This window comes from Cataglyphis hispanica, chromosome 7 (assembly GCF_021464435.1).
Source record: "Cataglyphis hispanica isolate Lineage 1 chromosome 7, ULB_Chis1_1.0, whole genome shotgun sequence".
NCBI classification, from domain to species: domain Eukaryota; kingdom Metazoa; phylum Arthropoda; class Insecta; order Hymenoptera; family Formicidae; genus Cataglyphis; species Cataglyphis hispanica.
This window is the reverse complement of record NC_065960.1, coordinates 1,475,353-1,904,140: the sequence shown is the minus strand read 5'-3', so window position 1 is coordinate 1,904,140 and position 428,788 is coordinate 1,475,353. Positions and strand designations below refer to the sequence as shown.

General features: G+C 38.1%; 21 protein-coding genes across 38 annotated transcripts; 9 read left to right on the top strand and 12 right to left on the bottom strand.

The window, feature by feature from the left end:
- Nucleotides 1–1,118: 1,118 nt before the first annotated feature.
- Nucleotides 1,119–34,010, bottom strand: LOC126850911 (CREB-regulated transcription coactivator 1). Of its 4 annotated transcripts, none has more exons than XM_050594378.1 (13): nt 33,605–34,010; nt 31,398–31,646; nt 17,554–17,809; nt 15,830–15,941; nt 15,489–15,639; nt 12,323–12,370; nt 11,283–11,435; nt 10,808–10,924; nt 10,429–10,590; nt 8,264–8,326; nt 6,662–6,736; nt 6,365–6,521; nt 1,119–6,051 (listed from the first exon to the last, which is right to left on the bottom strand). In XM_050594378.1, exons 1-13 carry the CDS (start codon nt 33,716–33,718, stop codon nt 5,834–5,836), a joined length of 1,875 nt encoding a protein of 624 aa, XP_050450335.1. In that variant the 5' UTR covers nt 33,719–34,010; the 3' UTR covers nt 1,119–5,833. The 4 variants fall into 4 exon arrangements, with proteins under 4 accessions (XP_050450335.1, XP_050450336.1, XP_050450337.1 ...); XM_050594379.1 differs by having other exon boundaries at nt 11,283–11,432; XM_050594380.1 differs by lacking the exon at nt 8,264–8,326.
- Nucleotides 27,443–29,277, top strand: LOC126850940 (pheromone-binding protein-related protein 6-like). The gene is made up of 6 exons (XM_050594430.1): nt 27,443–27,603; nt 27,817–27,901; nt 28,319–28,407; nt 28,483–28,585; nt 28,681–28,745; nt 28,898–29,277. Exons 1-6 carry the CDS (start codon nt 27,544–27,546, stop codon nt 28,913–28,915), a joined length of 420 nt encoding a protein of 139 aa, XP_050450387.1. The 5' UTR covers nt 27,443–27,543; the 3' UTR covers nt 28,916–29,277.
- Nucleotides 34,011–34,408: 398 nt separating the features above from the next.
- On the top strand, nt 34,409–37,579 carry LOC126850910 (mucosa-associated lymphoid tissue lymphoma translocation protein 1-like). Its single transcript, XM_050594376.1, has 11 exons — nt 34,409–34,914; nt 34,991–35,154; nt 35,237–35,423; nt 35,485–35,752; nt 35,814–35,906; nt 36,002–36,227; nt 36,294–36,477; nt 36,616–36,830; nt 36,904–37,002; nt 37,098–37,369; nt 37,442–37,579. The coding sequence occupies exons 1-11, from the start codon at nt 34,778–34,780 to the stop codon at nt 37,544–37,546; spliced, it is 1,950 nt and encodes a 649-aa protein (XP_050450333.1). The 5' UTR covers nt 34,409–34,777; the 3' UTR covers nt 37,547–37,579.
- Nucleotides 37,580–37,798: 219 nt separating this feature from the next.
- On the bottom strand, nt 37,799–39,467 carry LOC126850931 (uncharacterized). The gene is made up of 3 exons (XM_050594420.1): nt 38,411–39,467; nt 38,129–38,318; nt 37,799–38,047 (listed from the first exon to the last, which is right to left on the bottom strand). Exons 1-3 carry the CDS (start codon nt 38,747–38,749, stop codon nt 37,845–37,847), a joined length of 732 nt encoding a protein of 243 aa, XP_050450377.1. The 5' UTR covers nt 38,750–39,467; the 3' UTR covers nt 37,799–37,844.
- On the top strand, nt 38,652–40,788 carry LOC126850930 (probable 39S ribosomal protein L24, mitochondrial). The gene is made up of 6 exons (XM_050594419.1): nt 38,652–38,668; nt 39,437–39,571; nt 39,705–39,890; nt 40,002–40,204; nt 40,295–40,481; nt 40,621–40,788. The coding sequence occupies exons 2-6, from the start codon at nt 39,476–39,478 to the stop codon at nt 40,705–40,707; spliced, it is 759 nt and encodes a 252-aa protein (XP_050450376.1). The 5' UTR covers nt 38,652–38,668; nt 39,437–39,475; the 3' UTR covers nt 40,708–40,788.
- A 1,327-nt stretch (nt 40,789–42,115) lies between these two features.
- Nucleotides 42,116–78,745, bottom strand: LOC126850890 (uncharacterized). Its single transcript, XM_050594332.1, has 11 exons — nt 78,393–78,745; nt 74,313–74,739; nt 73,009–73,428; nt 71,184–72,877; nt 69,971–70,059; nt 55,418–55,492; nt 48,515–49,159; nt 47,323–48,272; nt 44,578–47,098; nt 44,350–44,505; nt 42,116–44,209 (listed from the first exon to the last, which is right to left on the bottom strand). Exons 2-11 carry the CDS (start codon nt 74,664–74,666, stop codon nt 44,040–44,042), a joined length of 7,074 nt encoding a protein of 2,357 aa, XP_050450289.1. The 5' UTR covers nt 74,667–74,739; nt 78,393–78,745; the 3' UTR covers nt 42,116–44,039.
- Nucleotides 78,746–86,298: 7,553 nt separating this feature from the next.
- Nucleotides 86,299–106,986, bottom strand: LOC126850957 (titin homolog; the record flags this gene model as incomplete). Its single annotated transcript, XM_050594447.1, is given in 7 exon segments — nt 86,299–88,234; nt 88,236–94,204; nt 94,332–94,534; nt 94,729–95,078; nt 97,741–98,001; nt 98,219–98,502; nt 102,961–106,986. Coding segments are annotated over 7 exon segments (13,014 nt in total), but the record flags the coding sequence as incomplete, so codon positions are not given.
- An 8,872-nt stretch (nt 106,987–115,858) lies between these two features.
- LOC126850938 (microsomal glutathione S-transferase 1) lies at nt 115,859–118,159 on the bottom strand. 2 transcript variants are annotated; one of them, XM_050594428.1, is made up of 4 exons: nt 118,073–118,159; nt 117,266–117,336; nt 116,955–117,170; nt 115,859–116,511 (listed from the first exon to the last, which is right to left on the bottom strand). In XM_050594428.1, exons 3-4 carry the CDS (start codon nt 117,066–117,068, stop codon nt 116,188–116,190), a joined length of 438 nt encoding a protein of 145 aa, XP_050450385.1. In that variant the 5' UTR covers nt 117,069–117,170; nt 117,266–117,336; nt 118,073–118,159; the 3' UTR covers nt 115,859–116,187. The 2 variants fall into 2 exon arrangements, with proteins under 2 accessions (XP_050450385.1, XP_050450384.1); XM_050594427.1 differs by lacking the exons at nt 117,266–117,336; nt 118,073–118,159 and having other exon boundaries at nt 116,955–117,249.
- Nucleotides 118,160–118,594: 435 nt separating this feature from the next.
- LOC126850934 (ubiquitin-conjugating enzyme E2 R2) lies at nt 118,595–131,858 on the top strand. Its single transcript, XM_050594423.1, has 5 exons — nt 118,595–119,658; nt 125,148–125,234; nt 128,632–128,729; nt 128,806–128,940; nt 129,757–131,858. The coding sequence occupies exons 1-5, from the start codon at nt 119,485–119,487 to the stop codon at nt 129,977–129,979; spliced, it is 717 nt and encodes a 238-aa protein (XP_050450380.1). The 5' UTR covers nt 118,595–119,484; the 3' UTR covers nt 129,980–131,858.
- Nucleotides 131,859–132,337: 479 nt separating this feature from the next.
- LOC126850914 (OTU domain-containing protein 7B-like) lies at nt 132,338–136,394 on the bottom strand. Of its 3 annotated transcripts, none has more exons than XM_050594385.1 (9): nt 136,126–136,394; nt 134,914–135,158; nt 134,571–134,829; nt 134,350–134,500; nt 133,901–134,272; nt 133,492–133,808; nt 133,263–133,421; nt 133,106–133,181; nt 132,338–133,041 (listed from the first exon to the last, which is right to left on the bottom strand). In XM_050594385.1, the coding sequence occupies exons 2-9, from the start codon at nt 135,134–135,136 to the stop codon at nt 132,946–132,948; spliced, it is 1,653 nt and encodes a 550-aa protein (XP_050450342.1). In that variant the 5' UTR covers nt 135,137–135,158; nt 136,126–136,394; the 3' UTR covers nt 132,338–132,945. The 3 variants fall into 3 exon arrangements, with proteins under 3 accessions (XP_050450342.1, XP_050450345.1, XP_050450343.1); XM_050594388.1 differs by lacking the exon at nt 136,126–136,394 and adding an exon at nt 135,891–136,008; XM_050594386.1 differs by lacking the exon at nt 136,126–136,394 and adding an exon at nt 135,638–135,774.
- Nucleotides 136,395–141,224: 4,830 nt separating this feature from the next.
- LOC126850893 (SH3 and multiple ankyrin repeat domains protein 2) lies at nt 141,225–254,450 on the top strand. Of its 6 annotated transcripts, XM_050594336.1 has the most exons (18): nt 141,225–141,566; nt 184,424–184,485; nt 217,418–217,759; nt 220,859–220,876; nt 236,182–236,307; nt 239,750–239,930; nt 240,229–240,548; nt 240,946–241,210; nt 244,144–244,867; nt 245,153–245,385; nt 246,157–246,333; nt 246,587–246,797; nt 246,871–247,072; nt 247,178–247,487; nt 247,578–247,771; nt 247,943–248,110; nt 249,198–249,501; nt 249,591–254,450. In XM_050594336.1, exons 3-18 carry the CDS (start codon nt 217,466–217,468, stop codon nt 250,832–250,834), a joined length of 4,971 nt encoding a protein of 1,656 aa, XP_050450293.1. In that variant the 5' UTR covers nt 141,225–141,566; nt 184,424–184,485; nt 217,418–217,465; the 3' UTR covers nt 250,835–254,450. The 6 variants fall into 6 exon arrangements, with proteins under 6 accessions (XP_050450293.1, XP_050450294.1, XP_050450296.1 ...); XM_050594337.1 differs by lacking the exon at nt 220,859–220,876; XM_050594339.1 differs by lacking the exon at nt 246,157–246,333.
- Nucleotides 254,451–255,128: 678 nt separating this feature from the next.
- On the bottom strand, nt 255,129–341,542 carry LOC126850901 (uncharacterized). 2 transcript variants are annotated; one of them, XM_050594364.1, is made up of 9 exons: nt 340,213–341,542; nt 266,487–266,892; nt 264,643–264,962; nt 263,709–264,189; nt 263,376–263,555; nt 263,151–263,292; nt 262,819–262,949; nt 262,669–262,736; nt 255,129–262,570 (listed from the first exon to the last, which is right to left on the bottom strand). In XM_050594364.1, the coding sequence occupies exons 1-9, from the start codon at nt 341,322–341,324 to the stop codon at nt 262,393–262,395; spliced, it is 3,018 nt and encodes a 1,005-aa protein (XP_050450321.1). In that variant the 5' UTR covers nt 341,325–341,542; the 3' UTR covers nt 255,129–262,392. The 2 variants fall into 2 exon arrangements, with proteins under 2 accessions (XP_050450321.1, XP_050450322.1); XM_050594365.1 differs by having other exon boundaries at nt 263,709–264,186.
- A 769-nt stretch (nt 341,543–342,311) lies between these two features.
- LOC126850905 (bestrophin-4) lies at nt 342,312–350,451 on the bottom strand. The gene is made up of 10 exons (XM_050594371.1): nt 350,119–350,451; nt 348,076–348,608; nt 347,399–347,959; nt 346,238–346,558; nt 345,594–345,927; nt 345,203–345,424; nt 344,754–345,049; nt 344,212–344,432; nt 343,856–344,126; nt 342,312–343,598 (listed from the first exon to the last, which is right to left on the bottom strand). The coding sequence occupies exons 3-10, from the start codon at nt 347,467–347,469 to the stop codon at nt 343,289–343,291; spliced, it is 2,046 nt and encodes a 681-aa protein (XP_050450328.1). The 5' UTR covers nt 347,470–347,959; nt 348,076–348,608; nt 350,119–350,451; the 3' UTR covers nt 342,312–343,288.
- Nucleotides 350,452–350,671: 220 nt separating this feature from the next.
- On the bottom strand, nt 350,672–372,361 carry LOC126850894 (phospholipid-transporting ATPase VD). 2 transcript variants are annotated; one of them, XM_050594342.1, is made up of 18 exons: nt 371,808–372,361; nt 365,561–366,205; nt 364,776–364,955; nt 364,392–364,652; nt 358,373–358,648; nt 357,954–358,122; nt 356,995–357,348; nt 356,371–356,666; nt 356,044–356,202; nt 355,697–355,970; nt 355,178–355,610; nt 354,450–354,850; nt 354,026–354,313; nt 353,615–353,866; nt 353,431–353,535; nt 353,180–353,367; nt 352,755–352,934; nt 350,672–352,672 (listed from the first exon to the last, which is right to left on the bottom strand). In XM_050594342.1, the coding sequence occupies exons 2-18, from the start codon at nt 366,193–366,195 to the stop codon at nt 352,621–352,623; spliced, it is 4,503 nt and encodes a 1,500-aa protein (XP_050450299.1). In that variant the 5' UTR covers nt 366,196–366,205; nt 371,808–372,361; the 3' UTR covers nt 350,672–352,620. The 2 variants fall into 2 exon arrangements, with proteins under 2 accessions (XP_050450299.1, XP_050450300.1); XM_050594343.1 differs by having other exon boundaries at nt 352,761–352,934; nt 371,808–372,322.
- Nucleotides 372,362–373,321: 960 nt separating this feature from the next.
- Nucleotides 373,322–380,657, top strand: LOC126850920 (rab GDP dissociation inhibitor beta). The gene is made up of 5 exons (XM_050594397.1): nt 373,322–373,874; nt 377,279–377,692; nt 377,882–378,095; nt 378,170–378,352; nt 378,597–380,657. Exons 1-5 carry the CDS (start codon nt 373,714–373,716, stop codon nt 378,951–378,953), a joined length of 1,329 nt encoding a protein of 442 aa, XP_050450354.1. The 5' UTR covers nt 373,322–373,713; the 3' UTR covers nt 378,954–380,657.
- Nucleotides 380,658–380,764: 107 nt separating this feature from the next.
- Nucleotides 380,765–385,047, bottom strand: LOC126850900 (beta-alanine-activating enzyme). Of its 2 annotated transcripts, XM_050594363.1 has the most exons (11): nt 384,685–385,047; nt 384,313–384,571; nt 383,723–384,178; nt 383,416–383,633; nt 383,260–383,343; nt 383,046–383,134; nt 382,049–382,938; nt 381,820–381,968; nt 381,588–381,751; nt 381,233–381,496; nt 380,765–381,168 (listed from the first exon to the last, which is right to left on the bottom strand). In XM_050594363.1, exons 1-11 carry the CDS (start codon nt 384,713–384,715, stop codon nt 380,773–380,775), a joined length of 3,000 nt encoding a protein of 999 aa, XP_050450320.1. In that variant the 5' UTR covers nt 384,716–385,047; the 3' UTR covers nt 380,765–380,772. The 2 variants fall into 2 exon arrangements, with proteins under 2 accessions (XP_050450320.1, XP_050450319.1); XM_050594362.1 differs by having other exon boundaries at nt 383,260–383,633.
- Nucleotides 385,048–385,151: 104 nt separating this feature from the next.
- Nucleotides 385,152–387,431, bottom strand: LOC126850937 (S-phase kinase-associated protein 1). Its single transcript, XM_050594426.1, has 3 exons — nt 387,208–387,431; nt 385,983–386,261; nt 385,152–385,840 (listed from the first exon to the last, which is right to left on the bottom strand). The coding sequence occupies exons 2-3, from the start codon at nt 386,259–386,261 to the stop codon at nt 385,631–385,633; spliced, it is 489 nt and encodes a 162-aa protein (XP_050450383.1). The 5' UTR covers nt 387,208–387,431; the 3' UTR covers nt 385,152–385,630.
- An 18-nt stretch (nt 387,432–387,449) lies between these two features.
- On the top strand, nt 387,450–410,416 carry LOC126850943 (uncharacterized). 2 transcript variants are annotated; one of them, XM_050594434.1, is made up of 5 exons: nt 387,450–387,555; nt 398,459–398,928; nt 408,845–408,924; nt 409,007–409,151; nt 409,461–410,416. In XM_050594434.1, the coding sequence occupies exons 2-5, from the start codon at nt 398,920–398,922 to the stop codon at nt 409,554–409,556; spliced, it is 330 nt and encodes a 109-aa protein (XP_050450391.1). In that variant the 5' UTR covers nt 387,450–387,555; nt 398,459–398,919; the 3' UTR covers nt 409,557–410,416. The 2 variants fall into 2 exon arrangements, with proteins under 2 accessions (XP_050450391.1, XP_050450392.1); XM_050594435.1 differs by lacking the exon at nt 387,450–387,555 and adding an exon at nt 396,646–396,660.
- Nucleotides 410,417–411,092: 676 nt separating this feature from the next.
- LOC126850904 (uncharacterized) lies at nt 411,093–414,175 on the top strand. The gene is made up of 7 exons (XM_050594370.1): nt 411,093–412,381; nt 412,448–412,609; nt 412,686–412,844; nt 412,989–413,217; nt 413,311–413,397; nt 413,469–413,765; nt 414,009–414,175. The coding sequence occupies exons 1-7, from the start codon at nt 411,342–411,344 to the stop codon at nt 414,111–414,113; spliced, it is 2,079 nt and encodes a 692-aa protein (XP_050450327.1). The 5' UTR covers nt 411,093–411,341; the 3' UTR covers nt 414,114–414,175.
- A 199-nt stretch (nt 414,176–414,374) lies between these two features.
- On the bottom strand, nt 414,375–419,738 carry LOC126850929 (mitochondrial ornithine transporter 1). Of its 2 annotated transcripts, none has more exons than XM_050594416.1 (6): nt 419,604–419,738; nt 417,858–418,217; nt 415,626–415,862; nt 415,299–415,462; nt 414,939–415,214; nt 414,375–414,846 (listed from the first exon to the last, which is right to left on the bottom strand). In XM_050594416.1, exons 2-6 carry the CDS (start codon nt 417,973–417,975, stop codon nt 414,673–414,675), a joined length of 969 nt encoding a protein of 322 aa, XP_050450373.1. In that variant the 5' UTR covers nt 417,976–418,217; nt 419,604–419,738; the 3' UTR covers nt 414,375–414,672. The 2 variants fall into 2 exon arrangements, with proteins under 2 accessions (XP_050450373.1, XP_050450375.1); XM_050594418.1 differs by having other exon boundaries at nt 417,858–417,981; nt 419,604–419,671.
- LOC126850897 (histone-lysine N-methyltransferase KMT5B) lies at nt 418,968–425,678 on the top strand. Of its 2 annotated transcripts, none has more exons than XM_050594356.1 (9): nt 418,968–419,458; nt 420,644–420,877; nt 420,980–421,145; nt 421,261–421,431; nt 421,554–421,682; nt 421,771–421,960; nt 422,037–422,445; nt 422,529–424,319; nt 424,466–425,678. In XM_050594356.1, the coding sequence occupies exons 2-9, from the start codon at nt 420,663–420,665 to the stop codon at nt 424,872–424,874; spliced, it is 3,480 nt and encodes a 1,159-aa protein (XP_050450313.1). In that variant the 5' UTR covers nt 418,968–419,458; nt 420,644–420,662; the 3' UTR covers nt 424,875–425,678. The 2 variants fall into 2 exon arrangements, with proteins under 2 accessions (XP_050450313.1, XP_050450312.1); XM_050594355.1 differs by lacking the exon at nt 418,968–419,458 and adding an exon at nt 419,982–420,125.
- The last annotated feature ends 3,110 nt before the right edge of the window (nt 425,679–428,788 follow it).

The following is a 428,788-nucleotide window of genomic DNA, read 5'->3' as shown; positions in this document are numbered from 1 at the left end:
AGTCGATTGACCAAATAAATATAATAAAAGTTGCGTCAACAAAAAGAAGATATTAATATTTCAGTGTTGTTATAATCGAAAGATTTATTTTGCATGTGACTTTGGAATAGAAAGTTGTCATAAACGTTCGACACACTCTATGAATATTTGTCTCTCTCTTCGCTTTCAAGTCGTATAATAAATTATCATCGATTGTCATAATTCTAAGATGTTAATGCATAACATAATGCAAAGAACGGAGCGATAATATCCATCTTTTTATTTTATAAGAAAAAGTGCGCACATGTAAGCGAATAATCGTCGCGTTCTCCGGGTTCTTTCTTATTGTTAGCGCCAATCGAGATAAAGAGAGAGAGAGAGAGAGGTACCTAGGCAAAAGACACAGACGCTTCGTAGACGTTCAAGATTTAATTAATAAACGTTATTACGATTAAACACGAAGAAGACACATAAATCGTTAATCGTCTTTGTTTTTTTTTTTTCTTGTGCGCTTACATATTATGGACGCCGGAAACAGGGATGTGATGTACGCCAAGTGATGCCCGCACGCCCGTAATATCCCCGAATCATACGCAATCCACCTCTCTTCCGTTCCGTATAATCGTTCTACTTTACAACAATATAAAACAGTTATTTACATCGACGGTTAGGAGGATTCGAAAACGATGAGAATGTCGAGAGAAAACTTAGACGTCTAAAGATTTTGCTCGCCTCAATGAGTGTGCGTGTGGCATGTAAGTGTGAGAATGAGCGTGTACGTCTTTTTCGAGTGGTCTTTTCGCGAGGCATCGTTGCGAACTGAAAGGGAAGAGATGTCCAGGTGACGTGGAAATCGAAACGAGATGGTCCTCGCGAGAGTAAAGTCTACATTTTTCGAACAATCAATGTGTCATCGAATGTATATCGAATGTTATTTGATCACACTTGATTAATTAATCGACTTATATTTAATATCGTGACGTTACTTTATAGAGACGATATTTTTTTTCGAGAGCGCGAATTAACTTTCGTGACGCGCTAAAGGGCATCATGTTTGATTGACCGTTAATTAGATCGGCGTGAGTATCGGTTTTACGACAAAAGGCTCGGGTCGGTGAAACGCTCAGGCACCGATCGACTTTGAGAAAATCTCTTTTTTTTTTACTTGTCAAACTTGTCCGTTGTTATCGAACATTGAAACTTAATTGAGAAATGACGACCGAGATCGAATATATCCACGGAACAAAATCAACGCGCATGAACTTTGATATTTGCAAAAATTTGCTACATCATATGCGCCGAATCAATGTGTATGAAGCGGAAAAATTCCGAGAGATATATTTTTATTGGCGCACATGAACATCGAGATCGCGTAAATACTCTTACGAATGAGACGCGATTGTGAGGTGCAACGTAGATGTTACGCATAACCGACGAGCTACGACAAATAACGTGACGGATTGGCTTGGTATTTAGTGTGTGTCGAAAGAGCTCTTTTCTTTTTTATTTTAAAAAATCGATGTCTGAGAAATGGTGTTCACAATAATATAGTACAACAACGTAACGGTATTACATATAGGTAATATATATATATAATATTTTTATATATTTTATATTTATATAATAATAGGTAAAATTCTTCTTTACCACAATATAACATGGCTATATACAAATATTACAAATTTTTTTCATTTAAAAGCCCTCACGGATCGACGCCGCAGAATCGATCTAGCGCGAGACTTAGGCAGCGATGCTTTTCCAAATTCGCTGCTTACTTTATTTTTTTTAATTGCACGATACAACAGGCTTGTGATTTTGTTAATCTTAAGTCAGTTTCTCCTCCCCTCAATGCGATTAAACAAAGAGAGAAATGAGGAGAGAGAGAGAGAGAGAGAGAGAGAGAGAGAGAGAGAGAGAGAACGTGAGAGAGGGAGAGAAAAAAGTTTTTGTCTTTAGGGTATGTAAAAAAAGAGAATGGATGATATAAGAGAAAAAGGAAGAAGAAACAAAGAAAATTATTGAAAAATTTTAAAAATAAAATTTTAAAGGATGCAGGAAGGGAAACAGAAAGGAGAGACATTATTCCTATTTCACCTTCTAATACGAAATAAGAAATCTATATGAGTATAAATTTACACGTTCATGCAATTGAAGTGCTAGAGGATACTTTGGTCATGCTACATTCTATTATAGTTTTTCATCGATCTTTTTGATTAGATTAAAAAATGCGACTCAATAGATCTCTTCTCATTTTCTATTCTTGAAAAGAAATTCGTCTTTGAAAGATTAATTTGTCAACAAACATAATACAGTCCAAATTGTAAAATATGATAAACACATAAAATATAAAGTCAAATGCGGGATTCGCGTTCCGCCTTCGAATTTCAATTCATCGAAAGATAACTTATATCGATCCGTATTATGCAGATATTAGTTATTTTAATTGCATTTTCTCTCCGACATTCAATATCAAATGTTTGCTGAGAAAACAAAATCAGAATTTATCAGAGGATCTATAAGCGAGAGAAGATGCCTTTCTGAGGGCACTGTGTGCGCGCAGCAATAAGAGAAAGAGAGAGAGAGAGAGAGAGATCATAATGTAAAAATATGTATAGCTCCCTACAATCTCTGAAAGGCCGATAACTCCATATAACTATTACAATTACATTCTCACTCATTAAGATTAATGCGAGCTAAAATGAATGCTGTCGGATCGTATTTGAAAATAATAACTTATCTCATTTCACAATCTCTGATGAAATAATCTGATGAAATACGCAAGTTTAACGCATATAATATGTTTGCGTGATTAGAAAAGCAGCTGTTTTGCCTATCTTTCATTTCGATAAAAAAAATAGTACTTATTTAAATAAACGGGTCACTTAAACTAACTGCGAAATCACATGCAAATGTTGGAAAACCATTTATCTTCATGTTCCTTTTTCTTAATATTGGATTAACACTTCCGAATAATTTTCGTTTGCTTTTTTTCTCACACATTTGATTACATTTTTCACTGAATAAACTCTTCTGAATTTTAATTATGATTTGAATAAAGTCAACTGTAATCGTTCATAACATTTCCTAAAAGTTACAATATCCTTAAACCGAAGAATCAAGTCATAATTAATTTATTTCTAAGCAAATTAAAAAAATAACAATTGTACTAATCGTTTCTACGAAAAAGATATATAAAAGCTGTTAAAAAAAAAATAACTTTTTAAATTCATACAAAAGAAATTTAATATAACAAAACGTGTGCAGAGAAAATTATTTAAAAAATGAAAGAAAAAGATTTTGATATATTTTAATTATTTTCAAATGCACTCGTCGCCTTAATCAAAAATTTTGCAAATCGCGTGATACTAAATTTGCTTAACTGATAGTGCAGCGATTTATCTCATGTGATTCTTTTTCCGTTATGTTTATCGTTGCATACTTTATCCTTTGCTTCTTGAAAGCTTCGAATATCGAAATGCAGTAATGTTTCGCGCGAGATACATATTAAATGTAAGATAATAATAAACCTGTCTTCTCCTTTTCCAGTGATGTCACAAATTAGGATTCTGCGCTTCTCTTTTTTTCTCTGTCGTTTTGATACGATGATAATGACAAATTGACATGAACGATCTTGATTAATATTTAACTTGGTTTAAACCTTACGTTAAACGACCGATAATCATATACATACGTTTATATTGCACGATTATGAGTCAATAGAGCACGATCTTAAAATCTACGACGAATATCTACACGTTTTTGGCACCTCTTGCGTTTGTTTATACGCGGACGAAACTTTGCGAGTAAGAGAGAGAGAGAGAGAGAGAGAGAGAGAGAATTTCAACTACTACGATAAAATTTTTGGATATATCAATGATTTAAAAACTCTCTGGTGGTCACATTAATCACATTTTAAATACGTAAAGATTATCATTAAGTTTCTTTTCCGTCAAGAGAGGTAACACGCTCTTCCCGAACTTTTCCGTTTTGCATAAAAAAGCTCTCGCAGCCACGAAGTGTGCGCTGATAGCGGGAATGTGAGAAAAGAGGGATTCTCTCTCCGTTACACTTCGCTACTTACCAGAACTTTTTTAGCCTCGAAAGAAAATTCCGGACACATTTATCACTCATTGTAGACGGAAGATGATCTATATTTATAAGATATGAATATGTGTGTATACGTGTGTTATTTAGCGATAGCAAATTTACCTATTTCTCATTTTACGTTCGTTCAAATTTCAATCTATTTTTAATGTAAGATGAAATAGATGTGTATATAGAAGTATGCACTCGATTGGCCACCACAGGCTACGCTACTTCTGCATATTCTTGCAGCCAAATCCCGCAATGCTAATTGCCTACATTGTGTCTTTATCTAGAACAAAGAACTTTAAATGTTATCGAGAAAGGTATGATACGCTAATCACATGTACAGACGTAAGAATCGTCTTCTTGATTTCATCGTCGATTATCTTAATCTCGCGTTCGACTAATTATCAAACACACGCGTATAAAGTATAGTATATTACTTTCAAAAAACAATTGACAAAATCGCCGAGGGTACACGCATTATGATATTTCTCTTCCTACTCGTTATATTATCACCGTATTTATTCGCAGCAAATATATTAATAATAGAAATGATAGTTATAAGCGATCTTCAGAAAATGACAAATACAGAAATGATTATCAGTAACAGGATTGTACATCAAGAGAAACATATGGGATAAACCTGTTTCTGAAACTCTTACGCAATCTCCTCGTTGCCTTTGAATTTCTTCGACTTATTGTTAGTCAACTTCAATATCACAGATTCGATATTTATAATTTTCAATGGAAAAAAATGAAGTCTAAAAATCTAAATTAATTCAGTATTGTATCGCGGACACGATATTAAGGGAGAAAGAGGAAAAGTAAAAGGGAAAGAGTTCCCTATAGATAGACTATGTATTGTTAACGTGAATGACGTTTATGATTATAAGCTGTTACTTGTAAAGATGTAATGAGGAAAAGGAAAGAAAAATTTAGATTACTGCTGGCGTATACCGCCAATAGGCATCTCCCTCCTCTCTCACTTCTATGTCTTTATGCATTTTTTTACTTTTTAATACGTTCCTTCGTCGAGGAACATAATTGATCGTAATATTCTCTAAACTTTAAATTGGCCTAAACGGTAGATTACTTCACTATATAATTGCATTATGATAAAAGCATGTATAAATCAGTAAACATTTTCTTTTGTGCTTCTTAGAGACCATACATGATACAATATACAAAGTAGTGTAAAATAAAAAAAGGGTTAATAAAGATTTTTTTTTTTATATTACTTAATCGTCAAGTAACGGTTTATCACGAGTGGGAGACAACTTTTATTGAACACTGACCTGTTTCCAGAAAACATCTCAGATTTTTTTCGTATTGAAATATACTCAAATATATCCATAAAAAAAACAATGCAGATCTTCAAATCTTTATCATGCATAGATCGCGCGATTAAAAAAATGCATGCCATTAAACGAGAAAAAATATTCGTATAAAATCTACATATATATAAATTTATATGGCGTATAAATAAAATTTACTAAAAAATTTATTATTTATACACATATCTTGATACGCTATTGATTCCCTGCAAATTTGTCAGTGCCCAAAAAGTATCCCAATATATGTCAAAGTGTCTTAAGAATTAATCGCGACACCAAGACAGAATTTATTTTATCCTACACAATAGTCGATACGGGAGTATGTATGTATGTATGTGTGTGTGTGTGTGTGTGTGTGTGTGTGTGTGTGTGTGTGTGTGTGTGTGTGTGTGTGTGTGTGTGTGTGTGGTAAATGAGTAAAATCTCTTCCTTTAAAGTCGGTCTAACCTAAAGTGGGCTTCGGCGCTGGAATCCGATATGACCATCGTAGGGTCGGCGAGCATTTGTAGACCGTCCACGTCGATTGGATCGAGGCCCTGCCTGAGGGCGTCGTCCGACGGAAACATTTCCGGGTCAAAATCGCCCATCATCGCCGTACCTAGATCCTTTACGAATTCCGGATTTGTGAGATCGTCTGCACCGGAAAAGTCTGTAACACGGCAGTTATCGAGATGCCACCATCATTTTATCATCGAATTACACACACATTTGAAATTTTTTACGGAATTGACATAAATCGTTATCCTTTCATTTTTTTTTTCGATGAAAGTATAAGCTGCGTTATGTATAAATGTATTAAATATTCTTTACGGATAAAAATCGGCTTTAAAATATTATTGTAAAAAAAAAAAACGCGACGACTTATTCCGAGAATAATGGATAAAAGGAGCAAGATATTTTATGTCTTGTTACGCGGCCGCGTAATTAAAAAACTCATCGCACGTCCACCGCGGGGAATATACCTGTGAGAATGATCGTAGGTGTGTTTGGAGTTTGCGGTGTGAGCTGCTGAGTAGCGGTGGTCGTCGTCGTTACAGGTTGATACGCCATTTGCGGACTCGTGCTGAAGTATCCCGCGTCCCCGCTGCCTAATTCGCCACCGACATTAATCATGTCGTTCTGAAAAGCAAACAACGTGAGAAATTTAATAAATAAATAAAACATGTACGAGCGAAAAAAGAATGCTTTACGGTCTTTTTTTTTCCGAGAGGACATTATAACAGCGATTTTAAGAGACATACCTTGATAGTTTTTCTCACCTGTGCATAATTCGTAGTATGATTTGGTGATCCGATATACGACCCGATCGTGTTCGTCTGCACCGGCGTGTCCATCTGAAGTAGAGAAGAAAAAAGAAAGAAGATTCGTAGATGAGTCTCGTATAATTAAAAAGGTGGAAATTATAGCTGTTACAATCCTAATCTGATTCGTTATTTAACTTTAACGCATTGATTCATCTCGCGTGTACCGTGACGTCCCTTATAAGTGCTTTTTATAGAACGATATCGCGCACGCGGGAGGGAAAATAACGGAAGAGGAATATAAAGGGAGAAATGCAAGTACGATCGAAGCCGGTACGCGCGTTCGCTCCAAGTCTCCGGAAGATCACCGTTATCTTCTTCTCGACTTTGGAATCCATTACGGCATTAGTTACGGATTTCCGGATACTTCGTTTCCGCTTAATAGCCTTTGTCAAATGAAATCCCTTTTTGCTTAGGCGATATCTGGTAAAGAGCTTATTGCTTCGTCCTACATGTATATCCATTACTTCACATTTTCATATGATCGAATTTATTCATATAATATTTATCCCGAGATTTCCGATTCTTCCTTCGAAGAGAGGAAAATGATTTATAAAATTCCGCTGTGATTATACGAAACGATATTATAGATTATAGATAACAATTTCAAACAATCAATAGTTTGTGCGGATAAGGCTGTTTGGCTTCGAACTGATGGTTTTTTTTATGTCTATCGTAAAATATCGGTGTGCTTTTCCTCTATTAAGCCGACGCTATTCGCGTTAATATCAAACGCCACGGTAACGGCCACTTGTGCGTGTAACTGCGTGAGGGAGCGGAAAGAGGGTATCGCGTTAAGGCCCCGCGTCCGTGAAACTGGTCCTTTTAAAGCGCAACACGCACGCGACATATACGCATATTTCGCTATATGTTTATACGTAAGAACGCGTTTCCGGGTCGGTGGGATATCGCGATTATTATTATTATTATTATTAGCCTACAATCTTCTAATGAATATTTTATCAGGAGTCCACGCGATTATAACGCATTTTTCCCGTCCGCGTTACGAACGGCTCATTTAAAATATTCTCTCGACGCGATGTAATGTTTTAAACATCAGAGTATATAATATATGTACATACACGCACGCACATTGAGTATGATATCTCATTGTGATAGTAATATTTTCGCTTAATCCGCGAATATATATTTCATCCTACATCTGATATCTCTCCCTCGTGCAGTGCGACTTTCACGCACGAGAATACATTTGACGCGTGCATATTCAACATCGCTGTATGAAGGCACCGTGAAAGGAACATAGTATTTAAGAATTCGCAATTTTTTTTTATATCGATTAATTAGCGTGTATAAAACAATTAATCATACATTTCTCTTTTTCTCTCTTTTAAGATTTAATAAATAAATTTTAAATGTTAAAAGAGACGATGATTCTCTATGCTCGACCTTTTACATAATTACATGATTACTAATTTTATGACTCGGAGAAGCTTGCTTTTTGCGAGAGCCTTATATAAAAAAAGTATGCAATAATGCCGTGAGTTATTTAGTACTGAACTTGAATAAATAAAAATGTTTCAACTAATGGCGATATTTCACCTCTATCTGCGTGGTCCAGGTGCAACCGAGTTCCATCAGCTGTTGCGCAAATTTCGGCCACTCCTGAATTATGAATGCAGGCAACAGATAAACAGCAAGACTTAAGACATAAGTCTAGAGTCTAGTCTTAATACATAATCAAACATAATTAGCCGTCTTCCTTTTTTCATAATAAAGCTAGTTTCGAGATAAACCTATTCTTAGATACGATACTTTCGGCCGCGATCCTAACTAATTATGATTTATAATTAATGTCATATTATAGATATGTCTCTCTCTCTCTCTCTTTCTCTCCAGTTAATTAAAAAAAAAAAAAAAATGAATCGTAATTTGATGCTTTAAAGAATGGAAGGTTTGGACGGTGTAACTGAGTAGAATATCAAGTGACTCCGAGTAGGAATAATTCATACGAATCTTTCGCTTGGAATAATTCATTGCTTAGCATTAATTATAGCTTTGAAGGTCAAATCGTGGCTGAAGAGGAATAATGTTGGAATTCATGAAACCGATTAGCTTGTAAACGGTGACTCGAAAAACCATAAATTCCGTGAAAAATATTTATTACATTACTGATAAATACATCAGTATTAACTGAAATATGTAAATAAAACATTTATAGTCTTAAATTTAAGATTGTAAAGCCAATGGAACATAATTTTGTAATACCATCTCAAAATTTCAATATTATCAAAATTTATATTTGAATTCGTTTTTTTTTTTCATCCTTGCTATTACGTTAAATAAGTACAAACACCTTAGCGTCAGATACTTACCAGTCCCTTCGACATGCATAAAAAAAGATTGAGCGCCAATTAAGATCGGGTATCCTTTAATTAATCATAATTGATAGATTGTAGTTTTTATAATCATAGTAGTTTTTTATGTAATCAAGATTGCCGCGATAGAATTACAGAGGGGGAATCAGAGAGAATTATATTTTTCAACGTGCTCGTATCTCGTTGCGCGAGCAATCGGAGTGAAAAAAAAAATTCATTACGACAGTCTCCCGATTTGAAAATATCGATTGCCTTTATCAGCAATATGGACACGAAATATGAGTTTTTTTAACGTTACGCTCGTGCGCTCGCGTGTACTTATTACAAGCGTTTATAGCATGCAGAATGCTCTCTCTCCCTCTCTTTGCGGAAGCTTGAATGCAATTATGCGCGCCGCAGCACCGTGTAAAACGTGCAGCACGTGCGTCTTGCATTCCTACCGCGAATATAAGATAGGCGGACAAAGTCTGTAGCTAGTTCTCGTAGACTACACGCGTCGAAAATCTCGGAACGATCGTTTATGAAGACAAGCTGTCTCAGAGAAGACGGGAATTATACGAGTCGGGAAATATAGTACGACCGAAAAAGGGATGATTTTTTTTTTTTTTTCAAAAATAGATCGAAAATATAGACTAAAATTTTATCATACAATGCTTCGTTGTCAAGAAAACTGAAAATTGAAAAATTAAGGGCACACATGTACGCTTTTTTATTTTTGAACGATTTTGTATTATCAAATTTATCTCGAGAGTAGTTATAAAAATATGTAATAAAAAAATAAAATATTCTTTCTATTGAAAAAGTAAAATTTATTTCGTTTATTTTATAGGTATAACTTTTGCAATAACTTGAATTATTTTAAATCATTTTATTAAATGAAAAAATGTATTTTTACATGTATATTTATAATCGAACAATAGGATGTAAAATTTTTAGATATCACATTCAAGCTTAAAAAACGTATTATTAATTTTCCAAATTAATTTTTTCATACAAAAAAATTTTATTCTACATTTTCGATTTATTTTGGTACTTTTCGGTTGTATTACTTGTCCCGATTCATCGAACCTTCCTTATCTATGACAAAGCTTCGATAATAAAGATAATAATGTCGTATGTACAACTGGACCACTGACTGACTATGAATGTCGAATATTCACGATAGTTTAAAAAAGGAAGAAATTCTTCTTTCCTGAATAAGACTGTCAAGCGAGTCAATTTAGATTTTATGAAGCTTAAAAGAGCGCAACTGTCAAATATATACGCTCTATATAAAAATTGAAAAGTTTTCGCGCGGAGATGTTCGTTCACGTGACATCTTTCGCGAACTCAAAGTAGATAAGTCAGTCCCTCTTTAGTCATGCTTAAATAAATAAATCGCTCACATACCATTGTGAATTGTTCGAAATCCTGTTGAAGGGCCGCCGCTTGCGCTTGATTGATGAAATAAGTATTCTGATCGATAGCGTCGGACGTCAAGCTGGGCGGACCCGGATGTCCTGTAGGACTAGGCGGCGCCGATGGATTATTGCTGTAACTTAAAGGACTCCCCTGAAAGGAAATTCACATTGCTCTTAGACTTGTCTCAAAGAACGATACACATTACAACAAGGCTTATCTCGTGAGATTAATGAAATTAAATCATACAGTCTCTTTCATTTATTATTTTTAGAGATTGATGCAATTTATCAATGACTATACTCGAAACTGTTGTTGCAACATGTAATAATCTATCAATAGAGTTTATATGTACGAGATGATCTCTCACTTGAACTGTTAGACTAGGTGACGATTGCGGCGAGGGCCTATTCACCGGCTGCGTAGATCTGTACGATCCCAATGAATTGAGCTGTTGTTGTGATTGTTGCTGCGCCTGTGATGTTTTCTGAATGTCGGGCATTAACAGGAAATGATAAATGATTATTAGCAACAATTACTTCTCAATTTTATTATACGATAATATCAAAAGTAATACGTTATATAACATTTTTCTATACATCTTGAATCGATAATTTTTTTCAAAAAATTAAATAAATAAAAAAATGGAAATAAAAAAACTCAAACTTTTTGACTAACATATAATTACCAGAAAATGTCAAGTATCTAAATATATAAAAAAAAAAACCGTGTATGGAAGATGCGACATATGTATAGATACTGTGTTTAAATACTTTGTAATACAATGCCAAGTATTATTTGCGGATACAAGGAAGGTGGAAATTTTCGAAACGATCGATACTAACTGGACTTTGCGGCGGCACAGGACTGTGCGATTGTTGATAAATGTAGTGGCCGGCAGTCGGGCTGTGAGACGTCGCCGTCGGCGCCGGTTGCTGTGGATAGTTCTGAAGATCCTGTTGCGAAGTACTTGTGCTGTTTTCCAGTGCCACACCCTGCTTCATACCCATCGCTATTAACGATCGATCGTCGCTCTGTCGCCTCTTTCATTTTGCTCTCTCATTCTCTCTCTCTCTCTCTCTCTCTTTCTCTTTTTTTTTCTCGCGCTTTCGCATAACTAGACTCAACTCGGTAGGATGCTACATAGTCGCAGCAGGCTCGCGATAATCGATCTCTACGTCGTTGATTACAGCATCGAACTTGCGGAAGCGGTTCGCCGCGACAAACCGAGTTGTTCTATTAAATTGGTAGCAAACGATTTGGGCACACAATAGTGAATTTCGAAAGGAAGCATTAGATATTCACGAACTCTAGTCGCTTCTGGCGATCCAGGAATGATAACGTTCCGAGCACATACGAGCTGTTTCGAATAACAGAAACTCTAAATGGGGAAAAAGACACGTTCCAAAAAAATATTCTCCGAAAAAGGAATTCGAAAGTCCTCTTTGAGGGAGTTGTTTTCTTAAAGTCTCTATTCTCTCTCGTTCGTCAAAACGTGGCAATATACAGAGCCAATTATGTCGTTATGTTACGACGCAAAAATAAATCATTTACGTAAATGCTACAATGATCTTAGAATTATCTGTGCGCAATGTCTATCTCTTCCTTCTATCAAATTGCAATTATCGCGATACATTATTTTCTGTTTCGCGTTTATTTTAAAACCCGTTGCGTTGGCGAACCGATTATATACGCGTCAGCATACACATGTTTTGATTGTATTTCGATTGTTTATCTGCAAGCTCGGTGCTATAACAAGCAAAAAACAGTAAAAAAACGTCGACAGCTTTTTGAGGGCCGTCGCGCGACTAAGAGGCAGCAACACAAGCGTAATACCATTATATTACATACGTGAGAGCTGGTAAAAACTGGTGTGACTACTAACCTTACACGTGTGAAGAAACCTAGAGTTAACAGGCACTGATAAATGGTTCTGCAAAATAACAAACACAAACAACCACTACAACAAAGGCAAAATAAAAAATAAATAGAAAATTAAGAGAGACGCGCTGATAAAAAAAAAAAAAATTCCACGTGTAAAATTTCGTTCGATTTTCCGATTCTGTCACCGAAATTGTCACGTCCTGATATTAGCGAACGAGAAACGAGCGACAAAATAAAATTCCGTTAAAATTGTCCGATATATTTTGTTTCTCCTCTTTTTCCATTAAAAATCTGTCGCATCTGTAGCGACGTAGTTTCCTCGCGAATTTACTCTGCGATTTACATAATTTCCCGCGTTCGCAGGACGATCGAAATTATCGAGCGGACTCGATAAATGTTGTTAAATTCCGTATTAATAATGTCAGGACGTATTTAGGTCACAAGTGCTTTCCAACAGCGTGCTGTACAAGTTTCATTTCAAACTTAACGCTGCATAACCGCGCGCAACATTATATTCTTGTCATGTTACACGTTAACCATGAGATAATCACATTGAAAAAAAAAAAATCGATACTTAACTACGATAAAATTTGTGTATTCGAACATTGAAAAGGGGCATGCCGCGGATTGCTTTTTCGCGAAAGACACTTGAATCTTTTTGTGCTTAAAAAGCAATGGCAACCTCGAAATAGCGATACTGAAAATAGCATGAAAGCAATCCAATTACATGCGAAAATTATTACTAAAGGAAATTGTTTGTGTTTATGTAATACGCGTGGTTCGCTAAATGTGATGCTCCTCAGGATAGGTAGTTCTTTTAAAATTTTCTCTTTCACTGTACACACGCGCAATCTGTACCATTAATTTCTTGTTAGATACACTTATGTATCTATTTTTTTATTTTTTTATTTTTTTTTTTTTTGAAAGCAGTTGCAACACCTTAAGAGATTCTGTCACTACTCTAATCGAATCATCTAACATTTAAGAAAGCACAGAAAAGCATAAAGAGTGTTCTCATGCAACCATTGCATCTCTCCTAAATCACATTCTCAAATAAACAATATATGTAATTACATGGAATCGAGGTAGTATTCTCTTACTGTGATTATTTCTTTAAGAACTGTATACGTTTCTCAAAAATCTTTATCCGCGTGACTTTGTTCATTTATTTGGAGAGTACACGTTATATGTATATAATTGCAAAAAAGTATATTGTAGCTTTAGATATATTTAGAGCTGCGGAAAAATGCATTCTCCTCGATTCCGTAATCTGTCATTAAATAAATACGAAATATCCGAACAATCGATCATCATTACACAAATTTAATTAAGTCTGATAAGCAACGTATCTTTAAAAAGTTTTTCGAAAGAGATACTAATAATTTTCAGGAAAGCTATAACTATTGAGGATTTCGAAGTAACATGACTTTTCGACTGATGAATTCCGTCGCGTATCCGAGTCAATCCCATTTTGGTTATTAACGAATCTTATTTCGTTCGGAATTGAGTCTCCATTCGATCGCGAGATGCCGGAAACATTCCAATCGTTTCAGATATTAATCGTATTTATAATAAGTTAAGTGACGAAAAAGATCGGATCGGAAACAATTGCCAATAAATAAATAATAGCTCCCCAGATTCGAGTTATTTCGGATATCTCGCATAAGGTACAACATACTATAGCAGCGGTTCTTAATCGAGGTCTACGAGTCCATTCATACGCGAGATGGATATTTAAAAAAAATGATGTGCAAACTTTGGATTCTTTAGAAGAACTAAGTGAATTCTAAAAAAAAAAAGAACCCTCAAATTCGCGTCGCTCGTAATTAAGAAACCACTGCGCTATAACAATATAGGCACAATCTACAGTAATAAGGGGCCGCGAGGATATTTACTTGGACGCTTGACGGATCCTGTGAAAAGGACAGCCTACCAGCTTGTGCCAAGCTGGTCGGCGACAGGTTTGTAGGACTGCTCGTTTGAGGACTCTGGAATATACCAGCGGTTCGACCATTTCAAAAAAAGATTCCCGCATTTTCAAGTTTGATAAATCCTACTTGTCTGTGAGCCTGTTTGTACGAGATTACTTCGCTTCGTATATGCGCGAGAGAATGGAAAAAAAAAGTATATATATATGCATATATGAGACGAACGCGAACGCAAAAAAAAGAGAGAATCGCGGGAAAAAAAGTGATGCGAATGAACAATTACGATATCGACATTTGTCTTTTAAATTTTCTCTAATTGGATATCCTTTCGGCAGTATCAATTGTAGTTTAAGTTAGTTAAACGATCTCGCTCCGTTCAATATAAAAGCAAATTACTTAACATCGATGATATCGCCGTTCTTTCTAAAAATAAAGTTTTTCCGGAAATAAATATATGCTATCAGTTTTAGAGAAAAACTTATCAGATTTCCTACAATCACAGATACAAATAATATCATTATATAATGTATGAAACATATATATATATATATATGTATATTAAAAAAATATGTCTTAGCCTTCAATTTTTGCTGAAACAGAATCTTAATTTATCCAAAAATTCGTGAACCCTGCATAAATCTGAGAAATTCTATACACAAATGTCAAGTTTTTATTCATTAAAATATTATAAATCAAAAGAGATTAAAATCTCAAATTCTGATCTGCATATCTAAAGTTTAACTGATCAAATATCGAGATATTGTATAAAGACTAAATGGATTAAATTATCTGTTAAATACCAACGAGTAACAATGTTTATTTCTAGAATCTATTTGGCGATTGTATATTCACGAGCAATAATCAAAATATTTTCGTGTTTCTTATTTGACACGTGCAAAATCTCTTGGAGGAATATATATATCCATGTGCACGCGCGAGCCGATAATAGATGCGTATTAATAGTATTATTAACACTCGCTCGAACTATCCTATATTATATACGATGTACGCTATCGTTTCAGATGTCGTTTGACAGATACTTTCTCCGAGAGAGTCAAAGATGAATGAAAAAAATAAAAAAAAAAAAAAGAAGAAGAAGAAACGTCGTTGTAAAAGCGATGAAGACTCGTTCAGAAACGTGCAGCCTCGCGTAAAGTACGTATAAGATCGAGCGGAAAGGAAAAGAGAAAATTTTATTATATAGTCGATAGTATGCGATAATCGATGAGATGAACTTACGTTGCTGAACGGCGTACTACTCGAATGATCCTCCTGATCCAGAGGAGTATGAAGAGGTGATGGAAAGTGTACGTTGCTCAAGTCGGGCAACGACCCCGTGTTATTGCCTATCGGTATTTGTTGTCCCGGTGGTTGCGAGCTTGGGTATATACTAAAACGGAAAATTTCACAAAGATCGTTACATTAACGTGAAATAAAAACGAACGCAAGTTTCATCGAATTTAATATCGCGATATCGATGCAAAAATGTAAACATGATTGTGTATTCAATCGAAACACTTTCGCAAAATCTTTGCCGTTCGATAAAAAATAATTTCTTAAATATTTTCAAGGATACGTACTTAATCCCAGGCACTCTAGGTATTTCGCACGAGGATCTTGGTCGTGGGACTTCGATGAAACCGTGATGAGGATCTCTGTTGTCGTTTCCGCTCCCGGTCATAACGTGCTGATCTGTTAATTGCAGAACGCGATTTATAAAGCTTCGTAATCTCGTGATGGGGTATCATTAAAAGCTGCGATATTAATGCGTCACAGAAATCTAGTGCATTTTTCATTCGTGCGTGTTTTCTTCATTTATATATACTCGGATACTATATATTACTACGATATCGAATACAAAACGGTCATTTTGGTACAGCATCTTCCGTTACAGGTGTGCAGTATGCATATGTTTTTCAAACTAGCTATCCAATTTCTACGGAACGTAATACTCCTTTCTAACGTTACTATCGTATAATATTTCACATGCCTCGTCTAGCGTAAAATCATTCTGTTGACTTTCATGATTTGTGTCGAGGTAATTTTGATAGTTTACTAAAAAATGTAATATATTATCACTGCTCTAAAAAATTTGACGTGTCATTGGTAGCAAAAAAAGAACAGAATTTTATCTATAAATAATTTAAATGATATACAAATAATATATTATATACTATAAGTATATCATATTATTATAATTATATCATATTATATATAAATTAATTCTTGTCGACGTGAAGATTAATATTTAAGAGTTAATTCGAAATAATAATTCAATTTTACGAACTTCACATTTGTTCGGCTAACTAGAGGCGCCTGTAATTAGCTTCGCGAATACAGGATGTAAATTAAACCGCAAGAATTTCGGATTTATAGTTTGAAGTTGCAAAAGCGGATTACGCTGTGTGTGCACTTCAAAGGCAAGCTCGCAAGAGGTCTGACAGGTCTTTGCAAAATTCCGTAGGTAGCCGCTTAAGAGAATAGAACAGTGTCACGATATATAACGAGGCAATATGGTAATGGCGGAATTTCCGAGCCGAGCCATTTGCGCATCAAAAAAGAAGCTTCGCGAAGACGATGGTATTTTACATAGATAAGTAACTAAATGGCGCTAAAAAACTATATTATTCTCCTTATACGCAAATATTCGATCATGCTCAAATCCTTAAACGAGAAAATAAATAATTAATTTTTTCTACGCGCCAAATAAATTATACAAACATATATTATATACGACGTATCATTTTACCGGGGTCTTGTACAAAGCTGTATAAATTATAAGCGGTATAAACAACATTTGCGCGACGAGTTTCATGCATTACTTTGATTAATCGCCCTTCTTTTTACAGATAGACTACGAGCGACTGTAAGGAAAATTATGTTCAAAGAAATGTGATATTTTGACAGAATTTAGATAAGGCACATCGGATGTTTCTCCAGCGCGATATATCGGATTGTATGGATCGCGAGACGAAAGGGGAGTGTAAAGAGTTGCGTACGTTTTGATTTACTCGAAGAAAATAGATGTTACAGTCCCGAGACATCAATTTCAAAGATAAGAAAGAATGCTTCGACAAAATAAATATTACGTAAGATCCCGCCATCTCGGCAGATACGCAATCGACGTAAACATATAACAACGCCCGATGGGATTTTCCATAACTTTTCACGCAGCATTCGTGAAAGGAGAGAGGAAGCGCCTGCCTGTCTCTCTCTCTCTCTCTCTCTCTCTCTCTTTCTCTCTCTCGTTTTATATTAAAACAAGTTTTATGCTTTGCAAATAAATGCCAACATGCGTCGCTACCTCGTCGATGAGGTATGGCGGAGGTCGATTGGCAAGCCTCGTTGGCGCTCTGATGTAGAGCCGAGTCAGAGTTTGTTCTACGCCAGGTATCCGGGGGAGGTGGTGACAGGTAAGGCACGCCGCTATATGGCGACGTGTCGTGTCTCTTCTCCATGGGTCGGGATCGCATCGGTCCCACTCCCATGCTTCGGCTTCTGTTGTCGCTACGATACACCATAGAATTGTGCTGCATCTCCTCCAGATTGCTGAGCGCCGTCTGCAAAGATGCACGCAGAATCTTGAGAATTTCGATCGACATCACGGCGGCGCGAGGACGTGCAAAAAAAGTTGCAACACGCACACATATACACGCGTGTATGTGTATAATAGCGACAATGTAAAAACATTTATAATTCGTATAGCAGACAGGTATGTATAATGCATGCGCGTCGTGCATTTTTATTTTATTGCATTTTTATGCAATTGATCTGCATAAATTACTATTATCATATGATACACACGTGTTTCTCACGAAAGATTTCACTGCGTCAAAATAATTTCGCAAATAAATGTTTTATTGTTCGGGAAAGGAGACGATCGCGATTCGATTCGTGAGCTAAATAAAAATGAAGAAAGAAGAATAATTGACTTTATATGATATTACCAGAAGGCAGATTTAATCTCTCCACTCCTCTCGTTATGAATTTCTTAATTTTAGTGTCAAAGCATATGATCGGTGCTCTAATATTAAAATTGAGAAGTTTATAAAAAGTGGCATCGATCAATTTGATCTCCCAGAGGGCTCATAAATATATATATCAAGGCTATAAAAATTAAGATTATTAACAATAATTAATTTAAGCTTGTTAAAGACTATTTCAGCAAGTATAATTTATAAAATCAACTGCCAACGAATTTTCGCCGGATTCACGAAACAGATTCGCGCGCCTTTATACACGCGAGGGGGAGGAAAGGAGTCGAAGGGAAATAATTCACTTCTATCTTCGTGCAAAACCCATTTTCCGAACCCACTCCGGCGCCGTTCGACCGACGGGCGAGGAATTTTCTCGTTTCGCGAATCCCGTCTCATAAAGCATCTCTCATCTGTCTGCTTTACGATCCCGTCGTCTCGCGCGTTGCCGTTTACGGGTGGCGATTAAAACGACGTAAAGAAATTGAATGCAGTCATTTCATGCCGTAGATTCCCATAGAAATCCCACTAAGTATCGGGTATCTCACACCTGAGAAAAATCATTACGCGATGGAGAAGAAATTCGCGTGAGCGAATAAGCTTTATCACTTTATTTCGCCTTTTCCACTGTATGTGGCGAAATTATATATCTCTCCGGAATAATCTATGGAATATATCGCCGTCTCACGCTTTCCGTCACGGCTATTTTGGCCACGCATTTGATTATCAAGTTATACGCAAACATAGTTGAGACCAGTCTCCCTTTACGCCGCTTGCAACGATATATCCGATAAGGGATACTTTTGAGACGTTGTCTCGCGCTGCTTTGTATGCCGAAGAAAGAAGGTAATCTGCAAATTAGACGTCGCTAACTTGAATGATATACCCGCGTATCTTCTCCAAAAAAATCCAGGTAAAAATTATCCGCGCCATATATATCATCCTTTCAAAAACTCAAATTGCTCATCAATATTCTAAGCTTATCTTTGCGTTCTCTCATCTGGCTTTATAAAATTTATACGTAATGCAAGAATAAGTAAAATTAATTGATATAATTTATATAACACAACAGCATTCGAATTAATTTAAATTTCGCGAGATTTGCTCGAAAGGGGAAGAATATTACTAAAAAAGTGACTTTTAAAGCCCGCTATAAAAGAACATAAGCGCCGGATTTTGACGGAGATAAAACGATTTCTTTCTCTTTCTCTTTCTCGTGGGATTTTGAACTTCCTGTCTGCGGCAGGACCGCGAATTTAATAAAGAAATCTCTAGCTGTTCCCCTGTTGGCCGCCATGTGTTGGCCGAACGTGGGTCGCACAGCTATTACTTAATATCAGTTGAATTATGCGATAAACACGAAACGTCTCTCTCATACGATTATGGGCGTTCATGAACGACGTTGGATAAACGCGCATGTCGTCCGCTCATTAATCACACTATCAGTTTCGAAAGGCGTTTCGACTATCACGCCGGAAATAAACGCGCGAGTAAGATGTTAACAAGCTTTTTTACAAAATTTATTAAATCACGCACATGCAATCTTGTTATTATGTAAAAAATTAAATCTTTTTTATTGTGTGTATGGGGGTGTGTGTGTGTGCGTGCGTGCGTGCGTGCGTGTGTGATCTTTTTTTCCATATTCGATCTATATAATCTTTCTTTCGTTTTGTGATTATATCTCCTTTATCAGAAAAAAAATTTTTTTAATCCTCGCTCATCGAAGAGCAATGTTTATATTGCGACGTAACAATCTCCGCGTACTTGGAATCGTGTGGGTGACGTAACAGATCAACTACACGCGATAGATAACTCTCGCGATGTATTTCATCGAAGCGTATTTTGCGAGGAAGCCTAAAAGCGCGACGATGCAAGTCTTAACAAGCGGATACCCCTACTATGTTAGGACACTACATTTGCATAATGTGCAGAATATCATCGTCTGGCATAGTGGCGACGCAAGAATAGTCCCATCGCGACTTTTTTACGTCGCGCACACGAATACACACACACACACACACATAACGCGCGCCGTCTCATCCTGTACAATGGTAAAGTAGCTGTTAACATATTCCGTCGCGTATCGTAGTATACATTTGCGCTTTCCCGGCTTTATATAAAGCCGTTGTTGGGATAAAACGCGTCCAGAAATATAAATAACGATGTTATAAGCAGCCACAAAATACTATTAACTCGGATGATTTATGACGACGATCGCGACGAATAAGTTTCGATAGAGGAAAAGAATTTGAAACGCGTATCGCTATTTTAACGAGACCGAAATGAAGATTCTGTTTTCGTAGAAATCGCGATTTTTCTTCTTTTCTCATCTAGTCTAACAAATTGAAATTATCACTAATTTTCCTACATACATAAAGCGAGAATGCGAGAATGACAGTTTTTCGTAATTATGATCGCGAGATCTGTTTTTTTCTTTAAGCGGATGAACCAGAGGTAATCGAGAGGAGAAACTTTCCGGAAAAGAAGACGAAACTTTACTAATTACATCGGAAATCTGAAAACGTAGTAGTGACTCCGCACACGAGGGTCGACGTCTCCCCCATTCACAACTTTCGCAATGTCAGGGCCGCGGGCGTCGCACGAGACGGCGCGACGCGGCGCATCGACCAAGCCGTGCGGCTCTCGTTGAAGAAACGTATTTTCAATTAACGTCAACCCTAACACAAAAGGCACGTCCGCGTGTCCCCATCGCAAATTCTCCGCATCTATCCGAGAGATCACCTTCGTGCGCGACAGATCGGTTCTGCGTACGTTAATTCGAAAGACAAAGAGAAGAGATACAAAAACAGTCCTATTGTTAGATGCTTTGAACATCGTATATTTTCCTAAAAATCAGTTGTCATCGAAAACGAATGATCCATTTGTGAAGACAATATGACGCAATCAAGGCCGCGTCTATCGTTTAGAATGAGAGCTGACGGTGTTTCAGATATATCTCTTTCGCATATGTTTCTCTCTTAATAAGTTTCAACGGATTAAAGAGATGTGTTACCGTTGGCAGCCCCATCACGTGCCGGCAATCGGGATGGACGCACGCGACAGCGATTCTCTCTCTCTCTCTCTCTTTTTCTCTCTTCTTGAGAGTTTTCCTTCTCATTTGCGTCTCGAGGCGAGACTCATTGTCAGTGTTAGTCTCGCGAGGGTAATCCTGTGACGGACACGCGAGACGTGTCGGAGGAGGACAAAGCCACGATTGATATTACATTACATCGCATCGTCCCCTCCTTCCCCCTCCTCCTTCTGATCTTCCGCGTCTCGCCACGCGAAATTCCTCGCAATTTTCCATTAATCATTTACATTTTTTATATTTTTTTTTAATCGTAGCGAGACTTTCTATTAGCTTCTTTCACAGCTGTACGGAATATATTATCATTCATCAGCTGTCTTGCCTTCCGAATAATATTATGCGACTATAAGAAGAAATATATTTGAAAATGTGTTGTCAATTTTTTAATCCTACTTATTAAATTTTTATACAGAAGTGATTACAAAAATTACTGTTACTCTATGATATACATATGAATATTTTATATTTTAAATAATTGATGAGATAGAGAGTTCATAATTAATTCTTTATATTTTAGCTTCGCTAAAAACATGTGACATGTCTTTAATCAGGAAATTATATATCTGAAAATTATATTCTTTTTTCAGACGATAATCTCTCTTTTAGTTTTCTTTAAAATTACGGTTAAAAAACTATTTTCGAAGGTCGCGCACGCATCAATACGCAGAGTTCACGCCTGAATGATGAAAAAAAAAACACAATGCGAGGTGAAAACTTCTTGGTTCACGTGGCATAATTATTGTCACGGATAAAAGATTAATATTTTATTATGAAATATTACTTTGACGCACCGATATAACTTGAATATCCGCATATATGTATAATTATAAAGCGGCAATATCTATACTTGGCTAAGAAATTGTGCAATGACGTTCAGAAGACGCGGTAGCGTCTTGCTAAGTATATATATATATATATCTATCGTCTTTCTTTTTTTTTTATAACTTATCTGTCTCCTCGTGGCTTGAATGAACTTTAATTTAGTTTTAAGGTCGCGTGATATCGTTATTAAATATTCATCCGGCTTATGTCCTTCGGCTCTCACAGATGATATTCAAGGACACCGCGGCCGATCGAACGCCGATGACACTTTCCAGGTTGTAATTATATCTTCGTTTGACCTCTTATGCAAGTCGACCGTCCGATGTCGGATCGCTAACGGTGCAGTGGAATGAGAAATTATGGGAGGCAGAATCCCTCGCGCGAACCGCGCCGTGTAAGGATTTTCTCAACGAGAAAATTAAAGACCTTCGGCATTATCGGTTAATATTATGTAACACGGGAGATTTTTGTCGGAATTGCGTTGAGAAAATTCCCGCATCAAAATTCTTCTCTTTTAAAAAAGTTACACAAAGCTATTCTTTTAAATCTCCAAGAGAGAAAATTGTTTACTCCCTATACTTGAGGTGTAAAAAATAAATAATTTTTATATAAATAAAACACATTCATCCTTTAGAATCTATAAACGATGAGAAAATTGCAAAATAATTGCAAAATTTTGACTGGGATTGGGATTAATTTTGAAAAATACTTTCTCGCTGAAAATATAGAGAATCGCGAGAATTCCAAAACAAGAAAAGAATAACGCATAATCAAACTTTTACAATTTAACTATCTTAACGGCGACTAGATTTTAATTCCGGACGGCTCCAAATATTTTTGTACAGCCTTATAGAATAAGAATGTGCGGGACACGTAGTGTATGAATGAGGCAAGGAACATTGTTGAAGCACCGATCGTCATCGCTTATTCCTTTCCGCGATCTCGTGCTCACTCGCACAGTTCCCTGCTCCAGCAACCTAGGTCCCCTACCCTTTGCCTCTCGATGACACAACTTTGCTCCACCCCCACGTACATACATGCACACGTCATTGTCGCGACGGCCCGCCGCCGTCTGCCGTCTCCCAACGGCGATGACCTACTTTGGCGAGGATACCCATCCGCCATTCAAGGCTGTTAGCCAGATAAGAAAGAAACAGGAAACCCGTTGCATCTTCAATCGAATCCATTCGTGCAATCTATACGCAAACGTACGATACGCATAGATAACCCGGTCGCTTCCTCTCTCTCCTCGCGACCTTTCGCGATTCATAAATCATCACGAGGGTAAAGCGGCAGTAATAAATCTTATAGAGCGGGGTCTTAAACGGATTGTTTCGTTGGTATATATTGCCGCAGGCGAAATTCCCGGGAATATCGAGTGTGCGAAACAAGCGTTATCTTGGAAAATCGATCAGGGCTGCGATGTCAGGGATGAGAGCGGATCAAGGAACGAAAATCCTGTGTGCTTTCCAAAACAAACGCTCTCGCCGCGGAGAGACGATATATCGATGCTCCTGCAAATTTTCGCGATATATAAAGCGGGTTCTCTCTCGATTTTACAATGACGAACTCAGCAGCGTCAATAATCGAAACTGCAGCGGTGGTTGCGGTCGTCGACAATCGACACGCTGGGAACAAATGAAACTGGTGAACTGCGAGTTACCTGTACGAGCGATCAATATTCCGTATGCGAGTATACACACATACATACTCGTCGCGAAGCACGTGCACGCGGCAGTGTTTGTTTTCTACTATATCGCCGGAGCTTGCACGGTTGCTCGCATCATTGGAGGGATGCTACCCTTTCATGCGAATTTTCCTCTAGACATTCTAAAGGGTGCAGAAACATCCTGTCGGAGAAGGTCTCTTTTTGCGCTTCTTCTCTCGTTTGAAAAGATATTAAGTCTTTAGGTATATTAATAATTCATGAAATTTAAACTTTTTATTATAAAATAATAATTTAAAGATATCTTTTTTCATTCTTTATGTATTAAGTACGTTCAAATAAAACGTAGACTTTTATGAAACAATCTCAGTCCACGTTTCAGTGAAACGTACTTTATATTTCCAGCTAGCTGTAATTTAAATATTCGCGGTCTCAGAAAATTGCGACAATTTTACTGTAGATAGGTACTCGAACGCAAATATTAGACGTAGCTGGAAAAAATGAAAAAAGAGCAAAATGATATCGTTGTATCATTCATCATATCATTTGAGACTGCTATCTATATTTATCTCGAGAATGAAGGCTCGTACGCGCATCGTCTACGGAGTTGCCATTCAATTAGATCGCGCCGAGGCCAGGTCGAGCTCTCGCACGAGGCGTCCGTCGCCGCCGTTGTCGGTATGAACGGCGGGTACCTAGATGCGCCGCGACACGTGCGCAGGAGCAGAAATCCGCCGGAAATTCGATCGATTCGGCGTGAGAGCGCGAGAAAGTTGGACGACAGCGGGAAGACACACCGCGGATGCAATCACGAGCGACGACGAGAGTCGCATCGTCGAATGATCGAACGACGACGAGGGCGAAGAGACAGAGAAAGGGAGAGAGAAAAAGAGACAAGTCTTTTGACCCCCGTTTATATCCGCGGGGGAGTAGGCCCGGATATGAAACGAAACATGTCTCTTTGCGCGATCGAAACTTGGCCTTGGCTGCCTTTGGTAGCAATGCACCCGCGCCCACTAATCGCGAGTGATTCTTTTAGACTAGTATAGTACATATGTACTCGGATTTTCGAGATACGTAGCTAATTCTGTTCAGGATCGACACGAGCGAGCGCGAGACCATTTTGACAGATTAGAGATAGTCACGAGACGAAATTTCGCTTCTATTTTAATCGCAATCATTTTCTCACATTCATGCACTCTAGAGAATTTCGAGACAGGTTTAATTTATATAGGAATTGAGAGAGAACTACTTTGTATCTTAAATGGGCAATAAAACTATAAGTTAACTAAAAAAGAAAATATCTAAATAGAGAGAGAGAGAGAGAGAGAGAGAGATGTGAGATTAAAAGCTGAGATCAAAAGTAGAATAAAAATTTCGAGTCGGATAATCAGATATCAGAAGCACACGTTGGGGAGCAATTTATCGCTTCAATTGGCAATGGAAATTCAACGCAACACGCGGGGGTAAAAAGCGATATATGTATAGGAGACTCGCGCTACCCTCGAACTGCGCGCTTTATCAAGGTCAGAGTGTATTAATAAGCACAACAGAGCTCTCTTCGTGGCATTGCGATGCCAGGAGACTAAACAATGATTTCTTATTGTGCTTTATGATCGATCAGCTTCACGCGAAGCTATAAGACAGCTTAGAAAGTGGTATCACTTATTCAGGAAACACACACAAGGTCTGCCGGGAATGTGACTTTACATTATTCCAAATTATATATGTACAATTTTGTCTAAGGTGAAACGCTAAGAAAGATCGACCGGACAGAATTCGAAGCACGCTTATAAATTTCACGTTATATTTTATTTCATTCCTGAAGAAAAAAAAAAAAAAAAACTTGATAAAATAACTTGATGCTAATACGTTAATATATTGTTTTAAATCGTAATTTTCGCAATTGAAATCGTATTTTTTAATTAATAACAACACGTTATAATCCTTAAACGTGTTTATTTGATTCTATCACGAAATGCGCGACGCAGCAAATCGTGATTAATAAGATTTACGAGTACAACCTAATCCGATTGAATGGTATATATCGAAACGCATCGACATTATCGATCAAATTATTGTTGCACTGCGTAATCTAATTAATTTTCAATTGCAATGGTGGACAGAGAATAGCGTGAAAATACGAACAGTCAATCAGACGAGTTCATCCATTCAGTTTAATTCACGCTTGAACAGCAAACGCTGTTTTTTGTCCTCGCCTCGCAAGAATTTATGTGCAAATGTCAATAATAATAATAATGATAATGATGTTAATGATGGTGCTAATGATCTCGATATTACGTTTCGTTATAGAGTATAATTGGTTCATTATGAATTACGAAGCTCTGTGTTACAAATAAATCGAATACATGACTTCGCTCATTGTTAATTACCTTTGATGGCAGTTACATACTTATACATATATCATAATTTCCGTAAGTAAACAATTATATCTATATTGGCAAATTACACGAATCGTATAATGCGAGGCCTAGCCTATAATTCCAAATCATTAGAGTGATAATAAGATCGGAAGTATATCGAATTAACGTATCACAAACACAAGCATGAAATTCTACAAGATTCATCCTCGTTTTCCTCTTTTTTATCCTCGAATTTAAAACGACAAGTTAGTCAATTTTCAGTTATTACCATACCTGATAATTTCCTCGATAATACATACCGCGATATTGTCGATGATTTTTACAATTTACCCGTAATTTGATAATCATGCGTTATATGTTTACTAGTTACGACATTGTCCTCCGCGAATATCTTCCGCATTATCAGCGGATGTACGTTATTTAGTAAATTATCTTTTATATATTCCATATTATTGAATGTAATATATACTAAAATATAATTTGTACATTTTTTATTCGAATATTATAATTTTATTCGGTGAAAAAAACGAGCATGTACAGTTGAATAAATAATGAAACGCGCTTAAAACTGAGAATATGTAAAAGTATTTATGACAATATAAATATATCGAAATTGAAAACACCATAGGGTCGTGCGTTGAATCAAATAAGCGCCTGTTTCCGGTCTAAAGTCTCAATGTAGTGCCGTTAATTACGTGCATTAAAAACTTCCCGTTATTTAGCAGAAAATAAACATCGCGTAATTTTATAATTCGCGTATAAAAGTTAAATAGAATTTGAAAAAAAAAAAAAAAAAAAACATTTCTGTCAAGATGGAAATAATTTTGGTTTCAGTTACAATTTTTTCTAAAAAGAAAACTACAAAATATCATATTGCTTAAATCATTCAATAAGTTTTTATACATTAAAAGTAAAAGAAAAATATTTTATTAAAATAATCGCGTTGAACGCTATCGTCGCGCGAAAAAACGGGAAAAAGAAAGGAAAATTGTCTCGCTATAATCTTCTTTTTCGATTTAAGTTTAATACGTGGATAATAAAAAAGAAAAAATTCCAAGCCGAGTATGTCTATATCGAGTACATACATTATCGATACGCAGGATATGTCGAAGGTCGTAAACACACGTAATCCCGCACTGCGCGCTTCCGTCAAGAGTCGGAAAATTAGCCGGGGTTTAGACCGGCGACTTTGAACGGCGGAGAGCCTCAATTAGTAAACGAAGGATATAGCATTAACCCTCTGTTAAGCACGCCCACATCCCGTTGTCGCGGCGTTATAAAAACCGCGTGTAACCGACGCGGATAGTACATTCTGTCGTGGAAAAGTGACATATCTCGAGGCGAGCAAACGCGCAAAACGATGCACGTGTCGGTGATTCTTGGCGTGGTGTTGCTACAGGCAATTTACGTGTTCGCCGCGGTAAGCAGCTTACTTTCTGGCTTACTTTCCATTTTCGATATACCGCGGAATAAAGCCCCTCTGTCGTCCCCGATAGGGCTAACGCGATGATAGTGATCATAGCACATAGTGATCCGCTATATCGCGGGCGTTATTTATCGAATGGTGCTAAAGGTTCGAGAACGCGAGAATAAATCTGCGATGCACTTGTAATAAATTCTGTTTTCTGCCTAGCCACCTGACTGGATCCCCCCGGAAATGTTGGAGATGGTTCAAAGCGACAAGGAACGGTGCATGGCCGAGCACGGAACGTCTCAAGGTGAGTCTCGCGACTAAATAGCGTAATCATCACATTCGGCCGATAATCCCGTGCTACAGACGCGCTGGCACTTTGCAAGTTCGTTTTTCGAAGCTCTAAATAACACATTATGTGAAGAAAGATTATTTCTAAAATTACCTTGGCAGATAAAGAAAATTTTACAGTACAAGTTACAATGGAAAAAATACATTAATTCTTACAATATTTATTGTAAAATTGGAATATAATGACATTAGAGTATTTGTTACTATAAAAATTACTATAATAAATTTTTAACACGAGTATACATTCGTTTATGCATCAACATATTTTATTGTAAATTCCACGATTGCAAAACTTATATTATATTTATATTTCTTACTATATTTTCTCGGTATAACGCGGGTTTATAATGGACATTTCAATTTCACGAGGCAGCGCTTATCGACGAGGTTAACGATGGAAAACTTACGGACGATCGGAGTATAACGTGCTATATGCATTGCCTCCTCGACGCATTCAGTTTGGTAATTTCTTTAAGCATTACTTCGTTTATTATCATATATACGTTGAAGCAAACACTTATCGAAATTTCGACGCAGGTCGATGAAGAGGGTGACTTGGAAGTCGATATGCTGCTGAGCGTCATCCCTGAGAACTTTCAAGAAGTAGGTACCCAGATTTTGAACAAATGCGCCAAGCAAGGTGAGTCGAAACGTCTTTAATCGATTATAATTATTACTTTATTGTTGTTTCGCGAATCAATCTCCTCCCGTTCTAACTTTTAATCGATATTTTAGACGGCGCGGATCCATGCGAAAAGATATTCAATGTAGCTAAATGTGTTCAAGCAACAGTACCAGAGGTAAATATGCATGCGTGTGTATATTAAATGATGTTTTTAGTGAAAATTAATTTCGCTCTCTAATCATGTTGCGCGGTTAAATCAATATCGTGGAATATTACCCTATATTTTTCTTTTTAATTAATACGTCTAATCTAAATGTATCATTGCAGCTGTGGTTTATGGTTTAATTCGACGCAAAGGAGGAATTTTGCTTCACAATGTGTGAATCACGCATACGATGTTATAATAGAAACAACTCGCTCGCGGAGGAGAACGAGGAACAAAGAAGTAGCATAGGAATTTGAATTATGTAAATTTAAAAAAAAAAAAATAGTAATTTGTATAATAATAATAAGTAAGTAACGACAAACACATACGGCCTAACATAAATAAAACTGAGATGGAAAATATTGTAAATAATTGGATAAATTATAAATATGAAACAGATCCGAGCACAATTGAACGAATTGAAGGGAGGATCGTGAGATATCGATGCATAATAACGAGATATTTATGAGCCCATGTTTAATTAAATAATTTTTTATGATTTCATACGCCTTTGATTCCAGTACCATTTAACTTTCTCACAATTTGCTCACAGAACTGTATTATTTCATAGAGGGTGAGATGGGGTATATGCAATTAATTAAACAAGATTCGCGTTGTAAAGAACGAATAATAGCTGCAGGAGAAGAAATTTATTAAGAGAAAACTGAAATAATGTGAGAAATGCCGGATAAGATTTATTAAAATTAATTGGCAAGACCTCGACTAAAAATTTGAAAGATTCAGTATGTGTATGTATGTGTGTGTAAGAAAAAGAAAGGAGTAAGAGATAAATTTATAGTTTGTACGAGTCCGTTTAGAAACGATAGAAACGACTTTGTACTTAAAGTTGGCGAATTAAAAGTTTACTTTAGACTTAGCATTGAACCCGTCAATTACGCGCGAGATAAGAATGCCCCAGTTTACCCGATAGTACCGTGATTTCGGCAATCTTATATATATATTGTTATATACATAACAACCTACGCGGTTGTAAAATAATTACTTGTTTACGCGCGCAGCAGTATTTATAATTACAGTTCTTGATCGACAAATCGCAGGTACTTTCTTATACACTCTATGATTTCATGGCATTAGAATCAGTACAATATGCGGGAAAAATATTGCGTAATATTTGGCTCTCTCTATTTAAGATGACATTGCATAATTTTCTCAGTCCATCCGGACACGAGACTTTATTCGGAAAATTTAATTATTACTCCGGACGATGCATAAAGTTATACATTTTATTACTTTAAAATAATATCAGATTCAAATAAAATAATTTAAATTTCCTCACACACACATAACACGCGCAATTTTTATAAAACAAAGAGTAATTTTTTTTATATTATAAATTTTTAATTAGTTTGCTAATAAATCCATTATAAATTATCGGGGATTGTTTGAAACTTGACCGTTAATTTGCATTCGTTAAAACTCTTGGAAACTCCAGGATCGTCGCGATTTCGTGACTTTATCTACGTCACTAAATCCCTCGGGAAGACATATTCGAATTATAATCATTAATAATAAGGATTGATCATCCTTTCATAAAGATATTTTCTACATTCAAGATGTTCTGCACCATCATCTTAAGAAAAAATAACTTCTTACAAAGTTCGATAAATATATACGTGTGATCTCAATCTTTATTAATTCTTTTTAGCATAACACGGAAATAGTGTTTACATTGAGAATATATGCATCGTTCATATCACTTAATCAACTTTTAATATTTTACCCACTATTTTGGCTATTAATGCGCATCTTACTTTAATTATCGCTTAGAATAATCGACTATAGCACTATATGATATCTAGTGTAATCGGAAATCTTTAATTCGTGCTATTACGTACGTGCCATGCAATTGCATTATTGTGCAAAGACATTGCCAAAAAAAGAAAAGGAAAAATAAGAAGATTGCTACAAAAAGAAAATTGTCACGACCGGCACAAGTCTCGATCCAGAGTTCCTACTCGTAAAATACAAAGTACATTTCGTAATCGTACTGGAACCTGGCACGAGACAAAGCGAGTAAAATGTCTGCGATACGGGAAGATCCTTAAAAGCACGGAGAAAAGTCTTTTCGCATATCTCGTACCATCGCAAAAGAAGCTTTCGCTTCGGAAAAGCTTCAAAATGATGCAGCAGAAAATTGTTTCATCGCGAAACACAAAGTTATTACTTTGAGAAATGATATATACTACCGGCGAATTTTCGCAGAGTAACGGAGATCAACTTTATTATTCGAAAGAAAATTTTTCTACAGCTAATAAAAAAACATTGTGTTTGCGACTGAAATAAGTCGGAATGAATTGAGATTGAACATTTTTGTTGCGCTTCTATACATAGCAATTTAAAACTTTCGCAATTTGACTTGACATTTATGTCACTCCAAGAATCATAAAACTTCGGCGGAAAATTAGTAGGAAAAAAAAATTTTGCACGTCTTCAATTATCTTAACTGAAGAGTGGATTGACGAGAAAGCGATTCGGAAGAATTTTTCTCCGTGAAAACGAGAAGGTGGGGTAACAAAATTAAACGTTCGGGAGATAATAAGCCTAACAACAACAAGAACAACACAAGGGTAGCTTCGTTCGAGAGGATCAAGCGGTACAGACCTTAAGGTCGATCGAATGGATCGCGCCGGTGTGCGGCGAGGAGTGCTCTTTCGCGTCGTTGCCGCAATTGACATTGTTGTTAACGTTCGGCAGCGAGCCGCCCGCCCTGAATTGATTTCCCAGGTTAATGTGCAGATGCTTGCCGCTCGACTGCGGTGGACTGGCGCCGGCACTCTTGACGGACAGCGGGGTTTCCGGTACGCCGGATCCCGTGGGACTAGCACCCACCGAGCTGCTCGCCGAGGCCACCTGTACAGGTCCGTCATTGACAACCATTGACAAGCGCGATAATCTCGTAAGCGAGATATTTACGAATTTTCCTTCGCAACGAGTCAATCGGTTCCTCTCTTTCTAATGAATGTAATCTCGGGGAATCCGGTGGGCCAGAAAGGTCAAGGATCTTTCGCGTGACGTATCGCGATTAATTTTCGGAAAAGTAATCTTGTCGTGAAAATTTCGCAAGATACGGCGAAAATTTCGTCATTGATAGATGATATTTACGTCGCGATTTAAACTTGGTGCGTTCAAACTACGATTCACAGTTTTGCTGAGGTTTTCCTGATCAAGTTTTCGCGGCGTAGTGTCGGCCTTTCTATGGACCACGCTCCGATAAACAGGTTCTTATCTACGTAATGAATTCCATTCTCCGATTGCCGATTCGAACGGTACTCTGATCGACGAGTAAATAAATTCGGACGAGAAGCGCATAAAAAACTTTGCCGTGAAACAGAAACTGTGAAATCTGCGACGGAATTCTTTTTATCGGACATTCCGTACGCGATAAATTGATAGACGAGATATTACGAGAGATGCTAATTTAAATGACATTTAAAAAAATGTAACAAATAAAAATTCTAAAAGTTCAATCTACACGTTTTCGTTCTAAATTCTAATTGAATTTGAACATCCACATGTATATGTATGTATACAGCGTATCCAAATATTGGAAAATTTTTACATGTAAAAGACGGAAATCCAATTTCGTTTCATTCAAGCAGATTTTTGCTCAAGAACACTCAGAGATCTCATATCAAATAATCCCACGCGACGTTTTTATCGCTTTTTCGCGCGATTGAAGAACGTTCCCCGGTGCCCCATTTTAACCGCGCGCTCGGAGGTGCACTCGAGGACGCTAAATGCATCGACCCAACCTCGCCGACGCTCCCATTGAAAATACTTCGAGGGCCGCCGGCGCTAGCGAGAGAGAGAGAGAGAGAGAGAGAGAGAGAAAGAAAGCGGAATGTTTACATGCGCATCGAAACGTATCGAACGCACTTTAATCGAACGTCATATTGTTTTAAAAATGTTTTGTTTTTATTGTCTTTTTTCTTCATCGAGTCCAGGAGAAATATCCTCAGCTATCGAGTTTCAGTATAAGAAAAAGAGAAGAAGAAAAAAAAACGCAAAATTATCGAAATATGACAAGGAGAAAAATAAATTCGGACAGAGTTCTCTCTCTATCTCTCTCGCGTTAGCCGAGTAGAATGTAGCACGAACGATCGATTGTTCGCGCATGTTAAAACGTATGAATTTCAAGTGGCACATTGATTAGCGCGCGGGATATCAGGCGAGATTGATTCATCGCGTTTAATCGCGCAGCGCGATAGCTCGCGGGCACTCCGCAACCTACCCGTCGTGGAATGCACCGCAGGTAGGTGCGCGGGGTCGGATCGTCGCGTGCGTCTCGCTCGCGAGAAGCGCGTCGAAAGTTTACGCGATCTACATATATACGTATATATATCGGAGCGCATATATATGCATCGCGGATGATGCACACGCATGCCAATACGCGGCCGCGCGCGATGCACTTGCAGCAGGAGCAGCAGCAGCAGCAGCAGCCGTATATACATAGTTACACACATATATGTACGCATACATAGCAGAGACACGCGCACGGCTCCCTCGCTTAACCCGGTTCACGAATACGCACACGCTCAGATAATATATACACGCAGAAAGAGAAACGACACGCGCGGTAAATGAGAAAAGAGATAGAACGGATTAGAGAGAGAACGAACGGATACGCGGCGTACGGCGTAGAGATAGGGGAGAAGGGGGGCGCCGCGGGAGGCAAGGGGGGAGCGACACACTCGTTGTTTACGTTCTAACATCTGAGCCGAGGGAGAGGTGCACGGACGGGTCACGGTGCCGCGACACGGCATCGACCCTTTCGGCGCGCGCCAAAAGACCTACTGGTATTTCCTTACTCTGCTCGTGACGTCCGAAACCTCCTTCATGATCGCCTCGAACGCCGCCGAGTCCTGCGCCTCCTTCTGGTTCAGCAGCGCGATCTTTTCACTGAATTTCCGTGGGTTCGCCATGATGGCTCGCGGCACTAGTTTTTCGCGGACACTCGCGGAACCCGGAGCACCCACCACCACCGCCACCGCCGCCAACCACCACCACCACCACCGCACACAACCACCACTACGTTACCCGCTAAGCAACACCGACCACCACTCGCGTCGGAGCGCTCCGTTCCTCCTTGTAATTACTCCTATTTTTTTTTTTTTCCACTCGTCGTATCCCGATGCGCACCACCGTTCGCGGAATCTCGCCCGGACGATAATCGCGCTTCGTAACACACGTAAACCGTTACGTGCGCCTTCTCGATGGCACTGGCGAACACTGATACGCAAGATCATGCGGCGCAGCGCGCCACGCGCATCGCGCAGGCGCGAGCGATTTCGCGGGCCGATTGGTCGCGATCGTAATCGCGACCGTGCGACCGCGTCCGCAACGGAGAGTCCTTGTAAATTTTCGCGGCATTAAATTTCCTAGTCGCCGATCTCTTGCATCGCAATTGCGGGTTTAGGGAGAATTAGTAATCTTTTAAAATTGACCAATCGAATAATTGATATATAAAGAATGCCGTACTTGTGCGATATTAGATGCATGATTGGTTGATTCTTCCTGCGCATATGCGTTTACGCAAGTTCGAGATCCTTGTCATCTCATTTATTTATCAATGCACGTGACTTCGTGCATAATATGCCATGCGATGGTCTTCCTTTTATTTTTTACATATCACACACATTCACGTATCTTAAAATAACATATATACATATGCATACATAAAAGATGAAATATATATCTCCAAATATGTGTATCGTATTTTGTAAACTTTGACGAAATATTTTTATATTTTTATATTTTGTCGAAATTCTGTGTGTAAAAAAAAGAGATTAAAATAAATACAATCCAAAATATATAATATGCATATTTTAGTTTTCCTCCTATTATCAAGAACAATGTGTATTGTGCAACAAGTCATACTCTCTCATTTGACAGCTCCAGGAAAATCGCAACGTCAATAAGATTATAATTCAATTCTTTTATTTGTGCAAAAAGAAGAAACAAACCATATCATAACTTAAAGAATGGCGAAAATCGACGAAGATATGTGTTTGGAACATATTCCACTAGCAATATATAACAAATTAGTCAATGAATTAAATAAAAATTCAAATTGGCAAGTGCTGGCAGTTTATGTAGCCGAACAACTCGGATGTCAATGGTAAAGAGAAAACATTTGGATAACGATTTTAAATTGAATATTTATTCTTCATATTCTTTTATATATTTGTATGCAGGAATTCATGGCTGCAATCGTTAGAACAGAATATCAATATGACAAAAACACCAGCAGACAATCTATTGTTTGAACTAAATATAAAAATGTGTACAGTTGGTGTATTGTGTACATTACTTAGAGATTGTGAACTTGGTAATGTTTTGTCAGTTTTACATGATCCAGGTACTTGTAATATATATTTTCCCCAATCATTTCAAAATTCATAATTTTTTTATTTGTAATATAATTTTTAATATATTATTAGAGCCATTAATAATTACCAAACATCCATCTGATGGTATGGAATGCGATTCCTTAGACATATCCTTTGGTCAACATCTTTGTCTTTCTTGCAAAGCTACTGGTATACCACCTCCAAGTTATCAGTGGTGTCATAATAATATGGAGTTGCAGGAACAGCAGAGTCATGAACTTGATATCATTATAAATAGGTAAAAAATATTGCACAAACAAAAGTGTGTAATAATAAATTAATTGATTATTTATTTACAGCTGTGATCAAACTGGAGAATATAACTGTAAAATCTCACAAGTAACTGAAGATGGAAAGACAATAAATTCTGTATTTCTAACAAAATCAGTCTTTGTAAATATATCTCGTATGCCTGTAGTAATACAGCAGCAACCACCCACTTTCTTAGAGATTAAAGAAGGTGAAGATTTTACAATTAAATGTATAGCACATGGTCATCCAAAACCATGTTATCAATGGTTCAGAGATAATACAAAGCTAGAAGGAGAAACATCAAATGTATTATATGTAAGTATATAATATTAATGTTAGAAAGTTGTATCTTTCATAACAAAGAATACTATTCCAGATAAAACAATTTAATTCCAAGTATGAAGGAAAGTATTACTGTTACATAAGTAATGGTGTGAATGAAGTGATTACCCAAAGAAGTCATGTAATGGTAAAAATTATAATTATTCATTATTCTATATTGTAAAAATCCTGTATAAATATTGAATTATATAATATTTTAAAATTGTTAATATATATTCATAGATGGATCTTCCTCGTGAAAAAGCGGTTGCAAAGATAGCTTTAATCATTGCAAATGATGATTATGAAAATCACAAATGTTTAGAGACACCTAAAAATGATGCTGCAAAAATTGGTAATCTATTGAAAGAGATAGGTTTTAAAGTAATCTGCCTTGTAAATTTATCACTTGAACAAATGAGGAATGCTATGAAAGTATTTAATCAGGTTTTGACAGAAGGAGTCTATGGTAAGTTGTTGCAAATATGTTGTGTTACAATGTATATAATATACTTATTAAAATTTGATACCACAGGATTGTTTTACTATGCTGGGCATGGCTTTAAAATGCAGGAAAATTACATGCTTGCTGTTGATGCGCCAGCATCTTACTTAAGAAAAGATGCAATTTGTGAGAGTGAATTGTTAGCTATATTATTGCAAAATGATCCTGCTCTTTTAGTAGTGATACTGGACATGTGTCAAACTGTCCCACCAAAGTAAGAATTTCTGGTTATAGCATCTACATATATATATCTGTGTGTGCGTATGTTAAAAATTTAATGATAAGGCAAATTAATAATTAAGTATAATTGGATATTTAAAAATGCATTACAAAAAAAATTATTGTTTTTTAGAGAATGTAATCCTGATATTCATAATGAAATACCAAAGGTTGAAGAATACAAGAGTAGGAAAAATCTTCGAAATTTAATCCAAGCATACTCCACGTCTAGTCATCGTCCTAGTTATGAAAGAACGAATAGCAAATATGGATTATATGCAATGCATTTAGGCAAATATATCAGTAAAAATATTCCAATCACAAAAGTATTTGAAGAAGTAGGAAAATGTAAGACATAAACAATTTGTATGTATAGTCTTTATATCTCCTAATAATAATTTTCCTTAATTTGTATTTGCAGCAATAGATAAACAGTTAAAGGGAACAGAGCGTAATCAAATTCCAATGTTTGCATTAACTATTACTAAACCCTTCCGTCTTACTGACGCAATATACAAAAGTAATTATACATATAATATTCTATGCATTCTCAAAAAACTTAATATGAATATTTTTAATTTATTGTACATTATATGATGTGATATTTTATTGCAGGAGATCCAACACCTATGCTGAATAATTTCAATAACTTAATAGCCTTTTCAAATAAATCTTTTGAAATAAGCTTTAAGCGAACTGGTATTGTTGCTAAGGGTACAATCTCATTATTTATGGAACCTTATTTGAATGTAATCAAGATTTCAATATGTAACTTGGAAGATCTAGAAGTAAATTTTTTTAACTTTGTACCTATAAAGCGGAATAACTTGTTTCAAGCTACAGGTTTCAAACAAGAATGTTGGATACATAATCCACAAATATGTCAGGTACAGTGTACATATTTATGAGACAGATATGTTAGCATTCTTATTGTAAAATGTTTTTTTAATTCTTTATAGGGGCCTTTGGTTGTATCTATATCAAAAAATAAAACTCCTATTGATGCAACATTGTTGCACATTGAAAATCATATTCCACTGATATTGAAAATCATCAATAACTAATATTTATATAATTATTGCAAGTTATGTGTACATACACAGTGCAAGTTTAAATATTAAAATTTAATTGAATGTATAAAATGATTTATATAAATTTTTTATCTATGTATATGAAAAGATGATATAGTATAAATAAGTATATGTAAGTATAGTCTTACATGTTATCTCGAGTTTTTATTAAAAAAATATATAAATTATTATAAAGAGATGATTAGTACTTATAATTTTCCAATACCAACAATAATTAGCTAAATAGATTAGCACAAATTTTTATTTTAAACTATATATTTTGCAAATCTCTCTATGGCATAGAATAATGATTTACAAAAGTTGCAATCCATGGACCTCCGATATTATTTACATACTTACGGGTGAATGTATAATTACATATTAAATGTTTCGCTATAGTAAAATCTATCATTCCAGTCATCATTTTATTTTTTTTCTCAGCAAGACCTTGGATGTAATGACAAATTACTGTAATTTTAATGGAATGCTCCTCACCTATGAGAAAAAATATATATTTCACTCTCTCTAAATATAATATAATCTAAGAGAATTTAGTTAATACTAAATAGTTCCTACCTACTGTAGCAGCAATGTCAGATAACACATAAAATAACATATCATCTTCATCTACTGCAATTAATTGTCTTTGATGAGGACTAAGGGTCTCAATCTTTGCTTTTAAAATCTCTATCAAATCTTCTGTTACAAGCTCTTGTAAAGATTCATAATCTTTATTTGTTAAAGCTTTAGATATTACTACTGTTGCCTAAAAATGCACAATAATAATATATTTATCAAATATATAAATAATACTTTTCGTATATTTTTGTATATATTTGATTAAGTTATAAATCATACATGTTTGGCTCCTTTAAGAAACTCATCAACATTAAATTCTTGATCTATGTATGGAGTAATTCTAAAAATTGATAAATAAAGAAGCTTTAATGGAGTTAAAAGAGACGGTATGTGTACAGGAGCCCCTTCCACTAGCATAGGCAAGGAAACCTCCGATTCGGTGCTGTAAATTCTACAAGAAGCAAAATTCGGAAGCGATGTAGACAGTAGATTTGATTCATTGCAATATCGTGGGATCTTTGTTCTCGTTTTGTTTCTGTAAGTAACACATGCAGCAATTCGTCGTAGATTGCACGGTACACTTTTTCTAATTGTCCAGATTAACATTGTAACTTGCATCAAAGCGTGCAAAAGACCTCAAAATCGGAGCGCGAGATATTTTCCTAACCTATTTTCTATATAGCATTAATCACTCTTACTCATAATAACGTTTGTACATTGATTCACATAAAATTCTTTATAATGCATCATTTTATTAATGATATTAAACAATATTGATGTATGTGTACAATTTGCACAGTATTTTTCACAAAACTTATTTTATTGTTTAACAATTGTTCTTAGAGATTTTTATAGTTAGCGCCAATTGAAGGCAAGCGAAAAAAAAAAGTTATCACAAGTTCAGCGACTTGTAACATTTGATATAAGTTTTAGATTAAATTTTATATTATATATTACAGAAAGTTTGTCGAAAATTCTGGTTAATTATTGTAGAGAAAATTTTTAAAATTTTTATAAACAATAATCGATATATTTAATTAAACTCTTGTGTATGAATATATGTGTGTATGCGCGCGCACATATATATAAATCTCCCTAAAATTACAACTATTTCTCGAAATACTTATTATTGCGTGAATCGCGTCTCTTAATTATATTTATTCTATGACAAGTACGTTGACATAACCGAGAACCGAGCGAGTACTATAGTGCTAGTACCGAGTACGGGAACATTACCGTACATTGTGCGTGCACTTACAAAAATAATTCGCAAAAATATTACATAATATATACGTATTCTTTTAGTTAAATTATTTGAAGGGAAAATTTAAAAAAGGAACAGTTATGAGATTAACGTCTACCTTATTAAAACGCATAGGAGAATGGTCAAAAAAATATGCAAATTTACCAGATAGTTATATAGAACGGGCTATGGCACAGGTATGCACAATCTAATTATTTAGAAAAATGCAGCATGTATTGTGCTTGTAATATATAACGATATTATTTATTGTTTTTTATACCTCATTTTATTTTTTATCAATTTTTCAAAATATTAATAAATTATAATTAGGTTTATTGGAGAACACCTCGTGGTAAGCCAAATTATTTGCCACGTTCGATTGAAAGGAAAGATTTTCGTTTCTCAATACATCGTCCATGGACTAATCAATTCCATCGTGATAATAGACCTGGTCAGAGACATAAATTCATTCACGTTGAGCCTATTAAGGATTGGAGTTTCTTTAGGGGTGATAGGGTGCGTAAATTTACTCTTGGAAAAATTTAATACCTAAAGTAAATGATTAATAATTTCAATACGGCTTATGGCATTATATATACAAAGATTCATATTTTTCTAATTGTATAGGTAGAAGTTTTAGTAGGGAATGATAAAGGAAAGCAAGGGATTGTAAAAGAAATCTATCAAGAAAGAAATTGGGTAATTGTTGAAGGACTTAATACAAAACTAAAATGCATTATGAAGGATAAACAGTTTCCTGGTTTATATATGAAGGAGGAACAGCCATTATTAGTAATCACACAAATACAGTTGGTTGATCCTTCAGACATGTAAGTTTAATTTATTCAAAAAGTTTGTTTTATTAAAATGGGCAAAATATTTTATAACAATATTCTATAATATGAATTGAATCATTATAGGCGAGGAACTGCAATAGAATGGCGATACACAGAAGATGGCCAAAAAGTTCGCATATCCTTGAGAACTGGTAGAGTAATTCCTATTCCTGTTTCGAATGAAGAAACAATAGATTATAAATCTCCTAAGTTTTATCATGAACAAGCAAAAGATACAAGTAAAGCCGAAACAGAAAAAATAACTTTTATGGTATGTAACATACACTTAAAAAATGCTACAGTAATTTAAAATGTTAACTTGATTTTTACATGTGAATTATATGCAAATATATACTATAATATATAATATAATTATTAAATAAATACATTTTTTTTATATTTGTGTATAGCCATCATTGAAGACTTTTGAGATGGATATCATGGATGAAATGGGTATTAAAGACGATCGTATTCAGAAGAGCTATTATTGGTATTAATTATTGTTATATACAATTTCTTGTATTAAAGTTTCTCTACAATTACAATTTAATAAATATTTAATTAAATGAATGAAAGAATTGGAACATAGTCATTCTTTTACCATTACTAAAACATAAGAAAATTCTCTTACAATCTTTTTGAATAAAAAAATTGCTTTCGTGGAATATTTTTTTAACATACATATTCAACTACTATAGAATAATAATAGAAAATAAAATTTTTATATAAATAATCGATAATTTCAACATATTTCACACACATAATAGCAAGAAATTATTTATCTTTGCGAAAATTATTTTATAGTGTTTGCAATTTCTTATACAAGAAATATTATATGCAATAAGGAGAAAAAAAAATATTCATAACATTTAACAATAAAAAGCGAACAATTCAATATTTTATATTACGAATTTACATTGGATTAAAATATGTAATATTGATTAATGTTTCGATCAATAATCGTTTGACGCTAAATCATGTTACTCACACATATCACAGCACAAATTTTAATAAATGCAATTCCGGAAACACTCTATTCTCCCTCATATTACGTTTAAATATTCCAATACAATTTATATTAATGATATCTGTTATATATGACACTCTTTTCCTTCTTAACTTTGCGCATATAACTCCGATTGAAATTAAATTAATTATGATTGAAATCTAATTAATCAAAATTTCAATATTGTTAGATTATAGCCATAGACGCGCGCGTAAAAATGTAAAAGGACAGAGTATTATTTCAGAGTTCAATTCTATTCCTGAAAGAGATGATAGAATTTGATCGAATGTTCACAAAATTATGTTTTAATATTTAAATTACAATTTTAAATTCGCCGCTGCAGGTATTCCGCTCTATTAATTCACAGTTCATGATTGCGGCTAAATTCAGTTTGAAAATGTGACGTAGTTAAACGCGCTTTTAGGCGGAGTGTCGTGGAGTTCTTTTCGAATTCTCAGACTTCAAATTTCTCATCGAAATCGTACGTTGTACACATTTTGTCTTCCTATATTCTTAAGAAAAATATAACAGGACGAAGAATCAAGTTAGGGAAAGATAAAGCGCGGCGAGACGAGTGTCGGATCATCACGACGGATCGTTTCTCAATACAATCGTCCATTCTTTTTTCCCTCTGCTTCATGTCGAATCTCTCAAAGCCCTCGTCCAAAGTAAGTACTTTATATTTCGTCCTATTATATTTTTATTATGCATGCGATTAACCGCTAGCATCTCATTCGTTGGAGCTAATTTCGTTGATATATTGCGAGCAAAGCATTATTCGCCGATACAAGGATTCCACTCTATTAGTTCGCAGTTCATGACTGCGTCATTGCAATCGCTACGGCGGCTAATATCAGTTTGAATTAGTTTGAAAGAGCAACGGTTACAGTTAAACGCGCTTTTACGCGGAGTGTCGTGGAGTTTTTTTTTTTTTTTCAAATTCTCAGACTTTGAATTTCTCATCAAAATCGATGCGTTGTATACATTTTGTCCTTCTATATTCTTTAGAAAAATACAACAAGACGGAGAATCAAGTTTGAGAAAGATAAGACGCGAGACGAGTATCGGATCATCACGACGGATCGTTTCTCAATACAACCGTCCATACCCCCCTGCTTCGTCTCGGATCTCACAGTCCTCGTCCAAAGTAAGTACTTTATATTCCGTTCTGTTATATTTTTATTATATCTACGATTAATCGCGCGCATCTCATTCGTTAGAGCTAATTTCGTTGATCGATCTACTTGTTGCAAAAAAAAAAAAGCGTTATTTTATAGACAATATATACGGCGAAATATTCGATAATATTCCCGCGTACTCGCATCGCTATCAGTACATAATTTAATTAGACATACGATTTTTCTCACATAGTTTTTCGGAAATTACACTGAAGAATTACGAGAAATTAAACGATATATAAATTCCAACAGCGATTAGCTATTTCTTTATGATGCATTTAAAATTGATTAATTGTATTACCGATAGCTGCGAGAAAGGGCTATTAAAAATAGTTAAAATGCTTTTGTAACACAAATACCTATTCGTATTATATATGTGATCTTATTGAATTAATGATAAGAGTTAGAAAACACTGAAACAAACATATATCTCTTGTATTATTACTCGATGCTTATTAAATGACGCATCAACATTGATCACCATTTTATACGATATATTCTACCGTTTCGTATTCTAAAGTAAATAAACAGGAACCACTATAGTAAGGCGTCGGGAAATAGGCGATCTACAATCAGGCTCATATTTTAATTACTTACTCGGTTATTATTTGCTTGTCGCAAACTCTTAATTCGAACTATTACTGCACGGCCGGCACTATGAAATTAATATCGTACAAATCGTACGTATCGACATTAAACGTTATCGACATTAAGTGATTAATTGACAACGCGCGTATCTATCTACTTCATTCCATAAATAGTACGACCTATTTTGCATATGGCATGTATCATGTAGAAATTCTTATATGCTTTGTTGTCAAAGTATACTATATTAATAATATGCTCTCTCTCTCTCTCTCTCTCTCTCTCTCTCTCTATATATATATATATATATATATATATATATATATATATATCGTTGTTTAACGAAATTTCCAACGCAGCTACATGACAAATATAATAAATTCAACAAATTATATTCAATGTCTAATCAATGCGATTATTGTAAATGCAATTTAATTTTGTATTGTCAATCGAAATTGGAAATTTGCATGCATTAGGCCTTTTCTTCCACAAGAAATTTCATTTTTATGAAAATATAGTATTATATGTCTCGCAACTATATCGCAAATTGACATTTAATATTTAGAAAATATATCCTATTTTACTGCTATTTACATACGAAATTGTATCTGCTAAAAGTGTAATATCTACGAGGCATTCGAAAATAAATTAGCAAATTCTGATCGATTTTCTTTTCGAAATTCTATATACTGTGAGCCACTTGCTTTTATTTTTTTGTTAAGTAATATAACTCGTCTATAATAAATTTATGATATATAATTATACATATATATTAGAGCAGCGAATATATGAGAGATATTCAATAGTTTAAATACCTCAGAAATATCATGAATAATTTTTCTTTAGAAATCAGCGATAATAATCTCTTATTTTATTTAAAAAGCAATATTATTCAAATTTCCAAGCTCGATAAAATAACTTCTTACGTAATATTAATGCAGTTGTGTGTGTATCTATATATATAAGCATGTTATACCCCATTTAACAAATATCGATCGAAAATTTATCCAGTCGCTTGGCACATTTCTGTACTCCCGTTTACATCGGGATTCCTTACTTTTCACGAGGATTTGGTGGCAGGATGCCTGACTAGGAGATTTACTTCACCATCGTGTAGCTTCTTCATCAAAGACCACGCTTCTATCCTCGACATTCGCGTTACATCGTTACCGTTTACTTCGAGCAATTGATCCCCAGCTTTTAACGCACCTGTCTTCTCGGCAGCACCTCCTACGATAAAAAGAATGAAGCTAAGATTTGATATACAATGCTTATTATTGTATCTTTATTACCTCGTTACAATAATCAGTTGTGTCTTATTACAGTTATCATAATTACAAATGAATAAAAAATATCTGCATAAAATTTACCGGTGAATATCTTCTTGATAATCAGAGGTCTGTCCCCGAGGGGACTATCTCTGCCGCCTTCTAAACTAAATCCTAAACCAGCTCCATCTTTGTAGACTGCCACAGTCGACGGTGGTCCCCACGCTGTGTCCTCCACACTTCCATTCATCTCTAACCCTGGGAAAATTCTTTTATTTATATCGGTTCTATTATTGTTAAAACGGTTCACAAGGCAGGATTGCTCCCTACCTTCAACGATGGTTTCGACACTCGCGGTCCGCGATCTCAGTTTGCAGCCCTCCTCCAATCTAGACCTCGACACGACCAACACGACCTCCGATCTCGGTTGCTTCAGCACTGCCATGCTCTCCCTATGGGTGAGACCTCGTGTGCTCCTGCCATTTATACTGAGGATCCTGTCGCCCCTTTGCACCCGGCCGTCTTTGTCCGCGATGGAGTGCGTCAGTACTCGGTGAACCGTGATCTCCTTCACCTCACAATCCGCGCCACCGGCTAAAGTGATGCCGACGCTGCCAGTCGGATTTTCCTTATGGAGCAGAACAACTATCACATCATGCGCGCCGCGTGCTTCCTCTAAACTCGCCTCTTCCACGAGCTGCGCCAATTCCTGTTGCGAGATCAAGCTGGTACTGCTCGCCAGCGAGCTGATACTGCCAAATTGTTCGCCATAGCATCTGTCAACATCCGTTTCCGTTCCGATATTCTCATCCACGCTGCTATCTAGACTTGGGAATCGATTATGAGTGCCGCCGGCGCACTGTTGTGATTGGCTGTGCACGGGACTCGCATCCAGGGCTCTCTTCATATCTGTAACGCTGGCGCTGCGTCGATTTAAACCGCGGGACATCGGAATTTTCGACGCTGTTACAGTTTTTATTTTCTCAACACTTTGCGACATTTCATCACCGTTATCGATATTCCTAGCTTTTCCTAAAGTGGGTATTTTCGAGACAAAAGATTTGTCTTCCGACCAAGACTCGTTCGACGTTGTAGAGCCTCTTCTACAGTATCGACCTTCCTTCGAATCCCAAGTAGATTTAATCGATGGGCTCGTTGTTGTTGCGCCGTTCTTCTCGATTCTCGGCTCCATACTTTGCGCGCGAAGTAACTTTGAATCTGCTTTAACGGCTAATATATCCTCTAGACTCATTTGGCTCTTTGACCTGCCGAAAGTTCCTTCGTCGACATGTATAGCCGATCTAGAACGGCTCTTTGTCGTTAAAATCGTTAGGAGATCGTTTTGATCTTCCGTGTTTCTTCTAGGACTTATACTCGCTCTACTTTGTGATTTTGATATTTCCGTCGTAGCGACTTTTGCTTCGCTTATTGTGATTCTGCTCTTTGGAGGCAAACCGCCATTTAATGTTGAATCAACAGGTTCGTCAAACATGGAACCGTGATTCTTTCTTGTCGTTTGAATTACAGGTGATGTTTCCAAAGTTTGAGCAGCGACGGGAGGATTTTTGTCATATTTGTTATTCGATTTTTCTTCCATAGCTCGCACGAGAGTCTTTGCCTCTGCTCGAACCCACATTTTAAGATCGTTTGATGGCTCTAATATTTCGGGTTTCGGCGGTCTAATAGCCGGCGGTGGAAGCATGCTTCTTTTAGGTGGCAGTTTCAGTTCTTCTTCCTTCTTCTGAAAGAATTCCTCATCCTTCGCGAAAGGATCTGTGATTTCTATATAAGCTATCTTGATTTCTTGTTTACTCGCAGAATCATTCTCCGAGTCATTGACTGTCTGACGAACAGCACTGCCGTTTTCGGTAGCGATGTCCTCATCATCCGAAAATTTTCGTTGGATTAACGGTGATCCGTTCAGATCTCTTCCGCTTCGGCATCTAGCACTTGCCAGAATATTTTTTCGATTTATGGCTTCCACGCTTTGCGGCTTCAATACTCTTCGGGATAGAGACTCGGCGCTGGCCTGAGACCCGGACGTCAACGTTGAGGACGTGCTACAATTTGTATCGGTGCTGTTCGATCGTCGCAGCTGTCGCTGCGGGATCTGCGAGTTTCTCGAAAAGAACTCGTTTGGTTGTGGCGATCGCGGATTCGAACCACCGCTACTGCTAGATGACGATCTCTCAGTCAGACACGTTCGTTCACCGAGAAGACCTATTCTGGAGCCGAATTGATCTTTATCTTCACCAACTGAATCTCTAACATCTCGTGACACCGAAGTTCTGTTCAAACTATCCGCGATCAAAGGTCGACGTTGGTAATTCATTTCTGTGGAGATGTAAGATCTCTCCGAAGAGATGGTAGATCTTTCCGATGGTGCCGGAGACATCGGCGGACTGAAGCCGCGAGATATACTACTCTGAGAACTGCTCACGGCTGAATCGTTATCGGAATCGTCATAATCCAAGCGAGCCTTCCTCTGTATCATCCTTGGTCTGTTACGCGAACCATCCGGCGAACTAGTTGTCGAGGCAAATTCGAAGCTATAATCACTTCTCGTCGGGCTGCAGATACTCTCCAGGCTTTTCGGTGGCTCCGAAAACGCGGTTGTGCTTGATGAGGAGCTTTTGATCGGACTATTGCCATTTATCGAAGAAGAGTTCGTCACAGAAGTACCATATACCGTGAGAGATTTTCTCTTGAAAGCCGGAGAATACTTGGAGTGTATCTGTGGCGCCGGCATTTTGAAGGATGTTGTCGCTTTCAAGGGTTGGCTTGCCGTGCTGGCATTGCTAACCAAGGAACTTTGAGACCCCCACTTGTCCTGAATGTTTGCCTTTGGTATCTGAAAAAAATACGATATTAATATTTTGAATATTTTTGCGCAAAAAAAATAATATTCTAATATAATTTGTAAAAATGGATTTTTTAAAATAGAAGATAATTAATTTCGCAATTATTACCATGTCGCAAAAAGCAAGAATGAATTTTGTAAAAAAAATAATGCATATAAAAAATATATATTCCATATATTGAGAAATATATTGTATCGACAATTTTAAATCTTACCTGATGTAGTAATATCGAATCACGTGATTTAATTTCCGGTAAATCGACGATGGGTTGATCTATTGACACAGTATCTTTCTCCGGTATAACCAATCCACGTAATTTCGATATCGATTTCCGCCTCTGCTCGATCAGCTGATTCAAGCTACTTCTTCTCGCGTCATCGCCGGGCCGTTTAAACGTAGATACCAGAGAATTTGTTCTCGAGATTTGTGAATAACCGGTTGAATCGGCTGTCATGGAATTTCGATCCTGCACGAAGGGCATCGAGCCTGAAAAACTGGTAGCTCGCGTCAAAGGCGTGCTCGTCGTTTTTACCGAATTGTTAATATTATTATAAGAACCGACGGTTTTATTCGGATACGCGGTGTTCGACAAGTTGCTACTTTCGGTACAATAGTTCTTCATCGTTGTATTTGAAAAAATCTGCTTTTCGTACGAAGGTGATAACGGACTCGACAATGATGTAGCTTTCGGCGGAACAATTGGCAGCGTCTTTGGAACGCGCGTAGTTTGTGTAATAGAGCTTGATAAAGCAGGCTGAGTAGGCAAACTAGGAGTTCTCTGACTATATTTCTTCGCGGAATCATGCCCTGTCAATGTCCTGGCCGAATCGGTGAGATCAAAAGAGCTTTGCGTCCTATCGACGAGGAAGGCCGAACGATCCTTCTGTCCGTTGCTCTTATCGTCGCAGAAAACGTCTTCGGAGGATTTATACTTGGAAAGACGTTTGCCGTTGTTCGTGACTACCGCAGTTGTCATGACATTGGGGAACAAAGGCACGTCAAGGTTGCTCTGCGATGAAAACATGGCGATTTTGTCTCGGACGGATCGCTCAGACTTATCATCCTGCCTCCAGAGATCACCGTTCAGAGAAAATTTTCTCTGCGGCGACTCTATCGTAGAAATGTTTTTCGCGTGCAGAGTCATTTGCTCCAATTTAGGCGGGCCTACGTAATAAAAAATATTTTTATAAAATGTATAAAAATATTTAAAAAATAAGAGTGATATAAAAATCTGCCATACTCTAGATAATTTCGAAAGTAAAATCAATTTTGTAGATATATATCTAATTGTATGACCTCGAATTTAATAATTTGATTATATAATTGTGATATGCTGGTACTGCTTGTTGAAGAAAAAATAAACGGGGACAGAGAGAGAAAGGTTTAATTCAAAATTAAATGAGTACCTGTCAATGGTAGAGGCGGCGGGGTATCGACGGGCGTGTCCTTTTCCACGTGGCTTGGCACCTCGATCGCGTCCTTGTGATAATATCCGGCGATTTCCATCTTCTTCTCGCTTATCGTTGAATTGCCGTTGGTTGTCTGACAAGAATAAAGGGGACTTCCCGCGACGGTAGGAGCGTTTTTCTTCGCGATATCTTCCGAAGTGTGATAGGACGATTTTCTCTCTTCGTTAGAAAGTTCGGAGGACTTATCCTGACATACGTTATCCGCAGTGGTCGAAGTAGCTTTAGTTCCTATCTCCGGCCGGACGTTCTCCATATTCGTCGAAGCGACTTTGTTTATATCCTGCCTCACGTTTTCAGAGCTCGTCAACGTCATCTTACTATCGGACAGAATAATGCTCCTCGAACCGACAACATTGCTGTCGTTCGCGAGCATCTTAAATGTCTCGCTGGTACGGAATGTCTCGTTCTCGTTGCACAATCCGCCATTCGTGGCTATTGTCGCCGTTGTCCTTGTCGCGGCGATATATCTGTTATACGGTAGCTGGCTGTTACTAAATTCTTGGTACGCTGCTGGAAATTCGTCCCCGTCCGGGGGCAGGCGTTGGCCGCCTCCGCAGTTCTCCATCTTACCATTTACCGTGTCTGCAACATTATTTTCAAATACGTTCGGAATAAAAGTTTGTGCATTTAGAGACTTCAGTAATAACTAAAATATTTTTATATCTATCAATCGTAAATTTAAATAATAAAAAAAATGTTTTAAGCAAATAACAAATGTAAAACAAATGATTCCTACGTATTTTCTTTCTAAAGATAACGAATGAAAGATAATGAATTTTATGATTGCTGTTATATATTTGACAAGCTATCGTTTGTATAGAGTGTCTGTTTCGGTCTCTGATAAGGTAATGGATTCAAGGTGAAACAGATGGATTTGAATAACACTATCCTCGTTGCTCAGTCAAATAGATTATGTGAACTCTCGCGAAAAAAAAGTAGTTGGTTCGAGACATCATAGTATCATAGTATGCTTATAATTAAAAAATATCAATTCATTAGGCGCTTGAATTATCCAGACACTTCCTCTAGATATTATTATTTTTTTTTTATTTTAATATGTACAGTTATGTCATATCTTAAGAATTTTCTCAGGAAGGAAGTGCATCGATGAAAATATTTACACCATTAAATAGCGAACGTGCAAACTGCTTGAGTGATTCATCGCGCGCATATCGACACATTACACATCGCGATGAGTGTATTGTGGTTCAAAAAAAAATGACATCATCTCTTCGATTTTTCATGCGCCTATAGTCTGACGAAATGCGTTCGCAAAATTTCGCGATTTTTCACGTTCAACGAAAATTCGACGAATATCTCAAGAAGAACTCGAAAGACCTTATGAAATCTCCTTTGAAACTTTATATTATGTATTATTATTCGCAAAATACGATTTTGAAAAAAATTATTAAGATTTATTCCGCATTATACATTCACATTGTTCTACTATTGTATTTATAGACGTTCGAACGATTCCAAGGATTTCTGTATATTTTAACGAGCCTTTACTGATAAAATACTTGTGTATACTTTATCTATTCTAAATAGAAATATTTAAAATCGAGCGAAGAACGCGATGTTTTTAACGGCATGAATATTGAAGTCGCGAAAAGGTTTGAATTTTTAAAGAATTTTGAGATTCTTCTGTGCAATTTTTTTCTTTGCAAATCTCGCGAATCATTGACGTATTGCTATGTCTCACCGTTCGCATGGATGCCGTCGTATACCGCGAAATCTCTAACTTTAATTCACAGTTAATAAAGCGCGCGGCGCGCGCGAGCGCTAACTCCTGCTGATTAACATTCCTGGCATAGCGCGGCGCAACGTAACTAATCACCGATACATGCAACAGATGCAACTTTTGCGCTGCACGTTTCCGATGCACATATGTATGTACGCGTGTCCAGACGATCGCACCATATTTGTACCGGTAACAGGGACAACCGCGCGTCAATGTGTGCGTGAATGCGTGAATTTTGCACGCACACATGTATTATAGGTATTTTGTCACGGATGTGCAATCCATCCGATGCGTATAATTAGAAATTTGCATTCTTAATTGGAAACGCTAGTTACGGCTATCCGCACACAATATTCAATTATACAAGTATTCGGTAAATAGCGTAGATTTGACAATAAAAATAATTTTTTTGATTGAAATGAGATTAAATTGTTTCTTACGCTGTCTCGATATGATAAAGTATAGAAAACGATCGCAAGTGTCATGTGAATATCGTTCATTTCCATCTGTGTTTGACAAATATTTGACTACGAACATGTGATCAAGTCATAATTATATCATCATAATCAATCGATAAACGATATATAAATTGAATTCGCTCACGATTTTTTTTTTTTTTCTTAATATTTTAATTTTTATAAATGATTAATTATTTGAAAAAATTACGGGATAAATTAAAAAATAAATACATAAAGGATCGAGATACTGGACAACGCATTTTCTACTCGCTGATGCATCAAGTTAAGTGTTGAAAAACAGACCTCTTACAAGATATAATATACCCGATTATATACGACGCGCGTATACAACGTCCACGGAATTCATCGGGGGAGAGGTTGTCCCGTCGTACAACCACTTTGCGCGATTAATTTTAATCATCAAAAGGTACATAACTCAGCTCGTAGTTACGGCAAACTTTCGCGCGCGTTTTGACCGGTTCTCGGAAGAACGTTGATGTATCGCCGAGGATGAGAGTGGAAACAACGGGGCGCAAGTCCGTACCGGCAAGAAGGCTGTCGTAAGACTGGGGCGACATTGCTCGGCGTCGAGGCCAGCTTCCGCGAGCCGTTAGCGCTTTCGCGACACGAGAATGAGAGAGAAGGGATAGAGACACGCATTATTCGCCATCGTGGCCTGCGCTTTTAGCTCTTTGAGAATTATAGCTCTTTTGCGAATGTACCGTGTATTATACCGTGCACGAAAAATCAGTATGCATCCGCGCGCGTCGCTTCCTTTTTCATCCTCGATCCACGCGTTTCCGTCTCTTAATCTCTTTCTTAGCGCGTCATTAAAATCTCCAGCATGATGATACTTATTTCTAATCGATCGCGAGACAGCTGTAAAAGCGCTACGCGACATGAATTAGCGATTACACGATTTCTCCGGAACGCGTATAATGTCCAGGCCAAGGCTGCGCGAGTCCATTAATTTTGCGGAATGTGTCAACGAAATCGTTTGCTCTCTCATCGGGAAGAAGCCGTAGGACCGGAAGATCTATGCCGACTGGACGTACCGCTACGCGATGTAATCGGCTTTAGAGATGAACCCACGGTTTTGTCATGCCGCTGAGTTACGACGTCGCCTCGTAATTCCGTGGGCGATGATATATGTGATTCATCGATTTATCGGGAAAAATCTACATCGAGTCATACATTGAAATCAGATTAACTGAAATAGGAAATTTTTATCAATTATGGATGATGAGGAAAATGATTATTGAGACAACGAATAAAGTACTGTTCATTTTTCTTTTACAGGAATATAAATTGCAAATGTAGGAAAAACTTTACAATATTTACCATCGACTTTGAAATTTTTGAATACTCCTTTCTTTAATATTCTATAAATTACAAAATATTAAACGATAAGATTAAAAGATAACTGCAAAGATATTTGAAAAACAGCATGAATCACTAAACGATATTCGATGTAGGCGCGTTATTTTATATCATAATTAAAATTAAAATTCTCATTATGCATGCTTATCTCGGTGCGCTATACACCTGTATAATGATAATAGTGATCACTCTATACAATTTGCAGCCGTAAATTACGTCATTCTGCATGTGATTTTCGAATGCGAGATAGCGTCTGTCGCAATGGACGCGACAGGGACGACTTCCTTTGTTCGAATACTGTATTGGGAAAGAAAGGAGACAAAATCAATGCCGTCACGAAAAAGTCACGGTTTTGTCCTTGGAGATCCGAATCTGCGCGCGTATACTCAATGTATATGTCGGAGATGAAGAGAGCCTCGTAAAGAAACACGATTTATTAATTATTATTTTTATCCTCCCTAATATAGCGATCTCGCTCTTTTCGCCTCATCATCATCCCACACCATCGTGAGACATTCGGCATCATTAAGTGTCCGGGAAACGAAGTAACGCGTTTTAGCAATAAGTCCGCGCGTTACAGCGTGCATGATCGATTTTCAGGCACTGAATGAAGCGCGAAGCGTCCTTCATATCCGCGATTCTCCGGAGGAACATGTGTTAGAAACGCGTGAATATTTTACGGGGACTGCGAAAGAGACGCTCATAATATTATATACGAAACGCATTTCGCTCATGATTTCGCGCCACTTGTCGCTCTTATTTCCGAAAAATAAAATCTCCCTTTTCGTAGCTCGAGTTTAATAAATAGCAATTTAATATCGAACCTCGCTCTACAGGATCAAAGGAACGAGACACACCTTTAGCTTCTACTTAGATTCACGTAACTTGTCACAGATCATTATTTCGATAGCGAAAAGCTATTCTTATTAAGAGCAATTTTACGACTATACTTACTTTGTGCCTAGTGAAGTTCCCGTTTTCGCGATTTTCCGCATATGCACGGTCTTCCTCGACGTTCAACGACCGCCAAGTTATCCGAGAAATTCGGAGAAATAGCGGTTTCGATGTAATAACGACCGTGCAAATATTAGATAATCCGTGCCGAAAGACCGTGTCGCCAAACTCGCGATAAAGGGACGGCCGAGATTCTCTCGCGGCGATTGCGAAATTCAATGTTCGATTCGGTAATATCACATGTCTGCTCGTTACATCATCTCTTTCTATCGTTTTTTCACCGATACATCGTGTATGTGGTAGTGGTGGTCGCGGACTGTTAAAAGATCCTAAAATGACGACGCGGCTCGCGTTACATCGAGTCGACGCACACGGACATAACGTCCATTTATCACTTTGAGCTTCTGACACTCTCGCGCGGAAGAGAAGTCGTATCACACGAAAGGTTCATTTAACGTCTCGAATGGATTAATTCCCACATTTCGTGAGAAGTGAGTGTACCGAAATTTCCTCGCTTGAACGCGCGCTTTATGCCTTTTATCAAATGCACGAGAAATCGCTTGGAATTTCGAGAATGTCATCTTTCTGTTTTAACCCCGTCCGTTAATCGCAATATTCAATATGTATGTACATGTTATAACTGATGTATAATATTAAAAGATTGATGGATGAACATATGAAGACAGATTAAAATAAAAATTGTATAAAAATAAAAATTATTTAAAATACTGGCACTTCAGTTTTTTTTTTATTCACCTTAATACTTTGGATAAAAAAGATTGATAGAGGATTCTAAATATAAATTACCAGGGATACATGATCTAGGAGAACAATGCCACTCATTTTTTTTTCATTGTTGAAAGAAAAAAAATTTGTTTCGCGGACAGGAATAAAATCTTAGATCGCGGAAATAAAATCTGCATCGCACAATCGCTATTAAAATCCACTCGCGACGGAATCGGCTCTCGCGATTCTCCTCGCGAACGAGTCTCGGATTAGCTAGTCTACTTGCAGAATCGAGTCGCGGACCGTAAAATGCCGGCACGGCCGGGCAGTTTCGCGAGATCATCTGACACTCACGGCGCAAGCACTTGGCAGCACATTTTTGCCACACACCGGCTAGACAGCGCGAATATTTTCCCGTTCAGAAATAAGATTCCAGAATGCGGAAACATCGGCATTAAACGCAGCGGTTCGATGCGTACGTGCTTCGAGAGGCCGATGACGCTTACCTTCCATTCCTCGCCATGCCTTCGTGGGAGCTGTAAAACGAGCAGCGAATCGCGCGAGAATCTTATATCCAATTAAGCTTTTTTATAGAGGAAAAACGGAAAAGGACCGGTAGCAAACGCGTTCTTTACATCGGTGATTCGCGGAATTATTTCGCGTCGAAAGATAAACGTGTTGAGGATGCGCGTGCGGAAACGATGAAGAAGAAGAGACATTATTTATTATCTTCATGAATCTGTCATATGTGCTAATAAACGTCCTTAAATTCATGTCGGAATAATTCAGATAATTAAGATTCCTGCCTCAATTTCCTGTGGCGTCTCGATCCTTTCACCCTCACCACGCATCGTCACGTCCCATTCCTATTAATCAATCGGTATTTTAACGACGTCGTCGATTATTTGACTCGGTTGTATATCATAAATTTTAAACGTTTCCTTTTCCGTCTCAATTAAAAATCCGAAGGACGACAGATGGGCGCAATACCTCGCGTTGCCTCGTAAAACGGCAACGCGAGGTACTCGTTACGAGTGTCTCGAGCGAGTTCGTGACACGTCACGGACGATCTCAATGTGAAGTTCGAGCGAGGGCGAATTCCTGCGGACTTTCACCGTACACCGAAGGACGGTGGCGATCGGTGTAAACCGCGAAAGGTTTTCGACGCGCTGTTTAAACGCTATTGTTCGCGAGATCGGCGTCCGATCTGACCACGCTACGTCGCGCTGACATTTTCGATTCACTTCGCGAACAAGGACCTTTAACACGCGACCCCGCAATTATCGTTTATTCCACAATGAACACCGTCTACGGTCCACCGCGCATAAACGCAAATACTATTGTCGAAATTGTCGAGTCATATCTTAATATCTCCGCGCGAGATAAGATCGTTTGGGAAAGCAATATTATGCCGATCTTAGACGAGTTTTTTATCGATCCCGTTTTATTGTTCGCCGATCGCACGGAAAAATCGGATTCTTGCGATATCTCTAATGTCTGCTGCTTGCGAAATGTGCGTTTCTCTACGGTTATTTATAGATATTTTATATTAATCTCTTTAATAACATCTCTTTCTCTTACTTTTGCTCGATTTCTTGCTGCCTTCCTCCGTGTACTCTGCAATCTCGCTCACGCGGTCCGCTTCGTCATCTCGCGCTGTAACAAATGCATGTGCTTTTATTTATTATTATGGACGGTGTCTACTGTATCAATCTTTAAGCATATGATTGTACGCGAAAGAAAATACATATACATGCAATTGTGTGCAACTCTTTTTATTCTGACCAAGTTTATGATTATGGGAGAAATCACCGTCACTAAAATGATGACGATACTTATCAGAATCTGCGCGTTACATAAGTAGAAAAAAGAGGTAAAAATGAAAAAAAAAGTACAATAATTCGTACATATTTTGTGTCAGGCGTGATTACATTCATTTAGATAGACGATTGCACGCTTATAAACGTATTTTTGCGATTATATAGTCGACAGGAAACTATATGGGTGATATTTCAATTGAGAAAAGTTAACGGCAGGCGACGTGAGGGGGAGGGGGAGGAGTCCCACGAAACAAGAGACATGCACAAAGAGGCCACTGATAATGAATCGAGGTAATAGTTCGCCGTTGGTCTACACAGCTGCACCGTTGACTCCAGTTGACCCACGCTTATTAAACGTTAGATACACCATCGAGCAGCGCGCGCAAAGTCACTACAAAATATGATATGCGCTCGCAAAATTAGAGACTTTTCCGAGATTTCCAAGTTTTTCATTCCCCGAAAACGCGGTATTTTTTCAATTTCGCAGATAGTACATTATAATTGTTAACTTTGTCGTACAATCATCCGAGATATTAAATTCGCGTGCGCACTTTACGCATCCGAATGATCGCAGTCGCGAAAAACAATTTTTATCGAAGAGAAATAAAGGAAAAAATAATTTTTTTTAACAAATTCAGAACTAAACAGAAAAGGAGAAAAGAAAAAAATAGAGAGAAAAAGAGCGGAAGAGAGAGAACTGTGCAAGGTTCAGCGAGCCTAAGAAAGGCAGATGCACGGAAACTGACTGAGAGGAAAGGAGAGAAACAGAAGGAAGAAGGAGCGAGAGAACTCTAGAGCTGCAACAAGGAGTCGAAAGAGAGAAAAGGGAGCAACGAAAAATAAGAAGAGTAGTTCTCCTCTTCGGTCCGAGAGGTTGGGAGCGGGTGGCCTTGAGCAGGTCATCACCTCCGGCTGCGGTGGTGATGCTGCTTGCGCTGGACCGTCTTAACTTCTTCTTCTTCTTCCTCTTCTTCTTCTTCTTATTCCTTGAACCGTCCTCCTCTCCTCTACGCCATCTCCCATCTCCGTCTCTTCTGTTCGCTAACCGCTTCCTCCTCCCCGCGCTCATCTCTCGCTCCATCCTCGCTCTTTCTCTCGCATCCCGTTCAGCTCGATGGAGTTACTTTGTCACGCCCTCTCTCTCTTTCTTGCTCGTTCTCTCTCTCTCTCTCTTTCCCGCTTTAGACGCTCTTTACACTTTCCTAAAGGCCTTCGCTCTCTCGGCCGCAGAAACAATCTGTTCGTGCTAACTCCGACTTCGACCGAGCGGACTCTCGACACCGGAGGACGCGCCAACATCGCGGTAGTCGGGGGAGCCTGTCGTATGGAGAAAAAATCTTTACCTTTTTCTGACTTCGAGAGATGCACGAGACTATGTACAATGGATGAAACCTCCTTCGGAGAAGGTATAATTGAGAAATGTCATTAAACGAGAGATTAGATCTTTTCTCTTGGAGCGCTATTTCCAAGTATACGCTAAGTATATCGTTCGCGATCCTGTTTAAATCTATACCTATATAATATTAGAGAAGATAATCAGTATTATGATATCGTCGCTTTCATTATCGCGGCTGCAGAAAAACCGATAAATGCTCGATTCCATGTTTCCGCGTCGGGAAAGAAGCATCACGCAAATTGCGTTTGACAAACTGGATCGGTCGGGATAGTTACCGCCTTCTCTCGAGCGTAATGATCGGCGCGTGGCTACGCGACGCACGTAAGGACGTTACACGTGTGTCGTTCTGTCAAACGATCACGCACACTGAGAAAAGATACTTTTCAGATTCCAGATCTCGTGAATAAAGTTGTAACGTCCTGAGATGGACTTTACGAAAACGTACGTTAACGTACGTGCTTCCCGTCTAGCTCGGTGATCGAGAAGCGCGCTCTTTTTCTCTTTCTCTCTCTATGAGAGTCGTGTGTTATTTTCTTCGTAGGTGCAACATTCCGACACTCGCTTCTCACGCTCGTCGAAAGTGCAGTCGGCACGCCGAGCCGCGCGCCGCAAATTGCCGGGCGTGACGAGGATTTCGTGTCGTTTCCGAGGGAAAGGATCACGCAAATTGGATTTGACATAGCGATTGATCGGTGGTAGACCCACCCTTTTCAGGATGTAATGATTGGCGCGTGGCCATGCGGCCACGCACATAACGTGAACGCGAATATATCGGACTTAGCACGTACGCGAACGTTTCGCTCGTACAAATTCCATTTTCAATCTCTCTGTCGCTCATTATTATAGGGAAAATCGTCTCAATCATCGATTTGTCGCGTGTATAGCATTTCTTAAATTGATTTAATAAAATGCGGACGAATATATCTTTCTTACTTTATATTTTAGCTATCTAAGATATAAAGCTTGTTCTGATAAGATGATAAACGATAAATTTCCCACGATAATAGTTATGGTCAGCGGGCCAGGAATTTCGTTTCTATCAAACAAACGGAAAAAATAATCGATGTCTATGTCGTAAATCATATACGAGAGAAGAGTCCCTGATAATATTAGCCTTTCGGTGCTGCCGCACGAAACAATGAACGCGGAGGACCCGGATGGGTGCGCGGGCTTAAGTGAATGAGGAAGATAAACATAATAATTACGGCAAATTGAGGCCTGCCACTGAAAACGGCATTGTGGCGAACGGAGAGAGGAGAGGCGAGAGAAAGAAACGGGCCGGCCGCGACGATATCGGTGAAATAAAGTATCGCGTTTAACGTACTTGGCGTGCCGACGATAACGTGGGTGAGATTATCGGGAAACGCGGTTTGCGAACCTGTAACCAGCCGTCGTGGTACGGCCTGCGAGATCCGCGAAGAAACGTTGTAAATTTAACGAACATTATCCGGATGACATATTCCATTATCGAGGAGAATTATCCCTTTCAGGGATTCAATTTTTTTTTTTTTTTTCAAGAAAATTCTCTTCGTTAAATTATCGATCCCAGCGAGTTGTGTCTTTCAGCTCTCTTGCACAACGCGCTTCTCTCGGCGCGGTTTTAGCTCACGATACGGAATCGCAATAAGAGCAACCAGACGAAATCGCTTTAACATATGCTCGGCCGGAAGTACGGTACTACTCGCTGCGTGGGTCGGTATTCTCAGACGATACTATAAATTGCTCTAATCTCGCGAGCGGTAATAGGCGTATCCACTCTCGCGTCCGCGAGATGTGTTGGTGAGGTGAGAGAAGACGCCTTGTACATATGGCAAAAGGACGTGTGCTTTGCCAACGCTTATCAACGCTTTTTAAATAACCGATGAGACTACGTCAAGCCTTATATCATGATTTTTCACAGGCCTAAGCAATCCGCATAGAAGAGATTTCCTTTAACCCTTTGACTGATTAATTTTTAGAAAAAACTTGCTTTTTACCAAGGCAAATGGAAAAAAAGAATTAATATAATAAGAAAATTTTTCATCCCTAATATTTTAAAAAAGTACATTTTCTTTTATTGCAACTACTTTTTCAAGAGAGCATTATAAATTTGCAAACATTCACCAAGTATTTCCATATTACATGAACTTATTTGGGGGAAGATACCTTAGAGCGATATTCTATTTCTGGCCTCTCACTTCGTCTTAGAGGCGCTATAATAGATATACGATCGAAGGGATGCATCGATTTCGATTAAGTAACGACCTCGACCTAGTGAATTACGCGTTTGCACGCATTTGGGAATTTAGCCCCGCGGCTGCGCGATCCAATCTCTCACGCTTGTGCATCGAGCAATGGAATTCGCTCTTGGCCGATCGTTCTCGCATCGAGGGCCGGTTTTCGCGGCCGCGATGCCGCAGGCTACCCGCCCTTTTTAGACCCGAAAAAAAAAATGATCTCGAGTAAAAATAACCGGCGAAACTTATAGAGATAAAAAAAGATTGCGAGATATGCATCTTACCTGTGATATAGCAGCTTTCGGAAAGAGACAAAGTTACAATACAAAGCGTATTATTTAAATTATACATTTTCTTCTCGTTCTAGCGTATATTTATCCTTTTTTTACCCAAGTACAGAAACCGTAAATGATGTATCCTCTACGAGAAGAACCGACGTGCGCGCAGGACCTCTCTTGTGCACAATGATCTTCCGCCATCGCGAATACCTCTACATGTGTATCTCGATACACGCGACGTACAAGGCACGCTGTTAGTGTAATAATAAACTCTCTTGAACGCCGCGCGGCATGGTATGTCTAACAGAATGTATCTTGCGAGTCACAGTGACTGACTACTTGGCGCCTGCACCGATAAACCAACCCCGGCTCTTCTCGTATGCATGATTGTCGGCCGTGCGCACGTTTAATAACGTACACGTTCGTATACGCTGACACTAGAGAGACGGGGACGATGAATGAGCTAATTGTGCTTTCTGCGATGAGCCGGGTCTCCTTTATCTCTTTTCCGCCACGAATGACACGTATGTATGCGCGCACTTGCCGCTCGAGAACGCGATATCGAACAAAAAGACGTTTGCTTTAAGTAATCGATATAATCGATGTTCCCGAGAAATATTGAGAGTTAGCCAAAATTAGAATTCTGTAAATGTCAATAGACGTATTATTTTCATTCTAGAAAATGTAAATATTATGGAATTTCTTCTATCAATTTTTTTCGCACAATATGCAGATTTCCTGAAGAATTCGAGATGGAAATCGTTCCATTTTTAGAGTAATTTTATAGCCTAGACACGTTTCGCGGATTTATTTGAGAACGACTGTATCTAAACGTGATCTCCGAAAAAAAAAAAAAAAAACGAACGAATGGCATCGACAAATACTTTCAGGCAGGTGTAGTCCATCCGCGATGCCAACAGCTGCCTCTCACGGGGCCCTTACAGCGCACTTTACCCTTGAGGTTCAGAAAATATCACGGCGTATGCATAACAGCTGTTGCATTTTTCTGTGGGTGGTAACGAGCGAAAGTGAGTCGGGAGACCCGCGACGCCGGATATAAACTTCGTTCTATTTTATTTCCAATTAGATACAGCTGCGTACAAATATTCCAAGATGAAGTTACAAAATAAAAACTAGCATTTGTGCAACAATATTCGAAGCAATTATCGAGACAATTATATTAAGGAAAAGCAGTTTACGTAGTTTTTTTTTTTTAATTCTATGAATCATGAAACGTATTATCCAGGAGAGGATTTTTTTTCTACAAAAATTGTAAATTAACGTTCTGCATTAAATAGCATTTTTTAAACTTGTTACGATGATCGGCATTCATCACTATCAAAGTTAATCTATACATACATTTACATCACATTATGAAAGATAAAGTTTTACAAAACTTTACATAATTGAATCTTGGAAAGATGTTTCACAATTTGAATATGTGTGTTTATTTTGTACGTGTTTGATTAATGTGCATTGTTCTGTCAGAGATCATAACAAATTCAGTACAATAACAGTTTTTGTTTTCTTCCAATGGCGGTCATGTTATTATACGCGATTAATCCGAAATCCGAAGAAGCGATTGCGTTTTAATCACGAAATCAACCGCCATTTGATTGCATTAAACCGCGATTTAAAATTCGGTTTTGAAATCAGCATGAAAACGACATATTTAGCCCATTTAGGAGAGTCTAATTTACCACTGAGATCAATCGCAATCGTGCTTCGTTGAATTTTTTCAGCAAAAACCAATTGTTATCTCACTGTACTAACAAGTATGGATGTTTAGAGACGAGGTTGTTCGCGAATCGACTCGGTTCGATTAGCGCCGTAAAATTGACCTTCCTTCGATATTAGAGCGATTCTCTTGTGTACACCACGACTGGAGATACGCTTATTGTTAGCGAAACTTTTTCGCGTCGTTTATATTTCACGTAGTCAACTAAATTGTTTGTAGAATAGAACTGCATTGCAGGGCAGTTTAGTAAATTTGCGATAATATTTTCGCATACGCCCCAAGCTCAACTTTCCATTTGACCATTTGACATTTTCACTATTAAAAATATATTATAAAATATTTTCTAAAATTATGTCTCTCTCGATGCCTAACTATAATGCAGGTAAATATAATGCGTGATGTATAACAATCTGTTTCTTAAATATTTTTTTTCTCAAGTTTCATGAATCAAGATTGTTTTATTCATTGGCTCATTAGTCAAATAAGCAGTCGCAATTACGATTGTGGTATTATATAATCAGATAATTGTATAATAATATTTGTTCATTGCATGTAAAATATATAGAAAATATAACAATACACATAAAGAAAATAAAAAAAACCATACAAAATGAATACGTATTTCTATAGAATAATTATCATGATTTTATCACAAACTCTTTTCATTTTATGGAAATTATATTACAGTTTTGCATGTTCTTTTTCTATATTTAATTTTTATTTTGTTCCATAAAACATTAAAAAAATTACATTTTGATATTAATAATTTTTGCATTCTTATAAATATTATAAAGTACACTAACAGTTTTGCTGATTCATACACACAAGTAAAACTTAGCCTCGGTAAAACATGGAACGCATAAATGTAAAGTCGTTAAAATTCGATCCGGCACAAAACGTGTTAGCGGCAATTTATAAATCGTAAATATCTTACCGTTCCGAGATACAAATAAATTTCCTCTCGCGATAATCGAGCCAAGTGTCTATGAGACTTGCGTTATAATTCTTGAGCCTCGTGGGGACGGTTTATCCCCAGTTTCGCGATTCCCACACTCTTAATAATCTTCGTAACGGGAGCACGTGTTCGCGCTTAAAAACGATGCACTCGTAAACGGGTTACTTTTAGGCGAAGCATGAAAAGAATCTGGATCTACACCGAGCACGAAGAGTATACTTTCGATTCGTGAAAATAGGAAATTTTCGTTATACACTTCTCACAACGCTTCAAACAATCCAATGTGATATGTATTTTGGTACCACAACGCCGGTCGACAATATATTTACCCTTTTTGTATCGCTATGGGAAATCGCGAAGGAAAGGATGCATGAATCGAGGTGGAAATACGTTTAGACGATTACGAGATTTGCGAAGGGCACTCGATTCGAGCGTAGACGAACCGTATCTGTGCACGGAGAAGCGCATGCGAAGAGTCGACGGAACGCCTTGACTTGAGAGTCGACGAGAGACTGGCGAACGCCTTCTTCTGCCTCTGCCCGAGACGTCGCGCCGTGCCGGGCATCCCTTTCCACCGAGCGAGACGACGCTTCCTTACCGGTCTCTCTCGAGGGGAGACCGGTGCCTTTACTCCCGATAGGTTACCTTCGAGATAACTCGCGATAGCATCGTAAAATGCGCGCACACGTGTGTGTAAATTGATCCGATAAATTCGCCAAGAATTACGAAAACATTACTCGACATTTGAAAGCCGCTAATTGATACAGCAGCTGGAATATCGGTCCGCTATACTGGTTCGCATGCGCTATCATCTTTTCTTCGAAATTTCATCTTACGGGCGACGCTTTCATACTAAAGTCCGTTAAAGCATATGATTCGTTATTCGTAACGATTCATTGAAAATATCTCGTGCTTCTTGGATTTTTATATCGTTAATGATTATTTATTAATAATTTTATATTTACCTATATATAACTTAATAATAAAACAACATTGCTATAAAATTTATTATTGTATTTATAAATATCAATTTAATTTTGTAATATAATTTAATAATAATGAAAACATTTTTTATTCTATAATTTTGAAACGAGAAATTACCTCCTTTTCGATCCCACTATGTTTCTCGAGATCTACCCTATATTACGTAACAATGTAGCGATTAGCGACAATCTGTCTATTGGATTTCTAACATGGATCAGAGCCACATCGAATCGATTTAAGATACACGCTTGCCGCATATGATTTCCGCCGAACAAAAGAACGATTTTTCATTGTTGCGCGATACATTTCGAAACCGAAAAGATCGAATTTGATAAATCGTTTCGCGATCCACAGGGAGTCGCGCAATACGTACACACAATACGAGCCAAATTGTTGAAAGATAGATTTCGATATTATGTCTCTATACCGAGATTCCTGCATTCAACTAGCCGAGTGTATATATGTGTGTGTGCCTCTTTCGCGTTGATTGCCTTTCCAGCTTAGTAAAGGTCACTTTACCTTGTCATGTCTTTCATAAATTTGCATTTTAAAAGCCTTACAAAATGCCGAGTGATGAAGAAGAAAAAGCTAAAAATAATTTTTCTTATGAAATTATTAACGCGCGTAAGTAATTTAACATATATATGTGTATGTATGTATCGATCTTGTTCTATAAAGTATAATTTTCTATTTTACAATATATAATAATATAATGATATAACAGCACCTTTTCTCTCTTCATACGAATTGTTAAATTATCAAAGGCCTATTTAAACTTTAAAAGAGTAAATATGTAATTAATTTTTCAAATTTTAAATTCATTTTCCTCAAAAAAAAAAACATGAAATAATTTTATTTTGCAGTTTCGACCTATTTTTGCGCGAGAAATTATTTTCTTTCGGTACAAACTATATTTCTTGATCTATCTTGTATTGCATAACATAATATATATATATATATGTGTGTGTGTATGTGTGTGTGTGTGTGTGGTGTGTATGTATATATATATATATATATATATATATATATATATAATAAAAGATCTTTGGGCATCACTGTCCATGCCATAAGTCACGGAACTCGGGTGGCCGCTAAAAAGAAGTTAGCTGGCCTTTGAAGGCTCAAATTTCCTCGAGTCGAAGAGCGTGTGTGTTTCGGTGTGTCGTAAAGCGGAGCCGGTTGAAGTGCACTTTATGAAAGCTCGCCGCCATACGCTCGGCTATTTCTTATTCACCGTACGAGCGTAATTCACCGTACGAAGTGCATTCCAAGTCACGGAAGTGTGGCTTGCGTTATCAGATTCGATTTATCGAATGAAATTTGATAGACCGCGATTGCGTGACATATTTTAACGAAAATAAATAGGACGTGCGCTTTCAAATGCGTCCATATCTCCGATAGTGTCATCGTATTACGTAACGATATTGAATTATATATTATGACACATGTTGAATGTGACGCAACGCGATATAACGTAATTATATGTTGTTTTCATTAAGCGTTCCGCGAAGCGAAAAGCGGAAATCCCACTCTCTTTTGCCGAGAGATTTCTATAAAACGAGTCTCGTAGATAATGTCGAAAGGATTTTCAATTTACTCTGCAGGCACTCAACACTCGCGTTTTTTCATTATTTGTAAACACATGACATGTAAGGCATTACCGCTATCTGAGGAACATTTGCATGCGTGCCGTGCGTGGTGGACCGATATCCCGAACGTGACGATAATATTGGATTTACGCACGTCAAGGCCTATTCATTGTCGTACGAGACTAGTGATTTAAAGTTGTTCACCGATACGTTGGACAGGTCAATAAAGAAAAATATTCTTTTTTTTTTTTCATCAATATAACGCTTAATATGGAGATTGTCAAACCTTCAAAATGGCAGAAAACTATTTTTAACCGTTTTTAAAGGCAGATTACATCCTAATGGATTTTCGCACGTAAGCGATTGCATCGCCCATTAAAAAATTATTTATTTTAAATTTATTTCCATATCTCAATGTGCGAGAAATGGTTTCGCGATAACCCCGATTCGAATCATAAAAATATAGAAATATATAAATACTTTTATAAAAAATGTGTAAACCGTGGATGTTACACAAAACGGTCGCGAGATGATGCGCCGCAGAAAGAAGATGTAACCGCGCGTTTATTTATACATTATCTCCGATCGAACGATTAGTGTTTTTTTCGACGTGTAAGTAATCCTGTCAGCTTTGCGAATCGACCTCTACGCATCTTAAGTATGAGGCATATCGTAACTAATTACATCGACGTCGCTGCACGCGGAGCGCTTCCGGGTTGCCGACAACGGAATGTCGTCTCTCGGATCTTGTATTCGATATGCCTGTGTAGGCGCATATAGTAGATCCTTTCAAACCGCAGCTGACCTGCCTCGACGAACTGAAACGTCTATCCTTTTCTCTCTCCCTCTCTCTCTCTTTGATACGCTCTCTAAACGAATAACAATAACTATAATTCTTTTCATTATCGATTTTCTCAAGCGCGATTCGCGCGACCTGATATCTATCTAGGATGCAATGCCCATCTGTTCTAATAAACGCATAAAGCGACATAATTTACGATTGATTTCTATTTCTCGCGCCGATCGTAAAATTCAACGAGAAGTACTCCGTCGAATTCGTTGATATTCGATCTTGAATCTTGGGGCGAGTTATCTTTAGGCGGGTTCATACAGCGTGCACCGTTCGAGCTGGCGCGATGGAATGCAGCTCCTTCGATCGGACGCATTAAGTGTACTTTGCGAGTCAGATCGAATGCGGAATTCTTTCGGCACGAACGTGGCAAAACGTGATTCACGATTTTCTCGCGCGAGTCGCGTTCACGAAATCGGATTGAAATCACATGTGTCTGACAATTGTCGCGTTCTCGTTTCTCGATCTTTGAAAATGTAAATTTTTAAAAATATAAAAGACAGTATTCTTTCCCAGCGAAAATTTATATGAATTTTACACTCTTACTTCGTATTTTTAAATTTGACGAATATCTTATTCCCATCCATTATTCTCCGTGAATAATCTCTGATCGTGGGTTTTGTATATACACAGCACGCATATCCGCGAATGTTCCGTTGAATTCTGAATGGCGCATCATTTTCTATGTAATCCGAGATTGCGATCCGCTACGATCGTAGATTAAAATTGACGTCAAATAATCTTGAGGCTGTTTTATCGCGATGGTAGATGTAAAATGGTGGCTGTCTGGCAAATTTATGCACATCAACGATTTAACAGAAAGCACTTCGTAAGTATCAATGTCCACTAATTACTTCGAGATCGAAAGCTTCCCTCGGGAGGTCAAGACTAATCATCGCCCTTTGCGATCGAAAATTGAAACGGGCGTCAGATTGCCTGGGAAAGGTCGATCCTCTTAAGAGCTTAGGTCGTTAATGCACGGTTCGGCTGAAATTACGGAATGTACTTTCCGTTTGTATATTTTTAAGCCGCATAATTGCGTAATGTAGACAAGCGAATCGTCCGACGAACCTGCTGCGATAAAAATCTAAAACGAGCGATCGTACAGTGGCATGTTACATTAACGATCCCCGAATTTTTCATTCTTCGTTGCTCGAGGCGACGTAAAATCGACCTATCTTAAACAATCGTGTCATTGTATCTTTCTTCGAGTCATCGATTTACTAATGATTCGGATAATTATTTAAATTCAAATAAATAAATATTTTTCTCTCCTCCTCTTCAAAGATCGTTCACAAGGGATACTGACGTAAAATAACAACGTGTATATCGATCAAGCGAAACTTCGGCTTTGAAAAAATTCGAAAAGGCTATCTCCTCTCGGTGAGAACAATCGATGTGCCGATGTGGCAGTTAGATTTGTACGAGTTTCGACGACATGTTTGTTATCTTAAGATCGGTATACTAGGGGCACGTACAAAGGGCCCGATGGTTGGACCGCGTTGTGGAATGCCGTCTTCTGCGATCGCGCGTACAGACATACGTCAGTACGCAAGTATGTGCGTCAGAGATTGCCGTCTCTTCGATTGGAAGTGAACCAAGTGAAAGATCGAGAAAAGGAAGGCGATTAAGGGGGAATGGGACCTTGAGCGCGGTCAGCCACTGGAAGAGCTTCGACGACTCGGTGGCTGCGGCTTGGGACTTGGGACCGCTGGGCAACCGCCATATTGTTGTGACTGGTAAGCTTTGCCGGACCCATGAGATCAGCCGTGTCCATCTCTTATAACGGGTGTGTGCCACGCTCGCGCGCGATACCCGATCGATCGTTACGAAATGTCACGGAATAATGCTGCATATATTTTCACGATAATTGACTTAGGCGAGCTTAGGAATTGTCAACGTTCTCATTTATTTATTTAATATCAAAGATACGATGACACATTGCGTGCAACGCTACGATTTAAATAAAATATCACTACTAAAATATTTTTATTGTCGTCGGTATATTTTTATGATAATTCAAATATAATAATAACCTAAATACAACCGAGAAATTCGAGTTTAAAATCTGCGCGTTAATTTCTTAAAAATTTCGTAACAGCTGATATTGCTCGAAACTGCTTTAACAGCTGATTATAATTGAGATAAAAGAAATTCGAATCAATGTGTCTTCGCGTATTTAGATTCGAGCGGATTATAATGAATGCTCTATGAGAATTTTTACGATTTCGTATTTAATGGAGTTGAAAAACGATGGTGTTTGTTGGACAAGATGATGGGCCGCGGCAGGCACTTGATCGTAAATTTTCGCGTTTAATACGAACCTCGCGCGCGAGAATACATACATCGCAACTTCATCGATGATACAAGAGCTCGCTTTGCTTGCTAGGCGATTCTCGAATTATTCTCTTAACGGTTTTGTTCTCACACCCACCTGACGGCCGGGAATCCATCCCGTTCGAGCGAAGGAGCGTCGGTCGTGGAATTTTCTTATTTTCCGCTTAACGCAAAGCGTCCGGCTACGGTAAAGTCTCGTCCGTTGGAGATCCACTCTTTATCATATGCGTTTCGCTTCATGAATCGCGCTATTCGCGTTGTAAGAAAAAACAGAAAAAGAGAAGGGAGTGAGAGATCCCGCATAAAGACGATGTCGACATCGCGCGGCAAGCAAAAGCTCGTTGTTAGAAAATTATACCGAGTCGCTTTTCATGTTGCAAAACATGCGATACGTCTGTAAAAAAAGTACCGGACAAATTAATCATTGTACGAACGTTTTTATTAATCCATTCTCGCATAATTTCCTTCATTATAGTAAACTTCTTTGTTTCTCTTCGGGTTTTCCTCTAGTATCTACTATCTTGAAAAAGGACGCGTGGGGGAGGGAGGCTGTATATATTTATTGCGACTGATGTGTATGTGCCTTATCATTGTTTTGATAATATACTTCACCGTGTGCGCAGTGCGAATTATTACTATCGCCGCACGATTTCCGATACTTCTATACTACAGGATTACCGTTTTCGATCGATCGATTCGATCTACATTGACAAAATGAATACTTATTTTTCCCTTATAGAGTTTGTGGTGAGACGAGATGGTAGCACGAGATAAACAACGTATCTCTCTAAATGGTTCTCGCAAAGAGCAGATATTACGCAAATATTTCATTGAAGATAAGCACTTCTATGTCCACGGAAAATCGCGGAGAGAAAGATTTCTCCAAGTGGTATATGTAGAAATAAATTATAAGGAACATGAGGGGAGACTTCGATAACTTTGGCGACACGATGTGACAATATTTTCTGGAGATATTTTAAACGCTGAGATTGATGATAAAAATATGTACAGCTATTTTTTTCTGAACTATTAATAAAAATAAGACAAAATAGTAAAAAAAAAATAAAGCCAAAATTAATTTAATTTAATTTAACTTTTTTTTAATTTTTTATCTATATTATATATATATAATTAGATAATAGAATTATTTAAAATAAAAATTATTGTATTAAATTAATTTCCATTTTTTTTAGTTTCGCTGCAAAAAAATAGTTCAAATATTTATCAAATAGTGTCGTCAAAATCATCAGAATATCCGTGACGGATAACGAAGTCTCTCCAGAATAAAACGTTCGAAAGGCATCTCGAGTAGAAGACACCGTGCGTTTTGTATATCGCGGAGAAGAAATCGCGCGTCTAGTCATCCGCGTGAAAAAAATACTGGAATGCATACTGGTGAATAAGAATCTCTCCCGGCGAGAGGAAGGCGCGCCTTTGCCTCGATTCGCGGCCTGCCTCCGTTTTCAATGCATTCGCGCCCGCGCGAAACCGGAGAACCGTATACCGGCGCGTAACGCAAGGTGATTAATGCGTAACCTTTATAAAGCTCGACGGCGGCGTGCTACGGTAGCGTGGGCGCGTATACCGGGTGTCCTCGCGACTGCGGTGTCTTGCACCCGACCGTCTTTCAGGATTTCCTGCTCTCGCGTTCTCATTAATGATGGTGACACTTCCAGTCGAAGGACGTTTCGATAAGAGATCGACGATGATGCTATCGAAAGCGAGATCGATTAATTAATCGGCTCAAGGTCGCCTTGATTGGCGACAGCGCTAATTTTTTTTACGCAATCAGCCTCAATGGACACAAATGTCTGATCTGTTGCCTTTGCTATTAGAACGAGTGGATCGCTAATCGTTCCGCGCTGGCCTCGCATTCTTCCGTTTAATTGGATAAATTGCGTTTTATTGACTCAAATCGTATTTTGAGGGTTAATTAAAAGCTTAATTAGTATATTAGAAGAACAGACTTACCGTTTTTAACGAACGCATCTTTCTTGATTGTGGGAGACGATTCTTCCGACTCTGTCGTCAGCTTGCTGGAATCGTTTGCGTCTGCGTTGCTGCAACAGACCAGAGAAAATATTTCTTTTAGGCTGCTCGGAAATGGCTCTTTGTATTTAATTTCTTATTACGATTTGCGCGTAACCGTGATATAAAAATATAAAAAATTCTAAACGCTGTAACAAATAATTAATGATATAACCCGTTACGTTTTAACGTTGGAGGGACCTATTGAGAGCTTTAATAAGCGGCAATCGCCATTCAGATAAGTTTAAAAGAGGCGATTGCAACGTCATGCAAAGAAGGAGAGATTGCTGTTCGAAGCAATGAGCAAATGTCGAGCATTTGCATGGAGGCGTTCACCTCCGTGGGACGGCCGAGTCAAACGACTCGGTTCGATTCCCAGTAATCGACAGCCCTCTTTCCTATTCTTAGAACGGTCACAATTAACCTTTTCACCACATGCCGCGCGCGGCAGGTAAATCCGGGTAATCCATGGGAGGAAAGTGAATTAATTTCTTTTTAAGATTTATTCGCGCGCGGCGCTGCATCACAACGGGCTCTCCAATCATATATGTCTCGACACAATTCCCAGCGATTCATCTCGCATACTTTGCTCAAGCAAATAAGCGCAATTATCCTGATTAGCTCTGTGCGCAACTGTAATTGCTACTCGTATTGCATATTGATATCAAGAGAAGCTTCCGATGCAATGTGCGGTGAAAGTGGAGACGTAAATCCCGAATTTCGTACTATTATATTACGATTCTCTTTCATTCATATATAGTTTAACAAAATTGATAAATTTTTAAAATCATTATTTAAATTATTTTTTAAATTATGTCTAATTTGCAATTTTCTCACAATAGATTATCATTTAATTAAGAATATCTTATTAATTATAATTAAATTCCTTTTGCGAGTTAAAAGTATTTTAATAATATACTTAATTACATTTGCGATCGCAACAAAATTTCTCCAATATATCGTGTACGATAATTATAATATAATAAAATAACTCTTTTTAAAATTTCAACTGCAAACCTCTGAAAATTGCGATGAAAAATTTTACAGAGAATAATTGTCTTTTTTTTTTGTGTTAAAAAAAAACTTATTTTTTGTTAAACTGTGTAATCTATCGAATAATAATCTTTACAAGATTGAAATATAATTCTAAACTTACGCGTTTATATATTCCAAGGAAGTCTCCTCCTCTTCGCCGATAGTGGCGAGATTGCTCTGCCAGTAATAATCGCCGTCGTCGCTTTCATCAGTTGTGTCTCCTTCTTCCTCTAGCATGCGATTCACATCCGGATTTTTCATATCGTCGTTTATCTCGTCTAATGATCGATACGTTTCGTCATCCTCGCTTTCTCGCAGCATAGAATTATCGACTGATAAAGTATCTTCTGCGTGTAACGGAAATGCTTCCTTGAAAGTATTTCCCCCGTCATTCGACTGAGTTTCTTCTCGGTAAATGCCTTCCAAGTCAAGATGCTTTTTCTCTTCGTTATTTGATTCATCGACGCGTACATCGGTCGGTTCTAAACTCGAATTTTGTTCCGTCGAAATTCCATTCGAATTATTAATAGATTGCGATTGATCGTGTTTCTTTCTATCTGTTATTTTATCCTTAATTCCATTCTGTTCGCAATTCGTCGTTTCCGATACGCTCTTTGGCTCATTCCTTGCGACTTCCTCCTTCTGATTGAGCTGCAAACTTTTGGTCACTCTGATTTCGATAATTTCAAGAACTTTATTTGTTTGTGTGTCTTCCATCGAACCTGCAGCTTTTTCTTTCTCATCATCGAGGCAAACATTTTTCGAGTTAGATTCTTTGTCGCTGTTTCCATCTGAATTTTCAAATTCTTCAATTGAAAATTCGTGGAGAACATTGCTTCTATTTAACGACGAGTCGCATGATCTTGGTTGAACACATTTTGCGCTTTCTTGCAAAATATCTTCCTTCTCCAGCAGATGATTCGATTCGATTGATGATGAAGATTTAATTTCTCTTCGTGGCGCTATAATCGGTGGTGGAGGCGGCGGCGGAGGTGGTCTTTTTCGTCTGGCTTTAATATCTTTCCTCGGCAGCGGCTTCGGCGGTAACAGAGGAGCTTCCGAAGGTTCTCTCTCGGGCGAGGCGGGTACCGTTCCTGAGATTCGCGCATCGTTTTCAGATTCGCTCGTTTGATTCACGCAGATCCTATTAACGTGATTTCTAGCCGGCAACGGCGGCGGCGACGACCTAAGGCCGTTGCTTCTTTCCGTACCGGAAATGCGCACCTCCTCGTGAACGCTGCCGTTGACGCGTTCCACGAGTTCCACGTCATCCTTAATTGGCCTGAAATGCGTCGTCGAGTCAGCGGCCAAGTCGGCTGTGTAGAAGAGATCCGGTCTTGCCTCGTGTCCGTAACTTAACGGGGCGTCCTGGAAACTGAGCGGCGGCTGAAGGGTGATAGTTTCCTCGATCAGCACCGTGTTCGGCGCGACTACTGCCGTGATACGCTCGACTTCGCCTCGCGATTCCACGTGCGTCACCGCCTCGGAACTGGCGAGACGACGTAGCAGATAATCGGGTGGATTCGAGAAGTCTCTCTCGAGCATCTCGAGCGGACAGATCGCTCGCGACAACAGCATGTCCCGATCGGACGAGGATCGCTCGAGGTCTCGATCGACACCCACTAATTCGCTCGGCTGTTCGGAACCGGTGGTCGACGCCGTGGACGCCGTGGAGATGGTCGACACGCGATCGGATATGGTCGAGAATCTGTCCATGACGGTGGACATGGAGCTGCCGGTGTCGTCGGACGTGCTGCCGTGCGTGGAGCCGCATTGCGATCGCGCGTCCAGATAAACCATCGCTTCCGGCGGTTCCTAGAAACATAGAAATTTTTGTTCAGCTAGAGGAAGAAAGAATCTCCTTACATCTTTTATTTTATTATTTTATTCAAAATGCAATTTTTTTTCTTAATTTTTCAAATTATTTTTTTATTCGTGATTATAACCTGCTTCGATTTTGTAAACTCCGGCGAGCGGTTCTTCGGTGATTCCTTCGTGCTCTCTGGATGCGATGAACCGTTGACGCTTTTCGGCGAGGATTCGCAACTCTCGTAAGAGCTTACGTTCGTCTGCGACGCCGGCGATTTTGGACTGTCCCACAATTTCTTGACAGGACTAGGGTTTGCTTCGCCGTCTGCGGGTCCTCGTGGCTGCCTCAATTTTCGCGGCGGTACCGGCGGGGGAGCCGCGGGTAATTCCGGCGGCACTTTGTTCTTTTCGATTTTTCTCTCGGCGCTCACTACTTCGGGTCTGAGAGCACCGCGGCATCTCACCATCAGCCTGATGACTAATTGCGATTCCTTCAATCTCCTCACGCAATCCAATCGGGTCATATGTGTCACCGGTATACTGTCAATCGAAAGTACCTGCGAGAGAAATATAATATATAACGTGATTGTCGAATCTATACGAAGTAGACGAGCCTTATTATTACCCGTAAATAATTTCTAATGTAAACAAGCAAGGGAGGCGAGAGGAAAGCAATCTTGAGAGTTATTATATAGGAAGTAGGTCTTGAAAATCATATAGATGACGGAGTGTACCGTGAGAGCCGGAGAAAGAGTGCATTTACGTCTTGTTTCAGCGGCTGTTCCACAAAATACAAATATACACGCTTGACACATAATAAATATTATTCCCACAATTCACGACCTTAATTTTAAACACGATGGACCGCGTGTATGATGCGGTTAAAGTCAATCTTTTTCTTAGCGAAAAATATGTTGAGGCACGTACGTAAATTCGAATACGCGAGAAAGACTTTTCTCTCCTTTCCTCATCCATTCAAGCTGACATTACGCCATAAGTGCAGGCGCGTCGCGGCCCGATGCGTGCGAATAATAATTACACGTCAGTCATTACACCGATTCATTGAAATACCAGTAGGAATCTAGCGACTAGTCATTGTGATCCTTATCCATTGCAGAGGGAACTTGTCGGTTCCGTAATTGAAAGCGACACGTAATGACGCGATAGATTTCACGTACCGTTAAGATTGAATAGAATCATACATGTTCATGAATGCTACTTTCTTGAATTCGTTATATACGCGTGTTACGGCACGAAATATAATTTCAGCGAAAGCGACCGATGTTATTAGCCTCTCGTTAATGCGAGAAAAATAAGATTAAGAAAACAAAGCTTTGCTCGCGCGTATCCAACATTCTTTTCTCGGCAGAATAAATGTAGAAAGATCGAAAGTAAAAAAAAAAAAATATCTAATATTTTTCTCAAAGTATACGATCATTACCTCGTCTCCCTCGCCTAGAGTACCCCACGAACACTTCGCTCTGCTGGCCGGACTTTGTTCCGCGCAGCTTTGCACGAACAGCCTCCTCACTCTCTCAGACGTTTTATTTCCTCCCTCGAATTTGAGTCCAAAACCGAGCCGTTCTCCGGGCAATCTGAAAACCTCGACCTCCTCCTCGAGATGTCCGTCCATCCCGTTCGTCGCTCCATTTTTACTCGACACCGACGAATCTCCGGCATCGCTCTTTTTCCCGTTGCCGATCGACAGAACAGTCACGAAATTCTCCGGCGCCGGCTGACTACCGACGCTGACCACCGTCACAAAGTCCTCTGTTGTGCCCTTGGCGACGTCCATTTTCCGAATCGAGATCTTAATTCATGGCGCAAGCTCGCTGATCTTTACGCTTCGCTAGAATGCCGGCCACTCCCTGAAAACAGGTAGAAATCATGGTAGACAATTCTATGGCGTAATCGGGAGACAAGTTTCTTTTATACGGTGTTTACAGGTGCGAAACCTGTTTAAGCTTATACATCTTGTGAGGAGTTACTTTTAGTTCATATATGCATAGAAAACTAATAGAATGTCCGATATAGTCGTCTGTCGTCGCGACGAGGGTAAAAACGCTTCGCTATCACAAGATTTCCAACGTTTTTCTAATTATATCCATTTACTCTCGAGATACGCGAGATCGTTTATCAGCGGACATTAGGCAGCCGACAAATCGTGTCACATAGCATCGAGGATCGCGGACGATCGTTAAGCGATCTTGACTGCATACCGGCGTTGGTCGCGTGACCAACTTAATACGGAACTTTCGTGTTTCTTGTCGTACCTGCCCGTTTTACTAATCGCGCCATTACGCATAGATAGTAGCGGAGCGAATTATAAACAAGCAGGACACGTGTTGCTATAAATTATACTTCACGCAAGCGAAGTATTTTGTATATTCAGCAAGATGCGCCAACTGTAAGTTGTATTCTGTTATACTTGACATTTTGTTTCGCCGCGGCTGACCTTCACTCGTGCCATCATTCTGCGCCAGATATGTCGAAGATTATAAATACATCAGTGTTGGTCGTGTTCTCTCTTCCTCTTTTTTTTTTTTTTTCTTGTAAATAATTTAATCGCTATTAAAGTTGTAAATTATCGAATATTAAAAAAAATTTTAAAGACTTTTTAATCAAATATGCTTTTATCGCTTGCTTTTATCTCGCATGTCAGACCGGTCGCAAACCGGTAAATTAGAAAGATAATTTCTCACTCGTCGCCAACGTTTTTTCTCGATGCGATTCTCCGCGCTTATCATAAACATTCTTCCGAGGAGACTCTCCGAACAAATCCTGGCTAATAAATCTCTTTCCTTATTTTTCTCCGGCAAGTGAACAACGCGCGCCGCCTCCATCCGTTTTCACTCATCAGCATCCCGATAATTTAACGATATGTATACCATCCGTCGTCGTGAAAGTATGTCCGCTTCCACTCGAAGGAACATCGTGCACAGCCTCTCGTCGTCTGTATCACCTCTGATCTCGGCAGAATGTGAGAAGTAGAAAGTAGATTGACCCTCGGGGTCACTGTCGAGCAATCAGCTGATCGTGAAGATTCCTCCGACAATTGTCAAAGGTAAGTGTTTCACATTCGAATATGTCTCTCATTTCTTTTGTACGAGAAAAGAGAAAAATTAACATTAATACTAAAATTTTAATAACTATACTGAAGAAATTATCCACGAAATGTACTACTGTACATGCTGAGATAACAGTACAAGTTTCATTAAAGCCGATGACGTTCGTTAAATGAATATATCTAAAGAAAGTTCCACGCGACCGCTCGAAATTAATCGAGCGCATCGGCGACAATTTCCTACGTTACATTGCAGCTATAAAATTGGTTTACTTGTCGGAAGCATGAGTTGGTTTATTTTTATGAATTATAAACCTGCGCATTGATCTCGCAATCGTCGACGATATTTTACGCTTTGCGTCACGTGTCATGCGATGACCTAATATTATACATCTTTCTCTTTACGTTGCATCAAGTAAGACGCGTATTTCATCTTAATTTTGCTTCGCGCGTCGATAAAGATTTGACGATGAATTTAAATCAGCGTGAAAAAATCACGGAGGCAGATGGAGTATAAAAATTTCATCGTGGGTAGAGTGTAGGGAGATCCACGGAGCCGTACAAGTGCGTGTAACGGAATTCGTAGCCGCAGGCCGATCGCCACATTCTCGATATGCTGTTGCCGCGTTGGTTCTCGAACGAGCGTGGGCAAACCTCGAAATCTCGTAAAAATATCGCAAAAGCTGAACCGCGATTCCCAAACACATGCAATCAGGCTTTGCGGTTGATCAATTTAATCCTTGATTCTATATGCGTGACAATATATTCCGTAAAGATATAACAAGTTTTTGCGACACACCACGAGGAAGAATTGAAAAGAAAAAAATGACGAGAGCCGAATAAGTGATGCTTTCCTCTCCTAATTAATCCATTCGATTCGCTCGCGCGTGGGAAAGGATTTACATGCAGCTATAATTATTATGACCACCTGGTAAGCCTTCGATATAGTGGATCGGATGCACGTGAAGCTCGTAGTGATAAACGTGGTTAAATATTGTAGAAGCTTGAATGCAACGTCGTTCCGCAATATACCGATGTTGAACGCTAATTGAAATAATCAAACGCGAGGGAAGAAGCGCGAATGTCTTAATGGGGATGCAAATTGCAGGAATCTAAGGAATCACGCGCGAACGCATTATTCCGCGCGATAATGTTCGCGCTCTAAATGGAATTGTATACGCGCCTTCGGAATTTCGCATTTTCCCAGCCATATAAACGCAATGCGCCGCGTTATGCAACAACTGGTTGGCGCTCGCCAACCGACACGCTCCGTGAATTTTGACAACGTGTTCCATTCATTACTTAAATCCCTCTCGTCCCGCTGGGATACCACCAGCTGGTTCCTGAAACGACAGTCAATTTCGATGCGTCGCTGCGCGTATCCGAAGAGGGAGATACAATAACGCGTGATTTATGTGTCGTTACTATAGATTACGCATGCGTGCGAAGACGCGTGTTTACTCGAAGCGGACGATTTAATCGCGGGAAAGATGCGCGAAAAAAGATCATTTTTTTTCCGTAAAGAGATCGTTTCGTCTCGAGATCCTCGATTATATCTCTCTGTTGTGAATAGTCTGACGATGTGCATTGCGATGAGGTGCGCTATCTCGTGAAAATATCTTTGAAGTAATATTATTTTTTAATATTTTTTTTTTCATGCTCGCGTATTATCCGAGAAATGCTCGCCTCGGTGTTGAAACGATCGTTTCTCCCTTTATACTTCGATCGACGGATAATCACGTTCAGCGCGTGCATAATAATTCCTTTTGCAACGCACGCTTCCTACCCGAAGCAATATGCACGCGGCTGGAACTTTCACGAAATTGGGAATAATTATTTATGCACAGAGGAATGTACCGTGCAAGCAAAAAATCATGAAGAACACCGCTATAAACCTACATTTTGAAACTGGTTTCGCGAGAGATCTTTTTAATTACGGTAAATTTGGAGTATATCGATCTTTTATTTCTTATTGTTAGTTTGACAGAAAGATCGTTTTAAAACTGTCATTATTTTTTTTTCCCCTATAGTTTAATATTTTTGACGATAATTTTATTATACACTTAAAGCTAAAGTTATTAAAAATGTCCCACACAGTTTGATATTTTTATAACGATATACTCCGAAGCCATATAATATACGCATATAGAGTATCACTAAATGGATTAAACGAACATTCTTTTGATACCGAGTCACATGTATATCGCATATATTATGCCTCGTGAAATACTGAAGGCTAATATAATTTTTTAGTATATATATATCTCTCTAGATTCTTTTTACAGTTATCGTTTCGTATTTCGCTTACATGTATTTTCGCAATGCTTTGCACTTTCTTCAAAGCTTCGTTCACTACCGGCAAAAATCGGGCAAGGAAAAAGATTTAATATTCTTAATGTGACGACGATTTCTTTTATTACCTCGCAATTTTCTAAATATTTATCATCCGGTACGTACCATTCATCTGTCACTGAGCATTGCATAAATTTCTCGTTGTCACTCGTCGTTCGTAATACTTTATCAAATCAATCTGGGATTTTTCTAATCCTTTTGCACACTTTTTTTAATAATCTATATCCATGCGTTGTGCGGTAAAATTTTCTCGATGAATCGCTCTATCTCGCCGACTCGCATCGACTGTCGATCTACCGCGTCCAAGTATTTCGGAGTCGGCAGGTGAGATACCACACCAGTGAACGAACGCGTTCGCGTGACTTGCGTGGCGATGGTTGGCGCGGAATCACGTGGCACCTTGGCAACGACACGCAGCGGAAAATCGACGTGCATTCGGGGCACCGCACCGTGCCGGACTGATGAGCCGCTCGGTGAGGCTGACTTTCTTCCGCGCCGCGGGTTGCCCCTTTGATTACGAACACCGTCCCTCGAATACAGTCCGCCTTTTCTCTCGCTCGCACCGTGCACCTCGGGCACTCTGACGTCTCCTCTTCTCTCTTACTCTTACCCACCATCTATCCCGCTCGCGCGCATTCCCTTCTCTCCCGCTCTTTCTCCCCGTCAGGTCGCCAATCTCCTTTACCTAGCGACCGTTCCTCCATCCTCTCGCTTTGGGTGTACCACTCCTTTCCTCAGTAATAATGTCGTTGATGTGCCGAACTGATCTTACGAGATTCTACCTGCGTCCCATATTATCTGCCGGACTTTCAATAAGACGGTCAAACTTGAATCGAGAGAAAATCGCTCGAAGGAATTTTTTACGAATCCGACGACATATTTGGAGAGCGTTCCGTGGATATAAACCGGCCAATCTCCGTCATAGAGTTTCGTGAGAGAACATCCCCCGATTTAACATTCTCGGGCGCGTCTTTATATCACGCGACAATCTCGATGACATTTTGCGGGTACGTATTTTTATCTTCAGTTGATGAACCGTCCCTCGTGTTCCAGCTCTCTGTATGTAATTTGCCTCGCATCAGCAACGACGAAGCTTCGATTCTACGCGAGATTCCGCACGATGCGCAACGTCCCATATTATCCATCGGACTTTCCATAACGATTAGCCAGGAGAAAAGTGCCGGCGGCGGCGAGCTCTCGTATACGCCTTCTCTCCGTGTGTATTATACTTTCCTACTTCGCGTCACGAAACGATCTTTCTCAACCTGCACGTTACCTCGATGCCATTAATAAATCTTGAACTCCCGCACGCATTTCGGCCACATGTATGCAAATTTGCGCTTCGTTACATCAATAGACTCTTATCGCCGTAAGATTCTTATTCGTGGCCCGCCAAAAGTTTATACGAAATGATAAGAATTATCAATTTCTTTCAGAAAACTGATTTATGATGTTAGATCATAATTAGAGAATATTTTTACGTGTTTCAAGTTTCTACGCTTTTTATAACGTTATTTATAGTGACAAAGTTGAATTAAATATACCATACAATTTACAATTTATATTCTTTGACTTATATTACATACTTTAAAACAATCGACTATAAGGGATAGGGATGCAGTTGTTTCCGTAACCGTTGGAGATCACGAGGAGAGAGCTGATAGGAAAGGAAAGAAGGCTACTCCAGTTACGTCAATAATGTATTTGAACGCGATATATGGTGTGAGCGGTAATCGCGCCGTAAACGCCTCCGACATATCGCCATCGCTCCGTGGAAAATGATAACGACCGACTTTGACTCAAGTTTTTATCGTGGATTTAGATTTGGACTCGGTACAGGAAATATTACTTGGCGGAAATATATTTCAGATATATTCGTAAATATCCGCTAAAGGAATTCTGATATCTCATCACGTCTCACGTGACGTGACGCGGCGCAGAATCACGTGCAATGGGAAAATTAACGCTGGGAAAAAGGAGGCTTACTCTAGTTACGTCGATCCGCTTCTCTCGCCCGATGTACCTCGCGGCCGTAATCACGTCAGACGTGTCGGACATGCGGTAATGTCTCGCTTTGCGAAACTCGAGTAACAGAGGAGGCAAGTGTGAATCTGTCCGCGGGAATCATATTGAATGCCATCCTCTTTCCCACCGACGGCGATAATTTACCGCGATGTAAGAGCACTTTCGCTCAACCGAATCGTGCGAGCGGCGTAAGTATGCGGGCGCGAATGCCGGAAATTCACTAATATAGCACGATGCGTATGTAGGTGGAATCAGATGTAAGAGGAAAGAAGAGAGAAAATCGCTGATTATATCAACCTAAAACGCGCGCTTTCGCGATATTTTCTTTCCATTTCAAGATGTATAAAATTGTGAGATGTATAAAATTTTCAAAATAATTCTATTAACGTGACATCATTTTAAATCGTATTTTCGTGACGACACGCGCTTATAACATTTTTGGATTTGCCAGAAATTGCAAAGACGTATCGCGCGATAAGTTTATCTTTATATCTGTAACAAATTTGAGTATCCTTTCTCGCGGAATCGTATAGCGAAACGAGCTACGGCTGGACCGATCATGCGAATCAGAGAAAGAGAGAGAGAGAGAGAGGAACAGAGGAGATTCCTGCCAGTCAACGTTTCATCGAACGAGGAGTAACGGCTGCAAGCCTGTTGTGGCGCGTTTTAACGGTATATTTCTATCGTGCCGGAGATCTGGGTTGCTGGAACGCCGCTGCAAACGCATACGCGTTTTGGTTTCTCGCGCCGACAATAAAATTACAGTCCAAGACGCCGCTGCTTTTCCTAGTTTCTATGCATCGAGCGTGAACAGTTTATCGCCCTGCGGTTGGAAAATCTTTCATGCAACTTTCCGTTTATACGAACGATAAGAGGAATAATTAATATTTCACACATAAGATATATTATGATTAATCCGGGAAAGTTGTTTTTACGTTTTACATTCATTTATCAGTTTCTCATCTTGAGAAAAGAAAAAAAAAACGAAATGAAATATGAGCACGATTCTCAATTGAAACTGATTTAAAATCTTGTTACACTGTAATACCAAATGTGAAACTCTCGTGATGCAAGAAAAAAGAAAAAAAAAAAAAGGAATGCTATCTACTTTACAAATAAGGGACACACTAACGAACGGTCGGTCTCGTGACCGTAAAATCGCGGCGACACGCGTTCACGCACGAGCGCGTGAAATCGCGCGTACATGATAGAAAATTGGCTACTTTGATCGGGCGGTGGTCGCGAGCGTAACGAATTTAGTTTAACGGCACGGTGATCGCGATTCTCGCGAGGAGCCATCTGATAGAACTGGTGAATCGCGACGTGGCTGTCGTAACGAGAAGCCGCGTAGAGAGAACGGTGCAACGGGGCCAAGAATTTCGTCCGATAACTCGTCGGCGGAGATACTTAAGAAGGGGCGCATTATCGACGTGCCGCGAAAAGAATTACAAGCGTCACTAGCGGGTCTAGACCGGTCCGTCTACTTTTTTTCCGATCAGCGGCAGCTGACAATACTTAGGAGACGCGCCGTGGAATATTTACAGAAAAAAAAAAAACAAAAAACATATGTGTCAAAAATTTCACACGATCGTATCTGTATCCTGACGGAAAGCTCCCGAGATTTTTTGCGCGCGCGTATCGGACTTTCTCGTTTTTGCGACTGTGTAAGTTTCTTCGCGAGAGCTGGCAAAAGTCAATGGATTTCACCTAAGATCCCTTGCGCGCTGCACATCCTCTCCGACGTCGCGTCTCGTACATAAGAGCGACGCTATGCAACGTGAAAACGGAGGAGAGGCCTACGAGACATGGACTTTCGTGAAAGCGAATGTTTTTTTCGCGGTGATGACGCGGAGGGAAAGAGAGGTAGCGAGAAAGGTGAACGAGCGACGATCGCCTGCGGCCTCCAAGACAGGCGAGGCAGACAGGTATGCGGCAGGTGACTTTACGACCGCCTGCAGGTAGGTGGACACCCCCTTTGCGAAAGAGGACAACGCTCTTGGCACGCCATTCCAAATCGTACCACTTCGCTGTTTAGACGACATCGACCGATTGCCGGTTAATAGGCCGCTGTTTTGTACTTCTCTTCATCTCGCGCGTTTTATTTGTTCGTTACATATTCGAGAAAATCGCTCGATATATTCGTTTCGATTTTTTAAATGTTTAATATGCACGCGCTGCGATAAATGCATCCTCGATAACTGTAACTGCGAGCGTTAAGATTATTCTTTCGATTTTACGGATTTTTTTTCTCTTTAATTTATTCTTTTTTTTTCTCAAGATATATAAAATTGCGAGGTGTCGAAAGACCAGGAAAAGAGGGCAACGAATCGCTTCCGTAGAATCGTGCCGCGTAATTACGATCGACGTCGATTAGCGGTTAATAGGCCGGCATCTTAATCGTCCGACTCGCGTATAACTAGTGGTCTCTTTGCTTAATTATTTATGTAATAGTAATGAAATATATATCGGGAAAACGAAGCTCTCCATAACGGTTCGGCACTACTTTAATTGGACATAGGATATATGATTAGCGATAACGCAAAGTGGAAACGTTATTATTCAACAAGTTACGAAGAAAACAAGACCGTTGCAACTTAAAATTGGAACTTGTATTAAAAAAAAAATTACAGATTACAGATGTCTACGTAATATTAAAATAAAAATATAGATTACCGATCGATATCGCGCTGCGCTCGATTCTTTATAAAAAAAGAACGTAAAAAAAGAGCGTAAAATTTTCTATTTGTCCAAATGTTTGCTCGAAATATCCATCATGATTCACTTACGCGCATCCGATGCATCGTCGACGATGAGTAGAAAGTTTTCAACAACGTCGGTCGTATAACAAAACGTTCCTCCTGATCGGTCATATTGAAAGTTTGGCAAAGAAATTCGAGCGATCGAATAATTAGAGAGGCAGAGAGCCTATAATTTCCGCGAGACAGAGACATGAAAGTGGTCCGCCAAGTGAAACTTTCATTACGGCGCGAAATTTTCGGCAACCTCATTGCGAGGGTTAACAACCCTAGGATTTTACGCATGGCATGAAAATATGTGCGGGGAGAAAAGAAGGGAGAAGCGAAGGGGAAAAGCGTGATGCGGGCAGTCGCCAATAGGCGATGGACCACGCTTGTTTCTTTTTCTCTTTTTCTCTCCTCTCAAGTTTCTCGTTTCGAGAGTGTGATGACGAAGGCAAAAGAAGAACGGAAAAAACTGAAGGAGATGGAGCTTTGAGGAACAGGTAATAACGGTACCGCATCTTTAAATCGTTTTTACATATGTAAATGTATGTGTCGTTAGAATTATTAATATTTTGATTCGCATCGTGTTATGAAAATATTCGCTACGGTGCAACTACTTCGCCGCATAATTGTATTTATCTTAATGGAATATAAATGTTAGCTTTATGTGTATATGTGTGTGTGTATGTGAGGTCACATTTCTTCGATTGCACGTGTGCACATGTTAATTGTTAATGCATCTGTTACAAATGCCACGCGAACTTTCTTGTGCACTTTTGAGTTTTCCCGAAGTCCGTCAAGTGGCAAAGTGAGAGATTCTCACTTTATTAGTCGAATTATCTTCTCTGTCCGTTTTCACCGTGACCTAAGAAGGCCACTGTGTCAATAGCTTATTAATAAAATCGCAACTCAAAAGATGGGATAATTATATACTCTTTTTTATATGCTTGTTTTTTTTTATTTAAGCTCGCTTTAACTGCTCGGCTAATGATAACAGCGAAAAAAACGAATTTATTTTCATTATTTTATTTCAATAAAAATTTATTAGAACATGATTGTGCAAAATTTTCTTCCGTGTAAGAAAAAAAATTCAAAAAATATAATGCATTATTTTTTAAAATACATTATATTTTTATTGTGTTTTATTTAAATGTATACAGCTATACAATATATACACATATCTTTTTATATTATGTTTTTTTTTATTTATCTATCTATAATAATAACAATTAAGATGATGTGAAAAATCAATATTGTTAAATTATAGTAACTTTATGTGCTATTAAATGACTTAATAATTTATTTAAAAGTATTTTAGACGCAGTTATTAGAGATACTCTTATCTATGCCAAGACTTAGTAAAATATAGTAAAAAAATATTATTTTTTTCAATATCTCTTTTGCATATTAATTTTTTTATCTCTACGGGACGTAAAATCTAGTGTACGCACCAGAGTCATTATTGTCTATAGTCTAGTTTCAAAAAAAAAAAAAAAAAATTAGGAATATAATTGAGAGATTTTTTGTGTCAGCCATGACCTATAAAGGTCTCCATCCATTCGCATTATTTGCGAATAGCCTAAGGTCATGCCAACGGTATTGATATGAAAACGATCCGATTGTCATTATACACACACATATATACTGTATATATACACACTCCTCTCTCTTCTATTATATTATTTTGTAATGACAGATCTTTTGGCTCTCAATTAATTTAATACTGACATCTAAACTGCTTTGATGAATGAGAATGTGAATACGTACAATATTATCTTTCTTAATAGTTTTTAAACTAGAAAACAATTTTCATTAATATAATCTTCTTATGAATTAATTAATTAATCTCTGTGACAATTATACATTCATGTACATACATATATATGAGCGTTGTATTATACAGACAATAAATTAATATTGATAATTATTTTCCTATCATGTTCAATTGTGCAGGGGCTTAATAAAATAAATGTGAAGGTTACAAAATTCATGCAACAAATAATTACCAACCAATTTTATTCAAAAATTAAAATAAATGTTTGATATAATGTAAATAAACCATCATCCAGTAGTTGAATTATCCGCTTACAATGGGCATTAAATCAACTAAAAAAAAAAAAGGGAAGAAAAGAATAAAATATATAATTTCTATCTATAACATATTGAAAGTATATTCTTAAACTTCAACGTTATATGTGCGACAATATAAAATAAGCTGAAAATTAAATAAAACATAAGCGAGAGAACTCATTGCCGATATAAAAACTTATACTATTATAGAGTTAGCAAAATAGAGAATAACGTAATGCGCGCACTATCCTAATTATCGGACGAAACTAACGTTCCATCAGACCCGATCATATCACGGATTTAAGCTCTAGTTATTGCTTTGTATACACGTGTTTTAAGAAGAAAGAAATTCGTAATGGGCATCCATCTACCTGTGGACAGACAAAAGTTAGCGATAATTGATATTTTATATATATTGATAATATAATTATTTTCACTTGCAACTGCGTCCTAAAAAAAAGGATAGCGTACATTAATGTATAACATCATAATGCCAATATAATAACATACATAATTGTATATATATACGTATTTCAACAGTTTATATTTTTAATATTGCTATACAAGAGACACTTATCACGATAGATTAAATCTCGTTCGTTGATATCGCGTAATTTAGAAATAACTATAACTACCCGCGACTGTTTTCGTTTAGAATAATTTTTCAACAAATATAATATAAATTAATTTTTCTCCAGCGCGAGTTTATCACAGCCCGCATTATCAAAATAATCCTTTTCAGATTATCAGTCATGAAAAAATTCTAGCACCGTTAAAAGTAAGATTTACGTATAAGACACGTATTAATTTTATATATATTATTATAATTATTGTAGTTATTAATATAAAATTAATAATAAATTAATAATTATAATAATTAATTATCATTTTAATTATATCAATTATAAATATAATTACTAATTAATATTATAATTATTAAGTATTATATATATATATATATATATATATATATATATATATATATATATATAATCTTTATATATCCAATATAGTCAATATAACAAAAAAGAGCTTCCAGAAAACTATATGTATATGCTATATAATGGATATTTATATATTATATATAAATATAATCATTTTTGCAAAAAAAGCTTTGATATCAGAATGCATTAATATAAGCATAATATTTCTGGAAAATTGAATAAAACGTTAAATTTCAATACGCCAATTTAATTAGATACAACGGGCATGTAAAACTTGTGTTTCCGCGTGTCTCTGGTATGCTTGAAAGGCGCCTGCTTTGCTTCTAAAAGAGCGGCCGGACACGGTCCCCTATGCCTAGGAACGTATTCTCTCTTGTACATGCTAGAATTGATGGTACTGCCGTCGCCTAAATTAATATGAGATGCATTCGTTTGCCTCTGTACTCGTTCGACTTTCTGAGAACTCTGCGAAAAGTTACCATAACTCTTCGCTTCGCTCTGCGAATAAAACTTTCCGCCAACAGTCAGGTTGTCATGTCGCACGATTTTCTGCGGGCGTTCGTAGCTAGAGGAGGCCCAAGGATTCACCTCCTTAGAATTACGATGTAGCGAGGTCAAGCTACGTCTGTCATTGCTATGGCTCGAATTGCTGATGTATTGTCCGCTCTCGGCCAAGTTCGAAATACTTTTTCGTTGATCAGCTGCGGTTGACGAGATTGTGTGAAGCGCTTCGGTGGACGTAGTGACGCCACCATTACGATAAAGCACTGAATTGTTGACATCGGCCGACGAGGAGGATATTACGTTCTTGCGATGATGACCGATCTTCTTGGTCAAATCGATGTGCGATTGTTCCACGATCGTTTGCCCATTGATTGTTCGCCGAAATTCCGGACTGCTCGAATTGTATTGTGCTTGACTGGAGATGATGTGCTGCTCGTGTTGCTGTCTCGTCGCAGATTTCTGTCGATTTTCCATGTGTTGCATGTTTACGTAATCGCGCTTACTTACTTCCTGATGGTGACGCTCGATCTGTTGATGTTGCTGTCTGTGATGTTCGCCGTGCGCGGCGTCGATCGCGTAACGAGTTGTATCTTCTCGTGCGATCTGTCCTCGATGATTCTGTCCTTCAGTGATCGATCTGTCCTCGACCGTGCGTCGAGTCTGCGATCGCAAATGTTGCTCGTTTAAATGTTGCATTTTTTGATGCTGTTCGTGATGTTGACTGGATATAGTTTTTCGCGAATCAACAGGCTGCGGTCCAGATCCCTCAATCGGTTGAGTGGTACGATGATCGGTAACGCGTTGTTGTTGATGAGTGATAGTTTGAGCATTGGCGACTCTTTGACTCTCGGACTGAGCGGAAGTTGTGGTACGTTTTATGGTCGCAATAACCGTTCCGTCTGTCAGAGTTTGCGATTCCACAGTTTTTTTCGTATCAGACTCCATCTGACTCATCTTAGCAGCGATATCTTTTCCTGTACGCTTCGTATAGGTGTTGTAATTACGTCGATTCGTTGTAGTCATCACAGTAGTGTCATCACCAAGCAAAATAGATGATTCCATATGTTTTCGACGATTAACTATTTTATCAGCGGGAGAAAGTTCCTGTTTAGAGGGTGTGTAAGTATCTCGGTTAGTCGTTTTCGTTTCCATAGTGCCGGTGCTGATCTTCAAGTTATCCTCGTGCGACTTGATGTCCGCGCGTTCGCCACGCACAATCGTATAGGTTGATTTATGAGAGGTTGTGTCTTCAAAATCGCCCATCATCTTTAAATTATCTTCTCTCCTCACAACTTCGGTCCTTCCCGTTCTTTTAGGCGTAAAATCGTCGCGTGGGCGTCCGATAAAATCACCTTCAGGCTTCAAATTATCAGCGTGACGAATTGGCGTCCGTCGTTCACCGGGACCAACTTTATCCGGGGTTCTACGTTCAAAATCACCCTCCGGCTTGAGATTATCTGGATGTTTGATCGGTGATCTTCTTTCTCCGCGGCCGACAATGGTTTTTTCGTATCTGTCAAAATCTCCTTCTGGATGGAGGTTATCTGAATGCTTCTTAATTGGCACGCGTTCACCAATCACGTGTACGTAATCATCTTTGCGACGCACATCGATAAACTCGCCCTCCATTTTGAGATTATCTTCGTGCCTCTTAATATCTACTCTCCACTTTTGTAATTTTTTTATAATCATCTCTCGATCGATGAATATCCATCTGTCCCTCCATACGTAAATTATCTTCGCGTCGACGCACTTCCACGCGTTCTCCATTTACGTGCTTGTAATCATCCTTTGGAGAAACTTCCATTTCACCTTCGGGACGAAGATTATCCTGAGGTTTCTTAACCGGCGAGCGATCTCCTCTCTTCGGAATAAAATCGTCCTTAGGCACGATGTAGAAGTCTCCTTCGGGATGTAGATTGTCTTCGTGTTTGATGGGTGTTCTTCGCTCGGCCGGTTCCACCTTCTTCGGGATACGTTTTGCGAATTCTCCTTTAAGATGAAGATTATCTTTCGGTTTTTTCACATCCGCTCGATCACCCTTTATTGGCGTATCTTTCTTCGGTCGACCGACAAATTCTCCTTCCGGATGAAGATTATCGGGATGCTTGATGGGCGATCGTCGTTCAGCAGGACCAATGGGCGATTTTGTTGGTCTGTCAAATTCACCCTCAGACTTCAAATTATCCTTGGGCTTCCTGACGATTGCTCGGTCTCCTCTAGTAGGTGCGTGTTCCTTTGGCCGCTGCACAAAATCACCTTCCGGTTTCAAGTTGTCAGGATGTTTGATGGGAGATCTTCTCTCGGCCGGACCTATTGGTGCCTTTTCCGGACGTTCACACACAAAATCACCCTCGGGGCGAAGATTATCTTCGTGTCTGATAATTTCGCTACGTTCGCCACGTGTGACTCGATAATCATCTCGCCGATGAATATCAATAAATTCACCTTCGATTTTTAGATTATCCTCGTGTTGAACAATGTCCACGCGCTCGCGTTTAGATGTTATCATGTAATCGTCTCGTGATCGGTAAACGTCTATGTTGCCTTCCATCTTCAAGTTATCTCGATGCATCACAATTTCGGTTCTCTCTCCTTTAACCGGCTTATAATCGTCTTTCGGTTTACCTACGAATTCTCCTTCAGGCTTCAAGTTATCCTTGGGCTTCTTCTGAATCGGTCGATCAGTTCGTTTGGGAGTAAAGTCATCCTTTGGTCGTCCAACGAATTCACCTTCCGGATGCAGATTGTCGGCGTGTCGAATCGGCATCCGCCGTTCTGCTGGCCCGATTGGCGATTTCTGAGGCCTCTCAAATTCACCCTCCGATCGCAAATTATCCTTCGGTCTAGTAACATCTGCTCTTTCGCCTTTGAGGGGTATTTTTTCCTTTGGATATTTTTCAAATTCACCTTCAGGTCGCAAATTATCAGGATGCTTGATAGGCGTTCGTCGCTCGGCCGGTCCGATTGGAACTTTCTCGGGTCTCTCAAAATCTCCTTCAAACTTAAGATTATCTTCAGGTCTCTTAACATCCATTCTATCTCCTTTTTTCGGAGCTTCTTCCTTAGGCTTGCCTACAAACTTTCCTTCTGGCCTCAAGTTATCCGGGTGCTTGATCGGAGTTCTCCTTTCCGCTGGACCAATCGATTTTTTCTCCGGTCTTTCAAAATCACCTTCCGGACGCAAATTGTCGGCTGTTTTCTTTACTTGAGGTCTTTCTGCTGGATGATATTCTTCGTATTTTGGCCGTTCAAATTCTCCTACCGGTTTCAAGTTATCCGGATGTTTAATCGGAGAACGTCTCTCAGCGGGACCAACCGGTTTCTTTTCCGGCCTTTCAAAATTACCTTCGGGTATAAGATTATCCTTCGGTTTCTTGATATCAGCTCTGTCACCTTTCTTTGGTGCTTCTTCTTTCGGTCTAGAAACAAATTCGCCTTCCGGTTTCAAGTTATCGTGCGGTTTCTTTATAACTGGTTTTTCCGCAGGTTTAAATTCTTCAGGTTTAGGTCTCTTTTCGAATTCGCCTTCTGGTTTCAAATTATCAGCATGTTTAATCGGAGAACGCCTCTCTGCTGGACCGATCGGAGTTTTCTCGGGTCTTTCAAAGTCTCCTTCCGGCCGTAAACTATCTTTCGGTTTTTTGATGTCAGCTCTCTCGCCTTTTTTTGGAGCTTCTTCCTTGGGTCGACGTACAAAATCGCCTTCTGGTTTTAAATTATCTTTTGGTTTTTTAATTTCAGGCCTTTCTGCTTTCTTCGGCGAGAAATCATCCTTCGGGCGGCCTTCGAATGGACCTTCTGGTTTTAAATTATCACGATGCTTAACAATATCTACACGTTCGCCTTTAACAACTTTGAAATCGTCTCGCGTTCTTGTATCGATAAATTCACCCTCCATACGTAAATTATCTTGATATTTAGTAATTTCGCTTTTTTCGCGTATCAAGAAATCAATGTACTCATCCCTCGATCTATATGTTTCTATGTCTCCTTCCATACGCAAATTATCCGTACGCTTAACAATATCCATGCGTTCTCCTCGTACCGGTCGGTAATCATCCTTTGGCCGACCCTCAAATGGACCTTCCGGTTTCAAATTATCTGTCGGTCTTTTAACATCCGCGCGCTCACCTCTCGTAGGTGTAAAATCTTCTTTCGGCTTACCAATAAATTCGCCTTCGGGCTTGAGATTATCTGAATGTTTAATCGGGCTACGTCTTTCTGCTGGACCAATAGGTATCTTTTCTGGTCGTTCGAAGTCGCCTTCAGGACGAAGATTGTCTTCCGGTCGTTTCACTTCGGGACGTTCGGCACGTTTAGGCGAGTAATCGTCTTTTGGACGACCTTCGAATGGCCCTTCAGGTCGTAAGTTGTCTTCTGGACGCCTAACATCCGCACGCTCTCCTTTAGTCGGCTTATAATCATCTTTCGGTCGTCCTTCGAAAGGTCCTTCTGGTTTTAAATTATCTTGTGGTTTTTTTACTTCTGGACGCTCGGCTCTCTTAGGGCTATAATCGTCCTTGGGTCGACCTTCGAATGGTCCTTCTGGTTTCAGATTGTCTTCCGGTCTTTTGACATCGATACGTTCTCCTCTGGTTGGTTTATAATCATCCTTAGGCCTTACTGTGAAATCACCTTCTGGACGAAGATTATCGCTATATTTAAAAGGGCTTCTACGTTCAGCCGGTTTAAAAGGTTCGATTTTTCTGTCTGGAAATTCTCCTATTGGAAATAGATTATCAGGATGTCGTACAATAGATGCTCTGTCACCGGGACCATAAGGTATCAGCTCAGGTCTTTCAAAATCGCCTTCAGGATACAAATTATCTGGATGCTTAATTGGCGTACGTCTCTCTCCAGGCATATATTGATCTTTAGGTCGATCTACAAAATCACCTTCAGGTCGTAAATTGTCTTTCGGTCGCTTTACGTCAGGACGTTCCGCTGTTTTCGGAGTGAAATCATCCTTAGGACGTCCTTCAAATGGACCCTCTGGCTTTAAATTATCTTGAGGACGTTTAACATCAGCTCGTTCGCCTTTAGTTGGTTGGTAATCATCCTTAGGTCGGCCTTCAAAAGGTCCTTCGGGATGTAAATTATCTTCTGGCCGTTTTATCGCAAAGCGTTCGCCGCGTTTAGGTGAATAATCATCTTTAGGACGTCCTTCGAATGGTCCCTCTGGTCTTAAATTATCTTCCGGGCGTTTCACATCCGCGCGTTCTCCTCTGGTTGGTGTATAATCATCTTTAGGTCGGCCTTCGAACGGACCTTCTGGCTTTAAATTATCTTGAGGACGTTTAACGTCAGCTCGTTCGCCTTTAGTTGGTCGATAATCATCCTTAGGTCGGCCTTCAAAAGGTCCTTCGGGACGTAAGTTATCTTCTGGCCGTTTTACTACAGGGCGTTCGCTGCGTTTAGGTGAATAATCATCTTTAGGGCGTCCTTCGAATGGCCCCTCTGGTTTTAAATTATCTTCCGGGCGTTTCACATCCGCGCGTTCTCCTCTGGTTGGTGCATAATCATCTTTGGGGCGTCCTTCGAACGGTCCCTCTGGCTTTAAATTATCTTGAGGACGTTTAACGTCAGCTCGTTCGCCTTTAGTTGGTCGATAATCATCCTTAGGTCGGCCTTCAAAAAGTCCTTCAGGACGTAAATTATCTTCTGGTCGCTTTACTGTAGGGCGTTCACTGCGTTTAGGTGAATAATCATCTTTAGGACGGCCTTCGAATGATCCCTCTGGTCTTAAGTTATCTTCAGGTCGTTTAACATCAGCGCGTTCCCCTCTAGTAGGTTTGTAATCATCTTTAGGTCGGCCTTCGAAAGGACCTTCTGGTCGTAAATTATCTTCCGGGCGTTTCACATCCGCGCGTTCTCCTCTGGTTGGTGTATAATCATCTTTGGGGCGTCCTTCGAATGGTCCCTCTGGTTTTAAATTATCTTGAGGACGTTTAACGTCAGCTCGTTCGCCTTTAGTTGGTCGATAATCATCCTTAGGTCGGCCTTCAAAAGGTCCTTCGGGACGTAAGTTATCTTCTGGCCGTTTTACTTCAGGACGTTCGCCGCGTTTAGGTAAATAATCATCTTTAGGACGTCCTTCGAATGGTCCCTCTGGTCTTAAGTTATCTTCAGGTCGTTTAACATCAGCGCGTTCCCCTCTGGTAGGTTTGTAATCATCTTTAGGACGTCCCTCGAAAGGACCTTCTGGTCGTAAATTATCTTTCGGGCGTTTCACATCCGCGCGTTCTCCTCTGGTTGGTGTATAATCATCTTTGGGGCGTCCTTCGAATGGTCCCTCTGGTTTTAAATTATCTTGAGGACGTTTAACATCAGCTCGTTCGCCTTTAGTTGGTCGATAATCATCCTTAGGTCGGCCTTCAAAAGGTCCTTCGGGACGTAAGTTATCTTCTGGCCGTTTTACTTCAGGACGTTCGCCGCGTTTAGGTAAATAATCATCTTTAGGACGTCCTTCGAATGGTCCCTCTGGTCTTAAGTTATCTTCAGGTCGTTTAACATCAGCGCGTTCCCCTCTGGTAGGTTTGTAATCATCTTTAGGACGTCCCTCGAAAGGACCTTCTGGTCGTAAATTATCTTCCGGGCGTTTCACATCCGCGCGTTCTCCTCTGGTTGGTGTATAATCATCTTTGGGGCGTCCTTCGAATGGTCCCTCTGGTTTTAAATTATCTTGAGGACGTTTAACATCAGCTCGTTCGCCTTTAGTTGGTCGATAATCATCCTTAGGTCGGCCTTCAAAAGGTCCTTCGGGACGTAAGTTATCTTCTGGCCGTTTTACTTCAGGACGTTCGCCGCGTTTAGGTAAATAATCATCTTTAGGACGTCCTTCGAATGGTCCCTCTGGTCTTAAGTTATCTTCAGGTCGTTTAACATCAGCGCGTTCCCCTCTGGTAGGTTTGTAATCATCTTTAGGACGTCCCTCGAAAGGACCTTCTGGTCGTAAATTATCTTCCGGGCGTTTCACATCCGCGCGTTCTCCTCTGGTTGGTGTATAATCATCTTTGGGGCGTCCTTCGAATGGTCCCTCTGGTTTTAAATTATCTTGAGGACGTTTAACATCAGCTCGTTCGCCTTTAGTTGGTCGATAATCATCCTTAGGTCGGCCTTCAAAAGGTCCTTCGGTTCGTAAGTTATCTTCTGGTCGTTTTACTTCAGGACGTTCGAAGCGTTTAGGTAAATAATCATCTTTAGGACGTCCTTCGAAAGGACCTTCTGGCCGTAAATTATCTTCTGGGCGTTTAACATCCGCGCGTTCTCCTCTGATTGGTGTATAATCATCTTTAGGGCGTCCTTCGAACGGTCCCTCTGGCTTTAAATTATCTTTAGGTTTCTGTATTTCCGGCCTGCGTGGCAATATCGGTGTAATATAATCATCTTTCGTGTGAGGTAATGCTTCGAATGGTCCTTCAAGTTTCAAATTGTCGGCTCTTCTAACAACAATAGTGCTTTTGTAATCCGTCTGATCGAAAGTTTGATATTGCTCTTGAGTAGTTGTAGTGCTGTCCGTGATATCAGTTTTGCTATAAAACCGATCGATATCTTCAGGGTATTTCGGTCGCAATTTAGATTCACGCTCGATAACATGAGTTTGGAAATCCTCCTTTATATGAGAGGTACCCTGCAATATAATTTTTTTTGAATAATAAAAGTATAAAAAAAAATAGAAAGAAATACGATAATATTATAAACATTCTAATCGTTATAAACATTCTAATAACAAAATTTGATAAATTCAAAGTACTAACAGTGAATTCACCCTCTCCCACGATGAGGTTATCTGTTCGTTTGATGATCTCAGCGCGTTGAATATTGCGATGATCAATATATTGGGACCGTGTCGTTGTTTCATCAACGAAATCACCTTCGATCTTTGTGTAAGTGTTGCGACGTATTGGAGTCGGTCGTTCGCCAGGAGTGCCGGTGAAGACTAACTCTGTTGTTGTTGTAGCTGAAAAAATAATTTTTTTTTAATCTGCATTGATTTGCGGACGATTTTACAAACAAATATTTAATTTGCTACATTTAAAAATCGCTGGATTATGTGTGTGTGTGTGTGTGTGTGTGTGTATGTGTGTGCATGGATGAAACTTATAATACAAAAATGACAATTCAATAAAAAATAGAGCAAGTGTAAAAACTTACTATCAAAATCTCCTTCAAGCTTCAAGCTAGCCTGCGGCTTTTTTACAGGTGCCCTCTCACCCTTCGTAGGCGCTTCCTCTTTTGGTCTTTTGACAAATTCACCCTCAGGTTTCAGATGATCTTGTGGTTTTTTAACCGGTACTCTTTCGCCCTTAGTAGCCACATAATCGGTTCGTCTCTGTCCGATAAACTCGCCCTCTGTATGCAGATGATCCTCATGATAATATTTCGTTTGCTTCTCCACGCGTTTTTCATCGTAATCTTGGCGATAAGATGTCACCGTATGCACTGGCTCCTCGTAAGGAAACTCGAATTGTTCTTGGGGTAAGTTGTGCGGACAACGATGACGTCTAAAATATTATCATTTGTTAGAATGAGAATATAAATAGATTTAGCATCTACAACATCGCTCTCAGCTCATGTGAGAAATGAGTATGCTTTGAAAAAAACATTTTTATAATTATATATAAAAAAAAAACAATGACAACAAAAAAGAGTGCTTTTAAAGAGCTGCACATAAAAATATTCATATTTTATTAAACAAAATTCCACTTATATTCTTATGTCTATTACAGTATGACAGTATACATATTATATATCTGTTTAATATTAATAAAGAGAAAAAAGAGCGTTTTCTCTTCGCAGAAAATTCTTGTTATCCGCTTTTGTATTCGTCCGAACGAAGCTGGCGCATGACAATGGCTTGGCGCATACAGAGATTTAAATACGGCGCAAAAGGGCATCAATCCTTTTATAATGAGTATAAAGGTCTCTGCGCGCGCTTGTGTCGTGATTTTAAATGTCTCGTTACTCTCGAAGTTAGTATTTGCAGCCATTACCGCGCGCGAGATGGATATAGAAACGGAATCATGATCTCATTGCAATCTGTAGCAAAAACTATATCCCGGATTCATGTAATTGTGGATCTATAGGCAGTTAGTGTCACGCAACCACTTGTGCATACGCCACTCTTTTTTAACGAGGCTCATTAAATTTTCAGATTACGACGATTAGCTCATTCAATACACGACATTTTAATTATGTCATTTTAAGATATCATATTAATATTATATCTTTTAATATTATATATTACATATTATTAAAACTAAAAGTAAGCATTTTTAAATAATGCGAGAATTATGATAAGCTGGATAAATCATTTTATTCAATAGGATTCTATTTATTATAATGCAGGCTTGATTAAAAAAGCATACAATGTGTGTGATTGCATTAAAAATGATATTTTTGTCTATAAAATTTTTTTCAACATTGATCGTAAATAATTAATGAAAATCTGTTTCTTTTTTGAATGACTCGCATCACGTATCCCGATGGGAATACTTTACATTTCAAAGGCAATCGAGCGATTGAGTTTACCCGTAGATGGCAAGAGAAAAGAAACGAGTATCCTTGCCAATATTTTATTCAGAGCAATTCAACTTATTTGGAGAGCATGATTTCGCGTGTATGGGATACCCTACATTTGTATAAGTATATTGAGTAGTAGTATTGACACATTTCCAGTTATTGTCATTCTTTCTTACTTACTCTTCTTTTTATTGTCGGAATGCAATTCCGTAAATGTCAGACCTGGTCTCAGAGAGCCGAGTGTATATTCTCATGTATTTTTTATTGGATAAAACTTTGCGCTACATGTGACGCGTTCTGAACGTTCCTTTAAAGCAGTAATAAACCAGACGAGAGAAATTATATCAGATCTCTCAAAGTTAAGCAGACTTACGTAGAAATTTCCGACGACTAATCGCTAGCAAGCAGACGAACCGCAATTACTTCTTGAGACGGTCACGACACGACTAATTTTCTCCGAGCTTACGCCTTTCGTTTGCAAATCTGTCTGCGCTGTCGAGCCTTCATCTAGGTCAAGATTTTCAATCTGACAAGATATTCACACGTGTACATAAATCATATCACGTAATTTCTGTCGTTATTCAAAAAGTTATATACTAAAGCAAAGTTAAAATAGAAAAAAATGTTTGCTAACACGTCGAGGTTTAACTTTTTTTCGCCCCTTCATATTTTCGTATATGAAAAACTTGAGGGAACTAAAAATATTGCAATTTTAATCTTGTTTTACATAATGAACCGCTCTCCTTGCAAGAGGCGATAAATATTCTTCAAAAATGATAGTGTGTCTAACGCAATTACCAAAGTTGTATCGTAAATTTCTACGATACGTCATTGTCGTATAAAGCTACGTAGGTTGGAAAAAGTTCGAATAAGGGCAGGAATCCTGTGCGATGACTTGCCATCGCCCAGAAACAACTTGCCGTAAAAGGATCTGTCTCGTGTCCTACTTTTATACATTATGCATATGTATGTAAAGTTTTAAAAAAAGATGCGAATAAAATATTCCTGCCTTTTTTTTAATTTATTATCGAGATTTTTATAGCAAAAATTGAATCGTATTAAACAACAATACTCGATTAAAACTAATTTAATGGAAAGAATGAAAACTCTCTTAATAAGAAACTTATAATCATATATAGGAAGCAGTAAGAATAATACATCTTGTATTACGACATTAAAGAACAACACGATAGATACACGTGTATTTGTATACAACAAATGTACGTCCAGCTTTGAATAGATCATTTCAATAAATTTAATAGGGTAGGAAAGATGGCTTTGAAGACAATCTCTTGTGCTTCTCTCGTAAATTTGCATCTCGACTCCGATAAGTTTTGTATTCTGATCTTGTTAAGAGTGTTTCAAAGTAGGTCAATCATGTTCATATCCGCAACGTGCAGATAAGTTAAATTAAATCATATTCGCACTAGCTATAGTTGTTAATTATATTACTTGTGATATATGTATTAGAATGTTGATGTAGGAATAATCAGAAAATTAGAGAAATCTCAGAGAAAAAAAGAGAAGAATTTTTTGGCTTAATAAGCAATATGTAATTTAAATTGAATTAAATTATATCGATTTCTCTTTTTTTCCATACATATTCATGTAAAAAGAATATTTGATTATATAAGGAAATCTTACCCGCAAGTACAAAGCTCGCAAATGCATTGTTCCTTCAAGGGGATTTTCGATAGTATATCCGGTATCGGGCCGTCGGCGTCCTCGTCGAGAGAATCTGGAATTTGATCTCCTCGTTTCGGTTTATCATCTTGTTCCGGTCTTGTCGGCTTTCCGGGCTTCTCCGCGGGCCGACTCGGCTTGCCAGCCGCTGGTTGTGATTTTCTAGTCGGCGATGTATAATCACGAAGTTTCTCAGGCGACTTTGAACGGACTTTGGTAGGTCTTTGCAACAAAATTAGATGTAACAAATTATAAATAATTAGTATAATTTTTGCCCCTTTCCTCTTTCTTTTTTTTTTATTCTTTCTTATTTTTAAATATGTACACATCTTGAGGGAAAACAAGTAAATATAAAATTAAAGAATATGATATACATTATAATATAATAATATATAATTAAATATAAGAAAAATTGAAAAAAAATATTCTTGATATTCACCTGTCATCTTCTGTCGGTCGCTGAGGACTTTTCTCGCGCTGCGGAGGTCGACTGGGCTTTCCAGCGGCGGGAATTGGTTTCGATCGATCGTCCTCCCTAAGTCCAGGTATTCCGCGAAGATAACCGGGCCGCTCCGGCGACGGTTTCTTCGTGGAACTCGTTGGAGATTGGGGTACCGGGCCCGTGACGGCATCGAATCGGGTGTCATCGACGACATCCCGCGCTACCATGCTAGTCACCTGCTCTTTGTCAATAAATTCCTTCGTTGACTCGGTGACATCTCTCTGAAAAAGCACGACAAAAACAAATTATCTACGATCCGATTGATTACAAGTATCTAGAGATATTGGAGTGGGGTGGATATCTCGTTTTAATACGGTCAATAGTCGCCATAATTATCATTCTATCAATAATTACTGATAACGGGTAGCGCAAGTTACGATTTAACTTAATTATTACGTAGACGATAATGTCAAACATTATCACTTCTGTAAACTAATATCTCTGATATCTAGAATTATACTATACATTCTGAGTACATATACTTTGCTTTTATTGTTATGACCAAGTACTCGCATTGATGTAGCATAAAAATTGTTGGGAAGTATCAGGAAACGGAGGTGATCAGTTGTGCATTCGCTAGCTATGTCACTTACGAACTTGGCGCTACTTTGTTCGTAATGGCTTTACAGCAGCGTTATGCACATTTCCCTAAAGTCATTGCCAATGTCATAACAATTATTAAAAAAAAAAAAACATAGATTTACGATCGGTATGCAAATTCTACGCGATAAACGTCTTGACAGCACGTTAACGCAGACTGGAAGGCGTAATAAGGACATAAATGTGGCTTCGTTTTTCCGTAAACGTTCATTATGAGCTTTAAACGTTGATGCATAATGAGCGCTACGGACATGAGCGAGATTAATACAACGCCGGCGGTGCTTATGTTGGTTCGACGGAATGCAAGTAACGCGAGATCGGTGCACATGTGGCTTTTATGCTTACAACATATCATGTAACGTCGCCGCTTGCCGAATCGTCGAACCGTACTTTTGCGATTCAGTTTCGTCGTTAACGTAATTCGTCGCTCGTATACGACTTGCAAAAGTAGGCGAGAAATAGATAATATTGTGTAGCGACGCAAAACGATAATTTATTATATAAAGAAATTTATTTTGACATGTCTTTTGAAATCTCGAAATTTTTCGTCGGGGAATTTTTATTTTTTACGCACGTGTAGAAAATTTCCAAGTATCTTTTGCTCGTAACTTTCAATTCTTCCTTGACAATTTTAAGATTTTAAAATGTGAATTAAAATTTTACATTATCGCGCTACATTATGCATTCGCTTAAAAATTTCGCGCATCTATTTTCGGTCCGTTGGAGCTGCTCATTATACTCACGAGCACGCTCGTTCTTCAACTTGACGTAGTAACTCTATAACGAAGCAAATAACGTTTGCTGATACTGTTAGCCAAATCCTTCACTCTCCGTTTTTAACACTGAAGCGTAATTCGTATAAAGCACATCAAATGAAGTTTTGGCATTTAATTAGCGGTTTAAGCAGCTTGAGTCTTTAAGCTGATTGCCCGTCCTCAACGATATCAACGAGCGAGTCGCTCATAATGAAGCTCGTTTACATAATTTCGGCTCCACGAGTTTTCGCGCGACGAACATAATTTTCTCTTTTTAAAAAATTTGTTAAACAAAAAAGCAAAGACGGACATTTTTCCGCGCCGTTAGTTTTTCATAGAGTAATTAAAAATTTAACGGGGAGGATTCTCGTCTGAAAGAACTACGAACGCAAACACGAGCTGTGAATATAAAATATCACGTATTTATCGATGCCGTAATACAGGCATTGCTATCTCATAAAATAGTAATACCGATTCGCCGGGAAAACGCGATCACGCGTGCTCGCAGATATCACGTCATTCACATCATCGCATCTCGTTGCAAGTAGGGCACGCTCTCTATAGCTGTTTGCATGTTGAACAATCAAAAACAGTCCGTGTAAACCGTGTATGATATCGAGACGGATCGTTCCGATTAATGACGTTGTCACATGGAGATGGTAATCACAATTGACGCAAGTGTATTCCGCGGAGTATCTTCGTTTAGAAATCGAAAAGATTCGTGAAGAAATCTTTTGGAAAACTCAATGATCTTTTTGCGGAAGATATCTATTCAATATACAGACAAATGTACACACACATACATATTCATTCGAAGATAGATGAAGCGATACTCACGGGAAATATGTGTGTGAGCGCTAAAGCATTTTATCGATCATCTCGAGACCTCGGAATAAAGTCACGGCTGTGAGAATTGGAACGAACTAATCTAAGGAAACGAATTATCCGTGTAATATCTATGTGTTACTAATATCTATTTTTAATTCGTTCGTGCAAACGCATTGCAAATTATCGGCGATAAGCCGTCGTTGTATTAACTAGATATTCTTGAGCGAAGCATTCGAGCATTCTAACAATGACGTTGCATGAACTCCGGAGCGTCGATCCCGATATTCCCGCGAAACGCTATGCGAGCGTGGGATGAAGTTTCAGATTGTTCCGCGCATCTCCGGTTAAGGAAGTTCATCACTATCGTTAACGGCGAGAAGTATCCGGCGCTGAGAGTCTTTAATAAGCAACGTGCACGTTAATCATAAAATTTTACGCGAGATGAGATTTTACAGGAACCTAACTGCGAGAGAATGGAGCGCGGTAGAAAAAAATCGCATAGTTCGCTTTCATTAAAAAAAGAAAAAAGAAAAAAAGGCAAGTTGAGAAAAAAAATTGAAAAAGAATAGAAAATCTGATTGAAAATTAGTTTCCATTTAAAATCCCAAATAGTGTATTGTAGGAATATTAATGTTCCAACAGTAAAGTCCAAAGTGTCATTCGTGTCGTTTATCTTTACGTTCGATATCGACCCGCATTTCTATGAAAACTTTCAGCCGAAGCGACACGGTCACTCTGTAAAACTCGTTGATGCCGTGATTGTCTATCTTTCGATACGGAATATCAATATTAAATTATATAGCGTATCAGTACGCGACGCGGATGGAATGAATTATCGGCAAAAAGCATGCGATTCTTAAATCGTCCTATCACCGTAAATTATTTTTACCGTTATATGTCGCTACTATCAATGCTGTAACCGGCATGATAAGTGACATTAACGTGTCTCTTTCTTTTTCAGCGTGGTGTCTCTTAACTAAGAATTCTATGGCACTTAAACGACCGCGCGACCGCGCGATAAGCGAGGCGGAACATGCGTGAAATTCAATTGGTCGTGCATTAAGCGGACTACATTGGACGGTGACATCACTGCCAAATTTGCTGATATCGGATGCAATTATTGTCACTTTGCACGCTCTCGATTGAACTTGATTGCAGGTGATTATACTTGTGCGCCCGTGGCACATGCCAGAGGTCTCCCGAGGACTCTTATCAGCGGTATGAACAATCGTAATCATTTTTTTCTCCTTATGCATTCTCTTTAATGAATATAATAATATAACGATCGAGATAGTCGGTTGAAAATATCTCCACGCCAATAACATCTGACATAATTTATTCAAAGCGTAACTTTACTGAGATAATATCATATAATGTCATATCATATAATATTATTTTTAATTGATATGACTTTTAAAATAATCATATTAAAATATATAAACAGTTTTCTTAAAGATGAGGGGAGAGAAAGGAGAACACATTTCAATCACATACAAATATCAAAGTCTACTTTATCTTTAATAAAAAGTAAAGGTTATCGCTTTGATCTCTCGCGTTGGTAATGATAATATGAAATGGAGCGCGTAAGATAATGGAAAACGATTATAATAATATGTATAACGATTGAGGCACGATAGGTTTCGTGCTTTCATATATGAAATATCGATTTTCGTTCAAAGCTTTGTATTAATCCGATGAATCAGGATTCGGCCGTGCAGAAATACGGATCAAGAACGCAACGCTGTCCATCTCAAGCGGTTAAACGAAACGAATTCCCTTCCTTCTCCTACCACATTTGACCCTTCTTTGTCCTGCTGCGAATCACTGTATTACGTCAGATTTATTTTCGACGGCGCCACACACGTGAACATGCTAGCCTTCGCCCGAATGAGAAGTGAAAGTATCGTTCGAACAAGGACTATGTATGTCTCTCGATAAGATTTTTATTATTCTGCTCGACATCTGGCCATCGTCAATTATCGAGATGTTAGCTACAGCAGCATTCATATATCATCATTTATATATGTTTATATACAGGGTGGGGCTAAACCGTTCCGATCAGACTTTGACATTTTATAGGAAATTTAATTTATTTCTAAGTAAAAAGTTTCGGATAAACATGAGTCGAAAAATGCTTCCTTCAAAATTTAGCGCTCAAAAGCTTCTAAAATCACGATTATTTTATATTTTATTTATATTTTTAAACATTTTATACATTTTTATAAATATCGAGGAAAAAATTTTTAACAAAAAGTATCGAAACAAAAGTATAAATATATATAATTATTTGACTTATTGTTTGTATATTTTTAGAAATAGATATAAAAAGGGCGAGAATTAATATAAATCTGTTTCTTATCTGTTTTTTTTTTTTTAATATTATTCCGAAATATTTTTTAAAAATATTATTCCCAATTATGTAAGTCGCATTTTTAAATAACAATTTCCAAGTGACACGTAATAAAGAAGACATTTTAATGTCTCACAGTTACTCACCACATCCTTGCGGGTGTCGGTAGTAAATTCAGTGATGACACGCTCGTCTTGCACGGAAGCAAAACTTGAAGATTGATCGATTATGTAAGAGGATCGCTGCACCTCTTCGGACGTGCGCGTGACATCCTCGCGCGTGATATCAGTGATGTCTTCGATATATCGGCTCTTGGTGACATCTCGCCACGGTATCTTCTCATCCGGCTCTTTTCGAGATATCGGAATCGACTGCGGTTTCTCATCTGGCGATTTTCTCGGCTTCTCGCTCACTTCTTCGTTTTCTGTTGGTTTCTTTCGCGAGTCTTGCGGTTTTTCGTACACGAAAGATCCATCCCATGTCGAAGCGCCTGGCTTCGACGGTCGATACGTTCTATCCACAGGACTCTTTCGCGATTCTTCATCTCTAGGCTTCTTAACATCCTCCGGACGCTGTCGCGGCGACGGTGAAGGTTTCTCGCCGATAGGCTGCTTCGGTCTCTCGTGATCGATCGCATGCACTTTATCCTCCGTGCTCTCTTCGATCAAAGTTTTCGATATGTCATATGTCTTTGAATCGGTAAGAAAAGTTTGTTCGATGGCGGTAGAGCTCGTATAATAATCGGTAACGTTTGTTACGTCCCTCGAAGTATCGAGCATCGTGACAGACGTTCCATGATCAGTGACGTCGCTCGGTTTTTCTTTAATTGGACTCATTAGCTTATCCATAGTTTGGAGAGTCTCTTTTGCTACCTTCCTATCTCCCGGTTTCTCTTTCGGTTTCTCGTATACGAAAGATCCATCCCAAGTGGAGGCGCCTGGCTTGGACGGTCGATACGTTCTATCCATCGGACTCTTCCGCGGTTCTTCATCTCCAGGCTTCTTGGCATCCTCCGGACGCTGTCGCGGCGATGGTTTAGGTTTCTCATCGACAGGCTGTCTTGATCTTTCGGTCACGTGCGCTTTATCTTCCTCGATGAAAGTTTTCGAAATGTCATATGTCTTTGATTCGGTCTTCGAATCAGAAACGAAGGTTTGTTCGACGGTAGTAGAGCTCGTAGAATAATCGGCAACGCTCGTTGTATCCTTCGATGTATCCAATATTGTAACTGTTTTATGATCAGTAATGTCGACTGGTTTTTCTTTAATCGGACTACGTTTATCAATTCCAATATGCGTATCTTTCGATATCTTTTTCTTCTCCTCTGATTTTTCATACACGAACGATCCATCCCATGTCGATGCGCCTGGTTTCGTAGGCCGATAATTTCTGTCGTCCGTACGAGGCTCTTTCTTCTTCTCGGGTCTTTTAACAGTACTCTCCTTAACGATTACGTCATCAGCAGACGGTCTCTTCGGTCCTTCTTGAATGGTGGTCACCGTTTTTTGCGTCGTTACTGGTTGATTATCGCGAATGATGACAGTTTCGACGGAAGTCGTCGAGAAATCGAGATTCGACGAATCCGTGTAACTCTCGTGCGTTTCCGATTGCTCCACAATGACGGATTCCACGATCTCTGACGTGCTAGATATGTCCTGTGTGACGTTTCGTAGATCGACGTTGGACTCGCTGACATGTTTCTTCGATGTTGCCACGGATGTCTCTTTACTGTCAACTGGATAAAATTTTTCCGATGGTCTGCCGTCAGTGGATTCTCCGCTAGGCGGTCGTTTCTTCTCTTGCGGCTTCTCCAGCACAAAGGTTCCGTCCCACGTGGACGATCCGGGCTTGGTACTTCGTAGATCTCTCTCCTTGGGCGTCTTCTCAGGACTCGTAAGACGTGGAGAAGGACTAGGCTGATGCTCCTTGACGTTTGAAACTTGGCTTCGAGGCGTATCTTTGTCGAATCGGATCGTCATTTCAACAGGACGTCCCTCGTAAACGACTGTCTCGTAAATCGTGGACGTGAGACTGGCATCCTTGACGTCCGAGAAACTCTGCTGACTCGCTGAATGTTCGACAATGTAAGAGGTACTCGTGACATCGGCCTCGTTGATTGAGTTATCTTCCGTAACATCTCGAATATCGATAGTCTTCACTGTACGCTTGTCTTCCGGCTTTCGGCGACTATCAGGCGTTTTCGGTCGTTCGTAGACAAAGGTACCGTCCCAGGTGGACTGGCCAGGTTTATAGCAGCGCGAGCTGGCATCTCGTTTCGATTGTCTCTCGGAGCTTTCTGGACCACGCGTTCTTCTATCCTCAGTGACATCTTCCTCCAGAATCACCTCGGACACCGATGTAACCTTCTCGATATTTTTTTTGTCGTTGGAGATCGCGTATTCGACGATGTAGGAAGACGAAACTGACTCGGATACATTCTGTTCTTCGGTGACATCTTGAACATCCACGGAATCGTGATATTTCTCCGTTCGTCGAACGACAGTGACGTCCGCGGAAGAACGCTTTTTCGCATCGTCTTGTCCTGATTTTTCGTAAACAAATTCACCGTTCCACGCGAGGTCATCGGGTCTGGTGATCCTTCGACGAGACGGACTGGATACGCGAGCAGGATATTCTTCCCTGCTCGCACCGTCGACACGAGACGAACATTCTCTACTTACGTCATGTCGCTCTTCGGAAATAAATCTGGTGCTATCCGTGGCACCTTTTACGACGTTCTCGGACGATTCCTTCTCGTACGTACCGTCCGCGCTCTTTTCGCGAAAATCTTTTCTCTCGATCGTTTCTGCGACGTTGTCGCCGTGGAATGTTACGGTGTCGGATTCGTTACGTCGTCTTGGCTGCGTCGTAGTTTTCTCCACGACGAAACTGCCGTTCCACGCGGAATCGCCGAGTTTCGAGTAACGAACCGGTCCTTTCGAGTGTTTCTCTTTTCCGGCGAAATCCGTTGTGTCCGCGGCGACTTTCTCCGATGATACGGTATCGCGAAGACGAGTCGTCGCGGACAGTTGACCTTCGTCGATAATCGTTTTCGAATCTCGTATCACGGTCGTGCTCGAGGATGATACCTGATCGATAACCTCCTCCTCGGTGGTGGAGGTGTCTTGAGTGACTTTAACGCTCGTTTTGCTGTCCTGCGCGTCACCGTGAACTTTCGAACTCATGGATACCGTTTTGTCGACGATATTCTTACCTCTAGGAGTGGCGGGCTTCTCGTAGACGAACGTGCCGTCCCAGGCGGATTGACCGGGCTTGTAACAGCGAGTCGATATATCGATGTTCGACTTCGCCGATTTCGAATCGACGCCGCGCACGTTCTTATCAACGGTATCATCGATACTTTTAATGACTGTCACGTTGGAAGGTGCGATCGTACGCTCGCTGTCAACCTCTCGGCTCGACGTGGACACCTCCCTACCGTTGTCGTCGATTCTCTCCCCCGTCTCGCGAATTCTCGTTTTATTCGATACTGTCTGGCCATCTTTCGTTACCGTCTCGCACGTTTCGCTATTCGCGCGAGTATTTTCGATCGTTCGTGATGTTTGAATTACAGGAGCGTGGTCCCCGTTTCTGATGTCGACAACGGTGGCTCGACGATGCCCACTGTGATCCTCGCTCGTCGATAAATTCTCGGTTAAGGTACTCGAGGAGATGGATTGTTGAACCGTCGAACGAGATTCGCTTTGAGTTTGCATCTGTACGGATTGGTTGATTCGTTCAGATGATTCTCCTCGAACGATTCGACTTTCCGAGAGAGATTTCGCATCCTCGCGTGGGATCTCGCGCGTCGTTTTCGCTTGCTTAATCGATTGCGTCTGTTCTCCGGCAATAAAGTCCTGGGAACTCTTCCCGCTCTTATAACTGGACTTGCTCTGCTGAACCGTCTGCGGAGATGTTTCGATAACTTTGATTACGTTACCTTTAGAATCCATGACGATCTCGCGACTGGAACTCGTGACCTCCGTCGTGCTACTTCTGGCTTCGCTCTCCGTTACTTGTCTCGACTCCTCGAGCACGCTGGTCGAGGATACAACCTCGACCGTCTCCGTTGTCGTTACGACGTCCGAGGATGCAGTTGCCACTTCATTCTTCGCAGTCCCCTTATTCTTCGTCTTTGATACGGCGCTTTTCTTAGTCATCGCGACACTCTTGCGCGACCGGGCTCACGATCCGATTACTTTACAGGAATTGTCACAAGTGCGAAAGATTCGTGATCGTCGTAAATGTAATGAAAAATGTTTACAAAACACACACACACACACACACCCGCGATTGTTTAATCACCGTAAATTTACCGCTCGCGTGTATCGCTCATCGAGAACTGAAGCTCCGCTGTGACCGGCCTCGTTTACAAACTCGTATCTTCTCAGAACTTTCAAACGACGAGCTCCTTGCTTGCGCGCTTCTCGCTCTCGCTCGAACTCCCTCTCCTTCCTTCTCTTTCTCCCTCTATCTTTTCTTTCAGTCAAAAGTACGATCAAGACGACATCCAAATCCGCGATCGACGATGTTTTCAATTCGATATCGCGAGTCGATGTGGCATCGGCAGTGACTCGCCGTCGCTGATCTAGGTAACCACACGGTTCTCCGTCCGTCGTTCCACACACTCTCTCTCTCTCTCTCTTTCTCACTGACACTGACATACACGAACCATGGACCTTTTATGCCTGGAGAACACCGGCATCCCTACTTTTCGCACCGCGGCGGAACCTCTGCACACTCATACCTCTGTACTCTCATATGTGATCCGTTGGTTCGGCGTGGGACGTTACCACCCATCCTCGTATGTCCCACACACGACGTATGGCACGTATTCGTTATGTATGACCGATAACGTGTTGGAACGCACGACGCTGTTGAAGTACACACCGTTACTACCGACCAGGTGTATGTATATCGCTTAACACGTTATGTTACGATGCACGACAGATTACGGTCTGTCCTTCTTCGTCTCCGTCGCGACTTACGTTTTTTCATCACGCGCGTATTTGTAACGCGATAACGTCGCAAATATGTCAATGTCAAATTCCAATAATGCGAGCAAATTCCAGCGCTTATACGACAAATCGAGAAAAGCGACAAAAAAATATTCAATTGTTGCCTTGTAACTCTTGTATACAAAATAGGGAAATAACAACAAAAATACATTCAGCAATATGTTCGATTGTGACGTCATGCGACCATATTTTATATGCGTCATCATTATTTTTTATTACAACTTTGTATGTAGGGCAAAAATAAAAGTTGCTCAGTGATATTTAACGTTACGCCAACTTGTGGACACAGACGCGCTTCGTGCGCACGTGCGCGCATTGGTCTACGCGCTTACGTAACACATACGTAAACGCAGGATGTAGTCTTTTTATCTTTCCATCAGTGTGTACGCGTACACCTGTTGATTTCTCTCATGTACGCTATACGTGGATAAAATTCCGAACTAAACTCCATACGCAGATTAACCCGTACGAAACGGATTGCGCTTATTTAAAAATAAAAAAAACTTTTATAATTAAATTCCGATGCAATAAGCTTTTGTCGCTTTAATCATATGATGATTTTCTCTTTTATGTAAAAGTCGATATTTTCTATTAAAGAAGAGAAAACCCATCGGAAAAATTATTACAATCTAATCGTAAGTAACATGATAAGTATAAATTACGTTGTTAAACGACAAAATGTAAAATAAAAATAATGGAAAAGAGAGAGGATAAAAGAGGAAGTCCCATGGGCGTAAAGGTGTGGTAGTCTACGCGCGACTCGAGAGAAGAGAGTACGTTTGATACTTATTTCTATATAAGCGACGCGCAATGATTCATACGCGCGCGCAAATATTCTTTTTCTTTGAATATTTAGCGACGAGAAAAATTGCGGACGACAAGCGACGGAGAAATCGCACGGTGGGAGCACCTTCGCAGAACCGGTCCATCGTGATGCCACGATGTAAACCGAGCGATGACGTAGCCTACAAACGACGAAGCTCGTAACTGCTGTGTCCCTCGTAACCGGACGAACGACGGACAAGTGTCGCCAATGTCCATTATTTAGAGACGATTGGAGACAGTTGCGGCTAAGATGAGGCTAACGAGCCGCGATTTTAAAAGAAGCAATTGTCTCGCTTGATTGCTACAAACGAACTCTTATTAATAGGAAATAGATGTATGGACTATTTATCTTTCTATTATACACATGACATATCTTGTAAAACGCATTATACGAGACATAAATTATTTAGTTACTGACTGCGAAAATTATATATAACATGAATATTTCATATTGTTGTTATTGTTTGCTCTTTACTCTCTTAATATGAATTAATGAAAATGATTAAAGCCATTGAGTAAAGCAGTGATTAAAGCAGATTTCACGAAGATCAATAAGTATTTTAGTGAAAACACTCGCCCTCTGTCTTATGTTTTATTTATTATAGCAGTAAGATTTCCCTGATAAATCAGCCGTTGTCATTAACTGATTTTTGCCAGTGAGATTGCATTGTTTGCAAGGCTTATAACTGAAATCACTGCTCATCTCGGTAGTAATACATTGATTCCATTTAAGAGAGTAATGTATTATTGTGCATCGAATTATGAAATGCAACCGATAGAAATTTTTAATATACTTTCGAGAGAGTCTTGTGACTATTTTTTTTTTAATTGTCGTCTAAATAAATAGATAAAAATTCACGATCACCGATCTGATCGGCGATAAAGCCTTAGATAAAGTCTCCGATCATAAAAGACGCTAAATGTCTTTTTGTTGATATATTTCGCCAATATTGACTCATCGGCATAAAAGTGCGATAGCGAAGTATCGCTCAAATCATAAGACATTGTGTTAATTGTACGGTTACTTGAATCGAAAGAAATGCTTATAAAAAGTAATAAGCCACGAGATACCGCCTGCATACAAACAAAAACGTTTAAATCATTCATGTTTGTGTTTAAGTCATTCATATTTATGTTTCTTCTGCTGTATATGTCTCTCAAAATAAATCGAGCGAGCAATTTCCTCACTTAATCAAAATATTAACACACTCACATCGAGTAAATGTAAACTCGACTCATGTCAGACATCAACTATGTACGAGGTGTGTCTGGCTCGTTAAAAAAAAATGCTCACGTACACTTAAACGTACACTTAGACATTTATTAACTTTAATGAACGCTTGTTTCTTACGATGATTTTCGTATACATAATGAAATGTGTCATTACGCGAACAAAGCTGCAATGGTCGGAGACATTACGAGTCGAGATGACATCATATGACAAATAATAATGTCCGAAAATTTATTATACGTTATAAAGAAATAAAAATGATTAGTGAAAATATGCAATAAAAGAAGTAAATAATATATGGAGACAGAAGAAAATAAAAGACAGAGATTAAAAAAATTTAATATTACTATGAAATCTAATTTATATCTAATTTATGCGCGCGATGTGTAAAATTATTTAATATTTATAAAAGAATTATCAAACATGAGTTTGCATCATCACTGACGCTATTCATCAGTCATTTTGCGTTGATATTTATAAAATTATAAAATTTTTGTTTTATTAAAAAAATTATTATATACATACTTTATACTTCCAGGTATGAAACGCGATCCAGTTATCACGATCGCTCTAGAAAAAGTTTCCAAATACGTTGCGCGCTGCGCATCCATGGACCATTTCACTTAAGGAGCGAAAGTACGACGCCCGTCCGTTCGTGTTTCCCATAAAAAACGACGACGGGTCATGGCGTGGGCGAGAAACTGGACGTATGCGACTTCTCGAGTTCGACTTCGACTTCGATGCGCCGTATTTGGCGAATGCGTCGAAATCTGTGGGCGAACCGGTAACCGTTCGAGCGCGTCATTCGCGAACATAAACGTGAACGTTTCGGTACATGTTCTTTGAGTCCGCTATGTATATCATCTTCCTCGTGTTTACGAGATATATTGTACTTAATGTTGATTAAATCTTCGTCGATCTTAGCACGCTCGTGCGTCGTGAATGCGGCATGATTCTTAGATGCGTAAAAGTAGCATGTTGCGTAGGTATTATTCTAATTTTTAACGCAATCAGTAATAACGAGATTAAAAATCATATCGCATCTTATTATATCATAAATAAAATATCGCAATACGAGTTTAAAGCCATTTCCTTTGCAAATTATTCTTTAATTATCCTTTTCAGGATCATACAAAGTTTGATGCAACGCGCATGATTATTCATCCTTTGTCGCCTAAAACAAACACACATCGATCAACTTACATTTTTTTTTTTATTGAGAAGGACACGATCGAATTCCAGAAAACGGCTCGCGGCAAGATACCTTAACCAGCGATCGATTTCGAGAAATATCGGCTTCTTGCGTGATCCGCGTACAAAAATCGCGCATTCGCAGATCGAGACGTATCGGCGAAATGGCGGCGGATCTTTATGGTTAACGGGGTTAACTTTATGCAAGAGGAGGAGAATAAAAAAAGTCAATCGCTCTTCGTAAATCAGTTTGGCACGATCTTTCTCCCGAGGGAGAATTGAAAGCATGCCCAACTTGGAGAGAAGAGGCCGCCTCCTCGTAATGGATAGCGCCATAATGAAGTACGGTACGGCGGACTCTCTCATTAATTAACGTTAAAAGGGAAACTTTTGTAATTGTGCTCCTAAGACGAAGCGATGCAGCCTGACCTTCTCGCTGACGCGTCGTTACGTCGACGTCAAAGAGAACGAGAACCGGCGCATCTTTTGGAAAACGACGCCCTTTTAATGATTAAGAAAGAGAGAGAGAGAGAGAGAGTACTTCAAATTTATTATATTACAGTCCCTAAATCTCCTTCGCAAAAACTATAAGTATTACAAGTACATTATTCGCCGTGATTCCGATAACTTCGGCGACACTAATAATTTAACAAGTATTTTTAGCTATTTTTTTTCCAGAAAACACAATTTCTAGAGTGCTTTTTATTTTCAAGTTGTGGGCATTATTATTTTTATAAAAAATATGAAATTATGTTATTTAAGTAAGATTGTAGAATCGGAAATGTGATGCGTGATTAATAGTGCTTTATTAAAAACTTTAATTCTCTTTAAATGCCGCAAACATTATTCCAATAAAGTGTACCCACAATATTAATAATAATATCTAAAAGAATATCGTTAAAAACGCGAGTTATATCGGAACCATGAAGTCACCGGATGTAAAACCATATACGTGGTTATTCACGCGAGCGTTATAACCGCCTCGCGCACCCATAGTCACAATGAATACGTTGTTACGGTGGCGTTACGTGGCGATTACGCGAAATCCTTCAGAGGTTGCCGCTTTTTTTCCGTTGCTGATTTACTTTATAATGCGATTCGGCCTTTCTTTCAAGGGCGCGCAAGCGTGCGATCCGAATTTAACGGTGGCTTTTTATTTATACCAATCCCTGCGCGCTCGCATTTAATCATCGAGCCTTCAAGGATCGTATCAGGGTTTTCAAGTACGATATTTTCTCCCGCGACCCGATTCGCGTATGCCATAAACGGACAAACGAATATCATCGCGTCGGGGTCGTCTGGTTGGGCAGGGATAAGTCGCGAGTGTGTTCGCATTTGCAGCCTATGATGTCACGAACTGTTTCGTTCCTCTATCGAAAGGCGTGTTAAGAGTCTCTCCTCAGGGAATACTTAATACAGCGATAAATATCTGAGAATAACTCCGAGCCAAATGCGCGATATCTCGCGGGCACTTGTATGTACGACAAAAGCGTGTATTTGCCGTCATATATACATACATATCCACGAGACCATGACATTAAAACGCAGACATCAACAGTGATGCTCGATTTATGTTTTTGTATCATTAACTCGATTTAATACTCATTTTTCTAAAAAAATTTTAACTTCGCTCGATGTAAAACAGAACGTCATAGAGACTTCCATTATTACGCATTGAAAAATATTTTAATTTTTATGTCAATTACTATTTCGACAACCAGCCTTTAGTTTATGAAAAAAAAGTAAATGTAGAATACTCCCGCTTTGTTTAAGCGACAAGCGAATTTGTTTGGCGCATCTGTCTGTCCAACATACGTGCGGAGAGCAGGGTGAAAACCGCGTCCGCCTCACAAACGTGATTAGAATCTTGCTACTAATCCCGACGCAAATTGAATCGCAGCCACCGGCGCGGCATCGTTCACCGTGACAGCCGATACAGAGAAATGCAATTTCGGATGGCACGCACGTGTAAGGCGTGACCACGCGACACGGAAAATTGACACGATTATCGATAACCGCGCGCATACACAGCACGATGCACCGCGTGCATCCTTCCCGTGCGCCGCAGGCATGTACCGGGTGAACGCTTATGGTCCTTTGCGTTTAAACTGCCTTTAGGGACTGGCACTGGTGGTCGATATACCGCTTTGTAATCACGTGCATGCCGTCAGTACAGGCTCACGTCACCAATTAATTAATATTTGCGATATTCAATAAAGTATCCGTACGGCCTTTATACAAACACACAATAGAATGAGCAATTACAGTTTATATATATCGTGGATTGTAAATCCTTTTTATGAAAGGTTGATTTTTTTTTTATAAAAAATTCATTGAGATATCACAAAGTTAACAAAAAATTCAAAAAATTTTTTTGTAATATACATTTTATAAAAACGTCACACGCGTTTTCATATAATTGAGTTGAATTTATATTCTGCGATACGTACACCATTTTGCGCATAAATGAAAATAAAAATTGCCTAAACATTAATAATAAATTATCTTTCAACTATCTTGTATTATTAATATTAATTAAAACTTTATGAAAAACACAAGTTTCATGGTCTAATAAACTGATTGCGCGCATGTGGAACATCTTCCTTAGAAAGATGTTCATTTCTGGAATAACGCAGATACTATTGACGTTCGCATGCTTGCATTTAATGTGCAATCTATACATATATCCTAGATGTGGTTACCACGGATAATATCGATGAAACAACGAGGAAATTTGTCTATTTCAAACGAATAGATTGCGATGTGTTTTACAATATCATAAACGTATATATACCGCATGATATGTACAAGATTTTGTGTGATAAACTTTTAAAAAACGAAACAATAAATATTCATATATCCATAGGAATGTTAATTACGCAATCGATATTTACGTAAAATATGAGCACTATTAATTAGACTAAAAAAACCCCTAAGATATTTTTCTACATATATTCAAAGGCGTATCGGGTTCGTGAGAAAATTTCATTAAAGGTCTAAAGCCCCGGAAAGTAGACAAACATTGATACACCGTTGACGAACACGTTATGATATCACTGACGCCGGAAAATGTTTCAGCTCCTTGGTATATCGAAAACTTCTTGTTAGTTTAAGGAATTAATTTAATGTAAAAAATAATATACGAAAAGCAAATAAAATATATTATAATGTAAAAAATAAAATATGTAAAAATAAATATATATAAGATATGTATAAATATACAAAATGTGTGTGTGTGTGTGTGTGTATATATATATATATATATATGTGTGTAAAATAATATAGTTTAAAATTGTATATATATATATATATATATATATATATATATATATATAATATATAAATATATAAATATTTAAATTTTAGAATATTTAAATATATAATTTATAAACACATGTTTGAAATTTCCTTGAAATAAAAATGTTTTCTTTTTGGAGAAATTTTAACTTATTAAAATAAGATTAATTATATAACATTAAATTAAATCGATTAATTAATGATATACAGATGACTGATTAAGAAAATACATTAGATCGCGAATCTTTCAAGAAATTATCGGCATAAAGAAGCTGAAAAACTTATTCCAATCTTCGATAAGACATGCTTCTACCTTACTATGCAAACCGTTGCACGTGAGAAAGAATCGTTCAGCTGGCTTTTCTATTCAGACTAAAAGAAAAAGGCTTGATCCTCACAGAAATTGAGGTGCAGGTGTAGGGAATGACCTGTCCGCACTTGATTCTATTCGCGTGTATCTGGAATATCTGTGTTTGTCATCGGAACAAAGGAGAAAATTGCATGGATATAAGATAAGAAATTTTTCCAACGTTATTCAACCGCCTGTACTATGCTTATTTTAAATACAATGCGCTTCTATGCATGTACAACAATGTATACAATAAAATAAAAAATAAAAAATAAAATAAATGATATATGAAATAATAGAAAATATAAAGCATTTTATTATGTATATACGGGGGTATATGTATATATATACATATATATATATATATGTATATATATATGTATATATATATCTAATTTAAAAAAATGTAATACGTAGTATGTAACGTATAGTTGTGCTCATTGAATTGTAAACAAAGCAATGTTGTCTTATGTTTAGTGTTTTCACACTTTTTTATATTTTACTACTCGATAAGAATATCATGCTTACCTATGATCTTATCTCTTGATCGCTTCGCGGTTCAAATATCGATCTCCGCTCGAGAAGCCCGAATTCTAGCGCGATTCTTGATTTTCGCAAATATATGTAATTCCGCATTTGCTGTATCAACAGATCACGTCAGCAAGAATCCCGCGATTTAACGCGGCAAAAGTATGGATCAAAGCATATTCGATCGTTGAAGGACGCCACGGCACCGACGACAACGACGACTAGCACGTCACAGACGCGTCGCGACGTCTGACATTCCCGCGTTTGTCGGCGTCGCGGTGCCGCCGTCATGACGACCGCGTATGATGAAGTTCGCGTATGCGCCTTCAAGATATGTTAAGACGCGTGCGCGAATAACTATATGCTTATGCGAACATTATGCAGCTACATAAGTTTTCAAATATATATATATATATATATATATATATATATATATACATATATATATAAAGAAATCGTTTCGTAAAATCTAGAAAGGAATAATGGAATTAACAGGCAAAATTATGTATGCAAGCGTTATGCAAATATTTTAGATTTTTCTAGATATCTAAAATCATTTCATATGTAAAATATAAACAGGAGAGCGACAAAATTAAGAGACGTAGTTATATGCGATGACGTGTTTTTGTGTAAACGAGCTGGAAGAGTTTTTTCATTTCACATTGCATAAAAGAATGGTATATACAATCAACTTGACTGTGTATATATATATATATATAAATTTTAGGAATGTAAAACATATATTTTTTAAAAACATGACAACAATAATTATTTTATCATCAAATGCTAAAATAATCTTACTCCTAAACATTTTTGTTATAAATGCTCTTATTAGTATCCATGCCCATATATTAATATATATTATACTATATTTATAGATTAATATTCATCTATAAATATAGAACTTTATCAAAAGTTATCTCTTTGTACGAAATTAGGAATAATGTAACAATGTGGATAATGCTTGATAAAATGTAATTGCAAATCCCACAAAGAAAACTATCGCTCTTGTAGGTTGTTGCTTCATTATAACATATGAAATGGTATGAAATATTCGGGCAAGTACAAACGTTCGTATCAACATTTTAGCTAACCATGATGAAGGTCCAGTACCTAACCACAGGTATGTGATTGCGAACCATGGCAGAATATTTTCCAGATCATTCAAATGAGCTCTTCGTACACGCTCCACATCTGGATCATTGTATGTCACTTTGCTTCCGTCTGTTAATGCGGCATCTTCTTCATTCATAAATACCTATAACAAATTAATTTTATTATATGTGATAGAGCTTAACATTTAAAAAATTCTAAAACAGAATATAAAAATATTTTTTTTGTAACTAAATTAAAGAATAAACTAAAAAATAGTATATACTATTTTTTGAATATTATATAATTTTAATTTTTTTAAATATATATATATATATATATATGTATGTATAGTATTTAATAATTTATAACTTTATTGAATTTTCATTAATAGAAAAAGAGAAAGAGAGAGAATATAATATATTTTTATATAAATTGTGCTATTTTGTTTAGAATATAGTTATACAATTTATTGCAATCTATTAAAAATTTTGTTTATTAAATAAATATATAATAAAATATATAAAATATATAAGAAAATAAATAATATCAAAAACAATTTGGAGAAAAGAGAGATTCCGGAGATTTTATATATATTTAATTGATTACCTTCTTTCTAAATCGTTGTCGTACAGTCAACGGCAGCATGGCCAGCATTTTTAGGACCAATATGCTGCCCCAAAAGCCAAATATCTGAAGTAATTCTGAACTTATTTCAGCCATTTCTTTTTTTCGTTTAGATACGTTTTAAAAAGTATTGCTCTCTGAATATAAACGATCCTAGACCTCCTGGATCTGGGATTCTGGATCACGTTTCGTTCTAACCTAGTAAAAGGTAGACTTAGAATGACGTTGCATTCGCAACTCGCAACCAATACTACGCAACCAATACTACGCACAACAAATAAATTAATACGTACTTCTTATCGTCCTATCTCCCACCTCTCGCTTCCGTTATATATACTTGGATAACCTTTATAGCCTGGCCTGACTGTGTATAAAAGATAAAAAAAAATGATAGAAGATGCGTGCAACTATATAATTAAAAAAAATAATTACGAGTATTTGCGTGATAGAACTCTGGAACAATTTTATAGATGGACAATGACTTGTTAAAAATCAAGACAGATGGAATGGAAATAATTTTTTTTTCTTTCGCTCATGTTTTATTTATTAGCAGAATTATATCGAAATTATTTCTTTATACTATATGATCATATGTTTCTATAAATTATATAATTCTATATGTATAGATGTAATATTCTAAATGCTTATGAAATTGCTGTCGTCATGCTTTGACAATATTACAATTGTTCATCATTGATCATTGATCACTGATCACATTTAATCCACATGACAGTAATATGTAATTAATCAATGTTTATTTGTGATATATAAAAATCTGTATAGAATTAAGTATGTGACGACAAGTTTTATTTTTATTTAGATAAGCGAGACATATCGAATAATTTTTCTGATAGCATAGAAACGCACTATATCTCAGAATTGAAATATTAATCTATATTTTCAATGATTAAATTATTGCTTTTTCATTTAAATATATTAATACAGCATTTTAAACGTATTTCATCTAATGAATTATTTATAATGTTTTCGATACAAAATCTGTCATTGATGAAGATTTGCGCAATAAAGTTCTTACATGTGATTTTCAATATATTATATTTAAGCTAAATATACATATTCTTAAGCTAATATATACATACTCGAAATGAAATAAATTTAAGTTTTTATATTCCTTCTCGAATAACACATTAATCTTTCGTAAATATTGATTGGAAGTTAGAATGCGTCACGTATTTTTTTAAATCTTTAATCTATTAACCTAATGGAAAATTTGCACTATCTCGAATATTCAATTCTGACGTTCAACAGAAAGTATGAGTTTTAACTAGCGACATTTTCGTCCCTAGAAGACAAACTCTCCTATTGGTTATCACACGTCGTACATTGGATACAGTTTGATTCCTCCATAATTTTAATTCTAGGACATTTTCTAGTAAGAAAATACTGGTGGACACAATCACGCAGTTGGCTATCAAATAGAGAATTTTTGAAGTTTCGAAAAATTTCTATGGCTCAATCAGTGTTGTCCGAAAGTAGCCACGGGTCGCGTGCATGTCGCATAATCTACCGCGTGAGTGGCTGGATTTATTGATAATTCCAACTAATCATTACTTCGAACACTTTACATCCGTTGGAAACGCTCCATTCGTTTTTCGCGAGGTGAACGTTCTGATATTATTGAAGAAGATTCTCGAAGCGACCACGTGCAAGGTAATGAAAATGCTTCGGCTAGTAGAGTCATTCGAATCAATTTTCTCAAGCCGCCATTTTAAGTTAGAATTGTTTAAATAATGTTCTGCAAAAAATTTATAATGTCGATATTTATATATTTCATATCTTATTCGAACATTTTCATCTTTGTCTAAAAATTGCATCAAGTGTTCTTCTTTTCCTACTTTCATTCGACTTTTTTCTTTACGTTCACTGTATATAATATAAACGATACGCGGGTCGAATACGCACTTGCTAGAAAGATATTAGTGTCGCGCGGTTGTCAAAGTTGCCGTTTAAATCGAGCGACTCTAACCGAAGCTGATCCGAAGTGCGCGTGCGCGTCGGGCGTAGGATCGCTGACGCAGGGAGTACGTCAGCTGTTTTGTTAGGCTCTCGCTGAGGAGACGTGCGTGTGCGTCCGTCAGCGTTAGAGGAATGGTGTTGTATTGTTGACTTGGTGGGGCATTCTTCTCTCGCGCAACTTGCGTCGTTGCACAGTAACGGACGCGCTCCTTTGTTCGTCGTGTAACGCGCGCCCGTGAAAAAGACTACGCGAACGATTCTGTCTGCGACGAGGGAATCGCGAGACGCGCGCGCGTGTGATCGCGCGTGTACCCATATTGTGTGCGTTGTATATGTGCGCGCGTGTGTGTTCGGGGGCTCGTGCTCGCCTCCGTTACTACGGAGTCACGCTTATACAGGAGAGATCCACGATATCCCGCGGGTGATCAGCAGGTGCTCGTTCCACGACCCCGTTCGACGCGACAGTAATCGGGACGTTCTCGCCCGCTCGGCGGGATACTAAGACCGCGCATTGCGTGATAGTTCGACTCGAGACATGGCACAGCCGACGAGTAGCGCGCTACGGGCGCTCGCCCTGGAATACAAGAGCCTGCAGGAGGAGCCCGTCGAGGGCTTCCGCGTCAAGCTGGTTAACGAGGACAACATGTTCGAGTGGGAAGTCGCGATCTTCGGTCCGCCCGACACTCTTTACCAGGGAGGATACTTCAAGGTATGTGTATTGCCGTGTCGTGCTGTTTACGCGATCTCCGTATTCATACCTTTGCGCGTGTGCGTATGTATTTATACGATCGTAGGTGATCAACGGTGTATAGGTATATATGCGCAACGTTCTTTTTGGTTATGTCGACCACCATCCGTCGCGATCTGTTCCCCTTTTTTTTCCTTCCTAACGGAATATATATATATACGTATATAAAAAGAGCTCGTCGATTTCAACGGCGCATCGGGAATTATATCGGTCGGTATATTTACTTTTCAAGGGAGAAAGAGAGAGAGAGAGAAAATGTCACTCTCTTTCTCTCTCTATCACAGAAAGTACGTAAACAAAGGAGCAAGAGCTGGTGACTTTTAAAAATGCTGCCGACGACGACTTTGTATACATTCCAGTTTTTATAAAACACATGTATAACAAAGGAATGTTCTTTAACCTCGCGCGTAATGTAGCTTGATGATTATTGAGCATAGTTTTAGTTTGTCAAAAAATTCATATGTACAAGTTGAATTAATGACGCTATCCCTGATAATACAATGTACGATTCTTATCGCCATATGATGTATCGCGAACTGAAAATACGTATTCAAAGTCGAAAAAGATATAGCAGAGCGGAGAAAGTTCACAGTTTAATTTGATACAGTTTACAATTATATTTAATCAATGAGTTTGAGTCATCCTATGTAAATCAATAAAATAAATTGGATTGATAAATTGCTTTGTAATAATCTTTAATTAAATAATCTTATCGAAAATCAGGTGTCTAAATTTATACTTCTAAAGAAAGCCATTTAATTATCTATTTATAGAGGAGTTTGAAATCTTTTTAAATATAGACTGCTACGTAATGTAATATTATAATTTAGAAAACACAAATTTTCCTGTAATATATACATAATTATACATTGAGTTTGTGATGGTTTATCGTCAATATCTGCGCCTAATGTCTCGATAACGAATACGAGTCTCTTATCGCCAAATATTTACACGCGTGACATTGCGGAATTTCGTGTTTGCCGCATATGGTAGAGCGTCTTCGTTGCCATCCTTGAGCTTTAATGTTTATCACGGAAGCTTTGCATTTCTCTGCCAAGAGAATCGTGACAATCGCAGACGCGCGAGTCGTATTGAAACTACCTTGACCGGCAAAGTGACAATTGTTGGCAATAGACGTTTTTCCCGTTTCTCTCGCTCTTGTCGAGAATTTTACCCGACCCTACATTAATCTCTGACGCAATTGGAGATCTCAAATAATGAGGCAATAATCAGATAAATTAAGATTCTCTAGATTCGTAATATCGGAAATTTGGTCTTAAAGCCGTGTTGGAGGATTACATATCGCGGATGGTCATCGCAGGTGAAAAAAAAAATTTTAAACGTGAGAATAAATTTGACGTAATTTTTCGCCTCTGACGTCACATGCCAATGGAGTTGCAGCAAGGAGAAGCGAGAGAGGCTTAAATGCCCGGCTTAACGCCAGACAGTAGAATGATTTTGCTGCCATTGCCGTCGCGGCTGTAAAGTTGTTTTTGCATGTCCCGTCGTCGTGTCCGCTTTCTAAACCACTCTCTGGCTCGTCGTGAACGCGAGTGAACGCCTATTCACGTAACGCAATGTATCTTCCCACAACGTAACCACTGGTAACGAGCGTCGCGCGTGTTTCTTGTAAAACCGCGTGTACACCGTATATACATGTAAAATTGCCTCTCTGCATGGTTATATTTCGAAAGACTGCGTCCACCGTGGATTAATATGTTATATCCACACTTTATACCGTAATCGCTTTATCCCTTAACCGGTGAATGCTCGCTATGTGCTCATGTAAACAATCGCTTTCATCTTACGCCACGTTTAAAGTATCTTCGTGAATGAATAACTTTACGTACTTGCGTATCATTGTCCAGAGAGTACGAAGGATCTCGCTCCCTCTCTCTTTCTCTCTTACCACTTTACCTTTTATTTATAGCTTCTCCCGTAAATTTGAGATGAATTTTTTCATTCTGAAAATATTTTCTCTTCAAATATATAGTCTTTCTTTTTTGTTGGATAAGCCTTGTGGATGAATTATACTTGATAAAGATATGATAATGCTACATAACTAGGAACGTAATTGTGACGCAAACGAGGCTTATCAAAATCGGAGGAGAGCGTTGTATCGCGATGCGTGACGATAATACAAATGCAACGCTAAATGAATTGTGCATGCTCGCAATTTGATCGGATTACATCGCCTTCATCCATTTTTAACGATCATTGCCTGTTAAAGTGAAACGGAGAATTTCGAACGCGAGAACCGTTTTCGAATCTCTTATGACCCTGTGTGTGTTCGAGTTGTATACCTCGCGATACCACTTAAATATTAACACCTCATTCATAACATCGCATTTTAATAGCACTGTACGATATTGGCTCTTATATTCGTTCGATCGTAATCATAATCGCAATATGTTTTTACAAAGAGATCACGTTCTATTTATCAGAAAGCCCCTTGACCAGAATTTATGCACGACTCGCGATAAAAGGCGAAGAGCGCAACGCGCGGCTTGCCAAGTTACATAAAATGCCATCGAGCGTTGTCTCGATTCTATTCCTGGGTGCAAGCAGGCTCTACCGATCGGCACGGCCAACCGACTTTCACCTAATCTCATTCCGACGAATATACGCTGATCCGTCTCGTCATTGCACGAAATGTCGATTTGGAAATCATTGGACGCGGAGATTTCATCGTGTCATTTTTCACGAAGATCTCTCTCTCCATCGGACTTTATCCTTTCACTTCGCGAAGACATGGCGGGCGTCCCGCGAGTATCAGCAATTTTCCCGACGTACAATTGCTGAATCGATACAGAAATTATGCGAAAAAGCGTGATCTCCAATTTATTCGGTCCTGTAATTTTGATAGAAAACATTTACTCATCGAATAAACTATGATTTAATAAATCGAAAATATTTAAAACAATATAAAATTTGTGAGAAAATTGATTTTGAAAATTGAAAGATTAATATTTTTTTTTTTTTTTAATTGAATGATCTCTCTAACGATCTTGTATTACTTGTTATCAAATTTAATTCCATAACGGTTATTAAAATGTTTGTGAAAAAATTTTTACTTTTAAAAAAATAATTTATCTTGAATTTTTTATATATACAACTTTTAATAATATTTTGATCTCTTAAATTGTTTTACTAAAATGTTGAACTTTTATATTTATGTATTAATGATTATTGTTGAGACTAACCTGATAATATAATAATATGGTGATTAAAAGCTATTCAAATTTAAAGAATGTAAATACGTTATTAATTTTCCAAGTTTTTTAAAGTTTGATTTTAAATTTAAAAATGAAGCTTTGTATAAAAGAAATTTTATTTTATATTTTCAATCTGTTTTGCACGAGATGTTTTTTGGATTTTTTAAATTTTCTAACTTATGTGTATCTTACATACATATTTCAGTTGCTAAAAAAAAAATTATTTTTGTTTTTTTTTATTTTCATAAATTGTGTGAGATAAAGTTACAGAAAAAAATCCTTGCAAATTAATACAGATTATACAGATATGTATACTTAAACTTATTCCATATGTAATATTATAAATACAGATATGTAAAATATAATATATAATTCTATCCGATAAAATTGAAATGAATAGAACGAAAAATATTTAAATTTTCATAATTATATTGACGCATAAAAATATATAGACTTGATGGATAAATGAAACTGAATCGCTGATTTATTTTCATACTTTTCGATGCGCTTCATAAACTTTTCCTATCGTCAGGAATCAATTATATTATATATTTTTTATTGCCTCTTTCGATGTTATTTCTAAATTGAATCTCGTAAAATCGAATCTCGTAACTTTCGAGCGATTGGCAGCCTCGTTTGTAAAAACATTCGATCAAATCGATCAGGCGTGACTTGATTCGATAGTTTCAAAAGTCACCATCTACCTCGTTACACAACGTCGTGTTACGATGACCAGCGATGCTTATTGTCGAAGTAGGTCGCGAAAATTTGTAGGTCACACGGTGGAGTTGCGACGAAAGACGACGAAGTGATAGTTCCGGAGCAATCTGTAAAAATCCTTAAAAATCGCGATATCTCGCGCAAAAAAAAAAAAACGACTTTAACATATGTAAAACATACATTTGAAACATCAACATATGAAATCTCTATGCTGTAAAAATAGAAAGCCCGCATTATGAACAATTCTCGGAATATTTCTCCTGACAATGTCATGCACAAGATCGCACGCTGATAATCGTGATCGATATTGCGGTATCGCATCGGAAAACTCGGCGCTTTTGCATTACTTTACACTTTGTACAAGACAACTCAAATATCGATAGATAAAAATTATGAAAGGAATAATTCAACTTTTCAAAAAAATTGTAACAAAAGTTATGTCAAATATTATTTATCGCATATTACGAAAGCTGAACAAAAAATAATCTTTTCAATAAACCGCCAGTTTCGCTTTATTTGGAAAATGAAAAAAATCGAAAAGGATCGCCTGTTTGTAACAGAAATTTCAAAGCGACGACGTATCAGCTTGCAAATATACGTGGAGCAAGCTCGAACCGTTCCGAGTAGAATTTTCGTGACACCGTGAGTTTGTAGTCACAGTAGAAAGTAGGTTAATTCTAGAACGCGTTATCCCGGAGGACGAGGTGGATATTTGGGCCATGACCAGGTCGCGATCAATATAGCGTCCCGACGAAGCGAAGCCTGCATTGAACCCAACCAGACGCCCCTTTCGCGCTCCGGAATGGAAATCGATATCGTCACGACTGCCTCGGTGATTCTGAATTCGATCGAAATGCCGAATCTCATTGACGTCGCGCTCGCAACCCAATCTCTTTAACATCTCTCGCCTTATTATATCGGCTACGCGCTAGACAGCCATGTTGCTCCACTTTCGCAGCATCGGAGAGAAGAGAGTCCCGTGTCTTTATTCGTGAATATTATACGGAGCGCTTCGCTTCTATCGCATTGATTTGATCGACTTATTTATATATATATATATATATATTAATGTAAACATCTCTCGCTGGCGAGATGTGAGGAAAAGGGAAACATAGTTCGTCGGAATTTTTTTTTTCATCTTTGCATTTTATCTACGACTAAGAGTTTATTTGAAATTATTTTTTCGATGAAAAGAAACTAGTTTCTTAAAGACTCGTATAGACAGGTATTAAAATCGGTGTAATTTCAGCGGGTTCGAAACAGAGATTTCGAGACAGAAATCGTTTCCCACGTTGATTCGTGACAATAGCTGAACGTACAAGGGACGTACATTCTTTTCTTTTTCGCATGTGTGTCGCGGATATTGAACTCGGTACGAAATTATAACGGTCCCAGTCCTCGGGATAAAGACTATGCGTAGACTATGCGTGGGTGTCCCGACACCGGAGTCGGGAGCGAGCGTTATATCTCGAGTCAATGTATGATTGACCGCGTTCGATGTTCTTTATGTTTCAGGCACACATGAAGTTCCCGCCGGATTATCCGTACAGTCCACCGAGCATTCGTTTCATGACAAAAGTTTGGCACCCGAATGTATATGAGGTGAGTGAATATATACGGGAATTATCGATCCCCCGCATCCCTTCCCCCTTTCGACCCTTTCCTCGCCCCGTGCTGTATACGTGCGTGTCTTTCCCGTCTCTCCCTTGCGTCCCTTTTCCGTTCATCCCGTTTCTCACCCCGCCTCTCGTCCCATCGTATAACGACCGTCCCGCTCTGTGACTGTGTCCGCCTCTCTTTATCTTCCACCCTCCGTCGCCATAGCTTTTACAACCATCAGCTTTTACATCGTCACTTTCAGCGCTTGTGAAACCATCCAGGTCGTCCGAACCCTCCCCCGCCCCGCCATCCTGCTTTCCCAGCCGGTCGTCTCTCATCGAAACGCAAACGGCGAACGGGAGGAAGGGAGGGCTGGAGCGTAAAAAAAAAAAGAAAGTAAAAACAGTCGACTCGAAAAATTGCGCATTGCGTAGTAGTTTCTCGTTCGAGGTTGCATTTATATTGACGTATCACCGTGTTCGCGGAACATCCGGTCGCCATACTATATTTATTCGCGTACTCGCATCGTCACGCGCGTCACAATATTCAATGTTCGTAAAATCCCTCCCTCTGCCCTCGCTCGCTCGCGATTCCCGTTATTTCGCCACATCCGGCGAATCCCGGTGTGAATTTCGCGCGACGATTAGCGAGGAACGAGTCCGAAGCGCGACCACTGATAATTCGCGACAACTTCTTTCACGAGGAAGTGGTCGTTCGTGTTGTTGGCCACTTTGAAGGCACAACGATGGCTTGCTGCACGCACAAGTATACTACATCGCGATCTTTAAATCTCGTCATTATTCCTTCTCCTATCAGCTTATTATTATATACAGCAAAATGAAATATTAATTAGTTTCATATTTATGAGAAGTTTTTATCGAATCCGGAACCGTTGCTTTTGTTCCACGATTTTAAGTATTAAAATTAAAATAATGAAGAAAAGGAGAATTTCTCCTTTGAGAGATCGAGATAATCGTCGAAGGAGAATGTGCATTTCTTTGCCGCATTCTTCTCTTACGTATTAATGATGATACCATTTGTCTTTGCACAAAAGTATGGCATTCCTATATGTTTATCGACCTCGCTCGCTTTCGTGTTTGTCGCATCTCCTGCTCACCGTTCGCCGTGTATGACCCTTCGGAGGCTAGCGAAGCGAAGTCAATGACCGTCGAAAGCCCGTGTGTGGACATCCGTGTCCACTCGCCCATGATAAGGATGGCGACAACGAGAGAACGTGTTATAAGTAACGAGGCAAACGCGATCACCTTTTTTTTATTTTATTTTTTATTTCTTTTTTAAGTCTGCGCTATCGAAGAGAAAATATTAGAGTTTACAGATAAGTTACTCTCTAAGCACCTCTCTAGTTATACATGAAATGAAATAGATGACGTGTGGAAGAAACGCAAACACGAATGCGAAATAAAATGTTTGTAGATACGTTATCGGAAAAGAATATTTTAATTAAATTGCAGAAAAGAAATTTTCTTGCTCTATTCTTATATTGCTCGAGTGTATTTTACATGCGCTTCGTGTGTGTTACATTGAGTATCAATTTCCTTCTATCTCGGCTCGAAAGCCCAAAACAGTTGACCTGTTTGCTAATCGATTGATAAGCCAAACAGCTTCTTCTTGCACAACTGTAATTATTATGCATTGCAAGTATCAACGTTACGGTCTTATTTCCATTGTAATATTCAAGACGCTAAGAGCATCTGTATGTTTAATATTTGTATTTCAATATACATCTAGATTCAAGATACCTAATGAAATTTGGTATATCTCTATTTCGTTCTTTGTACATTAAACGTGATCATAACGAAGCCGCATCAACTGCGGAGTATGAATACAGAGAGCCAATGGGACAGACTATAAAGGAGTAACTCTCTCTCAATTATACAAAGGAAATTAATTACGCGTCTCATATCCGCTTTTTCTTCGCCGCGTGAAATTTTATTTCGATGGTAATCTATTATACACATTGCGCAAATACTTCTCGAGGAAGCAGTATCTGCTCCATAATATATAGAAATGTTTCGCAATCGAAGCAGATCGTTGTAGAAAGGTTACCCGGTATATACGATACGTACGGCGCTTTAACACGTGTACGATTCGCTCTTCTCGCAGGCTAACTTTCCCCGTTGTGAAATTCATATTATTTATACGTATGTACGTGAGTACTGCCACATTACGCGAATCTTCCTCGGTCTGCGTCTATGCGTAAACAATCGTCGACAATGTACAGTATAGATAGAACTATTGCGTGCAGACAAAGAATAAAAGACACAAAGCCATGTCTAATTTAGCTTGGTATATGCAAAGTGATTTTGACATCAAACCATTATATATATAAACAGCGATTTAAAATTATAATTATAAATATAAATAAAGAAAATAGAAAATTATAAATATAAATAAAATATAGAAAATATAGATAAAGTAAATTTTATCTTTACTTAAACTTTCATATCTTTTTATACGAAAGAAGATAAGATCGAGATAAAAATTCGGAAATAGTACTTTCTGTCTCTCTCTAGATGCATCCGAAGCCTTACCGATTGTAATAAACGCGATCTTATGTACGTTAGCCGCTCTTACATACAAATGCATGCGAGAACACAGCGATGCCTATCTCGCTGTCGGTCGTGTCAAGTGCCGGGCATTTACTCGAGGAGCTCGCCTTCGCCTTCGCGGTTTATTACGAAGTGTTCGGAGCTCCGAGCCACGGTGAAACCACGACGCACCTTGTCCTACTTGCCGAGCGTCTTCGTGCAGGAGAGATAGAGGCGATCTTATGAGGAACGTGCGCGACAAAAGACCTCGCAATTTTTTCCATGTAAGATGTCGCGCGTTAACATACGTAATTTCAGCTTCAAAGATCGAAAGTTTCTCGTCTCAAATATGGCATAAAACGTGAATCGCAATATCCTCGGTAATTTTTCTGTAAGCACGACTGAAAAGGTATCATATCCTTCGAATAACGATGTCTTCTCAGATGCAACGAATGCGGAACTAAATCTACCGAGGTCACCGTGCTTTGCATAGAACGTGCTAGGGCACCCTTTACTTTTTCTCTATCTTTTAAAAAGAATCATAATATTTAATATATTTAAATAGAAAGTAGAATTGTAAATATCTTTTCAAGATGATGCGCGCGAGGCTCCTTTTGTATTCTTAGATTTTAAAGTTGTTCAGTATATGTATATAAATCCGGCAAGAGCGAGAGTAAACAACCGAACGTGCGATGAGCAAAACTTCTGAAAATAACATGCGTGAATTTCGATTCATCGCGTAACAAGACAAAATGTCTAATACAATATTAGTCGCAAAAATGAAGAAAGGTGGGCAGTAAAAATATTAAGAAAATCGATACAGGTCTGAGAGTTTTTTTTTCTCTGTGCAGAACGGTGATTTGTGCATATCAATCTTGCATCCACCCGTAGATGATCCACAAAGCGGCGAGCTGCCTTGCGAGAGGTGGAATCCGACGCAAAATGTCAGGTAAAACAAAAATAAAAATTGTCTAGGAGCTATAGTCTTCGAGACTCTTAGGATAATTAAATGATTTTTCTATCAGAACTATCCTGCTCTCGGTGATCTCGTTGTTGAACGAACCCAACACATATAGTCCTGCCAATGTGGACGCATCCGTCATGTATAGACGCTGGCGTGATTCCAAAGGGAGAGACAAAGAATATGAAAATATCATAAGGTAAGATAATCGTCAATAATGCTGTCGCGTGGCGTCACGCGGTCGTATAGAGAGCTTTGTGCGCGTTTTCGTTGGAATTATACCGCCAAATTGGATCCGTAATAGCGTGCTAAAAGTTATATTATATGTGATAGATAGCTACAAAAACGGGCGCGAGATTATCAGCAACATAATGTACACATAATGTACATACTGGAATAGTCACATAAATTTATGTAGGAAAATTATTATCATATAAACCTATAATAACTATAATCAAGATAAGATTGTTTGAAAAACAATATGATTTTAATGTAATTTGCATTGTAAACGATACGCATTGAGTCTTACGCTTTTTCCTATCATAAATTATACGTAAATTATGCATTCAATTATTCATAAATATATATAATTGAAGTTATATCATTAAAAAAATATATATGTGTACACTCAGTCTTATAAAATATAAGAATCAGCGGCAGCGCGCTCGATAAAGCAATATCTGGGAAAATCTTAAACCTGAATATTGATCATGTAACTTTTGAAAATTAATGGCAAAATTTTTTACTTTTTACGTTTCCGCTCTAGAGAAAAAGTTACATGATCACTGCTTTGGGGTAACTTAAAAAACGTGAAATCTTGCTTTTAATTATATATTATAATAATTGAAATTTGAGAACTTTTTTCCAATTTAAAGAAGTATACTGGATAAGTTAATTCTATATCTTCTATAATTTTTTTTCGCTTGTTAAGAAAATGTGTTGCGAGCATTGGCCACAGCGGGCCAGGTAGGTATTTTGTCAATATATATTTCGTGCATGTTTTCTATTTATATAGAAAACAAGCCCAAGCTGCCAAAATGGAAGCCGAAAAGGAAGGTATCGTCGTGCCCGTAACTCTGGAAGATTACTGCATAAAGACTCGAGCGAGGCCAGCCGAACAACAGCTAGATATGACAGATTTCTATGATGATGAATATGAGCTAGATGATGACGAGGACGAGCAGCTAAGCGCGACCGATTACGAAGACGGCGACGATAGTGGCAACGGAGAATCGTGATCCATTTCTTAAATAATATTAATACAACAAAAAAACCGAACCGCTAATTATTATATATATATATATATCAGTTCTGTATAGATTAATAAATTAACGAGCTTCTAAACCGGATGATCTCTCGCTCTATTTCTCTTTTTTCAGGGCGCGCTACAAAAATTCAAGTAAGCATTTTCTTAGCATAAGAGAATCAAACTCTCCAAGAATGATTTAAGAATTATATATGTCTCTCTTTAACCATCGTCAATTATTATATATTTCTTTGAAACAAATTGATTTCATTACACTTTATCATAATCATAAATTTTTGTTTGTGCACAAAAAAAAAACAAAAGAAAAATGAGATAGTCACATGAGTTTATGTACTATATGCTTTTTAAGTTTTATTATACGGAGTAATATGGGTAGTCTCTTTCGCGATGGTTTGAAAGACAATATTTCTTAATCCTCGCATTGTCACATATTTATCAGATTTACGACATATTCGATTACTTATATAATAAGCTTTTATTTATGTTTTTATTATGGCATGTTCAAAAAAATTCAAACTGCATTGTATGTATGTCTATAATTAGGCATACAATGTACGTATCATACTTTATAAATATATCATAAATGACCCTCTTCTCGCCTTGAAAAATAAAAAAACGTAAAAATGCATAAAGTAATCATAACTAAAAAATGATCTAATTTTTACTGAGCGAGGGTTAAGAAAAAAATTAGAGTGTTACTAATCATTGTATGAAATTAGAGAATCCCGTGTTTACAAGCTCTTTAACTTAAGCAATATGTGCTACAGTATGGATATAAGTACTATGAATATACATATAGGAGCACTTTGCTTGTTGTGTTGTGGCTAGCACTTGAATCTTTCAAATAGAAAATGGACCAATTGATTTACCTTGCAATGAAAAACATTCGATAATAAAAATGATTATATATAAGTACTACAAGTACTCATTCGACTTTATATTGGGAATCTAATTTCACATCATGTTCAAAGTTGTAAATGGTACATCAATTGATCCTAATTGTAATACTTGTATCTAAAATTTGCGTTTTTTTTTTTTTTTTAATAATTATTTATGTTATAACATAAACAATGTCGAGGGTGAATTGGATATAGGAATAAGAAAAAAAAAAAAAAATAAGCTGCCGAAGAAGAGACCTGTTAAACGTTATTAATAATAAATTTCGTCCCTCTCACACATTTTCTAGGGGATCTACATTATAAATATTATTGATATTATTATAATTATTTGTATATGATCGTACATACATATATCAAGCGGCGATATAATCGATTCGATATTTTTGCCTAGATTTGGTTGCAATTATAAAGCGAAATTAACAACAATTATATTAATTATCTCTTCGTAAATTGTTGAACGACAAATCTAACTGCAACGTTAAGAATGGATAATTTTTTGTTTAAAAAAAAAAAAAAAAAACATTAATTTTAATTATGAACAACATTTTAAATGTCTTGAGAAATATAACTTCTAATAGAATTTATACGTGCATAATGTTACAGCCACAAAGTTATTTTAGCTTATGATTTTTTTTATAGGTTTTCTTGTTACTAAATATGATTTTTTTCATGAAAAAATAAAGCTTTGCAAATGAGATGGATTAAACATAAGCTTATCACTTAAGTAAAAAGGATATATCGGATACAGCTAATCGACTCTGTGGTAGTGTATCTGTGCTCGTATGACTGATATTGTAAATATATGAAACTCAATTTTAAAGACATAAAATATATAAGTGGTACTCTTTTACTTATTTCTTTATTAGTGATTTATTTCATTGAAAGACCAAGAGGTGAGATGTTGAAAGTGTTTAAACAATAAAATAAAGATAAAAGGATATTTAAATTTCACTATAGCATCTAAAACATATACTCTGCACTTGTAGTAATATTGTAGCTAATATATAAATATTTCCCCTAGTTCCTTCAATATATATTGTAATATCTTTTCTCATTTTGTTTTTTCTAACTATTTAATAATTAGGAATATGTTAAAATTTTGAATATAGACATAATTTTATATATTAGGCAGCACTTTTTCTTCCTTTTATTTTGTACATAGATCAACAGAAAGATTTCTTCACACATTTATAAATAAAATTTACTTTTGCACACGCTTTGGCAATATATGTAAGTAGGTAGGTAGGTAGGTAATGTGTCAAGTAATATTAATCGTTTACAATTAATTATGACCTTTTTCACATGATGATAGGTTAATGCGAGGAAATATATGTAAATACATTTTATTATGGCAAAATACTGGGTTTGTGTATCTTCTTAACTGATATACATATATTCTTTTCTATATGAAGGTAAATGATGACTTGATGTATATAAAAATATGGTTTATTTTTCACACAGCTTACATACACAGCAATTGCACAGGACAATGAGATTATAAATATAATATTTCCACATCAACCTTTGGAATCCACAAATAATTATGAAGCACTAATAATTATATATATCGACCATATTCTATATAATTGAATACTGGAGGTAGTTGTGGATAGAAAGGTTTTTAAAACTAATATAAAGGAGCTTTTCCATCTTTCGTTCCGCGCATACACGACAGAAGGCACAATATCGAAATTGTTAAAGAAAAAAAGAAAAGAAAACTAACTTTTGTTCTCTGATTGTTAAGTTTGTAAATTTTTCATCACTTTAAAATGCGATGAAATATGTACTATAAACACATCGTCATTTATTTGAACCCTGTGCATCTGATATGCCGTTTTCGAATGGGAAATGTTAATAAATAAACAAGAAAACATGAAAAAAGAAACAAAATTAAAAACAAATAGTGTAATGTTATGTCAACAATAGGTTGGTGGGATATTTTTCATAAGTTTTATATCTCTAGCATTATATTATTTAATAACTTACTTCGAGCGATATTAAATCGAGATTATTGTCATGTATTATTAAGGACGGTTGCTTAACCTCGATTAGCCCAGCATTTCGAGCAATAGTATTCGTTTTCCGGCGATCCAAAGAATTGGCAGTGTTCGCTGCGGCACTCCTTTACAGTGCCCTATATATAAATAATACAATCTTATTCAAGAAATTTTATTCCTCTTAAGAATTGTTTCACATACCTTTAAATTGTCATTACTGTTCCAAATCTCTGGCCCCATATTATTTGATGGAGTTTGGTCGTTATAAAATGTGGATCTATGGAAAAAATATTGATTTTTGAAATCAGAATCTCTTGATGAACAGTTAAATGATTTACCCATGATTTCGCCATCTTACCTCGAAAGATAAAGCGTATGATCCTTATTTGTGTTAGTAGGTAACAATTTGCTAACGCTCGCATGACTACCACGATCACTGGCAGCGTAAAATTTAGATTTGCCAGCACCATAATTCAATTCGCTACCTGTATCGTCCACCTGATGATCCTGCAAATATCTATACACAACATAAAGCAAATCTATGTAACTTCTCCAATATAACAAAGTCACATAACTCATCGCAATACCTTGCATGGGCACATTGTAGATAATTCTGAAGCATTTGATCCACAAACTGATGACGTCTACTTTTTATCCTCACACACAACAAGCCTTCTGTGGAAATACTGCCGCTCGAGGAAGGTGGGCTTTTTGGCCTCTTATTAGTCATAGACCATATTTTTTTACTGACAGATTTACCAATGGAACTGACATGTTTCGCGACCTCTAACAGTTGCTTTGTTGTCTTTGACAAAGAACCATCTGTATCAGAAAGCCTATCAATATCTTCGGATGTAAAACTTTGATATTCGCAGTCCAAATACTGTCGCAACAAAATCTCCATCTGTGTGGAATAATTTATAAAAAAGATTCATTTACTAGAATAAAAATTCTTTTGCCAACAATATACTGATAAAAATACAATGATTAACATACAGTATCCTGTGTACAAGTTAACAACTCTCGTGAACCATCTACCCAATCCCAGTCAGGACCAGGATCTACGGCGAATAAGACCGGCAATAATTTTCCTGTATCTGGATCCACTAATGGTATACTGACACCTTCGCCGCATGCGCTGCCGTAATCATTGCATCCATCTACAGTCACTAGTGGGGAAAAATGAGCAGAATGATATGCCAGGAATAAAGGAGTTCTATGACAATCCAAAGGTGACACTTCCAAGGGCAAATACACTCCACCAAACGGAATTGGCGCTAAGGCTACTCCATCAGCATCCTTTAGCATAGTTTCCGCAATAACTATTATAGGCCTTCTTAAAGCATGGGCCAAGGTTAAAACGTGTATCTAAAACGAAAGTAGATTAAAATTTCCAAAATAAAATTAAATCTCTATTGGACGAAGATTGGAGGATGTTGTAGTACCTCTTCGAGACTTTGATAAGAGGCAGCGGTTTGGTTTCTGATTGTAGGAGAAGCCATATCCACTATATTTTGCCATTCTGATAGCCATTCCGCTTCCGTATACGATAATCCAGCAGCTGCATTTAGGCCTGTTTGCCACCATGTCCATCGCCTAAAGAATATGTATATATATTCATATATTATTTCAATTATCTTTAAGATTAACATCTTTCATTTTATACCTAAAAAGAGCATGTCTATATTCCCCTTTGGTCAAAGTATTATGCAATGCTTCTCTTAAGGTAAGTAATCTATCATGAAAACCCCACATCCCCAACGAAGCAGCGTGAAGTAGACAGTTGCCATCTCCTGATGTTGCCAATGGCCAAAGAATTCTGGTGCTTCCACTTTTGTACCACCAATTTAAACGACCTGCAGCTTCCAAGGAACTCAAACATCCATTCTCTAAAAGATCCTTCTCCAAAAATTTGCGAAATGAATCTAAATATGAAATGTCAATTGCATGTTAATCAGGAAACTTAATATTTGCATAGCATTAACACAAAAAAAAGCATAGAAAAATACCTGGATATACAGATAAGTCTGGTAATGAAAATGTATATTCTGGTGTATCAAGAGCCCCTAAGGCTGCCAATTGCGAGCGAGCATAAGACACAATTGCGGCATTTTCAGTTGCACGGGAGATACCCCTAGCCAGTTTCTTTGAAGTACTCCCGGTGTTATCAAGGCCATTATCAAGAGCATTCTCGCTCTCCAAACCATCATACATGGATAAACCAACACTCATAACACAGATGTGTTAACAGATTCTGTCAACGAATGATAAAAATATTCTGTATTGTGAAAGATGAGTCATCAGTTAGCATTGGAAAGATATCAAAAGTTTAATTTATCTTTTGCACAGATAGATGATTAATTCAAAATTAATTCAATTAATATTACTGCAAATTATTAATACAAAATTAATTTTATAAGTCAATAAATTGATTAAAATTAATTAGATAATTAGATAATCTGTATTAAATAATTTCTTAATTTTTTAAATTATTCTGAACATTTTATTGAAATATATATTTAATAAATTATGAATGTATATTTTTGGATAACGCACTGAATTTCCATCAATTTTTTCTTTTTTAAGAACAGAAGAAATTAAAGCGTATTCGGATTAGTCTATTAAATTTTGACATTTCGTTATCCATATAACACCCGATTAAACGTTTATTCAGATAAAAATCATATTTCTTTGCAGCATCTACTCTTAAGATCGTTAATGAAGCGACATTACTTTCTATATAGCTATGTATTTGAAGTATATAAACAAACGATGCAGCCACGAGACGGTGCGACAACGAAACGCACATTCAACAAGGTCACAAGAGAGATTCGTAACCGGCCACGATTACGCGCGAATGTCACACAACCAAGTAATCGCGCGCCACTATACCATATATATTTTACATATATATATAATATATATATATATATATATATATATATATGTGTGTGTGTGTGTACGCATATATACACGTGCAACTTACAGAAATAGGACAAGGTTTCGCAGCGATACCACTTTTGACGAAAAAGCGTCACGCATGAAATCGATCGCGACGCAAACCAGGAGTATATCTCCTTCAGAGGCGAAAAAAATTCTCTTTTTTTGATCATCAACGCCTACGTGGGTATATCTGCATTGTTCAGATACCAGAGGGACGAGATGAAAAAGAGAAAGAGAGACAAAGATAGAAAAAAAGAATGAATACGAGTGATGCGAACCTTAGGCCGTTATTTAATTAGCTCGCGTACAGACGCAATAGTTCGGCTGTGGATTTTTCGGCCGATGTCCCAGTCGATGTCACGATGTGTATCCTTCTCATATTTCGCTCAGGCGATCCGCCTGAAGTCCGCAGATGACGGATCGTGCGCGCGAGGGGAGACGAGCGCGGATCAACTTGATCGAGACGATTATAAACACGGCGACATAACCTAAAGCTCGCCGCGGTCTTGGAATAATGATAACAGAGAGAAGCAATGAAGTGACAGGAGCCCGTTTTTCGTACGATGCTTTTTCCAGCTACAGTAGCGCCAACTGGTGATCCATTTTGACGTAAAATGGATTCAGTTGGATGCTACTGTACCAGCTCAAAAGAGGATCGTATGAAATCGGCGAGGAGAATGGTTTGCGCTCTCATTAGATGACGCCACATAAATGATTCGTACTTCTTTATCGTTAATATGTGGAATTTTCGCGAAATAAAAAAGAATTCAAAAATAGAAAGGAATAATTTAATCTCTCGGTATTATATGCATATTCATAATTTTATCATTATATATAATTACTGTATATTTCATTAGATGAGAAGTGTGTGCTTAATAATTTTTAATGCATTTGTATATTTTTTGTCAGACACATATAATTATTAAAACTTAAAATTTTACAATTTACTTTTCAATTATAATTTGTGGGTTAGGTAAGATTAATTTATAATCTATCGCGTGATACTTATTTACGAAAAGATCGTAAAGATAATATAAAATTAAGATAAAATACTGTTTTTGTAAAAAAGTTTTGAGACAAATATGTTAAATAAGATGAACATTTCGTGCTATTATATATTTAATGTCATTCTTTTCGTTAATTCCCATGTTCGGTTGGTACTCGTGTGTTATGATTACTCCGACAAAATGCGCCAATTTGAAATTTGAATATACGCAGGTAATGCATCTTTTCCAAGTTTCTTACGCGTATATTTTCATGCATCTCTTTAAATCTTTGTAAAAAATATGAAAAATGAAACGCCGTCAATCATAGCAACTGACTAGCAGGCGCGTTTATATCTCGTCGCGATTTTTCAATCGTTTGTTAAAGTTTCTTTTCACAAAATTTTCAATGCTGCGCGCGTCCACTCGGTCGCCATGACAGTTTCGGTATCGTAGCGGCTCGTGCACGGAGCTCGATCGCTCCGCGAACAATCGCGAATTTTATCTGTTAAAAGCGCATAACGAGCGCGAGTTTGTGCCGGGAGTGCCTATTAAAGTAACGGGCGATTGCCAGAACGTATCAAGTGTTGCGGGTCTTTGCCGGCGTTTCCTCGATCGCGATCCGTGGTGGGCACCGTGATTTGAAACCGGCACTGTTTCAAATGTACAGTGAGTACAGATTTCGATGTCGTAGACACGCGAAAATGATCTCTATATTCGTTCGTGAGATTCGATAATGCGAACGAGTGCGTTTATAAAGAGTTTCATTAACGTGCTGTAAATTGAAATCGTCGAAAGTAATACATATTACGTGACGATCCTCATGTGACCGTCAAACATCATTCGTTGTCATTCATGTCGCTCTCTTAGCATGCACGTACAATATCGAATAGTTTATCGAATATATAAAACTGTAAAGTGATAATATTCGGATATTTATTATGTGCGTGCGAAGAGTATCTTATCCCGCGTTTTCATCTCGCGATGAATTCGCAATGTAAATCCGCGTTTTTTCGAAAACGAAGTACGCGAATCAAGTTTCAGAGCTCGTCCGATAAAGTGCGCATTTCCGATCTTCGTCGCTGATAAGAGGCAGTCTACGGCGGATTTACAACAGGTACGGTAAATTGAAATATTCTAGTTGATTAGCAAATAATTTATTCATTATTTCAATGTTTATTTGATATCATGATATAGCACACATATAGAGAGAATTGCAATTAAGATATTTACATATATTTTGTACATAAAATAAAATATATAAATAAAAATATATAAAAATATGAAAAATATATAAAAATGAAAATACATAAATAAAATATATTTAATAAATTAAACACATATATTTAATGATTTCTATAAATAGTAAAATATTTATTAAATATTTATTAAAATAATTATTAAGTATGATGGTCCATGAGTCGTTTTGATGGAGCCTTAAATATTTTTCTTTGCTATCGGTTTATGACTTATAATAATTATTTACATTATTTATTACATAATAATGTGTGCTTTTATTTAAAACGGGAAATAATTAAATAATAATAAAAACACCGCGTATACATAATACTCGATAAATCAAAATTATTAAAATATATAATAATTTTTTTTTTTTCAGATATCTGCGGGCGTATTTAATTAGGCTACACATCTGGTAAGAATTAAGTTATCATTTTTGCATCTTATACAATACTGATATCAATACTGCTCTTATTTTATTTACCAAATAAATTTGATAATAAATGCTATAATAATAATTGAAGACTTTGACAATTATACTTTTGTTTGTGATTTACATTTTTGCGAATAAAATAAAAATTATCCTTTTTTTTTCTATATTTCATTAATAATGAAAAATTTAAAGGTTTGCATTAACAAGTTTAATGACTTAAACCAGCGATTGTCAAAAAACGGTTTCGCAATTACAAAGTTGATGCGACGAAAAAGCCGTGATACATTTGCTTATACAGCAAGTGTATTATCGACTCGCTTTTATGGTATGCATTTCACCAAACGATTCTCATCTTTTGCCAGGTATCATAAAATTCGAAGATCTTTTAAACATAACGTGCTTTGCGAAAAAATCTTTTCTGTAAAAAATAACGGAAGGTTACAGCTATTTTCACTGTATTTTTTATTGTTACATAGTTTTTATAATTTTATAATTTTGTTACCCATATACCTCATAATTTTTTTTATTACAAATTTAAAATTAAAATAATGAACAAAATTTGTATTTCTTGTTTCACATTATCGCCTGCATAGGAGTTAAACATGAAATAATTTTAACTTTGCTAATCTTTTTGCCATGATTAATTAAAAATTATTTATATATATATTTCTTTAAAAACCATTTCAAACAATTATAAGAAAAGATATTATTAATTTAAATGATTTCTATATTTATATATTTCTATATTTCTATATTTCTTTTATATCAATTATCAACGTTTTCTTATATCCTTTTATATTATTCAATATTTATGTTAGAAAATAATGTTGTGGAATTACCTTATGATTTAAAATTGGCCTAAAACGAAAAAAAAGATAAACAGCAGAGATAGGAAAAAAGCATCTGATTATCCGGAGACGATCGATTGTTGATTTATTTAATCGACTTAAAAATACGGTTTATCAGCTGCCGTGGACAGAAAGATGGGCAAAAATGACGGTGGGTGAAATGGAATGGAAGGGGGAGGGAAGAACAGCCATATCTTGGAATGGTAATGGTAATGGTCCCGTGCAGCACGACGGAAATTATACGAGTGTTCGTTTCTTGCCCGATACTTTCTTCAACGTCGTCTTCGCCGAGTTTTTTTTCTGTCCGTTTACAGTTAATACGATACGACACGACGTCGGGATGAAATTAAGCGCCGGGCTTTTGTCTCTTATGGTCGTTGACATTTAATATCCGAAATTGGCAACCTGCCGGCACTCTCATTAGCCGATGCTCGATTTTATAGTCGATTGTCATAACTCGATCGATCAGCCATGATATCAGTATTTTTCCATTGTTTACAATACATATTTATGTATGGGGTCAATTACACATCGTGCGCTTAACTACTTTCAGCATATATTGTATATATAAATTTGTTAAAATAAGAAATGATTATTGTGTTTGAGAATTAAACTATTTAACTTGAATATTAATTTTTAACTATTAATTTTAAATATTAAAAGAGAATTTTAGAACGTACAAAAATATTTTTTAAATAGTTTTTGTAATCTTATTTTATTTTTAAAATTTGTTTTTTAATGATATTTAAATCAAAATATATACATTTTTTTACGCGTATTTATTTATTTTATTAAAATCACGCACTTCCCTGTAGAGATAAATGTTATTTTTCTGTAAAAAATTAATAAATGTATAATTTTATTAAAAAATATATACGCACTCCATTTAATAACAAGTTTTTTGATATGCTAGAATTATATATATATATATATATATATATATATATATATATATATATATCTTTCTTTTAATCATGTGTAGAATATATTACTTTATATTGGATAAAACATAGATATATTTAAAATTTTGTTACAATTCCGGACATTCCCATGTGTATATGAAACAATGCTTAAATTTTTTTTTGTATTTTTTAAAGCATTATCTTCGAAAAAATATATATTTACTCTCTATATATTAATGTATATATGATCAATAAACAAAAATCATCAAAAGTATTAGAGCGTGAAGTCCAATACGTTTCCCCCTACATATATTTTTTTGGACAAGTTGGATGTTTATTGTACATTATTTGTATATTATTTGTCATTTTAATGAAATTTCCTCGTACTGTCATTTATGATGATTTTTGTCATTTTAACATTTCTCATTTTCGAAGAAGTTTACCTTCATCCCATGACATGCTCGCAACACGCGTGCACACACCACCGCTCTCTGCAATTCTCAGAAAGTATCAAATCTCAAAGCTCGTAGGCGCGCGGCAAACAGCTATATTACGGTATTTTTCAACGGCCCTTCTCGCGTGCATGTCGGAAAATGGTACTACGAGGAATTCTCATTGAGATAACGACGGATCGTCGTAAAAGAGGGTTGTACGCGCGTATATCGCGAGAGAGAAAGAGAGATAGAAGGGGAAGAGAGAGAGAGAGAGAGAGAGAGAGTCGTTTATGAGCTGGATAGAGATGCGAGATAGAAAAGTTCTGCGCGTGATTTCGCTGTGGTTTTTCATTTTTTCATCTTTTTTTCAGGAGACGCTCGCACACACAGTTGTATTACACCGCATTCAGTCGCGCGTAGCAAGCACGCGCCGATCGAAATTTGACGTTTGTAGTGGCGCGCGAGCTTCGGTCGGCTCCCGCGGACGGCGCCGCCGTCGACATCTCCCGACTCGCGTGTGCGGGCGAACAGTCAGTCGGGAGCGCGAGTTCAGTCTGGTAGGACGTGTCCGTTCATCGTTCGTTCGCCGGTTCGCACGTCATTCCGGCGTCTCACGTTTTTCATTTCGCTTCGGTAACGTCAAATACGCGCGGTTTGTCGCAGATCGAGGTGTCATCCGTGATAAAGTGCCCGCGGATCTGTGTATTATGTTCACTCATCACTTGAGATAAAAGTGTCATTGGACTTAACGGAGCCTAATCTCTTCTCACGCGAGGGAGGAATCGAACACCGGAGTCACATCGCGCTGAGGAGAGGCGCTCCCCACCACGTCAACCCTTCCAAACTTCTTTGAGACACGGTCGATTTTCTACTGCTTCTGGTAAGTGTCTAGCAAATGTTACTGTTGTTTCCTTGCGATCTCGCCGTGAACGGACAGGAGCGAGTCTCTCTCTCTCTCTCTCGCAGCTGTCACGCACTCCGCGAGAGCGACTGTCGGCCTGTGGCTCTTATCGAGCCGACGTCCGTGCACGACGGCGCGACGAAATTGATTTTGAGCGCGCGCACTGCGGGCGATCCTTGATGTACTCTTTCAAGTACACGGCCATAATGTAAGAATTGTATTCGAGAAAATGTTCGTTTGATACAAGTTCACGACGCGATCGAACCGTTGATTAATCTTTATTTCATAGTTTTATCGTAAATAAATCAAAGATTACTTGTAGTATTTTTTTTTTTTTCGCTCGAGTCGCTTTTAATGTTTACATATACATTCTTACATATACGCATACATGTATCTATTTTTGTATTCGTGATAATATTTATCACATATCTATTTTTCTCTCGAACAATATGATTACGAAAATACATATATGTATTGAGTTCAAAAGTTCAAAGAAAAAAAATTTTCAATACAATAATATATAACAGAATAATCATAAGGTTTCTGTGAAGGCATAACATTCTAACGAGATAAGACTAGCGTAAATCTCTGTAAGCCTTGTATACTTTAAATCTAAGACATTCCCTTTATCATGTCATTTATCCGAGTCTTAATACCGTAATTCAGATCGAGGATTAAACTCGGAATGTTGTTAGGATTAGAGTCTCTCCTAACCTGCTATTTATTTCGGAGAAATCGAGATTTATCACCGCAAGATTATGTGCGATACAACCCGCTCGTTCCACGGGATAATTCTTCGCTGTCGCGCTTACATTGTAAAACGCGAATTTCTTGCGCTTATGCATTGGCCGCGTTTTCTAGAAAGGCAACACACACACGTGCGATGTTTTCCCTGGACGCGCGTTCGACAACAGGTTTTCGCGCACGTAAGCGTCGCATCTCGCTTACGTAACGCGCGTCGAAGGTTGCTCGATCGCGCGAAATGATTCTCGGGGGAGTATATCGTTCTAACCCCTGCCGAGAGTATCCTGCCGATCCGAAATTCTTTGTGTATCTGGTGAATATTTAAAGATCGTTTTTTAAAAGACGTCTAGTCCTTTCCACTTTACAATGGCATTGTGCTATCTTTTACGGCCTTCCATAGATCGGTTCAGATGAAAAATGAGCTTTTGTAAAATTTCAATTGAATCAAAGAACAGAAAGCAGGCCTTTTGATCTTTTTTTTAATCTTAATTTTTTCTGTAATGTGTAGCGTTATTTTATTAAAAAATTTGTGTAGCAATTATAATTTAAACATTCAAATTTTATATCACCGTTATTGATTTAAGATATATAGTATGAGATATATAACAAATTTCACGAGTTCCATTACAAATTAATATTTTTCGGGAGTGATTTTTTAAATGTTGATTAATAATAATTTCAATTGAATGCATTAGTGCATGTTAAAAATAATTGTAAAAATATAATTTCCAGGTTTAATTATTCTGAAATACCTACGAATTATTCAGGTTAGGTAAATTACTTCGCGATGTAGATATTACAAAGTTTTTTCTACTTAATCTTTTTTAAAAATACACTTGAGACTTTCCGTGATAATAAAGATGGAATAGTGTTCGATACTATATTCAGGATTTTAAAAGACATAAGGACACATCTATAATATATTGATTACGGTCTTGCGACACGCATAATTATAATATAGTCGTCTTTGGCGGCATAGGTGTTAACAAACGTAATTTGCCGCGTTTGCAGAAACGACACGAGCATCGACGCAAATAATCAATAATGACTCTTGCCTCAAACAAACACGTGCTGCGATGCTGCCTCTTGATGTCGCCGCGTTAAATATTCCGCGCGAGCGTGATTTCGTCGGCGTTTTCTGTGTTTTATTTCTGTGACGGTTATTCTACAACACACGCTGCTAATTGGCAGCGTAGAGAAAATACGATTCACGCCATTCAGTGCTTCCACGCGAAACGGATATAACGTAATCGTATACCGCAGGATTCTATTATCTCGCGTCCAAGGACGCGAATTCCTCCATTGTTTCGTGTGGCCGATGTAAAAAGGATCGAAAAACCTAAATATGTTTCATCGTTGTCATCATCTTTATTCTGCATAGCGTACTTTTGACGCATAGTAAATGTCCATCTAATATCTCACAAAAATCTTTATTATATCGAGAAAGATTAACGCTAATTTGGATGCAAGCCATTGTATGTTATGAGAAAAAGATAATGGAAAGAATCCGGGTCATTAGGGAAGAACAAAAGTAGACTCGCACTTCTGAGCTGCTGCTATCTCTAATTTGAATGTTTCCTCTATTTAATATGAATTAACACTGTTATTTTCTATGCACGTTTTCGTGTTTATATCAAAGTTTAAATACATAATTCTGATAGCCAAGAAATAATATATAGCATATATTAATTGGTTTTTAATTGCCTTTGTAGAAATTTCTACGCATGTTAAGGGAAGGAGAGTGCTATTGTGAAATCATATTGTAAAATGTATTTGTATATTTGTGTAAACGTTGGATTAACATATTCAAATAATTTTTTCTTTTTTTTTCATATATTTAGCTACATTTTGATTTCATTTGAAGTTGTTTCAAAATTTTTATTTTTATTTGAATAAATTCAAATTTTTCGGAGATTTTAATCGTTTGTAACTTTTGTTAAAATTGCAATTTCTTTAAATTTCTTTATATTGATCAAATCGCTTACTCATTTTTGAATAAAAAATGATAACAAGCATATATCCACTTGTAGACTAGTAGTTTTCGCCAAAAAAAAAACAAAGATAAAAAAATTATGATTTTATAGAAAAGCACGTATTAAAAATTTAAACGCTATTCTTATATATACGATGTATTTTTTTGATAATTGGAGATATTTAAAAATTATTTTCTGTAACTCAAAATATTCAGGGAATTGTTTACTGTTTTACTTTTCTTTAAAGGAAAATAAATTTGATATTTTAATTATTTTGAAGAGAGATTGTGTTGTCTCTCCTTTAATCTTTCACTTCTCGAATATTCTGACTTAGTCTCTATAAAGTTGTACGTAGAAGTTTGTTGGTATTTACGCAAGTACGTATGTATATCGCGCACATATATGACAAGTGGATATATGCTATTTGAATACATCGTGACATAAGATCGTTGATAATGTACTTGCACATGCGACCACATTCTTGTCGTATTATATTAGAGCGACATTGTGCAAATATCTAGTGAATCATGTTGTTTCCGTTAAATTATATCTTATGATAACGCATTAAAGACTAATTTCTCTTTCGTCATATCCGACTTTTTTATCATTTTATTATTTGATGGCTTGACATTTCTACACATCTCATAAAATGATAAAAATCCTTTTTTACGTTTTTTTACGCGATATTTTACTGCCAGTTTATTGATTTTATATAAACGCATTTATGTCGCTTTATGCATAATAAGAACTTTGTCATATAGACTGTTGACCATTATTATGCGGCGAGCTTAATTTAGTTATTCATGTTTGCGCACATTTACTATCCTTTTTCCGCGAAATAATATTTTTCGCAGCACAGTTCGAAAAAAATTACGCCGTGTAGTGCAAAGGGTAAATAACGCAGTAACACGAATGTTTGCTTAGTAAAGAACCTTGTTATTCGCAATGCGTGACTAGAAATGAAATCATCTAATAATACCTCATTCATAATCGACGAATTTATTGCGATAATACGAAGAGATATAAAATATATCTCGTGCGCGTGTGTCAGATCGCGAACTTACAATATTCACAACATCATGTTACCTCGACTCATGATTGCACTTAAACGCGATTCGTTAACCGAGATAAGCAAAAACAAATGCATGTATTTCCTCCTCGTTTGAATTATTGAGTACGCATAAAGCTCCGGTGAGCTTTTATTCTTTATATATCACAAAACTTCTCTCATCAGAACAGAATAAATCTACAGACGTTCAATAAAAGCGAGATTTCTCTTTATTGCCATCGACTGCATAACGAGTACTTCATTACCTTTTTCTCCTCTTTATAGTATTTCTCATAGAAACACTTTTTTTTCCTTTCCGATAATCATACAGCTTCGTGTTGCGCTCCCGCAAGCAAATATTACGTACGACTAATTTCCTGAGTGGCGCGCGCCGAGTTAATGGAGTTTCGCTTTTTTTTGCTTTTTTTTAAATCCGCATACGTTGAGTTCTTTAATTACGTTAAACCGGATCTTGTAATATGTTAGGAAATGCTTATTTTGTTTAGAGATCTCAAGTGTGTCGCTCGTATAAAGTCAGAATTAGGTAATAAACTTTATGATAGACGTAAATTTAAAATATGCGTACATATACATGTATTAATTATATGATATATTTTTATATTATATATAAAGGTTTCAAGAAATTATATATTTATATATTATTATTATTTATACAGACGTAAAGAGAAGTAAAAAGAGTTTATCGATTAAAAAAGGAAAGAGAACTGTAAACAGAATATTCATCAATCTTTTCGCGTAGATAAATTGACGATTCTAGTTGTCATATTTCCGAAAACAATTCAATTTTATTAATTTTATAAACGTAAACGCGTAATTCTCTCGATGTTCAAGTCACAGTTTCATAAATATGCAAGTAAATGGATTTTGATAGCGCGATAGGATTTAGATTGGCTTCTTGGCGATTGATGTGTCATAGTAATGCATGCCTAACATCACCGCGGGATTTAAATCTTTAATCGTGCATGGTTAACGCTCGACAGCGGCTGCCGCACACGCCGCAAGTTATTAAATCCGCATTCTGATGACGTCGCATCGCATCCGTGAAACGCATTATTCTCATAATATCACGCGCTTTCTACACTACATATTCGGTTATCCTTGCCGGTATTCTAGCAGAGAATCGTTCATTGCTCCCCTCTTGCTGGTTTCCACCGCCCCCATACGCTTTCCTCGGTCCCAAAATCAATATAGGCGTCGCCGCCGCCGCCGTCGACGACGACGCGATCGACGCCGTACTGGTCAGGACTCTCCATCCTTCCCGCCGCATCTCCCTTGACGAGGGACCAGAACTTGCGCTCTACGTCTCTAACGAACTACGAGAATCGTGTTGTCGATTTCTCGAAAGTTACTGACGTTAATGAACCGCTGCGGTATCTTTAAAGTTCCACGATTTAATTCTATATCTTAACTAGAAATCAAAAAATCAAATTTGTGCTTATATTTCAATGGTATAGAAAAACAAATTGTCTCTATACATTTGTTTAATTACATTTTTTATTAAATTAAATAATATGTTTTCTCCCGTGTCTTTCTATTTCTCTATCTCTCTTTATACACACATACACGTATACACAATTAAATTCAAGTTTTGACAGGAATATAGTTGAGTTGTTGCGAATATTAAAACGTCAGTCTCTTATCGTAAGAGAGATTCGCAGAGATAAACCGTAGAACAATCTCATATTAATAGTCGCGTGCCCATCGATCCGCCTTTGTTATCCTTCGAGGGTTGAATCGCGGGTCTCTGAAGCCCTGTGCGTATTCGAAAGATGTGAAAGTCGATAGTTGCCGACCCTGGGGAAGCCTATTGCATTCAATGCCCTATTCCTCTTCGCGCTCGTAGATTCTATCTGATATTGGCGATATGCTCGCGCAGGCCAAGCAAGCTTGTCGCGTACATCCCACTCGATTCACGATCGTCGCGCTTCCACTGTACTCCGTTAAAATTAATTGACCGAGTAACGGTCGAGTAACGCAAATTTATCAGTCAGAATGTGAAAAATTTCTGTATTCCCACGTTGTTATTCCATCTTTATCGCGATTATTGAACGTTATTATCGTTATTAATCGAGTCACCATCTCCTCTCGAGATTTATCGCGCCGCTATCAATATCTCGTGGGCGTGCTTAACGATCGATATAAATATCGGATGACAACTTCATTCGTTGCCTCTCCAGTCTTAACACTATCGCACTTCATTGATTTACATCAAAAGCTTTATCGGTATCAAAAATCTAGTCGCCGCGCGACTTCACACGACGACTCGTATATTTCGGCCGCCGTTTCGCGCCGACTACTTATATCAATGTAATTTACACTCACTTTTATCTTTTGAACGCGAATAATAAAGTGAATTATTTAAAATGGAAGATTTTTTCACTCCGCAAATATCTCTCTATTCGACAGATTGAAAAATTTGATTTCGCCCGATTAGTAATAAGACAATCGTGAATTATATCCGTTGATTTTGCATTGATGAAAATTAAAATTTAGTTCATCCTGTTTGGAGAGATCAATTATCGATTATCATTTAAAAATAATACAGATTACAGTTATACAAAGTCAAAGTATTTGTACATAATTATGTGATATGTACAAGTAATGGCTGTAATATTGCAAATATACTTTGCGGATATGTAATTAACGATATTGAATTAGGTACGCAAAAACATGACAGTCTGTCTCGCATGGCATGTCATATAGATCGAGTGCAGTAATGGGCTAATAACGATGCTGCGTTGATCGGTAATAATAATAATTGAGAAGAGAATGGCGTTGAGAGGCGTTCCTATATGTCCGAAGTACTAAAACAAGTATCTCGATTGAAATGCTCGATTGTCTCGTTGAATGACTGCTTATAATTAAAGCACTTATTTTTAGTTTAAAAAAATCACGCAAATATATTTCGAACTATTTATAAACTTTGTGGTCACACATTTTCTTTTGGTTATCTACATCAGTAATGATAATATCGCTACAGTAAAATTAAACATAATTGATTATGAAAATTAATATTTATCAACTTATCGCCAATGGTATATCAATAACAGTCCTTTGTTAATAAGATGCACACTTGGGACAATAAGAGAGTTGCGTTCAAAACACAAATATATCAATGTGTTTAAAGTGTCACTTAAAATACAGAGGATGCCAAAATGAACTTGAATTCCAGCAAAAATTTTTACGTATACAACTTTTTTGAAGATGTCTATTTTTTTTTTTGTTTCGAATCGAGATTTCGATAATGAATAAAAAATTTTCGTAGCGGAAATTGATCGCCGATCGACAACATAAATTTTTAGATTTCTTAACTTGACAATCTTATGTGGCATGTTAAATGGCAAGCATTAATGTTCAGGACGCTATAATCGCTTGGCCTAATCGTTGCTTAAGTTAATTAACGGAGATGAGATCATCAAGGTCTCGATAGACTGCAGCCACCGTTGTTCCAGAATTCTTGATCAACAATATCAGCACTATTCTTTCTAAACGAGGCTTTATTCAATATGCAATAAAATGAATGTTTCTGTCAGTTTTTTTTTTTTTAAATGAAATTTTATATCGAAATATATCAATTATATAAACTTACAATTTTTTTATTTAAAATATTTTTTCTGAAGTAAAATAATAAATATTGCTGGTTAAATGCTTGATATAAATATATAAAATTTTACAAGGAAAATTTCTTAATTATCAACAAAAATATTAAATTTTTTAGTTTTATAAATTTTGTACATTGATCTCGTTTTGATATCGATGTATAGCTACAATAATTACTCTTCTTTTTGTCATTTTATGAATACAAGACTACATATCGATGCCAATGTTTCCCGGCGTAAAAACCAAAATGATCGAGTTGCATTATCGTCATTTCATTGGCATTTCTTGCGAGCGTCGTTTCGTACAAGCCGTATACCGGTATTAACGGTTCACTCGGAATTCCGTCACACCCGGTATGTGCCGGGTTCACGTTAGAAAAAGGTGCACAGGAGAGCTGGTCGTGGAGAGTAATGTCGTATACGCGCGGAGTGGTCCAAGTACGTTCTTGCTGTTTCGGATGCGTCGTCGGATCGCGTCGAGCTCGCATCCGTTGCGCCGCTGCACCGCTGCAGTTCCCGGGACAAAAACCCCGTGCAGGACAATAACCCTGAATAAATCACTGCACCCGATAGCCATTCGGCGCGGGGTCCTCTCTGCTGGTTGTTTATATCGGCGCTCCTGTCTAAACAAGATCAAAACGACCGCCGCCACCGTCCGGCCGTCAGGAATTCATCGCCCGAGGCGACGCCCTTCCCGATTATTGAAAATTTCAAAGGCGATCCAATTGTCTCGATCGGTTAAATAACACGTTTTCGCTGCTACTAACAATGAAAGCCGACACCTAATAGCATTTGTCGGAAAGGGAATTATACTGAGAGGGAATCATTTTTTTTACTATGTATAATGTTGTATTATGCATTTTACATAATGTTTTCTGTTCTACATGAAAATTAAAAATTATCAGAAATACATTATCGTGTATAATGTTTTGCAATAATATTTATATTATATATTAAAATTTATATTTTTGAAAAGATATACAGGGAGAGACCAAATATTCCGGCCAGACTTTGAAATTTTATAGAAAACTTTTTGCTCGGAATTAAATTTTCTATAAAATCTCGAAGTTTGGCCGGAATGTTTGGGTCCACTCTGTATATACAAGAGTGTTCTCTAAAAGTAAGTTAGCGTGAGAAATTATATATTTCTTGCGATATAAAATTTTTGCACTGATTAATGTACACATAAAAGGCATCGTTTATCTTTTCCAAAGCATGAGATCGTAATAATTAATAAACGTTCTGGTATTCGGTTGAAACCAACTACTGATTTATCGTCGTTGAACCCGATGGGCAATTTTCTCACCGTGCCAAAGATTTAGATGTAAATCTTTGCTAATCTCTACGCACTTAGCGTAACACAGCACAGAGACTCGCTACTGATGAAACTCGAGTTTTATAGCTAATTTTGCGAGACGTGCAACTACTATAAACTGCATTTTAAACTTTAAGCCACGGTTATGTCTCAACTTTCGAATCTGTAGAAAATTAAGTTTTGCAATCTATTCACTTAAGTGGAATCAGTGTATCACCGGAAAGCAATTAATAGCTACCGATGGTTTCAATTATAAATACAGCAATAAAATCTCAAAAAAAAAAAAAAAAGATTGGTTATAATCTCTCTTATCATTACTGTATAATTTCATGATAATTTTTTAAATACAACACAATACATATTTTATAAAAACGCGATATAATATTTTGTACAAAGAAAAGATAAATGAAAAAAAGTATAGCAATGTTTCAAAGCAGCGCTACTAATCAATTTTGCGTACCGATTTTCGTCCGAAACATTCGGAGCTAATCTGCAATCAGTCGAGAAAAAAAGCATTTGCGCAAAAATGAACTTTCTTGCACTCATAGTGAACAGCTCGCCATGAACACGTTAAGCTTGTAATATTGTCTGCGTATCTGTAATTGGAATATATTAATTTTTGTCGGTCATTTAGACCACGCCATGCATTTACACGCACACTGTTGAAATCTCTCATGTGGGTGGGACCGGTTTTAAGGCATGTTCACACGTATATGGGTAAACAGCTATCGCATATGAGATCGGAACTATAGTCCGTTTCAGCCGATCTAGATGAAGTGCGTTAATGCGTAAAATCGTTTCTATTTCTAGCCAAGATAAAGGAAGTGTCTGCACGATTTTTGCAAAATTCGCACAACTGATAAAGCTTCCGAAATTAAATTTGGATATTTTTAAAAGGATATAATTTTTTTTGTATTTTGATTGTCGTATCATTCTATCGTTTTATTTATTATTTTCAATATTCAGGTTTTTTTTTTTTAATTTTAGTTTGTTATTCAACATAGAAAATAAAAAACTTTGAGATAATCCTAGTGAAATATATTTTCTCTGAAAATTTTTAGTTTTGTAAGCGTTTAGTTTTGCAAAAAGATCCTCAATTTTTCTTTATTATATGTCGCAAAAACTTAAATTTAATTGTTCTTTGTTGCTATCTTGATCTCGCATTAATAGCGCCGTTATTTCTCGATTATTTTCTTTCATCCTTTATCTTATTTCCTTATTACACCTCTCTTTTTCTTCTTTTCTGAAGATAATAGCAAAAGTTTAATGGAGATTTTAATTTATATGATGGTTATCTCCATTATAATTGATTTCTTAGATGTCAGACAGTAGCTTATAAATATCTTGTATGAAAAATGACAGTTTGGGTGTAAAAGTTATATCCACAGTTAAAATTTTAATTTTATGTTTATGTATTCTATATATATATACATAAAAAATAATGCCTTTAATAGCAAAAAACATATATTTAATTTTAAACAGATTATATTTTGTTGTGATTGTTAACGACATGATATTTTTGTTTATTTCATTGCTCGAATCGATATAATGGAAAAGATTATTTTGTATCGTGTGTGTATCGTGCATGCATACAAAAGGGGAATCGAAGTTACAATAATTTTCAGCGTAATCGAACAGAGAGTATTTTCTTTCCGATTTCCATTGTCTTCCAAGGGTGGTGGCGGGATTGGGGATGGGCGGGGAAGAAAGGTGAGTTGCACAAGGCGATTCTTTGGCAAGTGATCCGCGGATCCGATCATTCTCCTGGTTTCCATTCTGCTGTCAACCAGCGGCATTCTTGTTCGTTCGCTAACCTTCGAAAACGAAGCCCTTCCATGAATGGGCGCCGGTGCCAACCGCAGCTTCTCCCGGGGCTCTCTTCAACGCGTTTTTATTTTTTTTCCACATTGCGTATTCACTTTCATTTCGTCGACTCTCGACTTTACGCCGCATCGCGCATAATATGTCGAGAATATAAAGCTAATTGGCAGATAAATATGCACGTACGCGCGTATCATACATAGTGAGACATGCATCAGCAATAAAATCAACAGGAAATTCACACGACATTTCGGGAATAAAAAGAAATCACTTGTCGGCATTAGTTAAAGCGGAGTGGACGTCGAGAGGGTTTCTTATCTTTTCGGAAAAATACACCGCGACAATAATAAAGTAACGGAGCGTGTCGAGAATGCGGATGTGTATTCGGGATGCGCTCGACTCGCTTGATTTATCGATCAGAGGACATTGCCAAAAATTGGCAACGCTCGATCCTACGGCTCGTTAAGCGATCGATCGACCATCGAAGAATCCTGGCGGTCAGGATTTTTGACAATTCGCAAAATTGTTTGAAATTTGGCAGACGTGTAACAATGTTTCGTTTTTTACCATAAAATACGTAATACATTTTTTGAAAGAAAATATATGTCATATATTTTATATCAAATGATAGAAATAATGAAAAAATTAGTAACAAATTGGAAAAAAAAATTGTTTTTTTTAATCGAAACTTGATATAATATTTTTTACACAAACAGATATGTTAGATATTTTTAGATTCTACGCTAAAATATATCGCGGACAATGTTGAGTATTGTTATCGTTATGTATTGTATTTATCTCCTTGATAAATGCACATACTATAGCGTGGTGACGTAATGGGGACGAGTTACAGCTTCCGCGGCAATGCTCCCTATAGATCCGTTTAACTTCACACCGGAAGTTGTAATAATTCTGATGGCGCGTTCCCTCTCTCAGATGGCTGAGCGAGCAATTGCAAGATTTAAACGAGATCGTTAAAACGGATATCGACGACATACGCGCACAAAAAAATAGACTTTATGTAATATCTTAATAAGCTATTAATTTCTGATTTCCGCGAGTATAAGAGAAAACTTTCGGTCGATAGAACGTTAGAAAAAATTGACTCGTTATCCGATTCATCACCCTAGTTTTTGCTTGTCGGCGACGCCTTGGTAAGAAGATTTTTCAACGTGATTTAAAGGCTCTCTTTTATCTCGAGTGGTCACATACGAGGTGCGAGCGAGGTGTTGAGCGAGAATCACGTACTTCGATAAGTGGCGGATGTTAGATATAGCCAGAGTCTCTATCATGATCAATGATTTTATATATGTCGGTCCGTATTCTCACCGCACTTGAGAGTTAAATGTGCCATTTGTGACACCGATCCGTAATAAATCGCATACATCCGACGTGCATTTAAATAATACAGAGTTGTTCATCGATGTCTGTGTCAATACGATTGTTGGCTTTATATTAGATATCGAAATTAACGGGGCAAAAAACAAATTAAAACAATGTTATCAGTGCTTTATTTTCTTTGTAAAGCAGAGAGAAAGGGAAAAGTTTTTCTATAAATTCTATAAAATACGTTTTCTTTATTGATTTGAACTTGCAAATCTTCGTGAATGTCTTTACTTGTGTGCGGAGAGATAAAATTTTCCGAATCGTGATGAGGAAGCTGTGAAAGCTTCCTCATCACATCTATCTTGAACTTTGTTAGATATTGATTGGTCGGGAGGCAGAGCTTCGAATCAGCGGGCACAAGCTGTAAAACGTGCTGTGACGAGAGCACTTAAGGAACTGAGGGAAGAATGGAACGAAGCACTGTGTTTGGACAAGTACTACGAACGTTGATAAAAACGCAACGCTCCATTAGAAGCGCTTACTTTTGACGTTGAGTAGAAACTTGTGTAATAAATGTAATATAGGTCGTGTTATCGATTATCCGTCCGCCATCTATTAATAGACACCTTGCAGAATAGGGTGCGATAGCTATCGATCGCAGCGCATGATAAAAGTTTGTCCCATTTCTTAATCACGTATATTTTTCCTATATGTGACACTTGGCTTTGAAATTAATTTAATTAAATTAATTTTTTGATACGTAACTTTTCTATTTATAGCTAATTTTCTCGTTTTTAATTTTCTAATTTTAATTTTCTTGTTCCCAATCCATTATACTTCCCAATCTTTTGAGATTTCAAATTGAAATTATATAAAACGTCATTAATTCTTTCTATAGATTTAACTTGATTCTCTCGTCGAGTTTAAAAAATTTTTTCTACCTTTGATGTTTGAAAATCGATCGTTTTTCTTTAGGCGATATCTATCCGTGTGTATGCTTTATCGCGTTTATGCAAGGGCTAGTGATATTCGCCGTAAGTTCTCGTGTGATGCTACGCGCAAACGGGTTGCATCGCTCATCGTCCACTTTGCCGGAGCGAAATGCACCGGGGCAGATGCGTCAAACGCGTGTATGCATCCGCCCGTCCGTTCCGTCATTATACTATCAGACGATGCAATTGCCAATTGGTAGTGCCGGGAGCGAATTTTCTCGTCGCGCGTCCCTTCAGCGCACGCTCCGCTCTAGCGTCAGTTTTTTTTTTTTTTTTTTTTTTAACGTCGATCTGGTCTGACGCCTTTCGGAGAATGACAAGGAGAGGAACTCGTTCCGTGAATATGATAAAAGAGGTGGATGACCGTTTTTTTTTTTTTTTTCTTATAGTTGTAACCGTACAAGGCGAGTGACTTATCATGCATCGCTCTCTGTATTTTATGCGCGAGGGTGGAATTAATGCTAATGTTTCGTGTTAACATATTCCCATGTGAAAGCATACCATTTACGCGCATCAGTTTTATTATTTCCGGTTATAATGACTTTTTCTATGTGTCGAAAGATCTGTATTTTCTAAATAAAAAGAATTGAATAAAATTTGTACATTGTACAGAATACGTACATATCGTACATATCAAAATTCTTAAAGTAATAAAAATTTAATTTGGGAAAAAATATAAAGTTCAAAAAAACTTGAAACGCATGAAATATATTTTTAATATTCACGTCACTTGTATCGCATGCCGAATCGTTTCAATTACGACATAGACGTCTGACGCATGTCATTCTTTGTCATCGCAGACGTTCGCGGATAAATTACGTAACGCCGTCGCGTCTGTTTGTTGTTTGATCTTCAGCACCGATGCCAACTCGTCGGGTCGTTGCTATCGACAATCGTCTTTACTCGAGCTTCGTTTCGCTGATATGGATGCGCTGTTGAACGGGGCAATGCACGCATGCATGCGATGTTTACGCTCGTGGATACTGGCAAGTCCACGTGCGCGCCGATGTGTGCACATGTATAGTGTTAGGAATCGAGACCTCCTTCCCGAAGACGCACGGGAATGCGAGCGAGGGAATAGAAGCTGGGGTGCGAGCACTAGGGGGTGAGCTTTGAGTCGCGTTAAACATGTCGAGGGGAACGGCAACATCGATCCGAACGTGACAGCGAATTAAGGGCGCGTGTGCATGCACTGGCGGCGAAGGAAAAATACGGGGTTCGCGTTCTTGATCATTTCTGTCTCGGAACAATCTAAAATTGTACGCTACTACTTCAGTAATTACGTATTTTCATTAAATAAATTTCAAATATTGATCATATTGATATTAAGCGAAGTAATTTAAAAAAAGCTAACATTTAAATAAAATTCACAAAGAAACTCGACACGAGATTCAACAAATTATCGATTACTTTTGATTTGCAATACATTTCGTAGAGATTTTTAAGTTTTAAATTTTTATTTGAATAATTCGAGAAATAAACTTTGCTGAAAGATATATTCCAACGCGGCCAGAGAAAATTCCGCAGACACGAGTTCTGTGTCTACATGACTAGCGAAATTATGATGACCGCCTTTGCGGAAAGGATGCGATCAAATCGTTTGCCTCTCTCGCGGTACAGGAAATTGGATCTGACAGTTCCTGAAAGCTCGTTTGGTCTTTCAGCGGGTTTGTTTCAATGGTAACGGCGAAACAAATTACATTTGAATCGCGCGTTCGTCTTTTCCACATCGTGCTGTTATACTTGCGCGTAATCCCCGTTTGATCCCTTCCTCCGGATCGAAACGCGCCGTCTCTGCGGTTACCATCGAAAAGTAATTCGACCTATTACTTGGAGCCGGTAATGCACGGCATCCGTGTAACAGCGTGAATCTGCTATTCAGAGCGTGGCCGATGCGAGAGGAGGATTAAAGCCTCCGCGGCAAGAAGGCAAGAATGCGTCGCGTCATAATTATTGTCTCACGCACTATACGTGTGTGCGAAATTACAGCTGCACGAATCCTTCCGGCGAGTTCCCAGATCGCGTGATCCTCGATGACGTGTTCATTTGCATTTGCAGTTCATTTGCGATCGCGTTTTTCTCTTCCTCCCCTCCTCCTCCCTAATTAAGGCAGAAGAAAAGCTTCTCGCGAGTCGCGGCAAGAAAAATGTTGGAATGCGCGCGAGAAACACGGTCAGCGAGATATGCATACATACATTACACGTACTATCGTTATTACGTAGTATATCTGAGGATGTTACGTGCGAGGCGAAAGAGTGAACGCGTGCTTTATCACGATGCCGCTTTGCAAGATACACTTGGCGCGGCCGTAACTGCGAATTAATACCGTTCGCGCTACGATCTTGGAGCGATTGCGCGCGCTGAGTTGCGCGCTAATTACGCGAAGCCGTGCAAGTTCACGGTAACGTAACGCGAGAAGGTTACTGTTACTTTTCCTGGTCTCTTCTACGTGCCAGTCTCTTCCTCTCCCTCTCCATCTCGTGTCTTTGTTCCCCTTCTCCTTTTCTCGATGAGACATACGGCACGAAGATAGAGGAGAAGAGAAAAAGGAGCAGAGAGGAAAACGGCTGAAGAGAAAAGAGTTGGCCCTCGGACTGACTCCGGATCGTTTCTCGCGATACTCTGGTACACATAACAGCAGTTCTCTTTCCATCCTTTTTTCTCTCTCTCTCTTCCCTCTCCTCATCATCTCCTCGACTTCTCCGCTAAAACAGAGAAGAACAGCAGCAACGACGGCAGTAGAAACATCGACTCTTCTGGGTTGCAGCAGTTGCGGTACTGGTCTAAGGGAATTACCGTTAGAAGAGCTGCACTCGCCTCGCGTACTTCCTAGACTTCATGGTACACACATATATATATATATATATATATATATATACATCTGCCTCTCTATGCCCCTTCTACACGGCCGGGATCACTGTGTGTACGTGTGCGTGTGTGTGTATCGACACACGCATACCTTGACGCAGGAACGTATTTACAGGTGTGCGATTACGCGCGCCCGCGCGCATAATGTCGTGTACAGTGTGTGCGCCGATATATACGTAGTGCTTGCCGGCTGGGACGATCGCTCTCCTCCTCCTCCTCTATTTGTTCGCTTTTACCGGTGAAACTGGTAGCCGCTACCAATGGAAACCGCCGCGCGGTCAGTCAATCGATTCGGACACTCGATCTTACATTCATCGTATAATCCCAAGAGCGTCGTGGGGCTAAAACGTTTCTGTGTCAAATCCGCGGGCTGAGACTCCGCAGGACGGGGTTCAGCGAACTGCATCGCGCGCGATATTGTTGAGAGATGCATATTTCGCTGTGTTCGCGGCAGCGAACAGGAGAGAATACAGCCAGTAGTCGTAATATACGACGCGTACAGGATTGCGAATAATAATTATAGATACATAATGATCCGGAGATACACACACGAAGAGGCGAATGTAAAAAGGAAACGATGATGTAGCATTATTGCACCGTTGCAACTGACACAGGTCTTGTTAGTCTGTTTTTTTATCATTAGATTGCAATTGCGATGTCGTTTGTAAACTTATGAGTCACAGGACTTGGATTATCTATCTCTGATAAACTTACTTTCGTAATTCTCAGTGTTATCGCGAATCTTAAACGGATATGCGCGGGCCATCCGTTCATTCAGCCATTGTTAAATGAAATGGCGATGCGGAAAGGAGATAAAAAAAAGACGTCGGAAGAAAGGTGTCCGAAATATGGAGCAAACGGTCGCTCGTTCGCGGGAAATGCGAGAGGCATTAATCGCGCGGGCACGCGAGAACAAAGGTAAGATAAAAAAAATTATTGCGGTGTGTTCGCCACTTTGGTGCCACGTTCCGCCGCACATTGTGTCCGTCTGTCTGGAGAGTCTGTTTCTACTTCTTCTTCTTCGTCTTCCCTCTCTCCTCGCGTTCTTGAACCTCACACTTGGCCACTCGGTCATTGTTCGGCTCACAATGAACCGTTTCGATATATACTGTACACGTGCGCTTAAGTGCCCACATGTATATGGCCGGTGCACTTTCCTTATGGATGTGTGTGTGCAAGCGCGCGCGCGCGACTGCCATCGAGACAGAAACAGACTTGTCTGTGCGCGACTCTATACATTACCTTTTGTTGGTCGGCGCTTTAATTAGTACCACATGCCTCTACGACTAGTCGAAATTGACGTAGCTTGCCGCGAGACACGCTACGACATTGTTGTAGAGAAGGAATACTGAAGATTGAAAAAAATCATGATACAGTCAGGGCAGAAATCAGGCAGATAGAAGAAGAGGACTGAGAAACGATTCCGCCGTTATCTGTCGCGCGTTATCCGCTTGAATCAGCTGTACCGCGGTCTCGTTAATTCGGTTCGACTACGGAACTAATAGCTTTCTGCCAATGGAATTATAGTATCGTGAATCTACAATGGTCGAGATCGTTGTTGCGTTTTAATTATCTCAAGTAGCTTAAAATACTTTGCTTATATTTTGATGTAATTGTGAAAGGAATTCTCGATAATTTGCACGAATAACATTAAAAATTATGCATGCTGCATAAAATGTGAATTACTTAAAAAAAAAAAAAAATTGCTGATTTTATTCTTAATTTAAATATTATTTGTCGAAAAGAGAGAGACAAGCAATTATTTTTATATTATGTAATTATTCCCATTATTCTCGAGTTATTGCTTTTGTGTGAATAATGAACGTAAAATTTATTCGTTCCGATTTATTCAGCCATTTGTGCAGGATGTCGAACTGTGAATACTCACGCTCGATATAGTTGTCAATTGTTCTTAATTAGGACTTAAAATGCGGACTAAAAATCTTGACCTCTTTAATAAGGAGTTGATTGAATCGATAGGTTGAAGCAAGCAATAGCTATATATAATTCCTTTCACGAGAGCGGCAATAATACTACAATTTACAGTACATATCTCTTCAAACATTTTGATATTTACGCTATTTTTTATTAAAATTTGATTCGAAATTTGAATTTACTTAAAATTTGGAACAAATGCTTTAAAAATATATATAAGTTTTAAAAATATATCTAACATTAACGGACATTGTTCTTCTCAAATAATTTATTTTGTTCGAGAAAATTAAATTTGAGATTTTTATTATTTTTTTATTTATTCTTTATTAAAGAAGAAACGACAAAGAAACTCATCAATTATCATACTCAATTACTATATTTAATATTTAGATAGAAGAAGATTTAAAAATAATTGATTAAAAATTTGAGATTAGAATTATAACTTTTCAAGGCATAACTGGATTTAAAACACTTGTCAGAAATTGAGGAGACTCGATTACAGTTAAGAAAGCAAAGCCGTACAGATTATTGAGGTTATCAAATATTCTGTAAATTTATATCCATCTTCGCTATTTTCATTCGTCTCAAACCAACCGTGAACAGCACATTAAATTAGCGTACTATCGCGCACGACCGTTACGTTAACGTAACGAATCGCGAGCGTATTCAGGGAAATACCTTCGTCGAGCCTGACATAACGGAAGACACACATCAAGGGGTATCCCCTTAGCCATCAAGAGCACGTAGCATTTTGTTCATCCACATTAAGCACGAAAAGACACTCGTAGATGAAATGCATATAGGGAGATGGCGCAACGCGAGATTAACGATAGAACGTACGCGAGCATGAATTATTCGCGTATCGATTTTGCAATATTTGATATGATGAATTAACAACGGGCGTTAAGCAAATCGATTTCGAGCCGTTCTCTCCTATCGTTGCACGCGAGCCGGAATCCTGCTTTTCACGAACGTTAACTGCGGTTGCTTTGCTTGATTAGCGAAATCGTTATTACACCTACACATATTGGACCATAAAGCGCATGGACGCGAATCGGATTAATTAATTAGCGTACGACGCTAATCATCGCCGTCACGGTACGTTCAACAGCCGTGAAAGTGTCTGGACGACCGGATTTCTTTACGCGCTGAAAAAGAGCGTCGCGTGCGTCTCCGCGATCGCGATTAAATCGTGAAGAGAATGTGAAATGACGGTTACTCGGTCTCTTAATTATCGTAATCTTCATCTGTAATCAAGATCGAAAAATTGCCGTTCCGAAAGATATCTCCATCCCGTGCGCATCTAAAATTGTAATTAAACTGTACTGTTTAAAAGATTGCGATTCTAGTCGTAAATTATAAGCATTTACATAAAAGAAAAACTGCTATTTCGAAAGGTATGTATCTTTCATCGAGTGAAAGATGTGAAATTGTAATTAAAATATAATTAGACGCAATTGCCTTTTGCGATAAATTTGAAGAATAATTATCGTTCGGTAGATGTTTCTTTTTCTACTATGCGCTTTTTTTTACATTTGCCCTTTTAGGGATCAGATGTTCAAATGTCAAACGCTCGCTGAATTCCTATGATATGAAACGGGACTCGTAATGATCACATAGCGCCGCGAAACTTTGCACGGCCACGTGCTCGTTAGGGGCTTACATCCCGTGTATCTTACGTGCGCGTGTTACACGCGCGAACATCGCATCCTTATTACACGAGCATCATAACTGGAAATGGATATACGCTTATTCGTCTAACACGTATACACGCCGGCATCAGTGAACGCTTGTAAGTCAGTGGTGGCTGACCACGAGGGCATACCACTCGTTTGTAATTACGTGTACATTCTATAATTCACGCGCGGTACGAGAGAACGTTCGTTGCCACACGACTCCTTAACTCTCTTTCAAAGACAGACGAGACATCTTAGTTTGGGTGTTATTTAATTGCCGGTAATTTTCTCTCTTAATTACGTGGCTGCACTTGCAACGTTCGCAACATAAGAATAATCTGATTAGTTTTAGTCATTTTAATCAATATATTTCTATAAATCAACTAGTATATTTTTATATAAAATAAAATTATTATACATGTTACTTTAATTATATTATTTATTTTATAGTTATTAAACATATATAAAATTTTATACAGATTACAGAGAATTAAATAAAATTAAATATAATTTTTTGGATTGAAAAGATGATTTAAATAATCTACAGTGATTCTTTAGAACTTTATTACTAAATTATAGTTTTATTTCTGTATTTTGAAGTATTCCAATTTTAAATAATCAGATCGATTACAATTGCATCGATTGCCATTCTCGTCTATTCTGACATACTTTAACGTAGTCTAATTTATCTCGTCTATAATTCTGTAATTCAAATTCCTGTAGCATATATTCGCGGTACGGAACTATGAGATCGCGCGAGCACGTAACGAAATCTCGTGCGAACCGCGCGTGAATTTATGCACATTCGGAGAGAGGAGCGGGCAGAGGAGCGAAGCGAAAACACGGCGGTTGTGTATATAAATTTGCACATGACGCGCGCGCTCGTGTGTATTGCATCTCATGCGTGCATTACGCGTACATGCAGCGCTCGGTGGATGCCACGCCCCTGGTTACAGGACCCTCGTAACCTACCCGGGGTTGCGACGGTCTCGTACGGTTATCATCGCGTAACGCGTATATACATACACACATATACTTGTAATAAAGCCTCGTAACACATGGCTGCGATCCACCGCGGAACGACGAAGATCGAGCCGCGTATATCGTTTGTAATTAGCGTCCAGAACACATCGGAGCGAATGCGACGTTGTGTGCGTGTGCATTAAACGCGCATGCAGTATAATACGGTAATATCTGTGCCCTTCGGCGCAATTAGGCGATCGTTCCATTCTCACGGCTGCCTTCCCTCTCTCGCGCGATGTTCGATCGCGAGGAGCGATTCGTCGTACTGAAATGTCGAGTGAAATGATTCTCGAAATCGTTCTTTTAACTCCTGGCCGAGTGTCGATTATTACTGGAAAAGGCACCTTCGGCTGAGGAATTTGCGGGTGGTCGTGAGAGAGCATGATATACGACGCGATAACTCTCTCCCCCTCTTCCGAAAAGACTTTTAGTACTTTTGACGTTTCTATCCTCAAGATTTATCGGCATGTAATTTTTACTCTTTTGGTTCTTGTCATTAGCGAGCATAATGACAACGCGTGTTTTTTGTTTTGCTCGCGCATATATTTCGAAAGAAAATTGATAAAATTGATAATGATAAATTCTCGAGTGACAAAGGATTCGAGGAATCTCTCACGATTATCTCTTATAGATTTTCTGGGAATATAGTATCGTAAAACATATTTCTCTCGAGCCTTCTCATATGAATTATATTTACGAATAATTTTATTGTATCTAAACGTTGGCCACGCTATACTAAGTATTTGAAACGCAAACATTTTCTCCCGCCTTCGTTTCCTCTTTCTTCTTCTTCTCTTTCCCTCTGTTAATCTAAACGTGCTTACGCTTGCTGCTACGAAGACGAATATCACGTTGCCAGTTTTTGCTCTCGCTTCCTCTTGTTCATTCTATCGCTGCTTATACCCTCTTTATTTTCATAGTAAGACCACGTAAAGACCAATTTATATGATTTTTTTACAACACTATTCTATTGCATCAATACTTTAAACAAATATTATCGACTTTCGAAGATCGATATTTTTCGAACATAAATTAATATACAATTCTTATCGTAAAATTCTAATTTGCTATTATAAAATTTATATAGTGATTTTAAATTTATAGAAAAGTAAAATATCATATATATATATCTATATGATTAAGATAAGAAATTATTTCCTTCACAAATCGCGTATAAACTATACACGCTGATTTGAATGTCGTTCTAAACGGACCTTAAGAAAGGCACGTTGTCGCATTACTCTTATCGGATTGCTGACGACGCTCGACTGCAACAAAGTTGACCGTTGCGACTTGAAACCAAAGACAATCTCGAAACGCAATTCAACGCGAACGAAACCTGCATAAGTCTCGCTGCCTCTCAGTTTGTCTTCTCGTTTCGAATGAAGTGGTTCTTTTCTTCGTATAACTCTCGCATTTTTGTAATTGCGATTGGTATATCCTTTATTCTTGTGAATTAATGCGTGATACAGTAGTATTTGTCATCAAAGAATCTATTTCAGGTATCCGTTTTCTTTTATTCAGAAATAATTTTATTGTTGAATCTATCGAGATCGTAAAATTACTGATTGGATTTTTCTTTTTTTTTTTAATTAATTGTCAACAGGCTTCGTTCCTAACCAGTGTGACAATGAAAGTGTCGATTTCATAGTTTCTACATCCGCACAGGTGTCGTGTCTTCTTCCGCCGTCGCTCGTGCGATCAATCTAGCTTAAAGCAAAAGGAAACCATTCGTCACGATGACTGGAGCGTGGTATATTTGCGCCATTCTTCGAAAATATCGTGGAGCCTTCATTAAGAAATATTCTATTTCGGTAAAATTTTACAAGAAATCACATAATTAAGATTTTTTTCACGAATTAATTAATTGAAGTAAAAAAAAAAAAATAAATTAAAATAATATATACTTATTTTTATATCTAGAATTAATAATTAATATATTTTTATTTCTCTCTCTCTGTGCGTTTTTAATAACTATTTATTATATCATTTCTTTTTTTGCTTATTTAATCTTTCTCATCTAATTACTTGCGGAATGTTAATCACTCATATCATCTTTACAAATCTTTAACAATCTTTCCTATCAATACTTTCGATATCCTTACTCTATTTCACCTCGTCATGCTATTATTGGAAAAATTAGCTCTGATCTTGGGATCTTGCATGACTTGAAATTAACAAAGCATCCTAAGATAATTAGTTGTCGGAATTCATCAGCTAGAACGGTTTATCTCGAGTCGCGAGTGACAATAACGCGTTCATAAATAATCGTATTTTTATTTATACGTTATTATGGTATATAATAAAATTCTCATGTATATAGTTACGTGATAAAAACATAGCCGGTTTACCGTTTTACTGAAAGTGACTTCTATGCAATTCTTTTCGCGTGATTTAAGAATACAAAGTATGTATGATGTATCGATATTACTATACGAAGAAGCGACAGGGGGTGACCTCGAAGCGAATTGTCTATGCACGTTATATGTAAAAGTTGGTAATACGCGCGCTCAGCCATATTTAATAGCGATAACGGCTCCGCTAACTACCGATCCGGTGATTCTACTTCCTTCGGGCAAACACAGTGAAATAATCTATAGATCGAATCGCAATATCGGCAGCCTCCACTTCCACGTTCTAAGGTCTTAAGAGAAATTAATGTTTATAAAACTCTTATATTCCGAAACTTTATGTTTCTCAAATTCGAATTCAAAAATAATATTTCCTTGCCTGCGTATAGTTTTTTTAATATTTACCAATCACAAGAATATAGATATTAAATTTTTTTATCGGCAGATTATATTCAAGTAATATTTTAAAAGTATCATTTTTAATTACATATAATTATTAATAAAAATTACAGAATTTATTGCAAGCATCTTACATGTTTTATGTATGTTAAATATTTTACATAAATGTACGAGTAACGCGAATCGTGCGTCAACATTCTCATTCTCTTTTCTCTCTCTTTTTGTCTCGCGTATTGTCGCAAGGTGAACGAACGAGAGATAGCTTCTAAGAAGTTGGATCGGACTTGTTCGTGATTGAATGTCGGATTGTAAGAAACGATCGTATTGTGAGCTGCGCGGCGCGATGGTACTGAACAAAAATATCGGGACGAAAAGTCGAGAAGCGGAACAATGTCATTTATAAATCATTCGATAGCACGGCCCTTTTCGCCGAGATTGTTTCGCGTCTCTCGGGGATTTTACCCAACTTCCGTAGATTTTACTCTCTGCCTTGTAACTCGCCAAGTATCTTTTTTTTTTTTATTACACTTTGATCTTGTTTTTAGTTTGTTACCATCGCTTTTAACACGCAAACAACATAAATTACCGTGAATACGTTCAAAGGTCACTCATATTTATATGACAAAGTCAGGTATACAGAATGTTCTATAAAAATAGAATACAGATCGGTTTTTCTTGTAAGGAGTATCTCTTTTCTGATAGAATTTTCAGAAATGCATTATTACTTCAGTCTGTCAATACAATGCATTTGCCGTTTCTTTATTTTTTGCATAAAATTGTCCTTTGTGTAAAAATTGTGATAATTATGTTAGAAATAAATGTAATTTTATATTTTTATAATAAAACACTTGAAGAAATTTTATTTGAGTCGTGATAAAAGAAATTCTCTAATGAAAAGATGCTGCACTCAATGTTTATTTTTTGACAAGAAATACGGTAGTACTGATCCATATTTTATTTATATGAAACTGTATAGTTCTTCTCTCGTATATACACGCGAGCGTATACGAGCGATATTTTTATGACGGTTGTGTCGTCGGTGTGTTCCGTGCTCGATAGGAGATGGCCTTATCTCCGCGTGTATGCGATTCGTTGTGTTAGGAAGGAAATTGCATCACACACGTGTGCACCCGCGGTACGAGAGACGCGACAAATTTCAAAGGCCGTCGTTGCTGTGAAAGATAGCATCGTAAAAAAAAACGAACAACCTTCGCGTACGTTGCGCAAGTTCTCTCGAACAATAATAATAAAAACGCCCTCGATCTCGCGGTACGAAAAATTATGATTGACACTTGTCGCGTTGATTTTCCGGAGGGAAAAAACTCTTCTCGCGCTGTGGCTTTTCCGTCGATGTTTAAAAAACTTCCACTCTTTTCTAATTTACGATCGCTAAGTGGCCGCATTACTTTTAACGAGAGCGAAGCCGCTGGTCGCTTTTAGAATCTCTGATACTCGAGCGATTCTTTTATGGTCGCTTACGAATTCCCCCGCGTCTACGAAATGCATCTTTGAATCGCGCGATTTTCACCGAAAAGAAAGTGATTCCTTCATGGAAGCGCGAATTCCGTAATGACGTAACGGTCCTTTCTCCTAGCCGGGAAAGGAAAAAAGGAAAGGTCGATTACTATTTTATGAAAATTCACTGTCGCATCGCTTCTGCCTGTCGGATAATCATTGCAATGATCGTGGGTAGGAATTGTACGGCTTTACAAGTTTTTATGATGTGTGGTGAAAGAAATTCCTCGAGGCTTCCCTCCTCCTTTTTCAGTTTTTCATCGACGCGACATACGAAATTCTTTTAACCGCATACAAATGACTTCGTCCCTATGCATATTCATGCTTGCCGTGGAGGCGCGGAGCTACTGATGCTGCGAAATAATTACTTTGTCTACAGCGCGTTGGGCTTTTATCTGTCGACGTGATCGCAATACAAGTTCCCTTGACGCGAATTCTTAACGCACGTTCATCTTTGTATGTCCGAGGACTGTAAAATATATTGGAATGGCTAGTCGTAGGAAGCGAGAGTCACGTAATGTTCTCACGAAAGCCGAGTTAGATCTCATAGATATATTATTTTCCATTCTATTGCATGCGTTATTCAGTGCCGATATACGGGTATTTCATGTAGATAGAATATTATCGTATTCATTGTTAAAATATAAGCATCCTTTTCCTTTGACAAAAATTCCGGAAATGCATCATTTCCGAGATTATTTTTTAATATGATAATACATATTATACATTTGCTGTTTCTCAACTGTTTATGTAAATGATTGTTCTGTAAAAAAATTTTGTAATTTTCTTCTAAATTGTCTATATATTATAAATGGATATTAAAGCGCGACATCCATTAAATTTCAAAGCGGATTATCTTATGCCATAAATACGATAAATATTTCTCTTGCACCTGAATATTCTTCCACTGTCGCGATAGATGACGATTTCGCGCATCGATGCGAGTTCGCGTGCACGCGTGTTTGCATACCAGGCCAGGCCAGGCGCAAGCAACGGCGCATGCACTTATTATCGGAGATTGCACACGTTACTTCTCGTTACATCTTATATGGTAGTGCATGCAACGACGCGCGCATACACACGGAATTATCTAAGGGCACCGCGATACACCGACTGCGCGCGAATCTAATTAGTTGCACTTTCGAATTCCGTCGATTATGCATTTTCTCGTAGCCCAGCTCAAATCGCACGCTCGTGTTGCGTAGCCTTGTAACGTTTTTTTGCATGCGTTTTGTTCCGGTCGACGGTAAATGGCGGGTGACGAGCGGAGATTGATCGACATCGTATAAAAATCGAAGGCGAAGTTCAACCGCTCACATTCGATTACAAGTTGGAATTTTATTCGCGTGTCAGCGGATTACATAAGGCGGTAAAAAGTACGCGTATCGAGTTTCCACATCACGTAGAATGTCTGATAAATAAATCGGAGCGTAGGTGTCTACACAGCGCTGCTCGTCCGTTTGAATTTATCTCAAAGTTTCGAGGATGTCATTTCGCGCGCGCGCGCCACATTTTTTTATTTTTCTTTTCTCATTCTCATGCCGTTCGAAAGTTTCTTGCATTAAACAAATCTTGTTTCATCCTTTTTTCTCTCCTCCGTATCGCAATTAAGTCTTGCTCTGCTTGTGTCACAGAACGTGTATCACTTGATTCTATTTTGCTTTCTCCCTTTTTGTATTCTGATTTCATCCCGTGCGGACGTTGCGACTCTTTTATCAGCACCAGCTCACCTTATCACTAACAACTTCTCGTTGCGCTAACAATTCTTTGCGATTCTAAACACGTTTAAACACGTTTCTTTGCTTTTAGCATCCGTTATCTTCATTTCTTTCTTATTAAATCTCTCCGGATAACATTTACGCAAAACTTCCGCTTTCTACTCTTTCTCTTTCTACATATTTCCTGTTTTTTTTTTTCGCTCTCGATATTTTCCTCTCGATACAAATTGGCTAAAACGAGTTCACCTGTACTTTCGTGGAAATTTAAAAGAGAAAGGCGTTTTTATAAATGGCTTTCAATTCATACTTTGTTTTTCTTTTCATTCTCTCGGACGAGGGACGTCTTCGGAGCTGCGGGAGGGTGCGTTCCAGATGTGCGTCCCCGACGTTTTCTTGCTGCGAAATATTTTTTTTTCGATGTAGGAATCACCGCGACGGCGCATGTCACCCGTTTTATCGCGATCTAGAAACGTGCGGAGGTTTCCTCTCCCTCGAAGAGAATCCTCCGTTTTTTTCGACGTTTCTGGCCTGGTGTGATGTGCCGTAGTGGTTTTTCCTGCATCGTCTATCCGTCATTCGTCGTGATACGAGAGAAGAAATTTCCCGCGTCGAGAGAAGATTGCCATATCGTAAAGATGTTAGTGACGGCAATGCATCGCTTCAAGATAGCCATTAAGAAATATTGAAAGGCGTCTTTAGAGCGTTAGTTAATAATCCATTCTACATTCGAGGAATAAAGCTGAGCGTTGTAAGCGAGATGAAGCGATAAGTTACATCAGATTTTCTATTCGTGTCAATATTGTTATATACTCGTATAAATAGCACGTATTCATTGTATTAATTCTCTAATTTTCTCCAGCTCTTAATGTAATTCTACTTCTACTTAATTTTTAATAAACAGAATTGTAATTTGATTAATATGACTTAGACTTGGGACAATTATTTATGCTATTTAATAGGATTTTTTCATTTTTTAAAAAATAATTTAACCGATATAATGATTCTGTTGACAATATTAGTCAGAGAGAGTATTATATGCGGCTTATAATGTTTATCTTTTTTGCGGGAATAAAAAAATATAAAATCCGACAGTGTACACGTGTATGAGTGATTGTAATAATCTTATCGACCATGACCGACTTATATACGAGGAGATTTTGATTAAATCGCTCGGGTCCTTAGCAGACTTAAATAAACTTGTTCCGAGCGTGGAATCCACTTATGTCTTATTTCGTGTCTCCGCGTTTATTTCTCGGAGATACCATTACGCGTGCGACGGGGTTCGCGTGACTTCCGGCGCGTGTACCCGATCGTGTAATCCGTGAAAGATAATTAACACGCGCGTTACGCCTCCTCCCTTTCTTTCTCTCTTCCCTTCCAATTCGCGCCGTTAAAGAAGCGGCGGCGTGTGTACGTTCGGTCCGTTTGCTGCGTAATAAATGATCATGTGGAACAACACCATGAGGCGTGCTTTTCCTGATGTAGTAGCCCTTCGCCGACGCAAGCGTGCCTTAATAACGCAATATCGTTCCTTGGAATTTTTCGATTATCATCACGAGGTGGGACGAGTTTATTAATGGCACGGTTGTGCGAAACGAAATTTCTTTTTTTTTTTTTCTTTTATTACCGTTGATTGATGACGAGAATCAGAACAAAAAAATACATGTATGTGTCATGCTTTATTTATCGATGTATTGCGTGTCTCTTAAAAAAAATATATGATGTGTTGAAAAAAAAAAAAGAGACGAAACGAATAAGAGCGAAATTTTATTTCGCCTTTCCACATCTTCTACGAGATTGAAACATTTTTTCAGATAGTGCAAATTGTTAATATATTTTTTTAGGATAAATTACGATCGTTTATTATAACATATATTATAAGAGAGTATAACCCAATAAATCATATTTGACAAAAATCGTGATCAAGGCCGATCATCTCGAATCGGAGAAAATCGACATTCTGCATTAAAATCGAATTAATTCAAAGAACGGATATGTCAGATATTTGTTCTCGAAGATTGAAACGTCTAATTACTTTCACGCACTCGTGAAAACGGTCCATATCTCCGACCGTCACGGAAACACATAGTTTATCGACGAAAGTCGATTATTACGACTTTGCATTTGTTAATGTAAAGCAGATCGGCCGACATTAGATACGCTTCGAAGATTATAATTATTAATACGTTGATGGATAAGTGAACTATATCATTTAATAACGTATATGATTTAATTGCGTCGTTTATCTTTTATTGCGGAAAATTTGTTGGACGATAGGTGCTTGCCGCCAGACTTTCTTTTGAAAAGTCCATCGTAGCATTTTTAATTAAAAAATGATAATAAATACATTTATATATAAATAAGAAATACACAAAATATATAATTTAAATCTGTTTAATTATTGTAATATTATAAAATTATCATAAACATTTTATTAATAATATTATTTATTAATAATATTAATTATTAATATTAATAACAATATTCTTATTAAAGATAATAATATTAATTTTATTATAGTTTGTGCTACTTTTCATTATAAATGTGTTATGTATCCGAGATTGAAATTATCTTTAAACTAAAATATATATATATATATCTTTACGTAAGATAATGAAAACACATTTCCGGCCACATTTACTAGTCTTTCTTCTTTTTTGTTTCGCGAGTAACATATTATACATGCGGAGGAAGGAAAAAAAGGGTGATTCCGGCGAGTCTACTTGTGCAGGAATATATACACAGGGTGACTCGGTGATTTACGATCGGTGATTTCTCATGCTCGGCCTCCTCTCTCGCGTCCTGTCGATCCGTCCGATAGATTCGAGTCCGGAACAAGGGAGGGTATTCGATAGATGGAGGCGCGATTAACGCGACGGCAAAGTCAATTTCGATGCGCGAGAGAGTATCCGGACTGATTGGAAAAATCTTTATTGCGCGCGCGCGCGTACGGTTGTATTTGCCGTGTACATGTAATGCCGGAGTATTATCTTATTTCATTAAACATCACGTCCGGTATCGAATTATCTCTCGAACAATCGCGCATATATCATGTGGCCGAATGTTGTCGAATAATATGCAATAATCGCATCGAAGATTACCCAACGGTTTTTCTCCATGTTGAAATAAAAATTCCTACTTCATGCGGCTGTCTTCTCATTACATGTACAATTTCGAGTTTTATACATCTAGTGAAGATTACGTTTAACGTGAGATGTCTGTGCGCGTGCGTAAAGATCAGAGATTATTATCCATATTTGGCGTTAGACGCGTAATAAGAATATAGATCGATGAATTTGTTAGTAAAATGTATGTAAATATCGGCGGTGTGTCTACGTACACTGGCGTGTAAGCGTAAGCGAAAGTGGAGAATGAGATTTTACGATGATACGGATTTGCAGCGTGTCGCGTGTTAACAAACGATGAGTTTCGTTTTACGGATAAACATACGTACGTTGCGATCGCGTCGAACATCACCGGAGGGAAACCGGAGGGGGATCGTCGTACACGCGTCAAAAGTCGTATTTCAATCGGTTGTGTTACAAGAGAAGGATTTTCACTCGCGTGCGTGTACCAGAACACGACGTGAAAATTGGCACGATCGCCGTAAAACTTTAATCGCCTCCTCACTCGTCGAAATGTATTTCATTTGATGAAAGTCAAACACTTTTATTATTTATTGGTCAATTCGCTGGTTTTTACGCCCATCCGAGGAAGATGCAAACCTCGTGACCTCGTTAGAGAGCGAATTTCTCTCCGCGTTTCAAGCTTTTTTGTTATCGAAAGATAACATCAGCAAGTTTCGTTTTTCTTACTGTTACTATTATTATTATTATTATTGAAGATTGGCAATCACGTTCCGGCGTCGATCGACCATGGACGAAACCGTTTCACAACGATACCGTAAAAACGACAACGTACGAGTGGCTTCCTTTTATTTCACTTCTCCGAGATGAGACTTTCTTCCTGCTCTGCAACTCATTACGTGAAATTGGCTTGTTTGTAAGCGATCGTGTAGTGGACCGTGTGGAGGCGTACGATAGGTCGACATGTTCGACAGAAAAAACGTAGCGAGTTGCGAATTATGCCAATTAGCAGTGTCTGGTGCGGGCAAAAAGTTTCTCAGCACATCCGTATTTTGCCGAGCTATTATTTCCTAATTTATGTCAACCATGAGTGTCAACGGAATACGTGCGTCTTTTATTATTTCCATTCAATATTACAGACAAACGATAATTATTCCCTCTTAAAAATTGCATCTCTCTCTCTCTAATGTAATTATTGTAAAGGCGAAAAAAATTCTTGCATTGCGAGATCGTAGTATTAAAAAATGTAGGTTGTATTGTATTTCGAAAGAGACAAAACGCGATACCTCTATTATCGTACGTCTCGTTATCTTCGAGTGTAGTCTCTTAACGATAAGTTGTACTGCGCGCGGACGAAGATAAGAGCTGGCTCTTTTTGCCTGTCTTTCTGGGTTACCGGTTGTTTGTTATTGCAGTCCGCGCGATAGTTGTTGCGAGTGCCGAGAGCGATTTACTAAGCTACTTGGCACACACGCGACTAGAAAGTTGCTCGCCTAACATATAAATCGAGCATTGTTCGTATAACTGCCTGTCCGCCCGCCCGCCGCGCTGTTTTTTTTTTTTTCCCCCCTCTAATTGTATTCGAATTCCACATTCGAAGGAGAGAAAGAGAACACTTAGATGCGATACATTTAGCGTGATAGATCGCACGAGCGTGCGGAATACGTTATATATATATATACGCGAACGTGAACTTGTAACGTTACAAATTGTTCGCGTGCGTTATTCTATTCGCGATTTAGCGTGCGATCGGTGCTGCATTATATGCATTATTACGGACAAGTCGCACTTTCGACAAATAATGCAAATTCACTGGCACGATAGATTTTTGAATTGCATCTGCGCTGCATAAATTGAGAGAGAGAGAGAGAGAGAGAGAGAAAATGAAATATTTGTTATTTATTTCCCACCGGGAGATAAAAGCGTGAGATAAAAACGGCGGGACTATACTTGCGCTCGGTATCGTGCATATCAGAATGCAATTTAAACTTTTAATCGTATTATATGGTAACTTTAAAACAATCGTATGTATATGCACATTAATATTCGAGAGTCAACGAATTCTTGTGGAAATTTATTAAATGAAAATAAAAAATAATCATTTTTAATAATCGATCTGTACTTTCGCTTTTATCCAAGTGGAAAGTGAAAATGAGCGACACGAGAAAGAAAGGAATTACTTTCAATCTTTTCGAGCACCGAGTAACGCTGAGAGTTAATAGGCTTGTCACGATAAGATTTTAGGAGCGATGTTCCCAAGAAAAAAGGAGAAAAAAAAAATTATAACCATTTGCGAGAGTCGTCTCTTCCGTATCGATTTGTATTGCTAAATCGCGGGACGAATGCATGCGGATCGATAATAATGGTCCACGTCGGCAGAATGAATACAGAGAAGGAAGAGATCTGATTTCTTCCTCTTCGATCTCCAAGAGAGAGGAAGAGGCTGAGAGGCGAGAAGGAGAAGACGTAAGAGAAGACGGGAGATATGTAGAAGATGGAACGGGCACGTAAAGACTTTTGCCCTGCCTAAGGGGCTGGGTTGTAAAAGACAGAGTCATATTAGAGACTGATGGACGGACGGTGGAGTTATTAATTCTGCCTTTAATGAATTCCCGTGCCATTTCACGCATTTAGCCCCTGGTCTTAAATGGCGTCAGGTCCTTTAAATGCTAATCCGACTGGATTCAATACCGATTAATTGCCCTTGATCACCGATCTGCGCGATTTTTTCGGCCCGCGATCCGCCAGCCTCTCGATTTTATATTTCCTCGATTTAATTGTTGCTCTCGCTTCACCGTAATTGAATCTCTCCCAATCATGTTTATTTCGGGAGTCTCTTCGCAGAGCGAATTATACGCTTATCGATTTCGCTTCGATGTTCGCATTAATTATTACACACACACATCTACGATCTCGCGATTATCGTTTTTAAATAGCTCGCGATTTAAATAAGATCGATGAATGGGAGATTGTGATCGATTACGTTATTTTTTACGTTTATTTTTACGATATTACGCAGAAATTCGTTTTTGTCGTGCCGATAAATGGCATTACGCAGAAATGGTATATATAATCGCGGAATGCATTTGTGGCACGCTGCTGTATGCTTCGTAAGTGCGATTAATCGCCACAGAAACGCACGCGCGCCGACCATCATTACGAGCATTTAATTATTAATCGATCGTGCGCAAAGCTGCCGGCATGACTCGCGCTTATTCCGCACTTATTGTAGCCGATACATTTGTCGGTTAATAATATTATACGTAGAATATCTCGAGAATAATCTGTCTTGCGAGAAATATCAATTCAATTTATTCAAACGATGAAATGCAATCGTAATATATTAGTATAATTCGCTATAAAAGTATAAAAATTTTCCAATATCAATATTCAACGTGTAAGATCGTAAAACAATATAGATTCGAGTTTGTAAACAGAACAAAAATATAATCTAAATATACCTAACGGTTTTAAATATCTCGGGAAACCTCTATCTACGTCACGGGAGTAAATAATTTCAAAATATCGGAGAGCTTTGCGAACACACGGTGACACTCGATCACACCGCGTGACAGACGGAGACGCAAGAAAAACAAATACGCGCGTCCGGTAGACGCAATGAAACGCGCATCATTATCTCGATAACCGACAACTGGGATTTTCCAGTGCGGTTAATCGCCCGTGCTTACATCTTCGTTAGGTCCGCTTTATCATCCGCTTGATTAAGATTCTTTATCAAGCAACGTCATTACTCCGTTTACTAGACTCGGTGGTCGAAGAAAACGGCCTCGCGCGGTGTGTATTTAACGCGGAATATAAATTACCTTATCGGCGTCGCTCTCCCCTCCCCCCCCCTTTAGCTTTGAATAAACAGGCGCGTATGTACGAGAGCGGATTCAGCGATACGCGAGCAACTTGTTATCTCTCGCGAAACACGCGTATAGGATGAGCGCGGGCTCGGGATCCATGATCGTGATCCCGTGGCGATTATCCATAAGATCCACCATGGATATCTCGCAAGATGGAGAGAACGAGAGGAAAGAGGAGAAAACATCGATCGTAGATCACCGGATCACCTGCGTTCGCGGTCATTAGGCTAATGCAAGGTTATATGGGCTCCTCGGTGCTTATTTCCGCCTAATCAATCGTCACCGCTGACGTCATCTGCGCCGATGCAGCAGCAGCAGCAGCAGCAGCAGCAGCAGCACTTTGCTTCTTCTTGCTGCCGCATCACATACGAACGCGATGAATCGATTTATTTCTGCACACCGACGATTTGTCATGCGAGGCTCGCTAAATATCAGCACGCCTCACGGCGTTATATACTTGTGTGCTCAAAGAGTGATTATTTTTAAACCCGCAATTAAATACAATGTCCGATGTATTATAATTTATACAACTTGCGCGTCTATATTTAGAAAGTATTATATATTTTGACACAAATTCGACGAATAGTTTTTTAAAATTGTTTACAACAATTATTTATCTTTCTTTCTTTTAACATTGTTAATTATCAAGTACAGAAAAATCAGCTGATATGCTTGCAAAATGACAGCTTGAGCTATTACGTTGTTATTCGTAGCTAATCGGCGGAAGCACAATGCAGGACGAAATAGGAAGGTCTTCTTGGTCGTTAAGGCCGCACGAGGAAGAGAGATTCTGCCATTATCCGTCCGTTCCATCCTCGAATGTGTGTATAGCTAGAAAGAATGTCAATGCACCCCCTAATGAATGTCGATTCGCTACAAAGATATTAAAGACATGCGCGCGGCCCTCTCGATATAGCTGTCCTCGCGATAAGTCAATAGCGTAAGTAAAAGTTAACTAATCTAGAATTTTTAAGTTATCGCAAACAACTGCGATAAAAATTATTGATACCGAGAATAGAAATGGATCGCACAGTCCAGTTAAAAATAATTTTTTTTTCTTGTTTTTTTTTTTTTGTTGAATTTATTTTTTATTAAATTATAAATATAAAAATATACAATACTTGACTCACAAAGGTACTGTGTTATGCGTCATTTTAAACTTATAATGCGTGAACTCCGAGATCTCAGATTAGCTTAATTATAGATGACGCATATTCAATCAATAGATTCTTATCTTCCTTTTTATCAGCTGACGCGAAGATCGATATATCTTAATTTATACCGAAGCCAGCCATTATTCGGGGTAGAAGCTTCTTCCCTCCGTCTCTACTACCATTGACCCTGAAAGAGCCGCGCGCGTGTCAAAGGAAGCTTCTGTGTGTAAAGTGGAACACGCAGGGTGCGCCAAACGGTACCGCAGGAATTCGCGGAATTGCAAGGTTCTTGCGCAGACCGCGATGCCGCGACGGCGGTATCGATCGATCGATAAATCGATCGCACGAACCAACGAGTCTCTCTCAGAAATTCCCCAATTACGCGGCAACATGGAAACGCCGCTCGCGGTCGGGGAGAAAAGTGACTGTGTGCTTTTCCAATTCGGAAATGCATGGCATACGCGTCAGCGTTGAGATTTATGCGCTCCCTCGCATCTCTGACTGATTCGTTCGTTGCGCCCAAGTTTTTAACGCGCTTTTTATACTCCGACGAGATTTTGCATCTCTATTTATACTCTTTTGAAAAAGCATTTTATCGCTAAATATTTTTTAATTAATTTATATTTTCTATTTTTCTAAAAAGGAATTTTTTAGCTTTTGATCGATTGCATATTTTGCCTGAAACATTTGCGTTGAAATAAATCTATTAATAAATTGAAAGTTAAAATCCCTTTTGGCGACACGCTTTATTCACTCTGTATAAATATTTTGATCAAACTTGCTTTGAGGACAGAATTCATTCATTTCACTAATGTGCCATTTTCAACTGTCTTTATTATTTTGTTACTGTAGCAAACCTAAAATTAAGGGAGGATGAAAGCGGTACGCCTTCTGGCGAAGTTTCACTTTGCGTAATTAACATATGGGCGGTTCGTATGCATATTCGCAATTCGCATCGACTCTAGCACCTAACAAACGAATTGTACGCATATTCGATGAGGCATTACATTATCATTGCATACGTAATAACAAAGTCTTTATTTATGCGATATCGATATCTGCCATCTTGAATACGATCGTTCTGTGGGACAAAAGAAATTTATGAGCACGAGTAGTCAAATTTCGTGGTGGGAAGAAACGAGGAGGAATAGAGATCAATTATTTCAAATCACACGCAGTGCGCGCAGGATCCTGTTTGGATGGCGTTCGCCCACCGAGCATCGCCGCCTTTTCGAAGGCTAAACTCGCTCCTTGAGGCTGAGCTTGTATTACGTAAAAATGCGAGCGGCATCATGCGAGATCTCGTCGGCATAAAGTAGCGCGCATACTCGACTTATAATGCTGATCTCTCCGAGTGCGTCGATCCCCCTTCTTTCCCCTATCGGTATTCTCACTTTCTTTCTCCGCACCGGCCCTGCCTCTCCTTGGGTCTCGATGAACATAGTATGCGATATAACCCACTCAAACTTATGTGCCGCGCATAAAGTGTGGGCAGTGTGATCCGATAGCCCACACGTTCTATCAACGATTGATACGCGAGATCGGAAATCGATTGGAAATCGAACCAATTTAAATCCCTTAGCCGTGTCTTATTAAGCAATACGGGCGTAATACGGGCTCCTCGGTGTAGGCATTATTACTTTATTATGTAATAATGACATTTACAGTTACCGCGAGTTCCGTGAAAGATACTTATTAATGTATATAATAATTTTTAAATCTAATTTTTTAATAATTTTCTAATTTTCTAAATTATATTTTTGACAAGAAAAAAAAAATTTAATAGGACGAGCTTCCACAGAAATGTTTCATCGATTTTTCTAACAAGATTCCAGGACTTAATTTTTGGAAATTCCAATTTTCGAAAACTTTGATAAAAAGATATCTGTTTATCAATGTTGTTGAATATATTGAATCAGGATGGAAAGATTAACGATAAGAATATTTTTGATCACGGTATAATTGATTATTATCGGTATTAGAGCGCGGCGTCGACTAGATTCGAAGTACTACGATCGAATAAATCGAGATCGATAGTTCCTCTTACGTTAAAGTATAGCTGAAGTATAGCTGCGGCTTTCAAAGATAACGACGATAGAGTAGTACGCTTCGGGTGATAGTTTCTCGTTATAATCTCATCGATCAGCGTGAAACTGAGGAAATCCGCAATATTTTACGGAGAGAATCTGCAAAACCGACGGGATCCGTCGAGAGAAATTAGGAGATTGCGTGCAAAACGCGCGCGTAAGCGCGTGGGATTCTCGTAAAATAGACCGTAAGAGAAGAAGAAAGGTTTCTTTCCTCTCTCCCCCCCCCTCTCTCTCTCTCTCTCATCTTCCTCTCGGAAATGGCGTGTTCCGTGACTTTTTCTCTCTTTCTCCGCTCTATTGTCTCTCGCGCGCGAGAGAATCCGTGATTTAGCGTTCCCATAAGAAACGCACTCTAATCAACGCGTTTTTTGTTGCTTTTTTTCGTGACGCCCGTTAACATTTCGAGAACCTGCTTGCAAAAAAACCTCGCCGGCGGCCCACTACGCGGGGGAATCCATCAAAGACTATATTACGTCTCCCATTTATCAATCAGTTGTGCGTTTGCATCTTGCGCATTACACAACCGTGCCTGTCAAAAGAGTACAATTATTTTACGCACTACTTCATTATCCACGATATCTCCGTGAAAGTGATAAATTTTCACCCGCTTCTTTTACATACTTTTTATTTTACGATTACAAATCTCTCTCTCTCTCTCTCTCTTCGACACACTAGGACAACGAACTTAACGCGGCAACATAATTCTGCTGACGTCGGATGAAGGAAAAATATCTATAACTAATAATACGCGCGATCGTGTTGGTGCAATCGCGATGAAATATCGGAAGACGTTACGAAAGACCGCGGCAGCTTGTTTACTCGAGGTATACGCGAGATGAATCTTCGCGGAAGAAGCTCGCGTGCAAGCATTATTCGCGCCTTTCCTGCCGCGATCGCGGCAAGGAATTTCTGTCTTCCTCTGCCTTGTACGCGACGCGGATTAATTAAAATTACGAGAAGCAATTAGCGGCCGTTACGTGTCGACGTATTATTCGGTGAAAGTGTTGAGAACCTCGATCTATCGCGCGAACGGTCGGTCGGCTCTATTAATCTCGCGCGCACGAGCTATTTTCTTTTTCTCCGTCCATCGGCTTATCTCGCGCGGATCTACCTTCCGATACGCGCACGCGTAATAATGCGGATGCGAACTGTGAAACTATCGACAGATATCGTAAACGCCTCTCTCGTGCGCTTCTCCTCCTCCCTCTCCCCCCCTCCCCCCCCATCCACCGTGCCACGGGGGTACGCTGTTGAAACGCCGTGTATAAATTATTAATAGATGAAAATATCGCGCTCGAGTCAAAGTCAAAGGTGATCGATGGGATAATGAGTTGCCCGTTTGCGATTAACATAGAGAACGTCATAAGTGTAAAGGTAATAATATGTAATTAATTACTTTGCTCCGCGTAACTGTTCATCCGCGTAATCGTTCTTCGTAAGCTTCTTAAACAAAGAATTTTATATATTGAAATCTCAAAGCGTAATAATAACATCGTACATTATTTATTTTTTATAAACTTGAGAAAATTGAACCTGGATTATTTACATAAATCTTGAAAAAAAAAAAAAAAAAAATGCGACTGGAGTTGTACTAAAATATTAAAAATTTTTATTATTTCCGAGAAATTTCTATACTTTAACGATTTTGTTTATGCAGAATTATTAGTCTCGAAGCGTCGCGTACCTCTTAATTTACGATGCCAACCAGACGACCTTCTTTGTTCAAGCTCGTTGCGGATTGACGGCAAACTGCATCATCGTTAACTTGGAAATCGTATATTATACTTAATATCGCATTACGATATCACCGTCGTATTATTACCATTCGCGATTTAAGAAGCGGCCTTTCTGCGCGCCTTTCAACACGGCTATCGGCGAAATAATGTGACCGCGGACCCCTTTCACAATTTTTCAACTCGAAATTGGCAAATCCTACAAGACAAATGTCGCGAACTGATTATCGTGCATTTCGTTTGCGAAAATGACGTGATGAGCAAAGAGATGAATTTTCTGCTGCGGTTCGGAATAAAAATTTTAATATGCGCCAATATCTGCGACTTGAAAGGTTAATTTCGCGATTTTGCATACCTAGTATATATATGCGGAAATCCGGTGAATTTTTACAAAAGTATTGAGATGTTTACTCGCGATTTAATTTTATAATAAGTTAGCGATCTTCTGGAAGAAGTGGACGTTTCGGTGTTGAAACGACGCACGTATACGCGTCTCGCGATAATTAGGATATTCGTAAGAAGCTCTTCATTAAAAGCGCATTAAAAGACGCGCGAAAGGACGCGCCTTAGGAAACGCGTTATAGCACCGGAACCGGTCCCCGAAGCCATCGCGAAGATATCGCGCAATTTCTCCGGATTAAGAGGAAATAGCGCGCTTGTACTCCTATTTATAGCCAGTTTCCGAGCCGCAGCGACGCGCGCGCAACCCCGTGTTTTTCCTCCGTGGCCTTCCCATGCACGTGTGAAGGCGCCTTTAAAAGGACACGAGAGAGACACAGTGGCGTAGAAAGAACTCGATAGGAAAGTGAAACGACGGAATGCGTAAAATCCGTTGTAAAACTTTGCTCTTGGTATCTCGTCTCTCGTTTTCAGATCGACATTTATATATCTGTGTCATTTTGCTGTTATACTTCGAGGCCTCGTTTCTCCGAGATTTTAAGGCGATTTCGAAAAGTATACGCATAAATCGGAGAGAAACGGGGCTATAATTATCAGCAGATCTCATTAACTGCGAAACGCGCGATCGGAGATATCGTGTGACGTAGAGTGACGACGGTGAGAGGTGCTACGTATAAACAATTTTCCCATGCGAATTACGGGCAACACCGGCTCTCTCATTTCGCGCGCTTCGTCTTTCGATCTGTATAATCTCGAGACTCGGTTCTCAGAGAGAGGGGGTTGAGGGGAAGAGGACGTTAGGAACTCTCGCGTTTGTCGATCGAGGGACGACCTCTGCATAGCGATGCAACGGACAGAGAGGGGTGGTCATTACGCGCGTGTACACGATAACTAGATGATTAATTTATTATCACTTTGCTACTGGGTTCACCCAGTTACCCGATGCGCCCGATAGGTCAGTGCGAGGGCCCGGCGCTTGGGCTGGGGAAAGTATCGATTTTGCATCGCACGAGCAACGCGGTTGCACGCTCCAACGTCTCTATTCGCTCGCTCTTGTAAGCAACGCGCGCGCGCGCGCGCTTGCGGACATTATTGTTACGTCGCGTATATAATAGCCGATCAGATTAAATCTCTCTCCCCGCGCGCGCGCGCGGATAAGCATGCCCGCGTTTTACACGCTACCGTTGTGTCGTATGTAGCTGTCGTCGTCGTCGTCGTCGTCGTCGTTTATCGACAAAGAAGCGCGATGTACCGTGATCGCAGCGGAGTTTTGCAAGTCTATACCGTTTAGTTATTACTCTGCTTATTATAGCTATTACGATGCGTATTAAAATATTTAGAAAAATATTAATTATATATTATATGAATAGCATATTTATATATATGTGTTATATTTATATTATACTATATACATATATATATATATATATAATAAAAATATATATAACGAAAAGTACATATCGCCTGAAAAAGACCAGCGTACAATCAATATTGAATATATTATAATCTAGGTCAATCCACGTTTGCAATAACGATGTTTAATGCCACGGTGCCAATTATTGCCTCGCATCATTAATTTATTAATTATTAAAACACTTGTGAGAGATTATTGACTGACTATTACTTGCTTGGTATAACTACAACAGAAAATTTCAAACGCTCATTATTCATGCGTGGCGAAATTATTTCGACAAAGTTTTAATAAAGATGTCATGTCGACCGACACGTTACCGTAAACTTTGTAAGCAGATTGATGCGCCCACCGGTTGTGCGTGTATGCTAATTTAAAATTGAAGTTATTATACGAGAGAGAGAGAGAAATCATCGCCTTATATGTACGTACGAAAGAGAGACTATTGTTATGCGGCACACTCGTATCTGGCACCGCAATAATAACAACGGCGATAATAAGGATTTGCATGCAGGTCGAGAATAACGGGTACTTTGCGGGCCCACATTGCACAGAGGACCAAATGCATCTGCGAGAAAAAGGGCCAACCCCTCACCTTGTGCGTCCCCGCAGTTTGACGGTAAAGGCTTCGCCAGGAATATATGTCAGATCTTATCCTTCTTTAAAATTCGAGAGATAATTGTCTGTCATTTCTCAAAACAGTGTTTTCTTTCTTTCTTTTATGCGATCTTAATTTCTCAATTTTTTCGTATAATTCTCGTGAATTTTTTACAGCATTTTTATTCTATATTTTTATTTTATTTTATCGTCATCTCGTCTTTATAAAGTTTTTTTTTTGTACCTTGTTGAATTTTTGCGACACAGCAGAATAGTCGATTTTTTTATCGTCACGATGGAGTTTCTTTTATTAGACACGTGAAAGATGATTCGTAAAGATTTCACAAGGCATTTTGCCAAGTATGTTCCGGCATTGTTCTCCGTTGCATTTAATTCTATCGCGTAGAAAGCGAGTCCGCAGATTCCCATAAGTATCGTTAGTAGTAATCCAAGACTATTCACAGCAAAAAGATATGTGATATGAAAAACTTGACACTCGGTATGCGCGCCTCTAAGGCGCTCTTATCTCCTTATCACCCGACACTATTATACACGTCGCCCATCTCGCACTCCCGCGGCTCTTTATCCTCCTTTGATTTTATAACGTTGCGTCTCGCGCGAGCTTAGTTTATTGCTCTTAAAAGTCCGCCACGATAATGATCGTATCGTGTAACGCGCGCGTATTCACGCAAACTAAAACGTAATTTTCTCGAGAATGTCTCTCTCTTTGTCATCCACCTCCAGGTAGATGATAATTTTTTACGCTTGCTCTTGTTCAACTGCGTTAATTTTCAAGTGAGACGATAAAAAGATCTTGAGACGAAATGCTTCAAGAGGCTGATTCCTTGATGATCGGGCGCGAATGGAAATCTAAATTAGTAGCGCCAAAAAAGGCAATGATGCGGAATTGAAAAGTACACCAAGGAGGATATCGAGCGTTCACACCGCTTCTTATCCATTGTGTGTTTTAGAGAAGAGATGTTTAATTATATATAAATATACATTTATCTTCTTGTCAAACGATAAGAAGATAAAGTTATGCCGCAGTCAAATTATAGCGAGCTAATTGGCTGTGAAGGCCCGCGATATGCAAGCCTGTGAACTTGAGATTTTCGAGACTAGAAATAGAAATAAATAGCGGTAATGGCGGCCGCTTGCGGGTTGCTCGGGATGTTGGATTCTTCCCTACGAGAGAAACTACGATTTCCTGCACGATTCCGGAACACGATTCCCGGAAAAAAGTCGGCTAGAGATCTCGTTCGGCACGCACTGCGCGCCCTATAAGGAAAGACGAGAGCTTCTGAAACGCGCAAGGGCAATAACGTTCTCTCTTTCAAACGTGATCGTTCTACGTAATAACTATGTAACATTATTCAAATAGATAATTTATTAATATCAGAGTCTCTTCTGACAAATGTGGAGACATCGTTGTTAATTAAAGTCAATCTCTCTCTTATTCACAAATATATCGGAATTATATCATTTTAAGATTAATATTATAAAAATTAGTTTCCTTTTACTTTACCTTTGTAAGATGAGGAAAATTTTCTGGTATGTGTTTCTCATATTATCTTGAAAAAACGTTGAATCCGGATTCCTGAATCCTATTCGATACTCTTTATGGTTTTTCCTTCCATCGCCTTCCCCCCTTTCTCCGCTCTCATCCACGAATCTTTTGCCTTCGCCTTCTGACGAACGTAGTGCGCGCTCGTTTCTTGAATTGCGCTTTATTTATGCGATTGTCAATGACCTCGAGGTTGAGATGATGCTCGCGGGAAGGCATGCTGCGAGATCATTTCCCGGCGAGAACATCCTCACAATTCTCGGACGGGAAGGGGGAGGTAGTGTAGAATCTCGAAACCGCGGGGCATCGTCGTCTCTTCGCGTCGCGCAGAGGTCAGCGTCGTCCTTTCTGCGATTTTATTGACGCTAGACGAGGCGCCGCGGAGTACACGTGTTTCTCCCTCGTACAAAGGATTCCAGTTTTCACGTTCTCACCGTCGAAAATTTATATATATTTATGATGCTTCTCTTCTTTTTTTTTTTTCCTTTATTTTTTTTTTTCGTCTTTACTCGCGACAATCGCACCGGTGCCTTATGCCGGAAGTGCATCGCGCCGATAGATGTAACGGTGAATTAGCACGGCTGTGATTTTTCTTTCTTCTCGTTGCAGATGCTGCGGTCGGCGGATCACCTTCTTCTGCATCCGAGCGGCGAGATCGCGCTCCGATTATGGTGAGTAAATCCCCCTGCTGCCTCTTTAACGCTGATCGCGAGATAAATTATTTATAACGCGCATTGCGCGTCGTCGATGGTAGAGCATTCACTCGATTTGTGATCGTGAGAATCGGTAGGATCGATCGTTTTTCGTCTTTGGATCGACGAAAACGTAACGGTGGTTCGCACATTCGTGTTTTCTTCGGCTGCACGCGTCACATCGATTTTGCTCCTGCAACGAAAATTTATTATCCTTCGAATATATAATCGTACATTTAAATTTGACTCTTAAATTATACTATAGTGTGTTGTATTGAAAGAATGTACACAAAGTCGAATTTAGTCGAAAATGAAAAATAATAATATTCAATCTTACACGAAAAATATATATAAACGCGTATCTTGAATAAAAGAATAAGCGCCTGTCTCTCACATTTTTTCCCAGACTATTTTTCTTCTACTTCTTCGACTTTTTTTTTTTTTTTCTTTTTACGAGAGATACAACGAAGCGCATGAAAATTGCACGAGACGCTCATTGACGACGGTTAATGTGATGAAAATCGCGTTCCATATATTACGGAGTATCGCCACCCACCTAAAACCGGTCCGACACGCGTTATACGTGCCCCAGTGTCCCTTTGTAACAGATGGGGTAACGCAACTGTTTCTCTCTTTCGCGCTAGAAACTAGGACAGCCCACGGTTATGTTATATCATTGCCTCGGATTACGCGATTGCTTGTTAACGTGAGTTCGCATTATGCGAACACACCTTCACCCACACGAGAAACTGTTAAATATTAATTATGGCCCGCGCGCGCGTGAGTGTGTGTGTGTGTGTGTGTGCGCGCGCGCGCGCGCGCGCATGTAATCGCGCGTAATTTTGCGCCCAATATGCGAATAGGACGATATGCGGGCAACTATACTTCCACTCCATTAGCCAACTTGTGTAAATTAGAACCGTCCACCGGATTGCGAATTACAATCGGAGAAATTTTGTCGTATCTGTGCGAAATGGCAATTTATCGCGCGGTTGAGGGTAACCACCGCCGCTAAATGTAAATGCCGACGAAGAGATACCCGCAAACAGCTCGTTCTACTCGCTTGGAGGTTGACTGATCTCGATTTTACCGTTACTACTTGGTAAAAGAGAGAGAGAGAGAGGGGCAGAATTACTCGCGGCCGCGTCGCTCTAATCTTCCGGTACGCTAATTAGTCCTCTGGCCGCGAAGGGCGTGGGTAATTCCTTTATAGAGAATAACGACGTAAATGACTAGTCGCTTTTCATAATTCTCTCTTTTCCCGCCGCGTCTCTTTTTCTTTATTTTTTTATTTTTTTATTTTTTTATTTTTTTATTTTTCTTTTTTTAGATAATGTTACGTAAATACGAATTAGTTTCGTACAGTATAAATTAAATTTATGAGAGTTTTACATGCCAATGATGTATGTATATGTTGACGCACTGAGCAAAAAAAGTTGTTGATTTGGCTAAATGTGTTCAACTGATTATTATTTTTTTAATTGAAATATTTAAGTATTTAAGTTAAATACGTCATGTTAAATTTAATATTTAATTTAAATACTTATTTCAATTAAGGAAATAATAATCAGTTGAACACATTTAGTGAAATGAACAACTTTTTTTTCTCAGCGCGTACATTTTAATTTTTACACGAGTTAACTCGATATTTTGCGTAACGTTGCTCGTTTAAACCGTCATGCGAATATATGTCGTGCGACGTTTCGGAGCATATATAGGAACATAACCGCTGCTTTATCATGCGATTATCCTCCCCGCTGACACGAGAAACGTTTTAATGGGGAGTAAATGTTTCGACGCGGATGGGACATAAGCGTGTTATTTTCTAACTTTTTCGCGGTATACATTACTAGCCTCTTAAACACGAGAGAGACGACCGCTCGATCGCGTATATAGCTGATCGGAACTCGTTTGTACATTGTATGTGCCTAGTGCCTACACGCAAGTAAGTGGATACTCTGCGTACATAAAAAAGAATTATGTATGTAAATGGAATGTGTTTATGGAAAGGTACACAAGTAGCGATTCTTCGAAGAGCATTACACACATACACTTCCGCGTTTAATATGTATCGATTATCCTTCCGGCTATCCATTCAGCTTTTATCGAGAAATTAAGATTAAGCCTCTGATTACTCTATATCATCCACATATATTTTTTTCCTATGAAAAATGCTCTGCTTCATGCGAAAGATATGATATGCCCACGAGAGTATGGTCGACGAGCGTGTAATCGTGAAAAGCGGGGCCGCGTTCCACAGTGAAATATTAAGCATTATGCGGCACTCACGTGAGTGGAAAGCACGCGAACGTAACTCGTACAACACGGTCTGCCTCGTACCGAGGAACAGTACCACGATGACGGTATAAGGGTACGTTCACCTCCTTCCGCTCTCGCGTTCCAGGCACGTGTTTAAGATCACGCGCCGGATTCTATTAAGCTGGTCGATCATTACCGCTTGTTGATTGCAATGATTGCTTTTCGGTCGAGAGGCCCTCTTCCGCCGCACAGCGTTACGAAAATTATAGTTTATACCGCGGCGTTTATTAATTACAAGGATTAAAGATTTAACCCTCTTAGCCCCCGCCAAACATCCTTCAAATCTAATCTGTAATTTACGAGCCGTTTAATTATGCAATATAATTCCATGTTTATTCTTCTAAATTGCAAATAGCAAGATTATTTTGACATTGTATAGTTAAAAGAATAGAGGAAATATGTACTGTATTAATATTTTAATTTTAATATTTTACTAATATTTTTATATTGTTTAAAATAAATAAGCTGGAATTTTTTATGATTTATTGTGTTTACAATATATGAAGGAATTAAAACATTTGTATTATTTATTTTAATTGTTTGCTATCACGAAAATTGAAAATTGTAAGCTAAAAACTGTGTCTAATAATTTTTGTATGTTTATGGGTTAAAATTGATTTTTTGCATTCGAGAGTTCATTAGCGCGATTCTTACGCCGATAACGACCAACACGGGATACTCATCATGATGCGTAGAATAAGAGATTGCGGATGATAAACGCACGCGTGTTTACGCGCATAATAACGATACGCGCGCGTCGTGCATTCTCTCGCGGGTTGAGTCAGACAAATGGAATTTCGTGACACGCGATATCGAACCGCGGCTGTTTATTAACACACCCAGGGGACCCAGGTAAGGTCTCCTTGTAACGCACGCCGCCGCCGAGAGGTCGCTCTCCGGCGTTTCGAATGCACGCATCCATGCGTGGAAAGGTGCACGCCAGAGCTCGGAGCGACAAGGAACGACGGAGAGACGATTCATTTTCCGCGATGCCCCGACGGTTCAGCAGCTGCGTGTACGCTCTTTATGAATATCGGAGCGGAAAGAAATCCGAGTATACGCAGGCACGTGGAATATGAACTCGTATTCGCGTACAGATTTGATAAATTCACTGACAAGCCAGTAGCTCGTGCCGCAAAAGAGATAATCCTGGAATAATCGTGATACATTTTTGGCAATAAAAGTAATGATAAATATAATCTTTTTTTCCTATATATCTCTTATGAAAAATGAGATGACGATTCATTCATCGAATTATTTAAAAGCATTGATTGCACGAATTCAAAACGCAATCTCAGTTACGACAGGCTGTTCGCAAAGTAAGAACATCATGGAAAAGAAGCAGTTTTGATAATTTCGAGTAATCACTTTTATATTTTTATATTTTTTTAAAAAGTGTATTTCAATTTATATCTCTTTATACGTTAAATTTTTTTTCGATTGTTATCAGTTTCTCATTACACTTAATATATTTCTAAGTATTTAACTATTTTATATTTAACATTTAAAGGCTATGCTGCTATTATAAATGTGACTAAACATTAAAAATCTACCATACATTTATGTAAACAATCGAAGTAAATATTGAAATATTTTGTAAACAAAGTATAATATAGTCGTATCCAACAATAGCGCTCGGAGGAATTCGAAATATAAAAAAGTGCGATACTATAGAGAGGATTCTTACTAGTGGCCGTGACAGGGACGTGCTTCGAGCACGACTTCAATCTGCTGCCGTTGGGCTGCCAGGAACATTCTGTCGTGACCTGTCAGGTTTGCATGCCGATGTTCTCGCTTCTGGCAAGAGCCGTAACGTTGTATAACATCGTATACCGGGTGCACACCGGCATCTCCTGCGCGTCAATTTAAATGTCATTATTATTGAAGGAAAACTGCACGTCAAATCTTTTATAATATTTAACATCAACTGTAATAATTACAATTTTGTAAAGAGAGAGAAAGAAATTGATATGATGAGTTAATTATATTTAACTCTATGAAAAAATATTAATATATGTTTTTACGAGTGTCAATAATTTAAATTATCAATCTTTGTATATTATTGCAAATTTTTTGCAAAAAACGTTTGCAATGGCAGAATTAAGTTTTTACTTTTAATTTTCAACTTTTATGTAAACATATTTTTCCAGAAATGGGCAAAATGTTTGAAAAATTGCAAATTGTATCGTTCACCAGTGATGAGATGAGAGAGAAGAAGAATACGAGCGGATAGAGAGAGAAATAAGAGATAAAATAAGAGACACAAGCGATGAGGAGGAGGAGGAGAGAAAAAACGGAAGGACGATGCGGGGGGCATGTCCGCCGCCGGCGTCGTGGCGTGTATCGCATTTAATTAGCCACCATATGCGGCAATTAATTAAGAATTTCTCGCGTTATTGATGGTTTCACCTGGGGTGTCCATTAGTCGCTCCAACGACGCGCCGCGTCGTTTTCGAACCGAGAGCTATATAGGTATTCGTCCGTTCGCACAGCCACGCGCATCCTGCACGCGCGCTTTTCCACTAATCTATCCCCAGGATGATATACGAGCCCGGCCGTAACGCCGGCAATTAACGTTTTCGCCCTTCGTTCGCTTTTGTTCTCCCCGATAACGATTTTTTTCGCACCAAGATTTTTTTATTAATTCACGAGAGAGCCAAAGGATGTAACAAATTCACACCTATAGCTTGGAATTACATTCATTATTACGTCCTTTATTACGCTAATTATTGCGCCTAATTGTTACATATCACACGTAGAAATCTTCCTTCACTTTCACCGACGTAGAAATCGATGGGAAAGAAATGCGTCGACTTTTGCTAGAAAGCTTATCGAAATTCGATTTCTTTTAACGAAATAAAATGCGCGAATATATCATATGATAATAGTACGTGATGTAATTTGATAAAATTATAGGAGAAAGTTAGGCGTAAAAGAATCTTTTGTAAGTTTTAATTATCTACCGAAGAATGCCGAAATCATTCGGCTCGTCGGTTCTCGCGCTTCCTCAAAACATGTCGAGAGTGACGTGCTTACAACAATAACTTCCCACAACATTGCGAAAACCTGAATAAATATATGTGATGCAACGCGTAAAAAAACATAAACTTTTTCAACGATATATCTGCCCGTGTAGAATACTATCTCATTTTCGAAGCCAAGTCATTATTAACTTATTCCATTTTGTAATAATTACGTCGAGGATATTCTAGCGACTACGGCGAATAATTTATTGTCGTTTCTTAGTATATTTAATAAGGAGGCGAAAGAGATATATTAAAGAGCGAAATGTATAATCTAAATATATTATAATAAAAAGTGAGACACGCACACATTGTATTGTATGCATGCCGAGCGATCTCTCACGTTAGGCAGGTTTCCGTTCTCTCGATACGGAAGACTTTCCATCCGTTGTTTCGCCGGCGCGCGATTCTTCAACAAGTGTTTATTTCATAATCACGGATAATCTATTATCGTCGAGAAAGTGTGATGCGCTGTAAGCGCGTTATAATTTCGATACCGGTGTCCGCTCGGATTTCCGTCGCGCCGACTTCCTCCTTCTCACGTTTAAATGCCGGTACTCTTTGGACGTTTCTGGGGCTGGAAGCGCCGGCGCGGAAACGTTGCGTTTCTCGTGGCCTGAAAACCAGGAGCGGCGCTTTTGTTTGTATGCATTCCTCGCGTTGCAATACGTGACATAATCGGCACGACACCGCGTATGTATATACAACGGGTGCCCATTATTCGCCTACAATGGGACGGGAGGGATGCTGGCGACTGGAAAATCGCGTGTCTACCGGTCAGACGTGATCCTGATATTTGACAGTTCATTAAATTCCGTAAATAGATTCGAGAGCAACCTGCCATCGTGATATCTTCGAATCCTTCATGGCGGCTAATAATGGATAATAATGAATTTTTGGCAAAAATTTATGACAAATGTATCTCTTCCATTGCATTTTATTTAACCTGAGGCAGTTTTTGAAATTCAATGTCGATTTTTGTAGAAATTATAATTTTGCTAATAATATTATATATAAATATGTCAAAAATCTCGAGGATTATATTTAAATATGCATTTAGATTATTAATTACCTTACTGAAAAAATTCAGATACAACGAAATTCAAATAACGATATTAGCAAATAATATGTTTACTCGTGTGTAAATGGAAAACGTTATAGAAAACTGTAGTCGAATGTTTTTCTTCCGTTTTTTTATCGAGATGATTCCACTGACCTAGATACCAGTAAAAGCTCCTTTGCCTAAGCTTTGCTTAAGCTCGAGAGTAAATCTATATACGAAAGATTTTCCAGCAAACGATTTGGCGCAATTCCGTGCTCCTTGCGAGATATCGATCCATCTTTTGAAACGCGAAAAGTGGGCCAGGTATTGGAGGTTCGTTTGCCGATGCAATATGAGCCCGCGTGTTATAAATCGACCGCTTTACTTTCGCTAAACGTCCACGAGGTAAATAGTTGTATACAGAGGAGGAAAAGAGAGCGGTCCTTACACCTCCTTCGTGAACCGATCCCCTTGATTGCACCGATCGGCTTCTCTCGTGCGTCGCTGTCGGATCAACCTGAGGCGACCGACGAGCATAGTCGTTTGAAATAGATGACTGCGCTCTCGAGCAAGAGGACAAGAGGGAGGAGAGGTAAGAGAGGAGAGAGGAAAAGGAGAGGACCAACCTGAAGCGGTGAAGCGATCGTTCCTAGGGCCGAGGCAGATGATAGAGCGAGCAAGAGAGAGAGAGAGAGAGAGATACGCGAGGCTGTGGCGTGACACGTCGTGATCGGTAGAAAGAATCTCGTCCTGCAACCCGGAAACGCCGTGACTAACAACTCGGTATCACGAAGGTGGAAGGAAAAGTCTTGGAGACCCGTTCGTTCGCGGGGTAGTCACGATGATGGTGGTGGTGCGTATCTTTCCTCTCGTGGGGTCCAGGGGGGTCATCAACCATCGGCCGTCATGGCGGGCCGGGGGATCGCGCATTATTATGACCACATCTAATTGAAACTCTACGGCTCTCGGTTTGAACTTGCTATACGACTCGCTCGGCAACGCTCCGGCGCGTATTAAGACGGGAAGAATAAACTCGTTAATAAATCTCGCGCCATCGAGGTGTTCTTAATGAGAATAGAGTTTGGATCGGTCGAAAGACTTTACGGACGGACCAGAGGTGTCTCGATTTCATCTCTTTTCCTATCGAATGATCCTTGACGTCCGATGCGTGACATAATCTCAATTAAGTCGAAACATTATAAACGTAAGAATGAGATATCGCCGCATTATTAAAATGTTTTTATTAAGAAGAATATTAGAGCGAAAAACCTATGCAAACTCGCGTTGCAATTTAATGTTTTTCCAAATTTCAATCATGACGTTATTACGATCTCCATTTGCGAATATAATTGAAAAATTAAGATTAAAATATATTATAAAATCAAATAATCAAGATTTTATAAGATCTCGATTTATTTTCTCGCGCGTCATAAATATTACATCTTTCGATAACGTCAGTCGCCGAATAATTATGATGGATTTTATTTCTTCTTCTGAGAAATCTAGCGAAGTTAATCGCGACGACGTTTCACGTGAGCAGAAAATTAAGTCTATCGATCACGTATAGCGAGGCCGTGCACTAAGAGATCCGACACGACATAAGCAGTGTGTCTCCCTCCGTCCTAAGTCAGGATCTATCCTTTACGCCGCGTTGAGCACAAAGATACACGCTATCCGACGAAAAAGGTTTGCCGCTCCTTAATTTTTTGCTCTTGCCAATCCCATACATACTTAATCTTCTTTTTTTTTATACATCCGATATTTCTTCGTTACATCTCTGTCAAACAGATATATACGCCGATATTAATAATAATTGATTATGATTGCTGATAACGCTCACAATGACGACATTGTAAGAAGTTTAACGCCCAAGCGCGTAAAAAAAAAGACAAACTTTTTTCGAATCGTTGCGTAATCGAATACGATACGACCTGTCTCGCGACAACAGGATTAGCTCTTTCGTCAACGCTCAGGATTTACGAATCTCTCGTGTCCTCCAGCATCCAAAACCCATCACAGCCACTCGACGAAAAGCCGTTTTGCTATTCGCGCACTCGTGGGGGAGAAGCTCGTCCTGAGCGTAAATGGAATGCCTCGAAATTTATATGACGGAGACGAGTTCACGACGGGTTAATAATAATATGGCTTGGCACCCCTTACGTCTGTCTGCCTCTTTCTCCGTATTTTCTCACTCCGTGTCGTCTCCCTCATCCTAGGTAGGATCAATAATCTGGTCCGTCCGAGCAGGGCCGTCCGTAAAGAGCGCGTTTGTCGGGCGACGAGAACACAGTTTCCAATCTTCATGTGTCCACTCTATCTCTCGTGTCTCTTTCTGACATCTTAACGCTTTGAAATAAGAACGATCGATGTTCCCTTCTGTATCTTGGAAGGAGAAGTCGAGAAGAGGATTGCCGAGAGAATTCTCTGCGATTTAACCTACTTTTTCAAGAACTTGAGGAAATTAATCTAGATTTAATTTTCTTGACTTTAAAACTAATTTGCGAGTTGGGGCATTTTGTAATTAATTCTTTGAATTTTTCATATTTTCCATGTAACATTTTCCTAATTTCGCATACAAGTATGAATATTTATTACAATACTTGTTTAGAATTCAGAATCGAGTATATAAATTCGCTTTTTAAATGAAATTTTTAATTTCAATAATTTAATTGAACGTGATATTGTTCCTTGTTATACCCGATATCGAAAACTGTGCTCAATAATTTGAAACTCTAACAATCAGAGAAGCAGGTGACTTGTGCGCAGCCATCGGAGCGCCACAATATACATATTACATATCGTACAGAACAATCCAAAGGTGAACGGCTGAGATTGAACCCGGGTCGCTGAGCCGGTGCTCACTCTCTTACCGCATCACGCGAGCTCGCTATGCATTAATCCATTTTATGCTAATTCATTACGTTCTTATGTAATTTGCAATATTTTCACATCGCCGTCCGTCTTATTAGGAGGAAAGCTCATTTCGTATCAGCTCGATCGTCGCGCCTATCTGCACGCCGCGATGACCGTTAATTAGTAACGCGGAAACGAGCTACTGAGTTTAATGTAATTGCATCAAGCGCTTCATGCGTGGAGATATAATATCCGTACTAATATTTCACGCGCGTATTTTTATACCAACGTACACATATATGTAAGAGCGAACACTTGGCTAACAGCTTATTTGTTCCCTAAATTAAGGAAATTCGGTATACAATATCGAGGAGCATATATGGTATCAAGTAGTGGTGTGAAAATTAATCGTACGTACGTATGGATGTCTTCCTTGATCGAATAATAGTGAAAAATTTTCTCGGTTATTAAAGAAAGTTGTACGTTTTTGTTGTAATTATTAATTAAGAGAGCTGCTAAAAAATTTTATTAATAATCTTTAAATTAAAAATGTGAAATTAATATATATGTGAAAAAATAATAATAAACATAATTAATACAAATATAATATTTAGATTTCGTAGAGTAATTATATCGTTGCTTTCACCCTTGCGTTTATTTTATACCCTTTCCATTTGTAAAACATTTAAATAAATTCTTTTATAAATATATGAGACTGGAAAAACTGAGTATTCTGTAACGGATATACGAGTCAGTTTTTTGTTGTCTTTCGTTCTGCGGAATTCGTTACTGGGCGTTCTTTCAGTCATGACTGTACAGTTTTGCCACATCCGTCGTAATATTACCACCGAGATGCGACTGCAGAAATAGGATCGGGTTCAGCCCCCAAACTTCCGTCGCGCCGACACACTTCCGGCTTCTCTGTCGCAGTAACTCTAGCGGCTGGTGGGAAGGGCGCGGTCCGATTCGCTCATATACATACAAGGTGTCGTCTGAAAGATAAATGGTAGAGCAATATTTTTTCGTAGAAACTCTTGAGCAAACACAACTAATAAGAATGAATTATTTACGTATGTCTGTCTTGGTTAATGATATTTACATATCGAAAAAACGTATCGCAGAAAATATTAAGAAAAAAAAAAATGCCTCCCGAGATTGCTCGAGAGAGCTTCACGAGCGATTTACTTTCTTCTTTCTCAAGTCGAAGATATCGGCAAAAAAAGAAGCCCTTCCTCCGTCAAAAATCGTCCATTCTGCATCGATTCCGTGATCGTTACGCCACTTACCGCCCTTCTCGATCACCTTGCGATCCGTCGACGGTCTTTCTTTTTTCCTACTTTGGGCCGAACGTTGGAGGAAACTCGATACTACGAAAGCCCAGCGCGCGCGTCTCGGCGACTCGGCGAGTGCAATGATACGGAAGATCGACCGATGAGACGATCTCTTTCTATCGGCGGTGGTCTCTTGCTGGGCATGTGACACATTATTGGAGTGTATGTACTATATCGGCCACGTCGCTCCTTTTCTCTTTTTTTTTTTTTTTAATTTCTTCGTGGGGTTATAATTGTTTTCTAAAGTTTAACGAGCTGTGTAACGAGTGTAGGGTTGCCAAATGGAGCGTGTAGACCATTTGCGAGATTGTTGTTAACATTGTGTGAATTTTCAAGAGAATAATTTATGCAAAAGAAGATCTTTCTGCACGTAGTAAAGTTCACATTTGAGAAAAATTTATTGGTTCGGAAGTTTTTCCGAAAAAAATTAATCTGCTTTAATTCTAATGATTATTTCATTGGACTGTAACGCAATTCTATTTACTCTTTATAGTATCGAGCGAGTGATTAAATAATTATAATTTTTCCGTTATATTTTATTATATCTTATCGCTCTTAAAAATTATCATTTCAATTTTATTATTTATTATAATTATTATTTATTATCGAGAATGTGCATTATTAAAGAAAAGCACTGTATGCATTTTGAATAATTTTGAAGTGTACGATAAAATAGCAAAGTGCAGAAATCTCACGGGAAAAGCGTTCTGACGAAGAGCGACATGATGCGCGGATGAAAGAGATGAGGGATCAAAGTGAGGTCGGTCGAAAACCGCGAAATAAAACCATCACGATCAAACGAGATTCGTCGAAGAGGCCGAAAAAGGGGGAGAGTGAACTAGTGAAAAAGGCTTGTGAAAGCGCGCTTACACACACATGTACGAAGAGAACTGACAGGATAAGGTGGCGAAGAAGGATGGGATTCTGGATTGGCGGTCCAGCAGGATAGAGGAAGGACTGCTGCTCGTTCCTATATAAGTGAATCTATACGTCGGGCGCGACGCAAAAAGCGGTCTAGCTGATACTTTTTTTTTTCTTTTATCCCCGTCACGACACAAATACGAAATTAAAATCTTAGCGAGGCGATGAAGATCAATTTATCACGAGGATCGCAGCACATCCTTCGCGAGGCTCGCGCGTTCACATTTTTTGCATGTTCACATTGTGCGTGCTGCGCTCTTTCATCGCTATGATGGATCGACTGGGCGACGAGGCGACGACACTTAAAATTTCTGGCCAAACCACTCTCCCCTTCTCGCATGCCTGGCTCCTCTGAATCTCAAGGTCGATTCAACGAGATTCTGCGGTCTCGCGCCTATCAATGGAATCGATAGCCGTTGCTTGTTTTAGATAGGGCTTACACTGTCATGATGCACAAGTCTTGTGCTGTGCAAGACATGATTGACAAACGTCTTAATAATGAATAAAAGTCAGTACGCATTTATTTATTCCAATTTTTTTATCTTAAAATTTGAACAATTCCATGAATTTCGTTAAAGAAATTTTTCATCAGCAGACCCGAATGTATTTCAGTATTTGAACGAAAAATTTCACAATATGTATTTTTTTATTTTAACATTTTATTTACGAATTATTTTAATCGCCTTATTATCGATGCATAATAATGGAAAATCGATTTACTTTTTTTTTCTAACGAGATTATCTCAGGATGCGAATACATGTCGATGTCTTCCCTTCTAATTTAAACTTTTTTCGCCATAATGTGTGTATGGGCAAGGTAGTTAGGATAACTTCAGTAACGAGATGGTGTTATCCCTGAGATTCGGCCGGCTAGGTCAGACGGGGTCGCAGCTCCATTGTATCGGCAAACGCTTCTAACTCGGTGCAGTGAACTCAGGGCCGTATCGATACTCGGTACACGATGTCGAGGATTCTATTGCCTGATCGATATACCTATGTAGACAATTAATTGTTTTCTCTATTGCAAATGCTCCGGTATATTTTATCGGATAGTAATCCTTGACATTTGATAATTTTATTTCATCCTGCGTAGAATAGAATTGACGATACGCTGAAGGATCTTGCTCGATTAATCATAAAAGAGGATGATTCGATCGGAGCAATAAGCAATTAATCGCAAAAAAGCGACATCCTCCTTGTCTAACGTAAATTTTCCTTCACTCGGCCAGTGATTCGGCTTATTTCGCGCAATTTTTCTTTTCACCTAGTGCTATCTTTTCCGATCTATAGAGCGGAACGTAATAAGGTGTGTACGGCGGCAGCCCCGGTAACGGTCGATACATACCTGATTCGAAGCGAAGGAACGGGATGCAACGACGATGGGGCGACGGTGCAACGGCAGCATCGGCGACCGCAACCAGCGTTTCTTTCGCTACTCTCTCTCTCTCTCTTTCTCTCCTATCTCTTTATCTTTTTCTCGGCCTCTCCTCAGCGTCTCCCTGCGATGCGCGCAGCATCGAGAGTGGCTGTATCGGGCACCCCGCTGCCACACTGACTCTGATATACTCGCGAGATATCCGGGCAAGATTTAGTGCATCCTTTTGCTAGCTGCCCCGCAGAAAATCTTCGCCGGGAATCTCCCTTACAACCGATCGAAATGTTTCTCCTGTCCTTGAAATGAATACCACGGGTGGGAAAACAAGGTGAGCACACCGAGCAAACGATAGAGGCAAACCTCCCCCACCCCGCCTTTCGTAACATTGCCTCGTTGCTGTGCTCCTCTTTCATTTCGCCTTGTTTTCCTCTCTTGATCGTCGTCGCGGCCGCGCAGCCACTCCGAGGACGCGCCAGGACATTGTTCCTCTTATCGGCTCGTACAGCATCCCTCCATCCAATCTTGCTTCATCCTTTAAACGTGTCACGCGAACCTTACTAGAAAGTGGTGAGCGAGATTCGATTAAAAATGCAAAACGCGATTATTATATTTTGGCGATGTAATCGTGCATACAAGTAGACTTTTGTAAGGATACAATTCTTTTATTTGGATTATAAATAATACATGAAAATTCATGTATTATGAGAACATGCGAGTTTAAAAGTTTTCCAAACATTTTTTTCAATCTTGTATCCAAAGCTAGACATAAATTTAGTCGAGAGGAGCTGAGAAATCAAATGTGCTCGTGCCGCGCATTTATATGATATATATGATATTAATCGTATTTAACAAGATGCCTCGCTTGTTCCTCCAGTTTCTTGCGATCCATTCGAATCACGAAAAACAGAGAGAGAGGGAGAGGCAAGTAAAGCAGGGAAGGAGCATTGAGAGAAGATGAGGGTTAGAGAGAAATTTCAGTTTTTCATCGCGAGTAGAACCACCTGCCAGTACGAATCTCCGCATAAATTCTCGGTTCTCCGGCCAATAAATCGCGCGCGGGTCCTTCTTCTTGGTTGTAAGATGTCGCGATGCCGAGCCAGCAACTCCGGTGTTATATCCCAGCTCCTCGCCGGAACTTGTGTTTTCTCTCTTTCGTCGTCCCTCTCTCTTTTTCTCTTCGTTCTTTATCCGTCCTCCTCTGCCAGACGTCGGTCCTATCCCTGCGTTTTGTTTTTCATGAAAGTACGTGGTCGCCTTTTCCTGTCACGTTCTCGCCTCCCCTCATTCCCCTCAGCCTTCTTTTTCTTACCCTTCCACGCACGCGCGCTCCATCCTTTCTATCTCCTAAAATAATCAACTGAGCTGGTGAATCCCGGAAATGAAATTGCGTCGGAGTCCCGGAGCACGTGGGTTCTTCCGTTCGAGAAGACATCGAGAAATTTATTTCGTATTATAAGAAAATATACGAAATGCACTTGCACCGTGATGTATTCGTCGATTCTTAGAGATTCGGTCATATGAAATTGTAATAAAATACACTCGAAAGATTTTTCATAACGTTATTAATTCTCTTTTTCAAGAACCTAATAACACAATCTTAAATACAGGAAAATGAAGTTTGAATTAATTTTTAAATTTAGATCCAAATAAAAAAAAAATTAAAAACAAAAATTTTTGAGAAATTACTCGTGAAAAATTATAATTATAATAATTAAAACATTTATAATTTTAATAATTATGAAATTATAATTAGCAATAATTGCATCACTAAAAGTTATGAATTTCTTTTGTATATTGAATTTTTTTTCGCATCCTGTTTATTGTTTATTAAAAGCAAGCGAAGAGTAAAACAATTTTGCAAATGTTATGAAATTCATTTTAATGATACAAATCGGAAATTATTTCGCTTGCGTACAGTGCTCGAGTCTCCTTATTGGAATTATATTGTGTGCGAGTTTAAAGCCCCGAAGACAGCCCGCTTGTTTCTTTATGCCGTCGCGTCGGTGCATCGACAGCATGGAGAGGGGGACTACATTCGGTTTTCTCTTTTTCTCACGTCTCCCCGCCAAATCGCGCGATTCTTTTTAGTCTGGCGCGTCTGCGCTCGTCAAGCCGCGCGAGCAGCCACCTTTTTCATTTTGGCACCCGCTAGCTATGGTTTAAAATGCAAATTTCGAGTCTGCCGGACGGCGAGCGTTGACCATCCGAGGATTTTGCTCGACTCGGATTTGCGTAAGAATAGCTCAGACGGATCGAATGATTTGCATGGACTCGCTCTTGTAAATGAATCCCGGTTGCAATTACGAGATACGTACTCGAGAGGCACGTAATGACGATCGCACTTAACAATGAGCATTCGCATCTCTACCAGCGTTACGATATGATTCCCTCAATTATTTTTACGCGTCTCTCTCTCTCTCTCTCTCTCTCTCTTTTGGTTACGGATTATTTGAATGCATTAAAATACGTGATATTTCATATGTACAAGGTCGAGTGTTTCAATCTCAATTAAAGTACAAGGTTAACGTAATTCTGTTGCATTCACGAAAGCAAATTAAATTTCTTTTATTGGAAAAAATTATTAATTAATCAAGTCGTGTATAGATATACATATATATATATATATTTTTTTTTTCGATTAATAATGAGTTTTTAAATAATATTTAAATACGTTCAGGTAAATCTGGTCATCGAGCGACGCGTGCGCGCTATCGTCTCGCCTTCATACAATATATCACGTTCGGGAAGAGGGTGTCCCGGTGAGCCATCACAACACCCGTTACAAGTATTATAAAGAATCACGGCGAACCGACATCACGGGGTGGTCCCGATACGCGGCTGTTTGTGTCCGGGCTCGAAAAGGGCCGCACCATTATAATGATGTAGAGAAAAAAAAAACAGTAGGTGGACTGGTGAGTATTAAAAAAAAGAGCAAGACACTCTTCGGAGAAAGAGATGGAGGAGAGAAGAGGAGGTGCGCACGAGAGCGAGAGTGAGCATGGTGTTTGTGCGTGTGTCGTGTAAAATAGAAGGCTGGGAGTTCGGCAAAAGACCAGGAAAAAGCAAAGGAAAGAGAGAGAGAGAGAGAGGGGGGGTGGGGGGAAGGAGGGAGGGAGGGATAGAAAGAGGCAGAGCGAGAGGAACCGGAGAGGAGCGCGGAGATAAAAGGAGGACGAAGACCGGACTGAAAGCGAGCCGCTGACACCGCGAAATGATGAATGCATTTGGGAAAGGAGCCGCATAAATCCCCGAGGATAATGCCGCGGCCCGGACTAGCGCGTTTCGGTCGGACTTAGCCTTGAATTTACGCGGACCTTGATAAGAAGATTGCTCGCAGATCCGAAAGATAATCGGTTCTCTTTTAAAGGCACATTATCTGTGAATTATTAATCTACCAGCGTAACAGTATTCAGAGCAATCTCGAGAAGTTTATTTGTTTTCAATTTAAAATTTAAATTATTACACATTTTTTAAATGCACTGCTAACTCCTTCTGAGATTTTGTATATGTAGACATATATAGAAGTTTTTATCAGAGCAAACGAATTCTTAAGAATTATTATTATTTTTTTTTTTTACTAAAAGATTTTTGGTAAAAAAACAAATTTTTTAACTTAAATATATTTGACGCAATGCGCAAGAAATGCAGCGATCTTGAGGACGGAGATAGAGCCGTTCGAGAACCCAGCTGATCGATCTGCCTAAATAAGCGAGAGAGAGAGAGAGAGCGAATGTACGTTCTCTCGGTTGGATGTATTTCGTTCGCCGGTGGTCAAACGCGGGCGCGGGCGAGACACGCTCGTCGAGAGGCGTGGGAAGCTATGGCGAAAGGTTATGGCTATCGCGGAAATATTTCACCGTCTTAGGAGAGCCGGTCTCTGCCGCCGCTCGATCTCTCGTCGAATCGCGCGCGTCGGGTATTTATCGTAATAGGTAGCCGCTCTCGCTCGTCGCGTTATGTAGCCGGAACGACGGGATAATAAAGTAGCGAAAATGATGGTGAACGGGAAAGAGAGAGAGGGAGAAGTATTTTCGAGGGCTACTCTCCAAAAGCGCACTCTCGGATGCATCTATCGAGTGAAAATGATATCACGATTGACTCGAGAGAATTTAACGTAACACACAGTCGTCTATAAATTTAGGGAATATAAATATATATCTAGTATATTTTAGAACATATTTGTCGAAAAGAAAAATTATATAGTAATTAATATAATTTTTTAAAACTTGGCATTCATAAAAGTCTCCGCGGTCTGTTAAATGATGTTCGAATAATTTCAAAGAAACATTAATAATAATCGTTTCAAGAATGGTTTCATAGAGAATTGCACTCGTAGAACGAAGGCGATCGTCTTTGCAAGCCAAGACGGCAGAGAACGGATGCCCGATATTTAAGATGATCCTTATTCCTTAGTTAAGGATAGTCGGGGACTTTGGGCGGCTGCCAAGTACGTGACAGGAATAAGGTCGAAGCTCTCTCGATTTTCATGCTTGCGCTTGCTCACCGTTGCCAAAAACTCGCTAGGGATTGAAGCATTTCGGAAAGCTCTGTTAATTTCGCGACATAATCGATTTCGAAGAAAGGCTTATAAATTAAACATAAGAATCTCGCTCGTCGCGATATAAATTGCACGGATTTCTTTGCGACAGAGTTGGTGCTTTACAGCGCAGAGATAGATAGGATTTCTAGTTATGTCTGTGCGAATGCTTAAACAATTTCTACGTTCATTGCGTTTAATGATGCGGATTTGTGGCACGAATGACGCAACGCGTGCAGTCTCGACACGTGGGCGCGTGACTTAATAGAACTGTCTCATAGTCTCGTCGAGGAAATCGCTCTCGAAGTTACCAAGTTGCGACTGCTCGCGCGAAATAGCGAGGTCTTTTATTATTTAAAATTTTGCATGTTCAACGTTAAATGTAAATCGAGAGATACCAAATCAATAACAACAAATAGAGAAAAAAATATATGATCTTTTCATATATATTTCTAAGATATCTTGATATGATGTATAAATGAGTTTATCTTAAATTTTTTATCAACATATAAATAATAGAATGATTTATACAATACTAAAATATATATGAAATTTCCGAGGATCTCTTACGAGAAGAAGGATTTGATTTCTTCGAGGAAAGGAAAAGGGTTGTGTGCGTTTCTGTGGAGTTTTGCCGCAATGAATCCCGCGCGCGTTTTGCGCGAGACTCGGAAAAGAGACGCACAGAAAACAAATGGAATTGCATACATGGCGCGAGCGAAGGCTTATTGCGTAAAATGAATCACAAGTGGTCAGGCAAGCTCGCGCGAACGTGCAACCGGTCAAAGGAACCCCCCGATTCTATTGCGAGTCCCCGACCGGTTGACGATGGAATTTCTGTACGGTCGTTGCGTTCTGCCTTTTTGTTCGTACCGCGCCTTGTCGCTTTTGCCGATTGTTTCTAATTTTTTACTTTTCACGCGATTTTCTCTCGTGGACGTTCCATAATTTAGCTAAAAACTCAGATTAACGTCGAAATTATTATCGAAGTTTTTGAAGAAACCCAAGAATTAGACGAAAAATATTCATAGATATTGATCGATACCAAATTTTTTTCTCAGTTATAATATTTTGACAAATATCTGATTAATTTTTTTTTAGCGAAATTATGATAACAATGCCGATATATGATTGAAATTTTGCTATTTTGCTTATTTGTAATGTTTAAAAATCACGGATTGAACATCACATGCCATAGAAAATATTGGTGATGACATAACTTCCTATCTTACTCTCGCAAACTGAAATATCTTATATATCAGACTTACTCTATAGGCGGACTGCGAATATATTTTCTATTTTGGTGAAATTGAATTTTAAGCGAGGCGAGGTAACTTTGCCAGACGTCGGGACAGCTAGGACGAGAAGCGAAATATGAGGGCATTCGTGGGGGGGTATTTCCTCGAGATTCCACGTTGCGCTCTGGAACTCTGGTGAGAGAAAGTGCCGCGCCCCCTCCGGGAACGTCGGTCCGAGTTCCTCAGATCGGGCCTCGAAGCCGATTCTCGGCCGATGTGTGACGCAACCTCTTACATTGTCCGTGTCGCAAGAGAGCGCACTTTTGGCCCGTAAGAGTCGTAAATCTCGATTTGCACGCCCATCTCGCAGGGGATTCGTCTTAACGACAAATAGCAAAGAGGCTTTTCGATCGCGATTTAACGATCACTCAACCAAAGATTCATTGCATATCCGTAATTGGCGATTGCAGATACTGATCTCTAAAAGATTGGAATATTACTCTGGTTTTTTTTTACAAGCGTGATTTATTTTATTTATTTAAATCTTATAATAATTTTTCTCATAGATTTTTGCATAGATTTTGATATATCTATAATTATCCATTTATTAAAATTATGATATTAGAGAGAGAGAGCTACTCTCTTAAATCAAGTCTAACGATTCTTTATATTTATTTAATTTTAGCTACTTAAACCTGGCAATATATAAGTTCCCTGATTTATATTTTGTCAGCTTCCAAAAAAATTCTATATCGACATTATAAATTCTTCTGATTTTATTTTCTATAGCGTTATTATTGATAGTTGACCGGAAGACAGCTACCTAAATCGGGTCTCGGCTCTCTCTCTCTCTCTCTCTCTCTCTCTCTCGCCGCGGTGAAAGCACGGACGCTGCATCTGGCTGATTTAAAGCGATCATAATTTATCAATTTAGTAAGGCATTTTTCACCCGACGTTCCATCTGTCCAGTCTTCATACGTACCACCATGATAGGACGAGTGGCACGCATAAGGCGATATACCATATATACCGGACGTGCCTCCCCGTTGCGCGCGAGGTAGGCAGCGTAGAGCGAGATATTTACAGTCCCCGCTTATACCCACATCCATACAACGCGGTTTTACTTCTTTATTCTCCCCTTTCCCTGCCTCCCTTCCTTTCCGCTTTAAACACCCACGCACGAATATACGGCGAGGAGATACAGGGACGGGTGTAAACGTTACCACATCGAGCTGCTGCTGCTGCTGCTGCAGCTGCTCCACCTTTCTTAACTTAGAGAGAGAGAGAGAGAGCACCCGGAGGATTTCGTGATTCAGATTTTCCTCCGGGACACGATAGATAGACGGCGAGCAGCGGCAGATAGTCGAGAACGTATATGCGCGCGGAAAGTGCAAACGTTTGCATCATCGTCTCGAGTAGACAACGGATATTGGAATAACTGGCGGAGATATATATTAACTCTGAAAGGGCCGGCACACAAATCGTATATACATATATATCGCAAATCAGTCTTCTTAAGGCTTGTCTACATAAGTCGCGAAACACAGTTGACAGACACAGAATGACATGTCATCAGCGACAAGCTAAATTAACTTCCACTAACTATTTGCGTCTGCGGTAATAATGTTGATCAATCACACTGCAATGATTTTGAACTGTCAATGATCGCTAGGTAATCTGTCAGATTATTTCTTCTCGAAATAAGAGAAATTTAACAAAATTTTTTTGACGTAAATATATATTTGCGACTCATAATTTTTCATCGACAAAGCTTTGAGTAATAAATATAATGACAAAAACAAATAAGGTGGCTGATTTTTTTACACATCTTTCTTATCTTTGCGAGCAAAAAAAAAATATATTTATATATATATAATAAAGAAAGCGCGGAATTAATTTGACCGTAAATTGAATGATGCATCGACCTTTCCCGCATGCCAATTCGCGGGATAATATCGTGATCCAAGTTTCCAGGATTATCATTGAAAGGGTCCCACCGGGGCACGTACACCGGACACCACCTCCGCATACGGAGGTCGTTAACGACTCCTCGCGGCAGATAAAGGGGCGGAGTTGTAGGTGGAAAAGTGTAGGTAGGTAGGTAGATAGGTAGCCGCGCGGTAGGTGACTAAACACACTCTCTAAACTTAGATGGTACGACCTTCCTGTCTCACGGTTGATTTCCTGGCTCTTTCTTTCCCGCGAGGTAAACGTAGACCTCGGGCCGAGACGACGAATAATATCGTCGCGGTACCGTGAGATTTTTTATTCGTTTAAAGAGATGCAAATGACTGAGATGAAAAGTCTCATGTAACGGTAGAGCGCAATCGTCGATACTTACAAATAATGGACGATTATATCGAAGTACGCCGTTGTTATTAAATAACAGGCATTACATTAGTGTATTACTCTTACACGATATGAGTATTATTTTTTCTTACATATTGAAATTATTAAAATACATATTGATATTATTAAGATGTAAGTTATCATGTTTTTATTATGCGATATAATTGATGATTTTATAATTTCGTTTTTATTCGTCGCATTAATATATTTTTTTTTTTTTTGACACATGATGGGAAGAGATCGAGGAAGTTAACGATACAGTCAAGAGGTTTCTATATTCGCTGACAAGCGGAGATGTTGAGAGCGTGTAGAAGGTTGCGATAGAAACATTGCGATCAATCGATCAAACGTCAAATATATGTCAGGAACCTGTCTTTCATCTATACCTAAACCCCAAGTCTACAAAGTTTCGTCCCACCTATCTACCTACCCTTTTAAATTAATAGATCGATGCTCGGAAAGCGGAAATAGGTCAATTTTGGATGACCTTTCGAACTTTCTCCTTATATTAATTTCTAAGCGTTACAAAGAGTTGAGTATGTGTGCGCGCGCATATTTGCTCTCTCCCAATATTATATCTTTCTCTCTCTTGCAATAGTGTAAAAAATATTTCCGGTAGTCGAAAAGAATATAATCTCTTAAACAAATTGTACTAAATTATACTAAATTATACTAAATTATTTTATCGTATTTTTTAAAATTATAACATATTTTAGAACTGTTTGACATTTATTATTTTCATGACATTGAATATCTTATACAATTTCTGAGGATTGTGAAATCGGAATTCGAGTGCAACTGATAGATTGTAAAAGGAAAATGCTTTTAGAACTTTCTATCCCATGTCGAGTTACGATTAAATCTATAATGTGAAGTGTCAATAGGGGGGGAAGGGATGGCCGTCCTCGATATTAAATTGTTCCGGTTTAACGTCGAGAGGGACGACCGATAGAATTCACGAAAGGGGAGCGTCACATCCTCCGCAAATTAAAAGCCAGATAGAAGAGAGAGAAAGATTGAGAGAGCGGCCTCACTGTCGATTTGGAATGGAGGTCAAACGACGAGCAAACTAAATTGATCTAATCTGAGTGAACCTTGTGCTTGTTAGTTTTTTCACTCCCTTCCTTCGCGACAAAAAATATCGTCGATCGCGAGAGCCTGCATCTGCGCGACAATGTGCGAAAAATGACATCACGTGAAATCTCCGTGAAAGTTTTTTCCGTGGAAGATCCAGTTCGCCCTCTTGAAGCGTTAGCCATCAGTTTAATGGCCACTTAACGCGTGTTATTGCTAGATTATTGTACAAACTGAGTGAAAATTGCATTGATTAATTTACGCTTATTATATCTCAAATGCTCTCCTCTGGAAAATTGATATAAATTAAGCAGTTACATAATGTTTATATATATATATATATATATATATATTTATTATAAATTATATTGTTTAGAATATTTATTATAAATTCGTACTTTATTTAATACGATTGCAATTGCGTAGTAGTCGTGATAATTGAAAATTGCAACTCGCTTTTTCCTTGATAATATCTCATAAATAAGATGATAGCACATTTCATCGTACACAAACGCGATTATCAGATAACAATTATCGCGCGATAATGAACAGTCGTGAATCATATCCTCGCGGCAGCCGCAATCGCGAGGAAAACGATAGTTGCTCTTCCCCTTCTTGTCCTTATCGGACAAGGCGTTATCGCGGCGCTTTGACGGCGCGATTGAGTCGCGATAAATCACTGGACGACGATCGACGATGATTCTTCTCCCCTTCTTTCCTTTTTTCCTCTTTTTTTTTTTACGTCCGCAAACGATTCATTACTCTCGATGCTTCCATAGGGATGTTGCGAGGACTTTTAAGGCGGCGGTGATCCGTCTTGCAATCGTCTCTCGGAAAATGGCATCGCGGCCAGAAAAGGCCGCTATTACCGTTCCTAATGAGAATCGTTACGTTGTAAAACGTCCCCGCGTTGAAAGTTTTCATTTAGCTGCAACTCCGAAGCACAGCGCCATGATTCTCGTTCGCAACGCGATCGTTTATTTATACGCAACAATGTGGGTGTGCACCGATATGGCGATGAAAGTATCGATCGTGTTGTTGTCTTAAAACAACAATGTGAAATACCCACGCCATTTTCGGTATGTTTGCTAGCGAGAACGGACGGTCGACTATCTTCTCCCGTCACCCTCCGTCACATTTCACGAGATCATCGATACTGAAGGTATCGATACTGAAGATATATGTCACTCTTCTGCATTTATATTGTATTTTTATATCATTATATTATCAGAAATAAAATATAAAAAGACAGGAAGTAGATTTACTGTTTTATATCGTGAACAGTTTATAGTAATTTCAATCGAGTAATTAATCGTTCAGCACAAAATAAATAATTAAAATGAATAAACAACAAGTATTTCACATAATATAATTTAATTTACCGTTACACATTTTGTAATCATATGTCTCGATCATGTTTAATATAAGAGATGTAATTTATATGCACCCTTTTTCCTTTCATCTCTATCTTTTATCGGTATTGATATTCGATGTCCCGGTTTCGTTATTTCTGACTTTAAGGGCCCAACCCTCGCGACCGAGAATGTATTTATACATCACCGGCATGTCCTTCAAGGCGTTTGCGTCCTCCTCTTGACCTTCCACCCTCGATATCCCACTCCCGATCGCGACTAATCGTTCCCACTCGCGACTCCTGATGTGTATTCTCGTTCGCACACTCTCGCAGACAGCGCCAGCACCGTCACTACCACCAGCACGAGCGGCGGAAACAACAAGCGAGCGAGGGTGGTGTCCGACCCTCTCGGTGGGTCCGCCAAGGCGGGGAAGTAACGAGAGGAAGGAGGGGGCAGAGAGAGCACTCGGTCGATCTCTCGTCGTTGCCAAGCGACCAACATCCACCACCAGGCTCTCTCTCCCTTTCTCTTTCTCCCTCGCGACTAACCCTGGAGCATAACTCCTGAAAACCGACGCCGTGGCGCCATCTACGCCACCCTCTCGAGGGGGAGAGGGGGGACTTTACCCTTCTTGGGGGAGGGGTGCCCCCCCCCCCCTCCATCGCAGTCGCGCAATGCACCCCGCGACGCTCGGTCCCGCACTCGGAGGCGCCGCCGGTCGTCATCGTACATTTCGCTTTCGTCGAGCGTTGTCCTATCGCGATGGTGCGTTCGGTGGTTGGCGGAGGGTGGCGGTGAGTCCCGGCGGCGAGAAGCACCCTCCCTGCCGTGGATCTCGTCCCGGCGACGACGCTCGCGAGACGGCACCCCCGGACGGTAGTACGCGGCGAGCAATATCGGGGGTCGAGTCGGCGTCGCCATATTGTTGCTAAGACACGACTCCCCCGTAGCGCGTTTACACAACGCGTTGACGATACGACGATGCGCGTTGGGTGATATGGTGGTGGATGCTTCGCACGTCTCGGCCTTATTTTTTCGACAATGGCCGCCGGTGGCGAGATCGCGCGATAACTCCGGCGCCGCGAAGGATCGCCGCTCTCTCTCGCTCACTCGCTCGCCCGTCGTGCTCGTGGCTGCGAGGGTCGTTGAACCAGGGGTAAGTCGCCAAACGTATCGGTATTGACACGTGCTTTCGCAAAAGCACTCCAGTAGCCTCCAATTGTTGTCAGAGTCGTAATTTTCATCCAATTTTTATCTACATTAGATGCTCGATCAAGTGTTATATTCATGGATCTATCTCTCTAATATTTGGAATGTTGAAAAGAGATAGATAAAGATTTCTCTCTTTCTACCATTTAGGATGTGTATGCTGCGTGTACGTGCATTAATAATTTATTAAATGTTTTGTTTATACAGGACTTTTTGGGATAAGCTTAAATGTTTGCAAAGTGATTTTGCTGAAAAATACTTGCACTGTAAATAATTAATTCCGAAAACTTGGTGGATGTTTTATTTAATTTTTCAGTAATGTATGCAGCAATGAAAAGAATGGACTTATTCTTTTAAATGATTGTCATTCTTAAATAATTTTGTCATGATTGTTTCACGATGATAAAAGCCAGAAAGGAAATAATGATTGCTCTTATCTTGATGAATCACACTTAATTCGCGATAATAATATACTTTTGCGATATAAATCAATACTCGACATTATCGGGAAATTATTCGGAACGCTTTGTGATAAAAAGCCGAATGAAATAACAGTAAGGTGTGTGGGACGAACTTATACGTGTGACAACAACATGTGCGATCTCTCTGTTAACGGTTAATAATAAAAGAATTGAAAGCTCTCATAATATTGGTGTCTCTCACTTCGATGTCATATTTTTAACATTAATTTATGCAACGACATTTTAAGCTCGACATTGCCATTCTCTTAACCTTTCGACCGCTCAATAAATAATGAAATTATTTCCCGCTATTTTCGTCTTTATCAACCTACACTATCATGCATCGTCATCTTTCAGTCGCTGATAACAAGCAATGGCCTTCGACATTTTTAGCAATTAGTCAACTTTGCAGGAAAATGTCTAATAATATCTTAAAGATAAAATAAGGGCGTGTGTTTATACTTTAGATAATCTCCGAAACGCGATCAATTAATCAATTAATAAAGACATGTTTTAGAAATAATATATCTATATTTCTTAATTAATTTTTAATTATTTTTACTTTTTTTACACACTCTCAATATTTTTACCTATATTTTTATAAATGATTAAGGATTACTCTTTAAATTTTTACTTTTGACATAAAGAATTTGTACAATACTGACGATTTTTATATGCAAGATTTAACATAGGTCTATTTTATAACAAAGTATATTAAAATTTAAAATGCTCAAAATCTTCTAGTCAACGAAAACACGTATATATAAATCGAAGATGAAACAATTACTCATGTAATCTTCGTTGTGTGAAATTTCCACAATTTTTTGACGTGAATACGTGAATAAATTGTGGCGACGAAACTTCCCGTCTGGGCATACGGGACGGGAAAGGCTATTTGTACCGACGAATTCCCGCGAGGGCGGGGGCGTTTTTCAGCCGAGGGAGCAAAGGAGAGAAGAAAGAGAGAGAGAGAGAGAGAGAGAGAGACCCGTCTTTCTCTCAGTTTCGCGATGAGAGGAAGAGGAGGGCGCAGCCCGAGTCTTTTTACGCGCTATATTCTTCTCTCTTCCGCGATTCTATTACTCGCGAACGCGATGCGATTCGTTATGCGCCCACGGGCCGATCGTGTCCGACAAACTTCTCTTCGATATCATTGCATTATTTTATTGCCGCCTCCGCGGCCCTCGCGAAGATATTATCCTTATGCTCGATTATTGAAAATTCTTCGTGAACATCATATGAGCTATATTAGACGAAATCTCATTGAGAAAACTTTTCCAATCTTAAACTTTTATGCATGGATTTCCGCTTATTACAAAATGATGTTTTTATTGGCAGCGAGATTCAACTTTATATTTATTTTCGATTAGAGTGCATTTTTTACGATAAATTTATTAAAATTAAATTTTGAAACTAATTTTTATAAAAAAGTCACTTCTAATTGCGTAGAGATTTCCAATTTCTATCTGTTATATTTTTATTTTTTCGATAGAATTAATTTATCCGCAAATATTGAAATTCTCACTGAGCTCGGACCTATATAATAAAAATGAATATTTTATTCCGCGGAATATTATTTATTTATGTTTTTCGGGTATACGATCTTATATAAATTTCTTCGGGCCGATAACGAGGGAATCGTCGAGCAAGTGGTGGGTGTCGCGAAACAGCCCATACGCGCGAATTACTGTCCGCAGGAAATATCCTTTATTGCGGCAGCAAGGGAGAGAGGATCAGGAAGTTTCACGCGAAGAGACAATATCTTCGATATTGGAAATAGGGGACATGTGTAGATATCATATAGACTTAATGTACCTATCAATCCCCGATATCATGATTGCTCATGGAATGCCAAAAATATATCTTTTATAAATATGTATAAAAAAAAAAATCTTTAGATTAAAAAGACGAGAAGCATTGCGTAAATCAATAACGTCTAGGTCAAAATGTCTCTTTCTCTCTTTCTCATATAGCGCCCGTGAGATATAATATTTTTTATCTCATCTTAAAATGCGACCTTCGCATATATCAGATTCAGCATTAGGTGGCCACGTGTCATTAAATCCGAGCATGTGCCTGATCTGTTTTCAATGATTTGTGAGATAATGTTATCCAAATCGAGCGACGTTGGTGGTGTCATAAACGGGCGAAACATGTCGAAAAAAAATATGTCGAACTTTATTCATGGAATAAAATTTGGATACCACGGCAAACGATTTTCACGGAGATTATTAATTCCGCGTAATAAACACGTAATGGGACACGGGCCCACGAGTTGCAAGAAACAAAGATATAACGAGATATTGTATGCTAGACGAGAACGATTAGCGAGTAACGAGACAACCCGTGCATGTGGTTAAACGAGTGCTTGTAATAATGTGTTACGCGTGAGAAGATAACCGGAACTATAACTGTGCAGTCATCATGTGCGCGACATGCGAGCGGATGATCCTGACATAGGAGTCTCTCGTTTATTATTAAAGATTGCAATTCATTAGAGAAATTAAGTAGTAATTATTAAATAAATTTATACGGAAACTTTTTTTTACATGTAGTTATAAATATATGCATTTATTTTAAAATCTGCAATAAAACTATGCAAGTTTAATACATTTTTGTTATAAATAATTGACGTAAATCAATTATGATAATATCAAGTGTCTTATTTGCATATACGTTAGAAACACACAGACATGTTGTGATTATTTCGATGTTATAGACACCAATATCTCGATTTTCATTTGTTTGACATTGTTCTTTTGCAATATATTGTGTATTTCAAGTTTAATCTCATCTCCTCCGAGGTACGATAACATTACGGGAATCGCGGCCGCGTCAGTCACTATTTCGCATGCTGGATCGGGGGGGACGAGATATTAATTTCGTCGGCATATTTCACGTGTCCGCGCGCGGCGCGGCTCGACGATTCGCCACCGCGAGGCAAGATTAAAATTGGGATTAATCAAGCGAGATTACCGGCGGCGGCCGCCGCCGGCCTGCCCGTGCTTTTCCCGCGGAGTCGCGCGCGATAAGGGGATAAGAGCTGTAAAGGGAAGCGCGCGATAGTCGAGTTATACTATTTGGCGCGATTCACTTTCCGCGGCATCGTAGCGCGTCTATGTTGTTGAAAAATAACCCTCATCGTCGTGCACCACCTCTCTCTCTCTCTCTCTCTCTCTCTCTTTCCGTTTCAAGGTCTTCGCCGTTCCCTTTATGCGAGCGCAAGCGCGCATAATGTGGTCGAGCTCCGCGAGCGGGGCAACGCGGAGAGAGGGGGAGGAAGATGCTCTCGAAAAAGTGCAGCAACAAAGTTGCGCAGTGCGCACACCCACGTCCGCGAGATCCAGAATGTCAGGGTCGTACCTTAACCCCGCGCTGTCCTTCGCTGTGCCTTCGGTGTGTACCGTGCTCTTTTCTTCTCCTTTTTTGTCGCAGAGTTATATTTCCATCGCGGTGCAGTTCCCGGATTTTTTAAAATTCTTAATTCTCCCTCTCTCTGTCTCTCTCTCTCTCTCTCTTCTCGTTCTTCCCCTCCACTCGCCTCCTCCCTCCTCGCGGGATCACCGTTAAGCACGACACACTGTTAACCGTCTGCGAATTAAGGTACGGTCACTTGAAAGCAAACCCGTAAATCGACGCCCACGCAGCTGGTACCTGTTATATACGCACTTATACGTGCGTTCCCAGGGATGGAGATAAGTATGAATCGAAGTTTTAACATTTTACGTACGTGTGAATTTTGCCGAAATCATTTCGAAACGTTATCTAATGTATAAGGAAGACTTGCGGGTGTGTCATCTCGAAAAATTCCCGATATCCCCTAAATTTTAAGATGAACGAAGAATTTAATTCTGTGAACCATTTAAATCATTCATTTACGCTTTCATGATTGCTTATTCATGTCGCGTATTAGGAAAACAAGAAATAGAAAATTACATTGCAATTAAGTTAAATATCGTCGTTGATTTTACACGTGCGAAAAGTACATGACCATTGTTGACATGTAACGTCATTTTCGAAAAACGTCAAGAGCACTATACGATATTATTTCGGTGGCAATAAATTAAGATAATTAGGATAAGATCCATTTATCCTTATAAAAGATCATTTTATGAAAAGCGTAAACTCTCTCACGATCGATGGTAATCGATACGGCCCTGGATATGCAAGTACAGGGTGGCCAGACAGAAAAATCTGAAAGGCTCTCTTCCACCGATGAGTGCCACGAATAAGGGCCACATAAAGACGGGTCATAAAACTATGATTTACGTCTTGTCATTGATGCGTTTGCTGTCCGTCCGTCGGTCAATCCACCCATGGATCCATCCACTACGCGTTCATCTATACGCATCCATGAGCCCACTACCCTCCCTCCCCCTCCTCCTCCTCCTCCCCTTCGGTTCATCATCGTCCCTCTTCGCGTTCCCTCTTATTATCTTTCTTATAGTCTCCCTTCTTGTTCTTCTTCTACTTCTTCCTCTGTATCGTCCTCCTCTTCTCTACCGGTTTCGCCGGATAGCCCCATCGGGCCGGCGATGATCGATTCGTCACTTGGAAAAAGTAGCAGATGTGTATGTGTGTGTGTGCGTCGTTATCATCGCAACTATTATAATCTGTGAAATATCGCGTGCGAAAGCTGCGAAAACTGCATCGCGTGCTGCATCCCTTTTCTTCGCGCATTGACTGCATAATTAAATATAATTTATTATTGAAATTTGTTGGCGCAATTTCACGTAGAGAAAAAAAAAAGATATAGTTACAATTTTCTCAAATTTTCATATTACATCAAGGAAAAAGAATGCTTTTGATATAAGAGTAATAGGTACACAAAAAAATTTGTATTTTGCGATATTTGTAGATTTTCAGGAATTTTTTCGACAATTGAGAAAGAATGCAAAAATTTCGAAACGTGTACACAAATTTATGACTTAACAGTTAAAATCTCGCGTTGACTAGTCGCGGCGGATGCGACCTTCGCGCAGTTCTTCGGATTTCTTTCAAGCGCATTGTCCTCGAAACATAAGTTATATACACACGTGTACAATGTGGTCAGTGGGTTATTTAAAGTTTTAACACAGTCCACGGACTCCCCCGACAAGACGGTTACATTTAATGGCGTCTGCGGTTTCCCATCAAATTTCTCCTCACATAGCACCTAACGTCTCGCACTTGTACCCTCCATCCAGAAATCCATCTTTTCTCATTCGTTTCCATGGAATCCTTTTAGTCTAATTTTCTTCCTCGCTTATGCATAAAGGAACGCTCGTATAAGAAAATCATGTTTTGAAGAATCTGTAAAATCATTTTCTCGCGTCGAAATGTACACACTTCAGAAATTGATTCTTTATAAATCAAATATATCCAAGATATAAAGAGAGCGAAAAAAAAAACAATAAAATTCTATTTTTAATTTTAACTAAATTTTTCATTATAATCTCTCAACTTTATTTTTAATATTGAACAAATGGTGGGCGATTAAATTTTTTTTAAGAGAAAATTTTACATTTGCCAAGAAAAAATGAAGAAATGGAGCAATTTCGCGGACACCCTGTATACATCGGCGCATCTTAAAATTCCCATGTCACTCCATTACCGAAGATGACGCAAGTACCGCGCCTTAATCGCGGGATTACACACGGTTTGCGGTGCAAAATCGCCGCGTGTAGGACAACGCGAGTTGCGAAATAAAAGTTGACGACGGCGACTTTCGTCGCGTTGTGAAGACTTTCGAGTGAAAGCGATCACGCGCGCGGCGCTTGTTAAGACGTCAGGTTATCGTCGGTGATTAATCCGACAGGTTGGAGGCGGAATTATAAAAGGCGTTATCGCGCGGCGAAAGCGGCGGTGGCGCGAATGCGAGATAAAGACGAATACGCGCTTAGCTTGCTACGCGACGATACGCATATCATGCTAGGCCACGGTACATCACCGACGATGAGAAAGGACAGAAATCCATTTATCAGAGGCTCGTTCATGGAAATCTTTCCGAATGATGATGATTCAGAAGGATATTTCGAGATTATCATTTCATCTTATCTTTTCGAGAATTCATGAATCATGGATTCTTCAAATTTTGGAGGCTCTCGTTCCCTTTAAGAATGTCGAGTGTAACGCACGATAGATGCATAGGAGTTAATTAATTAATCTAAGCTTGTCATTATGGTAGACGCGGCTTGAAAATACGTAGCGGGAATCACGAGATGCTTGGAAGATGGAAAAAATTGTTCTCTCTCTTTACCGTAATGTTGCTTCATAACTATATATTTATATCCAGAATGGAAATAAAGTACTGTTGAAAATATTGTCGGGAAACAGGTTTTTTTTAGAAGAAGAACAGAGTTTTATCGCTTACGTTTTACTACTTATTAATACATATATTATTAATACATATATTATTCAGCGCATAAATTATTTCTTATATAAATTGTTTCTATAATAAATTTCTACATTTATTTCCTTATTTAAATATCGGAATATAAATTGATACGCACATAGATTAACTTTACGCAGGTAAAGGCGAGATTAATTCTCTCAGTATATATTTTTCTCATTCTCAGCGTTATAGGGACACGGGGTGGCGGGGAGTGTGGCGTCCTGTACGGAGGGCCCGGCCCTGTGCGCACGTACATCGAGTCGCGACGCGAAGGTGAGCGCGCGGTTAATTTGCATAATCAATTCAAAACGATGAGTCTCGCGCCTCGAACGGATCGGTCATTCTTTTCCCCACGGCCCCCGGTATGGAAGAAAAGCCATTCCTGGCGTTATATAAATTACGGTCGTCTCTCTACCCGAGCGAGATGCGCTCTCGTACGATTGTCGGCACGGCTTGTTGCGGTAGCGACCAGGACTCTTAAAACTTCGCTTCGATTCGGACCTTTGATTACGCATCGCGAAACAAAAAACATGAAGAAATAAATAAAAATGCGAACAAAAAAAACAGAAAGAGCGATAGGGAGGAAGGGACCGCAGCGCAGCGCGAAGCATATAAAATGCCTTTTATGAGCGTTAAAAATTGCGTGGCACGGCGTCTCGGCGCCGTTTCTTTATTTTCATTGCAGTAATCCCCCGTCCTTTACCGTTATTTCTCGGCCTGATCGTAAACGGCGAATCCTTTTAATTTCCTTTCTTTGCATCTTTTTCACAATCGAAACGCATCCTCTTTTCTCGCGCGATCGTCGTCTCTCGCGTACATTTACGGTACTTATACGCTCATTAACAAATCCACTTTTTACCGAAAGGCATTCCCGGAAAGATAAGTATTTATTATATTTACCTCTTTCCGTCGACACGATCAGAAAAAAAAGGAAAAACTTTTGTATATTTTTTTTTGCAAGTCGCTTGAAAGAATTCAAAGATTCAAGGATTGCGGGAATTAATGAGAAGAAAAAATGATTGACGATTCAATCATTTCGACCGCTTGGAGGTCTCTTGGAGAAGCAAAAAGTTGAACGGCGAGAAAAAATTCGGCGACCCTCGATTATATTAAGAAATGGGAATAGCGTCATCAGATTTTTCTATCAACTTCCACGAACTGGTTGCATAACTTTTTAACACTTTGTCGACTTTGAAAAGGTTTTAACGCGATAATAGATGTGTAAAAGAACATGTAAATTTCTAGGAATTGATTACGTAATCTTTTAGCATCTCGGTGATATGTGGGAGTAAGTTTGAAAAAGAAATATGTTCTCTTCAGTTGTTAACATATTATCAAAATTTCTTATTGTTATTAAATTATTAAAATGCTATATATTTTATTTTTCTTTTTTTTCTATTGAAAATACAATTAATTAAACACATATCAATGATTGTGCAACGTGATTTCAGATGTGAGCTATTGAAGGTGGAATCCTCAGGAACCGTGAGGTCCTCGCAATGGAGGCGGGACCAAAGCAGCCGCCGCAGCAGCAGCAGCAGCCCCAACAGCAGTCGCCTCAGCAGCAACAGCAGCACAACTCACCTGGCAACGGGACTCAGGGTGGTTCGACGCCTCAGGCTCAGCAAAATGCGGAGGACGCGCTCGCGGCGGCGGAGAACACCCCCGTCAACGAGGGTATGCTTCTCGCTCGGATCCACGTGCCCGAGCTCTACGTTAGCAAGTGTCTGCAATTCCCGAAGGATCAGCTGGTCTGGGACGTGAAGCAGCAGTGTCTGGCGTCCTTGCCCAAGGTATGAGCGATGACGGTTCCTCGTATAGGTAACGGAGGAGCTCTTCTCGTCGATATACTTTGAATATATCCCGAGGAAAATAGCCTTGAAAATAGCCTGTTGAGCCTTGGAGGGGAGAGTTTAACATCGACGTGTTCTTAACGACGATCGAACGATTCACTCGCGGACTAAAATTTCTCTCTCCCGGCTGCGCTCGATAAGCGCGTAAGACAGACAGACGGACGGACAGACAGGTTGCTACGCGTACATTGGAAGATGAGGGGGAGAAATTGAAAACGGAACGCATTATTCTCTTTCGCGGCAATAAATCCCGCGCGCAAAACCTTCTCCCGCGTGTTATTTCTGGCCGGACGATCCTTACGTCGGAAATTTATGAAGCCCGTGGCGGATTCTCGTTTTGCCGTCTCCATCGTGGATGTGCGCTCGGGCCGGAGTCCTTCGCACGATAATTACACGTATTTCGTTGAGAAATTCTCCCGCGATCGAAAGTACGCCGGTAAATGTAATTCGTAACCCCGATTTAGCGCGAGTTGTGTGGCGCGTGTGAGAGAGAGAGAGAGTAAGATCCCGCGGAGCGGAGTCGGTCTCTCGTATATACTCTCGCGCGTTCCCTCGAGCCGGCCGTGTTTCGTTGAGAAATTCGCCCGCGATCTCTCGGAGGAGAGCGAGCCGTAGTATAATGTAATTCGTACCTGCGCCACCCGGGGCGATTTGTTCCCGCTGGAAATTGCGGTCGCGTGTATATTTCACCGAGGATCGCCGAGTATCGATTAATCGCCGATTACGGTCGAACCCCATCGGATCTGTCATTTATCACCGTGCATCCGCTTCTCGCGCACGCGCACCGACCACGTCCCATCCCAAGGACTCTATCAGGCTTTTTTCGAAGGACGCTCTCTCCGCCCGTTCTCTCTCTCTCTCTCTCTCCCTTTTCCCTTTTCTCTTTCTCTATCTCTATCTCTCTCTATCTCTGACTCTCCGTTCCTCTGCTCTCCTCCCGCCCGTCCGTTCTCTTCGTCGTCGCGAAACCGCTCATAGTTCCTCGGGCGGCAAAAAGTATAACGCACAATGTTGGACACTGAGAGCGCAGGTAGCAGCGCGCTTTACATGCCGATTTCGCGAGATTGCAGACAGCGCGAAATTAAGAGCCGCCAGAGCGAATAATGACGAATTCTCGAGGCGAGGAGAGAGCGAGATTCCAGTCTCTCTTCTGTTGCTTTCTGCTGGCGAATCGTCCCACGGGACCGCCGACAGTCACAAGTATACGCGGGATTCAAAAACGATAATCGGACCGAGTTTTTTTTCTTTTTATTTCAGAATATCTTTTTCTTTGAAGAGAAAATGCTATTCAGTCATTGATCCACATTGCTGCAATCAAGCGCATATGTATATTTTATATATATATATATATATGAAGAATTTGCACAAAATTGTTATACATTTTCAGTTATACAAGATAATCAATTTTAAAATTGAGCAATTTATATTTAGATTGCTTTTCGAGTTAAAAAGAAAAAAAAAAAGCAGGTTACACTCACTACTATTGTGCAGTAAATTCTTCAACTGTAATTCTATTTTTTCGTTGATTGCTGAATTTTCTTTCATCCGACTTCAAAGAAATCTCGTTCGGTTCGGTCCACAATGCTGCACGATCCGATAGCCATCGCCTTTGAATCCCACCGAGCATACTCGCTTTCGTCGTGCTCTCGTTCGACTCTCGAGAACTTTAACGATCGCACAAGAGCACGTGTTAGACGCACTTTGTTGCCGAGGCGTGTCGAGAATGGACACGCACACAGTGTTCCTGTTATAGAGCAAAATAGAGACTAGAATATCGATAATATATGTGTGGCTTTTCGCTTTCTGTGAAGCCGTCACGCTCTGTCTTCCGTCCTTTTTCTCTCCCTCTCTATCTCACTCTCTCTCTCTCTCTCTCTCTCTCTCTCTCTCTCTTCTGCTGTCTGTCACGCAAGAATTTTCACGCGTGTCGTCTTTCTGCCCCACATGCTTGCCTTCCGGGACACAGGAGGTACAGCACAGAAACCCCGATATATGTCCCTGTTTAAATCCTCTTTCGCCTAAAATGAATCAGCTACGATTCGATATTTTCTTTTTTCCCACTACACTCTATTTTAGTTTCTCCCGTAGAGTCGAATTGCCGTCTCTGCGAATTATCTCTTTTATTTCTCTCATGTTCCGCTAAATTGATTTATAGATTTCTTTATAATAGCAGAAGTATGTGTATATCGTCCACGATTTTGGTATCAGATACGTGTAAAGGAAATTTAAAGTGATTTAAAACCGCGGTACTAGAGTAAGTGTACGGTCCATTGATTGGATTATACACGAGGATTATGTTTTTTTTATTGGCATGAAAATATAAAGATAAAACGTGTACACTGATACCATCGATCTTGTTTCATTCTTTTTTAAAATTTAATTTCTATTCTTTTTTTTTTTTTACATACTTTTAGTTATATTTATTCATTGAAATTTTTGCCCTGCACTCAGGATGAATTCAGTGATCATTTTTAAACATTTATGTAAATATTTAAATACTGGCGCGATATATTATACGATACATTACGACAGTTATAAATCGTTGTAAAAAAAACTAATATGTCAAACGATCGCTCCAATTCATCCTGAGACGACGTTTCATCACGATATGTATCTGCACTTGTATTATTCATACGTTTATTATACATGTGTATAGAGATTTATATATATATATATACATATATTTTTGTCGCGCGTAATCGCCGATAACCGTGTATCTTCTGACCTGTGGTGTTGTTGTTGTTGTTGTTTTTGCTTTTGCCTCACCCTGCACGGGGGCGAAATACACTCCACACCCGCCACCAACCACCACCAACCGCCACACCTGTGCCGCTACTACCGTCTCGTGTGTTGTGTGGGGCCCTATCTACGAACGCGCGCACACCTCCCCTTCGTACGAATACCGCAAATACCGCGCGTAAAAAAAAAAAACGCGCCTCTCGGGCCCTCCACCACCACCACCACCACCACCCTCCACATCTCCGGTTCGTGTTACGGATAAATCACACCGCTTCTCCACCCCTTCCGAGCGCCTCGCAGGTGGCCACTTGGTACAGGGTACGTCTTCACTATTACTAATAGCATGCGACCACGCCTTTCGTTCCTCGTCGATCGGTCGTTCTCCCTCTCCCCCTTTTGTATGTGTCGTTTTGCGTTTATTTGCATAGCGACGAGAGAGACGATCCGACGACGACTTTAAAAGGAATGACGACCAGTGTTTTTTTTTTTTTATGATACATTTGTCACTGTTCATATACAATGTATTTTCCAGCTTTAATAGAGTCACATGTTTTCGATGTAGAGCGGATTTAATTAATAATAGTGTTTAATTTCTATATTTAAATTATCGATTTTTCTTAGAGACACGTTAGTATTGTTTTACAAATCGAGTTTTATTTTTTCATACACATGTGTGACGTCGCTTTATTAACTTTTAATTCAGTGACTTTGCAGAGAAAGTTGCTATCACGTTGCGCATTTGTTATACAATCCGGTTATGGTAGTAGAGTTATGTAAAGTGATTATTTTTATGCATTTTGCTAACAAATCGTGGTTAGATAGCGATGGTTAATTTTTCTCTGTCCTTTTTTTTGTTTGTTTGACAATCCCTTGAATATTTATGAACTAATAATAATAATAATAATAATAAAAAAAAACAAGCATGCGGTCCATTTCAAGTTAAAGGATTGTTGGGGAAATGGAAATGTATATTGAATTTTACAGTCTCTTATGTCATTCCTCATAACCGTGCTTGGATCTCTCTCGTAGCGAATATATTACGATTTATGTGTAATACAGAATGGGGAGACTGGCGGCGCATAGTTTTAGATTTTCCTCGTACGCGATGTCTCGGCGAAATATCGACTAGCGTGCACGTACATAGTTCGTCGAGGCACATTAGCAACGTGATTGTCCTTAAATATTGGTTTCCGCAATTATAATAGTTGGTAGTTCTGCACGATATATATATTAGCACGATTGTATTGCTTTCATGATATATAGAACGTTGAATTTAAATGTTAGATATATCAAGAGGACACGCGACAAGACTTTGGATTAGCAATAGAAATTGAGATCACTAGATTTATAAGAAAATTGATGGCATATACATGTGTATTCTATAAAATTTCTGCGATTCTCATCGCGTCCCTTTTTTCTTCATTCGAATGCACGATATCGAGATTTGTTTCTGAAAACGTCGATCAAGAAGCAATCGTGACGGACGAACGCATGCTCGATCTGTGACTTAAACTCGTGTTAAGTGTAAGGCTTGCCATTTCTAATATTTTTTATAACTCGGATTCGCTAAACTCATTGGTTTAGATGAAATCGGAGATTGCAGATTAGATTACCTGCGACATTTATAGTCGCTTGATTCGTAAACCACGTTTATAACTATGATTCACTCAAGTGTGACATGTCAGCAAAATCGCGCCAAGCTACGTCTAATTATGCTAATAAAGCACAGGAAGGAGAGTAATTTTTGCGCGTCGTGATTTGAGTCGAGAAATTCTCTCACTTTTGATTTCAATTTTCAATCCAACATTTACTTTAAACAGTAATATTACATATTTCCTAAAATTATTTAATCTAATTTAATTTTATCAGATATTTTTATTTTTTAATTTCTAAAAAGTGAAAAATTGTTCGTTTACTTTTTATTTGAGATATCAAGTAGGAGCTTGATTTCTATTATAAATTAAACTTGTCGAATTGTTAAGGAAATCCTCTAGAATCCATAAAGGTGAAAAAATTGAGATTGAAAATAGGGGAGGAAAGTTTCGATTCGGACCAACACGTGGTCCAAAAAAAAAAACACGCTTTTTGGCAGACGCGGCGTTACGTCACGCATTTTGCATCATAATGCGCGACTGATGTAACGCGAAAGCTCGAAAGGACATCCGTGGTTCTCTCACCGGGCGAGTGTCCTCGATCGAGGTCGCCCGCCACACTGTCGACCTCCTCCGGCGAGAGACCATCTCGAGCATCGCCGCTCGCTAATGTTGCCGCTGTGTCTCTCGGACGTTGCTGCACATGGTGGTGACTTTCGTTTTCGCCGGGAGGTTAACGAAACCGTTGAACCCACATCGATTGCCGTGTTGCATTTCGCGGACGAGAGCGCCTTTTAACTCGGAGAAAATGTATTTGTGTACTCAAATTTATTCATATTTTTTTCTTTTTTTTTTCGAAGTCTTTTTTTTTTAAGTTTTTTTTTTTAAACGAGAAATATTTCAGTACAAGATTTTAAATTTTCTTTGAAGAGTTTATATTTCTTATCAAAATGCTTAGATAGTGTATATATTATAAAATTATATAAGATATAATTTAATAAATTATATTATATATAATATAAAATTTTATTTCACTTCGTGAAGTGAAAGAAAAATGCATAGGATCTTCTTTGTTCCTCTCATGATTTTGTAAAAGCGATATCCCCGAGACGCCTTGTACTCGCGAGTTATATAAGAATCTATTTCTCGAAATTATCTCCAATGAAAGTGTCGATGTGTCGAGACGATGCGTGCATTTTAAATCTCGAAGCGAGAGAGCTGGCCAGGGAATTCGTTATCCTTTTTATTGTTATCGTCAGACGCTCTAAATACACCGTGTACCGCTAACGATCCCGGCTCGTTACTCCTTTCGTGTATATCGCTTTCAATCGCCTTGGCCTAAGGAGCCAATTCTCGCGTTAAAATTGTTCCACCTTCACCTTCTTCTCCTTTCCTTTGGTTCATCTCGTAAGTATCGTCTCGCCTTCGCCGATCAAGAATAGGATACGGAAAGCCTTAACATGGCAAGTTTAAAACGAACAGTTGTCTATAAATGGACAGGACAAACATGATTTATATTCGGTGTGCGATAAATTGTTAATAATTTAATAAGAAATATTTTTATATATTCATTAAAGCCTGCGTCACTAACATAACTCTAAAATTCTACATGATTGATGTCATCCTTTTCCCACGTTTAATGATTTCTGAAATTTAAATAATTTCTCTTATAACTCTACTAACTCTACTAACGCATAAATATTTACGACGATAGTTTAATATTTCAATGTAATGTAATCTCACGTTCTAAGCTATCAATGTACCTCGCGATAAAATCTTATTATTAAGCGACGATAGTTAGCTCCTGGAAGCAATTGCCTGGAGATCGCGATCGGCCGATTTGCTTATCGCCGCAAATGTGCACGATCCGCCGCGATATCACTGTACCGGAACTAGACCGAATATTATACCGGCGCGTCGATGGTATATCGTTGCGCATATCCGGCAGGAGGATCTCGGCGCGGATAAATTCAGTCCGGCCAGCGGCCAGAGAGGATCCGTGGCAGGAGATCGAGAAGGCAGGACTTCGTAGGCGTAGACGCGATCACCGTGATCCACGATTGTGTGAACCAGGATCATCCTTTACTTCCGATAGGATCGCGTCCTTCCTCCCCTCTCGCCTACCTCCCTCCTCTCTTCTTTCTTTATCTACCCCGCGGCGGCTTCGGGCTATCTGCGCGTCGTCACTTTGTAACGCATATTTTTCTCGCGCCTGTACCGTGTAATAATGTTCCCTTTACGTTTATCGGAAGATAATTTATGCTGGGAAGCGTTGCTAAATTGTAATACGCGCGGAATAAAAATTTCTCGGAATAAAAAAATTAGGAGGGGAATTTTTTTTATGATGCTTGAATAAATCTTTTGGGATGTCAAAGTTTAATTTTGGTACTAATCGTCAGATTACTTGACTGTTAGAACAACAAGATTTAGTTTGAAAATTGCATAAAATTAGCATAAGTACTCTTTTTGTTTAGATTTTAATTTCAAGCCAATTTTTTATTAGCAAAAAAAAATGTGACTGATATTGTATCAGGTTTCTTAAAACATTGCGAAATGTTGATGGTGAAGCTTTTTTTATACACACGTTTTTCACGATAAACGGAGGCATAGATATGCTCGAAATGGCAATAGCATCATTAGATCGATTTGTTTAATGACGGGTATAGATGTCCTCGCACTTGGATTCTCGAACGTGTTTTCACACATGTTTAATTCGCAGCGCGTGGGCGCGTACGCTCGCATACCTATCGCGAATAAAATGACACGACTGGCGGAAACGAATGGTCTCCCGTTCAAAAGATACCGATGTGCGTACAATATATGCCTGACACGCGGGAGAGAGCGTAGGATCCTACTGTCAAGATCGACAAATCTCGCACGCCGACACGGGACGAACACTCGCGCGAGTCGTTGAACGAGTACGTACACACTACGTCGATCTATTTATATATCGATCGTATACCGTGAACTGGTACGAGAATAGATCGAATGGAGATCGATGGCCAGGTTTCCGCAGCACGTAGCGGCATCGACAAGCGGCAACCTCGTCGCGATGAACGCGGAGAGCGGTGTGTGCTTTTTTTTTTTTTCTTTGCGCGAATGACCGAATGGAGATCGATGATCGTGTTTTTGCATAATGCATATATTCGTGAAAATTACTAAATGGAGATCAATTTTCGCGAGGCAACTTGAAATTCGCTGAAATCGTGTGCGATGCGAAAATTTACGGTGATATTTTTACGAAGAATGAATGTGCGTCTTTTCGAAAACGGTTTTAAAATTTATTGGACAAGTGTTATATTTTTTTGGTCATTGTATTAGTAATTAGAGTAAAGAGGAAACATCTTTTCTCAGATTCTTTTTGTAAAACAGGTTTTAGATGAATTACATGAGCAAAAGAATATTATCATGAAAATATAAAAATAATATAATTATAAAATTTTTTTAATTAATTAAATAATTAAAATAAATATGTGAAATGTCGAAATATATATATATATATATGAAAGAGAGAAAATGCAACCGGATATAAAGAAGTATATAAAAAATACAAAATCACCAAAGAATCAGCGAAGTAAATAAGAGATCGGAGAAAGAAAGAAAATTAAGAGAGAGATATATTTTGCTCCAGCAGCGAGTCGGGAAAGAAGTGTGATTTTCGGATAAACGGTGAAACAAACCGGAGCCAATTATTGACTGAAGATCGAACGATCGAGTCCCCTTCGGGTTGAGAAATGCGCGGATACATAAAGGGAGGGAGGAAGGACAGGAACAGGGACACGCGAGCTTGCTCGAAAATTGCTGGTCGCGTTTCTGCCCTTCGGCCAGGCTGTCGCCGGGATAGACTGGTAGAATCCGAAATCGTTGCCGCTCATTTCGCGAAATCACTAGCTCGTTCCTGGCGGGCAAACTCTCTTCTCGAAGATACGATGCGATTCGCGCACATCGGATCATCGGACGCGAGGCTCGATCGCGCCAGCGGCGCAGATCGTCCTCATCCCTGATGAAACATTTTTGCCGCTCATTCAATTTAGCGACGAGTATTTACCACTCCCGCTGGAAAAGCGCCGATAGCGACTTGCTTAAAGAGGAAAGAAACGGCGCGTACTTATATATTAAATGTTTATTAAATATACATTTCGCGCGCGCGTTAACAACCTTGCTGGCGAATTATCTTAGAGAATTTTCATTTTAATTAACATGCGTATAAATATTTCACACATTATTGAAAAGGACTTTTTTTTAATAAAAAAAGAGTTTTATTTTCTTCTATACATTCTTATTAAAATATATTTAATAAAAGAGATAGATTTTAAAAGAGATAGATTAGCAGACATTTTAAATACATTTTAAACATTATTAAATATTTTGAAATAAAACGAGCAGACATCTATCAAATTTTTCTCCATCGTCACTTGAAAATTTCAATCTCTTGTTATGTCAAAAATTTCTTCGTCGGAACGAACGATTAGCGTTTGTGTTAAAAAATACGCACAGCTTTTCTCGTTATTTTTCTCTCGCAATCGCAAGCAGCAGGTACATCAAAAGTCGCGTTCTTTTGAGAGGGGAGAGAAAAAAAATGGACGCGAAAGAGTGAAAAAGTTTCGCGTCCGTCGTATCGTTCTGTAATATAAGGTCGCTTCTTTCAGTCTCGACGGAATCTAACCGTGCGGCTGTAGTTGGTAACTGCAGCAGCCTTTTACCCGGGGCTCCTCGAGTGCAATCTCGTATTCATGAATTCCTTGTACGTACGCCTCCCCTACGTTTCTCCTTCTCTACCTACGTCTCTACCTCCTCCTCCTCCGTCCTCTCATTCCCCCGTCCCGCCACGTTGCCCGGTTTCCCATCCCCTCTGTATGAATGTGCACGGAGTGTGCACGGAGAATATATCTCGCATCGAGCACGCGGAGAGCGGTTGGCAAAGAAATCGCGCGACGTCAATCGACGGGATACGCGATCGTCGAAAATGTAGTGTATAGGGGCTTTTATGCCGTCTCGCTCCCTCTTGGCGCCATCGTTATTCGTATTGCTTGTAGACGCAACAATCAACAAAACCGAACTTGTGTATATCGTCCTTCTGACTAGAATAACTCTTATTATTCCTGGCGCCCGTTTTTTCGCAATACACACTCACTTTGTTTATCAACAATATAATACGTGCAAATATTTTTCTGATACAAAATAACAAATAGTTTAAAAGTGAAATTTGAAAAGGAAGTTTTAGAAAGTAAAAAAGAGATATTTGCTTCTGGAGATAAAATAAAGTTTATTTTTATATAGAGATTATTAAGATTTTTTATTCAGCTGAGAATACCGCAAAGTTAATTTATCTTATTGTTTGTATAAGCTCGATGTATCGCATTTTAATTAAACAAAGATTTCCACGTTAAACAATCCATCTAGAATTTATCTTCTTAATCATTTGTTTGGCAAAGGATTAGCGTAACCTACATAAGTTTTGGACGATGATTAATTAGCAATGAAGATTTTGTTTTAATTAAATTTTTAACACCGAGCTAATCGTTATAAATAGTGTCCCTTTTACAATTATATAATTTTATAAATTATTATATTATTTTTTCGTTGCACTGATTACGTCAATTAACTTATGACATTAATGACAGCCAGTTATATTTTTATCCTAATTTTGTCATTATTTTATTTGCTACTTTTCCTTTATACTGACGACGCATCACGCAACATATTCCTGCGAGGTGAAATATCGATTTTAGTCTATTTTTATATTGTGTGAGATTAAATTGACTGCAAACGCGTGCAGAGCAACAAGCATCATTTGCGAGAGCATAATTATCGTGTGAAACTGAGAAGAAATCCTTTAGCTTTTCAAATTCGATACAACAATGTTATTTTCCTCTGTAAATATTGATTTCTATATCTGTAAACTAGATTAATGATTGCACTCGAGACAATTTAAAAAACTTACATTTATATATTTTTTAATATTTCCTTTATTATAACAATAAAAGAAAATTAAATTAAATAACATATCTCTAATAATAATATCTCTGTTTATCTGCAACGAGGTTTAAAATCAATAATTTTTATATAACTTTTATGCGACGTCACAGTCAGTTTCAGATCACGATGACATATCTCCGAAATTACTTCGATTACTTCGAAATCGAATCGTACATAAATATGTTATGCGATCGAAGCCTCCGTCGCAAGATTGATCCGTTGCGTCGTGCCAGACTTCTATCGAGACAAATACTCCGTCGCTATAAATAGTCGATACAAATGCGATTCTCCGGATGCCGCAGCGACATGGAGTTGTACCACAGAAATAAATCTTCCCGCGTCAGACCTCGTTGCGCGCTTTCCCCTCGTCCTTCTTCTCTCTCCGATTTAAGACACGGAAAGAGAGTTGTTACTCGTCATAAACTTGCCAACAATTAATTATACCAAACGGCGATCCATACGTTAACGCTCGTGTGTTTTCCGTTATCTCGTATCGTTCCCGTTGGAAAAAGAAATAATCAGAGGTATTTCAAGGCGGATGACTTCGCAAACAAATTGTCTCTTTGATAAGACCGTATAAGGCCGCTACGCAGTTTTTATTGTTTAAAGATGATATGAGACGGTGCATTATATGCGAGAAAGAAAAATGTTAGATTTTTTTCTCTTTATACTACTTTATTGTATTACTCTTTCTCTAATTGTACCGAAAATTTTATTTCTCATCGATAAAGAATTCTTTTAGTCGTTTATGTAATGTATTTTTGCAAATATCAGGTTTGGAATCTACTTATATCACTCTACATGCAATACGTAACTTCATTTGCATTTTCACTATCCGAGAGGCTGTGTGAAATAAATTCGCGATACGATTGTCGCGGAGCAACGAATAGATGAACCTGTGTCGCACATCGACACATTCCACCAAGGGTAATGAACTTTCCGCCGTTAATTGGCAAAAATTCTCTGCCAAACGACCGACTGCCAATATCCGCCAATTTGCGAGTCGCCCAGGCTCTGACTTTCCGTATTCAGGAGGAGGCCAGGAGGAGCGTGAAGAGTGCGACTCTCGCGCGCAGTTTGTCGCTGTAATTTCCAGTTCGATTAGCCGACACCTCCTCGCGCGCACCGTGTAAAACGCGCGCGCGTTTCCAAGTTGTAGGAATTGCCGCTAACGACGTAGTTAACGCTTGATTAAAATCGGGAACCATCCATTTCCGCGGCAGAATTTCGGTCCCTTTACCGGTCGCGGGAGCACGGAAACGCACCCGCGCCACGAAACGAGTCCGATAATCGCTCTATAATTCAATCGGAATCGCGTCGAAACGAGTAGCTACACGGCTGGCACAAAAAGCTTGTCGTACGTGACAATTTGTCGCGATCTTTATTTCCTACCCGTTACTATCTACAAAAGGGCTAATTAAGATTAAGGAACAGGAATTTCTTTTTTCTTTTTCGTTCGCGCGACCCCGCCTGAAATTTCACTCCCAAGTATATCTAATTTATGAAGCAGTAATTGCGTTTTTTTGTGCTCTCTTAAAATGAATCAGCAAAGATGTCACTGATTAGAGCAGTTGATAAGATTTTACAGAAAATTAGTGAGTATTTTAGAAAACGTTCACACTTTGCTTCTCTGATTCTTATGTTCCACTAATTATAGCAGTAAAGATTTCATTGAAAAATTAGTAATAATTGTATATACTTGAAAGATGTAATAGCTTTTAGAAGTTTTTCTATTTGTTTTAGATTGTTATTTTTTGAGAGAAGTCTCCACACATACACATATTTGGAATGAAATGCGTATAAATAGTATTCAGAATTATTATATTTTTTAATATTCTTAAGATATGATTACAGCTTAGAAAAAAAAAAAAAAATGAATAAGACTCGGTCAAATTCAAATATTTTTTTTAATAAAATATATTGCTATATAAATTTTGTATATAAAATACATATTTTCATTTTAATATCACTGATTGAAACAGCCAGAGTATCACAGACAGATATTTCTTCATTCTTTCAATGAGATTTCAATGATAATATACTGATTCTATCCAAGACAGTGTCTTCGTCATTTTACTTTTTGCAGAGAAGGACGTTTAAATTTGATAAAGGAGAACGAGAACTTCTGCATATTTTATTCATGCACCGCTTGAATAATCATCTCGCGATTAATCATGTCGCGCTGTTACACAACACAATAACATTATGACTTGCTGAAAGTGTAATTTGCTTAATAAAACATCATAGTCAGTGCTAGTGATCGAAATATCGTCGCCGCCCGTCCCGGAATTGATTGCCAATTACCGGTGGAAACGCTCACTCGATTCTGCGATCTAGAAAATTGAGTTACTTGACGAAATTCGATTCGACGGCGAATATGGCGGCGGTCTCGAGACGAAAATACGATGTCGCGCTAATCAAGCTGGATAGATATATTTTTCCCCTTTTCCTCTCCACGCTGTGTTACACGAGCAAGAAAATCGAACGCGTTATTCTTAAAGGGATCATAGAATTATTCTCGGGACGACGCCCACTCGAAATTGCCGACGTAACTCGAAACTAACGAGTACTGATTATCGAGCGTTTGATGCGAATTAATGAATACGATATCCATAAAAGTATACCGTGCGGTAAGGATTCTTTCTAGAATCTTTATTCGAGTCAGTGAAAGTGTGCGACTGGCAGCGTTGACAGCGCTCTCAAATCGTCGATTTATGTACCTTCGTTAATGATGCATACACATCATATTATACTAATTTATATGCAATAAATGCCAATATTATTATTACTATCATTAATTGTGATAATTAAATAATGACTGATTTATTTATCTCTTGAAACTCTCAAATTGTATGATTGACGATAACAATTATATTTATTGACTTGAAATGTTTATTAACTGATAAACATTAGAAAGAATTTTTTTTAGATTTATTATAAATTAAAAAGAAACTAAAAAGAAATTTAAATTCCTAATTGCAAAAAACGTATTAATATAAAACGCGTATCGTTACAAAAGTCATAGCCGATTATTTTATGAAAAATTTTATTAGGGATTTCAGCGTAGGCATTTTAATTTAATTTTCTTTCGAATAATAAAACAATGGTTTTTACGTGGTTAAGAAATTAAAGTGCTTTTTTTTTGCATCGCGATTCAAGAAAAGAACGGGGATAATCCCCGTTAAGCGCCAATAATAGCGGTCGATGACGAAACCGGAACCAGTTTTAATAACCAGTTTGATGTGAAAGAAAAAGCAGCGAACTTAAGAATCAATAAAGGACCTAAAGGACCCTTCTTGTCAGCACTCCCGGTCTTCCCGGAAGACTAGATCTTCCCTTTCCGCCTCTTTCGCTCGTTCGCGCAGTCGAGCGGGTCGCTCGCCTCTTCGTTTTCTTGCTTCATTTTCCGGTAATAAATTGAATGTATCGAAAGCTCTTTGTACATCATTCGCAAAGTTCTTACTGGTTACTCTCAAGTACAGTGAAATATTTCGTATTTATCCGACTTTTCCAAGTCAAAGTTCCGAGCTATTAAATATATATTTTGAAAATCGAAACGAACTTTTTTTTGCAATTTTATTATAATATTTTTTAACATTACTTTAAAACTTCTCGTTGCTCATATTACAAGGATTAAAAGAATTAAAAGTTACAGGATAATTTATTTATAAATTGCAGTACGCAAAGTTACCCGCGCGCACACTATTTAATTTTCGGTTAGGAACTTAACGAACACTTTATAAATGCCTTTATAAAATGGATCATAAAAGTGTGTACGTTAATGCGTTTTCGAGGTAGAAACGATCGACCAAGATATTCAATTAAGAGCCCGTTAGCGTTAACGTCGCTAATCGTTAAGAAGTCGCTCGTTATATTTTTTTTCCGAGGGGAGAAGGGAAGAGGGATGGGGCTGTAAATGGTTTATCTTATCGAGATTAGTCATTAACCTTTCTTCAATTATCAAGTCCACTTATGCGTTCGGTATCGCGGAATTTCGATGCGGAATTTCTACGATAATAGCGTGAGTCAATCTTGATGGATGAAGAAGAAAAAACGCTTGAATAAACTTCTAGACAAATATTTGCGCTACGCAAAAAGTTCTCACATTCTTGTATCGTAATGTCGTTTTACGTTAAGGCGAGACCTTATCGCGCGTTGTCAATTCCATCAATCGTTATATAAATTTTTGCCTCTACGGATCCGAGATCGCGCATGATAATTGTATTAATCAATATCACTATAATATTATCAGATAATTTATATCAATATAAATATAATATTATCAACACTATGGCGTTTTAAGGTAAGCCGATAAACTTCAACGCTATTTACGATTGATAAGATTATCGTTAGTTTATAGGAATATCTGATCGATCTTACGTCGATCTTCACAATCAGAATGTGATAGCCCAGAGTTTTTCGCATTCGAACGTTTCCTCGAAACGCTTTTGTGACGCGTACAGACGACATAAGCCAACGTGGACGCGAGTCCAAAGAATCGCCGTTAAACTCTCGATGACTGCTTTTTTCGATGCGTCCCGACAATTTGATTTCGTATTCCGCTACGGCGGCCCCGCCCTTCTCTCTTTTCTCTTTCTCTCTCCGTAGATCGAAATTTTATGGGTCGTATCTCCTCTTTAACGCCGACGACGGCTGATTCCACCTCGCCTTTGTGCCGCTCATCCACCCCCTCCTGTTTACTGTCTCTCTGTGTCTACCTTCGCCTCCTACCGCTTTCACTGTCTACCGTTTTTTTTTTTGCGTCATATGGGTCCTACGCGATCGTAAGTCGTCTTGTTATCGTCGCATCGCACGAATCAGAAATTAGTGAAAAGTATGGTAAAGTTCAGTAGATGAATCAATTTACGAGACATTTTTACTGCCGAATAAATCATGAGAATTTTGCGAGAAAATAAGGGCGAAGAAAGAAAGAGAAATTGGATAACTAAATTTTAGATGAAATGCCTTAAATTAATTTCTTCTTCACAATGCATTAAGATACTTTTCAAACAGATTGAAACTGAAACTGAGACGGATGTCTCGAACTCGATCATCCGGTTCTATCTTACTTTCCCGCAACTTTCGTTATTAGAACTTCCGCAAACTCGTTTGATTTCAAATGCGAGAGATTAAGAATACCGCGGGGGTGAAAAATTCGCGAGGGATCGATGCAACGACGAGACAATGACGATCGGCTGCACGATCGGATGCTGCGCGGCGGTGAGCGAAGACGAAAACTCGTTTCGTGCTTCGTTGCGAAGGTTAAAACCGTAACGCTCCTATCCGCCTCGCTCGTATGCGAGCGCGGGCGCTGGCCAGGCCGAGCTTAAACATCGGCGTGGCCAGCGTCCCCCCTCGCCAGACCGCAATTACATCCCATAAAGCACGATTGAGACACGGTTCGGCCATTATTCTCCCATATACAGGGCCGTACAAAAGGTTCCCGCCGTTTAACGCGACTCTCTCCTCGCGTCGATCGCGGGAAATGCGGAAAAATGCGCCCATACTTTTGTCGAATGCATTTTCGAGGACACTCGATAAGATTTCTATAAGGATTTGTAAGAGCTGTCTTAAAGATCTACGCGAAACAGTTTATGATAAAAAAAAAAATCTCGGGGAAATCTCTTTATGGAAGAAACGTAGGAGAGATTGCAGGAGAATTTATTCGAGGGAACGAGAATCTCGAGTCCTCAAGACTCACGCCCTTCGAAGGAATCGATTCTTTATGACTCGCGAGTATGACGAAAAAGGTTACGAGCGAGGCAAGATGATAATGGTAATCAATTCTACTCGATTCTACTTTAATCGTCGATCATTGATTTTTTCCATTCTTTCTCGGTTCCTATACGACCTTGCCTCTCACCCGTTCCCCTGGTAATCGAAGAAACTCGAAGCACGTTTCGCTATGGTGCGATTATGCCGCCTCTTGGGACTTTATGAAGCAATTACCGCGGCACTAATTAGAGTAGGAGCGCCGGTTTGGCAGGACTGCTTCATTTTTGTCCGGGATGACGTGAGTGACGGGGACGAGCGAGATCAGAGAATGAACATCTTTCAGTAAATTCTCTTTCGATTTTACCCCGCCAAATTATGGTTTCATCTTACTCAATTTATGTCGATTAGAGAAGTTATGGTTAAAGCGGATTATACTCGTGATCTCGATAAATCAAAGGAAGGCGTGATCCTCGGTTTCTACAAAAATCAAGTGTTTCTCTTGATTTAATTTATTTGCTCCCGCGCTATTTTCATATGTGAACGTCGTGTTTTATAATCGTTCTAAGAAAACAGAATTTTTTTTTCGAAAAAAAAAAAAATATTTTATTTCAACATATGAAAATAGAAGAAACTAGTTTATCCTATAAAAGCGAGTAGATGGACGTTCGTTAAAGTGGATGAATTTCACTGACGCAAGGCCGCCTCTTCATTTCCATCTCTTCATTCATATGCGTTACAAATCTCAATTTTAACGACATGCTAGCATTGGCTAAGCTTTGCATAACGAAGGAAACCACCGACGAGCGTGTCATGGACGTGTCATTGAATCGGCTTAGCGAACGAAGAGCGAAATGAGGACGTTATATCACTCGTAAATACGAGCCTTGAGAAAAAGCGCACCGAATGCGGTCAAACGAAACCTTTAAAAGCGACGGAAGTACAGCCGCGCTTCTATAATCTGTCCTAGAACCCATTGCGCTTATCCTAGACAAACATGATCCATTTAAAATCTCCAACAAGTGTGTGTGTGTGTGTGTGTGCGCGCGTGCGTATTTACGAGCGTATAAATCATAGGTTAAATTTTCAGATACATCTTTCGATAATAATTTTTTCCTCGTGAAACCATTTATCGAATGCACTTTTAGATCTATGTTTTTTTATGACGTAAGAAAAAAACGTTGGGGCACATCTGCCGCTAAACGTCTACGTCCGTTTTCGACGACGATGTCAGCTGTTTTTTTGCGGCTTTCCCATGGTCGACCGCATCTTTCCGCCCATCGATATGAGGCGAGGTACGGAGACCCGTAGTTTTTTTCTTTTTTTTTTTTTCCCGTGCGAAGCCTTTAATTTGGCACGTGTTGCACTCTTGGCTATTGTTGCCACGATTGTCGGGTTGGCGCGGCTGTCTTCTTTCGCATCGTCGCCGATCTTTCGCATGGCATAAGCAGAGTATATGGTGATAATACGCGGTTCTCGGGTGTACCTGGCACGCGTGTTGCTCCTCGCTCTTTTCGCCTATCTCGAGTCGTTACCCGCTAAATATTATAATATCGCGAAAAAGAGAGTGCTCTCCCCGCCAGTGCCGTCGATCGTCGCGAATATTGTTAACGCAATCGGCAATTGATTTTCATCATTCGCCTTCGTTTGATATTCATAGACAAAGTGTAGTTCGCTTTATTATTCGTATTGCTTATGAATACCAAAGACATTGATTTAACGACAAAAATGTGTAGAAAAGATCCTAAACGATTCAGAATCCCCAGACTCCAAAAAAATCTCAATCACAAAGATATCTTTTTAGAAATAGATATATAAAAATAATAGAAATTTATGTGTGTGTGTGTAAAATATTTTATGAGTATTTAAAAAAATTAATTGTATATATTATTTATATAAATATTTTATATAATTAAAAAATAAAAAATTATACGCACTGCAGGATTAAAGGGAATGGTAAGTTTAACATTATTAATTCTGGCAAAATCCAAAATAACTTTAAGGTCATTGATAATATCTTTACGTTCATGAAGTAAATATTACATTACTTATATTGACGTTTTGCGACATGTACACACTACGAGTGCGCCACATATATAAGTATGCAATTGCATCGAGTTCCTTCAATAATCGAACAGGCATGACAATAATTGGAAAAAGAATGGCTTTTTCTTGCGAATCGATTTAGAAATCCTATGCTTGACGCTTACTCCGGAATGATATACCCGATGTTCGTTATTGTTGCATGTGTCGTACGGAAAAGTGGGGGTGGCGGGTCGCTTTGATCCTTTTCCGCGCCGATTCATCTTTGCTTTAATATTAAAATTTCATGCCTTGCAGGAACTGAAGGAGAGCTTCAATTACGGTCTCTTCTGTCCGCCGGTGAATGGAAAAGCCGGGAAATTCCTGGACGAGGAACGCCGCCTCGGCGATTATCCATTCAATGGACCTGTCGGGTACTTGGAGGTAAGTAAAAGACGCTCTCTTTTCTTTTTTTTTTTTTCTGTTAAGTCTTCTCGCGACCGGATTGTCTGCTAATCCTGTTTGTTATTATAAGGGAAGAACAATACACACAGGGACGTTTATTCTTCTCGCACGGTTATAGTTTTAACGCACGACGAAGGCTTCCCGTTTTAGTAGCGGAACGGTTAAGTAGCTTCCTCGCGTGTACATTAAAGCTGTCAGCAGATCCACTTCACGCCTGATAGGATCTAGTTACGTCATACCTTTTCGAGTTGTTCAATTACATTTCTCTGTTGAATAGAAGAAAAGATGTTACATTGTACAGAAGATATTATATATATTGTGGTATAGAATCAATTGGAAATTGTATATCTAAAAAAAGATTAATTATTGATTATCAAAAACAAAAAATATTGGGATATATAGAATTTTATAAATAATGCAATAATTTGGAAAAAATACCTCTTACGATACTTCTTTCTTATGACGAAAACATTTTCATAAATGATACTCTCTCTTGTAGTCTTGTACGAAAATATATTATTGGCTTTGACAGAACTTTATTCAACAAAACGGTATTTTCAAGATGTATGCGACAGCTCTCTTTTTTACGTTATCCTCAATTTCAAGTCGAACGTAACGTAACGAGAAAGGAGGGAGGTCGCGGAAGTACGTATTACGTAATTAATCATCGCGATGATCCTCGCTATCCTTACTGCACATAAATCACTCGGTGGTATAACGAATCGCGCAACTCGGTCCGTGCGATGACTGTTAAAACGGGGATTCGCGAAAAACAAATAATTCGGTGCCGGGTTAACGAGATCTGGATCCTGTCCCGCGGTTTTCTTGCGTAACCGGTGATAGTTCTCATCGCCCATCCACCTCGTCGCCTCGTTCCCTCGTCTCCTTCTTCTTCTTCTGCTTCTTCTTCTTCCTCCTCGACCGGTCTGCCGATCGGTTGGTTCCATCCTGCCAGCTGCATGTCTCCGTTTCGTCGCGGGAGATTCACTTTCAGGGACGGCTGACTCATACACAGCTTCTTTGAAACCGTCTTTAGGCCGCATTCACCTCGCACGAGTTACAAATTACATGAGGCCTGTCGACGAAAAACTTGCGTTTAACACAAACGCCTGTCAGCGGGATCCCTCATCGGACAATGGGGCCCCGTGGTTTTGAAAACTCTGCGGAGAGATGTGTCGCAAAAGCCTGAGCACACATAATATCCTCCTTACAACGAGACTTTTATTCTCTTTGTAAACATAGAGACGGTTTTTACGGAGTATCACGTTTCGCAAAGATTTGCTCGTTATTAATATTAATATCGGCATTTCCGAAACGATATTTTGACAAGATATGGCATAATTTAACGAAATAATCAATGTAACAAACTTCTCGTGATGTGCAATATTTTATAGCGCGATGTTTTTAATATTAAGCGACAACCTGATTAAATTAAGTAAATCGTTTAAAGCTGAAAATTAAATATAAGTACGAAATATAGTAGAAGAACAGGTTCTAAAGATGTAAGATGAATGAAAATTGAGATTATATTTTATTTTAGTTTTCTTTATTTAATACGCGATGGGAATAAAATTATTCAGAGAAGATTTTCTTTACCGAGTAAACGAGAACGATAACCAATAAGGGTTACTCATACATTAAGACGCGCCGGGACATTATTATCGAGGATGAATACGAAATGAACGTTGCGTCTAAATCGCCGGTATTTCGCCGGTAATATCAGCCTTCTGCCAACAAAGCTTTCTTATTACAATAATCGAATCCTCCTTTTGCCCTCCCTGTCAATTTCAGACCCGCTTTCGTCACGAAAGCGCTGTGGTCGGACGAGGTAGGTTTCAGGGTCGCTTCGATTCAGTTTCTTTGATCACTTGACGAACCATTTATTTTGCACGAGTTATGTATCATCGGACAATCCGGGATAGGACGTGGGCGAGACGAACCACTTTGGCGAATACGAGAATACGTGAATGAAAAGTGAAAATTGACAGCCGACAGCCGTCGCCGGCTGTCAGTCGCGAGAGCTGGAGAATAATTAATTGTCAAACAAGCTCGTCGCATTCGCGCGATCCATTCAAGATCATCGTTACGCGTAATTCCTTGTTTTCATCCAGTGGAGAGATAGAATTTGCTCTCGATACAAAAGAAACAAAAAAAAAAAAAAAAACTTACGTTGGAACTGTTGAACCTTGTAGTTATTTTTTTATCCGCTCGATATACATATATTGACATTCTGTCGTTCCTCTCTAAAGGATAAACGAACCTTTGTGATAAAATTAAATTTTATAGCGGCAAGAGGGATCTTGCGTTTCTCAATTTCCATTTTTCATTCGCAAAATTTGCTCGATATTTCTCCCTATCGTGAGATAAGCAACACCGTTAGCTCGAGCCATTGAGTTTGCGTTCGCGATAAAACCTAATCCGATACACGATGATGATGGCAGCGCGATGCACTTGCGTATCCGGCGCATTACGGTGAACTTTATTTATCGCGCTATTATTGTAATGCGGCCACGCGGTCATCTCGAAAAGAAATCGCGCCATGTAATTCTTTACGCGATATCTTTTTTACAGCGCAATTCTAGCGAAAGCGTTCGCGCGGTTAATAAAAGATGAAAATGAGGTTTTCAGTGTAAATTGCATATAAATTAAATTAAATGTTACATATAAATTTACATGGATATATTTCACCGATGAGAGAGAACCTCGAGGAAATTAAGCGCCAGAAACGCGAATAAAACGAGAGAACCGTGCTTCATTATTAGTTTCCGGATATAGCTTTTGTCTAATAAAAATTTTATTACAATCTAGAGAAGATGTATAATGCAAGAAAGATGAGGGAAGATGAGACGGCTTCAGATTGAATTTTCGATAGGAGAAAAAGAGGAGGATAGTCGGGTTCAATTTCCTGAAGGCGGAGCCTCTTTCAGTGCTTTACGCATCTTATGTCACGTCCGGTTTATTGCGTATTCATCGATAACGGAGAAATGCGCGTGACGAACGTATTCGTGTGCAGTAGATTATAAGAAATGGCAATTATATGGTCGCCCAGGTGAGACGATCCCCGTCGATGAGATATATTTAACGATAACGATAGCCACGCTCGGCGTTCTCTCTCTTGAGATATATTTGCATAAGTACTGTACGGAGCTACTGCAAATCTATACCGCGACAAATCGCACGCGACGATCAGAGTCAGAGTTAAATATCTCTGGATATATCTTACTTTGCAACGTAATTTATGATTTTATATATTTAAGCTGCTATATCACCGTGTAATATGGAAATAATTAGCTCGCCGAGGGATAAATTTTACCTTTTCATATGATGGAAAGCGAAGCGTCATTAAAATAGCCGTTCCGTAATAATAGATTCTGAAACGGCGCTTCTCAACAGTATAAATGTCATTATTCTTAAATTCCAGCTCAAATATAAGAGGCGGGTGTACAAGATGCTGCATTTGGATGAGAAACAGCTCAAGGCTATGCATACCAGGACGAATTTGCGAAGGTTATTGGATTATGTGCAGAGCAGTCAGGTTGAGAAAATCGCGAAGATGTGCAGCAAAGGGCTGGATCCTAATTTCCACTGTCAGGAAACAGGAGGTAATTCGCATGCACAATTGCTAAAACAATTCGTATAGTTGTACAGCGTGATTTTCATCAACTACCAACATATTCTAAAATATTTAAAAGTCATCATAAAATTAATTTACGTAATCATCCTGTCACATGGGCATTAATTACATTTTACGATTGCATATTTTCAATTATACAAAAATAATCTAAAATTACAAAAGAGAAATATTTTTTGCTTCTTGACACTTTGGAGAAAATATTGCGAGTCTATTTTTGCGATTGCCGAAGATGAAAGTAATTTTTTTTTTTTAATTCTTAATTTCAGAGACGCCATTGACATTGGCAACCACTTTGAAAAAGCCGTCGAAAGTTATAATTGCGTTAGTCAATGGTGGCGCTCTACTGGACTATCGAACGAAAGAGGGTCTAACGGCGATGCATCGTGCCGTTGAACGAAACAGTCTAGAGGCGGTGAAAACGCTATTAGAGCTGGGCGCCAGCCCGAACTACAAAGATACGAAGGGTCTGACGCCGCTCTATTATAGCGTCATTCACAAAACCGATCCGATGCTCTGCGAGACGTTGCTTCACGACCACGCGACAATAGGAGCGCAGGATCTCCAGGGCTGGCAGGAAGTTCATCAGGTACTTGTTTATTTTTTTTTTTGTTTTTTTTCTATAGTTTCTGCGTATGTTGTAGAGATAATAAAAGATTAGTGGAAGAATATAAAAAAATTCATTTCTTGCGAATATTCTTATGAATCATGAGGTTTGATGAAAAAAAATTTGGTTCTTATTTCCTTATTATCTCTGAATAAAAGTTAAAAACAACTAGTATATTTTTTAAATTTTATTAGTCAGAATTCCTATATTTTCTCTTTGAAACTCATTACTTCCTTGTAAAGCAAAATTTTGTTCACGATTTCTCGCGTAGAAAAATATTCGAATCATTACTTGACTTAATTGAGAAGAATGCAATTTGAATGATTCGTCGAATGATTCCCGCAGCTAATACCCACCTACTCGTGTCGTATGTTCGCAGGCTTGTCGCAACAATCTCGTACAGCATCTGGACCACCTGCTTTTCTACGGCGCTGACATGAATGCGCGCAACGCGTCCGGTAATACGCCGTTGCACGTGTGCGCGGTGAATAACACGGACGCCTCGTGCATACGTCAGCTACTCTTCAGGGGCGCGCAGAAGGACGCACTCAACTATGCGAACCAAACGCCATACCAAGTCGCCGTGATCGCCGGCAACATGGAGCTCGCCGAAGTCATCAAGAACTATCAGCCGGAAGAAGTCGGTGAGTTATGAACGTCGCACGAACTGTCAAAAATCGTAAAGCTTGGCGGACTCTCGCGATGAAGAAGGGAGGAAGGGGGGGAGGAGAAAAAGCGAGAAACGCGGGGGCGCGAGGATCCGGGCGCAGGAAACTCGCTTGAAGAGGTCGAGGCATGATGCTGCAAGAATAAACGACAGACGTTGACGATCTTCTTCCTCTCGTTCTCCTCCCCCTTGCGTCCTTCTTTCTGCGTTCTCGCTTCTCTCTCCGGACATTGTTCCGTCGCTCTCGGCGACCCTTGCTCGCGGAACGATGATAACGCGGCGGATCGGTCCTTCCGGGATCACGAATGGGACGAACGGGCTCGGAAGATGGATAACCGTAATCTCATTACTCTCGTCGAGGTTTCTCTATATTCATTTGCCACACCCGCGCGACGGCTGATCAACATGACTGTCCGATTCTAATCCCCTTTACGAACGTATCTGCTATATACTATATATATTTATTAAATAAATTAAAAATTGTTAATCAGATGGAAAGACATCGAGATTCAACGACAAAAAACTTTGCGATCTTTCTTATACAATTTCTGATATAAAAATCGAGAAATAACTCATCGGAAACTTCTAGTAGTCGCCGCTTATCGGGCTATCGGTGATATCGTCCCATATTCCTTTAATATCTACGATATCTCACTCGATATTGTTTGCTAAAATAAAAAAGTCGCACATGGCCGCGATGGTGTGTGACGTAACAAAGTTAACAATGCTTATCTCTGATAACGAACGTGATCGTGGCTTAGAAACTACGATGTAGTATTTTATATTGCATGATTGTAGAGCTGAGCATGGCATGAGCATGTTGCACGCTATTCTTCTCGTATCTAATATAGAAGTAGACGTTGGATAGGTAGCTCTTCTCTGGTACGTAATTACTTATATAGAGGGTGCCTCTCTGGAATTGTGTATATATAACACGAGACGCGTTGTGAGTGTGACGTACGTATGTCAATGTACTTATCCTATTTACCTGTGTCTGTGCTGTGTGACGAGTAACGTAAAAATTTTTACAATCATGTCATGGGAATATTTTTGGTGGTGATGGTCGTGTATATGACGTCGAGTACATTTGTGATACCGAGGAGAAGTAACGACACTACCTCTTGATAGATTGTGCTTTCCAGTAACTAATGGTACTGTATCTTTGATTCACTGTCGAATGGATCAATGCTGCCGGGATTCGCGTCACAAAATGCATCGATCAGTATCGATTCTCGAATAAACTCCAAACTTAAAAATTTCAATATAAAATTAATAAATAAAATTCTACTTTTAAAATATTCAAATTATGTATTGTCTTATTGATTTTTGTATTTTCTTTTTATTTATAACTGCGTGTTAAAAATAAATTGACTTTTGCTAGAAGAGTTTTTATTGTATCATTAATAAATTAAAAATATATTCTTACGCGATATTCATATTTATTGTCTGGCAGCATTGAATTTGTGCAAGAATGTCTTGACTAGTAAAATGTTTGGTAGTTCGAGATACGTTGTGAATCCACGTGGCCGGACGGATCGTCGGAGTCTGTGGAGCCTGAGAGGGAATTTAAAGAAACGCATCCCGACAATCTGGTGACGGCGACGTCGATCGTTTGTGCACATGACGTATTCCGACGAGATTTATCCGTATAATCTCGAGCACATTGTATCGCACATAACGGATACAACGGAACGAGGATGAAGTCGTTATCCTTGCGTGTGTGTGGCTTTCTACCGCTTTCCCGTCTGTACAGAATTGTCCCGGAATTGTCAAAATTGCACACATAACGCGTTGTTTCCGGTGAAAAATTTGAATCTATTTTTCCTCAGCAAACTTTCAAATTTCGAATATGCATTTGACATTTTTGACGATTTAGTTACGAAATTAAAATTCTTTTTGGATAAAGTTTTCATCTCGAGTTAAACCTTTAATTAAACAATTAAATAACGATGAGGAGATTTTCATTTTCATTTTCAACTTCAATGGATAACGTCATACGTCTGCCTTCCGTCGATTCTGAGACGACCTGTACAAGTCGGCACGATAAAACGACGAGAGCAATACCTGGTTGTTCGGGGTTATCCGGGGAGAGAGCCAATAATCATCATCGTGAAGTAACATTGTGCGTTGCTGCGTGCGTGCGTACGAGCTTGTGTGTGCAACACAGCGACCGCTTGTAAATCCGCTTTGCAAAAATCCCGCACGACGATCTTTCGTGACACCGGAAGATCGATCGTGTAGAAGAACGGAGCTCCGAGAGATAGCCATAAAACTCTTCGCTTCAGCAAACATAATGTACGCGATGTGTAACCACGCGACTAACACACCCGCGCGTTCGATAGAACGCGGATAATGACGATCGTATAAAACGGTCGTCGCGATACTTAACACGCTCAACGCCGATTAAGTGATTTGTTCGGTATCTGTTTCGGTCACGAAAGCATTGTCCCCGTGTTGTACTACGCGGCACTTACATGTGTAATCATTTTTAACCCTAGACAGTACGAGCGGTATTGGATGTAATTTTTTTTGCAGGATTATTATTAAATTTTTAAACGAGAATTTAATAAATTATATTAAAAATTTTTTTTTTTCTCAAATGAAAAAATTTGATTAAATTATTACGTTAAATTATTTTGTATAATATATCTTTAAAATGACACTGTTTAGGGTTCAGCATAATTTGCGATCACACACTATTGCATTTCATTCAATTTTAATGAGCCATCTGACACAATTTTACGTTTCGCCCTTGAAGAACCGCGTCGACGCTCGTCGGAGAAGACGACGAATACTCTCTTTCTCTCTCTCTCTCTATTTCTCTCTCTTTACCTCTCTCTTTCTCTTTCTCTCTTGTAAGGCTAAGTAATCCTTTCTTTACTTAACCTTGCAACCCTTGCGATTTTCCAGTACCCTTTAAAGGGCCGCCACGTTACAACCCGAAGCGGCGCTCGGTGGCCTTCGGTGGCACTTCCACGATGATGACGACGAGCTGCTCAGCGAGTAATCTGGGCACCCTCACCAGGATACCGTCCACCGAACAACACGCGGCGGCGGCGTCTAGCGCCGGTGGTGGTACCTCTAGTGGTACACTCACCAGAACCATCTCTGTGGAACAATACTCGAGTATCACGCGAGTACCCTCCGCTGAGCAGTACGCTACCGCCGCGAGCCTGAATCGAGTACCGTCCACGGAGCAACCGTACTCTCCGCCTCCACCATTGTCCGGCACACTCGTCCGAGTCGCGTCCGAAGAGAAATACGCGCCGCCGTCCGGCATCGTCTTGAGCAGAGCCTCGTCCTGCGAACGATACGACGCCACTCTGATCAGAGTACCGTCCTCCGAGCAGTATCCGACCGTTAGTACGCTGACCAGAGTACCGTCCACGGAACAGTATCCGACCGTCGCGGCGGGCATGAGCAGAGTACCGTCCACGGAACAGTATCCCTCCACTGGTGGAATCGCGATCGTCGGTCAGTCAACCGAGTCGGTCCACCACGGAAGCCTCGGCAGAGTACCGTCCGTAGAGTCGAGCAGAAACGATTTACCGAGCCGAATACCGTCCGAACAGAACGGCCACCGACTAACGTCGGAGTACCAGAGTCCAAATTCTTTGAGAGATCCTAACGCGAGGTAAGCATTAGATGAAGAGTCGCGCATACGCCGCCGATCACTGGATAAACGTGACAAAATTAAAAAAATGAAACGACGCTTCGAGTTATATGTCATTACAATGATGGCAGTTCGTGCGATACGTTCGCGGTCGCCGATGCTTCACCCTGATCAAAACCTGGCCATCACATGTGCTGGCTAACTAAAGAAAGATACACGTGCCACACACGTGTCTTGGTTAGCGTCTTGATCAGCGCGAAGCACCGATCGCCGATGTATCCTAAGAGTTGTACGCACCGTTTCAAGATTGCCGAGCGCCGCGGAGAATTATACAAACTTGAGAATGGAGGGTCTAACGAGGCTGCAAGAGCACCGGCTCGAGCTACAACATCGCCTCGATATGCACAGAACGCAGATGGAGATGCCGCCGTCGCCGTCGCCTAGCAGCAGGAGCTTAGCACCTTTTAGCTCGGCCAGTTCGAGCTTATCTGAAGGCAGCAATCAACCGTCCGGCGAGGATTCGGCCAGCATCGTCACAGGTATACTAATTCTTTTCTCTTTCTATCCCCTTCGATTCCTTCCACTATTCCATGATGAGGAAAATTTGCTCCTCGATGATTCACAAGCTGCGGAAATCAACACAAATACGCGTAGATACTCTGGACACTCTCCAAGAGGGAATCAACTGTCCCCGAAGGTACGAGGAAGCGGACAAGTCTATTGCGCGAAGTCGTTTGTCGCGCGTAAAGCAATTAAACAATTATTAAATGCAACATCATCATGTTTATATGTAGTACCATCACCACCAAAAACCGGCGGTGCGCAAAGATGGTCGAACGACACGATGAGAGTTAGTCGGACGTTGGCTTTGATGGTTCGTGCATGCTATCGTTTTGATGTCCCCGAGGATATTAGAGATTCTGAGTTTAGTGATTCCTCCTCGTGAACGAGCTGGACGAGGTTATCTCGCTTGAGAAGAAAGACACGCTGCGCTTAACATTCATTAGAGGCCGCCTCTTAAGATGCAATGCGGCTGGTAATGTTTAGAGCTCTTATTGCCGTCTTAGAGCACATTTTAGGCGAATCAACGAATTAATTTATATTTTTTCTTTTTTTTTTTCTTTGAGGCCAAGTGCGTTAAAAATTTGATTTAGCGTTAAAGTTAGCTATTCTTCCTCTCTCTCTCTCTTTCTTTCTCTGTCTTTCTTAAGAGATTTCGATCTCTTGCATGGCGTTTACCGCTCGATAAGGCGATATGAATCAAACATGAGATATCACGCTGAGTATATCCGACTGTTGTCGATTTCTAGACAAGAGCCTCGGCGACACGGCGTCCGACGTGATCAGTGACAGTTCCGGGGTAGGAACCTCGCAGTCCGACACGACCAATTCATTATCCATTCCCGGTACGACGGTTGTCTGCGTGGAGAGCTACAACAGCGGGATTACTGGCCATCTCACTATCAATCAAGGAGACATCCTTGAAGGTACACCTATCGGGAAATCCAACAAACGTACTCTTCTCTCTCTCTTTCTTTCTCATCTAGCTTCGTTGACTTTGATTTGACAGCGACGAGTGATGTTTCGTGATATTCCATGTGTTTTCCGTAATTATTCTCGTGTTTCGTGATATGGGGTGACGACTGTCTCACTTTGTCTTTCTCGATTTCTGTTTTGTAGGTAACGTCCAGAAATATTACTCTCATAGCAAGCGTGTTTTTGTTTCTTTATTTTTAACAGTCACCGGTGCTACCGATTGCGGCCTCTTGGAAGGGGTCCTACGTGGACAAGGTACCGGTTTGTTCCCCGCGCATTGCGTTCAGGAAGTCAGGCTGCGTCACACGAACATACCTCTAGGTCCGCAGCCTGCCAGGGACGGACGAAATCGAGTTCTAGGTCGCAGGGAGTCGCAGCATAAATACTTTGCTACCGCGCCTAGATTAAAGAAGCCGTAAGTTCAACGTTCGATAACGTTCTTATCCTACGTTTAATGCGAAATCCAACAGCGTTCTTTGTATTCTCAGCGTCACATCGGAACCCCGCACTGTTGTTCTTCACCGTTCGAGGAAAGGCTTCGGTTTCGTATTGCGCGGCGCCAAGGCCACCTCGCCGCTAATGGAGTTAACACCGTCTGCCAGGTATCCGGCGCTACAGTATCTGGACGACGTCGATCAAGGAGGTGTGGCTGATTTAGCGGGTCTCCGAAAAGGAGATTTTCTTATTCAAGTAAGATTATCCGCGGATATTGATGTAGTCTAATAATTTTATATGTAATAGCATTTTATATTGTAAGGTAAATCGCAAAATCATTTTTTTCAATGAATGTTTCAGATTAATGGCGAGGACGTGACGACGGCCTCCCATGAACACGTAGTCGACCTGATTAGGAAATCGGGAGAATTGGTGCGAATGACAGTGGTTTCGCCAGTAATTAGTCTTCCGAATTCTCAATCTGCGGCCGCGTTGCCAACTAGTCAACCTATCCAGAGACAGTATGCGACTTTACCGCGCAAGGGTAACAACAATGTAGTAATCGGTGGTACGCTTGGCAGATCTCCAGCTCCTGTACCACCACGGAGAGACCCGAAGACAACACTAAGCGTGGGTCGGGCGAGGGCACGATCGATGGTCGCGGGATTAGGTAATAAATTAGAATCCGTTTTTGCGAGATTACGTACATGAGAACAAACATCCTACATGATGCTACACATTAGTCGTGTTTCTCTTGCAGAAGGAGGCGGCGAAAGAGATGATCGCGATGAAATCACATCGACAGGTGGAAAATCGAGCAGCGCAGAATCGATTCACATGCCGCAGCAGCCCTCGACTGGATCGAACACCGGTCAGAATACTCCGGTGCAACCGAGAACAGCCAGCATCCGATCGCGTCCGACATCCAGCAGGATTACCGCTGCAGAACTCGAAGTAATTATCTCTCGTCCCAATTTGCGGGCCGTATGCGCATTGCAACGTGCTCCCTCTCTCTTGCTCGATCACACTGAAACTATCCGTGCGCTCGTTGTCTCCGAATTGAATGGCATTTTGTGCACGAAATGAAACCGAGGCTTCAGCTTCGTCCTTTAATTTCTCTTCCAGGAACTATTTCAGCGGCAGCAGGGTAGCGCCGGTGGTCAGTACAGCTCGTCCATGATGAGCTCGTCTCACTTTCAGACTACTGGTCAGTCAACCAAGTCGCATCCGTCGTCGCCTGCCAAGACCGGCAGGGTGTACGCGAGCGTAGCAGAGATGAAGCGCAAGGGCAAAGTAAGGATGACTCGCCACACTCTCAAAGTTACAAAGAGCGCTCGCGTTTCTCTTTTTAACATTTTTCTCTATATAAGTTGAAAATAAATCCCCTTGATGAAAGCTGCCCTAAAAAATGGACGTTAATATATTTGTTCATCTCATCCAGTAGCTTGATCGAACTTTCCGATGTCCCTTTAGATAGTTATTTTTAATCATTCCCTAATCTCTAAATAGATTTCTCTTTTCTCTGCTTGTTTTTCTCGTATGGTATCCACATTGAATAATAATTTATTAATATCTGGCGGTTAAGGACACATCCCTTTAAAAAATGTCTACCAGCGTTCGAAAGAGTCGTCCAACGTTCGGTGAATCCTCCTCTCTTCTCTCTGGGCAATGGTAATGGTGGTTCTTTTTTTTGCATGTATGTTATAGTTTGCGCGCAAGCCGGTGCGAGCGCACAGCAAGGGACGGTCTTGGTGCGGACGAGACGACGAGGACCACTACTTATATTACTGATCCAAAATACTTTGTTTCTAGCTCGTCCGTGGCTTGCATGATTTCAGGTGACTAAGCCATTTGCTAAATGAAACAGAAATCTGACGTCCGCGAGGGCGTTAGGTGCCACCTACGTGCTTCGTGTTCACGCCTCAAGTATGATTAACCAGTTGCGCATTTGCATTTTAACCAAGTTTTTGCAATTTCCTTCAGTTCCTTAAGTCGCTCTTCGGGATTCTGTAAGCATGGAAAACTGACGATATGTCATTATCTTATTACGTGTACATTCTTCGCAGCATACGACAGCATTAACACTTAGATAATCTTTGGCAAGCAAGCAATGGTAATGGTAGTAATGGGTTAGCGGTAGTTACGGTAGTTTGGAGTTCACGCTTAGCAGGAGTATGCTTCGTATCACATTTCTCCAATATTCCTTTCTCTGCCTTTCTGTGTTTTACTTTATCCTTTGTCCTTTTATCGATCCAATTGTAAATTGCAATTCCTTAAATGAAAAGTTAAAAAATTTACGAATTTTGCGAATTATCAAGGCGACGACACCAAGCGTTCGCGAGGTGCAGCTTGTACGAATCACTTGTCCTTACATTTACAGTCGCAATCAAAAGTGCGCTTCTTCGGCGGCTTGGGCGGAGGTTCTGATCTTCACAGAGACTTCCACAGTACGCCGGATCTCAACGTGCAAGTGCAGTCCTCGTCCCTTTTGGCGCCCAAGTGCCATAGAAGCCAAGAAGATGTAAATGCCTTGAACGGTAGAAATGGTCTTCCACCGCCGAATCATCCGCCGCCACCTCCGCCGGTTGGGCAAGTCATCAAAGTGAATGTCGGCGCCAACGTGCCGGACGTTGTCACTCCAGCTTCGGTTTACGATAACATGGCGCACATCCAGCAAGTGAAAGGTAATAAACGAGGTTCTTCGCCATTTCACTTATAGCTTTGTTTTTCTACATCAAAGTGATTGAATTGTAATCCTCGTTTGTTTTCGTAGAACTCGCGGCGGCCACGATCGAAGGCGGTTATGGAGTGATGTCGAGTTTTCGACCGTCTAACAGTGCGAAGCTATATGCCTCGCCGGAGGACATGAAGACCGTCGGTTACCGTTCACGCAGTCTACCAGCTAACCGCCCGCATCTCAGGAAATCTCATAGTCTGCGCAATCCGCCAAACAACACAATGTTCAAGCCAACCGGCAGCCAGCAGGCGCTGAATAACAATGTCGGCAATATAAACAGCAACGGGAACGGTAACAATCAGTACGCGCAACCGCTGAAGACTACTAGAAGTAACAGCACGGCCGGTATCCGCGAGCGGAAAAAGAAGACTGTCGTCTTGAACGCCAGTTCATCCGTCACGAATCTTTCGTCGATCGCGTCCGGCGCAAACGGAACGACCGTGCCGCCTAATTCGGCACCGCCAATTCCCGAGCCAGATTACAGCCTGTCAGAATCGGAGAATGACGACGAAGGCGAGGACGACGAGACGGACGAGGATGGTGAATCGGAGATTGCGAAGGAGCTCGAGAAAGCGGCGGCGCGGGAAAAACTGGAGGCAACGCGAGAAACATCCGGCAATTCCAACACATCCGGCTCGAGTTCGTCGGGAAGCGGCTCGCTGCCGCACTCGTTCAGCGTCGAGGAGATCCAAAAAGTGCGCACGCAACTCAAATCGTCCAAAAGCCATCCAAACGACTTTCTGCTACAGACGCAGCAGTCGCTCGTCGAGGACGGCGACAACAGCTCGAGTGGCGTTAGCTCGGATCAGGATGTGCCGGTGGGCCCGCCGATGGGTTTTGATGACACTGCTGTGCGGAACCTGGCCAATCAGGAGAGCAATCAACATTCGGGAGGTACGACTCTGCTAACCGGTGTCAACCCGATCGACAAGGAGAGCAGTCAAACCAAACGACCAGGCTACGGGGGTAGCGGTTTGCTGACTAGGCACGCGGTTAGTCTGGCGCAGCTGCCGCCGCCGATCGAGGCGGATGCCGAGGAACAGAACAATGATCTGTTTGTGCCGCCGCCGCCGGAATTCAACGCAGGCCCATCCGCCGGCGGCCATGATCAAGAAGTAGTGGTATTTGCACCACCGCCGCAATTCTGCGATAACAAGCAACATCAACAGCAGCAGCAGCAGCAGCAGACCACTTCACAGAATCGGGTTAAGATAATAGGCGCGATTCCCAAGGTTGCCGGAAACCAGGTGAAGGCGTCAGGCGGAAGAGCATTGCCGTAAAAGAAAAATCCACCGTAAATTATAGCACGAATGTTTTGTTCACGTATGTCTTTGCTGCGCGAACAGAGAAGTTTGCAACACGTAATTGGTAGATCGCGATTTCAAAGTCAATATATTTAGAGGTTTTTCTGCCTTTTCGGTAGTGTAATCGCCGCGCGACGAGCATATTAAATTTGAACGGTATCGCTGAAAAGCGATTGACAGTCCGCGCAGGTGTGCTGTCGTATATAAAGCGTGGTCGGCTTGGACGACTTTTTGCCAATAGTAAATTCGTATTCTAATCGAGCGTCTAGGAGTCGTAGGATATAATGTGAGGAGATAATTGCGAGCGCATTTTTACCAAGTAAATTTACGAGTGTGAGCGTACGTTCGATTGCACTATAATGGAGAATTGATTTGCAACACGAACGATCATAATCGTTTAATAATATCCTGTCTATGAGCGAGGATCCGACAAATCCGGAAACCGATTTACTATACCATAGAAAGAGAAAGAAAGAGAAAGAGAGACCTAAAAGATAGGAAAAAGCGAAAATCCGCACATTGAAGAAGAAAAGAAAAGAAAAAAATAACCAAATCAGAAAAAGAAAGAAGAAGAGAGATTCGTGTACGCGTGCAAAGAATCGTGACGCGTGAATGTGCAATGCATATCGATTTGTTTTTCATGTTTCTATCGAACGACGAGGTTTTAATACTTTTACACACGATACATTTTGTCTCTCCGAATGCGGATAATAAGATAGGTCGAGCCAAGTTTTTTGCGAATCGCTCTTGAACCAATTTTAAGCAAAAGTATATCGCGATAATCTCGCTCATTCTTGATCCACCGGCGAAGAATGAAATGGGCCATGATGGATCGATGACGTAATGCATAAATCATATAATTGATTACTTGTTAATATCGAACACACGCAGTTTTTTTTAGTTTCAACTAGCATTTTCTTTTATGTCTAAGACACTGCTCAAATGCCTAATCACAAAGCTCTACTCGCGAAGTCATTAGAGATTCTTACTAGTTTGTAATTGTAAATGTTATTATTATTAATATTAGAGCATTATTATTATATTATTAATATTATTATATATTAGCATCGTTATATTGTAATCATACGGCGACTATGGCGTTCCATTAACGATCTGTCAATAAAACGTAGTCGCGTCACGCGCAGAAATGCGCAGCACTATATTCGTTATACTATCGCACCATCACTACTCCAGCCTGTGTAAAGTAAAACCCCATACTCCTTCCATTCGTGTCAGAAGCTTCCCTTGAGCCAGGAGACGTGTTTTTGTTTTTGTTTTTTTCTTTGTTTTTTAATTATGCGTTCTTGTCGACTGAGTTCAAAGATTGACATTGTGAGTGGATAACTAGCAGAATTCCACAATTTTACTCGACGGCTCGAATCGAACTCACATGCAAGTTCGTGAATCGAAATTCTCCGCTTGTGAGTTAATCGACCTTCTGATGTACATACGTGTTACGTCGACTCGCAACACTATTCGCAGATGCAACCGTGATTCATCGCGAGTTAGTAAGATCTCGCGGCTCTCGGGGTGACAGTGCATATTGTATATATATATTATATATTGAGTAACGTGCGTTGTATATCCTCGAGTATCTATAATTACAAGCGATCATCACATTTATTTTCATCGCATTTTCATCATGTTAGGTCTATAAGCGATCGAACATCTTTTTCTTCCTTCCCACCCTTTTCCCCCTGGATGGTCATCTCTATATGCGCTTTCGCGAACTCTGAGAAAAAGAAAGATAAGGAAACTCGCATTTCGTGCGAGTATGCGTGAGTCGCCGCGTGGATTTTTGAAAAAATTGAGTTCAATCATATTTTCAGTTCAATCATATTTTCAAGTATTCCTCAGATAATATTTGATTTCGACGTCTTTTAGTATAAGTGCAAGTACACGGCATAGTATAAGTATGGAGTATATTTTTTTGGATATTTTTTGAATATTTTGCGATTTGAATATTTGAATATTTTTATTAATATCGCAACATTATGCATGAAGATATGTTTTGTATGAAAATTATAAACGATTTATATAAAAAAAAAGTGCAAGAGAAAGATATCGGAACAGAATTAAAAAAATAGAAAAATTATATAAATCTATTTGGCAGTTCGTGCATCGTTTATCTCATATACTTATTTTTCAAACTCTTGTTTAGATAAATGATAGATCCGTGTCTACATTTTATACGATTTATTGAAAAATTGTTTTTTAATAAATCACTAAAAAATATTTATTTAAACCAATAACTTCTATAAATTGTTTGTCCAGGAATATATAATAGTAATAAAATCCGATATAAAAAAAAAAAATCGTAAAATATTTGACAAACATCCAACGACATTCATTGGATATATACTGTCACGAGATTATAAACTGTTGTAGATCGCGGTAAAAAAAAAATGATACACATGTGTGTATCACGATTCAATCAGAGCACGACATAGTGAAAATCAACAGAGAAGATCGGTCGAGAAGCGAGGCTTTATTTTTCTTTGCCGTGAGCCGGATGCACGGGTTACGACTGAGATGTTATTATATAATTACGACATTCCTGCCAAAAGTAATATATATAGAGAGTAGTCTTATATATTATATATATAAATATATAATATATCAAAATTTATATATATATATATATATATATATATATACGAAGAAAAAAGAAAAGAGAGTTAACATTGCGTACGTCTCTTGCGTGAGAGGAATTTGTAATCTATAGTTGCTCCTTCCAATTTTCCATTCCCTCTGCTTCCCTTCTTTCTCTGTCGTACCCCCTTGTTCTTTCTCCGTATCGATCAGCGAGTTCGGGATCGCGACCTTGCAATGTAAGGACGCGATATCGTCCTAATGAGGAGTCCCGAGATTGTCGCACGATATATTTAATTCTTGTTAAAATTTGTCAGTAAAGTATTTATATATGTATAATATATGTATATATACAGGCTCTGTTTTCGGCGTAAACGATAATTAATCGGCCGCACTCTTCGCGGAGAGCGTAGCACGTATACAGAGTGTACCGAAAAAGACGTATGTTTCTTCTCCCTCCACTCCCTCAGATAGTTTCAGTAAATTTTTTGATCGTGATTTTTCCTCGGAAAATAATTTTATTAATTATCCGTCTGTTGTAAATTTTCCGCTTGGCTCGATGATTAAAACTCCCCCATGAAATCGATTTTCGATTAGGAAGAATTTTGCGCCAATTTTGCGAGGAGAAATAAAGGATTGTTATACGACACGTATATTCGTCCCTCGAGACACCCTGTACACTGCGCTTCGACGAGGGTGCTAAGGAGAGCCATCGAGAACCATGACTCGATGATTGTACACCAATTGACTGAACTTTTGGGAACCACTCTTCGTTATTTTCAACCACTTTCCTATACGTTTAATTCTCGATCCTTTGCCTATTCATCTTCCTTCTGTCATCTCACCTTTTGCCATTCTTCATAATTTAGTTATCATTATCTCATTAATATTATTATGAGGCAATTACTATTAGTATTTTGTATTATAGGTATTGTATTGTAAATTGCAAAAGTACGTGCAATGTTTCGACGATGAATAATAATCGATCATGTTCAACTAATGCGCCTGAAATTTAATCTCTCTCTTTACCTTTACTCCTGTACATTAAAATATATATATGTAACTTTATACATATATACATACATACATATATATATATATATATATATATATATATATATTTCTCTTCATTTTTTTACAGCAATGTTTAATATTTATAATATAATAACATTACAAATGAGATCTAATCCATTTTTCTATCTCTCATATTTAAATAAAAAATCTTACATGATGTCAACGCGCAAATAAGTTATCTTACAACTTATAATTAAATCACGTAAATAAGTTTTATGGATCCGAAGATAATAGCAACTGAATATTACCTGATTTATCCAGATATCTGGCACTCTTTCTTCAAAATATCTAGAGATTAGAAGGTATTATAAAAAGTGAAAGGACAACGAGAGTACGATATCGTAACCGTGAAATTATTATTATTCTCTTACAATATCTATCTCTTTAATGTTCTGTTCTTGAGCTATAAACCATCATTCGTGTTTGTGTACATGAAAGTATCCAAAAAGACAAAGCATTGTTTGACGCTCGGATTCCTCTCTCTCTCTCTCTCTCTCTCTCTCTCTCTCTCGTTTATTCACCTCTCATTTTCACTCGGGCTTAGGAAAAAAAACTTCCGCCCTCACGCTCTTTCATCTCTTATTGTTAGCTCTTATTACTCGGCTTTATCTTTTTTTTTTTTTTTCCTCGTAGAACCACTATGTGGATTATAATGAACACCGGCGGTGCTTTCAACGATCGGTCGATCCACACAATGAACGCTTATGGTTGTCTTTTTTTATTATTATTTGGCAGTGCGAAACAACCGTGCTAATTATCACGTCTTCCGTTTTCTCCTCGCTACGCGATATCGTATCTTGTCACGATATGAGAAAAGCGTATCAAGCCTACGTATCGATCTCGACGAAGCGGTGAGAGAAATCGCTTGAGATTGGGACAGATATCGAGCTGAGAATATACTTCACGCGATCATTCGCGGTCGATTCTCGCCGCTTCGTCCACGTAGCGAGAGAAAAAAATCATTTCCTTCTTCCATTTCAAGAATCTATAGGACCCATGAGATAATTGGAAATTAGATCGACAAGAATCGACTTACCAGCTTTTCATCATCCCGCGCGTACTCGTCGAGTTTCTCTCTGTTTCTCTCTCTCTCTCTCTCTCACTCTCTCTCTACACGCTATAAATCATATTAGTTTAAACTATGCAATATATTTTTCTACTTTTATACATGTACAAGCACTTTTCTAACCGAAGCGATCTCGCGGGGCCATAATGAATAAATTATCAGAGAGTTCGGTACATCGTAACATAAACATGATGAAGATATGATTATCTCTATAAATTTTTATAACGGTCTTATCTCTAGTATTTTTTTCATCATATGCTATTAAAAAAAAATAAAAACAAAATTATTAATAATTAAAAACTTAATTAAATAAAATTGACGCGTTTTTTGATAACTGATGATTGAAATATGCGGAAATTTATAGAAAGTTTTGGGGAGTAACTAATGAACAGAAAGACTTGTAATACTGATAATATAAACAAAACCATCACAATGTTTTACTAAGAGAATTTTATAAGCGGCCCTCGTCGCGATCACTCGACTCCCTCTCTTTCTCGCGTCACGCTTTTACATAGAATTTATAATAAATGCAAACACTATATCTGTAATAAGCTATATTTATGCACATATCTCGGGGAAGTCTTTGTGTATATCGCGTTACATTCAATTATTTACAAGTCCAAGTCGAAGACTTGGGTGGAGAGAAACCCGTCGAAAATTATATTACCGTCGCGTTTGCTCAAAATAATATCCGACGCGATCATTTCGATCAGTTTAGCTGTTTTTTTTTTTTTGTTTATTATACACAAGCATTGTAACTTCAATCAATATACTGCATTTTCGCACATCGACGATCGGGATTGACTTGAAACTGGCAAGTCGTACCGATACTAAGCCCTCGTACGTTTGTAACGTAAATCTTACTCGTTCTTTCGTTTTTGTCAACATTTTGTGAGATCCTCAAATTTGCATGCGTGTTCAAAGAAATATCCGCTCTCTTTCTCTCGATCTTTCCAAGATTTTCGAAATTCCACGTAAAAATTGCAGAATTTTTTCCCGCTCTTATGCGAGTCTTGATTAATTACGCATTATATTTACAAATATTTTTGCGTGATCAGTGTGTATTTTGTATTCTTTGTTTGTTTTTATAGCAAGAATGTATTTATAAAATTGTATAATAAAGTTTGAATTTATTGTACTATACGATATCATCAATCTCATGAAAATGTTTCCTCGATTTTAATTTTTGCTGATTTTGGCGAGCTACTTATACGATTATATTATAAATCTTCGCGTGAATTTATCGGAGAAAGAGATAAGACACTTGTTCTTTGAGGAAAAACTTGTACTCTCTGTACATGACGCTAATACGATTATATTGGTGAAATGTAGGATAAAATTGCGATCAAATTGATTAAGAAAGAGAATCTCACAGATGAAATTTCTTTCATTTTTCTCTTCTCTCTGCACGTTTTTCTCTAATTTTTGCAAAAATACGTTGCCCGTGTCTCTCCCTGTATCTCTCGCATTCTTACACATATATTCACATCACTCTTTCTTTTTCTCTTCCTCTTCCTCTCTCGCGTTCACCACTTTGTTAATTATGGCTAGTGATTTTCTTTTCTCTCTCACGTTCTCGCATGCACCGTCAAAAAGGAGAAGTAAGTCTGTCGGCGTACATTTATTTAGCGTGTGCATGTGTATATGTATGTGTGTTCAGCAAAGTTCTTTCCAAAATCGCGATAAGAAAAAAAAAAAGGAATGGGTGTCCACGTATTTCGCTTCATTATATTTTCTTTCGCTTTTCATCTATATGTATATAATGCTAATACAAACTTAATTATATCTTACCGAACACGTTAATAGCGTCTCCCTTAAATGTACGTCCATATTATTTAGTGCATTGCGCACCGCATCGCGTGGATTAAGGTTTAATTCTACGAAAAACGCACGGACATGTATAAAAAAAAAAAAAAAAGAACACCAGAAATCATAGAAACGGGACGATTTCCGTTTCGAGTCAGACTTTGTGCACTAGAAAAATGTATACAAATCGTTATGTCGTTTATGTTGCTTTTACACACGTCTCCCTCTTTTATTTCTTTTTCAGCCTTCCGTCTCTTTTTCGCGTTATTATTATTATTCTTATTATTTAGAGAGATTTTTTTATCGATAATTTAGAATTATCAACAGGCCGATACGAAAAATGATGATAAATACACGAAACGTTACAGTTACGCGAGTGTGAGCAATACACACATCACATATATTTTCTTTTAATATCTTTCACATGTTTACATAAAAAGAGATTTGTTCGCTGCAGACTTTCAAGCATGCCAAAATCGCGACGAACGAGACCGCCATGTGCCAAAGAATAAAAAGAAATCTTTCATCTAAGTGCAGTCGATTCGTTTTTCTTGGCAATGAACCAACGCATATAAACCTTAAATACGATTAATTACAAACGAAAAATACAATAACGTACAAGAGAATACTTAATGTCGGAATTAGACTCGCCAATCGTATAATTATACAATACAAGCGACCTATATAAACGCAACCTATATATTCGCAACTCTCGAATAAACTTATCATACAAAATCACTAAGGGCTATCATACCGAAGCTCGTCGAAAAATTAATCCCGCAAAACTTAATTCCGTTTTTTTGTACCTTTCCGTGACTTTTGTATTGCCGATTAGTTCAAAATTATACTTTTACACATTACGAAAAATAATTAATTATAATTGGAAGGACCTTTAAAGTGACTCTCTCTCTTTTTCTCTTTACGATTTGTTGCGATTCTTCCATTTCGTGAGATCAAGCGCGATCAAAGTAGCCGAAAGCTTCTTCTTATCATCTCACCTTATAAAAAAACAAATATTACCAAGAAATAAAAAGAAAATGCAACTTGCTCAACAACTAGTGGAACCTCTCTGCTCAGTTCTTTTTCTCTCTAATAAATTATACCTAAAGACTCGCACGTAGATTAAAGAAAATAATTTCAAAACACGATTAAACTCGATCTAACATAACTCGATCTAATATAATTAATTGTATTTTTCAATCAAAATTAAACATGCCTTTACAAAAGAAAAAAATATTTCAATATTTTTATCTCAATGTAGAAAATAATGCGTCTAGAAATGGCGGGCAAGTTTTTACTTGTAAAAAATTGGTCCCTTACTCGATCGATATTAATTTCGACTAATAGCGACAATTAATTTACACGAGCAGAGAAAACTTATGACAGAAAATTGGCAAGGTGAAAAGACAGAAGTAACAATCGGAACAACAATCGCGCCACGAAAGAATAAAAATAAGCGATGAATATGATTGAATGAGATGCGAGAAAATATAAGACAAAGATATAAAAAGCAAGATGTAAATATAAAAATGCATAATTAATTCTCAAGTAACGCATAAATGTTAAATGTTTAAAGTACGTCGTAAAGAGATACAAGGCATTGTCTAAGTGCTTTCAAACATTTTTCGGACGTTTAAGAGATTTCTTTGGATTGTTTGATTCTGTCATTTACATCGTATCTCATTGTATTTTAAGATGTATCAATACTATTATATCTAATCCTTCGCTTCTCAAATCTTGCTTTTATATCTCATCGTGTCTTAACTCGAAAATGTTGGTCACAAAAAATATACGATGGTTTCTCACGAGACCTCGTATGGCACTGTCTCGGTGAAAATCAGATAGGTTTAAAAATGCAGTGAATAGGACCCATTGTATATTTGACTCTTTTCACTTATCCTGTTCCATATGTCCCGCTGGCAGTGCTCGTAAATTTATAGGCTTGACGAAGTTTGGCAGTTCGCGACGTGAGCACTCAAGGAATATCGCCGGTCTTAAAGATAAAACAAATTTTTCAAAATTATAAAAATAAATTATCGAGTTAGAACTAAGTGCGAGAATGTGAATTATTAATCTTTCTAAATCTATGTGAATTATAACAATATAAAAGCAAAAAATTAATTGTAACTTGTTAGATTTTCCAAAATAAATTTACCTGCTAAATTACATATATATATATATATATATATATATATATATATATATATATATATATATATATATTACATCGGTTTTTCTTTAAAAACGGCGATATATATACATGCCCGAAGGATATAACCGGAAAATGAACGATGGTTTGCGGTTAGGCCGTGGATGTGTAAGTATGTATAAAGAGAAAAGGGGCGCGACGAACGAGTTTGTTAGAAGCTCGACACAAACGAACGTGCGACAGAGAGAGATTCTACGTTAGTAGAGGCACGTCATTAAAAACAACGGAGCTGGCAGTGCGTGAATTTTGGCAGTGACGCGTTTTCTCTTTTGCATCTTCTGGTGTCGATCTTTCGATTCTCTCAAAAAGAAAGGAGTAATCTTCGATATCGTCCTCAGCGGATACAGAGAGATTATACCGTTTTTTAAATAGCTGTATTCGCAAAGTAACTTGTATCAGCGACGACGTTGCTTGCGAGTATAGAATTCGCGTAGTGTAATATGCCGTTTCGTTACGATAATTTCAACTAAGTATTTACATTTACAACACGCGCGTTCACGACGTAGTTCGGAAAAATTAATCGTAAATCCATTAAAACACGTGCCTCGCGGAGTGAACGCATCGATGGCGCTGTTCTCGGAACAGCCGCTTTTTACGATGCATTTTTCACCCACGCGCGTCAACTAGAGATCTATTCGGTTATACACTTATACATTCGTACCTTTTTTAATAATAGTAAGAATAATTATAATCGATTAATTACCGTAGAGCTCTTAATTACAATTGTATTGGCAGTGTTTCTTAGCTGGTGTGTATGTAATGACGTATCGTCTGTCTGTGTGTGCTTCATGCGATCTCCATTTCTCACAATTGCTCGATCATTCTCATTCACATCTCATTTCTTTCATTCCATCCATGTTTCTGAAGCAATCTCTCGATCGTTCAATACACACACACGACACGACACATATCCGTCTCCTTAATTTAACGAGCCTTAATTTACATCAATCTTTATTCACTATACATGCGCGCGCGGACGTTGCATTGCTCCACGATACTGCGAGGAAGTGATCGTGATCGCAAGAAGAATTGCTTTTTTCGCGATGGCTAGCCACGCGGATCGCGGGCACGGCGCATGTCGCATTCTTTGTTTACTTTTCACATTCTTTCCTTAACAATTCCATGGGAAATGTAACACAGCCTTCGTAATTTACCCCTTTTGAGGATAACAGCTCATAGGTTGCGGTCGCGCTACATGTTTAGTTACTATCGTCTCTCTCCATTAAATTGGAATTTAATCGATAAAAATCTCTCGCGAGTAAATTTTTGAATCACGATGAACGATTATGTATGCCAACATGCCGCGCGAGACTCAGCAGAAAGATAAAAATAACGCGACGATGAAGTACATGAGAAATCGAACACGTCTCGGGCACAAAAAACGAGGCAAGTTCGATATCCTTTTGCAAGAACTCGCTTGCCTCAAACCCTGAGAAATCACTATCTCTTTTCCTAAATTTTTCATTTTTGTACATAACGTTCTCTCTATACGTTTCATTTCTAGGAAGAAGAGTAATTCTCGAAAGAAATCTCGGTGGCGTACGTGTCGTCCGATTATTCTGCAATCTTTCAACTTCATGCCGAGCTCTCAAGCTTGGAGACTGTCAACCCCATTCAGGGAAAAAACGGCGGGTTCGAAGCAATATCATTCAGTCTCCCTCTCTCTCATTCTCTCATTCTTTTTCATTCATACTTTTGCATTCTCATTTAATAGCCTAAGCCTCTCCTCCGCGATTTTTTCTCGTTCTCGATACAATTTTCTGTATCTGCTTCACGCTGTCCACGCTGATCCTCATTTTCGTGTCTTCCTTTTATGTGTTCCTCTTCATGTCATCGTACGACAACAATCGACGCGAGTTTCAACCGAATTGTAAATCGAAGACGCATCTTCTTTCCTTTTTTTTTTTTTCTTGAGGCATCGTCGGAAATCGTAAGATACCATCAGTTCTCGGAAATGCCAAGGGACCAATGTTAGATATTAATTGAATCCTAAGGCCACCAGAGTGATTATCTTCTTATAAATTGTAACTACCGCTTAAACATTTGGTCTGTGCACTCCCTCTGTGGTTTCCTTTGGCAAAACCAAATTACACAAGAGTTCCCTTTTACTGCTTTCTTCTTTTTTCGTTTTTTTGTCTTTGAATATCGATGCTACCGTTTCCACCGCGCATCTATCCCTGGAATCTTAATCGGCGGTAGAATACGGTACAAAACGTATCCACGGTGAGGCACTTTCGAGGTCCAGACTTGGCGCTTCCGAGGCCGACGAACTTCGAAATATGCGAGGTACTCGTGGCAGGGATCAGCATAGAATTTATCGCATTGGATGTATCCTTTAATGAACGATAACGAAGAGTATGTTCCTTATAACAACCAGTAACGCTCTCGTTCGACTCAAACAAGAGATGGATACCCCTCGTTTGTCCTTTCTCCAGTTGTTTATCCTCTTTTTTATGTATCGCTAGACTATACTTCGATTCATTCTGAATTTATTATCTTTCACGTGATTTTCTCTCTGTTGCTGCGATTCTTATCTTCTAATCGATGGATTCGCAAAAGGATTGGTCGTTTTCCTAGATTAGATAAGGTATCTTCTAAACGTGCACTCCGTCTCTCGATACGTTCGGGTATTTTCAGGTCGCATTGTCGGCGGCCTTTGTCTTCACCGACCAGGAAGAGTGTAGACCGTGTTCTGCTCGTCAATCGGCAGCACTTTATTCTTCTCTGGTTCAAGTGTAAGTGCTCAGGTTAGGTCAGTTCTGGTATCCGGTCGATCGGCCGACATTATCACGAATTCTTTACTGGTTTCCGACGTTGCTTCACTCTCGTCGTCGGCGGCGCGCGATTGCTTATCGCTGGATAGAGAGCCAAACTCACCTCTTCCGCATTATTGGCGGCCATCTTGCGAATATGTACGTGTTTCCTACTTTGTACTTCGGATTCTAGTACCCATTCGTCCGGTTCTCTACAGAAGAAACACACGAAAATGAAAAAATTGATGAGTCACGCGGCGTTGTCGAGATTAAAATATTTAATTATTATTAGATTGTGGAAAAAACTTACATATCCTGAGGATACCATCGCAACAGTACTTTCGTCTTTCCGTCCGACTCAACTCTTCTTGCTAAAACCTAAAAAAACAATTTTTCTTAAAACAAATCTTAATCGACAAGTTTCACAATACATTATGGTAGTTTTACATTCGCAACTTACTTGACTAGTTAGTGCCATCGAGTTTCCTGGCGTCTCAGCTAGTCGCCCTTGTGTTCTCGATGTCGCTAGTTCCTGTAGCCTATGCTGAAGACCTTCCATCACTCCCGAATCAAAATAATCAAAAAGTCTCGCTGTAAAAACATTACGATATTTAACAATGTGCATCAAACCGTTTCTCACACAATCAATTTGTAATAAAATATATATTGTATTAAGAAATGCGCAAGAAAAACTCGCAAGAATAACGCGCGCTGATCTTAATATTACAAATTTGAAAAATTATAATAAAACAGTATACGTCCATTGAAGAGATGTTATAAAGTAACACTCACCAGACCAAGGTTGTCGCCTATATCTAAGCTTCTTGCCGTTTCTCCTAACGAGTTTGCCACCATTCTCGCAACTACGTCTTCCGTTATTGCTACTTGTTTCCGATTGATTAAAATGACCGTTTACGTGCCTTTCGAGTGCGGTCTGCAAATAAATGCATATTTTATAATCTCCAAAAATCTATCCGGACAAAAATCAATATCGCGCGGAGAAACTGCATATTTTACCTGAGAGCTAAATCTGCAACCGCAACCATCGACGATGCATCGGAAGGGTTTATTGCCACCGTGAGACAAAACATGTCTCTCCAACCATCGACGGGAACATGAGGTTCTCCCCTGTACTTTACAACCTTGCCAGTGACAAACGAAGTTATCACCACCTGTTTGCGTATTGATGTGTGCAGCCTGTAAAAGATAATAAATACAGAAATAAGCATAAGCTATAGATTTTATATTGTATCGTGTGCGACGTTAATAAATTTTCAAGAAGATAATATGAAAGCTGATTGATGCGAAAAATCTTATGTGGAAAGATTAAAGTATTCTCCGTTTCTATACCTGTAAATGCTCCAAAAGACCGCTAACAGAATCAAAGCTGGCTTCGCATTTATCCCAACGGCAGATCCCGCTATCGGTAGCCTGCGGTCTATCCTTTTCGGGCGCTCGCGCCGGAAATCGGATAGTAGTCGGTGCCGAGAGAATGGGCGACAATGACGGTTTCGATTCACTGCTTCGGGAATCTTCCTCATCCACATCATCCTCGTCGATCGGCGTTGGTTGCGTGTCCTTGTCCTTGCTGTCTTCCTTTGATGGCGAGGATAGCCTCGAAATCGGTGAGTCGCGACCGCCCTGTGACCTCAACGCGCCCAAGATACCGCCGCAGCTGTTCGTCAAATTGTTATTCTCGTTCACGTGCGATTTCGACAAGATGCAACCCTTGAAGTCCAGTGGCATGGGCTCGCCTAGTAACGACGAGGCATCGGTAGCAGGCGGAGAGCTGCATTTGGCCGTATTGATATTCACATCCGAAGTTAATCTGCTAAAAAAAAAAAAAAAAATAGTCATTAATTGAAGAAAACAAATTTACTTACCATGTTTCATTCCCATCTAAAAATGTTTCCTGAAAAGATGAAAAATCTCACTCTTGCAGTGAATTAATATTAGTCTTGTATAAGTCCCAGCTGTACACACATCCAATAAAAGGCCTGGAGAATAATACCTTTGGGATGTGTAAGATTGAACACACACCTAATTCTTCATAAAATCTTGAGCTATTATGTTCAAAAAAAGATCAATACTAATACCAGAAAAATGAAGTCTCAGAAACAAGATGTATGCGACATACTTTCTTCTACAGAGATATAAGATAAGCAAATCCAATTAAGATAAAGTAATCCAAACTTTCCAATCAATGTGTGCCTAATAGCAAACGAGATAGTAAAATCAGCATTTTTGCGAAAGACGTGCGAATTCGAAATCGGAATGTCTATACCTAAGGGATGAGATCTTTGACAGATTCTTCAGTACATCGTTTGAGATTGGCAAACTTGGCAGCGGCTTCGGCAGTTTCTTGTCTATTTTGCTATTGGCCCTCGGCACGACGACCAGCGGCGGCTTCTTCGCGATCGCCGATGGTGACGTTAGCGTTCTTACTTCCCAATCGTTAGTTGAAGTACCGCGGCTCGGGTTAGAAGACATTGTGTTGCCCAGGTATTTAGCGAGTCCACCCTTGTTCCTCTGCACCGTAGGTGGCCTCCGAAACTCCGACGAACTCTTTGCTACTAGCACTGACATCTCGCTTGCTTTTTTAACCTGTCAACAAAAATGTGTGACTGTGTAACGATGGAGTTGTGTTTTTATTTATTTTTACCACCTAGAATATTCTCTTAAAGTTAAATAAAGAAATGATTAATTTCCAATGAAAAAAAGCAACCAAAGTAATAATGTTAATAACTGTCCATACTAAAAAAAAAAAAAAAATAAAAGAAATAATCAATCATTATAATGAATTTATATTACATAAAAATAACGAGCAATATTCATCAAGCAAATATTATTCTATATTCTCTGGTAAATCTTTCGGTAACATTGAAAATACCCTTGTTATTGCTAAAGCAAACTCAGTACTGTTTGGATCGCAGCATTGAAATAATTTATCAGAAAAAAAATTCAACTGTTCGAATAAGTAGATTATAAAAATTTAAAAGATTATCTAGATGTTTTTTTATTTGCCCCTCTACTTGTTTTTCATAATTGTAGTATAATTAATAATCTTATCTTTTTTGCCTCGTCTGTTTTTAACTTTATCTTCGTATTATAAATAAGAGGGACACATATTTATAACATTTAAACGTACGTCCGTGTCAATTATTGAGTATGTGTCATATTAAATTATCGATCGATAGGACGAGAGCAGGTTTCCGTGAATTAATATCGAGCGATAGGAAAAGACCACTTCTGCACAGGTGAATTGAAAAAAAAAAAAAAGCTAATTCAATATCCGATAAATGTGCGATAAGGCACATCTATATCTGAAGTATTCGCGTGAAGTAAAGAGTGATATCTTCAAAACTTCCGTCGCGTTCGTTTTATCAAGAGGAAACACTTTCCATTACTTGCAAATTTTCTTTTGCTTTAATATATAACTGTGTGACTTTTATAAATTAAATTACAAATTAAATGTCGCCAAGCACGATTGATATTACGTGATTTTATAATATTCAATTTTAAACATTTACAACTTGTAGATTAAAATTAAATGACATGATTAAAAGACATGATCCTCTTTAAATTAAACGAAGACAATTTTCTTTGTAACTGTACACTCTTTCGAAGATTCTCCTGAAAAATTCTAGAGTTTCACACAACTCAAAGCTCAAGATTTGTTGGTGCCATTACGTTCGAATGTGCGGTCGACTATTATAGGTACCCAACTCACAAATCGTTCAAAGCCGTCCTTCCAAAACTCATATATATTTTTTTTCGGAACAAAAGGAAATAGTGAGTCGGGCACCTGTAGCGCTTTCAGCAATTCATTTTTTACAAAAAAAAAGGAAAAATGTCTTGAAACTACGGGACCGAGAAGTTTATCCGTGACATCCTTATTATTCATTCTAATATCTAATACTTCTATTACTTATTAACATATTTGTTTCTTGACATATGCACATAAGCCTCTCTCAGAACCAATTTCACTTTTTACAAATTTCTGTATTTTTTAAGCAGAGTATTTGTGTGATTAGTAAAAGAATATATTAAATTTACAAAAAAAAAAAAAAAAAAAAAATAATTAAACTTTTAAAAAGCTCACATCTTGGAATGAAAATGTATACCAACCTTCGGCTGCTGTGGCTTGATCTGCGTCTTAAAGTACTCCGTGATCTTGCCCTGGGACTCGTGGTGATGCTGGCCGGTCTTTCCGTTCGCCTTGACGGCACCCCTGGAGGTGGGATCGGCGGCGCCGGAGCGCGGGAGGGTGCCGGCCTCGGGCTCGCCCCTCAGCCTCTTGTACGCGGTGGTGGAACAGGCGGTCGCCGCCAACGGCGGGGTCCAGGGCCACTGGGGCCTGGTGCCGATCTGCGAGGACGGCGCCAGCTTGGGCTGGGACGGCAGCAGCGGACTTGCGGACGTGCCGCGTAACGCTGCTACCCCCTCGTCGCTGCTGGTGCTGCACGGCGAGCCCGGTTCCGTGATATCGCTGGTGCCGCTGCTGCTGCATTCCCCGCAAGAAACTGCGACTCCACTGCGCAACACGCAAAGATGCATCGAATCAGTTTAATTTTAAGTAAAAAGAAAAAGAGAGTAAATTTTTCGATTCGCAAATTTCGTGGAAATGTTTGCGCTTCTCTCTCCATTTTTATCTTATTATCTTTATTATCTTATATCTTATTATATTACTACAAGAGATGTGTCTCACTTCTGTCACATTATACTTTTAATAAGGAATTTTTCCTTAATTAATTTGTGCGCTAGTTGAATTAAGAAAATGAGATATTTTTTAACCGAGTCAAAATTATTGATTGAAATCAAATTATCGGTAGTCTCTGCAGTAGGATTATATGTTACACGAGCAATTGCATATAAAATATGACAAAACTTTCTTTAACACGATATCATATCTACCGCGTATGAAGCCGAACAATAAGAAGATATCGTTGCAGATCGTTACGTCGGCAAAAATTACAAAACAGCGGATACAATTTATCCGAATAAGAATACGGCTGGTCGTCCCTTGCCACGTTCCCATCGCACCTTTTTTCTCTCCAGGTACAAGCGAAGCGAGTCCGGTCGACGGCGGCTTCTTGGCAACCGCGAACCGTCACGAAGGAAACCGGTTGGTAGACGACGAGCAGCGACGACGGTGGCGGCGGCCACGAGGAAATTGCAAGCTTACCGAGTAATGACGTTACCACCAACGCAAACCTAATTACAGGCCCAGACATTGCCAATTGGCCTGGCCCCGTCGTCGTTTCGGGTTCCATGGCTTCCAGTATCGCGGTACGACGAGCCGTTTCGGTAATTTCCAGGCAAATCGTAGGCGCGCGGAAATATATAGACGTTGAAAAACATGTAGACGCGCGTTCCGGGCTTATTATCGAATTTGTTAATAGCAATCTAATTTCGAGGTATTTGCACAGAAGGTGCCGTTTCTCTGCTTGAACATATAAAATTATTACTAAAGATAGTTTTATATTATACGGTTATAAGAGTCTAAATCAAGATAGGATATTCTTTAATATCGTCTAAAAATTTTATTTGAACAAATAAAAAATAAAGGTTTTTTTTGTTGAAAAAAAAAAAATATATATATATATATATTTTAATAATAAAATCAAGATAAATATTTTTTAATAAAAAAAAAGTATTTATTTAAATAAAAATTTTAACAGATAATGAAGTGTTTTATTTTTTTGATTCACTAGATTTTTATAATCTCTAAAATAACGACTTTTATTATTTTATTATAAAAAATGTGTGATTAATATTAGATATAAAAATATATCTCTTTATCACTAGAATAAAGAGACGAATTTTTAGTTTTTCAATAAAGACCGACTCTTTCATATCCAATTCTTCATTTTACCAATAGATTTGCTTTTACTGCGCTAAGCCCATTCAATGTAAATACGAGAACAAGAATCATCACGAGACGGTCACGTTTACCGCTAAATGTGAATGAAAAACACAGCGGATCGATAACAACATGACAAGCCGGTTACGAGGCCCGCAATCTTCCGCATTATTGTCGGTTTCTCGAAAAAGCGTGCCAAAAAAATCTCGCGGACGCACACATTTTCATATCCATTCCTCTTTCGTGAACGCGAACGAAACGAGTTTTATCCCACGTAAAAAAAAAAAAAGCCCGCCGTTTCGCGACCGTTTCGTCGCGTATATCAGCGGCCGTAAATTATCCGGTCGGCTGTAAAATGTGACCGCGAAAAAAAAACGGCGAAAAAAAAACATCAACATGAACCCCCCCTCCCCGCCTTCGCCGCGCGCGCGTCCGGATAAGGCCGGCGCAATCTTCCTCTCCCGTTCGCGGATATTTCGGGACGTCCGTCCGTTGCGTGGTGTGCGCGCGAACCACGACGACGTCATACCCGAGAGAAAGAGAGACACTGACCTTTCCATCCACGTTACGATAGCGCGCGCGCGACGACGACGTTTACGCAACGCGTAACCGTAGTTAGTTAGTCAGTCAGCCTCGGCGGCAAGTGGCAGAAAGACGCGCGTGCCGCGCCGTTTTATTGGCTCATCTTCATTCCTCGTCCATCGGATCATCCTTTCTAATTTCGAATTCACTCACAGTGAATTCGATCAGCTGCTCTTTCCTTTTTTTCGCGCGATTGAAAATTCTTCGTTCGTAAATTATCGCAGAAACTGATGCTTATTATGAAAGACGCTTGATGTATGCTCTCAAAAATAAAAATATCGCGTACTTTTTTTTTTTTTTGATCTCGGAACACTCTTAGACATTATCTTAGTATTATCGATGGAATCGTAATCGCCCCAAATATGGTTCTAAATACAGTACTGATGAAATAACAACTTAAAAAGAATTTCCATTGTTCTCACAATAATGTTTTCTCCTACCTCTCGTCCAGCTGATTCTATTTTAATTTACATGCACGCGATATAAATATTAAGATAATCGATCTTTGCACGAAATACCTACGTCAAAACAATTATGCGATTAGATCAGTTGATAGAGATATAAAAAGACGCCGGGTATAACGACGCGATTTTTCCTTCGGGAGAGAACGAAAATGGGGTTTCCGGACGATGACGGTCACAGTTGCATAACTGACCTATGCTCACGACAAGCACGCGTGTAGAGCAGTCTGCAGATGCTGTCCCTTTCGCCCGAAAGTTGCGAAAGTACGGAAGAGCTGGTTATTATTACGGCAGAGCGCCAACTCGTCCACCCACTTCGGGGACTCGAAGTTTGCGAGAGTCGAACAAAGCGGAGGTAAAGTATAGCGCGATTTCCAGAGAGCGACACGAATTTATGTTCGCAAACTGCCAACGGACGTCTTTCCGAATTTTTTTTCGCGCAAACTTTTGCTCGTATAATAGCGCAAAACGAGTTCCGAAAAATAATTTCATTCTAAAAAAGAAAAATTGAATCGCCTTGTTAATGAATGTTTGTTATGAGATAATACACCGCGCTTTTTATCGCCTTTTATAAATTTGATAATGTACCAAGAGACAAGAAAAATAATTGTGTGTATAAAACGTGTGTATATTTCTTAAATATATTTCGTCTTTTCTTATTTCAAACATAGTGTCGCGACAAAGATGATAGAAGTTAAATTAAGAAATAATGTTTCGTCAACAAAGCCTCGACAAGTATAAAAATTTCCTCGCGTATTCAACATTAATATTAATAAAACATTCTTTAAAAAATGTAATAATATTTAATATAATAGACATTTAATATATACTAGATATAATATTATACATGTAACGGGGTATAATTATAACGATTAAACTGATAAATTTTTGCAAAAATATGCTTCTCTCGTCTGGACGACGTTATTTGCAAAAAGATTTAATGATGCGCACTTCTCGAAGCAAGTTACAGGAGTTACAATAAAAAAGCATTAATTTAATTTATCGTTGCAGCGAGCAAGATATATCTGCGAGCACGCGAATATATGCGAAATCGCAGCAGCAGCAGCAGCAGCAGCAGCGAGTGGGCCTCCGGATTTCCGACGACCGTGTGCGAAAATCCGAGAAGGGCCCACGGCGGCGTTAAATGCACACGCTCATGCATTATACATTCGCATGTTAATTGCGTAACGCATGGCCTAATGACTGAAATAAATGATATTTACGGCGCGCGATAAAATCGCGCGCGGCTTTTGTGTAACTGACCTATGTCCATTTCGCCGATCCTTGGCCACGGTCATGCGAATAAATGTGCGAATGTGCGTGCGCAAGCGCGCGCGATGGCAGGCACGCGGAATTCCGCCCTTTCCGCTAGAAATTCGCTGGAAAGGGACGATGATAACGGGTGGGAGAAGCGAAACGGCATGTCGACCTGCCCATCGTCGTTTGCTGCACAACGAACTTGTCTTGCTATTTGGGGTCCAGTATAGGTCGCGGGAAATTGACTGGACGGATCATTCGAAGGTACTTCAAGGACCACGAAGGACCATCGGGAAGTTTAAGCCTCGATAAATTTTAGTGAAGCTATATAATTGAATGACAGATAGCTCTAAAGAGGTTCGAAAGCAATAGTATTTAAAAGTTCTTTAATTAATCAATAATATATTAATTATAAACTACTGTAATGTTATATTTTAAATTTGATGAATTTTCTTATAGCGTGAGAAGTTAAAAGAAAAGAAAATTTACGATATTTAGTTTTAGAATTGGAGATAATAAGAATAGAAAAATAGAGAATTGGAGAAAAAAAAGTAATAAATAATATTAAATATTTCATATTTATAAAGCTTGCTTAATCAAATCACTTTTAGATCGATCGATTTAATTTAATCGATTTCCACTGCTGTTAAAAATTTGCTGAATTTTTAATAGCTACTTATTTATGTCAAGTACCAAAAAAGTGGTTTCTCGGGGCAGAGGAAGTATGAACCGCGCCGCGGCACTTGAGGTACAACGATCGACGAAGAGGTTTTTTGTCGTGCCATACATAATTAGACTTCAACCGGTAATCGTCGAGAGTTTACATAATGTATTAGCGCCGGCTCGACGATGCGGCGTGCGAGTTGGCGAATTAACATGACTCAAGCTGTATAACGCTCGAAAAAGCAGTGAACGAAAAAATAGTCACACGTGCAATCGTTTAGGCACGTGTGTGTGTGGGTTTATGTGAAAGCTGCTGGAATCCGTGGAGTCACGGACGCCTCGGGATGAATGAAATGCAATTTACCGCAAATGCAGACACATCAGCGGGCGGTGACATACTTTGTACGTACGACATTGTGTAACGCATTAATTAGAAATATTATTTCAATATTATTACACTTCCTTAAATGGAATCAGTGTATTATCATTCATGAATAACGGTTTCGGTTGCGAACAGTCAAATCTCAATGGAAAAAACCAGTTAGTGGTAATTCATTTAAATAGTGATATTTTAAAACATGTCTTATAATATATGAGAGATAAATATATTATATATTATATGAGATAATTTCATAGAGCAATATATTTTGTTAAAAAAATATCTAAATTTGCTATTAAGGAAGAATTTAAAATAAATTTTATTGTTTATTTTTATTATTTCATAATATTCTATGCTTTTTGTTATTTTATTTATTATAGCCAAGACCTTATACAGAATGTCTCTACTCAAATCTTGAAAAATAATGTCTTGAAAATTCCCTGATCTTGGCCAGGGATCATTTTTGTTCAAAAGATAAAGAATATAAACAAAGTCTTTTCATTGTATACGTTTTATAATGTTTTTCACTCATGTAGAGGAAAAACACAAAACTATTGAAGTTTCGAGTGATAGATTTGCAAATGTATTAAAAAGACTGAATAGCTTTCGTAAGATAGACATTTTTCATAACATTTTCATTTTTTATCTCATTGATGGATTGTTTACAAGATAAAATTATCAAAGAGAGAATTTTTGGAAAAATTCGTCCAAATAAAATTCCACGAGAATTTGCTAATTTTTCCAGGTAAAAGAAAATAAAGGAAACTCCTCAAAATTCCTGATTCTTTTTTTCAGATACCCTATTGTAGTTTTTTTTTCAACATTGCAGTTTGTCTTTCAGCGAGAATTGACATGTCTTCGAGCTGGAAGGTAAATCTTTCCCTCGTTTTTATCCCTCCAAAAAGAAATCCATACGGAGGACGTTCGAAATTCGAGCCTCATTCCGGGGCTTGAATCTCTTTCTCGGTTGCTTTCTTTTCCTCCTTTCCCGACGACAATAGATCACGTAGAACTCAGTCCAATATATATATCGCTGACCCTTGACACCCTCCCCCTGTCTGTATGACGGCGAACAAAAATCACCCTCGGTCGGAAGATGACTGATTGGCAGTCCCTCCGGATCGAATGCGACTTTTACTATCCCGCTTCTCCTCGGGAAGCTGGATAGCCTTTCATCTCGCGGCCCTTCGCTTTTCTCCGCGTGCGTTTAATACGCGAGCGTAGGGGAGAGCAAACGCGCGCAACGTTTTCATCTGAAAAAAGATCGCCCGATATAGCGCGACAATAAAATCTTGCGGTAAAATCTCTCAACCTTTGTACCTTGAATACCCTAATGTCAGCAGCACTTAATTTAATGACAGCTTCTTATGGTGATAGTGGTTAACTTTCTTTTTTTCCATTTTTCGATGCAAGCTGTTTCGTTTTCTTCGCAATTTTTGATCGTTTAGGATTTCTTCACAATACGGAGACAGAACGCCCCTTTTTTCCGCCCCAATATTTAAAAAAACGCGAAAGTATGGCTCGAAATAAAAATAGAGAACGCGACATAAAAGGGCCGCGGTAAATATTAAAAAATAAATTAGGAAAAGAAGTGAAAACTTGGAAGAGACAATGTTGTAAATACTTATTTGTGTAAAAAATACTCAGAAGAAATGGAAATATCTAATGTTCTCTTCAATAAGAATATAATCAAGATATTTCTTTTAATTATTAACGAAAAAAAAATAATGTCGAAATAATGGTATTTGTGACACTTTTTATGTGACACTTCCCTCTTAGTTTCTCGAGACACCATTTCTAAACAAACCACGAAGAGGAGAACCGGTGCGTATAAAGTCAAATTTCACGCGAGACACGGTCGAGGAGGATCGTGCGGAGACGGCGGCGAAAGAGACAGTAACTCAGAAGACACAGGAGACTCACTTTCGGCGAATAACCGTTACGTCGATCGCACATAACATATCACACATACATATACACCCACGCATACGCGTGTACGTCGACGAAGAGCCGGTGGGCGTATACGCAGGGTGTCCTAGAAGTCGCGCGATTTTCTCTGTTATTTCTAAAGAAATACTAGTCAAGCATCGATAATTTTAATAAAATAATCGTAATCGAAAAAAGGTAAATTATTCTTAATTAAGTACATATAAAAATAATAATTTATTAATAAATTATTATTTTGGATAACATTCATCGTAACAAGGTCTTAATTTTTATCTCCTTAAAATTGCTTATCATCGTGTAGTGTTTAAATTACACATAAATTATACATTGCAGAATGCAAATGTAAGAACGCTACTAACGTGTGAAGCGAGTTTACTCGTGGATCACCGCGTATATCCGAGGTCGCTGTGCATCACGAGAGACACATGGACTCTGAGAGTACGCGGACTGTAACCTGTTATAACGGATGGAGACACGTTTCTTAGAAGATGTCTACGTGCCCACGCGATTTCGCATCTTCTCTAGAAAGCGATATACGATGCAGAAGGTGCCGCGTATTTAATTTTACGAGCCTTCATAAAATATATTGCAGTTTAATTCTAATTTAAAAAAAAAATCAATCAAAATAATTTGTAATTGTTCAATTTTATTTATCTCACAATTTTGCGTACCTTGAATTGTGTGTTTTTACCTTGAATTAAATCTAAATTATTTATTCGCAACTCGCAGAAAGTTTTATTCTAGGACCTCACACACACGTCAGAGAAAGAGCGACAGAGTATAAAGTTACAAACGCTCTCGGGAAGCTGCAAATGTATCGTTGCACTTCTGGGACTTCCTGTCCTCCTGTGGTCCCTACATCCATCGCCGTTTTCAATTTCCATCGCTTCCCGATTTGGCGATCGCGAACTGTTTCACCGGAGTCTCGTGTCGGAATTCGCGAGTGGGTGGAGTTTCCGTAGTTTCGCGAGTGAGTATCGCGTGTTCCGACATCGTTAAGATCCCATTTGAATATCCTTGGAAAAGGATGAAGGGAATGGGAGGGGGAGGGAGGTGTCGAAACGGCCTCGAGAAGCTTCTTCGTTTAAGCGTTCAATCGCCGTTTCTTCTATATCGATACTTCTCTCTTCTTCCTCTCTACAGTCGCTTTTTTTTCCTTTCCTTTTTCCTATCTTCTCTCGTTTTGGGAGGTATTTATATTTATTTCTCCATCATTCTTTTTCCCTGCAGAAATTAAATGGGCGAATAAGTTGCCCGCGCGAATAAATTTCCCAGCCATTTGTCGAATCGATTACTTCAATTGGATGCGAGACGATTATTAATCGATCTTACGGATTTTAGTTCGCAAAGAGTCGAACGGCAAGTTGCAGTCATCGTGTACAAGATGTTTTACACGTGCATTATGCGATGGAGCTGGATATATTGCGTAAGATTATTTGTAAAGGAATTCTCGTAATAATCTCCGCGAGCGTGTGTTGAAAATATCTATAATTACGCAACATTATTTATATAGTTACTAGGCGCGCGGCGCGAAATAACCGAGAGGAATCGAGACTCTATATATTCCATTTTCTCGTCAACGTAAAAATGCGGATTGCCGTATTCATCGAAGCATTGCACAGCCACATGCTCGTCGCTTGGCGATCATATTTACACGAGGCAAGCGTAACGAATCTTCATAGCAAATGTTATGGTTGCAGCCGTCGTGCCGTTGGCGTGATAAAGTGAAGTTTCGCAAAGACTATAATCGCGCCACGCAATTTAAGAGGAGAGAGAGAGGTCCCGCGACACTCTCGCAAATTATCGCGCCAACAGTTATCACTTCATAAAACGCGATCTCGATACTTTGAAACGTGAGCCATAAATATTTTAAAAAACGGGAGCGTAACCGATCGAAGGGAAAAAAGAAAGATCGTTCACGTATCAACGTACGCGCGAGACAAGGTAAGGTAATGCATAATGAAAGTCCAAGAAAGTTGTACGACGTGCGAAAATGTGTGCGAGAAACTTTGCGACGGAGGAAAGAATCGATAAATGAAAGAGATGTACTTGCAGAAAAAAAGGGGGGGAGAAAAAAAACTGCAAGAGGAAAGGAAATTTTCTGAAAGGGTTTGTCGCGTCGTTATCTTGAAAAATATTCACATCTCCTCGATTTTTTTGTCAAGTCATACCCTAATTACTTCGCTGCAACATTGATTGTCTATGATTATCGCGATTATAAAAGAGAGTCTACATGTGTTTTACATAACAAATGCTGATTAGATGTTTGTCGGATATTGATTAATGGCGCGATTAAGCGAAATTAAACGTGCAGCACGATAATCGAGTATAAATATTTATATCGAACAAATTACACAACGCGTCAGAATTTTTTCTATATATTTTAAATGTAGACGTCATATGCAAGTTACGAGGGATCGCTTTTTTTGCGAAAAAGAAAAAAAAAGGATATTTTAAAAACGATTAAATATTCATCGCGTTAATTATGCTTCGGCCTATTATACATCTATGTTACTTGCAAATCACTTCAATTTTTATGAAGAGTGCATAACATAGTAAAATAAAACTCAGTGAGTGAGTGAATGAGAAAGAGAGGGGTAGGGGGAGAAGGGGGGGGGAGAGAGAGAGAGAAAGGGTGAAGGGGAAGCACGCAGGTGCGCGAGTTCAAGGGAAAGCGAAGGAAACCAACCCCTTTCGAGATTGAAGCAGGAATTATCCTCGCTCCCTTCCCTGGCCGAGGAAAAAGAAGAACGTTCGCTTAAAAATTGACCTCGCTGTCGAGGTCGAGGTTTCCCCCGAGTCTTTACGAAGCATACCGTCCATAATTAATGCCACGCGAATGCGTTATATAGTGGTACGTTTACCAAAGTTATCCCCGTCGTGCGCGTATGCATTATAAGAATATGCGGTTGAGAAATAAATCACTTAATATCGATCAAAATGTTATAATCTCTTGCTCTTTGCATTATTCACGCGTAAATAAAACGTGTCGACCGAATATAAGGTCGATCAACACAGATTGTGTTCTCTATCTTTCAAAGAATCGTTCTCTCTAAATATTTCTCTATACAATTCTCAAATAAATTTTAGAAATAAAAACTATTCGTCCTTTTTTGTTTACGTTTTAAAAATATTTATTGAGAATAATTAAGTGGATATTTGTGGTGGTGAAGTAACGTCGTGTATCACCCTGATTAGACAGACAACTATCGAGTTTTGGAAGCATTCCCAGCGTTGAAACTCCAGTGTTCATCGGTGAAAAATCGAACTAGTAGAACCAATTTCGAGCACCACCCCTACTTTCGTGACGCGCTTGTCACTTTGTGCTCCTGGCTCGTTTATTCTCGTCCCGTTTCGGGTTTTATCTCTTTCCTTCCGTTATCCCTGGTGGCCTGCCAAACCCTGCGGTGCGTTTCGGTACGACACACTAACCTTGTCTCGAATTCGACGCACTCTGAAGCGAAGGGAAGAAAAACGAAAAGAGGGATAAATGAAGAACGGAGCGCGGGAGAACAGACTCTGCTCCCTCTCCCTCTTTCTCTCTTTTTTTTTCTTCTCATCGGTGTCATTACTCCGAGGTCGGACTTCCCTTCGGGCCTCCCGTCCTCGTCGCTCCGAAACTTTCGTGCAAGTTCATTATCGAGACAAGGAGGAACCTTGCCCGCGGCTCGCACGCGTCCACTTGGCCACTTCGAGCCGATCAGGTGAGAAAGAAAGGTAAAAAGTTTATCGATACGCGGAATATCGAAAAATGATTTGCAGGCCTTTAGGGAGAGACTCAATCTAATTTATTTATTAATACAACGCTTTAAATGTAAAATAGCGTTTAAAGTGTATTAAGTCGCGCAAATTACGAAAGCTATTCCATGTTGCACGAATCGTATAAACTTAAATCATACGAGAATAAAATTATAAACGGTACAAAAAAATAATTAAGTGAGATATTTAATGATTCAAATCATTTGCAATAACCTTATTCACTGTATCGAGATGAGATTTTCGCCAAGAAATTATTTCGAAATTTGTTAAAAATTTATTTAAAAAATGCGATATATCGTAGGCTATTTTCATATGTACGTACTTGTATAAATATTTAGAAGTATAGTAATCAATTTTATTTTCCTTTACTATCTACATGCATATCATATACGCTTTGCGTACATAATCTTTAATTTATGCGATAGTTGCAATGCGATATATAATTATATCTCTCTGTGTATATTGTAATAAACGAATAATCGACGGAAGAATAATTAGTATCTCTATATAAGAAGGGTAATAGCGTAGAGCTAAGAATAATTAATCCACAGGATACGGGCAATAATTATGATATCGGTATCTTTATATATCGCTGGGACTCATTCTTTTTTTTTTATTTCGAATTATGCATGCAGCTGTTCAGAAATATTTCCTATAGGATTCAAAAAAGGATTCCAACTGGATTACACGAGATAACATTTGACGTGTAATTTCGTTAACAATTTCTACGAAAGATAAAGCGCGACTGTCGTAATACGTCGCCGTTCTGTGTACGTGGCTCGAATTTGAAATTACACAAAGGTTGAGGGATCCAGAAGAAGATCGTAGAGAGATATTTTAGTCCCCGAAAGATCCCCGAAAGAGCCTAAACGCTATTCTGCCGCACGATACCTCATGTTGCTCTCGAAAGTAGAACTCGAAAACCGAGTACGCGTCACCACACGAAACGGTATTACTTTTCATAAAATGCGAAAAAGCAAAGAGAAAAAAGAAACGAAAGAAAGAGAAAACCAAATGACGTGGCGCATGTTTGCGATAATCGTACAACAAAAGTCAAATTACGAGAATGCAAATATGTTGCGCGCCGTTAGGTCTTAAACTTAAGGGAAAGGCGATAATCTTGCCGATAAAATCATGATAAAATCTCCGTGCCGAGTAATTTTTATGATCTTTGACCTGCGTGTTCGGATATATTCTCGCGCAGCAAGCTGCATTTACGCAGCGATTATAGGAAATAGCCTATTATAACTTTAGCTACTTCTCTAATAAATAAATATATATATTTAGAGAAAATTATACTATTTATATTATATATCCCGTTCTTTAATCGATTTTAATTATGAAATTTCAATTTAATTACCGAGATATTTAATGTCGAAGATTAAATAATGTCTTTTAATTTTATCGCAGAGAATGCATATTCTATAATCTATTAAACTGATAATTAACCATTTCATAGATTCACTGCTTGACTTGAGCGCAAATTTTGCGGAAAATTTGAGTTTCATGCGGTTAAACACGAACATTCGCCGATTTTCCTATGAAACATACTCTGAAAGTGTCGAAGTTGCTAGGAAAAAAGTCCCAGAAGCTAATACTAGTGGAAATAGAAAAAGATCGGGCCAGGCAGGAACAGCTGCACTCTCTTAAGACGAACGAACGAAGGGCAGGCAGAGCACAGTCGAAAGAGGGGGTGGCTTTATTGGTTTAGGGTAGCTGGAAAAGCCGGGGCATGGCAGCATTTCGATTCCTCACCGGCAACGTGGTTCTTCTAAATTGTAAACCGGTAGGTAGGAAGGTAGAGGTAGGTAGACAATGATGGCTCTCGTCGACCATTATGATCGATACGCGGTAGCGAATGCGTGTTGCGCTGCGACAGACGGCGACATAATCTCTCGTCAACCTTCTATTGTCGAATACCGCGGCTCGACTTGGTCCGAATTTTAATTGCCATCTTTCTTGTTTCTTCGTCCATTTTTATGCATTATTTTATAATTATTATTACTTTTAAGAAAATATGTATATTTCTTTTTTTTTTCGGACAGAGATTCTTAAATTTTGAATTTTCACTTAAAACATCTTCCTATATAAAATTAATTTTAGAGAAATTAGTCCATTCTATGTTAACATAATAGTTAATTGTCAAAGATATCGGTGAAATGATGTATATTTCAATGACACAAAATGCCGATCATAGGTGCGCATATATATTTGTATTTCGTGTAAAATAAAATGTGAAAACGCTTACTTTTGCACCATGCCACGTACGGTTCGGAGATGAGTTTTCGGGCTTTGTACACCCTTTATGGCGTGCAATCGATCGATGAAATAGCTTGCGACGACCTTTCGAAACGGCTCACCCTCCTCGGAAACAGCTGGCTCCCCCGTCATCCATCAACGCAGGGCGAAAAACTCATGGAAAAGCACATGGAAAAGCGATTTCGAAGGACCTAGGAATTTCACTTCCCTTCTTCGTGAACGTACTGAAACTCTGCTCGAGGCGGCAAATTCCTGCCTCAATATCGTATCACCTATTCCTCGAAACTTTTAATATCGCAATCGTGCTAGACCTTTCACCAATGATTTCGATTATCAACAACAATCACGAACGCACCATCGTTATTCAGGCGTCACGGACACGACTTAATCACACGTGCCATCGGCACAATCGCACCAATCACAGGCAAGTAATCACGTCGAAATTAATTTCCAACGTGGAGACAACTACTCGCTCGTAGCTTTCTCCGCATTAAGAGCTTTGAAGATTCATTCGCGCACTATAGAATAACTTTCCAGGAGGAAACCTTGCACGTACAGAATGCGTTTAGCGTAAAGCGCAGTAACGCGCGTCCCGCTACGATCGAAGCCACTTCGAACGCTATAAGGGAGCCGTAGTGAAAGAGAGAAGAGGAAGAGGGATCCCCGCGTAGACTCGTGCGTGCTGTGCTATATCTATCCCGTGGCCCGGCACGGAGAAGACTGGAATGGAAACCGAATTGTGTAGGGGTCTCTACATGGTGCATACGTGACGGGGTGAGAGAGAAGGATAGAGAAACAGAGAGAGAAGGCGAAGAGTTTAGACACAAGAAGGGACGGGGAGAAGGGAAAGTTATTCGACAGGGATGGCGATGACCGGGAGGGTCGGTTTATCCTGGGCCGGAGATCCTATAGGATGGGATAGCTCCCTTCCCCTTTCCCCTGCCGACGCGTCGCGTCACATCGCCCGACCGATGCACGATCCGGTTCGCGTTGAGTCACCGTGTATGCACGCGCGCACAGTTCAGTTCAGGTAGAAAAGTACGCGCGAACGAACTCGTCTCCCAACCTCGGCCCTCGGCCTCATTATATAGATGTGCGTTTGGGTGCAAGAATGCCGCGCCGCTGCACGTGGGCTGTTCATTTATGAGAGAGAATGTCTCGCGCTAATTTATATATGTTGACATAATTCGATGGAATTGTAATTTCTCGCTCTTTGCATGTGTTTTTTTTTTTAGTTTTTTTTATATTTTATAGAAAGTGAAAAATGAAACATTTGTAACATGACTTACTCACGTTAATTATTTATATATTTTATTATAAAAAAAAATTGATAACAATTTTACATAATGTATGAAAGAATGAAATAAAAAATATTAAAATCACAAGTCTGATTTTTTTATCTTGATGTTTATTTATAATAACTATAGCAGTTTCGAATAAGCCATAAATTAATTAAGGAATAAAGGATCTTATTATTGCTTGACTTTTTAATTTATATTTGTAAAGCTTTTGATTTGACTTACTATTATTTTAGAACACCCAGTGCATGGTATGGTTATACGGAAGCATGGAATAGGCATTGTGATCCTATATATAAGCGTCAGAGACGAGCGTATTTCGAGCATTCTAGCAATTGGACAGAAGGAAAAGGACAGTTTAAGGGAAGAAACGATAAGGGAGAAGAGAAAAAATGCGAGTTTGTAATGCGCGGAAAAAGACGAACAGATGAAAAAAAGCAAGCGGACAAAGAAACTAAAATACAAAACAAAGAGGTGGAAAAAGAAGAGAAGAGAATACAAACGAAGAAACAAAATAAAAAAAAACAATTTTATTTAAATTTCCATGGAAAAATAATTAAATAACTGTTGCAATTAAATGACAGTTGTGTGAACGTGTAAATATGTGGATAAATGCGTTGTAAGATAGGATGAACGTGCTCGCATCCAATTTGATGCGAGTGCGGTGTAACACGCTTTGCGGAAGTACGACTCGAAGTAAGACTCAAAGACGAAGTACACAAGCGGTATCTCGTAGTATGTACACGACTTGTAACAAGTGACGTATTGCCACGCACACCACAGACCCCGTTCAATGCGAACCGACGCCCGCTCGTTTCGCTGCTCGTGACGTAACGCAAGGGCGTTTCCGTCCTGTTATGGCCACTTCCGCCCAGAGAGACGGCCGCTCGCCCTTTTTCCTCACCTCTCTTTTTTATTTTCCCTTCTATAATTATCGCCCTCGCGCGCGTCCTTCGGAAATTGTGATGCCAAGGTACGGGTCGATTAATGACGGGAAAGGGGGATGGGATAAAAGGTAGCTCGAGCACGTGAAGGTAAAGGCCGGATAAGATTTATATGTCAATGTGTAATTATTTTTTCTGATAAAACGATGATGTAAATATTTATATCATACAAAAATCTTTAATTCTAATACAAGTATTTTTATTGAATATTTATCTAGTATTTTACTTAAATTATTAGAAATGAAACTTTTTAGTGCGTGTGTTTCATGTCGATACGTTTTCATTTTCAAGTTACAAAGAACATTTTCTTCATACAGTGTGTAACGATGATATGAATAAGATAAGAAAGGCGTTGAGAAGCGACACGCGTAAAGGCGGCGCGAGAAAGGAACGAAGAGAACGCCTTCCGGGAACGACGACAACAGAGGAGAATCGCACGACGAACGGACGTAACGAGACAGGAAATCACACCGATGTAACGGGAGATGCCGCGAAAGCGACATAAAGTGACACACGAGACACGCGAAGTATCGCGAAGTGGCACAGCATTGATACTAAACAATGCGTGACGTGATGCGCGACGTAGAAACAACACGTGGAGCGAGGCGAGGATAGCAAAACGACACAAAATATATCGCGCGCAGCAAAGCATGAGTGACACGAGAATGACGCGAGGTGATATAAGGGTGATATAAAACGTGGCTTATTTTACACATACGCCATATATGCATGATATGTTAGTATAACAATGGTAAAGAAGCAATATTTTGTCGCTTCCGCGTGCGTAATTATATGTTACTCCTTTATTACATTAAATCAGCGGAAATATATCATTGATTAAAGCAGTGACAAGATTTCCACCGATTATTTTATTAATAATGCATATTGCTATTAATTTATTTCATATAAAAAAATATCAAAAATGTATATTAAAAGATCACTACTACTAACTGAGTCTTTTAACGAAATTTCATTTAAAAGACTAAGATCTCAGAATAATAACTCAATCCTAAATTAACCTGATTAGAAATATTTAATTATAATTAAATTAAACTCTCTCAGGAAGATAGTTTCTCCAAAGAAACAAATACAGCGAGTAATATAATATTTTCCTAATCACCTGTTCTTATCTCTGATAATATATTTTCGCAACAATAAGGATCGATATTCGCGATTGACAATCGATGACATTTGTCGAGCAGTTGCGAAAGCGAGAATGAAATGAACGATGGATTCGAGGAGGACACGGGTGACTGCGAGCACGCATTAAGTCCACAGTGACGATTTGCATACGGTGTGTTATTTGCATAAGCCGCTCGCGAAACACAACACACAAGCAAATCGAACAATCGCGCCGCCACTCTTGCATAATATTTGCATAGACGATCGCCGTCGCCCGGATCGACAGCAGAATTCGTCCTGTTTCTGAAACGGTGCACGCTTATCGGAAAGTGCGTGGCTTCATAATAAAGGGGGAAGAAGATCGACGTACTAATTCGCGTACATGACGTACGATTATATCTTTTTCTCGCAGGAAGTTTGCAGGAATGAGAGTTTTAACTCTCTGTATATAGTAGCGAGTTCAGGAAACGTTGCGTGTACGTAGTACATCCACAGATCGTTAGATTCATAGATCCGTAAGTTTTGATACGCGTACGGGAATTCCTTAGATTGCGCTTAGATTCATGAGTACCTTATATTTTGCTACTTGGATTAACTGAGAAAGAGACTCGTATTTTTAAAAATTATTTTCTCTACCTCTCACGTTTGAAATTACATATTATTAAGATAATATAGTTAATTAATATTAAATTTCGATATTCACAATTTCTTTCTATCTTCTAGTGTCATAATGTGATTATTTTCCAGAAATTATCCTCCCCAGGCATTTAGCAATTTAGCGTTAGCGATCGCGTGCATCTAATATTCATCGACACTCAAATTAGCCAGAAGCTCGCTTTTGCAGCACACGAATCCGTATCCGATCGATGAAGCAAGCGCATTGCGATTACGGGAGATCGTTAACGACGCCTTTGTGTCGCGTAACGATGAGATATTTTGTCAGGTTCAATTTCAATTTTCCGCGGTCCGAGCGTTTGATTTACAAATCAAACGATAATTTGCTCGTACTCCTGAGTTTGTCTCGTCAGAAGAGGAACACAAAAGGGAGCTAAAAGCCCGGGGGGAGGGTGCCACCCCCGTATACCGCAACTCACCCGTCGGTAAATCCCCTTTGTATTCTCACGTCGGGCTCGCCGGAAAGCGAGATCGACGGACCGTTTTAAGCACGCAGAATCCTTATTCTCTTTCTCTCTCTATCTTTCTCTCTCTTGATGTGTACAAAACAAATCGAGCGCTAATCGTGGAAATTCGACGATATTGTAGACGACAATATCGATATTTCTTCTGTTTATAATCATGTTAACTTTTTAATTATTTTCAATGTTCTCGATTTGCTTTTCATAGTCGGTGAGAAAATAAATATCGATTGCAAATTTGAATTAATAAATTTGTCCTAATAGGAAAAAGAACTGTCGGGGGAAAAAAATAAAAGATACGCGTCTATATATAATCTGTCCTCTCTGTGTTGAATAATTAATTATCAATCACGCAAATTATCCGTGACACCAAAAACTTCAGCGAATCGATGAAAGAGGCGTGAAGAATTACGATGCGACGATTATTTATGGCGCATTGACGATCGATAATTACGACGGAATAAATATTTTCACAACAGGATTAATAATTGCCAGCGTGCATACGATCGATCGATCAAGCGATTCGTCTATAGCAAGGCTATATAGCGTCACTTCGCGCGTCCGATTTCCCCGGTATTATAAAACTCTCCAACCCGATTCAACCCGAGCGTATCGCTCGAGTCGAAGAGGAAGTCACTCACCGTAGCGTGCAAACAGTTACATCCGGCCTGCGCGCGTTTCGTCTGAAAAAAAAAAAGTGCGTAACGCACGCGAATGCCGGCTCGCCCGCGCCGGCTCCCTTCGCTGCGGAGAGAATCATCCCCTTAATTAATCCCTATTTAGGCAATCGGTTTGTTTAAGGACGGTCTCGCGAGGGACTGGCATGGAAATTATTCCAGTCACGAAAGTGACTATGTCGTGTATGTTGATCGCGGTCGGGAATTCACCGCATGCAGGGAGGAAATCATTTCGCTCGACAAACGAACGAGAAAGATAGATAGATAGAAAGAGAGGGAGGAGAGAGGCAGAGAGAGAGAGAGAGAGAGAGAGAGAGAGATTGCAGAAAAGTGAGGAACAGAATGTAGATGAAGATGAAAATGGAATAAATAGAAAGTCTCGTCGTCTTTAGTTATGTCACACATCTTGCTACCGCATCTTTACGTTTATGAAAAATAAATTAATCTCTCAATAAGAAAGTTATTTAAATTGATTTAACTTTGTTTGAAGAGAAATTTAGTGCGATCTATAATTTTCAAGCATTCCCATTTCCAAGCTATTTCATACATACAACGTTTCTCGATATTTCTAGTTCTGTAAAAAATTAGTTTTTAAAAATTACTCTTTGTCGAGTTATAATAAATATGTTTTTTTCTCTCTTCTTATAATCTTGAATTTAATCACGACCCCCTATTGCATCGGTAATACATCGGCAATTTTTAAGCGCAATAACGTAGGCTTAGGGAGATTCCCCTCTCGGCTTTATCGTCTCTATCAACCCTTTTATCGTCCTTCTTATCGTCTCCTCGTGGCCTTTATCTGGACCCTATAGTACACGACGAATCGCGGAGAGGAAGAAGGCCGCTAGTGATGCTGATTAAAATTTCAGAAGATAGAGCCGGTCGGAGGGCTAAGCTTCGAGGAAGAAAGACCAAAAGGGTCAGAAAGGAGAGAACGGTGCGCGAACTAAGTAATTAGAGCCTCGATCTTCTCTGTTGCAGTTTTCAAGTTTTCGTAGAAGGGTGACGGCATGCTCTTGAACAATTCCGTTTGTCTCAGAGGAAAAAAAGTTGGAAAAGCGAATTTCCTGCCTCCGACACAGTTTGTCCTTTATTTAGAATTATTGAGCTGTTTTTGCAGGAGTCACTTTTGTTGTTCCGCGTGTTTAGAATCAGCGGGGGCCTGAAGAGGATCGACGCAAAGGTCGTCCAGCTGAATGTAAACAACGCTACGGGATAGTAAAAAAACGAGACACGTACAACCGTAACGAATCTAATAATACTAAACATTGTTACCCACGCTGTCTATATCTGTTTGCCAACAGTACGGCCAACAAAACTTGAGCCAAAGCACAAAGACCGTTTGTCGATTCTCGGGATGTTTAAGTCCGTTCGCGTAAGCGGATACGAGACGAGATGAGTTTTCAAGCGTAACTGGCTTAGAAGACGTGACACGATAAATGAGATATCTCGCGTCGAAGATGAGCTTTCGATTCGATTAACGAGGATTCACTTCGAATTATTATATCGTTCATTAGCGAAAATCGTCCGCAGGTAAAGACTCGTTTACTCGAAATTGAAATGTCACTCGGTCGATGATGGACGACGGGGCATTTATACGCCGGATAACGATGCAAAATAGAAACACGAATAAAATGTCGAAGGAGGATTAAAGAGGAGTGTCGATAAGTGACGTCCTTCTCGAGATCCGGAACATCTCATTCAGCTTCACTCGATCCTTCGGTAGGATAGCGCGAGAAAGAAGAGATATACTCGCGCGCACGCGTATATATATCGGGAAATGCCGTTCTCGAGAGAGGAGGACCGGGTCGACGCCCACATGACACGCGCGCGCACAATTATGTACGGTGCAAGCATCATCTCTCGCCCACTCACGCTATCGGCTTCTCCGTCAGAGACCAACACGGAGACAATGAATCTTAAAGTTATGCGCTAAGATCTCGTGCGGCCAAGTCGCCGCTGCAGCGAAAGCTTGGCTGGACGAACTGGTGCATCGTCACGTAATGCTTATAAAGCGATTCTCGGTTACGAGATTTCCACGCGGCACTACAGTATCCATCGCAAGTACTACATCACCTGAAAGCGCATTTATCTCGAAACAGAAAAGATCGAGGATATCAGAATATTATTCTTTCTTACATGTATATTTTTTTAATCTTGTTTCTTTTTTATTAAAAAAAAAAAAATGTCTGAAATTGAAGCGTCAGAAATATCAAAGAATTTAGATAGATTTAAAGATAATAAAAACTAAAAAATCAATGCTCCAAGGCTCATAAAAATCGAAGGATGTTAAAATTTTCAAAAGTCTGTAAATACATGCGACTTAAAAATCTTAGAAACTTATAATTCTAAAGATTTAGCAAGTAAATCTTGTAATAATTCATGCTCTAAGGATTCAGAGTTTCATTGAAGGATCTAAACGATCATCTCCAATAGCTTTAAAAAAACACAATCATGTGGATAGAGAATCCGCTTCCAATCAGAGACACACTATATAATTTCGATTAACCGTTGCTTCTGACTATCAAGTCCCTCCAATTACTACGCATAATCGACACTCGACTTCCACGGACACTCGTAAGAATGAATGTACCGTTTGATACACTAATGCCTCGTCCGAATACCAGTGTTCATAATGAGGATACGCGTACTCGGTAAATCTGCTCGGGACGGTAATAAGCTACGAGACGTGAGGGGCAACTTTAAGAGAGAATGAGAAAGAGAGAGAGAGAGAGAGAGAGAGACGCTCGAATGCCTCGACGTTCGCCGGTCATAGACATAACTCAGGCGGTGGCTTTAAATGATTACGACACCGGTACACGTTATATAGTGGCGCTCTTAATGCGAACAATCGCGCGCGCGAGTTTTCGCAATCACGTCAGAAGGAAGGGTCGCGCGCAAAATATGCGAGACCATGGAAAAGTGCATGGCGCGCGAAACAATGAGAAAGTCGTATAACAAGCGTTAGGAAAAAAAAAAAAAAAAGCCAAAGATCTTATCGATGCAACAAAATTCGCCGCGATTATTCCGCGATATTGTGTCCCGTTTGTTCCGAGAGAGTGAATCGCGCTTGGAAAATGATACCGTACAGATTTGTCAAAGGGATCTCCTGCATGTATTTGCATACTGTATAATTAGTAATTAGCAGTATTATTATGTATACATGCGGACAAGAATACCGGAAACTATTTTCTATAGGCTCCGGCTACATCGGGCTACACAGAACTGCGGTGCAGGTGCGAAGAATTCTAGCCGTGAGACCGACAGGAAAACCGGACGAAGCATCTCGACACGCTTCGCCGAGAAACCGAGTGTTAAGTGAACGCGAATGCCGACCTCGCGTGAATTAAAAATTATTTTCTCTCGTAGAGAAAATTACCCTCTCCACATTTCCACCGTGAGACTAAAATAAATTGCTATTATTGTGAAATAATCAACTCGCAGTTTCGTAAGCTTTCGTTGATTGTTTCTGCGTTAACATATATATAGAAGGCTTAATTTTTCGCAATCGCAATTCTTTCAATTCTAAATGAGATTTTTTATTCACTATCACTCCGATTTTTTTTCAAGTCGAGTCGATATCGAGGAGAAGAGGCGTTCGGGACGCATTCGGGAACGATGATGAGAAAGAGGCGAGGTAGAACCGGCATGGAGGGATATATATATACGCGTGTGTCGCGTGTGCGAATGCACTCGCTGACCTGGGTTAACGGCCCGTCAAGGGCTACAATGCAACATTGTGTTTCGCCCCGCGCCACCGGACGGGAGCGACACACACGTCGTGTTTGTTCCGCTCTCCTCTCCGGCGGAGAGAAACAGGTCCTCCCGGCTTCCTCTCACTTGCGTGCTTCTTTTCGCCGCTCGTTCCGTTTCCTTTTTCACCATCACGTTCGACACGAGGCGCCCTCGTTGAACGAGTTTTCTCGAGACGAGTGTGGTTCGTAGGCTCGAACGAACGAAAGGGACAAGTATGGAACTCGTTGTATCCCCCATTTCGCGAATCTTCGACGTGCTTAAAGAGTCATTCGAAGATCCATAGAAGAATCCTTAAGACAAGTGTGTTTACAAGATCAAGAATTTACAAGCTACTGAGGATAAATTTTATTCTTTTAAATTCACAAGTTCATGATATTTCAATTCTCCCACGTATAGTCTCATAGTTGTTATTTTACGCGTGTTTTGTTTTAGGTCAAAAAATAAAAAATAAATAATAAGATACTATGTTTTCACAACCGTAAAACATGCCGGACATCAGCTCTCTCTCTCTCTCTCTCTCTCTTTACCGGGAATTTTTCAATTAAAATATTTCCAACGGCTTTGTCTCTAAAATGTTTGCTAAAAAAATTCTGATCCTTACTGTTAACGACACGCGCTTTTGACCAGAAAAAGAAAAACGCATGGAATGCGTTACAATTTTATTAAATGTCCCGTGAAGCACAACGGGAGTCGTCGCGATGCCGACGAATTTTCAGGAGTTTTTCGCGTTAATAATCGCGCGAACTTTAACGCGCTTCTTGGAAAATATGGAAGTCATTCGTTTCCGCCGGCGACTCGTAAATTCGACGCGTGCTTCTCCGGGCAAAAGGAGTTAACGCATTACCCGGCAACAGTGGAATTCCGTTCCCTTGGACGATGTTATCGCCAGAAGCGAAGCAATTTATTGTAGCAATATAAGCGGAAAAAATTTATACACAATAATAATACGAATTAGTAAACACAAAGCAATATTTTGATTCGTTAAGATTACGTTGATAAATTTTTATTCATTTATGAGCCTCTCAAAAACCAAACTGATCAACTCAGAAATTTTATATAAATGTATATATAAAAAATTATATTAATTTTAATGTAATATAATATAAATATTTTTGTACTACAATAATTACTACAATAATATTCTTATATAATATAATCTAATATAATATTATAAAAAAAAAAAATTTCTTGAGCCATCTAAACTCGCGTCTAAAAAAATGATAAACTTAATATTAAAAAACTAAGATATCTTAGATCAATCAATTTTTGAAAATTAAAAATTTTAATTAAAAAAATGTATGTATCTGTACAAATTTCATTGGAGACTCTGCCGAAGCGGTTAATATCGACGATAAAGAAATCGATTTTGCCAACGTACGTATGAAAAGAGTCAATTCCAGATCCGTCGAGGAAACTATGATTAATAGTGATTAATGAAGACACGAGCAGTCTTCTCTCCCGCGATCGCGCGATAAACTCGTTTTACCCGCTCGCTTTACATGGAAGTATAAGAATCTCGCGGCGAAGAGCCGCATGCTCGCTCGCAAGTCGCGACGCGAATCGTGACACAATGTGAAACGAGCTTGTCCCTGACCCATATAACGTAGGTAAATTCCATCCGCGATTGCGTAACCAGCCGCGGCCGATAGTAGAACGCGCGCGACTCGCGATCGCGGCGCGTTTTCCAGCCGCGTGCAACTTTGCGAATGCAATTGCGCGACAGAGAGAGGATTGAGAAACGAAAAATAGGGAGACGCTGAAAATTCCCCGCGCTATCAGACTGCCGAAAGAGCGTGACGATGTAACGAGATGCAGCTGTCAACCGGTAGAAAGCGACTGCGGGACGACTGTTCCCTTGTCAGAAACAGCCAAGTGTCAATTTGTTACTTTAAGTTAATGGTCGTTTCATGTTTTACTCGCGCGCGTAATATTTTCCTGCTTCTGCTATTTGTCATCATTGATTATTGCCGTTCCAAGATATCAATTCTCTCTCTTTCTTCCTCCAACATCAAGTTATGTATGTGAGTTGAAATGATAATGATACAAAGAATACGATACGTAAATATAACGTGCTCCTACAAAGTATTCCATAAATATTCGCGTACGCGACATGAACTCGCTCGTGACTTAATAGAAAGGTTTCTTCCTCCGATATCTGCTTCTGATATCGTTTTTAAAGGTCGTAAATGATGTAATAAATAGAAAGTTCGCGCGGGATACTTGAAGCTTTACGATATTATTTACAACGCAATCACTTATATATATTTATCTTCCGTTAAATGCTAACCAGATCGCAGATTCAACTGTGTTTTTAAACGAATCGTTGAAACGACGATTCGCAGAATTATCATGCTCAGTGGAGGAATTTTACATCGGATTAGGATCGTGAATTTCGCGAGTTACTCCCTTTGGACGAGCGCCACGACGACGAGCCAAGACGAGCGAAAACTTCCCAAGAGCGTCGCGTAGATTTCATCGTTCTTAAACGTCAAAGGCCAATAATTATTAAATCGTCGAACTCTCTCTCGAGGTTAAACGCTTGGAAAGTTCAATGTTATTCAATGTAAAAAGCAACGTAAAATTCTCAGAAAGATGATCATCAATAACAATCATTCATGCAAAACAATTGTAATATATCGCCGTAAAAGTAATACAGACTGCATAAATATTCGCGCATGGAGATGAGGCGATATAAAATATAATGAATATCGGTGTTGTTTAATTTACTTGCGACATAAAAGATTTCTTAATCGACGAAAGGACACGTTCCCTACACCTGCAGCACCTGTCTCGACCTTCCTTAATAAATCAGAATGCAATGGTTTGTTCTCGTGATTATCGTAGCGAGATAAGCGTATCATCGACGATGAGGCAATCTCGTGTGTGAGTCACTACATTTCCATTCGTCCCCACCACATTCGTAATCTAATAACACGTTCTCAATTTCGCTGCCATAATCGCAATTTTCTTGCAACATGACTCGTGGACGATGCAGCCTCATCTTCGATTAGAGAATCTACAAGAATTTTCTTCATACAGCGAGTCATTATATAGTCATTACAATATATGTGAGTCATTTTCACGCAATTATATACGTCATTGTAACGCGTGAAATGTGATTATTACCAGATAAAATCTCTTAACGGGAGATTTTATAATCAATTGGTATTGATTTTATATTTCAAGATTCATATTCGATAGTAAAAATTAAAAGGACGATGACGATATATTAATATATATGAAAGAAAAATGTTGTTAACGTTTATTTATGTATAATTTATAATCAATTGGTATTGATTTTATATTTCAAGATTCATATTCGATAGTAAAAATTAAAAGGACGATGACGATATATTAATATATATGAAAGAAAAATGTTGTTAACGTTTATTTATGTATAATTTTTTAAACATATATTTTTTAAATATTATAAATGTATATTTTAATATATATATATATATATATATATATATATAAATATTTATTTAATTATATTTAATATATATTTAATATATTTAATAAGTGAACGCATCTATATTCCATTTAAACATATCGTTAAGCACGTGTCAGCGCATAGATGGAATTGCTTCCGCGCTAATTCTCGCCGACCGTAAATAACGATTGATCGTTTTTCCTCGGGTTTTCATCTCGCACTGTGCGTGCAGCGTAAGATAATTCACGGCGATGCAATGCGTAACCGCGACCGGTCGCGGTCGCAGCTGATAAATTACGTAACTTAATTCTGTTATCTCGAGGATGCTGGACGGGCGTGAAGAAACGTAAGCGACGAACGATTATTCCCGATAATTTCCATCGCGGCGGATGCAAATCGGGGCAACTTCTCGAACGGAAAAACACGACACACCTCTCGATTCTCCATTGATGCGATCTTTAGGTATCGCTATTTGCAACCGTTTTTTAATCGTGTTTTTTTTTTTTTTCGTTCACCTTTTCTAGATAGATCGACGAAAATTAATAGCGCCGGAGGAATTTCCAGTCTGCCGATGCGCGCAGGTGTGTACGAGCAGTGGGAAAGACCGTAACTTTAACAAGGTGTTGTAGCCCTCTCCCTCATTCTTGCACTTAACCCTTGGTAATATTACGGTTCAAGTCGCTCGGCGCTCTGATTGGCGCATAACAGTAAAGTCATTCCGAAGATCGCATTATGTGTCGTAGAATGTGATGATTCTCACGACATATATTAATATTGAATAAAAATAGAGATTAAAAAATGTATTTAAATAAAGAGAAAAATATAAAATATTAAAAAATTAATTTTCCCATAATTTTTAAATAAGTTGTCAATTCCAGATAACTTGGCTAAATTAAAGGAAAATAATGTCTTGAATTTAATCACATTGTTAGCGCGCGTTTCACGCTTTATGGCACGCACTTTTTCCTTGTAAATACCATATGAGATGATATCTGAATACATCAAAGTTATAATACCTAATTATGAATTACGATATCACATTATCTTTTAATGACGTACTTTTAATGATATATCGCGACATCCTCTTCGATATAATCCGCAAACAATTCTTACATCTCATGCTCATTTGAATCATCGCGATCCGGATCTTTTTGCAATTTGCAAATTACCGCAAGATGACATATATCCTCTTACCAAGTCATGGAAATCGGTTTCCGTTTGACTCCTCTCTTTCGTGATATAAAACGCGATTAAAACTTGTTTTATATAATTCGCGCTCATGCAATTAAGAGTGACACATCTTTTATTCATCACAATGCGACTAATCTACTATCCGACTTCAAAGCGTACGATAAATTTGCTTTAAAGAAAAAAAAAAAATCTAATTTGTTCTAATTCAATTTGATCTCTCCTCTTTCTCTCTTGCAATTGCGATTAAATAATTCAAATTATTTAAATATGAAAAGATACCTCTAAGGTGAAAAATAAAATTGTTAGGAGATATTTTTTTCTAATCTTTTCCGAGGAGATCAATCTCTAAAACCGCGCGACTATATCAATGATCATTTCTGCATCATTAACATTCACGGAAGTGATGTTCCCGGCCGCACGAATACAAGGCGCGAAGGTACACGAGGTGGATGTCCGTTATGTGACCACTTTCGATTTAATTCAAGTCCAAGGCGAGACAGCGTCGTACGTACACACACCGCTCGCGGAGACAAGTTGTTCCGCGAATGTCTATAGCGCCGATCGAATATTAAGCCGCGTCCGTCTTTTTCCCCTCTCGCTCTCATGCGGTTATCGACCTTCGAAATGCACGTATAGGTCGGATATCGCATCGGTAGTAGCACGCGAGCTAACACATCGGACTTTCCCTTATTTGCATACTCACAGAGCACGGAGAAGAATATTTCTTATATCCCCCTCTCGTCCCATCATCAATAATATTTTATTCAGTTTAACGCGGTTATGTGACCTATAATGCGAACTACTACTTAATTACGATTATACATTTATTTGTCCAATATTATATTGTGTTAACGTTAAAAAAAAAAAAAAATAATGAGTTATTCTATATATAATTAAAATAACTTGGACACGTGTGTACACAATTATCATTTTTTATAACTATAAATCGATATTTTATTAATATTTCAAAGCCAAGTTGCGTATTTGCTGTATAATATTAATGACACTATTAGTATTGTAATTGTAAATGTAATTATATATGTACGCGGTATGGTCGTTAATGTAACTCTTACTGTATCAAGTTTCTAAAGTACACTTATCAAGACAGTAGCTTTACTAAAATATTAATATAATACACGACGTACGGTGTCATTTAACATCTATATCTAATATCCAGTTTCACCAACAACGGATATTAATTATTCGCGGGTTAAAGTCAATCTCTTTTTTTCGCTACAATCAATCGGAGAGAATAGAAATTTTATGTAACTAATATTTATACATTTATATTTGATAGAGAAATACAAAAACATATTATATATAATTATCTATATTTAAAAAAAAATATAGATAATTATTCACTTAGCAAAACACTGCGAACATAACGAAAAATTCTGAATAAAAAATACTGCGCCTCGGTACGAGGCCTCGTACATATATAAATTGCGTTTCCAGCCGACTGGAGGAAAGTAGAAACCACGAGAGGAGAACGAGGGAGGTCCAACTTCTCGTGGCAGAGGTTTAGCCCGCTCTAAGTAGAAGTCTGGACACCATCGCGCGGCCACGGCGGAAGGTCAACGCACTTCGGCCAAGGACACATTCTAGACCCACACACAGGAGCCTCCCTCGTAACGAAGCACTGCCTCGGCGCACACGTACACGCGTACTATCATACGGCTCGCACACACCGATATACCCCGTAAATGCGGCGCTCGTTGCATCTATGCATCTTCGTATGTGAGTGTGTGTGTGTGTGTGTGTGTATGTGTGTGTGTGTGTGTGTGTGTGTGTGTGTGTGTGTGTGTGTGTGTATGTGTGATGTAGCAGCGCGTGCGCGAGAGCATTGCCGTGATACATTTGGTGGCTAAAACGGATATCGTGTGCGATGGTGTATACTTTTTTTTCCTCCGATATCGTCGCTGTCCTTTTTTATGCCTCGATGTCTGTTTTATCAAGTTTTTAGTTTACATAGATATTTCTTCGACGTCCAATATATATATATATATATATATATATATATATATATATATATATATATATTGTCCTGCCATAATTCTAGTTTTCTCCTCTCTCTTTCTCTTTCTCTATATATATAATATTGTTTATAATATTATTCGGAGAAAAATTATTGCTAATAAATATTAATCAGTACAGCAATAGCCCTATTATTATTTTTTGTATATGTGTGTGCTCTATTATGATAATAATTATTATTATTTTAATATTAATCTTAATAAATTTTTATTGTTAGCGTTCTATTATTAAAATTATTTAAATTTCAAATTTAATATTCTTTACTTCCGGATTGACTCAAGACAAATTTATATTCTTTTATTCACTTCGGCCTCAAATAAATTAGCCTCAAGTTTAATCGAAAGAAGGCTATCGGCATTCACGAGGTGAAGTATTAAAAAGAAGTGATACGAGAATCTTCGTTTACGAATAAAGATCAATTGAATTCCGACGGGTCACATGTATCGTAATAAAAGCAACGCAACTTTATAGAGTTCTGCTCTAGCGTTATAGCACGACATTTAGGGCTAATAAATCTGCACTCCATAAGAACATTATAGACGTATTGTGATATTATGGCAGCGCCTACACAAAGATTATGAATGTTGTTACTCGACAAGAGAGAGAGAGTTACGCTTCACATCGCGATATATATATATATATATATATATATATATATATATATATATATATATCAACGAATACTCCACCGACGAGGCTGTATCGCGAGAGTCTTTGGAAAATTTGTAGGTTCGCGTAAACCTTGGTAAGCGCGTTTTCTCCTTTTTCGCACACGAAAGGTGCATAAATCGCGTTATGCTCATTTAGAAAATACACGTGAGACGATACGCGGATTTTCCCAGCGTATCGGCGAAACGCTTTTTCCAGCGAATATCGTGTGATATCCCCTCCCCCCCCCCTCTCCACCGCACCGACCGCGAGAACAAAGTCGGCACCAAACCGTGCTCCTCTGTCTCGATGCTGATATGAATAATGTATCGCGCGGGGTCGCGGCAGATGTGAGAGAGGGGAAAAAAAAAGGGACGAAAGAGGAAATTAGAGTTGGATACGCACAGGATTATGAAAAGAGGCGACGATATACGGCCGTGCGGGAAGGAGAGGCACTCGAGAGGAGGAAGACGGTCGTGAAAAAATGTAAAAAAAAAATCATAAAATATATAAATCCTTGCATATAAATCGTGCGCGAATTTTATCAGATACCATTTCTCTTCATATTTTCTATATATTTTTATTATTAGAGATTATATATCGCATATAGTTATAGAAAGATCGAAAGGCAAGATTGCTGCAGATTATATTTTCGCACTAATTATTAGTCGTGTTAAACGCGAATGAACAGTAATGTTTTATCGCTCTCAGTTGCGATACAATAATAATATTTCAACGCCATATACGATAGCTGTTGGGAGCGGCCAGAATTTATACGCTATTCTTATTCAGCGGATCGGCCTAAAAAGATACATAACACCAAGGTCCTCTCATGCAAATTCCAGTCGCGATGTAATTTACTCGTCCTTATTCGTAATAGAAATTTATCGATTTACTGAAACCAACGCGTCGATATGTATACGATCGTTCAATTCGATCTGTGGGCGAGAAGACGCGTGTTAATTGGCGGCGGATGTCGCTGAAATTAACGAGGTAATATTACGACATAAATATCCGTTCCACCCGAATCGCGCGCGCATTCGCGAAAAGCGCGTAAACAGCCTTGCCGACCGCGTGCATCCAGCGGGCCTAACGAAGAGGCGCGTCCCGTGTAATTAGTAATTACGGCGTGCCTGCGAGCGAGCAAACTGGTTGCGAACGATCGATCGATCGATCGATCGATATCGTCGAGCCGACGATCCGCGACTCGTAGATAGGAAGCTTAAATTTAATAAGACATTGATATATATTTTCACTCGTTGGCGAATGACATTGGTACACGATGCCGGGATACTATGCAGAATTAATGTTATTCGCGATTATCAAGAGTAATTAAGAAGGATGATTAATAATAGCGAGAATGTATAATCGCGAGATATTATCAAAAATTCATGCAAATTAATTTTATCTAATTATATTATAGTCGCTGATATATAATAACGAGTATAATTTATTTTTCAAAAATTATATTCTGTCACGCAAGAATTTCACTGACGACAAAGAGATTATTAAAATGTACTTTATATATATATATATTTGCACTTTCTGTTGAATATTACATCTAAAAACAAAGTACTAAATGTATCAACGATAAAAACAGCGATATATTACCGTGATATACGATCGCAGTATCATGAACATCTGCAGATCACGGCGGGCATGTCGAACGTGCATCTCGGGACAAGAGACCGGCTATCGCGCAAGAACCGCATCTAATCTCGCCCTGAGAGCGACCCTGAGAGCGAGAAGCTGAAGGCTCTCCCGCTATCGACGCTGGGGAACGCTATCGAGTGGAAATAACACGCAGGAGTTCGCTTCGTCGCATGAATTCCTACAATGTGTCGTAACAGGGATCGACGTCATCGACCGGCAAGATCTCGTTCTCTCTCTCTCTCTTTCGTTATTCCTGAGGGATTAATTTGTACGTGCGCGAGATAATATATAATGTATATTATATACAGGGTGTGGCGAGAAAAACTAACAAGCTCGCGTTCACCATATTACCTGGCGAACGATTTGTCACTGTCAGAGAAAAAGATTACGTAAAATATAGAAATATAGAAATGCAGAGAAATAACAGTACTTTAGCGATAATTTATATCATTACAGTGACAATTTATATATCTCAATTATGCAGCATTTATTCGTATAAATAAATACGGTACTTTTTGAAAGCTGGATTTCACTTTGATGACTCAAAGGTTATAAACACTACGAATGAAATACTTAATATTATTTAATGCTAAAGAAATATCTCGCACTATAATCAATCTGACGTGAATTGTCAAAGTATTTAATTCTGAATAATAAAAAATTATAAAGTAAAATGTTTCATAAAAATGTCAAAAAAATAGATCTTTTCCAGATTTTTGTCAGAAGAGAAGTTTTCTTCTCACCGTTCGTTCCGCTATTTTAGAACACCCCTTAGGATCTGAATGTGCGACCGTACATGCATGCGTGCACGCACGGCCGGTCACCCTTGCGTGGCCAACCCTGAGCAGTTGTACGTGTCCGGGTGTGGGTGTCATCGCTGATATTATCGGCGCAGATATCCCGGTGCCTCTTCTCTCTCGACAAAAGAGAGAAAAATCTACAAAGAGAGCTGTACGGAATGTTTCATAAGCGTCGGATTTTTCCAGCGAAAATCTGATCAACTTTTCTCATAATTAAGTTAAAACACGGCTCAGCGGAGACTAAGACTCTTAATTAGCACTTGTTCCCTCTTTAACCACTTTTAGTACTATCGTCCTTTCCCACAATTGCCAAGTTCTCGGCGTTTATTTAGCAATTTTGATAATCAAGCTTCAAATTGAGATTCTCCCAAAGATTCACGATCAACTAATTAATTGGAAATTTATTTCCGTTATATTTTTTCATTCATAAAATTTAATTCTTCGGAAAGTTTTCTTCCGCGTTGACGTTTTACAAATAAATTAATTATGGCTTAATTTAATATTTCCACAAAAAATTAATTAAGAATTCATTGGAAAAAAAGAGTCCTCCATTAGAATAGTTTGTAATAGCCTTATGAAACATACTTGTGTACTCGCAGCAAGAGTGGATAGGCGAGGAGAGACGGAGCGGTTCGCGGCTAAACTAGCCGGGGCTACTTCGAGCAACATAGAGGCTCACACTTCGTCGCCATGAGTTCTTTAACCCGCGAGCGCGTATGTGTGCGTGCGTCCAGGTGATCCTGTCGTGACCCCGCGGCTGATCCACAGTGACGTTGACTAAGGTTAAGAAGAGAAACTGTGCGCGCTCGCGTCTAAACGAAAGAGGAGACCGTCAATCGAAAAATCTTGGATACCGTTCAGCGACTTGTCAGAGAATAATTACAGTACGTGATTGATAGTTGAGAAAAATAGCGCAGATTCGTTGTAGAGGTCTAAGATCGATTATGAAATACAAACGATCCAAAAGCTAAATGAAACGGTGCTGCTCTTTAGCCTATCTCTTTAAGAACTTGGTAATATTAAAGCTGAAAAAATTACGTCTAGATTAATTTCTTCAAGAGTTCTTATATAAAAAAGTAGATTTAGTTAGAGGATATAAAATATGTATACATATATTGAATTAAGATTAATTCAATTTAATTTAATTTATTTATTTATTTAGAAACGAGATAAATTCTTTTGGTAATAAATAATTAAAAAAAAACGAATATAAAGAAAAAAAATAACATCTGTGATAACGCAATTGTTGATATCTTTCTTTTCTCACAAACAGAAACGAGAGAATGACAGCGAAATAAATTCTCGTTATAAAATATCGAACGGCGCGAGTAGTTTAAAATTTTATCGAAATTATCACGATCCAATCGAAAAACTTCCCTACTATCGTCGTACAAAAATAAACGTGCAATTTCTGTTATTGTGGCGGTAAGTAACTTCGTCTCGGAAAAAAAGAAGACCGACCGTTGCTGCATGGAAAGCGCATTTGCGATGCTCTCGTCGACCAGAAAATGGGAGAAGAGAGCGTGGGTGCAACACGCATACTCCGAATACTCCGATAGTTTGCAGCGGAAAAACGCGCACGCGTATCGTCTTTCCCGTCGAATTGCATAGTTTCGCAACGTAAATTTACAAGTTAATGATCGTGAGTTTACATAACGGTGGAACCCACGCGATACCACCACGTGGCAATGTTCCTTGCTCATTCGCGAACAATATGTAATTAGATACGATCGCGTTACAAGCGCGTTTTCTGCAATAATATATTAAGAACACGAGTAAATAAAAAATTGTATAAATTTGCATTTTTTCCTGCTAAAGACAAACGTAAAAAGTAAAATTAAATTTCTAAAAGTATCAATGTTCGTATTGAATTTTCGTGGCATATAAATCTTGGAATTTTCTAGAATGTATCATTCTATGCTTTGGAAATAGAAGGGAACGTAAATTTAGATGTAGAATAATCATTTCTATATCGCTAACCATCAATGACACAGCCTTCGTATTTGTTGCTTGAAAAGATTGAGACAACCTGATTGCGCCACCGCGCAAAAAAACGAGCGTACTTCTCCTCGCGCAACCGCGACATCGGGATTGTGCACCGGTGCACAAACGAGACGACACGGGCCGCAAAATTCCGCCGATGGAATCGCGCACGGTGGCTTCCGTCGACTCCGCTCTATCGAGGATCGACCGCAGGAATCTAGCGTGAAAAGCATACGCTGAGAGAGTTCCTTAGCCGGCCGTGTGTACGCGCAGGAAGAGGAACAGAGACGATGAAAAGAAAAAAGAAAGAGAGAGAGAGAGAGAGAGAGAGAGAAGGATGGATAGACTAGTAGTCAGGTCCATCCTGGGTTCGAAGTCCGACGGTCTCGGTATTGGAGCGCGCACCGTCCCTCTCCTTTATCTTTCTCCTTCGCTCCTTAATCTTTCTCCGTCGTCCCGCCGTCGTCCTCGCCTTCTTCTTCTTCGTCGTCGTTGCCGGGGTAATTGCACCCTACCAAGGCCGACAGCTGATGCAGCCACTACCACGCCGCGCGCACGATGTGCGCCTACGACCATTTACAGGACGCGTGTAAGGGACATGGGTGGTTGTGCGATGGTGATCGTAGGTGTGCGAGAGAGGGCTCTTTGTGTTTTTACGCGCGTTTGCCGGGTCTACGTTCAGGTAGAGAGAACAACGTAAGCCGCAGCACGTCGACGGCAAAACGGGAAGGAGAGGGAAATCCTCTCCATCGCCCGGTCCGCGATGTGGTAAACATAGATCCGCCATCTTTAAACACCCCTGCGATATTCGCTGCCACAGGCGGCGGTGAAATCGACGAGCGAACCCTAAATATTTAATCGCGAGACGCGGAGACCCTGACGTCTGCGACCTGTAAACTGCCGGGGTCTGCTCGTACTACGCAGGGATTGGAGTCGACGGAAGTTTCAGATTCGGATTTCGGATGGACCAACAACACGCGAAAGAATTCTTTCTCTCTCGAAATTTTAGGTATTCATCACGAGATCGTGTATTGTCGAGCAAAAGATTGCCTCTCTCCCCATTTTTTACTATGTTTAATCGGATTTTTGGAAAAGAAAAAATATTGCGGTCTTTACTCTTTTTTTTTCTTTTTTTTTTTTTTTTTTATTTCCACGCGTTATTTCACTCGCGTTAGAATCTCGAGTGGTCATAGTCAAGCGCAAAAAGAACTGAGAGATATTGCATCTTAAGTGCGGTAGTTTTAGCTGCTTATACGGACGCGCCCGTTCTCGTAAGACCTTCTACTAACCGATAACACGAGTTATTTATAGCATTATCGAGAGCATCGTGTAACCAGTACAATAATCAAGTGTAGAGAGGTACGACCGGTTACATCGCGAGTTGTCAATCGGACTCCTCGATTACAATGGACTGCTGCTGGCTTGACTGTGCGAATAACCGGCGTAGGATGCAGCGATTGCAATTTGATATTAAAGCAAGGGATATGCCTTGTTATATACTATGCGTGGCACGCACGCACGCACAACACGCATAAGGATATCGCTAAATAACGAATAAATCAAATATGCCTGTCTTATGTCGACGAAACCTTTTAATGAAATTTAATATTTGACGCGATTATAGATGAGCGAATTTTATTGCACGTAAAACGAACAAATAATACTATATAATAATAATAATAAAAGCGGTGAAATTTTCAATCAAATTTTGTAGACGTTTATTTTAATATCGATGCAATTATGACAAATATTAATAAGCGATATATAATTTAAATTGTTAATAAATATCTATGAAATGTAATTGTAATTTTCTCTTGCTCGTTTTGCGTACAATATAAAATATAATAATTAGAAAAAAACCGACTTTGAAAAAAGAATAAAAGATAATAAAGTCAGATTATTAGTGCACATTTTTCACTGCATCTTAGATGCCTTTTCCAATTTTGTAAAGAATGGACATGACGTGGAACGCGGGAGCACGTTTGCGCAGAATCTGCGAGCGTGTTATCGACTCGGTGTTGAAACCCAGCGGAGAAGATAGAGAGAAAGGGAACGAGTGAAATTGCAAAAAGTAAGAAGTAAAATAGAAATGAAAGATTCGAAAAACGGAATCGGTCGATTGCGACATTCGTCAAGCCAGGAAAAAATATCTGAAGTCAAATAAAATCGCATATAAAAAATTATGACGTATCTATATATATTAGATATCTCTTATTTTCCACAAATATATTATTTTTTAAATTTTATTCTGTCACATACTCTTGTTTCTCTTTCTTCTTTTACAACTAAAATCTGCATCTGACCGATCAAATGCGTTTTTTTTTTTTTTCCGATCCAATTTTACGGATATCTATCTGCGTTGGCGAGCTTGTTACTGCATGTGCCCCAGGCATCGCAGATGCTCGACACGACCCTGAAAACAGCTGTCCATCGATAATCTAAGAAGCAGGTTCGGCTTTTCTCTATTTACGAAAACGAAAGCCATAAAATATCATGACAAATCCCCGCATCCGGATTAGTCGAATCCGAATCAAGCAACATGAACAGATATCGGGAAGCGAGGATAAAAAAATCTTGGAAAATTTGTGAGTCAATAGTTGTAGCGATTAATCTGTGAAACACGTCAGAGTATACATAGATATATCAAGATATATTCGAAGAATAGAAATAAGCAGAATAAAGTATATCGCATACAAAACGATAGAATGTTAATTATAGAATGCGAGAATTCCAAGTGGCAAGAATGCCTATTGATATAATGAAAGAGAAAATATAATACATATATGTGTATACGGGAGAGAGGAGGAGGAGGAGGAGGAGGAGGAAAAGGAGATGGTAAGAAGCTTGAGAACATCGAAAGATGGGACAAAAAGAATGAGTTAGCAGCGGGAAGGAAAAGAAAAGAGGCTACTCGCATGGAGATAAACGCGAAGACAAAAGGAACAAAAGACACACGGGAGAGGAACAAACAAAGCGGAAACGGGAAGGACGGAAGCACAAAAGAGCGAGGTGGAGAAAAGAAATCGGCGGTAATATGCCTACGCGAATAAGACGCGCGACCTACATATCGCCGAGACAGGTGAGCTGCGTTTTTAAAAACGCAAAGAGAAAGAGAGAGAGAACAAGAGAGGAGAGAGAAAGAGACAATGGCGCGAAATGCTGGTTTACATGCTGTGTGTGTGTGTGTGTGCAACACGCGGCTGAAACACGCCGGTGAATTTAATTAAAGCACGATATCTCTGGCAAGTTGCACTGGGTTGGCCCAGGTAAGTGCCCGCCACTTCCGTGGATGTGTGTACGCGTGTTGATACCTTTGTCCGTATAAATCGTATTGTCCAGTCGCTATCGGTGTAAATACGATTCTTCCTCACTTTTTCTACCTTTTACTTTAACTTTCTCGATGAAGTTATCTCTACGAAATTATCTCCACGAGATTACCCTGATAGTGACAGATTTAAACTCGGTCTCAAGCCAGAACATAAATAAAGTTCCTCTTCTCTCCTCTACACGAATAATATTTTTTAAATATCTAAATAGATCGTGCACTTTAATATGTAATTCGTTTAGTTCTATAAAAATCCACAGCTCCGTGCTTCTGTAAAATAAGTTATCTTCGGATTTTTGCCAATATCTAAATTTAAGACGATTCAGACGAACGATTTTATAGCCGTAAGAGGAGCAATGCTTAATAAAACTCGGTGAAAATAAAATTTCAATTATAAATGAAATTTATACGACTTTCTACACATTATTTTGCGAGGCGCGGGATTATCCTTGAGCGAAAATGAGACTTTAGGGAAATAAAAGTAAATAGGCATAACTTTTCTAACTACATCAAAAAATTCATATCTCCATGGGAAGATCAGGGATTCTACGCCACTGTTCGTGCGTCTCCTTCTATCTCGCGGAGCTCTATGTGCATACATCGCGATATGCAACGACGCTTACGCAATGGAACTGCAATGATCGCGAGCGTGTGTAGGCACGGGAAAGTCCGCGATAAATTCGCATGCCCGGCGTCCATTCGTATAAAAGTTTCACATAGTATTCAGTCATGGTTTTTCAAAATTTTAAAAGTGAGATAGAAAAGGGTAGCCGATCGGAGAAAATAATTTAAAAAGAAAAGAATTAAAATATCATGCATTTTATTTAAAGAATATTTGATGAAAAATGCGGAAATGAAGAAAATAAGGAACATCTAGTTCCTTAAGTATTGTATTTTTAGAAACATACTACGCCCCCAAATTGCACGTCGCGAGATTGTAATTCCGCCTTTGCATACGAATCACTTGTTAGCTAAATTATTCATTCATTGTTCTTTCGATGAAACGGTGGATCGTCGTTCAAACGAGAGTGTCGGAAAGGAAGGAGCAAGAAGTATAATTAAAAGAGGCTCCTGCTTCCTCCCCATGCCACGGTAGCACGTCGGTGCAACGAACATACAACGAGCATTTGTAACAATGATTAACATATCACGCTAATACCGATAGAGATAATCATCATCATCAAAATCATCGCGAGTGTGTAAGAGGGGGAAACGCAATTATGCGATCGTCGGAAAATAAATTATTCATCGCACGAAGAATTCCATTCGTGCGTTAACCGTACTTTCTTGACACTTTATTAATCACTACGTACTTACTCAGCTTTTCGTTTCATGACGTTTTCCCCGCCGTCATTATCCACCGTGCCGCCGATCGAAACCCGCGATATTCTCTCGCCGTTATTTATTCGAGCCGGCAAAAGTCACCGCACGCGCACTCCGATAATTAAACGAGCGAGCTTTAAAGATCGACTAACGAGCTGCCGCGGAGGCAGACGCGTCCCACGTGGGCCATCGCGAAGGGCGAGATAGTTTTATTTTTATCCGCGGCCCTATATACATAGCCCCCATGCACGGACCGACGAGCGACGAAGGTTCACGATAACGCTCTAAAAAGGCTCAGAGGTCTCCCGCGGGGGGACTTCCACCGCCGCGCTCTATCGGGTAACGTAAACTTACGAACGGAATTTCTCGCCTTTAACGAAGGGAAAGCCGGGCCCCGAGCCATTTCGGGGCCAAAGTTCCGGAGACGAAAGGCAGTGCCCGGCGTTGTGTAAATAAACTCCGTTCTTATCAGCGGTGTCGTTTATAATTCTTCGGAAATAATTACGAATCCTCACAAAAAAAAAAAACTTGAATATTGTATTTATTATAACGCATATGTTTACGAAGATAATATTGTATAAGTGCATAAAAAAATTCCCCTTTAATAGAATATTAAATATTCTAATATCGCGTATACTTGTTGAAATAGTTTCGAATCTGCAAATGCAAATTTCTGGTTTATAAAAGCCTCGAGCCTTATTACGATCGCTAGGCATGCTGTAAACAAAAAAAACTACGTTACATCATCGATCTGGATCGAGAGAGAGAAAAAAGCGGATGCGCGACATTGGCGGTTTCGCGCGAAAGAATTTATTAGCAATTATCTGCGGGGCCTATCTTAATGACTGTCGCCGTAACAATGATTGTTGCAGCTACGATTGAGATAATTACATCGGTGCCCGCATCGGTGAAGCCGCCGTCACGGCGCGTTGCGAAAGAAGGCAGGGTGAAAGAGAAAGAGACAGTCGCGAGAGAGAGAGAGAGAGAGAGAGAGAGAGAGACAGTCGGTCGTATCGACGGAGATCGCGCGGGACAGATAATGATATTAGCGATGCTATTACCGTCGTTCGTCGTGTGCCGACAGTTTGTACGCGATATACAACGAACCGCCGTGACAGCTTGTACGATCGCTTCCATGCTCGATCGTGTAGTCGCGGGTTTAACATTAGAAAAATGTTCTGCCGTACGCTACTGTGGACCGTCACGTGCCGAAAATTACGAGACTGTTGGATTAAGATAAAAAATTTTCTGGTCAGTGTTGCTTAGTAAAACCTGATAGTCTTAAGGTATTATGTACTTGTGAAATTCTTCTTTGTCTCAATATAGAAAGAAACTCCTATATATTTTCTAAAATAATATTTTATAATAATATAATAATATATTATAATAATGTATTATATATATATATATATATATATATATATATATATATATTTTATAATAATATATAATATATTGCTCTTGTTGAATCTAGAAATGATCATTGAAATGGAAAAAAAAATAAGCGGTTATTATAAATTAATGTTATTGTTGAGCAATACTTAATATTGAATAAAAATGTGTAATGTGCTGATGAAATGATTAGTTTGGTTATTGCTAAAAGGTGAAAAATGACAAAATACTGGTCACGAATTCAACACAGTTTGCTTAATCTCTGTGAGATAAATCGAGAGATAGAGCGCGATTTAACTTAACGAGGTACCAAACACGGAGTGAGCGATATGTTATTCGGAATGTAATTACGAATGTTACGGTTATCGCGAGTAGAAAAGACAATTATAATCTCAAACATATATCAAATATTTTTCTCCGCAGATGATAGATAGCGATGCAGTTTATTTTCCATTAAGAGTTGCAGAAATATTTTCTTGCCGAGCTAGTAACTACTGGTTCCGTAACCGCTACGCGGATTTCATAACTTACATCAAGTTTATTGGTGCAATAAAGGCGCTTGAAAAATGACTTTGATTACTCGTGTGCACAGTTAGGTATTTATCGTGTTTAACGCGCGCTCGAACATTCAATTCTTCTCTTACCAGCCTGCATTTGCAAAGTTTGCCTTCGTATAAATCAATTTTCATTGTAACAAAAACTCCTCGCATTTTCATAAATTGCAAAAAAACAATAATTCAAATTTAAATAATCTCGTCGAAAACTCCTATCAGAATTATAAACTTTGATGTTACTGATGACAATAAGTTATAAAATTATGTGTAGTTGTAAAAAAGTATCTTCACTCTCTATGAATTTTAATTTTTCAATTATATTGCACGATATAAATTATGTCGATGGGTCTCACTAAACTCGTGTCCTTTTTCCCCAACAATCAGTGCAATCTCCGAGACACGCGTTCTGGCAACTCTCTCGCAATCTCGAACATCGCAGGCGAGATCGTGAGTCTCGATAAATTGAGCGATACTAATTTGGCATACACGAGAATCGCGGAGAATCAAAAGAGACCTCCTCTCCATTTATTCCTTCGCGAAATTCCAAGATCGGCGATTCGGGATCGCCTGATCGGTGGGCCTCGCGAAGGATTTCGCGGCTTTGAGGCCTTAAGGCCGATTCATCGGACGGATAACCGTGCGTAACTCTCGTCGGGGAAACGGTAGTCGGAGGATTTACAACGAGAGGGAAGAGCATGCCCGACGGCCATCGCGAGCGAACGATCTACGGTAACGATAATCGTTCCCGACAACACCGTTACGAACCCGTCCTTACGGAACGATGTTCTTTCGCGCAGATACAATGGACCGCTTTGAGTCTTACCTCCGACTGACAATAAAGGACGAAAATATTCTGTCGAACTTTGGGTTTCGCATTCCTGTGAACAGCGTGTTGCATATTTTAATATTTGAAAAATTCGAAACTTACTGTTTTCACCTCAAAGAGAAACGGATGAATTCAAAAGAATTTATGAAAATTTATTTCATTCTTTTTTGTACTTGTATATTTATAATTTACGAGTCTCTTTTTGTTGCCCTTTTGTTGTCCTCTATTTTATTATTTATTTTAAATATCATGAGAGACGACTAAACATTCGAACAAGATGATATATAAATTTCCTTTAGTTCGATTTTATTTAAAATTTAAATTTAGAAAAGATGAAATTAAAATCATTAAAAAAAAAATATGAATTTTTGATTGATCTTAACTCTTCGTCTTTTCTAAATTCAAATTCTTTCAAGACAGAATTTTTCTCTAGGGGAAAATGCCGAGGCCGCGGAGCAACCTTTAGATGGAACGCGAGTAGAAATATCTAGAATCGATCCGTCCGTGCGTGCATAGTACCTGACAATCGCTCTATGATCCAACACTTCCGTCATTCTGTCCCTGAATCATACATGTCCATCACACATATATGACGGTAATGCATACCTGGATAACGCGATTCACAACGCGCGGCATGCTTAATCGATCACGCTCGCGTTGTTGGACCGAGTCGAATCATGTTCGAAATGCAGATGCCATGATGCACGCCGCGCGGCGCTCCTTCCCTCTCCTTTACCGCTTCGCTTATCTCTAATCATTTCTTACCTAAAACAAAAAGAAAAGCATTGATCGATGAGTTACAGTTTAAATTTAATAAAATAATTACATATTTATTATAAATATAAACTATAAAAATGACTAAATTATATATTTTATATTATATAATTATATATTTATTATATATATATATATATATATATATATATATATATATATATAGATAAAATACAAAGTTTTATATATCATGAATTTATACAATTATATATTTTTTCATATTTTTCGTGCATGTATAGATCTATTCTAAATCTATATGTTTTATGTATCTTTTTTTTTTTTTTAGAGACGCGAGTCAGCCCTCCTCCCTCCTCCGTCAAATGCGTGAACATAAAGAATGATTGTACTATACTTCGAACTTCTGTCTTATCATTTAAGAATTCGAGATCACATATCTTCGTGCCCTTTTATCTCCCCCCTCTTTACTCTCCTCGCGATAACATAATCGGACGTATATCGCAGCGTACTTATGCAGTGTGCTCGTGTGCGGGGAGAATTGGAAAATTGCGTAGCGCTTGAGTGGCGATACACCTAGGAAGCTCGGGACATTACACTTCCTGGCACTTACTGAAATTAAGGTTGCGAAACTTCCAGTCCGTTCGAGAGATCGGAATAAATGGACATCGCGCGCTCACGCGACGGCAGTTCTCAGCATCTTTTTTCTTTCGCGGGAGAGTTTAACATTTTTATTTAATGCGAATTGAGGAGATAAATAAAGGAATTCGCGAGCTTCGACTTGGAAACTTCGAGCGAAATCAAAGCCTACGAGATCTGTCTCCGAGAGAGTCGCTTTCATTCTTTTTTTATACATTCGATATCGATTCGCGATAACGAATATCTTTTTGACCAATTCCAGCGAGATTGATATATCAAGCGACATATTAAAGTTACCTTATCGTATTACCGTCATCATAGTAAATATGTTGAACAAGGTTTAATTATTCGTTATCGCACACACATATTTGCTTATTATCTCGTGTAGCTGCATTGGAAGATGGAAGCATCATTAATCTTGAAACGTCATATTCATTCCTCCGATATTGGATACTCGTACATCAATTGTACATACAGTGTGTATATTTATTACAACTGTAAAAATTATGATAGCTATCGAGAAATATATATATATATATATATATCAATATGCTAAAGAAAATATTTAAATAATACATTTAAAACAAAGATATTGTGTAATTCTCGGATCGCGAATAACTGAATTTAATCTCTACTATAAACTTCATTTGACGCACTATGTATACTTCCACTTTTACAACGGGAAGATTTAAACGAGGACACGAGTTTCCGCGCAGTCTGTTCTTGATCGATCAAAGACTTCGATCTAATCTCATCATAGATTTATCGACGATTTATCGATCGCGCAGCGCAAATCGGACATGACCGCGAGCGCGATTGCAATTGCGACAATGAAAAACTGCAAAAATGCAGACACGACGGTTGTGCGAGATCGCCGACTGACAGCACAGCCTTGGCTTGAAAATGCACTTTCCACTAGTCGTCCAAGGTGGCATTGTTTCTAGTAAAGGTCGCGTCCTATTCCTTTCCTCTCCGCCCTCCCTCCCTCCCCTCCCCACCCTCCTTTCCTCCTTCGCGTTTTACGCACGTTGTTTCTCTCTTTCTCTCTCGCTCTCATCTTTCACGAGTATATCGTGCGCCACGCGATAATCGTCATCTAACTCAATGTCAGCTGCTTCCAGGTTGACGATACATACAGGCAGCGTGCGAGAGAACGAAACAACGTTCCCTCTCGCTTTTCCTCTTCCCGTCCCGCCAATGCGGCCGCCTGTTCCATCTCTGTCGAGCGGCCACCGCAGCCTTTGTGCAACGACTCGCGCGCATTCACTCTAGCCTTGTGCCTAATGACACGTCGACACAGAGGGAGAACGTTTCTTCTCACAGGCTCGATGCAACGCCGAATCGCCGTTCTCGCGCTTTCTCATAAAACAGAGTGTGTAGATACGATATGTCGTTTCGATGCTACAAAACCCTCGTTCAAGTGACTACTCTCAAACCACAAATATTATCTTTTCTTTTATTTCTTGATTATCTTTTATCTCTCTCCCTCTTTTTCTCCTTAACAATTAGATTATATATATATATATATATATATATATATATATATATATATATATATATATAAGAAATGTTGTCATACAATTTATTTTATATTATATTATTATACAAAGATATAAAAATATTTCCATGACAATAATCAAAGATTTTATGGAATTTCCCTTATATAATATCACGTAATATAATATCCATAATTACATTGTCATAATAGTAATTTCTTGTGTTATAAAATAAATAACATTTTATCTGCTTTGATGCACACACAATTTAGAATCTTTTATATTCAGATAGAAAGCTTATAAAAAAGCATACTCTTCTGAAGTCTAAGATCAATTATTATAACGACGAATTCAATAAATCTTTAATTTTCATGAGTTCGAGCTAATATCATCCGTCTCTTCGGCTTCTAATCTTCGTATATCACGGTAGTCTACAGTTGGGAGAAAGTAAGGGACGTAGTAAGAACATTCGCGGATTTGACGTCCAGTTATCGGCGGTGATACGGTGTTCCTTACGTCAGAAGAACCGAGAAGCCCAGGATCGCGATCGCGTAATATCACCGTGACATGCGCCGTCTCCAATCAAACCTCTGCACTCGTCCAAGGTCATTTTTACATAATACTTTGGAGCGCGCGCTCATGGAAGGTGCAAACGCGTTTGCATAACGCAAGAACCTTGGACGAAGGCATTGTTTCGTCGTGGAATATTAACGGAAAGCCGAGGGAGAGGATATGAAAAAAAAACATGCAAAGGAAAACGGCACTTCGCGCGTCCACGATCGCGAACGTTCGAAGTCGATATCCCGATGGTCATGTTTTATTTGAGTGACCGCGCACATGATAGAATCTTGGGATGATAACCGAGTTTCGTAATAAGAATTTATAAATCTCTCCTGGGTTTTTCCGTACTTTGTCCTATATATAGATTCTAGAATCGATACCTTTTCAATGAAAATGTCCAAGCTTTTTTAAACTAAAAATAATAAATATTTTTAAATTTTAAAATCGTTATAGATTCTTTGAAATTAAATAAGAATAAGTTTTATACATATATATATATATAAAATTTTATATTTTTTTATTATTAAATATTTATTATTAAATATAATACATAATTTTTATTTAATTTCAAGGAATTTTAATTTTTTTAAACAAATCTTTATTATTTTTATTATTTTTATCATTTCGTATTTAATCGCCTGTAAAATTATAAAAAATTGAATCTTAGAGAAAAAATTTTCTATTAAATCTTCTTTAGCAGAAACAATAAATGCGTTACTTGTACATTATCCAAAAGAAATCCATCTATGAATCTCTTGGAGAATATCCGATGGCACGGAATGGAACGTGCGAGATTTCGTGCGTCTCGTGTGTCGACCGAGAAAACAAAAGTACCGGAAGTAGAGCCGTCGTTTCACGCAAAATTAAGGGAAGAAAGATTGGTAAATTATTCAGGGCGCCGGCAAAGTACCAATCCGAGAAATCGCCTCGAAGAGAGGAAGAATTCGCCGTCAATTGTGTGAAGGAAAACGCGTCCAAAGAAAAGAGAGCGGTTGTTCATCCGCCGTTCCCCCGCTATCTTCTTTTTCGCTTGTCTTCTCCTTATTCCCGTATATCTCTTTACCTTTTCCCCTTCGGACATAAATATGTAAATACGACTGTGGACGACTCGCCGAGGCGTTAGGGATACGTCGCGCACGTCGCGGAATAATTTATGATAATTTTCTGGACACTAATTCCTCGGAAAGCTGCAACAACGGCTGTAGCAACGAAGTGAGGAGGAGAGGAAAAATTTTCAGAGGGTAAAGGACACAGGAAGAAACGTAACCGAGGGTTTCGCCTAATTTAACGACGCTTTTCTCATGTAAATACTCGAAGAAGGGAAAGGAAGTTGCGAGAAATGAACATTATCGCGCCTGGCGATGGGAGAAGAGAAAAAGATACATAGAACGAATTTTTCTCCTTTTCTGCGTTTTAGACATTATATTTTCGATATTAGTGACTGAGATGATAATTCAGAGATAAATTCAGAGTTTATTTTAAAGTTGTTTCTAAATATCTAATAAATATATTATTGATATAATATTAATTTTTTTATATTATATGCTGTATCTTTATTCCACTATTATATTATCGATTAATTAAGAATATATGCAGAGAATATTTTATTCCAGAAAGAAAATTGTTATTATTTTATCGCGACTATTGTATTAATTTAAATATTTATATAAATTATTATAATAATATATAATATATAAATTAATATAAATTATTAAAATAAAATATTAAACTTATATTATTTGAAATATGAAAATTATTATTTTAACGTGAGATTTATCCTAGAAATATGTACCTATTTGTCGCGAGACAGGAAAGAGGATTGACAGTCCGCGCTGCTAGCTTCTTGTCTTCCCTCGTGCGTGCACGCATCATGCTACGCGCGTAACAGTAAAACGTCGGTGCGTGACGAACGAGCGACAGGATGGCCGGCGGCCAGAAAGCAAACATCCGAAAGAGCGCCTTCCGATCGGAAATGCCTAAAATGAGCGCCGTCGCGAATCGAAATGATGCTAACGGTAAATCGTTTCTCGAAGTCGAAATAGTAGCGACGTATTGATCCTGCGAAGCAGATATCGAAACCTGTATAATTTCTGGGAGGGGTCCGGATTTTCATATCGCAAACTGACTCGTAAAAAAAAAGATCTCTATCGTTCCTCTCGTAATATGAGAAATATCTCTCAAGATTTAAAATCACCGATGAGATATTTTATTCATCGAAGAATTATTGTCGAATTTTACAACAAATAATTATGATATCTCGTTATACTATAATCACACAATCCTTCTCAACTCATTTGCATCCAACTTGTCGCAATTACGTCGCTCACGATCATTCACGTCATTTCACGAGAGTCTACTCTTCGTCATATATCGGAGCAATTGCGCTGCTGTAAGCGGACGAATTAATTGAACCGGATCGAGTAACCGATACGCCGATTACACGGTTGTACACGTGCCGGACTACGATCGACCTCGCGCAATATTATTATACAACACACGATAGCGCTTCGTCACATGATACACGATACACCGGATTAGACTATCGTGATATCTCTTTGGGTACACGCGCATTTCGTACTCTAATGCGGTACGCGTCTCGAGATGAGGTCGCGATCGCCGGCCGCTTAACATCGCCTCTCGCTCGTACCGGAAACGCGTCAGCCCACGCAACGAGGGTGTGGCCTTCCGCCGCATCGTCCGAAGGGACGCGATACGTATCCAGGCGCACATGCAATTTTTCTACACGACTTGTAATTCAGAATAAAAGTGATCTATGCGCTTATTTAATATAATTACGCGCGTCCAAATGCAATCTATTCGTTTAATATTAAATTGCTTGAAATGGAGGAAACTGTTTGATAGAAAAGATTAAAGATATTGTAATCCTAATAAAAATAAAAAGATGAATCTATTCGCGTTTAGAGAATAATCATATTATTTTTATTAAAAATTATAGATTAAAAGCGATACTATGCTTATGTCATTAAAAATTATATTTCTACTTTATATTTTTTTTTTTTATAATTAAATGATTTCAAGATAGTCTCTACGTACTTGACATTTAATAGATTTAAATATTTTAATTTGTACAAGGTAGCTGCTCGAGTACTTTTCAAATATTCAAAATTGTAATAAAGAGACATGCATCGCACGAATGTCTGAAACAGAAATGGCGAGATATTTTGGTGAATATTACGAAGGAATTGACGAGGGCGAATGGCTTTTGGATGGACCATAAACGCGGCGAAAGGGTTTAATCGCTATCGGCCATTCGTAGCCGATAATTGCAAGCGTCAGCGGCCAAAACCACCTGTTACTTACGACAAGTTGCAAGTTATGCTGCGCGCACCCACATATGTCGGAAATAGCTACATGCAATAATCTTTGCTCTTTTTTTAACGAGATCAATTTAATTTTCCATTAAAAGAAAGAAACAACGGCAAACAACATTTTCGCGGAAATAAAAAATTTTATTTTCATTTCTTTAAAACGTTATGATTCCTATTACGATCCCGTCAATATCAATAAAAAAAATGTGATAATTTAAACGATTATATCTATGAAGATCAGCAACTTTCATTCTCATAGAAATATAGTGTAGAAAATATTGCCTTTTCGTATTTAATGAGCCAATCAAATTTCCGCGAAAACAAACTGCACATTTATCACACTTGACCTTTTTATTATTTTGTCATTTATCGCGAAAAATATGCAGCACGTAATCCACCCCCACGTATTCGCAAATATCTTTCGGAAAAAAGTTGCAACACCACACGAGAAAGCAAGAGGGACTACTATCTCGTGCGTCCCGAAAAAAAACAAAAAGTGGAAGGTACAAGAACCTCCTCGCGAGAGAAGGGGTTCGAAAAGAGGCCTCTTAGCGTCTCACTTCCGCGCCTACCAGCCGCGAAGAAGAAGATGAAATCCCTCTTATAACGCCTCGGGGACAGGGAGGGAGGGAGAGGAGGGTTGCTTTTCTTCCCCCGTTCCCCCCCCCCTCCCTCTTTGCGGGCCCTATGGTCGCCACCTTTCCCGTCGAGAACCCTACCGTCCCTGGCCTGATCGATACGTCTAGCACACCTTCCTTCCCCCCTTTCTCTCTATCTCTCTCTCCCTTTCTCCCTTCTTCCCCATCCTGCCCCCGCCAGCCCATCCACCCACATACCTATCTCATTCTCTCCTGCGTTCTCCTCCTCTCGCTCGATCGCTCTCACCTTTCTCTCTTTCGTGTTCTCCCTTCGCGTCCCCGACTTCTCTCTCTCGGTCCGTCTCTATATCGTCTCCTCTATACAGCGTTCTAATCTCGCATCCGCGCACGCGCGCTTAGACTTGCGGTCCTGCTTCGCCCAAGACGACTTTCATTAACTCTATACGGAGACGTCTTTTGTAAACGAAAATACCGATGGAAAAGTATTCCGCATCCGCCTAGTCGGTGCGTGAAATTTTTATTTTAAAAACTTCACGATAAAACTTTGATTACTAACAAAAATATTGTATAAAAATATGTTATGATATTTATCTTTATTATTTTAACGAAACAAGGATATTTTAAGAATATAATTATCTTTTTAGACAAGAACAGAAATCTCGCGAATATTAAAAGTTTTCCAACTATTGCCGACAGTGACAGTAGTTGATTGTGGTCGGATTTTACAGCCGAGGATAATATTTACTCCGTTGTTTACTCGATATATAGCTATAAAGTAAATATTGCTGCTAATCACCGACGCGCGATAATTATCTTTTTTCGTCGACGTACGCGTATAATATATCGGGTGTGCGCTGACGTCGCGACCTAGCGGAATCACTGCCGCCGAGAGGAGGGTCGGCATCGGTTATTGCGGGCGACGGGAATATGTTTCATGGGGTGTAACGGCTGGAGAGGGATGTGCGCGACGGGGCCGGCCGTTCGTTCCTTCTTCCAGATCTTATCTAAACCGACAGCTTCCTGTCGTGTTTCGTATCGTGCGCGAGCACGCACGTATGCGGACATGCAATAAGATATCAAACGCGGATCGGATGCATAGTCGTTGAACTGTCGTCTCAGAGAAGGAGATGCTATCCTAATCCATACTTTCTCTCCCTGCGCGTAAATTTTAATCAGAATAATACCTGAGCTTTATAGATGAGATATTATTCTGATTGTCGTTTACGGTTTTCCAAGAAGGGAAGGAAGAAAAGGCTTTTTTTCCCAGAAAACATTATTATTATTAATTATAAAAATACCCAACAATTCTCGTATACATTTTCTGCATGAGATCTTTGAAATAATGTTATTGTAATTAAAAAAACACAAGTTTCTTACGTAACTCTAAATATAATATATTGTAATAATGTGAATAATTTCGTCCCCTTTGGAGAACGCTTACTTTATCTCTTTATACCGCTCGCACATTTAACTAATTGCAAACCTTTGCAATTAATCGAGCATTGATGCGAGCGATGGGACGCGATAAATAAATGCCAACAAATATTCCATGCATCCCGCGTTCTCTTTCAGCGTTAATGAAGCTATTTATCGTGTAACGAGCCGATTAAATAACGTCTCGAAAACGAGAATCGAGCATCGTCATCGTCGGCATCGTCCGTCGGCACGATTATCAACATTTCGTTGTGACACTTCCTCCAGCTGTTCCACACTCGCCGCAGATCCGCCGCGATCGTACGATCGAACGACGATAATCGCAAGCGTGCGGCCAAAGGAGCAGCTGTCCGCGACATTACATCGGAATCGCAATTGTAGCCCGCGCGGAAATAATGACTAACCGGTGCGAACGTTGTTGGTTCGATCACACATTTTCCATGGGGATCGCGATATGGCTTCATACCGGTATCATTTTTCTGCGCGTCGCATCCATTGCCGTGCCTTAAATCCCGCGGATAGAAACAACAACCCGCACTTTGGCGTTATACGATAATGTTATCGGCGAACGATCTTTGTTTCGAGCTAATAAAGTTTGTTCAAAGGTAGAAAAATATCCTCGTCGGCATTAGCATACGGGGATAATCGTCGACATTAGCATACCACGACGTGCTGTCATTGCGAAACGTAAAGTTACGTTACTCGATAATACGATAATTATATGCATATGTGATTATAGTACGTATAATCCCGTACATCTCATGGCAAATTGAAAATTGAATTCTATCAAAAAAAAATTTCACAAAAGGTCTTTATAGAAAGTATTGGAATGTTAAAAGTGCTATGATATCCGATTGAGACACCGTGTGTGTTAACGACGAAGCGCTCGTACGAGAGTGCAACACGCGAACGAAGGGGTCCTCGTGCGATTTGACGGCTGCTGCACGTGTCCGCCCTTACCCAAAACCTGTCCCAGAAATTACATCGCCGACACATGGCACGGAGAAGATAAAGCTTCGCGCGCGCGCGTGTCTCGTGAAAGGAATATCGTCATTGGCGAATCGCGAAAAACGGGAGCGAGGAATAAGTTTCGTGTGAAACGCCTCTCATTTGGAGCACGAAGGCCTCGAAGGTAATCGAATATTCTGACGAGTATACTCTGACAACGTAATTACACAATTACGTCCTATGTTAAGTTCTTTGAAAACATGTTAAAAATATCGGTTTTTAATGATGTCGATTACATCAATTAATTGTCGAAATTTACACTATATGAATCAGCAAAGATAGAACATTAATATACATCAGCGTTCAAAAATAGTTATATATATTATTAAAAAAATGAATAACTAATTTTTTTTCAAATCATTTCGAAAGCGTGATCTAAATTCTCGATTTATATATGTTAGTATATTTTTCGCACTTTTGATTTCGGTGTGGAAAACATATCAAAGGGAAGAGAAAAAATTGAGGGAGAGGGAAAGAAAATGCGATCGGCCGATTGATTTCGTTGAGAGAAAAAAAAAGATAATGTGAGATGAAAGAGACAGAAGAAAGGGGTGGGGGAGGCGAACTGCTGCTAGGGGATAGCATCGCGCGACTGTACCCTCGAAATTAAAATAATTCGCATGAGTGCGGGAGAGAGCGAAAGAGGAAGGGCGGGCGGGCGGGCCTTTCCCCTCGCACAACAAGAGCGCGTGGGAAATCTCAGCTTGTTAATCCCCCGACATCAACGTAATGGAAGTGCATCAAGGTACAGTAACAACCATCGGCGCCGCGATTCCCGAAACGGTGATTGGTAATCAATGTCCGACGCGAATTGAATTATTGTTAATAATAGCGGAGCCTTCTCTCCTTCGACTAAACTAGCGACTATTGTGAAACGTGAATGAGTTGTACTTCCTTATTAGAAAATAGTATTGATAATATAGCATGAGTCTCTGAAAAAAAAAAAAAAAAAATTATCACCGACCTTTCCAACTTATGAATCTACAAATTAATGAATGAACGAAAATGTCGACAATAACGATGTAAGTTTTATGATGAGATCTCTTTGTGAAGGAAGAAATTCACGAAAAAAGGCAAAGCTCATCATTTGTATATTCAAATGTCTTACATAAAATGAATGATAATCTTGATTCAGCCTTATCTAAATATAATATATGCCATGTAAACAGGCATCAATCAACATTTTTCATTATTTAGCTATTCATACAAGTATCTACAGAATATCTCAATCTTGGTGAATTCTTAATTAAGAAGTTCCTTGACAAATCTTGAGTATGTTTTTCTTCAATAAAAATATTTAGAATAATTATCGCTAATTTTAATAAAACCAATTTTTCTATTTTTAACATTACAACATGTACCTACATTGAATTTTTATAATTTAAGCCTGTATAAAAAATTAAATTCTATTAAACAATTTTTTTCACGAAAATAATTAAAAAATATATTTAGAAAGTCTGTAATTAAAACAAAAGTAATTAAAACTATGAGTTAACAAATATTATATATATATATATTATGTTATATTATTGATTAATATTCTTTGATAAATTAAAAAGTCATTATTAATATTATCACGCTTATCTATCCTTTTAAAAAGACAATAATATACATATATCTATAAAAAAAAAAAATTAATCAACACATAAATAATTATCGACTCGTGTGAATCGCGGCAAACCTTTGTTGCGTGAAAAATAACTCGCTATCAATAACTCCGCGGAAGAAACGACTGCGGCTATTAATAACATCGATCGATGGAATTGCATAACGTGATTGATTCTGTATAGCACTTCTCAGCGATTAAAGGGGACAGCTGAGAACACGTGTTACAGAAAAAAATGGCAAAACATGAACTTTAATAAACCGCGCGTGCGAGAAACAAAAAAAAACGCGAGGCGCGTGGGATAAAATGTAAACACTGTATCTTAAACAATGTTTTGTCTGTCTTATCTGCATTCGACACTTCAGAATATATATCACGTAAGATGTTGCGTTCTTTGTATAATGTCCGGCTGTACGGAGAGAAAAAAATTCCGAAAATTTGTTATCGTTAGATTCTTTATAAACGAAAGTCAATATCTATGATAGTTTTATATCGGCTATTTTAATACAATCTTAAAATGTCTTCTTATTAAATCCCAATGTGGTTTTGTGAAATGATAAAACATGTAAAAGAAGAACAAATCGTTGGAATTCTAAAAATACAATTCGAAAAATATCATGGAGACAAGCCTCGGGTAATCGGTAGTCATGTTTATCTAACCGAGCTACTCCTTTGATGAAACGACCTACTACTGCGTAGTTAAGGATGCAAGATAAATATTAGAAACTGCCGACTTATGCTTGGTTTGACGCAACCATTCTAATCGTCAAGATAGGAAAAAATACAGGAAAATTCCCATTTTCGATGACACGCGAGGATGGATATGCATAGATATCTATGCAGATTTTCGTGCAACCTCGCGCGTGTGCTTCCCCAAAGATCATCGGAAAATTTGCAACACGTAGGGAAATTTCTTACACTCGTAGATTACCAGTGAATCACTGTACGGTATCAATCAAATGACTACTTAATATTTTTTTTTTTTTTAACAAGAAAGATTAATATCAAGATCAAAGAGATTTTTTTGCTTTCAATAAGTAGCAATATACGCAATCATGAATAATTAATACACGCATATCATTCGATTGTAAATAGGTGTACAATGTATGTGTACTATTAATGTACTAGGAAATAAATGCGGAAACTGAATGAATGAATCATTATCATAGCACTTTTCTCCGCTAAGGAATAATCTTACCACTGACATAATAGCGCTGACATTTTCCCGCTGTAGATAATGGAATATAAACTTCTCAACTTATACTTTATGATCGTTATAAATCGTAAATGCGCGTTATTTGCGTGATAAAATAGTCGTAAAACTCATGAGGTTAATATGATGGAACTTTATAAGTGGAGCAAAAAATATATATATTTATACTAGTATATTTCAAATTATATTTAAATAAACACTTTTAAAACCGTATATATACTCTCGGAAATAAATGTCTGCACAAAATTATATTGAATAAATTTAATTTTATTAGAAAAATAGGACGAATCTACGATTTAGTTCTTTTAAAATACTAACGTACAATTATGACGTATGATAAATTTCACATGTAAATAAATCATAAGTTTTATCTATTTCAATCGCGTTATAAATTGTATAAAACGCGTTTTATAATACGTGTCGCGCAACTCAGCTTCAAAACTTAACGTTGGTACTTTTAGGTCACGTCATAGAAATATCGATCAACTGTTTTTTGCTGCTCTTTCACGTTACTTTTATACGAACACGCGGGTTAAAAGCTTTCATCACTGTAAGTCCACGAAGTGTAAGCTGCTCACGAGGAACCCCGATATTGTCGATGCAAGTGCGCGCGCGGGCACCCACGCATACACGTAGAAAGATCATACGCGCGTGAATAAAGCGGGCGCCCACCCATGTCCGTGTTCCATGCATAGCCAATCGGCAGTCATTAAATTAGCCACCCCCTGCGGTGACGTCGTCTCCCCTCGGCCGCACATCATTTTCCTCGCAGCATCGCCCCCAATGCCGCCTCCTTTCTCTTCCACTACGCATGTGTGTTCTTTCTTTCTCTCTCTTTGCTTCGTTCATTCTGCAGCGCTGCAGATCCCACTGACAAATTCTCCCTTGTGCTACCCCTGCCTACAACCCTTTTGTCACGAATCTCTAGGGACGGTCGAGATGCACCGGGCGATATTCCCGATTCATCCCAGATCGCCTTGCGCGCTCCGACTGCTCGCTATCCGAAATGGCAACCATAAAAATAGACATCCCTCCGCGGTTTATAAGGTATATCATTAGAAATATACTTTATACCTCAATAATTTATACTTTAAGCCCGCTGTATACGATTTATAATTTACGATAAAATAACACAAGACAAAAAAATATTACTAAATATTTATTTGTAAATTTCTCAATACGTTTAGAATTGTTTTCAATTATTTTCCATGAAATTGGAACTGTGTCAGGAAAGGAATAGGCAAAAGAAAGGCGACATTTAACTCTTTATCAATATTGCAAACATAAGTTCGATCGTAAAAATACACGAGCGATACTACGGTAATCGAAAGGGGGAGCCTTTCATGTGCGTTTACGCACGTCACGTATGACTCATATAGCGTATTCTGCACAGAAGGGGGGAGGGGGAGATCGACCGTTCCTCCCCCTTCAAATCCATCGTTTCTGGACCGAATCTCATGGCGCAACTAACGATGAGTGACGATAGCCAGGCAGCGATTCGAAATCCCATTTGGGATGTCCTGCGGCGTTCTCGTGTGAGCTCCGAGGCAGGGAAAAGAAATCATGAATTAGAAAAATCTTCTGCCAACTTCTACATTTTACGGATATACGAAGTGTTGCAGATAGAAGAAAATTCGAAAATAACGTTTTGCATTAAAACGTAAAAAGATTCTTGATCGAATTATTATTAGATCTCAAAAGACGTCTCGAGATTCATCTCTTGACAATATATTTTCTAAGAATATTCTAAAAATTTTCTAAGAATATTCTAAAAAATTCTAAGATTTTTAAAAAAATAAACTCTTCTTAAATTATATTAAAATATATATATTATAAAGATGTTCTCAATTTTTTAAATATGTATAACTTAAAAGCTTCGCTTGCTTAGTTTTATGTCAGAGAGTTAAATATAATAAAATATAAATTTAATAGACATAAAAAAAAAACTATAAGATTCTTAATAAATTTCAAGAAGAAACACACAAAAGTAGGAGGGGCAAAAAAATATTGCAACCCGGTACAGCCACAAATTCGTTCGAATATGGCTTACTCGCCGCACATCGCTCGCCATAAGACACCGAATTATACGCGATTATTATTATTATTTTTTTTTTTTTTCGGACCTTGCGTGACGCCCGCAGGATACGGCCTCGCAACAGCGCCGCTCCAGGACGAGTGTGTACACGAACGCATATATAACAACGCACACGCGAAATTCGACGCGATGCAGGTATCGTCCTCTCGGAAATCATCTGGCGCGAGTTGCGACATACGGGATTATGAAGGTGCGCGCACAAAACGAAGTGAGGAGCTAGGCGAGAAGAGCGGCCCAAAGGGGGAAGGAGTAGCAAGGGGCTGAAATGAACGAGAATGGAAAGAGACCAGTTTGCAAGGTGCGGCGCGAGAGACCAGGTGTCGGTTTAATATCACGGTGCTTCCCCTCTCTCTCTCTCTCTCTCTCTCTCTATCTCCCCTGTGCTCGCCTACTCGCTATTACCTGCAATTTGATTGTCGGTGATCTCACTTTCGACGCGAACAAGCAGTCGTTACTCTTCGTGGGAGGAACGCGGGCGTTAATAAAAGATAACATCATGACTTCGACACTGAACGCGATCCCGTTGTAGCCCCATCGAAGATCGGTAAGACATGCAAGTCGTTCGATGTAATAAGACAGAGAAGGTAAGGCACAAAATGTGGCATGGAAATATGAAGCATTATGTAATCAGAGGTAATGTAATCTTATTCTTAGAAAGGCATATGAAAATTTTTTTCTTTTTTAAGCTTTGCAAAATATTAATAATAATTCAATACGAAAATTGAAAAAAAAACTCACAACATTAAGAGAAAAGACAGTAACTACAATTTATACATACACATATGCACATTTCATTTTTACGTATTTTAACGTATCCTTTCGCAACGTTCAATGTGAATAGATAACTTAATTCGTTCCGTCTGCGAAAGATATCTAAAAAGCGTGACTTTATTAGTGGCAAACAGGACAAAGCTGCTCAAGCAACTTCGCGATGGCCGACTTTGATATTGCATGACGACGGTGGAACGGAGAGCTGGCGAAAACTTTTGCGTTCGCCTGTACCTATGCCGAGGTCCATATCGAACGGCCTATATCGATTAGTTGTGTCCAAAGGCCAGCCTCCTAGGGCAGAACACTTTTCAGGGCGAGGGTGCCCTTTTTCTCTTCTGCACGTCCGCTCCATTCGCCTTGCACGAGCAAGAGCGATAGAGCGAGAAGGCGACGCGTGAGGGAAAGAGAAAAGAAAGCGGGGGACAAGGGTGCCGAGATATCGTACACACATCCCGGGTTCGATGGATCGTTCTAGTGTGACGTAATTTTTTTATGCTTCCCGCGCACGATCTTGGACATCAAATGCTCTCTCGCCTGTTTTTAATGTTAAATCGATGCTTCAACCATCGTGTGAGACATACTAACGCTTAACCAAAACAAATGTTGACGATCATTAAATAAAAATTAAGGCGAAAAATTCAGAATGATTATTTTGATATAAATATCTTTTATATTTTTTTGTCGTTTTGATTTTTCACTATCAAATATTCTATTGAATTGTATCTTTATTATTTTCTGATATACAAAACACGTTTTTACATAATTTATTTTAAAATAAACTTCTCTTTTTTTTTTAATTGTTTAACCAAAATTCAATACATAACAATTATGCAAAATTCACAATTGTCAATTCGCAATTATTTTTTATTTATTTTAGTTGCATTCTGTGTGAAATAACAATGTGATATTAATTGAGAAATATTACGATATACAGCACGATAAATATTTGCGATTTTCCACACTGCAGGAATAAATGATTATTATATTGAGACACGGGACCAACAAAATTCGTAAGATCATCGCGTTCCTCAGTGGCACGCGGTTTATTAAATTCCTGCGGAAGCAGATTCAGAGATAAAAGGGAAGAGAACGTAACGGCAAGAGAAAGAGAGAGAGAGAGAAAGAGACATTTAACGCGATCGTGATTATAAGGGAATTATAATCGACGTGAAATAAACCAATGTAATAAAAAAAAATATAAAGTAAAAAAAATTTCCGATAAATATAAAATTCCTTATTCTTATCATTTATATAAAATAATTTAATCCATCATATCTGAGTTTTTTAAAAACTCTCAAGTAGAAATACTTTTCTACTTTCCATCTCAATATTTTTACTCGGTAATTTTACATTAATTGAGTATATAAAAATATGTCAATCACTTATAATTGCTTGCAATCTTGTAATAAGATATGTAATAATATTTATTATAAATCGTACTAGAGAAGAGAAATATATTTGTCGAATATCAAATAAAATTTACTTTCGCGCAAGCGAGTAATTAACACAGTCGGAAACGTTTTGTGCACTTTGAACGCTAACCCAGATACCTTAACGCAAGCATAAAACTCGCGTCGCCGCTCGCGATAACCGGAGCGAGTTCAGGTATTATACGACTCAGAAATTCTTTGCATTCTTACGACTATCGGAGAGAAACGGTAGACTTTCCTTCGCGATTTACGTCGAGATGAGTAACCGACCAGCAAATTCGCGCTGTCCTCCACCCGCCACTCCCCTCGCCCGATCTCTCGCCGGATGCTGCGCTCTCGCGGAGATCGACCAACTGGCACGGTCAACGAAAGATAATAGTTCGTAAAAGAACAGACAGGTTTTGCGGTGGAAAAAGCGGATATTGCGAATACACGCTGCGAGAAAATGTTTGAAGTACTCATGTCAAATTGCTCGCACGAACGACAGGTGTTTTCCTCCTCTTGTCAAATTGACGAAGTGCGCGAAGAGTCGGAAATGGAAGATTGCGGTTTTACGCAAACGTGTTATTTAAAATAATCGTACTTAGCATCTTTCTGACCCATTTATCGAAACTGATGAATAATTTAAAAATAATTATGTGTTAAAAAAAAAATCTAAATTCAAAGAATACAAGAATTTATGATTCAAAGACAAATTATTTTAATCATACAAATTTATATACGAGAATAGAAAATTTATCTCTCTTCTTGAAACGTATATTTGTGAGATGAAACTAGGTGCTTTGTAACACGAAACTTTAATATCACACGTGCATGTACGAATAAAAACGGGGGATATACGTTCAACGTAAAACGTACACGCACAATATATATGTACACATAAAGGGACATAAAAACACATACGCACGCGTGACGATAATTTAGTCCTGACGAGCCGCAGGCACGAATTGAGATAAATGCGTTCGATAAGGAGGACTCGTCTTGCCGAAAAGAACGCGGAGACTACCTCACGAAACGACGAGAAGGTCATGGCGCGGCGGCGGGAAAGAAAGACAAGTTTTTTTTTTTTTTTTACAATGTGTGTGCCGTTGATAAGGAATTTGTCAAGGGATACGACCGCTGCTATTTGCGACTCGAGAAAAGAGCCGCGTCTGCGAACGCGTATCGATACGCGCAAACGAACACGTTCTTTGCACAAACTTCTCAAAACACGCACGCCTGCATATATACATACTCTGTTTGGCTTGTTTGTCCAAATCGAAGTTCAATCACCCAAGAGCGCGATGCATCGACTTTGGAATCGTCAATCCCTTCCACTTTTCTTGTTCACGTTTCTCCTCACGTTCTTCGTACATTTTATCTCTTCTTATCATTATTATCTTTCTCTATAAATTCCTCAATGTTGCGTAGAGCTACCAAGAGTCTTTTTCTTTATACGTGCATATGTGTGTATGTACAAAGATACAAGGAATCACTTAATTTTTCTCTTGTAGTAAATATTTTGTTATAAATAACATTGAAATAATTATGTATCTCCTCATAAAAGATACACAAATCAAAATATTTTTTCAAGAATGAAAGAAACAAGATTAAAATGTTGATTATGGATCGGAATAAAAGTAATATTTAACAGACTTCATAATTGCAGCAGTTTATTTGCACGCGAATGTCATTTATACGAAGGAGAAAAAATTTTCTATTAACCTGAACATATACCGACTCGAATTCTACTTATCGGACGTAAAAAAATGACATTTCACGATAACTCGTATCAATAAAATTAACTCGTATCAATAAAATTAACTGGTATCAATAAAATTGTACGATCGAAATGAGAGCCGTTTGGCTTCAATTATTATCGAATCAAGGCAGATTCACAAATTCGAGCAAACTCGATATCTTGGCACAATCATAACGAACATGATACATTACGCTGTGAAATGATGATTTAAGAACGAAACGACTCTCGAACGGCAGCCCTCGCTGCGTTCAGTCAGTGTATACGGGTATTTAAAGTATCCTTCCTGGTGTGCCGGGTCCGCTGTAAAGGAATACAGAGGAAAGCAAAAGGACTCGCGCGACGAAAGGGGCGGATCTAAATGACGAAACCAGTTTTAGGGAGCGTAAGAGTGGTAGTGTCGTGGAACCTGATCCGGTGCGATCCGCTGGTGATATCCTTTTGGTATATGAACCATCACCAGTGAGTTACCGAACCGCAACACTTAAACCGCCCAAGTATATTGCAGAGAGGCACAAAGTAAAGAACGAGGGAGGCGCAAAGAACGAGAGAGACAAGGAGAAATATTGTAAGAAAAGAAAGAAAAGGAGAAAGAAGCACAGACAGGGAGAGGAACGTCAGATTTATTACACTTTATGACAAAATCCCCTTAGACACGCGATACTAATAATACGTATAAATTTGTTCTTGAAAAAAGATAATTGCAAAGAAAAAATGCACACGTTGACGGTATTCTGTGTAAGAAGAAGACAACGAGAAAGAAATAGAGAAAAGAAAATAGAGCAGATGGAAAGAGTGAGAAAGCGGAAAAGCGAAGAAAAAAGATTACAAAACGGAAACGGAAGACAGAGGAAGAGGAAAGGTGATTAAGAGCCACAAGTGCATTATCCTTGGTACACATTATCCGCGCCCTCGCACGCGGAAGATAATTCTTTACGACTATTCTGGCCTTGGGGTTATTATCTCATCTCGCCCCCGCACGACGCCGCAACGCGATAATAGCGTTATCGCGAGAATAATTATTGTTCGATTAATCGATCTGTGCTCACGGATCAACGAAACTCATCGAAATCGAACTTGCATTCTTCTTTTATGAAACTTACAAAATTTCTTCGCGAACTTGAATTAGTTTTACATCGTCAAAATGCCTTATTTTTCTTTTATTAAAAGAATTAAAAGCTTTTTTTCAATATAAAAATAGTTTACACAAATATTTCTAATTATAATATTATATGTAATGATATTTTCATAATTCACCTACTCAAAAATAATAAAAATTAATGTATTTCATACATGATGTAAGCGTTTTAAAAAATAAAATAATTATTAGTAAAAAACTAAATAATATTTACTTTTAACTAAATATTATTTATAAATAATTATTAGTAAAAAAGGAGCCTAGGATGAATGTTGAAAAACGAATATACGATTTCGTACGTTCGTGAGAGATTCTTCTTCGATTCACCACTGCTCGGAAGACTCGTCTCTCGCGCGCTTGAAGGAGCCGGAGTCCTGACTTAAGGTCCGGAGAGCGGGGGTTTGCGCGCGGCAGGACGATCTGCCCCGCTTTTCCCCTCGCGATCCCGGCGGATCCTTTTTGCAATTAAAAAACCGGATGAACGGGTTCCAGCCACGGACATTCCGCAAATTCTGACCGCGAAATCGAGCGTAGAGAGGTCGGACCGGATGGAACGACGCGGAGGCTCTCGCACGGAGAATAAATAGCGGTGTTAGGAGCCCTCCTCCCCTCCCTCTCCCACTCCCCTTATCCCAACCTGTATATTCCTCACCCGATCCTCCCACCATTTTTGCGAGTCCTCCTCGCTCCTACATCCTGCCATTCCCGGTTCGCGAGAGCGAACATCACGAACTCCTCCTCGAGGGCGTCCGCAGCCTCCATCTATGAGCGCTTCGGTTCGGATTATCGGGACACTTCCGACGACTCGAGTATCGACAGGAGGCGAAATAAAGGAAGGGAAAATCGAAGGGAGGGATCGTGGATAGCAACGCGTACAAGAAAAATGGGGGAGTGATATCGGATTATTCCGCGAGGAGAATATCCGCGCTTTGGATGACTGTGGGCAACTTTCGGAGAGATAGCTGAAATACGAGAGAGGAGAAGAAATCCGTAATGATGTCGGGCATAAAACTTGAAGAGCCAGAGCGGCGATTTGCCGCTGCATTTATAGGAGCACACTCTTGAATATTATAGATCCATTATATAGACTATATCGAGCACCGAGTACACGATAAACATCCAACATTGGCTAATTCGATCGCGTAATATTACCTTACAACGTTCAGCATTCTCTTATGATCTCGTTTATAAAAAAAAAAAATATACTGCATAATCTCTCAACACAATGATGTAAAAGATACAATTACATATATATATATATATATATATAATTTTTAAAATTCTATCTCTTCTTGCGAAGACGCTTTTAAAAAACAAACGTCAGTAATATAAAGTTTCCATTCTACTATTCCATATTTCTCATCTATATTTCTGCATTTGATGCGCATCGCGGCCAGCGCAACGAGCCCGAGGCGCATCTACGCGCGAGGGAGATCGTGAAATGCAGAAGGAAGATGGGGAAAGACGACGAGAGGGATACGGTTAATTAGATCGGAGATTTCAGCCGACATTCCCGGAGCGAAGCCGGCCGCCGGATCCCTTTGTCTAGTTAGCAACATTCACCTACATTTTTCCTGCTGCATCTATGCCGCTGCGTCTCTCTGTTCTCATTTCCGATTGTTACGCAACGATCGCGCAACGCCGATCTATTCGCTCGAGAGCTCGTCGAGCACGTTCGAGAAAAGATTTTATCATCGTAATCCGATGTTTGGATGATCAATGTAATCGCTAACATTGCCATCACTGATTTCATTTTCTCTTTTATTTCTTAATATTATATAATAGTAGCTTTGCTTTTAAAAGTATTTATTTCAGAGAAAGAGAGAGAGAGAGAGAGAGAGAGAGCACTTGAAAATATCAAAATTTTTTTCATTTAAAAAAAAAGATTAAATGATTTCGTAAACATATTTTGAGCTGTAGAAAATGATTTTTAGATAAAATTATTGCGTGTCCCAAAATAATTTGGACATTTTAACTCATAGGGTTGAGAAAAAGAATATAATTTCTCTACTCTTTCTCTTAAAAAAATAAAAGAAAAAAAAAAAACAAATTGGATAAAAATAAAAAATAAAAAAACAAGAAATCGAGCTCGAGTTAAGATTCAAAGTAAGATTCACGGAGAATCGGATGGCAGCGCGTTTAGTGTTAAAAGCGCGCCGAGGATTTCCTTTGTCCGTTGCTATTTCTAGCCGCTCTAGAGCTACGATTCCACCTTATTCGCGCGCATTTAATCACGACGGGAGAGAATAATGTGACGCGTGGGCGTATAGACGCGATTATGCGATGCATAATCCGCGACCGTGCATCGCAGCGGTAAGCGTTTCCGCGGTAGCGGTGAAAGTTCAATTCCCTCGATCGCGAGACGCAAAGTGTGTTCGTCTCATTCCTAGAGAGTGAAATCGCTCTCGCAATTCTCTCGCGTGGCGAGAGAGCACGGAGCTACATATACACACCGGGTTACTCCCGGGTGCTGAGAGGAGTGATATACCGCGCATGGGCGCCGCGATGGACCATACTTGTATAGCCATTTATTCTCCAGGATAGGCAATAAGTGTGAAGCTGCCTTCCGGAATGAGACTTCATGGAACGACCTTGTCGATGGCATCGCGTTTCTAATAAACTCGTTAAATTGCGCGGAAGTGTTTTTAACTTTTAATAGATACGCGAAGGACGAGAATTTATATATACTGATGTAGTATTTTATTATATGAATACAATAAATTTTTTTTTAAAGAATATTATAATTTCAATAATTTTGTTTAATCTCCAAAAATTTATTCCGCTATAATAAACTAACTTACTCAATGCAGCTAAGAAAAATATATTTATTGGCAGTAAAATATTTTGTTTTCGAAAAACTTGTGTTTTTTTCGAAAATGTATTTATTCATCAAAACTTTTCCATTTTGCCAACAAAATAAATTTCGTTGTAATATCGAGTAATTAATTATACCAATAAAGTTTGGTTACTTTCACATGAAATATGCAAAATTAGTTTTGTTGGAATAGGAAAATTTTTTCCCGCGTAATATAATGCAGTAGATATCAGATTGATCGCTATCTAATGATTAATGGGTGATATAATATAGAAATATCGGAGAAAGCGTTACAACAACCTGCTCACAAATTTACTCTTATTAAATATGTTTATTAACTTGAAGAATATACTTAAATATACTGTTTTTTAAATAAAGACTCATGAGAAACATTTTTCAGAATTTCTCAATTATTTGGTGGATATTTCTGGCCAGAATCTATACATCTCTTTATGGAAAAATCTTGTCGGCGCCCATGTGGTATATATACGCAGAGAGAGAAGTAGGCGCGCGAGATTAAAGCTAGAGGCGAGCTCGAGGCGGACAACGTCCGTGAAAGAGAGTCGATTGCGAAAACGAGCGTCTTGCAAAATGCACGCGGGCCTAGGCCTAGGTTGCAGCTGGCGATATTATGTATGTACGTACAGATACATCCGTACATGTAAAACACATTAATCGTGACGTACGATGCGAGATAAAGATCTAGAAGCGAGCCGTTCTACACACATACACACACATATACACAAAATCCTGAGAGACAAAGAGAAACGGAAAATTGCAACGATCCGAGAAGTTCTCGTATTTTTTCCTCCGACTATTTTACGAGCCGTTGTAAAATGATCGACTAATGAAACCGCGCCCCGCAACGGCACTCGAGTTCAGAGTATCGATGACAGCGTTCCACATCATAACGTTTAGCTATTTCAATTTAAATACGGCCATTCGGGTCTCATCTTACATTAACATTGGCATTCAATATTAAGATAATAAGAGTAAACAAAAGAGAATAATATAGTTTGTTTGTTTGAGAACCGATGCATTAGATATAAAGACAAATGAAATTAAATGAGAAACATGTCATCTACATAAATAAATTCATATAGTTTTCATCATAATCAATTAAAAGCGAAAAATATTAAACGGAAAAAATTACGAAAAAAAAAATATACATGAGATAAAATAGAATATAATTACTCTCGCATTCCTGCGAGACAATTTCGACAGAATTATTTATATAACGGAATCACATCAACGTCCTGTTCATAATTACTAGTCTTTTCCCTTCTTCCTGAATAACAGTTACGTTCGCATAAGCGAAGGAAAGAGATTCGCTTAACGGATCAGTGCAGAATTGCGCCTTCGATACGAGTAATTGCCGATGCTTCAAGGATCGATAGCAATTTCCACTGTTGCGTTTCTGCCCGGTTTCCGCGAAGGTTGCTACTTACATGAGTAGAGAACTCAAGCGCGACTGCACTAGTCCTCTTTTAATCGAGATCCCACGAATGCGAGAGAACGCTGTTTCGCGCCCACACACACGCCACAATCCACAGTCCATCTAGCACGCACACACACACACACGCGCGCGCATATATATATATATATATATATATATATATATTGTATGCGGGTGCGCCCTAATGTAGACAAGCGGCTTTAGAGAGAGAGGCGACTGTATACACAGCGGATACTATATACGCTTCGGTGTGTTTGCGCCTTGTCACAATTAATCACTACCCACGTGGCCGCCACCCAGGCGAAGGCTTTTCTAGCGAGGTCTTCCCCGCGGCACCGCGAAAGCGCGTTTTGTCGTAAACGTCGATGTTCACTGTCGCTGGATGAAAGGCAGACAGCTCGTGCGCTGGCAAAAACAAAATAGTTTCCCACTGAACGTGCCGACAAAATATATTTTCGTGAAACCCGTTTTCGTTCCTTTCTATGCGTCGATATAAACCTCCATGCAGTTTTGAAAATATAATAATGTAATTAATAACACAGTTCAAATGAAAAATGTTTTTTTCCGAACACAAGAGGATAATCGATTTCCGTAATTTTTTTAAATATAATTCCGATTCCAAAATTACTCTCCATCACACAATTTAAAAAAATTTGCAATTAAAATCGCAAATAAGTTTTGTTGTAATAAAGTTGATTATGTTATTACAATTTTTTTTTCTTTTTTTTTTTAGTTTTCTTAAAAGAAATTTATTGTATCGATTTTATAGTCCTAACAATATGCTTTTGATTGTAATAATTGTATTAAAAAATTATATTTTTTTATAAATATAGTTAATAATTATTTATTACGATAAATATTATCAATTACATTTTACATTTCTTATCAAGTGATCTCTTGTGATATCTTCCTGAACTTTACAAAGTTTGCTCTCTCTTATTTTCAAAGATTAAGAAATAAAGTTAACTAAAGAAATGTGTTATTATGCGTCTGCATAAATTTCAATCTGATTAATAAAATATCATATACAACTATAATAATATTAGCTCGAATATGCAATAAATCATAGAAACACACGCAACGGCATTCAACATCGTAATTACAAAAGCTTTTCCTCTTCCTTTCACGTTAGCCACACAATTGCAATTAATAGCAGGGCGGCGCGGACACGCACGACGCGCACACAATCCGCCGGCACTTCCGGCCGGCGCTAAGTTGCCCTTAATTGCAATTAATGCGCGATCATTTTAATTAGATGGAGACAAGAGAGACGATCCTCTCGTCTGCATCGCGCAAAGGGGCAAAGGCACGAAGACGAGGACTGGAGGAGGGGAGAGAGAGGAAAAGAGGAAAACGCCGGGGCAGCCGCGAGTAGAAAATGAACCCTTAATTGGGACCCGGAGGGGTGCGATCGCGTTTCGTCGTCGTAAAGGGTGGGACACTCGCCAAGTAGAAGGGGGGAGAGGGAGGGAGAAGGGGACACCCGTTATAAGCCCGAGACTGAAGAACTTGTTGCTGGCGCAGATGGGGAGGGTCGCAAAACGCGCGGCAGTAAGCACGGCGGCTTAGGTTCGCGTATTGATCCAACAACACAACCGATGCATACACATGCATCGTTGCTGCGCCGGGTATCGGCCAGAAACGCGCATCCGTCCATCTATCTATCGCGCGCGTATCCGTCACGAAGAAAGCCCGAAATTTTTTCTCCATAGAGCCCGCACAGTCGGCCGCGCGGGGTTCATCGTTTATCGTTGATCGGAGGAAAAAAAAAAAGAGCAGTTGACGTGCGGTTTTAAGAAAAATAATGAATAAATACATTCTTTATTGACAGCGAGAGACGTTGAAAAATTTTCTAATTCTCTTTTTATAAACTCTATCTTTTGCAGATTACATATGTGTCTCCTTGATACATTGATTTTCAATGACATCAATTCAATTACCTTAGCAAAGCCGTTTTTCCTCCAATGGTCAATTAGAAGTATAATATTGCTTGTATCTTGAAATACGCGTAATTAAAAACAAGCTAATTTTATCCGTACCGCAAAAAACAGGAAAATCTCGTTCTACCGAGGCAAACATTTTAGACAAACACTAGAGACTTCGTCTCGAGAGACGCTGATACTGATTTATTGTACTTTCTCGGAGATCTCGGTAAATAAGTCCTACACGGTGCCGCCCCAGGTATCCTCAACAAGATGTTTGTTTGCCCGCGAATAAAAAAGCGTACGAAGGGTATTCGACTCTGTTACTTTAACCTTCCGAAATATATGCGCATTTAGACCGCGATGTCTGTTCGGATATCAAAGTCACTACTTCTCGTAGGAAAAACGATGACCAGCGAACCGCGCGCGTACATCAAGAGGAAAATCAATAAGCGGAGGGGCTCACGCGAGGCGTATTGTATATTTACGTTACAAAATCGTCGCTCGAGTTTGCTGTGCAAACTGTGATTTAAAGTTTTAACGTCGCTTCCCTCCGCGTGTGCTTCGCTCCGTTTAACTCGTAACTACTTATACGACGGCGAGCTCGCTTACGAAGCCAATAATAAACGACGTTGCACTTTTCTGTCGGAATTGGCCGCGAGTTAGATTTGAAACCTCGTAATAAAAGTGAAAAACATAAACACATACAATGTTATAAAATCTACGCCATAATAACAATATTTTAGTAAAATACTTAATAAAGTATTTAGTAAAATATTGAAAAATATGTTTTTTCGTAAAATATATTTTAATATTAATATTTTCCGAAAAGAAAAGATGATTCTCATTTAATAACATTTTTTTAGTTCGTCAATATAATTCAGAATTAAGCGCTGATTATATGCATATACGATACAATACTTCGTCTCTCAATGTTTAAAAAAAAAAATATTGATTTAGCTCGAATTTTGATCGAAGTTGTCAAAGCAGAGCATCAAGATCAAGGTTCGCGTGTAATGGCGCATAAAAATATTTTTATCGTTCGTATAGCGAACGTGGCGAATATATCACAAATTAACATTTCGGCTCTTCATGGCTTGTGCATTCGAGGCGAAGAACGCGAGAACGTCGTCGTACGACCGTGGCCGTGAAAGTGAAATTCGTGAATGAAACAAGCGGAACAACCTGGGCGGCGAACCGAAGTGAAGGTAAAGGTTGCTCTGCCGATTCGGTCCCGCTCACGCATCGCACGTTCTCTGCTCTCTCTCTCTCTCTTTTTCTTTCGTGATTCGTTCATCGGTCATCGGCTCCTTCGCGCGAAAGTGGATACGTATATGTGCATTCGACATCCGTCAGACAGAAGAGAACGTCTAAATTTGACGCTACATCCGAAATAACATGAATAAAGTAGAAAAATAATCGTCAAATTTCTTTCAAGATAGAAAAAAAAATATTAGCAAATCCATGCGACACTCGAATTAAATTCTCTGGTGAAAGATACAAATACTGCTTTGTCGCTAAATTTGCATAAAAATGTACCTGACACGTCTCCCAATCTTATTATACCGAGAGATGATGACTGCGCGAGGTGTCATTTTTTCACTCTCCAAATCTCTGACTGTCACCGAACGCTAGTATTTTTGCCCGACTTTAGTCGCGCTTTATGACGCCTCGCGTGGGCGAATAAAAATAGACGAGTCTCGAACGCGGTGCATAAAATGACGGAGCTTAAAGAGAGAGAAATAAAGGAGGAGAAGGCGGACAGGCGCGGAGGCGGCGGCGTTGAGGTTTCTCGCGAGCGAACGTTGCCTGCGGTCTTCGCGAAGGATGTCGTAATCGTCGATTAGAAAGCTTAAGAACATTAGTTCCATTTTCTCGGCCGCCGCATCGTTAAGTCATAATACATGAAAGACGCCGATTACGGCTGTACATAAGCGGGAAATTAGACTGACAGACTTTTCGTCGTCATGCGAGAATGTGGCTGAAAACTATTTCTACGAAGGAATTTCCAAACGGAAATTGACATTAAAATATTTTATGGGTCAATTCGTGAATCACCGGACATGTGTCACATTAATACTCTATATTAATTATCCAATATGACGATGAGTAATGACATTGCGAAAGTGAGATATGTTGTGAGTTTATGTTGTGCGTTCGCGAGAATTGCGAAAAAAAAGGAGGCCAAATCGCATCGCAAAGCGGACCGTAAAAGCGACACGCGAAGCGAAGAAGGTATAAATCAGCGACCGGTCGTACATTTGCGAGGCTAAAATATGGTATAAAACGCGTTTATATAATCGCGTTGCCATCGAAAACTCGCGGCACGTGCTGAGTTAAGTAGACAGCAGTAAAATGATTATGCCTGCGAACATCATCTCCTTTTCAATCTCGGTTTCTATGTTTGCGGCGTAATAATTAATTGACGCTTATTAACATCGATGTGTTTATAAGCTTCGACGGATTCACGGAGCGATAGGTCAGCTTATTTGGAAAGATTACTAACGTAAGCGTCTGAGGAATGGATCGAAGGTAATGTCTAATAACTACGAGCCTTAAATGGCGTGATAACGAGAAAAACAGAAAAATTAAATTGAAAACGTGTAAAAGAAAAATTGATTTGACCTTGTTACATGTTGTACATATGATTGACATTTTTATATTAATTACCGATCTGTCGATTTTATATAAATAGCACAATTGATTCACATGTTATTAATTATCTCTATACAAAATTCTGGAAATAAAAAAATTCTCACGTTTCCATGGCAAGCTCTTTCTCGGTTACCTAATATGTAATTTCCTTCCAACAAAGAGCTATTTATTTAAGGAAGTAGCTGCAGTTGCGAAACCATGTGGCTAAATTATATATTTTATTCTCTTATTGCATTCCTTCAACTAGATTAACGTATCGTATAATCTTTTTTTCACTTTCTTTTTCATGTATTTGATTATATTTTGATCGATGTTATTTGCTGAGTAAACTTTTTTTAAACTTTATGATTCGAATGACATCAACACCTTTGACATTAACAATTTTAATTATTGATAACTTTGGACAAAGATAATAATTTCCTTAAAGGAGAGAGAGTGCTTTAAGAATTTTTACATCATTCTTTATATATATATATATGAATGTTTTTTTAAGCACTTAGATATATTATCAAAAATTATTTTATATAATTCAAAGTGTACAAGAATTTATCCACTTAAGAAAAAGAAATGAAAAGGATATTTTAGCCATTTTTAAACGCATTACTGTGTTATGTCTAGATGAGAAATGTGGTTGCAATATAAAAAAATTTCCATAGAAAATGTATTTGTAGAGCTGTTTAAAGATTTAAAACTTGGAAGATATTTCGCTATTTCGAGAAATTCGAGGCGAAACAGCCTGTATAAGGAGAGACTGCAATCGGTATGGTATCTCGTCGCTCGTCGGACGAGGGTACACGTGAAGTCGAGAACGACGGCGTAATCGACGGTGCGTAAACCCGGCAGAGGAACCGACCGACCAGCCGACCGCACGAGAGAGCGCGGACGTGGACTCTTCTAAAAATAATACCCGCTCGAAAATGAGAGAACGCGAATGCTGCTCCGTCGTCGACCAAACATTGCCGAGTAAACGAACGAACGAACGGCGAAACTCTGCCGTGACCCTTTCGAACTTGCGAATAGATTCAGGGACGAATTTATTATGCGAATTACTTTCCTCGGGTCAAAGCATTGTGACATCTGCTTCTTTTAACTGCACTTTGTTACGCTTGCTGCATATGATATCAAGTCAATGTGTGCATCAGAAATTTATTGGGAATCATTTATTGGAAAAAGATAAATGTTATCAGGATATAATGCATACTTGAAGATATAAATTTTTACATGTTCTTTTAAAGCGTAGAGTTTAAAGGTAAAAGTTTTCCACGACACGTCCAATTGGAAATAGGAAAAGGAAGGAGAGGAGGAACAAAAAAAGAGAAGTAGGGAAAGAAAGGAGAGAGAAATGTGTTTATTGTAAGGGAAAAGATGTAAATACATGTTTGCTATTCGAATGCAAAACACGGGCAACACTTGACTCGATCACTATTTTAAATGCAAATACTATGTCGACTGTTTATCTGAATGAGTTTGATTATGAATTCGCATATTTGTGTACGTAAAAACAAGATGAAAATGTGCGGCTGAGATAACCCGCTGTACAGATATATATATATATATATATATATATATATATATATATATATATATATATATATATATATAAATCGCAAGAGGAAAGTGTTTTAATTTTTCTCGATCTCTTTTTCTCCCATATATGTATATCACATCTTAAATCGTACACACATACAATAAATTGATCGCACGCCAAACTAATTAAATAATTAAAATTCTAAAAATCTTTAACAATTAAATCAATATTATGATAATATTTATCTTTCAATTCGTCGAAATTTTTCAGTCGATCTGTAGAGACATTTATCTCTCTAAAGAATTTTTTAAGATCTTCCAAATCGTTTCTTTCTTATTCTAATATTTTTCATATTTCACAGAAAAAAAAAACGTTGACGCGACACATAATAGATAATGGATAAAAAGATAGAAGATCAGCGAGAAAATAAAATTAAATCCGCGAATTTACAGTAATCTATATCTTATTACAAGTGTAATAAGACATCGTGCAACGCGGAATTACGAGAGATCGCGCGCAAATATCGTGTCTGAGAATTAGACGGAAATTCGTCGCACCGGAAAACATTACCGAGTCCGTCCGTCAGCCGGCACAATAATGCGGTTGTCCGGGGTGGAGAGGGACGGGGGGAGGGGAGAGAGGAGGAGGAGCGGAGACTTTCTATGTAGAGACACACGACGGTCGCGAGTTTAGTGTACCACGGCGAAGCACCGTTAGGACACTAAACTTTTATTGCGACCCGTTTTCCCTCGCGTTCACGTAGAGGATATCGGCAGTCGCTTTAGGAACCCGCGAGACCAACAACAACACGCCGTTAATCGACAAAAGTCTTGAGAAAGAGAGAGAAGAGAGACATAGACTTGTCCGCCAATAAAATCATGCGAGATCTTTGAACGCGAAAAGGAAGTCCTAAAAACCCTTTGTGGAGCGACGTAAGGAAATGTTCCGCGTGTTTGTTCGCCCTTTATTTAAAGTCATTTTACGAATCACATGATATAAAACATTGTGGATTTTTTTTTTTTAAATAATCGTATAAAAATGAACGATGTAATGTAATATGATTGTGCACTCGTATTTGTACGAATAATAAATATACTATATTGATAAATGATTCAATTTATATTATATTTAATTCACAAATGATAAATATATTAAATTGATAAATTCGTAAATTTGATCGAAAACTCAACATGCATGTAGTCGATAATAACGATACGAACATGTCATGTCGAACTAAAAAAGCCAATCATTCAATGACTGTCGGAAACGGAGAAAGGAAACATCTGATGTAAGATGAGCGTCCTACTCGTCATTGATTACTTTCGCTCTAGGAAATGCCGGTTAGATTCCACGGATATTTTGTGTTTCAGATACGCGCACCCGTTGATATTACCTCGTATAATAAAGATAACAGTTTCGAGTCGTAGAGAGAACGCTCATAAAATTACATCACAACAAACGTGAGAGTCTGACAATTACCGTGCACCATGTATTAAAAAAGTCTTCGTTTTATTTATAAATAACGATTCGTGATTCACGTTAATCGGCGGGACCTCAGCATTTCTAACGTACGCATTGCAAAATCGCGCTATTGTTTATAGTTAGCGACGCGTTAATCAGCGAACGACTGAAAACAGTGGGCGCCGCGCTCGATATAAACGCGCGATGCACCAAAATAATCAGTTGGCCCGATGGAAGGGTCGAAGGAGAGGAGACGGCAGTATAGAGAGAGAGAGAGAAAGAGACAAGAGATAGCAGGCATCTCTACGAACCTATAAACACACGACGGCGCGCACAGAGAGGAGAAAGAGAGAGAGAGAGAGAGAGAGAGAGAGATCGAATATGGACGGACGGATGGACGGCCAACAGCAGCAGCAGACACGGTTGTCGGTCGCATAACAGCGGTACAACGACCCCCGCATGAGTTCTCCTCTCTACTCTCGTCCAAGCATCGCGCTAATTACGACGCTCTCCTCCGGCGAGCGGGAAGCAGTCACGAAGCGATCGGGAACCGAATAGAGCGAGACCGATTTCGAAAGCGAGTCGACGACAATGCTCTAGCGAGCGAGAGTAACGCGAGAAATAGTCGTCTCGCGCGATACGTGATACGAGAAACAATGTGATTCGAACGCGTCGTTATTTGTTGTTGTAGCACAGCGAGCGATATTAAATTTCATCGGATACTTTATCGTGATTGTTAAATCAGAAATCGTCACCGATATGGAGATACGATGCGCGACTCGCTCCCCTAGTCCCGGAAATACGTGATAAATAAATTATTCATTCGCGCGATCGGTATTCGAGATCGCGCAGATTCGTATGTTCTCGATTCGCGAGAATCTATTAAATCTATCGCACTCCCTCTCCCTCTCTCTCTTTCACTCTCCCGCGTCCGCCTCTCTTCTTTCAATCGTCTCACTCACTCACCTGTCAGAGCTCTCGGAGCTGTCGTATCGATCCGCGCACCGCTTCTTGCCGCAGGGTCCGACGAGGGTGTCCTCGGCCATCCTAACCTGTCCCTTGAACGGACTGCCCTGATGCCTAGCGACCGCGCCGTTATCCATCTTCGTAGCCGCGGCGGCGTTCTCGCCGACCGCTCGCGTCTCGTCCTCCGCCATCGGCTTCGCCTCCCTCGTCGCGACTACGGCGACGCTGGCTCTCTTTCTGCCGTCGTCGCGATCCTCGCGGTCATTCACTTCCGGCGCACCGTCCGCGCTCGTGCGTCGCGGCGACGACGACGACGAATCAGCCGCACTGTCGGCGTCCTCGACGCGCGTCACCGCGTTATTATTATTACCGGTCATGATTACCGCGACACCACCAGCACCACTTTTACTACCACTAATATTACTACTGCCACCACTATCACCGTCGCAGTCACTATCGACGCCGCCGCTGCCGTCGTAATAATCGTCGTCGTCGTCGTCGGACACGACGCTACGGACTATCTCGATTCTAACATCGTCGTGGTGGTACAGACCGACACTGCCGCCGTCGCCGCCGCTGCTACCACTGCCGTCGACGCCGACGCCACCGCTGTCACCGCTGCCGCTCTTCTCCTCGTCGTCACTCGCGGATGTCCCAGTCGCGTCGACGCACGAATCATCACCACCACCGGTCGCCGCGGCACCACCACCACCACCACTACTACCACCACTTCTGTGGTTGTTACTAACAATGCAATCGCTGTCGTTGTCACGATGATTGGTAAGGTGATGACGATGAGGATTAAAGTGATGATGATGATGATGATGATGATAATGATGAGATGGTGGTGGTGGATGATGGTAGGAATGACGAGGTGAATGATGCTGACGATAATGAATACGGCGGTCGTGGTGCGAACGACGATGATCGTCGATCGAAGACTCGAACGAAGACGCGTCCTCGTGCCCGCGCTTCGCGGACGAAGCGTCCTGACCTGGAGTCGTCACGATCGGCGTGGTGGCGTCCGCGCGTTTGTGCCGCTCCCTCGTCACGCGAGAATCACCGTCTCCCAGTTCGTTCGTCGCCGCCGCGGACGGACCGTCGTCTGCCATCTTGTAAACGAACGCGCACTACTACTGTACTATGGATCGTGTCGTGTCCGGCAGTGGCCGTTATGGCACACACGGGCCGCGCCACCGCTAAAAGCCAATGTCGCGCTGCTCCACGCTGCTCTACGGTCCGGCAGCGCACACGGCTCTCGGCTTGGCTCGGCACGGCTCGCGAGCCCCTTCTACTCCCACTCCGCGTTGACGCGTGAAACGGCACAGCCACCTCTCCCCGACGGTCTGGCACTGTGAGGCGCTACGCACTGAAACCGGCCGCGGTTCGCCGCCCCTCCAACGCCGGAGACGCCCGAGCGAGCCCGAGGTCGACCGAGCGCCCGAACGCTACCGAGCGCGCCCGAACATGACCGAGCGCGCACGCGTCCCCGACACAGCGACGAGTAGATATGTTATTATTGTCATTGTCAGTCAGATTTGTATTGTATCGGCGTAGGATCGTGAGGATAACACGTTACGCAGTTACATACGCATATTTGTCACGAGTGTCGTCTATTTCATCGCGTTTTATCCCGCTGTCGCGATATTACGGAATTACGATACGCGAGTGCTTTAGATCTACGGGCAGCTTGAAAGGAGACTAAAGCAGGTCTGGCAACATTTGGCGGTAAGTACAGTAAACATTTTTGCCGCGAATTTCGAATTCCATTCTTGCAATTAAATGGGTTGTTTCTCAATTAAATCATTTTTATATCTCGATTATTTTTAATATTAGTTAAGATATGTTCGAATTTTATTTTCATATTGAATGAATACTACGATTAATTCGCCACTTTAATACTTATTTATAGTATCGTTCTGCGATAAATTTCAATTTCTTTTCTATTATTTAAAAATAAATCTCAGTTCGACTTCGTAAAAATTGCCATTTCGGTTTCGTTCATTCAAGGCGATAATAAGAGCGATTTCTTCCATTTTCGATCAGAAAAAATAAAAAAAATTTATAATGTTTATATTGTGATAAATAAGAAACCAATATTTATCTTATCGAAAGTACTTTATTTTAATAATACTGCAAAATAAATAGCTTATTTAGGAGCGTTGTAACAAATCGTGTCTATCGTGGAATGTTGAATCGAAAATGACGACAATAATTTGTGCGTACATCCATAAAATTATGGATATATTTATGTATAATACTGAGATAAAACATGAAAATTAAATTCACGTAAAATAGAAACTTGAATACAAAGTTTATATATAGAATATATGTAAACAGATCTTAATTAAATAATTTATTAAACATTTTTTTTTTTACGTAAATTAGGGGAATTACTTTTCATAAATTTTCAAAGGCGATGCTTTTCCTTTTGTTGTGATTTCTTTAAAAGAGATTTAATCAAATATATCGATTGAGAATTGAGACAATTTCATTGATAGCACCTTTATAGTTTTTCTTACGTTTCTCATTCGCTCGCGAAAATTGTGAAAGTATTCTACATATGTATATCAGTGTAAATATTTATTTAATTATAGTCAAAACTAAGTATTTGTTTTTGCTATATACATTTTTTATACTAAAAAATAATACGAGATTTTATGTTTCTTATTTATACAGACTATGAAATTTTCTTTGCTGGTTTTAGTTTTGTTGCTTACGTTTAAACTTTTGCACGATAAATTTGCATTATATACATATGCATATATATCCATGTAAAACATTCAGCTTATATCAATTTCATAAACTTTTCAAAGTTTAAAAGCTGATATCACGAGAATTGTAATTGATTTATATATGAATAATTTTTATCACCAGCATTTTGTTTTGAATAATAACATAATTATGAATTTTTTTGCGAGATATTGTATCAATATATAAGTACATCAAAAATACGTAAAAAATTTATCACTTGCAATGATATATTGTCGCGATACTCTATCGAATTTCATGTTTGGTTATTTAGACTTATTTAGGCCAGTCATGAAAAACGTGGATGTAAAAATGACAAATTTTTCTAAAATTGTTCGTCACGTACATTCATACCACATCGCGATGCGTCCGCTAATTCCGTCAGCAAAAGAGTTTCTGTATCGGGAGAACTTATCGATTGATTAAACGTACCGATCTGCCCGCTGACACTTCGAGCGAGTTTACGGTTACGTCTCTCTTTTTTTCTCTCAATTTTCAATTTTGTAAATTCGTTGTCGGCGTTGTCGCTAGAACACGAGGAGCTTGAGGTACTGGGTAGATCATCGTTTATTCCGCTACCAGGAAAACTCTGATCGTAGAAGCTCGATCGTGTCGATTGCGCGAATTCTTGTGTCCTGAAATTTGATAAAAATAAAATCCCCCGAAATTATATATGCAATTAAAATGCGTTTTGAATAAAATTTACTCTCTAATATATATATATATATTCAAAAGTTTCTATAAAAATGTAATTCCATAAAAAAATATTTTGATTAAATCCAATATATGTCACGTACAGAAATTCGCGAAATTTTCCGATACGCATTTACAAATATCGTTAAAAAATCGCCAGGTATCATTCGTGTGTTTCATTGATCTGTTGTTAAATTACCTTAAAGTGTTCGGTCTTTCGCGCGTAGTTCCGGATTCCGTGCTACCGGCTACAGTTAGGACTGCTCCTTGTGCAGGTGCGCTTTTAGAGAATACCTCGCGAAATTGCGTTGGTCTAGGCACGTCAACGGGATCGCTCGGCGGTGGCGGGCCTTGTGCGAATATATTTTGTACATGAGGCCTATTATTATCGTTCGATTGCCGTAACGATGTGAGCGTCATTTGCTCGTCTACTTCCTCGATGACGCCTATCCTCATAGAACTACTCGCACCTGCGACAATGTCCATTATACTTTATCTTGATCTCGCTGTTTAGAATCACTATGATTTTAACTTGATGTTAAATAAAAGACATACCAGGTGGTCGTATTTGCAGCGAAGCTGCTGAGCTTGAGTTCGTAATCTTTGCCGGAGTTTTAGTGCCACTTGTGGCACCTCCGTCCGGTCTGTCTTCTTTGCTAAAGAATCTCTTAAGTACGCTGGTAACGCTGTTTATTCTTGTGAGCGAGCCACCCAAGTTGCTGGGTGTTGAACCACCGCTGATATTGCGCTCTCGATTACTCACTCTACTGGTACTTCTAAATATAAAAAAATCAGCATATCTTATTGTTAGAATGATTATCGTAAATATAATTGTTCATCATGTCTGCTTTTACATTCATAATCACTGTATTTTCTAAAAATCTAGTTTTATTAATTAATTATTACATTTTTATCTTTTATATTATATTAAATTAATCTATCGCAAAATGTGTAAATAAAAATTACCTTACTAATCTCTCAGTACTTTCTGTACCATTTCTATTTTTGCATTAAAAAAAATGACGACGCGTCAGTAAACATATTTCTCTTTAAACTTGAACAAATATTACTTAAAGAACTGAACAATTTGCGCTTACCGGGAAATTTTTCCGGTCGCGGTGAAATGTATCCCCGACGCGGCGTCGTCAGCAATGTCAGAGTGGAATTTCTGATCATCCGGCGCAAGATCCTCGATTTTAACCGATGACGGTTGCAGTTCTTGTTGCGCGGCGGACAATTGTATATTGGCTGTTGAGTGTTGAGGATGTTCCTCGCGGAAGGGTTGCGCCGCGGCGGTATATGGGAGTTCCATGGGGAATATTTCGTCCCAATATTGATCACGTATGAGTTCCGGATGATCGTGATGCATCTCGTCGACAATCAAATAGCTTACCTTAAGAGCGGATGAATAATAACGTTATTAAATATCGATATTTCGTTACAAATCCGTGAATCGCACGAAAATATTATACAATTGTAAATTTAAATAAATTATTATCGCGATAAATTTTGAAAAAAAAGAGAGACAAAAGGAAGAGAGTCTTACTTGCAAATTGCGATCGATTAACCAATTTACTTCGAAATCGTCATCGTCCTCGCCAAATGGATTGATTAGCGTCTCGGCTACCTTTAACCAGCCCATATAGAAAAAGAACTGTAACGTCGTGAATACAGGGAAATACAGATCGATGATTGAGTTTGACGTTTGAATCCATTGACGACCCATTACACTGGTCAAGAAGTAGGTGTATACAGCTAGTGTGACGACCTGTATGGCGAAAAAATAAAATAAAATTTAAAAACATGAGGAAAATTTATAATAAATCACAAGTCTCTTAAATACATATTTATTGGATGATGTATCCAATAATATACGCTTTTTTCGTTAGTTTTTATTAACTGTTTAAGTTTTTATTAATTTAAAAACTTGTACCTACCTGAGTATAGACTAACGGGACACTAATTGTGTCGTAGTGTAAAATAGTGCCGCACTTTCCGCGGAATTTGTTAAGTTCGTCGATGAGAGTCTTAACCGCGAAATCGTCGCGTATTCGACCTTCCTTCCGAGCGCGGGTCACGATGCTCGTAGCCCAAACTATCGGCAACCAATGCTTACTCGGCTTCGGAAATTTCGCATTCAAGCTTTGAAATATCGTTAATTCGTTGTCAAGTAGCAAGCCGCTATCCACAAAATGCTCCAAGGTGGGGAATCTTTTTTTTACCCGCGGCGCGACATTTGTTAGAACCACAGTCAGACAGACACACACATACCTGAAATAATTTATTTCTCGATAAAATTTATGCAAAGAATTATTTTAAAATTATTTTACAATAAGAAAAAATGCGCCTCGCTTCTATTTTTTATTTTTGTCTAAAACATGATGGAATATATATAATTAATAATTACTTATATAAAATATTTTATTGATTTCGAATAAATAAAATATATAATACTTTGAGAATTATATAAAATTGCTCGTGTTCTATTGTTTAGAAGAAAAAGAGAAAAATATTACACTGTTTTCCATTTGATATTGTTTGCTCGAACTTTATACTATAATAACTTTACATTATACGGTACCTAAGGATCGTACGCCGCATCAGACGACCGCGCTCGTCGTTTCCGTGTATAGTGGCTGATACAAAGACCGCAATGGAATCAGGCCATGGTATCGCTAAATATTGATTCCACCATCTAGTCATCACGATAGTGACATAGAAACCCAAGATAAATGAAACCGGTATTAGGTCGCTAAACTTATTGCAATATATCACCACAAATTCGAAAAGCTTTTTCTGCTCTTCGTTTAATAGCAATCGATAGATGCCAGACAACGAATAGTAGATGAAGAGGAAAAGCGATAAGTCGAGCCAGACGAGTTTGTAAATACTCGCTCGCCATCTGAAACAAATTGTATAACTCGTCAATTAGGAGCGAACATCTGTCACGGGAAGGAGATACGACTCGAGATGATATCTCGCCGAGAAATCATACTTGGCGAATAGACAAAAATCCTAATAAAAATCTAATGCGCTTTAAAATTTGTGACAAACAGTTATAAAACATGTTAATTTAAAACCGTTGCACATAATATATGCGACTAAAACGTTATCGCGACATTGTTATCGAACCGAAAGTCAATAATTCTACTTACGAGTAGAGACTGTATCTTATGTTAGTTTCTTTCTACAAATAGCGACATCACATTTGAAATAGTGTGTCAACTTTGAATGATGGAGTATCGTATTTTTATGCAAACACGTGTTAAAAACGTGTCGTCATCCGTTATTTGGGAATATTCCAATATAAGTTACGGTGAAATTATTCTAGAGAATAACTTGTTCGTAAATGTCATTCTGTAGACGATCTACACTTATGTCAGTTTTACGTAAAATGCGGACGAATAATTAAACGGAGAAAGAAAGTATTTAATTATATCTCTTGCATAATTGACATTACAATACTACATGAAAAACGAGGATGAAAAGATAGCGCGAAATAATAAGTGGGAAATAATATAAACATAAGAAATTGTTGTGTACATATTAAAATTAGATTAAACATTAATAGAATACTTTCTAATATTGTGTAAAATTATTATTCAAATATAGACAAGTAATTTTTTGTTAAAAAATATATTTTTGATAATAAAATAAAAAATCAAAACATCGATCAAAAATTACAAATCTTCATATCCGAAATGATCTCACAAATGGGAGACAATTAAAATCATCATCTTACCTGAGCAACAATTTGGGGAAGCAACCGAGCCCCCTGCAAGTAGCTACTTCAGCAGTGTAGCTGACCGTCATGTTTCATCTGCAGCTTGATTCTCTTTTCCTCTTTGACTCAACTTCTCGTACTGTATTCGCTCTTTTGCCTACAAGCAACTCGTGACATCTCCGAGAAGCGTCGGAAGATGAGACAGATGTTGTAAAGTGATAATCGAGCGCGACTATTCGCGTGATTATAGACGGCGTCAACTCCTCTTCGGCATCATCACTCGCTTCCTCGATGAAATCCAGCCCGCGAACCACCATCGGTAAGAGACCGCCAAGGTCATCGTTGACACACGATTGATCCGGCTCTGACGCGATTATGTAAGTTATAGAACGCAAGACAAACTCATTAGCTTTAATACGCGTACTTCTCGCGTTTCACGTGAGTCGACGCTGTCAATGGAACTATTGTTTGAATCTATCGTCGTCCTTCTCCTCGCTTTTTTGATGTTAATATAAATATGTTCGTTTTCGTGGTCGATGATGCGAGATGAATTTGGTACAATTCGAACTCTTCGTCGCACTAAAATTTATTAACGTGTTATTATCGATATCTTTTATCATATGTACCAAGTTTTAACAAAGTCATAATTCATGCACTATATAAATTTACACATGTGATTCGTAAGAATTTATTACCTCAGAAAGATAGTCGAAGGGTTCTGGATTTTATCGGTTTTCTCTGTTACTTTTGTTGTCTCTTTAGAAGCCAACATTCATATTCAAAAATTATGGAATCATATAATTTGTTTTCACAAATATGACATTGCCGAGAAATGTGTTTTGTTTACTCGAGATATCTTGTGATATCGTGAAATTTTATAATTTTATATATTTTCTAATTAGCAATCTTTTCTTTGTCAAGAATTGTGCATTTTGAATATCTTTTCGTTACAATGTTATTTTCACAGAAAAACCTCGAAAGTTTTCTCACGGATAAACATTAGATTTGAAACGGTGAATCTAAAACAGGAACTTGATTTGTTTGAGATTCTTTGATGGTTCATATAACATCAAAGATCGTCTACATCAAGGACCCTGCTATCGTGACATATATCAAAAGAGTTCTTTGCAGTGTTGAGCTGCTCATTTTCCCAATTATAAAAAACACGCAACTGATACTAAGGCGCAGATAGTTGGCTCCTCTAATCTTCTTGACAAGAATATCCAATCTGTAAAAAATCGATGAATTAAAAGATACATATAAAAATGTAATATTCTAATTAAATTGTAAAGTTTAATTTTTTATTTTCTTTCGGGAGGATTTTTAAATATAAAATTTTGTCTTTATTCGTTTTTACAAAGAAATATTAAAAATAATTTTTATTACTTTTATTAATTTTTAATCAATTTAATTAAAGAGAAAGAAAATTAATAATAAATCTTTTTTTAAATGATACTGGAAATAATGAGCAAAATTTTAAAAAATTTCCGAAAATCCAATGCAAATCGCTTGATATTTGATTATATTCGCTATAGTTATTGCGCGACCAGAAAGGATCAATAGTTGTGTAGAAGGTTAATCGGTAGGAAGAGGAGGAGGATGTGGATATCTTAACATTTTTAATTTAATCCTTTATTTCATCGCCCAAGATTTTAATTCTTGCATGAGAATCTATTCGTGTAATTAATTACTTTTAATTTTTCCTTAATCCCTTTTATCTATTCCCCGAAGCATAGTTCGCGCATTCTACCGCATTGCGTTCATCACTGTGTACACATCGTTATCATTACGAAGACACGTTATCACGAGTATTGTACATTGAGTATCAATCGGCGCGTTACATCGACGAGACTGTTAGTCTCGGTCGAATCCTCGTAAGTATCGATGCGAGTTTCCCAATGACGTCATTGTAATATGACGAGATACTAAAAGTGTTACGATTGTCACGCCTACATGTAACGTCATCATCGCATCAAATATAGATTTAAAATGGATACATATACAATATATATTGACCGGGTCGACGCCGACATTTAAAACATGTATAAGAATATGTGACATAACGTTATGTATAATATTCATATACACATGTTATTTAATGTATGACTAATGGAACTAGTAAAAAAATATTTGTACATAATTTTTTTTAATCACAAATTAAAGTCAATGCTGTCATCGCGAGAGACAATTCTGCCCGCTAAAATTGCGATCATATGTTACCAGAGATGCAAATGACAGAGTGAAGAAAAGTAAATATTGTGATGTGCCATACATATAGCCGAGTAAAATTGTAAGACCTATTTTTAATATATACCGCAATTTACATTTTCGCAAAATAGAATATTAGAAATTGGAACATCATATAATGACACTGCTGCAGATCAGCTGCCGTGCAATTTTTGACCTTGAACCTTCGCGCAATTATATGTATCATAGATGCGTTCGTAAAATTCATTATTTATTATTCGCGTTACACTGTTTAATTCGTCTAAAATTAACACGTCATATATTATAATCACGTTATTACAGTTATATATTTAATATTTTAAACATTTTTCTGGGTGCTTGTTAAGGGAAGGAAATATAGGATCGTGGAAAGTCGATAGTAGTTTCCAACACATCAACCGAACGAATTTTACTCACGGAACAAAGAAAGATAGGCAATGTAGCGTTAGATAGACAGGTAGAGAACGTTTGGCGTTTATTTTCCTTGTCCTTGCGCTCTCTTGCACACTTACCTCTTGTATTTGATCGATCCGCGTTCGCAAATATGCAGGAAATATCAGTTCACCGAACAAACACATGTGCGATCTCGGATCGAGCACGCCAATATGCGAAAGAACTTCCACATCACACGATCAAACATCGCCTAGCCAGCCAGTACTGACTGAAGCGGTAGAGCATGCCGCAGCACGAGCACGCCAATCCCATCCCCTGCACTCTTCACCTTCACCGATCTATCCCCTCCGACGTCATAACGTTTCCGCATGAGTCAGTGGTGCTCACAGTCAGCTCCGCTTGTGTTTAGCTGACATTTATTTTGAATAAGTATGCTTCGGACGCTCACGCGTACAGCTATTTTTTTCCATTAATTTTTTCATCGCTTATATCAAAACAACTAGAGTCGTTCTTCATCTTGACATTGCAAACAATTAAATATGTATAAAGATAATGGATAAGAAAGAGAATCTGTATATATATATATATATATATATATATATATATATATATATATATATATACATATATATTTAAAAAGGACGAATCTTTTGTTTTATCTTATTAAAATAATTGACATTTTAAACATAGTATAATCAATTTTTGTCTACATCTATATCTCATAACATTTTCATTCAAGATTAAAATGGTCATAAAATAATATCGCTTTCACAATGTTTCTCTTTGGTTAAAAAAGTCTCTTGCTTTCATTGTCCTATTTCAATGAAATAAGCAGAATTTATGATACCACAGTGACATCATTAATATCTTTTTGAAGAAAAGGAAAGAGTGCTAAAAAAGCATGAGCATCTAAACTACAAATTTACACTTTATAGACGCTATTTTTTTATACATACGCAATTCCTGATATAAAACCGCTCCAATCTGTTTATCGCTGTCACTTACAAACTATCTCGCGGACTAAAATGATTTGCCTAAAGAAAGTCAATTGCATTCCTAATTTTTTAGAATCATTCACGTTTTCATTTGCTTTTATTAAAAAAATATCTCTATGTACATGCAACAAAGAAACGATATATATATATATACATGCAAAGTATCTCATTTGGTTCAGTTTGTAGCGCGCAGTTACACTATAGATATACTGTATGTTAATTATACAACAATAAGATCTACTGATCAAATTTTTAGGGACGATTGGGTAAAAAGGCAATTGACTGGCAGAAATGTGATACAGATAACGGAGAGTTGATTTGTTTTCTTTTAATTACGTAACACACTCGCTTTACATCGGTAAACGCACAACACATCGATAATCCGATCATTATCAAAATACTATGAGATAGCACGTGCAACGTGTTATCGATATAACATTCAACATGTCATTATATATCCAAATTAAAAGCTCTAAATTGATATCTTACAATATTTTTTTTTTTTGATATTGGCAATAACACAACAATAGATATAACAAAGCACGTGTATAACGTCATATTAATTTATTATAATTTATCTGAGGCATTCCGTTGATCGTACGCATGTGAATCAACCGGAAATAGGAAATAACCTAACGCAATTACGATTTTTTGCGTCTGCGTCTGCTTCCTTCTATACACTTTACGACGCGTAACATCTAATGATAATTTAGCTAAAAACTTGTTTAAAAAATAAATCGGTCTGATAAAATACCTATCAACGGATGAACCGCGCCTCTCGCGAAACACACACTGTGTATATACATATATGCTTAACACTCTCTTTTTATAATATCTTTGTACACTTATCTTTCGAAGGTATATATATATATATATATATATATATATATATATATATATATATATATATATAATACACTCTCTCTAGATATATATCCGTCTCTGTGTCTCCGTTCGTTGGTCTTCTGCTTGAAAATAGAATACACGTTCGAGTGAAAAGTTTCAGGTCGAAAAAAATACAAATAAAATACTTGTAGTAATCGCGCGGCGTAGAGACTTTTGCTCAAATCCAGCTTGCCTGATACAATTACAACGCACAGTCTTGGTCCCTAGAAGTCACAGCCATTAAATGCAACGAACAATCTGAGATTTAAGGCCACTCGATTTTTAATTCAGTCGCGATAACTCGAATTCGAGAATGGCAATGAAAATGTTACCGTTATCGCGATAACGAGGACGCGCAGCGAACGCGTCACGAACAACAAAGTGTGTTTCCACGCTTCTTAATAATCTATATTGCACAGTTTGATAGCGACGAGCGTGAATTTTCATGCTCGGCTGCATCAACCATGATTAATTAGCTTTCCTTTTCGCGTATCTACATCATATAGCTACAACCACGATTTGCAAGGAGTCGTGAATCAGAGATAGTAAATCACGGTTGTCAGTGTAAACGATTTTCAGAAAAGATAAAAAAAATCCTCTCTTAACCGATGAAGGAATGCACGGCTCGAAAAGGATCGCAAGAGGTAAAGAACTCTCGTTTTTTTTTTCCTTCGCGGCGATTAAAGTCGACTTCCCGAATTAATGAGATGGACACGCTTCACTACAATCCGATTGTACCTGTCATGCAACGATAGTCGTGAGAGCGCTGCTTTTGCTTCTATAGCTGCCAGGTCTGCAATGAGTAATGAATGATACATTCGGGAAAACGAATAATGCGGAACCCATATTTAATTAGATAGCACTGGTTAACTGACATGTACCTGATGGTAGCGTGTTGCGAAGAACGTGACCATCCAGCGATAAAATTGACTTCGCCTCTTTGACTGCTGATACGCTGCCGACGAATTTGACTACCGCTTTTTGCGGCAATTTGCTGTGAAACGATTTGTATAGCATCTGGTGCGATGGTGGATTGTATCGCCTTATAGACTAACCTTCAAGCATTGAAAAAACAAAGAATGCTATTATATAATTATGCCGATAAGAACGATAATAATTTAATTGGATAGGAATTTGTATGGAATTGTAAACATCCGCGAAGATTTTAAAATACAAAAAATACAAATCGTACAATTTAAAAACTTTAAAAAAATGCAAGTTCATCTTTACAGTCTTGATTTAATATGGTTTGCATAATTATTACACGGTTTTAATTTAATTTAAAATAAGGCGAACATACCTAGGCATTAATGCGAGGACAGACGTAAGTACTACAGTGAACCAGTATGTATGACGCGTAATGGCCGTTTCCATTACCCAGAAGGATCCGGGTAAACCCATGCAATTAACGCAGACGGCATTGTAAAATAGGCAAAATCCGAAGAATATGCCCAAGGAACATAAGATGGCACCGATATGAATTATAGTCTGAAATAAACAATCAGTCATCATTGCTCGAAACAAGAAATATTTTCATTTCTTCTTACTTACCCAAGATTTAATTTCTATGGCAGCATGAAGCAACATGACAACGATGCACGCCGTCATAATAGTCGTCCCGAATTCCCATATATCCACAATCGAATCGTAATAAATCTGAAAGAATAACAAAATGACAGAATCTTTGTATGCAATGATCAATCAAGTTTCCAAGCCTTATTCTTACTGCACTAACCTCTTTGGTGATAAAGAAAATAACGATGCTTTGGTAAAGAGCGTCGCCGATTGTCAGCCAAAACGAGTGCGGCTTATAAACTAGTCCCAGACGTCCTCTTGTGTACAATTCCGCTGTTGAAAGTAACACGTGAGGCGCGGCAACTCGATCGTAAATGCCCAAAGCTAGAGGCGGCAGCGAAGTGAACAGCAAGTTGTATAACATTAAATATATTTGATCTATCATTACAGCACCGGAGAAACCGCAGTACAGCTGCAAGAAAAAAAGAGATATATATTATTACACATATTTAGAAATATCTACATAAATTTACTAACTAAAATTATGCGGAGAACAGTATTTTTCTTTCATTTATTTTTATATATTTTTTCTTCAATAATTATTTTCTTCTTCATTCTTCGCAATGCTCACCTGAAACCAGAACACGAGGAAGACGAAAGTTGCATTCTTGTAAAAGAAATACAAAATCATTCTGGCGAGACGGTCGTAACACCAGTGCCCGTGCAGAAGGAGGAGCCGGCTGAGCATGGAAAATCGTAATATCGCGAAATCCGCCGCCATCACCGCCTGCGTACCCTCTTGCCCTGAGATACCGACACCCACATCAGCGGTTTGTATCATGCTAACGTCATTTGCGCCGTCGCCGATCGCTAACGTTCTCATTCCTAATTGCTTTTTAACGATGCGAACTATGTATGCCTACAACGTAGAATTAATCGCGCTTTATTACTTCTTATATTATGTTGATTAACTGCTACATTACAATTATAGTTAGAGGACTTGTCTCGATTTTATTGACAATCTTTCATTATTGTCGGTATAATATTATTCTTACCTTTTGCAACGGTGTGGCGCGGCAGGCTAAGACACTAGAGCACGTTTTTGTGAGTTCGAGGAACGGACCGGTCAGACCCGATCGCGGATCCAGGATCACAGTCAACGTCTTACCATCCACGACTAGCGCACGTTGCCGTGGCCATGGACTGCCGATTCTATGGGCATCTCTCTCGGTGGAATCGTAATTGGAATACACGCCGACGGAATCTGCGATACCCGTCAACATACTTGGTTGCGGATGGCTATTGTTTACGTTCTCTTTGCACGCCGAGTCTAGATAGCCGCGTATGAGCGTCTCGGCAACGGATTTCGATCTCGCCTGCAGCTGCAGCAGCTGCATGGCCGGTGAGAAGAGTCGCGCCGAATATGCTACGTTCACAGCGGTTTCCGGCTTGTCCCCTGAAACCGCAAAAACGAACATGTGTATATGACATAAAGTCGTGTAATTGCTTTCACATTAGCGCGTGTTAATTACGCTTAAGAATGTTTCGAAAGACATCTATTTTATCATCGATATATATTCGCCTACATAATTTCTTTTCTCATAATCTTTATATAACGTTGTTTATGTAATATAATGCACATAGACGGAAGGTTGACTACGAGGAAATCCATTTGCGATTTGAAACACCAATCCCATATATCTTACGATGATTGTGTATAAAAAATAATGCTCGCGCGCTAATGTAAACCGGTTTGGATACGCATGCGAGTCTTTCTACAAACCTGTCAGAACCCACACGACGATCCCGGCGGCGACCAAAGCGGCCATTGTCTCGGGCACGCCGACTTGTAACTTGTCCTCGATGCCGGTCGCTCCCAGCAGCGTTAAATGCGACTCCAATGTTGCGTACGAATCGCGTATGCGGCGCTCACGGTTCTCCGTCGCCAGTTCCGCCTCGTTGTGTTTCTCTCGCCACATTTCGTACTCCTGCGACGTCAATGTCCTTTTCGCCATTACTAAGGTACGCAATCCTTGACGCGCATACGACTGCAGATATTGTCGAATACTCGCCGAGGCGACGGTGTTCTCGTCATCCGGCGATAACGCTGGCAGCATCGTCGTGTCAGCGCCCTTGCTATATAATACTATTTCGCCGGTGTGAGGATGCCTGAGCAATATTGACATGCATTTCCTGTTTGAATCAAACGGTAGCACCTATAAGCGATCAAAGAATAACAATTGGTTAACTGAATATTCCATTCTCCTCATTCTCAAGTAATTATCTGCCCGCAACCACCTACGTGAAGTATCTCAAATGCGAGCGTCGACTTATCCGGAAAAGAAATTATCGCATTACGAGGAGTCCGTTTCACTAACTTAACATCATAAGCACGCGCCGCGTGTACTAGCGCCAACTCGTCTGGGCTCTCCGCTTCGTAAATTGCTGGATTTTGTAATAATTCGTCGCTGTTTTTCGAGTCCGGAGTACGTCTCTTCTGCCCGTCCGGTGAAAGTTTTCGTCCCAATAAACCAATCCCTAGGCTTGGTATCGATGTTACATTCAGCAACTTTGGCCTGAAAAAGAAATAGTTCTGTTAAATATCATGTATTTCAAAATACTTTATATATACTTAAATGTTATACCAACCTGGAAAATTTAAATGGAAATTTTGGCGTGTCATCGAACGTATTTGCCGTGCTGATCACTGGTGATACTGGAGACAAGGTGCGGGCATTTCTATTGCTCGGAGATACCAATATCGGTGGGGAATTAACAGTCGGAAATGAATTATCCGACTCTGTTATTCTGTAAAATATCATAGCGTTAAACTCACAGAGACAACGTGATAAAAAAAAAGATAATAACAAATTTGATTTGTTTATTAAAAATTTGTCGTGATTAATTAACCGTTTTTCAAAGTGTAGTAAATTAATTTTTGTTTTTCTTTTATTTCTTAATATAATGTATGCCAACCTCCTGGGACCAGTTCCATTCTTTTGAGGTTCCTCGATGACTCCGCTAGAGTTCATGATATCATAATGCGGTTGGGAATTCACAACAACTGTGTTGCACGTGGCCAAGACAATAAGAAATTCCTGTAAACGATGTCGAAATGTACTTATGAGCAGGTCCTCCTTAAGCCGTGAGCACGGAAGCAGATTTTCGTTGTCACCCATATGTGAGTAATCCTGACCACCTATCACGCATCGCCTGAACAGCATTTTGTTTTCCGTCAAAGTGCCGGTTTTGTCGGAAAAAATATATTGCACCTGTAATTTAACAGCAAGTATTTTCAAGTAATTTCCAAATATATTGTATGTGTTGTTTGCAAAAATTTGCCTAACGATAAGATATTTTTGTTTGAAAAAAAAAAAATGCAAAGAAGAATACAAAAGATGATGATACGACGATACTAATTAAATTGAAAATACAAATGAGAGAGAAATATTAACATAAATATAAATATATATTAGTAATTTTCCAACACGCAATTATTTCTTTTTTCCTGAGAAAGTATAATTTTCATAATATCGATCGTCTACATATAAAATACTCTCCCTCGCGCGTGCAGATTCATTTAATATAAATTACACTCACTTGGCCTAGTTCTTCCGTGATATTCAGCGCGCGGCACTCCGCCTTCCGGCCGGTTTCCGTGTCGCGGAGGGCCGGGTCGTGGCTGATATGGTACACTTGTCCCACCTTGGCCATCTCGATCGTAACGTATAAGCTCAGCGGTATCATCACTTGAAATATTATGACGTAGGTCAGGAAGGTCAGTACGCTCTCGTAGATCGGCTCCTGCAGCACCGGTAGGAACGGTATCATCGTCAAACCCATGTACGCGGACAACCAAAATCGGCATCCGAATGCACCGATCACGCACAGCACCAACAATATCGCTACGCACCATTTCACGTCCCTGTTCATTTGCTTCTCTAAACGGGAACGCTGAAATCATATAGCATTATGGAAAAGTTTAAAGCGCGTTGGAGGTACTTCTCTATTTATGCTATCTATTTATTTAAAAAGGATTAATTATACAAAATCATAGAGCAAGACTACCTATTTTTAAGTTTTTTTTCTCAACATTCGCGTTTAACATATCTGAATAATTTAGTTTTATATTTTTTTTGCACATGTTTGGTTTTTGACCGATGTTTTTCGTTGAATGAGCTCTTTTGAATTTCTATTTGTAGTTGAATGAAGTCTTTTTTTGGCGAATCGTTTGTAACTTTTTATAACATTACAATTTGTTTAAATGATCAAATCGTAATTTATATTTCTCTGCGTAAATGAAAACAATCGGTTTCAAGAAAAAAAAAATTAATTTACAGAAAAACATTTCAAAGTCTTTGAAATTATTCTTATACATCTCTTTAAACACTTATATTAATCACGTCCAAAAAAAATTTATATAGCTCGAAAAATATTCAGGGAAAATTATCATCTTTTTTTTACAAAATAAAAAAATTGTAGTTATTCTCGAATGCGTTCCCCTTTCTTAATTGTTTTAATTGTTAATTTAGTTATTTTTTTCTTAAACATTTTTTTACCTTGTATCTAGGTCCACCGTTGTTCAACAACGCTTTAGTCTCGTGACCGGCGTATATGACTATACCTTCGACGAAGTTGGTATTCTTTAAAACACATTCCCTGAGCAAAAGATTTTCCGTGGACACGGGCACCCTGCCGCCGTTCGGATGCACTACGGCGCCATGAAACCTGATAGACGCATTTAGTGGGATCAATCGTAATCCAGTTAATTCCTGGTTATTACGCCAATAAATATCGTTGCGATAAGCGCTTATGAGATGAATCGCGAAAAACAAAATTTTATTGAAAGAAACATGAACCATAATGTTAAAAAATATTTTCTTTTTGTTTATCCAAACTCTTTGGGGAAATTTCTAAAAATAATAGAGATTTAAGAGAGTTGATTTTAATATATTGACAAATTATCTCGAACATATACCTATATATTCTAGTACTTGGCTGATCGACCTCGACCACCGACCGGAACTTGGAAGGCTGGAAAGTATCCTGCAGATCGAGGAAACCCCTGACAACCTGACGCTGCTTCAGATTTGACTCGCCATCAAGGTTGCACGTATCGAGATAAGCTAATCCCTGAGGATCGCTGCTTCTCAGAAGCAAAAGATCGGCCGGTACCAGTTCGTTGTTTGAGAGGTGAACCAGGTCACCCACCTTGACATCCTTCCACGCCACCTTCATATATCTGTCGCCTTCGCTACAATGAAATCACAAGAGAAATCTCTCGTCAAGAAACTGAGGCACTACTTTTGAGCGTTATTTAAGCGACTACATTGAAAAAGGTAATTACATTTTCGTAATCGTGCGAAATAATTGGAGAATTTGTACGTTAAATAGATTACTTCATCCGCGACGCTTCTTAACTTTATCGCACGATTCACAATTATGAATATTACGTAAATTATATTACGGCATAACTTGCAAATATGTATCTAACAGTGCGCAGTTTATTTTAGCTTAATAAACTTAAGCTATTACGTGTTGAATATATTATGCGATACTCTAGTTTTCAGTAAATTAATTAACTAACTCCAACGCGCGCGCGCATGCGTGTCACTATTCTATTCTTATTAGGATCTATTATTAGAATCTATCAAAAAGAGATTAAATTATTTATACTTTCTCTCCCGTACGAACGAAGGAAAAAATATCTGGCAAATAAAGTTGTAGAATCTTACTTAAGGGATTGACGTAAGACAATCGACAAATCCTCGCATTGCATAAAAGAACTCGTAAGGCTACCCTGCTGTCGTCAATGTTGCGAAAATGGATATTATATAGAGTTTCGCACAGCGTGAAACACACACACACACGCAAATATTTATCAAGACCGAAACGAGCGCAGCGAGATACATGTATCCGTTAATAAGCATTTGAAATTCACGGATCGGAATAGAAAATTGATCTCACTTTATCATAAATAGTATGATGGAAAATTAATAATTAAACAAGATGTTACATTTTTCTTAATCAAAATGATTAAGCTTCAAGCTTAAAACTAAAATATTATATAGCTTTAATATTACACAACGCGCCAAAAATCTTTGTGCAAAAGATTTAGAATACGACTCTCTATCTAATAAAAATTAACGATTAATACACGAAATATTGATATATGCGGAACGAAATGGAGTTGCTCGTGAGAACTCGAATTCTCTCTCTATGACGTGATTTTCTATTACTCTCCGAGTTGTAAGCGGTGGCGGATCGCAACAGGCGTAACCTTGAGTAGCTAATTCAAGTGTTCAGAAGATAGATTCATCTCGCTCGAGCGCTCTCCGTGCTGCTATGATGAAATCGGCGATTGGCGATATATTTTTCTCAATTGCAAGCGCATGGTATCTCTCAAGGTTGTTCGATCTTGAACGTCACGTCCGCATCCGTTTGATCGGAACGAAATTGAAACGACGAGACATTGGAGGCGAACGCGTGGGCGAACTCCTCGAAAGGATGACAAACAGCTGTTTGTCATTTGACATTTGTACGCGAACGGGATGAACTAGTTGTTGTTTATTCGCGTTCATTTCGGGAACCGAGAGAAAATACTTTACTGTCACAAGGTCGCCTCACGGAGAGACGCGACTAAATGATGCAAATATCAATTCTTTTGTTTGTTTCGAAAGATAATACAAAGTAAGAAACACGTCATTTTTGTATCGCTTTTGTATCGCTCAATTTTTTGCCATGTTTAGTGCGACATCAAAATGAATTGTCGTAAATGTATGCATTATGCATCGCGTATCGTACCATTAGTATCATCGTGATGTGGTTTTCGTTATCGTGGATTCGTATTGTTGCTTCGCGAGGGATTCGCAACACGTAGTGAGGATACACGAGTTAATTATGCAATTATATACGCACCATTGACATCTGAATATATACACTATATTTATAAATGCATGATACGGATGAAACGAGACTGGAAATAGGCTAGAAATCTGTCTCATGGCTTTTCCAAGATCATTTATCTCCAGGTATGACATAAAGTTGCAAAAACAAATAGCTACTGAACATTGACTAATGATAAACAGCAGGTTTTTATGCATGCGCGGTGGATTATTTAAATGTTACATAACCATGTATCGGCACGATGTATTAAAGTGAAACAATTAATTCATAACTATTTATCATTTACTAACTTTTGAACGTTTCTTCCTCAGTTATGCCGAAGAATATTGACGGCATTGTATATACCGCGGCAGTACGTATTTGCTATCGCTAACCGCATAATAATTTCAGAACAAGTTTTCAAACGCACAGCAAGAGATAACGAGTCAAGGATAACTTACTATAGTTGTACATATTATACTTCAGTATCATAATTCGCGTAACTTTCCTGATATTTTTAAGTGAAAACCTTTTCAACATTTCGACGATGCTTAGCATCTCTTGGCATCTAAGTTGATTTTAAAATGATTGCACTTCTTTAACATTGCCAAAAAACATCAGGACACTAAAGTGTTTATCGTACATTTATTTCTTAGCACGTTGGAATGTTTATTGATTTATTAGAATCTAATCTCTCTCCCCATTCAGAGAAAAGCATTTTTTTTTTTAAATCTATATATTAAAATATTATTAAAGCATGTTTAAAAGTAAATTTAAAAACAAATAATTTTGTTTAGTGATAATTTTAAAGCTTAGCGGGTAGACAAATATAAATAAAGATCAAAATATTGTCAAAATCTGAAAGCTGCATCTCCACGTTTTTAGGCGAGAAAGATTCATTCGAATCTGATGCAAGATATCGTGAGAAACTCATATATTGTCTTATGACAATAGAGAGAATTATTTGAGAAAATTATTGTAGCTAAGACACGTTATTCGAGCATTTATAATTATCTCTTTTACACCGAATAATTTATGCCGAGAACTTCCCACGTAATATACATATAACGAAACGGTCTTTACATGGATTTGCGAGTCGCTTATCGATATTTCAGGGCTTCCAACGCGTTTAGAAGTGACGGATAGAATATGTACAAGCGGATGTACACATACACCACACACAAACATACATTATATTACGTTTACATCCATTTACATTGCTCTCTCACATGACATAAGCGATGACGTCATCACTCATTTGCTTAACGGCACTCCGAAAACTCGGCAAGAGAGAATGAAGTAGACCGAAAAAGTTTCTCAGTTTTCATTGAAGTGGATCTATCCGAGTACTTTGTCAGGCGGGGTGTCGAAAATTCACGTTACGTTGTAACATGAGAATGTTACAACACAAGTTTGGAAGGAACGCTATTGCCGTGATTGGCGGACGATGCTGACGAAAGTTGTTTGCGTTGCAAAAGATGACATATTTGCTTCGCGCTGATGATTCTTTCGGGGAAAGGGCTTCTAAAGTGGATTTTTGAGTAGGCTTTAGATTTTACTTTTTAATGTTTTCAGGGTCCCATCATGATAAAAGTAACTCGATGAAGGCCGATAACTGCCTCGCGCAATTGGTGTCAAATAGACGAGGCAAACACGATGATTAACGGACTCATGCGACGCCTTCATTACTTATTCCGATAGAGATTTTCCTCCTATTTAGCTTGCAACTCTAGTCGCGTCCTAGATCCGTTTTAATGAGAGTCATCATAAATTGATTTTCATATTTATAAACTGAAATAGCAAGTAAACTTTTTTTCACTGTCGATCTTTTTATCAAGTCATCATGTAAACAATTCCTAATGACATTGAAATAAACTTGAACAATCTATTCCTCTTCTGAAACGTTAACAGGTTCGATTTATCTCTCAATGGTTGCGAAAATGTTGACATTCCAGGCGTGAACGAAACTGCGAGAATAATAGCGATGAAAAATATGTCACGGTGATTTAACGAGCGGAATCGACAGATTGCGAGGCACACGCCGCATGAAACGAGATAAAAAGGGGGTAATGGTAACAAATGCGAATGTCAAGGTCTCCGGCGCACGAGACGGATTGCAATCGACCTGTGGCCGCGAGTACAAGAGCGAGAGAGAGAGAGAGGAAGAAAGAGAAAGAGGGAGCAAAATCGTTCGCATCATTATGCGGATATGTTGCGTTTAGAGAACGATAGGCGCGAGAGATTAGCGACTCGAAGAGTCTTGTCGACAACATAATTTTGAAATCGATCGTCCCCTCCCACGCGAATGCATCAACCGTAATATATCGCACCTCCGCAACATGTCAAAGATCCTGTCGATTGTTCCGCATCATATCGCGACTATTTTTCATATCTAATAAGATATTTTGACATATGTTCCACTAGTTAAAAATGCATAACTATTTCATTAATATGACAATAATATAATATTTTTTTATTATAATAGCAACGGTATCTTAACAATAATAAGCTGAAATCGAAGATTATCGTGAAAGAACGCTCTCGATGAAATATCTCGCGAGCGTGATCGGCAAATATATTAAATTAAAATTGAAAGAGAATCGACGTGCAGGGAAACACGAAGGGACACGTCAGGAGACAAGGTCACCCGCGAAATCTTTGCCGAAGCAATATGCTGTGTCGGAATTGCCAGGTCATCGATCAACTTTCCAATTACATTGCATTATGAACGAAGACTCAAACTGCCGACATTCGCACGATCGAAACGACGAACGAACGACAAGATAGATCGACTATATACTCGATTACATTTATACGAGGCACACGGGGTCAATCAATTTTTACGTGAATTCAGGAGGTTTTCAAAAATATCGTATATTTTTTGAAATTACAAGTTTTTTCTGCTATTTCATGAATATCTTTTTAAATAATTGAAGTGACTCTGCATGTTAAAAAAAACATGGTCTCGAAATATAATTATTTATTGGTATATGTGTGAGAGAGAGAGAGAGAGACAGAAAGAAAGAGAGAAATTGCTTTTTTTTATAAAATTTAGAAAATATAATTTTAAATTAATTATCGAATTTTATAACATTAATAGATTTATTCATTATCTCGAAGATGGTTGTAAATCGCAAGAGAATTTTTTTCGAAGTTCATTCAACCCTCGTTCAATCGTATATATCCACCTCTCTCTTGTTGCATTGCAATCAAAACCACGTGGCGTATGTACATACGCGTTTATCAGCGCACGCGTCGAATTGTATCTATAGTTCAATCGCGCACATGTGTGAGTGTATACACAAGCTCTCCGAGCGATCGTTCGCGGATCGTTTTCGGATGCACGAACGACGAAATAAACCTATTGATATTGTATGTACATTAAGCAGCAGTTGTTGCTGTAAAGCGTATCAATTGAAGGCTGATGTTACGGGCGTAAACAATGCTGGTGATCGCGACGCATCAACGACAATCTAGAACGTCGCGTCGTAGAGTATTCTTGCGGAAAAAGAACGGTATAGGCCGGACACTTTCCTCTCCATGTTCGCGCACGCAGACCGTTCGTTCGCATTTGTACGTGACCCACATATCTGGAATTGTCGGTCTTATATTGGAATCGATCTATCGGGTTCCGTTGCCGCAAGGATTCTAACTGAAGCGGCGACGGGCGCGGAAACTAACAAGGATAAACGAGCAAGGTCGATACTGAGGTTGAAAAATTAAACACGTCTATTCAATTCTTCATACACGAAAGAGGAAGAGAGAGAAAAAATTATCGTGCATTATTTATTTCGTTATTAAAAAGAAAATTGAAACTGTCGAAACTTAATCATTCATTTATATTATTCTTACACGTTTTATCGCATTCAATCACTAACGTCTCTTTTGCTCTCATGTACAATTCGCAGAGAGAGACACGCAACATTGCATTAACTCTTTTTACGATAGTCATAAAACTAGCATTATCTTTGTGTTTTTGCGCAGGTTGGAAAGGAGAAGAGGAAGGAGAGGAAGAAGAGGAGAAAAAGAGGAACTGATTGTATTCGAACGATCTCTATGCTCTATGCACACTGTGTGACGGATGTTAACATCGCACTTGTTCGTCGACTCACCTAACGTAGACGCGGCAGGTGGAATTGTTCACACGCCGGTCACTGGCGAGACGCCGGCGATCTTCGAAGAAATCCTTAAGCGCCGTAACTCCCAGAACGAACAGGACGGGGATCATAGCGACTTCCTTGCCGAATGCATTTATAGCCGGTACCCAATTGAGCAAAACAATGAAAATGAAGTACAGATTAGCCACGCGGTGAAACTGTTCCAGGAGATTACGAGGTAAGAAGCTCAGCATCGTATACTTTGTTGTGCGTACCCTGAAACATGTGTGACATCATGAGACGTGCGAGCTGATCATTCCGTTCGAGTCAATTTTCTCGGACACATATTCTCGCGACATATTTTTCATCGCTATCTATTATTGTCTCTCTCGCTCTTACCTGTTATCCGCCCTATTCCCATTGGGATGCTGACTCTTCGGTGTTTTCGGAGAGACTAAATGATTCGGCACTATTGTTCTTAGACGGGGCTCCTCCGGCAATGGACCGAAACAATGGGCCCATAGTCTCCTCCACCAGGGGGGCACGACGCTACGTCTTATCGTATAGATAGACTCCGATCTGTCCGAACAATCGCGGCACAGTTTGCGCTTTTAATACTGTGTTATGCACAAAATATCATTTTTAAAGAAAAAAAATATTTTAATAAATCGTGAATCTTAATGAGGGAATTATTAAGATACATTATTTAATCTAATCAAGTGATCGATATTTCATGATATCGTGATATATATTAACATTATTGATATAAAAATATAAATTATCAACAATTTTAATAAATAACCATTTTAAATACATCAAATTTTATACAGTCTACTTATAATCATATGACAAAGAGAGAGAATTTTTTTACTTTTAATTCTATCGTCTGATCTGTGTAAGAGATTTTCGAAATATTACTTCATTATATGATGTATAAAATTAAAAAAGAATTCTAATTTTAATTAATTTTAAAAACATTTTACTTATATCGGTTATATTTATAGAAAAAATATCGATTAAACTTAATCTTATCTCTAAATTTCGTGTATTAATATTAATAGCGTATAATATACTAGCTTCTCTTAGATATTATCCGCTGTTAATGTACTGTTATCCAATTCTGTCCACGATCTACTTTATCATTTAGAACAATGATAAATCGCATCTCGTATGTCATTTCGTACCTGGACGCCTGGCGAGAATGACCGCGAAAGGAAGGCATCCTGCCGGCAGTAGGCGGTCTGCCCTCCTCCCTGTGACCCGGCGGCAAGATGAAGTCCGTTCTGGAACCGACACGATGGTGTCCCGTTACGGCCGACTGGCCTTGCGTCACGTCCGCCACCTGACCCTGGCTGAAGGCTCTCTGATGACCTGGCTTCTTCAGCGCCGATGGTCGACCCGCAGACGTGGCACTTCCCACAGACGTCAACGGGCCAAGATAAGACCCGTAGGTTTGCCGTCCGGTCGTGTAATCCGCCAAGACACCACCATGGCTCGCCGATCTCGCGTGTGTCTTCGGCAGGGGTCTTCTTCTGGCCGGCGAGGTAACTTCTTCTACGGCATCCTCGTCTTCGTCGCCGTTGCTGATCTTTGTTGACGTTGACGCCATCATCGTGGTGCTGGTCGTCATCGTCGTGTTTGTCGTGGTCAAGTGATCGCCATCGTGGAGAAAAGACGACAGCGATGGCTGAAGGGGCGCCGTCGATGTCGACGACGACGTCGTCGCGCGGCTGGGGCGGCCCGCACCCGGGAACACGTAAAGAGCCCCTTGTCTCTCGATCTCCTCGCTGGCTGCTTCCTGCGCGTCGTCCTCGGACATGCTGGCACATCTGCGCAATACGCGGTGCAAAAAAAAGATAGTGAACGTATGAAACAATAAATGGATAGAAGAAAACTCAACAGATAAAGATCGGTTGATTTTTAGCGATGAGATGTCGAATTTAATTTATTTTTTTTTTTTATATATAATATAATTACTTTAATGAAGATATAAATAAAATTTAATTATTTATTATTTATTTATTTATTATTCAATTTTATTATATTTTGGAATATTTAAATCCTCTGTCTTTTTCTCACATGAAATTTCGAGACCTAGTTTAACTGAATTGTAAAATAAATAATCTTATCTTCGATATCAAATGTTTCCAAATGCTATATTTTTAGTGCTATTATTTTAATGCTCTATTTGATGTCATTAAAGAATAGGTTTTCAATTAATAATCAACTGTATTGTTCTGAATCCACAATGTGTGTAATATTCTGCCGTACACATTAGCCGTAAATATAGCTGAAATTTCTGGAATCGACAAGACAGCAGGTATTCAATCTTCCTCGATTATTCTGGGCGCGATAATTCGCGCCCTCGTTCCGACAATATCCAATTCGTTCCAAACGTATAACTGTTTGCGATTCAAAATTCGCCCATTCGTATTTTTTTTTCTCGACAGACATTTGCTTATCCTCGCGATTGACGAATCACGCGTTTGTATTTATCCGGAATAACAATCGCATGCATTGCACGTATTCTTTTCAAACACAGAAGACGCACATATAATCGCGAACTTGATGCAATCGTAAAATTTCCTTATTATGCAGTATGAAAAAAATTAAATAAAATTAAATCGATACAAATTTACAAAGTCGACATTTAGACAAAAAAAAAATTAAAGTTGAAGTGTCAAGTTTACTTTTTATATATTTTTATAATATATTTGTTTTCTCTATTAGGCTATTATTTTTATAGATTGCTCATATATAATAAAATTTTATTTTTAAGCTTTCGCCATCTGCGCGAATATGTAAGCGTTCATAATTGCTTCGTTAAAAATAAATGTGCGGAACTGGCACATTTTACAATATCTGTTCCCAAATATATCACTCTTTGCAGCACTCATATATCATAATCAGATGTCACATATCACATGTCACATATCACATGTGTTCGTCACACAAACCTGTGTTAATAATTATTTAACTAAATCGATTTTATCAGACAGTTGTTATAATTCTTCTACAGCCTATTCATTATAGATTATGTTTATTTTTCATTGATTTTCTGCCTGATTTATTAGTAAAGCGCGATACGGCAGAATAAAATATTTGATAATTTCCAGTTAATTGACAATTACATGGAAAATACTCCCAGCCGGTAGTTTCGCAATATATAATCAAAAATAAGCACGAGATATATTTTAAAAGCTCTTACACAATACAGATATTTAAATGTAAAACCTAGATTTGTGGAGACTCACTGTTCGTTTTATTGTACCACAGATTACGTATTTTACGCTCTTATCGGATAAAGAAAGATATGAGATTTCTCGATATAGTGCAAAATGTAGTAAATACGATAGATATGTCTTCGAATCGCAGTTTCAATATCGAATACTCTGTATAGATAACTAAAATAGATTATTTCTTCGAAAAATGCATCATCGAAAAAGAATTTTTACTCAAATATCTTTGAACTTCAGAAACATAGAATCAGAAAATGTAGTATATACAATCGAAAAAAAATGATTCTTCGTGGAAAAATAATATAAGAAAATATAGAATAACATATTTTCGTATTAAGTTTTGTTTTCGGGAAAATTGGACATTAATAACATATTTACACGTTAGATTTGAATTAATGACATTGTATCGAATTCGCATCTCGACAATTACTATTAGGTAATAGATACATAAATATAAAATAAAACAACAATATTTCATTTAATAAAACAATTTAAAATAATTCGTCATTGAAGATGTTGTATAGATAAATTTTATTTCTTCAGTAGAAAGAATGTTGTACCTTTTTATAATTATTTCAACAGTCAATTAAAGCTTAAAAAAGCGTAAATATAAATTTTATAGATTTTCCAATTTTCAAAGTCAATTTTTTCGGCAAAAAAACCCCGAAAAAAATTTATTCTACATTTTCGATTTATTCTTTCACGAGAAATCAGCTTCTTTTCGGTCTTCCGACCCTAACGTTATTTTTAAAACATTATCTCGATATTATCTCGATAGCGGTATCAGTGGTTTTAAAAATTTTCTTGCCAAAAAAATGATAACGATTCAATATTCTTTCAAAGATAGATTTAAAGGAAAGTAAGTTAGATATATTCCCTATACGTGTATAAAAAAGTGTATATCACCAAGAGACCGAAACACCACTTATCATTGACTTGTGCGACTGATACAAAAAATGTGTCCTTCATCCAATATATATCTGCCGATAATTCTGATAGGCGATCGATATTGCGATTTCCACACAAAGAATGCAATTCATTTTTCTTTCTGATTTCTTACTGACGTTAATAACTTCGGATAACTCAATATCTCGGATAATTATAACAAAAATAACGTTACATTGATGCGATCGATGAGCTTTTAAACATACATGTATATCGAGCTAGCTTCAATTAATATAGAAACTGTTTACTTTGTTCTTGTACAGTTTTCTCTTAGTCACCGATCTTATCCCGACCAGATCTTATCTTCTAAGGTGAAACAGTAACCGTCATTGTTCCCCTTTTACAAAAATAAATGTTTTCATAAAAGTAATCATTTTATATAATTAAGCAAAATTTGAAACTTTTTTAAATTAAAAATAAATTATGTATGCGTGTGACATTGCCGAATTAGAGATATAATTTTAAGAAAATATATTTTTTATTATTTCGTTTTTTTTACGGCATCCTAATATTCTATATCATTTTTATTATTTTTATTGAAGATTTAATTCGCTCGAACGATATCGGCCTGATTCGATCTCAAAGTCGCACGAGACGGAAAACGTGTCACGGTTTACCGCCGCTTGTGTGTCGGGCGCACACATGGCGCGTCAATGAGCACCTCTGATCATGTGTGCGTATGGTTGCGATGAACGAGATTCCGGTATACGACGATCGATGTGCTGCGGGCACCCTTCTCTTTGCGCGCGAATCGCTATCGGTCGAATGTAAACGAACGGAGTGTATATATCAAGGGTAGAAAAAATCGAGCTATTAAATTGGGTCACCTGTTTACTGCCGAGCGCTCTAACGCGCTTCATTATCGCGTCGTTCGCTATCATTAGGATACGATTGGAGGTGCAGTTAAAGAAAATTACGATATCACCTCGCCGATTTCTCATCGATTATCGACATTCTCCCTTTTGGACTTTTTTATCTGAGATCATTTTCCGGAAAAATCACCCTATCATCATAAATATTTCGGTGTATCGATCAAAGCTTCTTAAAGCATTCAAATCTTTTCAAGAGAATGATTCAGCATTTCTTTACAATCCAATAATGCTGCCCGAGATGAAGAACGAATGCCGATAATCGACGGAATTTTTCAGGCGATCTAGATTTTTCTGATAATCTAATTTATTTCGAAGAAACGAAGTTCCCTTTGACAAAAAAAAAATCCTTCAAAAAATTTGGATGAAGTGAAACAAGAAATCGCTCGAAATAATTTACAACCTGAGATCAAAGACGGCTCATCGGTTTATTTTTTGTTATCGCGATATTTGAAATGATAACGCGAGGAGATTTATTCGTCGCGTTTTAAAAGTAATTATATTTGATCAGCGCCGAAATAAACGCAACAGATGTGTGTAACATAACTCGTCTTTTATGGAAAGCATGACGGAAGCCATCCATATAGGATTCTCAAAACGCCACGACATATAAAAATGATGTATTTCACTAACATAAAATCGCGTTATCTTTTAACTTTAAAGCGATATGTCGCGCAGCTGTTGCTCGATGAATTATATAGTACCATTTGAAACATCTAAATAAGACTAACAATATTCGCAAAAAAAATATATAATCTCAATTAATAATCTATAAAGTTTGAATTTTGGAAAGGTAGCCGTGCAATCATAATTCTTTCTATTATTGTATCGCGCGTATTAATTTCGCCCAAATAAACGTTTTTATTTAAAGCTAGGCACGTATTTATTATATAAATGTATTAAAAAAGTTTTCGATATGGCTTTAGGTAGTATCACAAAGTTCTCTTTGCTATATCGCAAATATCAGCTCGCTGATAGCGAGCGGCAGCGATAAGCGCACAAATGTCGGACGACGTCGAATCTGCGTGTACATAATGTGAGTAAATTATGAATAAGACATGACATGTGTATATGTGTGCGTGGGACATTCTCTGTCTTTCTTTCTCTTTCTCTCTTTTTTTCCTCTCTCGAAATCCATCGAAACCCCAATACGGAATACAGCATCGACCTTTATTTAGCCGAAACTAAATGTAATATTATTCGTCTGCATTATGGGAAAGTCGAAGAGGCGGGTTCGTCCTGTCATGATGAAAGAAATCGACGAAACGTCGCCTCTTGGGAAATGATAAGGCCGGCATTTCTATTCGAAATGCAAATATTGCGAAATGAGGGATGCAAAGTTAAACCCCTGACATTCTCTAAATGGAGAGCGCACTCTCTCTCTCTCTCTCTCTCTCTCTCCTCTCTCTCCTCTCTCTCTCTCTCTCTCTCTCTCGGCATATCATATTTATCATAGCGTTATAATACGTATGCGTGCATGTTGACTTTATTGAATTACATTATTTTATTGCGTCTCTCTTTTCATCAGGAGACGGCATAAAGTATATACTGTTTTACATTTTACTTTGTTGTATTGTAGAATATGTATGTTATTGTTGAATGTATCGTATGATATTCCGAATTATACGGCGGTGTGTCAAAATTATAGAAAGATATTTTATGCATAGAATGAATACATGTGAGTCTGACGCAGGATTATCTCAATCACCGGTAGAGTCAATTTAGGCGAAGCGGTGTCTTTCTGCTTACAGTCGGAGGACAATTTTCCGCGGTTGCATATTCAGTTGCGAATTTAATCGTTACACTTTGCGACGCTGCAAACTGTGTTTCTCCCTGGGCTCGTTATCTTTTTAATCGATTCAACACGAATGCTTTTAAATTGGAATAGGATTTAAAGGGCATCACCGTTCGATATCGCACTTGAAAGTCGCTCAAAATCTTTGTGCTCTTCGCTTCCCATTGCGAAATTAAATATCACTCGACGTGATCCTGGCGTTAATCGAATCTTTTTCTAACACGCAATTCTCATTAAAACCCTTTCACTTTTTTTTTTACATGGCCTATAAATCTCATCCAACCGTCAAACTTGAACTTTTTTTCGTCGACATAAGTTCGAGTAGCGACCTTTCCAGATTTGTATCGATATTGAATCATCCCGCCTCTTCGACTTTCCATTTCCCAGTTTGCGGAAATTCCGCGATTGCTCGTAAAAAATAATTAAAAAAATCGATTTTATTCCACTGCTAACTTTCCCGAAGAAAGATGTTGCTTCGAGGAAGGAAAAAGTTGGCGCGTTTGTGCCCGCGAACACAACGCGGAAGAGAGAGAGAGAGAGAGAGAGAGAAAGAGGAAAAAAGTAAAAGAAAGAACAAACTCACATTTTTCCTGACTCCCGACGTGGTCCACGTGGCCTCGTTTAAAACGGATGGCGTCTCCCCCAAAACTCGTCGCGTCGAGTTTACATCTCCGTCGCGCGTCGGGAAAGTCGGCGATCCCTCATCAGCGAGGAAACTCGAAGGGAATCGATGACGAATGATGAATCACGAATGGGAGGTAGCTCGCGGCGCGAGAATCATCAATTCGCGAACTCTTCTCCGTGGAGCGAAAACGCGCGAGCACATTGAGTACGTTACGCGATCGCGTCTTCGGGTCGCGACTGCGCCGCGTCGTTTTTCTCTGTGTTTGTGGCCCGCTTTCAAAATTCGCGCATCACCCGGGTGACCTCACTACGAACGCGAGAGTTTCGCGAGAGCGCGTTATCTTTATCGCGGACGATTCGATCGCGGCTGATAATGAAAGCGCGTCGCTAGACAGTTGCTCCGATATGCTTGATATGCCGACGACACGACACAGCTTATCGCCGTACACGTACTGACAACTTGAACGATCAACACGCCGCGCAGTGTTGGAGGTTGGAGGGACAAATCTTCTGCGCACGCGTAGTAACGCAAACGCTAGCAGACGCCGTTACGCCTATAAAGTTACATATATATATATATATTTCATTCAATGAAGGATGTCATTACGGCTCTCGCAAAAAAGGAATAAAAAAAATATTAAATATATATTATACATATTATATATTAATACATGTAATATGTAATATATAGCATTTAATAGATGTTGCATAGTGTTAGCAATATAATAAATTATAAGAAAAAGTAGTGATAATTTATACGGCCGTAGCAAAAAGTCATAACATCTTAGCACGAATCTGCTGAAACCGATCAGATGTTTAATGACGTACTTGCGCATGCGCAAACCTTGTAGGAGAGATTTTCCCCCATCGCGCTTGACATAACGTTCGTCCATAGATGTTTATATATTAAGACGTCGATGCGTCCATCACGAGTTGGCCGCGAAATTGGCGCTTTCTGTTGGTGACTAAATGCAAGCAATAAGAAAAAATAGATGCGACAAAACGCGAAATGTTACTAGGCAAGAAATAACGGTTGATACGGAATCCGATTGGTTGGATTATTGCTTGGTATGTCATTCATTACATCGAAAAATTTTGATCGATTATCGTACTATCAATAAATTGAGTGATTCTACGTATATAATATTATTTAATTTAGATTTATGAGCAGAAATTAAAAATTAATGTTAATTTTGGACAATTTTTTTTAACTTTGTTTTTTTGTTACAGAGTTTAATAATCGATTGTAAAGTTACATCTAATTTTGAAATCCACCATTTTTATCGTACCAACCAATAAACAACGAGATAAGCGTTATATCCTTCGAGGATACGAGATAAAAAATTATAAAACTTTGATTTTTTTCATGCACATCAAATGAAGCAATAACTGATCATCACTGAACGGAGAATCATCGTCGATATTCAGAATCCAACAAGAATATTCGACCTTACGTATATCATGCTGTGCCCAGCTTTAGTGCCTCTTCGCAACGCGGGACGCAGCCTAGTGGAAAAGTTCAACGTCACCGCCTGATCGCCATCGTCACCGCCGACACCACCGCCGCCACCGTCGTCATCGCCGTCGACTCGGAATAGCAAAAGAGAAAGAGCTGGTCTTCCTTCGGTTTCGCGCCGTACCGTGTCGTGTCATTTGATAGACATCGCGTAGAAATCGCGCGACGCGAATTTTCTCGACTTCGTCTGCGAAAGGATCGCGAGAGACGAGAGGAGGAAGAAACGCGTAGGTTCAAGACACACTCGGCTGCTTGTAAGCCGCGCGACAGTTCGCACGACAGCTTACTCGTCTACCTTCACTCTCTTTCCTCGTCTTCGTCGACCCGGCTCCTCTAATCCGGCGCGAACATGAATGAGGAATACGACGCGATCGTGCTCGGCACCGGCCTCAAGGAGTGCATCCTCTCGGGCATGCTCTCCGTCAGCGGTAAACGAGTGCTGCACATCGACCGCAACAAGTATTACGGTGGCGAATCAGCCTCCATCACGCCCCTCGAGGACCTCTTCGGGTAAGTGTTCGTTTTGTCCTTCGTTTCCCCTTCTCTTTTCCATCCCTGTATCCTCTCCGTCAAGTCTTTCTGTCAAGCGGTACGAAGATGCAGGGAACCTCACCTGCCGAGCATCAAACGTCTCTTCACAGACGTTTTTTCTTTAAGCATTTATGTCATATCACAAAGATCTTTTTTCTCCTCCTCCTCCTCCTCCTCCTCCTCCTCCTCTCGCGACACATAGGCGGAAGATCGTCAACAGCTGGCAGATCTTCATACGGGAATTTTCTTCCCTTTTTCTGCCGATCGAAATCTCACCGGTCGATTATCTCCGCGGACAGAGAGAGAGAGAGACGACAGCGACTAGAGAAGGAGGAGGGAGAAAGAGAGAGGATACATTCCCGCGGGGAACGCACCGAATCGTCGGAACTGCGTCGTATATAGCAAGGATAAAGGGATGGAGGGGGGAGGGGAAAAGTGTATCGATTCTCGAGCCCGCATTACCGCGGCGCGCGTGAATCGACGCCGCAAAATTGTCCGAATTTCTCGTTTTTCGCGACTGATCGAAGTCGATGTCGAGATATGCCTGATGCAGGTAATATATGTATATATATTGGTCCCGCTCTCTTTTTCGATTTTACTTTCGTGTAAATCGTGTGTCAAAATTATTGAATATATTAGAACATAATATATAAAATAATTATGTATATAGAATAATTATATTCCCTCCCGTTAGAGGATATTATTATTTTGAACCATCTTCAACGAAATATTGTAAGAGTAAATATAATAAATAATCACAATAATAACTGTTACAGATAAAAATCGTTTAAAATATATTATAATAAAATATCAAACTTCAGAAAAAAATGTAGAAAAAAAGAGAAATAGAAGAAAAATAGAAGGTCGAACAAACAGATTTATTTATACGATCCAAAATATTTTGGAGCACAAAAATGGACACACTGTATTTCATCGTAAGGATAACGAGCTCTCAACACTAATTGCGAATTCCGGTCGTTGCTACCGGTCGAAAGTACATAGCGGAAAGTTCGGTACCACCGGCCTCGCAACGGTTACACTTGAGTATAAAGAGAGAACAAGAGGGAGAGGAAGAGAGGAAGAATGGTATCCGCCCTCCATGCGAGAGAGAGAGAGAGAGAGAGAGAGAGAGAGACTTGTTCGATTGAACGTGGCAAAATTGTCACCGCCGTGATCAGATTTCGCTCTGCGCTAAATTCTTCAATTTTACGCCGCGATTTAATTTATTTTTATTTGCAGTTTTTATTTCCTATTTATTTTTTTAATTTTAAATTTTTCTGTCTTTTTTCTACATTTTATGTTCTTTTTTTCTTTTTTTTTTATTACTACTTATTTTCGTTTCTTGTTTACTTTCCTTTTCTTGGGTTTATAGTTCTTTTTTTCATATTTTATTATTTTCTTTTTCTCTCTCATGTCAAATTACACTTTTCGCGAACGACCTTGTTAATCGTGTTTGTCGACATTTCATTTAGAAACTTCCGACAGGTAGTAGCATTATAATAGCATGTTGACATGATTCAGTAGATTTTAACGTATTATATATACAGGATCTACAGAATCTCACACACATATATACGTTTATCTGCTGCATCGTTATCTATGCAAAATATTAAATATTTTAGTAAATAATGATTTTACTCTGTGAATGTTTGCAAATTTTAAATAATTTTATTTAATTATTAAAAAATTTATTTTCTCTTCTATTGCGATAAAATTTACGATAAAAACTAAATACCCTGTAGATACAATTATATGAAATGCACATGTCACATTACGTGATATATAAAAAAATAGAGAAAGATAACGAAAAAAATAATGTTCGAAATGTTTTGCGTTTTTCGACTTTCGTTTACAACAATTTCGCCATGGCATTTCTTTATTCAGTTCTTTCATGATAATCGCGTAAAAAATGCGATCAAGTGTGTCAAAAGTTCACGATTATTTCTTTCTCTCTGTCTTCCTCTCTCTCTCTCTCTCTCTCTCTCTCTCTCTCTCTCTCTAATCTTTTCCTTTTTCTGTTTCTCTTATCGCGCCGTTTCATTATATAGTGACTGTTAAAAAGCGTATTCTGTTAAAAAGATGTAATGTCATCTGAAAAACACGGATATCCTGTTGCAAACATTTGATATATCCGTTACATTCTTTTGTACAGCAACGCGCGCGGACATGAAAGTTCGTCCAGGTCGAGGAGAAGGAGGAAGAGGCTCTATTCGCGCCGAATGCAGATGGAAAGCGGAACGACGACCGTTTCGAAGAGATTACACGTAATTATGTGCTTCGCGGAAAAACGCACATCGCGACACGCGAATCCCGGTAGTTTTCCGTCTCGTGATTACAAATGCAAATCTGACGTATCTGGACAAGTGGAAAAAGTAATTAGCCTGAATTTAAAATGCGAATAGATATGCCGTGTGATACATATTTCTCTTTATGTACTTTTTTCATCATTCAATAATATCTCTTTAATACGTACAGTATATTATATTTTTTAATTGTATACCAATTTGAGTAATTTTACATATATTTTTGTATAATAATTATAAAATTAACTAAAATATATATGTAAAATTAAAATAGATTTAAATACACAGAAATAAAATCAATAGATTGCGCAAAGAGAATAAGTGGATGACTCTGTGTACCACACATCTTTATATCGCTCATAAAATTGTGCAATTACGTTTACGTTGTACGCAACGTATTTCTCTATGGATTCGCGCTTTGCATCATCGGTGTAGAGAAAGCAATAAAGAAGAACGATCATCGCGAGCCTTCAATAAATCATTATCATGCAGCTAATCCATTGCGTACCTATCGCGCTATCAATAAATTGTCCTTGATGCTCGCCATATCGCTCAATCATCATTTAGTGACAAGTTGTCAATTGGATGAATGCAACGAATGCAGATTCATGAACATTTACGTCGTATATTATTGCTTTATACAGCACAACAGAACCTTCCCTCTTTTATACAGAACCTCTGTGTAAAAATAATTCTTATTCTGAACGTAGATAAAGCCTATGGAAGCGGAAGCGTCCGACATGAGCGTTTAATTACGATTGATAAGAAACTAACTAGTTGATGCCTTGTTTGTGATAAATCCCTTTATTAATTGTCGTGATAAATTTTCTTCGTGATAAATTCGCGTAAGATAATTAAAAGACAGAGAAGACATCTATATATAATGCCTAATTATCTCGTGAAAAGCAATTATTTTTAATTAAAAATTCAGTTTTACTTTATCAAACTTTATTGTACATTATGCTATTTAAAACGTTGTAATTTATTATATAGATAAATTTATTACATAAATAAAAATTAATTATTTTGTGACCACGTGTTGTATTATCGCTTATTCATAATGATGTTTATATTGTTTAGAAAATTCAAGGCTCCGCCGCCGGACGAGAGTTATGGCCGTGGCCGAGACTGGAATGTCGACCTGATTCCTAAGTTTTTGATGGCAAATGGTCTTCTTGTCAAGCTACTCATTCACACGGGCGTAACGCGATATCTGGAATTCAAGTCGGTGGAAGGCTCATACGTATACAAGTCAGGCAAAATCTCCAAAGTGCCGATTGATCAGCAGGAGGCTCTATCCAGCGACCTGATGGGTCTGTTCGAGAAACGGCGGTTCCGCAACTTTCTCATGTGGGTGCAGAATATGCAGGAGGACGATCCGAAGACGTGGGACGGCTTCGATCCCTTCAAGAATAATATGAGTGCGCTCTACAACAAATTCAGCCTCGACAAAAACACGCAGGACTTTACTGGACACGCATTAGCGTTGTACAGGTAATAATTGATCAAGATTTATTTCAAAGAGATTAAATTATCATGAGATTAAAAATCTATGAAATAAACGCATTTCTTTTCATTGTCTTTTGCGAGAATGCTTTTTATAAGAACATACAACTTAAAATCTACTAAATATCTATCTATCAATGTCCATCTTCAAAGTATGCTTATTTGTTTTTTAATCAGGAATGATGATTACATAGACCAAACTGCGATAATTACCATCAGGAGGATCAAATTATATAGCGACAGTTTAGCACGATACGGAAAGTCACCGTATCTTTATCCGATGTACGGTCTGGGCGAACTTCCTCAGGGATTCGCGCGACTTAGCGCCATTTACGGCGGCACGTATATGCTAGATAAACCGATTGATGAAATCGTCATGAAGGATGGCAAGGTAAGTATCCCGTTACGTTTGCTATATCTCTGTGATTAAACTCAATCGCTGAAGTCGATCATTATTTTTCCTAGGTGGTCGGCGTCCGTTCTGGTGATGAGACAGCTCAATGTAAACAAGTTTTTTGTGATCCTACGTATGTACCCGATTGCGTGAAGAAGGTCGGTCAGGTGATAAGATGCATATGTCTTATGGATCATCCGATTCCAAACACGGCTGACGCGCTATCTACGCAAATCATCATTCCTCAGAAGCAGGTAATTGAACATTATGCATTTCTTCCCTTAAGCGTATGTTAAGGTTCCAGGAATTGTAATTATATTCTAATATAGCCTTTTCTTTTACTTTAAAGAGCTCTATAACAATCTATTTTTAATTTTAAAATCTAACATATAATACTTTACAGATTATTTATTCACATAGATATGAATTTTGACATTGTAATATTTGTAAGGATTTCTTATTTTTCTTATATATTTAAACGTTTCATTCTTTCCACAGGTTGGTCGCAATTCCGATATCTACGTGTCTCTTGTATCGCATACTCATCAAGTAGCGGCGAAGGGCTGGTTTATCGCTATGGTCTCAACCACAGTGGAAACAAAAAATCCAGAAGCTGAAATTAAACCCGGTCTGGATTTGCTCGGTCCGATCAAACAGAAGTTTTTCAGCATCTCCGATTATATGGTGCCGGTAGATGAGGGTCTCAACAGTCAGATATTCATATCTACCAGTTATGACGCGACCACACACTTCGAGACAACCTGTTTAGATGTACTCGATATATTCAAGCGTGCTACCGGTGAAGAATTTGACTTTAACAAAGTTAAGCATGAGCTTGGCGACGAGGATCAGTAACCGTAATTACGAAGTGTGCCGTGCATTTTACATCACATTACACCTCGGGAAAATCGAAGCGCTCAGTGAATTCGCATATTCGAGTAAACAAGAAATCATCACTCGATGATCGCCGACCGCATCGACATGCGACAGTTTCAAGGCAGATGTCACGCTTGCGAATAGACCTGTGCCTAATTATGTTAAATAGGTTCTCTTTGATAGAGGATGAAAAACGAAGGTAAAGTTGACAAAATTCTCTCTCTTTCTTTTTGTCTCCTACTTTGTCCTAATCTCATCTCCTGCTATTCCTATGAACTCTTCAAAGTCCTGTTTGAAAGCAACACAAATTCTCTATTACATTTACATGGAAGAACTCTTGGACTATATTTCTACGACTTCAAGTACCAGATTATAAGATTAGATCTCTTCTTGTAAATTTATATTTCACATGAAACTAAATCCAATCTGCCAATATATATGCGAATAGAAGATAATAAAAAAAGACAAAGATAATCTCGAGTCGTCCGTGTCACATTGTGTGTATACAATATATATGTATCATATTTTAATTATTGAAGTGATATTGATTGGCAGATTACATTGTACAAAAAGGAATCTATATAGATATATCACTACATAAGAAATATAATATACTGTTAAATTGATAATTGATTAATAATAACAAACAATATAAGTATCATATCTGTCTAGGCTAGAATTTCTATAGATATAGACGAGACGTTTCTGGAAAATTTCGGAAATTGTGTGAATCTGGGAAAGTTTATGTTGTCTGAATGTTAATTAACTATAGATTATGTCTAAGTTGCATTTATCGAACAAAGTGATTGCGCAATGCTTTAGTTTTATATGAATTTTTGAGAATCACGGACATAGGTGTTCCATCGATGACTCTCCATTACTTGTCGATTGTTTAGTAATTTTAGAAATAATATGCCGATATAACGCATTATATATCGATATTCAAGCACGTATATGTAGTATAACTATATTTCATCTATATTTATTTATTCTTATTGAAGAGTTCTCATTTAGGAAACAAATCGATTAGATATCTTCAACGTGCATTCGGAAAACAGAATTAGGGAAAAGTCGCATGTTCGTATACACTTAAAACAAAATCGATGGAAAGTGAAAAAAAAAATTGATATCGAAACGTTGGAACGAAGAGGAGAATATCCAAACTCTCCGGAGTTGCCAAGCATTTCACATTATATATAGATATTATTATAAATCTATACAGTATATATTATAAAAAAAGATATGTATACATATATATATAAATATGAGAAGAAGGAATCGTTGAAATATTGTTGTTTCGTGTGAGCTTGAGATTCAGATTATTTCTTTTGCATAATAAAAAAAAAATGCGGGCGTATTTCGTTATATTATGTCATTATCCGATAAAAAGGAGAGCGTAAATACATGTGCTCGCCGAATAAATGAACAGCAAATTAATGGTGGACAAGTGTCGGAAGAAGAGATAAATCGGCTGTTTTTCTAGCTTTACCTTTCGCTTGCACTCTCGCATCAGTTATTACAATGACACATGCAATTTCACACTATGTACGAAAATCTAGTGGGACGAATAGAGAGGTGTATTTAGATAATATACATTTCTCTCGATCGCAACGGGTATCTTTCACAATTATCCATCAACTTGTAACACACAAGAACAGAATAGAATAAATAATATTGTATTAATCGTGTACTTTTTGCAATTTGCCGACCAGTTTTGCTTAAATCGGGAAGAATGTGAGGCATTTATAGCGATATCGCATTTTTTTTTATAAACAAAAATTTTAATGTTATTTTTACATTATGTCGCACACAATTTCAAAACGTAAAAATTGTTATCTCGGCAGCCCAAGACAACGAGATCGTTGTGAACAATTGGCGAGGAAAACGTTTCGCCGGGAAGTTGCTTGATTGCCAACAATTTTCCTTCCAAAAGATCGAATATTTTAAGAATACCATCTGTACACGCTACAAACATACGTCCATTTTCACACCAAGGAGTCGCAAAAATAGGCGAAGGCAATTGTAACGTATATTTTAATTTTGGTTCATTTCCTTCAGTCATCTTGAATGGCATCTCCAAACAATACACATGTTTGTTATGGCTAGCCAAAATAACATATTCGTTGTTTGTAGACTCGACATTCCATATCACGGGATACGAAAACACATTGCCATATATCACATATCGCCACATCTGCAATAATAAAAATTTGTTTACAACAGACATCGAGCGACAGAAGAGACAGATAGTTGCCTACCTGACAATCGGTTTCGATATCGAAACTATACAATTCTCCAGCCACGGAACAAAATAAGACATATCCGGTTCGAAGAACAACTGGCGCGACGAAAATCGGATTCTGCAATTTACGTTTCCACATAATCTGTCCGGAAGATTGTTGTAGAGCCAAACACGAACCATCCAGTGTCCCGAAAAGAACCGAAGTCGATTGTCGATGCAAACAACCGGTAGCACAAATTCCACCTTTGCTAGCTTCAGTTTTCCATATTTGAGTACCGTCCTAATGGATATATATAAAGATATTTGATTATAACTATATTAATATTAACAGTTTCAAGGCAGTAGTACAGATTTAACACTAGGCCGTCTACCTTTATCGAAAGACAGTATACATAGTGATCGTAGGAACCCATAAATATTTTGCTTCCTTGTGTGCACGTTATTGCTGTGCATTTCACCATATCTTGCGTTTGAAATTTCCAAATTATTTCGCCTGTTTTTAAATGGACACAGTACACGTACCCATCATAACAACCTATCGATATCATTTATTAATTAATTATTTGTAAATTTCATTATATTAATATCAGACAATATATTTACCTACAATACCGCGAAATTCAGCTAGGACTAAAACAGAAGCTTCTATCCTGTCTGGTAATTTTATCTCGTACGATTTATTATTGGTTTCTAGCAAGTCAACAGTACATATAATGCCGAAATGTGAGCCGACTGTTGCGTACAATTCTGTTCTAAAAATTAACGAATGCGTATGAAAAAGATATAATACCTTTTCTATTAAAATATTTTTCTTTTTCTGAGTTATTCTTACTTGGAATAACGGTAAACAATTGGCGAGGCATCGATGCACTTTTGCAAATTATATGTTGCTAACACTTTAATATTCGATATACTTTCTTGTGAGAGAACAGTACTTTCTTCTTGTAATATATTACTGTAAGTTTTTCCTCTACATTTATACCACTGACGAAAATTTTCTTTATTTGACAATGATAGAGAATTATTCGATGATTGTCTTAGAGATTCTTCTGCGTTAAACATTTTTTGGGAAGACTTGTCATCAAAAGAAATGTCAATGCGGCGATTGACATTCTGGCTACAGTTTTGGTCAATTAAAGTATCTCTAATATAATTGATGCATTCATTGTACGTAACATCCTTAAGTAATATACCAATTAATCCGGGGAATTCCGCATTAAAGGCTTCAGCGGCAGCGCTTGAGATTTGAAGCGCTGCTATTGACGTACCTCCTGATGTTAAAAAACCAGTGTCTTTAGATTGTACATGATTGTTCCAAAAGTTTCTAAATGTTTCCTCTGCATCAACATGCAAATCGTTTATAATAATTTCTGTTTCAAATTCTTGGCATACTTTTTTTAATGACGCATGACAAATCTTTCCGCTAGTGGTAAAATTAAAATCGTCTATTATAATTATTTTATCAGGCTTATATATCGCCGATAATATTTTTAGATGCGACATTATATCTTCTTTTAATTTTGGAAATTCTTCTTTCGGTTTTGTAGTAGATATACACAGATATAATTTGTGACTTTTTGCGTCCCAAAATGTGGCACAAAGTCGTACAAAATTTAATTCCGTCGTGACTTTCTCGAGTTCCCATAAATTCACTTTATTTCCAAATCTTTTTATGATATTATTTTGTCTTCCTTTATAAAATATTCTACCTAGATCATTTGTCTAAAAAGAAAGAAAATAATATACATTTGAATGTTTTTAATAAAAATTAGTAAATTTGACAAAAATTAAAAAATTATACTTTGTCAATGAGAGAGAAACTTACTCACTGAAACTATATCGCCCGTATTACGAAAAATTGGCTTATTTAAATCTTCATCAATTTCATTTTCAATGATACAAATTCTATTGATACTTCCTACATTGAAAACATAAGAAAAAATAATTTATATTAAATTAAATTCTACAAACATGTTTTACATGTAATATTACATATTACACATATTATACGTTTTTCGTTTAATTATAATGTTAAAAACTAACCAATATAAAGAGTGCCTTCACCACTAGTTATCATTTCATTATTTTCATTTCTAACTTGAAATGTAGTTTCTGACAATGGTTCACCTAAACAAGATTCATCTATATTGTTTTTGGTTATTTCATTAATACTGGACCAACACGATATTTCAGTTATACCATAGATATTAAATATTCGTGTCATATTCTGTATATGACTAGCTTTTAATATTAATTTCATACTAGGAAATGGTTCTCCACCCAAGAGAAGAATTCTTAATTTAGAATCTTTGTCCAAGATTGTTGTCTTTAAATGTTCAGTAGTCCACATGTTAAAAAGAAGTGATGGAGTAATTTGAAGAACTGTTACATGGGTATGGAATATTTCCTCTAAGAGTCTAAAAAATATTTTTGTTTATATGTACATTGTAAATTTCATCTTATTTCTTTCAGTATTTTTCAAATCTGTTGTATAATAGTTATTTACCTGTTAGCTTCACTTTTTAATAGTTTTGAAACCATAAACAGAGTTGCAGCACAGGAAAAACTTAAGAAAACTTCCACAATACTAGGGTCAAAGGTAAAATTTGTAAGTTGTGCAATTTTATCAGAGTCGGTTATATAAAGAATTTTTCTTAAATCTGTAATATTAGGTAATATGCAGGAATGCAGCACTTTAACAATTTTTGGGATTCCGGTTGAGCCTGAAGTGGCAATTGCATATGCAAAACGATACCATCTTTTATTAATGTTTTTTCCTTGGACATTTATTAATTTTGTCAAATATATTGGTTGTCTATGAATATCAAATTGACATATGATCTCCCTGTTGGATGTCACATATTTTGTAAAAACATAGTTTACATGTAAACAGGTAAACATCTGATTAGATGTCGATGGATCTGCAGGTACATTGAAAAAAGCATGTCCACTATCAAGGATTCTGCCAAGAAATATGAAGATGAATTTAAATGTTTATTATACATATTATAAACATATATATGCAATAAATAATAATGCAGTATATACATATGCAATATATAATTAATATTTATAGAAACATTTAAATTTTCTTACCCAAGCATTAAAGAAGGAACACAGTATTCTAAAATATCCCAGTTAATACCAATAAATTCAGGATAGTCTATAGGTTTCAAACAATTCGAAACTGTTTCTTTCATCGCTTGCAATTCATTGTAACTTATAATCTTGACTTCCTTTAAATCATGATATTCTATAGCTGTTTTGTTTAGATGAAGCCAACTACATATATTATGTAAGGATTGTGGATCTTGCTTGTCATCATTTTGCAATTTTAATCTTTTCGTTTCATTAACTAAAAAAAATATGAATAATTAAATAAATGGAAATATATATAATATGCATTTAGAAATTCATGTTTTGCAAAACAAAATTATAGCGATTGATTATATTAATCGATGTACTCACTTGTACGACTCATGATTGCACATGTAAGCATACACACATCCACAGATATAACATTAAAAGTAATATAATATTCGTATAAATTAATAAAAGGTTTTTTAATTAAACACGAATTAATGAAATTCACGTAAATTTAATTTTTTAAATAAAGATAGAATTAGATATTAAATATTTATTCAAGTCTCGTTACTGATTATGTTTTGGTATAAAGGTTAGGAGACTCGGGTTCTCAACCTTATTTTACAAATACATTTATTTACGTATCAGATATGTACATATAATACAAGAATGATAATACAATTAACTTTATGCAACTTTATACGGAATTTAATCGATTAATCAGCAAAATAATTTTACATTATTTATAATCAAGTTTTTTGTTTTTTAAGTTCCTAGATTTAACAGGGCTCCATAAATAATTAACTGTTTTTTTCTTTTTTTTTAAGGAAAAGTTTGAAAAAAGTAGAATATAAGTTTTTTAAATCTTTTATTCAATATATCATTAAACTATGTGTACAATTTAGTCTTAAATAAATCTTTATAATATGTTTATGCTAAAAACTTTAAGTGTCTCAACATAAACACGTACGCTTAGGTTGCATTCCGTTTCATGCATAGAGCGCATAGATCGTTTGGAAATCTATAAATGACGTGAACTATAAATTTTCAGGCGATCTATGCGCTCAATGCGTGAAATGGAACGCATTCTTATATTATATTATAGTGATATTAATGAATTTTGTATTGTTCTAGAATTTAAAAAGTAAAGTATGACTATATCAGACACAGTGAATCACAATTATTATTTTATATTTATTTAATGAAAATAAATAATTAATATAGTAGCAGAGGAGAAAAAGTGGTCATACAATTTTAATATTTTTTTTTTCAAAAAAGCTTACTGGGGAGAAATAATAAATCGTTCCAATATTCAAACTATTTTTTTATTTTATTTCTCCTCACACCACTCATTCTCCTTGCGCACCTGCTCTTCTTCTGAAGCAGTAAAATCATTCTTGATGTTGAATGTTTTACGTATTTCCTCAGGTGTCTTGCCTTTGATCATATTCGCAACAGTTTTGCATGTGACATCTAGAAGACCCTTGATGTCGAGGTAGTTAGCTGCCAAAATCAATTCGAACAGCGTGCCTTGATCAACCTATAAAACACATATTCATGTCTAAGTTTATAGCAAAATTTAAGACTTTTATCATAATGGATTCTCGTTTATATAACATTATTAATATTTATTATAACTCTAATTTTGTTTAAATTCAATATAATTAACAAAGAGTACTTACTTTTAGAAAATCAGCATCCCATGAACTGATATCATCAGTACGCTTTTCTTTGTTTTCATCATCTTCTGGTGGTGGAGGATCGTCCTTGTGATATGTAGCCCATTGTATGACCTTTCTGAGGATCGCTGAATTAACATTCGGCAATGGCACAACTTCCTCTTCTTCCTCATCCATACCGAGATCCTCCAACATAGTCTTGATGGTGACCGAACATTTCGCGATCTCAACATCGATGTCGAACACCTCGCCATCGGAGCTCTGTAGCTTTATGTTAGGCATCTACATATGAAGATGGAAATTATGTTGTTATACAAGACAAGATAATAAATCAAGATGATTTTATGATACTTCTTCAGAATAGTATTCTAAAGATTCATACTTTTTTTTTGTAAAATAATTAACGATAATTTAAAAATACGTATAGTAATTTCGCAATCTTTCAAGCATTTATATTTGCAAGCGTCTTTTTCGTAGCAAAAACGAAGGAATGGAAGGAATATTCGTTAAACGAGCAGTGAAACATAAGTGAAAAAGGGCAGATCATAAATAGACATCACAAATTGTGAATTGTTAGAACAAAGAAAGAAAAAAAGAGAAAGTGATAAGCAACTATTGTCTGTAAGTAACCAAAGATCTTATTGTCTGATGTATACACAAAGCGTTGTATATGTACCACGCTTTCTCTCTTTCTCTCTCCCTTTTTCTCTCAACATAATCTAACCTAATCCATACACCCATAAAAGTCTAATCGCATTTGACCGTGCTAAAAAACTGAATGTTTGCAAACTCTGAAAAGAATTTTTTGGTATATATTTATAATTTTTTCTGAGTGGCAAAAAAAGAAGGCAAGAGGTTTATAAGAAATTTAAGTTCAAGATATTTCAATTTCTGGTAATCACTAGAAGATGTATGAGTGTATTAACAAGATACATGACAATTTTCAAAATATTCAATTAAAACGCAACAGCACGAATAAGCTCATTGGTCATAATTGTAATTTTATATCTTTAGCGTCTATTTATATAAATCATTTTTTAACCTAATCGTACTTACGCCTCATTTTAATTTATGTATGTATATTTTTTATTCTATTCTTTATTTTATTCTAAATATTATCTCGTTCGATTATTCATGTTACAAATCGGCGCGTAAAGAATCCCGTTTACATGGGAATGAAATATTTTTAGCTACCTGGATTACTGAATCGAGAAAATGTGATAATTACCTTTTTGGTGGCAAAATAGAAATCGTCGATTCAAGCGTCGCTTCTTGCCTCGGAGATTCTCCGTCACTTCTCGTTGCTGCTTATCTTGGTTACTTCCTTGGCTTTGCTCCTGACATCAATCTCCGTCCGATACCCGATTCAAAACGATGGAGAAAATCAACTGTATGCTGTATTGTCTGTAACGTTGTTTTTCCGTTTTTCGTCTGTTCGAACAGTTCGACGTTCGATGAGGACAAGGACAAGGCTAGGGATTGGCAGAGAAAGCGGTGGCGGGGAGTTTTCGAGAGTTTCAACGCGTCATCTGGAATCAGCTGTAACCTCCTAGCCATTTACTATTCCACACAATCGGTAAGATAATTTTTTACTATTTCGATGCATATTCGTGCAGCTTGAATAGAATGATATTGGAGATGGTGACAGATGGTGCCACAAAGCAATTTTTCATTCCTAAATTCACGCAATGTCGCATCGATATAATAAAGAGAATATTTGTGCGTGTGTTTGTTCAAGAATATATAATGTAACAAAAAAGATATGATTATAAGATATGTATTGATTACAAGGTATGATGTATCCATATATATAATGTTCATCGCGATGTTTTATAAGGAAAAGATTTTTCTATTATAGAAAATTTTTCTATTTTCTATTATAGAAAAATTTGTTTCTGCTTTTTCTCGTTCTCTTTCTTCGCGCGCGCGTTTCTTCTCTATTATTTTATAAAAAAGAAAAAAAAAAATTTATCGCGATGTCATAAAGCGAAAGGAATCATAGATAAATACAAAATAAAGATTTTTTTGTTTATTAAAGAGCAATCGATTATTTTGTATGTGTTCAATATCGTGTAAACAGGCAGACGTATTTTGATCGCGTATTCTTTTCTTGAGACCGCGCTCAACAAGTTAACCATGATTTTCGAAGGTTAACAAAGGCGAATTGTTTACCCGGCCGAAAAGACAAATAACACGTATGTCAAAACGGATGCTCTACGTTTGTTTTGTTTGTTATTGTTATAAGCTTTCAAAGTCTTAGATGAGCCGACTAATTTGAACTACACGCGTGTTTACAATTTTTTGGCGCACGATATATATATATATATATATATCTTATTATTAATTGATCTTTGGACAGAAATTTCGCGTCGAAAAAAGCGCAAGTAAAATTAGATAATGAAAACTAAATCAAATGCGTATAAAGTTATCAAAATTTAAAGCGTGTTTTATTTCTCGGTTTCCCTAAAGGAGATGAATGATATGTAGTAAGGATGGAGGTGTGTTATTAGATTCGTAGAAATTTATTTTATTTATTTATTACAGCGATTTTTTATTGCGATTATTTTATTATGAGACACTTGACAGAAGAAATCAAAATAAGCGTAATTATTAGCTTTTACTCTGATATTATTTACATTTCTGAATTCCTTAAAATCGTCTTAATTAAAAATTGTAAGACAAAGTAATATCATACATTTTTCAAGCAAACCCGATAGTTTTTTTTATTTCTCGGGTAAGTCATTGCCCTTTGCCGCGCGCGCGATAGCATTTTCTCGATTCCCCTTTCTTGATACATAGATAATGGAGTCGAAAAAGTATCAAACGTGACGCTGCGGTTTTTAGAGGCCATAGAATTACGCACAAGCCGCTTCGGTTCCAGGAATCTATAAAGTTCATGATTGCATGCGAAGTGAATGGCGGGCGCCAAAACATCCACGCGAAACACATATACATATACATGCGAGCAGCTAAGTTTGCGAATACGGATAGATTAACTCTCGTTCGGTCCCGCCCTATTAAAAAAATGCTTTCTCTCTTTTTATCAATCTTAACTTTTGTTCGACTAATAGAAATGGGAAGGAAGAAAGGAAATCCTTTGTGTTGGACATGGCGGTATAAATTCGTCTCAAGATTATGAGAAATAAAAGTGAAAACTTAAAAATTTAAAGCAAATGAACGAAGCAAACGCAAATGAAATACAGATAAATATCGCAAAAAGGTCATTTTGATTTTTAGATACATAATGGATAGAATCCTGAATCGTGTGCGCTTGAAATCACGTTGCGAACTTCTAGTTTCTGAAATATATCATTTCAAAATGTTCTACTTTTTAAGCACCTAAAAATAACATACCTCTTTATTCACTATAATATATATGAAAATTAAAATAATCGGTTAAATGTAACTTTTCCTTAAGTATTTACCAAAATGCATTATGCGTATACTGGAATTTCTTTCAGTTTCTTCATAGGAGATTTTGCGAATCTTTATGAAATTAATTAATCGGTGAACTTTATCGTATAAGTAAACTATTCGAGCGATTTAACGACTGCTGACTGAATGATTAATTATCATGAGTCGGCTTCTTTTTATGAGATATAAATCTCATCTGACATTCATTTTTGATGAGTCTTTTATTATTCACACATTAATACGTCTTTTTTGAACTACACGATTTTTTCTTTTGGAAAATTTTAGATTTTTTTTTATTCCGAAAAAAGTGAAAAAATGATACTAATAAAGAGATTAAGAAGAGAGAAATCGATAGTAAGACTAGAAGAGTTTAAGGAGAAAGAAGAGGTCGCGCTCAATTTACTCAGAATTCATGTTACGCGATATTACATAATTATCCAGTAATTGACAATGACATATTGGATTGCAGTGGATGGAAAATTAAACTTAAAGATGCGCGATGTTTCTTATCATCATTCGATTGTCAATTGCGTAGATATTTACATGAATAGGTATTGTTTTATTAATTGGCTGCAAGATGTCAAGAAAAGATAACGTTTGCAGAAAACATTACAATATTATATAACTTGCGTAATACGAATCCCTCTTGCTTAATCGTTAATTAAAGAAACTCAATAATTATAGAAATTGTGCAAGTACGAGGCGCGGAAATGCTGCGGTTTGCGCATCACAAATATTATCGATGCTTACATATTTATTATCGATTATCGAGCTTTTCGTATTGATTTATTAGTTCTGATATTGTATCTACACTGCGATTACTTTTATTCGAGACGCTTTTACTTTGTTTTATCTCTTTTAGAGTAATGAGGTTTCGGTTTTCTCGTGGGAAGAACTTTTACTAAGGAAAATTATATAACGCGTCTGACGCGATTTGTAAGATTTTTGCAAGAAAATTGGTATTTTAAAAAATTCTAAATATATTATATCGATTTGAAAGCAATACACAAAGAGCGTAAATGATCCTAGTGTACAGCTTACGACTTACAATCAAATTGGACAGTTGTAAACGTTAGATATATGTTTCTTTTTATTCCCAAATTAATTTAACATATTATACATACATTTTTTCTAATTACAATTAAGGATAAATATATCATTTGACATTACTCTTTTAGACGAATTCATAAATGAAAATATGTCTATATCGAAAGCTTAAATAGAAACTTGAATATTATGTTCTTATTATAATTTTATCATTTGATCGATTTTTTGCACATTTGCCACAAATGTAGCAGACGTCAATCAAATAATCTTTAATATAAAAAAAAAGATTTACCTTTGAAATTCATGTAAATAACGTCGATGATATATTAGAACCGTGCGACTAATTAAATCTCTTAAAAACGCTTTGAAGCCGTCGGGGCTCTTTTTGCCCTCTCATAGAAGAGTAATATGTATTTGTCTCTTGACGCGTCTTTTAAGCGATGTCTCAATTTTCCTCGCAAACAATGAATAGCGGTAACGAACAAACATCTTTTGATAGCAGCATGTAACATGCCTAAAAAATCTAACGACGTCGCGGGAATTTAACATAGGAATTATAAAGTTGACACGCAAGTTTTGTAATTTCTGCCGGATGAGAGGAGAGAGAGAGAGAGAGAGAGAGAGAGAGAGAGAGACAAATTAATTCTTCTTGAAGAGATATTCTTCGCTCATCAAGCGCATATCTGCGAAAGATATTTGTGAAAGTTTGGAAACAAGGAAGTCATGCTCTCCGAATGCACTTATTTATCGATATTTTTGAAACAATTCTATTGTCGTAATCTTATCTAATGTCCTGATTTTCTCGAGTCGAGATTTTACTCTTATTTTCAATCTAAATTTTCTTATGTTTCAAAGATTCCAAAAAATTTTGACAAGTTTAATTTGTACAGGATGATTTATTAAATGCATGGTAATATTATTGAGGATGAATGTACACACTAAAATAAATAAGAAATGTTATTTAAACATAGATCGTACCATGATTCTGAGTTATGAAATTAAAAAAAATGCTCAAAGTGTCAGTCTTGTGTTTCAACATATGCTATGATGTGCCTTTATATAATAATAGAGTTCCTCATTGAAAAATTGTTTAAATTGTTTTGAATCCATTTTGTATCTTTTCTTGCAAGTCATGAATATTACTAATTTATATAGTATATATAATAGATTTTAAATGATCGCAAAATTAAAAGTTTAATGGGTTTACGTCAGAGATTGTGACCATGCTATTTATCTCGTCCTATCTCATCGATCTGGGAAAATAAATTGTTTAAAAAATATTTGATTTGCAACAGAAGAGCATCCTCGAGCATTTTCTTTAATCTTCCATAACTTAGAAACTACGCTATAAACAACTTATGCTAAAATAACAAATTTCTTATCTGTTTAGTGTGTACATTTATTTCCTGAAATATTACCGTGCATCTATAAATCATTCGGCATAAAAATTGAATTTTTATTTTGTATTTTAAACAATAAAATAAACGCTTTGTTTACTGTCTACTTAGAGATTTAAAAAAACAGGAGCCTTTGACAAAATTATAGGTTAAACAGTTTGATTTAACTACTTAAAATATCAAAGTTGATGTTAGATTGAAAATTAGAATTGGAAGTAAAATTTTGATTTAGTAAAAATGTACGGCAAAATAAAATATATGACATTAATAAATAATTAAAGTGTACAAAAAATCATCCAGATCCATCTATTTTATATAAAAAAGATATGCAATTTAATTTAAACTTATTTCCATTTGGATTTACGGAAAACCATTTGGAAAGTAGAACAAAATTATCAAGAATTTATCAAAAATTATCACTAAAAATTAAGAGGAAAGTTTAAAAAATGACAGATTTAAAAGTTTATATATAATAATTTTGCAACATATATAATACTTTAAATATACGATTCAATTTTACGGTTATACCAAGGGTGTACATTTATAAAACAATCTACCTCAGAGTACAATTATATGGTTCGACGCGCATATGATAAAAACAAGCCAGTGCTTCTCTTTGAATGCTTTCTCAATAATTATGATAAAAATTGTTCAAACGATGTTTTATTAATCAGATTGCAAGCGTTAATTTCTAAAATGCCTGCCGGCGATCGTAGCGAATCGAGAACAGGATGAACAAATGCTTTGAGAAGTTATATTCATCATTATGAAGATAAACGTCTCTATATAACGATCTCGATCTGATGAGTATTACTGAATTATACAAGCTTTCAACATTAGGAACGGAGGCGCCGCAAAGTCTATCTCCCGTTTTCGCCATCGATATTCGACCCTTATCTATATTATTTCTTAAAATATTAAAAAAATAATATTTAAAAAAAATATATAATATTTAAAAAAAATTAAATAGTAGCATAGAAAATTTAAAGCATAAAAATGGAATTATAATTACATTTACTTATAATTATACAATCTATAATTATACATAATTATATAGTGTAATTTACTGAGTTAACTTGGGACGTTAATATCTAAACTAACTTTCCGTGCCGAAATTTTTCTTCTGTTTTTGATCTCAATTTTCAGTTAACTATCTATTTATTCCATTGATTGAAATAATTAGTTTAATGAAGCGTATTAAAAATAATTTATGCAATGAAGCGTAATAAAGATAAGTTATGCGTTTTTAAACAATCTTGATTATATATAATTTTCATATTTTTAATAATAATTATAATGTAAATTATAATGCAGCTTCTATACTTCTATGGATGTATAGAAGCTTACATTAATAAATAATGCATTATATCGCAATATGCTTTATTGACAAAATTATGTTATTTATATATTTGCGAATGCACACAAATAGACTTACATATTTAATTAATTAAAAGTAGTTCGGGATTTGATTCGTGAACATATCTATTGAAATAATCAATATACCGATAAAAACATATATTGCATAATTTATTTTTATCCTGATTTTCTTTACAACATAATGTCGTTATAAAAGATATGTCCAAAAATTGTCCCATCATTTTCGAGGAATATACAACAATATAAATTATATATATATATATATAGCGCGTCTTTTTCCGGAATTGCATTGTTCCTCAAGTAGTTTCGCACTCATTGTACGTACCACTTGTCAGAGTATACACTTATCTGAACTACTTTTTATTCCGACACGAGGAAACGATGTAGACAAACTGTGGAAATAAATCGATCTTTCGCATTGCATCGACCCTTGCCAAGTTTCGCATGCGCTTTTTAATACAAGCGTCGCGAATTGATCCTCGCGGTTGAACGAACACATCGAAATTTTGAGACCATTGTAAGGATCCTCTTCGAGGACAACCAAAGATAACCAGAACATTATTATTGAGAGATCACGATTGTTTCCGGATTTCATTCTTATTCCGGTGGGGATGAAGACACATTTACACAATATAAAAGTCTAAGCTTTTAAATAATATGTCACATATGTTATATATGATGTTGATCAAAAATTAAAAAAGAAACGAGCGCGCTTTTCCTTTGGATTTCTCGCGTACGTTGTGAAATCAACGTTTGCTTATATGTGCATACATACAAATCTTATAAGCAGCGGCAAAAGATTTTCGGAAGAATTGTAAGAATCATCTTTTATGCTTCGCAAATCACGTCGATATCTCGAAATATACTCTTGCTGCATGGGAGTGCATCATTCGTGGCGTCTTAATTGCAGCTATATATTTTTGTATGTTGCTTTCGTAGCGATAAAATGTACTGATAATTTTAAACAGATCGATGTTTTGATCTATTCTGATTTTTGCACTGCAATTTCATGATTGCATCTGGGCAATATGTATATCATGAGTTTGATTCCGATAAATAAGATATATCATTAATTTTACATTAACGGAATTGAAAACATTTAAAATTTTTAAAAATATTTGATTACATTTTTTTATATTTTCTCTTTTTTGAGATAAATAGAAGAAGAAAATAAATACACATAAAATTATGAAGATGTTAGAGAAGAAGCTTATATAAAAAAAAAATTATTTTGAAAGAAGAAAAATCTTTTAAAAATCCGCGTTTTTTTTCTATTATATAATATTTTCTATTTTATAAAATATACATAGCTTAGCTTTTTATATTATAAAATATTATAAATATTTTTATTTTTTATAAAAAACAGTAAAAGAATATAAAGAATTAAAATCTTAGAGTAATTAAAAAATAACTATCTCGATGAAAGGTTTTTTGAGTACATGAAGGACGTGCACATACACATAGGATATCCTATAATAATCGTTCGTGTCATCTTTCGTGTGCGAGTAGAGTGAGTTAAATCGAGTAGGAAAATCTAGTGTTTTACAATGTTCGCAATAATTAAGAACTTAATTAAAAAAAAAAATCAATTTATTCTCACAAATATAAGTGCAACAAGAAGAGGCAACTCATTGTTATGCGGTTATGCTAAGCACAATAATTAAAGACTTCATTATTAATTTCTTTTCATCGCATATCTTATAACCGTATAATGGCGTAAGCTGTACGCGCTTATATTCGCGTGAATTATTTTTTAAATTAAGGGGATCCTTAAGGTCTGTTTTACCGATCAAAACGCGAATATTAAGTTAAAGTGCATAATCTTTTTGTTTATTATAAATATCGATAAATCCTTTTCCATAATTAAAATATATATATAATAACGTACTCGGGTAGATATGATTTCATAAAAAAAGTGAAAAAAAATTACAAAATTACAGTTTAGTTATCGGCTTCTGCCGTCAACATTTATTTAATACAAAAAATTTGTAATCTGCACGTGCCTAATCAGTAACAATCCGACTTGGCATTTCATCAAAGAGTATCAGTGAAACTTAGAGAAATGAGTTTAGAAGCTTTATAAAAAAGTTAATGCAATCTAAAATTTTCGTGCATATGTGTGTGTGCGAGATCGAGGCTGAAGAGTAAAACAGAGCAGTAGATTAGTTGCGTGATGTCGCGATAGACAGAGGTGCAATCTTACATGACAAAGACAGATATATTCATACTATCTTCGTCTCTTTTATGTGTGTAGAGCAAAATTCATATATGTAGAGTACGCATACATTAACATTATTGCAGTTTCTCTATCTTTCTTTTTCAATCATACTCTGTCTCTTTCTAATCGCTCGCTCACTATGTACGTATCGTTTTATGCTTCTCGCATATTCACTTATACGTTCACTTACGCTTCTCTCTCTCTCTCTCTCTCTCTCTCTCTTCTTTTGTTCATTTATTATTCTTTCATTCCCATTATTATACTTTTATATTTGTTCAACATTTATTCTTCTATTTTATTCTTATTTTTCTACACGTAAATAAATAAATAAATTTATGTATTTTTATTTTATACAACATAAATGAGATATACAATACAAGTTATTTTCTTTTTTTATTTTATTATAGTTAAGTTATAGTTATTTAGTTATTATTATAGTTATTATTATAGTTATAGTTATTATTATAGTTGTTATATATAGTTATTATAGTTTTTATTTTATTATCAATTATTAGATGCACGAATCACAGGCGATCATATAAATCGTAAGTTATAAAATAAAAGCTATTAAATTTTAGAAAATACTGCTAAAAAAATTGATAACAATTTTTATTATTATTTGATATTTCCAGAATTATTCCTTTGCAAAATTTGAATTTGGGAACACCTATATAACATATGTGTAATATACAAAGATAATACAGTTATTATTAATTATACAGAATAATCCATAATATACATATAAATAATTAATTTTATATAATTTTTTCGTAAAATAGAAATAATATTTTTGTTTTTATGAAATTAATTTAATAATATAAAAATAATGTTTTTATATTATAAATGTTTCGGTCATAGAATATTAATTTATAAAGATAAACATTTATAAAGATTAGTTTTCATTTTCATTATTACGCGATATCTATAGCAATTAGTATGTAAGTATGTATGCATCAGGCAGTAAGTCAGCTGTACGCACACACATACATGCGACAGACGCACGCGATCGTATCAGTGCGTGGCAGGCTCAGTCTCAGTTTGTCGCGTGTCTTGTTCATACGCGTAACAAGAGATTATCGCGTATTATTATAGCACGTTACTACACGTTGAAATTTTTTTTTTGTGTACTATTTTTAATATATGATGTGCGGGAACGCAATGAGACGCAAATATAATGAGAAAAGCTTGCCTCTTTTATTATATTAGTATTTTAAAATACTAGTTACAGGTACAGTAGTTAATTAGCCAGAGGCGATCAATTCGTGAGCTGATTGTTTTTTCATATCAAATGCGTTTTGCATGTGCGCTTTGATTAAATAATAAATGGAGCATCTTTAGCATGAGCGCATAACAATAAACATAAAAAAATTGATTGGTTCATTTTCTTATGCATACATTTGTGGACCAATCAATTTCTTTATGTTTATGGTTATGCGCTTATGCAAAAGTGTGTGCTCCTCGCTTAAATGCCAGAGGCGATCAATTCGTGTGCTGGTTATTTCACACAAGATGCAATTTGCATGTGTGTAAAATAAATGATAAAAACGATGATAAATATTTATTATCGTATTCATAAAACTTATGATATGCAAAAAAATATTAAGAGAAAATCTCAATGCGAGGATTATCTTTATTGCAGAGACAAAAAGAATATATGGTTGTGTCTCACAAGAATAGGCGATGGATGGGCCTACTCTTTATTTACAATATTCAAGATATTCGAATATTCAATATTCAAAATATTGTAAATTCATTATTTTATCGCGATTGAGATAAATATATAATGTATTGTAAATGTTTGCAAATTTATACTACAAATACATAAACATTTACATATATATATCAATTCTATATATATATATATATATATATATATATATATATATATATTTTATACATATATAAAATATTATGTATATGTATATACGTGTATAATATATTATATATATGTATACATAAACGTGTATATATAAAAATGTGGACACAAATGTCCAAATGGTATTTCTCTTAAAAAATATATAGAAGAGTACACGTTATTATGTAAGCAATATTCAAATTGTGTTCGATGCAATAAAGACACGCATATATATTTTAATATCACACGCTTAGATATGTTTGGATACATATGCTAGACGATAAATAAAGCAGTAAAAATATATTGTAATATTCTCATTTGAATATATATATGGAACACAATGCAAAATAATATATGGAACACAATAATATATGGAACACATATATGGAATAATATATGGAACACAATGCAAAAATTGCATCTTCTATTATGCATGTTTAAATTAATTGAATACTATCGATAATAGCGGAACTATAAATGCCGGTATTATCGGCAATTTTAGTTACGTTTAGATGAGGGCGCTAACCCATCGGAGTTCGCCAGTCACTTAAGGATCCCCTTAATTCCTTAATAATTATTGCGAGAATTGTAAAATTGCAAACGAGAAGTGATACAGTTCAAATATTTTGTGAATATAGATATCTAAATATTAAAAATATTTATAAGTGCAAAGGAAAAAGAGATGTACAAAATTTTGTTAGATGAGATAAAGTAGCTTCTTTTACTTCAGGACTGAAATTATAAATAAAACCATTGCTGTTTTTAGCTGTATTTCCAAATTTTAATTGCAAGAATCGAAAATATTAAAGTCAAATCAGTGAAATGTTATGTCTTTTCATCAAAAAGAAATTATGTAGTAATTAAATTAAAAGAATATACCTAGATTTTCGATCGCGCATTTGAACAAACAAAAATTGCAAAGGTATGTATCATCATTTATAACGCGAAGAATGCATGATAAAAATTGTCTGATATCTTATAAGATTATTATTTACGATCAATTTGTACTAAAGTACCTCCGCCTTCGCAACTGCAACAGACATCATCTCTTCTCCTTGGCTGCGATTTTCATTCAGTTTCGAACAAAATTCATCCCCTCTTTTCGTTTTCTTTTTCTCTTCCTCTCTCTCTCTCTCTCTCTCTCTATCTCTCTCATATTTTCTGGGTGGAGATTGCGGCGAACGATGACGTAATAAGGATACGAGGCCAGGATACGCACTCTCTGACGAGCAGAGGAGGAACGCGTTCATCCACTGGCGACGGTGGTGGTGGATGCGTGGCGCCCACCAGAGAGAGCCGATCCGTTCTTGCTCTCGCACGACAAACGAAGAACGAAGAGGGATAGAGGGGACAGGGGGTTGAGAGAGCGGTATAAATGTAGCTCGCGCAAGTTCCACCAATCATTCGCCCTCTGACCTCGAAACTCTTGGAGCTCTTTCGCCTCTCTTCAATTACTTGGCGGTATCCGAGAAACGTACGCTGCTACCAGCCGTACGTACGCTACCACTTCGAGCAGCGTCCCTCGTGAAGAAGAGGAGGAAGCGGTACCAAAGGACGGAACAGACGCGGGACCAGTACTATCGTGGTTACACAGCGACGGGCAGTAGAACGAAAGGTTCCCTTATCAACAAGATGACGATCGTGAGTATCCTTCGCTTTTCTTTTCATTCGCTTTGTCTTTCTTTGCTCACAATGTGAAACAGCGGGGATGATACGCAGTTTACACAGTTTTGTAGATTTGAATCAAGATTTGATTCCGCCTTCCGGAGATTTTCAGTGCATCGCGAACGCAATTTTTATTTTATTTCAATTTTATTTTTGTTTAAGTACAATAAAGCAAGAAGGGATTTATAAAATAAAAAATTAAGTAAAATCACAAAAAATATATTTCACATCTCTCGAAAACGAGGAAGACAAAATTAGTTTGCAAATTTGAAAGTTTTTTTTTTTTTTATTTAACTTATTAACAAAAGGGATATAAAATAATTTATTTATACATCTGTGTATTTGAAAAACCACTAACATATTTTCTGAAGTATTGCAATTGTAATTCTTGATCGAATACGCTTGAATAGTAACTATAACTGTCTATTGTTAATATGATATATAAATACATAAAGAATAATATGATATATAAAAACATGAAGAAAAGTATACATGTAATTAATAATAAAAAGAAAATTTGGAACGGGCGGTGTAGAAAACCAGCGGTGAAGACTGTCAGCAAAAACAATCGCGACAATAACAGACAACAGTCGAGTGCGACAAAACATTAAGTTTTTTATAGTTACGTGTTTATGGAAAATTACTCGATCGATGATTGCGTTAGTAAATGCAAATTATACGACATTTGTTTGCGCGTTTTATTTCGTTCGTTCGTGGGTTCTAGTTTTTACATCCGGAAAAGTGTAATCGAAACCGGAGACGGGAAAGTACCATCCTCGTTTTCCACCGATGCACCGCTACGATCGCGATAACAGCAGCACATATACGAGAAAAGACATCTCCGTGAAATTTTCCGAATTACCGTTCTCCGAGACTCCAGTCCAATGATGACGAGTAAATCGATCGGAGCTCCGAATTACTCTTATGAGAGAAAGTATTTTTCGATAAAATATAAAAATTGTTTTCACTTTTCTATATCGAGAGTATTTCTCAATAATAGATAAAAATGTTTTTGCTTTTCGAACTCGGGTAAATTCTTCGCAATGACGTATTATTTGTTTAAATATCTGTTTACGTTGCAATGGAGGACGTGGTATGTTGAAATGAAAATTTCTCCATAGTGCATTTTTGACGCATACTTGTTAGACTGACATTCGTAAATAATTAAAATATACTGTGACAGAAATACTTTAATTACGTGTATGATCTTTTCAAATTAAACGCGTGCACTTTTTCGGCTTGTTTTGGTTTAAATATTTCTTTGCGTTACACATGCACATTTGCAACCAGAAAGAAAAAGAGATACATATATTAAAATAGTTTTATCACAAAGTTTTCGATACTTTTTTTGAGAATTGTATCATGTCAAAGGGAGAGCTTGACATGAAATGGATGTTGATCGGGTGAGACTTATGACAATATACGTCAAATGCGTTCGCAGCAACAGTTTTTCGAATAGATGCGCTTGACATGTCATCGTTACTTTAGCAATGTGTCCCGTGGTAACCGAAATGTCACATTTCATCGACCATTGCAAATCTATTAAATTCGGTTAAAAACTACATATCATCGGCCAATATACATAGTAAAAAAGGAATTAGAAAAAATATATTATTTATAATTGTAATTGAGAAACTTTTGAAAAATATATGATAAAAGAGGGTGCATATAGATTTGCATGAATGTATATGCAGGGTACTTTATAATATGTGAGTCTTATGAATGCAGTTTTATGAATGCATGAATAAATGTTTAGAAGTTAACGGAAATCATTTTAAACATTTACTAAAATTAATAAATTTATTGCATTTAGAATACGATAATTTAAAAAAAAATTATTGCAAGTGATACTTCGAGTCTTCTTCTGTCAATCCATACGTATTATTATTAATAATACTTTTAATAAAAGATATATTAAAGCAATTTACTTATAATAATGAAAATCGAGAGAGAAATCGTCTTCTGAACATTTATTAATTAAATTAATTATTTATCTATAATATTGTCGAGAGAGATAGCCATTAATATTTCTCGAACATTAGCAATATAGATCCAGTGTATTTATTGCAAAAATCTTTTTTTATCGTTTGTATTTTTTTGGCCGCATATGGGGTGACACATGAGTTAGTTTTGCGAGTTAATATCGCGTATGTATTTATTTCCGGAACGAGCTATATCAAAGGGCAAATGTAAGCGTTGCGGAGATGCTGGAGACATTATGTCTAGTCCGAGTAGTCGCCAGAGAGTGCATAAAGTTTCTTTGCTCGCTGCCAGTTAGTGGACGTGTATATATATACCGTGAATGAGAGATTTTACGAGAAGTGCTTTCGTTATTTTCTCTCTACAATATACTAAGTATTCTTTTACGAGAATAATTCCTCGGACGCATTAATCTCCCCTAATCGTAGAATATTTCTTTCGCGATACATTAGTGGTACGAAATTATATACCGGTTAAATGATTACAATAGATTTCGGCGCGCGCGATAAAAGACAATGATGTATATAGTACAATAAATAAAACTAAATTAATCTGATCTTGCGATGTTACGTGATGTAATATTAGTCGACATCTTATCTCGGCCATGAAATAAAAAGAGACAAAAGACAACTCTTAAGGGACGTTACTTAAGAAAATATCGAAATGACGATTCGACTGACCGACTTTTAAGGGAAAACAATCGGATTGAAGCGAACATAAGATACCCCAGCCAGAGAAACCGTCTTTTCTCAAGATAATCCTACCACGTTGCCTGTATAAAGCTCGACGATAATCCGCGGGATAATCCTACGACGAGACCCGTCGAAGGACAATGGATTCGCGCGGGTAACCCTTTATCGCGACCCGCAATCGCGAGTCTCGACGAGCGAAAGACGGGGAGATACGTCGCTCGACAATTAATGAATTAGGTACTGCGTGAGATAAAAGACTCTGTATCCACGACTCCGATCGCGTCGCCGATAATATCTATAGAAAAATGAATCAAGGGATTGGAAAATCGGCAGCGATCGAAGGATACGGAAGCGACCGGGAGGAAGCGTAGGAGGGGATGCTGTGCTTTTTGTGTGCCACCAGACGGAGAGACGCCACGACGTCCCATATCCGAGAGACGAGCGTAACCACGCGACGGTTCTCTCTCGTTGCCCCCCCTTTATCCCCAACTGTGGGGATGTTTCGCACCCCGTCGCTCATCTCATCCCGCTTCTCCATGCTGTTTTTTCTCTCTGAATCTCGCTCTCTTTTTTTCACCCTCCATTTCATTAAATGTTGCTGTTTGTTCCTTCCTGTTTCGCCTCGTTTCCCTCGATGGCGTCTCGGCGCGTCTCAAAAACGCGTATCATTAACTTATCAATGAAACTGCGATATCGAACAAACGAGCGAATCTATCGCGCAATTACGCGGCTGAATCGTGTCGTAATCGTTTATCAGTGTCGAAAGAAATCAACGTTTTCCTTCCTCCGGGAGGGAACATTGAACGTCGCGAAAACTTTGCGAATTATGATCGCAAAAACATGCGTGGGCATGAATTTTATCGTGTTGATCCTTTTCTCTCTCTTTCCTTTTCTTCTCTTTATACGCGACGGGATGCAAAATGCCAGATGCCGTGCACATTCTTTTGCAAAAAGATAGAGTTATCAAACACAGCTTCTACTTTTCCCTCCCTTCTTTGTCTCTTCTCTACTTTCGCAAATATGGAAAATATAAAGTTGGATTCGAAATACAGAATTGATTGAGTTTTCGATATTTTAGAGTGAATATGCAGGACATTCTGAGAAGAGTATCTTAGATATTGATTCTTTGTAGCCAGTTTCCGTCCAAGCAAAATGACAACCAGAGATAATAATTTGTTGCGGTTTTTCAATCTTTTGCATAAAATTTCTTGAACGAGAAAGAATATGTCGAATGCAATCTCTATTTCTTTTGTTCTTCTCATTGTTTTATTTTTAGCATAAAATTAGTTTTAAATTTGTCAAAGAATCTTTTTAAAAGAATTCTTTTCGGTAGACACTTTGTATTAGATAATAATTTTATCTATGTTTTTTTTATGCTAATATTTAATCGTCGTAATGTAATACACAGATTACATAAAGAAAACACATCGTATGCAATTGTAATAATTTTTACAAGTACAATTGCATCACGCGACAAATATCTAATCCATTATCATTTGGAACACATCACGAATAAACATCTGTGAAACGCTTAAATTCATTTAAGGAAGAAAATGTTATTCTCAAAGACGAAATACGGGGAGAGAATTTATTTCTCTCGAACTGAGAAAAAGAAAGAGAGAAAGAGAGAGAGAGAGAGAGAGAGAGAGAGAGAGAGAGAGAAAGAGAGATAAACCGCCATCACGAAGACGAGCATAATAGTCTCATAAATTACACCGCATAGCAAAATAACATCGAATAGGATAACACGCATCGTGAAAAAAGATGTAATTGAATTTATGTACCGTAAAAGAGCCTCTTAACGTGACGTAAAAGGCGGCATTCAATAATACGCGGCGAATAAGTCTGCAAGTCGATCGAAATTGTATCTCAATTTTCGCGTACATGACACTTCGCTTTACAAATCCACTTTTACAGATCGTTTGTAGCCTACTGCCATTAGCGTACACAAACAGTGGATGATGCTTTTGCAAAAACAACGAGTGCGATCCACCGACCTTGGTAATTGATATCGCCCCGCGAAGAAATAATAAAAAGAGGGTGAACGAAAAAGCATCGTGAAAAGCGAACGTCCTGTATATACATCTATTCGATATTGAAGTCTATAGATAACGAAAGACGCGCTCTGATAAAATATATATAATCATTGGGCTAAAATTGACTGTTGTGCTAATTTATACTCGTAAGAGAAAAATCAATATGAGCATATTTTGAGATTGAAGCGATTAAAAGATTGTTTCTTTTTTTTCTCTGTATCGTATGTAGTAAAATACTAATAATAATTTTATTGAGTGCACAAAAAGCAAAACGTACAAAATATAAAAATATAAAAAAGAAAGATGCTGCGCTGCAATAGGCAAAGCGATATTGCCTTTATACATGCCTATTATATTTTATTTTTAATCTAAAAAGCTAGGGATAAGAATAATTACAAACAGATTGCACGTTAGATACACAATATCAATTGAAGTGAAAAATAATATAAAGAGAAGCAGCTTATCGAAGAATGAGAAAGAAGGGAGAGCGAATTAAATGTCAATTGCTGTTAGGAAAACATATAGAGAAGTTTTCTAAACTGTTAACAGACACCAAGCTCTTAAGAATAGAATTTTTGTTCTGCTCTGTAAAAGCAGATAAATACAAATTGACAAAAGTTTTCCATTTTAAAGTTCTTGTTGATGTCCGTGCTTTTGTGAGATTCACCGTTTATGCTTCTTATCGTCACAAAGATATATATATTATTGTGTATGTATATACAATTTGCTCAAATACTTCATACAAATCATTCTATTATAGTTTGTATATGTTTGTAATGTATTTGATCAGATAATCTTTTAGTGATACTTAATTAAATGACTGCGCTTGTACTTAATTTGCTGCGATTTAATTAAGAACAAATATGTAGGGAACTGAATTTACATCACGTTTTTTTTATAAATGCTTCTTATTACACATTATATGATTATTGCATATATTTATTAATATCGCGACGGAAAACGCAGTATCATATCACAATAAGATAATCGCAATAAGGTAATCATCAGCCAATATTTCATATTTAAGATTATTTTGCTTGTACATATTGATTTATTATTTAATAAAACATAATCGGTACAATCAAGTAAATTGATGACGATAAATCGTGAAAACACATAACAGATAATTAATGCATAGAGACGTATCATATTTTTTTAGATAATAACAACGGTATCCCGCTGATGTAAATATCAATTTTCGTATGATGATTATACTGTAGAAGTTATTATTAGTTTATGATCATATTTCAATCCATTTAATAATTGTAATTACCGCTTGGTCAAATATCGAAACATAAATTATTCCCCGATGTAAAAAGATATATACTGTGGGTTTATTGTGACCTATAAAGAACAAATATCACGAAATCCCACACTGTTCTCTACAGAATTGTAAAATGTCTCACAAATGAAGCAAACAAGACTGCGGTGTTTTTAAAAAACCCGAATATGTCCTGCAGTCGGATTAACAAGGATGAGTGGTCAACCACTCAACATCGTGTCATATAAACGAAGAAGGATGCGAGTTAATTTGATTAAGGGGCTATCCATACGACGTTGTTTAATAATTAACACGGACCGAAATGTCGCGAATATCGTAATCATGTCTCGGAATAGTTCGTATCTGTCTTTGTTTACGCGCGTGTACTTGTACGCTTCAATACGCGGCATTTTTTTAATGTATGTGTGTTATCCTTTGACAATTTTCCAATTACGATGATATCTACGAAACTAATTATACAATAGATAACATATTATATATTCAATAATTATATATATATATATATATATATATATATATATATAATTTTTATAATATGTTTTTATATTGTATAATTATTATAATATTTACATATAAAAATATAAATCTTTATACATATATATATAATTTATTATATATATATATAATCGCAATCTTTCTTAAGCGAAAGAAACGCTTTCTGATATGTCACGTAATCGACTCGATCGTTGAGTTACAGAAACAATAATCCTCATTAAACACGCAGAAATCCATTTGCATTATTCCGCAATTACGATAGCCGCCAATTAACTAAAATCAGCCGTGTGCGACAATTATCGTCGTACGATCTGCTCGGCCGCCGGCGCTGCCTATTTCGATTAAGTGAACCCTTTGATATTCTTTGTATTAATAAATGACTCTCTTGTGGGTGGAGCAATATTTCCACATATCTTCATATACATACATGTATCAGGACACAAAAAAGAACAATGAAAAACTTTTGTATCATTTTCAAACATATTAATTTACAAAGAATAGTCTCAAAATATACAAAAAACGAAGTAAATTGTTCTTAAGTTCTTAGAAATTCATTGAGTGGGCATTTTTTATGAGTTATTAAATTTTTTTTTCTGTAATTTTCTCTCCGTTTTGTCATACAATTTTCTTTGACTATTTGGTCAACAGACTTTCGTCACGAAATATACAATCATACGGTTTTTTTTATTTTATATTAATTAATTTTGATTCACATAACTTTTTTATAAATGTAATGTGCATTTTATATGAAAATAATTATTTTTGAACATGTATGTGCGAAATGGGGCTTAAATACCTTGCAGTATGAAATACATTGGTCGTTACGTCTATCAGGATCATATAGTGCTCTGTTGCGTAGCCGTGGGAAAGATACCCGGAAGCGACATTAAGAATTATCTCGCTTATCGGGATATTGTTCGAGCTAAATCGCTAGATTAGAACGAAACTTCTCATGCGATAACAATTGACCGAGAACTTTCAAATACGCTTCGTACCCTATGCGTAGCCTACGTAAAGATATATAATACTATTCATCGATTACAATCAGTTTGGATATCGAATGTATGAGAGTAATTCGTGTATAAATCGTGTAATTTAATTATAAAGTTATCTTAATTCATTAATTGATAGAACAAGAAAAGTTTAGCCGTATATTCGAACGCAGTAAAAAAAAAGATTCTTTTCTTCTCCGCGTTTTCCACGATTGCTTGATATTTCTTATAAATGCGTCTTTTATAATTAATCCACATCTTTTTATATATTAAAATATGGTTGTTCGATTTAAAATTTTCGTGCTTATTACGATAAAAAGATGTAAATTATTCATTGTACCGAGAAGAGAGTTATTGTTTTCCTTTTTTTTCAAATTACTTGACGGCGAAAGAAAATATATTTTTTTTTTGCGACAGAGTATACGCATTTCGTAATCGTCAAAAATATACGTTGGTTCGAAATCCGGAAGAAATGTGCGCGCTTGAGAAATTCCATTGTCAGATTCGGATAAGGTCACGGGAGGGAATTAATACGCGAGAGAGCCGCTCGCGTAAGATGCATCGGATCACTGTATAAAACCGAATATCGGAGAATATAATATGAGACGGTGATCTTTATATGCGGCGGGATTTTCTTTTTTTTGGGAGGGGGAGGGAGGAATGAAGAAAAAATCTCATTCTTGTATTCTAAAAACGCTCTTACGAGGATGTCTCTTTATGACGTGTGCGCTACGTGATCGGTGCGTTCAACTTCGTTCAATCACGCTGAGGATCGATAATAACGCGGATTCAGGACCGATGGGGAGTAAATGTATTAAAATAAATAAACGATAACTATCGCACACGCAAAAGTTCCAAATGAATTCCTGCTTATGAGCAATTCTTGCCGGCGGAGAGAAGACAATTTTTATCACGTCGCGTCGCACCTAGAATCTCGATTCGTCTTTCCAAGCATCATTAATCTGGTGGTAAATCTGTAGTTTCACCTGAGAAATTTGAGAAGAGCAAAATTAAACGATTACGTAAGAAAGAAACGTTCACTTTTTACATTGCCATGCGAATGCTGTTTTTAAAATAAGATCAGCTTTTTTAAATGAAAGAAATAATAATAAGATATTATAATCTATTTCTTTTTTTTAGAAATATATATAGCGCTTTCGATAGTTTTTAATGCGATTGGTTTAAAATAAAAAAAAATTTAAAGTTTGTTTTTATTATAATCGGGAATATTTGTGTTCAAATTCTTAATTACGATGATGTTTTATGAATTTTTATAATTACATACATTTTTTTAACAAAGAAAGATGAAATTTTTTCTAAGTTTATTTCATATTTTTATATTAATATTTATATTATGATAAAAATTTTTATTATAAGAGATATTCGAGAAGTCTATCTTTTTTTCTTCTTTTCTCACTTTCTCTCTCTCTCTCTCTCTCTTTTCTTTCTTATATTAAGGGCTTAAGAAATTATAATTGATATGATAATAAATAACAAAATAAAATAATTTTATCGTGAAATTTTACGATCAGGCGAATTATTCTGTTATGTAAACGGATTAAAATCGCCCACATTTTCACACCATCATCATATTAAGCGCAGTTGATATCGTTTGAATATATGATATTGGATATTGCATACAAATTATTAGATCGTATTTATACCTCGTCATTATATTAGATAAATGAAACTCAAAATTAGACAGCTTGTTCGCTATGTGAAACGCAAACGCGATATCCCTCGAAATTCATGTATCGACTTTTCCCCTTTGTAAACGAACGTGAAAAATCGAGCGAGGACACAGATAATGCACGGAACTCTGTAAATTGGCCGACACGAATGGAGGTGTTGCCGTCGTTTTTCGCCGCATCAGCAAATAAATAGCGACGGGGATGTCGAGATGGTGGTCAAACGAGGTGACCTTTCGTTAGGACGAGTACTATCCATTGTTCGCTCGCGTAAAGATAAGGATATCTCCGGACATCTCGAAGCAAAAGATCGCAGTATTTCATCACGACGATACTCCTTTTGCGCATTTTCGATTCTTTTCACATCTTCCTTCGTACGACGATGTTGTCAATTTGATGTTAATTTCGATCTAGTTAAAATCGACTTAGTCTTGACCTCCGCACTTTGCGTTATAAGCTTATTAGGAGCTCATTAATTAAAATTTCATTGACATCTTTGCGCAAATTTTTCTTTGCACTCTCTCGATTATCTTTACGTAGTGACGCGGGCACATTCGTCTCAATAGATAAGTAACAATTTAAAAATTATTAATAAACGAAAAAGAATTGAAGAAAAGGGGAGGAGGGAATTTGAAGCGAAATGAAATTGATTTTTTTACAAAAAGATGATGTAATTTTTACATATAATTAAATAAAATTATGTAATCTCTTAATTTCCGCATTTCAGACATTTGTACAACGATGCATAATCATCTTCACCATTGTCGTGTGCTACTATCAGTCTTGGGTCAGCGCAGTGGACTGCGAGTAAGCTTTGTATTTTTTTTTTTTTATGTTATTGAAGAAAACGAAAAATGGCATAGAATAAATTGTGATTGCGTTATTACAGGAAACATCCGTATGACATTTCCTGCCGAGGTTCACAGTTAAGGAAACGTTTGCTACCATTGCCTATCATGCGCACCATAAACTGCGATGAGACTGATTGCAGCAAGCTTCCTAGAATGAAATTCTTGATCGCAATTCTCGATGACGTAAGTAAAATCGTTATCGAGATATGTCAATAACATGACAAAAATATTTTCAGAAAGTTTAATTTAATCGCTTTCCTGATTTAATTGATGTATTTTGCAAATATTTGTCATGTTTCTCCATTAAAAAATTAGTTTGATAGTTCTCTCATTTTTATTTTATAATATCAATAATTATAACTGTTATATAATAGCAAGAAGAAGAATAAATTAGTGAATAAAATTTGCGGAAATCTAAAATTATTAAAATTTGAATAGATCCATTATTCAAGATCGACATGGACAAATTAATGAGTTTTTCGTTTGTTTTAGAATCCCAGAGACGTCTATCAAGCTGCGCCTTTACCTCTTCATTCGAAGAAGAAGCTGGCGCAGGTCGATCAACAGGATGTGTATATGGACTATTAATTCGGCGATTGCAGGATTATGCCCTGCAAAGAGATAACCGACCGATTGACTACTTTCCAGACAAATCACTCTCGTCCGTTCGATTACCTTTTATTACATTATCCGGCCTAATTACAACGTGTTTTTCTTGATTCTATCCCCAATAGATCTTTTTCTCTCTTCTTCCTTACTTCTTGCAAATTTGATGAAGCGAAAAAAAATCAAAATGCGCGTGTGCACGCTTGTTGTTCCAGCACCTTGACTTCTCGATAATAAATATCTTGACTAGCATGGAAAAAGAAAGGCCAGTTTACTATCTTGTAGAATGGACACACGCAACACGATTACGTTTCATAATTTTTTAATTTTCTTTCAGTATTCATTCTTATATTTATATTTTTAAATATAGTATAAATTTTAAATATAGAAATATTAACACTCTTTAGAAATATATATATACATATATATAGCGCATTGAATATTCTAATTTTTACTAAACTTTACAGAAATTAATCGCGAAGAAAGTGTGTTTACATTTACTCGTCTTCAATTCTTACTTTTTTACGCAATAATATATTTTAGCTCGTCTTGTACACATCTACCGATGAAGAAATGGAGCAAAATGTTATTTCACGAATTATTTGAATTATTCTTCCGATTGTTCCGCAAATATACTCTTGCGTTAAAAGGACTAGAAATCAGTGGATCAATTTCTTTTGGATCCATAATTATGTGTGCATAAGATCGTTATGCAAACGGCAAATCAAGTTCTTGTACATAAAAAAAAGAGAGATGTTAAAACAATGTTATGTGTGATGTTTCAGAATGTTTCATCTACATTTCAAATAAAATATATGTACATACATACTTGATAAGAAAAAGGCTTCTTATATATTATATTATATACTTTCAGTGCAACAACTAATCACGTGTATTAATCGTATCGTACAATAAACTTTAATTATGTCATCGATACATTTATTGTTTTAGAGATTTTGGAAAAATGAGATGTTTATATACGATGTATATATATTTACCCCGGCTGTTATAATCATTATTATGTTATCGCATAATTTTTTTATTAGTTTATTTCTGCAACAAATCTATATAGATTAAACGAATTAATTGATAAAAAATCATTGTGTATAAAAGATATTTTATGAGTTCTCATGAATAAGAGATCTTGCGCATACATAACATTTTACTTATCCATTACCAGGTTTTTACCTACAAATAAATAATATTAATATATTCTGTATATTAATTTATATTAAAACACAAAATTGATAGATTATAAACATAAACATAACCTACAACGCAAATCTATATTTAACCGTCGCACTTTATTACATCACGCCGTTTTGCGCATGCGCGACGTTTTTCACCGGAGTCCTGAGCCCTGAAGCGGGGAACACACACTTTTGCATAAGCCATAAGTATAAGGAAATTGATTGGTTCATTTCGTTAGGCATATGTTTGTGGACCAATCAATTTCTTTATGCTTATTGCTATGCGCTGATGCAAAAGTGTGTGTTCCCCACTTGAGCACGACGAAAATTGTCGGATGTTCAAAAATTGTGAAAACGGAACGCAGTTATGACATCACACCATGGTAAACGGAACGGCATTGGATAAAAAGTTGTTGTCCGGATGCTAATACGGAACGCACCCCTCTCTGTATATCTTGGTATCCAAACCTCAAACTTTGAATGACAAAGAAACCGGTGTTTTATAAAATCCTCTTCGCGACATTAACAAGAGGTAGAATCCATTCGAATTATCTCATCGTCCATCAACTAACTTTCTATGAGTGTATTAACGCAAAGACTGAACCGCCTGCGATGTACGTACTCGATGTTGAGATTTTGTGTCAAAGGCAACTACGTCCAGCGGATGAGCGGCACGCTGTCGAAGCGCGAACTCGGTAAGCATTCGACGCGTACGACACAAATAGACCATGTGGCGTGCAATTTCCAACAGTATCGACAATTTGCGATACTCTCCACGGATCGTCAACAGGTTGACGTCGCTTCTCAATCGATTACCGATGATTATGACGAGAGTACTAAGCCGGAGAAAATAAAGGAAAATGAATATGCTCGCAATCTGTTTCTGAATTCGATCTATTATTCAAAGAGCGTGATGAAGCCAATCACGACGTACGCTTACGTCACGAACGAGGAGGCTCTGAGGCTTCTGGAGCAGGATTGGAGTCTGATGACGAGCGAAGAGATATTATCGGCCATCAAGAAGCTGTCCTACAATATTTGTCATAATAACAATGATCATATCGATCCATTGAAATACATGAAAGCTTTCAATGTATTGCGTATAGAGGAAATGAGCGATAACGATTTGTTGATAATGATGCGGCACTTTGTGCCTTTTCGCATTTTTTTAAAACATAATTTATATAATAATTTTTGCAAACGTGTGGACAGAGAATGTGTGAAGCGCTTCTTGCAGTTGACAACTAATGAGATGCTGTTACTCTGCGATGTGATATATCAGATGATGCATAACAACATGTCTGAATATATTTGGTATGCTATGAGGAAATTAGGTAACAAACCTAATAAACTCACTTCCAAACAATTAGTGCAAGTTTTATTCTTTCTGAATATATGTCGAAAGCCACCTATAAATATGTATGAGCTTGAATATTATTTAGAGCGGTGGATGAACGAGTTGTCCATCAATGAGCTGGCAATAGCAACATTAGGTTTCTTTAAAACCCGCACGCAAATTAGAAATGTCATTTTTCTGACAGAAATCATGAGGAAAACTATCGCTGAAATAGAGAGTGTAGACAGTGTTAGTATTGGAGCACTCTTCAAATTGATACGGTAAGATAATATTGAATTTTTGTTAACTTGTGGACATTGATTTTATTTTTAATATCTTGCTTCCAGATTTAGTATGCACCTCACAGCAATCCCTATGTTTCAAGAATTATTGAAAGCTGTGATGCCGCACGAGCCGCGTTTTACGCTGATGTCTCTGACACATATCGCGCACGCGTGTGGGAAGGTTGCGCTATATGATGAAGAGTGCATAGATAGAATAATTAAAAGGTAAATCTTATTCTAGTTTATGTATGCTGTAAAACGAAGAAGATAATAAGTAATGCATATGATTATAATATTTCAGATTTAATAGTGAAATAAAAACCGCGAGATTAAAGGACTTCGAAAGATTTATTTGTGTGCTTGCTAATCTCAACTTTGACCCAAGCAACAGTATCTATCAAAATGTGATCGAAGAACTTAGAGCCTCTTGGGACACGAGGCGAGCTCGGGAGATATCAAAGTAAGCGTTACAGCAATAATATGTCTAAATAAAAAAAAGATTTTTGCATTAAAATAAAAATCGCGAATTTTCTCTTGATACCTTTCTCTTAAAGATAACAAATTGTATTATTTCAGATATATTTATAACATTTTTTCACGACAGGTATCCAAAAGAAGCTTCACGAATTTTAGGGTATTTGGCGGTGTTAAGTATATATCCTACGGATCTGATTCGACGTGTCATGGCGCGCGAGCATCTTGACAAAATTTGCTGCGGCAATTATACTCATCTCACACGCGAATATTGCGTGTTGGACTATAGCCTCCGGCTGGAAGTACCCGATTACAATGGGCCATTTCTTAAACCCTCTATATGTCAATTTTTAGAAAAAGTATGCAAAGAGATCGTCCGTCTATAATCATATTCTTTGTTATCAAAATTCGAGAAAGTGATATGTATTAATGAATCTAATCGTGTCTTGCAGAAATATTTCCAGGAATATTCCAGGATTGGCTCAGGAGAATCGAGTCGGGGGAATCTGCTTTGTACAGGCGTGTTACAAACATGTCAGGTATCTATATTATCACATAATGAATAATTCCTTCTCTTTACATATATCTTCACAGATGCTTTCTTTAATAGGAGCTGTTCAACACTACATCAAACATATCCATCGTCCGACCGTTGCCGCATTATGTGCCGTCGGACATCGTTTTCTGTCTAGACGAACAAAATCAGCTCGTACCATCAGAGGAATTCCTATCGCAATTTCAATCGAGTGAGATCATGCGCGTGGACAAAGAAACTTCGAAGAATGTTAGATGGATTGCTCTCGTCATGGCTCCTCATGGACTTCTAATAAGAAACAATAATTTACCTACTGGAATGTTAGCTGCAAAACTAAAACAACTGTCCATAATTGGATATACGCCAATCATGGTAAGTTTTATGAAAGATAGCAATTAATGTATCAATCTGGTTAAAATTAATGTGAAAGTTTGAAGTGCATGTGCATGTTGATGGAAATTCCACTCATAATTTAAGTAATTTTTGATATTAACTACGATTAACAGTAATTGAAAATTGTAAAATCAGTGTTGAGAAATTTAATATTAGAAGTATGTTGATTAAACATACTTACTTAGTAAGACATATAATAAAAAATGTTTTGATCTTTTACAGATATCATATATTTCTTGGAACAAATGTGCATCAGCACAGGAGAGATGTGATTACATCAAAAAGCTTGTATTTAGGAATAACGAATCAGAATTGTTCAACAAATAATATTACACAATATTTCTCTCATTATTTTATATTTAACTAATAAACTTTATGCGAACTGTTAATATAGATCTCATTCCATCTTTCACCATTTCTATATAATGGTTCACGTATAAAAATAGTTGTATGTTAATTGAATGATCTTTATTATAATCTTTCTTATACTCTTCTATAATTGTGTATAATTAGGAGAAAAATAATCAGACATTTGATTATCTCTATTTTATGAATTAAAATATAATGTCATTGTATAAATATATCTTAATAACAAAAAAATATTTAATTACATAATAACTTTTGAAAGTTATTATATTAGATATATTAGAAAGATATATATTATATAAATAACACGAAGAAAGAAAAAAAAATTGTCGGAAATATAGTTTTTATGAACAAAATGTTAATAACAATTATTATATATACATATGGATATATTATTATACATATTATGGACGTATTTACAGATATATAGGCGAAAGTATGGCATACAATTTGACCAGTTTAAAATTTCTCTATCATCAAATTCAAGAGGCATGAGAAAACGGAAATACTGAAGCCGGTTTCAAAAATAATTGTACATAAATTTCTTCGTGTATTCGACGGTGATGAATAGTGTCGCGGTCGCTGGTACCGTTCTTATTAAGGTTGGTGTTAATCCATTATATAACGCGCCAATGCCTTCTTGCCGCACAATATTTTTGAAGATTATGAAGGCGGGTGTTTTTAAGTTCTGCACCTAATTAAAACAAAAGTTTGGAATTACATTTTTTTTCACTAGACATTCAACATGCTACTGTTAAGTGTGCTTTTTCAGCAATGAAGACGAACCTGTATTCTGCTTTTAACTACATCAGCGGGAAATATCGCTAGCCAAAGCATCGCGCCGCCTACCGCGCCGGCCACCATTGTTTTCTGCCAGCCGATGTCATCCCTCTTTTGATCCTTCGTCGTCAACAATTCTCTCGTGGCCTCGTAACCACCGAAGAAAAAGAAATAGCCCGGCATCTCTCGGGCTATCGTCGACGATAGACCTACAAACAGGCCTCTTACACCTTGTTCCTTAAGAATCTGTTTCGTTAAATTCCATGGTCCTACGCGAGATCTCTGAGAAACAATGAATAACGACAATGTCATAATACCATTCGTAAGTTCATAATGTCATTAAAAGCGTCATCGAGCGCTATTCACCGTGGATTTATTTGCGGCTGTTTGCATCTGTTCGACTTCCTTCACCGCCTGCAACTTGCATTTTATCAATTCAGTCGGGCATAGCGTCAGCGAGGAGAAAAACGCGGCAAAGAAACCGGCGCAGGCGTTGCTGAAGGAGCTCAGCTCTTTTACGCTCTGTGCACCTATGAGAGAAAATTAATCTTAAAAAATTAATTTGCTTAAAAACGTTTATACATTTTTTTGATATTTACGTATTTATATTATATTGATGAGTGACATATAGCTCTGTTTGTCAAAAATTCTTTCGTTGTACGGAATCATGAATCAATAGGTTTTATATTTTACCTAATAAATGAGCGATCGCTTTCTGACAGCCGCCGTATGCCGCGAATAATACTGAATTCTCGGCGACATTGGCAGCCACTGCCGGAATCGTCCCGGCATACAAACCTCTCGCGATACCGTCTGTTCTTAATGTATGCATAAAGCAATTTGCCATGCCCTTATATATGGATGGAAACGTCTGCATTTTTACCTTCACTGTGTCCAGCGGTTGACCTACATAAACGAGCGCTACGCCGCCTATAAATGTTAAAAAATATTGAAAAATGTTGAAAAATATTATGTGAGAACGCATATACGATATCTCAAATATATCAAGTATAAACACTTGACAAAAGAATATCAATTTTAATGTCTAGTATTAAAATTAGGTCTAAGTTATAATATATCTTGTTATAAACTTGCAACTCAATATATGTGCTATAGTTTGTAAATACAGCAAATCATTATAAAAACATATGATATACATATTTTCTCAACAAATGCAAAGCATTTTTTTTTCTTTTTTCTTTTTTTCTTCTGACGTAAAAGATACAATCCCGCGCCAGTTTAATCGATTACTAGTTTGGATTTATCAGTTGATTACACTTATATGAAAGATAACATACGAGACTGCGATAATTCCGAAAGTTATCATTTCATCAAATCTACATATATAAATTATATATGTATGTATATATATATATATATATATATATAAGTAATTTATTTAGTTTATTATATAAAAATTATATAAATGTAATTATATTTATAAAAAAAACTATCTCTCTCTCTCTCTCTCTCTCTCGGTGTATGTGTATGTGCGCGCGTTATATACAGGGTGTTTCAGGTCAGGTTAGAGAAATTTCAGAATCTTAGTCCGGAAACGCTTCGTTAAAAAGTTATAACTAATAACAGAACAAAATGTTCATGTTAGAAATGTAAATAAAAGTGTCTATGTGATCTACGAATACTACAAATGTATGTAGTGTTTAAATAAAGATGTTCAAAAATTTTTTTTTTCGTTGTTTTGAGCTTATTTTCTTTTGAACACCTCAGAATTATATAAATGAAAATATTGTAATTTAATTTGTTATTTAATTACCTATCAGATTTATTTCATTACTTTTTTCAAATAAATAAAGGATTATTTTTTAAAATCATCAAGTAAACATGATTTTTTGACGTTTATTAGTTATAACTTTTTAATGAAGCGTTTCCAGATCTATTTACAGGAATTTTTTTGTTCCAAATTCAATTTCCTATAAGATTTTGAAGTTTCTCTAATCTGACCTGAAACATGTACACCCTGTATAAGCAGCAATAAATGCAATAATATAATTGAAATTTTATTTAAATGCAAATTATTTGCAATATGATACTACAATAATAAAAGTATCAGAGATAATATAATTTAAACAATGTTGTCTACAATATAATAATACTTGACAATTTAAAAATTTCAAATATTTTTATTTTTTAGAATTTTTTATTTTTATATATTCTGCAACTTTTTATTTTTACGCTTTGCTATTCTATATAAATCGCTGCAAAAAAAAAAAACTCGCGATTTTATGTTCCTCAGAAACTTTTTCGTGTAATATTGGTCTAATATCTCCGCGCATCCCATGAGCTGCCACAAGCAATTACTGCATATATTATACAGGGTGTCCAAAAAATTTTGACACACCCGAAGTGTGAAGGCAGATTGGGCCAAACTGAGTCGAAAAGTCCTATACCATTTTGTAAAATTCGCAATAGTTTTTGCTGTTATTAATTAAAATATGTGAGCTAACGAGCGCGTTGGAAAGGCCGGTATCGGCAGGCATGTACGACGGATTACTCGTGTACGTCTCTTAGCAACGAAGGTATCATCTAAGCAAGAGGTGACAGCGTGACTCTATCTCTCGCTTAGATGATACTTTTGTTACTAAGAGACGTGCACAAGTAATCCGTCGTACATGTCTGCCGACCTACTGCTTTCCAACGCGTTCATTAGCTCACATATTTTAATTAATAACACAAAAACTATTGCGAATTTTGCAAAATGGTATAGGACTTTTCGACTCAGTTTGGCCCAATCTACCTTCACACTTCGGGTGTGTCAAAATTTTTAGGACACCCTGTATATACTCGCATCGGCGCACGTGACTTTGGTTTTTATCAGCATTTTATCCCACGATACATGATTATTCATAAATGAAGTTGTAAATAAAAGGATGCCGCGTATAAAAACGCGTTTTTATTGAACATTACCGAGCGAGCCGGCAACGAAATCGATCATGCCATCCTTGATGTTTCCCATGGCGCGATTTTTCTCCAGCACGTGGGGCATTTCCGCGCTGATCGGCCCGGTGACACTTTTCGTCGTCATCGTTCGCTTTTAATTAAAAAAAAAAAAAGAAAAAACTGATGCAATCACATGTACCGTTTCAGACAAGTATACAATCAGTCGCGTACAACGGGAACGGGCGATACGCGATACTGACGATCGCGCGTTTCGTAAGACAGTGTGTATCTAAAGAGAAGCCCGCTTAGCCCGCTATCGCGCGTGGTCATTCGCGTCGTCGATGTCAGGTTCGGCACGAGAAATCCCCGGGCCCTTCATGATATTTTCTAGAAAAGACAGTTTTGCTGTCATACATAATATCAGTCACGGTATATTATTTCGCGTCTTATATTTGAGATAAGAATTTTCGTTCTTTAGGTTCATACATTGTATATGTTTCCGGCAATAAATTATTCACATAAAATCATATCTAATTGAAAAATAATTCTCATGTTATTTTTTTATATTGTTATATAAAACTGCGACATAATATAAAATTCATGGGATATTTAATTCGTGTACTGGCGATATAAATAAAGTGTACACGGTGAAAAATGACGATACGTATCACGCGGAATCGGCGAGGGCTGTTTAGGATCCCGATCGCAGTTGCTAAGTTACGGGAGGACGCCGGAAGATCATGTTCGCGACGAGGTCGTCATGGAAACGCAGTGCCGCATCCCTGAATCCCTGGTCGCGAATAAGTCACTAGGAGACGTCTTTCCCTGGCCGCTCTAGACTCGACGTTGACGGACAATTCCGCCGCGATCGCGCAATTCTCCGTCCGATCGTCATAATCGTCTCATCGTGATATTATACACTCGGGCACTGTCGCAGGTCGCGGGACCAGTATCTGCATGTTAGACGACGAGACGTTGCGACGTGAAAAATCACTAAAGCGGCCACCAGTCGCGGCAGCGCCTGGCTTTGGCTTCCGGGCAAGAGACATATGCTCGCAACACACGAATCACGTCAGGCACGACGTGCGCGACGACATTGTGCTGCGACATTTCAAAACATGAATTTGCTCCGCAGTGGCCGCGATTGACGTTCGTCGTCAGCCGTTGTCGTTTTTCTCTCTCTTTCTCTCCCTCCCTTGCTCCTTTGTCAGCCGCGCGAGGAGGCAGAAGCGAGGATCGGGAACGCGTCGCCGGGGACGCGGGCCGACGACACCGTCGTCGTTCATTGTCGCCGAATCGCGAGACGGTGCATACAAGAGAGAAAGAGAGAGACGGATAGAGAAAGAGCATCGCACGAGAGAACGCACGTTGCGTACGCACGCAGGCCTGTTAAAGCAGCAAAGCGGAGAGGAAAGTGTGCATGTACGCGGCGGGTCGCGTCGCGTCGCACCCGCGTTGTGTCGATCCATCGGATTATCCTCCCGTTCGAATAATATATCCTGCCATGGTAGTCGCCGCGAGCGCGTCTCGGTCGCGACACAAGAGGCACGTCGCGGCGCCGCTCTAGCTTTAGGGGCCCGACCGACTGCAAGATGCGAAAGGTCCGTTCTCGGGAGAGCATTCTCGCGGTAAGTAGCTCGCGACGACCACATTATCGTCGTCGTCGAGGAGACCACGGCAGTCTGTGTCTCTCCCTGTCTTTCTCCCTCTCGTTAAACTAGCTCGCGCAGCCTGACTCTTCTTCGTCCCCCGCCATTAAACCCGTTCGCTTACGGCGGCATTCCCGAGAGATTCGTGAACGACGGGAGCGAGACACCCGAAGTCATCCTCCGTGAGGAAAGAGACCGCGGGCGAGAGAGGACCGTTATGTCGACGCGCATCTATAGACCGTCGTGTTCCGGTCGATACGGTGGAATCCGACGTGGTTCGTCCCGTCCGTGGCGCTGACTTTCGTGGGACAAGACGGCTATCGGACGGCACCGACGCACCCGTCGATCGCGAAGCGACGCCGTCGTTCGTCGCGTCCCAGGGGATCGTTCCGGACGATGGTCGCGTGCTCCGATAAAGAATCCGGGTGAATAGATCACGCACGACGCGCAACTTCTCTCTCTCTCTCTCTCTCCCCTTTTCCTGACAAGTGGCTCGTTTCGACTTGGGCTTGGTTCGTTCTCGGGTTTGTTGTGTGATGCGAGGATATTTCTCCTCCTGGTGACGTTTTACCGAGGGAAACAATGTGAATACGAAAATAGTGTCGAAGAAGAGAAAATGAAACACGTGCTGCTTGCATTTAGTGAGGTAGTTTTATCATGTTTGGTGTTTCAATAACAACTGAAAAGGTTACATTAAAGGAATAAACGCGATATTACAGAGCAATGTGGAGCAATATTTCTCTGTTTGAAACGTCGCTAGATTTCTCTTTATTACCTTATTTCTCAGCTGATTAAAACTTGAATAGTGTGTTTAGTATAGTGTAGTATTTGGATTATATATTTTGTTTATTGGTTATTGTTAAGAGTCTACAACGAGTTTGATTTAGGTTTTAATATAATGATAGTTTTTTCAATACAATTGCTCCATTTAATTGTTTAAGCAAATTAGATGCATAACAATAGTTATGTATTATATGCCACTAAACCTATTCAATAGAGTTGATTGTTCTGCGATTGTATAAAAGGAATATGTTAACCTCTGATTTAAATTCAAAATGGATTAATATAAATCCATTTGAAAAAACAAGCTTATTCATATATATATATATAGCTAATTATAGCAAAAAAACAAATTTTTTCTCACAGAAGCATTTTGCATTCCAGTGAAAGTCAGTGTCGCAGAATGGTGGTGGATTGTCTGTCGATCCAGACCTCAGCAACTGCAGTAAAGAAGCAGGAGCGAAGGTTAGGTGGCACAGTTGGTGCAAAGATGCAACCGAACAGCGGCGGTGGAGGATGTGGAATGACACCGAAAGAGCTCTCTGACAATGATGATTTGGCTACGTCTCTCGTGCTAGATCCCTATTTAGGATTCACTACCCATAAAATGAATATCAGGTATTATTGGAATTCTTTTTTTTTTCTTTTTCCAATCAACATATACATTTAGAAGTTCTATTCTAACAATTTATTTATTAAAATTTTATCTTTTCACAACAGATATAGACCATTAAAAGCAAATAAAGATGAACTCCGAAAAATCATTTGTGAATTTATTCAAAGTCAAAATTATGAGAAAACATATAAAAAATTAATGGGTGGTGACTGGGGTGCACGACTTCCTCATACAAAATCTAAGCAACAGCAAATCAATTTAGAAAACCACGTAAGTTAAATATGATAATAATGTCACTTTACAATTTTAAACTCAGTTATAAGGAATTTATATTGTTGTTTTATACAAACATAAATTGTATATATAATGGTTATTTTTTTTGTAGATCAAGCGATATTTGCGAGTTTTTGATAAGGATTCCGGATTCGCGATAGAGCCCTGCTACAGATACAGCCTAGAGGGACAAAAGGGTGCTAAGATATGTGCCACCCGAAAATGGATGAAACATGAGAAAATCTCTTGCCTTGTCGGTTGCATAGCAGAACTTAGTGAAAAGGTTTGAATAATATGTAAATAGAAAAGATTTGATCGAGTAATTTTTTCTTTTTTTAAAAGAAGAAAAATCTTTATTTTTTATTTATTTTTTTAAATTTTTATTCAACCTTATATACTTTTTAGGAGGAAGCTGCATTGCTGCATCCTGGAAAAAATGACTTCTCTGTGATGTTTAGTTGTCGAAAGAACTGTGCCCAATTATGGTTAGGACCTGCTGCTTATATTAATCATGACTGTAGAGCGAATTGCAAGGTTGGTAACTGCAATATCGCACGAAATTCAAAGTATGATCGAAAAAAAAAATTACAGCGAATGCGAGAATAATAATTTCATGTTACAGTTTGTGCCGACGGGTAGAGATACGGCATGTGTCAAAGTGTTGCGCGACATTGAGGTGGGCGAAGAGATCACATGTTTTTACGGAGAGGATTTTTTTGGTGATGGTAATTGTTACTGCGAATGCGAGACCTGCGAGAGGCGAGGGAAAGGCGCTTTCGCGAATCAGAAGCCAGGCGAGGAACTGTCATCTGGTAAAATCTTAGGTGATATTTATTAAAAGAATGCGGTATCATCAGTTTTTATCATCAGCTGGGTCGGTTATTGTAGGTTATCGTCTGAGAGAAACGGATAATCGAATTAATCGGACCAAACATCGACAGCAACCGTTGAACAGAAATAAACAGCAAGCTGATACCGCTCTTACCGAGCGAAATGCAGTTCTGGTTGGAAATGCAGCGGTCGCGCCACATTCTCTCAGTATGAAGGAATTGCGACGCAAAGGACTTACCAAGTACGATGCCGAGTTGTTGATTGCGCAGGGATGTCGTTTCTCTGATATCAATCAGCAGCAGCCGGCTATCAACAACGGCGAGAACGTACTGCAGACTCGACCGCATCCTTCCGCGGTCACGACTTCCGTCACCAGAAGTCTTCGTAACAAACAGATGTGCAAATTCGATGGCAGCACTGATGAGGGGAGCGCTCTCAAAAATACTCAGTCGCTCAGAACATCCAGGTAGCCTTTTATTATCTTGATATGATTAAATGTTTGATTATTATATATTTAATATTTTAATACATGCAATTTTAATTTCATAGGCTTCACAAGAGAACGGAATCAAAGAAGGGGAAGATTAATATGAAGTCTGTATCAGTCTGTCTCGGCAATTCCGTTGCAAAAGACGCGGAAGTAGCGAATATCAGTCATCGAAAAGAAGATTCAGATAGAGTGCCTGAAGAGAGTCTATATTCGCGATTACAAAAGCATCTCGTCACGGAGATAAATCGCGATCTTTACATGGAAGATTCACGACGGCGTACCGAGACGGAGGAATCTTTAACTGAAGCCTGTCCACTACGATTGACAAAGATGGAGGACGAGTCTAATGTTGGTGACGACTTGATGGAGGACGAACGGGGAATACCGAACCTCATTGCGGAAGTCGACCCCGATATAGTAAATAATATTAATTCTTCCAATTACAAAAAAGGACAATATAGTACAAACGCCTGTGATTCAATCCGATTAAATTCCATGTCTCAGACCCATGTGCAACAGCACTTACATAACGCAGAATTGATTCCTGACGACACGAATTGTCGCTCAAGGGATTATCGCCGTTCTTCGTCACCCGTGCGGGATAAGGAACGCGAAAATGATCCTTACAACACAAGTAATTGTCTCAATAAATTTTCCAAATCTCGCAGCAAACAATTCTCCTCGACAGACGAGAGAGATGATTGCAAGACGCTGAACGAGGACTCGTTTTGCGAGGATGATACGCCATCACCGATAGAAGAAAAGAAAGCTCTGCAACAGGCTGACTTCCGGCATAATGATGTCTTGTATGAAAGCTCTCGATCGGATGATGAATGTTGCGATATAAACTCTGCGAAAGTAATTGTCGTGCAGAAGTATGCTATGGAAAAAGATATGGAGAGTGAAGACTGCGGAAGTCCGATTGCCGTTGATGCGACGGCGGATCGTAATCGCACAGATAGTGTCGAGTTTTGTGGACTTAATTCTGAGGAAGTCATAGAAATGAAAAATAGTATTGAGAACGTCTTAAAATGTTATAATACGGTTCCGAGCCAGGAAGAGGAGGAGGAAGAGGAGGAAGGAGAAGAAGAGAGCGTCGTGATGAAACGTGATGCATATATCGCAAATGTCGAGACTGATGTGAAATCTGAGGTGACGACATTACATGCAATCGAAATAGATTCTAGAGTACATATTAGGGAAGAATTAGGGAAGAACGCGACGGACTTTAATAATGTACAAACTGGCACAGACTATAACAACGATCTAACAGGCCATAGGAATTTTCAGGACAATCACGATCCCTCGTCGATAAAGAGATCGACGTCCAAGCGAAAAGATTACGCGTTAGAAATCGTGTCCTCGAAATCGTCTCGCAAATCACAGAAAAAACTTTCGAGCACCAAGTCCAAATTCGGAGTATGGACAGAAGATGCTCAGGATGACGCGAAGAATCATGGCAAAACGGGAAAGAGCAAGAACAAATCAACCAAGAATCAGAGGAGGGATCGGCAAAGATCGACGACGACCGAGATCGGGGAGGCCGATGACGATTCGGGCATCCAAGGTGATATCTACGAGTTTAGCGAAAAGGAGAGTAATTTGGAGGATATTGGAATACTATCTATAATAAGACGCGGTAAGCACGAGTCTCGTCATGCATCCTCCTCCACGTCGCCTGTATCGGAGTTGCAATGTAACGATGAGTACAGTAAAGCCGAGCCGCCAGTTTTGGTCCGAGAGGAACCATGGCCTTCGATCAATTCGATGGCTCGGAGCGAGCACGGTGCGGATTCCAATAACGGTGTTCAGGTGGAAGAGAATTGTGATGTCGAAGAGAGCATGGAGAGGTAAATTATATTGATACAAATACACATTTTTTTTCTCACATAAAAATTTTATTTTTGTCTACATTTGAACCAATTTCCATATTATATATATGTTATTTGCTTCGAAATCAATCAAAAGATAATAGAATGAAAAAATATTCTTTTAGATTAACAGCCTATGAAAACAACAGTAGTTCGCAAAAATCAAGCTCGATCTCATCCTCCGAGTGTCAATGGCAAACGAGCAATTCGAGCGATTGTCGAATTTGGCCCGTCACGCCGGAGAAACCCAGCCGTGGTCTCAAGTTGACGTTGCGCATGAAGCGGTCATGTCTGGAGGACAATGTCGAGTCCGGCACTAGCCTGAGCGAGGACAGCTACGAACCTGAATACGAGGTGTTGCGTGTCGAGGGATTGGAGAGGCGCAAACGTCGGAAGAAACACAAGAGTAGGGACCGTGAAAGACGACACAAGAAATCGCGCGAGCTGAACCTCGATCCACCGCCGCCGCCCATGAAGAGATTACGCTTGATTCTCGGCAACGAGACACGTACTATCGATCTAACGCACTCTTAACAGCTATAATTCCTCCTTTCCCCGTTCCTTCGACTCCCTTCCCCCTTCCCTCCCTCATCGCGACGCGCGTAATATTAATTTCGCACATTATGATAGACTATCTTTTGAAATATAATTAAAAAAGGAAGATCACACACATACACACACCACTCCAGGAAATTTTAGGCCTCCTCATCCTACGATATGCGACAGCGAGTTCATATCGAACTTGAAGGTACTTTTCTCACGATTAAACTTTGTTTAGAAATAGAACTAGCATTATTGCATTTTCTTCCTATCTCTCATTCTCTCTCTTTATCTCTCTCTCTCTCTCTCTCTCTCTCTCTTGTAGTCCTTGTTATTTAAATCTTCTAGCAATGTATGTCTTATTCTGGTAACAACGAATCTCTGAAGGCCTATCGAGATCTCGTAAACGGAAAAATTCGTAGGTGGGAGAAGTTTTAGATTGCATACGCGTACATGTTTTTTCCTGCCTAGAATTAAATACGTACGAATCAAAAGGAAATAGTATGCAAATACTTATCCAAACGTCGTACAGTTTCATATAGATTAATGAAGCGCTCTATAGTACATTAAACGGATAATTCTACTTAATGATTCGATCGGCGTATTACTTTTTCAAAATTTCCTACCTTTGACGAAGAAGAGCATCGGATCAATATAATCTCCGGAAAAAAGATTTCTTTTCACATTTTGTTTCAAGCTCACTTTCCATAAAACAAACTGTTGTATATGAAACAAATTGTATCGATCTCATATTTTGCGAGATTAACATAATCAGATTAAATCTTAAAACAAACTATATATCATTGCAATCGTTTCGGAAAGTAGTACCCCGTTATTATATTCTTGCTACTTTCCACCTGCATGAGTGGTACACTCCGGAACGGAGAAAAAGAACGGAGGAGAATTCTTATACTTATACTATGTATAATAATAATTATCTAACTGATTAAAAAAATCTAGTTAAATATTAGTTAATTACTATTATTGTGTAATCTATTGCTATTCTCGAATGAAGGGTCAAATATCATGAAAAACCTTGTAAATATTGCTTATACATATAATGATACATATACATATATATATATAAGTTTATTACCGTATTCTGTTATCTCGGTGTATATTATAATACAATGTCTTTTGATGCGTGTCGATACGTCATTGGCAGACGTTGCATTGCATACATCATTGTATGCGGAATACACCGGTCACACACGTAATAGTAACGAAGTATTATAAGAGAGAGGATTTTATTCGGCAATACGTTTTCGTTATATTACACGCCGTTAGAATCCAAATGTCCATATATATATATACTGCAGACGAGGCCTCTGCGGGGACGAAAACGCCTTTGTGCATAAGACATCGCCATCTGTTCCACGTCGCTTTTGTTCGCGGACGAAGAATGATACGCGAAGGGCACAGAAACTCAGAAGCGGTACTCGAAATTTTTCTGGTTATTACATTGAAAAATGCAATTTTTATTCTTTGTATATTAAATAAAAAAGCTATCGGATATTTCTAAATTGATATCGAAAAAAAAGACATGCGGAGTTTGATTAGTTTTGACCGATGAAAAGGAAGTAATATCGTTATTTTTAAAATATCAGTAAAATAAATCAGTATTTAATCAATAGTAATCAAAACATCGATCTTTGGCACACATTTAATAAAACTATCAGTCAACGGTATTACTTTATTTTCGTGATATATATCTAATTTTTCATATTGTCAGAGAACACGCCTCTATGAGGTAGAAGAACGCCGAAATATTCAAAATTCGAGATGTGATATCGCACAAGTTTGGAAGAAGCTCCGCATTCAAGTTATTTCGCGATGTTTGTTGTACACGCCGACAGTTAGTTAAAATTCTGACTTTGACGAATGGGCCGTTACTCATGTCCACCGCTAGATAATTGTTTTTTTAATACTGCAAATAATAAAGAAAAATATAATAATAGAAAAAAAAAGATTACTCGTTATATATATATATTTGGCTATGCGCAGAATCTCACGAGGAACATTTTGTATCCATGGTACGTAGCGATATAATACGTACTGCGCTGAATTGAAATACAGTAGGATGTACAGTTCGTAACAATGTTATAATTCATTGACTTTTTTCTTCCTTTGTGAAAGTATTCGAAGTGCAATACTAGGAAGAAAAAAAAAACGCGCAAATTCTAAAAAAAAAAGATTTGTATATTGGTTATTTATTGTAAGCTGAACAGTAACACATTAATCGTACAAAGATAACTAAATCGCGCGCGAGAACTTTGGAATAATTAATATAAATTAATATTTTCTAAATTTTTATTTGTTAGTTTGCTAAATTAATTCCGAATGAGCAATCATTCATCCCTAAATTGATCCTGCAACGTATGAAAAGAGAATTGTATATTTGTGATTATCGTATACGCAAAGTTCTATTTTAAATTTGTCCTAGCGAAATATTTGAAAAACTAAATAATATCGGCAAAATTTTAGACGAGAGTCGTTTCGAGGAGAAGATTCTAGAGAATCAATTTTGTTCTCAGCTGAAAACGCCGAGATATAAAAATACTATTTTTTTTAAGTGAAATAATATGATTTATACGTTTTTTTTTTTTTTTTCAATTATTTTATATATAAGAAACTATTAAGATAGAATTATCCAAATGATATAATTTTTCTCCGAAACTTTTCTCATTATTTAATTTTCCAGATATTTCGCTGTGATACTTAAAATGAGGACATTCTGTATATAATTATTCATGTACAAATATATTAGAAAGGAAATGTAAAAATTTTATTTCTCTCTTTTTCATATGTCACAGATATATCTGGAAAAAAAAATAAATAAAAATTATATATATATATATATAAATTCATTAAATCGTGAATTTCTTCAAATCGACATTTTAAAAACATTAAAATCGATTGTACCAATAGCTTCGATTAATAATTATCTATTAACAATTGCTTATCTTTCTCTAAATTTAACGTTAATACGTGAAAAAGTATAGCCTATTAAATTTTGGCATATATTAATATATATTAATCATCAACAATATGGATAATAATATTAATTATTAATGAAATATTGGTCAATCGGTTAATTAGTAACTAGCAAGTGATCGATCATAATTATAGTATTCAAATCGACTTATCCGACGTGATTAGAAAGAAACATAATGTACGTATCTTAATCCTTTGATTCTGGATTAAAACTTCTAAAAAATTGAATTATATTTGTATCGTATATATATATATATATATATATATATATATATATATATATATATAATATCAACTTTTTTATTACATTAAAATTAGCGATTTTAGACTAACGCATGTTGTTTTTAATATTTTATATTTACTTGAGAATAAAAGGGTTAAAGATACGAGTATGGTTTATATAAATATATGTATTTATTATTTATATATAATAAGCCCAATATAATATTTATCCGACCTGACATAATATGACGAGCATTGCTGCTCGCCGATGCAGCTTTACCATATAATCGCATTAACGTTAATCATCCTTTGTCAATGTTGCATGACCGTAGCGGCCCATTTCGAGATGTTCCCTATGAGCTGTGAAGGAAGAAAGATTTGATATTTTTTTCCTTTTTTAATTTTGCAATGTGTATGCTAACAAGTGATTGTTTAAAGAGTCGATTAAGATTCGCGAAGCGCTTTTTAGATAGGAAAGAGAAAGAAACGACGAGAGATAAGAAGGAGAGATGATGTCTCGGATATAATAAGAAGAAAATTATATTCGAAGCACGCGCGAAAAGAGAGAGCTCGTTTTTTCTTTAATCTGTCGTACGATACTTTTTTCCTCATTGTTATCGGCAGAATTTTTGTCTCACTGCCATTAAGAGAACAATGTTACACATTTCGATTAATCATTTGTGAAAGTGTAT

Coding starts and splice junctions, on each gene's coding strand:
- LOC126850929 (XM_050594416.1), bottom strand. CDS start 417,975: ATGACGACGAAAAGTGTCACCGGGCCGATCAGCGCGGAAATGCCCCAC. Junction 415,215..415,298: donor CAGCCGCAAATAAATCCACG/GTGAATAGCGCT, acceptor ATTGTTTCTCAG/AGATCTCGCGTAGGACCATG. Junction 414,847..414,938: donor TAGTTAAAAGCAGAATACAG/GTTCGTCTTCAT, acceptor TGTTTTAATTAG/GTGCAGAACTTAAAAACACC.
- LOC126850931 (XM_050594420.1), bottom strand. CDS start 38,749: ATGCAAGTTACAATGTTAATCTGGACAATTAGAAAAAGTGTACCGTGC. Junction 38,319..38,410: donor TTCTTAAAGGAGCCAAACAT/GTATGATTTATA, acceptor GTGCATTTTTAG/GCAACAGTAGTAATATCTAA. Junction 38,048..38,128: donor TGACATTGCTGCTACAGTAG/GTAGGAACTATT, acceptor TTTTTCTCATAG/GTGAGGAGCATTCCATTAAA.
- LOC126850894 (XM_050594342.1), bottom strand. CDS start 366,195: ATGTCCGAGGACGACGCGCAGGAAGCAGCCAGCGAGGAGATCGAGAGA. Junction 356,667..356,994: donor TCACGGAAGAACTAGGCCAA/GTGAGTGTAATT, acceptor GTTAAATTACAG/GTGCAATATATTTTTTCCGA. Junction 355,611..355,696: donor TCGCATTTGAGATACTTCAC/GTAGGTGGTTGC, acceptor GATCGCTTATAG/GTGCTACCGTTTGATTCAAA.
- LOC126850934 (XM_050594423.1), top strand. CDS start 119,485: ATGGCACAGCCGACGAGTAGCGCGCTACGGGCGCTCGCCCTGGAATAC. Junction 125,235..128,631: donor GGCACCCGAATGTATATGAG/GTGAGTGAATAT, acceptor TTCTCTGTGCAG/AACGGTGATTTGTGCATATC. Junction 128,730..128,805: donor AATCCGACGCAAAATGTCAG/GTAAAACAAAAA, acceptor TTTTTCTATCAG/AACTATCCTGCTCTCGGTGA.
- LOC126850904 (XM_050594370.1), top strand. CDS start 411,342: ATGAGTGTATTAACGCAAAGACTGAACCGCCTGCGATGTACGTACTCG. Junction 412,845..412,988: donor CGAGCTCGGGAGATATCAAA/GTAAGCGTTACA, acceptor TTTTCACGACAG/GTATCCAAAAGAAGCTTCAC. Junction 413,398..413,468: donor GCGTGTTACAAACATGTCAG/GTATCTATATTA, acceptor TTTCTTTAATAG/GAGCTGTTCAACACTACATC.
- LOC126850900 (XM_050594362.1), bottom strand. CDS start 384,715: ATGCTTACATGTGCAATCATGAGTCGTACAA. Junction 384,179..384,312: donor GTTCCTTCTTTAATGCTTGG/GTAAGAAAATTT, acceptor ATTTCTTGGCAG/AATCCTTGATAGTGGACATG. Junction 383,135..383,259: donor TGAAGGCACTCTTTATATTG/GTTAGTTTTTAA, acceptor TTTTCAATGTAG/GAAGTATCAATAGAATTTGT.
- LOC126850937 (XM_050594426.1), bottom strand. CDS start 386,261: ATGCCTAACATAAAGCTACAGAGCTCCGATGGCGAGGTGTTCGACATC. Junction 385,841..385,982: donor GGGATGCTGATTTTCTAAAA/GTAAGTACTCTT, acceptor TGTGTTTTATAG/GTTGATCAAGGCACGCTGTT.
- LOC126850914 (XM_050594385.1), bottom strand. CDS start 135,136: ATGAGTGTTGGTTTATCCATGTATGATGGTTTGGAGAGCGAGAATGCT. Junction 134,501..134,570: donor TATAGACATGCTCTTTTTAG/GTATAAAATGAA, acceptor CATATTCTTTAG/GCGATGGACATGGTGGCAAA. Junction 134,273..134,349: donor CTTATCAAAGTCTCGAAGAG/GTACTACAACAT, acceptor CTTTCGTTTTAG/ATACACGTTTTAACCTTGGC.
- LOC126850910 (XM_050594376.1), top strand. CDS start 34,778: ATGGCGAAAATCGACGAAGATATGTGTTTGGAACATATTCCACTAGCA. Junction 35,424..35,484: donor CTTGATATCATTATAAATAG/GTAAAAAATATT, acceptor ATTTATTTACAG/CTGTGATCAAACTGGAGAAT. Junction 37,370..37,441: donor ATAATCCACAAATATGTCAG/GTACAGTGTACA, acceptor AATTCTTTATAG/GGGCCTTTGGTTGTATCTAT.
- LOC126850905 (XM_050594371.1), bottom strand. CDS start 347,469: ATGACGGTCAGCTACACTGCTGAAGTAGCTACTTGCAGGGGGCTCGGT. Junction 345,050..345,202: donor TAATCGATCGCAATTTGCAA/GTAAGACTCTCT, acceptor TCCGCTCTTAAG/GTAAGCTATTTGATTGTCGA. Junction 344,127..344,211: donor GCTGCAAATACGACCACCTG/GTATGTCTTTTA, acceptor ACATTGTCGCAG/GTGCGAGTAGTTCTATGAGG.
- LOC126850930 (XM_050594419.1), top strand. CDS start 39,476: ATGAGATTAACGTCTACCTTATTAAAACGCATAGGAGAATGGTCAAAA. Junction 39,891..40,001: donor GTTTCTTTAGGGGTGATAGG/GTGCGTAAATTT, acceptor CTAATTGTATAG/GTAGAAGTTTTAGTAGGGAA. Junction 40,205..40,294: donor TTGGTTGATCCTTCAGACAT/GTAAGTTTAATT, acceptor GAATCATTATAG/GCGAGGAACTGCAATAGAAT.
- LOC126850920 (XM_050594397.1), top strand. CDS start 373,714: ATGAATGAGGAATACGACGCGATCGTGCTCGGCACCGGCCTCAAGGAG. Junction 377,693..377,881: donor CACGCATTAGCGTTGTACAG/GTAATAATTGAT, acceptor TTTTTTAATCAG/GAATGATGATTACATAGACC. Junction 378,353..378,596: donor TCATCATTCCTCAGAAGCAG/GTAATTGAACAT, acceptor TTCTTTCCACAG/GTTGGTCGCAATTCCGATAT.
- LOC126850893 (XM_050594336.1), top strand. CDS start 217,466: ATGGAGGCGGGACCAAAGCAGCCGCCGCAGCAGCAGCAGCAGCCCCAA. Junction 236,308..239,749: donor GACCTGTCGGGTACTTGGAG/GTAAGTAAAAGA, acceptor CTTAAATTCCAG/CTCAAATATAAGAGGCGGGT. Junction 246,798..246,870: donor GCGCCTAGATTAAAGAAGCC/GTAAGTTCAACG, acceptor TTGTATTCTCAG/CGTCACATCGGAACCCCGCA.
- LOC126850911 (XM_050594378.1), bottom strand. CDS start 33,718: ATGGCGAACCCACGGAAATTCAGTGAAAAGATCGCGCTGCTGAACCAG. Junction 17,810..31,397: donor TCCATTCGATCGACCTTAAG/GTCTGTACCGCT, acceptor GCATCTTTGCAG/ACGGCGCTCAGCAATCTGGA. Junction 12,371..15,488: donor GTAGTACGCCGTTCAGCAAC/GTAAGTTCATCT, acceptor GTTATTTTGCAG/AACCATTTATCAGTGCCTGT.
- LOC126850890 (XM_050594332.1), bottom strand. CDS start 74,666: ATGGACGTCGCCAAGGGCACAACAGAGGACTTTGTGACGGTGGTCAGC. Junction 55,493..69,970: donor AGATGCGTTCGTTAAAAACG/GTAAGTCTGTTC, acceptor CATTTGTTACAG/CGCGAGATGACGAAGCGGAC. Junction 49,160..55,417: donor CAGCAAGAAATCGAGCAAAA/GTAAGAGAAAGA, acceptor ATAATGTTGCAG/ACACGGTAAATGGTAAGATG.
- LOC126850897 (XM_050594356.1), top strand. CDS start 420,663: ATGGTGGTGGATTGTCTGTCGATCCAGACCTCAGCAACTGCAGTAAAG. Junction 421,146..421,260: donor AAATCAATTTAGAAAACCAC/GTAAGTTAAATA, acceptor TTTTTTTTGTAG/ATCAAGCGATATTTGCGAGT. Junction 421,683..421,770: donor ACTGTAGAGCGAATTGCAAG/GTTGGTAACTGC, acceptor TTCATGTTACAG/TTTGTGCCGACGGGTAGAGA.
- LOC126850943 (XM_050594434.1), top strand. Junction 408,925..409,006: donor GTCAGCGCAGTGGACTGCGA/GTAAGCTTTGTA, acceptor GCGTTATTACAG/GAAACATCCGTATGACATTT. Junction 409,152..409,460: donor TGATCGCAATTCTCGATGAC/GTAAGTAAAATC, acceptor CGTTTGTTTTAG/AATCCCAGAGACGTCTATCA.
- LOC126850940 (XM_050594430.1), top strand. CDS start 27,544: ATGCACGTGTCGGTGATTCTTGGCGTGGTGTTGCTACAGGCAATTTAC. Junction 28,408..28,482: donor TCCTCGACGCATTCAGTTTG/GTAATTTCTTTA, acceptor ATTTCGACGCAG/GTCGATGAAGAGGGTGACTT. Junction 28,586..28,680: donor GAACAAATGCGCCAAGCAAG/GTGAGTCGAAAC, acceptor TCGATATTTTAG/ACGGCGCGGATCCATGCGAA.
- LOC126850938 (XM_050594428.1), bottom strand. CDS start 117,068: ATGGCTGAAATAAGTTCAGAATTACTTCAGATATTTGGCTTTTGGGGC. Junction 116,512..116,954: donor GACAACGATTTAGAAAGAAG/GTAATCAATTAA, acceptor AATTTGTTATAG/GTATTTATGAATGAAGAAGA.
- LOC126850901 (XM_050594364.1), bottom strand. CDS start 341,324: ATGGCAGACGACGGTCCGTCCGCGGCGGCGACGAACGAACTGGGAGAC. Junction 266,893..340,212: donor AGCTCCGAGAGCTCTGACAG/GTGAGTGAGTGA, acceptor CGTGTTGCGCAG/TGGAGTCGCAGTTTCTTGCG. Junction 264,190..264,642: donor TCAAAGATCTCATCCCTTAG/GTATAGACATTC, acceptor TTTTTTTTTTAG/CAGATTAACTTCGGATGTGA.